This window comes from Balaenoptera borealis (assembly GCF_965194805.1).
Source record: "Balaenoptera borealis genome assembly, chromosome: 10".
NCBI classification, from domain to species: Eukaryota; Metazoa; Chordata; class Mammalia; order Artiodactyla; family Balaenopteridae; genus Balaenoptera; species Balaenoptera borealis.
This window is the reverse complement of record NC_138874.1, coordinates 86,493,256-86,953,945: the sequence shown is the minus strand read 5'-3', so window position 1 is coordinate 86,953,945 and position 460,690 is coordinate 86,493,256. Positions and strand designations below refer to the sequence as shown.

The 460,690-nt window shown below is 39.5% G+C and overlaps 5 protein-coding genes and 2 long non-coding RNA genes across 32 annotated transcripts; 4 read left to right on the top strand and 3 right to left on the bottom strand.

Moving 5' to 3' along the window:
* Positions 1-40,236: 40,236 nt before the first annotated feature.
* LOC309635391 lies at positions 40,237-44,432 on the top strand. Of its 2 annotated transcripts, none has more exons than XR_014248807.1 (3): positions 40,237-40,315; positions 41,202-41,260; positions 43,665-44,432. It is a non-coding gene; the product is annotated as an uncharacterized lncRNA (long non-coding RNA). The 2 variants fall into 2 exon arrangements; XR_014248808.1 differs by having other exon boundaries at positions 40,291-40,403.
* Positions 44,433-65,570: 21,138 nt separating this feature from the next.
* On the bottom strand, positions 65,571-83,230 carry CCNJ (cyclin J). Of its 8 annotated transcripts, none has more exons than XM_082406552.1 (7): positions 83,127-83,230; positions 81,990-82,099; positions 79,546-79,644; positions 75,506-75,716; positions 68,159-68,458; positions 67,912-68,071; positions 65,571-67,291 (listed from the first exon to the last, which is right to left on the bottom strand). In XM_082406552.1, exons 2-7 carry the CDS (start codon positions 82,056-82,058, stop codon positions 66,880-66,882), a joined length of 1,251 nt encoding a protein of 416 aa, XP_082262678.1. In that variant the 5' UTR covers positions 82,059-82,099; positions 83,127-83,230; the 3' UTR covers positions 65,571-66,879. The 8 variants fall into 8 exon arrangements, with proteins under 8 accessions (XP_082262678.1, XP_082262676.1, XP_082262679.1 ...); XM_082406550.1 differs by lacking the exon at positions 83,127-83,230 and adding an exon at positions 82,750-82,890; XM_082406553.1 differs by lacking the exon at positions 83,127-83,230 and adding an exon at positions 82,750-82,890 and having other exon boundaries at positions 67,912-68,038.
* A 9,462-nt stretch (positions 83,231-92,692) lies between these two features.
* On the bottom strand, positions 92,693-194,208 carry CC2D2B (coiled-coil and C2 domain containing 2B). Of its 2 annotated transcripts, XM_082406564.1 has the most exons (35): positions 194,085-194,208; positions 189,715-189,779; positions 188,007-188,067; positions 186,674-186,750; positions 186,247-186,312; positions 183,470-183,553; positions 179,529-179,727; positions 179,054-179,190; positions 178,825-178,953; positions 170,331-170,540; positions 164,646-164,743; positions 160,116-160,256; positions 155,205-155,313; positions 154,891-155,009; positions 152,411-152,588; positions 149,608-149,758; positions 148,311-148,458; positions 144,235-144,373; positions 142,571-142,774; positions 136,861-136,953; positions 133,733-133,824; positions 129,073-129,243; positions 127,750-127,849; positions 126,851-126,960; positions 121,996-122,092; positions 114,629-114,727; positions 112,301-112,483; positions 111,961-112,158; positions 108,730-108,819; positions 106,014-106,127; positions 103,849-103,983; positions 103,330-103,452; positions 98,831-98,889; positions 96,820-96,997; positions 92,693-94,932 (listed from the first exon to the last, which is right to left on the bottom strand). In XM_082406564.1, exons 2-35 carry the CDS (start codon positions 189,754-189,756, stop codon positions 94,744-94,746), a joined length of 4,323 nt encoding a protein of 1,440 aa, XP_082262690.1. In that variant the 5' UTR covers positions 189,757-189,779; positions 194,085-194,208; the 3' UTR covers positions 92,693-94,743. The 2 variants fall into 2 exon arrangements, with proteins under 2 accessions (XP_082262690.1, XP_082262689.1); XM_082406563.1 differs by lacking the exons at positions 112,301-112,483; positions 126,851-126,960; positions 127,750-127,849; ... (20 more) ...; positions 189,715-189,779; positions 194,085-194,208 and having other exon boundaries at positions 121,996-125,253.
* Positions 194,209-197,189: 2,981 nt separating this feature from the next.
* On the bottom strand, positions 197,190-350,584 carry ENTPD1 (ectonucleoside triphosphate diphosphohydrolase 1). Of its 7 annotated transcripts, none has more exons than XR_014248806.1 (10): positions 273,008-273,135; positions 257,265-257,382; positions 254,648-254,798; positions 252,177-252,336; positions 251,259-251,498; positions 249,742-250,008; positions 234,653-234,769; positions 232,698-232,835; positions 230,118-230,511; positions 197,190-227,900 (listed from the first exon to the last, which is right to left on the bottom strand). XR_014248806.1 is itself a non-coding variant. In XM_082406534.1 (10 exons), the coding sequence occupies exons 4-10, from the start codon at positions 254,734-254,736 to the stop codon at positions 230,305-230,307; spliced, it is 1,218 nt and encodes a 405-aa protein (XP_082262660.1). In that variant the 5' UTR covers positions 254,737-254,798; positions 257,265-257,382; positions 273,008-273,135; positions 350,391-350,584; the 3' UTR covers positions 197,190-230,304. The 7 variants fall into 7 exon arrangements, 6 of the variants coding, with proteins under 6 accessions (XP_082262660.1, XP_082262662.1, XP_082262658.1 ...); XM_082406534.1 differs by adding an exon at positions 350,391-350,584 and having other exon boundaries at positions 197,190-230,511; XM_082406536.1 differs by adding an exon at positions 325,590-325,696 and having other exon boundaries at positions 197,190-230,511.
* Positions 302,339-346,202, top strand: LOC309635393. 5 transcript variants are annotated; one of them, XR_014248809.1, is made up of 4 exons: positions 318,155-324,753; positions 325,464-325,995; positions 337,788-337,934; positions 345,137-346,202. It is a non-coding gene; the product is annotated as an uncharacterized lncRNA (long non-coding RNA). The 5 variants fall into 5 exon arrangements; XR_014248811.1 differs by lacking the exons at positions 337,788-337,934; positions 345,137-346,202 and adding an exon at positions 302,339-310,473 and having other exon boundaries at positions 323,408-324,753; positions 325,464-327,314; XR_014248810.1 differs by lacking the exon at positions 345,137-346,202 and having other exon boundaries at positions 337,788-342,125.
* Positions 350,521-385,819, top strand: TCTN3 (tectonic family member 3). Of its 6 annotated transcripts, none has more exons than XM_082406528.1 (15): positions 350,521-351,054; positions 351,226-351,349; positions 351,670-351,788; positions 355,302-355,429; positions 355,666-355,774; positions 355,854-355,969; positions 356,447-356,482; positions 357,044-357,124; positions 358,218-358,343; positions 359,534-359,641; positions 360,091-360,185; positions 360,466-360,554; positions 364,465-364,602; positions 383,364-383,397; positions 383,521-383,697. In XM_082406528.1, the coding sequence occupies exons 1-15, from the start codon at positions 350,820-350,822 to the stop codon at positions 383,549-383,551; spliced, it is 1,569 nt and encodes a 522-aa protein (XP_082262654.1). In that variant the 5' UTR covers positions 350,521-350,819; the 3' UTR covers positions 383,552-383,697. The 6 variants fall into 6 exon arrangements, with proteins under 6 accessions (XP_082262654.1, XP_082262651.1, XP_082262652.1 ...); XM_082406526.1 differs by having other exon boundaries at positions 350,525-351,054; positions 360,466-360,619; positions 383,521-383,629; XM_082406524.1 differs by lacking the exon at positions 383,364-383,397 and having other exon boundaries at positions 350,525-351,054; positions 383,521-385,819.
* Positions 385,820-388,856: 3,037 nt separating this feature from the next.
* On the top strand, positions 388,857-435,672 carry ALDH18A1 (aldehyde dehydrogenase 18 family member A1). Of its 2 annotated transcripts, none has more exons than XM_082406521.1 (18): positions 388,857-389,093; positions 392,349-392,464; positions 404,726-404,940; positions 408,985-409,134; positions 409,223-409,327; positions 412,545-412,703; positions 413,122-413,212; positions 416,802-416,926; positions 417,684-417,828; positions 418,513-418,586; positions 419,787-419,880; positions 420,993-421,213; positions 423,859-423,996; positions 426,430-426,625; positions 426,731-426,852; positions 428,856-429,042; positions 430,064-430,159; positions 434,640-435,672. In XM_082406521.1, the coding sequence occupies exons 2-18, from the start codon at positions 392,377-392,379 to the stop codon at positions 434,819-434,821; spliced, it is 2,388 nt and encodes a 795-aa protein (XP_082262647.1). In that variant the 5' UTR covers positions 388,857-389,093; positions 392,349-392,376; the 3' UTR covers positions 434,822-435,672. The 2 variants fall into 2 exon arrangements, with proteins under 2 accessions (XP_082262647.1, XP_082262648.1); XM_082406522.1 differs by having other exon boundaries at positions 388,897-389,093; positions 412,545-412,697.
* Positions 435,673-460,690: the final 25,018 nt, after the last annotated feature.

The following is a 460,690-nucleotide window of genomic DNA, read 5'->3' as shown; positions in this document are numbered from 1 at the left end:
CACAGAATCCATTTAAGTGGTTTTTATCTGTTCAACTTGAGTACAATAACTTTACAGTACACTCAAATCGGATCCCTTCCTGCATGAAAAACAATTCAACCATTTCAGTAAACTAGGCCTAACACATAGACGTTCAAAGTTAATGAAATTCCCACCCTGATGTACAGTTTGGTGGCATGTTTCATCATCGTGACAACCGCGCAGAGTTCAACACTATTATGTATTCTTTAAACATTGACTTATTTTACTTTTCTAGTGTTTTTTTAAGTTTTGATATCCAAACATACCCAACGAATGTTTTCGCTAAAATAGTTCACAAACAGTAAACGCCCCCAAATTTAAACCTAAATAGAAGACTGAACCTGGACTTTTGCATTCAGAACGTTAAAGCTACCGTATCTGTTTCATTGGTCTACTTAAGAGCTATAACATTTTACCTTACATACATTCATCCTATATATTTTCAATTACCATAGCCATCTAGGAAGAGACTGTCCACTACTTGACAATGAGGACATGTTAAGAACAGACTCAAAATGGACCCTACAAGTAAGAAAGCCAGTTACAAAGAAATCCATCTGCCACTGGGTGTGGTTGGGGTCTGCACAGAAGAGCGCCCTTGGCCAACTCTGGAGGAAGGAGCGCGCGCCAGAGACTTGAGCATATCTGCAACAACAAAAAAAAGACCTCCAAAGACCACAGACTGAACCCACAATGGGGACGCCGTCGAGTCGGGCTGCCGTGGACCTGCGAACCTACAGCTCGAGGGGTGCGGTCTGAGGGGTGCCCAAGCAGTCTCCACCAGCCCCGGAACGCGCCGAGTGGGTGCTTCGAGCGCCGCGCGCCCCGCTCCGTCCCAAACACCGCGCCCGATCCGCCCCTTCCTCCGGGGCTCGGCTGCCCCTCGGGCTCGCGGAGGCACACTGTGCTGCCCTCCCGCTCCAGTTCCTGGACTGTGGAAGAGTGCGGAGTTCAAAAAGCCCCGACGTAAAGCAAGCCCAGGCTAAAGGACTGAAGGTTAGCTCTGGCAGCCTAAGAGCGCCTAGTAAAAGGACCGACTTCTCTGGAAAAACTTTGCGACAAGTTAGGCGGAAGCGCTGAATGGCCGGGACTATTTAACAGACGCTTCCTATCACGAGAGGCGGAACCCTGAGAGGGTTCGGGGGGCCCTGCAGCCCCCACAAACTCGCCCTTTGCCCCCTAGCTGGCTCTCTAGAAGTCCCGGCATCCTAACAGGTCTGGGCGGCCCCGCTCACGGGGAATACCTGTCGTGGTCCCCATTGCCTGCGAGTCCCTTAAGGCGGCCATTATGCTTCCATCCGGGTATTGCCGAAAAGCCGATCGCAGCGCTACCGGGAGCGCTCGCTGAGGCGGAGGGATCCGTGCCGCACCTGAGGCGAGCGGAAGAGGACGGAGGCCGGCAGGGTCCTCCCCCCACCCTGGTGAGTCTAGGCCACGGAGCTGGGCTCGCTGCTGACCTCTTATTTAGCGCGCTTCACGGGTGCCTGCCACGGCAGAGGCTCGTTTCCCCCCTTGGCTCACCAGCAGCTGGAGAGAGCCTACTTTCAATGGAATGAGAGATACACCTCCACTCTATGCTCTTCAGAGAAGACACCAGAAGCAGGAACTGTGCTCTTGGCAAACCCTTGCTTGACTGGGAATGGTCTCAACCCTGAGATTTTAATCATTTCCGGCTTTGCAAATGGCGTCTCCCCTCCTCCTTGCTTTTGACATGGCAGGGTTTAGCAGCCATTGCAGCCCATGTCAACGAAGGAAGCTGCCACAAGCAGCACTGGAAGACATATTGAACTCCAAACATGTACATATTTAATAATTGATTTGAAAACCGTCGTTCAACAAGGGAGGCTCTCATCCCCATCAAAGGAATCCTTTCCCACACTACACACAGGGCTGACAAAGAGGTCAATTAATATGATTAGGTTTGCGCCAGGGGCCAGTATGGCTCTTCTATCCTTTACCGGATTTCTGAAATGAAATCTATTAATTGACCTCACTTTTTTACATAAATTACCTTCCTTGGGAGGGGGTGGGGGTTGTTATGGTGGAAACTGTTTTTTTTTTTAAATGAAAAAAATAACGCGACTGGAGGGGAGGGATATGCCAAAATATTAAAAGGGGCAGTACGATAGAATTTTTGTCTTCTGTTTTTTATGTTCCATATGTTCTTAGGAAGTATATATGCCGTTTGTGATTTAAAAAAAAACTTTTAAAATGTTTATCTTAAACATTTTTCATTGTCTTAGAGTATGCTTTTGAAAATGTTGACATGTAACCATACACACGATTTTCTGCATCCTTTAATAAAAATGTACTCTGTGGAATCCTCACTTTGTCTTTAAGGAATTTTCTTATTACTGTCTACTGGTCTACACAGTTCCTCCCAGAAAAAAGGAAATGAGGGGTAGTACACATTAGGTGTGATCATATATCTTGTACTGGTATGCCTGTATAAAACACACAAGGAGAAATCTTACATAAATACCTAAAGGAATGCCAATATGGAATGAAGGACATGTTTACAAAATGGATTTTATTTTGCATTAAACATCCTCCTCCTCTCTCCCATCTTTATTTCCATGCAAGTCAGACATGTGCATACATCACAGAGGAAAGAGAAGCTAGGATTTTTTTTTTAATAGCAAAAAAGACAATGATAATTGGGAACATGAACAGTTATTTTGTGTTTTGATGTAATTTTTGTTTTTTGTTTTTCACATTAAGAAATTTCACCCCTCTTCTCTGCAGTACACACATTACAACTTCACCCTTGCGTTATACATTCACCTAAAAAATCTTGCAAACCTGCATATGTTATGAAAGAATTAGATTGTACGTTTATATCAGCTCCAAACTTGTCTTTTCCCTCTTTTCTTCCTCCATCTGTATCACACAACCTCCATCCACTCTCTTGCCCTCTTTTTAGAACATTAAGGTTAGCACATAAAAGGGAATGAAACACAAGGAAGGAAAGACAGTGGTTAAAAGGAAGAGCGAGAAAGAATACAAAGAAGAGAATATTGAAACATAGCTTAAGAAAGGATTCTGGAATATTCTATACTTCACAAAGATAGTTAACATATAAATGGAAATTACATGTCACTCTAGGGATTCACACCTTCGAATCATAGATAACATCATACCACAATAAAGTTATAACAAGCTTATATATGCATTTACAAAAATGTAAGCACACTTTTAGTCGTAGTTTGATATAAGCATTATAAAAATGATAACTGTTACAATCATAATTAAAGAATTAAATGATATTAATTTGGAGAACAATTCTCTTTAAATGGCTGTCTCCTTTTTGCTGATCTCTCAAGTCCAGACGCCCTACCTCCAAAAATATAATCAAGTGTAACCAGAATTGGAAAAACAGAGATACCAAGAGCCTGGGTGATCTAGCTTAAAGTGCTCACACTTCTTGGTTAAGAAATTATAGGTTGATTACTCTCTTCAATTTATCAAACAAGTGTTAGCTGAACATGAGCTTCGAGTATCATCCTTCCCAATGGCCTCTGCAATGTTTGTTATTCAATATTTATTCAGCAGACATTTTCTTGAACACTGTTTATGTGCCAGAAACTGTGCTAGTGATAAGACATGACCCCTTATGGAGTAACAAGTATGATGGGAGATTTTTGAATACCTAAAAGATTTCATGATTCAACACAGCAATTACAAAGGTGGGATTTCAGACACTGTGATAGGTGATGAGAAAGATTTTTTTAGGGTAGGCATCCCTGCCAGTTTCCTCTCAACTCAGACTTCCTAGGTGACCAAGACTTTGGATATGCTATTTTTATTGTTTTTATTAAAGATATTAAAGTCTCTCTTTCTTAATTCTTTCAGTGGATAATATATTAGACTGTGAAGAATTTTAAACTATATAAACTATATTGGCCTTACATAAATATTTTAGGGCACCTCTCCTTGTCTTAGAGAGAATTACATAAAATTCTCTCTAAGATTCTCTGTATCCTGAAGGCAAGAGAACAGAGGGCTCAGATAACTCAAGGCCTTGCAAACATAAAGAGAGGGAATTGAGTGCTAGTTAATTATATTTCTTTTAAGAACAAACCTGGTACATATATGTTATATATACTCCTTTGTATACTCTTTTATATGAATAGTACATTTCATTATTTAAAGTTTTTTAAAAATAAAAGTATAGAGTTTTCCTTTTCTTCTTTCTTTCTTTCTCTCTTTCTTTTCATTGTTGTTGGAGATTAAATACTACGTAAATTAATTTGATGTTTTGTGGAAAGTTTTTTTTTTAAAGGGTAAGCCTAATTTCTGTGAGACCAGTGACACTGCATCATGATATTATCACTAAATTACACTTAAGAACTTGTAAGAGTAGATTATTATGGCTCATTACTCCAAAATTTCCAAGTTACATCCACTTACAAATTTCTCTAACTCCTCTCTTCAAAAAAATAAAACCCTAAGCCCAGGTTGTTTACTTCTTTTAATAATGCCTTAATACTGCTATATATGATGCCTCAGAAGTCTTGAAATTGTATTAATATTGTGGTTCATGTTCTGTTTTTGTTAATGTCATTTGTTGGGAAAGTGGAGGGTGTGAGGAGACAGGTCCTTAAAATATATCCTGAAATGTCTGATGGAATAAATGAGAAACAATTATGAAATTTAAAAGAACCAATAACTCATTTCATTTAGCTTTATATGCCTTGTTCCTATTGACATTAGAAAATGTCAAGGTGGTGAGGAAACCCTGGAGAGCTAGGATAGCAAAGGATTTAAGAGTATAACACAGCAATAGGAAGAGCATAATTTGTCAAAGAGGAAAGAATTAAGTGCAAAGGAGGTGGAAAAGCTCTATTCTAAAACTTTACATATATATATGGAAAGATATCAACTGGAAGTTGGAAACACAGAGGAAACCATGTGGATGAATATAAAGGCACACAAAAACACAGCTAGGATTGATATGAGAATAGATTCAGAAGAGATGGAGGAGATAAATGATACTATCAAAATATAAATTGCAAGAGTGGCCCAGAGTTCAGTAATCATTTTGGAATGCCTGCTAAGGGACAGGGGATACAAAGACCTGCTCTTGCCCTCAGACACAAGGTTCATCTATGTTGAATACAGGGACCATACAACTCAGTTTGCCCTGGAAAGCCCTGATTAATGCCTGCTTTCCCTAGCTCTCACTCTTTCAGTCAAAAGTGTTCCAGTTTGGACTATAATTGTATGGTCACTAATGATAAAGGGAAAGCGCTGGAAATCTTATCTGTTAAGAGCAAATAATCTCAGAAATGTTTGACCTGCTTTGCTCTTGCTCAGAGAAACTAAACAATTCTTCAGTGGAAAGAAAGAAAGCAGAAACAGGAATTATTAAGGTGAATTAGGGCTAATCAACAAAAAGGAAAAAGTTGTTCATGATGTGATGGGATGAGTGGATTGGCCACAGTGATCAGAAGTGGCTTTGTGGTACCTGGTCTCTCAGCTCTGGGGTTCTTTCATTCCTCTCTCCTTAAACTCACACTCCAAGGAACACACACTAATGGACACATACTAACTATGTTTTCAACCTGACCCAAATACACATTACCTGAAAGAGGAGCACAAGCTCCCCAGACACGTGAAAAGTAAAATTAACAGAAAGAAAGATATCAAACCAAACAACATATACTATATGATGAAGAATTATTATAACAGAAAGACAAATGTTTTAAAATAAACATGCTAAATATACTTAGATGAGGTAAGATAGTATATTAAGAGATGAGGGAAGATAGTATATAAAGCAAGAGCAAGAAATCATTGGAAAAATGTAGAAATATAAAAAGACAAGAGCAAAATTTTCTGTCTTATTTTATCAGGGAGAAAAACCCATTCCAATAAATTTCTCCTTATATTTTATTGGCCAGGACTGAGTAACATACTCTCCCCTGGAACAAAGGAAATGGCAAAGGAAAACAGGATTGTTGTGATTGATTTACATCAATTATGATTTATACCCTGGGAATGGGCAAATTGCCACCTGAGAAAAAATAGTAGTTAACTAGCAAGGAGGAGGATGCAATAAAACTTTTGGTTTGCAGTGAAAGATGTTTGGCATTTGCTACTATCAAAATAGGGAGAGAAACCAGGAATTATGGAAGAACAAAAGAGTACCTATAAAGTAACCTTAGCAATTCACAGGAAATACAGAAGAACATATTAAACTACACCATGGGGATAAAATCTTCTATGAGCTTTAGGAAACTGCACAGGATAAATGACTTGTTTTCTCAACCAAACAAAAAATTGCAAGAAAAAAAAAAAAAGAGAGATGGAAGGGAAATCTACAGATTAAAAGAGACCTAAAATGCTTATCAATCAACTGCTATATGTAGAAGTTAGTTATTTAGATCCTGATTCAAGCCAAAAGACGAAACACACTTAAAACATGTCTGAGACAATTGGAAATTTGAAGACTGAGAATATTTGATGATATTAAGAATTGTCTTGTTAATTTTTTAGGTGTAATGTATATACTGTTATGTTTTAAAAGTTTATCATTTAGAGATACATGCTGAAATATTTACAGATGAAATTGATAATGTGTCCAAGATTTACTTCAAAATAAAGAGGTAGAGGTATACATGAGGGTATGGATGAGATAACATTGGCCTTGAGTTAATAATTTTGACCCTGGAAGATGGACATAGAAGGAACCATTATAAAATTCTGTCTATTTTTGGTATATGCACTACATTTTTATATTTTCCATAGTAAAATATTTTTAAAGTTGTTACAAAGGGAAGGAAGGGAAGCTGAAGGAGAGCCTATAGTCAAGACATTTTAAATTTCACTGATTTCCTAACAGTGGGGGAAACTTGGAGGGAAGACTAGACCACAGCAGAAAAGGGAGATACTATCCTGAGAGTCCGTTTTCCATTTACTGAATAGATCAACTGCGAGAGAGAAATATCTCCATAGACCATAGGTCTTCACTTTAATTGATCCTATCACCAATATGGCCAATGTTCCTCAAAAACAAGAAACCAGAGATATGCAAAAGGAACTGGTCCTTAGGACAAAGGGTGAAGATCCAATGGATTTAAATGAAAGAATGCCCAGATGGACACTGAAATTACACCACTGCCTTCCCCCCCCCCCCCCCCAGTGAAATGGAAGGATTCAAGAAAATGCTCATAGAGGTTGACATTTAGGGTCTTTCAGTAAAACTCTAAGGCTCCTCAATAAAGCCCACTAGTCATAAGCAATCCATTCAACACTCAAGTGCCTCACCTTTAAATATAAAAACTTTAGGGAGCCAAAAATAGTCAGAAATTTAAGATAAGCTTCCAAAAACATAGACTGTTTTTTGTAAAAACAATATCAAAAACAGAAAAAGTAACTGAAGAGGAGACTCAATGCGGCAAGCAGAAGAAAGCAAAACAAAACAAAAGCACTATTATATCTCCAGATGGATAAGAAAATATATTGTATCTATGAAAGAAGAGCAGAAATACTATGAAAAAGGAATATCCTAAGGCCAAGAAAGCACTCTTGAAAATTAAAAGTGTACTCTTAAATATTTAATAAATAGTTTTGAAGATATTCTAATTACTGCCCCCCAAAACAGAAAAAAAAAATTCAGAATTAAAAAATCAAAAACATTAACAAATTAAAATCTAACATGCAATTAATAGGCGTTCCAGAAAATGAGAAGAAATCATTAAGTAAAAATTATAAGAAAATGCCCCAGAACTGAAGGACACAAATTTCCATACTGAAATTACTCACTGAATGCCCACCAAAATGACTACATCAAGATATATCTTTGTGACATTCAGAAAATCAGGACATAAAAAGCCTATAATCTTTCAAAGAGAAAGAGTAGGTCACATGCAAAAGATTGTGAATAAAAATAGAGTCAGATTTCTCAATGATTACACAAATGGCTGGACATAAGTGAAATAATACCTTCAAATTCTAAATACCTTCCAATTTTTTTTTCAACATAGGGTTCTACAACCAGTCAAACTATCAATTAAACATGAGAGTAGAGTCAAGACATTTTCAGAAAGGGAAATTCTCCAAAATTTACCTCTCCTGTGGAAGTAAACCAAGAAAGAGGAAGACATGGAAACCAGGACATAGGAGATGTAAGTCAGGAGAAAGAACAAGAAAATCCTAGTGTAATAGTAAAAGAAAGTCCCGGGAACAAAACAAAATCATCCACTGGATCTGTGGGGGAACTGTGATAGCCTCAATTTACTCTGGAAGAGAAGGCCTGTAATCTATCATATAAGATCTTGTTCCATTCCATAGGGCTGAGATAGGCTGAAAAAGACAGCTTCAAAATAACTAGACAGAAAAAAAAAAAAAATAACTAGACAGGAAAAAGTGAGCAAAGAGTGAGAGAGTGAGAGTGAGCGAGAGAACAAACAAAAGATAAACTTCTCACTGAATTAAATTAAATTAAATTCCAAACCTCATAAAGTAATCTAATGTTATGAAAGTAGCCTATAAGATCAAACTTCAGAACACAAATTCACGCTGGAAGAAAATGAACTGCCTCAGTCATAAAAGCAAATGAAGAAATGATGTTATTAAAAAGAACAGGCAAACAATTATGAAGCGGGAAGGAATGAAACACAAATAGACTGATACTTTAAAAGAATCAATTTAAAATACAATTAGATAATCCTGGAATAGCCATTGAAATAACATGATATAGACTGGATAAGGTCTACAGCAGCTACAATAGAAAAGAAAATAAATGTCAAGATAGCCCTGAGGAATTTCCCCAAAATGCAGTAAAGGGAGATAAATACATTACAACATGTGAAAGAACAGGTAATAGACGTGGAGAATAAACTGAGTGTCTCAAACATATACATCTGTTGGAGGAGTACAAAAAGTATGCATGTGTGTTAATGGTCGAAAAACAGTATTTGTAAAGATAAAAGCTGAGCATTTTTCAGAATTGAAGAAATATGAGCCCTTCATTTAAAAATGTACCACAAACCATCAGTAGGATAAATAAAAAGATACCTGGATACACCATACTGAAATTTTAAAATATGAAAAGTAAAGAGAAAATTGCTTTAAATTTTCAGTGAGATAAGACAGATTAAATACAAATGACTGACAGCCTAAAGACAGAATTTTCAATACTTTAGTAAATGCCATAGACAATGGCATGATTTTTGAAATGTTAAGAGATGGTGACTGTCAATCTAGGATTTCATGTCTAGCTAAACTATCATAATGAGGGCAAAATAAAGATATTTGCCATTATATGAAGATTAAGTAAACTTAATCCCCATATATCCTCCCTAAAAGTACTATTAAAAGAATGAATTTTAGCCAGAAGGTAAGTAAACCTAGAGGTTTGAGATTTAACAAAAATAGTAAGTTCTGAAACTTACAGTGTATTTCTGTAAATTAATAACTCTTCAAAAAAATCTTAGCTTTGAAAAAAATCTATGCAACAACTACAAGATTGGTGTTCAACTGATAAAAGTTATGTTGTATTCAGAAGATAGAAATACTGAGTAATTACAGACATTGTCAGAAAAATTGTAAAATTAAGGGTTACTATGAAAAGAATAGATGCATTCCAACGTTTCCAAACCAGAAGAGGAATTAAAAGGCAGTAAATTTTTTTCAATCCAACAAAATGAAGGAAAAAATAAAGATACAATGATAAAAGGTGGTAAATAAAAAATGCAAGTACTATGTTCAAAAATAAGTCTAAATATATCAATAATCATTTCAACAAATTAAGCTTGCATATTGAAAGAGAGATTCTCAGAATATATCACAAAAAACAAATTTCATCTCTATGCTGATTACAAGAGAAAACGTAAAACAAAACTATAAAGTTTGAAAGTAAAGGATAGAAAGATACACTAAGAAAATATTAAACTAGAGGAAGACAGGTTTAAAATATTAATGAGTCCAAAATATCATTTAAAGACAGAGTTGTAATAGGGATTTAAAAGAGTCACTATATGTAATAATAAAAGGAACAATCAACCAAGAAGGTATAACAATCCTGAACATACATAACAACTTAAAATTGGAATTTTTAAAGCAAAAACTAACAATTAAAGAAATTGAGAAATCCACAGTCATAGAAAGAGATTTTAATACCACTCTATCAGAAACTGATAGGGCAAGCAGAAAAAAAATTAGTAAGGATAGAGATTTAAACAATAAAACCATCAAGCTTCATCTAATTTATGTATTCCTGCACTTAAAAAGCTAAGAATAGAAAAACGGGATACAAATACAAGACTTGAATACATTTTAAGACACAAAGTCCTAAAACATTTCCTAGAATTAATACCATAAAACCTAATGATTCCAAAACTAGGATAAAATGACAATATAAGTAAGGTTTCATTTCACTTCACATTGTAGTAAAATATGGGTATTAGGATGGGTATTTTCTTTAAAATTTTCAAGACTAATGAAAATTTTTAAATAGAAAAACTAAATATTAAATACAATTCAATACAGTAACCTAAAAACATATGTTATAAAATAGCATGCAAATAGATAATTAATGAGAACCTACTATATAGCACTGGGAACTCTACTCGGTGCTCTGTGGTGACCAAAATGGGAAGGAAATCCAAAGAAGAGGGGATATATGTGTACATATAGCTAATTCACTTTGCTGTACAGCAGAAACTGACACAGCAGTGTAAAGCAACTATACTCCAATAAAAAAAAACATAGCATGCAAAACACAATTTTTAAAAAATATAATCATTAAACCTGCCTATCATTCAAATACAAATAGAGTGGTAACGAAAGACAAGCTATTGGAAAATACCTGAGCAACTACCTCAAAATTGATAAAATTTAATTTAAATGAAAAATAGAAAATGAAGTAACATTTAATAATTTTTAGAAAGTTAAATTATACCAGGATGGAAAATGGCAAGAAGGGAGTTAAAAGTCATGTCAAATCATTTCATCTGTCTCCTTCATTGTCAAATAATTCTATCTCTATGTGATGACTCTGAGTCTATAATTTTAATTATATGTAAACTATTATAGTCTGTTTCAAAGAAAACATTTCCAGTAAAGTTTTAATATTCTTTAATGTCATCTCATGTAAATGAGATTCCACAGAAAGTCATCCATATCCATTTCAGTGTTGCCCTGTTCATATTCCAGTTGTTATAAGTCTTTGACCTGGCGTAATAAATAATCTTAAAATAGAAAGTTGCTGTGTTGATTGCCATTTTCATCTTGCTCTTGAGGAATATGGAGATTTCACAAACATTTGTTTAATTCAACATTTTAATGAGGTATATCTCTTTCTGGAAAGAGATGATTTTTGCAGAACCACTGTTTTAACTGTAAACTTCATAATCACATTTGTAGTAAGAGTTGTATTTTATAGAAACATGCTTCAGTGGCCAGCTTTTCTGGAAGAAACACCGATGTTTTCATAAAAGTCATATTGAAACTGACTTCAGAGAGAACACATTTCAGAATTTAAATACTTTAATGTCTTCTGAATTTTTTTGTAGATTATATGTGTAGAGAAACATCTCCCAGTACCAAGTCCTGAAAAATGCTGCCTAAAATTTCAAAAATAGTTTAAATTTAAGAAAAATATTGCTGATCAGGTAGAGAGGTAAAAAACTCAAATGGAGACCAGAGAAAAAAATGACTCCACAGGGATAAACAAGTACCAGAGCCAGCAATTGTCCTCAGTGCATCTGCCATAACATGGTTGCCAAGAACTGGTGTTTTTATGTAGCTATTGCCCTAGGAAGAGTAAGTAGTTCATGAAAAATGTTTTCACAAAATATTTTTTAAAACATAAAGAGAAATGCACAAATAAAAAAGGTTTACTGCAATGAATTTTCTCAAAGTGAATATATATAATCACGACATAGGTAAAAAAATTGCCAGGACCTCAGAAGCCACTCTCATGTCTCCTCCGAATCATTACACACTCTCCTCTTCCCAGAGGTAATCACTTTCCTGACTTAATTATTTCCCATAAATTATTAGTTCAGCCTGTCCTTTTAACTTCATATAAATGAAATTATAAAGGGTGATTGTGTCCTTGTGTGTATTTATTCATTTATCCATTTTCTTGTGTAGCATGAGATATTTTTAAATTGCTATAAACTGTTACATTGTATGAATGCACCATGATGTATTAATCCTTTCTATTGTTGATGGACAATTGGACAGCTTCCAATCTGGGGTAATCACAAATAATGTTTCTATGAACACTCTACACGTGTTTTTTGTTGTACATGTGCACACATTTATGCTGGATATATACCTAGAAGTGAACCTGGTAGATCATATGACTGTGTATATTTATTTTTAGCATATATTGCCAAATCATCTGTAAGGTTCTTATACTAATTTTCATTCTGACCAGCAACATACGAGAATAGTAATGGTTCCACATGCACACAAATACTTGACAATGTAGTTAGATTTGTATTCTACTACTTAATAAAGAGATTGAGCATCTTTCTATATACTTATTGCCTAGGTGGATTCTCTTCTGTGTGGTGTGTAAATTTTTATCCATTTTTCTATTTGGTTGTATGTCTCATTGATTTACAGGAGGTTCTTTGGATATGGTATTCCGGATATGAGTTCTTTGTAGATTAAATATGTTGTTAATACAATCTTCCTTTCGTGGCTTGCACTTTCAATCTCTTTTTTTCCAACTTTATTGGGGTATAATTGGTATACAAAAAACCTTTAAATAATTAATGTATACAATTTGGTGATTTTGGACATATGTATACATACACTCATTTACCATCATCACAGTCAAAGTAATAAACATATCCATCACCTCCAAAGATTTTTTGTGTATCCTTTTGTAGTTTGTTTTGTTGTGTTTTGTGATAGGAACACAACATGAGATCTGCCCTCAACAAATGTTTAAGTTCACTATACTATACTGTTAACTATAGGCACTATGTTGTACAGCAGATCTCTGGAACTTAGTCACCTTATATAACTGTAACTTCATACTATTGAACGACAACTCCCCGTATCTCCCTCCATCCCCTGGTAACTACCATTCTATTGTCTACTTCTGTACGTTTGACTATTTTAGATGCCTCGTATAAGAGGAATCATGCATGCAGTGATCATACTCCTTTGTATAATGTCTTCTAGGTCCATCTATGTTGTCACAAATGATAGAACTTCCTTTAATGGTATCTCTTGATAAACAAAACTTTTAAACTTATTAATATTTTCTTTTAGACTTGGTGCCTTTTTTATGCTGTTTAAGAATTACGTTCCTACACCAAGAAGGAAGATACTTTCATATATTACCTTCTAGGAGTATTATTGCTTACTTTTCACATTTAGAAGTGGACGTTACTTCATTTGTTTGCCCTAAAGATACCCAATTTGCCCAACATTATTTATTGAAAACACAATCCATCCATTACTGTTCTACAGAACCACCCTTTTCATAAATCAAGTGTTCACATGGATGTGGTCTATTTCCAGACTCTGTCTTCTGGGCAATTGTTCTACTTCTCTATACTTGAATCAGTAGAACACTGTCTTCATTATTGTAACTTTATATAAGTCTTGATATATGATGAGAAAGTCTTCCCACCTTTTTCCTCTTGTTCTTTCAAACTGTTGTGGATACTCTTGGCCATTTGTGAACTTAAATCTATGGTATTACTGTTTTTTGTTTTTGTTTGTTTGTCCTACATTTTCTGTGGTCTTTTTTCTCCTTTTGTATTGATTGGTTGTTTTAGTATTCTTTTCTGTCTTTTATCAACTTGGTAGTTATTTATTCTTTAATCCTCTGTAAGTGCTTTACCCATAGACTATTTTATTGACCCTTGACTTATTAGTGTCTAACATATATTAGTACTTCATCCTTTTCCTGGACAATGAAAACAAAGCACTTTAACTCAGTTTAATTCCATCTCTCCTGACTTACATTCTATTGTTGTTCATGTATTTTAATACTCTATATATTCTAACTGCCAAAAGACTTTGTTATTACTTTTTTATACAGACATAATTGATTCAGATTTATTTACCCTCATAATGTGCTGCAACTCCAAGCTTCCAGCTGGGATTCTTTTCCTTCTGCCTAAAAGAAATACCTTTTTTATTGTCTTTTAGTGGGGGTTTCCTGGTGATTCATTTTTTTCAGTTTTTGTGTCATTGAAGATGCTTTTATCTCACCTTCATTACTGAAGGGTATCTTGTTTAGTATGGAATTAATTATAGGCTGGCAGTTATTTTCTTACATCATTTTGAAGATATCTTTAAGTTGTCTCTGGCTTCCACTGTTTCTATTGAAAAGTCACAGCTATCTGTTCAATCTTTGTTCCATGGAAGATAACGTGTTCTTAAAATCTTCGTAAGGAGACAATTTTGCTTTAAAATTTCCCTTTGTCTCGGACTTCAGCAGTTTGGTTCTTAAGTGCTTAGTATGATTTTCTTTCTTGTGTGTAAAAAAAATCCCTCAGTTTTTTTTTTTAATGAAAAAAAACCCCCTCAGTTTTGGAAATTTTTCATATATTAGCTATTTATAAATGCATAAAAAATTGCCCAAAGCTTAGCCGATAAAACCAATAAATATTTAATATCTTATATAGTTTGTGTGAGGGATCCAAAAGCAGCTTAGCTAGGTAGGTCTGGCATGAAAGCCACATTGCTTTTTATGACATAGTCTCAGAAGTTACACTCCCTCATTTCCACAATATCCTATAGGTTACAGAGGCCAACTGTATTCAGTGGGGGAGGGGGCTACACAAATGTGTTAACACTGAGAGACTAGAATAACCAGAGCCCATCTTGGTGGTTGGCTACCACATTCTACACTCTGTTCCTTTCATATGCAAAACACACTCATCCTCAAAAGATTCATCCCATTACATCAAGTCCAAAATTTTATATCTACATCAGGACTAGGTATGCATGAGTCTCCTTGGATGTAGGTCTTTAATGAAGTTCCTTGAGTATTGTTTCTCTTTATCTGAAGGCATGTGAACTAATGAGACAAGTTATTTGCCCCTTCCACACCTAACGCAGAATGGTTGGTACAGGTGTAGGATAACTGTTACAGATGCTCTTGTTCAAAAAGGGGGAAACAGGCAAAACACATGGTCCACAGCAATTCTGAAACCTGTCTGGGCAAAGTTTAGACGTTCCTTGACTGGAACTCATTCCTACTCTTGCACAGGAATGATTCTTCTTATTTTTTGGCGCCACCATCTGGGATCTTGGTTCTTCCCTTTGAGTTATTGTGAGCTTATAGAAAATATATATTGGTCTCTGCTCCCACTTCCTAGCACAGAGCTCCCAAAACCCTTGTAATTTCCTAAGTGATAAGAATACTAGGAGCATCTTTTGTTCTAACATATTTCTTTGACCCCATCCCTGACATAGTGCTCCTAAAACACTTGTGAATTCCTAAGTGATAAGAGCACTAGAAACATTTTGTTCTGTCTGAGGTGACTCTGAGTGGGCTCCTGGATGGTTCCTGGATAAGGGTTGGTAACCAGAAAGACCAAATCATGATTAGAAGCTTGGAATTCTCAGCCCCACCCCTCATCCTCCACGGAGGGGAGACAAACTAGAAATGGAGTTAATAATTAATCATCCCTACATGAGGAACCTTCTATAAAATCCTAATAGTACAGGGTTTAAGAAATTCCAGGTTGCTGAACACATCCTAACCAGTAGGGTGATGCACCCCAACTCCATGGGGCAGAAGCTCCTGCTCTTGGGACTCCCCCAGACCTCACCCTATGTATCCCTTCATCTGGCTATTCATCTGTATCCATATCCTTTAATAAACTGGTAAACATAAATAAGTGTTTCCCTGAGTTCTGTGAGCTTCTCTAGAAAATTAATTGAACACAAGGACGAGGTCACTGGAAGCTCTAATCCACTGACTGCTTCCTTCCAAAGCCAGGCCTCAAAAAATCTGTATTTGTTGTTTGTTGCTGCATAGCAAATTACCCAAAACTTAGTGCCATAAGACAATCAACATTTATTATCTCATACAGTTCATGTGGGTGAGGAATTGGAAGTAGCTTAGGTTGGTGGTTCTGACTCCATGTCTCTCCTGAGGTTGAATATATATGTCAGTCAGGAATGCAGTTATCTGGAACTTTAAATGGGCCTGGAAGATCTGCTTACTCACATCTCCAAGTTAGTGAACCTCAGTTCCTTGCCACATGGATCTCTTCATAGGGCTACTTGAGTGTCTTTGTGAGATGGCAGTTAGCTTCCCTGAGAAAGTAATCTGAGAGAACAAGAGAGAAGGTGCAATGTCTTTTATGATCTAGCCTTGGAAGTTCCACAATCTCTTATTGGTTATAGCCCTATATAATACAGGAGGAAACTATACATGGGAGGGGAATACCAGGAGGTGAAAATCATTGGGGGCAACTTGAGGCTGGGGATCACTTTTCAGTTTGGGAAAAGTCTCAGCCATTATCTCTCCAAACATTGTTCTGTCCCATTCTCTCTCTCCCTTCTTCTGGAATTCCAATTACAAATACATTAGACAATATTTGACACCTTTTCACTGTATTCACTATGTCTTTTATCCTCTTCTATACACTTGTACCCTTTTGTCTCTCTGTAGCTCATTCTTCATGTTTTCCTCTGACTTATCTTCAGTTTACTAATTCATTTACTAATTTTTTCTTCTTTCAGATGACATATATTTTTATTATTTTATTTTCTCCTTATTAGTTTCTTGATTACACGGCTTTTAATTAGTCATTTGGTGTTTGCCACAGAGATTACATCATGCATTCTTGACTTATTAGAGTCTCTCTGAAATTATTATTTTTACCTCTTCACAAACAATGAAAGAACTTTACACATTTAAGATTATTTGCTCTCCCAATTTGTCCTACTGTTGTCATATATTTTGTTCTATATATATTCTAAACCTAAGGAATTACTATTATAATCTTATAAAGTCAATATTCACTTTCATATGTCTACATATTTACCTTTCCCAGCACTATTTATTCTTTTCTGCATTTCTGTACTTCTATTTGGGACCATTTTTCTTCTCTCTGAACAACTCCCTTTAGTATTTCTTTTAGTGGAAGTCTAATGGCAATACATTCTCTCAGCCCTTTTTTTTCTTTTTTGTCTGAAATTGTCCTTAGTTTGTTTTACTTCTGAAGGATATTTTTGCTGGATATAGAATTCTAAGTTTATGAATAGTTTCTTTCTACAACTTAAAGATGTTGATCTTTCTGCCTTCTGACTTCCATTGATTCCACTGAAAAGTCGTTTGTTGCTCATACTGCTGCTCCTTTGAAAGAAACATCTCATTTTTCTCAGCTTGCTTTTATGATTTCTTTCAGTGTGTGGGAGCGGTCTTTGACTATGGTAATCCCAGGTATGATATTCTTTGTAATTACCCTACCTAGGATTCTTAGAGTTTCTCAAATATGTAATTTGATAACTTATGTCAGTTTTGGAAAAAAAACTCAGCCAATATGTCCTCAAATATTGTTACTATTCTATTCTCTTCTCCTTTTCTGAGATTTACACATAAGTTAGAACACTTCACCATATTCTATATATTCATATCCTTGTTATATATTTTTCATTCTTTTCTCTTTGTGTTTTAATCTTGATGCTTTCTACTCATATGTCTTCTAGTTAACTTATCCTCTTTCTTGATGTGTTTAATCTCCTGTTAAACCCATCAACTTACTTCTTAATTTTAGTTATAGTATTTTTCACTCCTACATCAGAGTCATCCAAGTGTCAGCTGAAGTTCTTCGTATTTTCCTCCATTTTCTTGACTATATTGATCATTGTTATTTTTAATTCTCTGTCTCATAACTCCAATATATGAACCACCAGTGGGGATATTTCCACCATCTGTTTTAAATCTGGATTTTGGTAATTTGGACCTTTTTTTTTTTTTATAGCATGCCTCATAATTTTTACTGGATGCCAGACATCATGTATTAAAAATGTATGACACTATCTCTTTCCTGAGCCAATTAAGTTTTCTTCTGGCAAATAGGCATGGTACAATAGATCATCTTAATCCTATCTAGGCTTGGTTTTAGGCTTTGTTAAAGATGATTTACCTTTTGCCCTTACTCCTAAGATATGGCTTTTCTGTAGTCTCTTCTAAAAGTCCATGGAATTTACATAGTTTCTCTACCTTTGCCAATGTTTAAGTCTATCCTCTGTCTTCCTAGCACAATGAAGTTGCTGAATCTCTGTTAAGCTCTTTAGCCTCAAAGATACTTCTTTATACTGGATTTCTTGGAATATCATCCTGTGTATATAAAGCTTCACAATTGGCAATTGTCTTGAGGCAAGATGGCATGCAGGTTTTTGGACTCACTTTCCTTTGATTCTCTCTGCTGTGGAATTTTGTCCCTCAAGTTCCAGTTGTTTGTCTCCTCAGCCCAGTGGAACTGATTCTTTCTGTTATGAATATGTTCATCTATTCTAAAAATTGACAAATTACCTCAGGGAAAAAAGCCAAGAGCCTATCAAAACTGACCAGAGATATTTACAAAGCACCAGGTAGAATTTCCAGAAAATGAAAATATATCAACTGAAAATTAAAACTCAACAATTATATTAAATTGTGTATTAGAAACTCATGAAGAAGTGAGTGGTAAAATGGAAGATAGATCTGAAGATATTTCCTGAATGCAGCACTGTCAGAGAGAAAAGAACAATGAAAAGAACTAAGATACAAAGAAGCGAGAATTTCAGCAAAGGTCTAATTAGAGTTCCAGAAGAAAAGGATAGACAAAATGCAGGATAGGCAATATTTGAATAAATAAACACTAAAAATGTCTGCAATTGATGAAAAGACACAAATCTTCCAATTCAGGAAGTCCAGCAAATACAAAGTAAGATAAAGAGAAAAACAACTATACCTAGAGACAGTTTGGACAAACTGAAGAATACACACACACTCACACAAGAAGAAGAAGGGGGAGGAGGGCGGGAGGGGGGAAACATAAAGCCAGCTAGAAATAAAGAGCAACAATTAGGCTGAGATGAAATAGTTATCTAAGTAGAAAATCCCAAAGAATTGATCCAAAAAACTGGAACTAAGTGACTACAGCAAGGTTTCAGTATACAGCATTAATAATACAAAAGTAAATTGCTTTCCTTATTTCAATAATGAACAATTGAAATTGGAAATTAAAAACAAAATACTATTTGCCTTAGCACCAAAAAATGAAGTACTTAGAAACAAATCTAACAAAATAAATATAAGATCTATATGAGGAAAACTAAAAAAACCTGATGAAATAAATGTAAGATCTAAATAAATGTAGAGATATCCCACTTCATGGATAAGAAGACTCTATATTGTTAGGATGTTTGGGCTTCCCAACCAAATATACTAACATCTTAACATCTTCTCAACCAAACATTTTCAATCTTATCTATAGATTCAATGCAATTGAAATAAAAACCCAGCAAGTTATTTTGTGAATATCAACAAACTAAAGTTTTACTGGAAAGTCAAAAGACCCAAAATAGTTAACAAAATACTGAAGAGGAAAAACAAAGTAGGAGAATTGACACAACATGACTTCAAGACTTAACTATAAAGGCATGGTAATAAAGTCAGTGTAATATTGGTAAAAGAATAGACAAATAGATCAACGTAACAGAACAGAGAGTCCAGAAATAGATACATACAGATATATTCAACTGATTATTGACAAAGGGGCAAGGCACTTCAATAAAGAAAGGTAGTCTTTCAACAAATGGTGCTGGGACAACTGGACACCCACATGGAAAGAAAGAAGGAAGGAAAGAAAGAGAGAGTGAGAGATGGAGAGAGAGAGGAAGGAAGGAAGGAAGGAAGGAAGGAGGGAAAGAGAGAGACAGAGGAAGGGAAGAAGAGAGGAAGAAGAATCTAGACACAGACTTGCCCCTTTCACAACTTATAACTGAAATAGATCATAGATCTAAATGTAAAGCACAATACTATAATACTTCCAGAATATAATACAGGGGAAAATGTAGGTGACACTGGGTTTGGCAATGACTTTTTAGATACAACACCAATAGCATGATCAATGAAAGGAAAAAATTGGTAAGTTGGACTTCATTAAAATTTAAAACTTCTGCTTTGTGAAATACACTGTTAAGAGAATGAAATGACAAGCCATAGTCTGGGAGAAAGTTTTTGCAAAACAACTGTCTGATGAAGGACTTTTACTCAATAAAAACCCTTGGTTAATGTCCCAAGGTGACTCACTACTGTATCTAGATTTCCATTAGCAAGGAAGGGAGAAGGAGAGGGGAAGGGCACATCTTTTCCTTTTAAGGGCATAACCTTGAGATTTGCACACATCTCTTCAGCTCATGCTTTATTGGACAGAACTAAGTCATATGACCTAATTGCTAGGAAGCTGAATTTTTGTTTTTGGAAGGCCTGTGACCCACTAAATTTGAGAGTTCTATACTGCAGAAGAAGGCAAGAATGGATATTTGAGACCATTACCGTTTGTTTCTTAACTGAATCTAAGAATACAAAAAACTCTCCGAATTAAATTGTGACAATGCTTATCACTTAGAAGTTTTATTGTGTACTTATTGAAATAGAACTTTTTGCTTTAGTTACACATGAATTTAATTACATATTACTTCTGTGCATATATAAAAAGGAATATGTAAGCAAAATAAATCATCCAAGGTATTTTAAAATTTTCTTCACATTCAGAGTCTGTTCTCAATCACGTTAACTTGGAGGCATAAATATCTGAGTTTTTCTATTGAGTGTCACCCTCTGTACCATAGCACAGGTTTGTGATCCAGCATTTCTTTAAAAAGTGATTAACTATTACCTCCAGGATATTATTACACACAGCTGACACCCATTCTGCAGGTTTTGATGCTGGTTATGACTAAAAGAAACTAATAAATTAGTATTGACCCTGGACAGCTATGGATCTAACTAAAAATTGGGGTTCTATGAGTGTAGAAGGGGAAATTGATATCAAGCGACAACTAGGAGTTTCAGCAACATGGTCATCATTTCCATATCATAACTACAAGGTAAATGAAACCCAGAGAATGGACTAATTTGCCCAATGACACACAATTACTAAGTCATGGGGCCAGAATCAAGCCAGGTGAGTCCAGATTTACAAAACTACTGTAAAACACAGATCTAGAATTTATAAGGCTTTGAGGAAATTGGCATACTTATAAACTGTTTGTAGGAGTATAAATCACTACAACACTTTAGGGAGGGGTGATTTAGCAGCACCTGTCAAAAATTTAGATGTGCTTCCCTTTATTTTTTTATTTTTATTTTTTAAAATATCTTTATTGGAGTATAATTGCTTTACAGTGGTGTGTTAGTTTCTGCTTTATAACTAAGTGAATCAACTATACATATACATATATCCCCATATTTCCTCCCTCTTGAGTCTCCCTCCCACCCTCCCTATCCCACCCCTCTAGGTGGTCACAAAGCACTGAGTTGATCTCCTTGTGCTATGCGGCTGCTTCCCACTAAACATCTATTTTACATTTGGTAGTATATATATGTCCATGATGTGTTTCCCTTTAAACCCAACAGTTCTTCTAGGACTTCAGTCTATAGAAATATCAGCACGAATGTGCAAAGATACATATTTAGGATCTACGTGAGTGAGTAACTTCTACAGGCTTTAAATTAGAAACTGGTGCTGCAAATAAAGGCGGTGGCTGGGGGTGGGGGGTGGGAATGGTGGCAGGTACATTGAAATTTCAGAGCCAGCAGTAGCAATATTGTCATTGGTGCAAGCCACGGAGTCTATAACCAGCAGTCACAGCAGTGACACCCCCGCTAGACCAGTTCTGTGGTAGGATTTGGGGGAGTTTGTCTTGGTGAGTCAATCTCTAAGATAGGTTCTCTGGTAATTCCAAAGATTCTGTGAGCTGCCAAGTATTTTTCAGTAAATTCCTTTTCCCCTTAAACTGTTACATTGGTTTCTACTGGTTGTCACTGAGAACTGTAACTGATACATTGGCCTCATTTCTTTTCCTCTAAACTGCCGAGATGTTACTGCCTTAGGATCTTTGCTCTTGGTGTTCCATCTGCTGTGGTCTCACAGGGTTGCTTCCTATGTATCACTCTGGATTTAGGTCAAATGTCAGCCGTGGAAACACTGCCCACATCCCCCAATCTCAAGAAGTTCTATACACATACTCTTCACTCTCTTTCAAATCTCCATGTTTTATTGTCTTCACAAAACTTATCACTAGGTGAAATTATTTAGCTCACATTTATTTGTTTTCTTGTTTATTTCTTCCCCTCCCATGAATAGAAACTCCAGAAATTACCATGCCTAGAAAAGTGCCTGGCAGTTAGTATGGGCACCAAAATTTTTGCTGAATTAATAAATGAATGAAAGAATTTTATATCTTTGTTTTGTAATAGCATGTAATTGTGAACAGCCTTTGAATATCCATTAATAGGAAATTAAATAAACTGGGGGCACAACCATATAATAGAATATTATATACTTATTAAAAACATGAAGTATATTGTATATATCTTAATCTAGAAAGAATTCCACAACAGATTGCTGAGTGAAACAGTGAAATGTAAATGAAAGTAGTCCTAAGGTGATGTGATTTCATATGTGTAACATGCCTAGAAATATGGGAAGATATTAAGCAAATATGTTAAGAGTAGTTAACTCAGTATAATGGGAATACTAAGATGGAAAGAGAAATCCCCCACTTTTTGCATAATAGTTGTTTTTTATTTTTTATTTTTTGGCAACGATCATGTATGCACTGAGTCTTTTAGTTTCAAACAAACGAACTAGCTTGAAAAAGATGAATTTATTGGAAAAATACTAAGGTGTGATATCCTTTGTAATGAAAGGAAGAGTTAAACATACAACTGCTGAAAGGGCAGGAATGTTACTGGGTCTCAGAAACTCCCAGAATCAGAGATATAAAAATTCTCAGAACTGAAATGCAAATCAAAACTACAATGAGGTACCACCTCACACCAGTCAGAACGGCCATCATTTAAAAGTCTACAAATAACAAATGCTGGAGAAGGTGTGGAGAAAAGGGAACCCTCCTACACTGTTGGGGGGAATGTAAACTGGAACCACTATGGAGAACAGTATGGAGGTTCCAGAGTTGCCATATGATCCTGCAATCCCACTCCTGGGCATATATTCAGAGAAAACTCTAATTCAAAAAGGTACATGCACCTCGATGTTCTTTGCAGCCCTATTCACAATAGCCAAGACATGGAAACAACCTAAGCATCCATTGACAGAGGAATAGATAAAGTAGATGTGGTACATATATATGATGGAATACTACTCAGCCAGAAAAGAGAATGAAATAATGCCATTTGCAGCAACATGGATGGACCTAGAGATAATCATACTAAAGGAAGTAAGTCAGAAAGAGGAAGACAAATACCATATGATATCACTTATATGTGGAATCTAAAATATGACATAAATGAACTTATCTATGAAATAGAAACAGACTCACAGACATAGAGAACAGACTTGTGGTTGGTTGCCAAGGGGGAGGGAGGATGAGGGAGGGATGGACTGGAAGTTTGGGATGAGCAGATGCAAACTATTATATGTAGAATGGATAAACAACAAGGTCCTACTGTGTAGTGCAGGGAACTATATTCAATATCCTGTGATAAACCATAATGGAAAAGAATATGAAAAAGGATGGAGATTATATATATATATATATATATGTATAACTGAGTCACTTGGCTATACAGTAGAAATTAACACAACATTGTAAATCAGGGCTTCCCTGGTGGCGCAGTGGTTAAGAATCCGCTTGCCAATGCAGGGGACACGGGTTCGAGCCCTGGTCCAGGAAGATCCCACATGCCGCGGAGCAACTAAGCCCATGTACCACAACTACTGAGCCTGCGCTCTAGAGCCCACGAGTCACAACTACTGAAGCCTGCGTGCCTAGAGCCCATGCTCTGCAACAAGAGAAGCCACCGCAATAAGAAGCCTGCGCACCACAACAGAGAGTAGCCCCCGCTCGCTGCAACTAGAGAAAGCCCACGCGCAGCAACGAAGACCCAACGCAGCCAAAAATAAATAAATAAAATAAATAAATAAATATTTTAAAAAACATTGTAAATCAACTATACTTCAATAAAATAAATTGAAAAAAATAAAAATTCTCAGATGTTTTTCCATCAATCTCTTATCTCGGTTACTGTTTGCATGTCAGCTTCATTCTATGTCACTGCTACACTTCTGCTACCCAAGTCTAGAGCTGGCGACTGTGGCTAAGCAATAGAGACAGCTGCCCCCTTCAGCTTCATCAAAGACTTCGTAGAACTATCATCAAAGACTTATCATCAAAGACTTCATAGAACTATCCATAGAGCCTGTATACTTATCTGTTGTTCTAGGCAGAGGAGGAAGTAGTAAGGGAGAAGGTTTGTAAAGAACCACATATGCAGCATTCAGATTGGTACTCTGAGTTCTCTTACCTGAAGAGAATACATTTACAACAATGTAAATGATGCAAGATTCCAGTGATGGACATCCACGGTGAAAACTTTTACATTGTCATCAGGGTAATTGACTATTGTCTAGATCATCCATGTCTTTATGTCCACGCAGACTGTAGGTAACATCTCATCTTTAAGCATTGCTGAGAACCCTTTCACAAACTGGGAACTAGTATGTAACTCTGAATAGGGACTGCCAACAGCTGTAGTACTATATTATTTCTCATAAACCTTGGTTACCTCTTAATCACATTTATTTAGATGGTTGATATCTTTACACAATATTTTTGCCCAAACAAGTCAGTCCCATCAAAATCCATAAGGAAGTGTTTTAAAGCTGCTGATATGTTTGTTTGTTTTATTTCAGTGTCTTAACAGAATGAAGGATTATTGCTTCCTCATGTCCCAGTCCAATGTGGGTTAACAGACAGGGGGAGGGGGCTCTGTTCCATGCAGACACTCAGGGACCTAGGTTTCCTATGTCTAGGGACTCCACCTCCCCCAAGGGGCTCAGAGTCCTTCAAATTCTCCATATCTGGACTTCAGAAAAAGAAAAGGAGGGAAAATAAAGAAGTCAATACCTATTCTTAATCATCACAACCTAAAAATGACACACATTACTTCTTCCCACATTCCAATGGTGACTTATGAACCCATCTAGAAACAAGTCAAGTTGGGAAATATAGTCTGGCTGTGTGCCCAGGAGGAACAGGAGAAAATGGATATTGGTAGTCGCTATTTACTTTTATAACAATTGATATTAAACAGCTTATTGTATTTTTCAGATGCTTATTTATAAAACCACTTCTTGTTAGCATGAATAATACCATGACTGCACAACTGCTTTAGCAGGTTCACATTCTGTATTAATTGAAGCTCTTTTGGTTGCAAATATCAGAAATCCAAAGCAAACTAGTAAATGAAAAGAAGGATATATTTGCTCACATAAGCAAATCTCAGATGGTGGAGGTATAGAGCCAACCTTGGGGACAGTTGCAATAACAATAGGGTCTTCTCTCTTTGTTGCTGATCTTTGTTTTTCTCTTTGTTTATTGGCTTGCTTCTTTAAAACTGTATGTCTGTGTGTTAGGTGACATGTACTCAGATCCAAACATCTCTCTAATCAGTCCTAGTTCTAGAAATGGCAGGAATGGACTACAATAAGCCCAGGAGTCATTCCCAATATTCAATGTGATCCTCTTAACCTTAAGCTTGGGCTCAACAGGTGTTGTGCTCATGTGAGCAGAAATGATAATGTGCCACTTTGGTACTAATTAACTTATCAGTTCATTCATCTCTCTGCTATTATCATGGTAAAGAGAATAATTCTATCAATACTAAAGAAGGTTAAAAGTTCTGGCAGAAGAGTGAAGCTGTAGAAGATCTACAAAGTTTGTAGTGTTTGGCACCCTTTCAACAGCTATGAAGCAAAATAGGGCTTTTTATTAGAAGATGAAAAAAGGTACTTGAAATATTTAGCACATTACTATACTAGGATGCTTTAGAAAAGGTTTCACACAGTCAAAATACATTCCTCACAACAGGGACTATGAGTAGTTCCCCAATATATCCATTCCCCTCTATTTCTAGAGCAGGAGTTGGCAAATTTTTCTTAAAGAACCAAATAGGGAATATTTTAGGATTGCTATGTGGTTATAGGACTCTATGGATTTCTGTCACAACTACTCTCAACTCTGGTATTGTAGCACAAAAGCAGCCACAGACAGCACCAAAAGCACAAGCAACAAAAGGAAAAGTAGATAAACTGATCATCATCAAAATTACAAACTTTTGTGATCCAAAGGGTACTGAAAAGAAAGTAAAAAAAACAACCAGCAGAATGTAAGAAAATATTTGAAAATTATATTTCTGATAAGGGATTTATATCTATAATATATAAAGAACTATTACAATTCAATAACAAAAATACAAATAACCCAACTGAAAAATGGAAAAAGGATCTGTATAGACTTTTCTCCAAAGAAAATATACAAATGGCCAACAAACTCCTGAAAAGATGCTAACATCTTTAGCTATTAGGGAAATGCAAAACAAAGCCACAGTGAGATATCATTTCACAACTACTAGGATGACTATAATAAAAAGAGATAATAAGCATGACAAGGCTGTGGAGAAATCAAAACCTTCATACACTGCTGATGGGAATGTAAAGTGGTATAGCCACTTTGGAAAGTAATCTAGCCATTCCTCAAATGGTTAAACATAACGGTTACCATACTACTCTGCAATTTCACTCCTAGATATGTACCCAAGAGAAATGAAAACATACAACACAAAAACTTGTAGATGAATGTTTATAGATGATTTATTCACAATAGCCAAAAGGTGGAAACAATCCAAATTTCCATCAACTGATGAATGGATAAACAATATGTAGCATATCCATGCAATGGAATATTATTTGGCCACAAAAAGAAATGAAGTATTAATACATGCTACAACTTGGATGAACCTTGAAAACATTATGCGAAGTGAAAGAAGCCAGTCGTAAAGGACCACATATTGTATGATTCCATTCATATGAAAAGTCTAGAATAGACAAATCTATATCTATAGAGACAGAAAGTAGATTATTGGTTGCCTAGGTCTTTGGGGGAAGGGGAGACAGAAGATTCAAGGACAACAGCTAAGAGGTATGGGGCTCCTTGTCAAGGTAATGTAAATATTCTAAATTGTGGTCTAAATTGATTTAGACGCATGATTCTATGAATATAATAAAAGCCTTTGAATTGTACAATTTAAATGAGTGAATTGTGTGGCATGTGAATTATATGCTAATAAAGCTGTTTACAAATATGTAGCCATAGACAATAGGTAAAATGGGCAGGACTGTATTCCAGTAAAATTGTATTTATAAAAAACAGGTGGCTGGGACCTCCCTGGCAGTCCAGTGTTTAAGACTCCGTGCTTCCACTGCAGGGGGCACGGGTTCGATCCCTGGTCAGGGAACTAAGATCCCACATGCTGCACGGTGCAGCCCCCCAAAAAATAAAGAAAAACAGGTGGCTGACCTGTGGGCCATAGTTTGCTGACCTCTGTTCTAGAGTGATAGAATCCCCAATTTTTTAGCTAGTCACTGGCTTATTAAAACAAAACAAAAAAACCCTACGTTTTCCCAGCCTCTTTTGCAGAAGCTTGTGTACAACTTTTGGGAATTGCCCTTAAGTGGAAGAGGTATGCTTTTTGAATGCCTTCATCCTTCCTGTTCACTGCAATGGCCAGAGCTCTAGTGGCCATCTTGGACACTGAAATGAATTTAGAAAATGAAAGCCACACATAGTAGGCAACAAGATAGCAGGAACCTCACCCCATGAATCACCATACTAACCCCAAACCGATTTCATCCAGATTTCTTTTTTTTTTTTTTTAAACATCTTTATTGGAGTATAATTGCTTTACAATGGTGTGTTAGTTTCTGCTTTATAACAAAGTGAATCAGTTATACATATACATATGTCCCCACACCTCTTCCCTCTTGCATCTCCCTCCCTCCCACCCTCCTTATCCCACCCAACTAGGTGGTCACAAAGCACCGAGCTGATCTCCCTGTGCTATGCGGCTGCTTCCCACTAGCTCTCTATTTTACATTTGGTAGTGTATATATGTCTATGCCACTCTCTCACCCTGTCACATCTTACCCCTCCCCCTCCCCATATCCTCAAGTCCATTTTCTAGTAGGTCTGTGTCTTTATTCCCGTCTTGCCACTAGGTTCTTCATGACCTTTATTTTCCCTTAGATTCCATATATATATGTGTTAGCATACTGTATTTGTTTTTCTCTTTCAGACTTACTTCACTCTGTATGACAGACTCTAACTCCATCCGCCTCACTACAAATACCTCCATTTCACTTCTTTTTATGGCTGAGTAATATTCCATTGTATATATGTGCCACATCTTCTTTATCCATTCATCCGATGATGGACACTTAGGTTGCTTCCATGTCCTGGCTATTGTAAATAGAGCTGCAATGAACATTTTGGTACATGACTCTTTTTGAATTATGGTTTTCTCAGGGTATATGCCCAGTAGTGGGATTGCTGGGTTGTACGGTAGTTCTATTTTTAGTTTTTTAAGGAACCTCCATACTGTTCTCCATAGTGGCTGTATCAATTTACATTCCCACCAACAGTGCAAGAGGGTTTCCTTTTCTCCACACCCTCTCCAGCATTTATTGTTTCTAGATTTTTTGATGATGGCCATTCTGACCGGTGTGAGATGATATCTCATTGTAGTTTTGATTTGCATTTCTCTAATGATTAATGATGTTGAGCATTCTTTCATGTGTCTGTTGGCAATCTGTATATCTTCTTTGGAGAAATGTCTATTTAAGTCTTCTGCCCATTTTTGTCTTGAGTTGTTTGTTTTTTGGTTATTGAGCTGCATGAGCTGCTTGTAAATCTTGGAGATTAATCCTTTGTCAGTTGCTTCATTTGCAAATATTTTCTCCCATTCTGATGGTTGTCTTTTGGTCTTGTTTATGGTTTCCTTTGCTGCGCAAAAGCTTTTAAGTTTCATTAGGTCCCATTTGTTTATTTGTGTTTTTATTTCCATTTCTCTAGGAGCTGGGTCAAAAAGGATCTTGCTGTAATTTATGTCATAGAGTGTTCTGCCTATGTTTTCCTCTAAGAGTTTGATAGTGTCTGGCCTTACACTTAGGTCTTTAATCCATTTTGAGTTTATTTTTGTGCATGGTGTCAGGGAGTGTTCTAATTTCATACTTTTACATGTACCTGTCCAATTTTCCCAGCACCACTTATTGAAGAGGCTGTCTTTTCTCCACTGTATATGCTTGCCTCCTTTATCAAAGATAAGGTGACCATATGTGCCTGGGTTTATCTCTGGGCTTTCTATCCTGTTCCATTGATCTATATTTCCGTTTTTGTGCCAGTACCAAACTCTCTTGATTACTGTAGCTTTGTCATATAGTCTGAAGTCAGGGAGCCTGATTCCTCCAGCTCCATTTTTCGTTCTCAAGATTGCTTTGGCTATTCGGGGTCTTTTGTGTTTCCAAACAAATTGTGAAATTTTTTGTTCTAGTTCTGTGAAAAATGCCAGTGGTAGTTTGATAGGGATTGCATTGAATCTGTAGATTGCTTTGGGTAGTAGAGTCATTTTCACAATGTTGATTCTTCCAATCCAAGAACATGGTATATCTCTCCATCTATTTGTATCATCTTTAATTTCTTTCATCAGTGTCTTATAATTTTCTGCATACAGGTCTTTGGTCTCCTTAGGTAGGTTTATTCCTAGATATTTTATTCTTTTTGTTGCAATGGTAAACGGGAGTGTTTTCTTAATTTCTCTTTCAGATTTTTCGTCATTAGTGTATAGAAATGCAAGAGATTTCTGTGCATTAATTTTGTATCCTGCTACTTTACCAAATTCATTGATTAGCTCTAGTAGTTTTCTGGTAGCATCTTTAGGATTTTCTATGTATAGTATCATGTCATCTGCAAACAGTGACAGCTTTACTTCTTCTTTTCCGATTTGGATTCCTTTTATTTCTTTTTCTTCTCTGATTGCTGTGGCTAAAGCTTCCAAAACTATGTGGAATAATAGTGGTGAGAATGGGCAACCTTGTCTTGTTCCTGATCTTAGTGGAAATGGTTTCAGTTTTTCACCATTGAGGACGATGTTGGCTGTGGGTTTGTCATATATGGCCTTTATTATGTTGAGGAAAGTTCCCTCTATGCCTACTTTCTGCAGGGCTTTTATCATAAATGGGTGTTGAATTTTGTCGAAAGCTTTCTCTGCATCTATTGAGATGATCATATGGTTTTTCTCCTTCAATTTGTTAATATGATGTATCACGTTGATTGATTTGCGTATATTGAAGAATCCTTGCATTCCTGGAATAAACACCACTTGATCATGGTGTATGATCCTTTTCATGTGCTGTTGGATTCTGTTTGCTAGTATTTTGTTGAGGATTTTTGCATCTATGTTCATCAGTGATATTGGCCTGTAGTTTTCTTTCTTTGTGACATCTTTGTCTGGTTTTGGTATCAGCGTGATGGTGGCCTCGTAGAATGAGTTTGGGAGTGTTCCTCCCTCTGCAATATTTTGGAAGATTTTGAGAAGGATGGGTGTTAGCTCTTCTCTAAAAGTTTGATAGAATTCGCCTGTGAAGCCATCTGGTCCTGGACTTTTGTTTGCTGGAAGATTTTTAATCACAGTTTCAATTTCAGTGCTTGTGATTGGTCTGTTCATATTTTCTATTTCTTCCTGGTTCAGTCTCGGCAGGTTGTACATTTCTAAGTAACTGTCCATTTCTTCCAGGTTGTCCATTTTATTGGCATAGAGTTGCTTGTAGTAATCTCTCATGATCGTTTGTATTTCTGCAGTGTCAGTGGTTACTTCTCCTTTTTCATTGCTAATGCTATTGATTTGAGTCTTCTCCCTTTTTCTCTTGATGAGTCTGGCTAATGGTTTATCAATTTTGTTTATCTTCTCGAAGAACCAGCTTTTAGTTTCATTGATTTTTGCTATTGTTTCCTTCATTTCTTTTTCATTTATTTCTGATCTGATCTTTATGATTTCTTTCCTTCTGCTAGCTTTGGGGTTTTTTGCTCTTCTTTCTCTAATTGCTTTAGGTGCAAGGTTAGGTTGTTTATTCGAGATGTTTCCTGTTTCTTGATGTAGGCTTGTATTGCTATAAACTTCCCTCTTAGAACTGCTTTTGCTGCATCCCATAGGTTTTGGGTCGTCTTGTCTCCATTGTCATTTGTTTCTAGGTATTTTTTGATTTCCCCTTTGATTTCTTCAATGATCACTTCGTTATTAAGTAGTGTATTGTGTAGCCTCCATGTGTTTGTATTTTTTACAGATCTTTTCCTGTAATTGATATCTAGTCTCATAGCGTTGTGGTCGGAAAAGATACTTGATACGATTTCAATTTTCTTAAATTTACCAAGGCTTGATTTGTGACCCAAGATATGATCTATCCTGGAGAATGTTCCATGAGCACTTGAGAAAAATGTGTATTCTGTTGTTTTTGGGTGGAATGTCCTATAAATATCAATTAAGTCCATCTTGTTTAATGTATCATTTAAAGCTTGTGTTTCCTTATTTATTTTCATTTTGGATGATCTGTCCATTGGTGAAAGTGGGGTGTTAAAGTCCCCTACTATGACTGTGTTGCTGTCGATTTCCCCTTTTATGGCTGTTAGTATTTGCCTTATGTATTGAGGTGTTCCTATGTTGGGTGCATAAATATTTACAATTGTTATACCTTCCTCTTGGATCGATCCCTTGATCATTATATAGTGTCCTTCTTTGTCTCCTGTAATAGTCTTTATTTTAAAGTCTATTTTGTCTGATATGAGAATTGCTACTCCAGCTTTCTTTTGATTTCCATTTGCATGGAATATCTTTTTCCATCCCCTCATTTTCAGTCTGTATGTGTCTCTAGGTCTGAAGTGGGTCTCTTGTAGACAGCATATATACGGGTCTTGTTTTTGTATCCATTCAGCCAGTCTGTGTCTTTTGGTGGGAGCATTTAATCCATTTACATTTAAGGCAATTATCGATATGTATGTTCCTATTCCCATTTTCTTAAATGTTTTGGGTTTGTTATTGTAGGTGTTTTCCTTCTCTTGTGTTTCTTGCCTAGAGAAGTTCCTTTAGCATTTGTTGTAAAGCTGGTTTGGTGGTGCTGAACTCTCTCAGCTTTTGCTTGTCTGTAAAGGTTTTAATTTCTCCATCGAATCTGAATGAGATCCTTGCTGGGTAGAGTAATCTTGGTTGTAGGTTTTTCTCCTTCATCACTTTAAGTATATCCTGCCACTCCCTTCTGGCTTGCAGAGGTTCTGCTGAAAGATCAGCTGTTAACCTTATGGGGATTCCCTTGTGTGTTATTTGTTGTTTTTCCCTTGCTGCTTTTAATATGTTTTCTTTATATTTAATTTTTGATAGTTTGATTAATATGTGTCTTGGCGTGTTTGTCCTTGGGTTTATCCTGTATGGGACTCTCTCTGCTTCCAGGACTTGATTAACTATTTCCTTTCCCATATTAGGGAAGTTTTCAACTATAATCTCTTCAAATATTTTCTCGGTTCCTTTCTTTTTCTCTTCTTCTTCTGGGACCCCTATAATTCGAATGTTGGTGCGTTTAATGTTGTCCCAGAGGTCTCTGAGACTGTCCTCAGTTCTTTTCATTCTTTTTTCTTTATTCTGCTCTGCAGTAGTTATTTCCACCATTTTATCTTCCAGGTCACTTATCCGTTCTTCTGCCTCAGTTATTCTGCTACTGATCCTGTCTAGAGTATTTTTAATTTCATTTATTGTGTTTTTCATCATTGCTTGGTTCCTCTTTAGTTCTTCTACGTCCTTGTTAAGTGTTTCTTGCATTTTGTCTATTCTATTTCCAAGATTTTGGATCATCCTTACTATCATTATTCTGAATTCTTTTTCAGGTAGACTGTCTATTTCCTCATTTGTTAGGTCTGGTGTGTTTTGACCCTGCTCCTTCATCTGCTGTGTGTTTTTCTGTCTTCTCATTTTGCTTATCTTACTGTGTTTGGGGTCTCATTTTCACAGGCTGCAGGTTTGTAGTTCCCATTGTTTTTGGTATCTGTCCCCAGTGGCTGAGGTTGGTTCAGTGGGTTGTGTAGGCTTCCTGGTGGAGGGGACTAGTGCCTGTGTTCTGGTGGATGAGGCTGGATCTTGTCTTTCTGGTGGGCACGTCCACGTTTGGTGGTGTGTTTTGGGGTGTCTGTGGCCTTATTATGATTTTAGGCAGCCTCTCTGCTAATGGATGGGGCTGTGTTCCTGTCTTGCTAGTTGTTTGGCATAGGGTGTCCAGCACTGTAGCTTGCTGGTCGTTGAGTGAAGCTGGGTCTTGATGTTGAGATGGAGATCTCTGAGAGATTTTCGCCATTTGGTATTACGTGGAGCTGGGAGGTCTCTTGTGGACCAGTGTCCTGAAGTTGGCTCTCCCACCTCAGAGGCACAGCCCTGATGCCTGGCTGGAGCACCAAGAGCCTTTCATCCACATGGCTCAGAGTAAAAGGGAGAAAAAATAGAAAGAAAGAAAGAAAGAAAGAAAGAGGATAAAATAAAATAAAATAAAATAAAATAAAGTTATTATAAAGCAAAGCTATACAGACAAAATCTCACCCAGAAGCATACACATATACACTCACAGAAAAAGGAAAAGGGGAAAAATTAATATATCCTGCTCCCAAAGTCCACCTCCTGAATTTGGGATGATTCGTTGTCTATTCAGTTATTCAACAGATGCAGGCACATCAAGTTGTTTGTGGAGTTTTAATCCACTGCTTCTGAGGCTGCTGGGAGAGATTTCCCTTTCTCTTCTTTGTTCGCACCGTTCCCGGGGTTCAGCTTTGTATTTGGACCCGCCTCTGCGTGTAGGTCGCCTGAGGGCGTCTGTTCCCCGCCCAGACAGAACGGGGTTAAAGGAGCAGCTGCTTCCGGGGCTCTGGCTCACTCGGGCAGTGTGGGGGGGAGGGAAGGATACGGATGCGGGGCGAGCCTGCGGCGGCAGAGGCCGGCATGATGTTGCACCAGCCCGAGGCGTGCCGTGCGTTCTCCCGGGGAAGTTGTCCCCGGATCACGGGACCCTGGCAGTGGCGGGCTGCACCGGCTCCCGGGAGGGGCGGTGTGGAGAGTGACCTGTGCTCGCACACAGGCTTTTTGGTGGCGGCAGCAGCAGCCTTAGAGTTTCATGCCCATCTCTGGGGTCCGCGCTGATAGTCGCGGCTCGCGCCCGTCTCTGGAGCTCGTTTAGTCGGCGCTCTGAATCCCCTCTCCTTGTGCACCACAAAACAAAAAGGCAAGAAAAAGTCTCTTGCCTCTTAGGCAGCTGCAGACTTTTTCCCGGACTCCCTCTAGCCCCTTCAGGCTGTGTTCATGCCGCCAACCCCAGTCCTCTCCCTGTGATCTGACCGAAGCCCGAGCCTCAGCTCCCAGCCCCCGCCCGCCCTGGCGGGTGAGCAGACAGGCCTCTCTGGCTGGTGAGTGCTGGGCGGCACCGAGCCTCTGTGCGGTAATCTCTCCGCTTTTCCCCCTGTACCCCTGTGGCTGCGCTCTCCTCCGTGGCTCCGAAGCTTCCCCCCTCTGCCACCCGCAGTCTCTGCTCGTGAAGGGGCTCCTAGTGTGTGGAAACCTTTCCTCCTTCACGGCTCCCTCCCACTGGTGCAGGTCCCGTCCCTATTCTTTTGTCTCTGTTATTTCTTTTTTCTTTTGCCCTACCCAAGTACGTGGGGGAGTTTCTTGCCTTTTGGGAGGTCTGACGTCTTCTGCCAGCGTTCAGTGGGTGTTCTGTAGGAGCAGTTCCACGTGTAGATGTATTTCTAATGTATCTGTGGGTAGGAAGGTGATCTCCGCGTCTTACTCTTCCGCCATCTTGCCCCGAGTCCATCCAGATTTCTTGAAAGAAAAAAAATAAATGTATGTCATGTTTAAATAACTTTTATTTTAGAGCCTTCTGTTACTCTGTGCTCACAGCTGAACCTAGTTCCATCTACTAAAGCCCTTAAGGAATTAAACAAAAACAGCTAGGCTTCCTGGAGGGGTTCAAGTGGATGCTATCCAACATCCAATTCTATGAACACAGACATCCAATTCTCTCCTCTTCTCTTTCTCTCTGTCTCTGTTTCTCTCTCATGCAACATTTTTTTTAATGTCAAATTTCATACATACAAGCAGCACCATACAGAACAGTCCCAATGTTTGCTAAATCCCTGTTTAGTCCAAGTCCTGGTCACTGTCTACACAGTCTGTTGTGGGTTTCTCTATGGGTCAGGTAGTGTTAGCTTTAGCTTGTGTCTTCCTCTGCTCTGTAGGACAGAAGAAAACAGTCCTCTGGGTGGGTCCATCTTTACCTTGATAAGATTAAAATAATGTCTGAAGAGCTCTAAAAGAGTCATAAATGATCTCCAAATATAATGTTTACTTTTGTTCACAAAAAGATACAGATACACTATAGCATATCTTCTCCATAATGGTGTGAGGCATGGGACAGACCTAATATTTTTATGCTCCCCACTAAAAAAGGTATCTCTGTGTTCCAAGTCATAATCTGTTATGAAATAAATGTTTCTGTCCCCCTAAAGTTTATATGTTGAAGCCCCAACCCCCAGTGTAGTTGTATTTGGAGATGAGGCCTCTGAGGAAGTCATTAAGGTTAAATAAGGTCATAAGAGTAGGGCCCTGATCTGATAGGATTAGTGTCCTTATAAGAAGAGACACCAGAGACATACCTCTCTCTCTCCTCACACACACACACACAAACACAGAGTGAGGAAAGCCCCTGTGAGGATGCAGCAAGAAGGCGAACATCTGCAACCCAGGAAGAGAGTTCTCACCAGAAACGGATTAGCCAGAACCTTGATCTTGAACTTCTGGCCTCCAGAATTGTGAGAAAATACATTTTTGTGGTTTAAGCCACCCAATCTGTGGTATTTTGTTATGGCAGCCTGCGCAGACTAACACATACTCCAAAAGGATAGTGTGGAGAAGAAGATCCTGCTTCAGCATCATTTTCCAATTGTCCTCTGATAAAAACCACTTTAACACTGACCTGGTCATGAGCTGGCTTCACATACTCTGGACCTGCTTGATATTTCAACTTGACTCTTACTCTCACGAGCAATTTTTTGGGTTCCTGGAGGCTCCCTGCTAGGGTGCCTTCTGACTGCAACTCCTTCTGTGACATGTAGAATGACCAATCATCCTGAATTGCCTGGGACTGAGGGGTTCCTGGGACTCAAGATTTTTTTTTTTTTTAAATTTTGGCTGAGCCGCGCAGCTAGCAGGATCTCAGTTCCCTGACCAGGGATCGAACCTGGGCCACGGCAGTGACAGCGCTGAATCCTAACCACTAGGCCACCAGGGAACTCCCAAGATTTTTAATCCTAAAGCAGGGAGAGTTCCAGGCAAACTTGGAAAACTGGTCACCTTAGATGGGCGATGCATTCTATTCCCCCAGTTACTGCTCCATTTACAGCTCCAAATTTTCTAATAATCCACACCACACAGATTCTCTCTTTTGGAGCCCCATCTCCCTTCCAGGCAGTCCTCTTGGGAAAGAGTCAAAAAGGCTCCAGGCAAGCTCTCTCTTTCTCTCATGTGCCCCACATCTGGTGCATGAGAAATACTCAAACATCATTTGCCCTGGTGGGAGTGACAGCTGATCCCAACATAGCAACTCTCCTTTGCTCCTGTGCCAAAACCTCTTACTGACCCATTTCTCCTACCCTTAGGATTTCCCAGATGCGAGTCAGAAATTATCGTACTTCTCAAAACCCAGGGGACATATATCAAGCTCTCTGAGTAGTGCCGTTGAAGCCTCACTCACTAGACTTGAAGGGGCAGGGGAAAGCATAACAATGGCTCTCTCCAAAACTCCTCCTCATGAAATCAACTCTTTCAAAAATCTTCTTTTAAGCCTGAAACTGGTGAAAAGTTCCAATAATTGAAAAACTAGTTCTTGGATTGTGGTGACCAAATAGAGGGAGCAAAATTGACCAAAAGTCCAAGATTCTGCCACATTTGCACCAAAAGCCAAGCTTCCAATGGGCTACTCCAGCCAATGACTGAGTGCAGCACAGATAATAAGGCAGGCTCTTCCCTAGGAGGACTCCTCTGACAGTGATTTTCGCTTATGGATCCCCAACAGCCTTGCTGAATCTACCTTAGACTGTGTAGAAGTCTAGGACACTTCCACCAACCTTCCCTCCTTCTCTCCTTCACTCAGTTTCAGACTTGCATCACAGTTGAATGGCTCTCCCAGCCTCCCCTGGCTCCCTCCCCATCCTCTCTCACAAGTGTTTCCTCTAATAAAACTCTTGCACATTTAATTTCATCTTAACAACCACCTCTCAAAGGACCCAGACTAACACAAAGATATTTCCTTCAAAAACATGCGTCTTGTCAGCACCTCACTTTGGTGTTTCATAGTTGTTGCACTGTAATGCTGCAGGCAAAACTTCCAATTCAATATCCATTTAGGCCATTAATCATGAGATGAATGAATGATATGGTAAGAGGGAGCACCATGGAAAATGATGGGATTTTACTTTATATTTCTTGTTGTTCAGTGACTCCCAGTTTTGTTAAAATATATGTTTAATTTGTAAAAGTATAAAGTGAATTTTGGCCAGATTTATCATTGTGGGTGCTGAGTGTGTGAGTAGAGACACTGTATATGTGAATCTACCTTTGGATGGGCAACTGGGCTTGCGCCAGGACTCGGATGAGACAGTTGCTACATGCCACCTTGGAATTCCAAAGTAAACTCAACGCCAATATCAGATTCTTCCTTTATTCCTCCACCTTTTCTTCTTCCCCTGATTTCTTCTCATTTCTCTCTTCTATCTTTCCACCATATTTCTTGTTGTGCTACTGCTTGAGAGGTCACTAAAAAGCAATAGTAGGAAGTGGAATTTAGGGAGAGAATAGAGAATGAAGTCTTTATTTTGTATAGTCTGAAAAAAGATAAATTGCTTAAATCTGTACCCCAAAGAAGGCAGAATAAAAATAGCTTTCTATACTTGTTCCCTAGAATTTCAAGAACCCCAAATACCTTCCCCTCTTTTTTCTTTAGAAGAAAAACTTTTGATTGTAGTATATTTTTTATATAACAGTTCGTGAAAAACATCAATTTTTACTCATTTGTTTCATTTTTCCTGTGAGGCTTGTTGACCCAAACTGTATTTTGATAATACCCTGACAAAACCTCAATGCTCTTCCAGGCAAACAGGATTCCCCTATGTGACTTGCACCAAGGACTGCCATCTGTCAAAATGTGACAACATATCTTTGTCTTCATTATGATGTCAGGCAATTAAAAAGGTTTTACTGTGGACAATTTGTCTATATTAAAAAGATATAGCAGATATGGAAAACAGAAAGTAGACGAATATAAAAGAAATGAAAGGATTCAATGGCCACTCTTCAAGTACTATCACTGTTAAGTTTGATGTATTTGTTAGTGCTTTTTTCTATGCATAATGTTTTTACAAAAATATGACCTTAGTGGCTATTCACACGTTGTTATTTGAGGGTTTATGTAGACATAAGATCAAAGGATTGATTCTCCGTCATATTCTAAAGAAACAGAAACCAGAAGAAACATAATTGACTCGGTGGAAAGTCCAAGATAACACTTGTCAAGCCCTTTGTTAAGGCCAGAGACTGCATTTGATGATGGTGACCTCCAGTTGTCTTAATAGTCCCGAATTTACACGTACCTGACAGGAGTTAAAATGTTTCCCCGAGCCGAATAGCCAGTGCCAGTTTCCTCAGTTAACCTGCACTGTGAGGGCTGGTGCAGGGTCAAGGGGTAGGAGACCAAGCGAAATCCCAGGTCATCGGGATAGCAATGGTGACACGGGCACACGCTCGGCCTTGTGCCCACCGTAAAATGCACAAGGGTTGTGACTCGGCCCTACTTCTAGGGCAACAGGATGCAGAGCTGAAGGTAAACAGCCCTTGGCAGAAGTGGCTCACCAGGATAACAAGCACCAGGGGTTTGAACTTTTCTAAATAGAAGCACGACGCAGGAGGTTTCAAACACAGGTTCTGCAGCCAGAATGACGGGGTTACACCAGCTTCACCAAATACTAGCTCTATGATCTTAAATCACTTGCCCTCTCTTTGCCTTAGCTTTCCCGTACATAAGATGGAAATGATAATATTTCTTTCTCCTGGGACTGTTGTTGAAGAAGGGATTAAGTGGTATGGCAATGCTGGTGTTAAGCACAATGCCAGACACGTGATATCTATTCTAGGGAGTTGATTGTCACAAAGTCCCCGACCTTCACCCGCCACGAACAGCTTCCCTTCCGCACCGGCTTCCGGCTGTCCGTTCACCTCAGTCCCTCTCAGCCGAACGCGATCCTTCCGCGCTAGCGTCACTTCCGGGAGAGCCTACGCGCGGCTCCCCGACACACCCGGATGCAGTTATCGTGGCTGCTATCAGTGATGGACCGCAATGGAGGTCGAGTCAAGAGTTGCTCGGAAAGCGCTCAGAGTTTGGGGCTTCAAGGAGGCCTGTCAAAGGACAAAGGATGAGGTCGCTGGGCGGCAGGGTGTCCCAAAGGGTCCTAGAAACTGCGCCTCCGCGATTCCTGTTAACTTGCCGCCAAGTTTTTCTAGAGGAGTCGCTCCTCTTGGCAGGGTGGAGCCTCGTTTCCTACCCAGCACTTCTTTGTGTGCCGGGTTTTTGTTCCGGTCTTTCCCAGCTGCCTAGGAGCTGAGGGGGCAGTGCGGTGGCTGGCCGGGGAGGAAGGAGTGGGCCGGAGTCTAGAACAGAGAGAGGTGGGGCGCGCTGGCGACTCTGAGGCGGCTAGGCTGGGGGCGCCCTAGAGTGCAGCCCCGAACTGCCGCCCCCTCTGGAGTCTGGCCCCTAGAGGCTGAGATGCTTCTCACCAAGGGGCGCTCCGAGTAAGCCATAGAGCTCTTCCCTGCCGACCCAACTTTACTCAACTTTGATCTTCAAAAACATCTAGGATATGTATTGATATAATGCAGTATGTGATTGGTTTGTGTGTGTGTGTGTCCCAAATACAAGCAAACTAATAATGTTAGTAAGTTTCAGAATAGGGAAAGTTCGCATGTTGAGTCATGTGGTGGTTTTCTTTTAAGGTTTAAATTTGGATAACATGCTAGTGCTTACGAGATTTTACCAAAAACGTTCTTTTATTGAGCTTTGCTGCTGTGGAGTTGTCATGATGAAACACGAAGATGCCAGAATTGTACCTCAAGATAAGGCTTTAATTGCCAGAAGGTTCTGAAAGTGCAACAGTAATTCTAGGTATAGATATATTAATTTGAGTTAGTTCTCTTGCAGGGTGCCCTATAGGTTTTGTCATCAGGTGAAACAGGAACAAATGTGAGTTGATTAATATTTCCTAGTAGTTAAAATTACTTCTTAAGTGCTTAATTACTTATTAAGTAATTTTAAGAAGTTAAAATTACTTCCTAAATGCTTACCTGTATATCTGTTGGATTCCAAATCTCAACTGAAACCATTTTTATTTGTCTGAAATAGGTAATGAGCTGATAATGTGTAAAGACATACAGAATATTACTATTTTTATAGAAACAAAAATATGGAAACTAATATTTAAAGCAGGTTGATTCAATGTAATATAATGTGTTGTAATTTGGATTTTCACTTAAACTCTCAAAATTAAAAGAGCTGACCTAGAAAGTCTTAAACATGAAGAAAATAAAAAAGAAATGTGAACATTTACCCCTTCTCTGAATATTCTGTTGTTTGAGCGGAAAATAAATGACATTAGAAAGCACCTGGGATTTGTTTTTACAATTACATACTATGTGCAAAGCACTGAGTTGAGAACGGATGAGAAAGTGCTTTGTAATATATAAAGTAATATATAAATCATAACAGTTATTACTCTGACTCTTCTGGCCAAATCATGTCTCCCTGTGGTGCATTTTAAGCTCCAAAATGTGTAGTTCTTGTACTAGTATTAATATATACAGTTGTAGTAGTATTTTAAAGAAACCAAAAATGAATGCTCTGTTATACATTTTAAATGTTTTTCCTTGTTTATGTGTTCTTTGAGGTTGCATTTACAAGTGCATTTGTACACATTAGAGTACTGGTAATTTGATGGTCAGGGGTGGAGGAGGAGATTCTTACTTTTTGTATGGTTTCTTGCAGGTAGGTCTGCTGGGGTCTTGGCACAGTACCACATGGACCTGGACAAAAGCATTGTTAAGGTGGACATTTTTATTACACTAATCAGTTCAAATGTTTGACCAGTCTATTTAGTTTTCTGATACTTTAACCAAATAACTAGATGTGAGCTTCCTATAGTGATCTGTATTTGTGGGATAATTCATGATCAGTTTATTTCCTACCAAATGTAAAGTTTGATCTCAAATAGTTAACTTTTTTGGAGCACTTACCATTTGCTAATCTCTGTGTTAAGTCCTATACATGCATTATCTCACTTAATACTTAAAGTAACATATTAATTAGGTCTCTTAAACTTCCTATTTTACAAGTAGAGAAATGAGGCAAAGAGGGATTAAGATCCTTGCCCCTGGTCCCAAAGTTAGAGCCATGTACTTGAGGCTTTCCTTCCATTAACTGAAGACGTAGGTAGAAGAAGAATGAGATTGGAACTCAGACCTGGACTCTTGTCCTACCTACTCTGCTTTGTGAATTAGGGCAAGTCATTTAACCTCTCTGAATTTCATTTTCCTCTGCTGTAACAGATGAACACTTTGAACTATTGTACTTTATTGAATCCTGAGTCATCAAAAATCCTTAAAAGGGTGCCTTCGCCATTATCTCCTGGATTTTCTTTCAAGCCCCTGACACTCATTCCATAGGTTTTGATGCACACATGCTGGCAGTGACAGCTCTATTGCTGCCTGGTCTGACCGCACTGTAAGATGTGGCTGATTTCAGAGATGTCAGAATGTAAAATACTGTGCATCTTGGAATTGATGACAGACCATAGGTGATCTCTGAGCTCCTTTTCAACCTCAGTTCTATGACATCTGTGACTTAATAACACTTTATTGCTGGTTTATGTATTTTTTAATGTAAATGATTCAGGATAAAACATAAGCTTCTTGGTAGTGGAAAAGTAAGAATCATGTCTGTCTTTTTCACCTCTGAATCCCCAATAGCTAGAACAATGCCTAGCATGTAGTAAATGCTCAATAAATATTTACTGAATGAATTAAGCAAATCTTCATTTCATATTGCAAATACAACTTTTTAAAAAATTGTGTTCTACTTGAAGTTGACGTAAAATATAATAGTATCAACAGTGCAAAAATATTTTGCTAACATTTTTTTGAATGCAAAAGTGCACTGTTAAAAAACAGTGGTGTTTCTTTCCAAACATCTTTTCTGCTTACTGTTGTTGATTGTCATCAAATGTGGAGTACATTTAAAAAAAAATTTTTTTTAAACTTTATTGAAGTATAGTTGATTCACAATGTTGTGTTAATTTGGAGTATGTTTTGGTCCTTGAAGAGGATGATAAAAATTGAAATGCCAACATAGAGACTTTTTAACAAGGAATCACAGAGATCTTCAATTTAACGAAAGTTGGAAAATGTTATTTCATATCTTTATTAACTTTTTATGAGTATTCTGGAGGTGATTAAGCATGCCATTCTTCCAAATATACAAATGTGTCTGAGTTATGAATGATGAAAATAAACTATAATTGCACGATAGTTTGAAACTATGTGAATGGGCAGAAAAGTGTTTTAAGTTTTGGGGTGGGCAAGTGTAAAATAATGTAACTAAAGAAATTATCCCAACTATATTTATAGTATGTCTAATGATGCCTGCACTTTCAGTTAGAACCAGGAAGAAGGCTTAGGAATTATTATACAGTTGTATAGACTGTTCTCTGGAGATAATCAACTTTTAAAGACTAAATACTAATACTTCTAAATAGGAGTAAAGTCATTTACATAGCTACTAAAATTTCTATCACTAAAATAAACTCTGCACCACATTACAGCACATTATTACTGAATGAACATTAACCAGTAACTTCTCTGAATTTCTACTATCAGTTTGCTTTTCTCAGGACCCTTTTTCACAGAAAATGCAGTTTTTATTCCTTTATAAGTTATTGCCTGTGTAATAATGAGGAGGGAATAATGTTCACCCATCTTAGTACTTATTTCCTTTCACAGACTGTATCAATGTGTACTTTCCCGAATCCCCAAACCCAAAGGAGAATAAGCCCAGGGGCCCACAGGAAGTTATTTTATGAGCCCAAATAAAACAATTCATTTATTTGAGGTTTTAAAAATAATTTATGCTTATTGATTAAAGGCTTATTCCTCTAAAGGTTTGGCAAGTGCTCCAAGGAGGAGTGATATTTATCATTAAGTTTGGAGCAAATATGTTCCTTGAGTTCAATAACTGAAGAATTTCTTAAATACCTAATGATTGCTTTGTACTACCTCAAAGTTTTTTTCTTTAAAATTTCTACTATTTCCACACCTTTTTTCTCCATCTTTCGGTTTTCCTGTAAATAAGTCACAGTAACGTTCTTTCCCTTACCCTGCAAACTGTGAATTCAATCTAGGCTGAAATCCTAGGATATATTCACTTTCTTTTGTATACTTTTTCTACATCTTTAAGAATTTATATCAGGGCTTCCCTGGTGGCACAGTGGTTAAGAATCCGCCTGCCAATGCAGGGGACACGGGTTCGAGCCCTGGTCCGGGAAGATCCGACATGCTGCGGAGCAGCTAAGCCCATGCGCCACAACTGCTGAGCCTGCGCCCTAGAGCCCGAGAGCCACAACTACTGAACCCACGAGCCTAGAGCCCGTGCTCCGCAACAAGAGAAGCCACTGCCATGAGAAACCCGCGCACTGCAACGAAGAGTAGCCCCCGCTCACCGCAACTAGAGAAAGCCCGCGTGCAGCAATGAAGACCCAAAGCAGCCAAAAATAAATAAATAAAATAAATAAATTTTTTAAAAAGGAATTTATATCAAATGTAGATGATTTGGAAAATTTGTCATTTGGCGAGAATCTCACTGACGCAAAATTATAAAGTCAGAAAGGCATGGGACACTTGAAAGGAGGACTAGAAACAAATTTTAAACCCTCATATTATTTACCTTCAGCAAATGTGAATTTATAAGCATTACATTTACTCTTTAGGGCAAGTAAATTCTTTAAATGTTTCTGGAAAACAAGGAATATAAATGCAATGTTGCTAATTTTTTCATATAAATTTATTTATTTATTTATTTTTGGCTGCATTGGGTTTTCGTTGCTGTGCATGGGCTTTCTCTAGCTGTGGCGAGTGGGGGCTACTCTTCGTTGTGGTGCGCGGGCTTCTCACTGTGGTGGTGTCTCGTTGCAGAGCATGGGCTCTAGGCACGTGGGCTTCAGTAGTTGTGGCACGTGGGCTTCAGTAGTTGTGGCTTGCTGGCTCTAGGGTTCAGTCTCAGTAGTTGTGGCACACGGGCTTAGTTGCTCTGTGGCATGTGGGATCTTCCCGGACCAGGGCTCGAACCAGTGTCCCCTGCATTGGCAGGCAGATTCTTAACCACTGTGCCACCAAGGAAGCCGCAATGTTGCTAATTTAAGATATCTGGTTTTAGTTTGGTATATTGAGGGTAATGGATTTTGCAAGTTCCCTAACAACCTTATTCCTCAGACCTTGATTATATTCCTTTGAGGTCTCATCCATGACTTCTTTCTTTCTTTTTTTTAACATCTTTTTTTTTTTAACATCTTTATTGGAGTATAATTGCTTTACAATGGAGTGTTAGTTTCTGCTTTATAACAAAGTGAATCAGCTATACATATACATATATCCCCATATCACCTCCCTCTTGTGTCTCCCTCCCACCCTCCCTATTCCACCCCTCTAGGTGGTCACAAAGCACCGAGCTGATCTCCCTGTGCTATGCCGCTGCTTCCCACTAGCTATCTATTTTACATTTGGTAGTGTATATATGTCCATGCCACTCTCTCACTTCGTCCCAGCTTACCCTTCCCCCTCCCCGTGTCCTAAGTCCATTCTCTACGTCTGCATCATTATTCCTGTCCTGCCCCTATGTTCTTCATAACCATTTTCTTTTTTTAGATTCCATATATATGTGTTAGCATATGGTATTTGTTTTTCTCTTTCTGACTTCACTCTGTATGACAGACTCTAGGTCCATCCACCTCACTACAAATAACTCAATTTCGTTTCTTTTTATGGCTGAGTAATATTCCATTGTATATATGTGCCACATCTTCTTTATCCATTCATCTCTCGATGGACACTTAGGTTGCTTCCATGTGCTGGCTATTGTAAATAGAGCTGCAGTGAACATTGTGGTACATGACTCTTTTTGAATTATGGTTTTCTCAGGGTATATGCCCAGTAGTGGGATTGCTGGATTATATGGTAGTTCTATTTTTAGTTTTTTAAGGAAACTGCATACTGTTCTCCATAGTGGCTGTAGCAATTTATGTTCCTACCAACAGTGCAACAGGGTTCCCTTTTCTCCACACCCTCTCCAGCATTTATTGTTTGTAGATTTTTTGATGATGGCCATTCTGACCGGTGTGAGGTGATACCTCATTGGAGTTTTGATTTGCATTTCTGTAATGATTAGTGATGTTGAGCATCCTTTCATGTATTTGCTGACAATCTGTGTATCTTCTTTGGGGAAATGTCTATTTAGGTCTTCTGCCCATTTTTGGATTGGGTTGTTCGTTTTTTGGTTATTGAGCTGCATGAGCTGCTTGTAAATCTTGGAGATTAATCCTTTGTCTGCTGCTTCATTTGCAAATATTTTCTCCCATTCTGAGCGTTGTCTTTTCGTCTTGTTTATGGTTTCCTTTGCTGTGCAAAAGCTTTTAGGTTTCATTAGGTCCCATTTGTTTATTTTTGTTTTTATTTCCGTTTCTCTAGGAGGTGGGTCAAAAAGGATCTTGCTGTGATTTATGTCATAGTGTTCTGCCTGTGGTTTCCTCTGAGAGTTTTATAGTGTCTGCCTTACATTTAGGTCTTTAATCCATTTTGAGTTTATTTTTGTGTATGGTGTTAGGGAGTGTTCTAATTTCATTCTTTTACATGTAGCTGTCCAGTTTTCCCAGCAGCACTTATTGAAGAGGCTGTCTTTTCTCCATGGTATATTCTTGACTCCTTTATCAAAAATAAGGCAACCATATGTGCGTGGGTTTACCTCTGGGCTTTCTATCCTGTTCCATTGATCTGTATTTCTGTTTTTGTGCCAATACCATGCTGTCTTGATTACTGTAGCTTTATAGTATAGTCTGAAGTCCAGGAGCCTGATTCCTCCAGCTCTGTTTTTCTTTCTCAAGATAGCTTTGGCTATTCAGGGTCTTTTGTGTTTCCATAGAAATTGTGAAATTTTTTGTTCTAGTTATATGAAAAATGCCATTGGTAGTTTGATAGGGATTGCATTGAATCTGTAGATTGCTTTGGGTAGTAGAGTCATTTTCACAATGTTGATTCGTCCAATCCAAGAACATGGTATACCTCTCCATCTATTTGTATCATCTTTAATTTCTTTCATCAGTGTCTTATATTTTTCTGCATACAGGTGTTTTGTCTCCTTAGGTAGGTTTATTCCTAGGTATTTTATTCTTTTTGTTGCAATGGTAAATGGGAGTGTTTTCTTAATTTCTCTTTCAGATTTTTCATCATTAGTGTATAGGGATGCAAGAGATTTCTGTGCATTAATTTTTTATCCTGCTACTTAACCAAATTCATTGATTAGCTCTAGTAGTTTTCTAGTAGCATCTTTAGGATTCTCTATGTATAGTATCATGTCATCTGCAAACAGTGACAGCTTTACTTCTTCTTTTCCGACTTGGATTCCTTTTATTTCTTTTTCTTCTCTGATTGCTGTGGCTAAAACTTCCTTGTATTGTTCCTGATATTAGAGGAAATGGTTTCAGTTTTTCACCATTGAGAACGATGTTGGCTGTGGGTTTGTCATACATGGCCTTTATTATATTGAGGTAAGTTCGCTCTATGCCTACATTCTGGAGGGTTTTTATCATAAATGGGTGTTGAATTTTGCCAAAAGCCTTTTCTGCATCTATTCAGATGATCATATGGTTTTTCTCCTTCAGTTTGTTATTATGGTGTATCACATTGATTGATTTGCCTATATTGAAGAATCCTTGCATTCCTGGGATAAACCCCACTTGATCATAGTGTATGATCCTTTTACCGTGCTGTTGGATTCTGTTTGCTAGTATTTTGTTGAGGACTTTTGCATCTATGTTCATCAGTGATATTGGCCTGTAGTTTTCTTTCTTTGTGACATCTTTGTCTGGTTTTGGTATCAGGGTGATGGTGGCCTCGTAGAATGAGTTTGGGAGTGTTCCTCCCTCTGCTATGTTTTGGAAGAGTTTAAGAAGGATAGGTGTTAGCTCTTCCCTCAATGTTTGATAGAATTCACCTGTGAAGCCATCTGGTCCTGGACTTTTGTTTGTTAGAAGATTTTTAATCACAGTCTCAATTTCAGTGCTTGTGATTGGACTGTTTATATTTTCTGTTTCTTCTTGGTTCAGTCTCAGAAGGTTGTGCTTTTCTAAGAATTTGTCCATTTCCTCCAGGTTGTCCAATTTATTGGCATATAGTTGATTGTAGTAATCTCTCATGATCCTTTGTGTTTCTGCAGTGTCAGTTGTTACTTCTTTTTCATTTCTAATTCTATTGATTTGAGTCTTCTCCCTTTTTTTCTTGATGAGTCTGGCTAATGGTTTATCAATTTTGTGTATCTTCTCAAAGAACCAGCTTTTAGTTTCATTGATCTTTGCTATTGTTTCCTTCATTTCTTTTTCATTTATTTCTGATCTGACCTTTATGATTTTTTTCCTTCTGCTAACTTAGGAGATTTTTGTTCTTCTTTCTCTAATTGCTTTATGTGTAAGGTTAGCTTGTTTATTTGAGATGTTTCTTGTTTCTTGAGGTAGGATTGTATAGCTATAAACTTCCCTCTTAGAACTGCTTTTGCTGCATCCCGTAGGCTTTGGGTCATTGTGTTTTCATTGTCACTTGTTTCTAGGTATGTTTTGATTTCCTCAGTGACCTCTTGGTTATTTTGTAGTGTATTGTTTAGCCTTCATGTGTTTGTATTTTTTAAAGATTTTTTCCTGTAATTGATATCTAGTCTCATAGCATTGTGGTCAGAAAAGATACTTGATATGATTTCATTTTTCTTAAATTTACCAAGGCTTGATTTGTGACCCAGGATATTATCTATCCTGGAGAATGTTCCATGAGCACTTGAGAAGAAAGTGTATTCTGTTGTTTTTGGATGGAATGCCCTATAAATATCAATTAAGTCCATCTTGTTTAATGTGTCATTTAAAGCTTGTGTTTCCTTATTTATTTTCATTTTGGATGATCTGTGCATTGGTGAAAATGGGGTGTTAAAGTCCCCTACTATGATTGTGTTACTGTCGATTTCCCCTTTTATGGCTGTTAGCATTTGCCTTATGTATTGAGGTGCTCCTATATTGGGTGCATAAATATTTACAATTGTTATACCTTCCTCTTGGATCGATCCCTTGATCATTATATAGTGTCCTTCTTTGTCTCTTGTAATAGTCTTTATTTTAAAGTCTATTTTGTCTGATATGAGAATTGCTACTCCAGCTTTCTTTTGATTTCCATTTGCATGGAATATCTTTTTCCATCCCCTCACTTTCAATCTGTATGTGTCTCTAGGTCTGAAGTGGGTCTCTTATAGACAGCATATATACGGGTCTTGTTTTTGTATCCATTCAGCCAGTCTATGTCTTTTGGTTGGAGCATTTAATCCATTTACATTTAAGGTAGTTATCGATATGTATGTTCCTATTACCAAATTCTTAATTGCTTTGGGTTTGTTATTGTAGGTGTTTTCCTTCTCTTGTGTTTCCTGCCAGAGAAGTTACTCTAGCATTTGTTGTAAAGCTGGTTTGGTGGTGCTGAATTCTCTTAGCTTTTGCTTGTCTGTAAAGGTTTTAAATTCTCCGTCGAATCTGAATGAGATCCTTGCTTGGTAGAGTAATCTTGGTTGTAGGTTTTTCCCTTTCATCACTTTAAATATGTCCTGCCCCTCCCTTCTGGCTTGCAGAGCTTCTGCTGAAAGATCAGCTGTTAACCTTATGGGGATTCCCTTGTATGTTATTTGTTGTTTTTCCCTTGCTGCTTTTAATATTTTTTCTTTGTATTTAATTTTTGATAGTTTGATTAATATGTGTCTTGGCCTGTTTCTCCTTGGATATATCCTGTTTGAGACTCTCTGTGCTTCCTGGACTTGACTGACTATTTCCTTTCCCATATTAGGGAAGTTTTCAACTATAATCTCTTCAAATATTTTCTCAGTCCCTTTCTTTTTCTCTTCTTCTGGGACCCCTATAATTTAAATGTTGGTACGTTTAACGTTGTCCCAGAGGTCTCTGAGACTGTCCTCAATTCTTTTCATTCTTTTTTCTTTATTCTGCTCTGTGGTAGTTATTTCCACTATTTTATCTTCCAGGTCACTTATCTGTTCTTCTGCCTGTTATTCTGCTATTGATTCCTTCTAGAGAATTTTAAATTTCATTTATTGTGTTGTTCATCATTGTTTGTTTGCTCTTTAGTTCTTCTAGGTCCTTGTTAAACATTTCTTGTATTTTCTCCATTCTATTTCCAAGATTTTGGATCATTTTTACTACCATTACTGTGAATTCTTTTTCAGGTAGACTGCATATTTCCTCGTCATTTGTTTGGTCTGATGGGTTTTTGCCTTGCTCCTTCATCTGCTATGTGTTTCTCTGTCTTCTCATTTTGCTCAACTTACTGTTTTTGGGGTCTCCTTTTTGCAGGCTGCAGGTTCGTAGTTCCTGTTGTTTTTGATGTCTGCCCCAGTGGCTAAGGTTGGTTCAGTGGGTTGTGTAGGCTTCCAGGTGAAGGGGTATGGTGCCTGTGTTCTGGTGGATGAGGTTGGATCTTGTCTTTCTGATGTGGAGGACCACGTCTGGTGGTGTGTTTTTGTGTGTGTGTGAGCTTATTATGATTTTAGGCAGCCTCTCTGCTAATGGGTGGGGTTGTGTTCCTGTCTTGCTAGTTGTTTGGTATAGGGTGTCCAGCACTGTAGCCTGCTGGTCGTTGAGTGGAGCTGGGTCTTAGCGTTAAGATAGAGATCTCTAGGAGAGCTTTTGCTGTTTGATATTATGTGGAGCTGGGAGGTCTCTGGTGGACCAGTATGCTGAACTCAGCTCTTCCACTGCTGAGGCTCAGGCCTGCCACCCAGCGAGAGCACCAAGACCCTGTCAGCCACACAGCTCAGAAGAAAAGGGAGAAAAGAAAGAAAGAAAGAAAGAAAGAAAGAAAGAAAGAAAGAAAGAAAGAAGAAAATAAAGTTATTAAAATAAAAAATATTTTTAAATTATTAAAAATAAAAAAATATTTTAAGTAATAAAAAGGAAGAAAGAAGAGAGCAACCAAACCAAAAAACAAATCCACCAATGTTAACAAGTGCTAAAAACTATACTAAAAAAACAAAACAAAAAAAGAACAACAAAAAAAAAACCAGACAGAGAGAACCCTAGGACAAATGGTAAAAGCAAAGCTATACAGACAAAATCACACAAAGAAGCATACACATACACACTCACAGAAAGAGAAAAAGGAAGAAAAAATATATATCTATGTATATAAAAAAAAGGAAGAGAGCAACCAAATCAATAAACAAATCTACCAATGATAATAAACTCTAAATACTAAACTAAGATAAACATAAAACCAGAAACAAATTAGATGCAGAAAGGAAACCCCAAGTCTATAGTTGCTCCCAAAGTCCACCACCTCAATTTTGGCATGATTCATTGTCTATTCAGGTATTTCAGAGATGCAGGGTACATCAAGTTGATTGTGGAGATTTAATCCACTGCTCCTGAGGCTGCTAGGAGAGATTTCCCTTTCTCTTCTTTGTGCACAGAGCTCCTGGGGTTCAGCTTTGGATATGGCCTCGCCTCTGCGTGTAGGTCCCCCTCTGGCGTCTTTTGGGAAGTCTGAGGTCTTCTGCCAGTGTTCAGTCGGTGTTCTGTAAGAGTTGTTCCACATGTAGTTGTATTTCTGATATATTTGTGGGGAGGAAGGTGATCTGCACGTCTTACTCCTCTGCCATCTTGAAGGTCTCCCCCCATGACTTCTTTTAATATGGAGTATTCATAAATGTTATCCTACAAGTTGGTGAAGAAATATTAAACTTCCTTTCTAATCTTTATTAGAAAATCGAACTTTATAGTTAATTGCTTAAATTCTTGATGGCCCATTTTAATTGGCAGAATATTATTTTTATGCTCTGCCTCCTACTTTGGTGACTGTGAGAAGTCTTTTGTTTAAGAAATAACATTTATGAAGTGCTTACACAGGGTTAAGAGATAGACATGAAAAGATGACTACACCTTGCCACAGCCTGGGAGTACCTATATGAGAGTGATGTTTAAACATATAACTGTGATGAAGGACGATCCATACTGTGATGAAAGTATGCATGGAGTAGAGAGAGACAGCAATGATTCTTCCCAGAATCTGGAGAGCATATTAAATAAAGGGGAGGGGAGGGGCTTCATAGAGCTTTGATACCTTGAAGAGACAGGCTCCTTTGAGGAAGCCCTCTAAACAACTTGGTGGCTGTGTTTCTCAACAGGGACAGTGTTAACATAGGATAGGACAGTTCATCACCACCAGACTCTCCCAAGCATTTCAGGATATTTAGCAGCCTTGTATCTGTGGTCTTCTCCCACCAACTAGCTTCAGCTGGGGTCAGGAGGTGCCACTGGCTTCCTCACTCCCCAGTTTTGATCTTTATACACGCTCACACTATCACTTTCTGACCCTTCATGTTCATGTCTTTCTCATTCATTTCCTTTCATTCACCAAAGACTTTTGGTACCTGGCTTTCAGTTTCCCTTACTTCCCCAAGTCCCACCTTTAAGCCAGGTGACTAAAAATTCTGTATGGGTAACCCAGGCAATATCCTGGCCTCTCAGTTGCTTGACCTCCTTAAATTCAATGACCTTTACCTTTTTGCAACGCCACTCACTCCCTGGACTTTGTCATCATTTATGTCAGCTTCACCCTTAAAAGCTTAAAATAAGCTCTTCTACTTTCTACCCATTTTCCCAACTTTCTAACTGAATGACTTCTAGTGCATCTATACTTCAGCTTCAAGGACTCCAAGCCCTTGGCTGCACTACTCTTTCTCTATCAGTTTCTTCTGCTTCCCACTTCCCATCACTTCAACCACTACATTCTTGCACTCTTGTCCTTCTGTTGCACCTACCCGGTAAAACCCCACCCAAGGTCAGAAATGATAATAATCGCTAACATGGACTGTGTGCTTACTGTATTCCAGATGCTCTTCTAAGTTTACCTGGATTGTCTCCTTTAATCTTCATAACAGCCCTGTGAGATAGGCATTATTATTATTTCCATTTTGCAGATAAGGAAACTAAAGTGCAGTTTCTATCTATTAAGTAGTGTCTCAAGAATATGAACCCAAGCAGCTTGCCACTAGAACCCATGCTCTTAACTACTACTTTAGACTGTCTTCCAAACCAGTTGTCTTCTCCTTCTGCTTGCATACTTGGACTGATGAGCCATTTTAGGGACAGAGTAGTTTGGCTAGATGGAGAGTGTAGAAAGTACTCATCTTAGCCCTTGGTTCAGTAAGTGACCCTCTTGGTACTTTTCCAGCCAAACCAGTAAACACAGAGGTTTCAGTCATTGAAAAAAGTAAAAGTATTCTTAGCTTTCAGGCCTAAGCTTGCCCAACTCTGCTCTAGATGGCTCACAAGATTTTGCTATGCCCTTAGGGTGCAGAGGAGTCACACAGTTAGGCATTTGAATCCCAGCTTCACTACTTACTGGTTGTGTGGCCTTCGGCATATATCTCCCCCTCCCTTTTATTTTGTTATTATTTTTAAATTTATTATTATTATTATTATTATTTTGGCCACACTTAGCCACTTGCAGGATCTTAATTCCCTGACCAGGGATCGAACCCATGCCCCCTGCATTGGAATCTCTGGACCTCCAGGGAATTCCCTCCCCCTCCCTTTTAAAGGAGACTTTCTGGAGGTCTCAAAGAGTGCTTCCACTTATATTTCATTGGCTGAAACTTAGTCACAGGGCTCTACCTAACTGAAAGGAAGGCTGGGAAATTAGGCTAGGTGACCATATGTGCCCAGTTGAAAACGGGTTTTGTTACTAAGGCTGACTGAGAGCATGTGTTGGGGTACGCAACACAGTCTGTGTCATATACTTCCTGTCTACAGCCCTGTCCAGATATTCTCTGAGCCCTTGAATAGGCTCTTGAATTAAACCAGACACTGAGCTTAGTCACAGCTACCTGCTTGGGAAGGTGCCTCACAATGATCATCGTTAAGTTATGATGAGAGAAACCAGATTTTAAAGTCCAAGGACTCTCAGTACAGTCTGTGAAAACTCCTATTAGTATTGACAAAAAGCGTCATTCCAAAAATCTTCAGAATGTTACCATTTCAGATTTCTTTTGTGATGTTCTGTTTTCCATACTCTTCCAAAGTTCTGGATCAGATTCTGAGGTTAATTCTATTTCTGGTGATGACAATGCTTAGATGAACAAAATGTCAGCATGGACTTTTTCTACCATGCTAGTCAGTAAAAATTCAAAATAAATAGGTATAATGATTTTAAATATTTTGCTTTAGGTTTTTTTCCTCCAGTAAATGCTTGTCTCCACAGCACCTGGGCTTTTAAAAAATTGATAGTGGTGACATTTGAGTAAATGGCACCTTGGTTGACCATCTCCAGAGGATTTCACGATAGGCTTAATCTTATTCAAGATCTTTGACTTAGTGTCTGTTATCAGAGTACTTATCCAGATACAAGGGAAACTCTTCCAGAGTCATAAAAACAGTCACGCAGAAATGGTTTCCACAGAGCACACTGCTCTTCAGCTGCCCACAGAAGAGGGCATTCCAAAAGCTTATACATACCACATCCAAAGTATTAGGGTGGGGACTGGTGCCTCAGGTTATTTGGATTTAGAGGAATAAACCTTTCTGTTTGGATGAAAATAACATGATTTTATACTGTTATTGAACAAATAAAACGTTTTGTTTACACAATTTATATACTGTAATTTTATCATGTTTCTGACAGTTGGCAAAAACTATTTTGCTTTTGTGGAAATAGTGGGAGCACATGTCTGTCTGTCGGGTTCCCCTCTTTCAAAGCTGTTTTATGCTGAAATGTGTCCTCTCCAAAATGGAAAAACATCACCATCTTCTTGAGGGCTTTATTTGATGGTGTTATTGTTACGGTAGCCAGAGACCTCTGGGTTTTGTTTTTTTAAATTTTATTTATTTTTTTGGCTGCGTTGGGTCTTCGTTGCTGCGCGCGGGCTTTCTCCAGCTGTGGTGAGCAGGGGCTACTGTTCGTTGCGGTGCGCGGGCTTCTCATTGCGGTGGCTTCTCTTGTTGTGGAGCACAGGCTCTAGGCACATGGGCTTCAGTAGTTGTGGCACGCGGGCTCTAGAGCGTAGGCTCAGTAGTTGTGGCGCACGGGCTTAGTTGCTCCGCGGCATGTGGGATCTTCCTGGACCAGGGCTTGAACCCATGTCCCCTGCTCTGGCAGGCGGATTCTTAACCACTGCACCACCAGCGAAGCCCCTGACATCTGGGTTTTAATTTAAGTGTTTTGGGTCACCTAGAGCAGCAGTCCCCAACCTTTTTGACACCAGGGACCGGTTTCATGGAAGACAATTTTTCCACGGACTGGGAGGGTTGGGGGGAATGGTTTCAGGATTATTCAAGTGCATTACATTTATTGTGCACTTTATTTCTATTATTATTACATTGTAATATATAACAAAATAATTATACAGCTCACCATAATGCTGACAGGAGGTGGAACTCAGGTGGTAATGCGAGCGATGGGAAGCAGCTGTAAATACAGATGAAGCGTCTCTCGCTCGCCTGCCACTCACCTCCTGCTGTGCGGCCTGGTTCCTAAAAGGCCACGGACCACTACCAGTCCTCAGCCTGGGGGGTGGGGGACCCCTGACCTAGAGTGTCTGTAGTTATAGAGTGAATTGATTTATCGTGAAGTTGATATATAAAAGACTTTTCTTGAAAGCCTGCTGGTTCTTTATTTGTTCGCTGCTAAGTAAAACATCTTTGGGCATTGAGAGTGGGATCCTATTAAAAAGAAACCTGCAGAAATACTTTCTAAGGCTTTCATCTAGAACCTCTTTGAGGCATAATGAAGAACTCAGTCTACTTGATCTGAGAGGCTTTTTATTCTCCCTAAAAAGATAGATAAACAAAATGTATTTTCCCCAGTTGTAAAAGTAATCCATAGTTACTGTAGCAAAAGAACACAGACAAAGTTACAGAGGAAAAAATAAAAATCATCCACAGGCCCACTACTCAGCAATAACTATGTTAAAGCCTTTGACAAACATCCTTTGAGATGATCAAATTAAATTAGTTGTCTTTAAGTTAGTTAAACATACCCAGTGGAATACCCTAAAGTGATTTGTGAATAAGGGAAGGCTTTGAGCCTCTCAAATAATCCAACAACTGCTCTCATTTCACACTTCGCTGGGAGGAAGCTCTGTAAAACATAAGTCTTCCTAAATGTATTAATTGCTAATCTGCAGCACATACCCAAACAATCCTTTCAGTATGTGTTTCTCAATACTTCTTGGAGATCATGGTTTCTAGGATGACATTTTGTGATGCGTTGATAATAGGACCAGTAGAGGCTTTATTCTCTTAAAGATATGAACACTGATTCCCTCTGGTGTGTGAAAGAAGAGAGAGAGGTGTGAAATTGAAGGATATGGTCCTATCATCTCAGATTATAGCGAGCCAGTTCACTACTATCTGAAATCCATGAGGCACCTGTGCCAGAAGCAAAGACACAAAACATTTGCTGAGACACTTTATTGCCTTTGGTGTGTTGGGATGGATATTAGTGGTGGCATTTACTTATGAAGACTTCTGGAGCAGTCATCTTTGAGTTCCCTCTAATGCCACACACGATGCCTGAAGCCTAGTAGCTTGGTAGTGTTTAATAAGAGTACTAGCAATTGTGTTAAGAATAACCTTCAAAGAGCACTTGAGGACATAGGTTGACACTAGCTCAGTTCTGATGCCACTTAACTATATAAGAGATCCAGACTTTAGCCATGGTTGTCACCCTTCCTGGATGCGATGCTAGTGCAGTAACCTAATATCTAGGAATGGAGGTAGGTACAGGAATAATCTGCAGACAATACAAGGACACGGCTGCAATCTGCAGCACATGCCACTTAGCCCTGCCCTTCTACCATGAGGTGGCCTTCTATGGTGAAAAGATGTCACCTGGTGTCTTGGGAGCCTTTAGGAAAAGAAATGCAGGTACAACAAAAGTATCTTGTTTCTGCATTATATGAGGCATAGTTTTTCAAAGTACAGTCTCAAGGCTATCTGTACCAGAATACCCTGTATTGCCTTTTAAAAATGCAAGTTTTTGATTCCCATTCACAATTGTGATAATTTTTTTAAAAAGGTGAGATACACAGAGGTAAATGTAACAAGAAATCTGTAGGATCTATCTGAAGAAAACTTTAAAATTGTACTGAGAGTCATCAAAGAAGATTTTAATAAATAGAAGGGTATATCTTACTCTTGGATAGGAAGATGTACCCCCAACGCTATAAGCAAGTTAACTTGAAAAGAAAATTTTAACTGGTAAAAATGTTTGTAACAGGTAAAACAGCTAACAGGCTAATTCCTGACTATATGAAATGCTTTTTAAAACAAAATTAGAACAACTGAAGAGAAATCGGCAAAGGAATTGACATTCCATAGAAGAATGGCATAGGTATTTCATAGAAGAATTATAAGTGGCCAGTAAACTTACTCAAAGCTATTCAACTGCATTCAGAATTTAATAAAAACAAAAATGAGATATCTTCATCTGTTATATTTACAAGGATGAAAAAATTTGATAATAATATCCATTGTAGGGAAAGTGGTAAAATACATGTTCATTAGAGCGTTTTGAATTGTTTCAAAACATTGGGAAATGATTAAAATATATTGTATTCACATAATTTAGCACCAACAATTCTAAAATATTTGGATATACTTTAATTTGAGTATATTTTAATTTCTTAAAAAATCATTGCAGATGTATTATGAAATACAAAAACAATAAAATATTAAATATTCAGTATGCAAACCATGTAAGTATATATGTGTGTACAGGAAGGATACCAGAAGGAGGTTATTAGTTATGCCATTTTGCTTTATATTTTTTATTTTCCAAATTTTCTGTGTTGACCAATCAGAAAAAAAAGCAGTGAACATTAACAAACAGAAACCTCATGTGATCCTGTGAGCATTGGTGTAATGGTAGCATACTCTACACTCTGATATATCTTGGAGATTGTCCACATCAGTTTATATAGAGAAATACTTTGTTCTTTTTTTTTTTTTTTAGTTATTTCTGATATACATTTTAAAGTAATAACTAGAATTATGACTTATAACATTATACCAGAACATATAAGATTTTTAGAAATTTCATGTAATGTCTGAAACATTTATATTAACATATTTCCATACAAATAACCGAAAGAAAGTTTAGTATTAGTTGTTTTTGTTTGTTTGTTTTTTCATACTGCAGGTTCTTATTAGTCATCAGTCTTATACACATCAGTGTATACATGTCAATCCCAATCGCCCAATTCAGCACACCACCATCCCCACCCCACCACGGTTTTCCCCACTTGGTGTCCATACATCTGTTCTCCACATCTGTGTCTCAACTTCTGCCCTGCAAACCAGTTCATCTGTACCATTTTTCTAGGTTCCACATACATGCGTTAATATACGATATTTGTTTTTCTCTTTCTGACTTACTTCACTCTGTATGACAGTCTTTAGATCCATCCACGTCTCAACAAATGACTCAATTTCATTCCTTTTCATGGCTGAGTAATATTCCATTGTATATATGTACCACAACTTCTTTATCCATTTGTCTGTCGATAGGCATTTAGGTTGCTTCCATGACCTAGCTATTGTAAATAGTGCTGCAGTGAACATTGGGTGTCTTTTTGAATTATGGTTTTCTCTGGATATCTGCCCAGTAGTGGGATTGCTGGATCATATGGTAATTCTATTTTTAGTTTTTTAAGGAACCTCCATACTGTTCTCCATAGTGGCTGTATCAATTTACATTCCCACCAACAGTGCAAGAGGGTTCCCTTTTCTCTACACCCTTTCCAGCATTTGTTGTTTGTAGATTTTCTGATGATGCCCATTCTAACTGGTGTGAGGTGATACCTCATTGTAGTTTTGATTTGCATTTCTGTAATAATTAGTGATGTTGAGAAGCTTTTCATGTGCTTCTTGGCCATCTGGATGTCTTCTTTGGAGAAATGTCTATTTAGGTCTTCTGCCCATTTTTGGATTGGGTTGTTTGTTTCTTTGATATTGAGCTGCATGAGCTGTTTATATATTTTGGAGATTAATCCTTTGTCCGCTGATTCGTTTGCAAATATTTTGTCCCATTCTGAGGGTTTTTTCGTCTTGTTTATGGTTTCCTTTGCTATGCAATAGCTTTGAAGTTTCATTAGGTCCCATTTGTTTATTTTTGTTTTTATTTCCATTACTCTAGGAGGTGGATCAAAAAAGATCTTGCTGTGATTTATGTCAAAGAGTGTTCTTCCAATGTTTTCCTCTAAGAGTTTTAGAGTGTCCGGTCTTACATTTAGGTCTCGAATCCATTTTGAGTTTATTTCTGTGTATGGTGTTAGGGAGTGTTCTAATTTCATTCTTTTACATGTAGCTGTCCAGTTTTCCCAGCACCACTTATTGAAGAGACTGTCTTTTCTCCATTGTATATCTTTGCCTCCTTTGTCATAGATTACTTGACCATAGGTGCATGGGTTTATCTCTGGGCTTTCTATCTTGTTCCATTGACCTATGTTTCTGTTTTTGTGCCAGTACCATATTGTCTTGATTACTGTAGCTTTGTAGTATAGTCTGAAGTCAGGGAGTCTGATTCCTCCAGCTCCGTTTTTTTCCTTCAAGACTGCTTTGGCTATTCGGGGTCTTTTGTGTCTCCCTACAAATTTTAAGATGATTTGTTCTAGTCCCGTAAAAAATGCCATTGGTAATTTGATAGGGATTGCATTGAATCTATAGATTGCTTTGGGTAGTATAGTCATTTTCACAGTATTGATTCTTCCAATCCAAGAACATGGTATATCTCTCCCTCTGTTGGTATCATCTTTAATTTCTTTCAACTTTGTTCTTTTAAATGCAGTTGTGATAGTAAAACAAAGTCCTTTATTGATGAATATTTAAGTTGATTATAAATCTTTTGCTCTTATCAACAATAGTAAAATAATTTGTGCCTAGCTCATTTCACATGTATGTAACTCTACCTGTGGGATAAATTCCTAGAAGTGGAATTTCTGAGTTAAAATATTTTTGCATTTGTAATTTTGATACAAATTGCCAATTTGCCCTTCATAGAATTTTATTTAATCAAACACTACCATAAATCATGTAAGATAAAGCCTACCCCTTACCAACATTGTCATCAAACTTAAAAATGAGGTTAAACATCTTTCCTTTAGAGACATTTGTATTTCTTTTTCTGGGAACTGCCTGTTTATATCTTTCCCTCTTCGTATGTTAAGAAAATTAGCCCTTGCCTAGAGATCAGTTGCAAATACTTGACCCATGTGATTATTTTGCCTTTTAACTTTGATTATGGTGATTTTTGCCATGCAGAAAAAAATTTTAATTTATATAGTTAAATTTTATAGCTTCTAGATTTCTTATATGTTTTGAGATGGGGATCAGTTTTTTTTTCCCCAGGTGGCTACCCATTGACCCAACTCAATTTATTGAATAATCCATATTTTCCTCCACTGACTTGAGGTGCTACCTTTATCACATATTAAATTCCATATATATTTAGGTTTATTTTTGGAATTTCTATTCTGTTTCATTGAATTATCTGTCAACTCATTTGCCAGTACCATAGTGTCTTATTTATTGCATGTTTATAATGTATTTTAATATGTTAGAGGGCTTATCTCCTTTCATTATCCCTTTCTCAGAAATTTCCTGGTTATTCTTACTTGTTCAGTTCATTTAAAAAAATAAGCCTGTGAGATTGTTAAATTTATAGATTAACTTAAGGAGAATTGACATCTTTATGATGTCGATTCTCCTTACCCCAGTGTATGGTGTGTCTTGTTCAAGTATTCTTATGTGTCACTCACAAGTATTTTAAAGTTTTCTTCACATAGATCTTGCACATTTCTTATATTTATTGCTAGGCATTTTACCTTCTTCTGGTGGCCATTGTAATTGAGTATATCTTTCAGTAAATCTCATTGGTGGTTGTTTGTATACATAAAAGCTATTTTAATTATGTACCCAGACAATGTACTGAATTTGCTTATTCTCTGTATTAGTTTTTCAGTTGATTATCTTGGAGCTTCCATGTGTTCAATCATGTCTGCAAATATTGCTAATTTTACCTCCTCCTTTCCAATTTTTAAACTGTATTTTCTTTTGTCTGGCTGCATTGCATGCATGTATGTATTAGTTTCTTTGTTTTTCTCTTTCATAATTCATTAATTTCTGCATTTCTTTCCTTCTGTTTTTGTTTGGTTTACTTGTTATTTCTCATACTTTTTCAGTTGGATGTTAATTTTCTTCTGAGCACTGTTTTAGCTTTATTCTGGAGTCCCTGGTGTGTAGAATTTTCATGATAGTGATTTTGTACATACTCTTGAAATTTTGATTTGGACTTCTTATTTAATCCAAGAATTCTTTGAGATTTTTTTGGGAGGTCCTATTATATATTTTTTGTTCATTGCACTTTCATGAGAGTATGTTTTCTACCTTAACTTTACTTTTTTTGAAATTGATTGTTTTCTTTATGGATTAATACATAGTCAAGTTTTGTGAAAGTTCACATTAGCGCTTAATATTATCAGAGAAAACTTAAGTATAGTTAATTATTAGTACACTATTTACTTGTACACAAGGGAAACCAGTAATGGATTAATTTCATCTAGCAAAGGCAAAAACGGGAATTTGTGTAGTTTGGAAACCATGGATTTTGTTTTTTGGGGGTGAGCTGCAGATTAGCTGGCAGCCAGCAGAGACCAGTCAAGGTCTCTGCTGGCTGAGACCTAAATTCTGATTTTAGGCACCTCGATGAGTCAAAAAAGAAAGCAGTCCCAGTGTCTAAGCCTCTTTGGAAGACTGAGAGTTTTGCTGTTGGCATAGGTGACAGGCTTTGTCAGTGTCCTTTGTTATCCTATCCATCTTAGTTATGCCAGGTCTATACCATTTCCCTTCTCAGGATTTCTCAATATATGTCAATTAAGTCTACCACAATATGTTAAGATTTCCTATATCTTATTTTTTAAATTACTTATCTCTCATGGACCAAGAGAGATGAATTACAGTTTCCCACTACCCATGTTTTTCTTTTTCCTTATATCCTCTGTAGATTTTATGTAATATTGTTGCAAGGTTATTTGATCCACAGATATTCATAACTGTTCGTTTTTATTGTGAATTGTAACCTTTAGCATTACAGAGTAACCCCCCCCCCCTTTTCCTGGTCTGGTTTAATTTGGGCCTGAATCCAGCCACATCTATTATTAAGATGTTGCTACTTGTTTGTTTCTAGTATCTCTTTACTCATCCTTCTATCTTCAACCCTTCTGAATCATTTTATTTTTGTTGTAGGTCTTTTATGTAGCACAGATTTGAGTTTTGCTTTGTGATTCAGTCTGAAATTCTTTTTCTCTAAATAGTTGAATTTAGCTCATTTACATTTATTAATTTGATATATATGGTCTTAGTTGTGTCATAGTGTTATACTTTCTGTATTTATACCTTTTAAAGTATTTTACTATATAAACTCCTTGCTTTGTTTTCTGTGTGTAGGTTTCTGTGAGGTTTATATTTTAGTTTCCATAGTTATTTACGTTTGTAATACCCCCATTATACAATACCCTCAATGATCTATTTATTTAGCCAGACTTTCAGTATCTGTAATTCTCTTTTCTAAGTGATGATAGATTGATAAGCTAGACTTCATTAAAATTAAAAACTTTTGCTCTGCAAAAGACAGTGTCATGAGATTAAGAAGACAAGCCACAGACTGGGAGAAAATATTTGCAAAATACATCTAATAAAGGACTATTCTCCAAAATATACAACAACCTGATTAAAAAATGGGCTAAAGACCTTAACAGATACTTCACCAAAGAAGATTATACAGATGTCAAATAAGCATATGAGAAGATGTTCCACATCATTTGTCATCAGAGAAATGCAAATTAAAACCCACCTGTTAGAATGACCAAAATTCGGAACATTGACAACACCAAATGCTGGCAAGGATGTGGAGCAAGAGAACTCATTCATTGCTGGTGGGAATGCAAAATGCTACAGCCACTTTGGAATACAGTTTGGTAGTTTCTTACAAACTAAACATACTCTTACCCTACGAACCAGCAGTCTCACTCCTTGGAGCTGAAAACTTATGTCTACAGTAAAACCTACACATGGATGTTTATAGCAGCTTTATTCATAATTTCTGAAACTTGGAAGCAACCAGGATGTCCTTTGGTAGCTGAGTGGATAAATAACTTTGATCCACCCAGACAGTGGAATATTATTCAGCACTAAAACAAGCTACCAAGCCATGGAAAGACATGAAGGAAACTTAAATACATATTACTAAGTGAAAGCCAATCTGAAAAGGCTACATACTGTAATGATCCCAACTATGTGACATTCTGGAAAATGCAAAAGTCCCGAGACAATAAAAAGATCAGTGGTTGCCAGTGGGTAGGGGCTGGGGAATGGCATGAGGAACAATGAATAGGTGGAGCACAGACTTTTAGTAGTGAAAATACACGATGGATAGATGCCGTTATACATTTATAATTGTATGCCATTGCACCTTTATACATTTATAATGGTGGTAATAGAATGTGCACCAAGAGTGAACCATAATGTAGACTATGGACTTTGGGTGATTGTGTCTCAGTGTAGGCTCATCAGCTTTAACAAGTGTCCCACTCTGGTGGGGGATGTTGGTAATGGGGGAGGCTGTGCATGTGGGGGGCAGGGAGAAATCTCTGCATCTTCCTCAGTTTTGCTGTGAACCCAAAACTGCTCTTAAAAAAAAACTGTCATAGAAAATTTTAATTTAAAAAAAGTGGCAGTGGGTCAGGGATGAGAAGTATCTTCATAGGGAGCAGGAGCCTGGTCTTGATGCTTTCAACTGACTGTACTTATTAATTAAAAAAATTTTTTTTAATCTAAGAGATTTTAAAATGAAAGTTGAGTGATCCCTTAACCAAGATAATTTTAAACTGAGCTCCGGACTATAACCATTCTACTACTTTAAGTGAGCTAGTCATATCAAGCTAAATGTAAGCTGCTTGAGGCTAGAGAGGTGGTAAGTCTATCACTATGTGCTTGACAAGGCCAGTTATTGATGAATATAAACTTATCACACGGGGCTCAGAATCACTTCAGTGTACAGCTACCTGCCCTATTTTGGAATGCTTGTTGCTCTTTTTCTTAAATTCAGCCTTAAAGAACAGAGTATTAACTGACTCTCGTGAGGTGCCAGAATAAGCGACAGTACGCAGAACTAATTAAAAAAATACTTCTGAGGGATATAAATTCCTAACCCACATGTACAAGCCTGTTAAAAAATTTTACTCTTCAAAACAAATTTTATCTGCTAAATTTTAAGTTGAATTAAGTAGCAAATGATGCTTAAATGAACAGACCATTACTGTTGACCCTATTCCCTCTCACACCTTTGACCATTTTCTGCATCCCTACTTTTGAAATCAGATTTCAAATTTTCTGCAGCTTGCATTATTGTTTCATAAATTATACGCTGCAATTCTAACATTACTAACAACTGATTTTATGCTCAAACGTCCAAAAAGGCGGTGTCAAATATACTTTTGTTGGCTTTGGTGCTCAGTATGGAATACATAATGAATGGACAAATGTTTCCCACTACTATGGTTATATTCTCCATCTGGATAGCCTTTTCTTAGTAAGTATAATTCCAAGTCTGACTTACATGATATGGTTTAATGAAGCTGCAGAGATACATCAAATTTATATTTAAAACAAAACACCAAAACCATTTTACCAAAAACTAGTTTTATTTTAAAATTAAGTGCATAGCACTCATCTAATTCCATTGGTGTGGACTTCAGCACCATACTCGCTATTTGCAATTAATGTCATAACAGATACATTTTGGTTTGCAGTCTGTACTTTAGTGTTTATTTAGTGGACTTTGGTAAAGCCCTTTATGCATATCATTAATTTCTTCACAGTACATATTTAATGATGGTCCGGTAATCGCAAAAAACAAAAAAAACCTACTTTAAAGACTAATCAATAAATTAAACAAAACAAAACCCACACCACTCCCCCACCCACACCCCCCAAAGCTAGCAGTTGTGAGTTGTATTTATATTGAAACCTAATGTTTTAAAAATAGTTCTGGTTCTCCAACCACCCCATCCCACCCCACCCTGGGTATGCAGCAACAGTAACCAATTACTTATTTTACTCTACACCCCCCCCCAAATTAATCCAGTGTTCTTTAGCTTTTTAAAATATAAACTGGGAAAGTGTTATTATAGCATTTTTAAAAAGGCATATTCTATAACAAGAATGACATTTAAACCAGTCAGTAAAAGCATTTGACAAGACATTAAATTACCATAGGCACCAGTTGTTGTTTCAAGTTGGGATCTCTATCCCAGTATCTTACATTCATAGTATTATTGAGGTAGTTAAAATACTGAAAATTGGTCCAGGTTGCTAGGTTCTGAATGTGAATGATATATTCTCTTTTGAACCCACCTTCCCCCAAATAATTCAAGTTCTCTTGAGGTAAGAACTACCAAAATCCAATTAGCAGCCTTCTGTAAAGAGAAAGTGGTGATACTTTCAGAAAACAATTTTCATGCTTGAAAACTGCCATGAGTGAGTGTTCTTACCTGAGTGGTTTTTCATTTTATCTACCAGACTTATAAATCCACATCATGCCCTATGTACTTATGTACTCTAAAAGTTACCTTCTTTAAAGGAAAGGATATTCTGTAAGAATTCACGCTGACAGAAGCCACCCACCCACATTCATCTACTGGAGCCATCTGGATAGATCCACTGCTGTGTTGAGTCCCTTCCCTTCCTAACAAAAGCCATTGGCTTGATTACTGAGACTCCTGCTGCATACCCACAACATCTTTATAATAAGTTTGTCTTCAATGCATATTGTGGCAGTTACATACCTGCCATGCAGTTTCCCTTCTATTCAAGTGCTACCTTTAAAAAAACACAAACAAAAAGACACAACTTACTAATTTTTAAATCAGAAAGCTTCCCTCCACCAAATATCTCTTCTCCCACAGTTAAGAGCACAATGTATACAGTTTCAGTTATTACAATGGTTTTTTCTTTTTACTTTTTCAGTTTATTCCCTCCAAACTCTTTACCCCCAAATTGCCCTTGCTGTAATGACTTATTGCTGTTTTCACTCATCACCAGTATAGTGAAATGTCCCAGGGCAGTCCTGGGGCCAATCTAATGAAAGTCACCTTTGCCTGCTTACTCTTGACTAGCTGGAGTCAAAGGTTGCTTATAAAACCTGTCTTCCATGTAACAAAGTGCTGCTCTAGCACAACCTGAGAACTACCCTGGCCATGTTCCACTTCAAAATAAACCTATGGGACTTTATTCTAGTACTGACATTTTACAGTTTTGCCTTCCCTTGAAAAAACTTTAGAATAATATCAAATCTGAGTATAAATCATTGATTGCACTGAGAAATGCAAAACTTATATATGTATTATGAATGATAGGAACCACCACTTCATTCATTCTAGGATACAATTATGTTCTCGTTTGAAAACACATTCTAGCAGGAGTATACTAACCTATGTTATTAAGGTAGTTCATACTATAACATTCCCAAAGCATGTTGCATTACAGTTAAGTTTCCAAGTAGTTCAAATTCCCTGAGTTAAATGTGTTTAATTCTAAAGATTTGAGGCTGATCTTTAGGGGAAAAAACAACAAAAATTTATGACCATGACTTTAAGAGAGCTACTCCACCCTTAATTTTAGTACATAAATCCAGGTACCTGTACTATCTGTGATAGGAAGTTATATAGAATATCTAAAAAAAATTTTTTTAACTGCACAGACTGGTATAGCATAGCAATTCATGAGTTTAAACTTAGTCAGAGATTCATTTGTAGATCAAAAATATAACTCAAAACTGCAGAATAAGAAAAAGGACCTCTTCAAAAATTAATACTGTAACTTTCCTTCATAAAAAGACTGTTTGGCAAGTCCACAGATAAACATTAGTTTCTGACATATAAGCCAACATAAGGCCCAGAGGCCACCACAGGTCAAATCACAAAACGGCGAATTGAAGTCTGTCCAAGTTTTCTGTTGTGTTGAATGTTTTTGAAATATTTGGACCATCAGTTGGGGCTTTAAAATTTGTGTCATATAAGGATGTGTTTTAACAGGATTTGACATACACACTGTTAAAGTGTTTGCAGTGTTAGCTTAGTCCTCCCAGATATTCATGGTGTGTTGGAAGGGATATTCAGTCTTCCTGGTGCTGGTGCTGGAAGAGTTCTGATGCCATTTGGATCCCTTTCCTTTTGAAGAGAAGTTTACAAAAAGCTTGCCCCAGAGCTTTGAGTCACAAACAGTCTGGGTTACCAGTCTTACCTTCGCATAAAATCACCTTTCAAAGCATGGAGTAATGCAAGGGTAATGTTCATTTATCTGATAACTACGGTTATAAGAAACATTCAGACAGGGCTTAACTTCTACTGGTATTGCCAGTGACATCCCAACACCAGTCTGCATGTGCCCAAGGCCCTGAACACTAGTTTGGAAGCCAGCAGGACATGTCGGTAGTGTGTAAGATGAGGTGTGTGTGGTAGATACAATCTGCTGACAGCTTGGTTGTTCCGATACAGGATGGCGATACTGCAGCGAGGTCTGATGTGTCTGATGGAGATACTGAGGCTGCTGAAAGTGAACTGCCCGAGAGGGCTGGGAGGCTGTCTGGAACACACTTAGTTGTGCTGGCTGAGGTCCTGCCTGTCCTCTCTGTTTGTTTGCTTCTTTCACATCATTATCATGAGCACTGCAACATGGAGAGAAAGGAAACTGTTAATAATGTTAACTTGAGAAAAATTTGCAAGAAAGCCATGCACCACCCCCAACTCCTTCACAGCTGACTCATTAGACTGCCCCACTGCCCAGGTAGCAGTCACTGCAACCATAATTTCAACAACAGAAAAATCTCACTCTTAGCCTTCTAAAAGCTCCTTTCCTTGGTAGAGCCCTTGGGAACTGGCTGCTGGTAGCTTTAAGGACTATTTTCAGCTTGGAGCTATGTCCACAATAAGTACTTAAATATGACTGCCACTTTGGTGACATCCTGATGGTCCCACAATTCAAAGATGTGGGAATGAGGCAAGATTTGCCTGGATGATCTCAGAGTTATGGGCTCACACAAGAGCACCTCCTTTCCTTACTATGTACCCAGAATCATACTAGCAATGACAACCTCTACCTGCATAACAGCCAAAAGGAATTCCCCTTCCACCAAGTACTGCTCATACAGCGGCTTGCTCATGGCAGCAGGCAGCTGTCAGAGCCAGTATCCTAAAAGCTCTGGGCCTTTGAGAACTTGTTCCCAGGGCCCCTTATACATGAAGAATGTTAATAAGAAATTACAAACACAAGAACAAAGAGGCTTACATCAATAGCCGTTCAATGCACTGCACTAAGAAATCCCAGGAGTAAGCAGTAAGACGATGCAGTCTTGTAGGCCACGTTGGAGAAAGACGAAGTATAATCCTTGAAGAAGCCACACATGCTGCAGCTACTAAAGAAGGTGCATAATTTAGAAAGGCATAATCTGTGGAGACATCAAAAATGAACCTAAGCAACAGAATGCACAAGTCACAAGCTCACAAGTCACTTACTGGCATCCACAATGACTCACCTTGCAAAGATACTTCCAGGAAGTAATCTGCATACTTGGCCATGTAGAGTTTAGTTTTTTCCAAGCAAATCATTGGCCAGCCGTCATGAAGATCGGTTTCATGCACGGCTTCGGAGAGATAATACTCAATGAAATGGGCAGCTGTTGGAAGGCAGAGGTTCCACTGAAAGGTTTCTAATAATAATAGTTCCATATGTAGCAAATTTTGTTTTGTTAATACTAGATTCATATTAGTCATACAACCCAGGCTGTTGAGCTGCTCCAGCTTAGGCACACTATCTTCTTTTTCTTCAAATTTACCTTATAAGCAAAGGAAAATAACAGTGAGAGAGAGAAAATGTTAGGTGAGTGATCAATGTAAGTCTAGTCACTTAAATGGGATCTGCTGTCCTAGTGCAAAGATTTAGATCCAGACATTTTTTTCCCCTACTTTGGGCAGATACAATTGTGCCAGAACTCTGTGGTTCTCATATCTACATGTTTTCTCTCCCAGTGCCTCTGTTCCCCACCCTTCACCCTCCCCTAAAAAAAAACCAAAAAAACAAAAAAAACGGAACGTGTAAACATTTTGATCTGTGTCCTACCGTGTAATGAAAACAGTCCTATGTGCCAATGAAAAAATAACTCCCTCATCTCACCAGCTGAATCTTTTCAGGAACTTTCTTTTGGGGGTCAGGCGGTAGTTGGTAAAAGAAAATTATTTTAGAACAGAAGAAAGTTTAAAGAATTTAATGTCATAGTTATCTAAAATCAAAAATAGCTAAGCTTCAAGTGTTTCATCTCAGCATATTTTCAGCATAATCTCAATTCCAGAGAGATACAAATAGATTAGAGGAAAAAAACTGGGTGAATATCTAACACAAGCATTCTCATTGTACAAAAAACCCTATTCCTCCTCTTCTAAATTCAAAACAAAAACCTAGCCAAGTCTGTTATTAAGAAAAGGGAGGGGGCTTCCCTGGTGGCACAGTGGTTGAGAATCTGCCTGCCAATGCAGGGGACACGGGTTCGAGCCCTGGTCTGGGAAGATCCCACATGCCGCGGAGCGACTGAGCCCGTGAGCCACAATTGCTGAGCCTGCGCGTCTGGAGCCCGTGCTCCGCAACAAGAGAGGCCGCGATAGTGAGAGGCCCGCGCACCGCGATGAAGAGGGGCCCCCGCTTGCCGCAACTAGAGAAAGCCCTCGCATAGAAACGAAGACCCAACACAGCCAAAAATAAAATAAAAATAAAATGAAAAAATGAAAAAAAAAAAAAAGAAAAGAAAAGGGAGGATATTTTATACCACTTTTATATCCCCTTACTCAAAGCAGGATAGGAGTAAAGATGCTCTGATGGCTGAACGTCATTATTTGAAGGCATTAACTTCTTTTCAGGAAATACTCATCCATATGCACAGCTGAGGAATAAAATGCCCTCTCCAGCCCCTGAATAATTTTTCTACGGATTATGTACCATCTCACACTTTAATTTCCAAGCAAGCATTTACTATATATAAATCATTCACTTTAGATGTTTCGAAAAATTATGGCTGGAGAAAGCTCAAGCTATCAAGTACTATTATGATTTTCCAAATGCAGCAAGAGAACCAAAAGAGTTATCGTCAAGTCTCTTTGGGTCTTTGTTCCATGATTATCCATAGAAGAAGGGAAATTAAAACTGAAGCTTTCTACCTCCTAGCATTATGTTCTATTTTACATTAAGGTATAAAATAGTCGTATTATATTGCAATTATTATAGATTTCTCACAATAGCTTTTGCACTTGTTCATAATTATAGTTAGAATATGTTATATATTACTATATAAATTTTTTGTTTTACTATTTTGATAACTATTTAAATATATTTGATTTCTTTAGAAATCTTACAATTTTATTTTATCCATTTAAAAGCATTTTTTAGGGAAGACCACAAAGACTACCAAACCAGAAGAAACCAAATGAGTTTCCCTGTGAAGTTTCTCTTCCAGAGGGAATGGGTTTACACCACACATCGAAGTTCCGACAACAAATGGCAGTGGCCAGAATCACTCAGCCCAGATGTTCCACGTAATGGAGTCAGTGAGGTTTGTTCAAGTCAGCCTGCCTTAGGGGCTGGGGAAAAAGCGCTGTTAACTACCCTGGTCTTTGCTTAGGGAGGGTGAACGAGAGTAGAAGGTTTTGTCTCCTATGCCAAGAGACTCTAAGCTCATAACTTTAAGAAGAGTCTAGTCCCAAAGAAGTTTAAAATTTCGCTCCCACTCCAGAAATTTTGAACTTTGTTAGATTTAAACTACTCTTAACATTGCTGCAGGTAAGAGATGATCCAAAAAACTTACATAATTCGGACTTTTCAAGAATCTAGATAGTCCTTCCCAATTCAAACCACATAAAGATAAATTTCACAAGTTTTGCCAGAGGCATTTATTAGTACAGCTGAAAGCACTAAAGTAGTCTTAATGACAGTCATCCAGCATGATCACTGCATAAATATAGGAGATGAACCCACTGTTCTCAGTATAACCGAATGGAATTCTTCAGGAGAATGACCTAGGTATTTAGTTCAAGCCCTCTGGATGAATCATTAAGACTTTCAAAGTACTCTATTTGTGTAGAAGCAGCAATACTGGCAGTATACTTCAAAGGGGTATTGTAAAAAATTAATGAGTTTTTTTATATCATGCTTGACGTTCCTTTGAAGAAATATACCACAATCCACTGTTTAATTCAAGGATCAAGAATGTTTCATACTATCTCCTTGAAACTTTCAATAGAAAACAGTTGTATATGACCAATTTCACAGCTCAAGAAACCAAGGTAGCAAGGTTGGCCAATTCATTTAAAGTCAATTAAGTTGAGTCAAACCCAAAATAGAAGACTTATGTTTGAATTCCCAAATCTGTGCTTCTAGACCAAAGTACTACACCAGGTTAAATGGGGACAACAACTACCAGAATAGACAAACTTTTATATTATTAAGCATCCATGGGGTTTTTATATTTATAAAGTACTTGGCTATTACAAGCATGAAAGCCTTTGCATCTTGATTTGCAAAGATAAAAAATAACCTGCATGCTGCATAAATAACCATACTTGGGATTTTAATTAAGGTTTAAGTTTTTTTGGAACCTTTTCATTATATATAGTAATACACTCAGATACATGGATATTAAAGGATTTCAAAATGTGTGACAGCGTCAATGAGCACCTGCATTCATATCCAGTTTTTATTGTGCTGAATGCTATGTGTGTGACTATTTTAAACCTACTTATCCGTTAATACCACATACAGATCACAAAGATCAGTTTCTTCAATTGAAAGGAAATACCGGAAGCCATGTGATTATATTGATAAAGGCCCCCAAACAGGAAATAAAGGCACAGGAAATTCTCATCTGCTTCCCAGAAAACAAAGAATTAGGGGCCACAGAAACAAAACATCAGGTTGTCTTTATAGGAAATGTTCAGATCAGCCATGGAAACCAGCACATTTTCAAAGCCAGTAGTGAATGGCAGCTATGTGGTAGTAGGGCATGGATCAGATGTCACTGTAATCTCTGCCAACTCACATTCTAGTCTTTTATTACTAAGTAGGAAAGAAGTCATCCTTAATATTTACCAAGAACTCTCACAAATGTGTAAGACTATCAATCTAATTAAAAAATGGGTTAGGAACCAGAAGAGATAATTCATAGGAAAAAAAAAAAGGTTCTAATCTCACTAAAAATTGATATAAACAAAATCATCTGTGAAATACAATTTTTCACCCATCAAATAGTAAAAAGCTTTGTCAACCCAGTATTGGTGAGCAAGGAGAAACAAGTTCTTGTCACAAATTTTTACTATTAAAAGCTTATAATCTCACTTTGGCTTGGCTTCATCTTGACTCCAAAATCTTAGTTACACAATACCTTGAGCAAATTATCAAAAGCCTCATGTTTAAGACTGTTTCCATGCTCTCTACAAGTTCAATGCTGATCACAGAAGGCAAGGGAAGCCAGGGTATACATGTCAAAGAGTTAAGAGTTTGAGAATTTCCCAGGATAAATCAGAGTCTTTTCTGGAATGAGCCAAAACCTTTGGGGCTAGGGAGCCAGTGAAGATTATAGAACACTTATGGAGGAATTAATCATTACAATGCTAACTTATATGTGTCAATTTCATACATGCTTTTAAACATATTACCCCACTTGATCCTCACAACAACTTTGTAAGGTGTCTATTTTTATTTTATAGAGAAGTAACTTGAGACTCAAGTTCAAGTTGTTGAAATTCATATTGCTGATGAGATTCAAACCTATATCCATATAGATTTCCTATAATCCCCGCTCTAAAACACTACACGCCTCTCCCCAGTCTGTAGGCCCTTTCTTCCTACCTCTAATAGTATGTACACCCAGGCAGCAGGATATGCATTAGTACCTGAACTTATAAGCTGTGCTCCATTTTTAGCCAAACTACCAAAAGCCTTCTGACCTATTTAATAACTGAAATACAGCTGTCACCCAGTCCTGTCAGCTGTAAGTTGTTTTTCACTTTTACACAACAGGCTGCCCATCCCAAAGCAGGGAGCAGCTGGGGGAGGGGGACATCCATTCTGTGAGGAGAGAAGCATTATTTGAATAAAGTTTATGATAACTAATTGGAGAGCTGACATCGGAATCCAAATGTAAGAAGACAAGAGTGTAAGAATGTAAGAAACACTAGAATGAACTCCACAAATTTAAAACAGACATCAGATACTGAAAACAGGCTACCAGTTTATAAGCATCCTAGGCACTTCTGTTGTAGTAAAGTTAGACTGGAGGGAGGAGAGATTGCAGTGGGCTACTAAGGGCCAGTCTCTTTGATTCCTGACCCTAGTGAAGAGCTGATAGCTTGAACTCCTTTGACCAGTGCCTACTTGGGAGGAGCTGAGACCCTGGGGGACACCTATCTCACACTTTCCCACTCTCCAGTGGAAGAGGAACATGTAAAAGCAATTCTCTCAGGGAAAAAGGGGTGGGGTCAGTAGAACAAAGGGAAGAGGTATCTGACTTTTAGTAACAGGTGGTAAACAGTTCACATTTGAACCCAGCAAATACAAATCCTAAAGCCTAGTTCCTGGAAAATGAGCCAAAAGAACTATATACTACTACACAGATTAAATCAAATAACCTTCAATAAAATAAATTGATCACGACGTTAAACTAACAGTAATAGATAATTTAAAAACAAGAACAACTGAAAACTCCATTCCAACCAATCTAAGATGGTGCACAAATAAAGTATCCTTTCCCCAAACTGTGGAAATTGCAGAAACCTGACACCAATGCCAAGCACTGCATGGTAGCCAGAGCTGTCATTCACCTAGAGGCCTTGGTGAGCTTTGGTAGTGACATGTAGTTTACGAATATCTAGTCTATAATCCCCAAGTCACTTAGTACATTACTAGTAATTTTAGTCACAAATGTAAGTCAGTCTACGAACTGACTATGCATCACTCATAATTTCACAGTCCACAGGCATAGACCAGGTAGGGCTTGGTAGTGGTAAAAGGACAGTGATAACCACAGCAGGCAAAAAATTTTTCATTAATGATCCCAAGTTTTTAAAATAACCGAACTTGCATGTTTGACTTCCAGTGTCTCTCTACTATAAACTGATCCTATAATAAACTAACATTCTCAGGATAACAAGAAGCCATTCCATGTGGATACTCACACATTTGACATGTCAAGTATGGGTTTTTCCAATCCTATGCAAACTATTAAACCACAAAGGGCTTCATAGCTAGTGATGAAACATATACAGAATTGTACACATGATTGCTTATGAGGATGAAATCTTAATTAAAGGTTAAATTAAAGGTTACTTATAAATGTACAAGCATTACCTCTGGCTTTCTGGATGGTGGGGAGAGGAGCAGGTGATGTGTCTGGATCTCAGAGGATAACAGATTAAGAGAGAAATATAGATATTCAGGAAATATACTATTCTGGTAAGAACTTGACTCAAGTTACATGGGGACAGGGTTGGAAGACAAGTCTAGAAAGGTGGCTAGGTCCAGATGAAAGGTTCTAAATGTTACAATAAGGAGTTTCCACCTCAACCCACAGGCAGTGGAAAGTCATCAGTGGGCTATGTTTATTTATATTCAGCCTGGTCCACAAAGGAGTTGAAATAACTTACAAAAAGACCTGCTCAAGGAGATAAAATAAGAGGTTGAGGTCATCAGATGAAAGGAAAAATAAGGGCAGGAAAAGAAAATCTGAGAAGAGATTGGTTTCATAAATGATACCACACAGGCCTGAATTTGGTTTAGGTTTATTTGCAGTCAAAGTGCAAAGGTGTTTTAGAAAGAATTCTGGTGGCAGGGTAGAGGAGGAATGTTCCTTAGAAAGCAACCACATTGGATCCTAAACCCTCAAGTGGAGGTTAGGTGAAGGCAGTCAGTATTTCTACATGCTACTTTAAGTGGGACTTAAATTTCTATTGTAATGACATGAATAATATAAAAACTACAAAATGGACTCAACTTCAATATCAAATACCATCTTTTCACATTACTAAAAGAAGAAAACTTTCAATTTCAATGCCTTTACTCACCCTCTTTCTCTCAAGGTACTAACAAACAATGAAATGTGTTACAGGAAGATGTTAAGAGAAAGGCACCAAAAGACTCATTATCAGATTCTACCTTACAGCTTACTACATAGTTTTGCCTACTGCAAAAGCAGATGTTTTCACATTTATAGCAGTTGCACATGAATCTTCAGTTCATTAAGCCAACTCATTACATACTCAGTAGAAGGTATTCTAACAGCACGAGTATGGTACCTTTTAGAGTTTCTCAACCTAAGCTCCACTGACATTTTGGGCTAGATAATTCTTTGTTGTGCGGGGCTGTCCTGTGCATTGCAGATGTTTACCTTCCTCCCAGGTTGTGACGACAACCAAAACTGTCTCCACACATTGCCAAATACCTGCCATGAGGCACAACTGCTCTTGGCTGAGAATCACTGCTTTAAGACAATGGTTCTCAATTGGAAAAGTACATCAGAATCACCTTTGGAACTTTTAAAAAGTTAAAAAATATCCAGGCCCCATGATGTAGATTCTGAGTCAGTAGATCTGGAGTGGCTTAGATATCTGTATCAGAATCTTCAGGATGTAGGGCCCAGGCACACATGTTTTAAAAAGACTCCAGAGCCACTTTTTAATATGTCTGGTTAAGAATTACTATGCCAAAAAGCACTTTCAACATAAACTTTCTGATACTAGTAAACTGGAATGAAAGGAATTTGGTGATATTTCACTGAGTTCTATGTAAATTTATTTTATTATAAACAATGGAATTTTCCAGTCATGTATATCAGATTCATACTTACTTGCTAGAAGCAGACAGGAAAGTGCAACTAAATGCAGCTGCTGGATAGAGATGTCATACCGATCCATAAACAGGTCCAGCAAATAGACAGCAAGATGTCGGGCAGAAGGGCAGAGGGTGAAACGATTGCTCACAATGGCAATCAAGTCAGCAAAATACCTTCTAAGACTTAGTTGAGGGGACTGGCCTTTGTAGGAAGGTAACTTCAGCTCCTAAATCAAGAGGAACAACATTTAGTCTAACATAGCATATAGAAGAATTATTCCCACAGTGCAAAGGTGACACTTTTTCCCCAATATATTACTGATACAAGTGCCTAAAACACACTTTTCTTGAGTAAAACACAAAAATGAAAAAGTTGAGTGGCAGGATAATGAATGGCATTTAAAATTTAAAACCAAACTTTTCTCCTTATTCTTAACCACATCTGACATAACCAGTTATAGGTGTTTCTTGCATTATGGAATAAATGTATTCTAGCAAGATTTTTAATAAGGGAATCCTGTTTTCCCTACCAGGTGTTTTCAGGAAAACAGCATTACCAAAATACCAACCAAACCATATATACACACCCCCTACAAGAAGCTCAAAGCTTTTGGTTAGAAGGTAACAGATATGTTCCTCGTATGATGCATACTGTATTATACATGCAGGGATGTGGAAGGTAGAGACTAGTATACATCCACTAGTATCTTCTAATCAGGCTTCTCATTTTTTAAAAATTAGAAAATTTCTATACTATTAAAGTATTTCTAGAACACAGAGAAAGATGGAAGGGTTCTAAATTCATTTTATGAGCTCAGCATAATGCCACACTAGACCCAAAAGGTATCACAATGGAAGGAAGTAACACGGATATGACCCTAAAAGCACAGGAAAAAAAAAAAGCAAAAAATAAGACAAATTAGACTTAATCAAAATAAAAACTTTTGTGCATCAAAGGACACTATCAACAGAGTGAAAAGGCAACACACAGAATGGGAGAAAATATTTGCAAATCATGTATCTGGTAAGGTGTTAATATCCAGATTAAATAAAGAACTCTTTTATATATACAACTCAACAAAAAAAACAACTCAATTAAAAAATGGGCAAAGGACTTGACTAAACATTTCTCCAAAGAAGATGTACAGATGGCCAATAAGCACATAAAAAGATGCTCAAAATCACTAATCATTAGGGAAATGCAAATAAAAACCATTAAGAGATACCATTTCATACCAATTAGGATTGCTATTGTCAAAAAAACCCAAAAAACAAAATTTAGAAAACAGAAACTAACAAGTGTCAACAAGGATATAAAATAATTGGAACCCTTGTGTATTGGCAGGAATATAAAACTGTGCAGCCACTGTGAACAACAGTATTGCAATTCCTCAAAAAAAATTAAATGTAGAATTACCATATGATCCAGCAATTCCACTTTTAGGTATATACCCAAAAGAAGTTAAAGTAGGGACTCAAACAGATATTTGTAGATCCATGTTCATAGCAGCATTGTCCACAACAGCCAAAAAGTGGAAACAAACAACCCAAGTGTTCATCAACAAATGAATGGATAAACAAAATGCAATATATACATACAACGGAATATTATGCAGCCTTAAAAAGGAATGAAATTCCGATATATGCTACAACATGGATGATTAAGTCATCTAGAGATGATTTAAAGTATATGGGAGGATGTGTGTAGGATATACACAAATATTACTCCATTTTATATAAGGGACTTGAGCATCCTCAGATTTCGGTATCCGCAGGGATCCGGGAACAAATTCCCCATGGATAATGAGGGAAAACTATATAGTTTTTCACTTACCAGATTATATTTTATTAATCTTTTGCTTATGCTATCAAGAGTGGATATAGGAACTCCCATATATTATTGGTGACACTGACAATTGATATAACCTCCTGAAGGAGAACTAGGTAATATGAATTTTTGAAAATGCAGACTGCAGATACCCCTTAACCTAGCAACACCAGGCCTAGGAATTTATCCTACATATAAGGAGGTCCTTTGCAGCACTCTTTTTAATAGCAAAATGGTGGAATAAAGAGGTTAATGTCAAAAACCTGCATGGATCTCCAGAGAATTATTTTCAGTGGATAAACCCAATCCCCAAAGATCACATAGTGCATAATTCCACTTATATAACATTCTTGAAATGACAAAATTATAAAAATAAAGAACAGATCAGTGGTTGCCAGAGGTTAAGGGAGGATGAGGATGGGAGGAAAGAGGGTGTGCCTATAAAAGGGTAACATGGGAGATCCTTGTGGTGATAAATGTACAGAAAATGTTCTGTACCTTGACTGTATCAATATCAATACTATCCTGGCTGTGATAATTGTACCATAGTTTTGCAAGATTGTTACCATGGGGGTAGGGGGGGAGATGGGGAGGGAGGACTGGGTAAAGGGTATAGGGGGTCTCAAAATAAGCGTAATTTTTTTAAAAAGCTTGATGTCTATCAATAAGGAACTAATTAAATAAACTTAAGGGACATCGATTCAATGTGGACATTAAAATAAAGGGCAGTAGACCTATATGTGTTGATATAGAAAATTCTGACAAACTGAGTGAGGGTGGGGTGGGAGGAAGGTACAGAACAGTGAATATATATTATAACCTCTTGTATCAACAACAAAAAAATTGTATTTGCAGATATACTAATTTATTGGGTATCTTTTCAGGAAAAAAACCCAATAATGCTGGTAACCTTAGGGAATCAGAGAATAGTGAGGGTTGGGGAAAGCTCATTTTAAACCTGATACTGGGTCTTCCCTGGTGGTCCAGTGGTTAAGACTCTGTGCTCCCAATGCAGGGGGCCCGGGTTCGATCCCTGGTAGGGGAACTAAGATCCCACATACTGCAACTAAGCCTGCGCGCTGCAACTAGAGAAGCCCACGCGCCGCAATGAAGACCCAGTGCAGCCAAAGTAAATAAATAAATAAATAAAACACCAGATACTATCCCAAAATTTTTAAACCCATATGCATGTATCACTTAAAAATATATTAGTAGGAGTTACTTGGGAGATAGGCTAATGGGCTATTTTATGTTTTTAATTTTTGTATAAGTGAAAAAAGAATCAACAAATGCTATTGAAGAAAAAGAAAACACATTGGCTTAGGCTTGCTCAACTCTCTGAAGAGAAAAAATACTAATTTCTCTAAATAAAGGGAACATGCGAATTTCTCATGTAGTCGCTAGGATTTTTCTCTTTTTTACCATTTCTGTAGATTTTTACAATGGTGTAAATGAGTTACCATTTCAAATTCCAACTTTCTTAGCTGTCATCATGTGACATTTATTGAGCATCTCCCATGTAGCAGATACTGTGCTAACCTCAGGGATAAAAGCTGGAATACAGTTTCAAGCCTCTCTCTAGCAGGTGAACCAAAATACAGAGATTATTAGAATATAATATAGTAACCACAGGGTATTATAGAACACTGAGGAGGGAGATCTAACCCAGCTCACGGGGTGGGATGTTAGGAAAAAACAAAACCAGGGCAGGCTTTCTGTAAAAGAGGCCTGAACAAGGTCTCAAAGATGCACTGGGAAACTTAGCTGGAAGACACTTGTGGACTTTATTTTTAACTATGTTAACTTTGCCAAATGAAGACAAAACAAAGGCAAGAATCCAAGGGCCATCACTAGGGGACTTTTAACAATGTGTCCAATATATTCTCTTTATATTATTTTAAATGGTAAAGTACAAGGGCTTATCATATGGCTGTCAGATTTAGTTCTTTGTCCATGTAGTGCAGTTATACGCATGAGAAAATGACCTACGCTTCTCTCAGCTTATGAGTTTTTTCTAATGTCTATTCCTGATCCCCCAGAATTGAACACTCTTGTTCCTGTCTGCTTCTCAGGATCCCACAGGACCAAAGCACAGAGAGACCTAAACATGTCATCTCCAACTCCAATCTCAGGTCCCCATTAGCTCACCACCCTAAATGCCATCCCCTTCCCAGAATGGGTTAACTGTCCAGTCAGGCTGGAAATAAAGGCATAGAAGGAATACTCGCAACTCTGTGGGATATTTTCTTGATGCTTCTCACAAAGTTAGCATTGTTCCCATCTGTCATAAAGGCTCCTGAAAATACTTCCCCAAGCATCCTAAGACACTAGTATACATAGCAAAACAATGAGAAGAAAGAGAAGACACAGGGTATAAGAGGACAGCTGCTTTGTTGGGGGTCGGGGGTGGGAAGAAGTGATTGTATTTTACAAAAACAGTACAGCTGGCATTTGGGGTTAAAGAGGATTTTCATTTGTTGTTAATTTTTACTCTTCCCTAGTAGATGCAAGGCTGGTCACACCAATTATTCCTCCACAAACCTTGGGTCTAAACATAGATACCTTCCATTGTGCCTGAATGGCAACTGCCCAAAGGAAGACCCAAATTCAGATGCTCTAAATTTTATGAGATTAGACTCCATAAAGGTAGGGATCATGTCTGTCTCATTCACTATTACCATTCCAACCCCTGGCATAGCACCTTGCACACTGTAGGCATGCAAATATGTTGAATAAGCATATGACTACCCAACTAAATCACCTAATTAATAGCCTGGAATTAACATGTATTCTCTGTGAGAAAAGTTCATTTTAACTTTCCTTGACTTCAGTGTACTACAAACAGTGGTCTCTCCAGTTCCACAGGTTCAAGTTTTACTGATTAACAAATTATAAAGTGTGGCCATTGTGTCAAATAACAAGAATGTGGCTTACACAATGCTTAAAGATAAAATAAAGACAACCCACAGTAGCATGCCGCAGGTGGCCCAAGACAACTTTCAGTAGCATTCTTTCAGGCCCTGTGCTATCTCATCCTCTGATAGTTTGTAAGTAAGTTTAGTACAGATTGTGTCTTATTCCTTGGATCCTCCCCAGAGCTCAATACACAAAAACATTCAACAAATCTGCTGGAAAAAAAATCCATTTCCAACCTCAACTAACAAAATTAATTCAGGTAATCACTCAGGATTAAAATTACACATAAAATGTAATAATCAAAAACCATGGAAATCACCAAGAAAAATCTTTTAAGTTTCATGTCATTACAAAACATATGTATCATTAACATCAAATATTATTTTCACCACATACCAGAGGAATAAAGAGCTGACACTTAGAAAATAAGAGCATTTAAAACTGAAAGACAACATCTGAAAAAAAAAAAAAACAAACAAACAGGTATTTGGACAATTTTCAAAGTGGAAAACCCGCATCTCTCTTCTTAACATTCCAGAGAACCATGCCATAGTTGAGACTTTTCTGTAGTACAAACAGCCTCTTAGTGGGCTGAGGTGTATTTAGTGTGTCTATGAGACTGAATGTCAGAATTAATAAGCAGCATTTAGAACTCAAACTTTAGAAAAGGGTACAACTGTAGTAATTTAAGTCAGAATTAGGTTTTCTAATCTACTTAACCTGGTTAAAAAAAAAATCAAGATACAAGTTCATTACCATCCCAGGATCTCTCAACTCCAACAGTGAGCAGCCTTTTTATTAAAGAGTCAGCTGTTTTGCTTCTTTCCAATTTTCTATACATAATGAGTGGCTCTCTCTATCCATAGTGAAATTAAGTTAAGTTAGAGTTAATTTTGGATCTGGTCTCTCTTCTGGTTATCAAAGACACAGAGTTGACATATTTCGCTAAGATATGACATACAGAATAAAATTGTTACTTAGGAGCAACAATAAACAAAATTTGCATTGTGCCAGAAAGGTGTACTTTTTCCCCAACATCTTTTAAAATATAGTAGGTCTACTCCCGGCCTTTGATATTAGCTGAAGGAGCAGCTAACTCCTACCTTAGGGCTTTTTGAACACCCCCCAAGTCTTGGGGTTTCGGGGGTAGAGAATAACATAGTTATCACTTCCTTAGTGCTTACTACATGCCAAGCACTGTTCTGAGCACATCTACAGTATTACCTCATTTTAATCTTCACAGTCGTCCCATAAAGCACGTTCTATTATTATTATTCATTTGACAGATGAGGAAATTGAGAAGCAGAAAATTAAGTAACTTGTTCAAAGTCTCACAGCAAGTTAGTGGAAAGGCTGGGGAATTTACTGTTGTACAAATGTGACATAACAGACAGCTGCATGCAACAGCAACTATAGAAGGAAGGCTGCTCTGCCCAATAAAAAGCCAGCACACTTATCTTTTTAAATACAGTATCAAATCCATGTTCCACGTGGAAACAAGGACATCAGAATGTCCCTTCACACCTTCCCTCTCCCAACTACCACGCCCCACCCCCTCCTCATTCAAGTTTCAGGTTCTTCTGCTACAACCCAGGGAAGAAGCCAAGAAGTTAATTAACCTTGAGCAAATAGGCAAACTCGCCTTTTCTGGTCTGGAAACTAGTGGTTAAAGACCCGGACCGGGCTTTCCAGGGAGCCGAGATTCATAGTAACTGGCATAAGACACCGAATGGAAAGGTCTGGGCATCGCGGTTACCTTGTATCGAAGAGCTTGATGGATATCGGCAGCCAGCTGTCCCCGCCACCACTGACCCTCCAGCTCCATGGGACCGGGCGGCGCGCCTGGCCAGACGCGGCAACTTCAGTCTGTAAAACACACCCCAGACGCGGTCACTGCCAGCTCCCTCCACGCGCCCCTCCGCGCCCCCTCCCCGAGGGGTGTGACCTCAGGCCACCCTGGGCGACTGTTCATCTTCACCTGACTCGTCCTAAAATCAGCACCGATCCAAACCAATTCCCTGACGCCGCACGTAAGACCCGAGCCACCGGTCAGGAGGAGCCGGCTTGTGTGGAGAACGGCCGGACCGGGCGCCGGGCAAACTGGGACCAACTTGGGCCCTAGTTCCCAAGGCGCGGACCCGGACGCGTGCTCGGGAAAGCCGGACGGGAGGCCCGGCTTCGGGCTCCCGCGCCCCGGCTTTAATTCTCCAGCCGGCCCTGAGGAGACTTGACACCAGTCACAGCCCCCCTGAGGTGAAAACCTCCCGCCGAGAAACCCGGAGACGAACGCCCGCGCGTCTCCGGGTGCCCGCTGCAGACAGTCGGGGGCGCGCTCCTCCCCGGGAGCCTCCTCGCGGCCCGGCCGGCCCCAGCGCGCACGCAGGCCGCCGCCTCCTCATCCGGAGGAGCGCACGGGATCGCGCGGCCCCAGAAAGGCGAACAAAAGGCCGGGCCGGGCGGGTCCGGTGCCCCGCAGCCAGCCCAGGCCTGCCGGTTCCCACGGCGGCCTCCCTTACCCGGAACCGCGGCCCTCACAGGCCCAGCCCCGCCAGCGTGCGGGGGACGCCGGCCCCGCTCATGCTGCGGACAGTCGGCCGCGAAGCGCCGGCCTCAGCTCGGGCCCAGCGCCGGGGCGCTCGCGCCGCCCATTGTTAAAGGACCGGCAGGCGGCTCCGCGTACAAAGCCAGCGCGGGGGCACATGCGGCCCCGCCGCTGCCAATCTCGTCTCGCGATACAGCCGGGTCATCCGGAGCTGTCCAATGGGCGGCCGGGCCGGGCCCAGGTGCAACGCCCGGCAGCGGCTTGGCGGCCCCCGCCGGACGCGGCAGCATCGCCGGTCGGCTTTGCGCGGTCCTGAGCTTCGCTTTGCCCGAGAGCCCCAACACCACCTACCGCAAAGCCGGCCTGAGGTGCGGGCAGAGGTCTGAAGGGAGCGCCGGAGAAATTAAAATGCTGATCATCCTTCCGTTGGCCAATCCGGTCATGCCTCTCACCTGCTGAGAACCTTCGATGGCTCCCCGATGCGGAGGAGCAAAGTTCCGATGCCTCAAGTTGGCGTTTTAAACCCTTCTCGGCGTGGATTGAGTCGGCCTCATCTCGCGTTACAACAGCCCCGTACATTCGAGGGATGGGATTATCAGTCCCTCCATTTGTGCTTTACCCGTTTCCGAAGCCCCTAAAGTTGCTTTCTTTGTGAAATTCTGTCTCAAGTTCCACCTCAAAACCTATTCCTTCTAGAAACCTAATTAATCCCTTCGTCTTCCTTATTTCCTTTGCTTTAGAGATTCCCAAAGCTTTGAATGAAGGCGGTGAAGATTACCTTTAGTAACCTAGCTTGTCAAATCTGTAGCGGATGTAATTAACCATCTGCGGTCGTAAATCAGGAAAAAAAAAAAAAAAAACCCTGTGGAAACACTCCAATTAAGGTGATGCAAGACCTGAAGTGTGAAATCTAATCAATTGTACTTTAACTTGTTTAGTGGAATATCACAACAGAAGTAGATGGTCAGCCCAGGACAGTGATCCTCACTTCTGAGAATGTACATCAACCTCTTTAAATATTAAAAAATAAATCATGAAACCCTAACCCTTTTACTTGGAATCCTTTGTCCCAAAAGATGCATGATAAAGATCTACAATTAAGTGATGAATGTATGTTGCATGAATCTGAGTTTTAGTTATGACCTCTTCATATACTTGAAGAACAGCTACAAATATGTATGTGAGCCACGTGACACAATGCTTATGCTCAGGAGAGTAGGGCTTCAGGAACCAATGGCAAGACAAGGAAAACTCAGAAGCAGAAGTTGGCAGAGCCCAGTCTAGCCCAGCATCATTCGGGGAGAGGCTGTCTTGGCCTATCTTAGTTCCCTAGAGAGGAGATGGCCACATCAGGCTAAAAGCTCCATGCCATTTATAATGGCGTTTAAATAGTACCTACCTCCTCAGGTTCCAATTCATGTGCCCTAAGCAACTTTATGACAATAATTTGGCTTCCCAGTAACTTAAGTGTCCAGAGCCTATTTAAGAACACTTTCAGAAGAATGGGTCACAGACTATAATAATCAGTTTAATAAGTAGTCTGTCTCTCATGGCTTCTACTTTCAAGCTGTTTTTCACTGGGAGATATGTGTTCAGAAATCATTCTCACAATTTCTGGATTTCTGGATATGATGAAAGGACTGGAATGTGTATGTGTATTCATTTTAGCGTGTGTGTGCGTGTGTCTGTGTGTGAGCGAGTATAGATAGATAGATAGATAGATAGATAGATAGATAGATAGATAGATAATTTTCCCAATGTGTCCCTAAAATGCAAAATTCAGGTTTATTACATTTCTTCATTAATTCCTTTAGGGCAAGCTGGATACAATTTAGGTATTTACTTAATTCCTAAATAAAATAGAGTCTGCTCCCTATATAGAATATAGAGTTTATATTCTAATGAGAATAAGTGAACAGCAACAACAAAGTCACATAGTGACAAGTGCTATGAAGAAAAATAAACATAAAAAGAGAAACGAAAGTAACAGTGGGTGGACATTGTTTTATGATAAGTAGGGTATGCCAAGTCCCGAGGGAGGTTAGGGAGCATGCAGATACCTGGAGGCTGAGTGTTCCAGGCAGAGAGAACAGTAAATGCAAAGGCCCTAAGGAAAAGGCATGTTTGGAATGAACATGAAGGACAGGGTATGCCTGGAGTGTAGAGGAGATAGGAAGTCTTAAAAGCAGTGATCAGTAAAGGTATGAGAGGGTAGAAGTTAAAAAGGCAGAACTTCTACTTAATGAGCAGAGTAAGGAAACTGCAAGGAGCCCATGTGCCTGCAGCATAAGGCACAAGATGGGTTTGGCAAGAGATGAGAGGGTACCAGAGTCTGCAGGGTTTTTGTAACTCACTGAACTTTAGACATTGAAAAGCTACTGATTTTAAATTGTTTATTTAAACAGTTCACTCATTATTCAAATGAATGCATGCAAAAGGTAAACCATTCAAACAGTAGAAGACTGTATCTGGTGACTAGCCTTTCTCCCTCCCTCCCTTGATCCCAGTTCTTCCTAGAGGCAACATTATTACTATTTGCTTTTCTTTCCTTCCAGGGATATCCAGATATTTATAACCATGAATGTACATTATCTCCTTGCCCCATTTTGTCACAAATGGTAACACATTACACCGTGTTGTGTCCCTAGCTTTTGTCATACGATATATTCTGGTGAACATTCCATAACGGAACATCCAGAATTCCTTTCAATGTCTACATCATATTCGACTGGATGCAAATGACTTGAAGTCAGAAGCCCTGGGCTCTGGTTCTTGGTTCTTGATTTGTTGCTTCTTAGTGGAGTGGCCTTAAGGCAGGCCACTGCCCTCCTCATCTATAAAGTGAACTAAGTGATGACTGAGATTGCTTCTGACTTTAACATTTTAGGTTCTTTGCTCTTGCAAAGACATGAGAGGACATTTTGCAAAGTCCTTTACAGTGAAAGAGGCCTAACACTCCCCATAAAGCTCTGATCATTATCCAGTGGTAAAGGTTTTAAATTTAAAGCATATCAGCATGGCCTGAGATTAAGATGGTGGAATAGAAGGACAATGAGCTCCCCCCCTCCACGTACACATCGAAAATACACCTACACGTGGAGCAATTCTCATTGAAAACAAACTGAAGACTGGCAGAAAGACTCTTATACAACCAAGGCTGTAAAGAAAGATCCACACAGAGTCAGGTACGAAGAGAAGAGAATTGGGACCTGTGCCCCTAGAAGGGGACACAGAAGAGGAGGGAGATTACAAGGGCTCAGAGATCCTCCCTGGGGAGTGAACAGTTTGAACCACATATTGGGCACCCCAGCCCTGAGGTCCGACACCAGGAAGAGTTCCCTTAGCTGGTTTGAAAACCAGTGGGACTAACAGGAGGGCTATACGAAACCTAGACTCTGCTCAAGAAAAGTGCACCCATGCTTGTTTACTACTGGAAAAGGTGGAGGAAACAGACTGAAACTGCCCAGGACTCTGGTCAGTTTCCCATGACCACCCCAGCATGGGCCCCAGCCCACACCAAGCACCCGCTCTGGCACCTCTACCCCCAGTGCAGCTCCCCACTAGGGTGAAGGCTGCTGTGCCCAGGAGAGTGGCCAGCTTGGACCCAGCACTGCAGCTGAATGGGGCAAGGGTGGGCATTATTGGTGCCCACAGAAGTGGCGGATGGGGAGCTGTCCTGAGCTATGACTGGTGTGCTGGAACCACCCCAGCACAAGCCCCAACCTGCACCGGGTGCCCACTCTAGCCCTCCTTGCTGTAGTGCTGCTCCCCTCTAAGGTAAAGATGTTGCTGAGAGCAGGGAGAGTGCACACCTAGAGGGAACAGAACCAGCTCCTACCCAACCCTCAGGGCTTCTGCTCCAGTAACTTGGGACCTGCCATTGCCCCCACAGGGCTGTGACAGCCACTGAGGATAGGAGAAGCCCTGGCTCACACCTGGCTCAGGCTCTAGCCCCTCCCTCTCCAGCCCCATCTCCCACCAAGTGATAGCTGCCAGCACACTCTGGGGGGAAGACATGACCTGTGCTTACTTCAGATCCAGCTCTCCCACCGAATCCCACGTGTAGACTGCAGAGGAATGCTCCCATGCAAGGACAACACTTTAAGACTGGAATAGGTAACTGTTTCACCTAATTTTTTTTAAATTAAATTTATCTAACTATTTATTTATTTATGGCTGCATTGGGTCTTCATTGCTGCGCGCAGGCTTTCTCTAGTTGTGACGAGCGGGGGCTACTGTTCATTGCGGTACGCGAGCTTTTCATTGCAGTGGCTTCTCTTGTTGTGGAGCACGGACTCTAGGCATGCGGCCTTCAGTAGTTGTGGCGCACGGGCTTTGTTGCTCCGTGGCATGTGGGATCTTCCTGAACCAGGGCTCGAACCTGTGTCCCCGGCATTGGCAGGTGGATTCTTAACCACTGCGCCACCAGGGAAGTCCCTCACGTAATTTCATAGAGACAGAGGAAGGTAGGCAAAATGAGAAGCCAGAGGAATTTGTTCCAAACAAAATAACAGGAAAAAATTTAAAACCTGAAAAAAACAATTAATGAAAAAGAGATAATTTACCAGATAAAGAGTTCAAAGTATTAGTAATAAGAATGCTAACTGAACTAGGGAAAAGAATAAAGAAACATACTGAGAATTTTAGCAAGGAACTAGAAATATAAAAAGAACCAATCAGAACTGAAGAATACAATAAGTGAAATAAAAAAACACACTAGGAATTAAGAGCAGACTAGGTGATACAGAAGAACACATAAGTGATCTGGAAAATAGAATAATGGAAATCACCAAATCAGAACAACAAAAAGAAAAACAAATTTAAAAAAAATGAGAGCAGTTTAATGGACCTCTAAGACAGCATCAAGTGTATCAACACTTGCATCACAGGGTTCCCAGAAGGAAAAGAGAGAGAGTAAAGGGCCAAAAAGTATTTGATAAAATAATGGCTGAAAAAAATCCCAAACCTAAAGAAGGAAATAGATACCTAGGTCCAGGAAGCAGAGAGAGTCCCAAACAAGATGAACCCAAATAAACCCACACCAAGACATATAATAATTAAAATGGCAAAAGATAAAGAGACAATTCTAAAGGCAGCAAGAGAAAAACAAAGAGTCATATAAAAGGGAACCTCATAAGGCTATATCAGCTGGTTTTTCCGCAGAAACTTTGCAAGCCAGAAGGAAGTGGCATGATATATTTAAAGTGTTGAGAGGGAAAAACCTACAACTTAGGATACTCTACCCAGCAAGGTTATCGTTCAGAATTGAAGGAGAGAGAAAGAACTTCTCAGACAAGCAAAAACTAAAAGAGTTCATCAATCCTAAACCGACCCTAGAAGAAATATTAAAGGATCTTCTCTAAGTGGAAAAGAAAAGGCTACAACAAGAAGTAAGAAGTTATAGAAAAGGGAAAATCCCACTAGTAAAGGCAAATATACAGTAAAGGCTGTGGATCAACCACTTAAATAAGCTAGTACAAAGATTAAAAGACACAAATTGTAAAATCAACTATAACCACAATAAACAGTTTAGGGATAAACATGAAGATGTAAAATATGACATCAAAAACACAAAACAGGGGAGAGAGGAGTAAAAAATGTAGATCTTTTAGAATATGTTTGAACTTAAATGAATACCAGTTTAAAACAAGTAGATACAGTTATAGGTCAACATATATAAATCCCATGATAACTACAAATCAAAACCTACAATAGATACCCAAAAACTAGAGAGAAAGGAACACAAGCATACCACTAGAGAAACCACAAGGGAAGAAACTAAAAGAAAAGAATAGAGAAGAACTACAAAAACCACCAGAAACCAAGTAACAAAATGGTGACAAGTACATGTCTATCCATCTGTCTATCTATCTGTCTATCTATCTTCTTAATGATTTCAGTTTGCTAATATTTTGTTGAGGACCTTTGCATCTATATTCATCAGAGATATTGGCCTGGAATTTTCTTTTTCTTTTTTTTAGTGTCTTTGTCTGATTTTGGTATCAGGGTAATGGTGGCCTCATAGAATGACTTTGGGAGTTTCCCTCCTCTTCAATTTTTTGGGGATAGTTTGAGAAGGTTAAGTATTAGTTCTTCTTTATATGTGTTTAAAGGGTTGGAACTCTCAGCCCTATTCCCCGACTTCCAGGGAGAAGAGACAGGTTGGATATTGAGTTAATTACCAATGGCCAGTGATTTAATTAATCATGCATTGGTTCCAGCCCCCATCCTGAAGCTATCTAGGGGCCCACCAAGAGGTACCTTGTTAGCATGAACTCAGGCATATGCTTGAAAGGGGCTTATGAATATCAAAAGATACTTCTCTCACCCCCATCACTCAGTAGATTCCAAGGGTTTTAGAAGCTCTTGTGTCAGAACTGAGACAAAGATCAAATATATATTTATTATATCATAATATCACACCTTCCTAATGTGGGTGGCCCTCATTCAATCAGCTGAAGGCCTGAATACAACAAAAAGGCGGACCTTTCTGTGAATGAGAAGGAACTCCTCCTGCCTGACTGCTTACGAGGTGGGACACAGATCTTTATCAGCCTTCAGACTCAAACAGAAACACTGACACTTTGAGGGTCTTGAGACCCCTGGCTTTTAGACTGGAACTTATGCCATTGGCTCCCCTGGGTCTCTAGCTTGCCGACTGCAGATCTTGGGATTTCTCAGCCTTCATTATTGCATGAGACAATTCTTTATATTAAAAAAAAAAAAAATATATATATATATATGGCATAAAGGCAGAAATGTAAAGAAATATATAAGGTGGATGGAAGCAACCTAAATGTCCATTGGCAGACAAATGGATAAAGAAGACGTGGTACATATATACAATGGAATACTACTCAGCCATAAAAAAGAATGAAATTGGGTCATTTGTAGAGATGTGGATGGACCTAGAGACTGTCATACGGAGTGAAGTAAGTCAGAAAGAGAAAAACAAATATAGTATGTTAATGCATATTTGTGGAATCTAGAAAAATGGTACAGATGAACCAGTTTGCAAGGCAGAAATAGAAACACAGATGTAGAGAACAAACATATGGACACCAATGGGGGAAAGGAGGGTGGGATGAATTGTGAGATTGGGACTAACATATATATACTAATACGTATAAAATAGATAACTAATGAGAACCTGCTGCATAGCACAGGGAACTCCACTTCGCTGTACAGTAGAAACTAACACAACATTGTAAAACGACTATACCCCAATTAAAAAAAAAAGGAAAAAGAAAAAAAAAAGAATATATAGATGTCTCTGTATAAGTGAATCAAGTTACTGTACATCCAAAAGAAACACAACATTGTAAATCAGCTATACTCCATTATAAAATTAAAATTTAAAAAATATAAAGAAAAAAAGAAAAACCTAAAAAAAAAAAATCATATAAGGTGGTAATAGCTCTACAATCCACTTAAAGTGGTAAAAAAAAAAAATTCTAAGTAGACTGTGAAAAGTTATGTATACTGCAATCCTCAAAGAAACCTTTAAAAATATATACAAAAAGGTATAGTAAAAAATATAATAGATATATTAAAATGAAATACTAAGAAATGTTCAAATAACCTAATAATGTAGGAAAGAGAAAACAGTGGGACAAAAACAGATGGAACAAATGGAATACAAATAATAAAATGGTAGACCTAAGTCCAAACATAAATAATTGTATTAAGTGTAAACAGTCTAAATATTCCAATTAAAAAAGAAGTTGTCAAAAGGTATTAAAAAAGAAAACATAACCCAACTATATGCTATCTACAAAAAACTCACTTCAAATATAATTATATAGATACATTAAAAATAAAAAGATGAAAATATATACACCAGGTAAACACTAATCCAAAGAAGCTGGAGTGGCTATATAAACATCAGACAAAATAGAGTTCAGAGCAAAGAAAATTGCTAAGGATAAAGAGGAGCATTGCACAATGATAAATGGGTTAATTCAACAAGAAGACATAAATTCTAAATCTGTGTGCATCTAACAGCAGAGTTTCAAAATACATGGAGCAAAAACTGATAGAACTAAAAGAAGAAATGGACAAACTCATAATTACAGGTGGCAACTTCAATTCTCCTCTCTCAGTAACTGATAGAAATAGTATACAGAAAAACAGCAAGGATATAGAAAAACTAAACAACACTTTGATCAACTGGATCAGAAGTTATTCTTATCGGTAGGAGAATAATGAATAAACTATAATAGATAATATTCACAACCAGGGCTGTCACATAATATACAACTCCAGGGGTCCTTGCACATAAATTGTGAGTTGTGTGGCACACAAACTGCTTAAGTGCACGTAGTGGTCCTGCCCACACTTTAGAATAATATGGATCTTTTAAGAAGAATGAATTAGTTTACTTGGAGTATTTTCACTATTTTTGAAGGAGAAAAATAACATGCAGGAAAGCATACACAATGTGGTCCCATTTTTATAAAACAAACAGGAACATATGCATATATGTATATATGTATACATGAGAATGTTGGTAAGTGGAAGATACATGTTGGTAAGAGGGTGGGTGGAGTGAATAATGTGGGTGGAGGAGGGGAGAAGAGTAGGACAGGGACCCAAGCAGAAAAGAAAAAGAAAAAGAAAAAGAAAACCTGCACTTTAAAACATGATCATTTTTATGCACAAATAATAAGTACCTCCAAAAATAATTTTGACGTATTCTCAAATATAAAAAAGGAAAAATACTACTTTATTCAGTTACCTAAAATCTATCAATGATTGATTTGCTATTATACTTTAAATAAAATACAAACTCTTTACCATGACCTATGTGATCTGGTCCTTGTCTACCTCTCCAACCTTATGTGCTACTACCCTTCCCTCTCCATATAAGCCTCTTTCTGGACTAGAGGCCTTTGTAATTGCAGTCTCCTCTGCCTGAAATGCTTTTGCCACAGGTCTTTGCATGACTGGCTTCCTCTCAACTGTGGAAGCCACAGATGCCTACCCAATAGCCATCCTCCTCTACTTCCTCACCAACAGAAACCTGATTTTATTGGGAGAGCAATATGTGCATTTAAAATACTTGATCTCCGGCCTCTCTTGTGGCTAGGAGTGATGCAATTTTGGCCAATGGAATATAAGTAGAAGTTACTGGACACAGCCTCCCGGAAAGCTTTTTAAAAGAGCTAAACCAGCCGCCTTTTCTACCTCCTCCTTCCCTTTCTGCATTTTCTTGCCATGAAAATGACTGCGAGGCTATGGCCTCTGTGGTTCCCAGGTCAGCAGTCTCAGTATCACCTGGGAACTTGTTATAAATGCAAATTATCAGGCCCCACCCCAGATCCCACTGAATCAATAACTTTGAAGGTTAGGCCCAGCAATCTGTATTTCAACAAACTCTTCAGGTGACTCTTAGGCATGCTGAAGTTTGAGATCCACTGAGAAAGAGGATAGAAGTCTCCTTAGAGATGGTGAAGAAGACGGATGAAGACTAGTACACTTCTGACATCACAGAGCTACTGCACTAGAGTTGGACTGCCTCCTCCGCACTTGGCAGTTGTGTAATCCCTATTTGGTTACGCTACTGTGATTAGGTTTCTGTTACATGCAACTGAATGCAATTCTATTTGATAAATCATCTTTTAAATCTCTGCTCAAACATTATCCCCGTGGAGAGGCCTTCCCTCACTACTCTGCTTATATCCTCCATCCCCATCAAAGTCCTTCTCCATCATGCCAACATTTTTGTTTCCTTTATAGCAGGAGTCCCCAGCCTCCCGTCAGCGGCCTGTTAGGAACCAGGCCGCCAAGCAGGAGGTGAGTGGCGGGCGAGTGAGCGAAGCTTCATCTGCCGCTCCCCACTGCTCACATTACCTCCTGAACCATCCTGCCCCACCCTCTCCACTCCCCCACTGCCGTCCGAAGAAAAATTGTTCCACGAAACCGGTCCCTGGTGCCAAAAAGGTTGGGGACCACTGCTTTATAGCACTCATCGTACCCTGAAATGATCTCACTTACTTACTGTTTATTTGCTTATGATCTGTTTCCCTTGTAAGAATGTAAACTTCCCTTGTAAGAATGTCTTTTCACAACTGTCCTCCAGCACATATAAAGTGTCTGGTACATAATGGATGCTTTGTAATTATTTGTGGAACGATTCATAGAATTTTATAATTGCATGTTACATTTAATATCATGTATTTTTAAAACAGTAAAATGAAAAAAATGGTTCATTATAGACAATCACAATTTTTAGGAAAAATTTTTAGTTGAGAAACACATACACATATTTAAAAATGCATATAATACAGAATACAATACACACTTGCCTATGAACACTTTCTACCTTACTCTTAAGTGGCCTATCAATTCTAAAACCATAAACGATTAACAAAATAGCTATGTAAACATTCAGCGTGTCACAAAAATGAACTGCGTGAATTCAGCATTTCTTTGGCAAACTTGCCTTTTCATAGATACAATTTTGTGCTACCCCAATCAGTGTGGGAGACTTGTTAATAACAAAACTTCCTATAGCATTTAAACACAAACATTCAAATAAAAACAAAAATTCTGATCATTTTTCTCATGCATGCCAGAGGACATACATAACTAGGTTTTAACCTTGCAGAGAAAGCATTCTCTTTACCCACATACCCACTCCTTCTACTCTTCTAGTACTCTTGAGTTTGGTCCGAGACTAACACCCTGCAAATAAATGAGGTCTTCTCTGGCATCAACCTATGCAGGTATATTGGGGGAGGGGATACAGATTGAGGGTTCCCTGAGGATGAATTTGGGGTCTCTGCTCTCTGCTTGTGGGAGTGACTCAAGAAGCCCCAGTGCTACCACAGTGGGAGAAGTGAATTTTCTTTTTCTTACTTTTACTTCATATAAAACTGCTCTCATCATACAAAACTTTGGAAATCTGTATCTTCTGATTAAAAAAAAATAAGTTGTTATGTAACATTTAAATAAACTGTATGAATACTCTTCTCAATGAAGCACAGAACAATCAAATACAAGAAAGTACAGTGTTTCCTACTTAGATACCTATCCACTCTTTCTTGAGGCCCTAGATGGGTCTCCTTGGGGCCACCGTTGTGAAAGAAGAGCAGCAGAAAAGTGCCAGAGGCAGAATGGGGGGCTGCTCAATAAGAAAAAAAGGAGCTCTGAGATCTGGTAAGACCATTTTCTCCCTTTCTCACAGAATCAGGAAAGCATTTAGGTAGTGTTTCCTGGGAGTCCCTTCCAAATACTTGGAGATGAAATGACTTCAGGTCAGTAGCATCTAAAGAGAAAATTTTTGAGAAGCCCCCAGAAGCTGTCCTCAACCCAACATGGCATATTTCCCTCTTATTCTTAACCAGTGAAATAATCTTTTATCTCATGAGAAGCAATGACCTTGGGTTTCTATTTGAATAACTTCTGCCTGGAATTCCATCAGAACCAGCATCAAATGTACTAGCCTCACTTCAGTAAAGACAACACTCTATAAGGCAGGGTTCTCACTCTTAACTGGTCAAGAGAATTACCTGGGGAGTTTGTTTAAAATAATGTAGGTTCTGGAGCTGCACTCCCAGAGATCCCGATTCAGTAGGTCCTGGGTGGGATGTGGGATTCTGCATTTTCAATAAGGCTTTCCAGGTGATTTTGATGGAGGTGGTGTGGGGCCCCCAATTTGAGTAACACTGGCTCAGAGAGAAGCCAGAATTGCTTCTTTCCCAGAATAAGACCTACCGTAGACGGCAATCCAAGGCGCCAGACTTCCCAAAGTGTCCTCCCTGACGAGGTCTCCGGTGAGGAGGTCATTTACGCTTGTCCTCAAAGACTCAGGGAGTGAGTCTTGTGCCCAACTCTATAAGTGAACCAAAAACTGGGCTCACACTTGTCTGGATTTGAGGATAAATAGGAAAATCCCAAGTACTAGAAAAGTTTGGCTTCTGGTTGGGGGCCGATGTACAATCTTTTCCTTTTCCCTTATTCCTTTTCACTGATATCGAGCTAATGAAGCCAAATAGACCCAAACAGATAATATGTTGTTTGGGTAGGGGTGAATATACACAGCTAGAGCAAATTCTGTCTGTGGAAATTCAGAGGAATGAATTCCAGTTTGATACACAGCATCAATAACTGACTGTACATCAGTGTATGGCATCTGGATAGGAAATCCTGCAACCTAGACAAATGACAGAATAACACGTAAAACCACATTACAGTCACGTAGGTGATGGAGAATTACTGTATGCAAAGAGATTACAGAAGCCTCAAAGAAATGGAAGTCATAAAATAATAATAATAGTTATCATTTCATGGGTGCTTATTATGTTCTAGGCACAATGCTGAATACTTCACATACATATTTAATCCTCAAACAACCCTATGAGGTAGGCTTTGTTATAATCCCCACTTTACAGAGAGAGGAGCAGAACCAGGTCTGTCTAATGCCAGAGCCTGCACACTTAACATTCCACATATTTGCACCCTTTCTGGAATAGCAAACTGCCAACAAGGAAACCTTGATCCTATAAGTGACAGATTTAAGGGAGCATTTTGGAAGAAGTTATTTAACATTGATTCAGTTTATATTTATTGATAACTATATGGCAGGATTAAAGGATATGGAACATGGTCCCATGTAAAAGTATCTATTTAAGAATATACAAAGGACAATCATTAGCTTCTTTCAAGACTTAGTTTGCTTACTTTGGGAGGCTTTTCCTGATCTTTAAAACTGTTGATGTGCTCTTCTCTTGTGGTTGCATAGGACACTGTCCTTTCCTAGCTTATTTAATAAAATATACTGCAATTACTCGTTTTCTGGTCTATTTCTCTAACTAGCCCACAGTCTCTGTGAATGCTCAAGATTGTATCTGTCTTGTTTACTGTCACAACCCCAAGTGTCTAGCACAATGGCTGTCACATAGGATACAAATTATAGTTAACATTTATTAAGTGCTGGGTGCTGTGGTTAAGCAGCTCACTTAATCCTCACCACAACCACAAAGCAGGTAACTCTTTTTATCCTTGTTTATCTTGACCAGTGGGGTAGAAGGTATAGAGAAGTTAGGTAATCTGGTCAAAGTTAATGAGTGGTTGAGCCAGGATTTGAACCCAAGCTGCAGGATTCGGTCTAGGTTTATGAATGTGTGTTATTAAATAGCAGATAATTTTACAAAGGAACTCCAAGTTTTAAACCTTGGCTTATACTTAACTATGCTTTGCTTATCTCTTTACCCCCTAATTCTATTAAAAAGAAAGCAAAACAAAACAACTTCCTCCCTATTCATGAATGAATAGTGCCTGCAGATCCCTCCCTGGCATCCTGAGTATAAACTCCCAACAGATTCCTTCCTTTCTTCTCTTACAGGGTTTCCCGAGGAGACATCTTCTAGTCTATGGGATAGTAGGGGGAAGGAATATCACTCTTGGGAGGCTGGGGCTTCCAAAAACCCACTGGAACAATTCATAGGGAAAAGGAGGTGAGAGGATTCCAGAACTAAGGATATCATAGGGGAAGAAAAGAAGGACCCTAACAATACACCAGATGCCCACCATGTTTGATTATGGACTTAACTGAGTTTGAAATGCCTTTCTACCATCCAGGATGATGTCAAATGTGCTGGTGAATATACAAGAGGAGGTCAGAAGTCCAGGCTGGATGTATAAATTTGAGAATAATTTGCATGTAGAAGATATTAAAGCTTGCCTGTAGTCCTCTTGCCCAGAAGCAAGGACATGGAATCCATTCTATTACTACCATCTAGAAATCATTTTTTAGTTTCTTAGTTGCAGGTGGTTTCCTTTTGGGTATCTCTTTCCAAAGTTTGTGGTTTATACATTAAAAAACTGATTCCAAGAAAATGTCATGCAATCTGGTCATGGTACTAGTTACTCACTACATTTGAAATTTCTCAGTCTATAAGTAAATGCATTTTAATGGCATAGCATGTATCACCTAAGATCAAGATAAAAGGCATTTCAGGGATATTTAAGATTAGTATCATCTGGCAATTAATAACATAGATAAAACAAATGACATTAATGCATTAAATCATATACACACCCAATAAAATTGTAGCAATCTTTCAAATTCACTCTCGTCTTCAGATGAAACAAAGTTTCCGGTGCCAAGCTCTAACTTAGGAAGGATTTGTCTTAAAATGAAAGTACATTGTCTATTCCAACGTGTTGGCTGTTTAGGTCGCCATTCCATTATTTTATATTTCAGAGTTCTTTCAATCCTAAGGTAAGAATGCAAAGATTATTTTATGATAAATTACAACTCATTTAAATAAATGTGAAAAAAGTTTTGTCACTTTTTCTCGAGTATGAGAATGATACTTTTTTTTTTATAAGCAGATATTCATTTTAAATTTTTATTTATTTATTTATTTATTTATTTATTTTGGCTGTGTTGGGTCTTCGTTTCTGTGTGAGGGCTTTCTCCAGTTGTGGCAAGCGGGGGCCACTCTTCATCGCGGTGCGCGGGCCTCTCACTAGAGAATGATACTTTTTTGATTAGGAGAAAACCAGACCTCTATGGTTAGGGATATCTGCCATCATTCGCATTAGTCAAGTCCAGGGGAGACCAGGCTCTTGCTTGGCTTGAGAAAGCAAGACGCTTCCTGGGGTAGCCAGCAATTAGCTCTCAAAGGCACATCTTTTTTCCAGTTACCCGTATGTAGGCAGCTGCCTACTGGGTGTGATTTGCCTACCATCTGATTACTGGGTTGGCATTCCTATTCTCCAAGACCCTCCTTTGACATAAGACATTGTGTTTCCAAGAAATGCCTTTATAAAAATTCAGATATCTGGTCTGGGATAATGTTAGCAGGAATGGGGTAACTGGATCAGTTAATTCAGCAAGCAGAACTGGGAGGAAATGAAGCCCTGGACTGATCGGTGTGATGAGCAGTTTCCCCTACCAGAATGGATGCTCCACAAGGGCAGGGAGTTTTGCCTACCTATGCCGCCTCTAAAACTGTGCCTGCTGAGGAACTCTTTCGGGGAGGGGAGAAAGTGGAGCACAGTGTGAGTTGGTTGATGGAAGCTTCTCCTCTGGGCAGAATCATTGTGTGCTACAGAAGAAGCTGCTGGGCCTCTCCTCTTGGCTGAGTCTATAAAGTAACTAAGTGGTTTCGAGTTTGCAGAGAGTCTCAGTCACGGCTATACGCCAGAATCACCTGTAGGACTTTATCAAAATATTTCACTATCTTCCAGATAGTGATTCAACAGGTCTGGTCTTGGACTCTGGCACCTATATTTTAAAATAGTTCTAGAAGCAATTTCTGATGAAAACCAGAAGTTGGGGACCATTTTCCTAGTGCTTTTCTTCCTTTTATTGTTAAGAGTTGGGGAAGAAGGAGGGGAATAAGAGGTGAGAGTTGTGTGCTAGTGAGAAAAGGGAGTGGCAAAATGACTTTTGTCATATTCTGTTTCAATTAGTTGGTAGCGGCTTACATGCCAGCCTGCTGTGTCAGCATGAGTCACTGGAGGTAGTCAGATCTAGAAGCTTCTGACACATCTGGAGTAGGAGTGAGGTCTGCTGCAAGACTGTGACCCTTTGGGCTTGACTCAACAACTCCTCCGGACGTGTGTGTGTGTGTGTGTGTGTGTGTGTGTGTGGTGGGGGGAGGGGGAGGGGTGCCTACGAGGGACAGTGGTGATGTTGCTGCCACCCAGCTTGGCTGTTTTTACCACACACCAAGTTGTGGGCCATTTACCTTCCTGTCCTTGCAAGAAGTGTTCGCTACTGCATTATTATTACTATACGGCTCAACAGGTGTCTGTGTTGAGAACTTCCTAACAGCAGCCCACAATGTTTTCCAGATGCAACCATATTTAACTTGGCATGTTTTTTCAAGGAGTGCCGTGGATAGCAGAGGGGCTGATTTTTGATGCATGCACCAAAAGACAGATGACTCAGTGGAAGTAACTATTATAATCTCCATTTCATGCTTCTGTTGCTGAATCTAATGGGTATTTTGAGAGACTGGGTTAGAGGACTGAAGGGTGGCTGAATGACAGATTAGAGAGAAAACATGATAATCATAATATATAAATAAAGATCATACCTGTTCTTTAGATCTTCTACCATGCTTTTATTAGTATCAGAATAAATTATTTCTTCAGGCTGAAATACAGAAAACTGAAAGTTAGAAAAGATTCTAGGGAGACCATCTTTACGTCAGTCGCCCCTTGGAGTGCTGATTATAATGAGGGCGAACTTAAACCAGTCTCATGTGGCAAAAACACTCAATAGTAGAGGCACAAAGGTAACACAGATCACAGTGTTCCCTTTGATTTTAATACTACTTCACCAGGGCATGGAAGGGAGAATGGATTTACAAAAGATATTTTTCACGACAGAAAAAGACAGATCTGCTATCCCCATCTGTTTATTCAAACAAGCATTTGACATGCTTATTGATTCTACCAGATAATCTTGGAAGCTGCACTGGTATCTTCCACTTATTAACTGTGACCTTGGTGAAGTCACTTAACCTCTGTGAGTCTCAGTTACCACCTCTTTTAAAGAGGGACAATAACAGTACCTACTTCCCTGGGATCCTGCAAAGATTTTAAAATAAAGTAATACATGTGAAGCCTGGCACATACTGCTCAACAAAGATCAGATACTATTGTTATTATTACTCTTGTAACATGGTGTATCGTCTTCCTTCTTTGATTATTTGTTCCTTTCAGCAGGCGGGAGTCAGGTCTCTGTGTTTGCATGTACGCATGCGCACACACTTGCACATACACGCAGAGTCCATTTCAATCTCCCCGTCTCCAAGCCTTTGCTCCAGGCACCCCAGCAACAGCAGAGAGCAATGCTCTCCCATGTTTCCCCATGTTGCCCCCTGAGCAGGGTTTTCTGGGAGGAGGAGAGGACTTCTCCAACCCCCTCCCCGCTACCTAACCCGTTCCTCCCCCCTCCCTGCAGGGCTCATATAGACAAGAGTGAGGGATTGGGTTTGGATGGTTTTTACTTTGGATATTTCTGAGCTGAGAAATAGAGGAGCTATAGAGACACGGACAGATGTTTCCCCCTCATGAATGGAATGAGGGTTGTATGACAAGAAGGAAACATTTACTAGGCCTCTAGGTCTTAGAAAATTTCAGGAGTGATTTGAGGAGGCTCAGTCTGTCAGGTGATGATCTAAGCCAGTGGCTCCCAAAATGTGGCCCCCAGACCAGCAACCTCAGACCCAGTGATTCAGAAACTCTGAGGGTAAGGCCCAGCAATCCATTTTTCCACAAGCCCTCCAGAAGGTTCTGGTGCCTGCTGTGGTTGGAGAACCACTAGATTCGAGCATAGGCTCAAGCACAGTGAATTTCCCCACAGTGAACACGGCAGGAGACGAGAGATACTGGAGAAAGGGAAGCATAAACGCCAGCATCATCTTACAGGGGCCACCAACCATCACAGACAGGACAGGTAAACTGAATTCCCTGATTGCTGTCACCAACCACTGTCTGCCCCTCCAAAACAATCCCTTGCACCCCTATCCTGGCAACTCTTATGGATTAGTTAGGCCACTTTCAGGCCTGAAAAAGAGGCCTGGGTTATGTTGACTTGATAAACTTATGGACTGTTAGTCTATTTTCTTTTCAGACAAAGGCCCGTTTCAGGGAATTCACATCCTTTAAAACTTCGAGAGGATTTCCCTGTTAACTCCATCTCTGAATACCCATACACACTCAAATTTGTGTTCTCAATTGTGATTAAGAAAAAAAAAAAACAACAGTGTTCACCACAGATAGTGGTTTATTCTGGTATGTGTGTGACAAGGCAGAAGATCAAGGGCCATTAACCCACAGGAAAGAAATCAGTAGGGATACAAGTAAAATGCAACTATGAGTTTTATATTTATATATTCAACTTGACAAAGGGTTTAGTGGCTTTTAAAAGTACAATTTTGATTATGGCAGCCCTTGCCTTGGTGATGTTGGCTTCCGATTGTCCTCTGCTCATTCCTGGGCAGCAGCCAAGCTGGCCTTTCAGCTCCTTGACAGACATCTGCTTGCCACTGCAGGTCCTCATGCCTGCTGTTCCCGCTCTGTGCTGGGACCATTCTCCTCCTTAATTTTCACCTAGACCAGCTCCCGCTCAACCTTCTTCACTCTGCTAGTCATCAGTTTTTTCCCCAGGAAGCCCCTGCAACTCCCCTTCACCTCAGGTCTCCTGCTGAGTGCTCCCAAAAGCACATTCATTTCTTCTATAATAGCATTTATCGCTCTGTACAGCAAGTGCCCGTTTCCTTCTGTTTCCTCCTCTAGAACACAAGCTCCAAGAGCACTGAGACATGTCTTTTTCCTTGTGGTACCTATACCTAAAACAGTGCTGGCCCGCTGCAGCACTCAATAAGCATTACCTGAATTAATAAGAGAATGATTAATAGAAACAAAAAACCTCAACTCTAAATATATCATTCTCCCCCTAGGAGGCAGCAATACTTTGGTCACAACTTTGGGATGGGAAAAACAAGCAAGGTCTGTGGATGCCATAAATGTGGTTTGCTCAAGAGAGATAAGCACATTTCCCCTTCCTTATAATGACTTTGCAAACATCTGCAAGGAGAATGTTCAGAAGGATGCACAAGAAGCTACCAACAGTGGCTATTTCTTAGACAGTGGGAAAAAGATGTTGAAGAGGAGAGAAACTCTTCACTTTATACACTTTGATACTGTTTGATTTTTCTCCCCACAACCACCATTCCTTCTTTTTGATATTATGAACTATGTCAAACATTCTCAGATAAAGCACTGAGAAAAATGTAATGAACATCCACCCAACATACGTACCACCAAGCTATATCTAATCTTTGCATTCTTCCATACTTGTTTTAGGTTTTTTTTAAAGATGTAAAACATTACAGATAGATTTGAAGTACTCTGTATACTGCTCCCTGATATCATTCTTTTTTTTCCTCTTTCCAAAGGTAAACTTCACCCTAAATTTGGTGTTTATCATTCCCATGCAAGCTTTTACACTATCACTATATATCTCTATATATGTAAACAACATATATTTTTCAAACTTCATATAAGTGTGTCATTGCACATCTTCTTTACTTTGCTTAACATTACATTTTTTATATTCATTCATGTTGATAACAATGGCTCTAGGTCAGTAGTTCTCAACCTTGGCTGCATGTGGGATCACCTGGGGAGCTTTAAGTAATACCAATGCATGGGCTCTTCCCTCAGAGATTCTGATATAATGCATGTATAGCCAAGTTGAGAACTATAGTAAATTAGTTTCATATATTCTTTTTTTTACTGCTGTATAGAATATTTTATAGTATGAGTATTCATAACTCATGTGCCCATTTTCTGGTTGATGAATTGTTTCCTTTTACTTATTTATTTTTTGCTATTTTAAGCAATTCAGTAATGACCATGGTGTACTTGTCTCCCTGTGCATGTATCTCTAGGGCATATACTTAGAAGATGAACTGGTGGATCAAAGGCTGAGTTCCTTCAGCTTTACCAACCTTACCATATTGCTTTCTAAAGTGTTTATAGCAATTCACACTCCCACCATTTCTCTGCCTTTTTGCCAATACTAGATGTGATCACACTTTTTAAAAAGTTTTGCCAATCTTCTACAGGTGAAATAGTGTTTTATTGTTTTAAATTGCATTTCCCTCATTATGAGTGACGTTTAGCCCTAGAGTTTCTGCTTCTGTGAATTGTCTTCTTCCTATTTTTCCATTGTCCTTTTTCTCATCCCCCCTCTCTTTCTTCCTCTGGGTCATAGCTCCTAGTTTTCTGAATTTTGCAATTGCCTGCACACTGCCATACCATGGCTCTCAATCCAGAAACAGCTGTTGAAATGGAATTTGGGTGCCTTCCCAAAGCACTAGTGAGTACGTCATAGATCCCCTGGACAAGCCATCTGGTGATTAGGTTGGTTCCTGATTCTCAGCTCTGTACTTTGGTCTCTTACCTCCTGAGCCCCAGGCAGTGAGTCTGCTGCTTTTCTTTTCCATCTTCTCCCAAGAGTAGCAAAGTAGGAGAGCCGCAACACAGTCCCTGGCTTCAAAAAGTGAGACTGGCTCTGGTTCTCTGGATTTCATGAAGCATTTTCAGACCTTGGTGCCATCCTCTTTGGGCCCCACTCACTGCTAGTGTTTCTGTCCTGTTTCTATTCCATGAGATAACAATCATGGTTTGGAGCCCAGATAAGCCTTCTGATTTTCAATTTTTATACTTTATCATTGTTATGGATATGTAGTAGAAGGGCTAGGTCAAAGTCAGAACTTATTACACCATCTTCACATTATTTTTTATGTTTCATGATGAACATTTTAAAAATTTTATTTTAAAACCTAAATTCACAATTAAGATGATACCTTCTTCTCAATTCCTCTTTTCTGCAAGTAGAGAAAAAGGATCACAATAGCCCAAACTCAGGCTGGATGGCAGAGAAAACTAGGCTTTATTAATACTGCCAAATAATTCAATAAGCAATCAGCTGTATAAACATAATAAAAGCTGTCACAATTCCTAAGATTAGAACCAATGGTAACTTTCATAGAGACACACCTTGAAAAGTATAATTTACCTGTATGCTTTGTGCTTTCGTCCCTTGATAATTTTTTGGAAGCAACTGTTTCCAGAAACTTTCCTTTGAATAGTCAAAATATACAGCCCTTGGTGAATTATTTTGCTGAATATTAAACCAGACCTAGTAATACAACAACATAAAATCAGTAGAGGCCCACAGGAGTACTAAGCCCATAGTGGGTTAGGACGGAGCAAAATTTTACAGTCCTACTCCCCAGTGAAGTGGCAGAAGCCAAGGATGGTTCTGAGGCAGAAGGTACAGAGATTCCAGGGGTGTGTGCACACTAGACTGCTCGCTGGCTCTCAACCTCGGAGGCACTGCAGAATCACGTCAAGGAGACTTGGGGAGAAAAGATTCCCCTGGCCCTACACCCCAGGGACTCTAGCTGAACATCTATAGCTTCTTCAAAGTTCCCACATGATTCTAATATATGGTCAGTGTAGAGAACCACAGGTTTAACTCTTGAGGAGATAACTCAAGATCCACCCCCACCCCCCACCCCCGCCATATACTTACATTTTCACCATCAAACAAGCAATCTACGCTTTGTAAGGGACAAAATGGGTCAAACTGCTTATGACATTGCCCAGTTAATGGATTCCAAAGCAAATATTCATCAGTTTCTGGCGTTAATACATAAGCCACATGCCCCTGTACGAAGAAAGAGTTAAAGTCATTTTTGGTGGATGATTGATTTAACTCATTTTTGTATGTGGAAATTATAGCGTAAGCATATGATATCTCTGATTTTTTTAATAGATAATATTGCCAGTTACCTTAGTTATTCTTTATTCCTGTATTATTTATTTATTTGCCTTGCCGCACAGCTTGCGGGAATCTCAGTTCCCTGACCAGGGATTGAACCCGGGCCACGGCAGTGAGAGCCCAGAATTCTAGCCACTAGACCACAAGGGAACTCCCTGGTATCTCTGATTTTTAAAAGCCTTTTTTAGGACCTTTACGATTTTTTTGGAAAGGATAAAACCAAAGCAACCAAAATCCTCAGGTTGGATTCAAATGAGAGAAATTTTGAGCTAGTGCTGCCACGTATGGTCCTGAAGGGTGTACCCTCACAGCAATAAAATATGTTGTCCTAACAAAATCAGTATATTATGACCAATTCCCAATAGCTAGTACTAAAGGGTTTTGAGGTAGGGGCGCTTTTGTGTAATTCACACAAAGGTGCTATATGGATTAGCCCTGCTTTATGTAGAATATACTTGGAGACCAAGGGTGAACACCGTGCAGAGTTAGGGAATGGAATTTTGCCTAAGGCTCTGAAAAGCCAACTGAAGTTGAAAAGCCATAAAATTAATTTTGTGAACAAGATACAGAGTTAGAGGCCAGAGAGAAATTATACAGGAAAGCACCTGAGGAATAAAAGTAGTCATTATGTTGTTATTTTGCTCTGCACATACTTTTGAAGCATAAACCTTTCTTACTTAGCAAAGAATAAAAATTTCAGGTAACAACAATAATGACTATTTAACATTTATTGAGTATTTCTATACCCCAGGTACTGTACTCAGCACTCACACTAATCTTCTTACATGAATTCCAGATTCTGTGAGGTAGGGATGATTATCATGCCCATCTTTCACATGAAGAATAAGAGGTTAAGAGCTTGTCTAGGGTAACAGTAGATGGAATTACTCCTTTTCGGGGAGGAGATAAGTGAGGCTCAGAGAAATAAGGCTGAGATCGTACAGTTAGTAAACGTCATCGCTGGGTTTTAAAATCCTCTTTGACCTCCAAATCTATACTCTCAACACCGTGCTGTGTAGCCTGGCTTCCCGAACTCCAAAGCTCCTGCTCTTTAGCACTGTGCTCATCTTCTTTACGGTAAAGAGGCTTCACCTCAACCGGTAGCAGAGGTGAAACGCACAGATGAGTGCTGCCACCTAGTGTTGACTCAGAGGTAAAACTGTAAAAATATTTGTTGAAATATTGTTGACTGTTTACTGCCATCTAGTGGCACTCAAAACTACAGCAGGGGGATCATATGGGGAAATTAAGGGAATATAGAGAAATAAATGATCATGACAAAAACCATAAAACAAGACTGGAAGTTTTTGACACTTATCAAGATATTCATAGTAGAAATAGAAACAGTCCAAAAGAATACAGCCTTCTGGAGGTTTGAATGCAGGTGTATATAATTAAGTTGTAAAAATTTCAGGTAGGTTAACATAAATTTCTGGCCCACAATAAAAAATTGAGCAGTGGAAAACAGGAAGAAGTACTTCTTAAGGATCTTAAAATATAGTGTTAGGGACACATAAAGATGATGGTGGTGATGATGGTTAACAACCACTATAACTACCACTGTAACTATTACTACATCACCTACCACCACCATTTATTGAGCATTTTCCACATAAACCAGGTGCTGTTCCCAGTGCCATATACTTACTATGTAATTTAATATTTTTAGTAGCTCCATGAAGTAGCACTATTACCTGTACTACTTTACGAAGAAGAAAACCAAAAGGAAGTTATTCTTTACATTGTAGAAATTTTCATGAACGAACATTATCCTCCTAAGTAAATAATTGTTTGCCTAGGATATTTCCTAATTAGCTTGTGAAAAGAAGGAAACTTGGGGTTGAAGTCTTTTAAACTTGCAGCTAAAAGCTAATTAGTTTTGTTTACACTATTTAAATATTAAGTCCAACACTTACTTCCAACATCGAGGTTCCTAGGAGGACCAAAGCTTTCTTTCCAAAATACAGGAAGAAATTACAGAGAAGTATGGCATGCTCCTCCTTATTTCCAATAGCCAAACTGATGCAGCGCTAAGGCAAAACAAAAGCAACAAGGACACAGAAAAGGAAGGGAGGAGAGAAAGTTGAGTAATGCAAGCATCCAACATATTTAGAGTCCCTCCAAACCCTCACACACACATTCTTGCCAGGTTACTAAGATGACTGCAAAGCCGAAAGCTCCAGCACCCTTTGCCTGTTAAAACACTAGGGCATTAGAAAGAGAGAACATTAACTTGAAACATAAGGGTCACCTTTACCATGGGATAATTAATGTGGATACTGTGTAAGTGACCCAATAATTTTATCCTCCAAAATGGGGCATTTTTGTTTGAGACAAATACCCTGGGAAAACAGGGATATATTGGCTGATATTTTAAGGAACTTCACCTGACGGGAAATCACATAGTGTTTTTGGAGGAAGGGATCCTTTGGTCAATGGAGCTACACTCTGTCCTGTACCAATATAGTGCTCTCAACTGAAAGAGAGGAAGAGATCTGAGTTGGAGCCCAATCAGAAAGAGTGATGGAAACTTCTTTAAGTGAAAGAGCTGAACAGTTGGGCTGGGTGTAATCAAATACAGGGTGCCTAGTAAAGCAGTGGTAGCAGGAGAGAAAAAGCACAGCAGAGGTGGCAGACCAGTGGTCTGTAACCTAGTTCTAGTTGATAGGTGTGTTTCGTTTGGCCCCGAAATGCTTTTAAAAATTGGAAGATCTCATATAAAACTCTGGATTTCTGGCTTGAAAAATCAAAGGATCTAATAAAATATACAGGCCCAAATGTTCATATGGAAATGATGTGTTATTGCTGAGTAGCGGCTGCACCATTTAGACTGCACATGTGCTTCCATTTCATTAGTCCCAGAGAAAGGGCTGTGGTGGTCAGGGAGCTTGGGGAGGGGGCGCTCAGGGAGCTCTTGGAGTGACTATTTATCAGTCTGGAAGCATTTCAATGTTTTAACAACTGATATGGCCACGTCAGTACACACCGGCTGAATGTGATGGTGAGGGATGGAGGCTAGGGAGGACGGTAACATGGCTCTTCTGAAAGATGTGTGTGAACAGGAGAATGAAGAGCAGATTATGAGTAGTCTTCAATGTCAGGCCAAGGAGGTTCCCCTGATTGGATTTCATAAGAGAAGGAGGGAATGGATGAGAGCAGGTAACTAACATACTGCATTCCAGGTGCCTATCCTTTCAAAACCCCTGTATGACACAGATGAGGAAACTGAGGTCCAAAGAAGCTAAATAACTTATCTTAGGTCACACAGCTATCAGATGGTTGAAGTAGGATTTGAACCAAGGTTTGTTTGACTCCAAGACTGTTTGTTGGGTAGGAGAAATAACTCTTGTCTTGTGACAATCTAATTAGTTATTCACTCATGGGTATCCCAAGTCCAAACAGTTCATGTCAATGGGAAGACATTAGCCAAGAGGAAGCCTATGACTGTGGTAACCTGTTGATTATGGGTATTGTTTGGATTGGAGGGCACTCGGGAGCACTAGTATTTGCCTGAATGGTTATTTTATGGTTATTTTTAGCTACTTTAGAGGCTATCTTTCAATGTTCTGCAGGATCATAATACCCCTGAACACATTCTGATTAGTTTGAAGAGTCTAAGAAGAGTCTAGAGTTAACTGACACCTCTTTGAGTTTTACCAGATTTGAATCACTGGATCCTGAAACAAACCACGTGCTTGTATCTCCCTTATTCCCACTTAGCAGAAGGCAGGGTAGCTGACCTACTAAGTTAGTCCTGTGCCCCCTAAGTCCATTTCTGCTCAAAATCTAACCTCTAAAACATTCTAGATAAGTGCCAGGACTATCAGTTCCAGATGGAAAGTGTCCTTCTCTTAGGCTCCCATCATGCTGGTATTTTCCATTAAAAATATTGAATACTTGCTAAATTTAAAGTATGTACAAGTGACGAATATAAAAATAAATAAGAATCAAATCTTCCTTATCATTCAAGAAGATTAAACTTGGGATGTATATGTACAGTGTGTGGGTATAGGGCCAGTATATAAGCAACTAAATATAGTTTAAGGTGGAATGGAAAATGTGTTCTAATTAGGGCTGCCACACTTGCGGTGGGGGGGTGGGGAATAGGATGCGTAGTTCAATTTGAATTTCAGATAAACAAGTAGTTTTTTGGTATAAATATGTCCCAAATATTGCATGGGGCCTGTATTTTACTTGGCAACCAGTCTAAAGACAATTTTAATCCAAGTGCCAAGCAAGAGCACTGCTATACAAGCTCTTCATTCAGATGTGGGAAAACTGGGGAAAGCTTCTGGGAAGTGGTGGTATTTCTGCTAGACTTCAGGGTCTGACCACCTCTGTAGTGAACAAGCCATATTTCTCTCTGGAGAATGTCATAATATTGTACTCCTGGAATTCCTGTTGAATCTAAATATTATGAGCTACTTAAAATGTTGAATAAGAATTTTGGTCTTTAAGAATTATTTTTATGGGTTGTTATAGAGCTGAAAATGATGTATTGAATTATCAAATGCCTTCAAATTGCACGAGGCAAATTACTACATAAGTGCATAATAATTTTTAAAAGTTTTCTTTAAAAGAAAAGCAAGTAAGAAATACTATACATTTAAATTATAAAATGTAATTTGTTACCTCTGATGTCATCCATATATCAAAACCATCATTTTCATCCAGTGCATCAGGCATAATAGGAATCAAAGATACAAAGCGAGCAACGAGGTCCTAAAATAATATTAACTAACATTTATTGAGAGCATACTATACGCCTATCACCAAGCAGAGTGCTTTACATGCACTGTCATCACATTTAGTGTATCCTACAAGCCTATGAAGTACACACTATTATTAATTTTATTTTACAAAAGAAGAAACAAGCTTAGAGTGCTAAGATAACTTGCTCAGGGTCACACGCTAACACAATATACGGGTCTCTGGGAAATGGGCCCAAGTTAGCATGACTTCAGAGCATGCATGTTAACCATTACATTTCATTGTAATAAATAAAAAATTTAAACATGATACATTACATGTATACTTTAAAGTATAACTGTTTAAAAAATGAAAAAAGATGTTGAAGAATAGCAAAAGTTTGATTTACTTTTAGGTTCAAAATCTATCAGAAATATTTTTATTAATAAAAACTAGTTATAAGTTGCTGCAGCAAGAAGTTATTGGTACAGCCTACTTTTTCCAACAACAGAAGTTCTATTGTGGATTGTTCCCCCTATAGGGCTGGAGATAAAGACTCGGACTAGAGTAGGAAAGAAGAAAGGAATACAAATAAACAATGAGCTAACACAGAAAGTTCACCAAAATTTTCACTGATTTACAATAGCTACCATTTATGTATGCACTATTATGACTTCCTACACTGGTCATGTTTCTGACTTCATGCAATTAATTAAACATGGTTCACAATCCTTGAGAAGCAAAGGAGCTAGGATTTATGCTTTTTTAAAAAGGCAAAGATTGTCCTTGAAAGAAATCTGAAAGCATTATTATCTCCTTGGACTTTGGGTGTCAGGAAACAGGCAAGAAGAAACCCGTAATGGAAAAGCAGAGTGTAGCAAAAGGTGATCTAAACTAGGACTTTTGATTTTAGCTTAAAGAATCCAGGTAAGAGCTTTATACTGGGAAATAATATAAATTTTCTGAGAAGAGCCTATTGATTCAATCAAGCCTGAATAAATAAAAGGTATAAATGATTTTTCATAGATGCCCTTTAATCAAAGCTTATTTTTTCATGAAAATAAAATCTTTATTTTCAGTTATTACCCACCAATAAGAGAAAGTTCACAGTTTTAGCTCTTGACACAAAGTGAACTAGGAGGCAAATTTACATCCATCAGATACAACTAATGGACCAACTTTTGAAATCCAGGCTATCTTGAAAGCTTGCAACATACCAGATATTGCTGTGTATTCTCTAGTGACAGAATGCCAGCAATGGCTGACAATGACTTGTGAAGTGTTTTTAATAGCAGTGTTTTTTTATATGTTGCTAGAAATCAGGAGGTTTATAACACATTCGTGTCCAGAAATGAGTTAAGATACTTTAAAGTCTAAACACACTATGTATGAGTGTGTTTAGGAGTGTGTATGTTGCAGTCTCAAGAGGGGTCAATAGTCCATATGGACTAAATTAATACTTGCCTCTGGGTAGCAGGTATGTTTGTAAATATAAAATTATGTTAAACATTAGCACCAGTGCAGAACATGCTCAGCATCATAAGATCCAAAACACCAGCACAAGTTTATCCATCATTAAAAAAAACCAATTACCTCCTTCCTAAAATGTCAGACTAGTAGGTAACTAATCTAATCCCAATGAATGACTCTTGTACTGTACAATTTCTCTTTTAGAAGTATAGGGGAGAACTAATCAGCTAAACAGACATTTTATGATTTAAAGTCTTAAATCATAAAGTATTTTTAAAACTGGACATTACCATACATAGATAGAAAATTACTAATAATAGTGACAAAAAAGAGCTTTAAAACTGTAAATAAAACCCCTTTCCTGTTTATCAATAAATGTTGCAGAAGACTTAAAAAAAATCCTAGAAAGCCTGTTTATTGATTATTCTCTCCATGTACGTTTTAGTAAGTGGTGATGCTCTTGATCAAGAAATCCGTTATTAACCTAATTTTCTAATGGAGGAAGAGGTAAAAGATACTTATCACCTTCTGTGGAATCTATCAACTTAAGACCAAAATTAATAACAATATAGGAAATTCAGAAATAGTAAAATTTGTGGTTTGTATTTCATGGATGGTGCTGCTGTTCCAACCTTATAAAGTAAAGCTGTCTGCAAAGCTTATTTTTTTCTTAAACGGGAGACTAGATCTCTGATTTCATATTTTCCTTTCTCAAAGTGGAAGAAGCTATATTCTCTTCTGAGTCCATAATGAATACAGGTACATGTCTCTTTTGTCAGCTGGTAAATAACAGATATGCATAAAGCCACATAAGGATGGGGTGGGAAGTGTTATGTTGGCGGTTTACAGAGCAAAACGTAACATAGTTGGACTTCCCTGGTGGCACAGTGGTTAAGAATCCGCCTGCCAATGCAGGGGACACGGGTTTGATTCTTGGTCCGGGAAGATCCCACATGCTGCAGAACAACTAAGCCCATACGCCACAACTACTGAGCCCGCATGCCGCAACTACTGAAGCCCGCGCTCCTAGAGGCCGTGCTCTGCAACAAGAGAAGCCACCGCAATGAGAAGCCCACACACCGCAACAAAGCATAGCCCCCGCTCGCCGCAACTAGAGAAAGCCTGCATGCGGCAACGAAGACCCGACGCGGCCAAAAATAAATAAAACAAAAAACAAAAAAACGTAGTTTCTTCACTCCCACATACAACAAGAAGCAATCCTTAGAAGGGCACAACTCCTTGAGAAACATAACTTAATTTTGCCTCGAAGTCAAAGGAATTTTTCTGTGTCATTTTTCAAAGTTTGACAGAAAAGTTGTGAAGCTGATATGGTCACATGAACTGGTGTGGCAACAGTGACTCTCTAGTACAAGTGGGCAGAAGTGAAGGGGATCAGGAAGAAATGTTTTCTTCCATCTGGTGCTCAAGAGGACACATTGCAACATAGATGGTTTCTCTCTCAGGAAACTGTCTCTGAAGGTAAAGTAACTTTAATAAGAAAGTTATACTCAAAGTTAATATTAAAAAGTAAACAAGTTAAAATAAATATAAATTTGGAGTGATCAAAATGTTCTAAAATTTACTGTGGTGATGGTTGCACAACTCCGTGTATATACTGAAAGCCTTTGAATTATATGCTTTGGAAGGGCAAATTGTATGGTATACGAATATCACAATAAAGCTACTAAAATAAATATAACTTACAAGTGTTGCATTAGAATCATGAAGAAATATATCCAGGAGTTGTTGAGGTGGATTCAATGCCTTGATATATCTTGTTACTATGATCTGTATCCCTTCATCATTAAAAACAGTAGTTGTGATTCTTCGTTTAGGAAATAATGCCTTACAATTTTTTTTAAAAATCTGTGCTCTCTCCAAAACATCTATTTGACCTGAAAACTAGAATCAAGTTTAAAATATTTCAACATTGTACTATATTGTCCCCACAGGAAAATATCAAGAACCAACATTCATTTTTGTCAGCTTTGAAATGAACACTTCTTTGATAGTATATATGAAAATAATTCAGTGTAAAACCTACCTTGTCTAGTTCTGGATTACAGATGGCATATGATATTTGAGGTTCAATAGTAGCAAAAATATTTAAGAAGGTACATTCTTTTAAATTCTGTCCATTATAATCTTCTTTAGGAGACACATAAGTCTCACTCCAGGTATACCCAAGCAAAACTGGTGGAATATTTACTTGAAATGTTCCACTAATCTGAAAGAGTAAATCAGTATAATGGATTCTGCATGATGAAAATAAACATCAGTCAAATATAGTATAGCTCAGTTCAGTCTTCTCCATTGCAGGAAACAGGCTTGCATGGGTTCATGCTGATTCTACAAATAGGTACTTGCACAAGGATGGTAAGGTTCTCCATGATGATTTGTTCACAGGCAACCTTGACACCCTGGGTCCCTGTCTAATATGTAGTATGTGGAGAAGGCAGAAGTAAGAAAGGGATGAAACAATGAAGCAAGTTAACAGACCAGAGTGATAAAAGCTCTTAGAACATCTAATTTAAGCTCAGAGAAAATGCTAAAAGACCATGATACATTTTGCATTGGGTCTGGAAAGAGGAAAAAAAATGTAACAGCAGGAAGGATGACCCAAAGTCCACTGGAGGAGGGATCTTGTGTGTGGGTGTGTGTGTGTGTGTGTGTATGTGCGCGCATGTTTGGGAGGAGATAATTTACAATAATAACTAATAATAATACTAATATAACTAATAGTTATTGAGCACTTACTATGTACAAGGCATTCTGCCAAGTGCTTGATATAGATCATATTATTCAATGAGGTAGACACCGCTCTTATCTCCATTTTATAGATAAGGAAACTGGGGCTCAGAGCATGTAAGTAATTCGTGCAAGATCACACCACTAATGAGTAGTAGAGCCAGGATTACAACCCAGGTTGGTCCACATTTGAAGCTCACATTCTTAACTACCTCTCTATCCTAGCATCTGGCCCGAGACTGAGAAACATCTGCAGGGATTTACAAACGTAGGAAGCCCTATACTTCCAACAATTTAAAATCTCCATTGCTCTTTATTTGCAGCACTTGTATTTTCAACGTGCTCCCTCATGACATCCTGTGATTGCATAATACGCAGACGTTTCTATTCTCCTCTATTCTCTTCTCCTTTCTTACCAACAGTTTTAGGTGGTAACATGACAGCCATGTAGTGACCAAGTCACATAAGTAAAATGCGAGAAGTCTGAGAGGTTTTCTGGGGAAGTGTCTGTTTTCCTGATACAGGCACTGCCCCTTCTTGCTTCACCCCACCTCCTGTCTGCAGCATGACTATGAGGCTGGAGGTGCAATTATGAGGATGAAAGTCACATGATAAGGAGAGTAGAACAGAAAGATAAAAGTAGCTTGGATCCTTGATGATATTCTTGAGCAGATGCACTGGCATCTAGACTTCTTTTTTGTGAGATAAATAGACCTCTTACATCAGCCACTGTTAGTCAGGTTTTCTATTGCATATGACTGAATACAGTACTAACTGATACACACATAATTCCTTCTGAGTCAAATGACTTCATGTGCTTGATAAATGCATCTTTAGGGACTTGATTAAAAGTTATCTCCTCTGTAAATATTCCCCTGATCTTTCATCCTCCTCCTCATTCCCCTCTTACCTACCCCGAACCCCTCCGAACCAGGAAGGTTAGTGTACTCCTTACTCATTGTTCTCAGAGTACCAATCTCATGCCCCTATCAAAGCCCTACAGCATTACCATGTTGTACTGAAATGGTTGTTTTCTTCTATAGACAATGAACTCCTTGAGGTAGAAAATTCATTTCTGAATCATCTGTAACTGGCATATCTCTGTAAGTTACAAGGCCCCAAATGAAATCTAGACTGGGGTTTTTATATTTTGCTGGCCATGTAGGCATATTCTTGCTGCAAAACCCAACAGCAGAGCCCTCTGGGGGTACCACAGACACAGATGTTAATCATCAGTCTCACCATTATCAATAAACAGCATTTGAGGAGCTGAAACTCCTGGAACTCGTGGTTACAAAGGAATGTCATTAATCAGAATATTTATGAATCTGGTCTTACAAAACTATTATGAGCAAATATGAATGTTGCTTTAAGATCTAAGGCTACCTGTCCTGTTCTTCATCAATGAACACTCTAAAAATATATGAAATAAATTTGTGGGTGTCTCCTATTCCAGAGACAGCTAAAACCTTCAAATACTCCAACACCCATGGGGCAGTTGAATACAGGATCATTTTGACTGACTTATCAACCTGCCAGTCAGAATCTGACTCAAAGACACAGGTATTTCTATTAGCCAGAGACAAAAATTTAGAATAATTAGCAAAGAATCATTTTCTATTACCTCAGATTGTTGCAGGAGGGCACAGAAAGGGAAGACAATGGATCCAAGCCAATTCTTTCTTATATATGAATGACCACTGCAGCTCTTGAAACAGTGATCCTATTAAAATAAATAATTTTTCTATTACTCATTCTATATCATGTGATAGATAATTTCACACAAACATGGAGGTAAGTACAAAAAATTCTCTTCCTTTTTAAAAAGAAACCAAAGAGTAAATAGAAAAGATTTTTTTTCTCACTTTAAAAAATTTCTTTAAAAGATAATTGACTATTTAAAGCAATAATAATGACCTGCTGTGGAGTTTATGACATACATATAAGGAAAATGTATGATAACACTAACACAAAGCACAGGAAGGGAAATGGAAGTATAGTAATATCCTGTTCTTACACTATATATGAAGTGGCATAATATTATATAAAGATAGACTGTGATAAAGAATATATAATAAAACCTAGAGCAACAATTAAGAAATAAAAGAAGTATAGCTAATAAGCCAACAGTGGAAGTGTGACAGAATCATAAAAGAACTCTATTAATCCAAAAAAGGGAGGAAAAAAAGAAAAAGGAACAAAGAACTGATGGGACAGCAGAAAGCAAATAGGAAGAAGGAACCCAACCAGGTCAATAATTACACAAAATGTAAATAGCCATTCATTAAAAGGTAGAGATTGTTATACTGAACAAAAAAGCAAGGCCCAACTATATGCTGTCTAAAGTAAACCTATTTTAAATATAAAGACACAGGTTAAAAGAAAAAAAATAAGAAGAAAAGAAAGAAAAAGATATATCATACATACAACCACTAATTAAAAGAAAGCTGGAATCACCATATTTATAACATACAAAGTAGATTTAAGAAAAAGAACATAACCAGGGATAAAGGGGAATATTTCATAATGATAAAGGAATCAATTCATGAAGCAGAAATACAATCTTAAAAGTATGTGCCCCTAGCTGAACCAAGATGGCAGAGTAGAAGGACGTGCTCTCATTCCCTCTTGTGAGAACACCAGAATCACAACTAGCTGCTGGACAATCATCGACAGGAAGACACTGGAACTCACCAAAAAAGATACCCCACATCCAAAGACAAAGGAGAAGCCACAATGAGATGGTAGGAGGGCCACAATCACAGTAAAATCAAATCCCATAACTGCTGGATGGGTGACTCACAGACTGGAGGACACTTATACCACAGAAGTCCACCCACTGGAGTGAAGGTTCTGAGCCCCACGTCAGGCTTCCCAACCTGGGGGTCCGGCAACAGGAGGAGGAATTCCTAGAGAATCAGACTTTGAAGGCTAGTGGGATTTGATTGTAGGACTTCGACAGAACTGGGGGAAACAGAGGATCCACTCTTGGAGGGCACACACAAAGTAGTGTGTGCATCGGGACCCAGGGGAATGAGCAGTGACCCCAGGGGAGACTGAACCAGACCTACCTACTAGTGTTGGAAGGTCTCCTGTGGAGGCGGGGGGTGGCTATGGCCCACCGTGGGGACAAGTACACTGGCAGCAGAAGTTCTGGGAAGCACTCCTTGGCGTGAGCCCTCCCAGAGTCTGCCATCAGCCCCACCAAAGAGCCCAGGTAGCCTCCAGTGTTGGGCTGCCTCTGGCCAAACAACCAACAGGGAGGGAACCCAGCCCCACCCATCAGCAGTCAAACGGATTAAAGTTTTACTGAGCTCTGCCCACCAGAGCAACAGTCAGCTCTACCCACCACCAGTCCCTCCCATCAGGAAACTTGCACAAGCCTCTTAGATAGCCTCATCCACCAGAAGGCAGACAGCAGAAGCAAGAAGAACTACAATCCTGCAGCCTGTGGAACAACAGCCACATTCACAGAAAGACAGACAAGATGAAAAGGCAGAGGGCTATGTACCAGATGAAGGAACAAGATAAAACCCCAGAAAAACAACAAAATGAAGAGAGATAGGCAAACTTCCAGAAAAAGAATTCAGAATAATGATAGTGAAGATGATCCAGGACCTCGGAAAAAGAATGGAGGCAAAGATCGAGAAGATGCAAGAAATGTTTAACAAAGACCTAGAAGAATTAAAGAACAAACAAACAAAGGTGAACAATACAATAACTGAAATGAAAACTACACTAGAAGGAATCAATAGCAGAATAACTGAGGCAGAAGAACGGATAAGTGACCTGGAAGACAGAATGGTGGAATTCACTGTTGTGGAACAGAATAAAGAAAAAAGAATGAAAAGAAATGAAGACAGCCTAAGAGACCTCTGGGACAACATTAAATGCAACAACATTCGCATTATAGGGGTCCCAAAAGGAGAAGAGAGAGAGAAAGGACCAGAGAAAATATTTGAAGAGATTATGATCAAAAACTTCTCTAACATGGGAAAGGAAATAGCCACCCAAGTCCAGGAAGCGCAGAGAGTCCCACACAGGATAAACCCAAGGAGAAACACGCCGAGACACATAGTAATCAAAGTGGCAAAAATTAAAGACAAAGAAAAATTATTGAAAGCAACAAGGAAAAAACGACAAATAATATACAAGGGAACTCCCATAAGGTTAACAGCTGATTTCTCAGCAGAAACTCTACAAGCCAGAAGGGAGTGGCATGATATACTTAAAGTGATGAACGGGAAGAACCTACAACCAAGATTACACTACCCGGCATGGATCTCATTCACATTCGATGGAGAAATCAAAAGCTTTACAGACAAGCAAAAGCTAAGAGAATTCAGCACCACAAAACCAGCTCTACAACAAATGCTAAAGGACCTTCTCTAAGTGGGAAACACAAGAGAAGAAAAGGACCTACAAAAACAAACCCCCCAAAATTAAGAAAATGGTAATAGGAACATACATATTGATAATTACCTTAAACGTGAATGGATTAAATGCTCCAACCAAAAGACACAGGCTTGCTGAACGGATACAAAAACGAGACCCATATATTTGCTGTCTACAAGAGACCCACTTCAGACCTAGGGACACACACAGACTGAAAGTGAGGAGATGGAAAAAGATATTCCATGCAAATGGAAATCAAAAGAAACCTGGAGTAGTAATACTCATAACAGATAAAATAGACTTTAAAGTAAAGAATGTTACAAAAGACAAGGAAGGACACTACATAATGATTAAGGGATCAATCCAAGAAGAAGATATAACAATTGTAAATATTTATGCACCCAACACAGGAGCACCTCAATACATAAGGCAACTGCTAACAGCTATAAGAGGAAATGGACAGTAACACAATAATAGTGGGGGACTTTAACACCTCACTTACACCAATGGACAGATCATCCAAAATGAAAATAAATAAGGAAACAGAAGCTTTAAATGACACAATAGACCAGATAGATTTAATTGATATTTATAGGACATTCCATCCAAACACAGCAGATAACACTTTCTTCTCAAGTGCACACGGAACATTCTCCAGGATAGCTCACATCTTGGGTCACAAATCAAGCCTCGGTAAATTTGAGAAAATTGAAATCATGTCAAGCATCTTTTCTGACCACAACACTATGAGATTAGAAATGAATTACAGGGAAAACTACGTGAAAAACACAAACATATGGAGGCTAAACAATACGTTACTAAATAACCAAGAGATCACTGAAGAAATCAAAGAGGAAATCAGAAAATACCTAGAGACAAATGACAATGAAAACACGATGATCCAACACCTATTGGATGCAGCAAAAGCAGTTCTAAGAGGGAAGTTTATGGCAATACAGTCCTACCTCAAGAAACAAGAAACATCTCAAATAAACAATCTAACCTTACACCTAAAGGAACTAGAGAAAGAAGAACAAACAAAACCCTAAGTTAGCAGAAGGAAAGAAATCATAAAGATCAGAGCAGAAATAAATGAAATAGAAACAAAGAAAGCAGTAGCAAAGATCAATAAAACTAAAATCTGGTTCTTTGAGAAGATAAACAAAATTGATAAACCATTAGCCAGACTCATCAAGAAAAAGAGGGAGGGCTTCCCTGGTGGCGCAGTGGTTGAGAATCTGCCTGCTAATGCAGGGGACATGGGTTCGAGCCCTGGTCTGGGAAGATCCCACAAGCCGCAGAGCAACTAGGCCCGTGAGTCACAATTACTGAGCCTGCGCATCTGGAGCTTGTGCTACGCAACAAGAGAGGCCGCGATAGTGAGAGGCCTGCGCACCGCGATGAAGAGTAGCCCCCGCTTGCCACAACTAGAGAAAGCCCTCACACAGAAACGAAGACCCACACAGCCAAAAATAAATAAATTAATTAATTAATTAATTTAAAAAAAAAGAAAGAAAAAGAGGGAGAAGACTCAAATCAATAAAATTAGAAATGAAAAAGGAGAAGTTACAACAGACACCGCAGAAATACAAAGCATCCTAAGAGACTACTACAAGCAACTCTATGCCAATAAAATGGACAACCTGGAAGAAATGGACAAATTCTTAGAAAGGTATAACCTTCCAAGACTGAACCAGTAAGAAATAGAAAATATGAACAGACCAATCACAAGACCAATCACACAAGAAACTGTGATTTAAAATCTTCCAACAAACAAAAGTCTGGGACCAGATGGCTTCACAGGTGAACTCTATCAAACATTTAGAGAAGAGCTAACACCCATCCTTCTCAAACTCTTCTAAAAAATTGCAGAGGAAGGAACACTCCCAAAGTTATTCTGTGAGGCCACCATCACCCTGATACCAAAACCAGACAAAGATACTACAAAAAAAGAAAATTACAGACCAATATCACTGATGAATATAGATGCAAAAATCCTCAACAAAATACTAGCAAACAGAATCCAACAACACATTAAAAGGATCATACACCATGATCAAGTGGGATTTATCCCAGGGATGCAAGGATTCTTCAATATATGCAAATCAATCAATGTGGTACACCATATTAACAAATTGAAGAATAAAAACCATATGACCATCTCAATAGATGCAGAAAAAGCTTTTGACAAAATTCAACACCTATTTATGATAAAAAGTCTCCAGAAAGTGGGCACAGAGGGAACCTACCTCAACATAATAAAGGCCATATATGACAAACCCACAGCAAACATCATTCTCAATGGTGAAAAACTGAATGCATTTCCTTTAAGATCAGGAACAAGACAAGGATGTCCACTCTCACCATTATTATTCAACATAGTTTTGGAAGTCCTAGCCATGGCAATCAGAGAAGAAAAAGAAATAAAAGGAATACAAATTGGAAAAGAAGAAGTAAAACTGTCACTGTTTGCAGATGACATGATACTGTACATAGAGAATCCTAAAGATGCCACCAGAAAACTACTAGAGCTAATCAATGAATTTGGTAAAGTTGCAGGATACAAAGTTAATGCATAGAAATCTCTTGCATTCCTATACACTAATGATGAAAAATCTGAAAGAGAAATTAAGGAAACACTCCCATTTACCATTGCAACAAGAATAATAAAATACCTAGGAATAAACCTACCTAGGGAGACAAAAGACCTGTATGCAGAAAACTATAAGACACTGAAGAAAGAAATTAAAGATGATACACACAGAAGGAGAGATATACCATGTTCTTGGATTGGAAGAATCAATATTGTGGAAATGACTATACTACCCAAAGCAATCTACAGATTCAATGCAATCCCTATCAAATTACCAATGGCATTTTTTATGGAGCTAGAACAAATCATCTTAAAATTTGTAGGGAGACACAAAAGACCCCGAATAGCTAAAGCAGTCTTGAAGGAAAAAAACGGAGCTGGAGGAATCAGACTCCCTGACTTCAGACTATACTACAAAGCTACAGTAATCAAGACAATATGGTACTGGCACAAAAACAGAAACATAGATCAATGGAACAAGATAGAAAGCCCAGAGATAAACCCACGAACCTATGATCAACTAATCTATGACAAAGGAGGCAAAGATATACAATAGAGAAAAGACAGTCTCTTCAATAAGTGGTGCTGGGGAAACTGGACAGCTATATGTAAAAGAATGAAATTAGAACACTCCTTAACACCATACACAAAAATAAACTCAAAATGGATTCGAGACCTAAATGTAAGACTGGACACTATAAAACTCTTAGAGGAAAACATTGGAAGAACACTCTTTGACATAAATCACTGCAAGATCTTTTTTGATCCACCTCCTTGAGTAATGGAAATAAAAACAAAAATAAACAAATGGGACCTAATGAAACTTCAAAGATTTTGCACAGCAAAGGAAACCATAAACAAGACGAAAAGACAACCCTCAGAATGGGACAAAATATTTGCAAATGAATCAACGGACAAAGGATTAATCTCCAAAATATATAAACAGTTCATGCAGCTCAATATCAAAGAAACAAACAACCCAATCCAAAAATGGGCAGAAGACCTAAATAGACATTTCTCCAGAGAAGACATCCAGATGGCCAAGAAGCACAGACCAAGGGGAAAAAGTGCATACTGTATGATGCCATTTCTATAAAATTCCAGAAAATGTAAACTATAGTTACAGAAAGCAGGTCAGTGGTTGCCTGGGGTGGGAGGAAGGAAAGGAAGGAGGGAGGTATTCTAACATGGCAGGGGAAAACCTTTGAGGGTGGTGGATATGTTCATTATCTTGACTTTGATGATGGTTTCATGGGTATATATGTGTCAAAACTTGTCAAAGTATACACTTTAATTATGTGCAGTTTATTATATGCTAATTATGCCTCAATAATCCTAGTTTTTTAATTAGAGAAAGTATGTGTAGTAAGGGAAGCAGGGACTAGACATAAATGGGTTTGGCATTTACCACCACGACCAACCCCACTGGCAGTACTCTGTGATCATAATAGACAATTTTGTTAAGAATATCAAGAAAGCCATGGCATTCAGTTTCCAAGCCCTGGGATTGTTGTTGCTATTTACCTGAATCTGGGGAAGGGCCGAAGTTTGAAAAAAGCTGCCAATACCCCAGATTCCTGCCTTCAGTTCATAACCACTGCTTTTGGATATCTTGCTACATGTCAGTAAACAATGTAAAGCATCTTAATGTATATACCTTTATCATAGTAAATATGCTTAGTGCAGCAAACCTTAAAAATACACTAAAGCTTGGCTACCAGGAAGTTCACATGTAAATGTAACGTTCAATTGCAGAAATATACTTTTCCCAAATTCTTGGTATATTTATCTCTCCTCCTCTTATATGTGGTTTATGATCCCTGTTATTTTTGAATTGACTTGTCATATGTCTGATTTTATTTCAAGTTGCCCCATATCCTTTTTAGAAAATGTTGGAAATAGATATTGTATCTAAAACCAAATTTACAAATATGTTAATAGACTTCATTCAGTCTGAACTTATAATTATTTCAACATTGATTATTATAATTATTTTACTTTACCTCATGTTTTTCAATAATCATTTCATCAAAAATGTTGATATATATATTATCTTTTATTTTAGATAAGCTTGAGACATTATAATCATGTCCTGGTAAGCTGTAAATAAGAAAAATATATGTAAATGCTTAATTGATTTTATAAAAGCATTATTCATAAAGGACTATAAAATTGCCTGTATTATTTTCTTTTATAAAGTGTAAGATAAGAAAATCTATGTGCTTTCAGGACAACTGCTATCTTTCATTAAAGCCAGTATCAAAATATCTATAAACAATAAATGCTGGAGAGGGTGTGGAGAAAAGGGAACGCTCTTACACTGTTGGTGGGAATGTAAATTTGTACAACCACTATGGAGAACAGTATGGAGGTTCCTTAAAAAACTAAAAATATAACTATCAAATGATCTAGCAATCCCACTCCTGGGCATATACCCATAGAAAACCATAATTCGTAAAGATACATGCACCCCAATGTTCATTGCAGAACTATTTACAATAGCCAGGACATGGAAGCAACCTAAGTGTCCGTCTACAGATGAATGGATAAAGAAGATGTGGCACATATATACAATGGAATATTACTCAGCCATAAAAAGAAACAAAATTGAGTTATTTGTAGTGAGGTGGATGGACCTAGAGTCTGTCATACAGAGTGAAGTAAGTCAGAAAGAGAAAAACAAATACCGTATGCTAACACATATATAAGGAATCTAAAAAAAAAAAAAAGTTATGAAGAACCTAGGGGCAGGATGGGAATAAAGATGCAGACCTACTAGAGAATGGACTTGAGGACACGGGGAGGGGGAAGGGTAAGCTGGGACAAAGTGAGAGAGTGGCATGAACATATATACACTACTAAATGTAAAATCGATAGCTAGTGGGAAGCAGCCGCATAGCACAGGGAGATCAGCTCGGTGCTTTGTGATCACCTAGAGGGGTGGGATAGGGAGGGTGGGAGGGAGGGAGATGCAAGAGGGAAGAGATATGGGGATACATGTATATGTATAGCTGATTCACTCTGTTATAAAGCAGAAACTAACACAGCATTGTAAAGCAATTATACTCCAATAAAGATGTTAAAAAAAAAAAAGTCAGAGGGATGCCATCAAAAAACCATGCAAATAGTCAAGAACCATATGATCTGCAGAAATTGAGGGAGCTGAACAAGATTGGCAAGAGAAGGGGGTAAGGGCACCAGGAAAAGAGAAAGGACTTTGATAACAGATGTAGTTGACAGTTCTTTATATTCCTTTTACCCAAGGGAGAGCTAAAGATGTATAGGAAGTAACAACTGAAAATTGCTAATTGAGTTTAGAGAACAATTTTAAGTTCTACATTTTAAATTTGTCTTGATCAGTGTACTTTATTTTCAATTACAAAAACCTATTTATATAGCTTTAGCATCAAATATGAACCCTGAGAAGGAGGAGCTGGAGATCCCACTTCCTGATTTCAAAATACATATATTACGAAGTTACAGTAATCAAAACAGTCTGGCCTAAAAACAGCCATATAGACCAGTGGTACAGAATAGAGAGCCTAGATATAAATCCCTGCATCTATGTCAGGTCAACCGGTCTTTGACAAGGGTGCCAAGACTACTCAATGAAGAAAGGACTATCTCTTCAACAAATGGTGTTGGTAAAACTATGTCCAAAAGGATCAAATTTGAGGGAGGAGATATGGGGATATATGTATATATATAGCTAATTCACTTTGTTATAAAGCAGAAACTAACGCACCATTGTAAAGCAATTATACTCCAATAAAGATGTTAATAAAAAAAAGAATCAAATTTGATCTTTATCTTATACCATACACAAAATTCAACTCAAAATGAATTAAAGATTTAAAATGTAAGACCTGAAACTGTAAAGCTTCTAGAAGAAAATACAGGGAAAAGTTTCATGACATCATTGGTTGTGGCAATAATTTCATGGACATGATACCAAAGCACAGGCAACAAAAGCAAAAATAAAAAAGTGGAACTATATCAAACTGTAAACCTGCACAGCAAAGAAAATAATCGTCAGAGTGCAAGGGCAACTTATGGAGTGGGAGAAAATATTTGCAAACCATATATATTATAAGGGGGTTAATCTCCAACATACATGAAGAGCTCATACAACTCAATAGTAAAAAAGCTAACAATCTGATTTTAAAATGTACTAAAACTTGAATGGACATTTTCCAAAAATGACATACAAATGGCTAATAGATACATGAAAAAACGCTCAAAATTGCTAATAATAAAACACTCAGTAATAATCAGGGAAATGCAACCAAAGCTACAATGAGATATCACTTCACACTTGCTAGGATGGCTATTATCAAAAAAATAAAATAAAGTAACAAGTGCTGGTGAAGGTGTGTAAAATTGGAGCCCCTGCACACTGTTGGTGGGAATGTAAAATGGTGCAGCTGCTATGGAAAACGTTACGCAGGTTCCTCAAAAAATTAAAAATAGAACTACCATATGATCTAGCAATCCCATTTCTAGGTATTTATCCAAAAGAACTGAATCAGAATATCAAAGAGATGTTAGCACTCTTATGTTCACTGCAGCACTATTCACACAGCCAAGGTACGGAAATATGCTAAATGTCTGTTGACAGATGAATGGATAAAGAAAATGTGGTATATATACGGAATACTGCTCACCCTTTAAAAAGAAGGAAATTCTGCAATATGTGGCAACATGGATGAACCTTGAGGACATTACACTAAATGAAATAGACCAGTCATAAAAAGACTGCATGATTATACCTATATGTGGCATCTAAAGTAGTCAAATTCATAGAGTCAAAGAGCAGAATGGTGGTTGCCAGGGGCTGGGGGGAGGGGGAAACGGGGAGTTACTAATCAACAGGCGTAAAACTTCAGGGAAGCAAGATGAATAAGCTCTAGATCTGCTGTACAACATTTTACCTACATTCAGCAGTAGTATACTGCACACTTAAAAATTTGTTAAAAGGGTAGATGTCACGTTAAGTGTTCTTTCCACATTAAAAAAGTCAGTAGACGTTGAGTAAGGCAAACTACGCTCTGTAACAGTGGCTCACGTGATTGTGGGGGGAAGGCAAGCCCAAACTCTGCAGGGTAAGCTGGCAGCCTGGAAGCCCAGGGAAGAGCTGCAGTTCAAGTCTGAAGCCAGTGTGCTGGCAGAATTCCCTCTTCCTAAGTGGGGTAAGTCTTTTTTCTATTAAGCCTTCAACCAATTGGATGAGGCGCACCCCTATTACAGAGGGTAAAGAGAGTCAGACACACACACACACACACACACACACACACACACACACACACACACACACCCTGTTAGTTCTGCTTTTATGGAGAACCCTGAAATGCAATGACACTCTGGAAAATGTAAAACTATGGTGGCAGTGAAAGGATCAGTGGTTGCCAGAGGTTCCAGGGGAAGGATGAATGGATAAATGGGTGAAGCACACGGCATTTTTAGGGCAGTGAAACTATGCTGTATGATACTACAGTGGTGGATACATGTCATTATACATTTGTCAAAGCCCATAGAATGTACAACACAAAGAGTGAACTCTAATGTAAATTGTGGACTTTGATAATGTGTCAACATTGGTCCATTGATTGTAACAAATGTACCACACTGACACTTTAGGGAGGCTGTGTGTGTGTGTTGTAGGGAGAGGATGTATAAGAACTCTGTGCTTTCTGCTCAATTTTACTGTGAACCTAAACTGCTCTAAAAAATAAAGCCTATCGATTTGTTTAAAATGGAAAAAAAAAGAAATTCGATCTCATTAGAAATCCAGGAATGTAAATTAAACCACAATAAGAATATCACTTTAGATCCACCGTATTAGAAAAATTAATTTTAAAAATACAAAATATTATTGAAGATGTGGCACAATAGGAACTTTTATATCGCTGTTGGGAGTATGTATTGGCACAATCACTTTAGAAAAAAATTTGGCATTAGCTAGTAAAGTTGAAGCAATTCCACTACTGGATACAGATCCTAGAGCAAAGGGTCTCAAAGTGTCCCCTGACTAGTAGCATCAGTAACACCTGGGAACTTGTTAGAAATGGAATTATGTATCAGGCCCTACCCCAGAGCTACTGAATTAGAAACTATGGAGTTGGGCCCAGAAATCTGTTTAAAGAAGCTGTACAGGTGATTTCAGTGCACAAAATACTTTGAGAACTGCTGTCTTAAAAAGAAACTCTTACATGTGTGTTCCAGATGACAAGTACAAGAATGTTCAGAGCAATACTATTTGCAATAGCAAAACATTAAAACCAGGCAAATCTGCATCAACAGGATAAAGTATAAATAAATTATGGCATTTTAATACAGTGGAATACTATACCGAAGTGAAAATAAAGGAAGGAAGGAATAGTTACAAGTATGAATATGGATAAATCTCTCAAAATAAGAGTAAAGAAACAGATTGCAAAAGATCATTCAATTTACATAAAGTTGGAAAACATCCACAGGTAAATAAAACATAGCTAGGGATAAATACCTATGATTTAAAATCATAAAGAGAGGGAATGATAAACATAAATCCATGGTTGTTACCTCTGGGGAGAAAGGGGATACAATTAGTTATTGGCACAGTGGAGCCTTCAAAAATATTGGTAATACTCCATTTTTTAAGCTAGATGGTAGATACACAGGTATTCATTTTATCATTTTTCCTCAGAACTTACATTTACATAAACATTACATATATTAATATCTATGTAAGAAATACTTCATAATTTAAAAACTTAAAAATTAAGCCTATATCCATCATTATTTTCAATAAACGGCTCAAGAAAATAATTTTGTTACTGCTCTATTTTAGAAGCTGAGGAAAAATGGACTCCAACTTACATAAAATCTACTTTAATTTCTTCGTTCCAGCATGGATGAGATCCACTTGCAATACTGGTTTGGTACACAGTGTGCTGAAAGGAAACTTCCACAAAGGGGTGCACAGTATCCTGAAACACATAATTAACACTGACTAGATTTTTGTAATATTTTATATAGTTGATAAAAGGTAGAGATTAGTTACTGTCTGATAACTGGATGGCTTACTTTTTCCAGTTTTTCGAACAACCATTATTCATTCATTCATTCAATTAACATTTCTTCAACCTATTCAATATCAGGTACTACTTTGCTAGGATCCAAAAATAAATGGAAATCCTTAAAGATTTTTATCTTAAGTCTATCAGGAGAAAATAAACAGGTAAACAAATAATTGCAGTGAAATGTAAGAAATATATTCAAGGTATAATGGTTACTCAGGAGAGAGAATGATTAACTCTCTGGGGTGAGGACAAGGAGAACTTCACAGAGAAAATATTGCTTGGGCTTGAGCTTTGAAACATTAAATAGTTCATGTGGCCAATAACACGGAGGTATGGTGGCCATTCCAGGCAAAGGAAAGGGCATATACGGAGGCCTTCTAGAACAAGTAGTAGTATGATATGATACCGCTGTGGGCTGATGAGAAATGTGGCTGATTCGTATGTAAGAACCAGATCATTACAGAGTTTGGTAGCCATTCTAAGGAGCTACCATTGTAAGGAGATTGCACCTTATTCTATAGACCCTGAGAGCAGGGTAGCAGAGAATGAAATAGTTAGGATTACATTTTATAAAGAGCACCTTCACTGTGTTATGGAAAGTAAACTAGAATTAGATGGATAGTCCAGTTAGGGGCCAGTTGCAATTCAGGGAAAACATGATCAAAACAGCACTTTATAGAAGTGTTAAATACTTATCTCATTTAAGATCTCATCTGAGGCTACGGATTTGATTGTTTCTTTATGTCTGAGGTGAGACATGGGTGACATCAAATAAGTAGGCATACCCAAGGCTCTTCTGAAAAACAATATAGAGATGTGCACTTTAATTAATTTTAATATTAGTTTTGGTGGGAGTAGCTGGGTTTTTGCTTATGCTTATAGAGATATATAAGTCAGCTACCCTGGATCTTACAGAGTTTGCTTTGGATCTTCATAACATAGGTGGTTAGAGATAAATACGTGACAATCACTACTCTGAAAGGGTAGCTCCTAAATGCTGAACTATGGATTGGAACCAGTCTGTGACAGAGTTTTCACTGACCCTCAGCAAAAGGAAAAAAATAGGGCAAGTAATACTTTGAGACTATATTCTTCCTATTTTTGGTGTTACAATATTCTTTCTTTTACAAATTATTATAGAAAATGGTGGTAATTTTATAATGTCCTTATTTCACAAAACAGCCTTGAAATGTGCATTTGTTTTGAGAATATCAATTCTATCATAAATAAAATCATATTTTATAATATAAAACACAGGCAAAACCTTTAAGAGGTTTTAACTATAGATTCGTAGCTAGTAAGCAAAATATTTGTTTTTCATATGTAGAGTTCATGGGATGTGGTAAACATAAAATAAGCAAGTAGAGCACATAAGTGTTAAATGTAGACAGAGAGGGATACTCGGTATTCCTGAGGTACCTGGGCACTAAATATTCACAATATATAAATTATACATGAGATTAAATATATGAAACACTTGATATTCAGGTCATACTAAATGTTCATGAGTATTTAATATTCATGATGCCTTAATTTGGCCACTCTGACCCTACATATCCTCTACCCAAGAAACGCAAATAAAACACACTGACTGCCTGCAGAAGAGATAGGTAAGATCTGATTTTTGTAGAAGTCACCTAAAATGATAAATCCAAAAAGGAGCTTACTCTCTCCTGTAGTCCATATACTTCCAATACTGTGAGGGGACAGTGGCAGAGAACAGTGTAGTTAGCAATAGCAGCTTAAGTTTTCACAATAGGGAATAGGGACAGAAGGTATTTATTTGATATAGCACCCAAAAATATACATGTTAAAGGTACTTTGGGCATCTCAAACTTCTGAAAATTTGTAATACACAGCAATGACAGTAAGTTTGACTATCCAAACGAAGATTTCAACTTTCATTCAGTTTCTGTATATTGAGTATTAATAAAGTACAAAGTTTTATTAAGAAGACAGTATAGAAATTTACATTTAAGACATCTTTTGCAACTCCAAAAATTGGTGCAATTGCCTTACCTATTAACTATTGCTTTCCTTGTAGGAATATTATAAGCCCTCAATATTCTGACAAGAATCTTAATATCTCCATCACAGATAGTCTCTGTTGCCACTTTTTTCCTTTCTTGCCTCTGAGGCTTTAACTTTCTTCGTCGTTCAAGAAGCTTACAAACTGCACGTGTCAAATGGCTAAAGAGTAAAAAATGATCAATCACATAGATACAAGATAACTTAAAATTTGAAAGATATCAATTTTTAAAATTAATTATTATAAATAAGGCCATTATTCTGAACCATGGTCTCTCCATTGTGGAGGGGAGACAAAGTTGTCTTAGACCCCAGGAAAGAATCTTTTCCTGAGCATAGAAGAGATGCTATGTTAAGAGAGAATGTGATTGCTCCACGTCATTTGGGTGTGTGGTCCAAGAAGAAACAAGGGCATGGAGAGGTAAATCCATGAAACATGATGTTATATCAAAGGATTATTCATTTTTTAGGAATCGTTCTCTTGAAAGTGGTTAGATACTCAACTTTTCTACGTGGTTCTGAATAGGAGTTAGTTATATGTGCTGCCAACCTTGGCAACACAAACCTATGCAATTATAGCTTTATGGTCACACCTATTTTCCTCCAAAGACTGATAATAAAACACAGACTTCAGACTATACTACAAAGCTATAGTCAGCAAAACAGTATGGTACTGGCACAAAAGTAGAAATATAGATCAATGGAACAGGATAGAAAGCCCAGAAGTAAACCCACGCACCTATGGTCAATTAATCTATAAATACAACAAAGGAGGCACGACTATACAATGGAGGAAAGACAGTCTCTTCAACAAATGGTGCTGGGAAAACTGGACAGCTACATGTAAAAAAAAATGAAGGTAGAACATTCTTTAACACTGTACACAAAAATAAACTCAAAATGGATTAAAGACCTGAATATGAGACCAGACACTATAAAACTCTTAGAGGAAAACATAGGCAGAACACTCTCTGACATAAATCACAGCAATATCTTTTTCGACCCATCTCCCAGAGTAATGGAAATAAAAACACACATAAACAAATGGGACCTAATTAAACTCAAAAGCTTTTGCACAGCAAAGGAAACCATAAACAAAATGAAAAGACTACCCACAGAATGGGAGAAAATATTTGCAAATAATGTGACTGACAAGGGATTAGTCTCCAAAATTTACAAAGAGCTCATGTGGCTTAATATCATCAAAACAAACAACCCAATCAAAAAATGGGCAGAATACCTAAATAGACATTTCTGCAAAGAAGACATACAGATGGCCAAGAGGCACACGAAAAGATGTTCAACAACACTAATTATTAAAGAAATGCAAATCAAAACTACAATGAGATATCACCTCACATCAGTCAGAATGGCTATCATCAAAAAATCCACAAATGGGCTTCCCTGGTGGCACAGTGGTTAAGAATCCACCTGCCAATGCAGGGGACACGCGTTTGAGTCCTGGACCAGGAAGATGCCACATGCCGCGGAGCAGCTAAGCCCGTGTGCCACAACTACTGAGCCTGCACTCTAGAGCCCATGAGCCACAACTACTGAAGTCCACGTGCCTAGAGCCTGTGCTCCGCAACAAGGGAAGCCACTGCAATGAGAAGCCTGCGCACTGCAATGAAGAGTAGCCCCCGCTCGCCCCAACTAGAGGAAGCCCGTGCACAGAACGAAGACCCAATGCAGCCAAAAATAAATAAATAAGTAAATTTATTTATTAAAAAAAAAATCCACAAACAATAAATGCTGGAGAGGGTGTGGAGAAAAGGGAACCCTCTTGCACTGTTGGTGGGAATGTAAATTGATACAGCCACTATGGAAAACAGTATGGAGGTTCCTTAAAAAACTAAAAATAGAACTACCATATGACCTAGCAATCCCACTATTGGGCATATAACCAGAGAAAACCATAATTCAAAAAGACACATGCACCCCAGTGTTCACAGCAGCACTATTTACAATAGCCAGGACATGGAAGCAACCTAAATGTCCATCAACAGAGGAATGGATAAAGAAGATGTGGTACATATATACAATGGAATATTACTCAGCCATAAAACGGAACAAAATTGGGTCATTTGTAGAGATGTGGATGGACCTAGAGAGTGTCATACAGAGTGAAGTTAAGTCAAAAGAGAAAAACAAATATCATATTTTAACGCATATATGTGGAATCTAAAAAAATGGTATGGATGATCTTATTTGCAAAGCAGAAATACAGACACAGATGTAGAGAAGAAACTGTATGGATACCAAGGGGGAAAGGGGGAGTGGGAGGAATTGGGAGATTGGGATTGACACGTACACACTATTGATACTATGTATAAAATAGATAACTAATAAGAACATGCTGTATAGCTCAGGGAACTCTACTTAATGCACTGTGGTGACCTAAATGGGAAGGAAATCCAAAAAAGAGGGGATATATGCATATGTATAGCCAATTCATTTTGCTGTACAGTAGAAACTAACACAACATTGTAAAGCAACTATACTCCAATAAAAATTAATTTAAAAAAAAGATGTTCAACATCGCTAATTATTAGAGAAATGCAAATCAAAACCTCAATGAGATATCACCTCACACCAGTCAGAATGGCTATCATCAAAAAATCCATAAGCAATAAACGCTGGAGAGGGTGTGAAGAGAAGGGAACCCTCCTACACTGTTGGTGGAAATGTAAATTGGTGCAGCCACTATGGAGAATGGTATGCAGGTTCCTTAAGAAACTAAAAATAGAGCTACCATATGATCCTGCAACCCGACTCCTGGGCATATACCTGGAGAAAAACATGGTCAGAAAGGATACATTCACCCCAATGTTCATTGCAGCGCTGTTTACAATAGCCAAGACATGGAAGCAACCTAAACGTCCATTAACAGAAGAATGGATAAAGAAGATGTGGTACATATATACAATGGAATATTAGCCATTAAAAAGAATGAAATAATGCCATTGCAGTAACATGGATGGACCTAGAGCTTGTCATACTGTGTGAAGTGAGACAGAGAAATAGAACTATCATATGATATCACTTATATGCAGAATCTAAAAAAAAAAAGATACAAATAAACTTATTTACAAAACAGAAACAGACTCACAGACTTAGAGAACGAACTTATGGTTACCTGGGGGAAGGGAGGGGAGGAGGGATAGTTAGGGAGTTTGGGATTGACATGTACACACTGCTATATTTTAAATGGATAACCAACAAGGACCTATTGTATAGCACAGGGAACTCTTGCTCAATATTCTGTAACAATCTGACTGGGAAAAGAATTTGAAAAAGAATAGATACATGTATATGTATAACTGAATCACTTTGTTGTACACCTGAAACTAACACAACATTGTTAATCAACTGTACTCCAATAAAAAGTTTAAAAAAAATAAGTTTTCATCATTGACACACACACACTACTATATACAAAATAGATAGCTAATAAGGACCTACTGTATAGCACAGGGAACTCTACTCAACACTCTGTAATGGCCTATATGGGAAAAGAGTCTAAAAAAGAGTGGTTATATGTATATGTGTAACAGATTCCCTTTGCTGGACACCTGCAACTAACACAACATTGTAAATCAACTCTACCCCAGTAAAAATTTTATTTTTAAAAATTTATTTATTTTTGGCTGTGTTGGGTCTTCGTTGCTGCACAAGGGCTTTCTCTAGTTGCGGCGAGCAGGGGCTACTCTTCTTACGGTGCGTGGGCTCCTCATTGTGGTGGCTTCTCTTGTTGCAGAGCACAGGCCCTAGGCACACGGGCTTCAGTAGTTGTGGCGCGTGGTCTCAGTAGTTGTAGCACCCGGGCTTAGTTGCTCCGCGGCATGTGGGATCTTCCCGGACCAGGGCTCTAACCTGTGTCCCCTGCATTGGCAGGCGGATTCTTAACCACTGCGCCACCAGGGAAGTCCCTACCCCAGTAAAAATTTTTAAAAAGTAAGTTTTCATTTAAAAAATGTGCCCATGAAAGAATTACTTCAAGGTATATTTTAGAATAGAACCCCCCCCCCAAAAAATAGATTTCAGCATCCTACACCAATTAAAACCTTATTATTAATAGTAAGAATCTGCAAGTGGCCCCAGGGCTGTTTCCCCAAACGCAGCATCCCTAATTCCTGTTCCTACCCTTAAGTTTCCCAGATAGGACAGTATGAGAACTGAGTTACTTCAGCCAAAGGCTCCCCCAACTGCTGCCTGTGGATCACAGAGCCCTTATATGGCTGAGGATTCAGTTTTGAAAGGGAGAGATTACAGGCTTAGTGTGTGGTGCTAGCAGCAATGACTTTTCCAGTAGCAGTCTCGGGACAGGGAAATCTTAGGGCAAAACTAATTTGGGACAAAGGTATTTCTTTTTTTTTTTTTTTTTCATTCTTGCCCTAAAAACTATCAATAAGCAGAGGGTTAAAATCTAAAATATTATACAATTGAAAATACAAATCATATAGTTATGTCCAAAATGCAATTTTTAAATGACCAAAAATATTTAAGTCACTGTATTTCATTATATGCTTTGTAATTGCATTTTGACATTAACTTGATTAATATAAAAATAGAGAACTTATTAGAGGACTTTGAAGGTATTATCTTATAGCTTTATATTTTGTACTTAAATAATAATAATTTTAGTATGTACCTTGCAGATACAATTTCTTCATAATCAGCCACAATATCTGATAAGTTAAATTTGCTAACTTTGGCAATTCTTTTCATTATCAACCTTCTCATCTACAAAAAAAATTTTAGAATTTAAAGAAATGCACAGTTTATATTTTAAGATTAAGTATATACAATGCTACTGGTCTCACTATTTTTTACTCCTAATTTTTTCAAGCAATGAATGGAAAGGGGAATTAGATAAGTGAAAGTATGGTTCTGTTTGCTACCATTATTAAAATCATTCCTAACGTTCTCATTAATGTCCCTCTCACCTCTTTTTCCACCTAACTCATAGTATACGTAGACAGAACTAATCTTCACCAAAGGAGATGATTATCCTGTGAATGTGTTTCTACAACAGTCACTTGTACACACACAAATCTTGATCCACAAGGAAATGTGATCACATTTCTGTATTTCCTTTGAGTCCATTCTATTCTGACCTTAAGCTCTCATTCTGTCAGCTTGGTAAGATATTTAGTGCTTGAACACAGCCATTCCCCTAAGCCCTTGCTACTTGCAGAACCCACAGACCTTGGTTCCTCCAAGGACTCTGAAATTCTTCTTTTTAGTCTGAGGAAATCCCTCCCTTTCTCCTCTAACCCCATGTTTCACAACAGGTTTAGACTTTTAGAAATGAAACCAGGAAGAAGTGTGTCTGGAGGCAATTTTCTGCTTTCTGTCCTGCCACAAATCATCCCGGAGATAATGTAACCTAGAGCCTAATGATCTGCTTAAATTCGATAGGAAAATGGGGTGATAAGAGAATGGGAAATTATAATTCCTAAGAATTACCCTGCCATGTGGGGTACAAATTGTTTCCTTTGAAGGTGAACCACACCCCTCTTCCCTCTGACCCCATCATTGTGCTTGAGCCTTCTCACTTGTACTTTCTCTCTCTGTCTTTCTCTCTTTCTCTCTCCCTCTCCCTTGCTCCCTTGCTATCACACAGACTGAGCTCCTTGCTGTTCCTCCCATAGGCCACGCATATTCCTTCCTCACAGTTTTCACATGTGGTTCCATCAGCCTGGAATGTTCTTCTCCCAAAAAAGCTCCATGGCTAGCTCCTTCAGTTCACTTCAGGTCTTTTGCTGAAGCGTTAGCTTCTCGAGGGCTTTCCTTGATCTAAGGAAGGCTCTCCCTTATCTAAAATCACACCCGACCCCCACCCCCATACACACTCCTGTTCTCTCTTCCTACTTCACTTGTCATGGCGCATATCACTTTCTAACATACTAATGTTCTGTTCATTATCTGACTTCCCCCACCAGAACGACCTCCTCTAGGAGGCCAGGGATTTTAGTGTGTTTTGTTTACTGCTGTAATTCCAATGTCTAGTGTAATGACTGATTCATAGCAGGTGCTCAATAAGTATTTATTGAGTAAATTAATGAAAGGGACAGCTTGAGGAGAAGCACTGGCCTCTTAGATGCAAATATTTCAGCAAAACTTTATCTAGCAATCCTTGAGACTGCTGGGACTTTACTGCTCCCATCCCGGCCTCAGCCACCACTGACCCCAGTAACATGGCAGGAAGTGTAATGCATATAACTCACAGTCCCTCCCACAGCAGGATTTAAACACCGGTGGCCCTATTAGGGCCCTATTAGGCCTCCAGTGTCAATGCAGGATTCCAGTACCTGTAATTAAAGTAATTATCCCTTGAACTTGTAGTTTTAAACTATCCTGAGATAGCAAAGAAGTCTTCACAAGGAGGCGAAACCCAATCACACAATGTTCTTAAAGCTCCTTCCCAGGATTCCTATATGAAGGTCAAGAATTCTCAGACACTTGCTCTCTTACCACCTTCCTGATCTTTTGCTGCCCTCCCTTCTGGGCTTCCTCATACACCAAAAAAAGAGAAGGCATAAGAAGGATACGTATTCTCTTTTCTTATAAGTAAGAACCCCTCTTTATTTCCTAAGACATAAATATCATTATTAAATCACATCTCAACTTAAAAAAATATATATGGAGCTAATGAAGAAGGTGTAAGAGGGGCAAGAGTGAGTGGAAAAAAACGCCTGCCAGCGATAAAGAGGAGGTGCTCTTTCAGGCTACAATAGCTATCGTGGTCTGCATTTCTGCCACACTTCCATAGGAGCAGAGTACAAACTAGCATAGCACTTGAGGTTTTATCTTGCTTGCCCCTTACTTCAGAAGTAAAGCAAGGCAGGCATTTTTATTGTCTGTTTTTATAGAACAATAAAGCAGGACTCAGTGCATAGATTACCCTCCCAAAGACAAACAGGATGGTCAGAACAGGTCTTCACACACCTGCCTAGGGCTCTTCTAGTCACACAAGGTTGCTTCTCTCCTGTCTCCATGAGGGATTTGTATGTATCTCTTAGATCTTTCCATGGCTCTCTGCTTCTTTTCAAGTTACCCTAAAAGGCTGCTCTGGTGCCCTATAGCAAAGGCTATAGATTCTACTCTTGCAGAAGTCTTAGAAACCTCCTCAGCCTGCAATTTTATCCTTTACTTTATTAATTGTTCAAACATTTCTCAACATTTTCTGAGTGAAGAGCACTGTGCTGGGCATTATGGATCTATATATACAGTCCCTGGAGCGATGAGGGGTCAGTGGAAAGAAATCAGGGGTGAAATTCAGTGAGGGATTCCACCTCAAACCTGGTTTAGGCTTTGTTAGGGTGTTCCGTTCTCCTAGTAGCTCCTCCATCCCTTTGTCCCGTGAACTGCTCTGGTGTACGGCATTATGAGTTATTAATAAAACTAGGGATTCTGGCAAAATGCTGGCGTACTTCCCAAAGTGAACTTTTAGGGTCAAAAAGAGATGGGAAGTCTTTAACGTTCATTTGTAAACGGAAACAGTTGGGATATGCTTTAATAATGAGTTTGCTGTCAATTGAAGTAACTGCTGCATCAACAATGTACATCAACAGTGTACATTTACAGATGGTCAGTAACTAACTCTGAAAAGGAAGTCTGAATAGAACAGAAAACCCCTCAGTGATCAGAAAGAGGTGATGAGTAAGCAGGTCTGTCCATCTGACTCTGGGAAGAGTAGAGTACTGTGCATCCAGCAGACCAGTTTTCACAAAAGTAAATGCAAACATATTGATAAAACTATTTTGTTGTTGTTACCTTTTTCAGAAAATTGGCAGAATTAATCCTTTGTGCGGTAATAGAATTCATATCTGAAATGGACATATCCTTCTCTATCTGACTTTCATATTCCTATAAACAGAGAATTAAATTAGTTTCACTTCTTGAATGTAACAGAGTTTAGATACGATACACTGCAATAAAATATTAACTACTCATTTCAGTTCATGTGTAGGAGATATTGGCAACGTTCTGGAATTGAGAGGAGAGAATATTTCTTTTAGATTCTCCCACTGAGAATTAACTAAGAACACATATTTTGTTTGCTTCTAGGAGGAGGTCCATTCATCTTTTAAAACTGAGTAATGATTGAGAAAAAATTTGCGATTGAGAAAATTATAAGAAAATGTAAAGACGATTGAGAACTATTCTTCATGAATGCATTTACCTGGTAATCACTAGAAACAAAAGAAATGGAAAGTGGTAGAGTATAAGGGTCAAGAGAGTGGGCTTTGGAGGCCATAGTCCTGGATTCAAGTTGGCCCTGCCATTTATTAACTTTGTGGTTTGGGAAAAAGTCGATTAACTACTGCAGACCTCAGTTTCCTCTTTTGTAATAATTATAATATTACTGTTATTAATATGTCACAGGATTGCTGTGAGATTTAACTGAAACAATACCTATAAAGTGCATGACATACAGTAAGTAGTCAAAATATGCTGACCATAATCAATAACTTTAATTTAACATCCAGCAGTTGGTATAAGATTATTTGTCAGGATGCTTCATCTATATAATTTAGAATAAATTGCATCTGTTATATCTGCATTTGTGGGATATGTTCCTAACTGCACACTGAAATCATTTTACATTATAGAGAGCATTAAAGATGACACAAAAATTATGAAGTATCTCTTATCTTAAGTAAATTATCTGAAAGTAATTTATTTGTTTTTCTAATTATCCACAAGAAATCTTGAAATTAATCCTGTTGACAAGTAACAGCTTTTTACCTAAGGATATATTATATTACTATTTCATATCACTTTATTTATTTTAAAAGTATTAATTTATAGGAGTCACTTAAATACTCTGGATATTTTTATTAATTAATATATAATTTGCAAATATCTTTTCCTAATCTGTGGGGTTTAAATTTTAATATTATCAAGTTTATTAACCTATTTTTTATAATTTATACTTTTTGTGTTTTGTTTAAGAAATACTTTCCTGCCCAAGTTTAAGATATACATTTAAAGTTATGCATTTCATGTGTAATCTTCATTACACATGGTATTTATTTCTTTTGTGAGGTCTGAATCTAATTTTACACCATTCAAAAATGTTTTATAATTCTCTCCATTAAGTTTTTGTACATGTTTTGTTCAATATACTCCTATGAATCTAGGAGTTTTTATTGCTATTGCAGGGTGTATCTTTGTTAAGTTACATTTTTAGTGGGTTTTTGTTGGTGTATAGAATGCTATTTATTTTTTGTTTTTAATTTTTCCTCAAGTTTTTCAAACATACAGAAAATTAGAAAGAATGGTAAAATCTATGAACCTACCCTTTAGATTAAGTAATTAATATTTTGCCATATTTGCTTAATCTGTTTCTTTTGTTTTCTTTTTTTTGGCTAAAATATCTCAAAGTATAAATTACAGACACCATGACACTTCATTCCTAAATAAGTACTTCAGCATGAATCTCCAAAAACTAAGGACACAACCACAGTGCCATAATCACAGACAACAAAACTAACAATTTTCCAATATATCTACTATTCAATTATCAATATTACATAATAGTCCAATATCCAAATTTCACCAATTGCTGTTTTTTCACCATATATATATTGTATATCTCCATATATATATAATATATATATTCTTTTCAGATTTTTTTCCCATTATAGGTTATTACAAGATATGGATAAAGTTCACTGTGCTATAGAGTACAATCTTGTTGTTTATTTATTCTATATATAGTAGTTTGTATCTGCTAATCCCAAACTCCTAATTTATCCCTCCCCCAATCCCTTTCCCCTTTGGTAATCATAAATTTGTTTTCTATGTCTATGAGTCTGTTTCTGTTTTGTAAATAAGTTCATTTGTATCATTTTTTTACATTCCACATATAAGTGGTATCATATGATATTTTTTTCTTTCATCTTATTTTATTGAGAACAAGCTTTACATGAGACAGCCAAATGATGGCTTTACAAAATTCTAGAAAATTGCTACTGATTCCAGCCTGGAAATTCCTAGCAAACCTAATACCATCAAGGGATGTATGTGTATGAGCACATAATTGCACAGCTCTCTTTTTAAGACTTTGTAATGCATTTCCTAAATTGAAGGTGATGTCATATGGTATTTGTCTTTCTCTTTCTGACTTACTTCACTTAGTATAATAATCTCTAGGTCCATCTATGTTGCTGTAAATGGCATTATTTCATTCTTTTTATGGCTGAGTAATATTCCATTGTATACATGTACCACATCTTCTTTATCCATTCATCTGTCAATGGACACTCAAGCTGCTTCCATGTCTTGGCTATTGTAAATGGTGCTGCTATGAGCATTGGGGTGCATGTATCTTTTCGAATTAGAGTTTTCTCTCGATGTATGCCCAGGAGTGAGATTGCTGGATCACATGGTAACTCTATTTTTAGTTTTTAAAGACCCTCCATACTGTTCTCCATAGTGACTATACCAATTTACATTCCCACCAACAGTGTAGGAGGGTTCCCTTTTCTCCACACCCTCTCCAGCATTTATTTAATTTGTAGACTTTTTGATGATGCCCATTCTGCCTAGTGTGAGGAGGTACCTCACTGTAGTTTTGATTTGCACTTTTCTAATAATTAGCAATATTGAGCATCTTTTCATGTGCCTGTTGGCCATCTGTATGTCTTTGGAGAAATGTCTATTTAGGTCTAAAAATGATGACTTTTTAAAGAGATCAAAATGCAACAGAGAGAAACAGTTGTACTTGCTAGCCAGTTGGCCCACATTCCAAATTTGTCTAATTGTTTCTTTGTGGTGCCATTTAACTTGTTCCTTTATTCCTCATATTTCTTGTAAACAAATTAGAGGAGGAGGAGGAGGGGGAGGAGGAGGAAGTGGGGAGGAGGACCAGGTGGGGGGAGTAAGACGGAGGGAGGAGGAGGAGGAGGAGGGGGACAGGCTGAAGACGTCTCCGGTCATGTGGGATCTTAGCTCCCCGACCAGGGATGGAACCCGCACCCTCTGCATTGGAAGGCGAAGTCTTAACCACTGGACCACCAGGGAAGTCCCTTGGGCATTTAAAAGGAGCATATTTTTTCCTTCCTTAAGTCTGTTAATGTGGTAAATTATATTAATAGATTCCTTAATTAGATTAGCTTAGCTCTGTTATCTGGAAATAAACCTTACTAGATTATGGTGTATAATTATATATTTATACATAATATATTGCTTTTTGATTTGTTAAAATTTTATTAGTAATTTCACATCTATGCTCATAAGTGAAATTGACCTAAAATGATCATTTTTTGCTTTCTTTGCCCAATTTTGGCATGAAGGTCATCAACCTCAGAAAATGAGTTGGGTTGCTCTCCCTCTTTTTGTGTTCTCTGAATAGTTTGTATAAGATAAGGAAAGTTAGCAAAGCCCCTAGTTTCAGAAGCAGAAACTACTCCTTTTTTATGATGTTATATCCTCAATTATGCTGAGCATTGTGCTTTGCCCATAGTAGTTTATGGAACTGTAGAATTGAATTTAATCATTGAGAGAAGCAGGAGGAAACTGAATAACTTTTCAGCCATTCTAAGCCAAGGCCTTCCCACTGCAGTTTACTAACTGAAATTCCTAAGGTCTCAAAATAGATGAATCACAATTAAAAGATGAGCAATGTTTTCCAAAGCCAAATATCAATTGGTCTGTTTGTGAATACATATATTTCTACTCACCCATGTTTGTGAAAATAATGAATAATCTGCAAATCCTATGACTATAATAGTCATATGTGCTAACCGGTGGTGCCATGATATTATCATTGAAAAATTATTAATTTGCATTTCCTCTTTCACCTCTGAGCCACACCAAAAGAGATTCTCAGACAATCCACTTTGTTCAGCCATGACTGTCTTCCCGCTATTACTTGAGTTTTAAATGTAATGAGTCCTGTATAGTTTTGTTTGTGTCTCCTCTATATTAGGGTATAACAGCTAAAGGATGGCTGAGTGGCAACAACAAGAAAAAAACATAAACCTTTTTATAAGTAACTTTTGCTATTTTTAATATTAAGTGGCTTGCTGCTCTTTCCCTTCAGTCCAGAATCAAATGAAAACAAATATCAAAAAGTTTATCTTTTTTTTATCAATTGATAATAATTCACCAGAGTTAAATTAATAAACCTGTTATAACCAATTTTAGTATAAGGCATTCACTCTTTCTGACTCATAAGATGTATAAACCTCAATATCCTTCATCAGCATCTGCTATCTTTAAGCTGGCTGACATCACCCTACAGTGGTAATTCTACTACACAGGCGTTTTCTTCAGAGATGAAACACTGGTTTCTTTCTTCTTGAACCATCTCTTTGCAAGCACAAGTGTTAGGATTAGTACAATTGTTTTTTTCTACAGGTATTAGCTCTTATCATTCCATTCTTTTAAGCCTAGTGGAGTGCTGGTAAATGTTTAACAGCCAGTTCTCTGGGAGTGGGAGGGGAAGCCCCAGTTTGCAGCATTTGCTGATTTATGGTGTAGACATTCTCCCAGCAATATATTTAAAGCAACCAACATGAAATCACTGAAGGTGGAGCTGGGAAGAGATGCACACAACAGGCTCTTACCAGCTGGTGCCAGCAGGCTCCAGCATGCCATCACTACACAGCATGAGATGAACTTTTCTTTCTTTCTTTTTTCCCCACATTTTAAAGTTTCTGAAATTGATTTGTGCTTTTATAATCAAGTGTAAGTTTAACCTGGCAGTGTTTCTCTCCCTTATCCCCCAAAGTTGCTATTAAATTGGTGATACATTTTACAATAAAAACCACAATATTTACATAAATTTATAATATACTTAAAGGAGTCTGGCTGTGAAATAGGTTGTTGGGACAACTAAGTTGCAAAGTTAAGCTAAGGACTTTCTGAAATTTGGGAGAGCTATACATTTTTAATGCCTAAAGAAAAGGGGATCCCAAAAAAATCAAGAAACAAAAATTCCCATGAAACAAGCTCGACTTAATTGTGAAAGAGAAAGTATTATCAACATGGACATGACCGTTGCCTATCCATGTCCAACATGTTGCCTAATATGTCCAACAAAACATATTGTTTCAAACAACTGAATATAACAACAACAAAAAAGAGACTCACAGATATAAAGAACAAACTAGTGGTTACAAGTGGGGAGAGGGAAGTGGGGAAGGGCAATATAGGGGTAGAAGATTAAGAGGTACAAACCATCATATATAAAATAAGCTACAAGGATATGTTGTACAACACAGGGAATATAGGCAATATTTTATAAATAACTATAAATGGAGTATAACCTTTAAAAGTTGTGAATCACTATATTGTACACCCGTAAAACTTATATAAATATTGTTCATCAACTATACTTCAATTAAAAAAAAAATTTAAGAGAGGAAAATTGTTGTCTACAGATTATCAGTTTTAAAAAAAATTAAGATAGATTTAAAGCAGCTAAACATTAACTTATCATAGAATAAACTATATTCAAATAGAAACCAAGTACCTGGAAGAGTAAATCTGGAATCTCTCTGTCATAGAGGGGTATCTGCTGCAGAAGGAAAACATCTAATTGACCTGCATTTCTAAGTTGCAATAGCTGGAAACGTTTACTCTTTTTCATTTCCTCTTCAGAAACAAAGTTAAATTCATCTTGCAACTGTTTGAGACGAAAATACTTTGGAATATCCTGTTCTTTACGTTTCATGTACTATAAAACACAAATAATGTAAAGTCTTTACTTAAAATATTAATTTTTTAAAATTCAAGAATTATTTCAAAACAGTTTTTCCCCCTAACTGTGAGATATGAGAGTTGCAATAGAAATAGGAAATAGAGCAACTGAATCTGTACAGAAAATCTGAAAAAAAAATGCAGAATCCTGCCTATGCAGTTTCTCAACCTTTTCCTGGTCATGATTTACACAGAAAATGAAAACATGTGTACTGCACAGTGGGTTAAAAGATGAGAGTTTTGGGCTTCCCTGGTGGCGCAGTGGTTGAGAATCTGCCTGCCAATGCAGGAGACACGGGTTCGAGCCCTGGTCTGGGAAGATCCCACATGCCGCGGAGCAACTGAGCCCGTGAGCCACAACTACTGAGCCTGCGCGTCTGGAGCCTGGGCTCAGCAACAGGAGAGGCCGCGACAGTGAGAGGCCCGCGCACCGCGATGAAGAGTGGCCCCCGCTCGTCGCAACTAGAGAAAGCCCTTGCACGTAAACGAAGACCCAACACAGCCAAAAATAAATATAAATAAATAAATAAATTTATAAAAAAAAAAAGAGATGAGAGTTTTTGTGTCTAGTTGCCCTATGAGTCGACAGAGGATCAATATTTCTGTACACCTGTAATCAATTCAGCACATCAGTTGAGAAGCTCTGATCTGAAGAAACTTAATTGCAATAATCTATGCATGCACTGCTTTATTCAATAAATGCAAATGTGAGTACATGGTACATGCAAGGAAAAGTGCTAGCTGCCATAAGAGAGACAAAGATTTACTAGTTGTTGTTCCACAAGGAAAGAGAAAGCACATGGACGAATAACTAAGGTAAAAGGCAGAATGATATTAGAGCCATAAGAGTTTATAAAAAGAAAAAAAGTTAACAGGAGGGCAAGGAAAGAAAAGCCCATATCTAACTGAGGTTGCCAAGGAAGGATTTACCAGACTTGCAGGGTGGGTAAGACAGCTGCTATAGGTGCCCTTCTAAACAGAGGGAATGACATGAATAAAGGTATGAAGAAAGCCTGTTTGGAGCACACAGAGCAGTTCAGTTGGCTGTAAGGAGGAGCAGGAGAAGTGAATAGATAATAGAGTCTTTGAGGGAAGGAGTGTGTCTATAAATCATCTTTAAAATCCTCAGCATTTAATAATATGGCTGGCATTCAGTAGATGTACAATAGATGTCAGCCTAGATGCAAGATGCACCAAGCAAGGGCTGCTAAATAGTGGCAGAGTACCAATCATCAGGCCTAAAGTAGTAATTATTTCAGTTGCTGAATTTCTAACTGCCTTACAATACTATGAACTGGCTGAAAACTCTAACTGTCCTCAGATTTACTTTTAATGCCTCCTAATGCCTAGAAAAATACACTGCAAACTGTGGAGTATAAGAGTGTAGAGCTTAAGAAATAAAATATGTTTACAGTACAGATATTTGCTATAACTTACCATAACAAATTCCATTAAATCAGAATATTCTGGATTATTTGGGTCAATTCTGACCTCATTTGCCCATTCAAAAAGCTTCTGTGCATTAATAAGCCATGGAATTCCAGGAACACCTCTTGCATCTACATTCCTTAACACACTAACATAAAGAAAACTATTTTGTGAATTTGTATATAATATGCAGGTGATAAATCTGTTATATGGGGTAAAACCTACCCATTCCAGGTATTTAAAGATAAACCTTGTCCTGTGTTTAAGGATAAAATAGAAGGTTTAGATGTGATATCTTTCCTGGTTCTTCTCACTTTCTAACTGTATCATAGCTTTTTGATAAATGTCTACCCCTCCCTTAAGAGACAAGTAAGCTTCTTAAGGGTAAAGTCTGTAAATATTCATCTTTGCTATCTAAAGTCCACAATATAAAAAAGAATCTTTAGGCTATATCTTTACAGTTGAAACATAATATAGAGTATGTAATACAATTAACTGGGAAGTATGGGCCAGAAGAATATCTTTGATCATATGAGGCCATCTTCACAAGTTAAGAGAGCTATAAAAGATAGGCTAGACTCATAATGCATCCTTAGTGACTTCAACTATAGGCTAAGTGCAGAAGGAATTCAACCCTAAACAGTAAGGGTTTATTTTCAGCCATCAATTATCCCAGTTATTTAATCTCTCTCTTCATAGATAATTTGTTTCATCATGTAGAATTAGAGCAATTTGGACTAGAAGATTTCTAAGATCCTTTCTGTAAAGTACTCAAGAAAAATTCCAGCCCATAAACTAGGATTCCAGAAATACAGTTCTGACTCAGATTCACTAATGTCAACCCAAACATGGACATACATTTTACACTGTCTACTTTCCATCAGTATCTATTCATATTTTTATGATGAATCTTTGGAAGCTATTGCTAACAAAGCCAATGCTTGGTATGACAGGATGTTAAGCAAAATTACAAATAGGTAAAGTTTGAGTATTCTTCCTTTCTTTAATTCCTATGTCTGCCCTCATATTTAAACTGTTTTAATGTCTTTGTCATAAGAGATATCTAGGGCCTGACACCCTTAACACCATCATGTAACAAATTTTCCTTCTCTTGGGAAGATTCTTAGCCCAGGTCCCCTAGAGAACAAAGGCTGAGGTACAGTTTAAATGTCAATGAATAGATTAGGGAGAGAAACTTATCCCATTATAGCCTAAAAAAATTAGGTTGTAATTGTATTTCAAGGTAGTCTCCAGATTTCTGCCTCAGGGGAAGTAATAAAGACCACAGAACATCTCCTGCCCTTGCTATAATGATTCCCCCAGCTGGCCCTACAGGTGTTTAGCTGTGGGCTACGGCAAAATTCCTCGGTCATCTGCACCCCCTCCTTCAAAACCAAATGCTAAGCAAGTAATATAATTCAGTGATATTAAGTATACCCACAGTATTGTACAACCACCATAACTACGTACTTCCAGAATTTTTCATCATTCCAAACAGAAATTCTGTACCATTAAACAATAACTCTCCATCCCTCCCTCCCCTCAGCCCCTGGCTTTGTCTCTATGAATTAAGCAAAAAATTTTAAAGGTACCAGGGAGAAAAGACAATCTACAAAATACGAAGGTTTAGACTGATGGCAGACTTTTAAACAGCTATGATAAATCCCAGAAGATAATGCAACTATAGCTTCAAATAGGGAAAATAAATATCAGCCTCAAATTTTATGCCCATCTAAACAATTATTCAAGAAGGAGGAAAATATAAATACATTTTCAGATATACAAAGACTAAACAAGCTTGCTAGCCATGAAAACTGAATCATTAAAGGAGCAACTTTCAGCAAGTAAATCCAGAATGAAAGTTGTGGGAGGTAAGAAATGAGGGCAAACATAAAAGTCAGTTAACCACGTCAGAAAATAATTAACTAGTGAGTGTAAGAAAACTGTTTTATGTTTTAAAAATGTATTAAACAAAAACTCTAGACAATATGGGATTGGAGAGGTGTGCCTAATGTTATATACTGAAGCATTCTAAGATCTTCTTTTCGTTCACTTCTTTGTCTCTGGCTCTGTCAGTAGTTGATGAATAAATGAATGAATGAGTGAGTGAAACAGTGAATGAGCATACTTTCTTTCTGCTCTCCTTTGGCTCCATGCTCTGACTCTCACAAGTCAATCTTGCCTTTTGGAGCACCCACCCCGTTCCTAGAACCACTGCTCCTCACCAGTCCTTGAGCTCCCACAACTGTAGAGGAGGAGAGTTCTGTAACTTCCCTCTCTGATCTCAGAGGCCCCAACTGTAAAGTTTTAGTTATAGTTCACTTTAGAAAGTACTCTGAACTTTGAAAACCTCTCCTGCAATTCATTCCCTGTTGAAACCTGTCATCTGTTCCAATCTTGCATAATTACTCTCAATCTTTTATAAACTTGAGTTCCCAAATAACTGGAACTGTTAAGTGCAGCATCACAGAAGCCAAGAGACAAGAGACTTCAAGAAGCAAAACGAGGAGGGCGGGCCAATGACTATGTCCAGAAGGTCCCTGGTAGCCTTCAGGAATAACTGAGTTGGGTTAAGGACGAAATGTGTGAATTAAAAGTAGAGGCAATGTATGCAGACCAGTAGACCACCGATATGAGGACTTGGGTGGGAAAAACAACCAGAAAGAGTTTTCAGGGTTTAATCAAACGCTTGGATTTTTCTTTGCTTCAAAGCACAGAAGGCTTCTTGGATACAAAAGACTTATAGCATAGGAAATGGAAAAGTTGAAGAAAAGATAAGAAAAGGATAGAAATATGTCAGCAGAATCCTAACGGAGATGAAGGAAAGTTCCAAATTACTTGTATAAAAGCTAGCTTTAGAGTGAGGAGAACAAACATCTGACTCCAAGAAAAAGGCAAAGAATAGTATGATGAGGCAAAGATTAAAAATAGCTGTAGTGGGGACTGTGCTAGGGAAATACTAAGAAACACAAGAAAATAATGGTTCAGCGTATTAAAAGCTTATTCACTAGTTCCAAAATGAATTACCCTTATTAATTGTCCATTTTTCTCCTAAAACACCTTGCACAGCCTACCTCACTATCAACATCTTGCACCAGGGTTATAATTTATTATGTTTGTTGCAATAAAAGAATTGCACTTTTTATAATCCATGAGCCTATGCTGACCCATCATTATCACTCAAAGTCCATGATTTACATTAGGGTTTACTCTTGGTATCTTACATTATATGGATTTTGGCAAATATGCAATGACATGTATCCACAATTATAGTATCATACAGAGTAGTTTCACTGCCCTAAAAATCCTATGTGCTCTGCCTATTCATCCCTCTCTCTTCCTAACCCCTGGCAACCACTGACATTTTTTACTGTCTCCATAGTTCTGCCTTCCCCATAATGTCATATAGTTGGATATAGCCATGTTTTTTTAAAAACATATGTGTTTAGATGGGGAGGGAAAAGGCTATCTTCTTGTTATTATCATTCACTAATTTTTAAATGATGGGATCTTTTGGTCCTTTATATTTACCATTTTACTCAAACATAGCACAATAGGTAAGCCAGCATTATCATCGTTTTTATAGAATTTTACTTTACTTCTAGTAATCCTGTTTGTGGATGTGGTCTAGCAGTTAATCCCAATTCCTCTAGGAAGTCCTGGGATACAGATGAAATTTCTATGTCCGGCAATTTCTTCCAGCAAATTGATAATGCAAAAAATGATTCTTTCATAATCCAGAATGATTGGGAGATATAAAGGTCCCAGAAATAAAATCTTTCAGAGTCTTGGCCTTTGCCTACAATTTAAGGACTGTGGAACTGCCTCTCTCATCATCCATGTGGCTCTAATCCTAAGCATTGAAGCATACATTCTCTTACATACAAAGATACTTATTGTCTTAGTAGAGTGATAATAAATAAAATATATAAATATTTTACATATTTATAAATACAAATAAAAAATAAAGCAACATCCAAGTAAACTAAACTGTTCCTACTGTTTCTAGAGTTTTCCCTTTTGTAGGTCTTGTGTGATGCTTTGCTGAGGACTGGCATTATTTTTCAAGCATAAACGTTTATTACCTGCAGTAAGCAGATCTTAATGACTGTGACATAGGTGTCAGAGGAACACCATTTTCATCTAAGGCCCATGATAGAGAATAGCTTAGTTTTCCTGAAGTCAAAAGACAAAGTTCTTCAGTTCCGTTTCCCTCAAGAAGAAAGGGCACATCTATTTATAAAAGGCATTAAAAACAAATGAATATTTGAGCACATTGCAGTTTTTTTCTAGACTTTTACTTGTGGAACCTCAGGAACACAAAGTTTATGTTGACCACAGGCTCTAATCTTAGAGCTCTCCCTCACCTCACATCTAAGATCCCTCAAGGTAGACTGCTTCAAACAGACCACAAAAGAGAGAGGAACATATTTATCTGAACACAGAAGTTTTTAACCCATTCTTTCTCGGAGTGGCTGCCAGCAAGAAAAAAATATTGGCAGCAGAAAAAGAGCTACTGTTTGTCTCCTTTCCTACATTCTTGAGTGTTCCCCCTCTCCTCATCTTCCTTCTGTCTCCAGAGAGCTTGACGATACTCCTTGAAACTTCTGCCAAGTTCCTAGTGCTCCCTAAATTTTTCACTCTTAAGTCTTTTCTCCTGGGTCTCCACAACCCTATTTTCTGCTTCATCTGGACTCTGTCTAAGCAGACTACATTCCTCCCTCATTTTCTGTTCTCCCCTGGTTCCTTTGCCTACTTATTTTCTTCTCTCTCCTCCTTGCTCACTCATTCATACTCCCTTTCTTTTTACCAGCTGGATGCAGCAATTGCAAAACCCCTAGGAAGGTGAAAGAGAAGGGAGCTGGGGGAGAAGAGGAATGACAGCATTCTGGCAGACATGCTAACTTAAATTTAATTGCAGGAGGAGTAAAATCAATTGAACAACTATAAACAAAAACATCGCTTCTTCTTTCCTCTCTCCTTTACCTCTTCCTTCCCCTCTCTTTCTCTTCCTCCCTCCCCTATTCAGTTCAAAGGTGAATCAACCTGTCCTGGAGCATCTTTAAGATTTACTAAAGGAGAGGCAGAGGCAGAGCAGCCTACCCATTCAGGAGTGGAGCTCACATTCCAGAGAGCATAGCGCCCTTGTCTCAGATGTCCTAGGAAAAGCAAAGGGGCTAATCCCGAATTTTAGATATCCCAAAGATCTGATTCAAGTCAAAGTTTTAAAAATTAGTTTAATGTCTGGAAGAAGAACTTAATTCATTTTTAACCTAATATTGTAAATACAGGATTCTTTATTCATATAAATGACCCAGGGTCATTTAGGATATGGAACTCATGAAGAAAATAGGAGGGAAGAAACATTTTTAATAAACTTACTGCTTCCTACTTCTCCATATGCAGGTATGACCAGCTTATCAGAGCTAAATTCCACATATTCCAAAACAGTTTTGCCTTTTAGCTCTGTGTTTTTAGGTAAGGGTAAATATAGTTTTGCCAATAAGCTTGTCCTTTTACTTATTTCATAAACCTAAATATAAAAGAAATGGTTGATAAATCACTGAGAGTACAAAATAGAAAAAGAACTAAAATAAAGATCATCACTAACATAATGCTTTTAAAAATACTAGAATGTAAAATAGGTATTGCTCTATAGCATTTGATCCACATGATTGTGAGAAAAGTAGATAATCCTATGTATTTAAAAGTATAATGCCTTTTACTGGTTTCAAAGAAAATCAATTGAATAAAAGGATTACAAATACAGTTCTGTGAATATAGTACATATAACACAATACCCGAATAACTTACTTTTGTGTAGCACTTTTAAAATTCTTTATCTCATTTAAACCTGATAAAAATTATAGGAAATAGGTATTATTCTTCCCATTTTGTTAATGAAGAAGTGGATTCTCTATATGAAACTATATTAAATTTTATTAAAAGTGATAGAAACCCAGGTGAAGTGCTTAAGAAAAGGGGAGATTTGTTGGCTCATGGAATCCAAGGACAGGTTAAACAAGCTATGGGGCAGGGAAGGGAGGAAAAGTCCCAGAAGGAGTAAGGGAGTTGCTGAGTAGACTGTCCCATAGATGTCCACTGGGTACTAACCCAGGTCTTCTGATTCTGTATGCTGTGCTTTCTACTATAATTCCATCAATGCCATAAGTACAAACCGAAATTTTTTTCAATAGAAAAATCTCATTTTGACTTACACTGTGTTATCAGTGTTTGGGGAAACAGTGATATGTGTTCTAAGAAGAAGGAAATCAAGGGGGGTGGTAAATGCCCCGTGAAAGATAAAAAAGAATGTACCAATCAAAAGGATAGTTGATTAACCAAGAAAGCAGGGGAAAAGGAAAGACAAAGAGGCAAATATTTTTCTGGTCATCTAAATACTGTCCCTGTTAGAGTGCATTTAACCCAACACATTGGTCCCTTTGACAAAGGCATCCCTAATACAGAAAGGTTTGTAGGGGTTATAGCTAATGGACTTAAAGTATTTAGGTCTGTGAAAAAATTTTCTTACTGTAAATTAGTAAATTGACTAACTAAAATGAGACAATGAACTGATAAATATATTCAAATGTTGAATTGGCATTCTGATTTTACACATCATCCTTGTAAATTTATTTAGGGTATGTAGATGCATTCTCATGGAACTGTTAAATCCAGTTTCTGAGACTGCAGAGCTGGAGGCCAGATCCTGGATGGTAGCAAATGTAAATGTAGAGAATTCTACCTGGAATCTCCCCAGAGACAGACTGGTCTCCTAATGGAAGCTATCAACACCACTGTGTGGCTGAGATGGAGTGTGAAGAATGAAAATAGGCATCATAAGTGGAGAAACTAGAATATTCAAAACTCTAAGTAGGAAATTGCAAGGATGTACAGAAAAAACAAGCAGTTCAGTTTGGCTGAAGTGAAGAAAGAGTAAAGAAGAATAGTAAGAAGAAAACTAGAAATGTAGGTTAGAATCTGTTAGTCTAGGGCATATAGATTTATTTAGCAAGTTAATGGTGCGATTTATCCCTAGATAGATTCCTTTCTTTCCCTGCCTCTTGTTTTGTTAAGATCATGTGCTAATTCATGGGATGATGAGGGATTCAAAATACACACTTATCTATTTTGGGAGGGGGCAGATTTTAAACTTCAAGTGGTTGGATTATTATATCACAATTTATTTTAGGTACAATAGTAGGAAAGTGTAGTCAGTATATTTTTTAAATAGAAATTTCAACAGAGGTACATTTTAAGATGATAGTAACTTGACAGCTCAGATGAACAAAATGAATACAGCTTTTGATCAGGGATAGCACAAAATTATTTTAGGCATTGAAAAATAACTTTGATTTAGATTTGTAATAATAATCTTCTCCCCATACCTCAAACTCCACCCCACACTCACATACACAAATCTTTTTATCTTTACTTTTATTTATTTTTATTTTTTTGGGGGGGGTATAGTTGTTTTACAATGTTGTGTTAGTTTGTACTGTACAGCGAAGTGGAGTTCCCTGTGCTATACAGCGGGTTCTCATTAGTTAACAAATCTTTACTCCCTCCTAACTTTTCTTTCAGCTCTAGGTGCAAGTTTAACCCTTATATTAACCATCTTGTCTAAACTCCTTTACTGTCTCTAATTTTTCTCCATCATCCTATTTTCTTCTTCTTTTAGTGAAGGGATTCTTATGGTGGGGTGTTTGGGCAGGAATCAGGGGTCTGCTGTATGTGTGTTCTTTCATCAGATTCTTAAAGGGATCCAAAATTTTTTAAAAAGATGAACAAATATATCAAGAGACTGAAATCACCAAGTCAAGGCTGGGGCAATTTGGAGAAATCATTCAACACTTACAATAGCTATACTACTCATAGTTTAAACAGCTCTCTTCTACCTCACTAACAAATGAATAATAATGCTGCACATCTAGGGTTGGCAAGAATTTTAGCAGGAAAGAAGTATTTAGAACAACTACAAATCAAATAATTTTGTACTTACAGCTATTAATAAAAGACTATTGATGAATTATAAATATATTATTTATAAATATCTTGTCTACCCATATAGATCAGTCATCTCAATATAAAAGAACTTACTCATCACATATAACAGTAGCTAACAAGAAATTTAAAATTATGTATGTCATAAAATAAGATACAAAATTAAATGACAATGGCATACCTCCAAACAAATTGTTTCAGGCCAATATATTAACTGAATATTGAAAATTTGTTGAAACATGACTTTAAAATCAAACTGTAGGGGAGATACTGAAGTGCAAGAAACCTGTTTATTGTTGTATAATATTTTAATAGAATATTTAAGCTTCTGAATTTTGGCTCTCCTCCTTTGTTCGTGCCTAAAAATTAAATAAACCTTTAATGGACCCTTGAAAAGCAAACCAGATATAAAATATTATTCTTTTCAAAATGCACCTCAACATGTTAAAATATGATCATTTTAGAGGACAAATAACATTTGAGCCCAATAACATTTGCCTATATGTGGATAAAAGCCTTTCCTACTCGTCAAATGTTTTTTTAAAAAGACATTTACTCAAAAATACAAAAAGAACTAAAATTAAGGTACCATAAATCATTCAGCTATTTTACTAAATTATAACTTAAAGAGATTATAGCACTTACCCATTATAAGATGTCTTATGAGAGGAGAAAGCTGAGGGACTTAGGAATGGTGGTGGGGGAGCTTGAATCGAGAATTCAAAAATATTTTCTAACTTTTAAAAGACACACACACACTCACACACACCATGTCTTCAATAACCTCAAGGAGGTGGCTCTAAGTCAATAGGCTTGCTGTGTCCTCTTAAAGGTCTTTGTGAATCTCTTTAGGCTTTAGGTTGTATACCTTTTTTTCCCCAGGACATTGTTTCTCTGAACCCAAAGATCAGACAGGCAAGCCAGAGAGGTTACTTTCCTGGGGCTGCTATGAAAACACTTTTTGGGGAAGAAATTGATCCACTCAATGATATGAGACTACCAAAGAGAGTCTTCAATCCATCCATTCATTTGTTCACTCAACCAACATTTACTGAATGTCTTCTCAGCTGCAAGGCAACTGACCTAATGATATTTAAGACTTGATCCTGCTTTTCAGAAGGTAGAAGACTAGCTGGAAGATAAGCCATAGGTTGAAAAATAAAATCCCCTTCTGTTCTCCATCCTAATCATCCTATAGGCCAGTATCTCCCTGCCCCCATATCTGCTCATCTTCTCTGTAACCTTCTCAGAGGGTTATGGGACAAAAGATTACTTACTCTTCCTGTCTCCCTGTAGGCCTTTTTTGACCTTCCTCCCAATTACCTTTAAAGAAATAGTTTCATAAAATAAGTCCTCTGAAAGTAGTTTAAATAATGAGCTTATGAACTGATTATGAAAATTTGTTAATTTGGGATTATATTTATCCTCATGAAATCTTGCCTTTTTCTTCACCTGTAAACTCTTTTTAATTTTTCTTTAATCCCTGTACTCCTTTCACCTCTATCCTTGACATCAGTATATTATTGTTTTCTAGAGAATCAATTCTTATTCAACTAGACATTTTAAATGGATAATGACAGCAGTGCCACATGACAACAATAGCTTTGAAAAGATATAAAGCATTATATTGCCTTTTGCCTTGACCTCCACTAAGTTTTAGCCTAGGCTTTCCGGCACAGATATCTTCCTCCTTCTCTTTCTCCTTTTTACTTCCAACTTCCATTTTATGGTTATTCTCTTGTCCTCATTTAGATTGTCCTTTTGCATGGATGTCTTACATAATAAATCATCTTGGGCCCTTTTTGGAAGTAGGTGTAGAACAAATAAAACATTGCTTCACTGCTGCACTTCTCTAGTCAGAAAGAAGGTAATGATAATTGTGCCTTTGTGTTTGCTACTCTTTATGTTCATTTAAAAGTTTAACCACCTATTCATTCATTTAATGAAGATTAGTATTTATTGGGCACACACTACCTTCCAACACCATGCTAAATGATGCACATTCACAGTACTCAGAGATGAATCTGTACCAAGTGTTCCATGGGACAGAGATGTTGGAAAGTTGTACCTAGTTCAGTGCTCTAAGTTGCTACATCCTCTTTAAGGGAGATGAGATCCAAAGGCTTAGAGATGGGAGAAATGGGAATCGGCATGACATCTGTTTATGCATGGATGTCCTAGGAGTAGGGAGAAAACCTTAAAGCTCAAGGAAGAAGTCACAACTGAGAAGGAAAGAAGCTTGCATTGTCAAAGTAGAAAATTGTCCAGAGGGCCTTTTCTATACCAAACACTTTCTGTGAAAGCCAGGAGGTCCTTCAACAAGCAAGGGTGACCATATAACCTTATTTTTCACAGTGGCTTTATATTCCACCTATCTATACCTGAACAAAAATTACTACCGTAGCAAAACAAAAAACAATCATCAGTCTAAACTGAGTTATGTCCCACCTCAGTCATGAATTAGAAGTGTGACCCCCATCTCTAAGATGAAGATAATACCATAGAGCTATGATGGCAATTAAATGTGCAAATATATTTTTTAAACTCAGCATGCTAAGTGCCTGGTATATGGTACTCACTCAAGAAATCTAACGTTATTAAAAAAACAATACAATTACTAGACAATATATAATGAAGAAATAATCCTTTAAAAATGCTTACAGTGAACATCTAGATAAGTTTGTTAATTCTGCTGTGAAAGAAAGTTGTGGCATCAAGGTAATTGGATTTATTCTTTCAATATCTATTTCTTCAAATTCTGAAGCTAAATATGAGAAGCTCTAGAAACAGAAAAATAAATATATAATTTATAATGTAAGTTCATTGCTTAGGACAATTATTCTTAAAATTAAACTTTATTTCTTATATTTGTCATTTTCTTGGGTAACTGTTACAAATACCAAGATTTCCTATTCTACCAAACAAATATTATAACTAGTTAAGATGAGTTGAATGTTATTTTGCAATATAAATACCTCCTGTTTCTCCCCATTCTTAAATGCTTTTCCTTCAGTTTTCTTCTGAGTCTCAGACATTTTTGACAATTCTTCTTGTTTTTGTTCATCACATTTATTCATTTTCATCCTAATTAATAATAAATAGAATTATTTAAAGCAGGAATAATGGATTTGAGAGTTGTTAGAGATCTTGCCAACACACACACACACACACACACACCACAATTTCTTACATAAAATAATTTTACATCCCAAGGAAATTATCAGTATGATACACACACATATATATGTATATACATAAAACTTCATAAACTTGTTCTTAGTTTTCACAGATTTCTCCCTACTTAGTGTCTTCAGCCTTTTCTAAGGACATCAAGAAACCTCTCTGGTGAGAATAAGTAACCAAGGGGGACGGAAGATATAAATTTAAGGGCACATGCCATGTTTCCTCTCATTTTGCTTCCTCTCATATTTTAAAAAAAATTTTTGGCCTTGCCACATGGCATGCAGGATCTTAGTTCCCCGACCAGGGAGCGAACCCGTGCCCCCTGTAGTAGAAGCATGGAGTCTTAACCCCTGGACTGCCAGGGAAGTCCCTCTCATATTTTTTAAGCTGTGAGAACATGAGCATGTGTAAGGGCAGGACACTATAGGAATATTAAGTGGTAAATCTCAGTTATACTCCTTGGGGTTTATGCATAAACAGTAAGCAGTTCATGACATTACTACTACCACTACTACAACTACCACCACCACCACCACCACTAACAACAACGACAACTACTACTACTACTATCACTACTACAACTAGTACCACCACCACTAACAACAACGACAACTACTACTACTATCACTACTACAACTAGTACCACCACCACTAACAACAATGACAACTATTACCACTACTACTATCACTACAACTACCACCACCACCACCACCACTAACAACGATGACAACTACTACTACTATTATCACTCCTACAACTAGTACCACCACCACCACCACCACTACCACTAATAACTACTACTACTACCACCACTACTACTAGTAGTAGTAGCAGCAGCTAACTTTTACATTGTACTTACTAAGCACATGCCAGGCAATATTCTAAGTACTTTACACATATTAACTCATTTAATTCTCACAGCAACCCTACGAAGTAGGTATTACTATTATTCCTCTTCTATTAGTAGTCCAGCAAAACCCCAGTTCTCCAGAACCCTTTCAGAAAATAATTGGTCTGGGAGTTGACTTTATTCTTTTCAGTTCAAAGTTCAGTTTTTTATTTTTAGTCTTTTAAAAAGGAGATTCTTTGATAAGTATTATATGCTCTGTTGGGAATAGAAAATGGTGCAGCTGCTTTGGAAAACAGTCTGGCAGTCCTCAAAATGTTAAGCACTGAGTTACCATATGATCTGGCAATTCCATTCCTAGGTATATACCCAAGAAAAATAAAAACTATATCTACACACGTGAGGAGTGACTTCTAATAGGAAGATAGTTCTACTGGGGGGGGGTGCCTAAAATGTTATAAAATGTTAATTGTGATGATGCTCGCACAATGCTGTGAACATACTAAAAACCATTGAACTGTACACTTTAAATGGATGCACTGTATGGTATGTGAATTATATCTCATTATCATTGTAAAATATCATATGCTTTTTGCCTTCTGCAGTAAAATATAGGGAACCTAGTGTAGATACTACCTATATGGGCTAGAGACCAGACTACCTGTGTTGAAGCCCAGACCCATTACTGACACTATGGAATTTGGGCAAGTTACTTAAGTACTCTATGCCTTACTTTTCTCATCTGAAAATTGGGTTGTTATGAGAATTAAATGCACTAATTCATGTAAAGTGCTCAGTCCAGTGCTTGGAGTATAACAAACACTCAACAAATATTATTATTATTTTCCTCTGCTTCAGGGTAATCAATATGAAAGTCAATTAACTTACTGTTTAATCCAATGGCTCTCAAACTTTGTCACATGTTAAAATCACCTGGGGATATTTTTAAAGTTCCTGATGCCCAGACCATACTTCGTACCAATTAAATCATAATAGTGGTTTTTAGATCTCTCCCAGGTGATTCCAGGGTAGAGTAACTTAGGCAATGTACAGTATTCAGACAATAGGTGTTTTAACAGGCAGTCTCTTTTTGAGGAGATCACTGAGACAGTGGTCTGGGTTCCACAGCTTCCTCCTTTCTATTCAGTAGCTCTGGGAAATGACATGGATTTTCCTGCTTGAATAGCTTGCTCTTTCTGTATCTTTTAAAAGCCCCTCTGACAGTTATCTGGATCCCTTCCAGGTAAGTAGGAGCCTAACAGAGAACACAGGTGAAGACAATATACAGGAATCTGGGTTCACCGTGCTACTTACCAGTGCTGTGGTTTGGGTTCAGTAGCCAAAATACAACAAGGTCTGTGGCTACTTACTCAGGCAGTTTCTCTAAGTTTAATGTAGTGTTGGTAACGTTTGACAAGGAAAATTTATTGCCTGAATGAGAAGACAGGACTATATCCTCAACTTCCTGCTATTTTATTCTGCCACCATCACTTCATAAAACCTGCTCTAATTTCTCAATCAGTAACCTCCATGTGAGGAAATCCAATGAACATTTTTAGTCCTAGACTTAACTGATTCTTCAGAAGCATTAAACACTATTAACCCTCCCTCCTATTTAAAATACTCCCCTTTCTTTGCCTCTGTGGCAAAACACTCTAACTGGTGTTTCTCTGTCCCTCCTCTGGTTTCTCCTCCTCTATCAAGCCATTCAAGGCAGTTTCTCAAGACTTAGCTCTCGGCCCTCTTTTCATCTCATTCTCTACCCTCTCCCTAACCAGATTCATGTACACACATGGCTTCAATTACTATTACTCTGCCACAAAATTCAGCATTTTTCTTTCTAGTACAAACCATACATCCAGCTGCCCATTCAGTTGCTTTATTTAGGGATGTCTCAAAAGCTTATCAAATTCGATATGCCCAAAACCAAATATATGAAGAAAAGATAACCTGAGCTCAGTGTCTAGGTCCCAGGTCTTCCTGTCATAAGTACTGTCTTTCACATAGGCCTGGCTACAAGCTTATTCAATCAGGGTTTACAAGGTGAAGGCCTGTGGTGAGGTTGCTGGCGATACACTTAGCCTGGAAACAGAGTTCCCAGGAGCATCTTCAAACATCAGCTTTTCTAGTTGATCAGAATGATACTTTGCTCTTTGTAGTGAGGTGGATGGACCTAGAGTCTGTCATACAGAGTGAAGTTAAGTCAGAAAGAGAAAAACAAATACTGTATGCTAACACATATATATGGAATCTAAAAAAAAAATGGTTCTGATGAACCTAGGGGCAGGACAGGAATAAAGACACAGATGTAGAGAATGGACTTAAGGACACGGGGAGGGGGAAGGGGAAGCTGGGACGAAGTGAGAGAGTAACATTGGGCATATATACACTACCAAATGTAAAATAGATAGCTAGTGGGAAGCAGCCGCATAGCACAGGGAGATCAGCTTGGTGCTTTGCGACCACCTAGAGGGGTGGCATAAGGAGGGTGGGAGGGAGGCTCAAGAGGGAGGGGATATGGGGATATATGTATGCATATAGCTGATTCACTTTGTTATACAGCAGAAACTAACACAACATTGTAAAGCAATTATACTCCAATAAAGATGTTAAAAAAAAAAGAATGATACTTTGCTCAAGTGAAATGCCCCATTTTAGGGTAGCTGGGGCTAGCTAGTCCTGTTGCGGCCAAACTCATCACTGACACTGTGGGGTTTAGTTCAGAAGTCTACAGGAGCAATCTGGAGAGGCAAACCCAAGCCAAAGTCCACTGGGAAAGTTGAATGGTAAATGTCAGAAGGAACAAATGCAAAGGGCCTCAGGTGGGATTGGAGTTTAGTAGAATAAGAGTAGGTGGTGAGCAGGCAATATTGGTCCAGAGCTACCGTTCTGAACAAGCTTATTGCATCTGTGACTCTCCTTTTCTGAAGAGGGGTTCATAATGCACGAGTGTGTTAGACCGGTTTAAAAGATGAGAGGCAAGTCAGCAAGTTTACGTGAATTCAGGAGCCTAAGATAAACAAAGTCCATGCAGGGTTAGGTTTAGAAACTGTCAGAAGCACTTTTGTTAAAAACTACTACAGCAGGAAAAACAATCAACAAAGCTAAACATCTTTCTTAATTGCCTGAAATTATAGTAATCTTTTATAGTTTTGAAAAACAAAAGACCCAGGACAACGGCTTGTGGGAGAGAACCAGTTATTTCACTGTGGGTTCACAATATTTCACTGTGGGTTCACAAACAGCTTAAGAAGTGATTAACAAGCAAAGTTTTTAATTTGTAACTATCTCCTCCACTAGATATGTTTTTGTGACTTACATGTTCCATCTAGAAGTATGATTGCTGGGTCTATGTTTAACTTTATCAAAAAGTGCCAAACTGTCTCCAAAGTAGCTGCGCCATTCTGCATTTCCACCAGCCATCAGTGAGAGTTCCTGTTGCTTTGCCAGCATTTGTTATTGCCTTTTTCTTTTCTTTCTTTCTTCTCTCTATTCTTTTTTTTTTTTTTTTTTGGATTTTAGCCATTCTAATAGGTGTGTAGTGTATCCCACTGCAGTTTTAGTTTACATTTCCCTATTGACATAACATAACGTTGAGCATTGTTTCCTGTGTTCATTTGCCTTCCATATACCTTCTTTAATGAAGTGTCTGTTCAAATATTTTGCCCATTTTTAAATTGAGTTGTCTTATTAAGTTGTAAGTATTGTTTATACATTCAAAATACAAGTTCTTTGTTGACTACGTCAAATAGTTGACTAGCTTCTGGATTTTCTTTTCCAAGTTACTGTGACTTCCCAGTTATTCGTGGGCAGCTCCTCAGGAGACCTATAAGAACAAATAGAGCAGCCACTCACCTCTGAAACTGCAATTTTATCGAGGTGCTTGTAAACCCTTGGCGTTGTCGAAGGGATTTCATCTGTTTCCAAGTCCATAATATACTGTGTAGCAGGGAGAAGTCCTTTTCCTTTTCTAAATCATAGAGCTGTTTTGTATTACTACAATAATGTTAGATTAAAAATATGTTAGTGGGGTTTCCCTGGTGGTGCAGTGGTTAAGAATCTGCCTGCTAATGCAGGGGACATGGGTTTGAGCCCTGGTCTGGGAAGATCCCATATGCCGCGAAGCAACTAAGCCCGTGAGCCACAACTACTGAGCCCATGCGCCACAACTGCTGAGCCTGCGCTCTAGCACCCGCAAGCCACAACTACTGAGCCTGCGTGCCACAACTACTGAAGTCTGCGTGCCTAGAGCCTGTGCTCTGCAACAAGAGAAGCCACCGCAATAAGTCTGCACACCGCAATGAAGAGTAGCCCCTGCTCACCACAACTAGAGAAAGCCCGCACGCAGCAATGAAGACCCAATGCAGCCAAAAACAAATAAATAAAATAAATAAATTTTAAAAAATATATTAGTGGATTAGAACTACAGTACAAGTCATTACAAATGGCCTGGAAGAATGTATTGTACTAACTCTTCTGGGCCCTTCCACCCTTCCTTTTTTTTTTCATTTTACCCACATCTTGTTGTAGAGAATGAAATTCCATTTAGAGATTCATACCTCTTAAAGATTTTTCACTATTCAAAACTGCTCTGCTAACATCCATGTATTTCCAGATTTTCTGGACATTCTGTAGTATATTTCTTATACATTTTTTCAGATTAACAATTAGAACCATTGCTTCAAATTTAGAGGTACTTTGCCTGATGGGTAGTGAGTGGATTATTTGGATGTTGAAGTAATATACTATTACTGGTTTCCTGACTTTGCAAACACACTATAGTAAAGCAAATTATGCTGATTGACTTTCTAATATTAAATCATCCTTGCATTCCTGGAATGACCACAGTTTAGCTATATTATTTGATAAAATTCTGTTTAGCTATTTCATGAATGAAATTGGGTTGCAGTATTTTTTGTATTGTTGTTAGGTTTTAATTTCAAGGATAAGATAACCTCATAAACTGAAGTCCCGAGTTTATCAATTTTTTATCAAACATCTGGATTTGTTGATTCTATCCTAGCTTTCTTATTAATTTCTGTTCTCTTTATTTCATTCCTTCTATCCTTTTCCCTAGCTTTCTAAGAAAGATGCTTAGCTCATTAATTTTCAACCTTTCTTTTTCTCTAACATATGTATTTAAATAATCAAATTTTCCTCTGAGAATTATTTTAGCTGTATCTCACAAATTTTGATACATATTAGCTTTTTATCAGTAAATTCAAAACATTTTCCAATGATCAATATGATGTCTTCTCTGGCTAACAAATTATTTAGACCTGTATTTCTTAATTTCCAAACATATGGAGATTTCCTAACAATATTTTTTGCATTTTTGTATTGGGTTTCTGCACTAAATGATTTAAATCCTTTGAATATATTGAGACTCTGAGATTTGTTGAGATAACGTAAGGTCAATTTTTGTAAATGTTCCATGTGTTCTTGAAGACAGTGGTATTTTGCAGTTGTTAGGTACAATATTCTACAAATACACCAAGTCAAGTCTATTAAGCATGTTGTTCAAATCTTCTATATCCTTAATAAGATTTTTTGGTTTATTTATTCCATCAATTACTGAGAGGAATGTGTTAAAATTGCCCAATACATTTGTGAATTGCTATTTTTCCTTATATTCCTGTCAAATTTTGCTTTATATATTTTGAAGCCATATGATATGCATATATGTATATGTCTGTGTGTGTGTGTGTGTGTATGCACATGTGTGAATTAAACCATATATTCTGATGTAGTCCTCTAGCTCTAGTAAAGCTTTTTGCCTTAAAGATCTATTTTATCTTATACTAACTTAGCTATGCCAGCTTTCTTTTGTTAGTGTTTATGTGGCATATTTTTTCCATTATTTTATTCTCTAACTTTCTATATCCCTATGCTCTAGATAAGTCTCTCCTAAATAACATATAACTGGATTTTTAAAAATCCAATTATTGGGCTTCCCTCGTGGCACAGTGGTTAAGAATCTGCCTGCCAATGCAGGGGACACGGGTTCGAGCCCTGGTCCAGGATGATCCCACATGCCACGGAGCAACTAAGTCCGTGCGCCACAACTACTGAGCTCATGTGCCACAACCACTGAAGCCCATGTACATAGAGCCCGTGCTCCGCAACAAGAGAAGCCACCGCAGTGAGAAGCCCGCGCACTGCAACGAAGAGTAGCCCCTGCTTGCCACAACTAGAGAAAGCCCACGCGCAGCGACGAAGACCCAATGCAGCCAAAAATAATAAAAATAAAATAAAATAAAATTCAGACATAACTGCCACAAAGAAAAATTCCAGAAAAAAATCCAATTATTTTAATCCAGTCTAGATAAAAATGGATCACTTAACTCACTTAGATATATTTAGGTTTAACTCCACCATTTTCTTTTATGCTTTCTCCTTGTCTCATCAGTCTCTACAGTCCCTTTTCTCTCTATTTTTTTTTTTTTTGCCTTCTTTTGGATTGTTTGAGTATTTTCTTATTACCCTATTTTCCTCTTCAATTGATTTGGAAGATATATTTAATTCTCTTTCTTTAGAGGTCACAAGTTAAAATCTAAGTCCTTGATTTATCAAAGTCTAATATTAAGCTTTACCTTTATTCTCCTCCTAGTCAATGCAAATATCTTTAATTAAATTAACCCTTCTCCATTCTTTACTCCATTCTAAAAGTTTTATATTTTAACTCTCTCTGTATTTTTATACACTGTAAGACATCATTACATCACTACAGGATTGTTCATTGAGACTTACCCACATATTTACCACTCTCTTTGCTCCTCAATCCTTCCTTACTTGCTCTGTGTTCCTTATGCCAATGACTGTTCTTTGCCTTAAGTTGTAGTTAATTTTATAAATAACACTAGTTTGTTTTGTAAATACTGAAGGTTTCTGTTCATTCACTCATTCATTCAACTAACATTTATTGAGAGTTCACTATGTGCCAGTACTTGTACAAGGCATATGTCAACTTCCTCAAGTAATATTGTTTGCATTTAACTAGGTTATTCTAGGAAACCAATTATTTAAAACAACTTGCCTCTAGTGGTTAAGAGCTTGTAGAGCCATTTCAGGTCAATGGGCAGAGAGTCAGGGAAATTCTTTAACTATCAAATCACTCTCACAGTTGTCATATCTTTGTGCATAGTTTAACTTTCTACCCAATGAGTACCTCCCAGAGAGCTTTCCTGCTTTTGGAGATTCCTTGACACATAATCATGTGTTGACTTGAAATTAATTTTCCAGTTATTTTATTCTTTCCTAACTTCTCTTCCCAATGAGTCTATCAGCCAATGATTCCCAGCTTGTAGATCACGTTTTTTTACAGGGGTCCTTAACTCTATATACTATCTGAGTATTGTTTTTAGACTGAATTAATAATATATCTTGCACATATGTGTATGTGGACTAATTCTCAAACATATACAAACACTTGAGATAAATATAATCCAAGCCAATTGAAAGGTATTAATAAGTTCAGAGTAGTTTTTAATCAACATGTATTTTTTAAAAATAGACTGTAAAACTACAACTACTTTCATGTGACACTTCTATGAAATATTCTTACACAAAAATGAGTTTTTACGAAAGGTTGGAACCATTTCTATAACTGCCTAAAGACTAAGGATCTTCAGCAATCCCACTCCTGGGTATATACCCAGAAAAAATGAAAACTCTAATTCAAAAAGATACATGCACCCCAATGTTCATAGCAGCACTATCTACAATAGCAAAGACATGGAAACAACCCCCAAGGGCCCATCAACAGATGATTGGCTTAAGAAAAAAAAAATACACATACACAACCACACACACACACACACTGGAATATTACTCAGCCATAAAAAAGAACGGAATAGTGTAATTTGCAGCAACATATGGACTTAGAGAATATTTTACTTATGAAGTAAGTCAAAAAGAGAAAGACAAATACTATATGACATCACTTATATGTGGAATCTAAAAAATAATACAAATGAATCTATACACAAAACAGAAACAAACTCCAGACATAGAAAAGAAATTTATGGTTACCAAAGGGGAGAAGGAGGGAAGCAGGAACAAATTATAAGTAATGGATTAACAGATACAAACTACTATACCTAAAATAGACAAGCAACAAAGATTTACTGTATAGCACAGGGAATTATATTCAATATCTTATAATAACCTATAATGGAATATAATCTGAAAAAAATACAACTGAATCACTTTACTGTACACCTGAAACTAACAAAATATTGTAAATCAACTATACTTCAGTTTAAGAAAAAGAGTAAGGATATTGTTATTTTCTTATTTTATATCATCCATAGCATTGTACTATACCCTGTCTAAAGAAATTACTTAATAAATGCTTGATGAATACATGAATGGCCTAAAACCTACCTTATCTGCCAATAATAATCCTGTAAAGATTTTCTGGTCAGCTGGCTTGTTTCCAAATTTTCATTTGCTAATTTGGTAGCATCCTTCAGTGCTTTAAGCTACAACAAAGAAAAGAGCTTTTTTGGTACATTTCATCCACTTGTTACCATCACACCAATTCACCTGTAGGTCTAGGTATGAGCAGCAGAAGCACAAGTGTATAACTTTTTGTGTATTACTGTCTTGTCTTCCAAAATATATTTTATATAAGCACCTTGGGGCAGAACTGAGAAGAGCCTCAATATTTGTCTAAGAAACAAACATTATACCTTGAAACTTCTAAGTAATTAGTTTATCAATTAATATAAAGAAATGCCAATCAATCAAGATGGCATATTGAGCACAGGAATCTTATCTTATCTTCTATGTAAAATCCCATGGTTACAGAAAAGATATCTATCTCTCTTTATCCATATCCACTACCATCATCACAACCATACCTATACATGTATTTTATAACTATATCTACACATCTATATTTCACAATAAAAGAATAAGTGTATAACAACATAGGATAACAAGTAAAATAAAATCAGCAAAATATACGGAGGAAAGTATAAAACAGACAGAAATATCCACCAAGAATATCAACAGAGAAATAAAACCAGAGGAAACAAAACCCTAAAACGTGCAAAAGTTGTCTATCACAGTTAGGGACAGTTTGTGGCAACTCCAAGACTAGAGCCAACTGATATAAACTTTTACTGGCAGACATGAGAAGACCTCAACAAATGTGAAGACATACTACATTCCTAGATGAGGAAACCCAATTTTTTATAAAGATAAAATTTCTTTCAAAATTAATATAACAATGCAATTACAATAAAAATGGTAATACGATCTTTTTTAAAATTTTTATTGGAGTATAGTTGATTTACAATGTTGTATTAGTTTCAGGTGTACAGCGAAGTGAATCAGTTATACATATATCCACTTTTTTTTTTTAGATTCTTTTGGTAATAGGATCTTTATTTTTTTTAATTTATTTATTTTATTTATTTCTTTTTGACTGCGTTGGGTCTTCGTTGCTGCACGCGGGCTTTCTCAGAGGGGGCTACTCTTCGTTGAGATGCGTGGGCTTCTCTTGTTGCGGAGCATGGGCTCTAGGCGCATGGGCTTCAGTAGTTGTGGCTCACGGGCTCTAGAACACAGGCTCAGTAGTTGTGGTGCACGGGCTTAGTTGCTCCGCGGCATTTGGGATCTTCCTGGACCAGGGCTCGAACCCGTGTGCTCTGCATTGGCAGGTGGATTCTTAACCACCGCGCCACCAGGGAAGCCTTGGTAATAGGATCTTTAAAATAGAAGTTGGCAAGCTAATTCTTAGGTTCATATGGAAGATCAACTCTATAAGAATATGCAAATACATCCTAGGAAAAAAACAATGAGGAGGCACTTGTCCTTACACATCATAATTTAATAATTAAACATAGTAATTAAAACAGGGCAGAAACAGACCAATATGTCAGTGGAGTAGATAGTCCTTAAATCTATGTAAATATGTGAAGCTGGTTTACAATAAAGGCAGAATTTTAAATCAGTAGAAATATTAAGCTAACCTTTTAGGGGAAAGAAATTGAGTTGAAGCCTGACCTCACAAAACACAGATATAAGCTCTAGATAGAATAAAAAGTTAGAAATTACATATCACACACACATTATTAGGAGAATATATAGACTCTTTTTTTACATCTTTATTGGAGTATAATTGCTTTACAAGGCTGTGTTAGTTTCTGCTGTATAACAAAGTGAATCAGCTATATGCATACATATATCCCCATATCCCCTCCCTCTTGAGCCTCCCTCCCACCCTCCCTATCCCACCCCTCTAGGTGGTCACAAAGCACCAAGCTGATCTCCCTGTGCTATGCGGCTGCTTCCCACTAGCTATCTATTTTACATTTGGTAGTGTATATATGTCAATGTTACTCTCTCACTTCGTCCCAGCTTCTCCTTCCCCCTCCCCATGTCCTCAAGTCCATTCTCTACGTCTGCGTCATTATTCCTGTCCTGCCCCTAGGTTCATCAGAAGAACCATTTTTTTTTTTTTTAGATTCCATATATATGTGTTAGCATACAGTATTTGTTTTTCTCTTTCTGACTTACTTCGCTCTGTTTGGCAGACTATAGGTCCATCCACCTCACTACAAATAACTCAATTTTGTTTCTTTTTATGGCTAATATTCCATTGTATATATGTGCCACATCTTCTGTATCCATTCATCTGTCAGTGGACACTTCAGTTACTTCCATGTCCTGGCTATTGTAAATAGTGCTGCAATGAACATTGTGGTACATATCTCTTTTCAAATTATGGTTTTCTCAGGGTATATGCCCAGTAGTGGGACTGCTGGGTCATATGGTCGTTCTATTTCTAGTTTTATAAGGAACCTCCATACTGTTCTCCATAGTGGCTGTATCAATTTACATTCCCACCAACAGTGCAAGAGGGTTCCCTTTTCTCCACACCCTCTCCAGCATTTATTGTTTGTAGATTTTTTTGATGATAGCCATTCTGACCAGTGTGAGGTGATACCTCGCTGTGGTTTTGATTTGCATTTCTCTAATGAGTAGTGATGCTGAGCATCCTTAGAAAGGCATCTTTATAATTTTGGTTTGCCAGACACTATTGGTCGCCCTTGAATACTCATTTCTCTTGGTAGGCAGAGCCCCAATTTTGTTCAGTTGCTCAATCTTCTTCCATTTATTTTAGATGTAAACCCTGATGAGTCTAGCCATTTGTAGCAATGTCATTCTTCTCGCCAGTGACTGGTTTAGGCATGATAATGTGATATAATTCTAGGCAATGAGACATGAGGGGAAATCTGCTGTGGTGTAAGGGAAAGGTTGGAGAGGGCTCTCAAAGTGAGACTCTAGGCTGCATATTGTGTGTCTGGCCAGCATGCCTTCAGCTGGAGCAGCCACTCTGTTAGTTCCCATGAGAAGAGCTAACCAAGTCAACTTTCTGAAGATGAAGATTAGAAAGACAGAAAAGCCAGGGTTGTTGATGATATTGTTGAGCCACCAGATTAATCAACTGTAGAGCTGCCCTAACTTCGGACTTTTGATACAGAAGGTAATACTTTTTCCCTATTGTTTAAAGCAATTGAGAGAGAGTTTTCTGTGAGTTGTAACCAAAGGTAGCTGATTGATACAAATCTAGGAAGCTTAGTAAGTGAACAACAAAACTTAAAATCCCCAAAGAAAAAAACTGACAGATTTGACTTCATAAAATTTTAAATATTTCCAAGAGATAAGAAAAATGAAGTTAAAAAAGCAAGAAACAGAATGGGACAAAAATATATAAAACATATTCAAAAGACATATATCTTGTATGGACTTACATCCAGTGTGTGTGTGTATGTGTGTACATGTGTATATACGTATATGTGTATATATATGAAAACTCTTATAAAGATACACAAAGCTACAGAAAAATGGTTAGGACTCTGGGAAGTGGTGTCTGTCCTGTACTGTCAGTGGAAATTCAAACTGAAAACCTTTTTTGGAAAGGCAATTCATTACTCTCTAATAAAATTTAAACTTCATGCACCCTTACCCTTGACCAAAATATTTCACTTCTATGAATCTAGCCTAGATTTCACTTGTGTGAAAGAAGTTTTCACTTGTGTGCTCGAATATATGGGTACAAGGATGTTCATTGCTTTATTATTTGTAATCATAAAAAGATGGAAATGACCTAAGTGTCGTGAATGGGGAGTGATTAAACATATTAAAATACAGGTATATTATGGGTCTATATATAGTGATATGGAAAAAGCTCCAAGATGCAGAATTAATTTTAAAAAACGAAGTTGCCAGATAATACATATGGGAAGATCCAATTTATGTTAAATACTATCAAGGCATATGTATACACACAGATACATGGAAAAGAGAACTTTAAAGCTGTAGTTCAAACCATGAGGTGAAGATTGAAGTAGGTCTTTCACACTTTGAAACTTCTACACTGAATCATTTACAATGAGAATGTACTCCTGTATTACTTGTGTAATTTTTTTAAAACTAGAGGGAAAAATAGCAAAACGCTGCAAAGCTGAGGATCCTTTCTACTCTCTAATACTGTCTGCAGCATTTCTCCTTGTTCTTTAAGTGAGATTCATACTCATATAAAGGGACATATTCCAGTTTCAGAATTCCTTGGATGTCAGTGAGTTTCCCACTACTTTGAACTTGGTTTGAACCCATTGAGAACAAGCAAAGCCATATATTTCACACCAACGGACTAAAAGGATACATACATTATAAATCAGTATTTTGGTAGGAGACCAATGGACACACTCTGTAACACTTGGCCTTCTCTCCTCCTCCCTACTGTTCTTCCCCTCTTTCATTTTAGAAGGGCATGTACATGACCTACCAAATTACTCTTTTTACAATTTACCAGGAAATTGGAGAAAATGTTTATGTGCACATAAAAGAATAAATTGAAGAAAAGTAAAAATCAGCTAAGAAATTACTTTGGGCTCCTAAGAATCAAAATAATAGTAATAATAAAAAACATGTTACAAATAATGATCCCCAAATGTTATTTTATACAGAGAGCCATGCTACATGAAAAACAAATGTAGAGTTTTTATGTACAGTAGTAGATAGTACTCTAGTGAAATATAATTGATATTGCTAGATCAGACTTCAAAAATTACACAATACTATTGGAAAACAGTCTATTAAGTAGAAATCTATAAATCAAGTCACTTTTTCAATGACCTACATCTTAATTTCAGAGTTGATTCCTTCATTTATAAAAACAATGGTCATATGAAACTAAAAGTTAGAATATTCAATATTTGTTTTAGGAAATATTCTGACCTTATTAATTCATGGTTTTCATCTGTTAAGTTCTCCCACACAATTGCTACGTGAAAATTCAATCAAATGGATTAAGTCCTGTAGTTTTTGCACTTGTATTTTAAAAAGCAGATATATTAAGGTACAATTAATTTCCAGCTTATTGGAATATCTTGGTGACTCTATTAGGTTTGAATATTTAACTAAATACCTCACTAAATATTTATTTTTAACTGTATTAAGTAGCTGAATGAGACCTATCAAAATATCTTTTCAGAGAGAACACTAGTTAACAAAATGCTCATGTATCAAAAACTCAGCACAGAGTCTAGATGAGAGGTGCAAATTCATAAAAATAATCAGTGGGTACTCCTTCGATTTCTCTTCAGATTTTATGTACCCTTTATGACGTCATTAGATGACTACTTGGATTAATCATTCTCAGACTAACACTCTTCATATTTGATGAGAGATTCAAGGTCACTAATATTTTTATCAAAAATACACTCTTACAAGATTGAAAACAGCCATTTGGCTCTTTTAAATAGTAATGATTTCAAATATTCTTCTTGAGTCATAGGACCAAGAATACCATTGATTAGCAAACATTTATAGATGCTAAATATCCTGCAGGATATGTTTGAGGCTGCCTCCCTGGCCAGTTAATTCCTATAGTTTCTTTTCAGGAAAACTGAAATCAACCATTCTTTTATTTGATTAAATATTCAAAGTGCTAAGGGAAAATATTCAATGATAGCTTGCTCTGTACTAAGAAGTCACTTTTCTCTTTCAATATTAAAAGTTCAGCTCTGTAAATATAATGAAAACCATTCTCACCTTCTCATAAAGCAGCTGAGATAAATTCTGTTGCTGCCTGTCCTGAAAACACTCATAAAGTTGGAGCAGCCTAGCACATAATACTTGTTCTTGATTGAAGAGAGGATGATGACTGAATTGCAAGCCCACAATGTTGAGATCTAATTGGTACCTCTCCCTTTGACCTTCCATTTTGTTCCTAATAGAGCTTTCTAGATCAGATTTCACTGCCTTTTAAAGAAAAATATTTACAGGATATTAATTTTATTCTATTTCTTTTGAAATGACAAGTAACTTCTTAAAAAAGTAATATGTTAACTGTATGAAAATTAAGAGATACAGAAAAGCAAAAAAAAATTATTTGCTCCTTCTTCCTCAAAATCGATTATAGCCCTTGATTTCATAAAATATATTTATATTGCAGCATTTTAATCATCTGGCTATAAATTACTGCCATCTACCTTACTATTGTGTTCTGGTAGAGGTTGAACTTTCAAGTTATAAGCCACTAAATAATTTCCTATAGGAGCACTATGAAAAATGGTGTTTAGAACTGGTGGGTCAATAGTTCGCTATGGGATGTTCTAACAGTCATCTGTGGCCAGAGTTAAATGACAAACCCTTATTAAAACATTGTTCCTAAGTGAATATGTTGGTAATTCCCTGGAAAATTCCCAGGAGGGGCCTGGACTCTCTAAGCAAATGTTACCTTATAAGGAGATCATCTTTCTTTATACATGAGACTGTCTCCATTTGTAAACCAGATTGTCCCTAAATTAGCTGAAATCCGTAGGCCTTACATTGTATTAAAAATGATTCAACAGTGTTTTAGTACACTACTTTGAATTTAAGTACTTATGTTTGAATAGTCATGTGATTAGTTTTTAGTGATACAATTTGAGAAGGTTAGTGGGTTACTTAGCACGTACAGCTTAATTCATGAATGGCTAGCCACTCCTGATATAAGCCATGACTGCAACCACCTAAAAAAACCAGCATGAGCTCTTTCTGGATCAATCTGTAGTAGTAGAACATACCCTCCAGTCTGTGTCATTGCTATTACACCTGTTATTACACTGAAAAAACTGCTGTTCCACCCCTGATCTGATGTGGCATATCCAGTGCTTCTCAGGGACTGTAGGTCACCAGGATGATGCCTACATCTCTCCCTCCCTCCTCTCTCCTGAGCTAGGAATCTCCTCCTTTTTCCTCTTTGGGTTGAGGGGAGGCAAGAAAATAGTCATAAAGCTTGTTTTTGTTTTATCCTTATCTTGTAAGTCTCTATTCTCAACGTAAAGGCCAACTCAGAGAGGGAAACCTGCACTGAATTCCACCTATAAAATTTAGTAATCGGTAGTAAATTGTTCATTAACCAGGCAAAACCACAAAGGAAATAAATAGTTTCCATTTTAAACAACCAAATTATAACTGAATAATTTTGGAAATTCAAGTTGCTAAGCTAGAGATGCCTGTCTTATTAAGCAGATTCAGTACTGGATGAATAGCCATGTTGCTTACTTGCTTTGGGTTTCTACTGGAATAACAAAAGCCTCTGCCCTTGGTCCTGTCCTATTCAATACCTACTGATTGTCGTGCTCAGATGCTAGAGAAGGGTAACTGAGATGGCGGAATATCCAACAATAGTCAAAGGAAGCAAGTTTAGACTGGAAAGCAAAAGCTAAAGGTGGAAGTAGGCTTCAAATATTTGAAGAGCTGTCACATAAGTGAAGTAGTTTATGAGTTCTTTATGGCCAAAGTCAAAAGAGCAATAGTGATCCAGGAGGCAGATTTTAATTCACACAGAAAACAATAAACAATTGGAACTGCCTAATACTGAAATGAGTTCTCTTAGGAGATAGTAAGCTCCATGACACTGGTTAAAAGCAGCAGTTGACTGAAGGAATTATGTGAACTTCTAGAACTAGGTAAGTGTGTTAGACCATAAGAACAAAAATCTAGGCAACAATGAATCAAAAACCAGATGAAAGTACAAAAACATCCATGCTGTTACATGGCATAACAAGTTAAAAAAACAGATTTTCAGAGACCCAGATATTGGAGTTTGATCAGATATGGACTTTAAAGTAGCTATTATTAATGTGTTTTAAAAAGAGTAAAAGATAAAATACATGAAAAGATGAGAAGATGAAAACATGGAGCATTCCACAAGAAAACTGGAATATATACAGAAGAATCAAATGTCAAATGAACACTTTAAAGCTAAAAATATACTGAAAATATCTGAAATTAAGAATTCATTAGATGGGTGATTCTGGAAATATAGTGGCCATATAGTTTTAGATCCGGGCATACTTCATTTCATTGTACCTTGCTTTATTGTACTTCTCAGATGTTGCGGTTTTTTTTACAAATTCTTTAATTTGTAAAAATTGATTCATGGCAACCCTTTGTTGAGCAAGTCTGTCAGCGCCATTTGTCCAACAGCATTTGCTCAATTCCCGTCTCTGTGTCATATTTTGGTACTTCTTGCAATATTTCAAACTTTCTCATTATTATATTTGTAATGGTGATCTGTGGTCAGTGACCTTTGATGCTACTACTGCAAAAAGGTTATGACTCCCTGAAAGCTCAGATGACAGCATTTTTTAGCAAATGAGTATTTTTTAATTCAGGTATGTACATTGGGGTTTTTTTTAGACATAATGCTATTGAATACTTAATAAACTACAGGGTAGCGTAAACGTAACTTTTTCATGCACATGTATAAAATCCAGATAAATGTATAAGAGGAATGCCAGAAGAAGGAGTAAAGGGCATATAGTAAATAATTAGGCAAAACTAGTCAACAAAAAACAAGCAAATAAGACCTGGGGTAATGGAGGTATGACAGAGTATTAAAGTACCTGGCCGAGGCAACAGCAAAGAGAGGATTCTGATACTCAGGGAGCTATTATCTCTGCTTCAATGGCCCTTATGTTATTTTTATTCCAGTGAGAAACCCCAAATGAACCTGGCCTCCATGGCTGGCTGAGCAGAGTAAAAAATGTAGAGAAGACAGAAGGGAAAGGCAGGCAGAGGCATTTGTGTGACACTAATTTGAGAACATTACCTGTTAAGGATGCTGCTACAGAATGAATTTTAATACTCAGTTTATATGCTTGGTGAAGTGACATTTACGTTTATTCCCAACTCTAAGAATCCATGAAATACTGAAATTAGCTTGGATGAAGCTAGAACAGACGCAGTTGAGGAAAAATTACTTGTTCAGCCCAATGGTTTCCAACTTGGGATTCCAGATGGTTACAAAGGTTAATCTGGATAGTGGTTAATGTTTATCCAAAAATTATATTTTCTGCATTTACTTATCATCGCTTTGTTCATTCAGTTATTCATGCACTCATTCATTCATTCAGCAAACTGCCATTGTTTCAAGGATCTCCTTCTCCAAGAGCAATGGTCTCTGATAACTATGTTAAAAGATCTGTGCTATATCTTGAGCAAAATTTAAATAAAACACACTGTCACCATAATGTGCAAAAGTTATGTCATGTAACAGCAAAAAACAAGATAAAATAAATATGGGATTTCCCTTCCTTGCTCTTTTATCCTTTTATTTTTTAATTTTTTAATGGAGATGGATTTTATAGTAACCAAACTGGGGAAAAACAGAAAGATATTGCACTGTTGGGTGGGGGTGAGGGGGTCATTTATAAAATCTTGGTAAATGTGTTATACTATGAATTACGATGAGGCAGAGACATTGCCAGGCTCTCAGGGTGTGATAGGCACCATGCAGAAAATAGGATTTTCTAAGATTATGCCAGTCAACTGGTGTCTTTCTCTTCTAAATTATACAGGACCCTAAAAGCTTACATCTACTGAAGTGATGAGTTCCATTACAAATAATATAAGTATTCATTGAGTGTCTGCTATATGCTAGGCATTTGGATATGTGCTAGTGATTTAAAAAAACAAAACAAAAAGAAAACCTTACCCTGGTTACAGTCAAGCAGGGAAGAGATTAGGTAAACAGAAGACTTAGATACAGATTGAGCCTTAACAAAACTGCAACCCAGTCTGAAATCAGTTAAGTCCCTGATTGGATTAAGATGATTATCCCCACTCAATATGCCTAAAAGTAGAGGAAGGAACTTTTCTGGAAGAAGATATGATCTAGAGTTTCTACAACTTTTCATATATAATATATGGAATATAATTTTAAAAATACCAACTATAATAAAAGACAGGACTAAAAGTGCAAAATCAAGAGAGAAGAACAAATAATAAAAACAGATTTTCAGGGACCCAGATATTGGACTTACCAGATATGGACTTTAAAGTAGCTATTATTAATGTGTTATAAAAATAGAGTAGGGCTTCCCTGGTGGCGCAGTGGTTGAGAATCTGCCTGCCAATGCAGGGGACACGGGTTCGAGCCCTGGTCTGGGAAGATCCCACATGCCGCGGAGCAACTGGGCCCGTAAGCCACAACTACTGAGCCTGAGCGTCTGGAGCCTCTGCTCCGCAACAAGAGAGGCCACGATAGTGAGAGGCCCGCGCACCTCAATGAAGAGTGGCCCCCACTCGCCGCAACTGGAGAAAGCCCTCGCACAGAAACGAAGACCCAACACAGCCAAAAATAAAAAAATAAATAATAAATAAAAAAATTAAAAAAAAAAAAATAGAGTAAAAGGGGACTTCCCTGGTGGCACAGTGGTTAAGAATCCGCCTGCCAATTCAGAGGACAAGGGTTCAAGCCCTGGTCCGGGAAGATCCCAAATGCCACAGAGCAACTAAGCCCATGCGCCACTACTGAAGCCCACACGCCTAGAGCCCGTGCTCCGCAACAAGAGAAGCCACCGCAATGAGAAGCCCGTGCATCGCAACGAAGAGTAGCCCCCACTCGCTGCAACTAGAGAAAGCCCGCAAACAGCAACAAAGACCCAATGCAGCCAAAAAAAAAAAAAAGCCAGCAGCTAAAACTGTTAGAGGTTTTGTCTACTCCAGTTATGGGTTACAGCAAGGAATTCTGAAGCAGCTAGGGAAGCCTACTCCCTAGAAAGTTTTATGACAAGGCTTCACACTAAAGAGAAACTACTGGAAGTGGAATAAAACTTGAGATGGTCAGGGACAGCACAGAGATTAATAGAAGGTACAGAAAAAAATCTGGGAAGGAGAATACAGCCACTATATTGTTTAACACTACACAAAAACAACAGAATTCTGTGACATCAGAAAAGTTATCTGAAACAAGCTTTTTTCCTAAAATTTCAGGGAAACTGATTTAATATAAGAATGAACAGCAGAAAAGGCTCAAGATTAAATCTATACAAAGGTTCTATAATAAAAATGAATAAACAGTAATATAATATCCCCACAATCAAAGCATACCAGAAAGACATTCAAAAACATAAAAATAGAAATGTGGTTTACAAAACAAGCCAAAAGACATTAAGAAAATTTTATGACATTAAAGAACACAAACCAGAATTTGGAAAACTCAGAAATGAGGTAACAATAGAGTAATAGAAATAATTTAAAATTTTAAAAGTATTTAGATATTAAGCCTAAATTAGAAGGAACACAAAAACAAAGATCACAGAATGCTTTTTCCTTAAGGTAAAAAAAAGAGAAATCTTTTCAAGTAAAAAATAAATGAAGAAGGGGAAATAATTCGTTAGATGGATTTAACAGGAGATTAAACACAGTAGAAAGTTAGCTAAGTGAACTAGAAGACAGGGCAACAGAAAATATTCAGACTAAACCAGAGGGAAAAAGGGATAAAAACAATGCAAAAGCAGAAGATAAAATGGATATGTATACTTGAAGTTCCAGAACACAAAGATAAAGAGATTAGGGCAGAAGCAGTATTTGCTAAGATAATGGCAGAGGATTTTCCAAAATGGATGGATAACATGGAGGCATATATTAAGGAAGCCCTAATAGCCCAAAGCAGGATCAATATAAAGAAAAAGCATACCTTAACATATTACAATGGAAATTACACCTTAACATATTATAGTAGAAAACCAAAGACAAAGAGAAAAACTGAAAACCACAGTAAGACTTTAAGCTGACTTTTCAGTAGAAACAATGAGATTCAGAAATAAGTGGAAAGTTATCTTCAAAGTGCTAAAAGAAGAATAATAACCAACCCAGAATTCTAGACCATTTACTTCAATGGTGTGCTGGAACTTCTCCACTGGACTCTCAGAATTCCATAATGGCAGTCTTGTCCATGGGTGATTGTCAAAATCAGTGTTCTCTGGAGAGAAAGATGGTAGAAAAGTCTTATTCTGACATAATGATGATGTCACTCTTCCAGTTTTGCTCTTCTCTATCAAGATTGTTTTGGCTATTCAGGGTCCTTAGAAGTTCCATATGAATTTGAGAACTGTTTTTCTATTTCTGTGAAAAATACCATTGGGATTTTGATAGGGATTGCATTGAATTTGTATATTGCTTTGGGTAGTATGGACATTTTAACAATACTAAGTCTTCCAATCCACAAACACAGGATGTGCTTCCATTGGACAGTCTTTTATTTTTTAAAAAATGTTTATAATAGAAAACATTCCCACAAATAAATTTCCAGGCCAAGATGGATTCAGCAGTGAATTCTCCCAAACATTTAAGAAAGAAATAACACCAATCTTATACAATTCTCCCAGAGAAGAGAAAAAGAGGGAACACTCCCCAAATTGTGTTGAAGCCAGTGTAACCTAGATGGAAATCTGACAAGAACATTACAAGGAAGAAAAATCAAAGAAAAAGTTATCTCAGGAACATGTATGCAAAAATCCTGAACAAAATATTAGAAAATCAAATTCAGTAATACATAAAAAGAAAATGCATCACAAATGGGATTTATTTCAGAAATATTTGAAAATCAGTGTAATTCACCACATTAGAAGTTAAGAAAATACTATTACAATACTTAATAGGCTTAGAGAAAGCATTTGATGAATGTCAACACTCATTCATGATAAAAATCTTTGTATATGTCTTTAATTTTAAAAGTAGGACAATTAATTAAAGCTTCAATGCATTTTGCATGGTAAAATGGTAAAAGATTTTCTTAGCAGCAAAAAGTTTTGGTGTATTTTTAGAAAATCCTGAAAGAAATTTATGAGTGGTATAAAGATATAAAAAACATATTACAACATAAGGAAGACTTTTTTTTTAATTTTCTAGTCTCTCTGGGAAAGAAATAGAAACTGTGGAGAAGAAAGAGAGCATATATCATAAAGAAAGAAGATCCTCACATGTTACAGAAAGAGAAAGAGACCTCCAAAAGTATAAATCTCTTCAGTTTAGGGAGAAATCTCATTTCCTATGGAGGCTGAGAAGTAACAGCCTTATAAGGAACTAAGTGCTCTTGCTGTTAAAATGTTGCAGCTACTGGAATATGCAAGAAACACAGAATGGCAACTGTAAAGAAAAAGCATTAACTACAGAAGGCATATAATTACTAGAAGAGGAGAAGTAACTCACAGGTTTAAAGCAACAGAGGGAATAGAGAATGAAGTCCTGTAAGTACAGTTGACCTTTAAACAACATGGGTTTGAACTGAGCTTGTCCACTTATACACAGATTTATTCAATAAATACAGTATCTATATTTTCATTTTACAGATCTTTAAATTAACTAAGTGTGGGGAAAAGTTGGTGTTCGATTAGAGATCACAATGTGTGGAATCAAAAGAACTAGCGTTTGAGTCCTGAGTCTACCCAAACTGTCTCAGCTTCCTGCCCTTGGATGAGTAATTTATTAATTTCTTTATTTTTGAGGCAGAGAGAGCAGTACGCAGATTTTTGACTGCATGGAGTTGGTGCCCCACCGCTGCATTGTTCAAGGGTCAACTGTATTTTTAGGAAGTATCATTTCCACTTTGTATCTACCTACAGCCATATTTCCTATATATGGAATGGTTAATGCAAGTGATTGAGCAATTAGGTTTTTGTACAAAATTCTTATTTAAATTTTTTCAAGCCAAATTTTTAACATAACTATTTCTGTCTAAGCATTTCTTCTCATTAGGTTAATGGACTGCTAATTTTCATAATGTCTTTTGGAATACACATAAATTAGTTTAATTATAAGTATAACATATATTCATTTCTGAAATTTAGAAAATAGAAAAGAGTATAACAAAGAAAATAAAAATAATCCTATGTCCTACTATCCAGAGATAGTTATTAACTATGATATATTTTCTAGTCTTTTTATCTATATACACATATATGTATGTACTTATTTATTCATTGATAAATTCATTCATTCATTCGTTATCTATTTTTATAAAATCAGGATCATATGAAATTTTGCATTGTTTTTTTTAACTTTAACTTTTATTCTGAGCACTTCTCCATATCATTAAATATTCCTTGAAAACATAATTTTAATGGATATTAATATTTCATCATAGTTTTACCTTTACTAGACTTACTAATATCTTTAAAAGGTGAATTAACACCACAAAAATAAGTATATAAGTTATAATTGATATTATAAGAATTCTAACCATAATCATAAATAAACTGTTGTTGGTTACCTTCCTGTATATGGTCTTCAGTGCTGGATTTAAAGGTTCCTTACTTATGTTTAGTCTGAAATTCCATGACCGTCTAACAGGTGAAGGTAATGACATTATTTCTCCACTTTCTTCAAACCAACACTTCCCCTATCAAAAATATTTAAGAATATAGTAAGTAAATATTACACTAAAAACAAATGTAACACACCATCAGTGAGTGGTTTCCCTTGTTAGCTAGTGAACTTGCCTCTTCTAGTTTAAGCAGGCGGTTTTCCATTTTGTTGCAGGTCTTTTTATATATTTCTGGCTTTCTGTGAACATAGAATCCTTCTTCTTCTAAAATGCGTGGCATCATATCTTTTGGCAGTTTAAGTTGGTTGATCACTTAATAACAAAACCTAGATATTACTTTAAAGTCCAAAATATTAAACTGGTATTGACCAAACAAGAAGCAAAAGGGAACTATCATATACTCTACCACTAAAGCCTAGCAGAAAGTCTATACACAGACACACACAGACACACACACACACACACACACACACACAATGAATGAGCTCTTTAAACCAATTCCCTTTAACTCAGAGAAAGCATGAAGAACAAATATAGAAAAATTTCTATAATTTTAAATCAGTACTTTTTATCTATCCAGCATACAAAGAAGCTATTATCCTACAATATGATTCATTAATGACTTGAATATTTTCTTGTAAAAACTTTACCCGGAGAATTGCTTGGAACAAAAATATTTGCCTGTTGTTTTTTTACTTGTTCCTGATCATCTTCATAATCAGCAGCCTTTACTTCAAGTAAATCTAGGAAAATGACTTCTTCCATAAAATCTTCATCTCGGCCCTCAGCAAAGTTTTGTAAATTATCACCAAGTGAAAAGTGTTTGTGGTAACTATCATTTACTGATCTCTGTTGAATACCAAAAAGAAAAATAAGTATACATGCTTGTCCTCAATGATTAACATGCAGATAAATGAAAGGTACTAGAATCTTGCTGTGAAGCCTTTCTGATCTATGCCACCCAGTTCAAGTTCAAGCTGAAACTGTGTGACAATGAACTTTCATTGAACACAGAGGAACTCATTTAAGGCTTAATATTATAAAATATGATTTTTCTATAGCCCTTCATTGAAATTCTCAATGAAAGACTACTGAAAAAGAACTACAATTCAAGTCTCTCCTCTCCTATGGAAAATGTTCTGAAATATTGGACTATGATATTTCAACTGTTGAGAATTCACAGTGTAGGGCAAAGTCTAGAGACATCAAGCCATGTGGTCTTCAGCCACATTTTTTTCCACCATTCAGAAAGAAGTACTACCTAAGGTGATGTGGAGTAGTCATGCTGTTTTCTGGATGATATTTAAGAAAAAAAAGAAAGAAAAGTAAAGATACAAATAGAAGTCTGTGGCAGTGTGATTGATTATGATACATTTCTGAAATATGATATATAAAAGTTACAAACAATCTGAATGTAGGTATTGAAACAGATATATTACTAAATATAAAAATGTATACTTTTATATCATATCAGAAATTTTATATGAGTCTCTTCACAAAAAAAATCACCAATTTATTTTGGATGACTTTAGTTGTCTAACTTAAAATCTACATATGTTGAAAGAGAGAAGGAGACAGAGTATGTGAGTCATGCAAATAAAAATCCCTTAATTTTCAAAAACATACATTTAGGAGTAAATAATTAAATAAAAAGAATTAATAATAGAATTCCATTGAATAGATAACCGTAGATGGCCTTGATCAACTCTGACAAAATTAAGTGAGTAACATGGTTAAGCATCACCTAGGTTCATATCAAGTCATCACATCATCATACCTTCCCTATATCCCTGTCATGAAATCAAGAAAGTATTTTATATCCAGAAATCTTTGTGGCATCATTTTCAGAAGTCAAACAAGATATGACACTGATATCTAGGAGCAAGATTTGGGGGATCTTCACATAGGGGATCTCTTTGAATATTTCAATCATAGACAAAGAGGGGCTCTTTGCTCCTGCTGTAGGTCCCATTACCAAGCTACTTTCACCGCACCCCTGGTGTGGGCCAGGGCTTTCAACCTGCCTTCAGAGCTGAGGTCTGCCCTGATGGCTGAGTCATGTCAGGCTCTCACTTTGGATCCCAGCCTTTTATTTATGACCATGTAGGTCTCTTTCATGAATCCTACCCCACTACATCTACCTATATTTTTAGACTGAGACAAGCTATGATCTCAACCAATACAATCACCTTGCTGGTCTTCACTATGCAGCTCACAGCAGACCAGTGTCTGTGCTGTTAGCTGTTATGTGACATGAAGCATGAGGTCAGAAGGCAACCACCTAATTTTCCATGCATAAGTCTAAATGAATGCACCTGAGTATGATGTGGTAAAAAAAAAAAAAGAGAGAGAGAGAGAGAGAGAAAGAGAGATATTCTCCCCTTTCTCCTAGTAGGAAGGAGCCACAGTCACACTCAGCCTCCCACAAAACAGTAGCTTTCCCTCCCTGTGATGAGGACAGTAGATTCCCATTGTCCCCAAACTTACCAGGTGCAGGGCAGATGGCTTTTTCAAACAACTTCTCTAAACAACCCACATCCAAGCCTGGACTTCCTTGTGCCCAAATAGTCTACTTGCCCCACTGACCTAATTTCTCTCATGTCTTCCCTGTGAGAAGGAAAAGCAGCCATAACCACAGCACTTCGCCCTGGTGCACTCTGCTGGGTGGACCTTCTCTTGTTTCCCCTGAAAAGTCCATTCCTTAACCTATATCATGGGATTCTGGGATATCAGGTGACTTGGCAGAGCATGTGCATGTTTGATACTCATTTATTCAATATTCACTCAAATATGGAGTGCCTAATATGTTCAAGGAAGAAAATAAACAAAGAGACAGAAATACATGTGAGGTGGTGATAAATGTCATGAAGAAAAATGATGCAAGATAAGTGGCTAGAGAATACTGGGATGGGGGGTTGGGGGTACTATTACATAAGGTTTTCAGGCACAGTATTTTTAATTATGTGTCATTTGAACAGAGACCCAAAGGTAGTGAGGGAGAGAGCATAAGGATAAGACAAGAGCTTTCTAGACAGTTAAAAGGTACAAAGTCCCTGAGGCAGGAACAGGAAGGAGGCCAGTATGGCCGGAGTTGGGTGGGAGAAGGGGAAACTAGTGAGAAAGGAAGTCAGAGAGGTACTAAGGGGGCCGTGGAAGCCCCTATAAGGACTTCAGTTTTTTTTTGAGTGAGATAGGAAACCATTAGAAGGTGTTTAAAAAAATGTTCTGTCTTAGATTTTAACAGAATCACTCTGACTACTGTATGGTATACCAAATAGACTGTTGGGGCAATAGTAAAAATAAAGGGAGACTATGGCAATGATCTGGATGAGAGGTTACGGCCACATAGACTAGGCTGTGCCAGGGGAGGTGATGAAAAGTGGGCTGGGTTCTGGAAGTGGGTTGGATACTTTGAAGGTAGAACCAACAGGATTTGTGACAAACTGGATATGAGGCATGTGAGTAAAAGAGGATCCAAGGATGACAGCAAGGTTTGGCTGAGCAATTGGAAAAATGGAATTGCTATACTGTGATTCTATTTATATAAAAGTCTGTGTGTGCATATATGGGTATAAGCATAGAGAACAGTATGAAAAAATGGTAATAGTGGTTTATCTCAGAGCAGTGGGATGTCACATGATTTTTATTTTCTTCCTCATGGTTTTCTGCATTAAGTTTTTATAATGTATATACTAAATTTGTTAGATTTTTTAAAGATAAAACTCTTTTCTGTGGAACAAACAACAACAACAAAAGGAATGTAAAGACTGGAGCAGGATACAGGATACAAAGAAACGGGAATGGAAGAGACTGAGAAGTAAGTAGAAAGGCAAAGGGGGGCCCAAGAGAAATTCAAAAGGAGGACCTGAAGGATTTGGAAATGACTGGGAGGTGTCAGAAGATACTGGGTAGAACTCTGGAAATACAGGAGGGGGCTCAAGGAAACTGTAGAGAGATCTGAAGGTAGAGAGGAATGGAGAAAGTTGAGAGGAATAGGAGCAGAAGGGAGACCAATGAGACTGACAAATCAGGAGATGGGAAAGACCAGTGAGACTGATTAGGACTGGAGGAAAGGACGGCCCGAGAATAACAGTGGGCTGAAGAGTTTGGGAAGAACTGACAGAAATTAGAAGGGTCTGGGATTGTACAAGGAGGGATGAAGAATGGGGAATCAATGAAGAGTAATAGAGATTTTGGGGAACAACGTGGGCACTTGGAGAAATGAACAGGAGGAACAAAAGAAAACACAGGCTTTGGAGCTGATAGCCTGTACTTCCCGGCTCTATCAATTCTTACCCCTGTGTGCCTGTTTCCTCACCTATAAAACAGAGATGATAATAATGCCTACCTCACAGGGTTATTATGAGGATTGAATGAGACAATCCACATTTAAAATTTAGAATATCACTGGGCATCCAGTAAGCACTCAATAAATGTTAGGAATTATTATTATGAGCAGCTTCTCAATTCAAAGAGAAGGCAGCTCAATAATAAAAATTTCACCTCCCATCAAGTATTTCATTCTATGCCTTTAATAAAGAGTAATTTTTCCTGAGAATGAGGATCTAGGAGGAAGGGAAACAAATCCAACCTGCTCTGCAGACTGGCCTAAAGTTGAGTCTTCTTCACCACTCAGGATAAAAAACGAAAGACCTTCATCCAGTGAGACTTCAGTCTGCAGATTAAACAATGGTAAACCAGTATTCAGTGTTGAAGTGAAAGCTTTTTCTGCTTTTAAGGGAAAGAAGTAGTTTTCTGTAATATGGTAATAGTAACTGTATCTTATTCAAGAACCAAAAGCAGTAGGAGAGATAGTATCAAGTTATATTTAACTTTGAGTCTGTTTGGCTCATGAATTATTTTTGTATTTTGTTTTGTTTTTAAGGTCCGGTAACTGTGATTTTAAAAAAAAATAATAAAATTGCAGCATTATTTCCAATAGCCAAGATATGCAAACAACTTAAGTGTCCATCAACCGATGAACGGACAAAGATTTACACACATACACACACACACACAATGGAGTACTATTCAGCCATAAAAAGAATGAAATCTTGCCATTTGTGACAACATGGATGGCCCTTGAGAGCATTATCCTAAGTGAAATAAGTCAGACAGAGAAAGACAAATACCATATGATCTCACTTATTGGTGAAATTTTTAAAAAGCAAAACAAAAAATCAAGCTCATAGATACAGAGAACAGACTGGTGGTTAACAGAGGCAGGGGGTGCAGGGGGCAGTAGGCAAAATGGGTGAAGGGGGTCAAAAGGTACAAACTTCCAGTTATAAAATAAGTAAGTCTTGGGGATATAATGTACAGCATGGTGACTAGTGAATAATGCTATATTGCATATTTGAAAGTTGTCAAGAGAGTAAAACTTAAAAGTCCTCATCACAAGAAAAAAACTTTTTTTTTATAACTACGTATGGTGACAAACGTTAACTAGACTTATTGTGGTGATCGTTTCCCAATATATGCAAATATTGAATCCTTATGTTGTACACTTGAAAGTAATATAATGTTATATGTCAATTATATCTCAATTAGAAAATTTTTAAAATTAAAAAATAAAAATATAGGGTCCAAATCTTCTCCATCTTCCCAATCTATCTCTTCACTCTAGTCAGAGTATTGAGAGCATTACCTTACAGTTAGATCAAAATGTGGACTCAGGGCAAACTCTTTTTTCTCTCCCTGTTTTTGGGTGCTCTCATGTATGAATGCACTCACATACAAGTATCACCCCACCCCACCAATAATCTTTTGTGAACTTAGAGATAATTAAAAGTATTAAAAGTGGCATATTCTTAGTGATGAACTTGCTTATAAATAGGCTCTCATTTTTCAATACTGTCAAGTCTGAATCTTTCAAATATAAATCACCTATCACTTCTTTGTCACACACATTTAAATGAACTGTTTTTAGAGAGGTTTGGGAGAGGAATCAGAAGGAAGGAAGGAAGGAAAGAAGGAAGGAAGGTAGGTAGGGAGGGAGGAAGGGAGGAAGGAAGGAAGGGAGAGAGAGAGAGGGAGGGAGGGAGGGAAAGAAAGGAAAGAAGGAAGGAGGCAATCTGCTAGTTTCTAAGAACCAAAGAATTCAAAAATATGTAAAATACAAAAGCTTATCCTACATCCTGTTTGTATCTACAATATCGCTGTCCCATTAACTTTAAAAGTTATGTACCTTTCAACAATACTGATATATAAATTGTCCATATATACTTTTACTTCCCTCTGTCTCTGCTCATTGCAAAATCATTTGCTAAAATTCTCAACTTCCTGAGCAGATATCCCTTCCTAGCAGTTTGTAATGGAAACTCTTAGAAGCCAATTTCTCTTCCTTTTTACCTCTTTTCTTAATATTCAATGGACTTATCTTGACAAACTTCTAATTTTTTACTATTCACAGTTAAATTAAATCAAAGTTAGGCTCACTTTTATTCATTTGCTGAATGAACAACATGTATACAATCATCTTTTTTTAGTCTGCTTTCACTATTAAATTTAATTAATTTTTACTAAGTACCCAAGAGGGACCCTGCAGTGAAGACAAAGATGAGTTTTTTAAAAACCCAAAATACATTCCTTACATTTTAAAATTTGAGAGTATTTTTAAAATACTCTCATTGCTTATGGCAGAAATGACTAGTTGTTCATTGCTGTCTTTTCTCCCATTTCTAATAATAGAACTTACTTTTAGCTGGATACAGAGACATTTTTTCCCACGTTCCTTTTAGTGGAAATAATGTGTGCAATTTTCAGGTCTTGTCCCGTAAGAGATCAATCTGCAATCCTATGGCTCTCTTCCTCCTCCCTTCCCTTTGGTTAGCAAATGAAGACACAGGAGCTTTGCCATTGGACTCAGAGATGGAAACTAAGTGTTGAAGATGGCAGAACTCTCCTAGTAGCCTGGACTACTTATCTATTACACTAGAGAGAAATAAAACTTCTATCTTAATTAAGACATTTTACTTTGAATCTTTTTGTTAAAGCTGCTTAGCCTTTACTCTAAATAATGCAGTTCGCCCAAGATGTGAGTGATTTTGTCATTTGAAGTTTCAAATATGTGATTACACATTGTATTTCAGAACAAAATCTGTAAGTCGGGGATCACCTATAATATTTTATTATAATTTTTTAAGATAAGAAATAATGTCAAGTAGAAATAGAGAGTGAGTAAATATTGGCATGAGAGATCTTTTTGGAGTGACAAAATGGTCTAAAATTGGATTATAATGTTGATTATATATTCTGTAAATTTACTAAAAATCATTGAATCATACGCTTAAAATGGATGAATTTTCACTATGTAAAGTACACCTCAATAAATCTGTTCTAAAAAGTTTTTTTAAAGAAGTTATTCACCTTAGACCACTGATACATCTTATTACCAATGAGCAGCTGAGTTGAAGATTTTTTGCCTTGATTAATCTGAAACACAATGTAAATAAATAGTATGGAAAACTTAATGTTCACAGATATAGACATAATCGTGTTCATAAGTCTTTTGCCCAAAATGGATAAAAACAAAGACTTCTCAATGTTTTTCTTTTAAAAAGTATATACATGTTTTCTCCTGAGATGTCAAATTTAGTTACCATAACCAAATCACTTAATTTTTCTTGGCTTCAAGTTTGGAAATAGAAAGCATGGAAAATAACTTGAAGCTTTTTGGATTTAAGGAGCTATATTAAAATAGAATTTTAGCTCTTTTTTGATAAAGAAAAGTTTATCATGATATATGTTGATTTAAACAGTAAATTTGAAAATAGGAAAGAAAAAATAATATTACCTTGGCATTTTTTAGCTTTTCTCTTACTTTGCCTCTCAGCGTTTCTATTATGTTTTGATTTTCTTCCATATTTAAATCTATCAAGAAGCCAACATAATATGGAGTTCATGACACTTTCTTATAATATAATTAAACAGCAATAGCATCAAAAGTACTTATTAAATAGCATGCATTTCTTTGGATCATGACAATTATGAAGACTGGGTCACTGCCCCATGAGAGCTTAGAACCTAGAAAATAAAGCTTAGAAACTTCCCCCTTTTCCATCTGGAATAAATACTCATGCATGGTCAGGACTGAATTTTGTAGTCAGGCTAAAAAAAAAAAAAAAGGTTCAGATAAGCAAACCTTTATCTTTTTCCTTTTAGGAAAAAAAATCCATGAAAACAGTAATATTCTATATAAACTGCTCTACAGTCCACAGAATATACAAATATCAAAACCAGTTTACTTCCACTTGCTTAAACTGAAGAGGAAGGAATCTGAAAAAAAGAGAGGTAAGTCTCCAAGCACCCATTTTAAGTACTTATGTCAGTTTTGTAAATTCAGTATAATACTGCCAGCTCTTAGAGGAAATGAAACAGTCTTGCTGGGTATAAAGAAGGCTCCAGCTGTTATGTGTACTCCAAGCCTCATGTTATTTTCTTCTCATCCACCAGATGATCTACTGTATGGATTGAGAAAGACAGGGGTTATGCAGTCCTAGGTACAATAGAAAATGGAGGACCTACTGGTCATTTTGCCTTGTATTTTTCTTTTTCTTCTCCCTGCCTTTGAGTAGTTAAAGGTTAAATAGAAAATGGTGGAAATAAAGGGTAAGCATAAAGCTAAATCAGTATAGGTCATGAGAATCTTCATTCTTAGTTGCAGTATTCCATGATAAAATTTAAAAATTATTAGTTGGTTTGTTTATACTCTATTCCCAGAACTTAGAATGACAGACGGCACATAGTAGGTGCTTAATAAATATTTTCTGGATAAATGAAGCAGGAGTCAACCATTATTTATATATTTTTCTCCCTGAGACCTGGAAACTTCCTGAAACAGGTTCTGTATCTCTGTATCTTTATGGTCTAACATAGCCTGAAGAACGAAAAGATTCTCCATGTTTGCAGAGAGAGAGAGAGAAAACAAAACTTAGTTTTATTACATGCACTAACTTTACCATTATTTCCTTATACCCACTTGTATTATATAGGAAGTTTAGTTTCTGTTTGAACTTATCCCTTAAGAAACTGTGTTCCCAAATGAAACCCTGGGATAGAATTAGTCATTTACATCTTTAAAAAATAAAGTCCAACAGTATTAGAGCTGTGGTATACTTATTGAGAACCTTTCTGGAGATGCTTGTCTACATTTTCTTCTACTGCAATGTTATCTGTGTCTTCTGATATCTGCAAAAAAAGGGGGGAAGGGTTACCTTGTATCTTTTTGTTTTGGCATTTAACATCTTTTCATAGGTTTATCAGCCCTTTGAAAGTCATCTCCTTTAAAATGACAATTCATATCCTTTGCCTGTTTTCTTAAATTTCATCCTTTTATCAATGGGTATGAGCTCTTTATATACGATAGATTTTTAAATTAAAAAATTGCTCTCTGTAATATCAAAAAGAACCTTTTAATGATAAAATCCAGTAGATAGTTGTTAGTGTTCATATACTGCCTACTTCATATACCTTTTAGGAGGGTCAAATGAGATCAAACATATGAAAATACTTTGAAACTCAACACTATATCAATGTTAGCTATTACCTGAGTACTCTGTAGCATCTGATAACTTTCTAAAAGCTTTCTATATCCTTTTCCTCTACCCTTCTACCTCTCTGGCCACTTATTCCTTGTATCCTTTCTTGGTCACACTTCTCCTCATAGCCTAAATGTGGGCACATTCCAAGCATTTGGAGAGTGCATGGATTCCCATGGCTTCCCAAATCTGTCTCCAACCTTGACTGCTCTCCTGAATACCATATTTCTAGTTGCCTACTGGTATTTCTAATTGAATGTACTACCATTATCAAAAATTCAATATTTTAAAATGAGCATTTATTTCTTTTACCACTTTTTAAACCTCAATATTCTAAAATTAAACCATACTAGCAATGTTAAATGTTTTTTTTAGAACAATATGGATGTTTTTCATTTTAAGTTGAAAAAATAGTATAGCAAAAGACTCCTTAAATAACAACTGTACATCCTAACCAAATTAATGTGCAGTTGGAGTGGGAAGAGCAAGCAGACACACATCAGATTTCCAATCACAGTAAAAACATGGATTCGTGTCAAAAGCCAAAGCAGGGTATACTGACATGATCACTGTAAGAGCTTAGTCTATAAACTTTCTGAAAGAACTCCAAATCCACCAGTGGTTCCTGTACCACACTTAAGAACTACTGAGTAAGGTCAGTATGAACTAAGATGTTCTGTTCTTACTAAAGCTTCAGTATTTTCCTCAACAAAATTAAAAATACCTAACTTCACTCTTGACCAAGGAGACAGCAACCCTTGAAGGTGTGATGTGACATCAACCCCAGCAAGTGATTGATAGATGTCTCCTTCAATTCCCAATAATCTCACCAGCATTCTGGATATACTTTTCATAACTTCCCATCCCCATCTAGAAGGCAGGAATAAAATATGAATCTTAATTGGAGTTACTCTAGGTGACACGTAGATACCAGTCCTAAAAATGTTTCACTCATTCATTGATTAAAAAAAGAAAAACTTTTTTTTTTTTTTTTTTTTTTTAGCAAAGCAGGAAATGGATTGTTGGCTGGTTGAGAGAACAGAGAAATAAATATTTAAATAAGGGAATAAATAAATAAATAAATATATAAATAACTCACCTCTAATACTCTTTATTACATAATTGACAGACCAAAGAGTATAATTCATCTGTAAACTCTCTTATTATTTTTTTAACATATGAACTGTACGATTTGTATATAGAACCAAATATATCACATTTTTTCAAGATTATCCTACATTTACAATTGAGCTATTTAGTATAATCAAAATCCTTACAAACTCCATTAATACCTTACTTTTCTAAAAATATCTTCTTTTCTCTTTGAAATCTTTTTCATGATGGTTCTTTCATTTCCACTTTCTAAATAAATAAGAAATATTTTTAAGAATTATATATCATATTACTGAGAGAAAACAATTACTTTGATACTTGAGATAAACACGCTATTTAAATTTTTTAATTTAACTAAAAACTAAACAAAGAAACATACTATTGCCTTTAGTATTTAATTGTTGATCACCTTTAGTATTTAACAGAAATTCTAGTTAGTCCAATAAGACATGTAAAAGAGTTAGAGGTAAAACTATTGGAAAGGAGACAACAGACTGATTTTTTTGTAGAGGGTAGGTTTTATACATAGAAACTCCAAGACACTCAATCAAAAAACTTTAGAAAAAATGAGAAAGTTGATAAGTGGCAGAATACAAGAGAATGTATGGCAAAGTTAACAGCTTCCCTATATGCTAATATAATAGAAAAAAATCACTTTCATAACAGCAATACAAAACTTTTTCAAAATACATAGGAATAACTTCAATGAAAATATTTGGGACCTCCCCCCCCAAAAAAGTATAAAACTTTACAGTGAGAAAAAAATCTGATTAAACAAAGAGATATTCCCTGGAGGCAGGAAAACTAGTTAAGAAGCCATTATAATAGTCCTGATGAGAGATTCTGGAGATCTGAATCCAAAAGTGGAAGCGGGAATGGAAGATGGAGATTCAGTTAAGAGGCAGAATTCACAGACTTTGGTGAGTAACTAGTTGTGTAGGACAAAGTGAGGGAGGAATCAAGGACTCTAAGGTTTGGGCTTGAGTAACTGAGAGGTAGTATCATTCTGAGTACTGTCGAAGATAATTGGGGAAGGGGTTAAAGAGTTCAGTTTTCAGAGGCTGCTTACGGGACATTAAGGTGAGAGGTCCAAAAAGTGATTAACAATACTGAACTGACTTGGAGCAGAAGAGAACCAGGTCTAAGTTAGCTAACTCCTTTGTTTAATCAGTAAAAAAAAGCATTTAAGAGATTGATTCTATGACTCTTGAAAAGAATCAACACCTTTAAGATTTTTCCCACCAACATACCAAGAATGGACACAACAGGAATAGAATGCTGGGAAAAGAGAATTTTGAATTTACTTTCCATTCTGCAAGAACTTCTAAAATGAACTTCAAATCAATACCTGGCTTACTGATGCCTACACCTGCAAATTTTATCTGCTAAAGCTACGGAAAACATTAGCAGTGGCACATTCTATAGATAGTTAAATTATAATAAATTATTAAATAAAAATCTTATTGTAGAAGAAATCATTAATCACGTTTTTTGCAGACCTGTAGATGTTTCTAAACGTTTATTTATCGTTTCATAAATACTATAAGATAAATAAATGATTACAGACAAAATAGTAGATAAAATTGAAGATCCGGATGAAAATTGCATTTGCCCTATTGAAAAATCACATGTGGAAGTAAGGAAAAATTATGACTCAGACTTCCACCTTCTTACAGAAATTCAACTTTCTGTGTTAAAAAACTGGCTCCAGGGGCTTCCCTGGTGGCGTAGTGGTTGAGAATCTGCCTGCCAATGCAGGGGACACGGGTTCGAGCCCTGGTCTGGGAAGATCCCACATGCCGCAGAGCAACTAGGTCCATGAGCCACAGTTGCTGAGCCTGCGCGTCTGGAGCCTGTGCTCGGCAACAAGAGAGGCCGCGATGATGAGAGGCCCGCACACCGCGATGAAGAGTGGCCCCCACTTGCCACAACTGGAGAAAGCCCTCGCACAGAAACGAAGACCCAACACAGCCATACATACATACATACATACATACATACATAAATAAATATTAAAACTTAAAAAACAAACAAACAAAAAAAAACAATAAGGAATTTCTAAAAAAAAAAAAAAAAAAAAACTGGCTCCAACAGTTAAATCCAATATTCTCTTCAAGGATATTGCTAATTTACAATTCTTGTAGTTACAGCTTTTTCTAAAAGATAAGGAAATTGAAGATTAGCTATTTTTGTATCAGATGAACTGGAGGTCCACAGTCAAAGCCTGAGAATTAAAGTGAAGTAATTCATTCAACCTTTTCTGGTCCATACCAAACAGAAGGCAATTTTTATAAGTGTTTTATAAGTATAAATGTTTGCCCCTTGCTTGGCATTTAGAAATCTCTGGGTTCTGCAAATACATCCAGCAATGCTTTTATCACTATGGTGATTCCTGAAATAAAAATTCCTAAAGCCTATTCTATGTTGTGTGTAAATTTAACTTAACATTCAACCACCTGCCACTTGGTTTCAGGAGTGTTAGCAGAACAAAATTACAGGAAAATCTCTAGTGTATGAAATGGTCACAAAATGCATATTCTGGTATCTAATAATATATCTTTGGTTAAGTATAAACTAACTAGAAATTTGTTTTTCCTTCAGTTTTTCCCCAGCTCTTGTTGAAAATAACTTCAAATGTATTAATCCACTTTTCTTCCTTAGCAGAACAGAATTCAGTCCAAAACCCAGTTTCATCTTTATCTTTGTTCATTTATTGTCACATAGTATCATGAATCCTTTCTGAACTCCCTTATAGCAATGTTTGACAAATCATGTTCTCCCAGATTTCTTTGATTTGAATGGGGATGCTATGCGAAAAAATTAGTCTCATTCAAAGTTATGATAAAATTAAAGCAATGGATAGCACTTTTTCAAAATAAAAATTTATTAAATACATGTCACCAGCTACCCTTTACTGGTACTGGGATATGGAAAAGGTGGAACTTAACCAAAATATTCCACAATTAAGTGTGACACAGCATTATTTCACAGTGTTTCACAAAAAGTATCAAGATTTCCAGGTGTTCCATTACCTAAGTTTAAAAATTAATATCTTTTAGTTAACTGTGATCTTATTTTCTAAAATGAAAACCTAGGAACCAAAGTTCTGACAAAGAATTTTCTGATCTGTGAATTTGTACACGTCTCTGAAAGGCATCAAAACTAAATCATCCATTGCTCTCAGGACTAAGCCGGAAATCATCACAACCTGCTTCTGTAGGTCAAGAAAGACTGGGTCCACTTCCCTTGAAACTTGTGGTTATAAAAATTGAGGGCTTCCCTGATGGCGCAGTGGTTAAGAATCAGCCTGCCAATGCAGGGGACACGGGACTCTGGTCTGGGAAGATCCCACATGCCGCGGAGCAACTAAGCCCGTGCGCCACAACTACTGAGCCTGCGCTCTAGAGCCCGTGAGCCACAACTATTGAGCCCACGTGCCACAACTACTGAAGCCCACTCGCCTAGAGCCCATGCTCCGCAACAAGAGAAGCCACCACAATGAGAAGCCCACGCACTGCAATGAAGAGTAGCCCCCGCTCGCAGCAACCAGAGAGAAGCCCGCGTGCAGCAACAAAGACCCAATGCAGACAAAAATAAAATAAATAAAATAAAATAAATTTTTTTTAAAAATTGAATAAGTGACAAAACAAATTATAAAAACTGTAGTATATTTTGAAACATTATATCCAACACACAATGCAATGTAATTTTGCTACCCACAAGTTCATCATAGGATTGATAAAAATGTATTAATTCATAGAGCAACAAGGGCCATGAGGTCCAGAAACTGGACACAAGTAAGTCCTGTGATGTTATCTTTTATTTAAACCTGAAGATGTATCTTGGGTGCCTGTACTTATAGTCTCCACTGGAGAGAAACTCAAAACAAAGGCCCTTTCTGTAAGTGAGGCCAAAAGACGCTTGTGTCCACTTCCCCACCTAAGCCCTGCTCACCACTCTCTCATAAACCTTCAACTATACCCAGACCAAACTCTTCTTTATACTCTCCGCTAATTTCATCGTTTGATTTTTCCAGCTTCTCCCGTAATCTAGAGCATTCCACATTTCAAAGCCGGATTCAAACCCCACATCTTCCAGGAAATTTTTTCTGACTCTGGTCCTTCTGTGACCTCCACTAGCACTAATAATACGTAGTTTTTGTTCATTACAGTCTACCTTACAAGGCCACTTGCTGCTTACCCTACAGTGGGCTGGGGCATGAACTCATCTTCTACCCTCCACGAATCCTAGCAAGGTGTTCAGCACACAGTAGGGACTCAATAAATAATACGGACCCGGATTCGAAGCAAATCAACCACTGCTCTCGAAAGCTATACAATGGAGTGGTTCTCAACCCTATTAATTCCCAAGAGGATGACTAATGGGTGGGCCAGGTCCCAGGGACTACAAGTCCCAGTGGCCCATGCGGGTCTGGCCCTCGTAGCCGGGGAACCCCGCTGGCTTTTACCACAGAGCCGGTCTCCAACCAGACAAAATACTGGAGCGTCTGACAGGGAAGGGTGGGGAGGCTTTCTGAGGCAGTAAGATATTCACCTGGATGGACTGCACTTTTGCTACGTCTGAGCAGCGAAGGCAGGACGCACCGTTCACCGCATACTCAGAGGTCACCAACCGCCCAGCAGCGCTCCCGACGTCCGCTCCACAAGCTAGCCGGGCGCTTGCTCCTCGGAGCTGAACTTCGAGGCGGTTCGGGAGCATGCGCGGTGCGGCCCCTCAGCCGGTCGGGCCCGGCGAGCGCTAGGAGCCGGTGCCTTCGGGAATCTTCCGTGCGCTACGTCTGCTCACCCGGCTGCGTGGGCTTGGGGCTCGGCCCGGTCTCCGCCTAGAGCGCCCGGCGGGAGCCACGGGCTTTGGTCACCCGCCGCCTGCGTCTGTGCTCCAGTGGCCGCAACTGCCCCGGCGGCTGTTCTGGAAGAGATCTGAGAGCGGGGTGGCCTGGGTCGTGAGAGCCCCGCACTTCTCGCGTTGTGGTGAAGAAGAAGCGTTATTCCCAAGGGGTGAGTATCGGCCGCGCGCTCCCTGGCCGGCGCGGGCCCGCGGTGACCACCGGACTCGCCTCTGAGCGGGTGTTCCCGGGGGAGGATGCTCCCGAGCCCGCCGTGGAAGTGCGGTCGCCCGCGCCGTCGAGATGCGCCCCGGAGCCTGTGACCCGCGTGCGGGGCGCCGAGGAGCGCGAAGACCCGGGTCGCCGGCGGGACCTGCCTCTCTGCCTTGCCCCGAGGAGAGAGGTTCTTAGAGTTCAGGTGCTTTGGATGTGGCATCTGAAAGAGCGCCCCCAATGTGCGAGGGGTTCTTTTTCTTTCCAGAGCTTGCTATTAGTGTAACCAATTGAATTATTTTGCACTCTTAAAATAGGGCATGCTGGACATGCGCACTTGTGACATGTCATCTTCGCTTAATGAAAGAAACAACTTACATTGATTTATTTTCTTTTCCCAGTGACTCACCTCGTGTTAAAATAACGAGTTAAATAAAATGTTCCGTAACTTGTCCTGGGAAACTCTGGCGGGGGCGAAGTGAGGAAACTTGCTAGTATGGAAAGCAGCACAGCAGTATTATGTACGCTTTCATTTATTCAGATGTTCAGCAAATGTTTAATGGCCGCTTTCTGTGTGAGGCGTTGTGCTTAGCGCTTTAATCCTAGAGAAATTTAGAAAGTGTTTAAAACTTCTAACAAACATTTGGGGAAGGGGAGATGTGGGAGTAAAGAAACTGCTGCAAAACTAATGTTCCAGGTTATATTGGTACATTATGGCATAAGTACAAGTAGAACTGAAGTTCCATTCACCTTATAATCTGAAATAATGCATACGGATAAATGTGTCCAAACCTTGAAATCATTTGGCCAAACTGTCATACTGAATAAAATCCTTGCAGGGTCTCCCATCTTTCTAGGGCTCTTCTGGTATAGGAATTTAGGAACAATGAGAGTGGAGAAAGAGAAGATGTCTAGAAATATTGGGCTGGCCAAAAAGTTCCTTTGGTTTTAAAGTAAAAATAAAAGATACATATTTCATTTTCACCAAGAACTTTATTAAACAACGTATTCACCGTTTTGTTCCACTACCTTCTGCCATTTTTCAGGCAACTTCATAATTCCACCTTCCCAAAACTTTTTATCATTTTGAGCAAAGAACTGTTCCAGGTGCCTTGTACAGTCTTCCAGGGATTTGAAATTTTTTCCATTAAGAGAATTTTGTAAAGACCTAAATAATTGGAAATCCGAAGGTGCAATGTCTAGTGAATACGGCGGATGAATCAGAACCTCCCAGCCAAGCTGTAACAGTTTTTGCCTGGTCATCAAAGACATGCGGTCTTGCGTTATCCTAATGGAAGATTATGCGTTTTCTGTTGACTAATTCCAGACGCTTTTCGTCGAGTGCTGCTTTCAGTTGGTCTAATTGGGAGCAGTACTTGTTGGAAATTAATCGTTTGGTTTTCCGGAAGGAGCTCATAATAGAGGACTCCCTTCCAGTCCCACGACATACACAACATCACCTTCTTTGGATGAAGACAGGCCTTTGGTATGGTTGGTGGTGATTCATTTTGCTTGCCCACAATCTCTTCCATTCCACATTATTGTACAGTATCCACTTTTCATCGCCCGTCACAATTTGTTTTAAAAACGGAACGTTTTCATTATGTTTAAGTAGAGAATCGCACGTGGAAATATGGTCAAGAAGGTTTTTTTGGCTTAACTTATGTGGAACCCAAACATCAAAGCGATTAACATAACCAAGCTGGTGCAAATGATTTTCAGTGCTTGATTTGGATATTTTGAGTACGTCGGCTATCTCCCACGTCGTAAAATGTTGATTGTTCTCAATGTCTCGATTTGATTGCTATCAACTTCAACTAGTCTACCCAACCACGGAGCATCGTCCAGCGAGAAATCTCCTGCACGAAACTTCGCAAACCACGTTTGACATGTTTGATCAGTCACAGCACCTTCTCCACACACTGCACAAATCTTTTTTTTTGCATTTCAGTTGCATTTTTACCTTTCTTGAAATAATAAAGCATAATATGCCAAAAATGTTGCTTTTCAGCAACATTTTGCATTTCGGCAAAATGGCTACACAAAAATTCACCAATTTTGATGAGTTTTTTCTAATGCACACTGATATGACTGTTGTCACAATACAATCTAACAAAATTGTTTCAAAGGAAGTTAAAAACAACTAAGTGCTACCAGAGCCATCTTATGGAAAAAACCGAATGAACCTTTCGACCAACCCAATACATCTCTTAAATAGCAACATTATAGAGTATGTGTGCATATGCAAATGATATGTACTCTGTGGTGTTCCTTAAGTACACCTAACTCCTGGAATCATTATTATACAGTGGTACATGTTTTTAAAAATACATATAGCATGTATTTACTGAGATGCATTATTATAACTACACCTAATTGTTATGAACTATATAGGCCCAAATAATGAACAGGCTAAATAGAGGTAGGATTTGAGCTCTAATCGTAGACATAGTTCAGAGGGGGAAAAAAATCAACCCTAAATATATTCAAGTTTAAAGAGCATTATGTGTTTTGGGGGGAAGAAGAGGGAAGCAGTATCAGTCCAGCGGATATCTCAAACTAGTGGGCCAAATCTCATTTGCCAAAGTGTTTTGATTCAGTTTTTTGTTTTTTGTTTCTGTTTTTGTTTTAATTAATTAATTAATTTATTTATTTTTGGCTGTGTTGGGTCTTCGTTTCTGTGCCAGGGCTTTCTCTAGTTGCAGCGAGCGGGGGCCACTCTTCATCACGGTGCGCGGGCCTCTCACTATCGCGGCCTCTCTTGTTGCGGAGCACAGGCTCCAGACGCGCAGGCTCAGTAGTTGTGGCTCACGGGCCTAGTTGCTCCGCGGCATGTGGGATCTTCCCAGACCAGGGCTCGAACCCGTGTCCCCTGCATTGGCAGGCAGATTCTCAACCACTGCGCCACCAGGGAAGCCACAGTTTTTTGGGTTTTTTTTTTAAGTTGCTGTCATTTGAAGGTCAGGAGACTTAACATAAAAGTCTATATTTCTGAAAAATCAGATTTAGAAAAACCAGATCTGTACATGGCAGTCATCCAAGGCAATAGTCAGTTGTAAGTGATTTGCAGCTCTCTTCGCTATGAACAGAAAGCCTCTCCAGTTGTCCAGTCCTCCAATTTACCATCACCCCCCTCTGGCCTCTTCAGCACTGAGGCTTAGTGTAAGTTACCTTTTCATTTTATCGTTTCTTTATTTGGGGCATGTTTTACTTAGGTGTGTCAAACGCCTGCCTGGCGTTTGAATTTGCAACTCCATCTATATAGGGTAAGAGGGAAGAAGGACCTTAATTTATATTACTTGTTTCCAGAATAAAGTGTCATATCGAGTCCTCCAGACAGTGCTGTGAAGGACTGTTTTGTCAAGAGGTGCGGTTACCTTCCGTGATGTCAGCCTCAGAAGATGAATCTGCCTCAGATATCCCTAGAGTCCTTTAACTCAGTAAGCTGCAGTTTTGTCATCTGAACAACCTGGATGATCATAATATTCCCTCTCCTGCCTGCCACCTGAGATTATGGTGAAATGTGACCGTGAAATATGAAAGTGCTTTTTTAAATGTAAAACCATTAAACAAATTAGTTGCAATAACTCTAAAGCAGCAATTTTCTTATCTGGAGGTACAGATTTACTTTTACCTCCCAGTGACCTCTCTTCCCAAAGTGGGGGAGGGGGAGGGGAAATATATGGCCACAGACAAGAGATACTCTGATTGGGGTTGATTTAGAAAAGAACAAAAAAAAATGTACAATTGCCCTTTTAAATTATAGAATATTTTGACATGAGGGGTTTTTTTGGGGGGGAGGGGGAGGGGGAGAGGGAGAGGGATGATGGTAGTAAAAGACAGAAGATGAGAGAGAGGTGAGAAATGACCTTTGCTAAACCCTGCTGCTTAACATACTTTGATCGCATCAGATTTGAACTATTATAGTCATCTAAATTTGGAGACAGATGGTCTGCTTTTGTTTTTTGAAATAAAAATTCATTTTCCCATGGATTTCTGAAGTTTTTAGAAATGTATTTCAGAGATGTTCTCTGTTTATTTGATCCAAATGGAAAACTCTTTTATTAAGCTCTCTGCCTTATTTCTTTACTTTGAGAAACTTTCCTCATATAAGAGCAATTCCTGGTAGTTACACTTTGGATCCACTCTTTCCAAGTAAAATTCTGTTCTTTGCTATATTTGTATCCTAGTGGGATTATATATGTTGTAACAGAATAACCATACTGAGTTCTATACTCATATCCAAAACAGTTGGGATCTTCAATTCCATACAGCTGTGTCTCCCTCTTACTCTACTTATTTGCCCATTTTTCGGAGCTTTTCTGTCACAAAACCAGAGGGTCTGCCATGAGAAGGGCAGTTGTAGCCCAGTATGGGGATGAGGGGGATGAAGTCCCTGAATCCTGAAAATTGGGAACAGAGTACTGTCATACATCATTCTTGCCAAACATTGGGTGAGTTTAAGCTGGGACCTCACTCTCTAATGTAAATATTCAAAATTGATTTATATTTTTAAGTAGTGTTCTATAAATGTACTATCTAGAGTTTAAAATACTGTTTTATGTTCCAAACTATACTCATGCTTCAAGGGGTAACCTTTAGTTCTCCTTTGAAATTTACAGTTATCTTGTGTGAGTCTCTGATGGGTTTTTAAGCTTTGATTTTATTTTCTAAATGTATATATTAATGACAGAAGAGTATAAACATTATTAATCTTTTCATTTTGAGATTCATTAATTGCCTGAGTTTCTTAAGAGTTTTTATCTTTTAATAGTATAGCCACCAAAACTAATACTGATGTTTAACCTTAATAACCAAATAAAGTCCCAATGTCTTTGGCAGCTCTGCACCGAAACAGTATTATGAAAGTTTCGTTTAAGATCCAGAAATCAGTAAATCCTACCCTGCCTCTAGTTTCTGTCATACTTGGTAAACACCCAGAAAACTTCATGTGTATCACAGGTTCAGCACCCCAAATTCCCTGAACTGACTGTCTGCAGGACCATAACATCTAAGACTGTTCAATATTAAAAATCCTAAAGTCTGCCCTTCTCCTCTCCTTCTTCTTCTCTTCTCCTTCTTCATCTCTCCCTCTCCCTTATTTTTCTATACTTAATCCCTCACCTCATGAAGACCCTGTCTCTTGACTACCATTTTATCATCGGTAGTCTCTGTCAATAGATTAACTTTCTTCCTTGTCTAGCCACATTACTTGGTTTATTATTTATTCACACCAGTATCTAAACTTTCCTTGCCTTTTGTCTTTCTTCCACTTTTTCCCAGCATACTCTCCACTCTAGTTCAGTTTAGCCATTTGCTTTTTCAACAGATATATATATATAAATGTAACTAAATTCTAGTAGTGAAAATCACATAACCAGATTATTGTGGTGATGATATGTCATGGTCTATAATGTAGCTAGCCATTCTTTCCTTTTCCTACCCACAGCTACTGTTCTTTTATCATTCCTTAAACTTTCTACCCCACTTTTTTTTTAAAAACAAAATTCACATTTTGTTTAGGTTGAAAAAAACTATACAAAATTGATTTTCTTCACCAAAAATTACAGCAATATTTTCTGTATTATTCCTAGAAACCACAAAACACTTATTTTTGTAGGTTTTCTAGGTTTTGCTTGTAAATCAAGATGAGGCAGTAGATACAGTCATGGAAAAAGACAGAAAAAAACAGGCAAATCAGTTGTCAGTATGCATGGCCTCTGATCCTGTCTTGACCATGAAACAGAAGTGTTCAACATATACCTGCCAAAAAGCTTATGAAGATGTAGGCTCAATAAAGGAATATAAACAACAACCAGATGTGGAAAAACAATGGCAGGCTCTTCCATTCAAACTTTAACTATAACTTGTTCCTTTAACTTCATTTGATAAAGACAAAATCTACACTGACATCCTTGTTTGGCAAGCTCACATGTTTCTCTTACAGTCTGATAATTTTCTTAACAGTCCCTTACAGATTTTTAACAGCATACTTAAAACTCCTACTATTCAAAGGTCAGTCATGAGCTTCATTGTAATGTTTATAAAATGTATTCCTTCCTCCCATACCTCCTCAAAATTTATTTCTTCAAAGAACTGATAACTCAATACCTGACAATTGGATCCACAGTGATAAATGTTAATGTCTAAAATGACTTAACTAATACAATTCCAAAGTGCCATTAGCAGAGATCACACAGTGTAACATGGTACTTTCAATGCTATCTTCTGGAAGAACAGTTAGGTCTCCAAAGCATGGAACTTCAAACAGGCCATTTAAACAGGCAGATTATCAATGACTAATGTACTCAATGGGAGGCCTACAGGTCAAGATATTCAGTGATTAAGTGGCCTACGTACACCTTACAACTTTTCTGTAAGGTATTTTAAGATTTCTTACAGATTTTTTAAAATATCAAATATAAGAGAGAGCCTATTTTAAAAGTCTCTTAGGTATTTTCAATGGTTTCTGAATTATCTATAGGAAGCTCTGACTTACTTGTATAGAGTTTGATATATGTATCCACCATTAAATCCAAATCGTGTTTTGTATCCAAATTTATGTTCAGCAAAGCCAAGTTACTTTACCTTTGGTCTGTCAAAGTGTTCCTCAGGTATGCTTTGAGACGCTTTTGCCGATTTTCATAGCATTCATTCTCAACCTTCATCACAGGAAGAATACGTAGGACCTTCAGCAATGCATAAACATTAGGAAAATCTTGATGTCTGCCAGATGAAGAGCTTCATAAATAGTGGATGGAAGTTCTATATTTTTCCCTCTGTGTTTCCACTTGATTCTCCAACAATGCAGCTCAGCAGAGAGTGTGTCAGGATTAGGTAAATCACTTCTGTGCATGTCAGCATGATGCTCCTCTAATGTATTGAATTTGAGCTGTCCCATGACAGAGGGTACCAGACATAAGCATTTAAGAGCTCTGAGGTGCTGTTCTGAGAATATATCTTTCAGTTCCTGAATAATGTGTTCCACTGTTGGAACACTTAAGGGTTTCTTTATAGTAACTCTCAGAGGTTAGCTGAGATTCCAGGTTACTGTGCTGAGCTCTGTGCAATTTCCCTGGGAGTTTCATCTGAATATCAAGTTTGGTTGCCAAATTTGTGGCTTCCTCAAACCAAAATTCATGATAAACTTCGATATTTTCCATCACTTCATTCAGTGAATGCAGCACTGCAGTCAAACTACTGGCTGCATAGTGAATGCAGCACTGAAGTCAAACTACTGGCTGCAGAGAAGACATCAGAAGTTTGCCCCTGAAGATTTTTCCCAAAGGCTCTTGTAAAAGATAGAACATTTTTAAGAACAACAATGGTAACGATGAAATCAAAATCTGTTGCCGCACTATAGAGTACAAATGCTCGGCCAGCTATACAGTTATTCCATCTAACATTTGTGTCACTATTTATACCATCTAAACATAAAACAAGTGCTTGTAGGAGATCCACTAAGATTTCAAAAGCATCATGCCTGCCTGTCCACTGGAGAATGGCAAATTTCCTTCAGTTCTTTGCCCCTTTCTTCATTGTTCTGAAAGAGGATAGAAATTACATTGTCAAGCTCTAAAAGCAGTTGTGGTGATGGATGGAAAAAAGAACAAACTTCCTCAATTGTTCCTAATGCAACAGATACTCCCATAACAGGCAGTGATCTTGTCAACCACATATTTAAGGCACAGGAAGAGCAGAGTGTGTAGATAGCTTGGGGATATTTCTCTAAAAGTCTAGAAGCAACAACTTTCATTTTGGAAGAAAATCCACTGGACACAATGTAAGGCTGGCCGCAACAGTTCTCCATGTTTAATCCCCACTTCTCAGTTATCGTAGTGTGAAATTTCACAGCCAAAATTTCTGCATCAGCTTCATAAGGCAGGAAGCCCACAGATTCCTCTCTCAGGTTGTGAGCTTCGTCAACAAACCTCACCAACACAGGCAGGTGCTCTTCCCCTGCTGTGTCCACCACATCGTCAGTGATGATGGAAAAGAAGTGAGAGTCTCCCACTTCCCTGAGGGTTTCTTGCCGAATGCAGCTCTCACAGATCTCTAGCATCTGTTTCTGCTGTGTTTTCGAACAGAACAATGTGTTAACTGCTGTTGTCTCAAAGCGCTTTCTCAGAACCTCTTCGCCAGAATTGATCCGGCACTCAGGCAGTGCTTGAAAGTTATCAGGAGTAAAGAGATCTTCTGGGATTTCATCAGCTTCATGTCCATCCAGAGGTATGTTCTGTTTTTCCATAAGAATCAAAATTTCAAATAAAGATTTTAAGTATTGTTTTCCTTCTCTTCAAGGGTTAAGGGTAAAATGTCTTCATCCTGCTCTTCACCCCCTTCTTCTGCACTGGGGTTCTAAGCATTGCTGTTGTTTATTTCCTTATGTTTTGGTTCCTGTTAAGAGGTTTCACCAATTTTCTTCTGTTTCAGTGTCCTGATTTCATCTTCACTCAATTCTTTTATTCGTTTTCTGTGTCTACTGTGTGGATTATTCAAATGGCTGGTAAGATCAAATGTTGTTGGTATTGCATTATATCGAAGAACTGTCCTATAAGGACTCTCCCAATGACTTCACAAGTATCTGCTTCAGTTAATTTTGAGAAATAAAATAACCCAATCATTCTTTAGTTTTCTGATGCCTCTGCAAAATGTATAGTTCTACAGATCATATAAGTCTCAAAGTGTCTGGCACACAATCGATAATATTTAGTTGATCGGATGTTTTATCTTCTAAGTCTGCTCTCTTACAATTCTCCACCCACTTCTGGCATCTGGCTGGATCCCGCCGGAACGTGAAAAAGGCCAGGTCCGACTGCGTGCTCTTCCACGTGCAGTTGGGGGCCTCGCAGAAGTTCGGCATCGTTGTCTGCCAGCCGGCCGGCCTAGCCCTCCCCTCCCCGCCTCCTCAGGGCGGCCAGCCCGCCTGTCTGGGCCGGGGAGTGGAGCCGGCCCTCCTTAGGGCCGGCGTGCCGGGGGGCGGGGCCTCTACCCCACTTTTGACCTTGTACTTTCAGCTGCTGGCATTGCTTTCTCGGGGGAAGTAGACTCTCAGTCATGAACTGCAGCACTGACTGCCAGGCCAGCTTAACTTCATCAGCAGATATCCTTCTCTCCTCTCTCAGATGAAAAGGTACCCTTTTTTTCTACACAGCTGATCTTATATGTGTCCTAGATTCCATCCATTCTGTCTCTCCTGAGGCCTTGTTTCATCATTTAACCTTTTCTTTTATCTTTAGTATACCCTTTCCCCACCTTCCCATACCAGCTTCATTTCCCCTTTCCAACAACAACAACAAAACCAGAAATTGGATTTTTTCTGATTGGATTATTTTCTGATTTCTGCTCTCTTTCCTCTCCTTCACAGTCAAACTTGTAGAAAATGGAATCCTCTCCCTACCCCATCACCTATTAACTCCTCCACCCACAATATTCTAGTTTCCAGCACCTGTTGTGCTGCCAAGGACTGCACAGCATGCGGGATCTTAGTTCTCCAACCAAGGATCAAACCTGTGCCCCCTGCAGTGGAAGCGCAGTGTCTTAACCACTGGGCCACCAGGGAAGTCCCCTGCCAAGGACTTTCTAATTGCCAAAGCCAGTATATCTTGTTAGACCTCTTAAATGCACTTGGCTTTACGGACCACTTCCCAGTCTTGAACTTCTCTTCCTTGGTTTCTTTAACATCAGTTTCTACCGTTCTTCTCCCATCTCTTACACCATTTAAAATTTTCTATACTTATTCTCCTGGGGTCTTGCTCTAATTCCTTTTTCTGGGATTTTTTAGTTGTTTTCTTCTCTTTGGCATATAAACATGTTCAAGTTAATCTAAACAAAGCAAAAAACAAAACAAAAAACCAAAACTCTTCCTCTGCTGCCCTTAGTTGTTGTTCTACAGGGTTTTGTCCTTGATCCTTTTCTCTTTTCATTTTGTGTTGTTCCCTTGAGTAGTATCATAGCTTCAACTACCATCTGTGGGATAGTGGTTCCTAAATCTATCCTTAGCCCAGATTCTTCACCCAAGCTCCAGATTGTCTGTGACACCCTTAACCCAGTGCCCAAAGCACTCAGTATGTGTGGAGTTCAAAACCAACCTTGCCTCACAAAACTTATTCTCTGTATTTCCTATTTTTTAATGAAACCAGTATCTATTCAGTCACCCAAGTTAAAACTAAGAGCAACTCTGAAATTACATTTTTAAAAACATTCCACACACAGCACGTTATTTGATTCTGAATCATAAACAGCTTTCCTTTGAAGCCTGTCTTTGTCCTCATTGCTCTGCTTTAGTAGCCATCATCTCTTGACAGTAGCCTCCTAATTGATTTCCTTGTCTCCAAGCTGCCCTCTTCTGGTTCATTCTTTATATTGTCAAATAACATACAAGGGAATCCCCATAAGGTTATTATGTTACAAATTGTGTATAAAACATGTTATTTTATTGTACTATTTTCATTTTTTCATATTGTTTAATGTTTCATTACATTTTATAGATACACTCATCGGTGTTTGTTGTACTAATGGAATTAACAGAACAGGATACCTTATATGTAGGTATGAATGATATTGGTGCTATATTTTCAAGTCTGTCTTCTTGAGAAGAAAATTTTAAAATTCACCCTTACCTACTCTGTAAAATTGAAATGGTATTTTTATTCAGGTACCTTACTGAAGGCTGGGATCCAAATACAGCAATTCAAGGTATTTTTATAAATTTCAGCTAAAAGCAGGGACCAATGTTATGAAAATGTCTAGTGTCATGTAAATGAATATGGATGAAAATGTGGATAATAACGCTTTTTTTCCTTTTTATTCTGTTATTTGCTTTGCTGTTAGCACCTTTTCAACTTAATACATTTTAACTAGATTTTTATTTAATATAGCCATTTACTCAAAAAAAAAAAACCCAAAATAGGAACCTTAAAAATTAAGGTAGTAGTGTATTTATATTAAATATTTCTCCGTAGATTTTTAGAATCTCATCACTGCTACCATAATAAATCATTTTTTTTACATAATCTGTTAGTTGGTTAGAGAAATCAAGGATCTTTTCACATAATTTATCTCATTAATCTTGTTTGATCAACACTAATCCTTCATTGATTGTTTTTAGCTTCTGGTGAGGCCCATGGTCATTGAATGTATGGATGTGTATACTTAAAGGATCTCAAAACTCGACCCATGAGAAGGCAAATTTTAAACCCCATTGTGAGTTGTTCAAGGATCTTATTCCTTTAGTAAAGTTCCTTTTTTTTTAATAAATTTATTTATTTATTTTTGGCTGCGTTGGGTCTTCATTGCTGCGTGCAGGCTTTTTCTAGTTGCAGCGAGTAGGGGCTACTCTTCGTTGTGGTGCGTGGGCTTCTCATCGTGGTGGCTTCTCTTGTTGCAGAGCATGGGCTCTAGGCACGTGGGCTTCAGTAGTTGTGGCGCATGGGCTTAGTTGCTCTGCGGCATGTGGGATCTTCCCGGACCAGGGCTTGAACACGTGTCCCCTGCCTTGGCAGGCAGATTCTTAACCACTGCGCCACCAGGGAAGTCCCAAGTTTCTCTTTTATCCTTTGCAGTTTTCTTAAATTAAAATCTTCATTACAACTCTCATTGTTAAATATGGAAAGCAAAAGAAAACTAATTTGTTTATTATTAGAACACAGAGTTAGGCCATAACTAATTTTTGTGCTTAGTATATCCAGAAGTTTTAGAAAATTTAGAATTCTAAAGTTAGAATTTAGAAACTATCCTAAAGAATATTAATCATAGTTACAAATCTCAAATTCTTATCTGTCAAAAAATTCAGACTTTGTTATCTCCTAAATTTGGCACCATAGGGCATGGAAGAAATTATTTTGAACTGGAAAAGCTTTAAGTATATAGGTATTATCAGTCAGTCATCTTTACCATAGGAGGAGCCTTGGAATGCCTCTTCTAGAATGATAATTTCTGAACTTGGCAATATAGCAGAATCAGCTGGAGAATGTTTTAAAAAGACAGATTCCTGGGACCTACCATATGAGATGCTGATTTAACAGACTTAATATGATGGGGAGGGGTGTCAGGAACTTCATTTTTCAAAGCTGCTGAGGATTGGGAACCAACGTGCTAGACCATATAAATTGACAAACTCGAACTCCTGGACTGCCAATTGAGTAAACTGAAAAATGTACCCCTAAGTAAGTGAATGATTTGACTTCCTTGATGGAGCTATTGATCATAATCTATTGTAATATTTTGAGATTGCCTTTTAGGACTAGCAGCATAGTAGGTATTAAGCCATTTATTTTATTTTTATTTATTATTTTTAAAAATAAATTTATTTACTTATTTATTTATTTTTGGCTGCTTTGGGTCTATGTTGCTGCGTGTGGGCTTTTCTCTAGTTGCGGTGAATGGGAGCTACTCTTCGTTGTGGTGCGCGGGCTTCTCATTGCGGTGGCTTCTCATTGCGGAGCATGGGCTCTAGGCACGTGGGCTTCAGTAGTTGTGGCACACAGGCTCAGTAGTTATGGCTCACGGGCAGAGCACAGGCTCAATAGTTGTGGCACACGGGCTTAGTTGCTCCGCAGCATGTGGGATCTTCCCGGACCAGGGCCCAAACCTGTGTCCCCTGCATTGGCAGGCGGATTCTTAACCACTGAGCCACCAGGGAAGTCCCAAGCCATTTATTTTAGAAGCAAATAGGTAAAAGATGCTTCTTGAGGTCTGTATTGTTTCATGATACTATGTATCATCAGAGAGGAGCATATTTTTCTTTGGCAGGAAAGCCTGTGCCCACTTTATTTAAAAACTGCATCAAGCAAGTTACTTGGACATACGTTTTAAAATATGGGCCAGGATACAACTTGTTTATTCACTTTGAGATTGAAATTCAATAATTCAACAAATATTTATTGAATGTAATATTCTAGGCACCGTTCTGGGTGTTGCTGATACAACAGTGAACAGAATAGACTAACACCCCTTCCTTTACAGAGCTTACATTCTAGTGGGAGACAAACAATAAACAACTTAAATAAGTACAATATATAGCTTGTGAAATGGTGATAAGTGCTGTGGAAGAAAGTAAATGTGGGAAAAGGAATAGAAAATGTCAGGGTGATGGGGTAAAGGTTTAGAATTAAAGGGATCGTCATGGAAAGCCTCTCTAAGAAGATGACGTATGGTTAAAGACCTGAAGGGAGAGAGGGAGCAAGCCATGTGCATATTAGGTGTCACTTGTGACCGTACCCAGCTTGGACCCTACTGTCAGCCATCTTCAGTGTCCTTAGCAGGACCCTAGATTCATTCATTTCCTTAACTTTCTATTCTGCTATTACAGTAATTCCCAATCTAGGGTAGTTTTCAACAGCTCCTCCTCCTGAGCTGATGAGTATCATAACCAAACTATGTTAGTTTGACTGTAAATTTAAATTATTTAACGCTTCTCTGGTGCTGCTGTTTGTTAAACTGGACAGATGAAAGAAAAATGAGTGAAGAGAAAATGCAAAGGCAAGAAAATGAACAGTTATAGACCACTTGTTAGAGAAATTTGGCAATAAATGGAAAGAGGATAAATATGATAACACCTACAGGAAGCTGTAGGGTCTATTTGCTTATCACTATGACCATATGACAAATGTGAGTGATACTCTGACTCTAATCCTTGCAGAATTTAAGCAGTAATACAATATCTGTGCTATTCCATGCTTTAAAGGTCTTTGCAGAATACCTGCAAATACTGAAACTAAGCAGCATTGCCATCTTATACAAATTACCAATTAACCATGACTTACTTCCTCAGAGCCTTGGCTCTTAAGGTCCTGGGATAATGTAAATTTATCCAGAGACTATTGGCTGGACAAAAACATAGGAGATTTTCTTGTCCTTGCGCATCCTCCACGTCATAGGTGTAAAGTAGTGCCCACGCTGAACCAACTCAAGAGAAAGTTACTTTTGGAAAGACTGTTTATAAGCTCCAAAATTGAAATGAGGACCCAAGTCCCTTTCTACTAGTTCTGTTCCTCTACTTGACCCAGCACTGTAACTGTTCACATCCGTATAGGGGGAAAGGCATTGGGCGTAGAGAGATTTTATTGGAGAAAATTTATGGCCACCTTTACCCTTTTCCTGAAAGTTCTTTGATCTGACCATGCTTTAGAAAACTCTTGAAATTCATATGTCAAATAGGGAAAGCAGACATTATTCACTTATATTCTTGCTTTCAGAGACTTTAACTAAATTCAGAGTCTAAAGAAAAAATTTCTTATGAAAAAACTTTAAAGGGGAAAGTGTAGATTTTTTTATTATTTTAAGCTATTCTTTGAACTCTAGCAGTGAATGGAGATGAAAGCAAAGTATGAAAGTGTCCTGCTTCCCTTTAAGCTAATTGCTAATTCTTTTAAAATATATTCTCGTTATGATTTGATTTATCACTCATAAAAAAAGGTATTTCTACTTCAACTTCTACATTTTAACTATCCAAGAGTTCAGCTAGCCCACAGGAGCCCTACCTATTACCTCCCAAAGGATTGTGTTTATTGAGAGTTTTAGATTTGAAGAAAGTAAAAGCTTTCTTCCAAAGCTTTAGTATAGATTTTTATAGCCAGCCAGGTTACAGCTAAATACCTCCCTGTTATGGGTCTTAGTGTTCACTTGATGTTCTTCTCATTAGGTTCCCAAACTCCTAATCATGTCCACTTCTTCAGGTTAAGCTTTGAATACTCCAGAAACTCTTCACATAGGGCACCATAACTATGGGCTAGCATTTTTCTTGCCTTTTCCATTTGAGTCTTTCAGTGTGAACCTAGTTTGGCCCTAAAGACAGGATATTCTATACAGGGTTAGCAAACTGTTTCTTAAAGGGCCGGATAGTAAATATTTTAGGCTTGCAGGCCATATAGCCTCTGTCACAACTACTGAAGTCTGCTATTGTAGCCTGAAAGCAGCCATAGACAACATAAACAAATGGGCAAGGCCGTGTTCGAGTAAAACTTCATTTACAAAAACATATCGCTGAGTTTCCCACCCCCTGTTCTATACAGTTCCCATCTGCTATGGGTTAATTTTATTTCCTTCCTCAGGGCTAAGACAAAACGAATTTGCACTTTGTCTTATCATAACTTGAAGAATATGCTGTACCATCACTTTTCCCATTTCACTATCCTAGTACCTATTTAAGCCTTCTAGATGTCTTAAACACCTGGTTCACATCTTTTTTTGAGGTGAGATTCCTATAAGATAAAATTAACCATTTTAAAGTGAACAATTGAGTGGCATTCAGTGCACTCACAAAGTTGTACGACCACCACCTCTATCAAGTGAAGAAACATTTCATCACTCCACATCCACTAACCATCTGCTCCCCATGACCCGTTTCCTCAATCCCTGGCGACTATCAATCTGTGTTCTGTCTCTATGGATTTACCTATTCTTGATAATTCATATAAATGGCATCATACAATATATGATCTTTTGTGTCTGGCTTCTCTGACTTAGCATAATGCTTTCAAGGTTCATCCACATATAGCATAAATTAGTACTTCATTTCTTTTTATGGCTGAATAATGTTCTATTGTATGTATATACCACAGTTTGTTTATCTATTCATCTGTCTATGGACATTTGGGTTGTTTCCACCTTTTTGCTACTGTGAATAGTGGTGCTGTGAACATGCATGTATATGTATTTGTTTGAGTACTTGTTTTCAACTTTTTTGATTAATGGATATGAGAGAACAGTGATTTGCAAATATCGCTGTTTGGGGATTACTTAAGGGCTTGTTAAATGTAGACTTCCTTGTCTCATGTTACACCTGGGGAATCAGAATCTCTGAAGAGGGACCCAGGAATTTTTATGTTTTTTATGCACTCAAAGTGATTCTGCTGCCAATAGGCCACATTTGGGAATTGCTATAATAACAAGTTTAGGATTCAGAATTGAAATTGATAGGCCAAAATGTTGAGCTAAAACCAATAAGATGGAATTTACTGAGAAAATAATACAGTCCTAAAACTGTTGATTTTTTAAAGATTGCACTGACAAGATGTGGAGGCCTGTTCTAGTCATTCATATGAAAAACAGCAGGGCAGGGAATTTTACTTGATGTAGTATGATGCAGCTGATTAAAAAGCGAATATACTTTAAAGGTTGACATTTAAAGTTTCATATTGGGATCATAGGAAATAGTAGGCTTACTATATACTTCTGCCACATTTCAAGTACTGAGTTCAACTCTATATATCACATTTTCAATCACTGAAAAACCAAGTTGGGTAATAACCGAGTCTCATCTCTTCTGTATATAGCATTATCCAAAGGAATTGAAATCAGGATCTCAGAGAGATACCTGCACTTCTATTTTCACTACAGCATATTCCCAACAGTCCAGATATGGAAACAACCTAACTGTCCATCAACAGATTAATGGATAAAGAAGATGTGATACATACATACAATAGAATATTATTCAGTCTTAAAAAACAAAAAAGAATCTAACATTTGTGACAGCGTGGGTGGATGTGAAGGACATTGTGGTAAGTGAAATAAAACAAACACAGAAAGACAAATACTATATGATCTCATGTATATGTGCAATCTAAAATAGTCAAACTCATAAAAGCAGAAAGTAGAATGGTGGTTACCAGGGGCTGGGAGGGGGAAGATTGGGGGAAGTAGGGTGTTTTCAGTCAAGGGATACACAAGTTTCATTTATGCCAGATGAATAAATTCTGGAGATTTAATATATAGCATGGTGACTATAGGTAACAATACTGTACTGTATACTTGAAATTTGCTAAGAGGGTAAATCCCAAGTGTTCCGACGAGACACACACACACACACACACACAAGCTAACTAGTTGAGATGATTGATATGTTAATTAACATAATTGTAGTGATTATCTCACAATGTATACATCAAATCATCAAGTTGTATACCTCAAGTATACAAGATTAAAAAAAAATGTTTAAGTGTTTGTTGGATTCAACTATCTTGTACAAACTACCATTCCATTCTCTTGATCCATTATCAAGTTTTAAAAAACACCTTCTCGGTAACAACCCAAGTGCCCATCAACAGACGACTGGATTAAGAAGATGTGGTACATATATATACAATGGATTATTACTCAGCCATAAAAAGAATGAAATACTGCCATTTGCAGCAACGTAGATGGACCTAGAGAATATCATGTTTAGTGAAATAAGTCAGACAGAGAAAGACAAATACTCCATGATATTACTTATATGTGGCATCTAAAAAATAATACAAATGAATGTATGTGCAAAACAGAAACAGACTCACAGATACAGAAAACAAACTTGTGGTTACCAAGAGGAGAGGAACAGAGGAAAGGACAAATTAGGGGTATGAGATTAATGGATACAAACTATAAAATAGATAAGCAACAAGGATATGCTGTATAGCACAGGGAATTATACCTATTATCTTGTAATAACCTATAACGGAGTATAACCTGCAAAAATACTGAATCACTATGCTGTACACCTGAAACTAACACACTATTGTCAATCAACTATACTTCAATGAAAAAAACACACCTTGTCTGTGATCACTGCCTCCATTTCTTTACCTTCCTATTCTCTTCTTAAATATACAGTAGTCTCCCCTTACCTGCAGTTTCACTTTACGTGATTTCAGTTACCTCTGGTCAACCGCAGTTTGAAAATATTAAATGGAAAGTTCCAGAAATAAACAATTCATAAGTTTTAATTTGCGTCCTGCCATTCTGAGTAGTGTGATGAAATCACGTTCCTCTCCATCCTGTGCAGGACGTGAATCATCCCTTTATCCAGCACATCCCACCTGTTAGTCACTTTGTAGCTGTCTCGGTTATCAGTTCAACTGTTGTGGTATTACAGTACTTGCATTCAAATAACGCTTATTTTACTTAATAATGGCCCCAAAGCACAAGAGTAGTGATGCTGGCAAATCGAATATGCCAAGAGAAGCTATAAAGTGCTTCCTTTATGTGAAAAAGTGAAAGTGTTGGTCTTAATAAGGAAAGGGAAAAATCATATGCTGCGGTTGCTAAGATCTACAGTGAAAATGAATCTTCTATCCCTGAAATTGTGAAGAAAGCTAAAGAAATGTGTGCTTGTTTTGCTGTCACACCTCAAATTGTAAAAGTTAATGGCCACAGTGGGTGATAAGTGCTTAGCCAAGATGGAAAAGACATTACATTTGTGGGTGGATGACATGAACAGAAAACGTGTTCTGACTGACGGTAACATGTACCAGGAAGCATGGAGCCTGTACAAAGACTTCAGCAAGAGAATGCATTAAACGAGTGACACCAAGCCATTTACTGCAAGTAAGGGATGGTTACACAGATTCAGGAATAGTTTTGGACTGAAAAATATAACAATTACTGGAGAGGCTGTGTCTGCTAGTGAAGAAGCGCTGGTAAATTTCCGGCAGAGCTGAAGTTGAGACCAACCACATTCACATAACTTTTATTACAGTATATGGTTGTAATTGTTCTATTTTATTATTGGTTATTGTCAATCTCTTACTGTGCCTAATTTATAAATTAAATTATATATATATATGACATAGGAAAAAACATAGCATATATAGGGTTCGGTACTATCTGCAGTTTCAGGCGTCCACTGGGGTCTTGGAATGTGTTCCCCACAAATAAGCAGGGACTACTGTGTCTACTTTGCTTTGACCGTTGAAAGAGATCACCAGAGATCACCAACAATCCAGTCAAATCCTGCAGCTTTTCTTGTGGCATCTGGGATCATTAACCACTCTCTATGTATACTTTAATTTTTTAATTTTGGACACAGTTTTATTCGTTTGTCTCAATTTTCTGGTAGTTCTCTCTTCCTTCTCACTGCAGATGTTTGATAAGACTCTGTCTTTGGCTTTCTGCTTTTATTCCTATACTTCATTTTTTTAAAATCACATTTTCTTTTCAAATCATAAGTATTTGGTAAAGTTTATATAGTAGCTCATAAAAAGAATGACTGTTTTATATTTGTTTTTAGAGACCACATCTGTTTTATTCTATAATGCACTAAAGCATTAATAGTCTTTTAGTGTTTAATAGGCTAAATAAAATTAAACCAGAAACTGAATTTTGCCTGAGAGTTAGAAATTTCCTTCCCAGTATTTATTCAGGTATTCTGCAAGGAAACCTAACTGGTTAACTCATTTCTTATTTCTTATAAGAACTGCTTAATTAAATCTCTCTCTGGTATCTCTCTTCCCTTTGAGACCTTTTGCTTGTGCTTTTTATAGTACTTACCTGAGGAAATGTTCTTCCCAACAGGTGGCATATGTACCAGAAAAATCAACACTAGCAACCTTTACTAGAATTTAGAAAAGTCACTTTTTGAACTCATATTAACATTAATGTTCTATTAAGGTAGTGATTGCTATTTATAAACACTAAGATATAATTCTTCCCATCTTCTTCTCTGGCCTTTATCCCTGAGAAAACTGCCTTGATAATATGAACAGATGTCAGTTTTCTACTTTTTGAAATAAACAACAGGGAATTCCCTGGCGGTCCAGTGGTTAGGACTCCGCCCTTCCCCTGTGGGGGGCCCAGGTTCAATCCCTGGTCAGGGAACTAAGATCCCGCAAGCCGCGTGGTGTGGCCAAAAAGAAAAAAAAAAGAAACTAAGCAACATTGGAACAATACAAAAATCTTAAGTGTCTTTTAGCATATTTTCAGTAGGCATTCCTAAAGAATACCTTCCATTTAATTTTATCTTCTCTAATAAAGATACAGTATTCATTCAACATCTCTTATATGCTGCTTAGCAATTCTGTTAAGCACCTCCATATGCCAGACATAGTACTAAACATGGCTACAGAGGTTGGGAAGAGCCCTTGCCCTCAAGGAGACAGGTAAGTAAACCAGCAAATATAATAGAGTAAGTGCTATGATACAGGACAAACTATCCATTCCTTTCCATTCTACAAGTATTTATGGAGTACCTACTGTCCTGGAACTCTGCTTGGCTCTGAGAAATCAGTATTGGGCAAGACGGACCAGGTCCCTTCCCTCATGAAGCTTGGCTTTGTGTGGACTTGCAAGGCCTTACATGAAGGGATTTTGCACTGCTGTTCCCATTACCTGGAATGTTCTGTCTTTGCATGGCTGACTTCTCAGTTTAAATGTCACTACCTTAGAGTCAACTTTCCCTGACTGTCTTATTTAATATTGTCCTTCTCCCCCAGTCACTGCCTATTGCATTATCTTGGATTTCCTACAAAGCAATGATTACTTTCAGAAATGATATTTTTTATTTACTTGTTTATAGTCTGTCTCTCTTTTGAGAACAGGGACTTAGCCTCGTTTGGTCATTACTATATCTCTAAGTGAACAGTTCTTGGCACATTTGGGGCACCTAATAAATATTTGCTGAATGGACAAATCAATGAATAGATGGATAGTGCTGGAGAAAGATATTCAACAAATAAGGTAATTTCAGACAGTGAAGGAGTGGGTACTCAGAGAAGGTATATGGAAGGGTGGAGGTAGGGAAGTCTGATGTCCAGTACTTTAGAACCCCTGACCTTATTCCCACTCCACCTTTATCTCTTCTGTTACCCTTTCTTCATAGTGCCTATTCCTTAAGCCCTTAATTTTGATGATCTCTTGGCCACAGAAAATAATGTTTATATCTTAACAGTTGAAAATCCTCTCTAAAATTTTGCTTGGCTGATGACCTTTACTTCATGGTTTTTAAGCTTTATTCTTTCCACTAAGGCAAAATGGCAAAATATCTGTAGATTTTTCCAAGATGCAAATGATGAGCCCATTTGCTTTTTTTTTTTTTCTTACTTTGTGGTCAGCTTCCATGTCTAAAAGCCTATGACCCTGTTTCTGATTGAATTTTAAAAATTTTAATTGATACTTTCCTCTAGTAATCTTGGAATGGATATCTGGGATTCTGACGAAGCAGCAAATCTCCCTTCCAATTCTATGGAAGAATCCATGGATTAGCCCTCAAATGAAGACTTTCCTGGGTAAAAGAGACATGATTCCTGCGCATTGCAACTACTGAGCCCATGCGCCGCAACTACTGAAGCCCGCATGCTCTAGGGCCCGCGTGCCGCAACTACTGAGCCCACATGCTGCAACTACTGAGACTCACACGCCTAGAGCCCATGCTCCACAACAAGAGAAGCCACCGCAATGAGAAGCCCACGTGCCGCAACAAAGAGTAGCCCCCGCTCGTCGCAACTAGAGAAAGCCCATGTGCAGCAATGAAGACCCAACGCAGCCAAAAAATTAAAAAAAGACATGATTTTATATTAATATTTTAAGAAAGTTATGAAACATATTCTTTGATAATGGTAAATAGAGGAAAAAACCCATGGGACTGAGAATCAGGAAATGTGCATTCAAACCTTATCTCTGCCACTTAGAAACTGTACATAATCTAGAGCAAGTGACATAACCTTTTCAGGCCACCGTTGTTTAATTTGTAACATAAAGCAACTGGACCAGATCAGTTCGCTTTTCTTAAGATGTATCATAAGGATATAGGAAAACTAGTTATTTCATGAGATATTATTAGTTTTACAGGAATAAAAAGTGTTTAAGTCAAATAAGTTTTGGAAACGCAAACTGCTATCACCATGAACATTAGCTTATGAAAAACCCTTAGAATTCCTGAAGTAAAGAGTTTATTAGGGACTTCCCTGGTGGCGCAGTGGTTAAGAATCTGCCTGCCAATGCAGGGGACACAGGTTTGATCCCAGGTCCGGGAAGATCTCACATGCCGCAGAACAACTAAGCCTGTGGGCCACAACTACTGAGCCTGCGCTCTAGAGCCTGCAAGCCACAACTACTCAGCCCGTGCACCCTAGAGCCCATGCGCCTCAACTACTGAGCCCATGTGCTGCAACTACTGAAGCCCACGTGCCTAGAGCCCGTGCTCCGCAACAAGAGAAGCCACTGCAATGAGAAGCCCACGCACCACAACGAAGAGCAGCCCCCACTCGCTGCAACTAGAGAAAGTCCGCATGCAGCAACGAAGACCCAACGCAGCCAAAAGAGAAAAAAAAAAGAATTTATTAAATTTTTATATGTGTAATCTAAAATATGTCACAAATGAACTTATTTACGAAAAAGAAACAGCCTCACAGACATAGAGAACAGACTTGTGGTTGCCAAGGGGGAGCGGGGTCGGGGAGGGATGGATTGGGAGTTTGGGATTAGCAGATGCAAACTATTATATGTAGAATGGATAAACAACAAGGTTCTACTGTAAAGTACAGGTAACTATATTCAGTTTTGTGTAATAAACCATAATGGGAAAGAGTATGAAAAAGAATATATGTATGTATGCATGTATGTATAACTGAATCACTTTGCTATACAGCAGAAAGTAACACATTGTAAATCAATGGTACTTCAATAAATTAAATTTTAAAAATTTTATTAAATTTTATTTAACCCCACATTTCCCCAACTTACTTGAGCACAGAACTCTTTGTTTTCCCCACAGAACAAGCATTAACAAGACATGGGATACTAATGTTCTCCAAACTATCTGGCAAATATTGAACTAGGTAATTGCTATGATCCCTTCAAAATCTAAAATGCTATGATTTAAAGTAATAATTTGTATTTATTCTACCAATATATCTGCAACTGAATTAAGGCTATCTGTCAAACGGTACTAGAAATCCTTCTATGTATATATATCTTTATAAACTGATGAAGACAATTTTAAAACTATCTTGAAACCTTGTTTTTCTATCTTTACTAAAAAATGTTTCTGCACTCTTCTCTATTGGCATTTTTCTCATAACTTAATTTCAGAATACACAATAGTATTTTAAAACATGAGGAATATTTGATATTTGTATTTTGTTTTGTTTTTTAAACTAAAATATTATGTAATTATTTCCAACGAATTGAAATTATCTACTGTGAACTGATTTAATACAAGTTAGAACAGACATTAATAGGCTGTTTTTCAATTTTGTTTTTCTTTCAGCCTCAGTTCTCACCTCAAAACATGAAACATTTTGCCACCTTAGCAGTTCTGGAGGAGGAATTCTTGAGCAGTTCCAGGCATTGCGTTAGGCATTAGCTAGCACCACAGGATATGCCTAAAATACATGAGGGGGTGTGCAGAGCTCTTCAGCTTACAGTGGCGTTTCAAATCTGCCTTGACACAGTCTCCTTCCCTCACATAGTCGCTGTGCTCCCATTTTAAGGAAGCATTTGTTTATCTTCATGATTCAAAACAACTATTATGTTCCTTATGAATAAAATCCTTGTGAAAATCTTTCTTAGAAGTTGGTGCCAGAAGCTTTCTTTTTATTGAAGAATAGTTGATTTACAATATTATATTAGTTTCAGGTGTACAACGTAGTGATTCAAAATTTTTATAGATTATACTCCATTTAAAGTTATTATAAAATATTGACTAAATTCCCTGTGCTATCCAATATATCCTCGTAGTTCATTTATTTTATACATAGTAGCTTGTGTTTGTACCTCTTAATCTCTTATCCCTATCTTTCCTCTCCTCCCTTCCCTCTCCCCACTAGTAACCACTAGTTTGTTCTCTATAAGTCTGTTTCTATTTTATTATATTCATTTGTTTGTTGTATTTTTTAGATTCCAAATATAAGTGATATACAGTATTACAGTATTTATCTTTCTCTTTCTGACTTATTTCACACTAAGCATAATACCCTCCATGTCCATCCATATTGTTGCAAATGGCAAAATTTTATCCTTTTTTATGGCTGAGTAATATTCCATTGTATATATACCATACCTTCTTTATCTATTCATCTGCTCATGGACACTTAGGTTGCTTCCATATCTTGGCTGCTATAAATAATACTGAACATCAGGGTGCATGTATCTTTTTTGTGGTGTCTACCATTTTTTTTTGTTGTTTTATAAAAATGGGATCTCCGGGAACTCCCTGGCAGTCCAGTGGTTAGGACTCGGCACTTTCACTTCCGTGGCCTGGGTTCAATCTCTGGTTGGGGAACTAAGATCCCATGAGCCACAGCCCAGTCAAAAATAAAAATTTTAAAAATTTTAAAATAAAAAATAAAAATAGGATCTCAAACAGTACATATTACCCTTCAATGAATACTGTTCCTTAATAGTATATTATAGACATTCCATCAGGTCAATAGATAAAAGACTGAACTCATTCCTGGTAAAAGTTATATAATTGTCCAAAACTATACATTAGTTTATTCCACCATCCTTCTATTGATAATCAAATCTTCTCTAAAAACTTTTGTCACCACAAATATGGGGTGCATATATCTTTTGAAATTTAGTGTTTTTGTTTTCTTTGGATATATACTCAGGAGTGGAATTGCTGGATCATATGGTAGTTCTATTTTTAGTTTTTTGAGGAACTTCTATACTGTTTTCCATAATGGCTGTACCAATTTACATTCTGAACAATGTACTAGGGTTCCCTTTTCTTCACATTCTCACCAACACTTGTTATCTGTGGTCTTTTTGATGATGACCATTCTGACAGGTGTGAGGTGATATCTCATTGTGGTTTTGATTTGCATTTCTCTGTTGATTACTGATGTTGAGCATCTTTTCATGTGCCTGTTGGCCATCTGTATATCTTCTTTGGAAAAATGCCTATTCAGGTGTTCTGCCCATTTTTAAAATCAGGTTGTTTGTTTTTTTGATATTGAGTTGTATGAGCTGTTTATATTTTGGATATTAACCCCTTATCAGTCATATCATTTGCAAATATTTTCTCCCATTCAGTTGGTTGTCTTTTTTTTTTTAGACAATATTAGGGTTTTTTGTTGTTTAGTTTGGGGTTTTTTGGGTTTTTTTTAATGAAACTTTCCTTTTTGTTCTTGTTGCTGGAAAGCAAAGTTCTGACTTGGTGGTCAATGATAATATCTCATCCTGTGTTTTTAATAGTTATCTTTTTGCCATTCTAAATGCTATCTATTCCTCTTTTAAACTCTGTATCAAGTTGGTGTATTTTATGTTTATGTAGTTCCCTATATGTAGTTCTGTAGTTTCCTATGTAATAATGCAGGTCCCTATAAAACTAAAAATGGATTGAACATCTGACCCAGCAGTTGCAGTCTTGAGCATTTATCCTAGAAAAATGAAAACTTGTGTTTACACAAAAAAACTGATATGAATGCTCATAGTGGCTTTATTTATAATAGTCAAAAATTGGAAACAGCCCAAATGTATTTATATTAAATATTTTCTATTATAATCTATTAATAGATCTTAGGAATAATGATATAAAAATCAATATATGTTTTTATTATATCTTCTGACATGAAGTCAGTTCAGTAATCCAGCATGTCACCAGCCATATTTTTAAGATTATTTCCTTAACCCATATCATATAAATTGTGGTAAAAGTGATCTGGTTATGAAACAGTCCTTTAAATGAAAAGATGTTGTGAAGTGGGTTGTTCACCAACTTTCAGGAAAAAAAATATTCTGTTTATTACCAACACACTTTTGTTTGGAAATTTACAAGTTGATAGCTGCAAGAGAGAATTTTGTGCTCATTAGCAGATACAAAGAAGGAAAATTAAAACGTGGCACGTCCCAATTTAGGGGACATCACAACAAAATTGTGTCCTGCTGACTTGAATAACGGGAGATTTTGCTAATAACTTAGCATTTATCCTTCACTTATTGTTAGAATACTAAGGACTTATAGCATATTTTCCCCCACAGGCCTGGGAAAAAGTCATGACTTCTTAATGATCAGCACCCTCAAAGTAATGTATAATCGTTCTCAATGGTGAAAAACTGAAAACATTTCCACTAAGATCAGGAATAAGACAAGGTTGCCCACTCTCACCACTATTATTCAACATAGTTTTGGAAGTTTTAGCCACAGCAATCAGAGAAGAAAAAGAAATAAAGGGAACCCAAATTGGAAAAGAAGAAGTAAAACTGTCACTATTTGCAGATGACATGATACTATACATAGAGAATCCTAAAGATTCTACCAGAAAAGTACTAGAGCTAATCAATGAGTTTCGTAAAGTAGCAGGATACAAAATTAATGCACAGAAATCTCTTGCATCCCTATACACTAATGATGAAAAATCTGAAAGAGAAATTAAGGAAACACTCCCGTTTACCACTGCAACAAAAAGAATAAAATACCTAGGAATAAACCTACCTAAGGAGAAAAAAGACCTGTATGCAGAAAACCAGAATACACTGATGAAAGAAATTAAAGATGATACAAACAGATGGAGAGATATACCATGTTCTTGGATTGGAAGAATCAATATATTGAAAATGACTATACTACCGAAAGCAATCTACAGATTCAATGCAATCCCTATCAAACTACCACTGGCATTTTTCACAGAACTAGAACAAAAAATTTCACAATTTGTATGGAAACACAAAAGACCCCAAATAGCCAAAGCAATCTTGAGAAAGAAAAACGGAACTGGAGGAATCAGGCTCCCTGACTTCAGACTATACTACAAAGCTACAGTAATCAAGACAGTATGGTACTGGCACAAAAACAAATATAGATCAGTGGAACAGGATAGAAAGGCCAGAGATAAACCCACACACATATGGTCACCTTATTTTTGATAAAGGAGGCAAGAATATACAATGGAGAAAAGACAGCCTCTTCAATAAGTGGTGCTTGGAAAACTGGACAGCTACATGCAAAAGAATGAAATTAGAACACTTCCTAACACCATACACAAAAATAAACTCAAAATGGATTAAAGACCTAAATGTAAGGCCAGACACTATCAAACTCTTAGAGGAAAACATAGGCAGAACACTCTATGACATAAATCACAGCAAGATCCTTTTTGACCCACTCCTAGAGAAATGGAAATAAACACAAAAATAAATAAATGGGACCTAATGAAACTTCAAAGCTTTTGCACAGCAAAGGAAACCATAAATAAGACAAGAAGACAACCCTCAGAATGGGAGAAAATATTTACAAATGAAGCAACTGACAAAGGATTAATCTCCAAAATATACAAGCAGTTCATGCAGCTCCATATCTAAAAAACACACAACCCAATCTAAAAGTGGGCAAAAGAAGATGTGGCACATATATACAATGAAACATTACTCATCTATAAGAAGAAACGAAATTGAGTTATTTGTAGTGAGGTGGATGGACCTAGAGTCTGTCACACAGAGCAAAGTAAATCAGAAAGAGAAAAACAAATACCGTATGCTAACACATTTACACGGAATCTGAAAAAAAAAAGGTTCGAAGAACCTAGGGGCAGGACAGGAATAAAGACGCGGACGTAGAGAATGGACTTGAGGACCTGAGGAGGGGGAAGGGTAAGTTGGGATGAAGTCAGAGAGTGGCATGGACATATATACACTACCAAATGTAAAACAGATAGCTAGTGGGAAGCAGCCGCATAGCACAGGGAGATCAGCTCGGTGCTTTGTGACCACCTAGAGGGGTGGGATAGGGAGGGTGGGAGGGAGATGCAAGAGGGAGGAGATATGGGGATATATGCATATGTATAACTAATTCACTTTGTTATAAAGCAGAAACTAACCACTGTAAAGCAATTATACTCCAATAAAGATGTTAAAAAAAATAAAAGTGGGCAGAAGACCTAAATAGATATTTCTCCAAAGAAGATACACAGATTGCCAACAAACACATGAAAGTATGCTCAACATCACTAATCATTAGAGAAATGCAAATCAAAACTGCAATGAGGTATCACCTCACACCAGTCAGAATGGCCATCATCAAAAAATCTACAAACAATAAATGCTGGAGAGGGTGTGGAGAAAAGGGAACCCTCTTGCACTGTTGGTGGGAATGTAAATGGATACAGCCACTATGTAGAACAGTATGGAGGTTCCTTAAAAAACTAAAAATAGAACTATCATATGACCCAGCAATCCCACTACTGGGCATATACCCTGAGAAAACCATAATCCAAAAAGAGACATGCACCACAATGTTCACTGCAGCACTGTTTACAATAGCCAGGACATGGAAGCAACCTAATGTCCATTGACAGATGAATGGATAATGAAGATGTGGCACATATATTCAATGGAATATTAGCCATAAAAAGAAACGAAATTGAGTTATTTGTAGTGAGGTGGACGGACCTATAGTCTGCCAAACAGAGCGAAGTAAGTCTCAAAGAGAAAAACAAATACCGTATGCTAACACATATATATGGAATCTAAAAAAAAAAAAAAAGGTTCTGATGAACCTAGGGGCAGGACAGGAATAAAGACGCAGACGTAGAGAGTGGACTTGAGGACCTGGGGAAGGGGAAGGGGAAGCTGGGACGAAGTGAGAGAGTGGCATGGACATATATACACTACCAAATGTGAAAAGATAGCTAGTGGGAAGCAGCTGCATAGCACAGGGAGATCAGCTAGGTGCTTTGTGGCCAATTAGAGGGGTGGGATAGGGAGGGTGGGAGGGAGACACAAGAGCGAGGGGATATGGGGATATATGTATACATATAGCTGATTCACTTTGTTATACAGCAGAAACTAACACAGCATTGTAAAGCAATTATACTCCAATAAAGATGTTTTTTTAAAAAATGGCTCAAAGGTATTCCGCTTAAGTGGAAAAAACCTAAAGGAAAAAATTAGATCGATTAAAAGAGACCTTGTTTTGAAGGGGAAGAAAAGCCAGATGACAGCAAAGACAGAATTCTTCCTGCCCTCTTCCTTTTAACTTACCCAGCACTGGCAGGCCTAAGTAACACAGCGTATTAGCAATTTGGATAAGAAGGGACTGTAGCAGGGAGAAAAACAGGGTTCTTTATAGAAACTATTGAATATTTACATTAAAAACGTGCTAGACTTATCCCACAAAGGTATATTTCAGTCGAATTAAAAGAGAGGTTTTAGGTTTAAACGTACATGAAAAGCAAAACTTACAATTTAAAATAGGTGATTCATTAGCCTTCTTCAGCTTCTCAGTGTCAAAGGAATATTTTAGAAGAGACTGTCTATAAGTAACGTAATCCATTGATTTGCTGCTACACCAAAATGATTCTGCTATTCTCTTTAACTTCATAATCTAAAAAATAAATAGGCAAGTGTAGCTGTGGTCCTGATTCTTCCTGCAGCTTGAAGAGGGGCTTATAAAATATGTCCCACCTCCTTTCATGCAAGATGCATCCTTCTATTAAGGACCTTAACCCTCTATGTACTTTACCATGTTGCACCATGCAATGATTCTGCCCACCTTCACCATTTGACTGTTGGTAAAAAGTATATTTTACTCTTTTCCACAAAGTTTGAATCCTGTTTTATCTCTGATTATAATTAACACTTGTTTCTGCAAGGTTAGCAAAATGATGACAATTGATGAATTCTGTAATGGGCACATGGATGTGTATTGCATTATTCTACTTTGTGTTTGAAAATTCTCATAATAAAAAGTTAAAAATAACTTGTTTCTGTTTAGACCTCTCTGTCCAGATGATAATCGAAGAATATATCCTTCAAATGGATTTAACTGCAGGAGACGGAGCAGATTCACACCATATTCTTCACAGGGACTTCCATCTTCATGCGTATTCCTAAAAGATGGTTCACTTGACTAATGTAGAGGTAAAAATCCAAGAGGTATGGAATAGCACAAAAAGTCATATTTTTAAGCTACTGATTATAAATATGTATGCCTGTATATTGATGAGCTTTAGAGAGAGCATTATGATTTACCATCAGAAAAAACTTCAGTTGGTATTGAGTAGTTCACTTTACAAACAGCCCACCATTTACCTATCTTTGCCCCTTTCTCATTGTTACTCGGCCAAAAATCATTTCATAATAGAAAATTTAAGTTGTATGTCAAAAGGCAACTTGTGTTATTACAAAATGAGCCATCTACATTTTAAAAAAATATTTAAGAGTATTTATAAATATAAGGAAACTAACAGTGTGGAGTATATATAATTGTTGCTTTTTCAAAATCAGAAATCTAATTTATTGAGGCTGTACTTTTAGTTCCATATGCTAATGAATTGCATTTCTGATTGTAAACTTTGTAAAAAATAATTTCCTTATGATTTATTTTTTTTCATTTTACAAATAATTCTTGTGTGCATATGGCAAGAGATTGTAGCTTCTACCCAGCTGGCTAGACTACAAAATCACAGCATTTTAAAACCCATCAGAACTCTTTCATCCTTGGTAGAGTGACAGCAAAGAAAGAAAGCTATCAGAGACAAAAATAATAAGAAACCAGCAGAAATTTTAAAGAATCTTTAAAAGTTGCATGTAGGCTTGCATTATGGATCCCCTTCCAGATCTTTCTCACAGGGTTCTACCAAGAGCACAGAGGCAGTAACTGAAGGCTAGGGGCAGGGTGAAGAGCTGGGAGAAATCCCTCTGAGGCACACCAGTTCTTCACTTGAGTGCCAGGCAGTGGCTCCCCAAAGGCAGAGGGCAGCACAGACAGAAAACTCCTGAGGCACAGAAAACTGACAAAGGAAGAAACACTTGGGGATTGTTGTGTAGCAGAGGGAGTAAGCTTTGTAAGTGGCAGTTGAGCTGGCCCACTGTGGAACAGGCTGCCAAATGAAGTATGGCAGTCAGGTGGTAGATGGCCACTTATCTGAGAGCCATTAGAAGGAACTCCATGGAATGGTAAAGTAGTCTAGATCTTTGATACCCAAAGTTTGGTCCCCACACAGCTGTAGTGACATCACCTGGCAGCTTGTTAGAAATGTAGAACACCTCAGCCTCACCCCAGACCTACTGAATCATTTTTTATTAATTAAAATTAAGTAATTTTTACCTCAACAAGACCCCTGGGTGAGTCATATACACATTAAATTTTGATAAACATTACCTTTTAAGGTGCATTCTAATCCTTAAAATTCTACTTTCATAATATGTACAATCAATTCCCATGTAGTGAGCTATATTGAAACTAAATGCATGGTCCAGAAGGAAAAGTTCAATGTGGGTAAACAAAGAAGGCTTCATTGAGGAATCAGGAGTTGAGCTGGTCCTTAAAAGCTGGAGGAAGAGGATGGTCATGTCAAGAGATAACATACATCAGGATACTGATGCAGAAATAGTGGTATGGACCAGCCCATCTGGCAATGGACAGAGCGATTAACTAGGACTGTTACCTCAGTTCCTGCTAAAATACCCCTGAGCCCAACTTTTCAAAAAGAGATAGGTCACATATCTTGTCCCCAAGGAGCTTAACCCAAATACCGAATAGAATGGTCTGAATGCTCTAATGGAGGCCCAGGTAAAGGGCTGTGATAGCACAGGGAAGAAGCAGTTTATTCTGACTTAGAGATTTGGAGAAGACTTCACTGAAGAAGGGTCATTTGAGCTGAGCCTTAAACGTAGAGTGGGGCAAAGGTGCTCCAAGTTGAGCAAATAACCTGAACAGCTCTGGGTAAAGAATCAGTCTACCTTGGCTACAGTGTAAGGAACATCAGAGGCTGGAGTGGGATGTAAGCCTGGGAGAGCTTATAGGCATGGATCAAAGGGCCTGAATGTCTGTTGGAGAGTATGACCTTATTTCCTAGGCAATAGAAAGTCACCAACAGTCTTAGTTGGGGAGCAATGTGATTAAGCCCATTTTTTATAAAGATTAATCTGGAAGTAATAGTTTGGAGACAAGATCACTGTTCCTGATATCAGATCTCTACTGGGGTGATAACAACAAGATTGTAAAGGGGAATCAAAATGAAAAATGCTGCAAAGGCAGAATGGGCAGGTCTTGGCCAGGACAGGCCCCTGTCACTTCAACATCAATAAAGTTGATTCTGATCTTGGTTACTTGAGGCAGTGGTGGCATTAATCATGATAAAATGCAGGAGGAGAAGCAGGGTTAGGAGGAAAGGTAGAGTTCAGTTTAAGTCATCCTAAATACATACTGTTCCCTATCTAGCTCACATGACTTTCCTCCCCTCTCTTCTTAGAACTTCATTATAAGAAATGATGTTGTTTCTTAGGTGACTGTATCTCACTTCTCATTGACTAATCCATGTTCTCTGCTATTCATCATGCAAAAGGGATATAAAAATAAAAAGTCAACTCAGATGCTGATGAGAGTGGTGCCATCATTATATCATCAATTTAAATTTAGAAATTAAGTTACTTAAAATAGAGAAATGCAAAAAGTACAACAATGCTTTTACCACATGCACAGTCCTAAATGCCACTTTTGAAAGAGAAGGCTTTTGGAGACATTCCTTTCCCCTTTATTAAAAATCCATTATACCTGTGATAAAACCAATTATGTTCAGCTGTATTAGGTTCTTGTGCAAATAAAAACTTGGGTAGTTAACTATACATTGTCCTAAACATATAAGGAAAATAAATAGATGGTCTCTCAGGAAATCTATCATTTTAGAATGTGAGACTAATTTAGGAGCCGCCAGAGCACCCTGATTAAGGCTGTGAAAAAAAGTTGTAATTGATGATGTCATAGAAGAAATGACATTTTTTAAGAAGAATATTCTTTGGCAAGATAAGTAGATTTGAAGAAAACATACTTTATGTTTTAGTTAATGAGACGCTGTGGTAGATTGAATCATTGTGCCCAATGTTTCACGAATTTTCTGTGTTAGAATTAGTTATTCATGTCCTTTGCCACATGACTCTGCCATTCCTCCCAGTGTTTCTCCAGCTTCCTAATGTTGGGCTTAGTCATATGACTTATTTTGGTTAGTAGAATGTGGATGGAAGTGACAGGGGCCTGTCCTGGCCAAGGCCTGAAGAGGCATCCTGTATTTTCTCTCCCTTTCTTGTGCCCCTACCACTCATCATGGGAACATGGCTCAGGAAGCCACCAGACAAGGAGAGTGGGAGATATATGGAGCAGGCCTGAACCAGACCTACCACCGGAAGTAGATATACTAGCTGACTTGCAGACCCATGAACATGAAAAATCAATGTTTATTGTGGTAAGCCACTGAAATTTTGAGGTTATAAGAAATTTTAAAACATAATAAAACTAGCACAAACTGAAAGAAATACCTGGCTAGTACAGGCTAACTATGAGCAACTGTCATGTTCTAACAAGATAGCAACTATTAGACTCTGAATCAGAGAGGAATGAGACCAATTTCAGTGAAATTCAGCTCATCTTTCAAACTGACAATAAATGAGAATATATTTTAATAGTAACGTTACTATTATGTGGTAAACTTCGCTCTGTGAGCTATTAAGAGACTAATCTTTATTTTAACATTCAATTTACATTTTGACCATAGAATATAAGCATCCAATTATCTTGTATTATCTTTGAATCCAGATTAAATTTCCCAAAGGTCTTTCATCAGGCATCTTGGTCTGAATAATAGGCATCTATGTCTTCACAAAAAAGGCAACAAAACCTGAGGAGTAATGTGAAATTCTTAGCTGGGATGTTAAAAGCTTGTTAAGAATAACGTTAAACTTCATATATAATAAATAATAGCAAGGATGTTATAGCATCTATAGCTGTTTAAAGAAAATTCCCCCCCTCAAGAGAAAGACAAAGTGTTATTGCCTGTGTCTTTTTACCTTTGAATGTACTTTTAGACATGTGCTATTCAATATGGTAGCCACTAGTCACACGTGGCCATTGAGCACTTGAAATGGAGTCCTGATTAGGATGTGCTGTAAGTGTAATATATACAACAGATTTCAAAAACTTAATATTAAAAAACAAAAATCTCATTAATAACATATATTAACTACATGTTGAAATGGGTTCTAGGTACCTTCACCATAAGCATCTTTGCCATTGACATCTCTGCCACAAGCACTTCTGCAACAAACATTTTTGTCGAATAACTAATTGGCTGTAAGGCAAATTCCCTGTGAAAGATAAAATAACTGGTTGACAGTTTTTGGTTTGACAGTTCGGTTTCAACTGGTTGAAATGTGTTAGCATTTCTTCCAGTTGGCGACATTATTGATGGCTTTATCGAGCTGGCATATGACAGTGATTTGTCCCAAAAGTTGGTTTCTTATTTTGAAACACACTACAGTGGAGGAGAAAGAGGCCAAGGTCCTGGAAGGTGCAGAGGTGAACCCACATTTCCCACACAACTTTGGAACATCTATCAATGGACACGTGACAATATGCCAAGAACAAACAACAACCGTGTAGAAGCTTTCAAAACACAACACAAAGCTCAGTTACAAAGATGCCTCTAAGTATTTGGAAACTTACATCGCTCTTTACGAAGGAAGAAATTTTAGCAAAAAAGAAAAAGTACAATGCAGAACGAGAAGACAAATCAATGAGCAAAAAAGAAAAGTGTAAAATGCTATGAATGAAAGACTTGGAAGACAAGTGCTTAGATACAACCCACAAAATAAAATCCGTTATGTGCAAAGTATTGCCATGAATCAACACACACTTTAAAGGTAATCAAATATTTTATATTTCACAATAAGTCTTGAATTTTGTTTTTCGTTTCATTATGTCCTTTTAATTATCCCTCTTTGATTTTCCATTATTTTATCTTTTATGGCAAAATTGCTTTAGAGCCAATTATTTGTAGTGAAAATGTTTGTGGCAAAAATGTCTATGGCAAAGATGCTTAAAGCAAAAGTACCTAGAACTGGCAGCAAAACTTGCAGATGTGGTTCCTGGCACATTTTGTTGTGTAAATACCATGACGGCAAAAAAGGCATGCCACTCTGCACCAATGCAACTCTTTCACTAAATTAAACCCTGGGACAGTAAGATATGGAATGGCTTTAAAACTCAGTGAGCATCTTTGTGGTGCAACTGGTTAGCCTGCTTGGCTAAATGGAAAGGTTGATGGTTCAAGCCTACCACAGGATGGTCTTATCCCCAGCCAATAATTTCTTAGTGATGAAAATATTCTGGAATTAGATATTGGTGACAGTTGCACAACATTGTGAATGTACTAAATGCCACTAAATTGTATATGTCATAATGGTGAATTTTAGGTTATATGCATTTTACTGCAATAAAAACAAAACCCCAATAGATGTGTTGGAGGATGCACTTTCCTGACCTTGTGTTGTAACTGTATTTTTCTTCCTGACATGTATACACCTACCAGATAATATGCCCTGATATTTGAATGCCTATGTATATGTACAGCAGCTTTTTAAATAATCTCTGGTCTGGGTGTCCCACTCTAGCATTTTGGCATCACCCAGGAATATGTGACTTACCCACATCCCTCTTTTGTCTTGGATTAACTACTGGATTAACTGCACATCCCATAAATTCCTTTGTAAGACTCTTTCGCCCTAGCACATATTTGCCTAGACTAGAAAATTCTCCCATGCAAAGGGCAGGCTGGGCATGGGATATGTGTCTGTCTTCTCCAAAGGCACTGAATGGCTTTCTTAATAAATGGGAAACAGGAGAGAGAAAGGGTCTGTAAGACCACAACTGAATCAGTTCCCAAGATTCTTCTTTTAGCCAGGGCAACTTCCCAGCACAGGACTCAGGACTCTCAGTTCTTCTGGATAAAGTCAATATTGTTCTTTTATAAAGCAACTATCATGAAAGGAGGCAGGTCTTCAAGACCTACACAAGCACAGAGTACAAAAGAGAAAGGGGGGAGTTTGGAGAGACTCACAAAAGAGACAATGTCTGCCAGGAAGTTCTTGAGGCAGTGGGTGGTAAATACCTCCCATGGAAAGGCTTCAGCAAAAGCCAAGGAAGCTTCATGCTGGTCAAGACTGGCCTTGTACACCACTGTGGAGGAAAGTGCTCCCTGGGCAAGTTTTCTTCTCACTCCAGCCAGCAGATTTCAGCTGTTCCTGCTATACCATGTCTTTCCAGAAATACGAAGGCTTGTGAAAGATAAATATGCCTATTATGACCGCTATGACCAGGATCAGGGAGAAGAGGACCATGAGGAAGACATATGTGGAGTGGGTGAGAGGTGTGGACAGTGGCTCTTCAGATGGGATCATGTTGGTCAGGTTCAGCATGTAGCCCAAAGTCCACCCGACGCTGGTGCTCCGGACCTGCGAACAGTGGGGAAAGGCTGTTGTTTCTGGTCCGAGGATTAAGTGAGCTTTCATGTAACCCTGTCCATAACACTGAGCAACCAGGAAGTGAGAGCACCATGTTTAGTTCTCTAAATGGATTAGTTTTATATTCTGAATTGGGAATATGGCTGTGGGGAAAATGGAGCAGGAGTAAGCGATTAAGAAGGAGAGTGTGGGGCCTCACTACTAAATCCCCGAAATTCAGAGAGGAATTTGGGGAATGACGGCTCAGTTCTCCTGCCTAGAAGAACTTAACTCAAATTAGGCCTTTGGAAATTTGCATTCTTCTTTTGTTGTTTGTGTGAATGTGGGTGGCTGGGGTGGGGAAGTGGGGGCGGATGACAGGAAGCGGGCAAAGGATGAGAGAATAATGACTGTCCCTGGCCTTGGGCATCAATGTCAGGCCCAGGAATCTCATCCATACGAAACCAGGACTTCTTTTATGATTCAACTGGGGAAAAACTGGGGAATAATCCCAGCAAGTCAGTCTTACTTGACGTAAGGTGAAAGACTGCATATGCATGAGAAAGGATTATTCTTAAATGAAAAAACATTCTCCACCCCGGCCACCTTCCTAGGAATATTTTCAAGTCACCTCAAAATGTATTGAAATACAGGTAGTCTATGAATAATAAAGAATTGTGGAAATGTTTCTATTACATGAGTTGTATGTGGTCACGGTAGGAAAATCATGAAGTACAGATAATCCTAAAAAAGAAAATAAAAACCACCTCTACTTCATCATTCAGAAGTTGCTGCTATTATCATTTTGTGACATACCCTACCAGTCCTCTCTGTGCGTGTTTTTCACATAAAAAATGGAATTAAATTGTACGTAGAATTATTCACTTAACAATTCCTTGTAAACATCATCCCGTGTCTCTTAAGGGATTTCTGCAACATCATCACTGACATGAACTGCCTTATATGTTCATTTTTACTCACTTTGTTCAATTATTTATAAATCCTAGAAATGGAGCAATTGGACAAAATGATGTACATGTTTTAAGGCTCCTAGCACATGTTGCCAAAACAGTCTTCCCAAAGGTTATGCCAGTTTACATTCCAACCAATACCATGTGGAATGCTCCTCTCCCCTAAACCTTTACCAGTACTGGGAATTAATAATTTGTAAAAAGGCCCATGTCCCTTTATGGGGAATGGAACCGTATCTGACTGCCTGTGTCAAGGAAGCCTCCAGAGTTAGAGGAGTTATCACTTAAGGTTTAGAAATAATGGATCATAGACTGGAGCTCAAAGAATATAAATCACTAGGTAAATTTGACATAGACATATCTCTCAAACAGACAAACTGTGATGGAATGGAAGGAAGACTGGGATGTTAAAACAAAAAAAAAGATTTTAATTAGCGAAGTCAATATTGACAAGAGTGTGGTGGCACTACTATCTTTAAGGCTACTACAGCCCTCTGCTGCCTCAATGCTTTGTTTTGCTTGAAGTCACCGTATTTAATAAAGGGGTAAATTGTTTTTGTCATTAGTGGGTATGGGTTTAAAAGGTAGAGAAACACTGCCCTTGATATTTTTCATCAAGCATGAGTGTGCCCATGAGTCTCGCTGCCGATGTAAATGTTGCTCTATGCCTGGAAACCTTCAGGTAATGCTATGCTAATGCAAAGCTATGGGCTTGCTTCTTTAAGGCTCATGCTAAGCCTGGCTTCTAAGCAAAGGCCCCCATTCACAGCCACTCATCTCGTTCTTCACAGCGAGCTTTCAGATTGGTCAGTCTTGAAGCTACAACCAACAAGGCCTTCACCCCTTATGACAAACCATGATCATCCCTTCTGGATTCATGAAGGGGCCTTTGAGATGGATGTTGAAGTCAGCACGCAGAATCACTGTGGCTGTTGAAATACTGTTATATTACTTTACTATCTCATTTTTTGTTTTATAAGGGGTTAGTCACTGTTATGTGAGCAGAAAGGCGAGGCTGAGAATGCAAGTAGCCCTCCTTAGATAGGATACCCACAACTGGCTGGTCTACATTATCAGGAGAGCTGGGCACAAAATGCCATCTTGGGTTAGAGGTGAAGTGGTAGGACAGGACATCAGGCCAAAATTTAAATCAGGTTGACTCCTACCTCTTTTAAGCCCAAAGCTGCTTCAGTCACTACCACCCAACCTCCCCCCAACCTAACAAACCTTGCCCATGAAGTGAATATTCTTCCAGGACTCAGCTGTAAAATGATAGCCATTCAGAAGAAGAGCGAGGATGTAGGTGCCAGAAAAGCAGTATTCACTCAGGTACTTCTCCTTCACTTCACCAAAATACATCTGCAGCTGGAAGTGAAGGGAAGAAAACATCATACTTGTGCAACAACAGGCACTTCTCCATAGCCCTCATGTTTGCTATTAGAGCTGATCAAGAGAGGAAAATGCCCCAGCTCACATGGGCCTGAGAGTTGGCCCCTGCAGAGAGCTTTGGGAGTGGTGCTGCACTCCTTCAGTGGGTGCAGGGGTTCACAGTTCAGGGTCTGTTAAGGAATCTTTTCCTCCACAGGGTTCTATGAGACATTGATAAGTGTTCTAGGAAAAAAGTAGTTTCTGTGGTCTGATAGGTTCAACAACACTGAATTTTACTATAGTTTGCCATCCCTTGTGAAACTTGAGTTTCACAATCACAGTAGCATATTAAAAACTGTGAAAAATCTTGCATGAAAGAAATCTATTAATTTTTGCTTAACCAGAGTTTTCTGTATGCTCTTGACCAGTCTTTGGTTTAGAGCCTCTATAAGCATCTCGAGGAAACAGTTTCATAAACAGCCATGCCACTCAGTTAGGTCTCTGGACTAGCATCAGCAGCGTCCCCTGAGAACTTGAATCCTCACCCTGATCTGCCAGTGCAGAATGTGCTGTTTAATATGAGCCCCGTACGATCACATACATAGTAACATCTGACAAACACTGCTCTGGAACCCAGTTTCGGAAGCATTTTGCTCAAGAATCCGAGATGCTCGTCTTTCTCCACAGATCACCACTAGCTGCAAAAAGGCTCCCCTAAATGTTTTGTAAAGTGCTGAGGCATATTTGAGCTGCTCTTTCTGAAAGCCCTGAATACCCTTCCTTCATGTTCTAACTCAGACAAAATACTTAGAAAAAATTTCAGATGTCCAGGCTCTTGCACAACCTTCCTTCCTCTGTTGTCAGTGCCCACGAGAACAGCCTTCATTTTTAATTAATTGCATATCTTCAGAATGAAAGCACTGGTCACTTTTGCAATCACTTTTGCAATCTCTCTTAAAATCACTCATTTTAAGTCACTTTTGTCAACTTAAAACAGCTGCTGTTTTGAGCCACTCCTAGGTGATCTGTTTTTGTAAATCAGAGTAGACTCCATATCTTTCTCTCACATCCCTGGAAACTTTCATCAGGTAGCACTGGATCTTGAATGACTCAGTGCCTCAGACAAGAAAAAATTTGTGCTTCAAATTTATGAATAAGTAGAAGATACCTTGGACCTGTCTGATGAAAAAAGGGTCTTACCACAATGGTGTCTGTGGCAGATTCTGTGAATTGCCTGTCTTCCCTGGGGGTTGGGGGAAGGAGTGGGCGACAATGTGCTCAGCTCCAGGAAGTAGCTCATGATGGATCTAGGGCTCTAAGCCAGTCATAAATCCTGCATCCTGCTTTCCCAGCCAGTCCTGGCCAATGAGATGTAAGAGAAAAGACTACTAGGAGCTTCTGGGATAGCTTTTGCTTTCCTATAAAAAGGAACAGATGTATCTGGAGCTATCCTTCTTCTGACCTTGAACACGGCTGTGATCCCTGAAGCTACACCTTGCTTCCATGAGGAAACAGGCCTAACAACAACTGAAGAATGGCTTAGATAGTCAAGCTTCCCACCCCATGCCAGCAACTGCCTACTTCCGGACTTCGAATTAGGTGAAAACAATAAGACCTTTTTTGTTTAAGCCATTGTATGCCAAGCTATCAAGGAATGCCAGTGAACTTACTCTTAATTGAGTGTACCATCTAGGCTTCTCTAACATGTGTGCTGGATCTTGGTCACATTAGCATGACTTGAAGAGCAGACTCACATCCTCCATGATTTCAAGGGCAGAGAGCAATGGTAACAGATGCTGTTTCTAGTCACTTACCTCTTCCCAAGGCCGAGAGCAGAACTTTTCCAATGTGTTAATCATCTTTTTATGAGTTGACTGTTCCTCTGATGTAAGGTTTAAAAACTCCATCACATAGTAAAAAGCTGAAAATGCCTGCAAGAGAAAAATGCTGAGTTTGGTGCAGTGTCCAACACAGAGGGACACAGATTCACTCTCCAGAAGGCCTAATGAAAGTGCCTGGAAATCTCTGATGAGTAAATTATGGATCAGGTGACATTCCATCCCCAACAGTTGCTTCCTTCCTGGAAGGGGGTCACTTTGCTGCTGACATGCATTTCTGAGCCATCTGGTAGCTAATTTTCTCCATAATTTTAATGGGAGAGTCAGGGAGAAAGAAAGATGGGGGGAAAAGAAGATAAGAGGAAAAGTTACAAAAATCCCATCTTTAAAAAATTATGTATTATGTATGAATTTTTAAAAATAAAATCTGGAAAATTCTATACAAAGGTAAATAACAGGAGTGATCTCTGGCAAAATTATAAGGGGTTTTTTCCTTTTTATTTATGCCCTTTTTTTGCCTATTTTTATAATGTACATGTACTGCCTTCTTTAAATAGCCAGTGTTTATTTAACAAATATTTATTGCAGGTCTATCATGAGCTGGGCACAACTTAAAAGTTTTAAAAAATCATCATCATCATACATGAGAACTACGTAAAAAGTTAAATAAACAAATGAGTAAAAAAGAAAACATTCTAGAGAAATGGAAATAAAAATAAAAATAACCAAATGGGACTTAATCAAACTTAAAAGCTTTTGTACAACAAAGGAAACCACAAACAAAACAAAAAGACAACCTATACACTGGGAAAAAAATATTTGCAAATGATGTGACCAACAAGGGATTAATTTCCAAAATATACAAAGAGCTCCTACAGTTTATAAAAAAAACAAAGAACAAAAAACAACCCAATCAAAAAATGTGTAGAAGACCTAAACAGACATTTCTCCAAAGAAGACACACAGATGGCCGACAGGCACATGAAAAGATGCTCAATATCACTAATTATTAGAAAAATGTAAATCAAAACTAAATGAAGTATCACCTCACACCAGTCAGAATGACCATCTTACAAAAATCTACAAACAATAAACGCTGGAGAGGGTGTGGAGAAGAGGGAACCCTCCTACACTGTTGGTGGGAATGTAAATTGGTGCAGCCACTATGGAGAACAGTATGGAGGTTCCTTAAAATAACTAAAAATAGTGTTACTATATGATCCAGCAATCCCACTCCTGGGCATATATCCAGAGAAAACTCTAATTCGAAAAGATACATACCCCCCAGTGTTCATACCAGCACTATTTACAACAGTCAAGACATGGAAGCAACCTAAATGCCCACCAACAGATGAATAGATAAAGAAGATGTGGTATACATACACAATGGAATACTACTCAGCCATAAAAAAGAATGAAATAATGCTGTTTGCAGCAACATGGATGGACCTAGAGATTATCATACTAGATGAAGTAAGTCACAAAGAGAAAACAAATATCATATGATATCACTTATACATGGAATCCAAAAAAGTGATACAAAAGAACTTATTTATACATGGAATCCAAAAAAGTGATACAAAAGAACTTATACATGGAATCCAAAAAAGTGATACAAAAGAACTTACTTACAAAACAGAAAGAGACTCAAAGACATAGAAAACAAACTTATGGTTACCAAAAGGGAAAGCGGGAGGAGGGGGAGGGGTAAATTAGGAGTTTGGGATTAACATATACACACTACTATATATAAAATAGATAGACCCAGCTCTACCCACCACCAGTCCCTCCCATCAGGAAGCTTGCACAAGCCTCTTAGATAGCCTCATCCACCAGAGGGCAGACAGCAGAAGCAAGAAGAATGACAATCCTGCAGTCTTTGGAACAAAAACCATGGTCACAGAAAGACAGACAAAATGAAAAGGCAAAGGACTATGTACCAGGTGAAGGAAAAAGATAAAACCCCAGAAAAACAACTAAATGAAGTGGAGATAGTCAACCTTCCAGAAAAAGAATTCAGAATAATGAGAGTGAAGATGATCCAGGACCTTGGAAAAAGAATGGAGGCAAAGACCAAGAAGATGCAAGAAATGTTCAACAAAGACCTAGAAGAATTAAAGAACAAACAAACAGAGACAAACAATACAATAACTGTAATGAAAAATACACTAGAAGGAATCAATACCAGAATAACTGAGGCAGAAGAATGCATAAGTGACCTGGAAGACAGAATGGTGGAATTTACTGCTGCAGAACAGAATAAAGAAAAAAGAATGAAAAGAAATGAAGACAGCCTAAGAGACCTCTGGAACAACATTAAATGCACCAACATTTGCATTATAGGGGTCCCAGGAGGAGAAGAGAGAGAGAAAGGACCCGAGAAAATATCTACAGAAATTACAGTTGAAAACTTCCCTAACATGGGAAAGGAAATAGCCACCCATGTCCAGGAAGCGCAGAGTCCCAGGCAGGACAAACCCAAGGAGAAACAGGCTGAGACACATAGTAATTAAATTGACAAGATTTAAAGACAAAGAAAAATTATTAAAAGCAACAAGGAAAAACAAAAAATAACACACAAGGGAACTCCCCTAAGGTTAACAGCTGATTTCTCAGCAGAAACTCTACAAGCCAGAAGGGAGTGGCACGATACATTTAAAGTGATGAAAGGGAAGAACCTGCAACCAAGATTACTGCACCCAGCAAGGATCTCATTCAGATTTGACAGAGAAATCAAAGCTTTACAAACAAGCAAAAGCTAAGAGAATTCAGCACCACCAAACCAGCTCTATAATGAATGCTTAAGGAACTTCTCTAAGTGGGAAACACAAGAGAAGCAAAGGACCTACAAAAACAAACCCAAAACAATTAAGAAAATGGTAATAGGAATATACATATCGATAATTACCTTAAATGTGAATGGATTAAATGCTTCAACCAAAAGACACAGGCTCACTGAATGGATACAAAAACAAGACCCATATATATGCTGTCAACAAGAGACACACTTCAGACCTAGGAACACATACAGACTGAAAGTGAGGGAATGGAAAAAGATATTCCATGCAGATGGAAATCAAAAGAAAGTTGGAGTAGCAATACTCATATCAGATAAAATGGACTTTAAAATAAAGAATGTTACAAGAGACAAGGAAGGACACTACATAATGATCAAGGGATCAATCCAAGAAGAAGATATAACAATTATAAATATATATGCACCCAACATAGGAGCACCTCAATACATAAGGCAAATGCTAACAGCTATAAAACAGGAAATCGACAGTAACACAATAATAGTAGGGACTTTAACACTCCACTTTCACCAATGGAGAGATCACCCAGACAGAAAATTAATAAGGAAACACAAGCTTTAAATGACACAATAGACCAGATAGATTTGACTGATATTTATAGGGCATCCCAACTGAAAACGGCATATTACACTTTCTTCTCAAAGGCACACGGAACATTCTCCAGGATAGATCACATCTTGGGTCACAAATGAAGTCTCGGCAAATTTAAGAAAACTGAAATCATATCAAGCATCTTTTCCAACCACAACGCTATGAGACTAGATATCAATTACAGAGGAAAAAACGTAAAAAACACAAACACATGGAGGCTAAACAATACATTACAAAATAACCAAGAGGTCACTGAAGAAATCAAAGAGGAAATCAAAAAATACCTAGAGACAAATGACAACGAAAACACGACAATCCAAAACCTACTGGATGCAGCAAAAGCAGTTCTAAGAGGAAAGTTTATAGCAATACAATCTTACCTCAATAAACAAGAAAAATCTCAAATAAACAATCTAACCTTACACCTAAAGGAACTAGAGAAAGAAGAACAAGGAAAGCCCAAAGTTAGCAGAAGGAAAGAAATCATAAAGATCAGAGCAGAAATAAATGAAATAGAAACAAAGAAAACAATAGCAAAGATCAATAAAACTAAAAGCTGGTTCTTGGAAAAGATAAACAAAATTGACAAACCTTTAGCCAGACTCAGCAAGAAAAAGAGAGAGAGGACTCAAATCAATAAAATTAGAAATGAAAAAGGAGAAGTTACAATGGACACCACAGAAATACAAAGCATCCTAAGAGCAACTCTATGCCAATAAAATGGACAACCTGGAAGAAATGGACAAATTCTTGGAAGGTTATAACCTTCCAAGACTGAACCAGGAAGAAATAGACAATATGAACAGACCAATTACAAGTTATAAATTGAAACAGTGATTAAAAATCTTCCAACAAACAAAAGTCCAGGACCAGATGGCTTCACAGGCGAATTCTATCAAACATTTAGAGAAGAGCTAACACCCATCCTTCTCAAACTCTTCCAAAAAATTGCAGAGGAAGGAACCCTCCCAAACTCATTCTACGAGGCCACCATCACACTGACACCAAAACCAAAGATACCACAAAAAAAGAAAACTACAGACCAATACCACTCATGAATGTAGATGCAAAAATGCTCAACAAAATACTAGCAAACAGAATCCAACAACACATGAAAAGGATCATACACCATGATCAAGTGGGATTTATCCCAGAGATGCAAGGATTCTTCAATATAGGCAAACCAATCAATGTGATATACCATATTAACAAATTGAAGAATAAAAACCATATGATCGGGGGGAGGAGAGAAGATGGCGGAAGAGTAAGACGCGGAGATCACCTTCCTTCCCACAGATACAGTAGAAATACATCTACACGTGGAACTGCTCCTACAGAACACCCACTGAATGCTGGCAGAAAACGTCAGACCTCCCAAAAGGCAAGAAACTCCCCCCGTACTTGGGTAGGGCAAAAGAAAAAAGAAATAACAGAGACAAAAGAATAGGGACGGCACCTGCACCAGTGGGAGGGAGCTGTGAAGGAGGAAAGATTTCCACGCACTAGGAAGCCCCTTCGCGGGCAGAGACTGCGGGTGGCAGAGGGGGGAAGCTTCGGAGCCACGGAGGAGAGCGCAGCCACAGGGGTGTGGAGGGCAAAGCGGAGAGATTCCCGCACTTCCCGCACGGAGGCTCGGCGCTGACCAGCACTCACCAGCCCGAGAGGCTTGTCTGCTCAGCCGCCGGGGCGGGCGGGGCTGGGAGCTGAGGGTCGGGCTTCGGTCGGATCGCAGGGAGAGGACTGGGGTTGGCGGCGTGAACACAGCCTGAAGGGGTTAGCGCACCACAGCTGGCTGGGAGGGAGACCGGGAAAAAGTCTGCAGCTGCCGAAGAGGCAAGAGACTTTTCCTTCCCTGTTTCCTGGTGCGCGAGGAGAGGGGATTCAGAGCGCCGCCTAAACGAACTTCAGAGATGGGCGTGAGCCGCGGCTAACAGCGCGGATCCCACAGCAACAGGGGCGCAGAGGGAAAAACGGAGAGATTCCCGCACAGAGGCTCGGCGCCAAGCAGCGCTCACCAGCCCGAGAGGCTTGTCTGCTCCCCCGCCGGGGCGGGCGGGGCTGGGAGCGGAGGCTCGGGCTCGCAGGGAGAGGACTGGGGTTGGCGGCGTGAACACAGCCTGAAGGGGTTAGCGCACCACAGCTGGCTGGGAGGGAGACCGGGAAAAAGTCTGCAGCTGCCGAAGAGGCAAGAGACTTTTTCTTGCCTCTTTGTTTCGCGGCGCGCAAGGAGAGGGGATTCAGAGCGCCGCCTAAACGAACTCCAGAGACTGGCGCGAGCCGCGGCTATCAGCGCGGACCCCAGAGACGGGCGTGAGACGCTGGTGCTGCTGCTGCCGCCTCCAAAAAGCCTGTGTGCGAGCACAGGTCACTCTCCACACCGCCCCTCCCGGGAGCCCGTGCAGCCCGCCACTGCCAGCGTCCCGTGATCCAGAGACAACTTCCCCGGGAGAACGCACTGCGCACCTCAGGCTGGTGCAACGTCACGCCGGCCTCTGACGCCGCAGGCTCGCCCCGCCTCCTCTGTACCCCTCCCTCCCCGCGGCCTGAGTGAGCCAGAGCCCCCGAAGCAGCTGCTCCTTTAACCCCGTCCTGTCTGGGCGGGGAACAGACGCCCTCAGGCGACCTACACGCAGAGGCGGGTCCAAATCCAAAGCTGATCCCCAGGAGCTGTTCGAACAGAGACAAGGAGGGGAAATCTCTCCCAGCAGCCTCAGAAGCAGCGGATTAAAACTCCACAAACAACTTGATGTGCCTGCATCTGTTGAATACCTGAATAGACAACGAATCATCCCAAATTCAGGAGGTGGACTTTGGGAGCAGGATATATTAATTTTTCCCCTTTTCCTTTTTTTCTGTGAGTGTATATGTGTATGCTTCTGGGGGAGATTTTGTCTGTATAGCTTTGCTTTATAATAGCTTTATTTTACTTCACTATATTATAGCCTCTTTCTTTCTTTCTTTCTATTTTTTCTCCCTTTTACTCTGAGCCGTGTGGACAAAAGGCTCTTGGTGCTTCAGCCAGGCATCAGGGCCGTACCTCGGAGGTGGGAGAGCCAACTTCAGGACACTGGTCCACAAGAGACCTCCCAGCTCCACGTAATACCAAACGGCAAAAATCTCTCAGAGATCTCCATCTCAACATCAAGACCCAGCATCACTCAATGACCAGCAAGCTACAGTGCTGAACACCCTATGCCAAACAACTAGCAAGACAGGAACACAGCCCCATCCATTAGCAGAGAGGCTGCCTAAAATCATAATAAGGCCACAGACACCCCAAAATACACCACCAGACGTGGACGTGCCCACCAGAAAGACAAGATCCAGCCTCATCCACCAGAGCTCAGGCACTAGTTCCCTCCACCAGGAAGCCTACACAACCCACTGAACCAACCTTAGCCACTGGGGACAGATACCAAAAACAACGGGAACTACGAACCTGCAACCTGTGATAAGGAGACCCCAAACGCAGTAAGATAAGCAAAATGAGACGACAGAAAAACACACAGCAGATGAAGGAGCAGGGTCAAAACACACTAGACTTAACAAATGAAGAGGAAATAGGTAGTCTACCTGAAAAAGAATTCAGAATAATGATAGTAAGGATGATCCAAAATCTTGGAAATAGAATAGACAAAATGCAAGAAACATTTAACAAGGACGTAGAAGAACTAAAGAGGAACCAAGCAATGATGAAAAACACAATAAATGAAATTAAAAATACTCTAGATGGGATCAATAGCAGAATAACTGAGGCAGAAGAAAGGATAAGTGACCTGGAAGATAAAATGGTGGAAATAACTACTGCAGAGCAGGATAAAGAAAAAAGAATGAAAAGAACTGAGGACAGTCTCAGAGACCTCTGGGACAACATTAAACGCACCAACATTCGAATTATAGGGGTCCCAGAAGAAGAAGAGAAAAAGAAAGGGACTGAGAAAATATTTGAAGAGATTATAGTTGAAAACTTCCCTAATATGGGAAAGGAAATAGTTAATCAAGTCCTGGAAGCACAGAGAGTCCCATACAGGATAAACCCAAGGAGAAACACGCCAAGACACATATTAATCAAACTGTCAAAAATTAAATATAAGGAAAACATATTAAAGGCAGCAAGGGAAAAAAGACAAATAACACACAAGGGAATCCCCATAAGGTTAACATCTGATCTTTCAGCAGAAACTCTGCAAGCCAGAAGGGAGTGGCAGGATATACTTAAAGTGATGAAGGAGAAGAACCTACAACCAAGATTACTCTACCCAGCAAGGATCTCATTCACATGTGATGGAGAAATTAAAACCTTTACAGACAAGCAAAAGCTGAGAGAGTTCAGCACCACCAAACCAGCTTTACAACAAATGCTAAAGGAACTTCTCTAGGCAAGAAACACAAGAGAAGGAAAACACCTACAATAACAAACCCAAAACATTTAAGAAAATGGGAATAGGAACATACATATCGATAATTACCTTGAATGTAAATGGATTAAATGCTCCCACCAAAAGACACAGGCTGGCTGAATGGATACAAAAACAAGACCCATATATATGCTGTCTACAAGAGACCCACTTCAGACCTAGGGACACATACAGACTGAAAGTGAGGGGATGGAAAAAGATATTCCATGCAAATGGAAATCAAAAGAAAGCTGGAGTAGCAATTCTCATATCAGACAAAATAGACTTTAAAATAAAGACTATTACAAGAGACAAAGAAGGACACTATATAATGATCAAGGGATCGATCCAAGAGGAAGGTATAACAATTGTAAATATTTATGCACCCAACATAGGAGCACCTCAATACATAAGGCAAATACTAACAGCCATAAAAGGGGAAATCGACAGCAACACAATCATAGTAGGGGACTTTAACACCCCACTTTCACCAATGGACAGATCATCCAAAATGAAAATAAATAAGGAAACACAAGCTTTAAATGATACATTAAACAAGATGGACTTAATTGATATTTATAGGACATTCCACCCAAAAACAACAGAATACACATTTTTCTCAAGTGCTCATGGAACATTCTCCAGGATAGATCATATCTTGGGTCACAAATCAAGCCTTGGTAAATTTAAGAAAATTGAAATAGTATCAAGTATCTTTTCCAACCACAACGCTATGAGACTAGATATCAATTACAGGAAAAGATCTGTAAAAAATACAAACACATGGAGGCTACACAATACACTACTTAATAACGAAGTGATCACTGAAGAAATCAAAGGGGAAATCAAAAAATACCTAGAAACAAATGACAATGGAGATACGACGACCCAAAACCTATGGGACGCAGCAAAAGCAGTGCTAAGAGGGAAGTTTATAGCAATACAAGCCTACCTCAAGAAACAGGAAACATCTCGAATAAACAACCTAACCTTGCACCTAAAGCAATTAGAGAAAGAAGAACAAAAAAACCCCAAAGCTAGCAGAAGGAAAGAAATTATAAAGATCAGGTCAGAAATAAATGAAAAAGAAATGAAGGAAACAATAGCAAAAATCAATGAAACTAAAAGCTGGTTCTTTGAGAAGATAAACAAAATTGATAAACCATTAGCCAGACTCATCAAGAGAAAAAGGGAGAAGACTCAAATCAACAGAATTAGAAATGAAAAAGGAGAAGTAACCACTGACACTGCAGAAATACAAAAGATCATGAGAGATTACTACAAGCAACTCTATGCCAATAAAATGGACAACCTGGAAGAAATGGACAGATTCTTAGAAATGCACAAACTGCCGAGACTGAACCAGGAAGAAATAGAAAATATGAACAGACCAATCACAAGCACTGAAATTGAAACTGTGATTAAAAATCTTCCAACAAACAAAAGCCCAGGACCAGACGGCTTCACAGGTGAATTCTATCAAACATTTAGAGAAGAGCTAACACCTATCCTTCTCAAACTCTTCCAAAATATTGCAGAGGGAGGAACACTCCCAAACTCATTCTACGAGGCCACCATCACCCTGATACCAAAACCAGACAAAGATGTCACAAAGAAAGAAAACTACAGGCCAATATCACTGATGAACATAGATGCAAAAATCCTCAACCAAATACTAGCAAACAGAATCCAACAGCACATGAAAAGGATCATACACCATGATCAAGTGGGGTTTATCCCAGGAATGCAAGGATTCTTCAATATACGCAAATCAATCAATGTGATACACCATATTAACAAACTGAAGGAGAAAAACCATATGATCATCTCAATAGATGCAGAGAAAGCTTTCGACAAAATTCAACACCCATTTATGATAAAAGCCCTGCAGAAAGTAGGCATAGAGGGAACTTTCCTCAACATAATAAAGGCCATATATGACAAACCCACAGCCAACATTGTCCTCAATGGTGAAAAACTGAAATCATTTCCACTAAGATCAGGAACAAGACAAGGTTGCCCACTCTCACCACTATTATTCAACATAGTTTTGGAAGTGTTAGCCACAGCAATCAGAGAAGACAAAGAAATAAAAGGAATCCAAATCGGAAAAGAAGAAGTAAAGCTGTCACTATTTGCAGATGACATGATACTATACATAGAGAATCCTAAAGATGCTACCAGAAAACTCCTAGAGCTAATCAATGAATTTGGTAAAGTGGCAGGATACAAAATTAATGCACAGAAATCTCCTGCATTCCTATACACTAATGATGAAAAATCTGAAAGAGAAATTAAGGAAACACTCTCTTTTACCACTGCAACAAAAGGAATAAAATACCTAGGAATAAACCTACCTAGGGAGACAAAAGACCAGTATGCAGAAAACTATAAGACACTGATGAAAGAAATTAAAGATGATACCAACAGATGGAGAGATAGACCATGTTTTTGGATTGGAAGAATCAGTATTGTGAAAATGACTATACTACCCATAGCAATCTACAGATTCAGTGCAATCCCTATCAAAGTACCAATGGCATTTTTTACAGAACTAGAACAAAAAGTCTTAAAATTTGTATGGAGACACAAAAGACCCCGAATAGCCAAAGCAATCTTGAGGGAAAAAAACAGAGCTGGAGGAATCAGACTCCCTGACTTCAGACTATACTACAAAGCTTCAGTAATCACAACAGTATGGTACTGGCACAAAAACAGAAATATAGATCAATGGAACAGGATAGAAAGCCCATAAGTAAACCCACACACATATGGTCAACTAATCTCTGACAAAGGAGGCAAGGATATACAATGGAGAAAAGACAGTCTCTTCAATAAGTGGTGCTGGGAAAACTGGACAACTACATGTAAAAGAATGAAATTAGAACACTTCCTAACACCATACACAAAAATAAACTCAAAATGGATTAAAGACCTAAATGTAAGACCAGACACTATAAAACTCTTAGAGAAAAACATAGGAAGAACACTCTTTGACATAAATCACTGCAAGATCTTTTTTGACCCACCTCCTAGAATAATGGAAATAAAAACAAAAATAAACAATTGGGATCTAATGATACTTAAAAACTTTTGCACAGCAAAGGAAACTATCAACAAGACGAAAAGACAACCCTCAGAATGGGAGAAAAGATTTGCAAATGAAGCAACTGACAAAGGATTAACCTCCAAAATATACAAGCAGCTCATGCAGCTCAATATCAAAAAACAAACAACCCAATCAAAAAATGGGCAGAAGACCTAAATAGACATTTCTCCAAAGAAGACATACAGATGACCAAGAAGCAAGTGGAAAGCTGCTCAATATCACTAATCATTAGAGAAATGCAAATCAAAACTACAATGAGGTATCACCTCACAACGGTCAGAATGGGCATCATCAGAAAATCTACAAACAACAATGCTGGAGAGGGTGTGGAGAAAAGGGAACCCTCTTGCACTGTTGGTGGGAATGTAAATTGATACAGCCACTATGGAGAACAGTATGGAGGTTCCTTAAAAAACTAAAAATAGAATTACCATATGATCCAGCAATCCCACTACTGGGCATATACCCAGAGAAAACCATAATTCAAAAAGACACATGCACCCCAGTGTTCACTGCAGCACTATTTACAATAGCCAGGTCATGGAAGCAACCTAAATGCCCATCGACAGACGAATGGATAAAGAAGTGGTGGTACATATCTACAATGGAATATTACTCAGCCATAAAAAGGAATGAAATTGGGTCATTTGTAGCGATGTGGATGGACCTAGAGACTGTCACACCGAGTGAAGTAAGTCAGAAAGAGAAAAACAAATATCATATATTAACGCATACATGTGGAATCTAGAAAAATGGTACAGATGAACTGGTTTGCAAGGCAGAAATAGAGACACAGATGTAGAAAACAAACGTATGGACACCAATGGGGGAAAGCAGGGTTGGGGGGTGTGGGGATGGTGGTGGGATGAATTGGGAGATTGGGATTGACCTATATACAACTAATCTGTATAAAATAGATAACTAATAAGAACCTGCTGTATAAAAAAATAAAATAAAATTCAAAGAAAAATTTAAAAATCCATTCATCTGTCAACATCCATCAATAGACCTTTAGGTTGTTTCCACACCTTGGCCACTGAGAATAGTGCTATAAAGGACATTAGTGTGCTAATATCACTTCCAGATCCTGATTTCAATTCTTTTGGATAAACACCCAAAAGTAGGATTGCTCGGCTCGATCATATGATAAATATATTTTTAATTTTTTGAGGAACCTCCATACTGTTTTACATACTGGCTGCACCCACACTATACAAGGGTTCCATTTTCTCCACATCCTCACCACACTTGTCTTTGGCTTTTTTGATAATAGCCATCCTAACAGGTATGAGGTGATACCTCATTGTGGTTTTGATTTTCATTACCCAGATTATTAGTGATGTTGAGCACTTTTAATATACCTGTTAGCCATTTGTATGTTGTCTTTGGAGAAGTGTCTATTCAACTCTCTATACCATTTTTTAACTGGGTTATTGTTTTTCTTGCTATTGAGTTGTTGGAGTTCCTTATGTATATTGGAAATCAACCTCTTATCTGATACACAGTTTGCAAATATTTTCTCCCATTTTGTAGGTTGCCTTTTCACTCTGCTGATTGTTTCCTCTGTTGTGCAAAAACTTTTTAGTTTGATGTAGTCCCGGTTGCCTATTTTCGCTTTTGGTGCCTGGGCTTTTGCTGTCATATCTGTGAAGTCATTGCTAAGACCAATGTCATGAAGCTTTTCACCTATGTTTTCTTGGAATTTTATAGTTTCAGGTCTTGCATTCAAGTCTTCAATCCATTTTGAGTTGATTTTTGTGGATGGTCTAATCATATATTTCATTCTTTTGCATGTGGATATACACAGTTTACCCAATATCATTTATTGAAGAGACTGTCCTTTCCCCATTGTGTATTCTTGGCACCCTTGTCAAAGATCAGTTGATCATGTATGTGTGGATTTTTTTTCTGGACTCTATTCTGTTCCATTGGTCTATATGTCTGTCTTTATGCCAGTACCATACTGTTTTAATTATATTAATTTTAATTAAATGTAATGTAATGTAATATATTTTAAAATCAGCAAGTGTGACACCTCTAGCTTTGTTGTTCTTTCTCAAGACTGTTTTGGCTATTTAGGGTCTTTTGTAATTGCAAATGAATTTTATAATTTTTTCTTTTATTTCGGTAAAAAACACCACTGGGATTTTGATGGGGATTGCGTTGAATGTGTAGATCACTTTTGGTATAATAGTATGGGCATTTTAACAATGTTAAGTCTTTCATGAACAGAGGATGTCTTTCCATTGTGTCTTCTTTAATTTCCTTCATCAGTGTTTTGTGGTTTTCAGTGTACAAGTCTTTCTCTGAGGGACTAAGTGACCAAACAGAAAAGCTACCAGGAGGAACTCAAGGTTCCTCCATGCTTTTCCAACTCTGTGTCCCTACCTTGATTGGGGAAATCACATTCAAAGGCAAGAAATTCCACCCCCAACCCCCAACCCCCAATCCTGCCAAGTCAGAAGCGTTTGTCAAGCTTGAAGGCAAGAATTGGGCCATGTTCTCCCAGGAGGCAAAGGTTTCAAAAAAGTTAAAAAGTCAACACAAAATAATATATTCCTTTTCCTTCAGATGTACTGCAATACTTCCTAGCAATGTCTGGAATGGAAAGGGCCCTTGGCTGTTCCCAGCATCCCTGGTCACCTTCCTCCCTTCTGTGGCACCCTCCTTTCTCTTCCAGCAGCTAGATCCAAGGCAAGGGATTTGGCTCAAAAAAGTCCAAGATGGGCAGCCAGTGCCAGTTCAGCTATAGGGCATCCAGGTGAGAGTCTAGTTTGTTCTGAATTTGGGTTTGGAGCCAACAAATGACCAAGTATTACTCTGCCATCATTGTACAGTCATGTATTTCCCTCAGGAAACTGAAGGGGCAGGGAAACTGCAGTCTGGGCCATGGTTAAGGTAAGCCAGGATCCTTGATTCTACCCACTGCTGTTTTCCAGAGACAAAGGGAATGAAGAGCTCCATATAGTTCACAAATGGCAAAGCCAGAATTTAAGCCAGATATGATTACTACAGGGCCTGTGCTCTCTCCAGGAAGTTCTTTCTGTGACATTGGGTTAGGCCAGGAGACCTTGGGAGAAACTCTTCTGCTGGGGTTTGAGAGGGGAGTAGAATCTCCTTCCTTACATGTTGATCTACTTTTCTGAAAAAGGGAGAAAGAATGTGAAGGTAGACAAAAGCTCATTGTTTCTTTGAATGATATCTTAAAGTGATTAAGTGAGATAATGGATCTATTAGTCAATAATTGGAACTCAATTGATGGTAGCTAACTTAGCAGTATACTAATAAACTATGATTACTATCATTCTTGGTCTCCAAGACTGAAATATGACATTTGAATAATGACTAGATCAAGGGGCACCTCTTCTATTTCTGCTCAAATATTTTATCTTATTCTGGAAAATCAAGAGAAGAAGGGATTTGGAGTCAGGATTCAAATGGTCCCCCAACGCTTCAAAATGTAATGAAAATGATGCTATCTTCTTGTTTCCTTGGGACTCCCTAAGTTTCTACTTCCTAAGTGTCTTTATAGAGGAAAATCCTTACCCAAGACATCTAACTGCTGCTTCTCCTTCTTCTGACATCTGAGAAGCCACCTGTGGCAGATCCTAATGGGTGCCTACCCAACAGCCAGCCCCCATCTCCTGGATTACAGATTCCTGATTATACCTAGTAAAGGAAAGCAGTTTGCTCAGGAAGACTCCCCAGTTTCAGGGGATGAACAATGATTAGTCTAAACCAACATGGTAACCCATTCCCCTTTATCATGGATTGGTTCAGAGGTGTGCATTTTACCAAGTTCTGGCCAATGGCGTCTGAAAAGATGTTTGTTGGCACTTCTGCAAAGTTGGAGAGAGATGTATGTGAGATAAACTTCCTTCTTTCCTATGCTGGCTTTGCATGTGAAGACATAATGCTTAGAGCAATAGCTGCCATCTTAGCACCACAATAAGGCCAAGAAAATAACTGAAAAGCTGAACCCAAGGCCTGACATAATTAAGCTAAAGAACTAACCCTGAATTATCTACCTCAAGGCTTATTACCATGTGAGAGAAAAATAAATCCTATTCTTTAAACCCTTTGTAGGCACATGTTCTGTAATTTGCAACCAAAAACCATTGTAGCAAATATATCATCATGTCACAAACTTACCCCGAAATTCCCTTGGGGGGGTGGCAAGAAAATCCCATTGAAGGAACAGCTGGAGTAAGGGCAGTAACTGGTGTTAAAGAGTTGAAGGATGCTTCGCCGGCATTGTCGATAGTTTCCAGTGCCACGGATTTCAAATTCAGGGAATGGAAGAAATGGAAAAGTCGCCTCAAATCTCCTGGTGCAGGGAGCCTCATAAAGGTCACTCATGTTCATTTTCCTCCGGTATCCAGAGTGAAAGCATGGGTCACGGATGGTTCCATTTGTACCCTGAATAGAAAAATCACTTGAAGGCATCATGTGCAAATGCTTTGAGTACAAAAGCACCAGTCTGACTTCAATAATGTGCAGCAATTGAAAAATAGCCAGGCACTCAGCACTGGCATCAATATGCCCCTGCTCTGCCTTTTTTACCCTTGGGTAACAGTCATATTTGTGTAACAGGCACCAGAAGTGGTATCAGATGTAAATGAACTTTTGCTCTTCATAGAAAGCTAATAGAGTTGAAGCTGGGCCCAGAAGTTCCATTAGCTTGGAATGGCCCCTAGCGCTTAGTACTAATCATGTAGGTCAGAAGCAGATTCACAAGGAAAACTCTCAAGGCTCTCAAAATTCCGAGCCTAGGGTGGTTCTCTGGGGGTCTGCCTATATCCCTGGCCCTACCTCCAAGCCAAAAAGCAAAAGCTCCAAGAGCTGGAAGTGCCTTAGATCATTTAAGGCATGAGTATCAAAATGATTTTCAACCCACAACCCAGTATGTTCAAGAGAAGTAAAGGGGCTGCTGTGGATGAGAGGCTTCGTGGAATCTTAGGGCTCACTAGGCGTCTCTCAGCAGCCCCTCCTCCCATGGCAGTCATCTTATTGATAGTGTTTCTGAGAACCAGAGAGCGAGCTTTGGAGGAAAGCAGAGAACTGGTTGTCCCTTCAGTAGAGACAGGGAACAGCTGGATTTGATATCCTTGTTCTGTGTTTGTCAGGATGTGCTGGTACTTGCATGAGTTTGAGTATGTTTAACTTTTCCCGCCTTCAAAACGCAAAAAGTGTCTGGGGACAAGATTTGAAGTGTTGATCAATAAACTCTACATTTTCCCTGAAGTTTTTTTTCTCCTCCTCTCCAGGTTGTTTCTAACAGCCTTGTTTTCTGCAGTTCGTAGGAAATGGAGATTGAAAAGTGGGAAAGAGCTTAAAAACTGTGTGCGCACGCACACGCACACACACAATACACACACTACTGTAGCATGTACTTTTCATTGTCAGCCCCACAGGGGTGAGAAATTATTTCCAAAGAAAGGATTTGAGTCATGTCCTTGGAGACAGTGCAGTAAACAAACATAGGAGGTAGTGTCTGGATGGGACAATTCACAGGGGTTGACCAGATGTAGTTAGATATCCTGCCTGAAAAGGTTTGGAAAGTACAGTAACCAACTTCAGACCAGTTACTGAAATAGAAAGAGAAAACAAGGACGCGGGGGCTGGTGGCCCAGTTGTGGGGAGGGTGGTCTGGATTCAGTTACACTTGCCTGAAGATCCTTGGACAGTTTCTGCAAGAGGGCTTGATCCTTCCCATAGCACAAGAAGCTGTGTGTGTATACACCGTAGTTCTTGCCATAGAGACGAAAGTGCAGAGTGGTGTTAGAAGACTCAGTCGTTTCGTTTTGGGGCACAAAAGTGATTTGTGTAGAGGCTCCCCCAAGGTCTAAAGCTCCATAGGTTTCCTGAGTATCGCCTTCACTTGGTTTCAGGTTAAACCAACTCAATTTCTGAAAGACAGTACAGTCACCAGTGGTAGAAGGATCTGGACATCCCCCTTCTCATGCTATTTCTTGGACTCAGGGACTTCCTAAGACAAAGGAGCAGGAGGATAAGGGTGAAACAAAGCTCACCAGAGGTTCCTGAGTCTGCATCAGATCAACAGCAAGAAAACAGGGGCTTCAAAGACATAGCTCAGACTGCAGCAACATAGGAGCAGTTTACAAACACGAGATCTGGGGCCAGAAAGACTCAAGTTCAAATCCCTACTCATTGGCTTATTAGCCATGTGACCGTGGGCAGAATAATTGCCTCCTCTAGGCCTCGATTTGAGGCTCTAAAATGAGAGAACACCTCATATGGTTATTCTGAAGATTAAATCAAACAGTACATGAAAAGTGCTTTGCATAGCACAAGACACATGGCACTAGGGAAATATTAGCTATCTTTATTTTTAATGATAGACTTAAAAAATTTTTTTCTGTATCTCTGTATATGGCTTCCTTATTCTCCAATAGTGAGAGTTCTTGTAAGAGAATTATACCTCTGGTGACCCCTGCAAATGTGAGGGTAAATTAATTTGTTCATTTATCCATCATTCATTCTGTCTAGTGATCCAAGTACTGCCTGAGATATCAATGGCATTGACCCACAGGGAGCCACCTCCATGGATGCTGTGAGACAATCACCTGAGTGAATCTGCCCAGCAGATAGTTGATAGTAATCCAGCCATAGGCACCTTCCTCTTGGCCAGTGATGATTCTGGCACCCTGGAAGTCAAAGGGGTAGCTGCTGATGCTGTTTGCCACCGCAGCCAGGATCTTGTCTGCCAACCGTTCATTTTCCATCCTGCACAAAGAGCTGAGGTTACTGGTTTTGTTTGAATAACTATGACTACCCATTGCAGCCAGAGCTTCCAGCCAGTTCTCCTAGGAAGTGAACCATAAACTCACTGCAATAAATAGAAGGATGGAGATCCCCAAACAGGGTTGTCTGAGGAGCCCTCCTTTGGGGAGAAGCATAACTACTCTTTCGGCCCCTCTTCTCCAAACCCAGATCCTTCCAATCCCTACGTAGGTTGGTCCTCTTAAAATACCATTTTGATTGTTGTTCCCTGGCTCCAAGAAATTATCAGAGTAATTTTAATTGCTGTGGTGGTGGTAGCTGGATATTGTTTGATCACCAAGCCTAGAGCTGATGTGTGCTACATTAGCCATTGCCGGTGGCTTCAAGCTGCTTACGTAGCCTCAAGGCTCTGCTTGAAGTTTTTAATTAGGGCTCTAGTAGACACCAAGTGGAAAACGTCCTGGGACAGATACCCAACCTCAGCTGGTGCCAGAGTGGGGTAAAAAATCTTTCTCATATTCTGCCTTGGTTTTTGGGTCTGAGACCTTGAGATCTAAAGAAGAAATCTTCCAGGGTTGTCACAATGAAGATGGAATACAATTGCTTCCAAGATCTAGGCAATATAATACTGAGAGTCTCTGGGCCAGAAAATGCTGCCTTCCAACTGGCATTAGACCCCAGTAATCTCTCATTTGAATGGCTTCCTTACCCTACCAACTGGCCTCCTTATCCCTAGTTTTCCTCTCCTCCAATCCACCTCTCTACCAGTGGCACCAGTTGTGTAACATCCTTTAATGGCTTCCCATTGTTTCCCAGATAAACTCCAAACTCCCTAGCATGGCCCACAAGGCACTTTGTGATCCGAATCTTGCCTTCTCAGAATCCCACTCAGAATCCTGGCTCTACCACTTGCCAGGTGTGTGACCTTTGGTGAGTTACTTAACATCTGTACACCACAGCTTCCTTAATCTGGTTAATAATAGTTAATAATACCTGTTACTTCATAGAGTTACAGTGATTTAAATTAAAGCACAGTGCTAAGAACATAGTAAGGGCCCAACAAATACAAGCTGCTACCATTACCATTGTCATTATTAGTATTAACTCTACGTACCCTACGTTCTATCTATGCAGAACTATCTAGAGTCCTCTGAACATGCCCTGGTCTCTCACATATCCCTCCTTTGCGCATCTATTAAATTCATCTTTTTTTTTTCTTTTGATTTTATTAATTAATTTATTTTATTTATTTTGGTTGTGTTGGGTCTTCATTTCTGTGCAAGGGCTTTCTCTAGTTGTGGCAAGTGGGGACCACTCTTCATCGCGGTGCGCGGGCCTCTCACTATCGCGGCCTCTCTTGTTGCGGAGCACAGGCTCCAGACGCGCAGGCTCAGCAATTGTGGCTCACGGGCCCAGCCACTCCGCGGCATGTGGGATCTTCCCAGACCGGGACACGAACCCGTGTCCTCCGCATTGGCAGGCAGACTCCCAACCACTGCGCCACCAGGGAAGCCCTGCGCATCTATTAGAACACAAGATCCAGGAAAGCAGGGACTTATGCCTGACACATAACAGGTGCCAAATAAACATAGGTTATGGAACGCATGATGTCTGCTCTGCCTGTAATGCCCTTCCCTCTCCCCCCACAAGTCCTTCATGATTTGGCTCATGTATCCCCTCCTCTGGTGAGTCTTCTTGACCTCCTCCCATTCTTGGCAGGGACAAGTATGCTCCCATAGCAGCTCTGAGCACTCCTCTATCAAAGAATTTGTCGCCCTGTATCAAAACTCTGATCTTGGAAGATGAGTCACCTACTTCCATGTCCTGGGACAGAGCAGGCAGTCAATACAAACTGAATGAATGAATGAACAAACAAATGAACAAATAATGCCCACAGATACTAAATGGTGACCAGTAAAGATGTGCTAATTGTGATGATTTGTGTCTCGGGACGTCTGCGAGTCTCCTCTGGCCTTCCTCCTCCCAGATGTGGAATTGCTAAATCTGTAGCCCCAAATCCCAGAGTATAAAGGCTCAATCTTCCTCTCTTTGTGCCATCACTCTCTTGAATTCCCTGTGGGGAGATGAGCAAGAGGCCTTTTTTTTTTTTTTACATACTTAAACTCCCATCATTATGCAAACTAAGAGTTTGGGAAGTTTACCCACTTACGGAGATTTTCTTTCTTAGGGGTGGACATTTAGCATGTCTAGAATTGGGGTGTTAGAGAAGTGTGGCATTCGCCCGTAACTCAGAGGCTCTAGCAACTGCCAAACCTATCTCCCTGCTGCTCTCGGTCCCTACAGGCTGCTATACCTGAGCAACCGCATGCCTGCCGTGGCTCCCAAGTAAACAGGTGTCTCTGTGTGCTGGGATGTTGGAATCACTTTCCTGGCTCTTTCCATGCATGCAGTCAGATAAATGTCTATTTCACTTAATTTTTGAGCAAATTCTGAGATTCCAGGACCTAGAGAAAAATGTAGAAGCAGATGAAAATTGTTTTTAAAATTAAGGACATATCTTCACATTATTAGAGAAAATAGTGATGTTTTTTGAGAAAATGCAAGGAGACAATTTCTTTTTGTGATATCTGTTAAGTTTTTGTACTTAGAGGGTAACACTGAATCTAGCCTCGGTAGGATTTAATTTCAGACCTCAAGCCGGGTCTGTCTGCTGTTCAATAATCTTGCCACTGGATGGCGCAATTTTCACATTCAATTGCATGCATAACTTTCCTAAAACCAGGCTCTCTCAGATTTAAATGGGGATCTTATAGATAACTACTCTATATAGCTGCTTTATGACGTTTCTTCCACAAAGTTGTAATTAACAACACTAATTCCTAGAAGATGGGAAAGGCAAAAGATAAGTCAGAACAAAAATTAAAATATGTACCAGGCACATGGGCTTTTACTGAAAAGACAGGAACAGCTACTAACTAACCCTAAAATTTCTGAAGCAATGTTTCTTCCTTTGTTAGAAGAAACAGGCATAGAACCCGTGTCTCCTCAGCAGTTTTTCCACTCTGATACCCTGTCTGCCTAGTAAAACTGTCCAGTTTTAGAGCCGTTTTAACTGCTGCTGTGGAGAGGATTAGAGCCAAGATGCTTTACGCTTTTTGAAGTTATTTAACAGTTAACAATTTTGGCTCGCTTTAAGCTAAACATCTACATTTTCAGTGCTTTATAGTGAGGATTTGCTTTAACAATAAGTAACCAGATATCTGATCCATATCTCATTCACCAAATTTTAAATAGCCTGTTTACTTAACTGTAATGAGAAAATCAGCTCCAAGTTATCAGCTAAGTGTTTTGACTCAAAAAGTTTGGCCTTCAATAACTGGTAGCTTTCAACTCACCTTTCTATTTAAATATTTGATTAGAGAACTCTCTCTTTTGAGAAGGGAAATATACTGCATTTATTAGGCCAAACACGCATGGGGATATGTGTCTCAGGAGACAGCTGCTAGGCTAACACAACAACAACACATGGAAGAAGGAATGGAAGGCAGTGAATTATTAAATAGAAGTCAATAAGATGAGGGATTTGGGTTTTAAGAAATATTTGAAGTACTACCTCAGAACTGATGGCGCCAAGTTCTGAGGACATCAGGCTACTGGGTAGAATGACTTGCTCTCTTGGAAACGTATCCTATCTCCAGCTTTCTTGATAAACTATGAAAATTAGTGGACCCCACAGGCCACCAAACTAAAAGTCAATTATCTTCTGGGGCCTAGGTTACCTGTCTGACCAAAACTAAACAGTGGGTCCCTGGCTCAAAAGGCCAAGAGAGATAAAGGTCAGAAAGGTGACGGTGCAGTGTGGTAACATTCGGTGCGGGCGGGAGTGTTGGGTGTGAGGGAGTGGGAAGAGCTGTTGGCCACAACTCTAACTTGTCTTGCAACCTTAAAAGAAAACTAACTAGGAAAAGACTTAATATGCAGTGCAGTGACTCAGAGCAGCAGGAAGCCTGCAGTGCAACTTGGAGGCCTAGATTCTTGTCCTGGTTCTGTTCCTCCTTGCCAGTCACTAGTCTTTCAGGTTTCTGCTTCCTTTTCTATAAAACAAGACTTCACTGATCCACAAGGTCCTTTTCTCACCTTAAGGGTCTATGGTTTGCCTGCCTATACAGAAGCTAAAGGCTTTTGAAAATTCCTTCCAAGCCATAGATTAGAGGACAAAGATTAAGAGCAGCAATCCTCTGGATCCACCAGCCTCAACATCACCTGCGTGCTTGTTAGAAGTGCAAATTCTCAGACCTCATCCCAGACCTACTGAACCAGAAACTCGGGGGCGGGAGGGAGCACCTGTGCTTTAACACACCCTCCAGGTGGTTCTGATGCAGGTTCAAATTTGAGAACCACTGGCTAACACATGGGTTTAAAGTTGGGCAGATCTTTGCGCTGGAAACCACTGACAAAACGAAAAGACAACCTACTGAATAGGAGAAAATATTTGCTAATGATATGACCGATAAGGGTTTAGTTAAATTTGGGCAGATTTCAGTTTGAGCCCCAGTTCCATCACTTACTAGCTCAAGTAACCTTAAACAAGTGCCATAACTTCTTTCAACCTCAGTGCCCTCATTTTTTAAAAAGTGGGGATAATAATACATTCCTTAAAGGGAGATTGTGAGGATGAAATAACACATTTTCAGTACTAAGGGCATGGCACATAGAATTGTTCTGTTGATGGGAGTTACTATTACCCAATTATTTGAAAGTTTATTTTTCAAGGGCTTCATCATTAAGGACTGATTTCAGTACCGTGTTCATAATGATAATAAAATAGCAATTATTTATAAAATAGCAACAATAGCAGCTCCGCTGCATTCTCACTTGACTTCCCTTTTTCTCGTGTGTTTGTTTCACTTCCCATATGCCTCTCATGCTCTCATGCCCACTGTCTCCCGGTCCCTTTTTCTTCATCTTACCTTTTACTTTGCACTCTTCTATCTGAGTCACCACCCCTGTGTCATTCTCCTTTTCTGCTGGCCACTTATAGATGTACAAATTTGTGTGAGAAGAGCCCGCATCCAGCACGATCCCAAACTGAGGGCAAAACAAACCAAGAACTTATCAGCATTACATCATTCTTCTCCATATTCAGCTTGCAACAGAAGGAGACAAAGACATGGGTTTTCAAAAACACAGACGAGAAAGTATTTTAATTCATAGTGGGGGTAGGTTGGGGTGGAGTGAGTGCCTGGAGTTGTGCTGATCATAAGATCTACCAGGACACCAATCCCTCTAGAACTATGGCTCTCAGTGCTGGTTGCACATTAGAAATATCCAGGCCTTATCCAAGGTAGGGCCCAAGCACCCATATTATTAGAAGCTTCTCAGGTGATTCTAAATTGCAGCCAAGATTCAGAACCATATACTGAAGTAGTGGAGACAATATAGAGGGAGTAGAAAGCCATTAATCTAGCAGTTCCCAAACCTGTATGCACACTGGAATCATATTAGAATTATCTGAAGAGCTTCAAAGGCTACTAATGATGGTGTCTGACCCCCAGATTTGTGATTTAATTGGCCTGGTATGTGGCCTGTACTCTGGAAAAGAGACATGGAAAATACTAAGTGTGCTTGTTTTTAATTACAAATATAACTATAAATTGTATTCAATAAATTTTAAAAGATTTGTACTTTAACTTCATGCTTTTGGCTCTTAAGCATAGAAGGCAATGAAAGGAAGAATAAAGTAAGAAAGAAGGTGGAGGAGGAAAGGTAAAAAGACAATATGAGAAAGAACTAGGTGGTCAGAAGAGAAAGGGAGAAGAACAAAGTCACCACATCACATTTCATGAGGGCATGACATGCACCAGGCAAGTGCTGTGAGGAGCATTTTATAAGAATTATCTGACGTAACCGCTAGACCAGTACTATAAGGTACATACTGTTTTCATCCCCGCTATACAGATGAGAAACTAAAGTACAAAGAGGTTAAGTAATTTAGTCAAGATACAAAGTGATTAGGTGACGGAGGCTGGTTTTCGATCAGAGTCAGACCTTTCAGTGGGGCACCAATCTGAAAATTATTGTCTGGACCTTGCTCCTCTGCTCCTCTGTATAAGGAGCACAAGGTCTTGGGTCTGACTCTGATCCAAATCCAGGCTCCGTCACCTAATCACTTTGCCCGAAGCAAGCATGCGGGCCCTTTTCTTTATGGGGGCATAATGCTGATTACCGCAGGGAAGCCCCACTGTGCAGAGGGAGGCAGAGAATACTGCAGATGTAACGGAAGGTCAAGGACGCTCACACAGCAGCACAGTGATACTCCCTGGGGGGAAATGGAAGAAAACGTGACACCTCAACAAGCTCTACGTTTAGCTATCCGCACTGGTCCAGGGAGTTGAATTCTAATTCTTGTCTTCTTTTCTCCCTGGAGTTTTTAGGTTCTTCCCAGGTGATAAGACAATATGAGGGGATAGATGTAAAACAGCTGCTGACTTCAGCATCATCAAGTGGCAGATCGCAGCTCAGATGAGCGGCAAGAAAGGAAGCTGCAGACTCCTCAGCAACCAGGCTTGCAGTGAGATCAAACCAAGAACCGGCTTAGGTGGTGACCTTTGTGAGCAGACAGGGGTCTAACTGAGGTCTGGGGCCTTTGAACCCGTGGGAAACCTCTCAGGGTGGAGCAAAAGCCTCAGGGGTTTCACGGCAGAAAATCCTGCTGTTCCCTAGCAGGGTCCCTGAATTCTTCCTGGCAGAAGATGTTCTAACCACAGAAGTATATGATAAAAGATAGCGAGGCAGCAGCAGCAAGCAGCCTTTATCTGGAATCAGGATGTTCTATTCTGTCTACTATGTTGACATGAAAGATACTCTTCCAGTAGAGCAAAGGAACCAGCCTTGCTCCTATCAGCCTGTTTCTCTAAGGCCTTACACAGTGAGGTGGTTGAGAAAGGAAAACTTTTACTACATTTCATTTGGCAAGTGCTTGAGAAGGGCGGGTAGAGCATTGACATAGGAATTGAGGGCATTTCACCTTATGTATACAGCAGCCTGGAATGCTAACCTGTTGAACTGGAACAAATGTTTTTTGTCATCCAAATGGATTGCAGAATAAAAATTTGGCATCGCTTGCTGCTTTAGGGAAAGTTAAAGCTTGACTGTCTGAAAATTCTCAGTTTGAACATTCGGGGAGTTTGCCTTTCATTGTCACAAAACTACAAGCATATTCACTTTGGGGTTTTTTTGTTTTTTTTTTAACATCTTCATTGGAGTATAATTGCTTTACAATGGTGTGTTAGTTTCTGCTTTATAACAAAGTGAATCAGTTATACATATACATATGTTCCCATATCTCTTCCCTCTTGCATCTCCCTCCCTCCCACCCTCCCTATCCCACCCCTCTAGGTGGTCACAAAGCACCGAGCTGATCTCCCTGTGCTATGCGGCTGCTTCCCACTAGCTATCTATTTTACGTTTGGTAGTGTATATATGTCCATGCCACTCTCTCACTTTGTCCCAGCTTACCCTTCCCCCTCCCCGTATCCTCAAGTCCATTCTCTAGTAGGTCTGTGTCTTTATTCCCGTCTTGCCCCTAGGTTCTTCACGAGCTTTTTTTTTTTTTTTCTCCTTAGATTCCATATATATGTGTTAGCATACGGTATTTTTCTCTTTCTGACTTACTTCGCTCTGTTTGGCAGACTATAGGTCCATCCACCTCACTACAAATAACTCACTTTCGTTTCTTTTTATGGCTGAGTAATATTCCATTGTATATATGTGCCACATCTTCTTTATCCATTCATCTGTTGATGGACACTTAGGTTATGTACCAAAATGTTCATTGCAGCTCTATTCACTTGTTTTTCATAGCTGGCCCATTTTAGAGCTAGAAGTTCATTTCATCCAATCCTCTTATTTTATAGTAGAAAACTGTGTCCAGAGCAGTTTGACTTGCTGAATGGGTAGTAAAGATAGTTATACTTCACCTGATACATCTAGAGCCCCAGGAGCCACCAGCTTTTGCTCTCTTTCCCCACATAAGCATTTTCCAAAGCATGTTCCAGAGAGCACTAAGCCTGCAAGGACCTGAGTGAAGAAAGTTTGCCAGAAGTCTGGGGAATGCTGCATGCTCTCTCCCCATCCTGGGCTCACGAACCCACTAGGTAGTGACTGCTTCAGAGAAGTCTGACAGTGGAGAAACCCGCTTAACCTAGTTTAAACCAGCATCCCCCAGACTCAGTGACAACAGAATTCTGTTTTAAATAAATATTCCATCCTATAGAAATGCTTTGTGAAATGCTGTGCCTTGTCATGCTATTACTCGTACCCAATGTTTCTCGGTAGCTCATATTTAAAACATTTCTAAAAGCCCCTATAAGTATGTCCTTCACATCAAAGAAAAATCAAAGATTTGAGTAGTGAGGAAGAGATCTGATATCCCCTTAATATTATTATTTCAATATGACTTTCTCTTTTAAGAGTACTATAATTTTATTAAGTAACATCTAGAAAATGAAAGGAAAAGGAAAAAAAAGACATCTAAGATTTCACCAACTAGCCCCAACGTTCATTTACAGCACTATTTACAATAGCCAGGTCATGGAAGCAACCTAAATGTCCATCAACAGACGAATGGATAAGGAAGATGTGGTACATACATACAATGGAATATTACTCAGCCATAAAAAGGAACGAAATTGGGTCAATTGTAGAGACGTGGATGAACCTGTCATACAGAGTGAAGTAAGTCAGAAAGAGAAAAACCAATATCATATATTAACACATATACATGGAATCTAAAAAAATGGTACAGATGAACCGATTTGCAGGGCAGAAATAGAGACACAGATGTAGAGAACAAACGTATGGACACCAAGCAGGGGAAGGAGTGGGGGGGATGAACTGGGAGACTGGGATTGACATATATACACTAATATGTATAAAAAAGATAACTAATAAGAACCTGCTGTATAGCACAAGGAACTCCACTGTCCAGTAAAAACTAACACAACATTGTAAAACAATTATATCCTGATAAAAAAAATAAAATTAAGAAAAAAAAGATTTCACCAACTAGACATCACTGTTCTTTTTATTTATTTCCTTCTGGTCTTTTTTAATGCATGGTAATTTTTATATAGTTGCAATCATACTGTGTATAAACTTCATCTTAAGCTAGTTTTTGATCATACACATGATTTTATCAACCATAACTGATCTTCATGAGCTATGCTGAGTGAACAGAAGCAGTGGTCTAGAAAGAGGGTCAACAGAAATGATCTTGCTTGGTTCATGAGACACCAGTGTGCCTTGGTGAAGATCTGGAGATGTGGGTAGCAACAGAGCCCGAGCTCAGGGAGATTGGAGGCCATGTGGAAGTGGGGCAGATCCTGTCTTAGGATGGAAATAATTCTACCTGTGCAAACGTCACAGGTCCAGGCTTCTGAGTAAGTCTCCTTCAATGTGAAAAGAAAGAGAAAATTGGAACAGCAGATGACGTACTTCTACTCATTACTCAGCAGAAGTGGGATGTTCAACCCTCTCCTCATTCAGAAAACACCCACCCTCACACTAGCGTACTCTCAGTTCCCCACTAACCACGAGGTTTCTGTTCCAGAGACTTTGCCCAGAAAGCCCTTCACCTGAGATCCCAGCCTTCCCTGACCTTCTCAGATCTGAGTCTACCCTCCTAATCCATGTCTCAGACAACCTGTATTTTCCCTCTAAAGACAGCACTTGCCACAATGTGTAATTACATATTTACGTGGCTATTTGATTAATGTCTGTCTTCCCTATTAGATCCTAAGCTATATTAGGGCAGGTCTGTGTTGCATACTATGGTATATCCAGCATCCACAATGGTAGATCCTATTATATGTTAGGTACAAAGAAGGAATTCAACAGACAACTGTTGCTCAAAACACATGAATGAATAAGGGGAGTTAGAACTATATAGTCCCTAAACTCCTTCCAGTCCTAAAAGATGTTAATATACACAGTCTAATATAAAGTAGTGCCATGGGGCTGAGGTCCACCCCTTCCCCACAACAAAAACCCCAGAAGCCAGGTAACATGGGCAACGGTGTGAATTAACTTCTTTTGGTCTCTTCAGACATACTGGTCCTTTAGAATCTTTCTTAAAAGTCCCTGTAGCTTTTTTTTTTTTTAATCAAATTTATACACATCAGTGTATACATGTCAATCCCAATCGCCCAATTCATCACACCACCATCCCCACCACCCCCCGCGGCGGCTTTTCCCCCTTGGTGTCCATGCGTTTGTTCTCTATATGTGTGTCTCAACTTCTGCCCTGCAAACCAGCTCATCTGTACCATTTTTCTAGGTTCCACATACATGCGTTAATATACGATAATTGTTTTTCTCCTTCTGACATACTTCACTCTCTATGACACTCTCTAGATCCATCCACGTCTCAACAAATGACCCAATTTCATGTCTTTTTAGGGCTGAGTAGTATTCCATTGTATATATGTACCACATCTTCTTTATCCATTCATCTGTCGATGAGCATTTAGGTTGCTTCCATGACCTGGCTATTGTAAATAGTGCTGCAGTGAACATTGGGGTGCGTGTGTCTTTCTGAATTATGGTTTTCTCTGGGTATATGCCCAGTAATGGTATTGCTGGATCATATGGTAATTCTATTTTTAGTTTTTTAAGGAACCTCCATACTGTTCTCCATAGTGGCTGTATCAATTTACATTCCCACCAACAGTGCAAGAGGGTTCCCTTTTCTCCACACCCTCTCCAGCATTTGTTGTTTGTAGATTTTCTGATGATGCCCATTCTAACTGGTGTGAGGTGATAACTCATTGTAGTTTTGATTTGCATTTCTCTAATAATTAGTGCTGTTGAGCAGCTTTTCATGTGCTTCTTGGCCATCTGTATGTCTTCTTTGGAAAAATGTCTATTTACGTCTTCTGCCCATTTTTGGATTGGGTTTTTGTTTCTTTAATATTGAGCTGCATGAGCTGCTTGTATATTTTGGAGGTTAATCCTTTGTCCGTTGATTCGTTTGCAAATATTTTGTCCCATTCTGAGGGTTGTCTTTCCGTCTTGTTTATGGTTTCCTTTGCTGTGCAAAAGCTGTGAAGTTTCATTAGGTCCCATTTGTTTATTTTTATTTTTATTTCCATTTCTCTAGGAGGTGGAGCAAAAAGATCTTGCTGTGATTTATGTCAAAGAGTGTTCTTCCTATGTTTTCCTCTAAGAGTTTTAGAGTGTCCGGTCTTACATTTAGGTCTCGAATCCATTTTGAGTTTATTTTTGTGTATGGTGTTAGGGAGTGTTCTAATTTCATTCTTTTACATGTAGCTGTCCAGTTTTCCCAGCACCACTTATTGAAGAGACTGTCTTTTCTCCATTGTATATCCTTGCCTCCTTTGTCAGAGATTAGTTGACCATAGGTGCGTGGGTTTACCTGTGGGCTTTCTATCTTGTTCCATTGATCTATGTTTCTGTTTTTGTGCCAGTACCATATTGTCTTGATTACTGTAGCTTTGTAGTATAGTCTGAAGTCAGGGAGTCTGATTCCTACAGCTCCATTTTTTTCCCTCAAGACTGCTTTAGCTATTCAGGGTCTGTTTTGTCTCAATACAAATTTTAAGATTTTTTGTTCTAGTTCTGTAAAAAATGCCATTGGCAATTTGATAGGGATTGCACTGAATCTGTAGATTGCTATGGGTAGTATAGTCATTTTCACAATACTGATTCTTCCCATACAAAAACATGGTCTATCTCTCCATCTGTTGGTATCATCTTTAATTTCTTTCATCAGTGTCTTATAGTTTTCTGCATACAGGTCTTTTGTCTCCTTAGGTAGGTTTATTCCTAGGTATTTTATTCCTTTTGCTGCAATGGTAAAAGAGAGTGTTTCCTTAATTTCTCTTTCAGATTTTTCATCATTAGTGTATAGGAATGCAAGAGATTTCTGTGCATTAATTTTGTATCCTGCCACTTTACCAAATTCATTGATTAGCTCTAATAGTTTTCTGCTGGCATTTTTAGGATTCTCTATGTATAGTATCATGTCATCTGCAAACAGTGACAATTTTACTTCTTCTTTTCCAATTTGTATTCCTTTTATTTCTTTTTCTTCTCTGACTGCCATGGCTAGGACTTCCAAAACTGTGTTGAATAATAGTGGTGAGAGTGGACATCCTTGTCTTGTTCCTAATCTTAGAGGAAATGCTTTCAGTTTTTCACCATTGAGAATGATGTTTGCTGTGGGTTTGTCGTACATGGCCTTTATTATGTTGAGGTAGGTTCCCTCTATGCCCACTTTCTGGAGAGTTTTTATCATAAATGGGTGTTGAATTTTGTCAAAAGATTTTTCTGCATCTATTCAGATGATCATATGGTTTTTATTCTTCGATTTGTTAATATGGTGTATCACATTGATTGATTTGCGTATATTGAAGAATCCTTGCATCCCTGGGATAAATCCCACTTGATCGTGGTGTATGATCCTTTTAATGTGTTGTTGGATTCTGTTTGCTAGTATTTTGTTGAGGATTTTTGCATCTATATTCATCAGTGATATTGGTCTGTAATTTTCTCTTTTTGTAGTATCTTTGCCTGGTTTTGATATCAGGGTGATGGTGGCCTCATAGAATGAGTTTGGGAGTGTTCCTTCCCCTGCAATTTTTTGGAAGAGTTTGAGAAGGACGGGTGTTAGCTCTTCTCTAAATGTTTGATACAATTCACCTGTGAAGCCATCTGGTCCTGGACTTTTGTTTGTGGGAAGATTTTTAATCACAGTTTCAATTTCATTACTTGTGATTGGTCTGTTCATATTTTCTATTTCTTCCTGGTTCAGTCTTGGAAGGTTATACCTTTCTAAGAATTTGTCCATTTCTTCCAGGTTGTCCATTTTATTGGCATAGAGTTGCTTGTAGTAGTCTCTTAGGATGCTTTGTATTTCTGTGGTGTCTGTTGTAACTTCTCCTTTTTCATTTCTAATTTTATTGATTTGAGTCCTCTCCCTCTTTTTCTTGATGAGTCTGGCTAATAGTTTACCAATTTTGTTTACCTTCTCAAAGAACCAGTTTTTAGTTTCATTGATCTTTGCTATTGTTTTCTTTGTTTCTATTTCATTTATTTCTGCTCTGATCTTTATGATTTCTTTCCTTCTGCTAACTTTGGGCTTTCCTTGTTCTTCTTTCTCTAGTTCCTTTAGGTGTAAGGTTAGATTGTTTATTTGAGACTTTTCTTGTTTCTTGAGGTAGGCTTGTATAGCTATAAACTTCCCTCTTAGAACTGCTTTTGCTGCATCCCATAGGTTTTGGATCATCGTGTTTTCATTGTCATTTGTCTCTAGGTATTTTTTGATTTCCTCTTTGATTTCTTCAGTGATCTCTTGGTTATTTAGTAACATATTGTTTAGCCTCCGTGTGTTTGTGTTTTTTACATTTTTTTCCCTGTAATTGATTTCTAATCTCATAGCATTGTGGTCAGAAAAGATGCTTGATATGATTTCAATTTTCTTAAATTTACTGAGGCTTGATTTGTGACCCAAGGTGTGATCTATCCTGGAGAACGTTCCATGCACACCTGCGAAGAAAGTGTAATCTGCTGTTTTTGGATGGAATGTCCTATAAATATCAATTAAATCTATCTGGTCTATTGTGTCATTTAAAGCTTCTGTTTCCTTATTTATTTTCATTTTGGATGATCTGTCCATTGGTGTAAGTGAGGTGTTAAAGTCCCCCACTATTATTGTGTTACTGTCCATTTCCTCTTTTATAGCTGTTAGCAGTTGCCTTATGTATTGAGGTGCTCCTATGTTGGGTGCATAAATATTTACAATTGTTATATCTTCTTCTTGGATTGATCCCTTGATCATTATGTAGTGTCCTTCCTTGTCTCTTGTAACATTCTTTATTTTAAAGTCTATTTTGTCTGATATGAGTATTGCTACTCCAGCTTTCTTTTGATTTCCATTTGCATGGAATATCTTTTTCCATCTCCTCACTTTCAGTCTGTATGTATCCCTAGGTCTGAAGTGGGTCTCTTGTAGACAGCATATATATGGGTCTTGTTTTTGTATCCATTCAGCAAGCCTGTGTCTTTTGGTTGGAGCATTTAATCCATTCATGTTTAAGGTAATTATCGATGTGTATGTTCCTATGACCATTTTCTTAATTGTTTTGGGTTTGTTTTTGTAGGTCCTTTTCTTCTCTTGTGTTTCCCACTTAGAAAAGGTCTTTTAGCATTTGTTGTAGAGCTGGTTTGGTGGTGCTGAATTCTCTTAGCTTTTGCTAGTCTGTAAAGCTTTTGATTTCTCCATGGAATCTGAATGAGATCCTTGCCAGGTAGAGTAATCTTGGTTGTAGGTTCTTCCCTTTCATCACTTTAAGTATATCATGCCACTCCCTTCTGGCTTGTAGAGTTTCTGCTGAGAAATCAGCTGTTAACCTTATGGGAGTTCCCTTGTATGTTATTTGTCATTTTTCCCTTGCTGCTTTCAAAAATTTTTCTTTGCCTTTAATTTTTGCCAATTTGATTACTATGTGTCTCGGCATGTTTCTCCTTAGGTTTATCCTGTATCGTACCTGCTGCACTTCCTGGACTTGGGTGGCTATTTCCTTTCCCAAGTTAGGGAAATTTTCAACTATAATCTCTTTAAATATTTTCTCGGGTCCTTTCTCTCTCTCTTCTCCTTCTGGGACCCCTATAATGCGAATGTTGTTGCATTTAATGTTGTCCCAGAGGTCTCTTAGGCTGTCTTCATTTCTTTTCATTCTTTTTTCTTTATTCTGTTCCACAGCAGTGAATTCCACCATTCTGTCTTCCAGGTCACTTATCCGTTCTTCTGCCTCAGTTATTCTGCTATTGATTCCTTCTAGTGTAGTTTTCATTTCAGTTATTGTATTGGTCATCTCTGTTTATTTGTTCTTTAATTCTTCTAGGTCTTTGTTAAACATTTCTTGCATCTTCTCGATCTTTGCCTCCATTCTTTTTCCGAGATCCTGGATCATCTTCACTATCATTATTCTGAATTCTTTTTCTGGAAGGTTGCCTATCTACACTTCATTTAGTTGTTTTTCTGGGGTTTTATCTTGTTCCTTCATCTGGTACATAGCCCTCTTCCTTTTCATCTTGTCTATCTTTCTGTGAATGTGGTTTTTGTTCCACAGGCTGCAGGACTGTAGTTCTTCTTGCTTCTGCTGTCTGCCCTCTGGTGTCCCTGTAGCTTTAATGGCAATTTCAGCAACCTCATCAGTCTGCCTCAGTTAGCCCTTTTGAATAAACAAAGCTTGTCCTTTTGAATGTGACTCTAGTACTCTATAAACAAATCAGGTCTCCATTAGCTACAGTGATGCTGGCAGGGCCTGGAAACAGAGACCATTTCCCTCCTTTCTTTTTTCTTCAGTTGGAGTTTCTAGACCTTTAATACAAACTGCAATTTTGTTGTTGTTTGTTGTTTTTATTTTTTTAATTGTGGTAAGATACACCGAATATAAAATTGACCATTTTTACTATTTTTAAGTGTACAGTGTGGCATTAAGTACTTTCAAATTGTTGTGTAACCATCACCACCACTCATCTCCAGGTGTTGTTTTTTTAAAATCTAGTGGAGTAAAAATAATATATTTTCCAAGAGTATTTGAGGTTGAAAACTGAGGTAAATTCTTCCAAATTCTCCATAAAAAGATAAAATCACAAGTGCTCATCTAAGAATAGCACTTCAGTTCCCGGTGACTAAAGCAGATGCCTGGGGACAGGCCACTTTCCCTTAGCAGCAGTTGGAAATCCTGGGAGCACCCGGCTCAGTGACCATAACACACCAACAGCTAAGGGCCTTTCCTAGAACTCATCTCCCCCAAAGCAGTGTTGACAGCTGGTCTCCACTGAGGGCTTCTGATGTGCTGGGCACGCTGGTGAGTGAGTCAGTAGTATGATATTATTCCATTTAATCCTCACAACCATCCTCCAAGTAGGTACCATCTCCATGTAACACATAAGGAAACAGGTGTAGAGAGAATACACTTGCCCAAAGTCTCAGAGCTGGCAAATGGCAGATCTGGGATTGAAATCAAAGCTGTCTGGTCCCTGGCCAGCATTCCACAGAAGTGGCAGCTTTTAATTAAGGCACGTGGTTTGGGACTGGATCAGTTTGGTGCCTTTGAGCGAAACCTGTGGGGTTCTGTGTGTACCAGAATGTGCAATGTTTGTGCTAAAGGAATATCTGACAACTCGCTAACTGCCAGTGTTCAGTGACAAACCAGCAATTAAGGAAGTGGTAAACCAAGCACACCTCAACTCTACCTCTCTACCTCCCCACCACGTCCACCAGGACAAAGGCACTTTCCCAGGGGACACAGGTACAGCTCATGATTCTTCAGTTCATTAAGCCCTATGTTTGTTTGTTTTTGCAACGTGGTCATTGCGTATCTACATGGCAGTAGTTCCCAGACTTCAATGTCATGAGAACAGCCCAGGACGCCTGTTACCTGTGTAGATTCCCAGGCTCTACAACCTGGAGGTTTGAATTGGGTATGCTCTGGGAGTGAGAACAGGGAGTCAGCATCCACAGGGTAGCCTGAGGCAGAGGCTGACAGATTCTGCTGTCGGGCTAGTCCTTCTTCACACGCTCTTCACAGCCAAGGAGGGAGCAGTTTTACCTGTTCAAGATGCTCACTCTACTCACTGAGTCAGCGAACTTCTATGAGGCAGCCACCCAAGTCAGAGGCTGTGCTGTCGTAATTTAACATTTATTTTGTGACTATTTGGTTAATGATTATCTCTTCCACTAGACTATAACCTTCATGAGGGTCAGGACTTTGCCAGTCCTGCTCACTGCTGTATCCCTAGGGCCTAAAGTAGAGTAGATGGTCAATGACTACTTATTAAATGAATAAATTGAGTGAAAGAGTATTAAAACATAGGCAAAGACAAATGAAACCCAGTCCTTGTCCTCAATATGCTTTACAACTTGGGTAGCTGGGCAAGTAGACTCATCAGTACAATAAAGACTTCCTGTGTTTTGCCAGATGTGGCCCAGGCATGAGGCCACCCACCTCCCCAGCAAGGCTGAACCCAGACTGGACCAGGCAGGAAGACGACAAGACTGGATCTTCAGGACGGGAGGGCTGACCAGAACTGGGCTAGAAGAGGGCAAGTCAGATGGGAAGAGGCAGGGAAAAAGATAAGTGGCGATTTGTCACCAGACAGATAGGCTGCAAAGATGATAATGATAATACATGAGCTACCAACCATTGAGTATCTGCAATGGGCCAGCATCCTATTCCATACTTCACAATGCATTTACTTTATCCCACTTCATTCCTACAGTAATTTATGAGATATCAATTATCAGTTCTGTCTTACAAATGGAGAAACTGGGGCTCAGAGAAGTTATGTCCTGTGACTATAAGAGCAGGGCTGACGTTTAAACCCAGGCAGTGTGAATCCATGGCCCATGTTGTGTCACACTCTGAGCAGACAGAATAATTATCCCTGCAATAAGACAGGGATGAAGAATCAGAGGCAGTGGGTAGAGAGACAGCTGAAAGTCTTTCCATAGAGGGGCTTATGGCCACCACCCTCTTTAAACAGAAGCATGCAGAGGTTGTTCTCAACATTACATCCCAACGTGTTCCATCTTTATCCTAAAAGGTCCTCTAAGGAATCTAATCACTAAGATCTGGTCAACCTAAGTGTCTCTCACATTATCTCCTTAATGCCTTAATTCCACAGACAATGCCTTAGTTCCAGGCTCAACTGCCATGTCTACACAATGTCAGGAACATTCTAACTGGTCTCTCTTCCTCTAATCTGCTCTCCAGCCAAGAGGAATCTCGGAAACACAATCTGGGCATAACCTCCCTGTTTGAAACCTTCGAAGCAGTGGTTGGCAAGCATGACTGCTCATTAGAATCACCTGGGAAGCTTTTAAAACATACCAGTGCCTGGGCTTCACCCCAAAGATTCTGATTTAATTGACCCAGAGTAGGGCCCAGATATGAGTATTTTTTAAAAGCTTCCCAGGTGCTTTTAACATGGAGTCAATCTTGAGCACTACTAGAGTTGAATGGATGAGACGTCCACTCCTGAGCTAGGCAAACTAAGCTCAGACTAAAGTCTCCTCTCCCACCATTCCTTCCTGCCCCATATTCAATATTCCAGCCATACTGAACTGCTAGTGATTCCCCAAGATCACTTGCTATTTTAAGCTGCCACTCTGTAACACATGGTATGGTCTTTGTAAAGAACATGTCCTACCTCACCTCCTGGGAAACTCCTTAGTGTTCCTTATTACTTGGCCCCAAGGCTGCCGCCTCCGTGAAGTCTTCATGTGACCAGGCACAACTGGTGACTCCTTCCTCTGGGCTGCCATAGCACTGCACCTACCTCTGTATTAATATGTCTCTATTTCTGAAACTATTTGTACAAACGACTCTCTGCCCCCACAAAAAGCAATAGGTATAGTGATGCTTCAGCTACCTCTTGTGGCTACTTCACATGTCCTTGACCAACCTTTTTACTCCAGCTCCACCTGTACCTTCTCATCTCTCTATTTCTTCTCAGGGTCTTCTCTCCTACCACCTAGTAGGTCACCTGTGGTACCCACATAGCCCTTCTGACACATGTGCAAAACTGGAAGTGCCAGGGAGTTAACAACCTCTGGGATGACCCTTGACCAACAGGGGATGAGAACCAGGAGATAAATCCCTAGGGTAGATCATTCTGAAGTGCTTTCTCTACGGCTCTTCAGAGGGTCCTAGTGGGATCAAGCCAGTGACATTGCTCTAAAGATTCACTTCAGATGCCAAAGACCTTGCTCCGTTTTTCCAGGCCAACACAATAACACAGAATCACGGCAGTCTTGAAGACAACCATCATGAATGACGGAAGGTCATCCACGACCACGAGTATTCACCGAGAACACAGAGCCTAAGTCTGTCGTGGATTTTGCCTCCTAGGCAGTCTCCCTCTCCAGTGATGCAATAATAAACATATAAAAAGGTCAAATCAAGAAGGCAATCATGTACTTTTGGAGCTGGTAAACAAATAGCAAAACCAAGATGTCATGAGCCTTCAGTTGTGAGTGAAGTTTTGCCAGGAGAGCCAACATCACTCAATATTAAAAGGGAAGAGACCATTGACAATGAGACAGTATCAGCCTTCTGTGCTGACAAAGGGACTGCTGTGCACAGCCCCACTGGGTTGAATCTGTGTGGCAAACGGATGCCAATGTAATATCCAGGCCTCTGCTATATAGCAAATGGTTTGGGTGGGTGGCAATAGTTTCAGAGGCCTGGCATATGCATCCATTTTTCCAGGCTCACAGTTTGGTATCTTCAAATGCAAAAAATATATATACTTCTGTATATGTATTCCAGGGCCTCCGTAGTCAAGTTAACTTCTGGATATGTCACTGCCCACATGTACGTATGCATTCATTAGCATATGGGTCTCTGGGCCCTTGAAGATTTATTTATTATAATTCAAATGAAAGTTTAACATTGGTGTATTTGCAATACAAATTTAAACTTACCATATGTCTCTAAATTAATGGATTAAATAAAATGATGACCATATTACAAGGTATTAGTGAGCTATCCATGTCTCTGAAATTCTACTTTGATGAATTTGAAAGGAAGCAGAAATAAATCACAGCAGAGTTAATGATCCTAATTATTTTTAATGATACTAACTAGCTCTTCAAATGTGGAAATTTCACCAGAAGTCTGTCCATCCATGAATTCATTTCAAATTACTATATTTGATACATGTATGTGTTCTCTGGGGTCTTTTTTAAATTGATTTTAAAATTGATTTATTTAATATTTTGGAGATGAGGAACAAGTCTTCTCCACAATCTTTGTCTTCCAAAGTGCTTTATACAGAGCTGTCTAATAAATTTTATAACTTTGGTGATAGTGATAATAACGGAGTAAGGGGACTTCCCTTGTGGTGCAGTGGTTAGAATCTGCCTGCCAACGCAGGGGACATGGGTTTGAGCCCTGGTCCCAGAAGATCCCACATTCTGCAGAGCAACTAAGCCCGTGTGCCACAACTACTGAGCCTGTGCTCTAGAACCCGTGTGCCACAACTACTGAGCCTGAGTGCCACAACTACTGAAGCCCACGTGCCTAGAGCCCATGCTCTGCAACAAGAGAAGCCACCGCTATGAGAAGCCCGCGCACCGCAACTAAGAGTAGCCCCCGCTCACCGCAACTAGAGAAAGCCTGCGCGCAGCAATGAAGACCCAACACAGCCAAAAAATAAATAAATAAAATAATAATGGAGTAAGAAGAACAAAGAATGCAGTGTTCAATAAACAAAGAGTTCACTGTTTCCACAATGAAACAGTGAGTAAGAAGCAGAGATAGCACTAGATCGTAGAATACCAGCACAGTATATCACAAATCTGGATGTGGTGAATAAAGCATTTGTCTCTATTAGAATATTGATTTAATCAACTTGCTGAACAATCAAAGACAATCATCTTCCCACCACTAATTGATTAAAGGCATTCTTTCCTCCAGAATGAGCATCCGCTGCCATTTTACTTGCCTAGTTCCACGGAGACTGACTTGCTCCTGGGCTTCCAGAACCGCACTCCTACTGTATGCTCTGATTTACCATAACCTCACTTTCCCTCCGCCCCACCCAGGGCCCCTCAAACACATGTGCGTGCGCGCGCACACACACACACACACACACACACACACTCAGGGGTTTGAGTTACCTTAACATTTTCTGGCAGTGGTTTGTTCTGGGTCAGCCCCAGAGCGAGCAGTGCTACCACAGCGATGACAGAGGAGAAGCCAAGGATGCCCAGTATGTTTTTAGAGCAAAATATCTTCACTTCAGACTCTAAAAACAAAAGAAGAATAGAAAATATCAACAAGAAATCAATAGACATTGATTTTCTTCCCCTTTCTATATGGCCTTGTGCTGGCTTTCTGGAGACAGCAAAGATAGATAAAAGCTGATCTTTATCCATGAGGCACTTGCAGAGTAATTGGGAAATAATACAAGAACAAAAGGATTTGTCTGTACTGTGATGAGGGCCAAAACTGAGTTAGTGGCTATGGTAAGGAGAATGGGCAGAATTAGATCGGTGGTCAGATATGGGATGAGAAGGAAAAATCCCAAACTGGCAGTTTGTTTAATAGGTCATGTAGGTCTATCAAGGTTCAAGTAACAAAGAAAGCAAGGATAGCCCTCCTCATTTTTAAAATCTACCAAAAAATGCATATGATATTAAAAAGTATTCAGAGTATATCATCAAACATCGTAGTCCCTCTACTTCATGACATTTCCTGGCTTGACACATTCCTTCACTTCAACCACACTTACATGTTAAGTAATTGGTAACAGCGTAGAGGTGTGGAGTTTTGAACATTTCATCATTCACATTATCTTGTCTATCCTGTTCATACTCTCACCATCATGGGACATAAAAAAGCTCCAGAAGGAGAATTCTATAAAAGGCAATTTTACTTTGATCAGGATAAATAGAGCCTACAGCAGAGGTGAACAGGAAATGGAATGGTTACACCATTCCCTCCATTCTCATCTTTCCTCTCTCAGCTTCCCAAGCTATCCCCAAGCCTTTTTCTTAGGCTTTGGGGAAGAAGGATAGGATCAAGTAATAAAGAAGCATGTGGAAATGAGATGGGTTCTCCAAAATAGTTTTCACTTGTCTAAGGACAGGGCAAGGGATTAAAGCAACTGAAAGAGGAACCTGCGTCCCCTCCTCCTCTTTCCCTCTTTCTCAGCATCTGTGGCTGCACCAACACAGGAGCTCCCCTTCGAGCTTGTGAGCACAGGTTGGACTTAATCCAAAAGACTGGAACTGCCTGGGTCTCCAGTCTGCATCCGTCTCTAGAATCTTGGACCAGTTTGTACCCATCAGACCGAACAGTACAAAACTTAGGAGAAAAAGTTTTATCAACACCATTATCTATTGCTTCCAAACAAGGGAATCATAAATGAAATATACAGCACTTCCCCCCTTCTCACTTCCCAAAAGAACCTCAGTTTTGTTCAGATGCCTGCCACTCCCCCAAGCAGCTGACTGAAAGGGGCTGACTGTTCTGCATAATCTCATTCCCTCTCCAGTGATTGGTTTAACAGTGGGCATATACTCCCAAAATGGCCTGTGAGACCCTGGAGGAAGTCTGCTGGGGCAAGCCTAGGAAAAGAAAGGAAGCATTCTCTCTTCTTCCTCAGACACTGTCCAGCCAAGGATGGCTGAGCAGAGAGATGGAAAGAACTTGAGTTCTTAAAGCATTTTGAGCTGCTGAAACAGCTAACCCTGATCTGATCCTCCCATGAGACTTACGCTTTGATCCAATTAGAGTCATGATTTAAAGACCTTGAAGCCAAAACATCCTGGTGTGGCAGAAACGTCCTTTTTGCTGCCAGGGCTCTGGAATCTGGAAAAGAGCCCCCTAAGTACTACCTACCTACCTGAGCACTACCTACCTCACTTCCCAAAGTCGTGATATTGACAAACACAGCTTATAACAAGCAAATGTTTTAGATGAAATATTACATATCTAATACCCAGGGGTTGCAGACTGCAGCAATGTTTCTACTATAATAGAACTTTGAATGCTTTACTCCCTCAAACTGTCCAAAAGGTCTACCTATTCTTTTGTTTCCATAAATATAACAATTTTGATTATATCATTTTCCTTCCATCCATTCAGGCACTAATCTTAGTAGCCAATGAAAATGACCAACAAGGTCCCTGATCTTTGGAGTTCACATCTAGTTGGGGAGGTAGATGAACCAGAAAAGAAGTATGCAAATAAGTGACTTCAGGTCATGAAAATTGTTGAGGAGAAATTAAAACCAAGGAATGTTACAGAGTGACTTGCGGCAGAGTTGGGGTGGGGAGATTAGACTGAAGGTCAGGAAAGGCTCTCTGAGAAGGTGATGTTTGAGCTTAGACCTGGATGATGAGAAAACAACAGCTATGAGAAGGAGAAAGAACATTCCAGGAAGAGGAAGCATCAACTGCAAAAGCCCTGAGGTGGGAAATAGATTGATGTGACTCTAGTTGTTTCTTCCTTTTCTTAATGAGAATATTTACTAACTCATTATTATCACTGAACAGTTGAAAGTGTACTTTTCCAGGGAACCCTCCTATACTGTTGGTGGGAATGTAAGTTGGTGCAGTCACTATGGAAAACAGTACGGAGGTTCCTCAGAAAACGAAAAATAGAGTTGCCATATGATCCAGCAATCCCACTGCTGGCATATAACCAGACAAAACTAAAACTATAATTCAAAAAGATACATGCAATCAAGACAGTATGGTACTGGCACAAAAACAGAAATATAGATCAATGGAACAGGATAGAAAGCCCAGAAGTAAACCCACACACATATGGTCACCTTATCTTTGACAAAGGAGGCAAGAATATACAATGGAGAAAAGACAGCCTCTTCAATAAGTGGTGCTGGGAAAACTGGACAGCTACATGTAAAAGAATGAAATTAGAACACTCCCTAACACCATACACAAAAATAAACTCAAGATGGATTAAAGACCTAAATGTAAGGCCAGACACTATCAAACTCTTAGAGGAAAACATAGGCAGAAAACTCTATGACAGAAATCACAGCAAGATCCTTTTTGACCCACCTCTTAGAGTAATGGAAATAAAAACAAAAATAAACAAATGGGACCTAATGAAACGTCAAAGCTTTTGCACAGCAAAGGAAACCATAAACAAGATCAAAAGACAACCCTCAGAATGGGAGAAAATAGTTGCAAAGGAAGCAATTGACAAAGGATTAACCTCCAAAATATACAAGCAGCTCATGCAGCTCAATATCAAAAAAACAAACAACCCAATCCAAAAATGGGCAGAAGACCTAAATAGACATTTCTCCAAAGAAGACATACAGATTGCCAACAAACACATGAAAAGATGCTCAGCATCACTAATCATTAGAGAAATGCAAATCAAAACCACAATGAGGTATCACCTCACACCGGCCAGAATGGGCATCATCAAAAAATCTAGAAACAATAAATGCTGGAGAGGGTGTGGAGAAAAGGGAACCTTCCTGCACTGTTGGTTGGAATGTAAATTGATACAGCCACTATGGAGAACAGTATGGAGATTCCTTAAAAAACTAAAAATAGAACTACCATATGACCCAGCAATCCCACTACTGGGAATATACCCTGAGAAAACCATAATTCAAAAAGAGACATGTACCACAATGTTCACTGCAGCACTATTTACAATAGCCAGGACATGGAAACAAACTAAATGTCCATCGATAGATGAATGGATAAAGAAGATGTCGCACATATATACAATGGAATATTTCTCAGCCATAAAAAGGAACGAAATTGAGTTACGTGTAGTGAGGTGGATGGACCTAGAGTCTGTCATACAGAGTGAAGTAAGTCAGAAAGAGAAAAACAAATACTGTATGCTAACGCATATATATGGAATCTAGAAAAATGGTACTGATGAACCTAGTGGCAGGGCAGGAATAAAGATGCAGATGTTGAGAACGGACTTGAGGACACAGTGGGGGAAGAGGAGGCTGGGATGTAGTGAGAGAGTAGCACTGACATATACACACTACCAAATGTAAAATAGCTAGCTAGTGGGAAGCTGCTGCATAGCACAGGGAGATCAGCTCGATGCTTTGCGACCACCTAGAGTGGTGGGATAGGGAGGGTGAAAGGGAGGCTCAAGAGGGAGGAGATATGGGGATATATGTATGCATATAGCTGATTCACTTTGTTGTACAGCAGAAACTAACACAACACTGTAAAGAAATTATACTCCAATAAAGATTAAAAAAAAAAGACACATGCACCCCTATGTTCATAGCAGCACTATTCACAATAGCCAAAACATGGAAACAACCTGAATGTCCATCAACAGATGAATGGATAAAGAAGATGTGGTGTATATATACAATGGCATACTACCCAGCCATAAAAAGGAACAAAATAATACCATTTGCAGCAACATGGATGCAACTAGAGATCATCATACTAAGTGAAGTAAGTCAGAAAGAGAAAGACAGATACCATGTGATATCACTTATATGTGGAATCTAAAATACGGCACAAATGAACCTATCTACAAAACAGAAACAGACTCACAGACATAGAGAACAAACTTGTGGTTGCCAAGGGGGAGGGGGGGAGGTAGAGAGATGGACTGGGAGTTTGGGGTTGGCAGATGCAAACTATTACATTTCGAATGGATAAACAACAAGGTCCTACTGTATAGCACAGGGATCTATATCCAATCTCCTTGGATAAACCATACTGGAAAAGAATGTAAAAAAAAAGAATGTATATATGTGTGTGTAACTGAGTCACTGTGCTGTACAGCAGAAATTAGCACAACATTGTAAATCAACTATACTTCAGTAAAATATAGAGAATAAAAATAAGGAAGTATACTTTCCCACATTTGCCCAGTTTTTGCAATGATATCCATATTATTAGAATATATTCAAGGCTTTCATCATATTTGTCTTATTAAAGATATGATAAGAAAAAGAACTTAGATCAGAGAGGAAGCTTAGGAATTTTTCATACACAATTTTCAAAAGCTGTATTATCAAAAAAATAATGGCTAAGTTTGTTTTTCATGTGACTGACTAGATTACCCAGAGAGGAATAATTAAAATACTGTGTTTTCTATGAACCATGGCAGGTAATTTTCAAAAGCCCTTATCACATGGAGGAAGCCAGGCTCTTCTTAGGAAGTAGGAAGTGGTACCAGATGCGGGGGTCCAGGTGGACTTATCTAGGATGTATTCATAAAAGGGAACCACTTCAGTAACTGCCCTCTCTTCCCAGGCCCCAGAGCTCTTTCAGATGCCATGACTGCTACAGTCAAGTTCTGTTATAGAAAATTCACAATGACTGTATTTCCCCCTGAAAAGCCCTTCATTTCCCTTGTGGATAACAGAAACGTGACTTGTATCATACAATGTGAAACGGTATTTCAAAAAACAATTTCAAGGAACATTTTTACCAAAAATATCTAACAGCAAAGTGTTGTATTTGTTTTCCTTTGTATTGTCTCACTATCCTGGAGAATTCAAGACTGTCACTTCCCTCCCATTCTCCTCCTTTCATATGACAAATGAGAAAGCTTTTCTGTTTGAGGTGAGAGCCAGGTAGAAATGTCAGCTCTTCACTTGACAGAGACAAAAGTGAAGGAAACCCAAGCTCTGAGAAAACACAGACTGATTTCAAGCCAATTAGCTATGTCAGAGGCAAAAAAAAAAAAAAAGCTGATTCTTTTTCATTTTTACAGAAACAGCCATCATGACATCCACAGTTGGCATCCTATTAATGATTAAAATTATGTAATCTGTCCTTAGTCAAAATTCTGCTATACAGAGAAATCCCAGCATCTCTACTTCATGATACCAAAGATGTATTATCCTAAAATTTTACTCCATTAATAAAAAGATTTGGGGTGTTGACAGACGTGGTGGGTTTTTGGCAAAAACAACAAAAGTTTTGCTCTGTGGATTCAGTGAGACTCACTAGATTCAAATCATTTCCAACTTCTGATGGGTCACACCCGGACCAAGCTTAGCTTGTCATATACAGAACAAAGCAGCCAATACAGACAAGCACTAGTAAACATCAGTGCAGTGCTGTGGTCCTTCCCGTGTTTACACAGCCCAGTGATGGAAGAATCACTGAAGCTCAGCGGACTGGTCCTAATCTGGCTTTGCCATTTCCCCAACTCCTAGAGTCTCTGCCCCCTTTCTGCCATCTTCCTTCCTCTCCATCACGGGGGAGTTCTTGGTGACGCGTATTTAGATTGTTCTCCCACTCAAGTGCTTTAAGATCCTTTCCCATGTGCTTCACTCCAGGGCCCTTAGACCCAACCTCTTATATGGTGATATCCACCCCGCTGTTCCAGTCACCCCCACCTCTTCTACAATAGCCCTTTCTGGTATCTCCCTAATTCCCTTTCCTATCAGAATCCATCCTTCATGCGGCTGCAGAATTCCTCCATAATTGACATTCCCAGGGTTCTCCCTAATTAAGAATTTAATGTAGCTTCCTTCTGCTTGCCAGATGAAAGCCTCACTGGTCTACTTGGACCCCTCAGCCCTTCAGAAATTTAAGCCCTTCCCATCTCACCATTCCAATAAGCAGATGTGTGTGCCCGAGATCATAATGCCTGACATTATGACCACTAGACTGTAAGTTCCTTAAGTGAAGGGACTTTTTTTTCTGGCTCATTCATTGCTATATCCCTAGTTGAATGAATAAATGAATTTTGGATTCTGACATTTTTCAACATGAGATTTCCTTCAGTTGGAATTCTATTCCCCTCTTTCTCCCCCAAATCTTTTTCCTTGTCACCTTCAAAATCAAGCTCCCCTCCGTATGCTTCAAAGCTCAATTGTTCCAGTAGTCCTCTCTTCATGTGCTACCTCTAGATATTTAATGGATTGGCCTATTTCAGTTTGGGAGTTCTATAGTTGTTGTTTCATTCATTGTTCAATTAGTCAACAATTATTTATTGAATGCATTATACTATTCACTAGACCTGCCCTAGGCTCTCAGCTACAGTAGTGAACAAATCAAATAAACGTCCCCATCCTCATGGTGCTTAGATGCTAGTCTGAAAGAAAAGATAATAAGCAAGATAAGTAAAATTTATAGTATGTTACATAATTATAAGTGCTAAGGACAGAGAAAAAGCAGGTGAAGAGGCAGGATAGGGTAATTAGGAAAGACCTGAGATGGTGACATTAAAAGTGATAGGAATAAAGAGAAAGCAAGCATACCACTTGGGCAATAGAATTTAAGGTAACTGGAACTGCATGTGCAAAGGCCCTGGGGTGGATCAGTGTCTGGCCATAAGGCTAGTGTGGCTGGATGACTGATGAAGGGGAAAATAGTAAGAGATGATCAGGGGTGGGGTCACTGGGTGCCTTGCTTGTGGGGCCTTGCACGTTCTGGTGAGGGCTTTGTCTTACTCTAAGTGATCTGACTTACTTCTAATCGTTTGTATAATTTACACTCAGCACCATAGGGGTAAACAAGGAACCACTAGGAACCTCTGAAGTACCTGGACAGGAAGGGTGTGGTCTTTTAGGCGGCGCACCCCTGTCTCTTATGATGAGGTGCTGAGGCACCCCCATGAAGTCAGGTCATAGGACAAACACACAGTCAAGTGTGGACAGAGCGTGGCTCTGCTTGTGCCAAGACCAGAGCTGGGAAGACGCATCCAGGAGGAGCAAGTACCATATCATGATAGGTCTTCTCTATACCTTCTGGTCTTCTTGGTGACCCAGGACTGGTGAATCTTTGCTGAGAGAGCACCATTATGAGGGGTCGCCAAGCCAACAGTCACCAGGATCCATCAGTAGAAAGCCAAACTCCACAGACTTCTGAAGGGTGGCTCAAGCTAGAGCAGAGTCCAAACAACCTCACCTTTGCTCAGTCTCTCTAAGCCTCCAGTTCCCTGCATGCAAAATGGGAGTCACAATAGTAAGGAATTCATAGGGTTGTTAGGTAAGAGTCAGTGAGCTAACAATTTACATAACAACCTACAAAAGAGCCCTCGCTGCATTCCAGATTCTGCTCTCAGCACTTTAAACACAGCAACTAATTTAACCTTCACAACACTCCTGTGAGGTAGTACTATAATCATCACCTGTATCAGTTTCCTAGGGCTGCCACAACAAATTACCACAAACATGGTGACTTAAAACAATAGAATGTTACTCTCTCACAATTCCAGAGGCCAGAAGTCCAGAATCAAGGTGTCAACAGGGCCAAAGGCTCTGGAGAGATTCCTTTCTTACCTTGTCCAGCTTCTGGTAGCTCCCGGCATTCCTTGGTTTATGGCTGTATCACTCCAATATCTGCCTCTGTCTGCACATGGCATTTTTCCCTGTCTCTGTGTGTATCAAATTTCCCTCTCCTTTCTCTTATGAGGACACCAATCATTATATTTAGGGCCCATCCTAAAGCCAGAACGATCTCAAGATCCTTAATTACATCTGCAAAGATTTTACTTCCAAATAAGGTCACAAATTACAGGTACTATTATTATCCTCATTATTGTCACTTTACAGGTGAGGAAACTGAGTCATAGAGAGGTTAAGAAGATGGCCCAAACTTACACTGATGTAAAAGTTGGGACCAGGAATTAAAGTCAGGCATTCTGGATCCAGAGGCCAGGCTTTTAGCCACCACCCTACCCTACACCACATGACTGAGGCTTAGTACAGTGCCTGGTGTGTGGTACTAGCGCCGTACATAGAAGCCAATCTCATTATCCAGAAATGAAAAGGGACTGACTTTGAGGATTTGGCTGAAGGGGTTGTCTGGACTGTTGTCACTGATGACACCAGACAATGTTATATTTTTAAAATATGAAGTCTTAGAGAACGGATTGGAGGGCACAGTGGGGGAAGGGGAAGCTGGGACGAAGTGAGAGAGTAGCACTGACATATACACACTACCAAATGTAAAATAGATAGCTAGCGGGAAGCTGCTGCATAGCACAGGGAGATCAGCTCGATGCTTTGTGACCACCTAGAGGGGTGGGATAGGGAGGGTGGGAGGGAGGCTCAAGGGGGAGGGGATACGGGGACATATGTATACATATAACTGATTCACTTTGTTGTACAGCAGAAACTAACAATATTGTAAAGCATTTATACTCTAATAAAGATGTGAAAAAATAAAATAAAATAAAATAAAATATGAAGTCTTTCGGTCCCTGATGGTCAGAAGCTAGCAGCTAAGAGGCAGAGGCTGGGATTACAGTTCCTAGGGAGGTTAAGGGACTTGCTCAAAGTCACACAGCTTACAATTGGCAGAGCAGTGACTGGATCCAAGTCTCTCAACTCCACTCCACTGCCTCAACCACTGCCCTGCGTTAGAGATGCATAGAAATTACTCAGCTTCATTCCTTCTCAGGTGACACAATGCAAAAGAACTCACCCAAAGTTCTGTTCAAATAGAAAGATCTTACATTTCACACACCCCCCCCCCACCATATTTTCCCAATTAATAAATCCAGAGTCAAGTTTGAGGATAAAGCAGTTTAATTTGGTGGGGTTTTTTCCTGCCTGCTTTTAAGTCGAGGAAGTCAGTACAATGTCAATAAATAGACAAATACTAAAAATGTACTTCAAGGCCTCAATGATGACCAGTTAGTTAAAGGGTGAAAAGTAAAGGAGAGGGAGGGAAAACAAGATAGACACAGGCTTGGGAGAAGGAGCCAGAGAATAAGAGGGGAAGGGATAGGTGGGGGTGGGAATAGAAAGAGAGGTAGAGAGACAGGTTATTGAGTAAATACCCATGTCCTGTTCCACTGATCTCCTGAACCCCAGACTTCAGAGAAAGTTACTTGCTTTTACTTATGATCTTTTGTTTCTGCTCTTTGAGATGTTAATTAGCTGGTTAGTCTCAGTTCACAGCTCTTTAGTTAGAAAAGGAGTGCACTTATCCTAACAAAGTAGACTGGCTGATCCTGAGTGGGCGCCTCAGAGGTTCAGCTTTGGGTGGGAAGAGCCCATTTAGTGACCCGGGGCAGTGGAACCGGGGTGGGAGGGCACAGCAAGCTCTTCCTGCAAATCAGACTCTGCCAACCCCACACTCTCCATCCCACCATTCTTTTTGCTGTGGGCTGTGCTCTTCTCAGATTAGCAGCAAGTAACTAACTGACTTGGCACTGATGTGCCTGACTCTAAAAACGTTAATGACTGCAAAAATCAAATGCCGACAGAGGATCTGGGTGTGGGAAATAAGGAAGCAAAGGAATCCCCTTTCCTCTCTCTCCTTCTCCTCACTTCCTCTCACCATTCCGTCTACCTCCTCACCCACACCCCTTCTGGCCTTTCCCGAATTCTTTTATCCATAGACTGCATGGAGCACAATAGGTCTTTGTGGACATCGTGGAATCCCATACTCAAGTATAGGGTTGGCAAGGAGGAGGGTTGTTTCCGGCAGAGTGATATCGTTGAGACTGCAGACAGGAATTCCCTGTGTCCCAGCCAACAAGTGTTAACAATCTCTTGTATTGATGGTCTCTGCAATAAACACATTGCTCCCGCTAAACAAATCATCTTCCACATCTGAAATTGAAGAATTGTGCCCTGGGGATTCTACCTTTTCTCAAAGCAGCTGCGTTTGTCAACAAGCCTTGGTTGTGTTGCTGGTGAGAAAGATTGAGACAATCTGTGCTGGCCAAATGTCACTAGTGTGGGGGTCAGAGTGGGGACTGGGTGAACTGATTCACCCACGTTGCCCAGCCTTACAGCCCCCTGTTTTCTACATCTCACATTTGTAAGTTATCTTATTTCTACCTCCTCATTTTTGTACCTATGAGGTACAAAAGTCAGAAGCAACATAAAAATATTTCTGCAGCAAAATATGCCATAAGCAAAGTAAAAAATAACAAACTGAGGAAAATGTTTGCAACGACTATGAAATAGTTGGTTTCATTAATATACAGAGTCATTAAAAATCATTAAGAAAATGATCAACCCATCTAGTAGAAAAATGGGCCAAGAACATAAATAGGCAATTTAAAGAAAAAGAAATAAATATTTTCAACATATTAGAAGTATTCTAATTACCCTAACTTAAAGAAATGTAGTCAATGAAAATTGAGATACCTTTTATTACTTAGAATAGCGAAGTTTTTTTAAAGTTTGATAAATATATAATATTATTACATACTCATTAGAATGGCAAAAAAAAACCTGACAATACCAAATGTTGGCAAGGATGCAGAGCTACTGGAACTCTCATACACTGCTGCTGGGGATGCAAAATGGCTCAGCCACTTTGGAAAGAGTTTGGTAGTTTCTTATGGAGTTAAACATATACTTACCATATGACCAGGCAATCCTACTCTTAGGTATTTACCCCAAAAGAGTGAAGACATGTCTACACAAAAACCTGTACCTAAATATTTCTAACAGCTTTATTCATCACCAAAAACTCAAAACAACCCAAGTGCGCATCAACTAGTGAATGTACTCAAATTGTGATACAATGGAATTCTCTTCAGCAACAAAGAGGGCATAAACTACTCATAAATGCAACAACATGGATGAATCTCAAAAGCATTATGCTAAGTGAAAGAAGCCAGACTCCAAAGACTATGTGTGATTTCATTTATATGATATTCTGAAAAAGGCAAAACTAAGGACAGGAATCAGATCAATACGCAGTTTCAGGAACTGAGGATTGACTACAAAGGTCCACAAGGGAACTTTCTGAGATGATGGAAACATTCTATATCTTGATTGTGGTGGTAGTTACAAGACTATATACATCTGTTAAAATTCACAGAACTGTACACCTGAAAAGGGTGAACTTTATTGAAAATTTGATAAAGAAATATATATCAACAAAAATATGGGGAAACAGGCACTTCTTGCATGTTGATGGGAGTAAAAATCCACACAGCCTCTTTGGTGGGGGGCAATTTTGCAATATCTATCAAAGAGCAAAGCATACATGTCCTTTGACCCAAGAATTCTACTTCTAGGAATTTAACCTGCTGGTAATACTTATCAACGTATGAAAAGATGCATGTATAGCAATGTTCAATGCAGCATTATTTGTAATTGCAATAATAAAAGTTACTAAAGGTCCATTAATTGAGATCTGAATATATAAATTCTAGTATAGTTATGCATAGTACTATTCAGGCATGGAAAAGATTGAGATCTATGAATGTTGATGCAAACGGCCTTCAAAACATTTTATATTGTGAAAAGCAAGATGTGGAACAATGTGAACAGTATGCTCCCACTGGGTAAAGGCACAGACATCTCTGAAAAGTTATAGATTCACTAGGAGGACTCACAGGACTCAGCATATAGTCATAGCTCATGACTAAGATTTATTACAGTCAAAGAATATGAAGAAAAATCAACAAAGAGAAAAGAAGTATGAGACAAAGTCTAGGGGAAACCAGGTGCAAGCTTCCAAGGGTCTTCTCCCAGTGGAGACCACAGGACACATTTAATTCCCCAGCAATGAGTTGTGATAACACATGTGAAATGTTGTCTATCAGAGAAGCTCATCAGAGCACAGGGCCTTCACTGGGGGCCAGTCACACAGGCACCTACCATCCAGCATACATCAAGATTCCAGACTCCAGATGGAAAGCAGATGGCCAACACAAACCTCACTACCTGCACGAACAGTCCAGGCACAGCAAGCCATTTCCTTAATTCTCAGAATGGTGAGAACCCTCCCCAAATCCAAGCTCCCAGACACCAGCCAAAGGCCAACCTTGTAGGCAGGTCCCCCCAAGGATAGAGTCCCAGGCCTGCATGTCAATGCCCTTTTGCATTGAGCAATTCATAAAATATTTTACCATGTGACCTTCCTTACTCCCTCCCTTCTTCTTTCCCCTCCCTTCTTTCTCCTCCTTCTTCTCCCCCTTCCCTCTTTTCCTTCCTTCCTTAATTCTCTGAGCAATTAAAAATTCTTAATAAAAATTCCTGAAAACCCAAAGGCTCTGAGTTGAAGAGAAAGAATCTACAGAGGGTTTCCAGTTTGGATTAAAGTGACAAAGATGCTAGGAACCTGGAAGGTGGGCATCGGGTAAATGGGAAGAGATGCGTTGGTGGTTTGATGTCAACTTTGCTGATCCTCTGTCCACTCTACCACTGTGCCAGCCACTCACCAACTTAATTAGTCCAAGCAGCTGTCTCTGGGTCCCCACTCATTCAGTCTTCCCAGATCAATGTCATCTCTTTTGTATTCTTTAGTGCAAAATCATCAGGTCTCATTTGGCCAGGCTTTGGGTGGATTAAAAGCTTTATTCTAAGGGAAATTTGGCACCTCTGCTGTTATGTATCAATACAAGAGGGAACAGCTCTCTGAATAAGATATGATCAAGTTTCTAAATGTCCATGGTAACTCTGTCACAGATCATCTGGTATCTAAGCAGCTCTCTTCAACAATCAACACAGCGTATCTGCACTTCAGATGCTTATGTGAGAACTCAGTCTTAAATCGATTAGTATCTAGTTCCTGTCAAGGATGTGACAGATACAACTGATATTTGGGACGGGCAATCTGAGAGTACCCTAGATGTTTTAAAGCATATTTTCTGTACTCATTTAGTGAGGTGGAAAGCAGGAGGGGTTAAAGAAAGGTTCCTGGACCTTGGAGAAAGTGTCTTCCTTAAAGAAAAACAATTAAGATCAACCCATAACAGATGAGGGCAGCTCCTACCAAAATCGCCCACACTTTAAAAAAAAAAGTATGTTCAATCTTGTGACTTGAGTATTTCCTCAAATCCAGAACGCAACTAAGAAAGTGGTGTCCTACTCAATTTTGTATACTGAATGAAGAAGGATGCGTGAATATGGTGAGGCAAGGTCATCTGCATGGAGTGAAAAGGCAACTAAAAGAACTGGTCAATGCACTGTGCCTCTAGCACAGCCTTGGGGGAGAAGGTGCCTTGGCTCATGGCCACTTCTCTGAAAGTTCTTTCTCCATAGTGATGTAGGATGACTCCTCAAAGTTAACCAAACTAACCCCCTACTATGATTTCATGTTCAAGTCATCTTGCCATGATTTTTCTACAAGGTGAAAAGTGAGCTAATCATTGTTAAACAATAGGGGGTATTATGCCACCTATAGATACCTCATATGCATGTTTGGTTTCATGGGATTCTCATTTTCTTTATTCCACAAATTGAAATAGATTGTCTCTCCCTATGAGACGCAGGCTGCCTGTAGAATACCGATGCGATGCGGAGACCACAGGAGCCACATGCACAGCACAGTCTATGCACTTCTTGCTCACACCCAGGCGGGCTGCTTTCTTATTTGCTCAGACTCACAGAGGTAGGAGGGGCTCAGCCAGACAAGGAAGCACACTTCAGGTGGTCAAAGCAGACAAGAGGGATCCCATATACTTTCTCTTCTTTGGAATTATAATAATGTTCTGAGTGGAGGGGAAAGTGTCTCCACCTCAGCAAAAGCTCAGGATATCACACAAGGATACCATACAAGGAACCATACCTTATGGTCCTTGGAAATGGTGGCTACAATAGTTGAAATTCTTTATAAAAGTTCGTACACACCCAAAGACTCTGGGGAATGCAAGAGTTGAAGAGGAAAATTTTACTCCACCTTCCAGGAAAGTCTTTGTTGTCTAGAACTGACCTCTGAGAATGCCGCATTGGTAGACGGTCTTCAGGGATGGGATAGCCAAATCAGATAACAAAGACACTCCTGGGCCCACCACCACCAAGGCTCTTAGGACGGGGTGGAGAAAGGCCACTCCCCCTTTCCTCAGAGCTTTATACAGCGCAGGGACATTCATTCCATTTCTCTTGCCTTCGGCTCTCTGCCTCCAGCCTCCCAGTGAGCTGATACAGGCCGCACCAGTTCTTAAGATTTGACTTCCTCTGACTTGTTCTGTTTTCCTCCTTGCACTCTATGCATTCCTAAATTCCACCTTCCACAGCCCACTCACTCCTTGATCCACCACACCTGGCTTCTGTCCCACCATTCTACTAACGCCACTCTCACAAATATCCGATGGATGCTTTTCCATTTCCTATAGAATTTGACACTGTGTACTACATAAACTCTCTTTTCTTGGCTCCCATGACACCAGACTCTTCTAATAGTCCTCTTACTTCTCTGACCCTTACTATGCTGGCACCTTTTTCTCACCATACCCTTTAAATAAGGATGTTCCACAGTGTTCCATCTTGGAAACTTGGCTCATGTCGCTTCATACACATACAACCAACTGAATGGTGATGGCTCCCTAAACTTTATTGGGATGATCCCCTGATCTGTATCTCCAGTACAGGACTTTATCTTGAGCTCCAAATCTATAATTCTAGTCACCTACTGAACATACCTGCTTTGATGTTCTACAGCCAAAATCACCATGTCTAAAACTAAACTTTCTTTCCCACTCCAATTGTTCTGTATAATCTGCTCAGTGAAGGTCAGCACCATGCCCCCAGTCTCCCCAGACTCTCCCTTCTCCCTCCAAGCAAACTCCCTCCGAGTTTTTACTGATTCTACCCACTAAATATCTCCCAAATCCTTTCATTTATCTATTTCTTGCCTGGACTTCTACAATAGCTTCTGTAGAGGCCTCCCCACATCTAGGCTCTTCCCCTTCTAATCTGTCCTCTACTTTGAAGCTACCATGATCATCCTAAAAATGCAAACCTGATTATATGACCCCACCAGTGTGAACTTCTTCAATGATTCCCATGTGTCTCAAAATAGAAGTTAAACTCTTTATTTAACCACAATTTTAAGGCCAAGTCCCCACACAATTCAGGTGTAGTTCAAGGTGTTAGTCTCTAAATTGGCCCTTCTTTTTCATATCTTCATGTCTTGTACAATGTTCCTGCTTTTTTCTTCTGCCTGAAGCTCTCTTCTTTATCTTTTTGTACCTTATGAAGAAATTGAAGCTGAGGATAATCAGTTTATGTGTCACCACTTCCAGAAAGTCTTCCGGAAAGCCTCTAGCCCCTCCTCTAATGATGGATTAAATACCCTCCTTTGCATCTCTCTCATAGCTTCCCTCCCACAATGCTATAATGGCCTTTAACCTGTGTCAGTCTCCTCTATGAGACTGAGCACCTTGAGAACACAGTGTACCTTTTTAGATCTCCAGAAACCAGCAAAGGGTCTGGTCTGTGTCAGTATTCCATGTGTCAGTTGAATAAATGAATGGATAAGATTGATTTGAATTTTTAGCACACAATGTTTTCCCTCAAGAAAAGGGGAGATTTATTTGATTATTCCATATGTGTTTTAACTTCTCAACTCTATGGTTCTGACTATTTTTAGTGAGCTGCCAGGCAACTCGACTTCAGTTTGCATGTATTGTAGGAAGCAAGAGGGCAGATGTTTAGGCAGTAAATCCCAACTCTGGATCCCAGAGCTTAGTCATAAACTCCATGGAATACTTTCTCACTGAATTACCAAGAATAATAGACTCAGATGATAAGTGTATAATAGAAGGAACTACACATTTAGCCTGTCCTTTCTAAGCAAGCATGGTTAACTACATTGTCTCTGACAGTGAGTCATTCTAAGAGAAGCAGTATGATTAGGTAATAACGCATCCATTCCTTGTTTTTGATTATTATAACTATCCTGTAGGATGGACACTCACCCCTGCCTCTTAACTAGCTGTGTGACTTGGGAAAGTTACTTAGTCTTTCTAAATTTCATTTTCTAGACTGAAATTTTAAAAACATCCATCACTTAATTTGGGAAGCTGATGTGAAGATGCAGTGAGCTCTGTATGAAAAGAATGATTAGAGTGATCCCAACCAGTCCCATGGCCTCGGTTAGTACTGTCCATATGTGGGAAATACACTAACTTATATTTAGCCCAGACACATGTATTCCTGACCTTTCAGCTGCCTCCTTGACCTTTCACCTTGGATAACTCACAGGCACCTCAAACCTTTTCTGCCCAAACAGAATTCCTGCTTTCCCCTTCTCCCCAAACCTGTCCCTCCCCCAGCTCTCCATAGTTCAATGCCCATAGCTCAGCGAGCATCTCTACTGCTCATCCAGTTGTGACCCAAGAACAATGGCATCATACTCCATTCCTTCCTCACCCTTGTCCTTCACATCCGAGGAGCCTGCTCACTCAGCAAATGTTACTGAGAGCTTGTGTCAAGTCCTGGGATTCTACCTCCCAAAGATTCTGATGCCCACGCCCCCCCTCCATCACCCTGCCACCTTCTTAGTCCAACCACCACCATCTCCCACAGCAGGCTCCTAACCGGTCTCCCTGCATCCACTCTTGCCTCTCGACAATTTGTTTGCCACACTGCAGCCACGGTGATCTTTTCAAAGTCTCCATATGATCACATCACCCACTAGTTACTTAAAACCCTTCATAGCTTCCTATTACTTTAGAATAAAGACCACAATCCTTCATGTAACCCGTAGGTCCTACTTGTCCTGTCCCTTCTTGGGTTTCCAGCCTCCCTTATCACCACCCTTCCCTCACTCTTTGCCTCCTTTCAGCCCTCACTTCACCTTTCTTCCCCTGCCCCCGGGCCCTCGCACAATTTTTTAACTCTGCCTAGAACCTTCTCCTCCCACTCTCTTTGCTTAGCTATATTCTGCTCGGCCTTCAGATTCCAGGCGCAAGTCCTTCCTCAAGGATGCCTCAGAGACCCCTTCCATGAACCCCACACTAGCTGGCACTCCTCACAGTACTCTATAAACATTTTCTTCATATCACTTAAGGCTACTGTAATTAATTAGCTACATGCTTAAGTCTTTCACCTCGTCAGTCATTCTCAATTCTAGCTGCACATTAGAGTCACTGGAGAACTTTGTGAAAATACCAACCCCCGAGTCCCATCCCAGACTAATTAAATCAGAATCACTGAGGTGAAGCCTGGGCATTGTTATTTTTTAATGGCGTCCTGGTGCAACTAATATGCAGCCAAGGTTGAGAACCACTGCTTTGGAGGGCAAGGACCAGGTCTGCTTATCCACAACTTTATCCCTAGTGCCAAGCACACAGCAGTGTCTGCACACAGTAGGCATTCAATAAATGGTAACTGTAGTTATGATTATTATTGTTGTTGTTGTTATGGTCAATATGGTTATGATTAAGATCATAATTTTTTCACACTTCTGGCATCTGTGATTCTTTACCACAAAACTCCAATTATGTAGCAGCCAAATCATGTTTTTAAAATTCAGCAAGTTTCTATTTTCCTGTCAACATAGAGCTTCAATTAAGGACTGACCAGACCTACTAGACAAAATATTTTCACAAGCTACGTCTCCAAGGTGAAACAAAATACAGCATATTAAAATAAAACCTCAATTCATATCTTATAATTCCTTTCTATGTAGGTATGTATTAGTAACTATAGTCATTTGAATAGGAACTTTCTAGTTTTGTAACAACGAGTGTACTGGCCACTGCTTTGTCATTCTGATTCCACTTGGTTTTGCTCTTCTCTGTTAGTAGTTTCTCTCTCCTGCCACATGACCTATTTTACTAAGCAAATGTCAACCCCACACCCCACCCTGGCTCAGTGGTTACAGCCGAAGTTTCTTCAGCTTGCAGTTTTCCTGTTCAGCCCTGTGTCAGAGGGCAGGCTCTGTACAACTTTTAGAGAACCTTCTAAAGACATAGTTTCTATAGTCCTATAGTCCAGTTCTCAACCATAAACCTGCTCAGAATCACCAGGAAGGTTTATTAAAACAAAAACTGCTGGACCCCATCCTCAGAGTTTCTGATTCAGTATGTCTGGGGTGAGGCCAGAGAATTTGCACTTCTAACAAGTTTCTAGGTAATGCTGCAGATGCTGGTCCAGGGACCACACTTTGAAAACCACTGCTACCTCCCACTTAATGGCTGATATTTTAAAAAATAGAGAAGAGAAGTTGTGAGGGCTTTTATGGGTACAGTGGGTGAAGACTGTATCCAATTTATTCTTTATATTTAAGGCACAACCATGGGACTTTTTCCCATGATTTCAGAGGGATTTTCTCTGTGCTATTTTTGTAAACAACTCAACACATCCCACCCATACTTCCCTTATTTTATAAGAGACTGTGAAGGTATGTGGGGGCAGCACACCTCCAGTCTGTTCCCAACAGGCAATTCCCTCAGCTACCGCCACGCTCCTTTTTAAAGGCAGCTCTGGTTCACCATCCCTGAAGCCAGCCAGCTTTGTGAAGCTGACTTCAGGATTGTTTAACACAGTGGTGGGAGGGGGCTTGAAATAGCAGTGAGGGAATTCCTAAGCAGCTCCTCAAAGAAGCAAGCTTCAAAATCACTCTAGGAGGTTTCATCAGGGGTTGGCGGGAAGAGGTGGAGTAAGGGATTCCAAGGGATACCAAAGAAAGCTACTGAGCCCAATGCCAGCACCTTGGCAAGATGGCAGGCAAGCAAGCAAGACACTGTCACTGGAAAAAACAGCTAGAGTGCACGTGAATTTTAGCCTTAGCAACTGCTAAGCATATCATGAAAGACTTTGTTATACATCTTTCTCATACTGAAGTACTTACCAGTAAAATTACATAATATGTGGGATTTGCTGTAAAAAATTCCAATACCAACAACAAAAAAGGCTTGGTGGAAGGGAAAGTAACAGAGGAAACAAAAATCTCAGAACATGTATTGATAAATGTTGAAGATAGGTAATGGGTATGTAGAGGTTTATTATACTATATACTAGTCTCTTTGTTTTTGTTTGAAATTTTCTATAACCAAAAAATTTTGTGAACCTCTTGCTGAAATAAAGTACACTATTTCTATAAATTTGAGAGACCACCAAAATTTATTAACTCTAACAACTTCCTGCATGTCTTCCCCATAATTACCCAATATCAAATTGGTGTAATTTGATATAACTTGACTTAGTAAAACTATGTCAGTTTCAAGTGATTGGGGACTTTTTTTGTCCTAGGTATTAATAAATCTTTCATGTTTATTTTAAGGATTTGCCAAGAATCAACCTCATGTGGAGTTTCCTGAATCCATCCTCTCCCACATTTTATGATTTAGATTACTAACTCTGAGAATTTAAAGAACATCATCTCTGTAATGTTCTTTAAACTTATTTAGAAAAGTCAGGGGCTCTCTTAATAACTTCCCATCTGTTTCAATGACTTCTTAATGATACATGTTTTAGTTTGAATTGATTGAACTGCATTTTTCTAGACTGAAGCAAAATAGAAGTTCAGAGGTTCCAATTCCTTTATAAAATCCATTATCATTGTGCATCTCCCTTCCCGTTCATGTTCTTGCACTGAACCATAACCAAAATAACATTTTTTTGTTATCTTTAGCATTTTTTCCTGCATGCCTCATCTCCAAGTGATACTAGCCCAAGTGACACTACTTTTAAAAGAATTCTCCTAGCTTCTAAACATTTTCTCAATTACTTGCCATTTTTTCTCTATTGTACAAATACCTGGGGAAATTTTTTTTACTTTATAAAAGTTATGGTCATCATAGAAATTTTTAGAAAATAGAGAAATATATAATATAAAAGAAAAAACTCCCCCATCATTTCTGAGCTCCTTATCAAACTCCCTCTGGTCAAATGAGTGTTTTAAATGCCTTTCACTTTTCTTATCCATTAAGATTACTTGTGATTACATAAGCATATTTCTCATTTAGTTGGTTATTTCATTTTTTTTTTAATTTATTTGTTTATTTATTTATTTTTGGCGGTGTTAGGTCTTCGTTTCTGTGCGAGGGCTTTCTCTAGTTGTGGTGAGCGGGGGCCACTCTTCATCGCGGTGCGCGGGCCTCTCACTGTCTCGGCCTCTCCCGTTGCGGAGCACAGGCTCCAGACGCACAGGCTCAGTAGTTGTGGCTCACGGGCTTAGTTGCTCCGTGGCATGTGGGATCTTCCCAGACCAGGGCTCAAACCCGTGTCCCCTGCATTGGCAGGCAGATTCTTAACCACTGCGCCACCAGGGAAGCCTGGTTATTTCATTTTTAGACTCAACCTTTTTGAGCCATATTCTTTAGCAAATCTGGCCATGATATCTCACCTATCATCTTTCTGATTTTTAAAAAAAATCTGCCTTCTTAAAAATTGAAGCCATGTGCCTGGTTGCCTTATGTTTCTCTTCTTCAGGATTATTAATGCCTAAATGAACTAGTCATTTCTCCTACATTCCTAACTATATCTTTCTTTTGTATCAGAATTAAATCAAGGAAGAAGGGCACTAATAGCTCCCTCTAACTTGCAAGGAAAATCAAGAATTTTTCACACTTTGTATTTTTTGGAAAATTGTATTTCCAATAAGTGTCTACGTAAAGTTATAGTGCTTCAGAATTTCATACAGGGTTGTGGTGGGGGATAGTGGAGGACAGGGTTGCCAACATCTATTGTGACCTTCTCCAGGCCAGGCACTATAGTAGGCACTTCACATAACTTTTTTTCACTTAATAATCTTAAAGGTCCTGAATGTTAAGTACTGTTTTAGCCCCTGTTTTATAGATACGAAAAATGCAAATGAGATAGGTTAAGCAACTTCTCCAAGACAAGGTGGTAGAATATCTTTGAAATACTGTACTAATAATTTGCATATCCAGTGTACCAAGTCCTCCTTTAGTTGAAATACTCCACTGATGGTCTATTTTGCTTCTGTCCTTGCTTTGTAATTTGTATGAAAAACACTTCATCCAAAGCCTCCACTTGACTGGGATGGCTTATCTTATTCTCAAACAACAATGGCCTTTTCACTCTCCTTTGTATTCTCACCCAAAGCCCTTCATGGAGCTGCCAATCTCATGCTTCTTTGTATTTTGATACCGACAAACACTATCTTTAACATTCGCTCCCCATCCTAAAACATCTATGTCTTTAAACAAGAAATAGACTTTGTGGCCCTTAATTAATTAGGAGGTCCATCCTCCTAAGCTCTTTGTAACATACAGAGCTTCATGTTTATGTAGAGTAGAAGAAGCATGTCTATTTCAATAGGTTAAACTTTGATTTGAAAAAATAAAAAGATGGTCAAAATAAAACTTGGAATACTAGACTGATCAAATTTCCCTAAAAGTTGTATCATGAATTAGTCTCCTTTTTTCTCTCTCAACTCTTTTCCTGGAAATTAATATAGCTTATTATGCTTGACATTGGAAGATGCAAAGTCCATAACCCAGCACGTTCCTACGGTTCATTCTAACGTTGGTCGCTCACCTAAATCAAAAAACAAAAGCAAAACAAAAGCTAGAGGTTACTAGATCTGAGATCTTGAGTAAACTCACATTCTCACCCTTTGTTTTCTCAACTGTAAAATGAGGATTAACGGTAATACCTACTTGACAAGGTTGTTAAGATGATTAAATTTAATTGAATAATGGGTAAGAAACTGCCAAATGAACTGTAAATTAAATGACTGTGATGATGATTGTGGTCCACAGCGCCATAACTTCATCTGTAATCTACATATAAAATCAAATATGCAAATATGCAATACCCGAGTAACCAGAGGCTTTTTACATCTGCAAATGGGGTTCAAAACTTTTTAAATTTCCCAAAATTTCAAGGTTCCTCTTTTTCTCATGATAGAAAAGTCTAGGGCGGATGAGAAGATTCCTGTCACTAGCATTTGCTGATACTTTTCCTCCCAGGATTTGGTGCTTTTAGGAGCCAGTTTTGCTGCTGACAATGGGCATGGGGAGCCAGAATCTAGGGCTGACCTTGGCTTGGTGGGTGTCAGTCCTGAGCTGCCCTCTTCCTTGGGGAGCAACATTAGCCTCATGTTCTAGAATCAGGATTCACTTTCTCAGGCAAAGAAGCGGGACGCAGTAGGGAAGTTAGGGAACCCGCACATTCTTCCTCTCCTGCTGATCCTGCCCCTTGCCCCAGGTTTGGCTTTCAGGTTCTTTTCAGGGCAATATGGAGGGCCTTGTGCTCTAAGTACCCTCTACCTTCCACTGCTTCTCACTCAACTAATTTCCAATTTGGAGGAGTTAAAGAAGAAATAGTCTGGTGACCTTAAAAGTAGAAGGGAGCTGTGTGGTCCTTCACACCTTAGAGTGAATTGTTGAGATGGACTGTGTTCCCCAAGCCTGGCTGTGGCAAAGCTGAACAGAAAGAATAGGAGTTTGGAAGTAGTATAGAAAGCAGAGGGGCAAACCACCCCTTGGGATGGTTTAGGAGCAAAGGGCTTTAGGCAGCTCCCAGGCACTGGGCAGCAGGGTGGGAGGACATAAGGGATCAGGAGTAGGAGAGTGGCTCAGAAATGAGGCCCTCAGTTAACACATCTATTTCTTCACCAGCACCCAGTTTTGCCCAGTACCTACCCTGTCTCCTTCCCACCTCCTCAGATGGAAAGAGCAGGACTCTAGACCAGAAAAGCTCCCGTCATCCTCACAGTCATGTTCATCATCATTTGTTATGTGCTTGCTGGGTACCAGGCACTGTGCTAAGCACTTTACATGCATTATTCACGAAATCCTCCAACACTGTAGATATCATTAGCCCACTTTGCGCTTGAGGAAACTGGGGGTCAGAGAGTCTAGTAATGTGCTCACGGTCACACAGACACTGAGTGCAGAGCTGGAATTTGAACACAAGCCTGTCTGACTCTGGGAAGTCTATGCTCTTAATCACCAGGAGGAACTGATAATCATTTAACTCTTTTCTCTTCTATCCCTGCCACTCCCACCTACCACCTACCCACTTCCTTCAGCCAAGTGGAGCCAGTTTACATAGCCATCCTCTGAGAAAAGTTGCAACAGATGGTTTCTGTCTCATAAGTTGCTAGGTTGGGTTTTGTGACTAACCTTCCAGTCCTGTGACCTTATGATCTTGGCCACAAAAGATTGTTCCAGCAACTGCTGCTTGAGCCAAAGTGTGGGCTGGGCTTGCATGATCTCATTTAATATTTATAACAAAGCTATAAACTAAGTGCTAATATTAATCCCATTGTACAGATAGGAAAACTGATACTCAGAGAAGTTAAGTTACCAACCTGAGGTCATACAGCTAGTAAGAGGCAGAACTAGGATTGGAAGTCAGTTCATCTGAATGCTTGAATACCCTGCTCTACCTTCTTTTGGGGGGAAGATCAATGGAGTTGGCCTGGAACAAGAGACCCTCCTGAAATCAATTAGTGACAACAGAGGGGAGTTGTCCAGCCACTGCAGCAGATGCTGCAGAACAGAGAAGAGAATCAGCGAAGAGTGGAGTTTTTGCCATGCAAGAATGATCAGAAGGGGAGACTTCCACAGTAGCTGTCCATTCACATGAGCTGGCACTACAACCGCAACAAAGAGGCCCCCATTCCAGCTGATATGCAGCAATAGAGCCTGTTACCTGTGTTTCCTGACTTCTCCGTATGGGCCTGTCAACTCCTATAACCTCAGGTAAAAGAACCCAGTCCGGGGCTTCTCTGGTGGCGCAGTGGTTAAGAATCTGCCTGCCAATGCAGGAGACACGGGTTCGAGCCCTGGTCCGGGAAGATCCCACATGCCTCGGAGCAACTAAGCCCGTGCACCACAACTACTGAGCCTGCGCTCTAGAGCTCACGAGCCACAACTACTGAAGCCCGCGCACCCTAGAGCCCGTGCTCCGCAACAAGAGAAGCCACCACAATGAGAAGCCTGCACACCGCAACAAAGAGTAGCCCCTGCTCGCCGCAACTAGAGAAAGCCCGTGCACAGCAACGAAGACCCAACGCAGCCAAAAATATATAAATAAATACATACATACATACATAAATCTATTAAAAAATGGTAAACCAATTAAAAAAAAAAAAGAACCCAGTCCATGTCATCTGTGCCTGACACATACACACTCCCTTAGGCTTAAACTCCCTGCAACACACCCCATCCCAATCTGGCCTGATGGAATGGAGTGGGGAGAGCCTTGGAGCCTTGCACATCCTGATGCTTGAATTCTAACCCCACCCCAGCCTCCAGCTTTACTTCTTCTCCCCTTCACAAGTAACTCTCTCCCCTCCTTCCTCATTGTCTGCCAGCTCCAGGAGAAGGACACTGAGGCCTAGGGCTGCTTTCCAACGGGCCCTCAGTATTCTGGGTGTACATCAACTGTTTCCTGGGGGAACAGCAAGTCAGATGCAGTGTGCAACTCAGAAGGCCATACAAGTATTGGCCTCCAGAATTTCCACTTCCTGGGTCTACCAGGGTCTTGGGGTGGCTGGGGAGTAAAGCCAGAATCTTCTTCCAGGCCTTCACACCTGCAGTTAGCCCCCACTGTCTACATGAGACATCGGAGTGCACAGCAGTCCCCATGTCTCTGAGGTTGGCCAGAGTGAAGAGTTGCTGGTGAGAGTCAGTGCTGGAAATGCTGGCAACAAACCACGTAATACGTTTTCAGTGCTCCCATAAAGTCTGGGTATTCTAAGGAACTTGTATTCATGAGCAGCTGGTGGTGTATCTTCAGATGTCACTCATGAGGGGCTGTTCCAAGAAAGATCCAGGAATACAAAAAGCAGGATTTCTTGGCTTCAGTGTCTCTTCCCTTTGATACTCTGTCTTATGGAAAATTTGGCAAATAGTCAAATTGCTATCCTGATCTTTCCTACAAAAAACAAAAAACAAAAAAACAAAACTGAAGAAGAAAATCACCTGGTTATTAAAGCATCCCACCATGTTCTGCCCTCAGGAAGGCAGTATACAGTAATCAGAAACAGACAAAAAGAAAAAAAAATTTGACTAGGAACCTGTATTTTTTACATAGATCTTCTACTTCCTTCCACCCCTCTTCCAGGGCCTCCTGCTGTTCTATTTCTTGGTCAACAAATTGTCCCATCTCCAAATCTGTTCCTCCTTTCTATAATCAGTAATATCTAGAAACTGAGTTCCCAAGGCAACCACAAATATTTGCTATCCTTTCTGTTATGTGACTTGCCCTAAAAATAAACTCAGATATTCTTCCTACCATCAAAATGCCAGGAAGAATGTAAATGGATATTGAGTTTTTTATGCAGACCTATGAAATAGAGAAGGCACAGTGCTACTTAGGCAAAATTTCTAGGAATACTGTGAAAGTCCTAAAATAGAAGATATTTATAAAAACTGGGCATGTTAGAAGATTATTCTATGTATAAAATGGAACAAGCAAAGGAAGGCTTGGGGAAAAAGGATTAGAATAAGCAGATACACATAAGCTTACACACACCCAAATAAGTAGAATTTGTTTTCCTTTTTAGAAAGGGAGTAGCAAAGAGAAGAGTGCACATTTGCTCTGAGGTCTACTCAAGGTTTAGCCTCTTTTCTTTGAAATGCCCCCTTGATGTGCCAGCCAAGGACCCCCCGAGACCTCCATTTGAAACTGACAGTACTTGAAGCCAATTCACAAATAAGATTTGCTTTCTGTTCTCATGTGACTCTGGGGTGGTTGGCCTTTCAGGAATCATGGAAAAAGTCTCCATTTAAGGCTCCAACGTGGTAATGACCCCACTACACAAATCATTGTGAATTAGGGAGCTTCCAAATTAAACGAGGTTCAGCAAATGGCAGTGTCACAATAGCAACAGTGATAGTCATAAAACTTTACATTTTGATGGTCTCAACAACAGTTTGCAAACACATTTATGTCCACTCTCTTTTCTGATCCTCAGAAAAACTCTCTAGGACACAGAGGATACATATACACACATACATAAATCCCGTTTTCAGGTATGTAAAAGCTGAGGCTAAAGAGCAAGGGAACTTGTCCAATCTGTATGTGGCTGGGTATACAAGCCTTCCACATCCAGCCCTGTGTCCTTTTATTTTAGATGTTCTCTATGTCTCCACCTCGCCATTCCCACTATCATCCAAGAATCCTAAAACCAATAGGATTTGTGATACAGAGGACCGGAAGTTTAAAAAGCATCCTTAGAGCTTTCAGGGAATCAATTCAGAAATAGGTAAAACAATAGAAAGACTGTGGAGAAACAAACAAACAGGAAGTGTTCAGATGAACTAATGCAGGATGAAGTCAGTAAGGCAACAGGGAAATTCTCTCTCTCTTCCTCCCTCACATCCTCCCTGCTCATGACTGTCTGTTCTAAGACCCAGGACTTCCTCAAATGGCCCTATAATAACCCTTTCCTCCAATATTGGACAGTCCCTTAAAGTCCTCTGGCTAAACTTCCTGACTGACCAGGAGCAAGTTTCCAATTTTTTCTTGGAACTACCATATTAGTACCAGTCACATTCATGTCCCTACTCCCTTCAGCACATGTTCCTTATATAATGTGGCCTCTGGATTCTTCCCCTTTCTGGACACATCCATCCACCCAGTTCATCAACATCTCACTTTCGATGTGATGCACAAAGGAAATGTACCACCCATAAAGTGATTTTCAGTTCTTCACTCAATAAATCAACCATAAAGTTGCGGGCAAAAAGGGCTGTTGTAGGAGTAAATGAGGTAGTGAAAGTCAAGCACTTAATAGGGGCTGGCACAACATAAGTCCTTTATAGATCGCTGCAAATCAGTGCCTTCATGGCGCTATCTCTGCAGTATTAGCTACACACGTCAGAGCAGCGTGTTTTGAGAAAGACATTAACAAGCCAGAGGGAAGAAGGTCCAAAGAAGAGAAAGAAGCTCCTACTCACTGAACTTCCATCAGCAATTTGTCCCTCTCTGTTTGCCCCTGCCCAGCTTTGCCCTCCTCTGGTAAAGATATAATTGGTTTTCATCCTGAGGGGCAACCCCACCTAAGTCCTGGAATATATTAGGAACTTTTTCACCTTAGCGGGAGAGCGTCTGAAAAACCGTGATTGCTCCCATGCCTGGGGTCAAGTGCCCTGGAAGGACTCTAACCTCCCCTTTGGGAGAATGTGGAAAAACTTCTTTAGCTAAATCCATCCCAAAGCATATACCAGTCTGTCTGGCTACATTTCATTTCCGCCCCAGGACTAGAGTCTGGCCATACATGTTAACCAAACTGGTAGGGGGCTGACTCCCTCTACTGGTTTCAGTCCGCTCCTTTCCAGTAGGATCTAAATTCAGTTTCTGATGTCCCCCTGGTGCTCACGCAGACAGATCTCCCTACCTGACGATTTGGCTACAGACCAAGAATGTACTCCCCAGATGCTCCCTGGAGCTGGACCCCACACCTCAGATCAAAACCCTTAAATATGGCCATGGCCTGGATCAAACATGAGTTTATTCCTCTCCCTTGGACATGATGATCTGAACTAACCAAGGCAACTTCCTTTCACTCTCTCCCATCTGCAGAGCTGCAGGCATATGTCATGTCTATGGATATCCCATTTAGAACACTGACAGGAAGGAAAAAATGTACAAAGAGCAGACATATGAACTCACAGAGCAAAGCAGTCTATTTAGGATTTAGTATAGGGGCAAATAAGTCTAAAAATACTAATAGACCTAAAAACTTTAATAGTCATTACTGTTTTATAATTTCATCCATTCATTCATCCATTAATTATGCACTCATTCATATAACTCATGCGTGCACTGATCTGAATCATATTTGATTGCCTGGAATGTGCTTGGTACTGGATATATAAATATGAATAAGACTTAATCACTGCTCATAAAGAACCATAAAAATTAATACTCAGAATGTCAATGTCATCACCTTGACCTATCAGATACATTTTTTTTAATGTTTGGTGTGCTCTCTTAAAGAAAAGGGAAAGATGCATTATACCTTAGTAAATTAGATAATTCCATTCAACAATATCAGCTATAATTAGCACGAAGTGTAATGGGTGAGCTTCATTTCTTTAGGTAACAACACTATCAGCCTTGAGTCTGGCATTTCTAGGTCTGCATCTCACCTTTGGCCCTCCTAGTTATATGAGGCATTGCCCTCACTTCCTCACTTCTAATATGGGAATAACAGTAGTTCTCATCTCTTAAGATTACTATAAAGGTCCAGTGAGGTAATGTGTACAAAATGCTCAACATGGTGCCTGGAACAACCCTGTTTATGTTGTGTTTTCCTTTTCAAATATGCATATTATAGTTTTTATTTATGCACTTTACGTTAACAAGATCTTTCCATTTTTCAATATCACCTTAGCACCTCTGTGTGGGGTTAATACTATCCAAGGTCAAGTGCAACTGGCCTGGAAAAGGAAATCCTAAGAAGTTAAAATAGTAACTAACAGAGAGTCCCCCACCCCCAACCCTTCACTAGACACTTCCGTCCCTGACACCCTCCCTGTCCCTTACACGAACCAAGCCTCTTCCCGATGCAGGGCCTTGGCATATGCTGTTTCCTTTTCCTGCTGTATGTTCCCCTTGCCACATCCTCCCCCAGTTTCTGCCTTCTCATTTCTTAGATCTTAACTTCACCTCACTTAATCGTACCTAACTTTTGTTGGGTGCCTGCTGTCCTCCTGACACTGTAATGAGTGCTTTCATGGGCTTTCTTATTCAGTCCTGGCAACAAACCCTAAGGCTCTACCCTCACAGAGGCTTTCCAGCAATAATCAGGTGACCCGTGGAGACAGGACTCAGATGCAGACTCTGTGCCCCACCTCCCTGCCCCTACCCACCTGTACCCCCTCACCTCCCTGCACCCCACCTCCCTACACCCTCTACCTCTTCACTCCTCACCTTCCTGACCCCACCTCCCTACACCCCCACCTGCCTGCATCTCTCACCTCCCTGAATCCCCACCTCCCCTCATCCCTCACCTCCCTGCATCCCCATCTCCCTGCATCTCCCACCTCCCCACACCCAACAAAAAAAAAACCCATAACACTAATCAAAAGCAGCCCAGAAATTAAAATTTGTGAGAAACTTATCAAAACTATCACCTACTAGGAAAAGATGCACATGAAACTTCCCAGGCTAAAACTAAACCAATGGCAGGACACAAACAAACGTATGGACACCAAGGGGGGAAAGTGGTGGGGGAGGGGGGTGGTGGGATGAACTGGGAGATTGGGATTGACATGTATACACTAATATGTATAAAACAGATAACTAATAAGAACGTGCTGTATAAAAAATTTTTTAAATTGCTATAAATAAATAAATATAAATAAAATGAGACTACCCCATTCAAGGCTCAGTGTTTCAAAGCACATCTGGAGTCTGCATTAAGTTACAGATACTACACTTAAAGTGAGACCTCGACAGCCAGGAGCTGATCCAAAGCTTTCCAAACTGTTAGCCAACTGGAGCTTGACAAAAGAGCGAAATACAGTAGGAGAGACTAGGCCTCTTCAGGCTGGGGAATGGCAGACACAGAGGAGTCATGACAATATCCTCTCAAATATCTAAGGGACTATCCTATGGAGGGGGATTTAGATTTGGTCCATATCTCTATGGCCCAGAGGACAGAACTAGTGCTAATGTCAGAGGAAAAATGCAGGGAAGGAGAAATGTTTCAATTAAACATTAGAACGATCAGATTTTTCTAACAGAGCTGTCTAATATAGTAAGACAACTGTCTCTGGGTATTGCGGGGAGGTAAAATATAGGAGGGTAAGAAGAAACTTTAAGGATTCAATAGAGAATCCAACTTGATTGAGAAGCTGGACTGTGGATGTGGCTGGTCCCTGATGACTTTTTCAGACATCCATGGTGAGAAAAATAAAACAATGATATACTCTCTAAGACCCATTAACTATAAAATGAGGATAATAATAATATCAACCGGATAGAATTGTGTGAAGATAATAATAATATGTAAAAAAAGTCTTCAACATGAAGGACAGAAATGAAAACAAACAACAACAAAAAGAGGAAACAGGAGAAAGCTTCAATTTCTAGCCTCAGAGAAATAAGAAAATATTACATCTATGAGACCAAAAGTGTGTACAGTTTTGTTTAAAGAGATCAGAAAATAAAAACAAGCTTTTACAAATTTAAACTATAATAACTGAAATAAGAAATTTTAACAAATGGTTGAAAGATAAAGTTGAGGAAATATCCTAGAAGGTAGAGCCAACTGTCAAAGAGTAAAGAGAGAAAACAAATGAAATGAAAATTATTACCACAAGAGAGACATCTGACTAATAGGCCTTCTAGAAAGAGAGAACAGAGAAAATCGTGGGAAGGAAATTATCAAAGAAACCATATGAGAAAATTTCCCAGAACTGAAAGATCTGAGTTGCCAGATGGGAGGGGCTGAATGCCTAACACAATAGATGAAAAACACACACCAAAGTACATCAGCATAAATTTTAGTACATAAGGGATAAAGAAAAATCCTAAATGCTTCCTGGAAACAGAGGGTGGGGTGGGAGGAGCAAGTGATATAACAATAATTGGGAATAAGAATAGCATTGAACTTCAAAATTCTGATACACAAAGGCCTCAACATTTTTCCTCCAATGCACCTTTTCTCAGGAAGTTACTGAAGGGTGTGCTCCACCCAAATGAGGTAGTGAACCTAGAAAGAGGAAGAGATACAATACAAACTGAGAATCAACACAGGAGAGAGGTCAAGGGAAGCCCAACAAGACAACTATGCAGCTGGCCAGGAGAGCAGCCAGCTTAGACTAGAACAGGACAACAGATTCAGAGAGGAGGTTTTAAAAAAGGACAGACAGGGGGACTTCCCTGGTGGTGCAGTGGTTAAGAATCTGCCTGCCAATGCAGGGGACACGGGCTCAAGCCCTGCTCCAGTAAGATACCACGTGCCGTGGAGCAACTAAGCCCGTGGGCCACAACTACTGAGCCTGCACTCTAGAGCCCACGCGCCACAACTACTGAGCCCATGCGCCACAACTACTGAGCCCACGTGCCACAACTGCTGAAGCCCGCTTACCTAGAGCCCGTGCTCCACAACAAGAGAAGCCACCACAGTGAGAAGCCTGTGCACCACAACGAAGAGTAGCCCCCGCTCGCTGCAACTAGAGAAAGCCCGCACACAGCAACGAAGACCCAACACAGCCAAAAATAATAAATAAATGGATTTGCCTTAAAAAATAAATAAAAATAATAAATAAATTTAAAAAAAGAAGGACAGACAGGAAAAGAAGAGGGACAAAAAAGAAAAGATTACTATGTAGGAAATTATATCAAAGGGTTTGCAAAAAAAATTACTATTAGAGACATAGATGAAGAAATGAGACCTTATTAACACCAGCAAAAATGAAAAGTTGTACAGGAAAGGAAATCTAAGGCACAAACAATACTTACCTAGACATGCTAAGGTAAATATTGGATACTGATTTAACCAAAAATTGTGATATCACTATATGGAAGTGGTATGGAGAGGACAACCCTGGGGGAATGTAAGAAAGCAAAGTACTCAGCTACCACAATAGAAAGCAACAGATAACATCTAAATTAGCAGAGGAAGCACAAATGGCAAAAGAAATCCTAAAAAGATTTAAAGGGCTACTCTGGAGAATAGGGTTTAAGGGTGAGGGGAGGGTAGAAAGTGATGGGATGGGCGACTGCAGTTCTTTGCTATGATTATTAAACTTGACTTTTAATTATATGCATGTATTACTTTGGTAAAAATTGATATTGACTTTTTAAAAAGAAAAATCCTGACAGTCCATCAAATTTTAAAATTCCTGGGCTTCCCTGGTGGCGCAGTGGTTGAGAATCTGCCTGCCAATGCGGGGGACACGGGTTCGAGCCCTGGTCTGGGAAGATCCCACATGCCGCGGAGCAACTGGGCCCGTGAGCCACAATTACTGAGCCTGCACGTCTGGAGCCTGTGCTCTGCAACAAGAGAGGCCGCGATAGTGAGAGGCCCGTGCACCGCGATGAAGAGTGGCCCCCACTTGCCACAACTAGAGAAAGCCCTTGCATAGAAACGAAGACCCAACACAGCCAAAAATAAATAAATAAATAAATTTATTAAAAAAAAAAAAAATTCCTGTAGCCACTGAACTAGGCGGTTATCAAGGCCTGTTCCGCTTTGAGACTTATTTGATTTCCTCATGTCCTCTAGTGGATCTATTGTTCTGTGCTGGGAAACTTCATTTACAAGGCAAAGGAGCATCGTTGCCAATCTTACTATACCCATACGCTAAGAGTTTAACAGTTTTCAGTTTTGTAAACACATGTTCTTTTTTAATCCAATATAATTTCCTCATTTCACTTTCATTCTTATTTTCACCTGTTTCTGCTATTTGAAATTCATGAGTATTTCTTACCTGCTTAATTTTTTACTAGTCAATTAGTTACTTTTAATTTAACATTAAAAGTTTTCCACGACAGATTTTTTTTATGATTGCAAAATATTATATGCTTACTGTTAAAAATTAGGAAAATACAGAAAAGTGTAAAAGAGGAAAAGAAAATTCACTCTTTTGATCACCCATAAATAGTCCTTTTATGGACTTTCATAGTCCTTTTTTCACTATATATCTTGCCAGTCTTCCTCCTGTATATATTTCATGTCTACATTTATTAAATATTTTAACAAAATGGGTCTTGATTGTTCAACTTTATAACTTGTTTTTCTCCCAACAATGCTTTTTTTCTCTTGTCCTTGGGAATTCTTTCACAACATCATTTAATTATTTGGTTGTTTCACCTAGACATATACATTAGGTTATTTCTAGTTGTTCACCATTACAAACAATGCTCTAATAAATATCCTTGAAGGCACATCTATGCACACATCCAGGCTGCTTTACTTAGGGTGAGTTTTCATAGTAGATGTTCTGGGTCAGAGTGTGCACATTTTTAAGGCTTTGAATAATTATAGCCACATTTCCCTCTAAAAAAGTTTACCCATTGCCAACAATCTCGCCAACAATTTGGGCCACCTCTTCAACAACAATGGACATTTTTTTTAAAAAAACCAAAAAACTTTGCTTTTTGATATGTGAGAAACACAGCCCTGTTTGGGTGTTCAGGGGTCAGTGGCAGACCTTCTGGAATCTATCTTGGGGATATTCTGAGATGTGTAACTGGTATGTTTTCTATAGCATATTTTTGACATCTAGGATCATTTTACATATTAGGATGAATCATAAGAAATTGCCAATACTTGACAATTTTTGACCGTACAAAACTGTCAGTTTCAAAAGCTTCAACCTAATAAATATATTTGTAAATTGGGGAAGGTCTTATAGGCTAAGAATTGGCCAAATCGCCATTGCCTTTTAAAAGTTTCTCAGTTATGGAAGAGCCACCAGTACAACTTGCTCTAACGTGTAGGCCTTGCTGTGTTTCTGCCAACTGGTTGGATGGCTTGGGGTGAGTCAAAGTGAACCACGACTGGGGCAGGAGAGGGACTCAATCACTGGAGTCCACTGGAAGGTGGCCTTCCTATAGAGAAGCCCTACTGTGAAGCAGGATTTGGAAAGAAAGTATATAACCAATAAGGGTAAAAAGAAGTCAGAGAAACCTCAGGAACACTTTATGTGTATGAGGAAATGTCTAGTGGGTATGGCTCTTGACTAATAGAGAAATATTTGTCACCCTAAAGGGGAAAGGTATCTGAGGAGCACCATCGTCTCTCATGAAAACAGGTGTCTCTAACTGTTCAGAGTTCACGCCCACAGATGAATTAGAGGACTAGTTTGGCATGAGTGAAAGTTTGCAGGAAAAAATTATATGTCATCAAGGTCTAAGCGATCCTGCAGGACATCACTAACAAGAAGCTGAAATGTAACAGGAAGCATGGTGTCAAGGAAAAGGGTCTCTCAAAAGACAGCGAGCTGGACTCCAAAACACACTCAGCCACTGACCAGCTGAGTAACTTGGGCATATTCCTTCCTAACTCAGGACTTCAGTGTTTCTGTCACTCAGATACTGCTGTAATTTGGAGAACAATTTAGAAATTCTACTTTTAGGAATTTATCCTAAAGAAATCTTCAAAGACATGCACTGAGATTGATCCACAACAGTTTTTATAATAGTAAAATATTTGGAAATTTCCTAAATATTCCATAAAAGGTAATCATTAAATAAGTACATGGTATATGTTCAAATGATGGAATACTATATGCAGTCATTAAAAATCATACGGTAAAAGCCATTTGATTGTCATGACAAATTATAAAGTAAAATTGAAGATTGCAATCAGTATGAATAACATGGCTCCAAATTTTAAAAAAATAAATAATAATAATAAACAATAAAAAGTAAGAGAAAGAAGAGAACAAGAGAAGGACATGACAAAGAGGTATGAACAGTGAGCTTACAGAGAATTTTTATTTTCCTACTTGTTCTTTATGTATCCCAAATTTTCTGTAATAAACTTGTATTATTTGTGTAATTTTAAAAGACAGTAATGTAATTATTTCTATTTTAATGAAGAGATTTGAGAATACTCAAGTCCCTTCCAGTGCTAACATTCACTGAGTCTTTTTAAAATGCCAAATACAGAAATATCTAGACCACGTTTGAATTGTGATTTCCTACTCCTACCCTGCCCTTAATCTCCCTAAAAGTGTAAAGTCCTCCAAATCATTGGATTTTGCAAACAGATACACCATATGAAACCATAAGGCAGTTCTGGAAAGTGTAACAGTGACTAGGAGCCTGGGGTTTGGGCTATCTTCACAGTCTGAATGCTGGAGTGAGCACACTGAGAAAGACACATTTGTAAAAGAACACACTTCCTAGCCCTGTAGGGCCTCTGGCTTTTCTTTCAGAGAAAATGTCTGCAATCTGGATGGTCTATCAGCACCAGGGGTTACATGCCTTCCTATAAAAGTTTCCATTCCTAAAAATCTTTACAGAGAACTGATACTGGAGACTGTAAATAGGATACACAGGACAGAAACAGGCTATTTCTAGCTAAAGTGAACATTTGCTGTATCGTCTGCCAAGAATCCATTTCCCCTTCTTCTGGCACTAGGACTCTGAATTTCCTTTGAGGAACCATGCCTCCCTCACACTCAACCATGTTCTTCAGGTACCACTGATTCCTCCTTAGTTCAGGGAGGGAGGAGGGGGAGAGGAGAAGCAACAGGATGAACTCCAGTGAGAATTTTGCTCCCAGCACTCCACCAAACAGGCTCTTACCGAGATCACCATGGACCTCCACTGTGCTAAATGCAATGGTCAAGTCTTGGTTTCACCTTATTTGACCCATGAGCAGCATTAGATCCAGCCAACCACTTCCTCCTCTTAACACACTTTCTTTACTTGGATCTCAGGACAACATACTCTCCTAGTTTATCCCCCTCCTCCCACTCCAACACACACACACACACACACACACACACACACACACACACTCTTTCTCAGTCTTGTTGGATGATTTCTCCTCTTGTCCCCAACCATTAAATTTGTAGCATCCCAAGGCTCAGTCCTTGGAATTTCTTTTCTATCTACATTCACTCCTTTGGTGTTCTCATCCAGTCTCGTTGCATTTAAATCCAGTCTCACTGAGTTTAAACACAACCTAATGACCCAAATTAGGGTCTCCAGCACAGTCTTCTCCCCTGAACTCCAGACTTGTATATTCATCTGCTTAATTCAAAAACTCCATGTCAAATAGGCATTTCTTTTCTTTTTTCTATTTTTTTTTTTTTTTTTGGCCATGCTGCGCAGCATGCAGGATCTTAGTCCCCTGACCAGGGATCGAACCTGCGCCCCCTGCAGTGGAAGTGGGGAGTCTTAACCACTGGACCATCAGGGAAATCCCAAACAGGCATTTCTTATCAAAGGCATCTCAAACTTAAAACATCCAAAACTGAGATCCTGAGCTTCCCACTCAAACATGTTCCTCCTACAGTCTTTCCATTTCAGCTCAAGGCCACTCCATCCTTCTAGTTTTTGGAAGGCCCAAAACCTTGGAAAGAAATGTGCTTCTCTCTTTGTTTTCCATCCAGATCCAGTCAGGAAATACTATTGGCTCTGCCTTCAAAATCCAATCACTTCTTGGGAGAGTTCCCAAGAGGGTAGAGTAGGAAGCTTATATCTTCTCATGGGCACACCAAAATTACAACTATTTACAGAGCAACTATTGATGAGAAAGACCAGAACCTACCAGAAAAGATATAAAGAAGGAACTACAATGAGATGGGTAGGAGGGGCAGAGGCACAATATAGTCAAGACCCATATCCCCAGGTGGGTGACCCCCCCAAAGGAAAGAATAATTACAATTGCAGAGGTTCTCCCCAAAAAGCGAGGGTATGAGCCCCACATGGGGCACCTCAGCCCTAGGGTCCTGCATAAGGAAGTCGAGCCCCCAGAACGTTTGGCTTTGAAGGCCAATGGGGCTTACTTTTGGGAGACCCAGAGAGCTGTGGGAAATAGAGACTCCATTCTTAAAGGGCTCACACAAAATCTCACATGCTCCAGGACCCAGGGCAGAAGCAGTCATTTGAAAGGAACCTGGCTCAGACCCACCTGATGATCTTGGAGAGTCTCCCAGAGAGGCAGGAGGCAACTGGAGCTCACCCTGGGGGCACAGGCACTGGCAGCAGGCATTTTTTGGAGCTCATTCTACTGTGTGGATACTGGTGCTAGCAAGCTCCATTTTGGAATCCTCCCTCTACTTTATTAGTCTTGGGACCTAGCCCCAGCCCCGCTCACCAGCCACTAAGCAGCAGTACTGGGATGCCTCGGGCCAAGCAACTAGTCAGGCCAGGACACAGCCCCACCCACAGCAGGCAGGCTGCCTTAAGATCCCCTGAGCCCAGAGCCATCCTTGGACACAGCCCTGTCCATCAGAGGACCCAGAACCTAGCCTCACACACCAGTGTGCAGGCACCAGCCCCAGGACACCCCGGGCCCTGGCCCCACCCACTAGTGGGCAGACACCAGCCCCAGGACAACCGCAGCCCTGCATCCTGCCACGGAAGGACCCAGCCCACCACCAGCAGGTAGGCACCAACCCCAGGACCCACTGGGCCCCAGCTCTGCCCACCAGCAGATCAACACCAGCTCCGAGGCAAGTTGAGCCCCTCAGCCAGCCACACTGGGATGGGGCCTCACTTACCAGCAGGCCAACACAAACTCCAGTACATCCCAGATCCTGCAGCCAGCTGTGTCAGGAACTGGCCCCACCCACCAGCAGTCCAACACCTGCTCTTGGACCCCTGGGCTCTGGAGCCAGAGACTCTAGGATCTGGCTCTGCCCACCAGTGGGCCAGCACCAGCCCTGGGACTCCCTGAGATCCAGCCCCACCCACCAGCAGGCTGACACCAGCTTCAGGACCCCCAGGGCCCTGTAGCCAGAGACCTTGAGACATGTGTCCACCCACCAGTGGGCCAACATTATCCCTGGGATCCCCTGGGCTCTAGCCCCACCCACTCAGGTCAACACCAGCTCTGAGATACCTTGGATTACTCAGCCAGCTGCCCCAGGTTCAGCCCCACTCACCAGCAGGCCAGCACCAGCTTTAGGACACCCCAGAACCCACAGCTAGCCATGTCAAGAACAAGCTCCACCCACCACCAGGCCAACACTAGATCAGGGAACCCTGACACCACAACCACCACCCCAAAACTTGGCTCTGCCCACCAGTGAGCCAGCGCTAGGCTTGAGACCCCTGGGGTTCTGCAGCCAGCTGCCTTATGACCCAGCCCCACCAACCAGCAGCTAGCAGCCCCCACACAAGGCAGGACCTGGAAACCAACCAGACTGGGGGCCAGCCACACCTACCAGACCATCCACAGCAGTCAGCCTGCTGCAACAGAAGGACTCAGCCCACATAGGGGCACCCCTAGAGCATATAGCTTTGGTGACCAGCAGGGAGTGTGCTGCTGGGACTCATAGGACATCTGCTCACTTCTCTAAGGTTGGGAAATATAACCAACCTGGCAGATACATAGAAATAAAAACAGCAACTTAGGCAAAATGAGGTGACAGAGGAACATGTTCCAAAGGAAGAAACAAGATAAAATCCCAGAAGAAAAACTAAGTGAAGTGGAGATAGGCAATCTATCCAATAAAGAATTCAAGGTAATGATTGTAAAGATCAACGAACTCAGGAGAAGAATGGATGAACAGAGTGAGAAGTTAGAAGTTTTTAACAAAGAGAAAATAAAAATAAGAACCAAACAGAGATGAAGAATACAATAACTGAAATGAAAAATACACTAGAAGGACTCAACAACAGACTAAATGATATAGAGGAATGGATCAGCGAACCAGAAGACAGAGTAGAGGAAATCACTGATGCTGAACAGAAAAAAGAATAAAAAGAAATGAGGAAAGTTTAAGAGACCTCTAAGATTATATCAAGCATAATCAGCTGACTTTTCAGCAGAAACTCTGCAGGCCAGAAGAGAGTGGCACAATATATTTAAAGTAATGAAAGGGAAAAACCTACAACCAAGAATACTCTACTCAGCAAGGCTTTCGCTCAGATTTAATGGAGAGATCAAAAGTTTCATAGACAAGCGAAAACTAAAAGAGTTCAGCGCCACCAAACCAGTTTTACAAGAAATGTTAAACGGACTTCTCTAAGACATAAGAAAAGGCCATAACTAAAAACATGAAAATTACAAAAGGAAAAAGCTCATCAGTAAAGGCAAATATACAATAAAGGTAGTAAGTCAACCACATACAAAGCTAGTAGCAAAGTTAAAAGACAAAAGTGATAAAATCATCTATATCTGCAATAAGCAGTTAAGGGATACACAAAACAGAAATATGTAAAATATGTTGTCAAAAATAGTAATCATGCTCAACATTGTTAATCATCAGAAAAATGCAAATCAAAACCACAACGAGATACTATCTCACACCTGTTAGAATGGTTATCATCAAAAAGAACACAACAAATGTTGGCGAGGATGCGGAGAAAAGGAACCCTTGTACAGTGTTTTTGGGAATATAAGTTGGTGCAGCTACTATGGAAAACAGTATGAAGGTTCCTCAAAAAACTAAAAATAGAAATACCATGAGAAATACCATGATCCAGCAATTCCACTCCTGTGTATATATTCAAAGAAAACAAAAACACAGATTCAAGGAAAAGATACATGCACCCCCATTGGTCACAGCAGCTCTATTTACAACAGCCAAGATATGGAAGCAACCTAAGTGTCCATAAACAGATGAATGGATAAAGAACATGTGGTATATATATACAATGGAATACTACTCAGCCATAAAAAAGAATGAAATTTTGCCATTTGTAACAACATAGATAGGTATTATGCTTAATGAAATAAGTCAGACAGAGAAAGACAAATACTGTATGTTATCACTTATATGTGGAATCTAAAAAATAAAACAAATGAATGAATGTAACAAAACAGAAACAGACTCACAGACATAGAGAAAAAACTAGTGGTTACCAGTGGGGAGAGGGAAGGGGGAGGAGCAAGACAGGGGCAGGGCATTAAGAGATACAAACTACTACGTATAAAATAAATAAACTACAAGGATATATTGTACAGCACAGGGAATATAGCCCATATTTTATAATAACTTTAAATAGAGTATAATCTATAAAAATTTTGAATCACTGTGCTATACACTCAAAAGTAATATAATATTGTAAATCAACTCTACCTGAATTTTTTAAAATCCAATCATTTCTCACAACTTCTACTGCTACCACCTAGGACTAGACACAATCATCTCTCACTGGTATTATTGCAGTAGCCTCCCAACTGATCTCTCTCTTCCACCCTTGCCCCCTTTCAGTCTATTCTCCACAGAGTAGCCACAGGGAGCCTATCAAAACGTGAATTGGATCCAGTCACTACTCTGCTCAAAACCCACAGTGGTTTCCCATTTCACTATAAGTAAAGCCAAAGGTTAACAATGGCCTGCAAGACCCTAGACAGTCTGTTTAGTTCAAATCCACCTCTCAGCTCTCACCTCCTGCATTTTTTTTTCCTTTTTTTTGGCCACATGGCATGTGGGATCTTATTCCCTGACCAGAAATTGAACCCACACCCCCTGCATTTGAAGCATGGAGCCTTAACCACTGGACAGCCAGGGAAGTCCCTCAGCTCTCACCTCCTTGTCACCTCTCTTCAACTCAGCCACACTGGCTTCTTTGTTCTTCCTTAAACACTTAATTTCTCTGCAGGACTTTGTATTTGCTGACCTCGCCACCTGGAACATTCTTCCCAGAGAGAGCCACATGCTGGACTTCTTTACCTCTTTAAGGTCTTTCTTCCCAATCACCTTCTATTTTACCACCTTATGTAAAATTGTAACCTCCCAATACTTCTCAACTCCCTTTCCTGCTTTGATTTTTTCTTAGTACTTATCACTAACATACCATACATCTTACTTTTTTTTTTTTTGCTAATTATCTGTCTGCCCTCACCCCACCCCTCCAACCAGAACATAAACCCTGTGAAGTCAAGGATTTTGTTTTGCTTTCCACTGTATCCTCAGTGCCTAGAACAGTGCGTGACATATACTCTTTGCTCAATAAATATTTGTTAATGAATGAGTCCATCTTCCTTCCATTGGCTCTTTTTTTTTTTTTTTTTTGGCTGCACCATGCAGCTTGCAGGATCTTAGTTTCCTGACCAGGGATTGAACCTGGGTCTGGCGGTGAAAGCACGGAGTCCTAAACCACTGGACCGCCAGGGAATCCCCCCTGTTGGCTCTTATCCTTCAAACATAATCAAGTCCACTCTAGTCTGCAACATTCTTCCCTTGATCCAACTCATCCCTCACGTCAGCTCTCTCTTTCCCTCCACCACCTCACTTCTTGAGTTATCTAATAAGCTCAATGTTCCTACTTTCTTAACTTCTGCTGTTTAACCTCTTAATATTCTACTAAGTCTGTTTTCACCAAGGATATTTATAAGCTCCAAATCCTCAAACCCAATCACCACATCTCTTCCACTGTAAAATGTGCCATTAGAGTTTTAAGGGTTTTTGCTGGAGGGATTAAGGCTCTGTGGGTAGGAAATATTATAAAGTGCATCCCAATTCCCAAAAACATTATACTGTGGGGCAGGAGTAGAGGGCAGGGGTGGGAGGTGCTAGAAGAATAGAAAATACGATACCTCTTCCCATTCTCTTTCTCGTCTAATCTGCAGCTTTGGCACTTCTTCTAGAAACTTTGGTCTCAAAACACACTCTCCCTTGGCTACTGGGTTCAGACTCTCCTTGGCTTTCTCTTACCTTTTTAGGTTTTCTTTCTGAATCTCTCTTCTTAAGGCATTTCTTTTCCCATCCCTTTATTGTTGGTGTTTCCTTGGGTTCCAGTCTTCATCTCTTCTGTTTTCATTCCCTATACTTTCTTTTCTTTTCTTTTTTTTTTTAAGTATAATTGTTGTTTTATTTTTTATTTTTTAACATCTTTATTGGAGTATAATTGCCTTACAATGTTGTGTTAGTTTCTGCTGTATAACAATCATTCCTTATACTTTCCAGGGTGACTCATATTTTAAATGCTCATATTTTCAACTATTGACTCCATGCTCCAACTCTAACTCCCATTATCTCTTGATTTTGGCCAGACCTCTCCAAGCTCTACATCCACATTTCCAGCAACCAACAGAATATCTCTGCCTTGATATCTTATAAACATCTCATATTTAGCATGTGCCAGGATGTGCCAGGATGAACTTATTATCTCCCTCCTCCCCTGCCAAATCCACTCTCCCTCCCTCATTCCCAGTCTTATTCATAAATATTAATCCAATCATCTAAAGCTAAACTTGAGAATAAATCTTAACATCTCCTTCTCCTTCCCTCCCAACAAACCACCTAGCCCTCTACCTCAAACTCTACCTCATAAATATTGTTTAAATCCAGCTCCTCTCATCCATCCCTCTCCCCCATCCACCCACCATCAATGCCTTAGTACAGGTCCCCATCATCTCTCACCTACTGGACTATTGCAAAAGCCCAATACTAGTCTCTTCCCATTGCTCACCAACTTCTTGGTTCATTCCTGCCAGAGTGATCTCACAGAGCCAAGTCTTATGACCACTAAGTATGATGACAGCATAAGTGAAAATACTTTGCCACACTCTCCCACATTCTTGTGAAAATCTATATCTGTATCCTAAAAGAAATGATATTTTTTCCTCAAATGAAACGTCAGTGCATTAGCATTAAGAAATGACACTAACGGCCAGCATCACCTCTTCTGAGACAAGGCAGCATGACCAGGGGCAAGTAAGCAGAGGCCTCAGCTGGCCCACCTAACACTCATTAACTTGGGATCAACAAAAGCGCACTGTGGGAAAGAGAAGCAGGTGTGACGGGAGGGGCACAGGGAACTCTTTGGGAAGTCCCGGGTTTGTTGTTTTGCCTTGCTTTGTTTTGCTTGTTTGTGTGTTTATTTTTGCCTCTGTGAACTGATAACCTTACTCTACCATGAGTATAAAGAGACTTAGAACTGATCTCCAACAAAAGACATTACTTGGGCAAGGTGCTAAGCAGTGGAGCAGGAGCTCACTCGGCAGTTTAATGGTTTGCTCTCAGTGGGAAAGGGGCAAAAGCAAGAAAATGGGCCCAGAGAAGGGTCCTTCCTGAATGCCTTTACACCTCTGGACAAAAATACTGACAGAATCCTGAGAGCCGTAGCCTCTCTATCCTCTGAAACATGACTCTATGGCAACAGGACTGTTGCCTTCTTTCCTGGATCTGAGTGAGCTTTTTTGGGTAGAGGACTGAGATGTCTTCCCACACATAGAAGGGGATGTTGCATTTGGTGATTGCATTATTCTAGGATCCAAACGGAATCTAAGGGAGCCAAGGGTAGACCACGCACTCCCCATCTCTAACATTGAACTGGGATCTCCCAGTGCTTCCTTAAATTCTTTTTAGAATAAGATGAAAAACACATACATTCATTTGTGCACCCCTACAGAAGGTATCTCTTTTCTTTCAAGGATAAGGCCTTAGATTAAATAAATTTTGCAATAAGTAGAAAGAATGGTAGAGGAAAAGCTTGCTTCCAAAATAGATATGATGCAGGAAAGAGAGGGAAATCTTACTTTACTTATTTTTTGGTTAGATACAAGAGGATGTTGGTCTGAGAAGAGAACAGATTAGGATAAAAGATTTCATGGAAACCAAAAATACTGTAGCTGAATGAAAGTTTATACTAGAAAAAATTAAGGAAAACTGAATCAGTGATGTAGGGAATATTAGGAAAATATTGTCAGAATACAAAGGAAAATAAAGGAAGGAAAGGAAAGAAGGAAGGAAGAAAGGAGAAAGAGAGGGAAAGAAGGAGAGAGAGAGAGGGAGGGAGGGAAGAAAGGGAGAGATAAACGGATGGAGTAAGTTCAGAGATAAGAGATCCAAATAATAGGTCCCTGAAGAAGAAAAGCAAATGAACAGAGTAGGAGCACTGATTAAAGTTATGAAAAGAGAAATCTTTCTTGCCCCTAAAGAAGTCCTGAATTTGTAAATCAAAAGGGTTTACCATATTCTAAGCAAAATCAATGAAAGGAAGTCTATACTCAGTTGTCTCACTGTGAAAATGTCAGGAATAGAGAAGAGAAAAATGTTCAGGCTGAAAAACAGTGTCCTCAAAGTACTTCACAGCATCAAACTTCTCAAGACAATGGGGGAATATTTCCAATTACTTGAGGGGGATAAGCTATCTATATTTAGACAAGTTGTCACTCTCTTACCACATTGATGCCCTTTCTAAAAAATTACTTTCATATGCACCAGATCATTTTGACAGGAACAAAAATTAAGAACTCAAAAACGGGGAAAGTCATAGTGAGAAAAGAACTATATTAAAGTTAATTAAATTCATGCTAACGGGTACAGGGTTTCCTCTTGTGGTGATAAAATGTTCTAAAATTGATTGTAGTGATGGCCGCACGATTCTGTGACTATGTTTAAATACAATGAATTGTAAACTTTAAGCAGGTTAATTATATGGTATGTGAATTGTATCTCGAAATAATAGTAAGATCAACAACTATGGGTTCAAATCTCAACCTCAGCACTTACCAATTGAGAGACTTTAGGTAGGGCACTTAACTACTCATTCCTTGGTTTCTCATTTGTAAGACAGGGACAGTATCAACTTCAAACAGTTGTCTGAGAACTGAGTTAACATCTGTAAGTTGACTGGAACAACACGTGGCTCAATACACACTATAAACCTGTAGATTAACTAACGAAACCATCACCACTTCCATGTATTAAACACTTACTGTGTTAGTTTCCTACAGCTGCCATAACAAATTACCACAAACCCATTGGCTTAAAACAATACACATTTACTCTTACAGCTCTGAAGTTCCAAAGTCTGAAATCAATTTCACTGGACTGAAATCAAGGTGTGGGCAGGGCTACTCTTCCTTTTCCATCTGCCTGATGGCATTCCATGCATTCCCCATTCTGCATTCCTTGGCTTGTGGACCACTCCTCCATATTCAAAGCCAGTAGCACAGCATCCTGCTACAATGGTTGCGTTGCCTTCTTCTGTGTCAGGTCTCCCTCCTCCTCCCTCTTATAAGACCATCTGTGATTATCCAGGATCTCCCCAGTTTAAATTCCTTAATTTAATCACATCTGCAAAGACTCTTTCCATATAAGGTAACATTCATAAATTCTGGGGATTCAGAGCTGTAATCTTTGCAGCCTACCACTGTTACTATATCAACCAAAAAAGAAGAAAAAGAAAATAAATCTATGAAAAAGCCCTAATGATTATTTGTAAGTACACCAAAATAAAGCAGTAAAAAAGAAGACATTAAGCAAAAGATGGTATCAAGAACATTTCACACAGCTTAAATTAGAAAATATGAGTACTGCACTATTACTTTCTATTTACCAACTTTTGTTCACTGGAAACTTTTCGGGTCCTCCCTACCCTGCCTTTTCAGTTCAGTGCCTAAAAAGTTATTTTGCTAATGACACACTGCTTCAGATGTCTTTTGTGCATATGTCTGAGTCTTTATCCACTTGAGCAATACTGTTTCAATTTTATAGTTCAGAGATTCTGACCCTCCCCTTCTATATCCTGCCAACCAGACTCACCTCCTGGCTCTGGCCTCCTGGGACCTGCCATGATTATTTGGGAGGGAAAGACTTGGTAATTTTCACTCACACCATACTACAATACTTCCTAAAGTTATGTAGCCATACAAGGCTCAGCTGCCTAAGATGCTGAGAACTTTATCTCATCTTCTTTCATCTTTCTCAAGACTTTATTGACTTACTCCTTCTCTGCATCTACTTTACTTCCTTTTATAGTCCCAACTCTCTATCACTGCCCCCCACCCTTTTCTAATAAGCCACAATAAAAAATTATTCACAGCTCATTCTTTTTCCTGGAATGAAAATTCTCATAGGTAACAATAAAAGTATACAAAAGTAAATGCAGATGTACTATAATTTCACATAGGAGAATATTATGGTTGAGGAGGGATTACCATATAATTGAAATGACTGGATAGATTTACAAATATCCAATTTTATATCTTAAAAACACAATATATCTTATTCACAAGTGTTCACATTTATAAAAATTCACTACATTCTTAGGTACAAAGAAACCTCAGAAATATTAAAGCCATATTCTCTAATCATTGTGAAATAAAATGAAAAATTAATAAAAATTAATGGTTTAAACAAAAATGACAATTACTTGGAACTTTAAAAAAATTATCCTGGGTTAAAGAGACAATAAATACAATATCAAACTTTTTTGAAAATATAACACCACAGATAAAAATGTACTGGATCTATTCATAGCTGTAAGTCTCTGTATAAAAACACTAAGGTTTTGGAAAAACTGTTGCAAATATAGTAGAAAAACCTGAATATCTTTATTTTATCAAGAGCTCACATAAATTAATTTAAAACATAAAATCCAATAAGTAATAAACAGGCAACGGATGTAAACAGTATACAAAAGAAGAAGCATATTATGTGAAAAATGTCAAATTCACCTAATTAAACAAACTAAAACAACATAAAAGCGGACACGATTATTTAAAGAAAAATACAAAACAAAACACCTAAGTTGTCAGGGATGCAGCAAAACAGGAACTCCTTGTGGGAGCATGAAGGGTCCATCCTTTGGTAAAGCAACTTGTTAATAGTAATCAAGAACTTTAAAAAACATTTACAAATTTTAATCCAGTAATTCTACTTCTGGGATTCTATCCTCAGCATGCAACCCTACATATGGAAAACTTCACTCACAAAGATGTTTATTGGAAATGGGAACAACCTAAATGTTCAATAACAGGGACACTGTTAAAAAAAACTATGTGACTATAAAAATTATGCTAACGAAGACTATGCTATAAGGTGGAAAATACCTGTGCTTCACTGCTACACTAAAAGTCAGGCTTTAAAACTGTATGTATAGCCTAACAATCACAATGCCAACCCGTAATTTTTCAAGCTTGTAGTCAAGTAAGTGCTAAAAAAGAGAAACAGGGCTTCCCTGGTGGCGCAGTGGTTGGGAGTCTGCCTGCCAATGCAGGGGACGCGGGTTCGAGCCCTGGTCTGGGAAGATCCCACATGCCGCGGAGCAACTAGGCCCGTGAGCCACAACTACTGAGCCTGCGTGTCTGGAGCCTGTGCTCCACAACAAGAGAGGCCGCGATAGTGAGAAGCCCGCGCACCGCGATGAAGAGTGGCCCCCGCTCGCCGCAACTGGAGAAAGCCCTCGCACAGAAACGAAGACCCAACACAGCCATAAATAAATTAAAAAATTAAAAAAAAAAAAAAGAGAGAGAAACAACCCAGGCATAGAAAAAGGAACTACAAGGAAATACATCAAAATATCGTCATGAGCGATTGTTTTTCTTTCTCCTCTAATCCATATTTCATGTCTTCTTTAATGAGTATGTGCCATATTACTTACATCTTCACGGACAGAAAGAAATTGTCCACATCCTCCTTATGGATCAGAAGGAAACACCTTTTTACGTAGGGCATGTACTGCCATTGTTCCTGGGTCTCTAAATTCATTTTGATACTCTAGCACAAAAACTGTGGGATGGAAGTATGTTAGGCAAACTCCCTCTTGCCGTCTCTACTCCAACGACTTCTTTTTTCCTTATGATTCCCTCAATTTTCCAAACCTAAAGAAATCCCATGGGTCCTCTCTGCATTCACTATCCTCCTTTGCGTCTGGGATCATTCTCACCTCACTTCTGCAGTGCAGACAGTGCCCCCTGGCACGCTGCTCCCATCTCAGAGTCCTGAATCCTTGCTAGCCCCAGCTCTCGGGCACTCCAAACACCCAGCAAAGGGCTCTGGGGCAGCCAAATGTTCTGTTCCAGTACTTCTCAGGTTGGAGGCAGGGAATGAAAGCAGCATAAGGAATATTGGAGCCATAGAGAAAAGGTGGGAGATGTTTAGGAAATCCAACACAGGGCCTTTATGTGCAATTACAGATTGTATGTGATAAAGATTCAGATTTGTTTCTTGTATGGCAAAATTCTAGGACATATGTTTACTGAAAGAACAAAGGAATGCATGAATTAGGTTTCCCATCATCCTGCAATGACATAACTGATCAGTGACTCAAAGTGGTAGCTTCAGAGGAGCGGGCGGTGCGGGGGGAGCACTGGGGAAGGGAGGGCTTGGTTGTTTGGTACCAAAATAAGCCCTGACACTACGGCATGCAATGACACTATGACATGGCTAGTCGAAGTGTGGCCTATGTAGGGGCAGCATTACTATCACCTGGGAGCTTGTTAGAAATGCACAATCTCAGACCTCACTCCAGAGTTGCGGGATCAGAATCTGCATTTTAACAAGATCCCCAATGATGCACATGCATATCGAAGTTTAAGAAATACTGCCTCAGAACACACACACACATTCACCAAGACAAAGCCAGTGCCTCCTCTCATCTGCACTTCCATCAAACCTTCAAGAGGTTTGATGATTCTTCACCACAAGGGCTGCCCTCAACTTTGGCCTCCCTCCAAACTTTTTCAGGGAATGGAGCTCACAAGGAACAGACCCTATGGGATGTGCCCCAGTCCTCACCTTCACTCTGCATAGGCAGGTGGAATAAAACATTAATGCCCTTCGGCACAACCACTGGTTATGGAGTGCAGAAGCAACCATAAAGACAACACAAGGGAGAAAATACTCTTAAAATATGGTTTGGCCAAGTAAAAGCAAGACCAATCACTGCCATTTGTAAAAACTGTTTACCACATGTGCCCAATGACCATGCAAGACAATCATGATTAAAGAAATCATTTAATATGCACCTGTTGACTTTGTAAAGGTTTATTAGATTACAGGACTGGTAATCCCAAACTCATAGTCCAGGCTAAACTTTGGACTTCTGCCTGCAAATCTCCAGGATGAACATGTAAATAGGTTCCCTACTTGGAACCTGGAAAAAAGTGAAAAAAGCTTTTTATTCTTAAATCTAGGCTGCAGTTTTGGTAAAAGAGAGAGAAAGGTCTTTAAACACTGCTGGGATTTGGAAGGGCTTATTGTGGGCACCAGACTCTACTCGTCTTTCTAGGTCCAACTAAAGTGTTCCATCCTTTGAGAAGTTTTCCCCCAAATCATCAATCCCTGTTCTGTTTCTCATGGGATTTTCCTTAAACTTCTATTATGGCTCTTAGGGAGGTAGGAGAACTTAACTATTAGGAACCCAAGCTTTGCAGCCTAACTATATTGGTCTAAATTCCCCCCTTTGCCTATTACTATCTGGATGACGTTGGCCAAGTAACTTCCCTCCACAGCTGTAAGATGCAGAAATCTCTATCATAGGTTTTTTTGGGAAGATGACATGAGACAATGCCAGATGTATGTATAAAAATTACAGTGCCTTGCACATAATAAAAAACCAATGTTAGCTATGATTATTAGCACTTCACAGAGTCTGGTTTCAATTAGAGTTGGTTGTATATATGTCTGCCTTCCTCACTAGACTGTGAGCAAACTGTTTATATCCCACACATCTGGCATAGGGACTTACAAATGGAAGACACAATAATATTTGTCAAACGGGTTTGAAGGTATGCCAAGAAAAGGAAAGGGAGGGTGTTGGAAACAAATTTAATGTACTTTATGATTTTATCCAGGGCCAACCTCTGTGGTGTTTGTTTTTCTTCTATTACCAGAGTATATTGTTGTCTCAGACTACGAGGTTGGTCGCTATAAAATGGGGCTGGCAGGACACTACTTCTGGAACGAGATGTTCTGTTCAGAGATAGTGAAGTTGTGCTATGAGGCATCTGAAATCTCCAGTTTGGTTCTCGGCTGAAAGGGGACTGGGGGCTGAAGTTCAGCCAGAGCTGGACGGGCCAAACGGGGTGCCCTAGCATAGGGTCACATCAGCTCTGAAGGTCACCCACCTAGAAGAGATGCATTTTGTTTTTCAGAGTATTCACTTAGAGGGATGTCTTTACATATTGCACAAAAGAGCTGTTTGTACCAGCAGGACTCCACTGCAAACTCAAAGGTCCCCTTTTAAACCAGCCTACTGACGCTTAGATGAACATCAACTAAGATAATATTACTTAGCTTACTAAATATTTATTGAGTGCCCATTATGTGTTAAACACTGTGCTAGACACTGCAGATCCAAAGGTAAATAAAGAAATTATAGTCAGGGGAAGGTTGGGAAGCGATGCAGAAGGCAGGAATATGGACAAGTATGACAAGTGCCACCTTAGGTGTAAGTGGTGAGGTATTGTAGAAACATCCAATATAAGGCTACTATAAGGCTCAAAGGGCTGGAGAAGGCTTAAAGGAGGGACTAACAATCAAGATGAGGCTTGAAGGAGTGATTGCAACAGCTAACATTTATTGAGCACATATTATATACATCAGGCCCTGTTCTGAGAACCCTGCATGAATCCCTCATTTAGTCCTTACAACAACCCTGTGAGGTAGATAACATTATTCTCTTCATTTTACAGATTAGGAGACTGAGGCTCACAGGAAAGGGTGGAGCTGGGATTCAAACTCGAGCAGCTTGGTTCCAGACTAAAGGAGGAGGAGAGGGCCAAATCAGCCTTCAAGGCAGAGGCAAGTGTCTTGAAACAATCTGGAAGGGAGGAAAGAAGTTCCCCAAGTCCCTTGAGGAACTGAAAGTGTCTGGGGGTGGGGACAGAAGTTCAGAGATGACTCAGCTCGATCTGCAGGTTAGAAGGGAAACCAGAGGCAGGGGATTTCTAGTCTGCTTTGGACTTTTGAAAACTAGCTGTGTGATTCCTGTCATCTAACCCCTTCTGGCTTCAGTCTCTCCCTTTTGTAAAAGGCAATAACAACAATACCTGGGCCCTACCACAGAGAATGGCCACGGGCACCAAATGGGAAAAATGCATGTAAACTTGATAGCAAAGCACAAATTCCTTCCCAGACTTGAGATTTCACCAGTATCATTTCCCCAGTAGCTTCAAAGATTTACAAACCCAAATCAACAACGTCGGAGCAGTAACAAGAGACTCTGAAGTGGAGCAACAGGGTAGGGAAATAGACCCTCGGACCCTGCATCCGTCGCCTGCATTCAAATTCACCACTTACTGTGTGACCCCAAGGTAAGCTGCTCTCTCACTACCTCAACTCCATCATCTGGGAAATGGGGATGATAATGATAGCACTCACCTTATAAATTGCTGTGAGGAATAAGTAACACGTGTAATACGCTTAGAACAGCTCCCAGCACAGAGTATAGACGAAAACATTAACAGCTATCGTTACTGTCATTATTAAGAACTCTACTGACTACTCAGCCCATTCCTCCACGTTCTATGTGATAAAAACATGTGGGGATATTAGAGACCAGAGCTGATGAAGGTTTGCAACCCTACACAACCACACTGCTGCAGACATTCTTCCTGGCTCCCACGGGCTGGCAAGCAGCTGGCTCTCTGTCCTGGCAGAAAATGCCCAAAAGAGGTAAAAGACAGAGACCACACACCATCTGTACAATCCAGGCTGCTCTCGCAGTTTTTAGACAAAATCTAAATATAGTCCGTCCGATAAGCCTTGCTTTTTTAAGATAAAACTGTTCTTCGTACCTATACCCCTTCCCTCCCTCCCCACACCCATGCACACTCCCCCACACCTCCCAAGAAAAGTTTAGTCTTTTGCAAGACATACTCTCAGGTCCTGTTGTGACAGGCTCTTGCCACATTAACTTCTCTGTCTAATTCCAGGCAGAGAAGCCTTTGCTAATTTCACAACAGGAAAGCACACAGGAAATTCGAGAACGAGGCAAATCTACACACAGAGCCCAGCATCTTCAAGCAAACTCACTGAGGTACTGACCCAAAGCAAGACGACTCTGGACTGTAAATGAGGCAGCTGCCTCCTAAACTGCGAGGGGACGGAAGAAGTCTTTTCCCTCTAAAAAACCAGATCTGAATACCAATTGCTAATGAATATTCATGAGCTGCTCCAGCTTGCTCAGGAGCCACCCTTGACTCTAACCCCGGAGCTTGGCTTCCTAAAATGTTTACCAAAGTTTTTTCTCTGCCTCCTCTCAGAAGGAGAGGGTGGGAAAGTGTATTTAGGGCTTTTTGCCTCTTGCTCTTTCAAGTACTTGCTTTTCCGGGCTTTTGGTTTTCTTTTTTCCTTTTTTTTTTTTTTTTTTTTTTGGTTTGTTCTTAAGGATTCAGATCAAATCAATTTTGCTCTTACCCCTTCTATCTTCCATAATTGGCAGCTTTTGTTTTCTTCCTCTTTGCTCTTTATTTTTCAGCCTCTGCTTGCTGTGGTCGGTCTCAGTGAGAGAGGTACTCAAGGAACAGAGATATAACAGACCCTCGGGCTCGTGGGAGGGGCTAAATTAGCCTGCCCCGTTTCGGAAGGAACCTCAAACCCTATGCCTTTTTCATTGAAAGGACAGACTGGCCGAGAAGTCCAACAGCTCATTCCCCTAAAGCTTCCCCGGGTTGCAATTTTTTGTATCTTGAAACAATGTATGTTCAGATATCTCTCTTCAGCTCTTTCCCTCTCCCTTTGTTACAGAAATCCATTTTTCCCCTTGAAAAGTATATCTTGGCTGCAAGCAAAAAAAAAAAAAAAAAAAAAAAGCCATTTACTTTTTGCAATTTTGAAGCAAGATAACAAGAAACTTGTTACCTTGATACCCACCGGAAAAACTGTGGGACCCAAGAACAATTCTTCCAGCCCCATAAATCCGATCACTTCTGGTCCCCTGATGAGCAATCCCTTTTCGAGGCTCATTACACCAGAGGAGCAACGGGTCACCCTAGCAAAAGACGCTGTGGCGAGAGAAAGCATGGTATCCGTCAGAAGGCAGGGTGGGACGGCAGGGGAGGCTGCTCGCTGGGAACAGCTGTCTAGCTGTACTGATGCAAGTTGTCTACCTTTTCCAAACCTTGAACTCCTACCTCTGAAGTCTTATGAGCAAGAATTGCCACACCCAGGCTTTGCCAACATGACCCAAATGCAGATGAGAAACTGACCAAAACATTTTAAAACTGTGTATATGAAGTTATTTTGAAATCAGGACAACAGCCAACCCTCAGAGAGGAAGGTAAGTTCCCAAGTCCCAGGGCTGCCTGTCTGGGCAGCTTCTCCCTCCACAAGGCTGTCACAAACCTTAGCATTTTAGATTTGAAAGAGACCTCGGACGTCTAGTCTAAGCAAGGATAGAGGTGTGGAGATGTTAAGCTACAAGTTCATGTTCACATTGAGAGCAGGGAGCTGGTTGCTACCATGCTCTCCAGCACTTAATATAGTTTCTCCCACGGTGTAGGCGCTCAATAAATTTTTGATAAATGGTTGAGTTAATAAACAGCAGCAAAGCAGAACATAAATCTGATTTCACTGATTCCTAGTTCATGCTTTTTCTACACTGTTTCTTCAGCATGAGAGTTGGTATCTGAAGCCAATTGTACCATAAGACATTTTTCTTCCAAATATACCATAAGGCATTAAATTTGTGACCAATAAAGATTGTTTTTGACTCTATATATAACATATATTCTCCATTATACTTTTAATCATACTTCAATAAAGGCAGGGGCTTTTTTTAGTTTAGGCGTCTCTGTTATCTGCACAGTGCTCAGCAGCATAGTATGTGCTCAATAAATGTTTGGTGCTGGACTGCCCTGGTGGTCCAGTGGTTAAGACTCTGCGCTTCCAGTGCAGGGGGCACGGATTCGATCCCCGGTCAGGGAACTAAGATCCCACAAGCCGCATGGTGCGGCCCAAAAAAATAAATAAATAAAAATTTTGGTGCTTTAATAAATCTGGGTCTGTACAATACTCTTTCTTCACCTTACTAAAGGTTTCAGATTTAGCGCATTTGCCATTTATAATAAAAACTAATTATACTAAATGAAAATCCAGTGGATGGCTTCTCCAGAGCCAGTTTAGACTCCATTTCTAATAATATTGGTTTGATATCTGTCCTATTGTGGTAAAAAAATTTTTTACTCTTTTTTTATTTAATTAATTTTTATTGGAGTATAGTTGCTTTACAATATATGTTTACAATATGTATTTTGTGTTAGTTTCTACTGTACAGCAAAGTGAATCAGCTATACGTATACATATATCCCCTCTTTTTTGGATTTCCTTCCCATTTAGATCACCACAGAGCAGTGAGTAGAGTTCCCTGAGCTATATAGTAGATTCTCATTAGTTACCTATTTTATACATAGTATCAATAGTGTATATATGTCGGGACTTCCCAGAGGTAGAAGGTAATAATTTAGTGAAGACCTGGGGGAATGAGCTGTGTGGTTATTTATGTCCTTTTGATATTATTTAAATGGTTCTTACTCATGGTTGGTTTCAAGGCTAAAAGGAGACTTCAAAAGGATGGGGTTTTATCATTGACAGGGATGTCAGAGGCATGATAAATCATACTTCAAGAAACATGTTAAATGTTGTATGGCAATTAACAAATCTAAGCTCAGGAATTCATAGATTTTTTTTTCCACCAGGAACACACCCAACCCCATCTTCTTACACCTGCTATAAACTAAGTCAGTACTCTTTGGTATTTGGTGTATGAACACTCAACAAACAAAATTTGCCAGCACCTTTTGAAAATCATATCAAATTTTCTTGACACTATTTGACATTTTACTTTGACAATCTATCAGCACCACATGCACGTCTTATCAAAAAAAAATTGTTTAGATTAACTCAATCATATTTGTAGTTCTCTACCATCAGTAATAACCTCTGCCCCCACTCCACCTGCCTGCTTACAGGTATTTAGGGATGATAAAAACCCCTGTGAGGGATAGGAAATAGGGCATGGGGTGGATATAAAAGTACTCTGAGAGTATTCAGAATGCACACTGGTTCAGAAAATGCCCCTTCCCCTCTTTTAGGAGAGGAGTAGGAAAGGCACTGTCTCTCGGAGCAGAGCCATGGTTCTCAACCCTACCTGCACATTATACATTATACGTAATCACTGCGGGTGCTTTAAAAATGCTAATGCCCATCGCTACCCTCAGAGATTGGAATTTGGTCTGGGGTTCAGGTAAGGATTTCTCATAAAAGGGCTCAGGTGATTTGAATGTGCTGCCAGGGTTTTAGAGTTAAGGAGATCTAGGTTTGAATCTTCACTGTGTAAATTAGACAAGTTAGTGAGCCTCTTTGAACCTCAGTTTATCTGTGAAATAAAGATTAAAAAAAAATCTACTTCATAGAGTCATTGTAGGGAAAAGGGGGAAATAAATGTGTAAGAAATCCCAACAGAGACCCTAGCACATAGTTGGCACTCAACAAGTTTGAGTTCCTTTCCTCTTCACTTATATGCTAGGTATATGGTTCAGATTAAATAAAACATTGTCTTCTCTTCTTGTGTCCCTTACTTTCTCCCCCTCCAATATCTTCCATTTATTTTTCAGACCTTCTCCCCCTCCAATATCTTCCATTTATTTTTCAGAAGTAACCCCAGGGCAACTGAAGGGAATGAGAACAGAAGTCCCTTCCCTCCTACAGCACATAGTACCTCTCCACCTCCCTTCCCCAAATTTAATGTGATCCTACATATTCAACAGCAACTGTGGGACTAGGGACATGCTGAGAGAGGGGATTGGGGAGTGAAGTATGACCAAGTGTCACCCATGCCTTTGTTGTTCCAGGATAAGCAAGTGGCCTTGGTAGTCAGGAAGGAATGCCCTGAACTCTGAGTTAGGGGAAGCCCTTGAATGTTGCAGAATGGCCAGCTCTTCCAAAGTGGAAGTATGTGACCAAACAATTGCACCAGAAGAAGGCACGCTTAGAGCACATAGCACAGCAAAGTCAAGCACAGCAGACACTCAATAAGGAGTGTGCAGAATTGAAATAAAGGTCCTGAACTGCAGGTAAATGCCTAACCTGATCCCAGTACTTGATGAAGTCTGTGTTGTGTAGGCATTATCTTGGTTTACGTCAAGTATTTCACAACTGATTCATAACCACTCTTATCTGAACTACAACTACCCCTTACTTCCTCTGCATTAGCTGAAATCTCTTGCATTTTCTGTTGAAACATCCCCTTTACCTCCTTCATCCTTCTACCCCCACTTCAGGTGCCCTGATTCCTCTAAATGTCTCAGAGGTTTGCAGACATAATGAGTGAAGTGTCCCTTCATTAAAAAATGATAAAATTGTATTGCTACTCAAGGGGCAGGCCCCAAATCCATGAGTTTCAGGTATAATAACTGATAACAGCTATAACATCTTTAAGGTCAAAGACATTCATTTCCAAAGAAAGTACTCACTATCTATGAAAGTCCAATCGATTTATAAAAGCCCCAACTATTTAAAAAAAATTTTAAATTTTAACATATTTTTTAAATGTTAAATTTAAATAGAGATGGTAAACAGATCAGTGGCTGCCTGAGATTCACTGGGGTGGAGGGAGGTCTGAATAAGTGAAGCTCAGGGGACTTTTTAGAGTGTGAAACTATTCAGTATGATACTGCAATGCCAATGTAAACGTGACAATATTCATAACCTATAGATATTTAAAGGACAAAGAATGAACCTTAATGTACACAGTTTTTAAAAAAATCATCCACGAGGTTAAGGGATCCCTGAATGGAATGTTGATTGTGACAAAAGAATCTAACTGTATTACGAATGTATGAAAGAGCCTCATTGAAGGGAGTAGGGGAAAGTGTACTGACCTGAGTCACTTTGGAAATGAGTAAAGTTTGTAAGACTAAAGGCAAAAGGAACTATACAAAAACATATTACTCTATTTGATGAAGCTGTTTCCCATGGGGATACAGGTTCATAATTCTGAGACCACTACAGATGTATACTGGAATTGGACAATTATGTAAATAGATGACAGTAGGAGTCAGGGTTCTCACTGTTGGAGTGGAAGGTTACCGACAGGCAAGGGTAAGTGGCTAATTATAACAATCTATCACACTAATTTAAGATGTTAACAGGGGAAACTGGGCATGGAGTATATGAGAACTTTCTGTACTATCTTTACAACTTTTCTGTAAATCAAAACTATTCTAAAATTAGAAGTATATTTTTAAAATTATGGTAAGCATTGTATAGGTGTTTAAATGCATCTGTTGTACCGAAACCCCTTGCTGAAGGACATCTTTACTAAAGTAACTGCTAAAAGGACATGGTTTTGCAAAAGCATTTGTTACACATGATTTCTTGTTCAAACAGAATTCATTGTCTCTACATCCAGCAAAGCAAAGTTAACTCAGGCTGTGGGCCAAGACATGGAAACAGCCTTGTTATATAGACTCAGTGTGATACTGGTAGTACTCAAATCTTTTCATCCATGACACACAATATTCCCATTGGTCTAAAAGAAAAAAAGCCTCTAAGTTGATTCCCCACTGGCTCAAAAAGTTTCCAAATAAGTGTCTCTGGAGAGAAGTCAGAAACTCTGGGGCCAAGGGAGGGCAGGAAGGAGAACTGACTGCTGGTTCCAGAACTTGAAAAAAAATAATAATAAAGGAAGGGAAATGCCTACGCTTCTTCAGACGGCCACCGTCATATGGGAACATTGCCAGAGAACTTAAAGTAGCTCCGAGAAGGAGAAAAGTTGGAGTTAAGAAAAATTCATCATATTTAACTGACCCTAAGTGCCCGACTGCATTTGCTAAGCAATCAAGATTACAAAGGGCATAAATCTCTGTCTTCTAATTCAGGACATTTCTGGTCCTAGGAGGCAGGGGAAATTCTTAAAGAACACATGGCTTCTAGAGTCTTATGCTCAAGACCTTAACAGGGTGGCTCATACACCCAGTTTTTGAAGACAATAATAGCCCATAATACCAGGCCAGTCTGTAGCAAGAAGCTCCCATGTTGCTGTTAATGCCTCTGCCTCTGCAGAGATCTGCCGGGGGTGACAAACCCTGGAGACAAGGCCGAAGTCAGGCACCCTGCACTCCTTTACATTAGGCCCTTCATCCATTTAGGACCATCAAAGCCTGAAGAAATAAGAGAGTGGGAAAAGATAATAGTGATTTTCTGACTTTTGAGATTATTACTTAGCCTAGACAGTTATCCCAGCTCATCCTTCAAGGTCTAGTTCAAACCTTAAATCTTTAAAGCCTTCCAGCTCCTCCAAATTCTGAGAACATAATTCTTCTCTCAAAGTGACAAATAGCTTGGCACTTGCTTAATGCCTTGCACTGCTAGTTTCAAGTGTGATTTATCTCATATGCACAACGTAGAGTCTGACTGCAAATGCTTTTTCCCTCCTCCCCATCCACATCCTTCCACATTCCATAGCACCCAGTCCAGGGTTTTGCATATGTGCTTAAATTTTAGGGGGAAAAGTTAGCTAGAACCTTTTAACAGATGAACCATTCTCAAGTAAAACTCCTTCTCAGCATATGAATTGGTCACACAAATCTCTCCCAACTCAGAAATTTTCTGATCTAGTCCAAAGTATGTAACAATTCCTATTGTTTTTTTAAATTCATTACTCGGCATATGACAGGTAATCTTCCACTGCTGAATTGTAATCTTTAAAAGGTTTCAAAAGCCAACTGGGAGTCAAGAATTAAATTAAAATTCACCTGCATTAGGCACTGTTACAAACAGCTCATGTGAGTTGGCGACCAGATGAAAAGATACCTTCCACACAACACTAAGCATGCACGTGCACAAAGACAAACACAGCATAACTTACAGTTCTGCCTGGAAACAGACTGATTTCTTTTGACACTAATTGCAAGACACACTTAATTTCAAAACATTAAAATCTGTTTTCATCACATGTTTTAGAATTAAGCATATACAGACTACATATAGAAAATGTCTGTAAGCCTACCCACACAACCGTTCACCTTAATTTCCAGGAAAAATAGAAATTACATAGGGTTCCCTGCTCCAAAGCCTTTGCAATGGCAAAGAAAAAGCTGCCGGATGAGAAAGGTGTCTGTGGGAGGGACAGATGCGGGAACACAAGGATCTGCACTTTGTGTGTCAACAATGCCTTGCAGACGAGACAATGTTTTTTCTGCTGCCATAATCCAGAGGATGGACAACATGGATTTTACAGGACATACTCAAGTGTGACATGCAACTAGAGGAAAGTAGAAGGAATTACCAGGATATAATACTTCATTAATATTTGACTAATATATAAATATTTCCCACATGTACAATTATGTTACTGTGCTTTGAAAAGGGAGTAAGTTAGAAGAGAATCAGTGAGGAAAAGAATTCTTTTCCTTTCTCTGCTTAACTGCCCTCCAGTTCTTTCTTCTGCCTAGCCAGAAAAGCCCTGTGAAAAAGAGACTGCAGTGCTCCCAAACAGCAAACAGTATGCCATGATTTATTATAGCTGTGCTACATCCCTTAGCCTCCCATACAGCCAGCACTTGTCATATTCTGCTTTTGTTTTGGTTATTTACGCATGGAGCAGATTCAATCTTAAACCACCACATTTAGGTATCCAAGAAATTTTGCTATGTTTATTTTCTTTATATCAACTTAAACCCATCTCAATTCCCTCTGAGCTGGCAGGAAAATCAATCACAATCATTACTGGAGTCCCCTTACCTCCCTGGTTTACACCATAATCTGGGAGAAGCGCATGTATCAGAAAACAGGGGAAGGACTCCTAATCTCTCATTTATTTTGATCCCTTTTGATATTCTCACTGCCCAATCTTGAAATGTGACAGGCTTTCTGTTCCAGTGCTGAATGGGGATGGAGGAGGACTGGCGAGGGAGCTTCGCCTCTGCTGGAAGCGCTGGCCATCCTACTGACCAGGACACAACCACAGAACAATCAAGGGTGCCCAGTACCCATGGCCCACCAACCTCCACCCCCCTTCCCAGTGCTCCAGAATTTCCACTCTTCCCTGGCCCTCAAAGGTACCCCTTTATTTCTTCCTGATTACTCTATTGCTTCAGAGCACCTTGGGCAATTTCAATAACAAGCTAGGGTAGGGCTGGAGACCCACAATAACTAACACCTTAACAAAGTATCCTGCCTCTTACACTGGTGTTATCATTCCCTCCCACCCCAAATTTCCCTTCAGTCCTCACTACACTCTCCATCACTACTAGACTTGGAGTTCTGGAGGGAAAGGACAGTTTACTACTCATTTTATATCCTCTAAAATACCTAACATGGGGATTATCAACCACTGCACACAAGAAGTCAAATCCCCCCTCCCCAGTAAAAATTTAGTCCTCCAAATTTTTACTGATGTTTTAAAAAATTTTTTGCTACAGTTGAGTTGAGTTGAGTATAAATATTGTCACAACAATGCCTGAGGCAAGAAATGAAACACATCAGGCAGCTCAGTGTAGAGCAGCTTTGCTGCAACTAAGCAGTATGAGGTTAGCATATCACCAGATAGGGCTACAGAGGAATTCCACGAGCTCTGCCTCCAAGAAGAGCACAGCCGGGCAGAACCAGCTCTTCTCCAACAGCAGCTATCCTGAAGAGCAACCCATAGATAACCCTGATACTTTTATTGACATTATGGTGGCGACTGCATTATAATCATTGCTGGCCTGATTAGTGTTGCTGTCAACCATTTAATTATCCCACAACATGTCTCCAAAAAATTCTAAAATTTGAAGTGTGCCTCTGAAGAGACTGCTAGATGTTCACTCCTCTTATTCTCATTTTCTTCCGATCTAAAAGAATATCCATTGTTTAGCCACCCGGCATAGAGACTACATTGCCCAGCCTATTTTGCAGCTGTGTGTACAAGAGCAGTGAATCACTCTGGGGCTAGCAACAATGGGTATCCATGACTACACTTGACCTGAAGGGGCAGGGAGAGGAAGGAAGGGGTTCCTGGAACCCACAGAGTAAGCTGTGGCTACAGAAGACAGTCGTCTGACAACAACTGTGGCTTCTGCATTGGGTTGGGGTCTCCCAGAAGTAATTCTCAAAGGTAGGATTTCAGCACAAGTAGTTTATTTAGAAGCAATTCCAAGAGGCACTGGAAGGGGGTGGGTAAGTGAGACAGGGGAGGGAAGGAGGACAACACAGTGTGCACTGATCAGCAGATCACCACTGAGTGCAAATGGGGCTGAGTCTCGATAGGGACCTCTAGGAGATGGTGAAGAACAAGGCTCAGAGTTGTCCCAACCTGGGGGAGAGGACATGGGGGTGTTTACCCACCAATTCCCATACATCATTGGTTAAGGGCTGCTCCCTGGGTATATCAACTGTCCAGCACCTTTGCCCTGCCCTGCGCATGGGGTAGGCATGCTTCCATGGCCAGAAAAAGCCCTCAGGCAGAGAGTGGCGGGTGTTCACACAGGAAGGAGCCGCCACCGTACATCAGGCATGGTGAGGGCTGAGGGTACCTGGGCGGGGGACCTATGGCATCCGCTACACCTTCAGTTAAGGACTGTAGCCACTGCCACTCTGGCCCAGCAGGGAAGGAGCAGAGGAATAAATACTTGACCTCACTCTCTGCCCTCCAATCTCCTGCTGAACCTAACCAGAAGCCCCTTGATTCAGTTCACTCTTAACAACCTCCCACGGCACAGAGCAGGGTGGAAGAGGATGAACAGTGGACTGTGGAGCAAGCAGAGAATATCCAGCACATCTGCCTCCCACTGTTTCCAAATGTCTATATTTAAAATCTAGGACAGGGACTTCCCTGGTGGTCCAGTGGCTAAGACTCTGTGCTCCCAATGCAGGGGGCCTGGGTTCGATCCCTGGTCAGGGAACTAGATCCCACATGACACAACTAAGACACGGTGCAACCAAATAAATAAATATATAAAATATTTTTTTAAAAAATAAAATAAAATCTAGGACAGCACTCTTTGACTATAAAAATATTGTGATACATTTATATCTTCGCTAAAACTAAAGAAACCTGTGACTGGAAAGGACCTTGGAAAACATCTCTGTGAGTCCAAGCAGTAGAGAGAGCACTAAGAAAATGAGAGGAGACTTAAGTTCTAGTTCTGGATCTAATAATTACAAATGATGCCACTTCGGGCAAGTCATTTAGTACTTCGGGCTGTTTCCTCATCCTTATAATAGGGCAAGGTCCTACTGACATAACAAAGATATTATGAAAATCAAAACAATATAAAATACCCTGTAATTAAAAGGGTTATACAGTGAGGTGTTAGTATACCCTCACTGTTCCAGACAGATGAGAAGTAATACCACTTTTAAACACATTTAAGAAAGAAATGCCACTATTTTGTTTAAGTAGGTTTTTTTCAATTAGGAAGATATTTACATATCTACCACCACAAAAAATTTTTAATGAGACAAGGCAAAAATAATTAACATGTATTTACTTACAATTATTTTCTGACCACTAATCCCCCACCAAGAAAATCTACAATTAATTATATCAGTTTCTAATGAATAGGCATAGTCATTTTTCTCTAGTTATTTCCTTTTATTGTTGACAGTGTGCTTTACTCTTTTAACCACTTCTTCTTTTATCCTTATGTGTTCAACATTTCTGATGATCCAGTAATCATGCCCAAGATCACAATTCTACGTCTTCTCTCTTCTCACTTCCCTTTTAATGTAGAAAATAAGGCTAATGATGGAGGCACCATCAGATTACAGTAAGAAATACTAGGTAGAACATCTTCTAGGTGCAATCACCAATCCAAGGAGTGAATAAAGTTACAATTATTGTTCCTAAATGGAGATGTCAGAGTTGCTGCCTTGTTACAAATCAGGAATCAAGATATCATTAACCCAGAGAAATTCATGAAATAAAAGGTAGTGTTTCCTGTGGTGTTATCACACTGTTACTGCCTTAAGATCCCAACCAGTGTAGTAACTCATTTGGCTGGCCTAAAGTTTTCACGAAGGAACTCTGGGGGAGGGGAGATTGTTTTTAAATGTACCACCACTAGGAAAATAAGCATTTGATAGTTCTTACCCATCTACAAGGTAGGGGAAGGTGGAGACAAAGTCATTAAGGAAACAAAATAAGACATTTCTTAAGAATGAACAATTTTTTAAAAAGAGTGAACATAAAGATATCATTCTTTTTGCTGACTCTATTGTTTCAAGACTTTGTGGTGGGTGGGAACAGGAAGACTTTAAAGCAGAGGGAAGGAAAAGGCTTTGCCCTTTTCCGTAAAGCAAGTTAACTCTATTTTAATTAGCTTTCTGGCTGTTATCTCTTTGCTTCACATCAAGAACACTGCAATACCCCACTATCACACCATCTTGAGGAAAGAGATATTGCCCTCCTGAACTTTGGCAAGAAACATAACAGACATAGCAGCTCAGGACTGACCACTCCAGGAAAGTTTTTGCATAGACCCTCCTCCCAGTAAAGTTAAAGGAAACTACTTTAAAAAAAATTCTCTATGAAATGATAAGCCATTTTCCATGTAGGTAATTTTCATTGTCCATATTTACGTTTCTCTGAATATAATTGTTAGTAACTCCATTTAAAATGCTAGAATGTCTGATATGTGCTTAAAAAAAGAGGGGGGAGGGAGGGAAGAGGGAGGGAGAGAGAGACATGAGGGGGAGAATATTGGAGAAGAAAATTCAAGTAAGATGAAATATATTCAGTGGTTAGCTAGCCTTAATAAGCTATTATTTTTATATTCCTAAACTTGCTAAAGATTATTCCAATTTGTAATACCTAAAACAACAAACCTATATTAGGATTTAAAAAAATTTTTTGACGGAAGGGATATTCAAATAATTTAATTTACAAAGAATGTTAAGTGAATACTCTGATATTTACACAACTTTCATTCCAAATGTGGAAACTCTATAGATTGGTTTGGGTTTCGGCATCAGACTGCTAGGAATAATCAAACAGATAGATATTATCTGGGTGTTATTTTTAGGGTGCTGTTAAGAGAGCCTCAATCAAAATTAAAATACCTCTACCACCTGCCTGCTGAGATTTTAGACCTCTGTTAACTGTGGGCAAATTCACTCCACAATTAGTTGTAAATAGCCATGAGAAAAGTAACAACAGATACCATTTCTAGGTTTAAAAAAGAAGAAAATGCATGTACTTAAATGCATTATAAATATTGATATTGATATGAATTGTGAATATTGATCTGACCAATAAATGGGAAAGAGGGGATAGAGAGATTATGCTCTCCCCAGAACACATTTTGAGTTCTTCTATGGCTGATTGACTAGTGAGAGAGTTCTTTCCCAATGAAATGGGTATTAATTAAAATAAATCTTTATGATTGTAAAGTATGAACTGCATACGTATTATTTGCAGGAAATTCCTAGACAACTTCCAAACAGGAGGTAGAGATCTTGAGGTCATCTCTAGACTGAATTCTGACCACAGTACTCAGATATGGAGAAGAAATTCTAGAGAATAAATACAAATAGAGGCCTTACATTTTGGAGGTTGTCTAGGCTCACTGATACAAGAGTTTTGCTTGATTAAATGAGTCCTTTTTCCCCTCAAATAAGAAAATTCAATGTACCAAAGCTATGACTCACCTCTAAAGGTCAGCAAACATTGTGAGTACCAAGTGTGATCGCAACTCCAGATGTTAGAGCTCCATGTTATGGGACAAATTGGCATCCTATCAACTTCTGAACCTAAGCTGGGGCATAATTTACTGTGGAAACACTGTTGAAGGAACTTCATGTTCTTGGAAGCTCCCTAGAGTATAAACTCTGAACTAGAGCTAGCAGTGAGTGTGACTAGACAAAGTTTGAAAGTTCATGCTCCCAGAGAAGTGGTAATGCCTTCAAACCCAGGCAAGGGGCCCCTGCCCTAGTCCTGCACCTTAGAGGGACCCATAAACCAGAAAACCATAAATGATGAATTTGGTAAAAATCACACTGGTACTTCTGTCACTCAGGACCCAGTGCTCAGTGATGACACTGGGCAATTCACAATCCAACACATCTGCTGCTGTGATTCACACCATTTAGGCACCAGAGAAACACTCTGCTACACTACCCTGTGTCCATGAAAGACAACTATGTTCAAATGAAGAATTGAGGACTGTGGCACTGCTGATATCAGAGATGGACAATGCTTCAGAGTATGAGGAGCATTTGAGTTGGAGAAATAATTAGGTAAGAAAAAAAATTAGCTCATCATATCTTTTCTCTCAAATATCATGACCACAATAGATTTTTGAATAGCAAAATATTTGTCATAGAGCAGAGTGTTCATTTTCTTGAACTCTCTACATCCAATATTCACAATTTAGCACAGTTTTTAAAAGAGTTGCACATGGTATCTGAGGAAAAATTTACAATGTTAAACAATAATATCCTAAATTTGTATATACGTAAGTCTAGATAAAACATATATTAAACACAACACCTATTCTTCACATTGATAGCTACAATTATGAATAGGTTTAGGTTTATAGAAACAATTTATAATACTTAATTAAATTTCAAAAAACAGTTAAAACTTTCAATTATATTTAAATAAATTTAACTTAAATTTTGATAGTCATTATTATGTTTTGCCTTTGAACTTAGCAGATAATATTGAATATATTCGAAGAAAAATAATTTTTTTGTTTGTTTGTTTTGGTTTTTTGTGTTTATTTTTTATTAGTCATCCATTTTACACACGTCAGTGTATACATGTCAATCCCAATCTCCCAATTCATCACACCACCACCCCCACCCACCGCTGCTTTCCCCCCTTGGTGTCCATACGTTTTGTCTCTACTTCTGTGTCTCAATTTCTGCTCTGCAAACCGGTTCATCTGTACCATTTTCTAGGTTCCACATACATGCGTTAATATACGATATTTGTTTTTCTCGTTCTGATTTACTTCACTCTGTATGACAGTCACTAGATGCATCCATGTCTCTACAAATGACCCAATTTCGTTCCATTTTATGGCTGAGTAATATTCCATTGTAGATATGTACCACCACTTCTTTATCCATTTGTCTGTCGATGGGCATTTAGGTTGCTTCCATGTCCTAGCTATTGTAAATAGTGCTGCTATGAACATTGGGGTGCATGTGTCTTTTTGAATTATGGTTTTCTCTGGGTATATGCCCAGTAGTGGGATTGCTGGGTCATATGGTAATTCTATTTTTAGTTCTTTAAGGAACCTCCATACTGTTCTCCATAGTGGCTGTACCAATTTACACCCTCCAGCATTTTCTCCACAGCCTCTCCAGCATTTGTTGTTTGCAGATTTTCTGATGATGCCCATTCTAACTGGTGTGAGGTGATACCTCATTGTAGTTTTGATTTGCATTTCTCTAATAATTAGTGAGCAGCTTTTCATGTGCAGCTTTTCATTTCATTTCTCTACTAATTAGTGAGCAGCTTTTCATGTGCTGCTGGGCCATCGGTATGTCTTCTGTGGAGAAATGTCTATTTAGGTCTTCTGCCCATTTTTGGATTGGGTTGTTTTTTTAATATTAAGCTGCATGAGCTGATTATACATTTTGGAGACTAATCCTTTGTCTGATGATTCATTTGCAAATATTTTCTCCCATTCTGAGGGTTGTCTTTTCATCTTGTTTATGGTTTCCTTTGCTGTGCAAAAGCTTTTAAGTTTCATTAGGTCCCATTTGTTTATTTTTGTTTTTATTTCCATTTCTCTAGGAGGTGGTTCTAAAAAGGATCTTGCTGTGATTTATGTCATAGAGTGTTCTTCCTATGTTTTCCTCTAAGAGTTTTATGGTGTCTGGCCTTACATTTAGGTCTTTAATCCATTTTGAGTTTATTTTTGTGTATGGTGTTAGGGAGTGTTCTAATTTCATTCTTTTGCATGTAGCTGTCCAGTTTTCCCAGCACCACTTATTGAAGAGACTGTCTTTTCCCCATTGTATATTCTTGCCTCCTTTATCAAAGATAAGGTGACCATATGTGCATGGATTTATCTCTCAGCTTTCTAGCCTGTTCCATTGATCTATATTTCTGTTTTTCTGCCAGTACCATACTGTCTCGATTACTGTAGCTTTGTAGTATAGTCTGAAGTCAGGGAGCCTGATTCCTCCAGCTCCGTTTTTCTTTCTCAAGATTGCTTTGGCTGTTCATGGTCTTTTGTGTTTCCATACAAATTGTGAAATTTTTTGTTCTAGTTCTGTGAAGAATGCCATTGGTAGTTTGATAGGGACTGCATTGAATCTGTAGATTGCTTTGGCTAGTATAGTCATTTTCGTAATGTTGATTCTTCCAATCTAAGAGCACAGTATATCTCTCCATCTGTTCGTATCATCTTTAATTTCTTTCATCAGTGTCTTATAGTTTTCTGCATACAGGTCTTTTGTCTCCTTAGGTAGGTTTATTCCTAGGTATTTTATTCTTTTTGTTGCAGCGGTAAATGGGAGTGATTCCTTAATTTCTCTTTCAGATTTTTCATCATTAGTGTATAGGAATGCAGGAGATTTCTGTGCATTAATTTTGTATCCTGCAACTTTACCAAATTCATTGATTAGTTCTAGTAGTTTTCTGGTGGCATCTTTAGGATTCTCTATGTATAGTATCCTGTCATCTGCAAACAGTGACAGTTTTACTTCTTCTTTTCCAATTTGTATTCCTTTTATTTCTTTTTCTTCTCTGATTGCTGTGGCTAGGACTTCCAGAACTATGTTGAATAATAGTGGTGAGAGTGGACATCCTTGTCTCATTCCTGATCTTAGAGGAAATGCTTTCAGTTTTTCACCATTGAGAATGATGTATGCTGTGGGTTTGTCATATATGGCCTTTATTATGTTGAGGTAGGTTCCCTCTATGCCCACTTTCTGGAGAGTTTTTATCATAAATGGGTGTTGAATTTTGTCAAAAGCTTTTTCTGCATCAATTGAGATGATCATATGGTTTTTCTTCTTCAATTTGTTAATATGGTGTATCACATTGATTGATTTGCGTATATTGAAGAATCCTTGCATCCCTGGTATAAATCCCACTTGATCATGGTGTATGATCCTTTTAATGTGTTGTTGGATTCTGTTTGCTAGTATTTTGTTGAGGCTTTTTGCATCTATATTCATCAGTGATATTGGTCTGTAATTTTCTTTCTTTGTAGTGTCTTTTGTCTGGTTTTGGTATCAGGGTGATGGTGGCCTCATAGAATGAGTTTGGGAGTGTTCCTTCCTCTGCAATTATTTGGAAGAGTTTGAGAAGGATAGGTGTTAGCTCTTCTCTAAATGTTTGATAGAATTCACCTGTGAAGCCATCTGGTCCTGGACTTTTGTTTGTTGGAAGATTTTTTTTTTTAATTAATTAATTTATTTATTTATGGCTGTGTTGGGTCTTCATTTCTGTGTGAGGGCTTTCCCCAGTTGTGGCAAGCGGGGGCCACTCTTCATCGCGGTGCGCGGGCCTCTCACTATCGCGGCCTCTCTTGTTGCGGAGCACAGGCTCCAGACGTGCAGGCTCAGCAATTGTGGCTCACGGGCCCAGCTGCTCCGCGGCATGTGGGATCTTCCCAGACCAGGGCTCGAACCCATGTCCCCTGCATTGGCAGGCAGACTCTCAACCACTGCGCCACCAGGGAAGCCCTGTTGGAAGATTTTTAATCACAGTTTCAATTTCATTGCTTGGGATTGGTCTGTTCTTATTTTCTGTTTCTTCCTGGTTTAGTCTTGGAAGGTTATACCTTTCTAAGAATTTGTCCATTTCTTCCAGGTTGTCCATTTTATTGGCATAAAGTTGCTTGTAGTAGTCTCTTAGGATGCTTTGTATTTCTGCAGTGTCTGTTGTAACTTCTCCTTTTTCATTTCTGATTTTATTGATTTGAGTCCCTCCCTCTTTTTCTTGATGAGTCTGGCTAATGGCTTATCAATTTTGTTTATCTTCTCAAAGAACCAACTTTTAGTTTTATTGATCTTTGCTATTGTTTTCTTTGTTTCTATTTCATTTATTTCTGCTCTGATCTTTATGATTTCTTTCCTTCTGCTAACTTTGGGTTTTGTTTGTTCTTCTTTCTCTAGTTTCTTTAGGTGTAAGCTTAGATTGTTTACTTGAGATTTTTCTTGTTTCTTTAGGTAGGCTTGTATAGCTATAAACTTCCCTCTTAGAACTGCTTTCGCTGCATCCCATAGGTTTTGGGTCGTCGTGTTTTCATTGTCATTTGTCTCTAGGTATTTTTTTATTTCCTCTTTGATTTCTTCAGTGATCTCTTGGTTATTTAGTAACGTATTGTTAAGCCTCCATGTGTTTGTCTTTTTTACGTTTTTTTCCCTGTAATTCATTTCTAATCTCATAGCATTGTGGTCAGAAAAGATGCTTGATATGATTTCAATTTTCTTAAATTTACTGAGGCTTGATTTGTGACCCAAGATGTGATCTATCCTGGAGAATCTTTCGTGCGCACTTGAGAAGAACGTGTAATCTGCTGTTTTTGGATGGAATGTCCTATAAATATCAATTAAATCTATCTGGTCTATTGTGTCATTTAAAGCTTCTGTTTCCTTATTTATTTTCATTTTGGATGATCTGTCCATTGGTGTAAGTGAGGTGTTAAAGTCCCCCACTATTATTGTGTTACTGTCAATTTCCTCTTTTATGGCTGTTAGCAGTTGCCTTATGTATTGAGGTGCTCCTATGTTGGGTGCATATATGTTTATAATTGTTATATCTTCTTCTTGGATTGATCCCTAGATCATTATGTAGTGTCCTTCTTTGTCTCTTGTAACATTCTTTACTTTAAAGTCTATTTTATCTGATATGAGTATAGCTACTACAGCTTTCTTCTGATTTCCATTTGCATGGAATATCTTTTTCCATCCCCTCACTTTCAGTCTGTATGTGTCCCTAGGTCTAAAGTGGGTCTCTTGTAGACAGCATATATATGGGTCTTGTTTTTGTATCCATTCAGCAAGCCTGTGTCTTTTGGTTGGAGCATTTAATCCATTCACGTTTAAGGTAATTATCGATATGTATGTTCCTATGACCATTTTCTTAATTGTTTTGGATTTGTTTTTGTAGGTCCTTTTCTAGAAGAAAAATAATTTCTTGAAGACATTGTTTGTAAACATTTTTACATTTACTTTTATTTAAACTTTCTGTATAAAAGATATTCAAAGTTTGGATACATTTTGTGGCAGTTTAAAAAATTGGCCTCAATTTTTTTACACACCTCCCATAGAGAGGTCATGGGGGTTGTCCATATAGTACTCTGAGTAGGCTTGAAACTTCTTCAGCCAATGAAGTAAAGTAGAAGTGACACTATATGGCTTTTAAGTCTATATCAAAAAGGCCATTCAGGTTCTGCCTTGTTCACTGGAACACTCACTCCTGAAGCCCTGAGCCACCATTTAAAAAGTCCAACTATCCTGAGACTGCCATACTGTGAGGAAGCCTAAACCACAAAGAGAGACCACATAATAGGCATTCCAGTTAATAGGCCCAACTAAACCCAGTCTTCAAGTATTCCCAGCCCAGGCACCAGACATGTGAGTGAAGAAACCTACAGATGACTCTGGACCCCAGCCAGTAAGGTCTACCCCAGATCTTCAAGTCTTGCCAGCAGAGACCCCAGACATCATGAACCAAAGATAAGCCATCTCTGCTGTACCCTGTCCAAATTCCTGACCCAGAGAATCCATAATGACAATAAAGTAGTTGTCACTTTATGCCACAAAATTTTGGTATGGTTTGTTATGCACAAATAGATAACTAGAATGCTTTGAATACAGTTACATTTTCTTTTTTAACTTAGATTACTGAAGATGATTATTAGTTAAACTAGTGATAGAAATTGTAAAAGTGGAGGGAAGGAAAAAAATGTTTAAGAGACAAAAGCAGAAAGAAGGACTTCCAGTTTTGGCAGCATGAGGGATTCAGCAATGCCTCTCTGTAATAAAACACGTAAATGCTTCAAGGAAGAATGAACAGATATATTTTTCCATATTCTTGCCGGTTAAGTACAATTGAAAACTCTGGACACTGTATATAAAAAAATAAGAAGATTCTATAAGATGGAGAGAAAAAGGCAGATTGGCTAGTGACCTAGAGACCCTAGAAAAGACACAGTGATGAGTACCCTAGGATTTATTTTTGCCTTATACATCCCAGACTTGGAGGAAGCTGGCTCCCACTCCCACCCAGCAGTAACAAGCAGTGTTGCTACCTTGGGTATCAATGGGGACTGAGTGGGGAACTGGGACTTTCATTGCCACCTGGCAGTAATGGGGCAGCACATCCCTTCCACAGTAGTGTCAGAGGAAGCTGGCTAAAAGAGAAGTTAATTAAGATACAAAGCTCCATAACATAATAACCAAAATGTCCAAGTTTTGACCAAAAATCCATCATACCTATAACCTAAGATCACAAACTGAATGACAAAAGATAATCAATAGACACCAACACAGAGATTCTAGTTTAACTCTAGTTTAAATTCTACCTTAGTTTCTAGTAAAAATTCTAATTTAAATATGTAAATATATTTAAAGTAATCATGTGAATCAGTGTTTGAGAGTTCTAATTATTATGAATGGGTAAGCTGCTAAAATATGTTATGATTTCCTTTACAAAATTATTTCTCTTACATACAAAAGAAGTCCAGAGGTAGGAAGTCCTGTGCAGGCACAAAGTTTTTATGGGTGTCAGGGATCCGGGTTTCTTCCATTTTGCTGCATAGCTTTACTTACATGTCTTCCCATGTTCCAAAATGACTGCTCAAGCTCCAGCCATTTCACTCAAAATTTAAGCAGCAGGATAGAGAAGGGAGGGAAAGGGGGAACAGCCTTCATTTCTTAAGAGATTTCCCTGAAGTCCCATCAGTTCATTAATGTATATCTCTTTGGTCAGAAATATATGCAAAACTCCAACTTGCTGCAATGTAGTCATCTTTCGGCTACACTGTGCTCAGTAGAAAATTGGGGCTCTGTTTATTTGAGAGAAAGGAGAATGGGTATGTGGTCAGCAATTAGCAGTCTACTTGAGATTCAGACTGGAGAAAAGGTGGGACTATAGACAGTCTCCAAAGGATGAAATGAGGAAGAAAAGTAAAAAAAGAAAAGAATGGAAAAGAAAAGGAATAGATACCCCTCCCACATTAAGGAAAAAGATAACATCATAAGTGAGTTTCTATTTAGGAATGGTAGGCAGTGTCTAACTAGTATAATACTTACTATTAATACTAACAGCTAAAGAAATTTTTTTAAATGGTTTCAAAGTGAAAACATATTTCTTCCTACTATAATGTATTCTTTGTTTATTAATCTCTTAATAAGCAAGGAAATTAATTCCTCCAGAGTTACTAAACTTTTGCTTTCTGTTAAACATATAGGCACCATTTATTTGATTTACTTGGATAAATGCTTGTGAACCACTGTTTAAATTACAGTTATTGGACTTCCCTGGTGGCGCAGTGGTTAAGAATCCACCTGCCAATGCAGGGCACATGGGCCTGGTCCGGGAAGATCCCACGTGCCGCAGAGCAACTAAGCCCGTGTGCCACAACTACTGAGCCTGCACTCTAGAGCCCATGAGCCACAACTACTGAGCCCGTGTGCCACAACTACTGAAGCCCATGCGCCTAGAGCCTGAGCTCCACAACAAGAGAAGCCACCGCAATGAGAAGCCTGCGTACCGCCATGAACAGTAGCCCCCACTCGCTGCAACTAGAGAAAGCCCGCGTGCAGCAACGAAGACCCAATGCAGCCAAAAACAATTAAAAATTTTTTAAAATAAATAAATTACATAGTTATTTTAATCGTAGTTATCATAAAAATTAATGATGGTTAAAAATGCATTCTAGGGAGAGAGAGTGGGGGGTGGGGTGGGAATGGTTATGAAAGAACAACAGGAAGGAACTTTGTGGTGATGGAACTGCTTTGAATCTTTACTGTGGTGGGATGCATGAAACCACATGTGATAAAACTGCATAGAACTTAATATACGTGCACGCACGTGTAAAAATAAAACTGGGAAGATCTGAAGAAAATGGGTGGATTGTATGAATGCCAAGATTCTGGTTGTGTGTACGATAGTTTTGCAAGTTGTTATCTTTAGGGGGTACACAGTATCTCCTTGTATTATATCCTATAACTTCATGTGAATATACACTTATCACAAACTTTAAAATTTAATTTAAAAAATATCAGTTGAGGGCTTCCCTGGTGGCACAGTGGTTGAGAATCTGCCTGCCAATGCAGGGGACACGGGTTCGAGCCCTGGTCTGGGAGGATCCCACATGCCGCGGAGCAACTAGGCCCGTGAGCCACAATTACTGAGTCTGCGCGTCTGGAGCCCGTGCTCCGCAACAAGAGAGGCCGCGATAATGAGGGGCCCGCGCACCGCGATGAAGAGTGGCCCCCACTTGCCGCAACTAGAGAAAGCCCTCGCACAGAAACGAAGACCCAACACAGCCATAAATAAATACATAAATAAACCCAAAGTTAAAAAAAATATCAGTTGATGAAAATGATTCAATGCATAGTCATTGATTATTTTCTTAAGGAAAAAAAATTGAGAAGCTTGCCTTTTTATTCTCTTAATGGTATATTTTTATTAAGAGAAGTTTTCAACTTTAATGATAAACTGTTTATCAATCTCTCTATGATCAGTGATTTTTCTGTCCAGTTTAATAAATATTTGCCTTCCCCAGATCATAAGGATGTTCTCTCATGTTATCTTCTAGTAGCTTTGTTGTTTTACCTAAGTCTACAATCTATGTGAAATCGATGTTTGGGTATACATAGCTAGGAGTCAAGACACACTGTTGTCTTATGAATATCCAATTGACCCAGCATAATTTATTGATAAGCTCACACTTCCTCACTGCACTGCAGTATCACTTTTGTCATAAATCAAAAGACTATATATGTGTCGGTTTGTTTCTGGCCTCTATTCTTTTCTATTGGTCTATTTGTCTATCTTAGAGCCAAAGCTGCACCATTTTATCCTAATAATGAGTTTATCTCAATAATAAGAGGTGATATATCGTAGGTATAGGCCCTCCAACTTTGTTCTTCTTCCAGAGTCTCTTGGCTATTCTTGGCCTTTTGCAATTACATATACAGTTTACCCTTGAACAGCGAGGGGGTTGGGAGTGCCAACCCCTACCCAGTCGAAAATCCACAGATCATCTAGTAACTTAGCATTTACTATCAAAAAAAATCTACATGTAAGGGGACCCACACAGCTCAAAGCCATGTTATTCAATGGTCAACTGTAAATTTGATATCAGCTTGTCAATTTTTACCACAAAATGTCAATTTTTACTGGGATTGCACTGAATCTATACATCAATTTGGAAGAAGTAATATGTTTTCATTAAAAGTCTTCCTAGCCTGAATTTGGTGCAGCCCTCCATTTACTTAGGTTTTCTTTAATTCCTCTCCGAAATAGTATATAGTTTGATATGAAGAGATCTTGCACTATTTTAGATTTATTCATAGGTATTTAATTTTTTATATTATTATGAATTTCATCACCTAAAATTTTTTATTTTCTAATTTATTATTGCTATAATATAGGAATACAATTGAGTTTTATATACTGATCTTGTATTTATCCTTTCCATTGCTCTTAATTTATTCCTGCATTTTTGTGCTTCCATCTGGGATCATTTTTACTTTAGCCTGAATAACTCCCTTTAACAATTCTTTGTGTGGGTCTGTAACAAAAAAGTTTTTATTCTCAATTTTCATTTTCTAAACACATTTGTATCTTCATTTTTGAAGTCTATTTTGCTGGGTATAGATTTCTAGGTTACCTTCTTTTAAAACATTATTCCACTTTTCATGGATTTCCTTATTTCTGTTAAAAAGTCAGGTGTGAGTCTTATTATTGCTCTTTTGAAAGTAATATGTCCTTTTTCAACTATATTTTTGGTATATTTGTGGAGGAGGGAATGTTGGGTGTGCAGCTTGATAAAGGGAGTTGATATCAGTCTTCAAGATGTGGGGCCTCTCTCTTCCTCCTAGTTGTCAAAAGCCATCCAGGGCCTTGTCCTACCTGTTTAACAAAAGTGCCTACATGACTGTCCCTGCCTTCTTTAGGAGCAAGTTCTTCTTCTATCCACTGCTTGCACATGGAAGCAAGGTTGAGAGGCTGACCTATCTGACTCTTCCTACAGTGGTACTTCAATCAATAACTCAATTGTCCAAGGGGCCTACAGATATCAATAGCTTCTTTCTGTGTGCTTAGAACACCCCCAAGAGCCACTCCTACTTCTATATTAAGCCTCTGCTTATGCAACTTTTGTTTGTCCAACTATATTCCAGTCCCGTTGGCCTTCTTTTTTTCAAAGATTGTCATAATGTCTGGTCCATTGACAGCACTCCTTCATGGTTTTCAATATCAACGTATGTGCATGGATGCATATGAAAGTGTGTATTCATCTAACTTTCCTGTAATTTTTAGAGATTTTCTAAAGCGGGGAGGAGTCAGGAGAGGCTAGAACCTGTTCTCAGTCTGCCATCTTGATTCAACCTCTCGGTTAAATTTCTAAGCACATATTGAACTCTTTTAGTACCAAACACAGACAGCTGCTAGTATCATAAGATCTTTTTTGGAAATCTCTGCTTCTGAGGTGATATCATATTAAGCTATTTCAATTTAAGACTCAATCCCCATGTTGAAATTCGCATCTGCATGACACATGTGAATAAGTTTCATTGTCCTTCCTCAAAATTATCTTCCAGATTTTAATATCTCAAAAGACCTGAGAGTTCCGTATTACAGATATTCCTAAAAACGTATCACAACAAAAATATAAATAATATTTTTGCTCAACTATAACAAAAAAGAGTATTTAAAAAATATGTAAAGTGTTAAAATTCAAAAATAAGAAAAAGCAACTCAGTAATCTTGAAATGTTATTTCCCTACACTCAACCCTGAAATTACTTCAATCAACAGGCTCTTTTACCAACACTAATAAATTCATTAATAAACTTATCATTGATTTACCACTGATTGAGAATTAAAGAGTAAAATGCAAACTTGGAAATCTAAAATGGTCTCCAATTGGTTGTACAATAGAAATTTTATATAAATAAATGCAATCCTGAAATCATATAAACACTAACTATTCATAGCAGCTAAATCTAAAGAGTTCAACAAGACAATCTTTTTAAAAATATTTAATGCATATCTAACATGTCCTAGGCACTGTTTTAGGCAGAGGATACAAACAGTGAACAAAACAGACAAAACCCTCTGTTTTGTGGAGCTTATATTCCAGTAAATGCATATAATTTGAATAATATGAACATGGCCTTTTCCTACAGAAATTACTAAAAAGGTAGATAAATATTTTATGCCCAAACACAAACATAGATGGCTCTTATAGCAGTCCATCACACAATCACATAAAAAGATTTTGAGAACGTTTATAACACAGAGATACAGTTAGCCACTGACTTCAAAACAACAGAATATCAATATCTTGTCAGAGAATGTGAGCAAGGTCAGGTGCCCTAAAATTTATCTGCCTAAGCGATTCACTTGGAAAAGGAGGTATTGGCTAGATTTTGGTAAGGGTATTAGATGTTAGATAACTCTTAACAGATCTTAATTTATATCCCCAACCAAGCAATTGAAATAATCCAGATATCAGGACTGTGCAGATTGACAAAAACAGTGAGGCAGGAACAAGATTTTGATACCCTAGAGTTGTACTATGCAATATGCTAAATATGAGTCACGCGTGGTTAACTTTGAATTAATTAAAATTTTAAAAGTCAGCTCCTCAGTCACATTAGCCACACTTCAAGTGCGCAATAGCCACATACAGCCTGTCGCGGCAATACTGAACAGTGTACATACAGAACATTTCCCACACTGCAGCAAGTTCTACTGGACAGTGCTGCTCTCGGGAATCAGAAGAGGCACACGACTCCTGGGAAAAAACAAAACTTTCTAAAGAGGGCTACAAAAAGTGGCAATTTAAGGAATTCCTTGGCAGTCCAGTGGTTAGGACTTGGCATGCTCAATGGCAGGGGTCTGGGTTCGATCCCTGGTCGGGGAATCGGGGAACTAAGATCCCTCAAGCCCCGCGGGGCAGCCAAAAATTTAAAAAAAGGAGTGGCGACTTATAATAATGGCAAAAAGTAAGTTTTCTTCTCCGTCCCTTGGCTATTTTTCAAATTTAAATAAGTTCTCAGTGTGACCATCAGTGTGTTTTCCTCCCTAAGATTATCCTCTATAAAAGGATTCTCAGACCTCCCTGGTGGCGCAGTGGTTAAGAAACCGCCTGCCAATGTAGGGTACACGGGTTCGAGCCCTGGTCCAGGAAGATCCCACATGCTGCGGAGTAACTAAGCTCGGGCGCCACAACTACTGGGCCTGCAATCTAGAGCCCGTGAGCCACAATTACTGTGTGTCACAACTACTGAAGCCCGCATGCCTAGAGCCCATGCTCCGCAACAAGGGAAGCCACCGCAATGAGAAGCCCATGCATGGCAAGGAAGAGTAGCCCCCGCTCCCCGGCTTACTGCAACTAGAGAAAGCCCCCACGCAACAACCTAGGGCCAATGCAGCCAAATAAATAAATAATAAATCTTTAAATAAATAAAACGAGCTCTCTAAAAATGGGCTCATACTTAAAAAAAAAAAAAAAAGAAAGAAAGAAAGAAAGAAAAGGATTCTCACCGTTAGAATCCGGAGTGAAAAAGATACGCAATTCTAGTTGCAGCCTCTGAGGCTTCCCTCTACCATGGAAGGGCTCTGCCCTCTGGGTCGCGAAGTCTGTGCACACTGGGCATTGGGCTGAACTCCTACTGCCACTCAGCGGAGAGAAGAGACAAGGGCTCCTTTGCCAGTTTGGCGGTTGCCGAGCGACAGAGACAGTGCCGGGCCTGGCCTAAGGAGGAGGGCGCAGACTGAAAGATGCTGAGGGATCTGTAACAACGCCGCCTTCTATTGGCTGAAGAGCGCTCGGCCATTGCCATGAGCCAATGAGCAGACGCATACGGATGACGTCAGACACCATGCGACTCCTCCCACCCACTCTCTAGCGACGCGTCTAGAGACCACCGAAACCCACCTCAAACCCTTTGGTGGGGACGTCTGTATTACCGCATGTTTACCTCGCAGCTCGCGCTACTGCAGGTGTTCTTCCTCATGGTCCCCGAGGGGGTCCGGCCTCAGCCATCTCCGTCCCCGTCTGGGGCAGTGTCCACCCAATCGGACCTGGGGCCAAGGACGCAGGGCGAGACCCTTCAATCCTCCTCGGAGGTGCCTGGCGTCTCTACAGTGGGTCCTACTGTCGTGACTCCCTCGGCGCCTGGAAATAGGACCGTGGATCTCTTCCCAGGTGAGGGGAGAGGATGCGGGGTTGGAAACTGCTGACTTAGATCCAAATTATGTGAACAAAGTGAATTCCCATAAAGTAAGGAGTGGGGCTGTTGGAAGAAGGGGAATTAACACTTGGAAGAGTTTGAGGATCCTCACCCCATTTGCTCTGCTTTATGTTGTACTTTTATAGTCTTACCGATTTGTGTCTGTGACTTGACTCCCGGTGCCTGCGATATGAATTGCTGCTGCGACAGGGACTGCTATCTTCTCCATCCCAGGACAGTTTTCTCCTTCTGCCTTCCAGGCAGCGTGAGGTGAGCTGCGATGCTCAGGTTGAATCCTAAAGGGGATTGGGGCTGTAGAGTAAGTAACATTTGGAAGTAGGAAGAGTTAGCCTTCGTGCCTCCCACCCCCACTTCCACTCCTGGGAATGGAACTACCTTGGTTTTTCCCAGGAGAGCCGTTCCTCTTCTGATGCTCTAGAGCAGGGCTGGCCAATAGAATAGAATCTTCGTATTGTCCTGTGGCTGCCCAAGGCGTCCTCTCTTTGGCATCTGACTGATACCGGTGGGGCACCCTTCTTTGGACCGAATCCTCATTCTAAATGTATCTATTCTCCCTCCTGTTTCCTCAGGTCTTCAAGTTGGGTGTGTGTAGACAACTCTCTTATCTTCCGAAGTAATTCCCCATTTCCTTCAAGAGTTTTCATGGATTCAAATGGAATTAAGCAGTTTTGTGTCCATGTGAACAACTGTGAGTAGAAATATGTTGGCTATTCCTATTGCCTAACATTTACTGAGAGTTAGCTTAGTCTCTGATGTTTTTTCCTTTTCTTTGTTTTTTAAACTTTTTTCCCCCCTTTGGATCTCTATCATGCTCCCTCTCCTTCCACCTGTACCCCTGCCCCTTCTTTTTTCTCTTATTAGTGAACATTGGCAATCTCTTTTGCCCTCTTGGCTGTGGACCAGAAAACCCATACAGAACTTTAATTTCAGTCAGCCCTCTTAGCTCAGAGGATTACAGATAGACTATATCTCCCATTTGCTACGATCTCCATGAAGGGGCTCACTGAATCCCCAGTGCCTGACATAGAGGCACCAAATAATATGTGAATGAATGTCTTTGACAAATGAGTCTACATCAACCTTGTTTTTATTTTATGAGGCAACAATATAGGTGAAAGAACATTTGACTTGGGTCTCAGCCCTTCATTTACTTACCAGCTGCACAGACTTGAACAAATTTCCAGGCTCATTTCTTCAACTGCAGAATGAGAAATAATATCACTAATTCTGAATGTGAAAGTGCTCTGTAACTGTAGAGTGCAATAAAAATGAAAGGTAATTGTTATTAAGGTTTTTAAATAGACTTAGATGGCTTCTGGGGTGGCGCGGTGGTTGAGAATCCGCCTGCCAATGCAGGGGACACGATCCCTGGTCCGGGAAGATCCCACATGCTGTGGAGTAACTAAGCCCGTGCACCACAACTACTGAGCCTGCGTGCCGCAACTGCCGAAACCCGCGCGCCTAGGGCCCGTGCTCCACAGCAGGATAGGCCACCGCAGTGAGAGGCCTGTGCACTGCAGGGAAGAGTGGCCCCCGCTCGCCGCAACTAGAGAAAAGCCCAGCAGCAAAGCAGGCAGCGAAGACCCAACGCAGCCTAAATAAATAAATAAATAGACTTAAAAAGTTGTTGGTGATGAGTATAACATTTTTAAAGATGTACATCTAATATATGTTTTTTAAATTTATTGTCTAAGAAGCAAGGTAGTGTTCTCACATAAAATAGACTTAAATGTCCCTTACACTCTGGAAGTCAGCTCATCCTGGTTTCATCTGTTAGAAAATAAATTGCAAAACTATATTTGTTTCATAAAGCAACCAAGTTTGGGTTTGAGGGACCTTGAATTTGGAAGCAGTTATCAGGAGCCTTGCGGCCATTCAGGTTGTGAGAAGGTAAAGGGAGCAAGGCAAATGCTGCATTTTAAAATAAGGCTGCAGCTGCCTCATCGTTTCCAAATCTCCCATTGCCTTCTAGTTCTAGCCTCATGAAAATGCTCCAGGGATATCACAGTAGTGTCCAACTGGTGCTGCCTGCTTTTAACCGCCCCCTGCTTCCCATGCCATACTGTTTCCAGACCAGTGTTTCTGAACTTTCTTTCCCCAGCAACACCTGAGAATCACTCCTTTAGAACTTATGGGATACTTTGAATTGTTATTATTTTATATGAATGTTGTGTCTCCCCAGGTAAATTGTCGGTGCGTAGAAAGGATGGACCATATCTTTGCCCACAGTGTTTAATATTTGCTGATAATAATCATCAGTAACAGACATTGTTAGTCAGAGGCTGTACAACATGATGGAGTGGGAAAAATCCTAGACCAGGAATCGGGAGATCTGTGATCTACTCCTGGCTCTGCCAGATGGCTCTGTGGCCTTTTGCAACTCATTTACCTCTTAGGATCCAAATTTCCTAATGGAATTGGACCAGATGATCTCTGGGCTTCCTTCCACATCTGAAATTGTATCAATCTAAGTCTAAATACCTTTAAGCCCTGTTGGGTGTAATATACCATACATGATGGTAGAAATTTTAGACAGAAATTCTATTTATCCTTAGCCTGTGCTTCTTATCTGCATTACTCCTGCTTACCATCACTACCGCCAATATCCCTGCACTACAGTGAGAGACAAAATGTTAATGTTCTCTTATTCTTTTAAGCCATGAAAAAATATTCAGATGGATATTTTCCATCTCAACGTACCTTCTTTTTTTAGCTTAACTTTTCTTTCATTTATAAAGATAGAAATAACTACATTTTTTAATGAGGTAAGTATTTCTTCCATGTGGTTTTCAGGGTATGAGTTCTGAAGGAAATATTAAACAGCTCCTGGAAGCTTTAAAATTTGAACATTTCGGATCAGAGATGGAAGAAGGTGGTCTGCAGACCAGCAGCATTAGTATCACCTGTTCCAGAGCAAGGCTTTTCAATCCTAATATGCACCCACATCACCTGGAGATCTTGTTAACATGCACATTCTGATTCAGTAGGTCTGGAGCATGGCTTAAGATTCTGAATTTCTGACAACATCCCAGGTAATGCTGGGGGGCTGCTAGTCTGTGCACCACACTTTGAGTGATAAAGATCTAGGAGACAGATAGAAAGTGAGTAGCCTGAAAGGCCCCAGAATTGAGAGTTATCTTCATTTCGTGTTCCGTGAGAAAGCTGAAAAGTCAAATGATTAGGACTTTGTGATCACAGAGGATAAAGGTCAAACTTATGTAATGTAGCATCTTCATTAGCTTTTGGTGATGCACGTCTTGATTTCCTTTTGAATCTGTCCAAATGACCATATTTATGAAGAAAGAAAGAAACTAGTATGGGACAATTTTCTGCTACATTCCTTTTTCAAGTTAGAAAACTTGGGTGGTAAAACAGGGTGTTGTGCATTACAGGCCACCCTCTGGGCAGGGGAGAATGTCAGAGGCCTTTACCTACATCTCTCTTCTGGTTCTGAAGTGCCATAAGGAGATGGCTGCAGGAGCTTGGATAGATTTATACATTGCTATAATATAAATTACAAAATTGTTAGAGAAAATACCCTTTGGGTGTATTTGAAAAATCTTGAATGTAGAAATTATAAGGTGAAAGGAATAAAATACGACAAATCCATATACTTGAGAGATGGAAACCTTATTATGAGGAATGGTTAGTTGAAGTTTAGAGGAGATTGGAAGACTTGGAGAAGACAAGTCAAATATTGTCTCCAACTCTGCCATCTTCCTATGGAAACAGTACCATTTTGTTGTACTAGAGACTCCTCTGGTATGGGACAAATATGTGCATTACCGAGACTCCTATTTTCATCACAAATTGCTAATCATACACATTCCTGGCATCAGAGACTTGGAACTGACTGGCATTCGTTGGTCATATTCTTATCTCAGATATTAATACTAAAACAATAATTCAATTAACAAATTACAAATAAATTATTAGGTGATAGAAATCAAAATTGTTATTATCTCTGAAGATGGCGTATTGATTGGGAACCTGGGAAAATGTTCTGAGTGGTAGTAATAAAAGTATATAAATGTTTAAAAATTCTTTGAGTTTATGCTTAAGATTAGTACATTTGCATACTTTACTGTGTATATTTTATGCCTCAATAAAAATATTTTTAAAGATTAGTTTCTTGGTATGCCAGATACTTAAAAATGATTTTATTTTATCTAAACCCCTTTTCTTTTTAAAAATATTTTAGCAAAATTAAACTATTTCCAGAAGCTCCAAAAGGTCAATGCAACCAGCTTCCAGGCCCTGGCTACAGAGTTTGGAGGTGAATCATTCACTTCAACATTCCAAACCCAGTCACCACCACCTTTTTACAGGGTGAGCCTACGGAAGGGGGAGGGATTGTTTGGTTTGGTTTTTCCCCGCATACTGACAATTGACTAGGTATATTTGAGATACCCACCTGCAACTAGGTTAGCCACTGTCAGCTCTTTTGGAGGGCAGTATTGTCCATGTTAACCACCTATTGAGTTAACTTTTGTTTCTGCTTATTCTTTTCTGGTGGAGTTCAGTCCAATCTCACTGTGAATAAATTTCTGTTATACTTTGTTTAGGCTGGGGACCCCATTCTGACTTACTTCCCCAAGTGGTCTGTAATAGGCTTGCTGAGGCAGCCTGCAGGAGTCGGAGCTGGGGGCCTCTGTGCTGAGAACAATCCTGCAGGTGAGCCTGGAGTACAAGTGCCAGCCTTTTTGTTCAGTTTAAAATAGGCTTTCTCATGTACCACTCCCTTAATTCTAAGGTTTCCTGGAGAGTAAAAGTACAACCTGTGCTCGTTTCTTCAAGAATCTGGCAGATAGCTGTACCTTGGATCCCACCCTCAACGCTGCCTCTTATCATAACTTCACAGTCTTGAAGGTGAGTGTCCCTTCTCTCCCCACTGTCACCACTGTGGAACTTAAAAAGTTATCATGCTTCCCACAAACACTGAACTGGAAGTCAGGATGCCCAAGAGCTACGTAGAAGGCAGAGGGCCTAAAAGCCCTGTCACCTGAAGAAAGATGAAAGAAGTAGGGATAGATAGCCAGGATAAGAGGTTCTCACCTTTCTGGCTAGTGGAATTTGCTAAGGGAGGTAGGATGGGGTGACATCTCACTATTTCACCAGAACTTGTTGCTTTTGCTGTTTGTCAGAGCTCTACTCAGAGTAGGTGGGCGCCACAGCGCATCCAGCCTCCGCTCAGCCCTGCTTCTGGCATTTTCGTGTAAGGAAGAGTCAGGTAGAAAAAAAATGTTGATTTTTTTTTTTTTCCCCCCAAATGAGAAACCACAAGCTCCTGGAGATTTTATGTTAAGATATATGCACACTCATGTCCTTGCTGTTCTCTTATACTAGGTTCCAAGAGGTTTGAGTGATCTGCAGAATACGAAGGTATGATGCTTTTTACCAGGAAAAACGAAAGAATATTTGGTCCCTTTACATCTGAGGCAGTTTCACTCTAGATTGTAATGGGGAAAGAGAATGTGTGTGTGATGCATCAAACTGTTCAAGTATGAGTCTAAAAGAGTGTTTTTCTGTTTGTTCTATATAATTAATAAGCATCATATGAAATAAGAATTCATAAGGTATTAGGTAAGTTTGAGAAACTTCGGGTTAAATAAAGTTAAACATTATATTTAGGATGGACTACTTGAAGTCTTTAATGTGCTAGAGGGTCTTCTTAATCTCTAAGAGGGAAGTGTCAGATACAGTATTTCTAAAACTTATTTGACCATGGAACCTTTATTTTATATCTATAGAAGTAATGTTCCAAAAAATATGTTTTGAGAAGTGCTGAATTAGAATGACTTTTGAACTTAAGTTGTAGACTGGCAATGGAAGGAGAGAGGAAGGTGATGGTCAAAAAGGAAAATTCTCATTTCAGCATAATATGTAACGAGAAGAAAAAGTGCTGCTTTCAATTTTAATTGATTTGCCTCTTTCCCTTGCTAGTTCCAGGTGCCTGTAACACCTGTCTCACAGGCTGACTCTCCTCTGCTGGCTGGAAACACTTGTCAGAATGTTGTTTCCCAGGTAGGGACGCTGACCTCAGATTCTGGACTGATGTATGTTGATCGGCATTAGCAGAGGTGCTTCATCTTCCATTAAGTACCAGGCCAACCCCACGTGAATTTTTGAGCATTACCTGTAACTTCACACATCAAGGACTGAGCCCATCACCTTCCTCCCCGCGTGTTTCAGTCGTTTCCATTGCTGCCGTCCTCTGGCATTTCACATCCAGAACATTAAGATTATTTCTGGTTCTTCTTTCTTTGCCCATGTGCAGTCTGTTATGGTTTTTACTGACCACAGTTCCTTTTATTGACAAAGTCAGTATCATCTGAACATCTGAAATAGACTAGTCAACTTCTTTTCCTTTATTCTCTCTCTTCTAATCAACCAACAAAAGTAAGAATTATTGGAAAGCATCATTTTAAAAACTATGCTCAGAAATCTCAGGTTACCTTCACTTTTTCATGACTTCTGTCTCCAGCTACCATCTTTATTCATCCTCGGACACTGTGAGAGCCAGGCAAACCAGGTTTCCATTCCATGCTCACCTCTGCCTGTGCTCCTACTCACCTCCTCTGCACAAGATCAAAACTTATTTTTCTTCCCTTTCAGTTCTTACCATAAACTCACCTCTCCCATGAACTCTTTCAAAGAGCTCTATCCAGTCTCTTTTTTTCATGTGTAGATATAATATGAAGTCAAATTTTATCTTTTCATGGTATTGGTATTTGGCATTTTTAAGATAACTTTTTTAGTCTCTCTCATCCAGTTACTTTTTAAAATTGAGATATAATTGACATATAACATTGTATTAGTTTTAGGTGTACAACATAATGATTTGATGCACATATATATTGTGAAATGATCATGGCAGTAAGTTTAGTTAACATTCATTACCACACATAGTTAACAAATTTTTTTCTTGTGGTGAAAACTTTTAAGATCTGCTCTCTTAGCCACTTGCACATATATAATGCAATATTGTTAACTACAGTCACCATTCTGTTCCCTCATTCAGTTATAGTAAAACCCTTAAAGACAGGAAATCTTCTGTACTAAACATAATTGGCCCACAAAATAATTTTTATTAATTGATTCTACTTTTGTATTTCAGGTCATCTATGAGATAGAAACCAATGGGACTTTTGGAATCCAGAAAGTGTCCATCAGTTTTGGGCAAACCAACCTGACTGTTGAGCCAGGCACTTCATTCCAGCAACACTTCATCCTTCACTTCAGGGTTAGGGCCCTTCTCCTACAGGGGATCAAGAAGAAAGAAATATCGGGTTAGAGGTAGCTCCCCTGCTTCTGTAACACACGCAAGGTAGAATAAGAATATGAAGGACTAGTTCAGTCTGTCAACTGAAGCCTCAACATTTAATATTCCATAATTTAACTTCAAGTGATAAGGATTCAACAGTGTTTATTCATTAGCATGTTCCCCCAGCAAAGCAGGACTTCACTCACAAATCCAAACTCTTTTTTTAAATAGTCATTTTGAATCATAAACTCAACTAATATCCCACAAAAATTCTTTAACTAGCTTTTTTCATGTTTCTGGGCATTCAGCGTTTTACTCACTTCCCAGTTAATCTAAGTTTCCAGTCTTGATCACCACCTTTTGGCTTTCTTCACTTTCTTTCTTTTTGAACCCAGCAGAGTCCAGTTTCTTCTCAACTCTACCCTCAAGTGATCAAGCAAATCCCATGTCTCTCAGAGTTCATCTGTGGAACATCTATAGTTAATTAAAATATATTTCTAAATTACATTTAAACTCCTCTGGTTGGGGCTTCCCTGGTGGCGCAGTGGTTGAGAATCTGCCTGCCGATGCAGGGGACACAGGTTCGAGCCCTGGTCTGGGAAGATCCCACATGCCACGGAGCAACTAGGCCCTTGAGCCACAACTACTGAGCCTGCGCGTCTGGAGCCTGTGCTCCACAACAAGCGAGGCCACGATAGTGAGAGGCCCGCGCACCGCGATGAAGAGTGGCCCCCACTTGCTGCAACTGGAGAAAGCCCTCGCACAGAAACGAAGACCCAACACAGCCATAAATAAATAAATAAATAATAATTAAAAAATTAAAAAAATAAACTCCTCTGGTTTTAGCCACACTGAATATAGCTCTAAATTAATAGTAATTTTGAAAAACAGGATTGATAGATCGTTGATAGATCTTTAGTTGTAATCCTTGGTAGAAGTAGCATGTAGTGAACATCAACGTTCAGATCCTCAGGATTTATTTTAGTGAATAAAAAACAGTAACAGATGCTGAAGTATCAATTTCTGCAAAATGCTGCACTGTGGAAGGAAGCCAGATTGTTCAGTGCAGCTAACCTACAGCATTGCCTTAAGGAAGGGTATGAAGCCACACTGGAAGGTGGGAGAGCATGCTTTTCTCCATATTGACTTTTCCTTCACTCTTTCTGCAGGCTTTTCAACAGAGCACAGCTGCTTCGCTTACTGGTTTTAGAAGTGGGAATCCTGGCTATATTGCTGAGAAGCCACTCCTGGCTCTAACCGGTGATAGAAGACACTCAGTATCCTTCTTTGGGTCTCTGGGTGGCCTATTGCAGCCTAATGAGAAAAACTTTAACTACTGATCTTTTGGATTTTCCAATTCTGAGGTTCCCCCATTTTTTAGGTATTGCGGACTTGCTTTACTAAACCATTAATACATTATGTTCTCAAATGTTGATGCTACCAAAGGCTTTAGAACTTACATTAGCCTAGCCAAAGGTGAGGATCCTGACTGAATTTTGTTAGTTTTAACGAAATATTTATGTGCTGGTGTGTGGTCATCCGTTTTTGGAAAAACAATAATTGTTTCTTTATGTTTTCATTGCCAGAGGAAAAAGAATTGTGACTTGAATAATATGATATTAATAAAGTATAAAAAGCGTTAAGGAAATAATAAGAAGCATAAATTTTCCAATCTGCCTACTTTTTTTTCTTTTATGATCTCCTTGACCATTGCCTTCCACCTCAGATGACCCTCTTACAGAGCAAGGGTGATGGAACTTGCTCTATTAAGAGACACGAAGTACAATTTGGAGTGAATGCAATATCTGGATGCAAGCTCAGGTAATTCTCTGCTTCCACATCATTTCCAACAAATTTGTCTCTGCCTGTAGGGAATATGTTGATGTGGCAACTTTTATATTTTGAAATCAGAGTTCAGAGAATGCTAGCTAGGAGTAATGTTTAAATAATATTAATATTACTAAGAGTTTTTTTTGCCAGTCCTTTATATCTGCTAAGGATTATTTCCTTCAGTTTATTTTAAGATATCATTTCTAATGTTTGGATGAATTACATTATTATGTTAGCATTGGACTCCAGCCTCCGTGGTGTTTCATTTCAGGCTGAAAAGGGTGGACTGCAGCCACTTGCAGCAGGAGATTTATCAGACTCTTCATGGAAGTCCCAGACCAGAGCACGTTGCCATCTTTGGTAATGCTGACCCAGCCCGGAAGGGAGAGTGGGCCAGAATCCTCAGCAGGAACTGCAGTGTTTCAGTAAGGAGAGAAATACACATTCTGGCCAAAGCTCACTTTCCTCTTTTGTTTATTAAGATTAAAACCAGCCCTGTTTCCATAGTTGATTTGGTTGTCATAGAAGAAAGATAATGCGGTTGTCATAAAAGAAAGAATATAAGAAATCATGCCCGTTTGAAGTCATTATTTCAGGTTAGGTTTATACATAACTTTCCTCACTTAGAGAAAAATTTGAAGGTAGGAAGTCTAGAGATTGGCCTCTGGTTCAAAATCAACCTTACTCATAATAGAAAAATAAACTAAATATATTTCATATATATTTCAAATATTCTCTTACATTCTTGAATATTTGGTCAGCACAGATTCTTTTTTTTTTTTTTAATAAATTTATTTATTTATTTATTTTTGGCTGCGTTGGATCTTCGTTGCTGCGCGCGGGCTTTCTCTAGTTGCGTTGAGCGGGGGCTACTTTTTGTTGCGGTGCACGTGCTTCTCATTGCGGTGGCTTGTTGCGGAGCACGGGCTCTAGGCGTGCAGGCTTCAGTAGTTGTGGCTCGCGGGCTCAGTAGTTGTGGCTCGCGGGCTCTAGAGCGCAGGCCCAGTAGTTGTGGCGCACGGGCTTAGTTGCTCCGCGGCATGTGGGATCTTCCCGGACCAGGGCTCGAACCTGTGTCCTCCGCATTGGCAGGCGGATTCTTAACCACTGCGCCACCAGGGAAGCCCACAAATTCTTTCTTTGAGGTTGAAATTGTGTTCTTTGTGTTATAAAAATTTACATTTTTACATTTACGTTTAGTAAAATTACATTAACACAGTAAAAATTCAAACCATGTAGAATAGTGTTAATGAAAAGTAAAAACCTCAGTACCCACTGCCCCTGAAGAAATCTCATTTAGCTGTTTCTGTTTTTACTTTTTCTGGTGGCCACTACATCAGTGCTCAGCAGGTGTACCTCTTGATTCCAGTCTAAGTAAAATAGGGAAATCTGTGTGTGTCTAAGTAAAATAAAGAAATCTTTCTTCTTCCTCTTTTGCCTACCCCCTACCTCCTGGCTTTAATCAACTGTACCTTTAATTTTATTTCCTTTCACTTAAACTTTTTAATTGTTTATTTTTCTGTATAAATAATACATACACTTGGCTCAAAATTCCAAAAGTACAAAATAAAACTCTCTCTCAGACAACTTTTCCCTTCCACAGAGGCAAACGGAGTTACTAGTTTCTTTCCTTCTAGAGATATTGCATGCTCACACAAGTAAATACTCATATTCTTTTTTTTAATCCAAATGATATAATATCATAAACACAGTTCTGCACTTTGCTTTTTTCACTTGACCTTCAGAGTTTATTCCATATCATTATATAATAAGCTTCCTCATTCTTTGCATGGTATAGTTGCATACTATTTCATTATATGGATGAACCATAAATAATTTATTTAGCCAGTTTTATTGGTGAACATTCAGGTTGTTTTCAGCCTTTTGCTGTTACATACAGTGTAGCATTTTATAACCTGGTTCAGGCACCATTTCATATGTGTGAAAATAAACCTATATGATAAATCCTAGAAGTAGAATTGCTAGATAAAAAGGTATGTACATTTACATTTTTAATAAATATTGCCAATTTATTTCCCATCAGGTTGTACCAATTTACAGTCCCACTATCCATCTATGAGATGGCTTGTTACCCCATACTCTCCTCAACACTGGGTTATCAAACTTTTAATTTTTGCTCATCTGATAAGTGAAAAATAGCATCCCATTGTAGTTTTATTTTTCTCTTACTATGAGTAAGGTTGAGTATCTTGACATATAGTTGAACAATTCATGTTTTCTTCACTATGATCTATTTATATCTCTCGCCCATTTTTATTGAATTACTTGTCTTATAACTTGTAGAAAATCTTTGTATTTGAGAAATTGGCTCTTTTCTGTTGTATGATTTGTAGATATTCTTTTCCCAGTTTGTCATTTGTCTTTTGACTTTGTTTATGGCTTTCATGCCATGCAGAAATTGATTTTCATATTGTGAGATTTATCAATCTTCTTTTTGTTTTTTTTTCAACTTTCACATTTTGGTTCAGACTTTGAAAGGCCTTTCCCCTTAGAGATTATTTTTAAAGTGCCCCCTTTCCCTTTCTCAGCACTATTATGACTTGATTCCTTGTATACTTCTTTCCTTTAATGAGACTTGGGGGATAAGTAGCTACATGTACTTGATCCAGCCTTTGGGGAACTGCAGTCAAACTGAGTTCTCTTAAACTTCATACAGCCTTACTGAGGGAGCGTGGTTTTGGGTAATACGTGGCTGAGTACAGAAAAGGTTAGTGACAAGGATTGAGATTATAGTGGAACTACTCTTTATTATTCTTTTTTTTGTTTTGTTTATTTTTTTTAATTTATTTATTTAATTAATTATTTATTTATTTATGGCTGTGTTGGGTCTTCGTTTCTGTGCAAGGGCTTTCTCTAGTTGTGGCGAGCGGGGGCCACTCTTCATCGCGGTGCGCGGGCCTCTCACTATCGCGGCCTCTCTTGCTGTGGAGCACAGGCTCCAGACGTGCAGGCTCAGTAATTGTGGCTCACGGGCCCAGTTGCTCTGCGGCATGTGGGATCTTCCCAGACCAGGGCTTGAACCCATGTCCCCTGCATTGGCAGGCAGATTCTCAACCACTGCGCCGCCAGGGAAGCCCCTCTTTATTATTCTTAAACCTACTATTTTTATTTTTAAATCACATTTTTGAAGGATATTTGATAACATGGAAAATTTTTCCTAATGTAGATAGAATAAATGAAAGGAAAAGTGTTTTAAAATATTTGGAACAAACACATGAAAAGGTGTTCAACATCATTAGCCACTAAGGAAATGCAAAACCCCAAGGAGATGCCACTTCATACCCACTGGGATGGCTATAATTTTAAAAATGGACAATAACAAGTGTTGGCAGGAATGTGGAGAAATTGGAACCCTCAGACATTGTTGGTGGGACTGCAAAATGGTGGAGCCAATTTGGAAAAGAGTTTGACAGTTCCTTAACAAATTGAACATAAACATAGTCTGTCTTCCCCTAGTCCTAGTTTAGACATGTTATTGCCTGTGTCTGAGCCTTACTATAAAAAGTATGAAGTTAGAAAAGCACAGGCATATTTGAGGATAGTTTGTATCTGCTAAGTTATAGTAACCTCCTGATTTATGTCCTCACTTCCATCAGTGCTTCCTGCATCTTGGAATTAATCCTCCTGGGGGTCACACTGCTTAGTTGGACTTCATAATCTAACCCTGAAATGTCCTTCCTTAATCTTTTCACTGTTCCTGTGTTCAAATCCTTTGCTTCAGTCAAGTGATCTGCTCAAGGCCAGTGCCTCACACATGTCTGGCACATAGGAGACACTCAGTAACTGTTCTAATTAATCAGCAACTGTCTCTCAATGGCATCATGTGCTGTTCTAGTTGCGTACCATTTTATATGCCATCTCTCTACGTAAATTTTCCTTTAAACACTATTTCTTCCAGTCACATATTACTCATCCCAGTTCCACAAAACCATCCTCAACCAGAAAGGCTGTTTCTTCTTCTGGCATTCCACAGTACTGACTGCACCACTCACTGAGCACTTCTTATAACCATTCTACATGGGCTCATGTTTTATTAATCTCTACATTAGTATTTCCATTTTAGAATATTAATTTTTTAAGCTCATGGACAGTAATATGGCCTATTACGAACTTCTGTGTCCTTTCTCTAAGCCACATTGCCTTCTCTGTTATTGTGTAATGTTTAAGCAACAGTGGCTACTTAATTCATGGTAAATAACTATGGGCAACCATCAGCAATTGAAGCAAATGCTTCTTTTCCCTTCTGCAGGCTATGCATTGTACTTCCTGCTGTGTCATACCAGTTTCCTTGGAGATCCAGATATTATGGGCATATGTAGGCCTCCAGTCCAACCCACAGGCTCATGTGTCAGGAGCCCGATTCCTATACCACTGTCAGCCCATACAGGTAAGTCTTGGCTCATAAAGGACCACCAAGCCTTGCAAAGCCTTGATTGTCTTATCAGCCGTTTGATGACCAGATAATTTTTTAACTTCTGAGAGCCAATTTATGCTACCAGCCAGTGTTTGGTTAGAATGAGCTGACACAATTAACATTCAAGTCAATCCTCCCTGCCTGGTTACTGAAATTTAACATGTTTTTATGGTGAATACAATCTATATCCCTTTTTTTCTGTTTTTTTTTTTTTTAATTGCATGACTATGGTAATAGGTTAGTTCTTTTAACTTAATCATACCAGTATTACTACACTGGTTGATTCAACCACAGAAAAGATTTTCCATAACTGTATTCAGTGTGACAGTCACATGCTAATTACCGTCTCTGGGCCTGTTGGTTGCTGTTAAAGTTACTACTGTGGCTAGTTTGTAGTCATCAATTCTTGGTTGATTGCACTCCATTAAAATAAATGTTTTTTTTTTGGCCGCACCACGCGGCTTGTGGGATCTTAGTTCCCAGACCAGGGATCGAACCTATACCCCCTGCAGTGGAAGTGCAGAATCCTAAACACTGGACCGCCAGGAAATTCCCTAAAATAAATAATTTTAATATGTAGTAAACATATACCCATTGTTTATGATGTGCCTTAAGACAGCTTTAGCATCTGTCTTGGTTTTAGAACCTAACACTTAGCTTTAGAAGTTCAAAAACAGAAATCATTAGGTCCTGGTGAACTGATTCATGTATGAACTTATTAACTTTTAATGGAAATTAAAACTAATTGAAATTATTACCTGTAAGTCATTGCATTTACCTCCCAGAAAAGAAACTAGAGACTACATTTAAGTCAGAAGTAAAATACCTTTAGCTCCTCCCTCACCACAGAGTTGACCACCTTAGCTCTCCATGCCTGTAAATGTGTTAAAACTCAGGTTGCTGGAAACTGTGTTAATGAGAACATTCCATTCTCCCTGTGTTGGTTTACTGAATAAAATAGAACTCTCTGTGAGACTCATTTAATCTGTTACAGATACTGCACTGAATCTATTGTTTTATTTTTATGAACTGTATCTTTATTTATGAATACCTGTGTAGTTTGGGAGGATACCTACAGGACTGTTTTTATCTTCCTGAATCTCTGGCTCTCTTAGGCATTGAAGCTACCCAGTACCTCTTTCTTGTCTAGATATTTTTAATCATTATATTTTTCTAGTATTTAGTAGAGGTTAGCTTTTCAGGTTAGTCTGCCCCCTCTACAAAGTGTTTTGTTTTTTAAATTTGTGTCAACCTTTAAAAATCAAGAAATTTTACCTTCACATCCAGATCTCTGACTTCTCTTGAAAATCTGGTGGTAAAGATCCTACACTCCTGCATGGCATAAACTCTCCTGCCGCTGAATGGTGATTTCAACTAATAGAGTACCCCATTCACACAGCCTATACCTACCCACCCTTAGCCATCCCACTTCTCTCATTCAGGTTATTTGCTTAGGCTGGTAGGCATTTGTGTTTTTGCACCTTGAAATGAAGGTCGGTTGAATTTTGAACTGAACTGTCTGAATGACTTTTCATGGTATAAATGTAGCTTTAGAAACACTTGAAATTCCTCTCACTATAAAAAGTGAAGCAGCAAAATTTTTGGAACGTTCCCAACAACAAACTACAAAATAGGGAAGAATTTAAGCAAAACACTGTGTAGACTTCCCTGTCTTCTTGTATGATAATAATAATAGCAAAACATTTATTGAACATTTACTATGTAACAGGCACTGGTAATATTTTTTATGTGTTTTTAGTATTGAATTCTCACAACAAACCCATGAAGTAAATAGGATTTATTTACATGGTACTCTGTTGCTTATGTTTTTGTACTAATTGGTCCTTTAAAGGGATCTTTAAGTTTGGGGCTTAATAAAATACATCATGTCTTCTGTCTGAATATAAACTTTCTTTTAATTTAAAAAAGAAAATATATCTCAAGGAAGAAACAACTAGTTATAAAGAATATTTTGAATCAATAAAACCAAAATAATAAGTGAGCTAAAAGAACAGTGTAACATCACAGGATCAAGGTTCTGAACCTTTCTAGAATTATAATATTCATTTCTATATTTAAGTGGATCATCAAGCTTTTTGGATTATTTAGGAGACCTGTTGCCTGAAGTTGAGGGTGGTAATTAAGATCCCAGGCATTGAGTCAGACAGACGTAGGCCCAAATCATGTTATTTTATTTCTCTAAATCTAATTACTCTCATCTATAAGATGGAGGTTAATAATAATACTTCATTAGGTTGTGCAGATTAAATGAGATCATAAAATAAAACATTTAACACATTTCCTGGCACATAGTGAATACTCAGTAAATATCGCTCATCATATCATCATTATTATTTTATTATCATACCTTTTTTGGTTCTGAATTTCCATATAAATAGCATATCAAATAGGTTTAAAGCAAAACACAAAAGAGATAAGCAGGAATTAGAGCAGTGTTTTTCAACCTTTGTTGGCTATCATACATGGTAAGAAATATATTTTACATCACAACCCAGCTTATAACACATACATATATAAAACTGAAATATGATTTTTATGAAATGTTATCTTTATGCAGTACACTCTGTGATAGTCTGTTCTATTGTAATTTATTCTGTTTTATTTTTTTTTATTTTTTTTTTACACACACACACACTGTATTTTATTTTTACAAGAGATAAATAGACTGACACCAAGCATTGTAAATGGATGACCACAACAAAAACAACAATGATTGCAATTACCAAACATGAAACACACTCATACTATGTCATAATATTGACATTCAGTCCAGTAATCCTCCACTGTAACAGCTCCTTTACTTTGCAGTGAAAATTGATTTGTATGTTCTTTGCCTCTGAGTCCTTGTGGGATTTTTTTTTTTTTTTAACTCAGAAAGTGACAAAAATTACACTCATCATCATCAGTTCACTCAGTCCCATGTAATTAATTTTTTTTTTCATCTTGATCTTTTGTTAGCACTTTTATGAGTTCATCAGTTTTTCATTAGAGTTCTGAAAATGCTTATTCATTCAGTTCAGCAGTACAGTCAGTTGCCAGAAACCTGTACTTGTCAGAGTCTTTTCCATGAATTCCTTGAAGATGAAACCCTTTTATAGGAACATATTTGCAAAAGCATCAGAGTACACCCAGAACTGTCTGTAAATGACAAAAGACTTAAAAATGACCACAGTTAAAGATTTGATGAAAGTTCATAATAATGCAGTTGACAAGAAAATTAGTTATTTCTGCGATATACATTTTAAAGTAATAACTAGGATTATGATTTATAACATTATACCAGAACATATAAGATTTTTAGAAATTTCATGTAATGTCTGAAACATTTATATTAACATATTTCCATACAAATAACCCAATGAAACTTTAGTATTAGTTGTTTTGGTTGTTTGGTTTTTTTTATACTGCATGTTCTTATTAGGCATCAGTTTTATACACATCAGTGTATACATGTCAATCCCAATCGCCCAATTCAGCACACCACCATCCCCAGCTCACCGCAGTTTTCCCCCCTTGGTGTCCATATGTCCATTCTCTACATCTGTGTCTCAACTTCTGCCCTGCAAACCGGTTCATCTGTACCATTTTTCTAGGTTTCACATACATGCGTTAATATACGATATTTGTTTTTCTCTTTCTGACTTACTTCACTCTGTATGACAGTCTCTAGATCCATCCACGTCTCAACAAATGACTCAATTTCGTTCCTTTTTATGGCTGAGTAATATTCCATTGTATATATGTACCACAACTTCTTTATCCATTCATCTGTCGATGGGCATTTAGGTTGCTTCCATGACCTGGCTATTGTAAATAGTGCTTCAATGAACATTGGGGTGCATGTGTCTTTTTGAATTACGGTTTTCTCTGGGTATATGCCCAGTAGTTGGATTGCTGGGTCATATGGTAATTCTATTTTTAGTTTTTTAAGGAACCTCCATATTGTTCTCCATAGTGGCTGTATCAATTTACATTCCCACCAACAGTGCAAGAGGGTTCCCTTTTCTCCACACCCTCTCCAGCATTTGTTGTTTGTAGATTTTCTGATGATGCCCATTCTAACTGGTGTGAGGTGATACCTCATTGTAGTTTTGATTTGCATTTCTCTAATAATTAGTGATGTTGAGCAGCTTTTCATGTGCTTCGTGGCCGTCTGTATGTCTTCTTTGGAGAAATGTCTATTTAGGTCTTCTGCCCATTTTTGGATTGGGGTGTTTGTTTCTTTAATATTGAGCTGCATGAGCTGTTTATATATTTTGGAGATTAATCCTTTGTCCATTGATTCGTTTGCAAATATTTTCTCCCATTCTGAGGGTTGTCTTTTCATCTTGTTTATGGTTTCCTTTGCTGTGCAAAAGCTTTGAAGTTTCATTAGGTCCCATTTGTTTATTTTTGTTTTTATTTCCATTACTCTAGGAGGTGGATCAAAAAAGATCTTGCTGTGATTTATGTCATAGAGTGTTCTTCCTATGTTTTCCTCTAAGAGTTTTATAGTGTCCAGTCTTACATTTAGGTCTCTAATCCATTTTGAGTTTATTTTTGTGTATGGTGTTAGGGAGTATTCTAATTTCATTCTTTTACATGTAGCTGTCCAGTTTTCCCAGCACCACTTATTGAAGAGACTCTCTTTTCTCCATTGTATATCTTTGCCTCCTTTGTCATAGAGTAGTTGACAATAGGTGCGTGGGTTTATCTCTGGGCTTTCTATCTTGTTCCATTGATCTATGTTTCTGTTTTTGTGTCAGTACCATATTGTCTTGATTACTGTAGCTTTGTAGTATAGTCTGAAATCAGGGAGTCTGATTCCTCCAGCTCCGTTTTTTTCCCTCAAGACTGCTTTGGCTATTCGGGGTCTTTTGTGTCTCCATACAAATTTTAAGATGATTTGTTCTAGCTCCATAAAAAATGCCATTGGTAATTTGATAAGGATTGCATTGAATCTGTAGATTGCTTTGGGTAGTATAGTCATTTTCACAATATTGATTCTTCCAATCCAAGAACATGGTATATCTCTCCATCTGTTGGTATCATCTTTGATTTCTTTCATCAGTGTCTTATAGTTTTCTGCATACAGGTCTTTTGTCTCCCTAGGTAGGTTTATTCCTAGGTATTTTATTCTTTTTGTTGCAATGGTAGATGGGAGTGTTTCCATAATTTCTCTTTCAGAGTTTTCATCATTAGTGTATAGGAATGCAAGAGATTTCTGTGCATTAATTTTGTATCCTGCAACTTTACCATATTCATTAATTAGCTCTAGCAGTTTTCTGGTGGCAGTTTTAGGATTCTCTATGTAAGTATCATGTCATCTGCAAACAGTGACAATTTTACTTCTTCTTTTCCAATTTGTATTCCTTTTATTTCTTTTTCTTCTCTGATTGCCGTGGCTAGGACTTCCAGAACTATGTTGAATAATAGTGGTGAGAGTGGACATCCTTGTCTCGTTCCTGATCTTAGAGGAAATGCTTTCAGTTTTTCACCATTGAGAATGATGTTTGCTGTGGGTTTGTCATACATGGCCTTTATTATGTTGAGGTAGGTTCCCTCTATGCCCACTTTCTGGAGAGTTTTTATCATAAATGGATGTTGAATTTTGTCAAAAGCTTTTTCTGCATCTATTGAGATGATCATATGGTTTTTATTCTTCAATTTGTTAATATGGTGTATCACATTGATTGATTTGCGTATATTGAAGAATCCTTGCATCCCTGGGGTAAATCCCACTTGATCGTGGTGTATGATCCTTTTAATGTGTTGTTGGATTCTGTTTGCTAGTATTTTGTTGAGGATTTTTGCATCTATATTCATCAGTGATATTGGTCTGTAATTTTCTTTTTTTGTAGTGTCTTTGTCTGGTTTTGGTATCAGGGTGATGGTGGCCTCATAGAATGAGTTTGGGAGTGTTCCTTCCTCTGCAATTTTTTGGAAGAGTTTGAGAAGGACGGGTGTTAGCTCTTCTCTAAATGTTTGATAGAGTTCACCTGTGAAGCCATCTGGTCCTGGACTTTTGTTTGTTGGAAGATTTTTAATCACAGTTTCAATTTCATTACTTGTGATTGGTCTGTTCATATTTTCTGTTTCTTCCTGATTCAGTCTTGGAAGGTTATACCTTTCTAAGAATTTGTCCATTTCTTCCAGGTTGTCCATTTTATTGGCATAAAGTTGCTTGTAGTAGTCTCTTAGGATGCTTTGTATTTCTGCAGTGTCTGTTGTAACTTCTCCTTTTTCATTTCTGATTTTATTGATTTGAGTCCTCTCCCTCTTTTTCTTGATGAGTCTGGCTAATGGCTTATCAATTTTGTTTATCTTCTCAAAGAACCAACTTTTAGTTTTATTGATCTTTGCTATTGTTTTCTTTGTTTCTATTTCATTAATTTCTGCTCTGATCTTTATGATTTCTTTCCTTCTGCTAACTTTGGGTTTTGTTTGTTCTTCTTTCTCTAGTTTCTTTAGGTGTAAGATTAGATTGTTTACTTGAGATTTTTCTTGTTTCTTTAGGTAGGCTTGTATAGCTATAAACTTCCCTCTTAGAACCGCTTTTGCTGCATCCCATAGGTTTTGGGTCGTCGTGTTTTCATTGTCATTTGTCTCTAGGTATTTTTTTATTTCCTCTTTGATTTCTTCAGTGATCTCTTGGTTATTTAGTAATGTATTGTTTAGCCTCCATGTGTTTGTCTTTTTTACGTTTTTTTCCCTGTAATTCATTTCTAATCTCATAGCATTGTGGTCAGAAAAGATGCTTGATATGATTTCAATTTTCTTAAATTTACTGAGGCTTGATTTGTGACCCAAGATGTGATCTATCCTGGAGAATCTTCCGTGCGCACTTGAGAAGAACGTGTAATCTGCTGTTTTTGGATGGAATGTCCTATAAATATCAATTAAATCTATCTGGTCTATTGTGTCATTTAAAGCTTCTGTTTCCTTATTTATTTTCATTTTGGATGATCTGTCCATAGGTGTAAGTGAGGTGTTAAAGTCCCCCACTATTATTGTGTTACTGTCAATTTCCTCTTTTAGAGCTGTTAGCAGTTGCCTTATGTATTGAGGTGCTCCTATGTTGGGTGCATATATATTTATAATTGTTATATCTTCTTCTTGGATTGATCCCTTGATCATTATGTAGTGTCCTTCCTTTTCTCTTGTAACATTCTTTATTTTAAAGTCTATTTTATCTGATACGAGTATAGCTACTCCAGCTTTCTTTTGATTTCCATTTGCATGGAATATCTTTTTCCATCCCCTCACTTTCAGTCTGTATGTGTCCCTAGGTCTAAAGTGGGTCTCTTGTAGACAGCATATATATGGGTCTTGTTTTTGTATCCGTTCAGCAAGCCTGTGTCTTTTGGTTGGAGCATTTAATCCATTCACGTTTAAGGTAATTATCGATGTGTATGTTCCTATGACCATTTTCTCAATTGTTTTGGGTTTGTTTTTGTAGGTCCTTTTCTTCTCTTGTGTTTCCCACTTAGAGAAGTTCCTTTAGCATTTGTTGTAGAGCTGGTTTGGTGGTGCTGGATTCTCTTAGCTTTTGCTTGTCTGTAAAGCTTTTGATTTCTCCATCAAATCTAAATGAGATCCTTGCCAGGTAGAGTAATCTTGGTTGTAGGTTCTTCCCTTTCATCACTTTAAGTATATCATGCCACTCCCTTCTGGCTTGTAGAGTTTCTGCTGAGAAATCAGCTGTTAACCTTATGGGAGTTCCCTTGTATGTTATTTGTCGTTTTTCCCTTGCTGCTTTCAATAATTTTTCTTTGTCTTTAATTTTTGCCACTTTGATTACTATGTGTCTCGGCGTGTTTCTCCTTGGGTTTATACTTTATGGGACTCTCTGCGCTTCCTGGACTTGGGTGGCTATTTCCTTTCCCATGTTAGGGAAGTTTTTGACTATAATCTCTTCAAATATTTTCTCTGGTCCTTTCTCTCTCTCTTCTCCTTTTGGGACCCCTATAATGCGAATGTTGTTGCATTTAATGTTGTCCCAGAGGTCTCTTAGGCTGTCTTCATTTCTTTTCATTCTTTTTTCTTTAGTCTGTTCTGCAGCAGTGAATTCCACCATTCTGTCTTCCAGGTCACTTATCCATTCTTCTGCCTCAGTTATTCTGCTATTGATTCCTTCTAGTGTAGTTTTTATTTCATTTATTGTATTGGTCATCTCTGTTTGTTTGTTCTTTAATTCTTCTAGGTCTTTGTTAATCATTTCTTGCATCTTCTCAATCTTTGCCTCCATTCTTATTCCGAGGTCCTGGATCATCTTCACTATCATTATTCTGAATTCTTTTTCTGGAAGGTTGCCTATCTCCACTTCATTTAGTTGTTTTTCTGGGGTTTTTTCTTGTTTCTTCGTCTGGTATATAGCCCTCTGCCTTTTCATCTTCTCTATCTTTCTGTAACTGTGGTTTTTGGTCCACAGGCTGCAGGCTTGTAGTTTTTCTTGCTTCTGCTGTCTGCCCGCTGGTGGTTGAGGCTATCTACGGGGCTTGATGGGGGGCTCTGTTGGTGGGTAGAGCTGACTGTTGCTGTGGTGGTCAGAGCTCCGGAAAACTTTAATCCACTTGACTGTTGATGGGTGGGGCTGGGTTCCCTCCCTGTTGATTGTTTTGCCTGAGGCAACCCAACACTGGAGCCTACCTGGGCTCTTTGGTGGGGTTAATGGCAGACTCTGGGAGGGCTCACGCCAAGGAGAACTTCCCAGAACCTCTGCTGCCAGTGTCCTTGTCCCCACGGTGAAACAGAGCCACCCCCTGCCTCTGCAGGAGACCCCCCAACACCAGCAGGTAGGTCTGTTTCAGTCTCCCCCAGGGTCACTGCTCCTTCCCCTGGGTCCCGATGCACACACTACTTTGTGTGTGCCCTCCAAGAGTGGGGTCTCTGTTTCCCCAGTCCTGTCGAAGTCCTGCAATCAATTCCCACTAGGCTTCAAAGTCTGATTCTCTAGGAATTCCTCCTCCCGTTGCCGGACCCCCAGGTTGGGAAGCCTGACGTGGGGCTCAGAACCTTCACTCCAGTGGATGGACTTCTGTGGTATAAGTGTTCGCCAGTCTGTGAGTCACCCACCCAGCAGTTATGGGATTTGATTTTACTCTGATTGCGCCCCTCCTACCGTCTCACTGTGGCTTCTCCTCTGTCCTTGGACGTGGAGTATCCTCCTTGGTGAAGTCCAGTGTCTTCCTGTCAATGATTGTCCAGCAGCCAGTTGTGATTCTGGTGCTCTCGCAAGAGGGAGTGAGAGCACGTCCTTCTACTCCGCCGTCTTGGTTAATCCTCCTCTGTTTTATTTTTAATGCTAGACACTAGTGGGTTACAATTTGCAATTTGAAAAACTTTTAGAGAATATATCTCTGACTACACTTCAAAGCTAAATATATTGTTTAATAAATGCCTTTTATTCATTATATTGTAAATGAAAGTTAGCAGTGTTTATACCTCAATTAAATAGCATATGCTAGAAAAACTGCCAATCTAGCTATCAGTCTGTCTTAGTGGTTCTTAATTTTATGGATCCTTTTGAGAATCTGTTGAAAGCTATTCACTTACTAGAAAAATGCACAGACACTCAACATTCTTTATATAGTTTCAAGGGATTTATTGATTTCTTGAAGCCCGGCTAAGAATCTCTGCCACAATCTCTTAATTAAACAGGCAGTATACTAGGAAAGATAAAGAACACTAAACAAAATAAGGATAATTCAGAAGTAGATTTTTTGAAATAATTGCTATGGAAGAAAGGACTAGGAAGTGGCTGGATTGGTAACAAACAGTTCTGTTTCTTGTTTCTGTTGATGTATTGGAGAATACCAAATGACCTCTCTTCCGAGAAGGGGCAACAGTAACACCGCCAGTGGACTTGGTGCTATGACAGTCAGTAAAGTTTCTGTCACTAAAGTCTTTCTTTTTCAAGGATCAGTCGACCACTATTTGCTTCTCTCTCGATGAATGATTAGACTATAGAAGTTCTCTGCCCCTTTCTGTGGTTCTTAGTAGCCTGTATATAACTTTACCTAGTTCACTGGGTTGTTCTGTTATCTTATTATCTCTTTTTATTTTTTTAAAGAACTTTTTAAAGTTATGCTCATTGTTCCATATGTTAAAATGTATAACCACCTGAGATCTCTCCCTGACACATGATGTTTAGGAACATTTACTCTTTAACATATGCATTCTCTTTGACTCATTTGAAAATCTTGATAACTTCACTGACATTTTTAAAATAAGTGAGGGTATTAAAATTTTTTCATTGATTTTTCCCTCAAATATATGTTTTTCCCCAAGAAAATATGGAGAAATAATGTATATGTTATCTGGAAAGTATTATATATAAATAATTCATTAGTTATTTTTCAGAAATTATTATTAATTTTACTGTATTTAAATCACTAGTTCTCCTAAAATCAGTGTTAATACCAGACATCAGCTAACTTCTTAAAAATGTACTTATAAGTTCTAACAATCATAATAGATACCACCATTTCTGATTGTGTGAGATTAAATGAGACTCATGAATATAACAAGCAGATGCAGTTCATGTTTTTGCATTGGATTCTTATTTGGACAAACAATTGTAAAGTATATTTTGGGATAGTTGAGGAAACTTGAATATGGATTATATTTTAGATAGAAATACAATTAACATGAAAAAATAGAGATTCATTTTTTTTAAGTAGATTATAAAACAGCCTATACAGTATAATCCCATATAGTTAAAAATGCATATATCAATGTCTGTGTGTATAGATAAAGATGTAAATGTTAATAGTGGTATTCTTGGTGTTGGAAATATGGTGTTTTTATATCTTTTTTATTTATCATTATTCTTTAATTTTTTACAGTATAATTTACTGCTTTTGTAATAATTAAACTTTCTCAAAGTCACTAGGAAAACATCTAAAAATAACGAGATGTTATTTTCTGGAATTCCCTGGTGGTCCAGTGGTTAGGACTCCACGCTTTCACTGCCAAGGGCACAGGTTTGATCCCTAGTCAGGGAACTAAGATCCTGCAAGCAGCACAGCATGGCCAAAAATTAAAAATAATAATAATAATTAGATGTTACTTTAAAGATGAATTTATTCAGTTTCATTTACAATAGCGTGAAAAAACATAAAATACTTAGGAAAAAATTTAGCAAAAAGAATGCAAAACTTCTTCATTATAGAACATTACTGAGAGAAATTACAAGAGACCTAAATAAATGGAGTGATATACCATGTTCATGGAGAAGAAGACAGTTCCATTATCTGTCCCCAGATGAATCTATAGAATCAATGCAAACCCCAAAAAATCCTAGTAGGCATTTTTGTGGAAATTGACAAGCTGATTCTAAAATTGACATGAAAATGCAAAGGACTTAGAATAGCAAAACAATTTTGAAAAAGAACAAAGTTGGAGGACTTTACTGATTTCAGGATTTACTCTAAATCTTAGTGTGATGCTGGTAACAAATAGACCAATGAGAAAAAAACAGGGAGTCTAAAGATAGATCCACAAAAAATTCAATAGGAAAAGGACTTTTTTTAAAACAGTTGGTGCTGGAACAACTGGATAAAACTGGAACTACTGAATAAACATATGGGGAGAAAATGAACTAACTCCATACACAAAAATACTTATGCCTTGATCATAAACCTATATGTGAAATCCAGAGTCATAAAGCTTCTAAAAGAAACATAGAATATCTTTGCAAATTTGAAGTAGGTAAAGATTTCTTGGACAAGAAACAAAAATCATTAACCGTAAAACTAAAAATTTGATAAATTCGACTTCATCAAAATTTAAAATCTCTGCTTATCAAAAGATACCGTTATGAAAATGAAAAGCCAGACTGCAGCTTGGGAGACCATATTTCTCAATGCATTATCTGATAAAAGATCATATCCAGAATATGCAAAGAACACCAACAAATAAATAATGCAAGGAGCAAAAAAAAAACCCACTAGTAATTGGCAAAAGATTTGAACAGATACTACATAAATGACCAATAAACATGAAAAAGTGCTCAACATCTTTAGTCATTAGGGATATGCAAATTAAAAGCATAAGACACCACTCACTAGACTATCCAATAGAATATGCACTAGAATAGCTAAAATCAAAAAGACTGTGATAACATGAAATCTTGCAAGAATGTAGAACAACTGGAGTTCTCATACTTCGCTTATGGGAATGAAAAATGGTACAATCACTTAGTCTTACAAATTCATCTTCTCTATGACCCAGCAATTTTTCCTGGATATTTACCCAAAAGAAATTAAAACATATATCCAAAACAAGATTTGTACAAGAATGTTCATCACAGCCTTAGTCTTAATAGCACATAGTCCATAGTCTGAAATATGTAGCTACAAAAACATAAATCTAAGAGATGGTATCCACAGCTTTTTCTTTAATAGTGATAGTTTTCATTTGTATTGATTTGACTTAGAGGATTAGCACATAATGGTTTAAAAGTTATCATTATAAATATGTAATATAGTAACATATAGGGTGTACTTCTTATTACCAAAGCCAAACAGAATCTAATCTAAACTTTTCATGTTATTAAACAGTAAATCTTACTTGGGGACAAAGTATTTTGCTGCATGTAAACTGAACTGAAGCAAATAAATCCCCTAAGCTTCACAAAGTGTTAAAACAGAATTGCTGGTGGTAAACATCATAAAATATTATAGCTTAAGGTAGAAATAAATTGTCAACCATACATAACAGAACTAGATCCATAGTAAAAGAAATTGTGCTGACTTGGCTTTGTGCCTTTTGTTTTGATAAAAGAAAAGAGATGACCAGACTTTTTTTTTTTTTGACTGTGTTGGGTCTTCGTTGCTGCGCGTGGGCTTTCTCTCGTTGCGGCGAGCAGGGTGCTACTCTTCGTTGTGGTGTGTAGGCTTCTCATTGCAGTGGCTTCTTTTGTTGAGGAGCATGGACTCTGGGCGTGCGGGCTTCAGTAGTTGTGGCGCACCGGCTTAGTTGCTCCGCAGCATGTGGGATCTTCCCAGACCAGGGATTGAACCCGTGTCCCCTGCATTGGCAGGCAGATTCTTAACCACTGCGCCACCAGGGAAGTCCCGATGACTGGACTTTGAGGGTTTTTTGGGTTTTTTTGTTTGCTTGTTTTTTTGTTTTGTTTTTTTCAGTATTCTTGCTACACATGCTAAACAGTGAATTCTCTAATTTTGCTTATACATAACTTTTAAAATGCAAATAAAAAACTTTAGACTTAAGAATTCATGTGTAACACACTGAACTTAACTTTAAAATCTTTTTCTTCATGTGGCACTAAAACACAGGTTCTAAAATAGGTCAATAACATTCAGTATTATCCAGTGACTTGGCAAGTGCATTCAAGTTCCTTTTAATTATTGGATTATCTACTAGACTGCACTTGTTCCAAACCTCCACGTAAATATGGAGGCAGTATTTTTAATATATGAAGAATAAGCATTTCATTTGAAATATTAAATAAGTATATGAATGAATGAACCACAACCTTTAGAGATCCTAATTACAGTGTGGTGGGAAGGATGAGGAGTCAAAGTAACCTGTAATTGCTGACTATCAAATTAGCTATGGCATACTTACTACCTTGTGATTTATTTATCTCTTCTTACTTTATATTAGTTCCCTATCTCCAAAATACCTCTACTCATTTGTGCAAAAAAGGATCTTTATTGAGTGCCTCCCCTGTGCCAAGTATCATGCTTGGTGCTAGGTATAGTGCAGTAAACAAGATAGACGCCATCCACCCTTACAGAAGGTGTGGAGCAATACCGAGGTGAGGTTTGGAACACTGCTACAGAAATTTTCCAGGATATGCTAATAGCCTGGGCCCAGATGTGAGGGCTGCAGGAAGGAGACAGAGTTCAGGAGATTTATCACAGATAGGACTTGATTGCTTGGATGCAGAGGTTGAGGGAGAGAATGAGTCAAGGATGATGGATAGTTTTTAGTTTGGGCATTTCATTCAGTTCTTTTATATCTTATATGGTGATAGCCTGTTGACTACCAAATGTAATCCTACTTTTTGCAGTAACCCTTGTATTTTTCATCCCCCCCCCCCACCACCACCCTTTTTTTAATTTGGTAGGTATTCTGAAGTTTTTCTTCCTTTTTTGTTTTGTTTGTTTTGCAAAGCCACTGTCAAGCTACTGGAACCCACTTTGCCTGTCAAGTGCCTGGAAATATACATCTCCCAGATGGTTCTTAACTAATGACTTAAGGGCATAGGAATATGAGAGCCCAACTCCCTTGCCTTGGGTTGGAAGCACACAAATTGTTGGAACTGTAAATCCTACATTATAGCTCAGAATTCCCCTTCAGATTAGGCTAATGCTACATAATGGTATAATATATCAAATTAATTAATAATTTTATAATTTATCAAAATAATATGTAAACATATTTTTAAAGTCAAAAATGCTGGAAAAGAAGATCTCTTAACAAAAAATAAAGTCCCATATCCCCCCTGCTCTCCAGAAATTAACCTGTTTAACTCTTTTCCTCTTTCTTGCTGGTATTTGTCTCAATTTCTAAGCAATATCATACTCAGTTATCTCTTGAATTTAGAGTTTATATAATCTATTGACATCCTATCTTGGTAGATGAGTTTAGCTTTGTTACTCTTCTCCTACCCCTCCCACCACTCTCCCAGTATAGTTACATCAAAATGTTTTATTAAGTCAATATTCAGTGTTTCATTTTTATGATCATACATTTATGTTGAGCCAAGTAATTAAATTTTTGTGAAATGTTTTATTCTTCCTAAAATTAATAATTACCTCATATTTCATTTCTTTAGTTTTCTTTGAGCTAATGGCTAAAACTTCTCACATACTTTAACAGCTCTGTAAAATTTCTCTCAATGCAGTTTTCCAGATGCATTGCCAGCTGAACTTGCCAATAGTGTTACTTGTTCTACCTTTCCTACGTATTTTCTTCATGGAGACCTCCATAATCTGATGTAAAATGAACTAGTTGCTGCCCAGCAGCTGTTTTGGAACTTTCCTTTACTGTCATCTTGGAGATTCCCCCTTGCTTCCTACTTGTGTTAGAGTTGCTGTTAACTAGACATTACTTTTTCATTTTTCTTGGTTTATTCTCTTGTTTTGGTGGAGCTCAAATTCTAGTAACATCTTTGAAAAAAGGAGCATGTAAAATACATTTTTTTCTTTAGTTCACACATCTAAAGATAACTTTATTCAACCACCATCGTCATCATTATCATGATGCATAGTTGATCATTTGGCTAGGTATAGAATTCTAGATTGAAAATAATTTTCACTCCCAATTTTGAAAGTATTCCTCTAGTTTCCAATATTGCTGTTTAGAAGCCATTTTATGATATTATTTTTACCCCTAATAGTCTGAAGTTTCCACAAAATGAGGCCTTGGGTAGTATTTTTTCTTCATTCATCATACCAAACAATTCATGGGATTTTTTTACTCTTTTAAAGCTCAGTTCTGATAAATTTCAATTATTATTATATGTTTAGTAATTTCCTCCCCACTATTTTCTGTTCTTTCTTTTTGGAACTCCTCTTAATCTGTTACAGGATCACTATATTGATTCTCTAATTTTTTCTTTTCTCTTATATTGTCTCTCTGTTTATCTTTTTGTTCTTTCCAGAAGAGTTCCTCAACTTTGTCTTTTAGTCTTTTTACTGAATTTCTTTTGGCTATCACATTTTTAATATCTGAGAGCTCACTCTTATTCTGTATCTTTTCATAATATCCTTTTCTTATATATTTTTAAGATATTAACAATTTTTTGTCTTCATCTTTAATCTCTGTTTCCTCTGAATTTGTTTATTCCATTCATTTGGTACAGTTTTTCTCTTTAACATGAGAAACTTCTCCCACTTACCTGGCAATCTCTAGCTGTCTATCCAAAATAAGAGTAAGGTGCTAAACTGATGGAAAGCTCTGTGATCATGAGTGAGTCTTAACTGACTTGTAGGCTTCACTGTAGGGTGGTTAGGTGCAGTAGCTTTGAGGGTTGTAGGACTGCGAATGTCATTATCTTTCTATCTTCTTATTGGGACTGTTAATTTTCTCCAGAAAAAAAACCCTCCTGGCTCCTGACTGAAGGGTATGTGTATAAGACCATCTCTCACCATTTTGAAGCCAGACTGGGGGAAGGGATTTCATTATACAGAATAATTGCCCTATTTTTAATTCCATACCTCACTCTGTCCTTTTCTATGTCCAGTGGCCCTAAATCCAGAATTTCTCTGGTTTAAATTTTCTAGTCTCTTGTTGAGATAGGGAAAGGGTGGTTGTCTGATTGCATTGAGGAGGGTATCATTCAGTAACCATTTTCTGTCCCTGCCTCATCCCTACTTCCCTGTTGTCTTCTATTACTGAGTCTTTCAGGGTTCTACAGAGATCTTCTTCTAGTCTCTGAAGGCTTTTAGGTTTGGCCTTCTTTCCCTCTGTGAAACCTTGCCTCCATCTGTTTTCTGTATTCACATATTATGATCTCTCCCCATTTCAGTGAAGATGGAATTTTGTATCTGTTTCTTATTGTATTGGAGTGGTTTTAAGATATACAGAGAGAAGACTTGTCTTTACATTGCCATCCTAAAATCAAGTCCAGGGCTTCCCTGGTGGCGCAGTGGTTGAGAATCTGCCTGCTAATGCAGGGGACACGGGTTCGAGCCCTGGTCTGGGAAGATCCCACATGCTGCGGAGCAACTGGGCCCGTGAGCCACAACTACTGAGCCTGCGCGTCTGGAGCCTGTGCTCCGCAACAAGAGAGGCCGCGACAGTGAGAGGCCCGCGCACCGCGATGAAGAGTGGCCCCCACTTGCCACAACTAGAGAAAGCCCTCACACAGAAACGAAGACCCAACACAGCCAAAAATAAAAAAATTTTAAAAATTAAAAAAAAAAAAAATCAAGTCCAGTAGTAGCTCTTGGTGAGCCTAATCCCAGGTGAGTCTGAAGAAAACAATTCGAAGAACTTTTACCATGTGGGATTTCCCAGCCATTGAAATACCACTATAGACTTAAATATATATATATATACACATATATATGTGTGTGTGTGTGTGTGTGTATATATATATATTTGGGTAGACATGGGCCTAAAGTTTGCCTTCTTGGGCTCATAGCTATCTAAGAGGTCAGTTCTCGGTATAGGCTGACCCCAAGGCTCCAGAAGTTCCCTGATTTTGGAGTTTGCAGGGGCTAATGACACTTTTCCCTACCTCAGCTTGAAACCAATTAAAAAGAGTCAGGTGGAGATCAAAATATCAGCTTTATCACTAATAAACACTAGATAGGTAGATTTGGCTTGGGTGAGTAGCAGTGAGCTTCCTAATGTAAAACTACACTCTTCCATTATGAGGCCACTACCCCAGTTATAACCACAACACCTGGGACTGCTTGTAGGCAGTTTAAAATTTCCCCTCCCCGTAAAGGCTCTGAAATTAGTCAGAACAGCCCATTAATTAAATCAATTCTTAGGCAACACTGAACCCAAGGCTGAAAATTCATTCCCTATTCTATTTCCCATCCCAAAGTGTTTCTAGCCATCCCAGCTTATATAGCTCATCAGGCATTCTGCAGTGAGGTTAAATAACAATGTTAACGTATTTCAATAATGTCAACTGCAAAGATTTGCTCCAAAAATTGAATGTGTATCCTCTCCCCATTATAAAGTTCCTAGGGAAAAATTAAAATCCTAAACAGGATATCCTTTTGTAAGTTAAAGTCCAAAGAAAGTTTATTACTTAATCATAAGTAATAAACTCCTCCCCATTTTCTTTGTCTGGTTAGTCTCAGCCAGTCTTCAATGCCTGGCTGGAGTCAGGATACCCTCAGCATCTTCAGCCTAAGCTGGCTGTACTTGGAATGTATGTGGGTCTTTCAATGCCACAGAAGTTACATTAGTTCTATGCCAAGTCCCATATGAGCTTCACTGTTTAAAAAAAAAAAAAAATCCAAAGAGTTAGTATGACATGCCAGATCATCACAACACTGGCCCCACATCCATTTATTTTAAAAATGTCTGTGGAAGGGTATGCCAAGCAAAATTATGTCCCCAGAGCCTGATATTTACTGTTGCCAAAGACCACAGCAGAGATATGTGGCATCAGAGTGAAGGAAGGTAAATGAAAATCTTCATTTCTGGTTCAACAAGATAGTTATTTACTGTCAAATTATAATCAAAAGTTTGCCTAGTGAACAGAGTCAGAACAAAGGGAATTCAGTTTAGACAAACTTAATTCCAGTCATCAGGCTGCAACCATATCTACCCAAAGCTATGTCTATTAGATCAGATACTTCAGTCAGCTTGACAAGGAGCATCCTTTTCACTTGACTTGAATTGGTGTTTGGTTGCGAGGATCCTTTCTAACCCTGAGATTCTGTGAATTTGATGGTTTTTTAATCTACAGTATGGAGTTCTTTGCTTTTTCCATGAAGTTTCACATTTCTTTCTACAACTGAAGAAGGAATAGAAATACTGCTAGTACGTGTGTACTGTTTCAGAGCCTGGAGCCTTCTGGGACCTGATAAGGTAGAGCTGCTAAACACGTAACAGCAGCAGTTTCTACCTGATAAGGTAGAGCTGCTAAACACATAACAGAAGCAGTGGCTTCTTTGATATCAGACAGGTCCCCAACTATGGGAAGCTAGAGTCAGTCTTTTGGTAGGTGTAACTGTTCAGTTCTGGTGTCCTCGAGTATTGCTAAGAAATTAATTTCCTTGTGTCTCACTCAGAAGGAGAACTACATAGGATCAATATGAGAAAAAGGTCTGTCTTGCTTAGAGCAGTTTGTTTTGAGTCTTTATTCAGGGAAGTAATAATAACAGTGAAATTGGAGGGCTATTTGAATGGGTACCAAGCACTGACCTGTCACGGACATTCTTCCTGCAGGATTCCCAACAAGAAACAGAAGTACCTTTGACAACTGTTGTGACCTTTGTGGACATTACCCAGAAGCCAGAGCCTCCAAGAGGCCAACCCAGAATGGACTGGAAATTGCCATTCGACTTCTTCTTTCCCTTCAAAATGGTATTCAGCAGAGGAGTAGACTCTCAAAAGGGCTCAGTCTCTCCCATTCTTATCCTGTGTCTCTTACTACTTGGAGTTCTCAACCTAGAGACTAAGTGAAAAAAAGGAGAGGAAGCAGATTTCAATTTTCCCCATGGGAAGTTCTGAGGCACCTTGCTTATCTTGGCTAAACAGATCCTCACCTGCTCATGACCAGAGGAGAGCATTTAGGAAAACAGAGGACCTAACTGAAGGAGTGGAATTGCTGGGAAATATGGTAACTTTATGTTTAATCTATTGAGGAACTGCCAAACTACTTTCCGAACTGGCTGCACCACCAGCAGTATGTGAGGGTTCCAATTTCTCCACATCCTTCCCAATATTTGTTATTTTTATATTAGCCATCCTAATGGGTGTGAAATGGTATCTCATTGTGATCTACCATGCCTTTTTAAACTGTAACATATGAGATCTTACACTAGAAATGAGCACATCTGCTCTTCCAAGGCAGGAATACTCCAAGTATTCTTTTCCTCTCTACCCCTCTGATAATTTGATTAGCTTGTAAGACTAGTTTCCAATTACAAAGCTGCTTAACATATCTTAGATAAGATTTTATGATGATCTTATCTCCAGTCACTCCTCTTGTAACAGGCCTTTGAAAAACATTTTTTTACATCATCTAGAGAATAATGCAGTCTTCTTCCCTCCCTTTATTTATACAGGAGGTCTCTTACTGCACGAGGTCTCTATTGTAATCGTGTATTCAATTTAAGGAGCAAGTTTTACTGTAAAGGGGTATGTGCAATTTGTATAGAATGAAATTGAAATTACAGCCGGCCCGTTACAGGTGTGGAGAAACAGGTACTCTCGAATACTTTTAGTGAGAACATAAACTGGTAGAAACTTGGAGAGAAGGGCAAATAGCTATTTAATATGTATCAAAAGCCTTAAAAAATGTTCACAAACTTTAACCCAACAGTTCCACTTATTAGACATTATGGGGCGGGGGGTGGGGGGGATGTCCAACAATAGGGAATTAGTTAAGTAAACTATGATGTATCCATAGATTGGAATGTTGTACAACCACCGAAAATTGAGTCGACCTGGCTTTATTGCCATAAGAAAACATTCATGATCTATTTTAAGTGAATAAAATAGGCTACAAAATAGTACATATACTTTATGGTGCTATTTTTGTAAAACAAAAAATATTTATACATATGTACTTAAACAAACATCTGGAAAGCTAACGTCTAAAATGGGAATTTTTTCTTAATAATAAGCATTTCTGATTTTTATAATCAGAGAAAATAAAACTGTATTTTAAAGAAAATATTTGTTCTCCAGGAAAAACCTCCCTGTTTATTGTATATAGGAATGTTCCTTATTTATGAGTAACTTCCCATTTCTATTGATGTATTTGCTTGTTTGGCATTCTGGGCCTGTCTTTTAAAGCAGGGTTTCTGAAAGGCCAGTCACATCATAAACTGGGGTTCTTTAAAAATGCTGATTCCTCGGCCCTGCATCTAGAGATTCTAATTCACTGGGGGCTCGAAGAATCTGTATCTTTTAAAAGCCTTCCTGGTGCTTCTGATGTTCAGCCTGGTTTGTGAAACTACAAAGTTATATTGCATAGTCTGGCTGAAACTGGTTAAGTGTTTGTCCTAACATTGCCAACTCACGTAACATGTCTACCGGCCTAGCCTACTCCCTTTTCTCGGAGAATCCCCTCCACACAGAGCTCTGCTGTGTTGGAGTTACCTGCATGACCCCTCCTCTCCCTGCCACAGCTGACTAGACCAAAAATGGAGTCCTGGACCAAGTTAGGCCAGTAAGATTTTCTCTCTAGGAATATGAAACTAAGATGAAGTCTAAAAGTCAGTGGGGAGGAGGCACTAAAGATATTTTAGGGCTGAGGAAGCCATTTTCCACCAGATGTTCACTAATGAAGAGTGTATCTTAAAAGGAGAAAAAAAGAAGCAGATTGCAGACAGAAATGTAAATAGGAAACCCAGAAATGGAGGAGAATATTGGTTCCCAACTTCCAGTTCCTTGTACCCACCTCTTATGACATCCAATTTTACCTTCTGCTCTTCTTTACCTTTTACTCTTTCTAGTAAATTGTTTTGTTTGAATAAGTTTCTGTTACTAACAATTAAAGAAACTGAGACTAAGATAACTTTATTTTTTTAAAGATTTATTTATTATTTATTTTATTTTTGTCTGCATCAGGTCTTAGTTATGGCACGCGGGATCTTTCATTGCAGCGCGCAGGCTCTTTGTTGCAGCACGCGGGTTTCTCTCTAGTTGTGGCATGCAGGCTCCAGAGCGTGTGTGCTCTGTAGTTGTGGTGCGTGGGTTCCAGAGCGCATGGGCTCTGTAGTTTGTGGCACGCAGGCTCTCTAGTTGAGGCGCACAAGCTCAGTAGTTGTGGCATGCGGGCTTAGTTACCCCACAGCCCGTGGGATCTCAGTTCCCTGACCAGTGATGCAACCTGTGTCCCCTGCATTGTAAGGCAGATTCTTTACCACTGGACCACCAGGGAAGTCCCCTAAGATAACTTTAACCTAGTACTCTATGGCAGGTAAAGATGCAGTCTTCAATCCTGCATTCTTATAGTCAAGTTCTAAATAGTCCACTTCCTTTGTAACATTCTGGTCATGTCCAGCCCTATTTCCACTTGCTGAGACAAAAGTTAAATCCCTCCAATCCAAATAGAATCACTTTTTTTTTTTTTTTTTTTTTTTTTGGCTGTGTTGGGTCCTCGTTTCTGTGCGTGGGCTTTCTCTAGTTGCGGCGAGCGGGGGCCACTCCTCATTGTGGTGCGCGGGCCTCTCACTGTCGCGGCCTCTCCTGTTGTGGAGCACAAGCTCCAGACGCGCAGGCTCAGTAGTTGTGGCTCATGGGCCTAGTTGCTCCGTGGCATGTGGGATCTTCCCAGACCAGGGCTCGAACCCGTGTCCCCTGCATTGGCAGGCAGATTCTCAACCACTGCACCACCAGGGAAGCGCACACTTTTTTTTTTTTTTTTTTTTTTTAAGTTACATGAAGGAAAGATACCATGGCTGTATTATTTCCTTGATTTCTTTTTTCTTTCTTTCTTCCTTTTTTTTTTTTTTGGTTATATTCACTAGTTTGTTTTATTTTCTATTTCCTTCATTTCTATGGAAAGGCAAACTAGATTATAATTCTGGTATTTGATTTTTCCGAACCCACAGTCACATATCCCACTCCTTTCTCTTTATTGGTGAAGTAGAATATTAATAGTAAGACAGTAATGAAAATAAATAGAAAATATTTGGACAATGTTAAAGAATTTTCATATTTGATCTTAACAATGTTATAGGCTAATTTATGTAGAATATAGTATATAGAATATAGGCAAGTATAGAAGATAGACAAGGGCAGTATTATTAACACATTGCTTATTTGAGAAAACTAAGCCCAAGGAAATTAAGTTCATTCATTTATCAAATATTTATTGGCTATTATGTGCCAGGAATATACTTCCCTGCTCTTAGGAGCTTATATTCTAGCAGGGAAGGCAGACAAACAATTAACATAAGGTGATGTGTGGGTTAAGGACACATTAAGCACAGAACAGCACTTCCTGAGTGGAGAAAGCCTCTGTCCCTAATGACTTTAGCTATACCCACAGTTACCTGTTTTGTTCTAAGTTCATGGTGAGAATCTTAAAAGCTCAAGTACCCAATGAAACTACTGGAGGACAGTTTTATTTCTTTTGTATCCCCTACCCTACTTTAAATCCAGAGTGCTCAAAACTTAACACATGTACGGTGTTCTCATCCGTCACCCAAAAGAATTGCTCCCCTCATCTATTTCCTAACACTGTGTTGCAGCACCACCAGATTTGCAACTACCCCTCGTTGTCTCTCACCCTCCCCCTTTCAAGTAGTTAGCGAGGTCACCTCTCCCTCCTTTATGCTCCCTGCCCCCTACTGGAGCCTTTTCCCCAGTCATCATTTCTTTACTTGGGCCTTTGCAATAGGCTAACCAAACTCCCAGCTTATACCCCTCTCTACTGATTTCAGACACACAAATCTGATCATGCCACTCCAGTACTTTAAAAGTCATGGTTCTCTAACTTTGAGGATGGTAAAACTTGAAACCTTTAGCATGGCACAAAAATTTTGCAAGATGCCCCTACCCCACCAAACACCCCGCCTGTCATGTCCCACATGCAGCCTCTCCTCATAGGGTGTCTCCTGCCTCTGCATATGCCATTCCCTCTTCCTCCTGTGATCCTGCTCCCCTCTTATACGTAAACTACTTACTTCTTGTCCTTCAAAGCACAGTTCGAATATCTGCTCTTTTCGAAGCCTTGCCTGTTGTGCCCCTGGGCACCCCCTCCTCTAGCATTAATCACACAGTGCTGTAATCTTTTGCTCACCTGTCTGCCTTCTCATAAGGCTATGGACTGGTCTAGAGAGGTGATGATGTCTTCCTCCAAACCTAGGGAGTGCCTGATACATGAAGTAGCCAACGTTTTAAGAGCGAGGGAATGAATAAATAGGCTCAGCAATGTTCTCACGGACAACTACGCAAGGGGCAAGATGCCTTCCTCGTGACCGACCTCCACGTAAGTGGAGGTGCCCTCCCCAACGCCCCACGTGCCCAGCGTGCCCAGCACTACCTCTGTGCCTTTGCAGGAATGTGCCCTTTGAGGAAAACACAGCAAGTATAACAGAGGGAGAGAGTCTGAGCTCTAATTTCAAGGGTGGATTCGCATTCACCTTTGGAATGGTGTCAATTACCAGGGATTAAATACAACTATTTAAAATTACAGTAGTCTCACCAATGCCCTTGCTGAACGAGAGTTGGGCTGGGACACTTGGGGAAACCTCCAGGCGACTAGGGGGCAAATCATTTTATCGCAGTGCCAACATATTTCCATTTAGGCAGCAGAAGTTTGCCTGGAGTGTGGGATCCTCAAATTGTGTACATTGATCCAACCGATTGATACTTCTGATGTGTGCCTGGGATATAATGATCAACAGTGACAAACACTCCGTATGGGATCTACCAGCAGCTGAGGGATCTAGGCATCTTTTCTGCCTCCCTGGAAGGCCCGATGGGCGACCCTCTTCGGCCCATTTCCCGTCTGCTCCTGGGACATGGGCATTCACCCAGAGCGCTCCAGCCCCGCCCCGCCCCCCCCAGTCGTAGGCCTGGCCTCAGCGGGCTGGGCTCGCCACGTGGAGCGCGGGCCCGATTCTCAGAAGGCGCCTACGCCATTGCCGCGGCGCAGCTCCGGGCCGGCCCCTTGCGTCGCGTCAACAGCGGAGGCCGCGAGGCCTGGGTTTACTCCAACGCTGCTGACGTAACGTCATCCTTGCGGGACGTGGACGGAAGAAAAGGGGAGTGTAAGCCGGCGCCAGAATCCGCCCGCGTGTAGTACGGGCCGGGCGCCGGGGCTGGGTGGCTGCGTTCAGGTAGGTACGGGCAGGCGGCGAGGATGGCAGGGACAGTGGCGGGGATGGGGTGGCGCCGGTGCCTCGGCGGGGGCTGAGGCGCCGCCCGGGCTGGGGCGAGGGAAGGCGTGTGTGCGCAGGGTCGCGGGCGACCGAGGGGGCTGCCGGGGCGCGCGGCCGGAGCAGGGTGGCGGGGTCGGGCCCGCGAGTGAGTGTGGGAGCGCGGAGGGATGGCGGCCGGCTGGGCCGCCCAAGGCGGGTTGCACCGCCACATGCCCGGGCGCGGAGGCCCAGGCGCAGCGGGGACTGCGGGCACCCGAACTCCGTGGCAGCCCTCGGATACACCCAAATGCAGGAACTGATCCATGTGGAGGCTTGACGACCCAGCGGACCCCTTCTCCGCCCAGGAGTCCGGAGCCAGCTTCTAGTGCACCTGCATGGGTGGTGGGGTTTCACCCTGTTTGTGACTGTCCAGACGGCGACTCTCAGGGGCCTGTGTGTGCAGTCCCTCGCAGCCCGCCTGGGCTTTCGGGATCCCCTCTTCAAAAGCAATCCCCCCCGACCCCGCAGCTGGAGAGCTCGCTCACCACCGCCTTTTGCAGCGTGGCATACGGTCTGTGAAGAGTTCCTTCCTGGCACATCAGGGCGGACCCAGATCCATCCCCCTCCCCCCTCCCCCATCACCTTTCTCTGCTCTAGAGGCGGTGAGCTTTATCATTGGGTCTTTGTCTTAAAGTGGTCCATATACCAAGCCTGTGTTTCTGGGCGACGTTTGTTGAGACTAAAGTTCAGTTCTCTGTTCAAGTAAGAAAGATAAGGGCTTTCTGTTTAGAACCTGTAAAGAGGTACTTGAGAAATGTCCTGAGTCAAAACGTGGAAACTTTTCATTTGATGACATGGAGTCTAGACAGACACACATAACCTTTGCTCCCTGGAATTCGCCATGTACTTTTTGAGGGCATAATAAATTCTGGCAGGATGAACTATCCTTTGCAGTGAGGTAGGGGTCAGTCAGAGGCCATGAGAGAGGCAGGGAGGCCTGGTTTCTAGATCAGTCTTCAACCTGATAACTTACTGACCTTAAACCTTCAGAGCTTTCAGTTATTCATAGGTAAGAGAGAGGTAAACAGTCCATAAGTATAATTTATGATTACGTCTGTCCATCAGAGGATATGGAATTCTTTGTGCCTGTGATAGGTCCTGAAAGAAAGAAAGAAAGAAGTGGTTGTAAGATATCATTAGTGTCTGAAAGAGACAGAGGAGAGCAGATGTTTACTGAGCATCTCTTGTACCCAGACATTCCATGCACTCTCTCACAATAATTCTATGAGGTCCTTACTGTTATTGTCCCTGGTTTACAGATGAGGAAACTGAGACTTAGAAAGATTGGAAGACCCACAGCTAGCAAGGCACACAGCTAACAAGTGCAAAGCTTGAACCTAAATCTCTCCAACTCCAAAATCCTTGTGTCCCATGTTAACCATGCTGTCAGTGGGAGGTTTATAATCCAGTTGGGAAAATCAGCAGTAGCACATGAACCAGTCAGAAACTAATGCTAGAGTTGCTGGGGAAAGTTTGTGAAGGAGATAGAATTAGAATTTTAGTGTCACTATTTGATTATTTTACCCTTTTGGCTCTTCTAGGGTTATTTTGGAGAATTCATATGTAAATAATTGTTTAGCAATAATTACTGAAGGAATTTGTAAAAGCAGCAAACATAGATCATGGGCTCATATCATGCTTCAGTGTTATGCAAATAATTTTCTCTTGGGACCTTCCATACCGTCACAAACACTGAAGTCAACAGAGAGCACTTAACACTTTCTATTGCCTATTAGAGGCCATATCTTTTACAACAGATGTATCCTGCCAGTCTCTTCTCTCTTCTTTCTGTACCTCTGTGCAGTATAAATTGAAGAGCATTAACCATTCCTTGTTTCTCTTCACTTTGGGGCAAAATGCTAGTCTTTTGAGGCATGTTTAAGCACGTTGAGGCATGTTTAAGAGGGTTGAATATATCTACCAATACGTAGAGAAGTTAAAAGGAGACCCACAAGCAAAGAACACACAGTGTTTTTCTTATCTTGTGAAAACAACCATGCCCCCGTAGTGTAAGAGCTGCAATAATGAATGGCACATTTTCTGTGTTTTTTTTATATATATATATATGTGTGCGTGTATATATATGTATATATGAAGATAGATAGATGAAGAAGCCCCCTACCTATTTGTGAAATAAACTAATCTTTGTCTAAAACTTCAAGTTTGACCTACCGTGGGAAAATGCCCACAGCCACTATGTTCTCAGCTCTTGAGATTTCTAGGTATGTACTCATCCTCCAAGAGATGTGCCCACCGTCATTTCAGATGCCAGCCATTTGCAGGCATTGCCACTCCTTCCCAGGGATGCAAGAGTGTGCTTTGGATTCCTGTGGACGGCAAGAAGAAAGACAAAACAGCAGCCTCTGACCTTTCCTCCCTCTTCTTGTGTCAGCAAGGATCAAGCTGAAATTTCAAATATGTGGTTTTCAGAGTTCTGTCGGGAGGTGATAGAGGGAAGGTGGAGATGGCTGCTTACGGAATGTTAACTCTGTTTTTTGATCTGTTAGAGACTCCCTAATGGTATAGGAATTGTGGTGAAGATTTAATATCAATACGTAAACATTATACCTTAAAGATTTTTTTTACTCAGAATATTCATAATCCTTAGTTTCAATTTGTTTACATAAAAACTAAGATGGTTGGGACTTGCCTGGTGGCACAGTGGTTAAGAATCCGCCTGCCAGTGCAGGGGACACTGGTTCGAGCCCTGGTCCAGGAAGATCCCACGTGCCGCGGAGCAACTAAGCCCATGCGCCACAACTACTGAGCCCGCACGCTGCAACTACTGAAGCCTGTGCTCCACAACAAGAGAAGCCACCGCAATGAGAAGCCCTCGCACTGCAACAAAGAGTAGCCCGCGCTCGCCGCAACTAGAGAAAAGCCCACACAGCAACAAAGACCCGATGCAGCCAAAAATAAATAAATAAATTAATTAATTAATTAATTTTTTAAAAACTAAGATGGTTGTAAGAAAGGAAGAATAGAGTCAGAGCCTGGGAAGGAGCCATTTGTTTTTTCTCTCTTTTCTATATGTAGAAGAGGTGGGAGTTCCTCTAATACAGGGGAGTTTGGAGCAGGAGAGTCAAGTTTTTACTCTCAGTGTGGGGAGGTGGATGAAAATAAAATGAATTGTCTAGTATTTTGATTATTCATTTTTTAAAATGCATTCTGCAGATACCTTGGTCAGTGACCACCTCGCAGCATGTTGAGTCGAGTCTACCGCTCTGGGTCCCAGTCCTTCACCCACCGTCTCCTGCCCTGGGTCCAATCCACAACACTCTCCAGATCTTGTAGGTACCATAGGAAACATAAATATGTGGGAGGTTTGGTCCAAGTGTGTTTCAACAAGGTTTTAAAAAGTAAAAAAAATGTAATTTGGCAGAATTGGACAAAGGCAGTAAGGAAGGAAGCAGCCTACTGGTGAAGCGTTGTGTTTGTATTTATCAATAAAGTGAAATTTTTGGAGGGGATAGATGGGTTTATGGCATAGATTATGGTGATGGTTTCACGAGTGTATACTTACCTGCAAACTCATCAAGTTGTGTACATTAATTTTGTACAGCTTTTGGTATGTCAAATAAATAAATAACTCAAAATTTTAAAAAAATTTTAAAGACAAAGTGTTACCGTTATTTAATCCCCCCAGATTTTTTGCAGGCTATTTCTGTTCATTCCTTTTTTGTAACTAAGTGTTTAATTTTGAGATAATTATAGATTCACTTGCAGTTGCAAGAATTAATACAGAGAGATCCCTTATACCCTTTCCCCAGTTATCCCAGTATCTCAACCAGGGTATTGACCAGGGTGGATAGAGTCAAGATAAGATTTCCATCACTACGGGATCCTTCAAGTTTCTCTTTTCTAGCTGTCCTCTCCTTCCTGTCCCTAACCCCTGGCAGCCTCTAATCTGTGCTCCATTTTTATCATTTTTAAATGTTATATAAATGAAATCATACAGTATATGACCTTTGGGGGTGACTTTTTTTACTCAGCATAAATCTCTGGAGATTCATCTAAGTTCTTGTGTGTGTCAGTTTGTTCATTTTTATTACTGAATAGTATTTAATGGTATGGGGGTACCACAGTTAGTGTAACCATTCACCATTGAAGGACATCTGGTTGTTTAACATTTTTTGTCTGTTATGAATAAGGCTGCTGTGAACATTTGTGTATAGGACTTTGTGTGCACATAGTTTTGGTTATCTGGGATAAATGTCCAAAAGTTCAGTTTCTGGGTTGTATGTTAGCTGCATGTGGTAGGTAGTTTTATAAGAAATGGCCAAACTGTTTTTGCATAGTGGCTGTACCATTTTACATTCACACCAGCAATGTATGAGTGATCCACTTTCTCTTCATCCTCAACAGCATTTGATGTTGCCTCTCTCCGATTTTATCCATTTTGATAGATATATAATGATATCTCATTAAATTCCTTTTCTCTGTTGGCCAGTGAGGTTGGACATCTCTTCATATGCTTATTTGCTGTCTGTATATGCTCGTCAGTGAAATGTCATTTGCTCATTTTTAATTGGATTGTTTGGTTTTCTACTTTTGAACTTTGAGAGTTTTTTAATGTCTTCTACATACTAGTCCTTGGTCGGATTTGTGGTTTGAAAGTATTTTCTCCCAGTTTGTAGCTTGCCATTTCAGTCTCTTAACAGGGTCTTTCACGGAGGAAAGTTTTTTTTACTTTGATGAGGTCCACTTTATCAGTTTTTCATTTTATGGATTGTACATGTGAGGTCAAGTCTAAGAACTCTTTGTATAGCCTTAGATCCTGAAGATTTCCTGTTTCTTTTTCTAAAAGTTTTGAAGTTTTGCATTGAAGTCCATGATCCATTTTGTTTTTGTTTGGTTTCTTTAACATCTTTATTGGAGTATAATTGCTTTACATTGTTGTGTTACTTGCTGCTATATAACAAAGTGAATCAGCTATACATATACATATATGCCCATAACCCCTCCCTCCCACCCTCCCTATCCCACCCCTCTAGGTGGCCACAAAGCCCCAAGCTGATCTCGCTGTGCTATGCCGCTGCTTCCCACTAGCTATCTATTTTACATTTGGTAGTGTATATATGTCCATGCCACTCCCTCACTTCGTCCCAGCTTACCCTTCCCCCTCCCTGTGTCCTCAAGTCCATTCTCTACGTCTGCGTCTTTATTCCTGTCCTGCCCCTAGGTTCTTCATAACCTTTTTTTTTTTTTTTAGATTCCATATATATGTGTTAGCATATGGTATTTTTTTTTCTCTTTCTGACTTACTTTACTCTGTATGACAGACTCTAGGTCCATCCACCTCACTACAAGTAACGCAATTTTGTTTCTTTTTATGGCATTAACCATAAAAAGTAATATTCCATTGTATATATGTGCCACATCTTCTTTATCCATTCATCTGTCAATGGACACTTAGCTTGCTCCATGTCCTGGCTATTGTAAATAGTGCTGCAGTGAACATTGTGGTACATGACTCTTTTTGAATTATGGTTTTCTCAGGGTATATGCCCAGTAGTGGGATTGCTGGGTCATATGGTAGTTCTATTTTTAGTTTTTTAAGAAACCTCCATACTATTCTCCACAGTGGCTGTATCAATTTACATTCCCACCAACAGTGCAAGAGGGTTCCCTTTTCTCCACACCCTCTCCAGCATTTATTGTTTGTAGATTTTTTGATGATGGCCATTCTGACCAGTGTGAACTGATACCTCACTGTACTTTTGATTTGCATTTCTCTAATGATTAGTGATTTTGAGCATCCTTTCATGTGTTTGTTGGTAGTCTGTATATCTTCTTTGGAGAAATGTCTATTTAGGTCTTCTGCCCATTTTTGGATTGGGTTGTTTGTTTTTTTGATATTGAGCTGCATGAGCTGCTTGTGTATTTTGGAGATTAATCCTTTGTCACTTGCTTTGTTTGCAAATATTTTCTCCCATTATGAGGGGTGTCTTTTCATCTTGTTTATGGTTTCCTTTGCTGTGCAACAGCTCTTAAGTTTCATTAGGTTCCATTTGTTTATTTTTATTTTTATTTCTATTTCTCTAGGAGGTGGGTCAAAAAGGATCTTGCTGTGATTTATGTCATAGAGTGTTCTGCCTATGTTTTCCTCTAAGAGTTTTATAGTGTCTGGACTTACATTTAGGTCTTTAATCCATTTTGAGTTTATTTTTGTGTATGGTGTTAGGGAGTGTTCTAATTTCATTCTTGTAAATGTAGCTGTCCAGTTTTCCCAGCACCACTTATTGAAGAGGCTGTCTTTTCTCCCTTGTATATTCTTGCCTCCTTTATCAAAGATAAGGTGACCATATGTGCATGGATTTATCTCTCAGCTTTCTATCCTGTTCCATTGATCTATATTTCTGTTTTTCTGCCAGCACCATACTGTCTTGATTACCGTAGCTTTGTAGTATAGTCTGAAGTCAGGGAGCCTGATTCCTCCAGCTCCGTTTTTCTTTCTCAAGATTGCTTTGGCTGTTCATGGTCTTTCGTGTTTCCATACAAATTGTGAAATTTTTTGTTCTAGTTCTGTGAAAAATGCCATTGGTAGTTTGATAGGGACTGTATTGAATCTGTAGATTGCTTTGGCTAGTATAGTCATTTTCACAATGTTGATTCTTCTAATCTAAGAGCACAGTATATGTCTCCATCTGTTTGTATCATCTTTAATTTCTTTCATCAGTGTCTTATAGTTTTCTGCATACAGGTCTTTTTTCTCCTTAGGTAGGTTTATTCCTAGGTATTTTATTCTTTTTGTTGCAGTGGTAAATGGGAGTGTTTCCTTAATTTCTCTTTCAGATTTTTCATCATTAGTGTATAGGAATGCAGGAGATTTCTGTGCATTAATTTTGTATCCTGCAACTTTACCAAATTCATTGATTAGCTCTAGTAGTTTTCTGGTGGCATCTTTAGGATTCTCTATGTATAGTATCATGTCATCTGCACACAGTGACAGTTTTACTTCTTCTTTTCCGATTTGGATTCGTTTTATTTCTTTTTCATCTCTGATTGCTGTGGCTAAAGCTTCCAAAACTATGTTGAATAATAGTGGTGAGAGTGGGCAACCTTGTCTTGTTCCTGATCTTAGTGGAAATGGTTTCCGTTTTTCACCATTGAGGGCGATGTTGGCTGTGGGTTTGTCATATATGGCCTTTATTATGTTGAGGAAATTTCCCTCTATGCCTACTTTCTGCAGGGTTTTTATCATAAATTGGTGTTGAATTTTGTTGAAAGCTTTCTCTGCATCTATTGAGATGATCACATGGCTTTTCTCCTTCAATTTGTTAATATGGTGTATCACATTGACTGATTTGCGTATACTGAAGAATCCTTGCATTCCTGGGATAAACCCCACTTGATCATGGTGTATGATCCTTTTAATGTGCTGTTGGATTCTGTTTGCTAGTATTTTGTTGAGGATTTTTGCATCTGTGTTCATCAGTGATATTGGCCTGTAGTTTTCTTTCTTTGTGACATCTTTGTCTGGTTTTGGTATCAGGGTGATGGTGGCCTCGTAGAATGAGTTTGGGAGTGTTCCTCCCTCTGCTATATTTTGGAAGTTTGAGAAGGACATGTGTTAGCTCTTCCCTAAATGTGTGATAGAATTCGCTGTGAAGCCATCTGGTCCTGGGCTTTTGTTTGTTGGAAGATTTTTAATCACAGTTTCAATGTCAGTGCTTGTGATTGGTCTGTTCTTATTTTCTGTTTCTTCCTGGTTCAGTCTCGGAAGGTTGTGCATTTCTAAGAATTTGTCCATTTCTTCTAGGTTGTCCATTTTATTGGCATAGAGTTGCTTGTAGTAATCTTTCATGATCCTTTGTATTTCTGCAGTGTCAGCTGTTACTTCTCCTTTTTCATTTCTAATTCTATTGATTTGAGTCTTCTCCCTTTTTTTCTTGATGAGTCTGGCTAATGATTTATCAATTTTGTTTATCGCTTCAAAAAACCAGCTTTTAGTTTTATTGATCTTTGCTGTCGTTTCCTTCATTTCTTTTTCATTTATTTCTGATATGATCTTTATGATTTCTTTCCTTCTTCTAACTTTGGGGTTTTTTTGTTCTTCTTTCTCTAATTGCTTTGGGTGTAAGGTTAGGTTGTTTATTTGAGATTTTTCTTGTTTCTTAAGGTAGGATTGTATTGCTATAAACTTCTCTCTTAGAACTGCTTTTGCTTCATCCCATAGGTTTTGGGTTGTTGTGTTTTCATTGTCATTTGTTTCTAGGTATTTTTTGATTTCCTCTTCGATTTCTTCAGTGATCTCTTGGTTATTAAGTAGTGTATTGTTTAGCCTCCATGCGCTTGTATTTTTTACAGATTTTTTTCCTGTAATTGATACCTAGTCTCATAGTGTTGTGGTTGGAAAAGATACTTGATACGATTTCAATTTTCTTAAATTCACCAAGGCTTGATTTGTGACCCAAGATGTGATCTATCCTGGAGAATGTTCCATGAGCCCTTGAGAAAAATGTGTATTCTGTTGTTTTTGGATGGAATGTCCTATAAATATCAATTAAGTCCATCTTGTTTAATGTATCATTTAAAGCTTGTGTTTCCTTATTTATTTTCATTTTGGATGATCTGTCCATTGGTGAAAGTGGGGTGTTAAAGTCCCCTACTATGATTGTGTTACTGTCGATTTCCCCTTTTACGGCTGTTAGTATTTGCTTTATGTATTGAGGTGCTCCTATGTTGGGTGCATAAATATTTACAATTGTTATATCTTCTTCTGGGATTGATCCCTTGATCATTATGTAATGTCCTTCTTTGTCTCTTGTAATAGTCTTTACTTTAAAGTCTATTTTGTCTAACATGAGAATTGCTACTCGAGCTTTCTTTTGATTTCCATTTGCATGGAATATCTTTTTCCATCCCCTCACTTTCAGTCTGTATGTGTCCCTAGGTCTGAAATGGGTATCTTGTAGACAGCATATATACAGGTCTTGTTTTTGTATCCATTCAGCCAGTCTGTGTCTTTTGGTTGGAGCATTTAAACCATTTACATTTAAGGTAATTATTGATATGTATGTTCCTATTCCCATTTTCTTAATTGTTTTGGGTTTGTTATTGTAGGTCTTTTCCTTCTCTTGTGTTTCCTGCCTAGAGTAGTTCCTTTAGCATTTGTTGTAAAGCTGGTTTGGTGGTGCTGAATTCTCTTAGCTTTTGCTTGTCTGTAAAGGTTTTAAATTCTCTGTCGAATCTGAATGAGATCCTTGCTGGGTAGAGTAATCTTGGTTTTAGGTTTTTTCCTTTCATCACTTCAAATATGTCCTGCCACTCCCTTTTGGCTTGCAGAGTTTCTGCTGAAAGATCAGCTGTTAACCTTATGGGGATTCCTTTGTATGTTATTTGTTGCTTTTCCCTTGCTGCTTTTAATACTTTTTCTTTGTATTTAATTTTTGATAGTTTGATTAATGTGTCTTGGTGTGTTTCTCCTTGGATTTATCCTTTATGGGACTCTCTGCACTTCCTAGACTTATTTCCTTTCTCATATTAGGGAAGTTTTCAACTATAATCTCTTCAAATATTTTCTCAGTCCCTTTCTTTTTCTCCTCTTCTTCTGGGACCCCTGTAATTCAAATGTTGGTACGTTTAATGTTGTCCCAGAGGTCTCTGAGACTGTCCTCAGTTCTTCTCATTCTTTTTTCTTTATTCTGCTCTGCAGTAGTTGTTTCCACTATTTTATCTTCCAGGTTACTTATCCGTTCTTCTGCCTTAGTTATTCTGGTATTGATTCCTTCTAGAGAATTTTTAATTTCATTTACTGTGTTGTTCATCATTGTTTATTTGCTCTTTAGTTCTTCTAGGTCCTTGTTAAACGTTTCTTGTATTTTCTCCATTTTATTTCCAAGATTTTGGATCATGTTCACTGTCATTACTCTGAATTCTTTTTCAGGTAGACTGCTTATTTCCTCTTCGTTTGTTTGGTCTGCTGTGTTTTTACGTTGCTTCTTCATCTGCTGCATATTTCTCTGTCTTCTCATTTTGCTTAACTTACTGTGTTTGGGGTCTCCTTTTCGCAGGCTGCATGTTTGTAGTTCCTATTGTTTGGTGTCTGCCCCCAGTGGGTGAGGTTGGTTCAGTGGGTTGTGTAGGCTTCCTGGTGGAGGGGACTAGTGCCTGTGTTCTGGTGGATGAGGCTGGATCTTGTCTTTCTTGTGGGCAGGACCACATCTGGTGGTGTGTTAGGGGGTGTCTGTGAACTTAGTATGATTTCAGGCAGCCTCTCTGCTAATGGCTGGGGTTGTGTTCCTGTCTTGCTGGTTGGTTGGCATGGGGTGTCCAGCACTGTAGCTTGCTGGTCGTTGAGTGGAGCTGGGTCTTAGTGTTGAGACGGAGATCTCTGGGAGAGCTCTCACCAATTGATATTATGTGGGGCCAGGAGGTCTCTGGTGGTCCAGTGTCCTGAGCTCAGCTCTCCCACCTCAAAGGCTCAGGCCTGACACCCGGCCAGAGCACCAAGACCCTTGATGAAGAATGCTGCTACGCAATGATGGTTTGACCGGAAGTGCCAGTCCCCCAATTTTTTTAACCCCTCGCAGTGATGGCACAGTTCACACCATGGAAAGTGATGTGCTCTGAATTGTCAAGGCTCACAGGTTTTCTTATCAGAATTTCCATGAATCAACACAACATTGCAGAGAAGCAAGTATTACCTGCTGTCACTGTACTCCAGGGCTGGGCAGACAAAAGATAGAGCATCCTGAGAAAGGCCACCATGATGGGGTCCAAGTTCACAGTAGCCAGCGCTCCCCACTCCAAAACTCAAGGTGTCCAGACAGCTGCTCTGAGCTGGGCTCTGCCTGCTCCCTCCCTCTCTGGGTAGCCAGCACTCCCTCCATGATCCATTTTGAGTTAATATTTGTATAAGGTGTGATGGTTAGGTCGAGGTTCATTTTTTTGCATCTAGAGGTCTAGTTCCAGCCCCATTTGTTGAAAGGCTGTTTATGATGTTTTGAGTTGCCTATCTCTTGATAACACCTAAATGTTATCAACAGTCTGTCTCAACAGCTTACTGCAAGAGGACTTGCTTATCAGCTAATCAAGCTTATCATCATTGGAAAAATCTGTTTCCTATTCATGTAAATAAGAGTGTAAAGTTCAGTGTCTGGAACTAGGCTCCCTGTGTTTGAAAACTATCTCTGCTACTTACTTAGTGACCACAGCTATGGATTTCGGTCACATTTCCACGAGTCGGCATTTTGGACCAAGCTCAGGTGCACAGGGGTTCCGTGTCCTTGTCAGCTCTCACATTGGCTCAGGGTTGATTGTTGAGGGCCAGGGGAGAATCTGCTGGGATGATAGATCATCTCTGTTCCACGTGGCCTTTTATCCTCCAGCAAGCTATCCGTGGCTTCTTCACATGATGCTTCCCAAGAACAGCAAGCATGGCAGTGATAAGGTGTCTTGAGGCCTAAGCTCAGAATTTACACAGAGTTAGGCTTCTGCTACATTTTATTGGTCAAATCAAGTCATAGGGCCAGCCCCTATTCAAGGGGTGTGAAAATAGACTCCACCTGTTAACGGGAGAAGCTTCAAGTATTGTGGCCATTTTTCCAATCTGGTAATGTTGGTATGTTACTCAACTTGTCTGAGCTTCAGTTTCCTTATTTATAAAATGAAGTTAATAATAATAATAACTAATTCATAATAATACCTAACTCATGAGTCTTAACTCATGAGAATTCAGGAAGATGATGATAACGACAGTGATGATGATAGGCATAGCTAACCCTTTTTTTTTTTAATAAATTTATTTATTTATTGACTGTGTTGAGTCTTCCTTGCTGCACGTGGGCTTTCTCTAGTTGCGGTGAGCAGGGGCTACTCTTTGTTGCGGTGCACAGGCTTCTCATTGCGGTGGCTTCTCTTGTTGCAGAGCACGGGCTCTAGGCGCGTGGGCTTCCGTAGTGGTGGCACACAGGCTCAGTAGTTGTGGCGCACAGGCTTAGTTGCTCCGCGGCATGTTGGATCTTCCCAGACCAGGGCTTGAACCCGTGTCCTTGCATTGGCAGGCAGATTCTTAACCACTGCGCCACCAGGGAAGCCCATAGCTAACACTTTTTTATAATAGCAGCTAATATTTATTGAGGGTTTACTTTGTGCCAATCCTTGTTCATGCATTAACTCATTTCATTCCCCACAACAACCTTATGAGATCAATGAGATAACAGCAAGTAAGTGAAGGAGTTGAGATTCCAGCCCAGGGAGTCTGACTCCAGAGCCTACACTTGTCCTTTCATATATCCTCTGCCTCTGTATAAGGTACATGAATAGTTAACACAGTTCCTGGTATATAGTAACTATTCACTAGGGAGTCTGACTCCAGAGCCTACACTTGTCCTTTCATATATCCTCTGCCTCTGTATAAGGTACATGAATAGTTAACACAGTTCCTGGTATATAGTAACTATTCACTTCAGTATTTTTATTGTTGATATTACTGTTTATTCTCATTAGACTCATTCACAAAAGGAGGCACTTTCTGATCTTATCCCTAGATTTTTCTTTGTATCCAGATTTTTCTGGAACCCTATGTTCACTGACCATGATAAGCAGAAGAGCAGAAAAGAAATTAAAAAGGCAAAGTGAAAAAGCATAGAAATACAAACAGAGGGAAGTGGAAGGCCGGGAAGAGAGATAGAAACCATGTCAGGGTTCCTTCCTGTTCAGGCCTGGAACACAGCCTCATTTATTACTGAGTGTTAGGACTCTGATGCTGAAAAGCTAAAGGGCTTCTCCCTTGGAGTGTGACCCATGGCACTTTTGAGGAATATGGACAACCCCCTCCCCCTAACACATTTGCATACACATATACCTTGGTATCCCCTCATCCTTAACAGGAGGAGATGTCTTTTCTTTGAGACTTAGAGCCTAAAGTTTCCTTAGATGATGGGAAGAGATTACCTATCCAGAAGCCATGGATTTTTCTTAACCAATCAAGGCCTTCTAGCCCTTCATATGGACCCTAAAATGTATAATACACTGCAGCACATAGAAAAATGCCCCCAAGGAAGATAGGGTCAATCTGGGAGGGTGAAAGCGTTGTTGAATAGGAAACCCAGAAAAGCCCTGGACCCCATGGAGCTCTCCTTGGTGCAGAACCCACTGGATATGACTGAGCTTTTACTTGCTTAAAACCTTGTTCAGGGACTTCCCTGGTGGTCCAGTGGTTACGACTCCGTGCTTCCAACGCAGGGGGCGTGGGTTCGATCCCTGGTCGGAGAACTAAGATCCCATATGTCACGCTGCCAAAAAAACACACCTTGTTCATAGATGTGGCCTCTTCTTGAACCTTATCAGCCCTGATCTGCTGTGACCCAGTTGCCTGCCGCCAGAATGACCCTTGGCTGCCTGGCACCAAGCCACGCCACCCTCCTCTGCTGATACAGACTGCGGATCAGGAGTTTCATTCATGCTAGTCTGGCCTGGTAGGACTGACCTGCTTGCCACCACCTATGTCCCTGAGGTTCCCTCTCAGGCTGCCCACTCACGCTTAGCACTTTGCCAGGCCAGGACATGCCCTGCAGTACACAGGAGAGAAAAGTAGGCAGCAGGCCTAGTTCTGACAGCTGTCAAAGAGACACGTGATACTTGGGTGCAGCTCTGAGCTCTGCGTACAGCCACTGATGATCCCAGGTCCAAACTCCAGGGGAGTAAGTCTCTCCCTCTACCACCCCTCCCTCCGTCAGGTCAGCGAGGCCAGAACTATTATATGGGTACAACTTTTAAGCGTAGACTTAGGTGTGTGCATTGCTTAGGGTAATATTCCTGAAGGCGGGGCCAGGGCACCTATACTGATGAGCCTGATGGAGAAAGGGAGCTGTCCACGGAACGGCCCTCACAACACACCGGTGCTTTCGTCCCTGGGGCTCCCCCAGAAGGAACAGGGCAGCCTATAGCAGGGGTGCCAAGCCCCAATTCTATCCCAGATGACGGGCTTACTGTGCAGCTCTCTGCCGGGAACTGGACTGCAAGCCTGTTGTTAAAAAAGACCCAAATCGTCTGTCTGGTTTCTCTAGCAGACTTGAAACGTGGTCACTTAAAGAAACGGTTATTTAAGAGAGAGAAGGAAAGGCTCTTTATGACTTCATTTAAAATGTTCTTTCTCAGGTTTGTGCATGAAGGAGGCAGAGAGGGAGGAGAACACACGGGGATCTTCTTGTCCGTGAGAATAGGATTCTGCCTGCTTTACCCACCATTTTTGTAACGTAGAGAGAGACAGTGGATGCTCGATTACAGCTAGATGGGTCAGAGTGGTCAGGCGTTAGAGGCACTGGGTAGAGAAATTCTGAGAAATCTGTCTGTAAATATAAAGGGAGGTGATAACGGTTGATTCAAGTGAAGGAAGTTACTCTGTAGTAATACAGATATAGAAGAATAGTCTGAAAGATGGCTCGGAATGATTACTTTAGTAACATTCCAATATTTATTAATGTCTGTAGTGATACCTAGAGAACTTGTTGAGGGGAAAGGCAGTCAGCAGTGGTGAAGAGGTTCAGTGCCTGACATTCAGCCACGACTGTTAGATTTTCAGCTTTTTAATCAAGTTTGGTTTTTTGTTGTGGTGGGGGTTCTTTTGTTTTTTTTGTTTTCGTTTTTGTTTTGCCTCTTAGAAATCTTGTTCCGTGTTACAAGAAAAAAGAATCAGGACAGAATTGATTAGGGGCAGATGTCTAAAGGGATACAAAGAAGTATCTGACTCCAACGTTACCTTCCCTTCAGAAAGTGCTCCTGTTTCTTTCATCATTGTTACAGGCAATTTGTAGGGAGATTAGCTATGATTTTTTATTATTTAATACCAGTTACTTTGTTCTGTATTGTCTTAGCTAATCAGACTCACTTTTTTTTAATAGCGGTGTGGTTTCTTTAAAAGCACACATTTTTCTGATTATGAAAGCAATGCGTTTTTACTGCATAAATTTGGAAAACAAAACAAGAATAAAGAAGAAAAATAAATCACCCATAACCCCATCATGAGATAAAATACTAATATTTTTATTTATTTATCTTTTCCTATGCATTTAGACACATATGTGAAACTAACATATGAACATTTTCCTATGTTATTGAAAATTCTAAAAGTATTTAAATCTTTCTGCCCTTTTTTGGATGTTTACTCTGCTTCTGTTTTTCCTGTTATAAATAATACTGATGAATAGCCTGCTGATAAATCTCTTTGTCTCCATCTGTGATTAGTTCTTTAGAATAAATTTCTGAACATGGAATTGCTGGATCAAAGTTGTGAACATTTTTAAGGCTTTTGATATATTTTGCCAACATGTCTTCAGGGGAAAATGTTTCATTTAAATTCTTGACCAGCAGTATTTGAGTGTACCTGTCACCTGTGTACTGGGTACAGACTCCACACAATACTAGAATAAAACATGCTAGATCAGTGTGGCTTTTGATATACTGGTTTTACGCAGTTAAGAATGATGAAGCTATTTTTTGGCGGCCAAACTGGTTACTATTTTGCATGCATATTTTCAATGAGAAATTATATTGTGTATTTCTCTCCTTTTTTTCTTGCATTTGACTTTGTTCGGGGGCTGCAGGTCGTGTCCAGCCTTCAGCCATCAGACATGTTCGTTCTTGGAGCAACATCCCCTTTATCACGGTACCCCTCAGTCGTATGCATGGCAAGTCTTTTGCCCACCGCAGTGAGCTGAAGCATGCCAAGAGAATCGTGGTGAAACTCGGAAGTGCCGTGGTGACCCGAGGGGATGAATGTGGCCTGGCACTGGGGCGCCTGGCATCTATTGTTGAGCAGGTAATTGCCAAGATGGAAAATTCAGCTGAACTAAAACAAAATCTGCTTTTTAAGCTGTCATTTCAGGTTTCTCAGCTCGTAAAAATAGTTCTGATTTGAGAACAATAGATTTCAACCCAGTCTGAAAACTCTTGTTTCCTGATGAAGGTGCCACTGGGAGACAGCATCCCAGGACAAGCAGAGGGGGTGTCAAGGAGTGGAGTTGATTTCATGCAGTTCATCCCTCAAGCTTCTTAGTGAGAACGAGCTGTGTATGTCAGTGATTCTTAATCCTGGCTGCGCATTAGAATCGCCTGAGAGGCCTGGAGGTGCCTGGGCTTCACAGTCAACCATTTAATAAGTATCTCTGGGATGGGGCTCAAGCCTCTGTGTTTTTAAAGTTCCCCAGGTGATTGATACGTAGTCAGGGTTGAGTACCCAGATGGACTTGTGTGAATATTGAGCTTTTTTTTTTTTTTTTTTTCCTGTTTTGCTGGGCTTTATCTTTTCTAGTTAGCCTAGTAATCTTGAAATAAGTATGAGCTATCATTGCAAAGATTTCCCAAGTTCAGATATTAGTGAAAGGACTCACCAGACTCCACAGAGAATACCCATATAAGGCTTTCATTTAAAGGCAAAGGGATACAAGGCCACAGAGGGAGTATAAGCAGGCATTAAGGGTCTCAGAGACATCCTATGCACAAGCCCATCCCCCACCCCCCAGGGTCTTTTATTTGCAAAGAGACCACACTCTGTCCCCAGACTGAATCACCGAAAGATCTGTGCAAGGAATCTTGGCTTTGGAAGGCCTCACAGCAGAAGTTTTCAGTGGGAACTTTATGCCCCACTGGCCATGGAGTCAAACCAGGCTGACCACTGATAGTTTATCAGTAAAGAAACTGACCTTCGGGGTCATCATGGGAGTTTTGGACTTTAAATATCACATCGCAAATCCCACTACCTTTATCTTTTCCAAGAGCAGGGATCAGCAAACTTTTTCTGTAAAAGACCAGATACTAAATATGTTAGTCTCTGTAGGCTGTACAGTTTCTGTCTCAGCTACCATTGTAGCACAAAAGCAACCTTAGACAATACGTAAATGAACAAGCATGGCTGTGTTCTGATAAAATTTTATTTTCAAAAACAGGCACAGGTCAGATTTGACCTGCAGGCCATAGTTTGCCAACCCCTGACCAAGAGTCAAAAAAAACAGACATCCAAGTATCCTGGAGATAAAGCTAGAGCTTTTCCATTCTAGCTGTAATTCAGCTCTATCTTCCATAGCCGTATTTTCAGTTTTAAAAAACAGTTTTGCTGGAGTTGGTATTAGAAAACTACTAACCTGAAATTTGATGGAATTTTCTTCATATATTTTCTGTACTAAGCAATTATTATCAAATCTGCCTTTCAGATTGAGTCCCTCAGATCAATGCAGTGTAACAAATATTTATCAAAGGGCTACATTGTGAGGGCCTTAACAGACCTCTAACTGTTGTCTCTGCCGTTGGGGAGCCAGAACTGGGACTCCCAAAATAATTAGGTGATTGTTCAAGGCAGATAATATCCAAGTGAGAGGGCACAAATGACAGTGACTGACAGGTCCAGAGGTGGGAAGGCCAAATGAGAGTGTGGTCATTCTTGGGACTTCCTAGGAGAGCTGAGACTCAGGGTGGGCCTTTGTGACTGATAGGATTTGCACCAGCAGAGGGGAAATGTTCCATGCTGCTAAGTGCACATTGTGAATGGTGCCCCTGGAATTGCGTAGCCTGATGGTTCTGGGGACGGGGAGGCTCTACAAGTAGTTTCCAGGTGGGAGACAAAAGCAGGAATGAGTATGGCATGCTGATGGGCCGGAGAGGAGGTGAGCTTGAAAGCAGTGGTGGTGATCTCATCAGGGAGAATGTGTATAATTCTATTAGGCAGGGCTTTGAAACCAGGTAGAGGATTTGGGGTTCAGTCTAGGAGGAAGATTGAAGATTTTGAGCAAAGGAGAAACTGGATGAAAACAGTGGGGAGAACCTGGTAATGGTTTGCTTAGGTTGTCAGCTCTCCTTCTAGGGACACCCCTGGACCTTAAGGAACGGTTTTCTAGATCAGTGCAGTACTAACATATGGAGTCAACTGTCTTGTCCAAGGCATCTGATCGTGTTAGATGGACTCAGGAGCTGACTTAAAGAGGCTTCCATTGGTCACAGATGGGAATATCTGAACATCAATAATTACTGCACTGAATTTAATCACATGAAATATGTTTAAATCTATGAATCACAGTTATACTTAAAAAATAATTCATTGGTCATCTTGAAGGATTCTAGAGAACCTGCTCATTTTGGAAACTGGTAAAGAGACACATATCTGTGCTGCCTTTCATATACAAACCATAACTCAAGGTAGCCAAATATTTAATGAAGTAAAGTTTCCCTTTATGGAATTATTCCAGCCTGTAAATAAAGAAGAAATGAATGAATTAGAATATCAGCATTTTATAGCCCCTAATGAATTAATAGGTCTTGGTGATGACCATCAACAGTTACTAACATCACAAAAAGAAAGACAGTCAGGCCTTATGTATCCCCTTGATGGACACCATGACCTGTAAAGAGTTCTTGACAAAAAAAAATCAAGCCTTCCTACCTAACAGCAGTTTGCGAGAAATACAATACTATACCACAGAGACAGAAGCAGGAAAGTCAAGGCTGAGAAACCCTAAAGGACAAATAACCCAGTTTCTTTAACAAATTACAAGGGAAAAAATTATAGAGAGGAACCTATGGATTAAAAGTGAATTAAGAGACACTTCAACTAATTGCAATGTGTGGGCTTAATTTTCATCTTAATTGGAGCAAGCTGAAAAAATTGGGGAAATGTGAACACTGACCAGATATTTGATATTAGGAAATTATTGAAATGTTTTAGATAATAATGGTTTTGTGGATGTGTGTATATACCCTCTGTTTTAGCAATTGCTTTCTGAAATATTTACAAATGAAATAATGTGTCTGGAGCCTGGGATTTGTATTAAAATAATGGTGGAGGGACCTCCCTGGTGATCCAATGGCTAAGACTGTGCGCTCCCAATGCAGGGAGCCCAGGTTCAGTGCCTGGTCAGGGAACTGGATCCCACGTGCCACAACTAAGAGTTCACATGCCTCAAGTAAAGATCCTGCGTGCCTCAAGTAAAGATCCCGCGTGCCGCAACTAAGACCCGGCGCAGCCAAATGAATATATAAATAAATGAGTATTTTTTTTAAATAAATAAAATAAAATAATGGTGGAGCTATAAAAGGAACATTGGAGAGTGAGAAATTGGCCATGAGAGGTGGGTGTTGAAGCTGTGTGATGAATACATAGGGTTTTATAGTTCGATTCTTACCACTTTGGTTAAGTATGAAATTTTCTATGATGATAAGTTATTTTTTTTAGATCACGGTTCATCATAGCTGTCTCCGAGTTCCTGAGCTAGGTTATAGGTTCAAGCATCAGGAAGGATGGACAGGTTAGGAATATTGAATCTTTGATTCTTTCATGTGCATCCGTCCTAGGTGGGAAACAGAGTAACCAAAACTGGTTCTAGGCAGACAGGGTGGAACAGCGCTGTCCCTGGTCTAGCCAGAGGCAACCCATGAGAATCAGACATGCCCCGGAAACAGCTTCGTCTCCCCAGGTCATGCCTTAGAATTTGAGAAGCCATCTGCTAAGTTTATATTGCAATTCCTGGCTCCAGACTTGTATTCTGGGCTTTATTTCCTGAAACAACTGGATCTTCCACATTATAGACTCCTCCACATGTCTTCAAGTCCTGTGGTTGCCAAACCTACCTACACACCAGAATCTCCTTATTAAAAACTTCTCATTTCTATCTGCCACCTACTTTTCAGATTCGAGGAAGCATGTAGGACTCTGTATTTTTACCAGACAACCTGGGTGATTCTTCCAGAGCCAGCCCAGTGCTGGTCTGTAAACCGGCATTTGGGATCCACTCATTAGTCCACCCTACCTGAATCTCTTGTGATGAGAGGAAAGCGAGATTACAAGGACTTGTGCCTTTTCCTTCCTCAATGTCAGGTGTCAGTACTGCAGAATCAAGGCCGAGAGATGATGCTGGTGACTAGTGGAGCTGTAGCCTTTGGCAAGCAGCGCTTGCGCCATGAGATCCTTCTGTCTCAGAGCGTGCGGCAGGCCCTACACTCGGGGCAGAACCAGCTGAAGGAGATGGTAAGTGCGGCTTCCCCACCCCCTGTAACAGGGTCCTCAGGCCTCCTTCCCTCGCCCCAGCCACACCTTGTCTGTTGGCATGTTACAGGCAATTCCAGTCTTAGAAGCCCGAGCCTGTGCAGCCGCCGGACAGAGTGGGCTGATGGCCTTGTATGAAGCCATGTTTACCCAGTACAGCATCTGCGCTGCCCAGGTGAGAGGCTGACCTCCACAAGGGGGGTGTGGGACCTGTGAGGGTGATTCCCGTGGAGCACGGTGATATGAGCAGGGCTCTGGAGCCAGACTGCCAGGATGCAGTCTCAGCTTCACCACTTGCTAGTTGGGAGATCTGGAGAAAGTTTTTAAGTCTAAACTTTTTGTGCCTCAGTTTCCTCATCTGAAAAATGAGGATGTCAGGCTTCCCTGGTGGCGCAGTGGTTGAGAATCTGCCTGCCAGTGCAGGGGACACGGGTTCGAGCTCTGGTTTGGGAAGATCCCACATGCCACGGAGCAACTAGGCCCGTGAGCCACAACTACTGAGCCTGCGCGTCTGGAGCCTGTGCTCTGCAACAAGAGAGACCGCGATAGTGAGAGGCCCGCACACCGCGATGAAGAATGGCCCCCGCTTGCCACAACTAGAGAAAGCCCTCACACAGAAACGAAGACCCAACACAGCCATAAATAAATAAATAAATAAATAAATAAACTCCAATCTCTAAAAAAAAATGAGGATGTCATCAGTGCCTATTGCAAAGAGTCTTTGGAAGGGCTCAGTGAGAAAATATATGAAAAGCATTTAATATGTCTGGTACACAGTACTTTCTCAGTAAGTGTTAGCTCTTGTTATTATACAAATAACTCTTAGGACTACTGCAAGTACTGATACTTCTGAAGATAGAAAGGTTAGATATCTTTATTTCATTGGCTTCTTTGACTTCAGCTAGCTTGTTTCTCTTTGCACCTGGTTGCCTTATATAATAGATATCTACTAAATGTTGAAGGGAAATGCTAGTGGTTGGTTTTTGTTTTTAATTTAATTAGTTTTTTTTTTTTTTGGCTGTGTTGGGTCTTCGTTGCGGTGTGCGGGCTTCTCATTGAGGTGGCTTCCCTTGTTGCGGAGCATGGGCTGTAGGCGCGCGGGCTTCAGTAGTTGTAGCTCGCGGGCCCTAGAGCACAGGCTCAGCTCAGTAGTGGCGCACGGGCTTAGTTGCTCTGCGGCATGTGGGGTCTTCCTGGACCAGGGCTCGAACCTGTGTCCCCTGCATTGGCAGGTGGATTCTTAACTGCTGCGCCACCAGGGAAGTCCCTCTCCATCATTTTTAAGTTGTTATCCACAGTAACGTTCTGGTATTATACCAGAGTGTCCTTGAGTAAGGGAGCTGAAACAGAAAGGCATGGACTTGGACACTTTTGCTTGTGGCTGGGACCCCACTCTCTGTAATCTTAGATTTTTTATTTCGGTTACATAAGTGCAATGGAAATCTCAATTTTTGTCTCCTTGTATTATCAGCTCTTTTTTCCTCCATAGTGCAATGACAGTTTTAGTCTTTAATTTTTTTTAAAGTGCATGGAGCCAGGTGAGGAAACTTAGATCCAGGAACTATGCTTTTGTTTTGTTTTTTCCCAGGTATGATACTTCTTGAGGTTTTTTGTTCGTTTGTTTGTTTTAGTGAAAGTATCATTAAAAATACTGTACATCAGCCATTGTTTTTATTAATATTGATGTAAAAAAGCTCTGTGCCCTCCAGTTTCCAGCAAGCCTTCATCCAGGGGCCCCTTCACTCCCACACCTTTGCCTTCCCCATGATCTGATCTGTAAGAAATCTTTACCCTTTGCACCTTATCCTGTGGTTCCTTGTTTTCTTTAGTAATCTTGTTTTGAAGACCATTATCAGGGGCTTTTGAAAATCTCCCATAAGTTGTTTGTCAGATTAAAGACTTAAACAAGGACAACAGCTATTTTTAATTCATAGAAATGAAACTTATGTGCATCCTAACAGATTGCCCTTCTCCAAGCACATACTTTTCTCTCTGGTCTCTTGTCTCCCTTGTCTTGTTTGTTAAACTGTCAGAGCCACAAGTGTTTTCACTGGACCTTTATACCTCCTGCTTGCCTCTCCTCCACACACGTGTTTACTTTTATTGTTTGACCTTCCACCACCAGAACCAGGATCTATATATTCACCTTTGTCCCAGGCCTTTTTCCTACAGGGCTAAACTTTCTGAAAAGACATTCATGATCTAACCCATTCCATCTTCCCCAACTCATCAACATTTTTATTCTCCATCCCAACAGCTAGTACAGGGCCTGGCATTTCAGAGGTGCTCAATAACTTGTTTATCAAATGAGTGAGTAAGTTATTTCCCTTGGTGATGTTATCATTTTGTCTTCTTCGCCCACATTTTCCATATCATTAAGGCTGCTGTCATCTTCTCAGTTACCATAGCCAGACCCTAGTTCAGGGCTTAACCGTTCCCACTTGGACTGTTTCAGTATCTTCCAAGAATTCTTGGCCATCTGCCTCCAGCCTTTTCCTACTTCAGCGCTGCCCTACGTCGCAAGAACCCTCTTCCATGAACACTGCAGGGACTTCATTGAAACATTTGTTCCTGAGCTTCGGAGTTTGTTACCATTTTGTTTCTCGCTGTCGCCCCCCCTTCATCTTTCTCTCCTGCTTGTATGCATCCTGCCCCCTGAACGAAGTTATGTCGGCCCTGCTTTCAGTTTGTGACTAAAGACTCACCTCCGTAAACCTCTCAGACTCATCCCACTTGACCGTGTCTTTGCTGACTCCGGCAGTGGTCGGCCACAGAGCAGAAACAGGGACAACATGGCCCTATTCCATGTGGTTTAATACATTTTCCAGGCAGAGTGACCATTCATTCACTCACTCACCACGTGTTTCAGCACCTACTGTGTATGGCCAGACTTTGGATCAGATGCTGGGATACAAAGATATTTTAGAAATTTATGGCAGTCGTTACTCCCTCCAGTATCCCTCTGAAGTAGATACATTCATTTTCTTAATTTTGTAAATGGACGAGATTTCATAGCTCTCTGAGGATTAAAGTACTTTTGCAAGAAGTCTTAAGCATTCTAAAATAAATCTTCCAGGTGATTCTAACTTTTTTCCAATCTCCAAAAGAATTGGATGAGTCTCCAAAGACTCATCCAATGTGTGTATTCCATTCTGAACTGTACAGGCTCCAAGAAACCTAAAGTTTAACTCCTCTACTCTTAGCATCCTTTGGATGCTGTTCCTCGGAAGTTCATCATTTTCCTGTCTCCTGCGTTTTCAATCTCTTTAACCCTTTTATTTTTATTTATTTTTTTTAACATCTTTTATGGAGTATAATTGCTTTACAATGGTGTGTTAGTTTCTGCTTTATAACAAAGTGAATCAGCTATACATATATATACATCCCCATAGATTTTGGTGACCAATTTGGATTTCCACGATGAGCAGAAGCGCCGGAACCTCAATGGGACACTTCATGAGCTCCTCCGGATGAACATCGTCCCCATTGTCAACACAAACGATGCTGTTGTGCCCCCAGCGGAGCCCAATAGTGATCTCCAGGGGGTAAATGTGGGTAAAGTATTACCGAGGGTTGACCATGCTGTAGACACTAATGCCATGCTATGCTGCATGTACTAACACCGGACGTTGGGCATAAACAAGATGGAGACATGGGGAGAGAAGCTGGCATCCTGGAGCAGTGTCTGCATAAGCTCTTCTGAAGACAGGGGCTTTCGTTCAACTGGGTGAGGCGCAATAGTGATTTAAGGTGGTGCTGTGAGCATGGCTTGTGTATGTCAGTGGATAGAAGCGTGCATACTTGCAAAGGGGGTTGCCAGTAGGCACGGTGTTTTGCAAACTGAAAGGCTTGTAAGAGCTGTCATGCACATACTCAGGGTTGTTCATTTTTCCTGCCAGAGCCTAGCTGAGTACTTCCATGAACTTCTTTTTGAACTGCAAAGCTCACGACTTTTTACCTGCATTTTAGGTTATTAGTGTTAAAGATAACGATAGCCTGGCTGCCCGTCTGGCTGTGGAAATGAAGACTGACCTCTTAATTGTTCTTTCAGATGTAGAAGGTAAAAAGTAATGCCTTTTCTTTTTGTCCAGTCTTTGTTTTAAATACTATATGTGTGAGCACATGAGTTCCCCTCTTTGTTTGAATGCTTCTGAGCTTTTTAACTATGGACCATTATTTTCTGAGCCATATGGTCCAAAAACGGTTTTATGATTCAGAAGAAGGTGGGGGTGGTCTGGGAGATGAAGTTTGAATGCTGAAATGTTGTTATTTCCAGGCACTTTAATTTTGTTTTTTATAACTGCTTTATGGAGATACAATTCACATAGCATGTAATTCACCTATTTAAAATTTATATTTCAGTGATTTTTAGTATATTCATACAGTTGTTCAACCCTCACCACAATTTAGAACGTTTTGTATCACCCCATCAAGAAACCCATACCCATTAGCAATCATTCCTCACTTCCCCTGAAATTCTCCAGCCCATGGCAACCTCTAATCTACCTTCTGTCTCTGTTGATTTGCTTGTTCTAGACATTTTATATAAATGTGATCATACAGTATGTGATCCTTTGTGATTGGCTTTTTTCACTTAATGTTTTCAAGGTTTATTGATATTATAGCACATATTAGTACTTCATTTATTTTTATTGCCAAATAATATTCCACTATATAGATATACTATGTTTTATTTACCTACTCATCAGCTGATAGACCTTTAAGCTATTGTGACTAATGCTTCTGTGAACATTTGTGCACAAGTATTGGTGTGAAGATGCTTTTTATTTTACTTAGGAGTAGAATTGCTGGGTCATATGTTTAGCCTTTTGAAGAAATACCAGCCTGGATTCCAAAGTAACTGCACCATTCTACATTTTCCCAGCAGTGTATGAGGGTTCTAGTTTCTCCACATCCTCACCAACACTTCCCTCTTGGTATCTGCCTTTTTGATTATAGCCATCCTAATGGGTGTGAAGTGATACCTCATTGGGGTCTTGATCACTTTTACTTTTTAATGTAAATCACAAGACACATTATTTTAAATTGGAGCCACTGCAGAAAATCCAGGCTGTATGGCCACTGTGTTCTTCTGTGTTACTCTTTTCCTCTCTGCTTTCCACTACTTCGTGGAGGGGCCCCTCTTGGCTCCAACTTGGCTCTCCATTCACTCTTCTCACTTTCTTAAGCTGTCCCCGTTTTACATTTTGACCCATAGATATGGTAGATGTGTCTAAAATAGGCCAAACCTACAGGATCCCAAAAGTCCCCCATTACATTCCCAGGAAGTCAGAAAAACCTATTTAGTTCCCTACCCACACCCATGGCAGGACGTGTTCCCCAGTTTACGCTTCAGCAGCATAAGTGAAGGGCAGGGGGCTGCCTGGTGGAGGCAGGGGCAGGTACCAGTGCTGTGATCTGTCTTCTGCACACGTGGAGGGTCAGAGATATCATACTTACGGATCAGTATCTTTACCTGTATGCAGTCTTGGTACCGTGTTTATTCACTATAAATTTGAAGTCTCAGTATAGGAACAACTAAGCTGGGGTAAGAGTAAGCCACTCTGGAGAACAAGGCATTTTGGTTAGTCACAAGATTTTTTTTCAGCTTCTGATGTGTAATACTGTGCTAGGTGCTTTATAAATGTCAATTTATTCACCCTTGTAGCAACCCTGCAAAGTAGGTAGGTTAGCCTATTATTCAGATGAAGAAATTAAAAATTGAGTTCACATTAGTTAAATGGTTTATTCAAAGTCACATAGCTAGTACTTGGCAGAGGCTGGTTTCGAATCTAAATCTTTTCAGCTTAAAAATATACACTCTTCTCTCCTGTACTGCCTAGCAAGGCAAAGGATATGAGTTTGAGAGATCAATATATAAAATCCAACTTGAACTAGACTCTAGTAAACCTTAGTTTTAATGCAGCCTCAAACACCAAAACTGGTCATTGGCAGGCTTGTGCTTTTAACTCTGATTAGCTATCCACTGAATATTGATTTTTAGAACAATATCCGAATTTTAAATATGCTTTTGGTGGGTTTGAGAGCTTCTATAAGGAAGAAGAGGAGGAGGCAGAATATCAGAATGCTAGGAACTCCTAGGCGTCTCTGGGGGTTTGCCTTAGAACTGTCAGGTGCTACTCATGATCTCACAGCATAGTGCCTTCTGAGAAGAACCCAGCAGAAGACCCCGGGAACTGTGGGGTGCTGGGTTGAGGCGGAGAGGGGTTGTGAGAGGTTATTTCTCTCTCCCTGTAATTGCTGCTCGTGGTTTGCAGTACTTTGTTGTGCACTGGACACTGATGTCCTCACTGCTCTGATTCACTTACTCTCCTAGAGAGGATGCACATGTCACCGTTGTGTTAAAGATTTGGAATAGGGCTTCCCTGGTGGCGCAGTGGTTAAGAATCCGCCTGCCAATGCAGGGGACACGGGTTCGAGCCCTGGCCTGGGAAGATCCCACATGCCACAGAGCAGCTAAGCCAGTGTGCCACAACTACTGAGCCTGAGCTCTAGAGCCCGCAAGCCACAACTACTGAGCCCACGTGCCACAACTACTGAAGCCTGCGCGCCTAGAGCCCGTGCTCCGCAACAAGAGAAGGCACGACAGTGAGAAGCCCGTGCACTGCAACGAAGAGTAGCCCCCGTTCACTGCAACTAGAGAAACCTCGTGCACAGCGACGAAGACCCAACACAGCCAAAAATTAATTAATTAATTAATTAATTAATTAATTATTTTTAAAAAAGATTTGGAACGGTGGAGCACAGGGGTATATTTTAGCACAGGAAAAGCAGTAACTCAAAAACCAAAAGCATCACTGCCCAAAATGTCCTTCAGCCAGTTCCTGACCACTAGCAGTTCCTCCCTGTCTGTGTCCCCCTCAGACCTTGACATGACTCCATTTTCTCAGGCCCTCTTTTCCCCTCCTAAGGCTCAGACACATTCTTTTTCGAAGTGAAATTGTGAGGATTTTTAATCTCGGACGGTATGCATGTAACATTTTGTGTACCTCTTATTTTATGTCACGCTACTCAGTTATAAAGAGGACATAGGCTTTGTGGTGACATATCCAGACTGAAAGCCAAGAGTCATGTGCTCTTCTGCTGACTCAGCCTAACCTTCAGAAAGGCTTACCCATAGTGTGGGGAGTATAATGTGACTGTTTCAAAGGGTAATGTGAGAGTTAATGAGGAGCTGTTTCATATGTCATGCCCTTGGAAAGAGTCACATTAAACAGTATACAGCTGCTGCTCTGTTTGTGCAAAAGCCACTCATCTTTTTCAGTTGCATCCTTAAGGTTCAGCATCATAGTAGAAATGGCAAAGGTGAGGATAGCTTCCCTGTAGACTGTGGGCAGGGCCAGTAAATTCTGTGCCAGGGATATGGCCGTGCTCTGATGCTGACAAACATTCATTTATCAGGCAAAGTTATAAAAGTATGTAAGGTGCGTCCTCCCGGAGCTGGTTTTCAGTGTGGGTAGGCTCTACGAAACCTTGACCTCTTTTCTTGTTCGAGCTGGTGGAATAGCAGAATTTATCTGGATGAGTCGAGTACAGAGTAGTTACAGTTGGCAGGTCCCTGTGGAGGTCTGTCTTGGGGGATGCTCACTTCTGCTAAACAGCATTACTGACTCTTGTCCACTTTTTAGGCCTCTTTGACAGCCCCCCAGGGTCAGATGATGCAAAGCTCATTGATATATTTTATCCCGGTGATCAGCAGTCCGTGACATTCGGAACCAAGTCCAGAGTGGGAATGGGTGGCATGGAAGCCAAGGTAAGAATCTGGTGCCTTTATTGCCTGTAACAATTTAGAAACCAAACTGTATTTTATCCTTCTTACTTTTGTAATTGAGGGCTGATGCACATACACACTTAAAGATACACATATCTAAATACAGGTTTAATGCATATTGTGTACCTATATTTAGTCATGTCTTTCTATGTACTTTTATTAATATATTAAGTGTGTGTTCATATTATAACCTCCTCAAGGGCAGGGTCTATATTTTTTCATAATTCATAAATCCTCTAAGTGTTAATATTAGAGTTCAAATATTCCTTGATGAAACCTTTAAAAAATTCTTCTCTCCCATTAATTGTTCTAAGAAGTTATACCCTTTAGGTACAGAATCACACGTAGCAATGGCAGAGATGAGGACAAGAACCGCAGGTACAAAAGCTCAGAGTACTCATGATCAGATTCCCGTCAAGCAGCAAACTGGACACTGCAAGCTGGCACAATAAGTCAAATGTAGAAGTTATGCGTCCCAGTACTAGAGAGTCTTAGAGAACACGCTGAGCACAAGGGGCAGATTGGTTCATCTTTAGACAACACATGCCAGGGTTGGGTTGGGAAGAGTGCATGGGCTGAGCGTGTCTTGAGAGCTTCTGAGCTGTGCAGAACCTTCCTACAGATAATTAAATTGCTCAATATCACATTGTATTTTCTATGTTTTTGCATGTTTAAAGTGCAGGGGCCTAGACCCTACAAAGGTCTGAATCTCATCCATGGATCTAACTTCTCCCATTAGGTGAAAGCAGCCCTCTGGGCTTTGCAAGGTGGTACTTCTGTGGTCATTGCCAATGGGACCCACCCGAAGGTGTCCGGGCATGTCATCACAGACATTGTGGAGGGAAAGAAAGTTGGCACCTTCTTTTCTGAAGTAAAGCCTGCAGGTAAGTAGTTCTTCATAGGGTCCCATGGTCTGTGGATGACTGCTAGTAACTCCATGGCCTAGATGGGGCTGAAGACTGAGCTCTCCCTCTGGGAGGAGAGCTTACAAAATTCATGTGCTAACATTATGAAATATGGTATAGTTTCGAACACTGCTTGCAAAATTGGATTCTACTTTGTTTTTGTAGAACTTATCTAACCTGCCTAACTAGGCCTCCTGTTCTCACTAAAATCACTAAGTTAAAGAATATAAGCATCCATTTTCTCAAGAAACATTTGCTAGGCCCATGCTGGATACCAGATACTAATGAACACTAGAGATACAAAGATGCATAAGAAATAGTATGTGCTCTCTCAGGTGTTCACAAAGATAGCACTGCCATATAATCTACATTCAGAAATGCAAACACATTAGAAAATGTAAGCCAAAGTGGAATTGAGAAGAACTCTAGAAGACATAAATCATATTGTCTGCACCAAAAGTACAGACAGGTTCTTGTGTTTCTGCCTGAGTTAATCTGGTATGCTCTTCTGCCAGTTTATTGGTCAGAGTGATCTCTGGGTGTGAAACAAGCATGCCGAGACCCTAAGCGTGTGCTCTGTGCCTGCAAGGAGCCCATGCACGTGTGGGATAGTGAGGGGGCAGTGAGCTGACCGTGAGCTGGTGTTTGCAAATGTTCTTGCAGGCCCTACCGTGGAGCAGCAGGGAGAAATGGCTCGATCAGGAGGAAGGTTGTTGGCCACTTTGGAACCTGAGCAGGTAATAACCCTAGCTGATAGTTTTGTTAGTTTTCAGAGTGAGTCATAACTGTGAGGTTTAGTGCACAGTCAAGCTTGCTGTTTCCCCCTTTATTCCTCGAGTCCCGTAGAGTTAGATCTGAGTTAGAACTCTGATTCAGATTTGTTCTGCCTTTTTTCTTTTTCTAAATTTCATTTTCCCTTTTGTTTTCTATAGGCTGAAGCCTAAGGTAGCTTTGCATCACTATGATGTTTTGATCAAAAGTATCATGAAAATCATGAGACCAGAGAGGCTCCCAAATCCTGCCACATACTGGGCAGGGAAATGTAGGAAAGCAACTTTTCCCACTTCATCCAAATCACCAAGATTACCTAGAAGATGGAAGTCCCAGAACCTGCTCCGTATCATAGCCCTGCCCTGTCCACAGTGACTCAGTCAGTTGAAGTAGCAGACACGATGAAATGTGAGAAGGTCAGGTGGAAGCAGGGTGCTGGCTTCCCAAGGGTTGTGGTGTTAAGGCTGGATTTGAAAGTGATGTATATAGGTTTCTTCTGGGGAGTACTTTGGCCTGAGAAGGGAGAAGAAAATTTAAAATAACTACAAGTAGGAAAAGGAAAGCCCAGGAGAACCCTAGCTTCTCTCTCTATTAAATCACTTCTTTTACTCCTTTAGTAATCACTACTCTGATTTGCCATGTTTCCTCATCTAGGTGGGTAAGGATTGGGGTCTCCTCCAGCATCCAGGACTGGGTTTTTCCCCTTTGACTGAATTCATTTTTAATAAATAATTGTAGAAAAAGAAGAACTAGATGCAAAAACTTACCTGGGAAATCAGCTTTACAGCTGGTGCTATTAAATAGGTGAGATGTGTATGTCATGCTGATTCAAAGTGCTGGCACCTGTCTCATGGACAAACTGAATAATTCATCACGCCCTCTCCCCCACCACAAGGCTGTGGTTTGCTAATCATCATGATCAAGAGTGGTAAAAGAGGAAGAAAAGTGAGACGAAATGGGGAGGTTAGTAGTGAGAGAGGAAGGAAAAATGAGGGGAGCAGTGGTGGGAAACGAATGAGTGAACTAAGGAGGTTTCAGTCGTTGATGACTGGGATTTAGGAGCAAGGCCTGGCACACTCAGAAGAGTAGGTTTAAAAGTGTGGTGTGCGTTCTTTATGGGGTAACATGTTTGCTTATTTGTTTCAGTGTTTTACCTTTTTTCCTAGAGAGCAGAGATTATCCATCATCTGGCTGATCTGTTGACGGACCAGCGAGATGAGATCCTGTTAGCCAACAAAAAAGACTTGGAGGAGGCAGAAGGTAAAGACCAGGCAACTTAGTTATAGAGAGATTTATTTTGGGTCTTATTCTTTGTTTTACTAATAATTCTTATATCATAGTCTGCCTAAAGTCAAGATGGTTATGGAAGAAATTACATACTGTATACATCATTTTTTTTTAATTTTTTTTTTTTAATGATATTCTTGTCTGCTTACATTCTTTTTATTTATGTATGTATGTATGTATGTATGGTTGTGTTGGGTCTTCGTTTCTGTGCGAGGGCTTTCTCTAGTTGTGGCAAGTAGGGGCCACTCTTCATTGCGGTGCGCGGGCCTCTCACCGCCGCAGCCTCTCCCGTTGCGGAGCACAGGCTCCAGACGCGCAGGCTCAGTAGTTGTGGCTCACAGGCCTAGCCTGTGATTGCAAATGGTTTTCCTGAGTTTGTGTGTCTTTGTGTGTGTGGAGAGAGAGATAATCACACTGTGCATGCTGTTATATGCAAATTTAAAGAAAATTCTGTATATGAACTTACTATAATTCTATTTAAGTTTTTATTTCAAAAGAAAACATCTTTATTACTTCTGCTTATAAAAGTAATTCACTCGTTATAAAAAATTAAAATAACGCAGAAAGATAGGCAGAGATCATCACTGTTCTTGATGCTTTCCGACATCTCTCTGCACATGTATATGCAATGTGTGATAACTAGGGTGATGTCATACATGCTGTTTTATAGTTTGCCTTTTTCACAAACTACATCCTGGACAGCTTTCCATATCAGTAAATATAGATATTTATTTATAGTAACTGCATTGTAGCCCATTGGCTGAATCTATAGGTAGAATCCAGTTTCCCACTATAATAAAAATGCTGTGATAAGTATCCTCACTACATGCAGGTTTGCTGATGCAAATGATAAATTCCTGGAACTGAAATTGCTGGCACCAAGGGTGTGGGTGTCCACACCTTTACATGATGATGTATACTGCCCAACTGCTCCTCCCAGAAAAGCTGTGTAAATGACATGTCCTTGTCTACCTGAGACCCCCTGAGTTCCATGTCTGTTCCTAACACAGTGCCATGTGTTCAGGAAAACAGCCATAGCCCGCCCAGGTCTACTGCTTCATCATGTGCTCTTCACACCTCTTCAGGGAGACTCGCAGCTCCTCTGCTGAAACGTTTGAGCCTCTCCACGTCTAAACTGAACAGCCTGGCTATCGGTCTACGGCAGATCGCAGCCTCCTCACAGGACAGCGTGGGGCGGGTTTTGCGCCGGACCCGAATTGCCAAAGACTTGGAGCTCGAACAAGTGACTGTCCCAATTGGAGTTCTACTGGTCATCTTTGAATCTCGCCCTGACTGTCTACCCCAGGTATGTGACTAATGCCTGCCATTAGGTTGGGGAATTGGAGGAAGAGCTTCTTTTCAGGACTCAGATAAATCTCCCGAAGATATCTTTCTTTTCTTTCCTTTCCTCCCTCCCCCCCTCCCTCCTTCCCTCCCTCCCTCCCTCCCTTCCTTCCTTCCTTCCTTCCTTCCCCCAGAGGTAATTTTTTAGACTTTATTCTCAGGTTGCGCTTAAGGCAATTTGTGTTTCTGATTTTTCTGGTAATTCTAAAAAAGGTAATTCATGTGTCCATTTTACAGTTGAAGAAACCGAAGCTTATAGAAGTTAGTTTTCCTGTGACATTTGTAAGCATGGAGCTGGGCCTTGAGCCCAGATGAATCTCCCATGCCATGACACGGGAGTACATTTCCAAAAAACTTAGGACTTCCCTGGTGGTCCAGTGGTAAAGACTCTGTACTTCCACTGCAGGGTGTGCGGGTTCAGTCCCTGGTCGGGGAACTAAGATCCCACATGCCGTGCATTGCGGCCAGAAACAAAAACAAAAACTTAGCTCACTGGAGCACGTTGTTCCCTGACCACAGAGTCCCTGCTAACCTACTGCAGGCTCATTCATCTAATAGCTGGTTTTACCCATGTGAAAAAGACCCATTTATTATCAGTGTCGCGGATGGCTTCCTGTAGGTACATCTCTTAGGAAGAAGAACTTTCAGTAGTTAATGGAAACTAGCATGTGACCCCCTTTAAGAAATCTGACAAATCACAGGCTAATTGAGGCAAAACCATGTGGCAGAGGTTTTGCCAAGTGGCCATGCTCTGAAGTATAAGGTGGTATTAGAGGGTGGTCTTGCTCATTGCCCTAAATTCTCTCCCAGAAATCTGGAACCACTTCCCCACTGGACTGTCCGGTAGGATGATACCCGCTTTTTCTTTGCACTAGCCCCAAAGTCTCACAGAGAGATTCTATTTAAAAACAAACAAAAGGGACTGCCCTGGTGACACAGTGGTTAAGAATCCGCCTGCCATTGCAGGGGACACGGGTTGAATCCCTGGTCTGGGAAGATCCCACATGCCGCGGAGCAACTAAGCCCGTGCGCCACAACTACTGAGCCTGCGCTCTAGAGCCTGCAAGCCACAACTACTGAGCCCACGTGCCTAGAGCTCGGGCTCTGCAACAAGAGAAGCCACTGCAATGAGAAACCTGCACACCGCACGAAGAGTAGCCCCCGCTCGCTGCAGCTAGAGAAAGCCAGCAGGCAGCAACGAAGACCCAGCACAGCCAGCCAGCCAGCCAGCCAGCCAGCCAGCCAGCCATAACTAACTAACTAACTAAATTAATTAATTAATTAAAATAAAAAATTAATTAATTAAAAAATAAAAAATAAATTATAAATAAATAATAATAAATTTCAAAAATAAAAACATTAAATAAATAAATAAAACAAAAAACCAGTACCTTTTTACCCTAGGGCATAGGTGACCATGGGAGTCCCACATGCTCTGTGGAGGCTATTCCCTGACATGACCTAAAACCAGCTGGTCCACCAAGGGACTCCCATACCTTTGGGGTCTGTCCTCAGCCCCTTTCTGGCTGCATATCTGTCTCACAGAGAACCCCCAGAGATAACTGCAGAACTCCCATCAGCTGGTAGAAGTGAGTCCTAAGTCTCTCTACAGGCCGTGTCCATGAAGTTTTCTCTACTACCTTTTATCCATACTAGCGAATGCTTCATGAGGGAAAGGTTTCCTCTTCAGCCAGTTACAGCTGAGGTTCCTCGCATGGCATCACAGAATCCATGAATCCTAAAAGTTATATGTAGAATGCTGTGTGTTTGTGCATTTATCTGGGAAAAGTTGACATAATTTTTGTAAGGGGTTCATGAGCAACAAAAACAAAAAAGGATTAAGAACCATTAATCTGGAGATTAACGTGTTCAAGCAAGTTTTTTAAAGTTTCTTTTGATACATTACGAAAATGGGAAGATTTTCATTCATCCTGAGAGCATTCAGAAAGTTCAGCTTCAGGCCTTGGATGCTCAGGTGAGTGTCATTAGCTCTTGGCTCTAAGAGGGTAACTAACCCTCCTCCTGGATGGCCTGCTTCTTCCTCCCAGCAGCCTCTGCCGCGGCTGTCCAGGGGCTGGCAGCTCTAGTCCTCTCCAGGGTCTCAGCACAGCCGTTAGAGCTCTTGGAACAATGGCAGGGCCAGGGTAGGATGTGGCCAGAGATGCCGCCCAGCCTGAGTCAGGTGGAACAACACCTGAGTCAGGAGGCCGCTGAGCACCTGTCCTCCACCGTGGCCAGAGAGGGGAGTGCCCATGTGACCCTGGGCACTCAACTCAGGTTACAGTGTAATGGTGCTAAGGAAGCTGTACAGTATAGTTCCTAAGATCCGGGGCTTTGGCTCTGGAGTCAAGGCCCCCAGCTCTGCCGCTTATAAGCTGTGTGACCTTGGGGCGTCACCAACTTCTCTGTGCTTCAGTGTCCTTATGTGTAAAGCAGAGGGTAAAACAGGTACTTAATTCACTGGAATGTTGTGAAGATTAAACACGGTAGGCCTTACAAAGTGATTAACAGTGCTTGGCACAGGAAATGTGCTCAGCGAGTGCTAATGTTACCATTACTTTTACTGCTTTTTCCCTTTGGTTCATTGCTCTCCTCTTTGATCTGCAGGTGGCAGCCTTGGCTATCGCAAGTGGTAATGGCTTGTTACTCAAAGGAGGGAAGGAGGCCTCACACAGCAACCGGATTCTTCACCTCCTGACCCAGGAGGCCCTCTCCATCCATGGAGTCAAGGAGGCTGTACAGCTGGTGGGTCCCTGGGAATGAGCCAGGTCAGGCCCAGAGGGGCCAGGTCAGGTCTCTGGGTGTTTGAAGCAAAGCTTAGGCCACATAAGGCCGAGCCAGTACAGGCAGGTTTGATTGGAGGAGCAACAGGTCCAGTGTGCCTGTGACATTAGACAATGGTAGGGCTGCCTTGACCCAGATGGGTCTTAAGTGGCTCAGGAAGGTCCCTCTCATACAGCTGTGTCCTGGTACTGTTGATTTACAAGAATGCCTGTTAGCCCTTCATTCTTAAGGTCACAGGCAGCAGGAATACCAGACCCAGACTGTGAGTGAGGCCTGGGTTCTGCTCACTGGTAGTGATTTAGGCCAAGTCAGACAGATACATTTTATGAAAGTTTGTCAGAAACTGTCATGCAGCTTGTAAGTATGAGGTCATGCTGTTAACACTATTATTATTATGGTCATTATTTTAACCATTGTGTCACTCTCCTCAACCGTCCAGTGGAGGTTTTGAAGTACTAGATAGTTTGAGTACCTACTGTGGGCAAGGCACTTGCATCCATTATCTCATTTAATCCTCATAACAACCCTGTGAGAAAAATTATTAGGTCCATTTTATAGATGGAAGAAAAATAAGCTCATTGGTAAAATAACTTAGCCAGAATCACCCAGAGTTTAGATTTGGACCTAGGCTGACTCCAGATCCTTCTCTTTTTCCCTTGAGGCCCACTCACTCCAACATTCCAGGATTCCGTTGGCTGCTAGGAGGGTGTCTACGAACCTGCCTCGTTACATGCTCCCTGACAAGAAGCTGGGTTATTCTTACAGTGACATAGTGGGTAGAAAGAGCACAGGCTGTAGGGGTTCAGATCCCAGCTGCTCTATACCCTAGTTTAATTCGACAGATTTCCTCCTTCTCCTCCTTCTTATTGATGTATAACATACATAAAGTACCCTAATCACATGTGAACAGCTCTGTAATTGTGTCCGCGTATATACACTCATATAACCACCCCCCGCATCAACATACAGACTATTTCCCGTACCCCGAAGTCTCCCTTGTGCCCTTCCCCATCAGCAGGCCCCACCCCACCACCAGGAAACCACTCTCTTTTTACTTTCTTCACATTCAATTTCTTTTGCCTATTCTTGAACTTCATATAAGTGAAATAATACAAAACGCACTCTTTTATCTGTATTTCTTTTGTTCAGGTATTTCTTTCTCATGTCCATGAGATTCATCCTCACTGTTGCATCTAGCAGTACTTTTCCCTTTTTTATTGCTGTGTAGTATTCCATTTATATGCATGTACTACAGCTTATCCTTTCTTCTGTCGATGAACATTTGGGTTGTTTCTGGTTTGGTGCAATGCAGATTAAAGTTGCCATGAACCTTCTTGTACATGTATATTTGTACTTCTCTTGTGAGTAACATGTCCATATGGGGGAAAGTTAAAAATCAAGAGGAAGGAAAAAATGCCCATAATCTCAGAGCTCTAACACAAGCGCTTTAGTCACTCCAGCCAGCGTCCCAGGGTAGAGGTTGTCGGCAGAAGTCGTGGCGAACCGTGACTCCCTAACAAGAGCAGCATGTCACTAGGCTGTGATTAGAGAGCCAACGGCGCAGCCACTTCCTTCTGTGACCTTCACAGCCTGCCGTGCTCTGTACCTCCTCGAACTCCCAGAGATAGCACGTTGTACCTCTTCTAGCATCTTAAAAGTGTCTGTCCTGTGTTATGGCTAGTCATAGGGTAGTCCTGTCTTCCCTACCAGACTCTGAGTTCTTCGAGGGCAGGGACCCTGTCCTGCATGTTTTGTAACGCAGAGCACAGGACCTAATGTGTAGAGTTTGATAAGCATTTGCTGGACAACTTTCAATTCCCGTGATCAGGAACTTAATCTTGTTTTTGTTTTGAATATTTATTTATTTATTTTCCTTGTGTTTTTTTTTTTTTGGCTGTGTCGTGTCTTAGTTGTGGCACATGGGATCTGTGTTGAGACATGTGGGATCTTTTCACTATGGCGCGCGGTCTGCTCGGGTTTCTCTCTAGTTGCAGCACGCGGGCTTCTCTCTAGTTGTGCCGTGCAGGTTTTCTCTCTGTAGTTGTGGCACGTAGGCTCCAGGGCACGTGAGCTCTGTAGTTTGTGGCACACGGGCTCTCTTGTTGCGGTGCGTGAGCTCAGTAGTTGGGGCACATGGGCTTAGTTGCCCCGCGGCATGTGGGATCTTAGTTCCCTGACCAGAGATCAAACCCACATCCCCTGCATTGGAAGGCAGATTCTTTACCACTGGACCACCAGGGATGTTCCTTAATCTTGTTTTTGGAATAAGTTTTCAGAGCATCAAACTTAGTTCTCAGGAGATACAGACATTTATCTGTGAAAGGGATGCTGCTACTTCCATATTTTGTGTAGTCGGAAGATGTCATCTTTATCTTTTATTCTCTGCCTTTTCAGGTGAATACCAGAGAAGAAGTGGAAGATCTTTGCCGCCTAGACAAAATGATAGATCTAATCATTCCACGCGGCTCCTCTCAGCTGGTCAGAAACATCCAGAAAGCTGCTAAGGGCATTCCAGTGATGGGGCACAGTGAAGGCATCTGCCACATGTACGTGGATTCAGAGGCCAGTGTCGACAAGGTCACCAGACTAGGTGAGCTCAGTGGTGTCCCCTGTTTTATGCGGGCAAAATATTTGTCATGTCCTCGGTGGCTCTGGATCATGTTAATAGAAACAACTTTTTGTCCTCCTCTGTCAGTTAGAGACTCTAAATGCGAATATCCAGCCGCCTGTAATGCTTTAGAGACTCTGTTAATCCACCGAGATCTGCTGAGAACGCCATTATTTGACCAGATCATTGACATGCTGAGAGTGGAACAGGTAGGACAAGTCCATCACTTCCTGTCTTCCCTCCCGAGATTTAGAAGCCTGTGGCATCAGACTGGGAGCAGCTGCCATACCATTTAAGGAAATGTGAGAAGCAATATTTTTGAGCATCTGCCATATACAAAGTTCTGTGCTGAGTACACAGTGAGTAAGGCATGCCTTTGCCTCTGACAGTCTAGTGGATGGAAGAAACCCATACACAAATAGCTTCATTCCAAAGTGGTGTGTGTTCAGTGTTAAGAGTGTTCAAAGATAAAGCAGGTCACATGGCAGCCCACTGAATGGACTCTTTCCTGCCACCTCTTATTCAGGCGGCATAAAGTTTATGTTTCTGAACACACGTTCTTGTTTGGATTTGATTTGAAAAGATGGTGCAGAAATGTTTTCAAACCAAAAATTTATATATAGCCGCTCCTCCACAGATGTCTTCAGTTACCAATATTAATGTGCTTATTAATACAGTGATATTTGGGAGTGAGCAGTTTGTATAATGTCCTCTCTGGATTATTTTCTTACCATGTCATTAAGATTATAAACCACCAGTGCCAGTAAGTTTTGAATATAAATGTATGCTCCATCCTAAATTCCTGATTGCAAGAAAGATAGATGTTCTCCAGGTGAAACTGGACAATCTTAAATTTTCTGTCAGGATGCATTTTAAGCTTTAATATCTGATGTCAGAATTATGTAAACTAGCACAGCAGTAGAGAAAGTGACTGCTGGTCTTGGTTGCTTTGACCCTGAACATGTGTCTCTTCCCTTCCATCCTTTTGCTGAAAAGGAAGACTTCAGTCAGCTTATAAATGTGGCATGGTCCCAGTTTGGAAAATGAAAATAAATGTACCCCACAAATTATAAGGGAGTTAGATCACATGATTACTTATGTTTGGGGCCTGACCTTCCACTAGTGGCCTGTTTGAGTGCTGACGTATATGCCAGGCACCACACTGGCCTGGACTGGACAGGACGAAAGCTCTCCTGTATCCAGGAATAGAACCCCCAGTTCTGATTCAGACAAACCCACAATATCCTCAGTCATCCTCAGCTTTGCCTTGAAATTCCTCAAGTCAGAATGAGCCGGTGTGTGTACTTCAGCACCTTGTAGTGCAGGAAGTACACCAGAGGACGACTTGCACATGGGTGGGGTTCCAGCCCCTGGGGAACATGGTTGGACCCCAGGCCTGGAGGAAGTGTGGTCCCAGATAGGAAACCATTCAGGGCCTTGGGAGCAACAAGGACATGACAAATGTGGCTTGTTGTGATTTGAGCCAAGTCAAGAGCTTGGCCCTAAAGAATCAAGGCGTGAACGCTGCCCTGGGAAGGTCTCGGAGAACAAGGCCTGAGTGGGATCACACTGTGACTGGGGTCCCCAGTGACCAGCCTCAGCGTCCTTAACTTCCTCCAGCCAGAAGCAGGATTAGCCCCAGAATCTGGACCTGAGCTGAACCTGGAAATGGGGCCAGACTGACAAAGTCAGAAATCTAACGACTAACCACAGTTTGAAGTGGTTTCCAACCAAGTACTGTTTTCCTCTAAAGCACGCCTAGGACTTCTCCAGGGCAGAGGGAGTAGAAGTGTGTTTGTGGCATCTCCCTCTTTCCATCTGAGTCCAATGCCTAAGTCCCACAGGCTGGGAATGGGATTTTTCTAGTCACGTGTTCGTTTTAGTAAAATGCCAGCAGTCAAGGGCTTATGTCAATAGCCCATTAAATGCCTTGCACATTCTTCACATTCAGAGGCTTCCTGCTTAAGTCCCTACTCCAGTTTTACTGGGGTCCCACTGCTGACAGGTGGCCGTCAGCATTTCCCAAAGCAGAGCATCCTGGAGGGTGGAAGGCTGCCTCTAAAGGGAAGCACGGACTGGTTTAGTTTCCAGGCCACAGGCGCCCCGGACTCATCATCTTCGGGCTCATCCTGCTGTTGGATCCCAGAGGGAGGAGTGTGCGTTGCCTCTCTCTGCTGTGTTTATGTTGTTGCCCCGACTTCCTGTGTCCCAGGTGAAGATTCACGCAGGCCCCAAGTTCGCCTCCTATCTGACCTTCAGCCCCTCCGAAGTGAAGTCCCTCCGAACTGAGTACGGGGACCTGGAACTGTGCATTGAAGTGGTGGACAGCGTGCAGGAGGCCATCGACCACATCCACAAGTACGGCAGCTCCCACACGGACGTCATCGTCACAGAGAATGGTAAGTGTGCAGGGGCTGCAGCACACGGGGTCTGCGTTTTCTGCCTTGATCTCCAAGCTGACCCTGCTCCTCCCGGCCCCTCTTAGCCTGCAGGAGAACGTAATCTCAGTGGACTGATAACAGTGCCTGGTGTGGGCGGCACTTGCTGGTTTGCTGAGTGCTTTTACATCTGTTATCTCGCTGTGTTGTCACAGTGGCCCCGAGGGGTGAGGCAGGGAAGAGATGATTCGCTCCACTTTAAACATGGCTCACTCTGTGTGAGAGGCGTTACCATTTAATCCATGCAGCAGTCTTTCCAGGTTGCTGGAATAAACCCATTTTACAGCTGAGGAAATCAAGGCTCAGGAGGTTAAGCACAGAACCAACTAGTTTAGGGCAAAACCAACTCTCCACAGTCACTCACTCCCTCCACAGGTGAGCCTGGGTGTCAGGCATGGAGGCCCGATGGTAAAGGATGCCAGCATGGCCCCCTCAGGGAACTTCCAGTCAGTTTACTGGGGAATCGCAGCACCACCAGTGAAAACAGTTAATACTTGAGCACTTGCCATCTGCTAGGCTCTGGGATGAGTGCTCCATGGCTGTCGGTTCATTTTACCCTCTCTGCAAGCCTGGGAGCTGCGTAATATTGTCAGTCCTCATTGTACTCAGGCACAGAGAGGTTCAGAAGCCTGTCCACAGTCACCCAGCTGGTGGGTGTGGAGTTTGAGTTGAGACTTTGGCATTTGACTCAGAGCCTATAAACAGATAGTATAAACAAGCCAGTGCAGCACTGAGAGTACGTCTGCAGGGAGATCTGGATTCCAACCCAGTCTTTCCCAGGTACCTACTCCTTCAACAATAGGACTGATGAAGCTGGTTTGCTTTCTTTCTGTTTTAGATTTTTCACAAGTCTGCATGTTTAATATGTGGGGAAGCACCTCAGGGGCCTGGGCCCTGCCCCAGTCAGGCCCTGTTGAGTGGCTGGAAGCAGGGATGTTCTCCCTGGGCCATCCTAACTCAGTTTCTTCCCTTTATGCTGCAGAGAAGACAGCAGAGTTCTTCCTCCAGCACGTGGATAGTGCCTGTGTGTTCTGGAACGCCAGCACTCGCTTCTCTGATGGCTACCGCTTCGGACTGGGTAAGAAAGAGTGTGGTCGGCGAGAAAGGAGTCCCTTGTGAATCACTGTGTGGCCCCAAGGAGCATGGTGAGGGTGGAGGAGACACCTGGCCTTTACAGTCACGTGCATGATCAAGATGATGCAGACATGCCGAGGGAAGGTTGGTTTATGAGAGAGAATGATAACAGCTACCATGAACTGGTAGAAGTCCTGTGTTCTAGGCGTTTCACATGCTAAGAAGGTAGGTACTTGTATTTCCTTTTTCATAGATGAGGATACTGAGATTCAAAGAAATGAAGTAACTTGCCCAAAGTCATGCAGCTGGTGTTCAGACCCAGACTTCCGTGAGTCCAGAGCCTGGACTCTGCCACGTACAGCAGACCACAGTGTGTCCGCATGCATGGGTTATGACAGGTGTGCATGCCAAGGTCCCGTGAGAACACTGCCGCTGCAGACTTACTCCTTCAGAGGGACACAGCCAGGTTGCCTCAGAGCTAGGAATCCACCCTGAGGACAGGACAAAAAAAGGTGTTAGTACCTATGCTGGGCTGACGTATGAGCATCAGAAACAAACAGATAAGCCCAGAGGTGCAAGGTTGACTTCTAAAGCAGACTTTGAAATAAAAAGCTTCAGGAAGACACCCTCCCCGCTTCTGTCATTAGTTATAAATTCTCCATCCCCCAGTAGTATAAGGAGTTCTCAGACAGTTGCTGGTTTTCAGGGGTACCATTTTACAAAGCTCCAATAAGGCATTTATGGCACATCTGAGAATTATTTCAACTACTTAAAACATTTTAATCCCCCTGAACATTTGAATAGAGAACTGCCTAGAGAAATAGTTCTCACTGAATTGTTAAAGGTTACTAAAGGGAATTTTGCTCAGTTATTCTTAGTCATTGGACTCTTTATTTTTAGTTCCCTGTTTCTGTTGTGTTGGGGTTTGATTTAGTTATCACATCACTTGCACTGATCTTTGTATTCCATGTTCTTTTTTTTTTTTTTAATCAGTCGTCAATTTTATACACATCAGTGTATACATGTCAATCCCAATCGCCCAATTCAGCACACCACCATCCCCACCCCACCACAGTTTTCCCCCCTTGGTGTCCATACGTTTGTTCTCTACATCTGTGTCTCTATTTCTGCCATGCAAACCGGTTCATCTGTACCATTTTTCTAGGTTCCACATACATGCGTTAATATACGATATTTGTTTTTCTCTTTCTGACTTACTTCACTCTGTATGACAGTCTCTAGATCCATCCACGTCTCAACAAATGACTCAATTTCGTTCCTTTTTATGGCTGAGTAATATTCCATTGTATATATGTACCACAACTTCTTTATCCATTCGTCTGTCGATGGGCATTTAGGTTGCTTCCATGACCTGGCTATTGTAAATAGTGCTTCAATGAACATTGGGGTGCATGTGTCTTTTTGAATTACGGTTTTCTCTGGGTATATGCCCAGTAGTTGGATTGCTGGGTCATATGGTAATTCTATTTTTAGTTTTTTAAGGAACCTCCATATTGTTCTCCATAGTGGCTGTATCAATTTACATTCCCACCAACAGTGCAAGAGGGTTCCCTTTTCTCCACACTCTCTCCAACATTTGTTGTTTGTAGATTTTCTGATGATGCCCATTGTCACTGGTGTGAGGTGATAACTCATTGTAGTTTTGATTTGCATTTCTCTAATAATTAGTGATGTTGAGCATCTTTTCATGTGCTTCTTGGCCATCTGTATGTCTTCTTTGGAGAAATGTCTATTTAGGTCTTCTGCCCATTTTTGGATTGGGTTGTTTGTTTCTTTAATATTGAGCTGAATGAGCTGTTTATATATTTTGGAGGTTAATCCTTTGTCCATTGATTCATTTGCAAATATTTTCTCCCATTCTGAGGGTTGTTTTTTCGTCTTGTTTATGGTTTCCTTTGCTGTGCAAAAGCTTTGAGGTTTCATTAGGTCCCATTGTTTATTTTTGTTTTTATTTCCATTTCTCTAGGGGGTGGATCAAAAAAGATCTTGCTGTGATTTATGTCAAAGAGTATTCTTCCTATGTTTTCCTCTAAGAGTTTTATAGTGTCTGGTCTTATATTTAGGTCTCGAATCCATTTTGAGTTTATTTTTGTGTATAGTGTTAGGGATTGTTCTAATTTCATTCTTTCACATGTAGCTGTCCAGTTTTCCCAGCACCACTTATTGAAGAGACTGTCTTTTCTCCATTGTATATCTTTGCCTCCTTTGTCGCAGATTAGTTGACCATAGGTGCGTGGGTTTATCTCTGGGCTTTCTATCTTGTTCCATTGATCTATGTTTCTGTTTTTGTGCCAGTACCATATTGTCTTGATTACTGTAGGTTTGTAGTATAGTCTGAAGTCAGGGAGTCTGATTCCTCCAGCTCCATTTTTTTCCCTCAAGACTACTTTGGCAATTTGGGGTCTTTTGTGTCTCCATACAAATTTTAGGATGATTTGTTCTAGTTCCGTAAAAAATGCCATTGGTAATTTGATAGGGATTGCATTGAATCTGTAGATTGCTTTGGGTAGTATAGTCATTTTCACAATATTGATTCTTCCAATCCAAGAACATGGTATATCTCTCCATCTGTTGGTATCATCTTTAATTACTTTCATCAGTGTCTTATAGTTTTCTGCATACAGGTCTTTTGTCTCCCTAGGTAGGTTTATTCCTAGGTATTTTATGCTTTTTGTTGCATTGGTAAATGGGACTGTTTCCTTAATTTCTCTTTCAGATTATTCATCATTAGTGTATAGGAATGCAAGAGATTTCTGTGCATTAATTTTGTATCCTGCAACTTTACCAAATTCATTGATTAGCTCTAGTAGTTTTCTGGTGGCATTTTTAGGATTCTCTATGTATAGTATCACGTCGTCTGCAGTGACAGCTTTACTTCTTCTTTTCCGATTTGGATTCCTTGTATTTGTTTTTTTTCTCTGATTGCTGTGGCTAAAACTTCCAAAACTATGTTGAATAATAGTGGTGAGAGTGGGCAACCTTGTCTTGTTCCTGATCTTAGTGGAAATGGTTTCAGTTTTTCACCATTGAGGACAATGTTGGCTGTGGGTTTGTCATATATGGCCTTTATTATGTTGAGGAAAGTTCCCTCTATGCCTACTTTCTGGAGGGTTTTTATCATAAATGGGTATTGAATTTTGTTGAAGAAGAAACAGCACACTTGTAAGGGCTGAGGTGCCCAGCTTTCAAGTGAAAGTCCAAGATGGGGGAGGAGCAAAGACCACTCCATTGTCTTTCCATCAGCCGCTCAGAGCAAAAGCTCAGACTCTGGTTGGGTTAAATTCCTGTGAAATGCATGAATAATAGTAACAGATAATATTTATTGAGCATTTACTATATTTCCGGCACCGTGCTAAGTGCATCACATGCATTATCTCTCTTAGTTCTACATAATGGATTCTATTATTTTCTTCCTTTTCCAAAAGAAAAAACTGAAGCAAGAGATGGTAGGTAACCTGCCCAAAGTCATGTGGTCTCTACGCTATTAACCCAGAATTTGAAGCCAGTGGTCACCATCTCCTTGCCAACCACTGCCCCAGGCACCTCTGCATTCGGGTCCTTGCTTGGTCCTCTCTGCCTGCACCGGCTCTCCACTGCTGTCCCCTGGCCGGCTCCTTCTCATTCAGGTTTCAGCCAAAGGCACCTCCTCGGGGAGGCTCCCACTGACCACCCTATCCAGGGTGCTGCCGCCCTGCCACACAGTCTCTGTGCCAGCACCCTTCACTGCACCCCATCACCACATGGAATTATTTGTTGAACTGTTCTTTGGCTGCCTTGCCCACAAGAATACAAGCTCCATGAATTGCATCAGTTGTTCACCACTTCATCCCCGGGTCCCAGCCCAGTGCCTGCTCAGTGAAGTTGTGATGAGCAAAGGAGCCCTGCCTCAACTGCACACGGTGCAGAACACCAAGCCAGACCCGGGAAGAGCCCCGGTGCCCCGCGTCTGAGGCGGGAGCAGGAGGGAGGAAAAGGAAAAGTACTCTTTGGTGTAGTCAGCAGCCATCTCATGAGCACCTAGGAGCTAGGCGTTCTAGGGGATACCTAGAACATGTCCCTTACCATCTAGGGTTTAAAGGATACTCGGGGAGATGAAACCTCTGTACACTGTCGTACACCTGAAACAATACCCAAATGTCAGATGATGGTACGCAATCCAGGCACAAGACAGATATCGGAGACAGCACTTGTAGTATTGTCAAAATGGATTGGGTATAAAATACAAAAGAGAGGCCCACGGTCAGGCCCCTTCTTCTTTTATTAAAGAAGGGATCTGACCGTGACTCACAGCAAGCAGAGAACATGTTTATGGGGACAGTGGACGTCAGACTAGCCCAGGGAGGATGGGTCAGGAGAGGGCAGAGAGGGGGCGCCAAGTGAGGAGAAGGAAGAGACGTGGGCCTGGCGGGCGGTCCGGAAGCAGAGGCTGGGAAAGCCATGTCCTCATCCGTGCTTTTCCACAGGAGCCGAAGTGGGGATCAGTACATCTCGAATCCACGCCCGGGGACCAGTGGGACTGGAGGGGCTGCTTACTACCAAGTGGCTGCTGCGAGGCCAGGACCACGTGGTCTCGGACTTCTCCGAGCATGGAAGTTTAAAGTACCTTCACGAGAGCCTCCCTATTCCTCAGAGAAACACCAACTGAAAGCATTCAGAGGAGAGCCGGGCATGTTCCGAGCAGTCTTCACAGTTAAACTCATCTTAAGCCTCTCGGGGGGTGAACCAGGTCTTGTCTCCCACCTCCTGGAAGGGCCTGCCTGTTGGAAAGTGCCCCTCAGCATTGATGGGCCATGTGGCAACATCAGCCTGGGCGAAGGACTCGCATTCCAGCTCACCCTTTTCTTTCTTTCCTTCTAAGTTAGCAAATAATCGCTCTGGTTAGGGATTTTGCTTAATTGCTAGAGGGGGACTTTGCCTCACATAGTGTAGTTCCCTTCCATGATAGAAACAGAAAGGTGCGGTTTCCCCACGTAAAAGGCAATGGAAAAATCATGGTCGCTTTTTACCTTTTATCACCTCAATGAGGTAGAGTCTCCCTTGGCATGTGGTTGTTATGAGAGCCAGTCGTACCTGATAAGTCTCCACATTTCATTTCTTTCACACTCTTAGTCGTCTTCAAAAAGGAAAGATTTGGAATTTAGAGAGAGGCAGCTCTTTTTAGCATTCTCATTAGAAACAATCACAAAAATGGACTGAATCATTTCCACTAGGAAGACTGACCTTTTGTATTTATTTGTGGAGTAAATATAAATAAGCATTCCAGATGCTGTAAGCCTCTGGATCCAGGAGCTCGGCACTACCTGTGACATGGTTGGAACCTGGAGCTGCAGACAGGAGGTACAAGTTTCAGGATGAAGGACCTACAGCCATTGTGCTTGAAATTTTTATATGAATTATTTTGTCATCCTATCCTCTCCCTCCAAAACAAAAATTAGAGGATTATTTTAATACTTTGGATTCTTGCCCCCTTTTTGAGAAATAAAGTTCTTATCAGAAGCCTGTGTGCATGATTTAAGCTTTCTCCATCACTTGTTGTTACCCTCTTCCTTTTCCCTCCCTTGTGGCCCTCACACTCTGCTGTTACGCAGTCTCTTCTCTGGAAGTTGGTTGGGGACAGAGGCCGTCTGCCTCAACAGTATCAGTGGAAGCAGCACAGGCAGATCCCCACGGGAGGGACTCAGGCTGAGAGAGAGGAAAGGAAAACATGATATGAAGCCCCAGGAGCTTAGGGACTAAAAACACGGTGATGGTCTGAAGTTCGTGGGTGTGACTGACATGAGCCTGCTGTCCTTGTGCCGGGTCCACACGGCGTCCACGTGGATTGTTCTGCCCGTCGCATTGCCTCAGGATCGCCTGCTTCAGTGACAGCCCTAAGCCCTCCCTGCCTCCCTCCGTCCTGTTCTTAAGGTCCTTGGTGCCTGACAGTCTGCAGTTGAAAGATTTCTTGTCTCATGGGGGCCCTCCCAAAGAAATAAGCACTGACTTCCATGTTTCTTTTTATCCTCTGAGGATGTTTTATGAGCACAAGAATTATGGTGTCGTGGGGAACATGTTCCCGGCTGGCTCCAGGCTGTACCTCTCATCCAGACCCTTACATGGTCGGCCACGTTACCCTGCCTGCCCCGCCCTCTGAGTGGGGAGTTCTGGCATAGCTTGCCTGAAAAGGCAATAAACAAAGTCCTGCCTGAAACTCTATGGCAAATACCACAATCAGCTCCCAACCACACAACAAATGCCCCTGGAATCGAAAATAGAAAGTGACCCAAGAAGGCCAAGCCCTCGGGGAAGACTCCACTGAGGAGGCAGACCTGGAGCTGGGCCCTGAGAAAGACAAGCTGTAGGGTAAGACGAGGCCAGAGCATTCAGGCAGGGGACTGGGGAAGCAAAAGCCAGAGGTGGGGATGAAATGCAGGTCTGGGGAGCAGTGAATATGCCAGTTCGGGGCTGAAGTTCATGTGGGTAAACAGGAAGGCGGTACATCCAAGACATCTGGGAGATGTAACCTCTACCGGAGCCACCCTTCTAGGGCATGGGATGGGGGTGAGTTTAGTGCAGAAAATGCAGCTAAAGCTCAGTCATCCAACAAGTCCATTCTCCCTATGCAGCCACCTCGGTCCTTAGTCCATTTCTACAGAGAGTGTGGGCCATCAGATTCTCCCTTTTCCCACCAAAAGCAGAGAGATTTCCAAAAGAAGGCCAGGAGGCAGCCGTAGCTTCACAGGGACGCCCACCCAGGCAGTCTTCCAGTATGTGGCTTGTCCTAGCTATAGGAAGCTGGCTTTTTATTCTGAAATCCCTTCTGTGGTCCTGCCCTGCTACTTCCCTTTCTTGGCCATCAACTCCTGGCAGCACCTGCTGTTGAACCCACCAATCCTGAAACTCCCACCTCCCCACCGACGAGGGAAAAAAAGCCCTCAACAAATGTTTGTATTCATCAAGCCAAGTTTACTTGGGTTTAGATTTTCTATTACTTAGAAATAAAGATGGTAATAATTATAACGGTAAATATAATAGTGATAAAATTAATGTCTGAATGATTCAGTATATTCATATATTATGGGGGCATTTACAAAATTATTCATATGGGAAGAAAATTGGGCAGCCGAGGACTGGATTATAGTAGGTGTTATTTGTCTGCTCTATATCCTTTATTTTATGAAACCATCTCTTCCCATTTTGCAGTAACCCGGCTCAGTCTCTGTGACTTGTGGTGGGGGGGTGTTCATCGCCCTCTGATAAGCCACCTAGTAATCCACCTGTCTTTGGATTCCCCACTGTCCAGCGAGGAGCAGTGCACACAGCCGCTCACCGACCACCTGGTGACATGGACTACCTGGGCAGAGTTACGGAGGTGGAAGTGGGACTTCTCTGAGATCCGTGGACCATTCGGGACACTGGTGGGAGGGTGGCAGCCTAAAATGGTCCTATGTCTTTGCTGACCCCAACTCGTTTCCTCATAACTGAGCAGCGTCATTGTTCTCACCTAGCCATGCATGGAACATGCCTTGGAGTCTGTTGGAGTGGAAGGTGGGTTAATGTTACAGTGTTTTTTCTGCTGGTGCTTCTGCCAAAAATCAGTGAAGACCTTTAAACCATTCTTTTGGCAGCACTCCCCCTCCCCCTTTAGTGAGGATGAGTTGTAAAACTTCATTCAGTATTCAGTCAGCACCTATTATGTGCCATGTGCTGGGAATAAGAGACCTTATTGCCCCCCCCCCCACAATGGTTCAGAGCTTAACCTGAGCATTACTGCTCTATCCCCAGATAGTTCTTCTTAACTCCCAGTCTCTATCACCTATTTTACCCCTGTTCCTAGGAGAAACCCTTTGGCCAATAAGAAGACACCAGACTAGACAGCTCTCCAGACAGGAAGGGATGCAGGTTCACTACCTCCTCAGAAAAAAAACAACTCGCTGTGGATTCCACCTGGCCCTAAGATTCCTCCAACACTAGAGGGCAGTCAGGCCCCACAGACCTAAGGAGGTCTGTCCAAATCTGAACGAGCTCCGTGTACCAGCATCCTCAGACTGTGCACCTGGAGATGAAGTGCTGGCACCGTAAAATAACTTCCAGAGATCCGTTTACTTAGAAGGTAAGAACATAGGCTTTTTTTGGATAAGAAGCAGATGAGAGTTTGGCTCTTGATTCCACCACCTGCTAGCTGTCTGAGCTGGGGAAAGTGTCTTAACATCTCAGAACTTTGATAACACTTATCCCTAAGTAGGTTTTGCGAAATTATATATAAAACACTCAGCACAATATCCAGCTTATGGTAAATCTTCAATAACTGTTAGCTGCACTGTTTATTTTGTTCTGAAGAATAGCTTTCACTTAGTTCTGTACATTGCTATTTTATTTAAAGTCCAAACATCTCTTCCTAGGAAATGAGGTGGGGACACTCTTAGGAGATAATCTACTATGTACCAGGCACTATAGCAAGAGCCTTACAGATGATGCCACAGCAATCTGAATGATCTCTATTTTATAGGCACAGAAACCAAGGATCAGAGAGGTTGAATAAATTCCCAGGTCACACGGTTACAAAGTGGCGGAACCTAGATTAGAAACAGATAGCTAGACTTCAAAGCTCTTAACCACCACGGCAGGCTGTAGCAGTAGTGTTTTCCCAGAAGTTCCTGTATCTTAGCCCAAGGCAAGTTGTAAGGCAGAAGAAGGAGGTTGCCATAGCTACTAACTAGACCCCTTTTCAAGTAATCAGATCCTAGGTCTGCTCCAGTTTTGCAAGAGGAGATGCTTGTCTGGAAACTCTCCTCAACACCTGCCCCTGGAGGGAGCCGACTGCACCTGAATTATTTACAGAGTCCCTAGACATTTGATATAATGAGCAGATGTGGATGCTTCTCCAACTTTCCCCCAAACATGCCTTTACTGACCCCCTTCCCCTCCCCCTAGTTGCCTATGAGGAAAAAGAAGCATCAGCCTTCCCACATTGTATGTGTGTCTACCTCCTTCATTCTCCATTCCAAAAATTATCTGTAAGAAGTGAACCATTTTCCTTGCAAATCTCAAAATAATGTTGGTTTGAGTTGAAATTGATGGTGTAAATAGGACCCTAGCTAGTAAATGGATAAATTATTCTATTGATATACAGTTCCTTTTCCTCTGTCCTAAGGTTATACAAGTCAAACCTAAAGACTGAGTTTGTCAAAAATATTCATTCTATGGATTTCAATTACATAAAGAAAAAAAAAACCTATGCTTAGAAAAAAGACTGGAAGGAAATATGAATGTAAAGGTGGCACTTGGCCTATAGTTTTTATACCATAATAGCATATGGAATAACAAAATGGCAGTTATTAATAAATTCAATGATTAGGGTCATGAGTTTTCTAGGGTCTGTTCCCCACTCACACATCCTCACGTGCGTGCTCACATGCACCCCTTGCCTGGACAATCCATCTATCACTTCCTTTCTCTCCCTTCCTATTCATAGGCCGGTAGTGGGGTAACTGTGCAGCCTGAAATTGTCCTGGTAAAGAATTGCTTCCAGGTCTGTTCCTGATCCTCTCTATCTAGTCTGTGAGTCTGTGTTGTTTCAACATCTTTTGTAGTACCCCAATTAGATTTTAATGTGAAATCAAACTGAATCCATTGAATCTTAATAGTATTGTAAGTATACATCTCTTTACAGTGAACTATTTGAAAACAATTAGCTATTAAAAATCTTGTTTGTAAAGAATATTGATTGTCATGGGGAAGAGGCTCACTACAAAATGTTGAAGAAAAAACTTGGCTTTACCTCTATCCGTGGTTCCTCCATATCCACAGATTCAACCAACCATGGACTATGTAGTACTGTAGTCTTTACTATTGAAAAACATCTGTGTATAAGTAGACCTGTGCAGTTCAAATCTGCATTGTTCAGAGGTCAACTGTAGTTATTCTGGGTCCAGGACAGTAGGACTTCAGCCATATCTGTAATATTTTATCTTCCTTGAAAAAATATTTGAAGCACATATGGCAAAATTTTAAGATTTGGTCTTGATGGTGGGTGCAGTTGTATCTGTTATATTACTTTCTCTGTTTGAATTCTTTCATAATTAAAAAACAACAGTGAAAAGATATTTATTGTTCATATTGACATCTTAACCAAGTTATTTTTGATCGAATTTTCTTGTATCCCTGTTATAATGCCTGGAATAACGTAGGTGATATAAGAAAAAACTTGGCTTTAAAGAGGTTAGTTAAAATTTCCCAATTATAATATATATATATTTGGTTAGGAAAAAGACTGGAAGAAAATGTATCAAAATATTATGAGTGATTCTTTTTTTATTTTTATTGAAATATAGTTGATTTACAATGTTATATTAGTTTCAGGTATACAGCAAAGTGATTCAGTTATATATATATGTGTGTATATATATATACACATACATACACACACACATATATATATATTCTTTTTTAGATTATTTTCCATTATAGGTTATTAAAAGATATTGAGTATAGTTCCCTGTGCCATACAGTAGGTCCTTGTTGGTTATCTATTTTATGTATAGTAGTGTGCATATTTTAATCCCAAACTCCTAATTTATCCCTCCCCCATCTTTTCTCCTTTGGTAACCATAAGTTTGTGTTCTACGTCTGTGAGTCTATTTCTGTTTTGTAAATAAGTTCATTTGTGTCAGATTTTAGATTCCACATATAAGCAATATCATGATATTTGTCTTTCTCTATCTGACTTACTTCACTTAGTATGATCATCTCCAGGTCCATCCATGTTGCTGCAAATAGCATTATTTCATTCTTTTTTATGGATGAGTAATATTCCACTGTGTATATATACCACATCTTCTTTATCCGTTCATCTGTTGATGGACATTTAGGTTGCTCCCATGTCTCGGCTATTGTAAACAGTGCTGCAATGAACATTGGGGGTGTGCATGTGTCTTTTTGAATTATGGTTTTCTCTGGGTATCTGCCCAGGAGTGGGATTGCTGGATCATATGGTAACTTTATTTTTAGTTTTTTAAGGAACCTCCATACTGTTCTCCATAGTGACTGCACCAATTTACATTCCCACCAACAGTGTAGGAGGGTTCCTTTTTCTCCACACCCTCTATTGTGAGCGATTCTTACTGAGTAGTGGGACTAATAGTGAGTTTTACTCACCATTATACTTTTCTGTCTTCCAAAGTTTCTGTTTTACTACTTGAAATATTTTTAGAATATTTTTCTTGTTTTCATAGCTACTAATATTTATTCCTGAGGGAAATTAGTGGTATGATGGTGAAAATAAAATTTGTGGTAACAATCTTTTAAATCTAGAGAGGCTTATTTTTCCATTCCATCCCCCTTTGCAGTCTGTCTTTTGCAGAGAAGAAATCAAGGCTCAGGGGGCTAAGTCCTGGAACCGGGCCTCTGCCCTGTAGGGGGATTGTGGCCTCAGGGGAGACACTGGACGAGTCAGCTCTAGGGCGCCTCCAGCCCGTGGCTCCCAGTGCGCCTGCGCTGCGTTGCTGTGCTGGTTTCACCCCCGTGCTTACAGCCCTCCCAAAGCAAGGGAACGTCAGAAAGCCATAAAGTGTTTCTGCTCCAGGTCCTTCACTGAACTCAAGTTTTCCTTCTCTAATGCACAAATAAGGCTACATCTCTGACTCTGTGTTGCCAGATTCTGTTTCAATGCATACAATTAGATGGTAAATAATTCAAGAGAACGGAAACTGGCAAAGTAGTGTGTGATGTCCAAATAGCTATCTTGTTTACCCTCTGGTGTAAACTTCAGGCTCATCAGCAAGTCGGAGCCCCAGGAGTAGGTAAAACGTGCAAACACAGGCATCTACCTCTTTCCATTCCCTCCCATCTTTGAATATTGTTGAGGATAAGAATGCAGTTTCCCAGTTTGATTAAAGTAAAACAGCATGGCTTTGGCAGACAGATTCGGCTGACTTCTTAGTTAAGTCTGAAGTTCCTCCCATGGTGAGTTGGGTGTCCAGAATCTAAAAGCATCCACTTCTCCTTGTAGTGAGGATTCGTGATCCAAAGCTGAGGTCTCAGCAATATTATCATGCATCCTCCCTCTCTTCTTTCTGTGCAGTGCGGGAGATACCTTTCACCAGGCCCTTCTGAACCTGCCTGTCATTAAAGAAGCAGTCTTAGTCAAGATTCTTTGAGTTACAAGTAACATAAACCACCTCCACCTTGCTGAAGAAGAAAAGGCTAATGTATTATATGAACACAGGGTGCCTCATAAAGCCCAAGGGCAAAAACATTAGAGCTGGCCCACCCTTTCAAGAGACTGAAACTAGCTCAGGCAAAAAAGAGAAATTTGTGCCTCAGGTTAGCAAACCACAGCAAGAGCAAGTGACTGGAATCAGGGATCCCAACATCCCCTCAGCACTCCTGTGCCTCTCCTTTCTGCATGAGGGCTTCACTTCCTCCTGCTGGAAACTGGCTTCTTCCATGAGCATGGGACATAGCCAGTGGAAGCTTCCAGACTTATTCTCACAGCTTTGTCTCACCCGCCCCCCCGCCCCGGCCCCAACCAACCACAAAAATAAAAAGGCTCTTGGCTCCCAGTTCCAGTGCAGAAGGACTCTAGTTGGTCTACTTGGGCCACCTGTCCCCGCTGTAGTGAAGATGTAGAGGAGGGGCCATGGCATGGTCTGGGTTGATTCAGCCATATATACCTGTATAACCATGCCATGGTTAAATCTTGAGATAATTTCATAGGACTTCCTCTTCTGGTAGGATGTAGTATGTAGCAATAATCCAATGTTCCTGTTGGAACTAGAAAACACGATAAATTACAAAAATCATATTTTTAAAGGCATTGGAGAGGTGTAGCAGCAACAAAGACTAATGAATTAAAATTCTGGAGAGGAAAGAGCCTTTTCTAAATGAGCTGATAATCTCATTTTCTTACCTGGGTATATTTGCCAAATCAGAGCTTGACCCGGGCGTAAGGTCTTTACTGGGACAAATAGAAACTGGTAGAGCTTTTGATGATCCATGTGATCTGGCATTGGAATCTAGAGGAGCTCTAAACACATGGCCAGTTTTCCCCATGCAACATTTGCTGAATTCTGGGATGCAGCGGGAGAGGCTGGGCTAGAAGTGTCTCATAGCAGAGGGAAATTTCCCACAGACTTGCAGTAGGTAGGAAACAAAGTCCTATTAGAGGGATGAGGGCTGCGTCAAACATGACGGCTGTCCCCTCAAGACATTTGCTAAATTTTGAAACTGTGTGGGGCAAGAAACCAAAGAGCCTGAGCTCCTAAGAACAGAATTGAATCTTCCACAGGCTCTCAGGGTTGAGAAGACAGAGACCCACCATACTGTCAATCAAAAGCTTGAGTGGGCTCCCTCCAAGGAGCAAGATGACCCAAAGTTGGACTGGGACTAATACAACTACCATCCAGCCCCAGCGCAGCTGAGTCCCTGACTAGATTGAGATGATCAGTCCCTCACCCCATCTGAGAGGGACTTCCCTGGAGGTCCAGTGGTTAAGATTCCGTGCTTCCACTGCAGGGGGCACGGGATCCATCCCTGGTCAGGGGACTAAGATCCTGCATACCGCGCGGAGCAGCCAAAAAAAAAAATAAGAGAATCATCACTGGAGGAAAATATCATCTACAACCTCTATGGTTCTTTTATATAATTATGAGACATGCAAAGAGCAGGGAGATATGACTAATAATTAAGAGAAATAGCAGAGAATGGAAGCAGACCCACAGATGATTCTGACATTTGAGTTAGCAGACAAGGACTTTATAATAAGTATTGTAAACATGTGAGAGAAAATACAGAAAATGAAAAGAATACAATATATGAAAAGAAAGAATTTCAGCAAAATTGAAATCTATAAAAAACAGAATCAAATAGACATTCTAGAACTGATAAATGCAATGTCTGAAATTAAGAACTCACTAAATGAAATGCTTCCTTACCAGTTGGTAAATACCTACTGGCCCAAGCCTCCTGAGTTTCTTATCCTCCACCTCCATGGCTATCTGGCCCTCCCTGGACCATCCTGGAGTTCCCCATGATCCAACAACTAAAGAGTTCATTGCTGACCCAGCCAGGGGCTTCCAGGACCCTGCTTTACCACTGCTGCAAGTATCCCTTCTGATTGGTTGGTGTCTGTGCTTTCCCATTTGTCAACTACTTTGATGTCACTCCTTGATACTGTCATTGAAAGTCCCCACCAGAACCAAATGATTGAAGTTGGGGAGAAGGAATCCCCCAAAGGGGGCAATACCAGAATAAAAGGAAAAATGAAAGGACATAAAAAGGGATGTTTGTTCACTATGAGGCTAACTCATAGAGCCAGAAATCTGGAACTGAAGGCTGCTATTTGCTGAATTTACATTATTCTAAATTTACTCTCCACCATGGCCAGGGAGAATGGAGTGAACTGTGGAGAGGAGACCAAAGGAGGTTGGTCCTCTCCATAGCAACGAGGTTGCTATGTTGCTTGGTCTCTGGAATCTGATTGGCTGGTAGCTCCCACACTAGTTCATCTCATGAATTGCCCAGGATAGCTGTAGAGACTTGAGTTCCTCAAAGGCAAAATAATCTGGTGAGGACTAACTGCCTTTCAGAGTGTAGGGCAAGAGAGCAGGATTTAGAAACAGACCATTCTGGGTTCAGATCCCACACCTGCCATTAGCTGGTTGTTTGACCTTGGGCAAGTCTCTTTGCCTCTCCTATTTGTCTCACATGCCGGTAGCAGGCACTGTTGGTTAACTGCCTAACAGTTTCCTCCCTTCTTTCCTGAAAAAGGTCTTTTTTTTTTCTTCCCAGAGTGTTTCACCTCTTTCCCTCTCAACTCAGGAGTGAATCATGCTTGGTCTAGGCCCATTGTAGTAACTCTACTCCCTGGGCAATGGTTGGATTAAGCGTGTGTGTATGATGACCCAGTTCTGGCCATTGAGGTGAGAGAGGTGATCAACCAGAAACTTCTTGGAAAACTTTTCTTGTACTTAAAAAAGAGATACAAGGGGATTTCCCTGGTGGTCCAGTGGTTAAGAATCTGCCTTCCAATGCAGGGAACATGGGTTCAATCCCTGGTCAGGGAACTAAGATCCCACTGGCCCTTGGGCCACTAAGCCTGCGCTCCGTGACAAAGAACCTGCACGTCACAATGAAAGGATCCTGCGTACCGCAACTAAGACCCAACACAGCCATAAATAAATAAATAAAGATAAAAAATAAATAAATAAAAATTAAAAAGAGATACAAAGAAGAGACCATCCCTCTGCTAAACATTGTCATGTTCAACTGGATGCCTGGAAATTCCGCAGCTATTTTAGTCATGAGAGGTGCTAGCCTGGAGACCCAAGCCAAATGAGCAAAAAGATGGAAAAAACCTGGGTCCCTGATGACATTATCAAGCTTCTGATTTAACCAATCCTGAAGCCACCCTTGCTAGGGACTTCTTGTTACATATAAAATAACTAATTTCCTTACATTTAAGCTATTGTGAGTTTGAGATTTCGCTTATGTAGAGTCAAAATCTTCCTGATGAATTCAGCGTTGTTATTGAGGATTAGATTAAGTCATCTAATTTAGGTAAAGCACTTAACATAGTTCCTGGTATAAAAAGTGCTCAAAAGAATGATAGGTATTATTTTTTTACCATCATCATCATCATTATCATTATTATTATTATCTTATCTAACCTTATTGCTTCAGCTCTGGTTATAGGCAGAGAAAAATAAGTCTGAGATTTAAAGATGTGATGACAGGGATGGGGATGTCAGAGGAAAAGAGGTGAATCCAGGTACTCTGGCTCCTCATCCAGTGGTCCTTCTAAACAATGGCTTTAGTTAAGAGTTTTTGTTTGTTGGTATGTGTGCATTAGGCAATAGAAACTGGCATAAGTTAGCTCAAACTAATATACAAAAAAATAGTTTTTTGAAGGCCAGTGAGTGTGTCACCTAAATGAAGAAAGAGATGAACAAAGAAGATTTAGACAAGGAAAGAATTAGGACAATACCAGATACCTCTGCAGCCAGCATCCATGGATCATGCCATTGATGTGACTGTTTCAGAAATGTTCAGCCTCTGCATCTCTGAGATGCAGAGTTCTCAGATGAGAGAGTTTGAGCAAGGTGTCTGCCCTGTAATTAATCAACTATAGCCAAGATGCAGGGTCATATAGATGTTACTAATTGAGGAAGGTCACCCTTTGTTATCAGGACTCTTCTGAGAGAAGCGAGAACCATGGTGAGCCCAAGATGTGTCTCATGCTCCTGCATGTTCTTCCCAAACTGCAGGTTTCCACCAACTTTAAATGAAAAGCAGAAGCCCCAAGCCAAATTCTAAGCATGCTCAGAATTCAATAATGCCAAAGACAGTTTGTTTTCCATGATGACTGGGAAAGGAAGAGGAAAAACTGGGGCAAAGGACTAGACTGGACTGTGAAGTCTACATCTCCTTATTTAGGAGACACAAAAACTGACTTGGAATGTCTGAGCCAGAAGGACCAAGGCTGCCCTGATATTTGCAAAAGTGCAAATATTTCCCCATGTACCATACATCTAAATGTTTAAAAGCTATAAATCAAGCTATATCCACCGGTGTCCCGTGTTCCCAATCAGGCCTTTCTTTCCCCCTATAGCCCACTTCTCTGAGATGTGGAAGTTAAAGGAGCCAGCTTCTCCCTAGGTTGTTCCAGCTGGATGCCAGAGTCGTATGTAGCATGGTGGTGCTGGGACAGGGCAGGGTAGAAGCTGGTCCTGGACCCAGGACTCCTGGATGGCGACTGGATGTACCCAATCCCAGAACAGGGTTAAGGTGAGCAGGTCACCCTTTCCCCACACCTTACTTTTCAGTTTTGGGTGCCTCCTGATACTTTAGATACCATCACAGCCAAGGAGCAGGGAGTGGGAAAGGAGGAATGAGCAGGAAGGTGGTTACTGGGGAATGAGTTCTGTCTAGACACCCATTTGGGTTGATTTGAGGGGCCAACTGTACACTAGAGCGGCCGCTCTTTCCCTGACTTCCCAGGGCAGAAGCTGTGATTCTGTCCTCTCATCCCCCACCCCTCCACACTCACTGGCAGCCTCAGCCCTCGTTCTTTGGCCTGAGAGGACCAGATGGGTGTACACACGTCCCCTCCCTTTATGATTCGATCACTCACCTTTCAGAAAACTTTCCTATGAGAGACCAAAAGAAGAAAAAACACATTGTGTCTCAACATATATGATATGTGAGGCCAAGGGCAGGCCCCCTCTTCCCCTGGTCTTGAGGGCAGTGCTAAGAAGGACCTGAGACATTATCTAGGAAGTTGAGTCCACAGAAAGTAAGAGCCTATCAAACTCTACTGGAGTTGGCCCAGAAGGGATCAGGAGCAGATCAGGGGCTCCCACAGTCCCCTTGGCTAATGATGGGATAGTCAGTAAGAATTATAACTTCATTGAACTCAAGCTCCTTAAATATGTTTAAACTCATGAGTTCATACAGCACTTTAAAAATAAAAATTAAAAAACCTCATTTGTCATCTTTTGAAGGCTCCTCCAGGAATCAGCCTATTATTTTGAAACTGATAAATAAAGGGAAAGAAACAGTATTTATTCTGCAATCCCTTTTCCAACTGTATGTCGGGATAGCCAAATTGTTGATGAGGGGAAGTTTTTATAGAAATATGCCAGCTAATAAATTAAGAAGACATGAATCTAAGAAATAAGGTTAGCATATCAACATTTTTACAACTGTTAATGAAATAATAGATCTAGGCAATGATCTTCAATGGCTGCTAATGTGAAAAAGGCATTGGACTTCCCTGGTGGCGCAGTGGTTAAGAATCTGCCTGCCAATGCAGGGGACACGGGTTCGAGCCCTGGTCCGGGAAGTCCCACATGCCACGGAGCAACTAGGCCCGTGCACCACAACTACTGAGCCGGTGCTCTAGAGCCCGCGAGCCACAACTGCTGAGCCTGCATGCCACAACTACTGAAGCCCTCACACCTAGAGCCTGTGCTCCACAACAAGAGAAGCCACCACAATGAGAAGCCCGCGCACCACAACGAACAGTAGCCCCCGATCGCCACAACTAGAGAAAGCCGGAGCGCGGCAACAAAGAGCCAACGCAGCCAAAAATATATAAATATTTTTTTAAAAGCCCTTTAAAAAAAAAATGGCATTATATGTCTCCTGATGGAAATACAAAAAACTACCTATGAAGAATTCTCAACAACAAAAAAACCCTGAACCATCACAAGTAGTCTTTTGATCTAACTACCAGTTTGTAGGAAATACAAGGTTCATGTTAAATGATACAATGGAGAGGCAACCAGCAACATCCCCTGTGGAAAACCCTAGGACAAGAGACCTGGCCCCTGCAAAATGTAAATCACAAGCAGAATGTGTGTGTGTGTGTGTGTGTGTGTTTGTATGGTAAGTCTAGATTAAACAAAACTTAATATACATATCACCCAATTGCGATATGTATTTTATTTTTTATAGAAGTATAGTTGATTTACAATGTTGTGTTAGTTTCAGGTATACAGCAAAGTGATTCAGTTATGTATATATACCTACTGTATAGCACAGAGAACTATACTCAATATTTTGTAATATGTCTGTGGCCTATTTCTGTTTTGTATGTAAGTTCATTTGTATCTTTTTTTTTTTTTTTTTTTTGCTGCACTGTGCAGCTTGTGGGATCTTAGTTTCCAGAACAGGGATTGAACTCAGGCCATCGAAGTGAACGCACCAAGTCCTAACCACTGGACCACCGTGGAATTCCTGAGTATCATTTTTTTTTTTAGATTTTACATATAAGCAATATCATGTGATATTTGTCTTTCTCTGTCTGACTTACTTCACTTAGTATGATAATCTCCAGGTCCATCCATGTTACTGCAAATGGCATTGTTTCATTCTTTTTATGGCTGAGTAATATTCCATTGTATATACATATACCACATCTTCCTCATCCATTCATCTGTTGATGGACATTTAGGTTGTTTCTGTGTCTTGGCTATTGTAAACAGTGCTGCTATGAACATTGGGGTGCATGTATCTTTTTGAAATAGGTTTTCTCTCAATATATGCCCAGGAGTGGGATTGAAGGATCATATGATAGCTCTGTTTTTAGTTTAAGGAACCTCCGTACTGATCTCCATAGTGGCTGTACCAGTTTGCATTCCCATCAACAATGTAGGAGGGTTCCTTTTTCTCCACACCCTCTCCAGCATCTATTATTTATAGACGTTTTAATGATGGCCATTCTGACCAGTGTGAAGTGATACCTCATTGTAGTTTCAATTTGCATTTCTCTAATAATTAGCGATGCTGAGCATCTTTTCATGTGCCTTTTGGCCATCTGTATGTCTTCTTTGGAGAAATGTCTATTTAGATCTTCTGCCCATTTTTTGATTGGGTTGTTTGGTTTTTTTGATATTGAGCTGTACGAGCTGTTTGTATATTTTGGAAATTAATCCCTCGGCAGTCGCATCATTTGCAAATATTTTCTCCCATTCCGTAGGTTGCCTTTTCGTTTTGTTTATGGTTTCCTTTGCTATGCAAAAGCTTTTAAGTTTAATTAGGTCCCACCATTTGTTTATTTTTGTTTTTACCTACATTTCTCTAGGAGATGGATCCAAAAATATATTGCTGTGACCAATAGCAATCTTTAGATCCTAATTTATACAAACTCTAAAAAACATTTTTAGGATATAATCATGGAAATTTGAACACTGAATTTGCCTTAGATGATATTTAAGGAATTATTGTTCATTTTTTAGGTGTAATGATGTTGTATTTACAAAGTACTTATCTTTCAGGGTGACATATTGGAATATTTGTGGGTAGAATTATACAATGTCTGACACTTGCTTCAAAATAATTTGTGAGCAGGTTTAGAAGTCAGTTGGGTGGGAGCATAGGAAAGCTAGATTGGCCATGAGGGATGATTCTTGGAGCTGGGTAATGGGTACATGGGAATTTATTTTATGTTCTCTTTGCACTGTGTATGTTTGAATCTTAATGAGCACTTAAGGAGGTACGTGCCAGCACTGAGGACCTCGAGATGAAGCAGGCACCATCCCTCCTCTAGAGTGTCTTACAGCCCGGTTCCCAAACTCTTATCACTGAGCACCTCTTCTGTTATTCTTTATCCTGGCAAGCCCCATGTTTAAATGATTCTGATCACTAAATAAAGGTATTTATTATGTAATAATTTAAAAATACTATATCTTTGTATGGTGTGTGTATATATATATGTATACACACACACACACACACACACACACACACACACACACACACAATGGAATATTACTCAGCCATAAAAAAGAATGAAATAATGCCATTTGCAGCAGCATGGATGGACCTGGAGATTTATCATACTAACTGAAGTAAGGCAGACAGAGAAAGACAAATACCACATGGTATCACTTATAGGTGGAATCTAAAATACGACACAAATGAACTTATCTACAAAATAGAAATAGACCCCAGACATAGAAAACAAACTTATGGTTACCAAAGGGGAAAACAGGGGATGGATAAATTAGGAGTTTGGGATTAACATATACACACTACTATATATAAAATAAACAACAAGGACAACATTGTAAAACAACTATACTTCAATAAATAAATAAATAAAATACTATATCGTTGGAGTGCTTTGAAATGTCCAAACATTTCTTCTTTTGTGGAGCCTAAAAGGGAGTCTTGGCTGGGAACCCCAAAGTTCTCCAGCTGTAAAATTTTATGGAGGTGAAAATGAGGTAAACAAAGAGACTGCCAAGTCATCGGCTGGCAGAAGTGAGAGTAGTGCCTAGTTCTCCTAAGTCCACTACTTTTTCCAGTGTGTCAGCTGAGCATCGGAGGTGTTTTTGGAATATGTACATTATCTAGTTTGCTGTACTAGAAACAGTCATATATGAGCCTGTCACCTTTTTTTTTTTTTTTTTTAAGGCTCAGCTATGCCAGTTTTTTCAATTTTCCCTCATAGATTTTATTTACTTGCCACCTTCTGGGACTATTCCAAGGCTGTCTGACACATTACCAGTTTGTTTCAAATTTCCCTCTATGACAGGTTTCTTAACACTTATTTTCCTCACCCCTCTTCAGTTAAGAGTGGAACTAAGTGAAGAAGTCAAGCACAGTCAACTCTTGGTTATCTGGGGGCAGGTTGGCCAATTTTCTGTCAATCACGGTAAAAACAAAACAAAAACCCCCCGGGCCACCACATAATAGGCATAGAACAGCAATCAATAGATGCCCTGCTGATTAACTTTGATGTTAGAATGTCCCTCCTTTCACCAGTCCCACAGTGTGTGCAGGTTAGTTTACTGAGAAATGTCTATATGTGGGAGTTTAGTATTTTATTTCGGATGCTTGTCACAAACACTTTTACTGAAATTTTCCAGTGTTAAAGGGCACCTCAGTGATGCTTCAATTGCAACCTCTTCTCCATCAGAGAAGATTTTCCTGTCAAAATGGCAGAACCACATCTCCTCCCAAGCCCCTATCTAGCTGACGGTGTAGAGCCAGTAACCAACCTCGGTTGCCAGTGTTCTCATATTCAAGATTGAAATCTTTAAAAGTGCTTTTGGATGGTACTGTGGTCAACTCTTGTCTCTGTTGGGAATTATTTGGTTTCCTTCCTGAATTTCTATCAAGGAGAAAAAGAGGCTTGATCTGCCCCCAGCAAGAACAAGAAGTGGCTTTCACAGCAGCTGATTGGAATGGAAAACCAGGATCAGATCCACCTCCAAAAAGCTTTCACGTGAAAAGGGATGAAGTTTCAGTTATCTGCTCCAATTCAAGAAGTTCCAAAAGCTTCTTGAAAATTCAGAATTTCTTATTTAAATTAATGAAAGAAGAAACACGAACTATAAGTAGAGCCAACTTTTGTCATTGATACACTCAAGCGTCCAGTAGAGTCTTTGAATCCCAGTGTCACAGTTTAAGAGCCGAGTATAAGGAGTAACTATCAGTACCATGAAAGTCCCTCAGGAGAGGATGCTCCATCATCCCCCAGCCTGAGCGCTTGGCCTCAATTCTCTCTTCTGATGTTCCCAGGTCACCTCACAAGTCAACCTACTTATCACCCTGCTTCCCTGATTTTCATGCTTTACTTCCAACCTAGAAACTCACAACTGCATATTATATAAGCTTAGCAAACTGGATATCAAAGAGAACTCCCCCCATTGGATAAAAGCTATTTGGTACAAGACCCAGAAAAAAATCATAATTAATGGCAAAATATTTGAAGGATTTCCATTAAAGTCAGGAACAGAACAGGCAACTCACTGTAGTGTACTAACGCAGCGGACAAGGAAAGGAAGGGGAAGCATACATAGAGGTGAGAGGGAAAGAGAGCTTCCTGTTTCCCCTCGGTCCTCACTGCTGATGGCTTCCTTTCCAGCCTTGATTTTACCACTCAGTCTGTGGCAAGGAGTGATGGAAAATGGCCTGTAGCTTAAGATGCCTGTGTGGTGATACAATTAGCACCGATTTTGCAGTTACTAGGTTGATCATTTCCTCTCGGCTATCTGGAGCCAAGGTAGGAGGCAGAATAGAAAAGGAAAATCAAAAAAAAAAAAAAAAAAAAAAAGAACTTTACTAGAGTTTCCATGAGAGAAGACATGATGTAAGAAAGATAAGAGGAAAAACAAAAAGCAAGAATTGAGCAAGGACAAAAAAAAAGAGAAACGGAGAATGGACATGTGGATGGATGGACCAGTAGCAAGGGGTAGGATGGAGAGGTAGAAGCCTGAAGTGGGCAGTGAGCAGGAGAAAATGGGAAGAAATAAGAGCCAGGAAAACTTCCGGACACAGGGCTTGAAGCCGTATCTTGACTGAAGGAGCTTGGGGGTGTCTGAGATGGAGCTGGGTTAGCACGAGGATTTGGCTGGGAAAAAAAGTAGCTTGCAGAGGCGTGGAGAGCTGTTAGGTCCAAGGTAAAGTTTGGGGAAACTCCAAGTCCTTAGAGATGTGCCAGGCACTCTGCTAAGTGGTTTACATCCACTGTCTCATTTAATTTAACCCTTACACTAACTCTGTTAGGTAGGTGCTCTTATTGTTTCCCCTGTACAGATGAAGAAATGGGGGTTCAGAGAAATTAAGTATTTTGCCCAAGATCAGTCATTTAACAATAAGCGGGCTGGGATTCAACCTGAGGCTGCTGATTCTGGAGCCCTGGCTGGGTAACGTTCAGCTTCGCTTCTCCAAATTCTTATCTGGCTTGACCCAGTTTACCCAGTTTACCACCCAAGATTGGGTGTATTCAGGGTGGTATGGGAGGGGTTGCTATGCATTGTGTAGGTAGGGAAGAAGAGTTTTCTCAGACTAGTGAAATTACGGATGCTCTAAAATCCATGTCAAAAGAGGAGCCTTTGGAGAAGCTGTGGTTGATTAGTCTGGAGGAGAGAAAGGTGGGACACTGGATACTTGAGGGACTGACTTGGAAGTGGCAGTCATCTCCAGAGTCATGCCAGAGAGGAGACCCGTGGGTGTGACGGGGAGGTGGTTACAGTTCGGTCTTGGGTCAGGCTTTCAGTCAAGGCTTTCTGAAAGTGGGATGAGCTGCTTTGGGCTGCAGAAGCTCCCCATTACTGAAGGTGTCCGTCGTTCATTCATACATTCATACAGATATCTGTGAAGGATCCACAGTGTGCCATCTGTATTCTAGGGAGACAGATATGCTCACTACTCTCCTGGAGATTGCATTTTATGGGGGAAAACAGGCAATAAACAAATATAGAGACAAATAATTATATAAACTACTTATAAATCATGACATGGGTTATGAAGGAAATAAACAAGGGTCTGAGATAGGCAATAAGGGAGGAAACTGGAGTGGGTCTTGTGGGTGCTTCGCTGAGGGCTCTCTGGATCCCATCATGGTTACTGTGTGCCCGTCCCCCAGCATCTGTGCACTTTTGCTGTAAGAATCGACTCCTGTAACTTAGTTTCAAGGAGAACCCTTGGGCCACTGGAGCTCTTTACCTGCATGCGCAGAGAGCGACCCCTAACTGCCCTTAGCCCAGGACTCAGCCAGTAGAGCAGGAGTGTGAAAGCCCATCAACAACGTTTGGGGTACGCTACAGCCTTCTAGGCTTCTTCCTTCGGTGTCTTCCGCTTGCCTGTGCAGCTTCCCCTACTCCCTTACCAGTTTCTCCTGGGGCACTTTTTAAAATAAAACACTTGCTTATGAATTCTTGTCTTGGGGTTTGCTTCTGGGGAACTCAACCTAAGATGAGGAGAGAGTCATGATGTGATTGACATTTTAAAAGGTACCCTGGTTCTGGGGGAGAATAGACTGTGATATTGCAAGTGTGGAAGTAAGGAGACCAGTTAGGATCCTAGCAGTCTTGGTGAGGGATGAAGGAGGCTTGCTCTAGGAGGATGCCAGGGGTGATACCAGGGAGAGGAGAGATTTTAGATCTCAGCAAGAATCAACAAGGTTTGCTTGGAAATGACTGAAGGAAAGGGAGGAATCCAGAATGTCTCCTAGATTAGACGAGGAGATATAGGGATAGTACGGATAGAAATGCCCTCATTGAGTGGGAAGTAGAACTAGGTGAATTCAAAGCCATGTATCCATTGGAAAATCCATTTGCAATGGCTGGATTTAGCAACCAAACAAAAGATGGGAGCTAGAGATGGCTACACATGAGAATAAACGTAAAAGCACAGGGAGTGTACATAGACTGGCAGGTAGCTTGCAAAAATCATTAAAGTAACTCAAATTTCTTTTGAGTTACCTAATGTAGGGTGTTTCCATTTCGTGCTCCTATAGTTCCCTACCCACTTGGATCCAGGCCATACCTGGCATTGTGACATGTGCTGGGCCTTTCTCTAGGAGGAAAGTGTGTGTGTGAGAATCATGCAGACTTTCTTGGTTTGGCTAATCCATGCTCTTGCTGTCTGATTACCTTGCCTTTTTAAAGAAAAGATGCTAAGCTGCTGCTGTCATTGCTGTTGTTGTTATTATTATTATTATTATTGCTAAGCACTTAGTAAGTGCCAGGCATTTTGCTTATCGCTTTGCATATATAATCTCATTTACCCTTCACAACAACTCTTTCAGGTGGTGCTTTTGTATTCTATTCTCCTTTGGGGGCTGAAGCCATCACAGTTTAGCTACTTGCCCAAAGTCAAATAGCCTGAGAGTGGCTATTTTGGGATTTAGGATTTATTTATTTTAGGATGTATTTTATTTAATTAATTAATTTATTTTAGGATTTATTTTAGGATTGAGAGCCTAAATTGAGATTTGAACCAGAAGTCCCATTCCAGACCCCAAGTACTCAACCAGTATGATTAAACGGACTGAAAAAAAGAAAATACTCTCAGGGGAGCCTGAGCACTGACTCCGCCTACACAAAAGTCTAGTCATCCCAGGGCATTGGGGCTGATTCTCACTGTCCCACGCGCCACAGCCTCTCGGCATGCACGCCCACTGCCCTCTGTTCCTGTCCATTGCCAGCGTCCCAGTTCTTCATGGCACCCAGATAGCTCTGCTCTACAAAACAGGCCTCCCTGATTTCTTCCTTGGGTTTCTAGTGAACGATACAAGCTCTTGAAAAAGTCCGTCTCTCTGGGGTTCGGGAGTTTCCTTAGAGTCCATCCCAGAGTACCTTGCTTAGGGGCACTTAGATCCATTCAACTCATGTCCCCCAGCAACTGCTTTGTGCTAGACTCTGTGTCTGGCAATGAGAGAAGGAAAAAAAGTAAACAATCTGTACCTTTGGCTGTAAGGAAATCACAGTCAATGTCAAGCATGTTGTCTAAGCAACACATATCTAGAAGGCTGAATACTCCCAATTGTCTGGAGATTTCAAGGGCCTTTTCTAGTTTAAGGGGGGGAGGGGGGCTCCCCAAAGCCAGAAAAGATTCCTGCCACACGTGAAAACAGCTTAAATGTCCAATAGTAAAGGGTAAGCTCACTGATACACTATTCCACACCACAAAACATTCTTAAAGGACTTAAAAAGAATTCTGAATCACATGGGTTTCATAATATATTTTTGTGAAGTGAAAAAAAAAAGTAATACAACATTTTGCAAATAGTGATGCCATTTATGTGAAAAAAAAGATACATGGTGTGCACGGTTAATAGTGATTATCTCAAAATAGTGAAATTCCTGGTGGATTTTGTTTTCTTCTTATGATTGGCTTGAAAGTTTTGATTTTAAAATAATTTATTTAGAAGCCTATCTGCAAAGACTACATACTGTATCATCCCAACTATATGACATTCTGGAAAAGGCAAAACTATGGAGACAGTTAAAAGATCAATAGTTGGGACTTCCCTGGTGGTGAAGTGGTTAAGAATCTGCCTGCCAATGCAGAGGACACGGGTTCGATCCCTGGTCCAAGAAGGTCCCACATGCCACGGAGCGACTAAGCCTGTGCGCTACAACTACTGAGCCCGCACACCTAGAGCCCGTGCTCTGCAACAAGAGAAGCCACCGCGATGAGAAGCCCACGCACCACAATGAAGAGCAGCCCCCACTCACCGCAACTACAGAAAGCCCACAACACAGCCAAAAACAAACAAATAAATAAAATTTTTAAAAAAAAGATCATTGGTTGCCAGGGGTTTGGGTGGAGGGAGGGAGGGAGGAGAGAGGAGGGAGGAGGGAGGGAGAAATAAGTAGAACAGGAGGGATTTTTAGGGCAGTGAAACTACTCTGTATGATACTGTAATGACGGATACATGTCATACATTTGTCAAAACTTATAGATTATACAACACAAAGAATGAACCCTTTTGTAAACTATGGACTTTAGTTAATAAGGATATATTAATATTGGCTCAGTTGTAACAAATGTACCATACTAAGGCAAGATGTTAAAAAAAGGGGAAACTGTGTGTATGTTGGGGGGCGGTGAGAAGGTATATGGCAGCTCCCTGTACTTCCTGCTCAATTCTTCTGTAAACCTAAAACTGCTGTAAAAAATAGTCTATTAATTAAAAAAACAATCTATTCTATATTTCAAATGTGCAGGAAAATACAGAGAATATAGCGAACACATTTATTCACCACGCAGATTTAATAAGCCTTAAGATTTTGCCATATTTTGTTTTAGATTATTGTTTAAAGAAATAACAAATTACAGAAACAAAGCCTCTTTGTATCACTCCCATTTAATTTCAACCTCTTTCCTCCCTCACCAGAGAAAATTCCTTCCACCCATTTTTCTATACTTTTTACGTCTGTCAACATTAACAATATATAATATTGGTTTTTATATTTTACTTCTCAAAAATGGAATTATATATTTGACTCTGAAATTTATCTTTTTATTAATCTTATCTTAAAAAATATTTGTGTTGATACATGAAGCTCTAGTTCATTCATTTTAACTGCTGTAGAGTATTCCATCTTTTGAATATACCACAATAATGAAAAGTTTTAAAATAATGTTTTGGAGCATATGTAAATGATATAGGGAAGTACTCAAGATATTAAGTGAGAAAAAAAACAAGATATAAAACTTTACTTACAGTATGACAGGGCTTCCCTGGTGGCGCAGTGGTTAAGAATCTGCCTGCCAATGCAGGGGACATGCGTTCGAGCCCTGGTGTGGGAAGATCCCACATGCCGCGGAACAACTAAGCCCGTGCGCCACAACTACTGAGCCTGCGCTCTAGAGCCCGCAAGCCACAATTACTGAAGCTCGTGCACCACAACTACTGAAGCCCGCGCACCTAGAGCCCGTGCTCCGCAGCAAGAGAAGCCACCGCAGTGAGAAGCCCGTGCATCGCAACCAGTAGCCTGCGCTCGCCGCAACTAGAGAAAGTCCACATGCAGCAACAAAGACCCAACACAGCCAAAAATAAATAAATAAATAAATAAATAAATAAATAAATCTGTTAAAAAAAAAACTTTACTTACAGTATGACACAAAACACATACATACAAAATAAAACGTTGCAATGACAAATATAAAAACATTAACAGTGTTACTTTTGGATTGTGGGATTATAGATAGTTTTTCATATTTCCTAAACCTTATACAGTGAATAAGCATTGATTTTATAATTTTTTAAAAAGTAAGACTAAAAGCATGCAGTTCTACTAAAAAGTAAGACTAAAAGCATGAGTTTGAGCTATGTATCCCACAAAATTACCCCCTCCCTCCCCACCTCTGTTGGTAGAGCCCCTGAACACTCTGTAAACTGCCCTGCCCCGTGTCACCCAGTCCTCTCACAGGTGGGCAGCAATGGCCCTGTGGCTCCTGTCCCAGTAGCCATATCTTCCTGATCACCAACAATGAGCTGGGTTCTGATGCCTGATACCCGCATCGCAATTATGGGACTGGCTATAATTATGCTTGCAGCAATATTATAGGATTGGATATAAATATACTTGCTACATGTTAAGAGAGTTTATTTCTGTTCACAGTTTACCATCTGCCTGCAGTACACCCCTTCCTTCCTAGCTGAGAGGGGGAAGAGCACTGTCAAAGCCAGAGGTGAAACAGGAGTCAGATTGGAGGCTTTGAATAATCAACTTCTGAAAAATCATCTCAACGTGTGTGATGGAGCCAGAGTGTCAGGAATCACAGGAATGAGGCAGCAGGTTTTACCAGGTCTGTGTTGTTCTTTTGCTGCTCTGAGTGTGGAATGGAGCTCATTCAGGCTTGCTCAGAAATTCCTAAGTCACAGCACTCCTGAGGTACCCACATTCCCCACCTTCTGCCTTGACCTCCCTCTCCAGCTCAAGTCCTACATCTCCACCTGTCCGATGAGTGGTTCCATCTTCCTGTCCTACTGTATCACCAAACTAAATTCAGAACAATTTCTTCTTAGATGCTCAAATTTTGTCTTTATCCTGACTCCTCTATTTCTCTTAATGGCAGCACCATGATCCTAGTCATCTGGGGGGTGTCATCTTTGGTAACCTTTCACTTAGGACCTTGTATCTCAGCAGAAAGGCAAGTCGTGCCATGTCTTCCTTTATGAATTCAGTTCCCAGATCTAGCACAGTTCCTGGCTCTCAGTGGTTAATATTTTTTGAATGAATGAACGAGAAGATGAACGAAATGTTTCTTCTTTTCCATTGCCCATGGTCACCTCCGAGCCTTTACTACCTCACACCAGGACTATTGAACCTCTCAACTGGTTGTTCTGCCTTCCGTCTTTCTCAGCTTCAGTTCATCCTGCTGTTGCCCCCAGGCAGGTTGTGCTTATGTGCCACCTCCATCACACCACTCCCTTGTTTAAAAGCTTTTGGTGACTCCTCACTGGCTACCAGATAAAATTCAAGGTCATGACCTTAGCTTCCAAAGCCACTACACTCTAGCCTCAATTAATATCTCTAGCCTTTTGCTTAAAACTACTCACATTCCTGGGCTTCCTGGTGGCACAGTGGTTGAGAATCCGCCTGCCAATGCAGGGGACACGGGTTTGAGCCCTGGTCCAGGAAGATCCCACATGCCGTGGAGCAACTAAGCCCATGGGCCACAACTACTGAGCCTGCGTGCCACAACTACTGAAGCCCACACGCCCAGAGCCGGTGCTCCGCAACAAGAGAAGCCACCGCAATGAGAAGCCTGCACACTGCAACGAAGAGTGGCCCCCGCTCGCCACAACTAGAGAAAAGTCTGTGCGCAGCAGCGGAGACCCAACGCAGCCAAAAATAAATAAATTAAAAAAAAAAAAAGCTACTTACATTCCTAAACCCTCTGTACTCTTCTCATGCATCTTGGGCCCCAGTTCCTGCAGGACGCCCCCCCTTAAGGGATTAGATTTTATGTTAACCTGTCCCTTCCCCACTTGCCTGAGCCAAACCATTCCAGTCAGGCCCCCCAAGGGCCAAATGGGCTACCAAACAGACAGAGCATGAGACCCTCCCAGGCAACGTCATGACACTGTGGAAAAGGCCTGATTGGAATAAAAAGTAGGTTATAAAACAGCATGTATTACATGGAATTTTTTTTTTAACAACTTTATTGGAGTATAATTGCTTTACAATGGTGTGTTAGTTTCTGCTTTATAACAAAGTGAATCAGCTATACATATACATATATCCCCATATCTCCTCCCTCTTATGTATCCCACCCCTCTAGGTGGACACAAGCACCGAGTTGATCTCCCTGTGCTTTGTGGCTGCTTCCCACTAGCTATCTATTTTACATTTGGTAGTATATATAAAGCCATGCTGCTCTCTCACTTCGTCCCAGCTTACCCTTCCCCCTCCCTGTGTTCTCAAGTCCATTCTCTATGTCTGCATCTTTATTCCTGTCCTGCCCCTAGGTTCTTCAGAGCCTTTTTTTTTTTTTAGAGTCCATATATATGTGTTAGCATATGGTATTTGTTTTTGTCTTTCTGACTTACTTCACTCTGTATGGCAGACTCTAGGTCCATCCACCTCACTACAAATAACTCAATTTCGTTTCTTTTTATGGCTGAGTAATATTCCATTGTATATATGTGCCACATCTTCTTTATCCATTCATCTGTCGATGGACACTTAGGTTGCTTACATGGACTTATTTTTAAAATAATTCTGCATGGTGGGAGAAATTTTGCAAGATAAAAATAAAATTTATTAGAGATGATTTAAAAGTT

Excerpts from the sequence above, each read along its gene's own strand:
- ENTPD1 (XM_082406531.1), bottom strand. The coding sequence starts at position 298,034 with ATGGGGACTGCTGTGCACTCCGATGTCTCATGTAGACAGTGGGGGCTA. Across the intron at positions 252,337-254,647 it reads GCAGGCATGCGGTTGCTCAG|GATGGAAAATGAACGGTTGG; the intron begins GTATAGCAGCCT and ends CTCTTTGTGCAG. Across the intron at positions 232,836-234,652 it reads GCTCTCGGCCTTGGGAAGAG|CTGCAGATGTATTTTGGTGA; the intron begins GTAAGTGACTAG and ends CTTCACTTCCAG.
- TCTN3 (XM_082406523.1), top strand. The coding sequence starts at position 350,820 with ATGTTTACCTCGCAGCTCGCGCTACTGCAGGTGTTCTTCCTCATGGTC. Across the intron at positions 356,483-357,043 it reads GTGATCTGCAGAATACGAAG|TTCCAGGTGCCTGTAACACC; the intron begins GTATGATGCTTT and ends TTCCCTTGCTAG. Across the intron at positions 364,603-383,520 it reads ACCACTGTCAGCCCATACAG|GATTCCCAACAAGAAACAGA; the intron begins GTAAGTCTTGGC and ends TTCTTCCTGCAG.
- CC2D2B (XM_082406564.1), bottom strand. The coding sequence starts at position 189,756 with ATGAAAAAGATTTCAAAGAGAAAAGAAGATATTTTTAGAAAA. Across the intron at positions 142,775-144,234 it reads ATTTAATGGAATTTGTTATG|TACATGAAACGTAAAGAACA; the intron begins GTAAGTTATAGC and ends TGTGTTTTATAG. Across the intron at positions 133,825-136,860 it reads CTGCCAATTTTCTGAAAAAG|ATGAGAAGGTTGATAATGAA; the intron begins GTAACAACAACA and ends TTTTTTTTGTAG.
- ALDH18A1 (XM_082406521.1), top strand. The coding sequence starts at position 392,377 with ATGTTGAGTCGAGTCTACCGCTCTGGGTCCCAGTCCTTCACCCACCGT. Across the intron at positions 404,941-408,984 it reads TGGCATCTATTGTTGAGCAG|GTGTCAGTACTGCAGAATCA; the intron begins GTAATTGCCAAG and ends CCTCAATGTCAG. Across the intron at positions 409,135-409,222 it reads AGAACCAGCTGAAGGAGATG|GCAATTCCAGTCTTAGAAGC; the intron begins GTAAGTGCGGCT and ends GGCATGTTACAG.
- CCNJ (XM_082406552.1), bottom strand. The coding sequence starts at position 82,058 with ATGGAGCTGGAGGGTCAGTGGTGGCGGGGACAGCTGGCTGCCGATATC. Across the intron at positions 68,072-68,158 it reads CCTGGAAGTATCTTTGCAAG|ATTATGCCTTTCTAAATTAT; the intron begins GTGAGTCATTGT and ends ATGTCTCCACAG. Across the intron at positions 67,292-67,911 it reads TGCATTGAACGGCTATTGAT|TGCTCATGATAATGATGTGA; the intron begins GTAAGCCTCTTT and ends TCCATGTTGCAG.